Genomic DNA, 574,979 nt, shown 5'->3' with positions numbered 1-574,979 from the left:
CCTACCTGTTAAGATTTGTGCTGGCAGGAGCTCTGGGATCCCAGGGAGAATAGGCTCGTGTTCATCTTGCACCTGCCTTTGTTTTAGCACTGATCTAACTCTCACATTTTTTACCCACCCGTCTCCCTAGTAGCCTGAAAGTCATTCACAGCCAGGGGTTGTGATGGTTCCCTCTGTGTCCACTGTCCCCAGCACAGGGTCCAGCACACCACAGTGGGTAGCAAATGCTATTTAAATCAGATGGGATGAAATTCCCTTCCTTCACTTTCTTCACTTCAAGGTAAGGACCATGTTCCTGTTTCCGTCATTCCCTGTCCTTCTCCTGTCTGTGGTGACAGCTTCCTGCTCCGAAACAAAAGCCTGTGAGGATGCCCAGAAGACCTGCTCTGTGATTACCTGTGGCATCCCCGTCACCAATGGCACCCCAGGCAGAGATGGGCGAGATGGACCCAAGGGGGAAAAGGGAGAGCCAGGTCTGGGACAGGTTTCTGTGGCTTCCTAAATCTCCACCTCCAGCAGGTGTTCAAGCAAATCTGTGCTTGAGCCTGCCACACAAGGGTTAAAGCACAGACTTGGGGAGGCTCCCCTTTTATTTTTTTGAGATGGAGTCTCGCTCTGTCACCCAGGCTGGAGTGCAGTGGCGCAATCTCCGCTCACTGCAACCTCCACCTCCCGGGTTCACGCCATTCTCCTGCCTCAGCCTCCCGAGTAGCTGGGACTACAGGCACCCGCCACCACGCTTGGCTAATTTTTTTTATATGTTTAGTAGAGACGGTGTTTCACCGTGTTAACCAGGATGATCTTGATCTCCTGACCTCGTGATCCACCCACCTCGGCCTCCCAAAGTGCTGGGATTACAGGCGTGAGCCACCGCACCCGGCTTAAGGTTCCCCTTTCATCAGGACCCAAGCTACACTCAGAACAATCCCTGTAAAATACCATTGTCTCCAAAACAAAGCTGCTCGCTGACTCTCCAGGATCCCATATTTCCACACAGGAACTGGGGGTGTGTGGTTGTCCCTACAGAGGGGTGTCCCACCTGCTTAGGGAGCTGGCCTTGGTGCAGGCCTTCTACTGGGATGCAGGAGGGTCTTCCTTTTTTGGGTTACATCACTAGCTCACTGGCTGTTCCGGGGGTAAACATGAATGGAGTATTGAGCTTTTTGGAAAAAAAAAAAAAAAAGAATGACAGTCACTGGGTCATCTTCCCTTTGTCTTGCAACAGGTCAAGGGCTCAGAGGTTTGCAGGGCCCTCCTGGGAAGTCGGGGCCCCCAGGAAACACAGGGGCTCCTGGAATTCCAGGACCAAGGGGACAAAAAGGAGATCATGGGGACAATTCAGGTAAGGGGCATACCTTAGCATGGTGGCCTGGGGGTCCCGGGCCTGAGGAGCTGGAGGGCCAGCTGGGAGGTCCCCTTCTCCTGCTGCCTCATGGGAAGATGCACAACTTTGCATCCTGGCCCAGCGCCCCCAGTCCTCTCAGCTTTACTTGGGGCCTGAGGGGACTCCCATAGGTGCCCAGATGCAGACGTTCAAGCCATGTAGGGCCATTCCCTCGTCAGGCCCCTTAGCAGATGGGCCCTGGCTTTTCTTCAGTGGAAACAGTCCAGTGTGCACCTCCAGGGTGCCAGGGAGGAAATAGGCCCTTTAGGGGATTGGGTTTATGTCCATTGTCACAAGAGTGGCATGAAAACGTTCTGCCTTTTTCGAACCCTGGGTGAAGGGGAACATCACAGCAACTTAGTTCAGAGAAAAATGGAGCAAATTCAGTAAGAACAAAAGAACAATGACAACCTACTTATTCATATTTGTCTACCAGTCTGTCAAAATAATAAAGGTATTAAAAAGTGTATCTGGAATGAGAAATGAAAATGAATGACAAAGAAAAGTTTTCAGAAAGAAGAGTAATGAGTTGAGTATTTGCTTATGAATTCTTACAATATGACAATATGCAAGCTGTATGTGGAGACAGGGGTCCAGGCCTGAAGTTCCGGGTTGTGAAGGGATGCAGACGTATAGCTGGGAAGCAGGAATGTAGTCATTTTCCCCCTTTTATTTCTTTTGCTTTCTTATTTTCCTCAAATAAGCGTTCTTCTTAGTAAGCCACTTTGTTTTTTTCAAAATGCTCCACTCTCCAACTTAAGGTCTTCTCCATAAATACCTTCTCCTTGTTGCTTTGCAGTTGCTGAGGCTAAGCTGGCCAACTTAGAGAGACAGCTACAGAGCCTGAGATCAGAACTGGACCACATGAAGAAGCGTGAGCTTTCTCTCCGCCCATAATGTGTTCTTGGCTCTCACTCTTTTCTTCAGTGCACTCTAGGTTTGGAGGAGGTGGGAGGGGAACTAATTCATGAACACTTGTTCTACACCAGGACTTGTGCTGGGTGGCATTTTCCCATAAGATGGTTCCATTCAATCCTCTCAGCAACCTCAGTTGTGGTTGTTGAACTTGCTTTATTGACAGGTGAGGAAACCGAGGTGCAGGAAGTGTTGGTGACTCATTTCAGGTCACACAGCTGGGAAGTGGCAGGGGAGGGTTTGAATGGAGGTCTGTCCTCTCCAAAGTCTGTGCTCCTTCCTTGTTATCTACTGTGCTCTGATGTCTGTCCCTGCCTCTTCCTTATCCTGGTGCCCAAGCCTGCAGTGGGGCCCAAGACTGTCTCCCTATGTGCACCTGTGCTGGGGCAGGTTTTAGCAGATGCTTTTTCAAGGTGGGATATCCCAGGGGAGTCTGGGCTGTCTGCAGGGGTCTGGACGCCCCTTCCCAGGCTCTGCAGCTGAGGTCTGCTTCCTGACCAGGCTCTGGACTGAGCTGCTGGGCACAGGGCAATTTTTCAGAGATCTGACTTCCCAGGGAACTCAGACTACTTGCCTACTGTCCTGGGCTGGGCTCCAAACCCAGTCAGCCTCACTCACCGTTTGTGGTTTCAGTGCAAGCCTTCTCCTTGGGGAAAATGTCTGGGAAGAAGCTCTTCGTGACCAACGGTGAGCGGATGCCTTTCTCCGAAGTGAAGGCTCTGTGTGCTGGGCTCCAGGCCACGGTGGCTGCCCCCAAGAATGCCGAGGAGAATAAGGCCATCCAGGATGTGGCCAAAGACACTGCCTTCCTGGGCATCACAGATGAGGCAACCGAAGGCCAGTTCATGTACGTGACGGGCGGGAGGCTGACCTACAGCAACTGGAAGAAGGATGAGCCAAATGACCACGGTTCAGGGGAGGACTGTGTGATTCTCCTGAGCAATGGGCTCTGGAATGACATCTCCTGCACGGCCTCCTACATCGCCGTCTGTGAGTTTCCTGCCTGAAGAGGCACGTTCCTCAACCCCCTTCTTGGCTCCCTATTGCTCTCTCTGCTGCTTTGGAAGAGAATTCAATACTGGTTTTCTTCTGCCCTGTGTTGAGTCCTTCCTTCATGTAGATGGGAGGAAAATGAAGGGGATATATTTGATTGTGGGGTGAGAACAGAAGAAGAGGCTGGCTGTGGGGCACAAGGGTTCTGGTTCAGCACATGGCAAAGGACACCCCCATCCCACTAGGAGCACAGCGCTGGGTCGAGTCCACCCTGGAAAGGGCCACATCTGACCCTCTCATTTCATGGTGAAGACACTGAAGTCCGCTAGAAAGACCCAGTGGGGCCACACCTGGGTCAGAGCAGGCTGTAGATTCCAGCCACTGCGAGATCTTATTCCTTTTCCCCAAGAGTCACCACTACTGGATGCCTAAACTCCTTCCATGGCAAGCCCAGACCTCTCTAGGACACAGGTATTGTTTCTAGTTGTTCATGAGCTGCGCCAGACTACCTCTCACTGCCTGACTGTAACACCTGGCAATCTCCTGTGTGGGCAACAGTTGTTAGTCCTAGGAATCCTCTCATCATGCCCACGTAGCCGTGGCCACCCTTTAGTCACTAGGGTGACCTTAAAGCCAAAGAACAGCTTTTCCTCCTGCATCAATTTAGGAGACTGACTCGACGTTGAGGTGTGTCAGCTGCATGTGAGGAGGCAAATTGTCACGCAGGGTGTGCCCTTCTCCGCAAACCTCCTGAGTCTCATGAGTCTTAGCCCCAACTCCTACTCCAGTCCCCCACCTGCCCAGCAGTCCCTCCTTTCCCTGTAACATCCTCTTCCCATTATAGGTCAATGGGCCCATTATCACACAATGAGATGGGAAAATATTTCATAAATAAGCTAAGGGCCACTTTAACTCTGTGAACAGTTTTAGTTAATCTTAGTTTTCTATTTTACTTCTCTTTGTATCTGAACTACCAGGAAAATCACCTCATGGTTGGTAAGTGCTTGATGAATATTTGTCAAATGGGTGCATCAAAAAATTACACAGGGACGCATGGGTAGGAACCCAGGGACTGAATGTCAAGCACACTTTCTCCTTCTGCGGGACTATCAGGGCAGGGCTGGTATGTGCCAAGGGCATTGGGATCATCAGGGTGAGGGTGGCAGGACCTGTGTCCTTGGCCTCTGGCCTACATAGACAGCCATATCACTGAATTTTCAATTCCAAAAAAATCCTTCTATAGGAGCCAAAATTGGGGTCAATGAGAGGAGTATTTTTGTGATGTCGAGCAAAATAATTACTTGCTTCCAGTGCAATCCAGACTGCTTACCGAGGGAACAGGAAATTGGTTAAGCTTTAGAAGCACATATGAAGCCACAGTTTATGGCAAATAGAGAAAGGAAGGACCAGAAACTTTTTAGAGGGAGAAAAGACACACATATACAGTGACCCAGAACAAAAGAATGACCAGAACCAAGCATGAATGTTACACCTGAATGTTCTCACAGCCAAGATGAAAATGAGAAAACTGGCCGGTGATGGTTATATCGTTCTTCCTATGTTATGCTAAGGAGGGTTGTCATGGTCAGTGCTGAGATGAATGCCTCCTTTTCCACACTGGGCATAAAGGACAATATCTTCAGCCATGAAACTGTAAAACATGCAGTTATGTACTCCACAGGGGTGGTTTTCCAGCATGCAATGATTGCCCCTCAGTCAGGGAAATGCAAAAAATCTTGCAGGGCAAGCTCCAATTCTTCCATCTTCCTTTCAGACTGCTTTTCTTAGTTCCTTCTACGGGGCTCTTTTCCTCCTCTCTCTCTTTCAATCACTATGGCCTTACGTTCCTGCTCTAAGAGCTTTTTATGCCACCAATGCCCTGTCCTCCTCCCCAGCTCATAAGCCTCCTCTCCTGCCCCCTGGCACTTTGAGGTTCCTTGCTGATTCTCTCTTCTCTCGGCTTACCTGGCAGGGCATGAAGGCTCCTATTTCTATTTGATAGTAAGGAAGATTGCCATGGTCAGTGCTTCCGGATGGGTCAGGCTTTGTTTTCTCCCTGATCCAGCACCTGACCATCTCTTTCAAGCTCCTTTCTCTAAATGTATCTGCAGCCACGTTATTCTTCCTTCAGTCTGGAATTGAGACAGACTGCCTGTCTGTATTCATTTCTCAGTTTTTATCTGCAAGCAATGGAAGCCTGATGTGTGTTAGCTGGGGAGAAGGCGGAGTTAATCTGAAGATACAGGTTTCTTTTTCTGTAAGAAAGATGCCAAGAAAAACAATTTTTAAAAAAGATACAGGATTCTCATGAAAGTCCAAAGATAGAAACTTCAGTTCATCCAGGCCTTCCAGGACCTGGGACAAGAGGAACATTTTGGATTTAAGATGACCCTCCAAACAGTCTCCCTCCCTCCTACCCATCCTTCCTTCCCCCTTCCCTTTCTTCCTTCCTCCCTCCCTCCTTCTCTTCCTTCCTTTCTTCCTATCTCTCTCCCTCCTTCCCGTCCTTCCTTTCTTCCTCCCTTCCTCTTTTCCCTATTTCTCTCCTTCCCTTCTCTCTCCCTCTTTCTCTGTCTGAAGGACTGAGGACAGGCAGCTTCCTTTACTAAGAAATAGACAATGGTTGGCATCTCTTGCACAGGGAACCCAATAAAGCCACGCACTCCACGGACAGGCCTGAGGGGCCCCAGGCAGCTCATTCCCCTGAGATTGCAGGAGTGGGGATGGCTGTGAGCAACCTCTTGAGCCCTGCCGTTTGTTCTAATGGAGTAGATGTCTCTGCCATTCATTTCTCACGTTGGTTTTTGGACCACAGAGCTGAAAGACATCTCCTAGCTGCAGTCTTCCTTTGCTGCCTCTTGCGTGGAGTAAAAACCTGAAGGCCATGCTCAGAGCACTCCTGGAAGGGAAGCTGGTGTTCAGAACTCTGTGCAGCCTGGGCTCGGGCTCTGGGCCATGCCCAGGGGAGAATAAGGCCCGGGTCTCTGTGCACTATGTTAGGACTGAAGGACAGACGGCTTGGTGGGTGGGAAGTTCAGATTTTGGGAGCAGGAGACAAGGGTTTCAGGTTAGCTCTGTGACTAATGTACTGAGCAGCATGTCAGTTTCCTCAGCCTCAATTTTCCTGTCTATAAATAGGTACTAAAGACTTCTTTCTTCTAAAACTTAATGAATCAATTGTCACACACAAACCCAGACTGTAGGAGCCAATTCAGGAGCAAAGCAGCAGGATCTGAGAACTATTTTCAGTTGTATTTTGTGTGTGTGTGTGTGTGTGTGTGTGTGTGTGTGTTGTTTTTTGTTTTGTTTTGTTTCGAGACAGGATCTTACTCCGGCACCCAGGTTGAAGTGCTGTCGCATGATCACGGCTCACCGCAACCTTGACTTCCTGGGCTCAAACGATCCTCCCACCTCAGCCTCCTGAGGAGCTGGGATTACAGGCATGCACCATCATGCCCAGTTAGTTTTTAGTATTTTGTAGAAATGAGGTTTCACCATGTTGTCCAGGCTGGTATCGAACTCCTGAGCCCAGGAGATCCCCCCACCTTGGCCTCCCAAAGTGTTGGGGTTACAGGTATGAGCCACTGTGCCCGGCCCTGTTTTCAGTTTTTGTTGCCTGGCAATTCTGTCCAAAGTATTGTGGGCTAAATATTTATCAGCTATTTCTGAATTCTACAGAAGACAGTCTGGGTAAATTAGAATGACAAATATACCTTGGCCTCAAGATGGGAACTTCGGATTTAAATTATGTCTACAGAAGTAGATGCACAGCAAGTATAATCACAATCTCCCTCCTGTGTTTGAATGAAGGAGACTACCAAAGCCTGTGACACTCGAGGCCCAGGCTCCTGCCTGGGTCTGAATCCTGGAATTGTAGGGCCTTGTGCCTGCAGGACACTGTTTCCTCAGAGTCCTACAGCTCTGCTGCTTCACTTTAGCCATGTCCAAGCTAGAAGATAGGGGCTTGGGGTACCAGCTGAGGGCCCAGTGTTCACATCTGTCAAATCTTCTTCCTGCTGGTGCCAGCCAGCCTCCCTTCTCTGTGGCTGTCAGAGGGGGACCAGTGCCAGGGGTCACAGTCAGTCCCTGGACTTGCCCTCTGTGTCACAGCAGAGCCTCTGACCTAGAAGGCTGTTTGCTTGTCATTATGTAACTGATCTGTGCTTTTGAGCCTGCCAAAGCTCAGGGTTTTTCCATTAACTGAAAAGGGATTGGATGTTATCAGAGGGCCTGGGCTGGAGGTGCCAGGAAGTGGATTTTGTAAAGCGATGTTGTCCTGGTAACCATGAGTGGCTGATGTGCTGCTGGGAAGAGGGGAGGAGATCAGGGCAGTGGGCCATCTGGGAAAGGGTGCTCACAACCCTGGTGGCCACTGTGTGGGGAGTAGACAGTGTCCCCAACTATGAACCTGTGGTTTGTCCAGGAAACACAAGTGCATGTTTCAAAGAAGTGGGGTGCAAGCAGCCATTCATTAACCAAGCAAATGCCTTGGGCAAGGCTAGCCATTGCCAACCCACAGCCCAGCCTGCCCTACCCTGACTTGTGCTTGTGCCACCTTGCACATCTCTTCTAAGTAGTAGTGACCAGCAGAATTGACTGGCATGCTTGACAAAATCATAGGCTCTTGGCATCATTCTGGACCTTGTGAGTGAAAAACCTTAGAAATCTGTCATCTTCATGGGTTTCTCAGGTGTTCCGGATGTCTGGCCAGTTTTGAAACCACTGCCCCAAGAAATACAGATATCACAGTGGCTTTCTGCCTGCCTCTCACCATACAGGGTGACCCTGGAGCCTGGAAGCCAGCATTTTCCCATTTCCCATTCCTTATAGCACCCCCTATAAGGGGGTGCTGTTTAACTCTATAGTGTCAGACTCCAAACGATCTCCCTCAACGGACCAACGCCCCAGTAGTGAAAACCAACTGCAGACCCAAACCTTCCTATTTCCAGGGTCTCACTGCTTCCTGTGACTTTAGGGAGGGGGTCTGGGGTTTGGACAGCTCTGAGGAGCTTCAGAGCACATGAGGCACTGGATGCGTGAGACCTTGAGGGGGGAATTGTGTACACATGGGCTTGGGGCTGTTTGTGGGTATTGTTGTGCATGTGTGAGTGTGTGTTGAGTGCCTGTATGGAAACCAGCAGGCCCAGTGCTTGAGGTTCTCAGCATTCTGCCACTGGGGGGCTCAGCCCCTACCTCCCCGAGCCTGTCTCCAGGTCCATATCTGCATACTCCCCACTGAAGAACATTGGCTCGGGCTGACTCCAGAGACTCTGGGTGAGTTGGGGTGCTTGATCATAGACAAAAGGTCCTCCGTAAGAGGTCATAAGCTGTGTTCTAGCACACCGGGGGGGTCCACAGAGATTGAGCACTAATATGATCCTCTTCCCCTGCCAGGTCTTAGATTGTATGTCACCATTCCCCCCGCCACCCAAGTCCCTGCCTGACCACTGAAGCTAAGGTTGCTCCAACCCCAGTCACCATTACAGCACTCCTTTTTATTTTCTTCTAAGAATTATGGTTATCTGACATCATCTTGGCCATCTGCTCAAGTTATGTCAGTGTTGCAAAGTCGTTAAGAATAAGGAATCTAGCCAGGGTCAGTGGCTCACGCCTGTAACCCCAGCACTTTGGGAGGCCGAGGTGGGCAGATCATCTGAGCTCAGGATTTCGAGACCAGCCTGGGCAACATGGCCAAACCCCACCTCTACTAAAAATACAAAAAATTAGGCGGGCATGGTGGCACATGCCTGTAACCCCACCTACTCAGGAGGCTGAAGCAAGAGGATTACTTGAGCCCAGGAAGCACAGGTTTCAGTGAGCAGAGATCGTGCCACTGTGCCCCAGTCGGGGCAATGGAGTGAGACTCTGTCTCAAAAAAAAAAAAAAAAAAAAAAAAAGAGTGAGGATTCTGAGGTCAGACTGCCTGGATTCAAATCCTGGTTCTACCAGTTTGCACCTGTGTGACCGTGGGCAAGTCACATAATACACTCTCTGTGTGTTAGTTCCCTTCTTGGTAAAATTGGGATCATGACAGTGTCCACCTCAGAGGGTTGTTGAAGGAATTGATGAACTGATATAAGCAAGGCGATTAGGACAGCACTGGCCTGCAATAAAGGCCATGCCAACATTAGTCCCTGCTGTTGTGATTAGTACAAGACCGTATCACTCACCTCTGCAGTCCCAGTGCCTTGAAAAGGGCTGGGAACCACATACACACTCAATCAATAACTGTTGAGTGAATAAGTGAATGAATAATAAATGAATGAATCTGAGTCCTCCACCAAGATGTGTGACCCAATTCCCTTCTCTGGAGCTTAACTCAGCTCTAAGCTGGATCCAAGAGAGAAACAGCAAAACTCATTTTGGAATATGGTTACGGGCACAGCCTCCTTTCTCTGATAATTGAGTATCCCTGGCCCCAGCAGCAGTGGCCATGCGCAGCCCGTGCTGTGGCCTCGTGCTGTCCCCTGCTGGTTGCCTCCAAGACAAGGCCAGCAAATCCAGAGAGACTCAAGCCCAGCCAGGTGAGTGGTGGGATCACATAAGCACCTTGTCTGCAACTTCGGATGCTCCTGCTTTCCTCCTCTCCACGATTGTCCTGGTTGCTTTGCTCACTTGGGCTGTGTTCCCACCCTGCAGGGTCGGGCCAGACGCACGCTCCTACTGCGTGACCGCAGGTCTTCAGCATGCTGGATCCCGACAGCCCTCAGTGCACAGCAAGCCCCGGAGACTGGCGGGATGCTCTGCTCCTTGTCTATGCATCTGTCTCCTTTCCAAGCCTAGAATGTGATCTCTTTAGGGCAGGACCCACAGGCCACCCCCACACTCTCCTTGCCTGCCCCTCCACAGGTCTGTGTCCAAAGCAATTTCAGAATCCCCTCAAGACAGGACTTTGCTGCTGCTCTTGCCCAAGCCCTGTCAGGGCTGGATTTGTGGGTTCCTCTCTGGGTTCCCTTTGTGGACTTTTTGGGTATCTCTCTCAAATGCAGTCACTTTTTTTCGTCAGCATCAGCAGGGAAAGAATCTGGACTTTTCTCTGAATCAGGTTCTTTTGGAGAACACTACTAAGTATTTGCTTGTGATTTTCCTGTGATGACCCCACATCATTTCAAAAGGACAAAGGGGTTCAGGCTGGGAACCTGTAACTCAGGACACTTTAGGGACTCTGCCTGGGACCCATTAGGCCACCAGCAGAGGGTCCAGTGCACAGAGGGATGGTGGGGATCTCCTAGGGGGTCTCAAATGGAAATGACATTGTTGTTCCACCAGCTTCAACACTGTCCTTGTTTCTTGTTCTTGGGCTTCCTGGGAAGCCAACTGGTGGAAGCACAGTATTCTTGCAGAAGTCCCAGAAGGTGCCTTCACTGGGCGTATGATGAAGCTCAGGGCAACCCCCTTGTTGGGTTCCCTCTGGACCTGCAGGGCAGTGCCCTCTTAAGCCAAGGATGACAAACATTAGCACACATACTGACCCTCTCCTCCCCCTTATCTGTGCCAGACAGCTAATCGACTATCTCCTACACAGCCTGGAAAAGACCCTGAAAGCCATTTAACCCTACAGTCATTACCAAGGGATGTCAGATAGTGTGGGGAAAAGGACTCATTGTCCAGCCCTCCAGCCCTGCCCAGAGCTCCTGATGTGTCCAGCTTCCTATCCCTATGAGAGTTTATGGCCGTGACAATCACAGAAGTACTACCAGAAGCCATATGCCGAGTTGCATGTGAGGCCCTTTTCCCCAGTGAGAGCATCCTCTGGAGATCTCACCTTGCCCAGCAGTGCTGACCTTTTCCTGTGCTGTCTGCAAGCAGTTCTTGGGTGGTCATCTCTCCTACACTGATGGAGTCTGGTTCCCAAGCACCCCAAGGGCAGGAATCAGAAAAGGTCATGAACATTTTGGATTCCCTATGTGAAAAGGATCTGGGGAGTCCAGAGGTAGAAGCTCCCAACCATGCCTGAGAAGGAGGGGAAGGTGATGAGAGATGGTTTAACATCACACTCACTGTTATATGGTCATGCTTGCCTAATGCACCAAGGTTGTGAGCTAAATTCCATGTCAGATAAAAAGCAGTGTCACTTTCCTCCTCCTTAGCCAGGAGCTATAAACCACCTGGAGCTTCAGGGCAAGGAGTGTAGAATCTGACCCCAGGCCACAGAGCAAAAGCAAGGGAAGGATGGGGAGGGATGCCAAATTCCATGAGTTCTTGCTGCTTTCAATTCTGATCAATGCCTAAAAGGAAGTGAATACGTTATCTCAAAATTCTTTTTATCTTTTTCATATCTCTACTCCTTTCTTATCGCTACTACTCTATATGTTGGCTTTTTTCTTCTTATACAGATTTATCAACATGTATTTGTCTAATTCAACTCTTAAAAAGTCTAGTTGCTGAGATAATTTGTCATATCTATTATTGTTTTGTTGTTGTTGTTGTTTTGACACAGGGTCTTGCTCTGTCTTCCAGGCTGAAGTGCAGTGGCGCAATCATGGCTCACTGCAGCCTCGATTTCCTGGGCTCAAGTGATCCTCCTGCCTCAGCCTCACAAGTATCTGGGACTATAGGTGCACACCACCACACCGGGCTAATTTTTAATTTTTTTTTTTTTTTTTTTTTTTTTGGTAGAAACGGGATCTCCCTGTGTTGCCCAGGCTGGTCTTGAACTCCTGACCTCAAGTGATCCTCCCCCGTCAGCCTCCCAAAGTGCTGGGATTACAGGTCTGAGCCACCATGCCCAACTTATTTCTATTATTGTTGTTTGTTTTATATTTCATTAATTCCACTTTTATATTTATTTGTTTTGTCCTTCCTTTTTTTTGTTGTTGTTTTAAAATTTTGTTTTAAAAAATGAACACTTAGTTCAACTATTTTCAGTCCGTTTTCTTTATTTTTTAATTTTTAATAATGAAAGCAAAGCTACTTATTTCCTCTGAGTATAGCTATAACTCTATCTCATAGATTTTGGGATACATATTACTGTTTCATTAAGGTTTAAAAATTACTACTAAGATTATGCATTTCTCACATATCAGTACTATTGGCCATTAGTATTTCTTCCTTAGGTTTCCTTTTCTCATTCTTATGCCATTTTCCTCTTTGGATATTCATAATTTTCTTATTGATGTATCTGTTATGTACATTGCAAATACATAACCATTTTTCTTTTATGTTGTGTTTTACTTTTCAGTAGAAAAGTTTTATGTATTTCTCATGTAGTCAGATATATCAATATTATCACTTTGGGTTCCCCTGTCCGATAGCATTCTTAGACAGTTCTTTTTCCTTCCAAGACTACATAAATCGTTACTTATATTTTCTTCTAATTTTAATTTGTATATGTAATAAAATAATCTGATTTTACACTTTCTCTAAATGTTTAACTATTTAACATGGAATGATTCATTGGTAAGTCATTGTATTTCTATAATTTTGGCATTCTCTCTTTATCATGCATATAGGATACATACGTGTATATATACATACTTGGACCCATTTTTAGCCTTTCTGTTCTTTTTCATTATTCTGTCTATTTCTGTGTCATTAATATACAACTTAAATTATGCTAGTTTTATAAAACCCTCTAACATAGATGGGTCAAGTCCATTCTAATTATCCTATTTTAAGCAATTTTCCTAACCCTTGAGAGTCATTCTTTCATGAGAGCTTTAGAATCACTTCATGAAGTCCTCACACCTTCCTCCACTCCCTCTTTTCTTTCCTGTGAACATTTATAGGGATGCACTAAGTGTCTAGGTTCTCTGCAGGATCCCCATCCCTCTCATCCTCTCTCTGTTCTCTCGGGCTGTCTCTCTAGCTGGGGGCCAAGCATCCCCTTCCTGTCCTGATCCTTCCCTCTGGTCACAGAAGTTGTCATCTGACCTTTCGGCCCTGGCCTGGCCCCAGGCACTTACCCCTCAAATGAAGTATTAAGGGAATTTTAAAATAAATATGTAGAAGGGCTGGCAATGAGGCCACTCTGCAATTTCCTCAGATCAAAGGGCCTAGAGACATCTTAAAACACTTTATTCAGCCCTACAAACAGGACTTACGTAAGGACCATTCTGCTCAGGCAGGGTGCTCGTAAGTCCCTCTCTGTGGCTCGAAGGTGTCTCAGCCAAGTAGTCTGAGATTGCCTACAGACTTTTAAGTAAATAGAGGGCAAACGTGTTAATATTCAAATGTATCCAGGAAGGATGGGCACTGCAGTAACAACCCCCAAATATCACTCAGAGTACAAGTCCATTGCCTAGATCCAGGCAACCCCCAAGGGCAGTTGCTTTCCATGCATTCGCTCAGGTTCCAGAATGTTTGATTGTACAATTTTATTATTATTATTATTATTATTGAGACAGGGTCTCACTCTGTCGCCCAGGCTGGAGTGCAGTGGTGCAATCTCTGCCCACTGCAATCTCCACCTCCCAGGTTCAAGTGATTCTCCTGTCTCAGTTTCCCAAGTAGCTGGGATTACAGGCACATGCCAGCACTCCCAACTAATTTTTGTATTTTCAGTAGAGACAGGGTTTTGCCCATGTTAGTCAGGCTGGTCTTGAACTCCTGACCTCAAAGTGATTCACCTACCTCGGCCTCCCAAAGTGCTGGGATTATAGATGTGAGCCACCACGCCTGGCCTTGTATAAGAACTTTATACTACCAATCTGTCTGTAATCACAGAAGACATGGCAGCAGATGAGAGGGCATTTCAGAAGCGTATACCCACTCTTTTCTGCTTCTCCCCAGGAGTGACCCACATCACAGGTTCATGCCTGCCTTCAAAAGTCTTCTCAGTGAAAGATTGGCGAGAAGCGGTAAAACCTACCATAAGATGCCAGGCCTGCTGTTAGCCATAGAGAGGCCTAATAGTCACAGAGTGGACAGTAATGAAGACTGCCTTGGTCTCTGAGTGGCTTGGTAATTGCACAAAGAGAGGTATCTTCTCTATTCTCACTGTTAAAACTATTATCATCCATCCATTCATTCTAAATCCACTTGTCGAGCGCCGCTGTTGTCCATTGCCAGAACAATCCCGCAGCTTACTCATCTTGTTATGTTAGGGAAGTGCAGGATCATGAGGGCATGACTAACCATGTCTATCTTCGTATCCAATGCCTGGATAAATATTTGACATACAAATTAAGACCGTATTTCTCTAATAGATAACTAGTTTCTTTGCTCTAGGTAGGTAACTTGAAAAGGTCAAGCACATCATTAAACTTGAATGTTAAGGTGAATATCTGGAAAGAAAGAGTGGTTGAGAATGCCCAGAACTTACGCAACTCAAGTTTCAGTGATGTGTATCAAGGGCATTCAGAACATTGACAGGATCCTAGAAAAGCCAACATCAAAGCGCTCCACATCAGCTGCTCATTATCGAATGTGGGCTGGGTTGGTGACAGAAGGTTGAAAACCAGGATGAGACTTGAGAATATACTTTTCAACTGAACAGGGGTTTCTCTATGAAACTGCTGTGAAAGTCCCCGCTTCAGACATGGATGGGTCCCAGCCTGCTCTCAGGGTGTCCATGATGAGAGTCACAACATCACCTGAGAGCGTAAATCACTTGACACACAGGCTACTAAACAAGGGACCCTGACTTCTACAGTTGAGGCAGGGCAGACACTGAGGTCTGTGTTGACCTTGGCCCATGTGTGTTAGTGCAGGGGAGACCCCTGTGCTCAGGAATGGGTTAGGACCTGAATTTCTGAAATAACTGCTTCAGTCCTCTACTCTCATCAGCCTGTGCCTACAGATCTCAAGCGGCCCTCCCTGCTTGTTCTCTGTGCTGGAGAGCAAACCAGACCCCTGTGGCCCATGGCACTGAAGGAGCTGAAGATTCTTCTTGGGGTTTGAAGTATCCACATTTCAGGCCTTCAATATCATAGGAGAATTTTTTCTCTCCACACACTTCAACTACGCTGACTTTTCCCTTAGCAAGAAGTAGGTTTGGCTTAAGCATTGGGGTGGGTATTGGTAACTTTCAGGGGGTCTTCCCAGACCATCATGATCTTGCATCTATCCCAGTGGCCATATCATACCATGTGGTCCCACTCCCCAAGTTTAGTTGATTGGACTAGAGGTGGGCATCTGAGACAAAGACTCATTTCCACAGGAGTTTCCGATTGATCCCATTGGAGAGTTTCTGATTTCTGTGCAGCAGTCTTTAGGACACATGATTCTTAATGCTTGGGTAGTCAAGAGACCAGTAAGCAGAGGAAGCTGGTGTACAAAAGAGGGAAAGATGCAAAGATGCACAGACAGAAGCAAAAGCCAGGGAGACAACATGCCGTTACCTGAGTCCCCCTAGTCCTTTTTGAGATCATATGGTTCAAAAAAAACACTTCTCTTGGCTTATGCTAGATCCAAGTGTTTTCTCTTACTTGTAATGAAAAAGCCATTCTGAGCTCCCTCGATGAATGTGTTTAGGTGTTGTCTCTGAGCAGTTTGGTCATTATTGTGTAATTGACCTATATTTCAGAAGCTGCCAGAAATTTGGGGATTTTTTTTTTCAGTAACTGGAGAAAGATCTTAGCAGAGAACCTGGGCTGCATGCTGTCTTGAAGTGTGGCTTTTGTTTTATAGACATGCTGTCCTATATATGAGATGTACTTGTAGGAGTGCTGGGAAGAGGGATGGGACTAGCGGGGGTCCCATCCAGAAAGAGAAGTCCCCCTGGTTTGTGTGAACTAAGGAGAGAGTGGCTGGTTTTCTATCGGGAGAGAGGTTATTTGTTTGCCCCTTTTATGGGGCCATGGTTCATCCAGGTGTCATTGCCATCTTTTGAACACAGGTGTCATTTAAATCATTAGGTGCGACAATATGTCAAATCAACTAAATATGCATGATCTTTGGCCTATATATTTATGGCCTAAATGTATAGGCTTTAGGGTCAAAATGACCTTGCTAATGAACCAGCTGTAACACTGTAACACTGACACCCCCTTTTGTCCCTGCAGTTTCATCCCTCTCTGTGCCTTGGTTTTCATATTTGGAAAATGAGGAGGAGGATTTAACTAGATTATCTCTAAGGTTGAGTGGGAAAAGAACATTCCTGGAATCACCAGGCAAGAAGAGGATTGGAGGTAAAACCGAGCTTGGCCAGAGACCCTTTGTTCCAAAGTTCCCTAAGATTTCAGACAGCTTTAGGATTATGCAGCTGGTACTCCTCCCATTAGTCAAGAGGCAGTCATGTTGGCAGGGATGGAGAGAGATCCTGGGCAGTGCAGGGGTGAGGAAGGGCCTACTGAGTGCAGGGCCATGTGGCCTTGCTGGGGAGGCAGACATTCTCTGCCAGGTCACCCTGCTATGCTGTGCATCTTCCTGAGCTCAGACCTTGAAATAAGAGGCAGCCATGGAGGCTGGGAGCCTTCTTTTATCCCTGGGTTCCAGCCTGAGCTGGCTAGAGGAATCTGGGATTCAGGAAGAGGTGCTGAATAGGGATATACCTGGGGGAGCCACCAGCCTGTAGAAGGAATTTGAAGCAGGGGACAGGATGATCTCATCTCTGGAGTGAGTGTAAGAAGAGAAGACAGCTGAGAGCTGAGACTTCGGCAGTACACCATTAAGTGGTCAAGGAGAGAAAGAAGGACAAGCTAAAAAGACTAATAAGGGACCAGGGGCGGTGGCCTATGCCTGTGGTCCCAGCACTTTGGGAGCCTAAGGCAGGCAGATTACTTGAGCCTAGGAGTTCAAGACCAGCCTGAGCAACGTGGCGAAACATCATCTCTACCAAAAATACAAAAACTTAGCTGGACTTGGTGGCTCATGCCTGTGATCTCAACTACTTGGGAGGCAGAGCTTGCAGTGAGCCCAGATCACACCACTGCACTCCAATCTTGGCGACAGAGTAAGACCCAGTCTCAAAAAAAAAAAAAAAAAAAAAAAAAGTCAGAGCAGGCAAGAGGGGTATCCATGAAGCTGGGAGGAGGAAGTGCTTGAAAGAGGAGGGAGTGCTTGAAAGAGGAGGGAGAGATCCGCAGGGTCAAATGCAGCTGATGGTTTGAGAAAAGGGGCTGAAAGGGAGTCATCGGGTTTGGGGACAGGAAGGTCATTGGAGACCCACTTTTATCACTTATAGGGAAAGCAGGCTGGCCCCTTCTTCCCCTGAATGGAGTTTTAGTGTGAAGGCAGCCTCGCATTTCACTCTGCGGTGTCCTGCAGCAGCCCTGCCTTTTGGCCATGTTCTGTAGAGAAGTCCTTCCCGGCACAGATGGTCAGCTTTTTATTAGGATATTGGCAGCATGAGGGTCTAAGCTTTGACTTCCTGGCCAAACTCCTGGGCCAAGCACTGCCCTACCCACCCCAGTTGACTCAGAACTCGCAGACCACGAGACGCTTTTCTCCGCAAGCCCTGTCATTCCACTTGCCATTGGTGAAGATCTCCACACAGTCCTCTGACCCGCCGTCATCGTTGGGCTCCCCTGGGGCCCAGTTGGAATAGACCAGGGACTCTCCTGTGGGGTAGGTGAACTTGCCTTCCATCTTGGAGTCAGTCATGCTCAGGAAAGCAGCCTCGTTCTGAGCTATGACCAGCTGTTGCAAGGCGGCATTCTCAGCGGCAGAGCGTGGAGAGGCCAACTGCCCACCAGCCTGTGTGCACACCAGCTGTGCCTCCGTAAACGGTTTGACAAACCCTGCTGTCTTGAAAATCTTCTCCCCGACACTTTGGCCATTTGGGAAGAGCTCAACTAGGAGAAGAAGAGAGTCAGGTTGGGGTTGTGATATCACCTGGCCAAAGTTCAAGGGCTCTGAGACCTCTGTGCTCCAACCTGAGCCTCTCAGACCTCCCAAACAGGCACCACATCAGGATGCCAGAGAGAATGCAAGAGAGACGTTCCAGAACAGCCCCCGCCCCATGACCTACCCTGTGAGGTGACACCATGCTTCGCCACTTACAGATGAGAGCACTGGAGTTGAGAGAAGCTAAGAGGCCCAAAGTCACACAAGCAGCAAACGTGCAGTTAGGGATTCAACCTCACTCAGTCTGACACCAAAGCTCAGACATGCTCTTTCTATTTCGGCACATGCTATATACCAGAATCAATTTCTCAATTACTGTGTAGAATTGAACAGCTTTTCCCAAGTTGATCACGGTGTAGACCAGGCCAGTTTCTGAGAGTACAGAAAACACCTGCGACAAGCCCACTGTCACCCTGTACAACAGTAGGGGATGTGGGGTTGTCGGAGAGAGTCTCTGCTGTGTGACGGGGTGAGGAAAGGGGAGAGACAGGAAGAGGGGAGGACACCTGAAAGCTGCCAGATGCTAATCTCTGCTCTGGGTCTGGCCTCATGTCGGCCTATTAGTATGCACGTGGGTGATGCCCCAGCCAGTCAGCCTGCTGGGAGGTGCTGAGGGAGTGGAGGAGGGCATCTGAAGGGCATGTGTGAGTGAGGCACAGGGGAATGGAGTTAGTGCTGGAGTCAGCCCTGGGTGGTAACTGGAAGACCAGGCATTCAGATCCACCCTGGCAACGGCTGTTGTGTGGGCAAGAGAAAGTCACTTTCCTTTTCAGGGTTTCCATTTCCTCGTCTCTAAAATGAGGGCTCACTTCACAAAAGCATTGCCTGCGTGACATGTCAAGTATCTCTTTTTGGTCTGTCCTTGTGGCTCCTGGGCCCATGCATGGAAATATTCTGCAAAGGACTGGAAGCTCCAGGGAAGGCTATGCCCCTGGCTTTGTTGGGCTGCTCAGAATGCAGGCTGCACCCTGACTCATTGTCCTTAAGATTCTCCATGGGCTCAGGGTGGCACCCAGAGCAGCCCTGAACAAAGTCAGCCTAAGAGTTCATGTACCATTACTAGGTTTATGTGCCATGCACATATGTGGGCATGCCTTTGAATACATGTGCATATATCCAAAGGTACATGGGAGTATGTAAGGTTCATCTGGATGTGTGTGCATATTTGTATGTGCTTTATAGACAACATATGAGCTCACGTATGTAGATGAAGGTGGAGTGAGTGATGGTGTTTAAGTGCACACACATGCAGTGGATACATATGGACGTGTTCCTCTGTGTGTTTCTGTCACTGTGCCTCTGAGTGAATTAAAGCATATGTAGAAAGAGAGATATACCAAATGCTTGAAACTCTCATCTCAGAGCTTGGGTACTTCGAAGCCAAACCTATGTTGCACCCAGTCAGCCCTTTATGCTCTACTACTTCAGAAAACTATTATCTTTTATTTTTTGGCTCAATGAGATCCGCCTGAATTCAAAGCTGATGTCAGGAAGGGCAGAGGAGAGGAGGGACTGTTGGGCACTGATGTGGAGATTCAAAAAGGCACCAGGCCCTCAGGTGTGTGCCCCTGGAGGCCTCTGAATCTTCAGGATTCCAGGGTCAGGGCACACACTCTGCTATAAAACACCTCCAGAGCTGCAGGCAGAGCCCAGCAGTGGCTGGAGCCCAGAAGCAGCCTACCCCCTGTTTGAACCAGGAGCATGTCTAAGGTGAGATACCTGATGGCCACATACCAAGGTCAGGTCCTCACCTGCCTTGTACCCCCAGAAAAGAACCCCAGTCCTAGCTCCCAGAACAGTATCTGGTTTCTGTGCTGCCTTGGGATGTGCAGCAGCATCACTGGGCACTCCCATACCTGGCCCCTCTGAGGTAAGAAATGCAGCCCGTGTTGGGTAGCCCCTTGTCTATCAGAGGGACCAGCACAGGATAGGCAGGAGAGAGGCTCTAGTGAATTGCACTGGACTCAGGACAACAGTTTGTCTCAGGGCACAGGTGGCATTGAGGTTGGTGGGTGGTTCAGGAGCCTGATGGCCTTGACTATGCTACTGCCGGCCTGGTGAGCTGGTGATAGGGGCCACACCCTCCTCCTTTGCCCCCTTGGGTCTACTTCCAGCTCCAGGAGCAGGTGGCTGCCTTGTTCTAGCCCCATCCCAGCCTGAGCCCTACTCCCTGCCACTGTCCCAGGTCCAGCCCTACACAGGTCCCAGCTCATTCCCATCCTAGACCCAGGGCAGGCACTGCCTCAGGCCCAGCTAAAGGTCTAGCCCCAGCCCAAGGCCAAACCAAGGTCGAGATCTAATGTGGGTCCCAATGCCAGTGCTGGGCTCAAGTTCAGATCCAGGAACTCACCTTTCTTATACTGAGAGAAAGCAGCCTGGAGGTGCTGTACTTGTTTCTGTAAGGCCTCAACCTGCTGCCTCAGGGAAGCAACATCTGGAGGGGAGAAAATGGCCAAGTAGACTTGTCCAGAGAGCGAAGGAAGAGCTCAGAGTCTGGGCTCCAAGGGAAGGGTGTCTAGTTGTGGGCACATATTGTGGGACTGACCCACAGCAAGCCCACATCTGCTGACACAGCTGGCCCCTGCTGTGCAAGGATGTCTTATGGTTCGGCTATGGACAAATTTCTCCCTGTACTTCACTAACACTGAACCAGATGGCACTGTGACTTTAAAGTCTTGGAATATAATGGCATCTCCATTGGGTGGGGCCGGGGGTGGGTGCTGGGCAGGAATACACACTCATGTGTTTCCTATTCACCGGATTTTTAATGCCCAAATCTGTCCTATGAATTGGGAAGGCAGTTGTAGTTTTCCCGATAGTCGGATGGAGAAGCTGTCCAGGTTGCTTTCCCATGAGTACTAAGCGGCTAAGACCAGAGCCCAGTGCTCCTGCCTTCCAGCCTGTCCACCTTTCCTGAGTTCCACCCACCAGCTGCCATTGATGGGGCACACCTCCCAGAACCCCTCCTCTGGGATGGGGAGGGCTTCCTCTCTGCACACCCATGCCCCGCGGGGCTTCCCTGAGCCAGGAGCTGCTACCTTACCTGGAAGCCCACTTTCTCCCTTTGCTCCTTTGTCTCCAGGAACGCCTTTGTCCCCTTTCAATCCTGGGGGTCCCCTGGCACCTGGACTTCCCTGAGGACCCATGACTCCAGCAGACCCTGGGGTGAAAGAAGAACTGGGTGAGCTATGTACCCATTTTTTTTTTTTTTTTTTAGCATTTTTACCTTCCCACACATGGATTAACTATCTTTATTGCCCAGAAATAGATAGGCGGTCCCCAATACCCAGCCATGCAGCTCTCTGTACACTGACTGTCCCTGTCACGCAGCAATCAACCCCTCTGTGTAAAACTGCCCCGCCACCCAACAACTAACCTTCCCTGAACACACTTCTCCGTTGCTGAGGACTCCAATCTCCCTAGATAGGAACCGTCCCCAGAGCCCCCTCATGCACCCTTCTTGGATACAGATTCTCCCCGTAGTCCAGCAATGCCACCTTTGCCTTTACGGGTGGTTGGGGGGTGGGGGGTAGGCATTGACAGCTCCAAGCAGGCACAGGAGAACTGGACCCAGCTCAGCCCAGCTCTTTCCACTGCTCACCTGCTGCCCCTGCATTTCCAGGGGCTCCACGCTCACCAGGGACGCCACGATCTCCCTTAGGGCCTGCGGGGCCTCTTGCCCCTGCCGAGCCCTGCATGCCAGGGGCACCGACTTCTCCTGAGGAAGGAACACACAGGAACAAACACAGCTAAGAGTACGTTCAGCAGGTGTGGTTTTCTTAGCAATGGAGCTTTTTGCCCACAACTTTAGGGTCAGACAGAGAAGTGGGGAGACTCTCCTTGCTTTCTGGGGCTATTCTGTGGAGGGTGAGAAGAAAATATTGCAATTGTGGGGATTGGGAGGGTACATGGCAAGGCCTTTGCAGCATCGAGGTCTGGGCTCTCCCTGGCACTCTGAGCACACCTCGGGTCACATCATGGACCCTTGTCCTTCCTCCTTTCCCGTCTTAGGTCGGCCACAGACCAGCCACCTACCTTTGGGCCCAGCTTCTCCTTTTGGGCCTGGCTTGCCCTGAGGTCCTATGTTCCCCTGCTTCCCCAGGGGACCTTCTCTTCCAGCTGGACCAGGCACACCAGGAGGTCCTGGAGGTCCTGAGGAAAAGCACCAGCCTGGTCAGTAATAATGAAGCCTCTTGGCAGGAGGAGTGTAGTAAGGTGAGGGTAATAACAGAGGTGAGGGAGGCAGCATTGTTGTCCTCCCAACAGCAGGTCCTATCTGTCCTGAAATGACCCAGTGCCTTCTTCCTGGGATGGGCTCTGTGTGTGCCCACTGGCATATCCTCGCAGCTGCACCACCACCGGGAAACACCAGAAGTCGACACCCAGTTGCTCACCACTTGGCCCGGTGTCTCCCTTTGGTCCAGGTTCTCCAATGGAGCCATTGTCCCCTTTGGGCCCAACTGGGCCAGCTTCTCCAGGCATCCCTGCTTTCCCTGCAGCTCCTGGCAAACCTGTAGCAGCAGAAGAAATGGACAAAGACCTGGCCCTAGACCCAGAAAGGGCCAGCTGCCTGCGGGATCAGCCCCCAGCATTCCTTCAGGATTCTGCAGAGCATGAGACTTCCACTGTCACACACCCGGGTCCAGTGGTGACCCAGGAAATGGGTATCAACATCCCCATTTTATAGATGAGGAAGAAGCCTTCCAGAGTTGGAGGTGGATTAAAGCCAAGACCTGTCTGACCTTCTATGCTGTGCTCCTTCCCCTGCCCCAAGGCCATTGCATTGATGGCAGGCAATCTGTCAGCTCTTACCTGTGATCATGGACTTCTGCATTCCCCTTATATATATATATATACACCAGGGAAACCTATCAAAAATGGCACCAGACAGGTGGTGCTAACTTGTTCATTCAGTTATTGGTCCATTTGCTCATTTATTTGTACACTAAGAGCCATCTATGCAGCACCTACTTTATACCTAGCACTAAGTCAGATGTAAATCTGAGCTTAGCCTCAGGTCCTACTCAGCAGGGGGTTCATAATACACTGTGAGACAAGGGAGAGGAAAGACAATGCATGAAGTGTCCCTTATCTCATCCAAGCATCCCCACCCCAGCACTCACACACTCAGAGCTGTCTTCCTCAAAGAGAAAGTGGGATTTTAAGGGCAAGGAGAATTGAGGGAGATTTGCAGAGAGGAAGTGACATTTCAGAGTTGGAAGCCATGCTCCCATGGCAGAGGAGGCCGGGGCTCCATGGCAAGCAAGCATATGTTTGTGGGTGAATTTGCTGGATGGGTGGAAGAGTATGTGCTGGCGTATCCCAGCAGCATCACCACCTGGAAACATCTGAATTCCACGCCCAGTGGAATTTCATGCCCTGGGTCCGTCCGTTGGTTACAATCCTTATTAGGGATGAAATGGAAGCACAGAGGGTTATAGGATGGGCCCCAACCCCGACACCCAACAGCACATTGTGCTCAAGGCAGGATGTCCTGACCCCAGGTGGAGCCTCACTTGGGCCTCATCCTGGCCAAGCTGGCAGCAGGAAGATGGACCAAGAGAAAAACACCACTCTCCAGAAGGGAGCGTTACAGCCCACTTGTTCTTGGTACACAAACTATGGAGGCCATGAGAGCACTGGGATGGAGGAGGGGCACCTCCCCAAATGCTTTCCCGTGCCTTTCAAAACACTCATTGTGTATCTTAGTGTCCCCAGAGACCTAGCCCTGCACCCGAGTGCCACCTGAAGTGGAGCTTTATGGCCCAGCCTTTTGGCTGTTTTGACTCCTAAAATTCCTCCTCCCCTTCCATCTTCCATTCACTCATTCCACAAATATCTCTGGAGCCTCTAATACATGCCAGGCACTGTCCTAAATACTGGGGATAAACAGCCCTTATCTGGAGAGCTTCAACTCTATCTCAAAGAAACAGATAATAAAACATTCAAAATGTACAACATATGGTATGTTAGATATAATGCCACAGGGAAAAGTAAAGCATAGGGTGTGTTGGGGGTAGGGTCTGTTTTTGGTAGGGTGGTCGGGGAGCACCTCACTGCGAGGGTGATCGGGGAGTAAAGCCCTGAAGGAGGTGAAGTGTGAGCTGCAGGGACAGCTATAAGAAGAGCAAATGGCAAGCCCCCAAGGAGGGAGGAGGCTGAGCATGGCCGAGGGCCAGAAAGGAGCTAAGTAGTTGGAGCTGAGTAAGGGTGGGGGCACCAAAGTCAGAGGAGCAGCAGGGGTACAGGGTGGTCCTGCCGGGACTCATGGGCTGCTGTAAGGTGTGTGATTTGTCCAGGGGAGATAAGCATCCCTGGAGGGACTCCCCCATGGAATATTGCTGAGCAGGAATGCTGGAGGTGCTGAGGAATAAGGATTGCTCCCCCCAAAGGCAGGATCTGGGTCATATTTACCCTCCATGATATGTCGGGGGTGTTACCAGAGTGACTCAAGCTCCACCCTCCACCCCTGCTCAAAGATCTCTTCTTTCAAGGCCCAATTTTCCTCGTAGTAGGTTCTGGGGACCACATGCTTCCAACTCTGCAGGGGTGTTGGTCACGAGCACAGACTTTGGCCCCACACAGACTTATTCTGGGTGGATTCTGGGAATCCTGAGGGTTCGGAGGGAACCCAGCCCTCAGACCTATAACAGCGGGGTGACTGGAGAGACCGCAATTGAGGAACCAGAGTGGAGCCTCATCCTGCAGCCCCACTGTGCACTGTCCTCTGTCCAAGTACTGACCCAAAGCCAGGCCCTGGAATGTGCATGGGTTGAGGCACATGTGTGGGGAAGGGAGACCATGACCATGCTTCAGGCGGCAAGCTCCCAGAGCCATTGTGGGAAAGATCCCTGAGATTCAAATCCGGGGTCCGACTGGAAGCCACACTGAATTGGGAGTCTCTGAGAAAGAGCTGCCAAGGCAAAACCCACCCCCATTCTGAGATTCCTCCCTGGGCAGCCCTCCCCAAGCCCCATCCCATTCACATTGGAAGCCACTTTCTGTCTGTAAGGGACAGGCAGATGCTCACTTGTCCCTTACCCCACAAAGCCTGGGGATGTTGCTTCGTCTTTCCGGAAAGTTAAAGACTGTATGTGATCCCTTTGAAGCCCTGCCCAGTGTCACAGAGGTCCCTTGCTTCATGCTGCCGGCTCATGGAATTCTCCTTTCTTGCCAGTAAGACCCAGATCCTTCCCTACAAGCGGGGAGCAGTATTTCCAGGGACAATTCCCTTACTTATCAGTACCTCTGCTAAGCTCAAGATAATTCACCTATTTGATACAGCAGGAAATGCAACTTTATCCCAAAGACTCAATAAAAAATAAAGCCTTTGGCTCAATTATTCATCACTGGGTGCTAGATATCATTCTCATTACCAGATAAAAAAACAGACTCAGTGACACTGAGGGGCTCGCCCAGGTGTAGAGATGGAGCCAGCAGTAAAGCCCAGGCCAGCCTGATGCAGAGCCTTCGTCCTTTCCACCTCCAGAATGGTTGTTACTTAGCCTCTCTGCATCATCATTTTCTTACCTGTCAAAGGAGATTAATATGTCCCCTGTAAGACTCTTGGGAGGATTAAATGAACTACTCAAGTGAATGCCCAGGCACGGGGGTGGACAAAGAAATGTGAGTTCCTTTTCTCTCCCTGTAATGTATTAGAGCAAATCCTCTTGATTAGGCTTGAGAATGGAGCCATGGAGCCCCATTTTTTCCCACCCTTCATGCAGTGGTGTCTAACTAAATATTTAAAATATTTAATGTCCTGCACAGGCATCATTTAATTGGAATGAACAACTGCTAACTGCTGGTACAGGGCTCTAGAAGGCCCCAAATATCAGTAATTTACCACTGTTTGTTTGCTCTTGGGATGGGAAGGATCCGGGGATCCTAGAGGAGGAGCTAGGGCAGTTGGGTACTGGAAGAGGCACATGGGGGCTCAGCACAGCCACTTGTTTGCCAGCTGGTGGAGCAGTGTGGAACTCGCCTTCTTGGGAGGAAGAAACACATCTCCAAACTTGCATAAGAAAGTACCCAGAGTTGCTGGGCTGGTTACAATTCCAATGACCATTCCTCCCCAGCAGGATAAGCCCAGGGCCCCACACTACCTGGGTCCCCCTTCTCGCCCCGAGGGCCCTCTCTCCCATCCCGTCCATCACGACCAGGCAGGCCACTCTCCACTGAGCTACACATGACCAGGGTGCAAGCACTGGGCGCTGTTCTTTGGGAGTAGGTCTTCATGTCTGCTTCCAGGTAGCCCAGGGACTGTGTGAGCAGGACCAGTGCAGAGAGGAGGAAGAGCAGCATGGCCTGGAGAGGTGAACAGAAAGAGAACAAAGGAACAAAGCCAGAGGGACTAGTGCAAAGAAAGGGGTCACCAGGCCAACTGGGGTGGTAGCAAGTGGGGGGCTTCCTGCCCAGAGGAGTGCTTTCTTCTCCGACTGCTGGTGATTCTGGGTTGTGGATGACCCCTATTTCTCACTAGCCTCTTTCAATTTTGAATTCACCTCTTCCTCAGGTATCCTGGTCGTCTCTAGAAACACCTGGGTGAGTTCACTGCCAGCAGCAGCTACCTGGCTGCACCTGTTCTGGCAGAGGCTCAATCATGAGCACCAAGGGCCAGACCCAGGCCAGGGCAAGGGCAGTGTTCTGTGCCCTGCAGCTGCCTCAACCCTGGGGCCTTATGTCTGATTCTGGGGAAGAATGAAAAGCAATAGGCATTCTGTCTACAGGCTCAAGATAGCACAGAAGGCACCAGCAGCCACTGTGGCTTGAAGAACCCTTAGAGAGGGCAGACCCGGGTTTTCAGACCCAAGATTCAGATGAGGCATCTCAGATGAGGCATCTTAGCTGGGGCAGCAGAAGGAGTAGGCAGAGTCGTAGTCCCCCTCAACCCCTGCAGTGCCCAGTTTATCCTAAGCTTTTGGAGCACTATTTCATTGAAAAGGGTGTCTCCTCTGAACATGGATTGGAAAATCAGAGACCTACTCCAGTAAGTATATTTTTTAAAGTAAAGACCCGAAGCTATGAGAAAAACACGTTTGCCCTGCTTTTCCACAGGCAGTTGGCACCAAGATGGGTTTAGAACCCAGGCCTGTAGGCCCCTGGGTTTGTCTCTCTTCCACTGTCCTTTCTGAAGAAATCAGGACAGAAAAGAGCCTAGAGAGAAATTAGAATTGCATATTTCCACCCGAAGCTTCCGCACTGTGGCATCCCAGGTCTATATGGTATCATACCCACTCTTCCACCCTGTGCACCCCCAGCTCAGAAAGCAAATCCTCCCCTGGGCTGAGGCCACTGAATAAGGGACAGAAGAGCACCGTAAGACCTCCTGTGCTCCCCACCTCCCACATCCATGCATCCTAGACCAAAACAGCTACACAGACCCTCCACACCAATAGGTCGAACTGCCCAGATTGGCAGGGGGATATTTGCAGGATGTGGAGAAAATAAAAAGAAGGCAAGAACAGAGACACTTACAGGTTTCTTCTTCTTAGGCCCCAGGAGCTCCAAACAAACTAGACTTTGCTTGGCAGGCACTCACTATTTATGCCTGCCCTGTACCCTGAGCTGCCCAGCCCCAAAAACTCCCTTCAAGAAGTGGGGCAATTTTCTTCTTTTATTGACTCACTCACTCTTATCCCCACCTGCGTTCTGGAAACCTGCCACTGATATTCACAACACTATGCACATCCATCACTATAGTTTGCAGAGCACTATCAGGCCTTGATCTCATCTGCACCCTTCTTACTGCAGCTCTGTGAGTTAAGTGGCATCATTAGTGTCTGTATTTTATAGATGTCTAGAAATCAGGAGTCCGGAAACCAGCAAGTTGCACAATGACCTACAGTGATTGCAAAAGGAACTCACAACTGCAGATCTTAAGAGTCAAGACCCACTGTGTCTACCTCTCCTCTTCCTTTATCTCAACAGCACTGCCCAGATATTGGGAAAGAGCTGAGAGCTGCTTGAAATACCTGGGCAGGGGTGGGGCAGGTAGAGTGGCTGCAGAGGCAGCAGCATGTAGTGGCAGCAGTTAGGGAGCTGCCACCTGGAAAGACTTGCTCTTTTGCATGCTGCTTTAGGCCTCAGAGAGTCCCTGCCTCACTTGTCTTTTATGGGATGGATTTCCCTTAGCAGACCTCTGCCTTGCCTTGTTCAGGCTTGTTCTCCCTGTTCTCTTAGCTACTGTTTGTCTTGTGCACTGCTCTCATGACTAGTTAGGACCCCTGAGCTGATGCTACTCTTATCCAATCTTCTAGTCTATATCTATCTACTTTTTTTTTTTGAGATAGTCTCACTCTGTTACCCAGACTACAGTGCCATAATGCATTTATAGCTCACTGCAGCCTCAAACTCCTGGGCTCAAGTAATTGTCCTGCCTCAGCCTCCTAAGTAGCTAGGACTACAGGTGAGCATGATCACACTTGGCTAATTTTTCTTTTTAATTTTTTACAGAGATGGGGTCTCGCTATGTTGCCCACGCTGGTCTCAAACTCCTGGTCTCAAGCAATTCTCCTGCCTCAGCCTACTGAAGTTCTGAGATTACAAGTGTAAGCCATCACACCCATCTCCAATCTGTGTCTTTTAAGTGGAACATTTACTCCATTTATGATCAAGGTTAATATTGATATGTGATGTTTTGTTCCTGTCATGATAATTGTTACCCAGTTGCTTTTTAGTCTCAATTGTGTAATTGCTTTATATAATCTGTGAGTTTTTCACTTTAATGTGCTTTTTTGATGGGGAGTACTATCCATTCATTTCCATGTTTAGAACTTTAAGCATTTCTTGTAGTGCTGGTCTAGTGGTGACAAATTCCCTTTGCATTTGTTTGTATGGGAAAAACTTTATTTCTCCTTCATTTATGCAGCTTAGTTTAGCAGGATACAAAATTCTTGACTGGAAGGATTTTTGTTTAAGAAGATTAAACATAAGACCTCAATCTCTTCTGGCTTGCAAGGTTTCTGCTAAGAAGTCCATTGTTAGTCTGTTGGGTTTTCCTTTATAGATTAGACATTTCTCTGGTGCTGCTTTTAGGATGTTTTCCTTCGCATTGACTTTAGAAAGTCTGATGACAATATGCCTTTATCAGGTTTCTCTTGTAGAGCATCTTCCAGATGTTCTCTGAGTATCTTCTATCTGGATGTCTAATTCTCTAGCAAGACCAGGGAAGTTTTCCTGAATTATTTCCTTAAATAGATTTGCTAAGCTTTTAATTTTTTTCTTCTCCCTCAAGAATGTCTATATATTGTATGTTCGGTAACTTTACATAATTCTGTATTTTTCAAAGTCTTTGTTCGTTTTAAAAAATTTATTTTTTCTTTATTTCTGTCTGACTAGGTTAATTCAAATGACTGTCCTTCAGCTTCTGAAATTATTTCTTCTGCTTGGTCTAGTCTTTTGTTAAAGGTTTCAACTATATTTTATAGTTCCTTCAATAAATTTTTATTTCTAGAAATTCTATTTTGTTTTTGTTTTTTAATATCTGTCTCTTTAGTAAATTTTTCATTCATATCCTGAATTATTTTTCTGATTTCCTTATGTTAGTTTTCAACTTTCTCTTGTATCTCCTTGAGCTTCCTTACAATTCACATTTTAATTTTTTTATTTGTTATTTCTAAATTTTTATGCTGGTTAGAATCCATTGCTAGGGAGCTGGTGTGATCCTTTAGGAATGTCAAAATACAGGTTTTTCATACTTCCAGAGTGCTTATGCTGATTTCTTCTCATCTAGAGAAGTTGTTACTTCTTACTTTTGAACTTACTCTCATTTGAATGGGATTTTCCCCTCTTTGAAGGTGTGACTGTATGTTGTGTATGATCATTTGGCTTCAATTTTGGGTGCCTTCTGTGGGTCACAGCTCTGTATGAGTTCCTTGGATATAGATAGCTTTTGTGTGGCGGCTTTATTATGCTGATTGTAGTAGCAATGTATTGGGCATATGAGCAGGAATACTACCTTCTGAGGGTCTGGGAATATGGAAGTCTCTGGAAGTTTATCTCATTCCCTAGCACTATGCCCTCTGTCAGCCTGTTTTTTATTTGGTTGTGCAATTTAATCTGCATCCCAGTAAAAGTTGGCTGTCGCAGAAGCTGAGGGGTACTTGGTCTTTGTTTTCTGGGAGGGGATCTCCCAGAAATCCCTGTTGTCACAGGCAGTTGGCTGGACTGTGGAAGGCCTGATTCCCTGAAGGGAACACAAAGCTTTGGAGGGGGACACAAAACTGAGTGGAACTAAACGACCAAGCTCCCCCTGGGAAACCCCAATTATGAGCAGAAACACCTGCCCTGATGGGGGTGGAAAGGGGAGCTCATGGTGAAATGCACTGATGTCTCCACCAGAGTGGTAAGGAGTGTACCAGCTCCACACCCTGGGCAGGCAGGAAGGCAATCCACTTTCTTATCACACCCTTGTCCCAGAGCTTGTGACCTTCAGTTCAGATAGACATTGTCCTTCATCTCCAGTCTGCAATGCAATGGAGGTCTGCAGAAAACACCCATCCTGGGGCTACCATCAAAATGGCCTTGGGATAGAACCTCCTCCCTCAGCAGCTCTGATACTCATCTGCATTCTGCTATGGGAATGCTACTGCTCCATATGGGGAGGAGGATAAACTCTACCCGTTGTGCAAGACTTAGCCAGCAGGCACCCCATCAATGGGAGTGCAGCTGTCCCCAGTAGCCCTGAAAAGCCATCCCCAGGTGCACTTGTGCCAACTCCCAGTAGGGACAGCCAAGGGTCTATCTGGAGCAGTGAGTGAGGGGGTAGGAGAAGACTCCCTTTCCATGTTTATTCCCAGGCACCAGTGTCACCTGCCTACTGGTGAAGAACCACACTCCTCCCTTTCCGACCCCAGCACCATGCCTGTGTCTCTGCTGGGAAGGGCACGGCCAGCCTCTTATCACAAGTGGGGAGCTCTCAGACAGAGGAGAGAAAATTAACTGAGTTCTTTTATCTGAAGGGGTACATTGACACACACATTCTCCCTTCTCCTGAGGGCTAGACTTCTAGCAATCCCATAGCTCCCCCAGGGTCCTACCTATCCCCTGTGGTTGCTGCAGTCTAAGTGCATTCTGGGGAATGTTTTGGAGGATCTAGTGATGCAGAAACACAAGGGCTGAGATTCCCTGGGAAGAATAGAGACCCATAACGGGTGCATAACCAGTATGGCACCTGCCACTTCAACTCAGGTTTTGTGGGAGAGCGAGTGAGCCTGCATGAGCTGGCCACCCAATGCTCTGCCCTCAAGAAGTTCCCAAATTACCACTGACAGCAATGCCTCGGCTCACAGGTGGAGAGACATTCTCCAACAAGTTCAGCCGTCCATAGTCTGCCACAGGAGTGAGGGGGGCAACTCCCCCACCTACCCTCTCCATGGGACTCTATGTTGCTTGGCAGTCAATCTCTGCAAAACTCTTGCTGTCTTCTTTTTCTACACCACAGCTTTTTCCTGTGGGTTCTCCAGTAGGTCAAGTCACTCCTTCCTCAGTATTCTACTCAGACCATGATTATTCAACTGCAATTTTGGTTCTTTGTTCTGAGGGGAACTGGTGTCCAATGTCTCTAGACAGCCATCTTGGGGAAAGGAAAACTGTACTTGTCTTTATAATTACTTTTACCAGTGAAACTTATACTTTTGTATACATTTGTGTTTCTGTTTAACCTCTTTTTATTTCAACTTCAAGAATTTCCCTTAGCATTTCTTGCAAGGTGGACCTAGTGGTGACAAACTCCCTAGTATGTGTTTGTCTGGGGTAGTTTTTATCTCTCCTTCACTAATAAAAGACACTTTGCTAGGTATAGAATTATTGATTGACAGGTGGGGTTTTATTTTCTTTCAGTACTTTGAATATATCATTTCATTCTCTCCTGGTCTATAAAATCTTGAGCTTGATAGTCTAAACCTGTAATCCTCCACCCTCTCTCTCCACCACAACCTCACAGAAAAGGTAGGATTGCTTACACTCAGGTGCTAGCCTATTGATGCAATCTAATCTGTTCACTAGATTCTGCAACAATTGTCAATGGGCTGAATCCAACTCACATGCATATGCATGTTCTATGAATGCTTAACCTAATAAAAATGACAAAATGAGAGTGCTTGAAACTACCTTTTTGGATAAGAATTCTAGACACCTTACCCTTTGTTTCTTTAATTATTAACACATTCAATAAAGGAAAAACACTTCACTGTGTAGCTCTATCATGCACTAGAAAAAGGAGTGGTTAAAGGGAAATATCTCTGCTGCATCCTGACTGGTATTACTTCTGCTTCCTGCATCATTTGAAACTACTGAAAAAGAGTGTGTCTTAATCCTACTATTGATAACCGAGTCAAAGACAAAGAGGCAGAAAAAGAAATATGAGGCAAATGTTGGCGGGAAGTAAAGAGACACAACCATATTCATTTCAGAAAAAATCAGAATTTTCATCTAAAAGCATGACTTAAAAATGTTATAGAAGCTATCTGATTTTATATGAAAATGATTTATATATTTATTGTGAAAATTTAACATTGTGAGAAAAAAGTTTAAAATCACCAAAACTCCACCTTCCTTAGACAACCAATTTTAACATTTTGGTGATCATGTCTGTATTATTTTCTCTATGTATATGTGAATCTGTGCTCTGTGTATGTAAATACACACATGAATATTTTTATATATACTTACATCCAAAAATATACATTATATGATGAAAATCATGTAATGCATGCTATTTTTTACCTTATTAATAGCTTTATAATTTTCTAAAGTTATTTTTTAGTTCTCCTGTCTTCCTCTCCTCCATTCACCTGTCTTATGTTTTTTTGTTTTGTTTTGTTTTTGTTTGTTTGTTTATTTGTTTTGAGACAGAGTCTCACTCTGTTGCCCAGGCTGGAGTGCAGTGGCATGATCTTGGCTCACTGCAAGCTCTACCTGCTGGGTTCAAGCCATTCTCCTGCCTCAGCCTCCCGAGTAGCTGGGACTACAGGCGCCCGCCACCACGCCTGGCTAATTTTTTTTTGCATTTTTAGTAGAGACGGGGTTTCACCGTGTTAGCCAGGATGGTCTCGATCTCCTGACCTTGTGATCCACCCGTCTCGGCCTCCCAAAGTGCTGGGATTACAGGCGTGGGCCACCGCGCCTGGCCTGTCTTATGAGTTTTAACTCCACTGTCCCCCACGACCAAGTAAGTAACATTTTCCATGTGGACCTTTTCACATTCACTTGTCTATGCTTCTAAGGTCATTTATCAGCATATATGCATATATTTATGCTTGTAAGTGTGTTGGGAGAGTTTCCATTTTTTAAGGATCATATTAAACTTGGTTCTATTTGTTAAATTTTTCTTTTTAACAATACATTGTTAAAATTTATTCAACTCCATTCATATAAATTTAACCCACTCTTTTTTAGGGCAGGATAATTTTGTATGGTGTAAATTTATCAAAACTTTGAAAATGATATTTCTATTAAAGTTAACTTTTTCAGATTTTATAACCATGAAAATTATTACAGTAAACTTCTTTGTCTCTATTCTATCTGTGTATGTATCTATCTATCATTTATCAATCAATCTGCCATCTATCTACCTACCTTTCCTTATTACTGGTGTCTTTGTTTCTATTAAAAAGATTTCCAGTTGGGCACAGTGGTTCACATCTATAATCCTAGCATTTTGGGAGGCTGAAGTGAGAGGATCATTTGAGGCCGGGAGTTTGACATAAGCCTTGGCAACACAGAGAGACCTTGTCTCTGCAAAAAATTAAAAAATTTACTGAACATGGTGGTACATTTCTGCAGTCCTAGCTACTTGGGAGGCTGAACCTGGGAGGCTGGAGGATCAGTTGAACCCAGGAGTTCAAGGCTGCAATGAGCTATGACCATCACTGCACTCTAGCCTGAGTGACAGAGTGAGACCGTGTCTCCTTAAAAAAAAAAAAAATCGGCCGGGCGCGGTGGCTCAAGCCTGTAATCCCAGCACTTTGGGAGGCCGAGACGGGCGGATCACAAGGTCAGGAGATCGAGACCATCCTGGCTAACATGGTGAAACCTCGTCTCTACTAAAAATACAAAAAACTAGCTGGGCGAGGTGGCGGGCGCCTGTAGTCCCAGCTACTCCGGAGGCTGAGGCAGGAGAATGGTGTGAACCCGGGAGGCGGAGCTTGCAGTGAGCTGAGATCCGGCCACTGCACTCCAGCCTGGGCGACAGAGCGAGACTCCGTCTCAAAAAAAAAAAAAAAAAAAAAAATCTAGGAGTGAAACTGCTGGATTGGAAGGTATATGCAGTTTCATTTTAATAAATATTACCAGAAGCTTTCAAAAACCTAGTATGGTATCTATTTCAACCAAGAACGTCAGAGTACTTATCCCTAGCATCAGTGCTAATTCTAAAGTATTATTGCTTTCTCATTTTTGTGAATATGATGAATGACGATTGAAATCTTACTGCTATTTTAGTTTGCATTTCTATGATTATTAGTGAGATTGAATATTCTGTCATGTATTTATGACCATTTGGATTTTCACTTCTCTAAAACAACATTTACATAGTCTCCTTTGTCCCTGTTTTTATTTGATTATTTGCACATTTTAGGAGCTTGTTATATAGAGTGAGCTTGTGTTTAACTCCCACTTATAAATGAGAACATGTGGCGTCTGTTTTTCTATTCTCATGTTAGTTCACTCTAGGATAATGGCCTCCAGTCGCACCCATGTTGCTACAAAGGACATTTCATTCTTTTTTGTTGCTGTGTAGTATTCCATAGTGCATATGTATCCCGTTTTCTTTTTTATGTTTTATTTCTTTAAAATGTTATTGATACATAATAGTTGTACATATTTATGGAGTATATGTGCTGTCTTGACTCATGCATACAATGTATAATGGTCAAGTCAGGATAATTGGGATATCCATAACCTCAAATAGTAATGATTTCTTTTTGTTGGGAATTTTTTAAAATAATTTCAACTTTTATTTTAGATTTAGGGGGTACCTGTGCAGGTTTGTTACATGGGTATATGTATGAGGCTGAGGTTTATGGTACTATTGAGCCCACTACCCAAGTAGTTGGCATGGTACCCAATAGTTTTTCAGCACTTTCCCCATCCCCAGTGTCTATTGCTGCCATCTTTATGTTCATGAGGATCCAATGTTTAGCTCCTATTTACCAGTGAGAACATGGTATTTGGTTTTCTATTGCTACATTAATTATCTTAGGATAATGGCCTCCAGTTCTATTCATGCTGCTGCAAAGGACATTTTATTTTTTTTTATAGCTGTGTGGTATTCCATGATGTATATACCACATTTTTTTTCTATCCAATCCACTATTGATGGGCACCTAGGCTGATTTCATGTCTTTGCTATTGTGAATAGTGTTACGATGAATATAAGAGTGCGTGTGTCTTTTCAGTGGAATTATTTATTTTCTTTTCGATATATACCCAGTAACGAAATTACTGGGTCAAAAGGTAGTTCTGTTTTAAGTTCTTTGAAAAACATCCAGACTGCTTTTCACAGTGGCTGAACTAATTTACATTCCCACCAACAGTGTGTAGGCATTCCCTTTTCTCTGCAGCCTTGCCAACATAGGTTTTTTGTTTGTTTGTTTTTTGTTTTTTTTTTTTTACTTTTTCATGATAGTCATTCTGCCTGGTGTAAGATGGTATCTCATGGTTCTTATTTGCATTTCTCTGATGATTAGTGATATTGAGCATTTTTTCATGTGTTTTTTGGCCACACTTATTTTGAAAAGTGTTTGCTCATGTCCTTTGCCCACTTTTTAATGGGATTGTTTTTTGCCTGTTAATTTAATTTCCTTATAACTTCTGGATATTAGGCCGGCCGCGGTGGCTCATGCCTGTAATTCCAGCACTTTAGGAGGCAGGGGTGGGCAGATCACCTGAAGTCAGGAGTTCGAGACCAGCGTGGCCAACATAGTGAAATGCCATCTCTAATAAAAAATAAAAAATAAAGGCCAGGTACGGTGGCTCAAGCCTGTAATCCCAGCACTTTGGGAGGCCAAGGCAGGTGGATCACGAGGTCAGGAGTTAGAGACCAGCCTGACCAACATGGTGAAACGCCGTCTCTACTAAAAATACAAAAATTAGCGGGGCATGGTGGTGGGTGCCTATAATCCCAGCTATCTGAGAGGCTGAGGCAGGGGAATCACTTGAAACTAGAAGTGGGAGGTTGCAGTGAGCTGAGATCGCGCCACTGCACTCCAGTCAGGTGAAAGAGCGAAACTTCGTCTTAAAAAAAAAAAAAAAAAAAAAAAAAATCTGGCTATTAGACCTTTGTCAGATGCATAGTTTGTGATTATTTTCATTTTCTCCACATCCTCAACAACATGTATTATCTTTGTCTTTTTTTATAATTGCCATTTTAAAAGGAGTGAGGTTATATCTCATAGCAGTTTTAATTTGCATTTCCTCAATGATTACTGATATTGAGTATTTTTTCATATACCTCTTGGCCTCTGTATGTCTTCTTTTGAGAAATGTCTGCTCAGATCACTCGCACATTTTAAGTCAGGCTATTTGTTTTCTGGTTATGGAGTGTTTGAGTTCCTTATATAGTAACCCTTTATCAGATGTAGAGCTTGCAAATATTTTCTCCCATTCTGTAGGTTCTTTTAACTCTGATGTTTGTTTTTCTTTGCTATACAGAAGGCTTTTAATTTGAGGTAATCATATTTGTCTATTTTTGCTTTGATTGCCCTTGCTTTTGGGGTCACATCCAAAAAATAATTGCCCAGACCAATGTCATGGAGTGTCCCCCATGTTTTCTTCTAGTAGTTTTTTCAGGTCTTACATTTACTTTTTTTTTTTTTTTGAGACGGAGTCTCGCTCTGTCACCCAGGCTGGAGTGCAGTGGCCGGATCTCAGCTCACTGCAAGCTCCGCCTCCCGGGTTCACGCCATTCTCCTGCCTCAGCCTCCCGAGTAGCTGGGACTACAGGCGCCTGCCACCTCGCCCGGCTAAGTTTTTGTATTTTTAGTAGAGACGGGGTTTCACTGTGTTAGCCAGGATGGTCTCGATCTCCTGACCTCGTGATCCGCCCGTCTCGGCCTCCCAAAGTGCTGGGATTACAGGCTTGAGCCACCGCGCCCGGCCTTACATTTACTTTTTAACTCATTTTCAATTGATTTTAGTATATGGTATGAAATAAGTGTCTAATTTCAATCTTCTGCATGTGGACATCCAGTTTTCTCAACATCATTTATTGAAGAGACTGTTGTTTCCCCATTGAGTGTTCTTGGCATCTTTGTCAAAAATCAGTTGGCTGAGAATGCATGAATTTATTTTTGGGTTCTCTATTCTGTCCTGTTTATGTGTCTGGTTTTATGCCAGTACAATGCTCTTTTGGTTACTACAGCTTTGTAGTATGTTTTGAAATCAGGTAGTACGATGCTTCCAGCTGCATTCTTTTAGCTCCAGATATCATGGTTTATTTGAGGTCTCCTGTGGTTCCATATGAATTTTAGGATTTTTTTTCTACTTCTGTGAAGAATAGCTCATATTTTTGTAGGAACTATATTGAATCCATAGATCATTTTTGGTACTATAGTCATTTTAACAATTATTAATTTTTTCAAACTGTGAACATGGGCTATCTTTCCATTTTTGTGATCTCTTCAATTTCTTTCCTTAGTGTTTTACAGTTTGCCTTATAGAGATCTGTTATCTCCTTGTTTAAATTTATTACTATGTATTTTATTTATTTTGTAGCTATTGTAAACAGGATTGCTTTTTTATTTCTTTTTCAAGTAGTTCATTGTTGGCATATGGAAATGCTGCTGATTTTTGTTTGCTAATTTTGCATCCTACAACTTTACTGAATTTATCGGTTCTAAGAGTTTTTTGGAAATTCTTTAGGTTTTTCTATTTATAAGATCATGTCATCTGCAAACACATAAAATTTGACTTCCTCCTTTCCAATTTGGATGTCCTTTAATTATTTCTCTTACCTAATTGCTCTGGCTAGAACATCATCAATACTGGGTTGAATTAAAGTGGTGAGAGTGGGCATCCTTGTCTTGTTCCAGTTTCTAGAGGAAAATACTTCAGCTTTTCCCTGTTCAGCATAATGCTACCTGTGGGTTTGTTATATGTGGTCTTTATTGCGTTCATGTATGCTTCTTTCATATCTAGTTTGTTGAAGATTTTTATCATAAAAGGGTATTAAATTTTATCAAATGCTCTTTCTGTGTCTATTGAGACTGTCATTTTGTTTATGTCCATCATTTTGTAAATGTTATGTATCATGTTGATTGGTTTGCATATGTCGAGCCATCCCTGTGATAAATCCCAATTGATTATGGTGAATGATATTTTTAATGTATTGTTGAATTCTAGTATTTATTTTGAGGAATTTTGCATCTCTGCTCATCAGAAATATTAGCCTATGGTTTTCTTTTTTTGTTGTGCCCTTTTCATGTTTTGGTATCAAGGTAATGGTGTCATCATAGAATGAGTATAAAAGAATTTCCTCCACTTCAATTTTCTGGAAAATTTTGAGAAGAACTGGTATTAGTTCTTTCTTAAATATCTGGCATAATTCAACAATAAAGCCATCAGGTCCTTGGCTTTTCTTTGATGGGATACTTTTTATTACTGATTCAATCTTGTAGCTTGTAATTAGTCTGTTCAGATTTTCTATTACTTCTTGGTTCAATCTTGGTGGTTGTATGTGTCCAGGAATTTTTCCGTTTCCATTAGGCTTTCCAATTTATTGGCATATAGTTGCTCATAATAGTCTTTAATGATCTCTCCTATTTCTATGGTATCAATTATAATGTCCCTGTTCATTTGCGAGAATGCTCTTATAAGTGACTTAATGCTTTTCTCTTGCTGTTTTTAGATTCCCTCCTTGTCTTTGACTTTTGATAGTTTGAATATAAGGTGCCTTGGAATTGATCATTTTAGGTTGAATCTATTTGGAAATCTTTGACCTTCATGTACCTGGATGTCTATATCTCTTGCAAGACTTAAGAAGTTTTTAGCTATTATTTGGTTAAATAGGTTTTCTATGCCTTTGTTCATATTTTTTTCCTTCTGGAATCCATAGGAAGATGATTCTCCACTACCCAAACCCCCTTCTCAATGAGGAATAATTTTAGACTCTGCTTGACATGCTGCAAAGCTCACCAGGGCATCATCTTTAGGAGAAAGGTATCAGTCTTATTACATCAATTCAGGCCTCCTCTCCTTGGATTCAAATTTAGTATAATGCAAAGGATGGGGGAACAAGAAACACAATAAATTGAGGAGCAAAACTAAGGCAAGAAGCCTCAGCTACTTTAAAACACAAAGGGAGCTGGGCACTGTGGTTGACGCCTGTAACCCCAGCCCTTTGGGAGGCCAAGGTGGGCGGATCAAAGGTCAGGAGTTCAAGACCAGCCTGACCAACATAGTGAAACCCCATCTCTACTAAAAATACAAAAAATTAGCCAGGCATGGTGGCGGGCACCTGTAATCCCAGCTACTCAGGAGGCTGAAGCAGGAGAATCGCTTGAACCCAGGAGGCGGAGGTTGCAGTGAGTGGAGATCGCACCACTGTACTCCAGCCTGGGCGACAGTGCAAGACTATGTCCCAAACACACACACACACACACACACACACACACAAAGGGAGCATTTTGACTCAGTCCTATGGATAGCACCTAACTTCCATCCTCACTTCATGACCTAGATAATTGTTTCCAAGCTCCATATTGCCCCTAGAGAAAGCATGGGAACCAGGCTGTGAATGACTTCCCTGAATCCTGAATAACCAAAGCATTTTCATGGCAAATATGATCTCCTCTCCATGACCATCACTTCCTGGGAAGTCTGTACCATGTACAAACTGAAACCAAACCAAGGTGATAAGAATAGGTGAAAAGGGAACTTGTCCAGACTTTTCTCCCTTTTGGCAAGTTCAAAAGTCAAACCTGAAGGCAGATAAATGGGTAGAACATGGAAGGATGCTAGATTTTCTCATCCTGTGAGTTCATGACAAGGAGTTTTTATCCTAGTTCTGAGAGTTCCAAATGGGAACTGGAAGTTACTTCACTCTCCATCTCTCAAGGATTGATTCAATGAGCTTATATCCATCCATAATACTGAGCTGTTTTCATGTGTGATTTTCCCTTTGAACATTGAAACACAAAGAAAATGACAGGAAAAGTTACAATAACCCCTCTATGAAATCATTAAACAAAGTCTAAGAACATTAATCTTCCCAACTTGTTAGCATTTTTGTAAGTATTAACATGCGTATCATGAAGCTTCCCTTCTTATTATAAATAAATTGTACATCAAGTTCAAGCCTCTTGGTTGTCTTCCTTAATTTGTGTCTTCTCTTTTCTGTTTTTGTACCTTCCAAGGATACATCATGGATCTTCAAGCTGTAGGGGAGTTTCCACTGGTACATTAAAAATATCTTTAAAGGTAGGCGCAATGGCTCACACCTGTAATCTCAGCACTTTGGGAGGCCGAGGCAGGTGAATCACAAGGTCAGGAGTTCAAGACCAGCCTGGCCAAGATGGTGAAACCTCATTTCTACTGAAAATACAAAAATTAGCCAGGCGTGGTGATGGGTGCCTATAATCCCAGCTACTCAGGAGGCTTAGGCAGGAGAATTGCTTGAACCCGGGAGGGAGAAGTTGCAGTGAGCCGGGATACCGCCACTGCACTCCAGCCTGGGTGACAGAGCAAGACTCTGTCTCAAAAAAAAAAAAAGTCTTTGAAAACGAAATGTTAATTTCCTTGTATTATTTTATCAATATACCTTCTGTCCCACCTTGTTTACAATTCCATTAGTCCTTTGCATTGTCTCTTTCATATACACACGTGACAGCAAGGACAGGGTGCCCAGCTCTAGTTCATAGCTTGCATCTACAAAGGTGCTGGTCTGGAATAACACCACAGTGTCATGCAGTGAACATCTTGGGATGACTCTGGATGCATTATGCCAAATGGTTTCTTTGGTTTGTGTATGCGGAACACAAGTGCTAGAAAATCCCAAACTCATTCTTTACTGGTGGATTACTCCAAATAGAGGATATTTTCCTCATAATGCTGATTATGTTAACTGTGAAATTAGGATCTCTGTTTGTTTCACAGACAGACAGACACACACACACACAAATAGTAGCATCACAGATTCCCCTTAAATAAACGGAAAAATTTATTTGACAGCATTAAGACTATGCCATTAGTTGTTTTATTCTCAATTGTGCCCCCAGATATTTCTTATATGCCATCAGAGATTAGACAGTCTAGTATTTCTAGTCATGCCTATATTTTCAAGAGTGATGTGATCATAGTTCTCTGGTTCATTAAAAAATCTGATATTGGCCAATTGTAAGATATATATAAAATATATCTATATGTATTATACCTCTCCATCTACCTCTAAATGTATATAAAATGTATCTCTCTGTGTCTATATCTACTTCAAAAATCCCTTCACCTCTCTCCTCATCTCACCCTTCTATTCTTATTTGTATATATACAGATGTGCCTACAGCTAATGTTGAGAGAGGAGAAGAGTCTTTTCTTTGGCAGAAGTGGTGGGCTATACCTTGTGAAACAAGAGTTCTAGGAAGTGGCCTTAAGAAAAATAAGAGTTTCTCTTTTGGCAAAAGAATCAAAGTGATGGCCATTGGTTCTGAAAGGAAAGAGTGACTCCAGTAACATGGGGACTTTAAGATTTGGGGGAACTTGAATTGCCAAAGGCAATAAATGGTGCTGAAAGCTGGAGTTCAGCTGGTTTTGTGGTCCTGGTCAGCCAGCTCAAAGAAGCCTGAGATCCAGGCTTGCACAGTGGATCTTATCCCATCACCTGACAGCCTGTGCAAAAACACATCTGTATGTGTTTTTGCCACATACAGCCAGAAGGCCCGGCTACTGAGTCAGTCATATCTACTGCTCTGGGAAACCACAGAGTTTGGGAGGGTAAGTGATAAAATGGCTGCTGAAGGAAGTCTGGTGCCAGAAGAGCGATGGCACCACCACTGCCACTGCTGCCAGAGTCCAAGTCCAGGCTGCAAAAGAAGGGCTTTTCTCAGTAAAGCCATCTGCACCTAAAGGGAAAAACCCTGAGGATTCAACAAGAGCATAATGAAGCTTTCCCACCTCCCCCTTCTGAGAACTGGGGACAAGAAGTCTTCAAGACCAAGTTATGGTACTAGCAGGTCACTTCTAGTTCAAGTGGCATGGGTCATTGGGTGCTGCCTGGCAACCACCCTCTCAGAGTGGGTGGTATGGTTTGGCTGTGTCCCCCCCCGCCAAATCTCAAATCGAATTGTATCTCCCAGAATTCCCACATGTTGTGGGAGGGACCCATGGGGAGGTAACTGAATCATGAGGGCTGGTCTTTCCCATGATATTCTCATGATAGTGTATAAGTCTCATGAGATCTGGTGGGTTTATCAGGGGGTTCTGCTTTTGCTTCTTCCTCATTTTCTCTTGATAGCAGCCATGTAAGAAGTGCCTTTCTCCTCCCATCATGATTCTGAGGCCTCCCCAGCCATGTGGAACTGTAAGTCCAACTAAACCTCTTTTTCTTCCCAGTCTTGCATATGTCTTTATCAGCAGCATGAAAGCAGCCTGTACAGTGGGGAAGAAACTATAGGAGTGAGACGTGGCCATTTCACTTCTGGAGTCAAACTCAGCATAGTTCCTGGCTGGGTGCCAGGGATTTATTATTTAGCAAAAGTCTCTGCAATTAGTGACCCTCAGTCAAGATGTTTCTACCTTGTGGAATCCCTCCCAACCACAAGACTCACTGTATTGGTGCTCTGCTCACAAACAAGTCCCAGCTGAAACTTGAGGTCAGAGAGCAACCTACTAGCTGTGAAGAATCCTAGAGTTCCACAGGACATTACTTTTATTAATACTCATAGTGTTTCATTTAGTTCAAGCAAGCAGCTTTTCTGGTACTCAATCATAAACAATAACACACACACACATACACACACACAGTGCTCACACATGCACAAAGCGACATTGTAATCTATTTAATGTATCTAGTTTCACAGGTAATCAGTCTCATTTACAAATCAATCTGGCTAGTTTTTCTTGTCCTCATGGTAATATAGGGAACTTGAGTTTTTCAGGTATCTGTGGTGAAAGTATACATCCCATTATTTTTAATTATCTAGAGCCCTCTTGCCAGTTGGAATTATTTAAATGTAGCTGTTTGCATCCAGTCATTGCTTTAAAACACAGATGTGATATCCACAGCCCACTAAGGAGTTGTTATAGGTTTTTTTCTATTTATACTTGAAGTAGGTCTTCAGATTTACTTCTTTTTTTCTTCTTTCTTTTCCACCTTTCTTTCCTCCTCCCTTTCATTATCTTCAATTTTGAGGAAAGTTTTATTTTTCACTAAAGAGATCTTGCATGATACTTCAAATCTTTCATTTAACCTGTTCTCCAGCACCACCCTTCTGCCAGCTTGTTCAGCAGTGCAATCCTTTTCTGAGCTCAAGAATTTCTTGACTTACCCTGACAGTAGCACTCAAGAACAGGTGAACCTAACCACTTGCAGTCTGTTTACCTTTCCTTTAAAGTGAAAAGGAGGATGTCCCATTTTTTGCCTTTTGGTTTTTATCGGATGATATCGCTTCGCCATAATTTGTAGTTACAGTAGATTAGTTACCATCTGTCCAAGATGCAATGCTGTTTGGTATAATCTATGGGACCTATCATAGGGGTGCAAGGATGGTTCAACATATGCAAATCAATAAATGTAATACATCATAACAACAGAGTGAAGGAAAAATCCATATGATCATCTCGATAGATGCAGAAAAAGTATTTGATACAATTAAACATTCTTTCATCATAAGAGATGAATTTGTTATTTTCATCATAACAAATTAGGTATATGCTGGGTGTAGTGGCTCATGCCTGTAATCCTAGCACTTTGGGAGGCCAAGGCGGGTGGATCACGAGGTCAGGAGATTGAGATTATCCTGGCTAACACAGTGAAACCTCGTCTCTACTAAAAATACAAAAAATTAGCCGGGTGTGGTGGCGGGCGCTTGTAGTCCCAACTACTCGGGAGGCTGAGGTAGGAGAATGGCGTGAACCCAGGAGGCGGAGCTTGCAGTGGGCCAAGATCGCGCCACTGCACTCCTGGGTGACAGAGTAAGACTCCATCTCAAAAAAAAAAAAAAAAAAGTTATAGAATGAATGTACCTCAATAAAATAAAGGCCTTATATGACAAATCCACAGGTATCTACAGGTAACATCATTCTCAATGCTGAAATTCTAAAGTGTTTTCCTTGAAGATTAGAAACAAGACAAGGATGTACACGCTTGTTACTTCTATTTATGAAAATACTGGAAATCCTAGCCAGCTCAATTAGGCAATAAAAACAAATAAAAGGTACCCAAATCAGAAAGAAAGGAAGAAAGAACTAAAATTATCTGTCTGCAGATTACGTTATCTTATATTTAGAAAACCCTGAAGACTCCACCAAAAAACTGTTAGAATAAATAAATTCAGTAAAGTTGCAGGATACAAAACCAACATGCAAAAATAGGTTGCATTTTAAATACTATCAACAAACTCTCAGAAACAAAAATTAAGAAAACAATCTTATTTAAATAACATCAAATTATTAAAATATCTAAAAACATCATGAGAAAACATAAACCAGAAAATAAAAAATATATAAATAAAATAGGAATAAACTTAACCAAGTAGGTGAATGATCTGTACACTGAAAAACAATAAAACATTGATAAAAAATTGAATCAGGAAGCAGAGCAAGATGACCAAACAGAGCCCTCGAGTGATCATTCCCCATGCCCTGCTGGAACACCAAACTGGACAACTATCCACACAAAAAAACTCCTTCGTAAGAACCAAAAATCGGGTGAGCAATCACAGTACATGGTTTTAGCATTACATTAAGGACAGAGGCAGTGAAGAGGGTAGGAAAGACAGTCTTGAATTGCCTACACTATCCCCATTCACTGGCAGCATCAACTGATATGGGGAGAGAGAACCTGTGTACTTGGGAGAGAGAGAGCAAAGTGATTATGCAACTTTACACTGGAATGCCATCACAGCAGAAAGCAACACAGGACAGAGTTCGGCCAGCACTCACAGAGGGAGCATTTAGACCAGCCCTAGCCAAAGGGGAATTGTCCATTCCAGGGGTCAGAACCTGGATAGACTCACCACCATGGGATAAAGTACTCTGGGGTCCTAAATAAACTTGAACGGCAGTCTAGACCACAAGGACTGAAATTCCTGGGCAAGTCCCTATGCTATGCTGGGCTCAGAGCCAGTAGACTTGCTTGAGGTGTATGTGACCCAGTGAGATATCAGCTGGAGTGGCCAAGAAAGTACTTGCATCACTCCTCCCCCAACTCCAGGCAGTGCAGCTCACAGCTCTGGGAGAAAAAAGAGTAAAGAGGACTTTGTCTTGCAACTTGCATACCAGCTCAGCCACAGTAAAATAAAGCACCAAGCAGAGTCCTGAAGCCCTAATTCTAAGCCACAGCTTCCAGATGACATTTTTAGACTCATCCTGGGCCAGAAGGAAACCCACTGCCCTCAAGGAAAGAACCCAGTCCTTGCAGAATTCACCCCCTGCTAACTAAAGAGCCCTTGGGCCCTAATAAACATCAGTGGTAACCAGGCAGTAAGTACCATGGGTTTTGGATGAGACCCAGGACATTTGTGGCTTCATGTGCCACCCAGCACATTCCCAGCTGTGGTGGCCACAGGGAGGCACTCCTTCTGCTTGAGGAAAGAAAAGGGAAAAGTAAAAAGGACTTTGGCTTGTAACTTGGGTACCAACTCAGCAAAATAAAGCACCAAGCAGATTCCTAAAATCCCCAATCCCAGGCCCTAGCTCTGAGATGGCATTTGTAGACTCACCTTGAGGCAGAAGGGGAACTGCTGCACTGAAGAGAAAAATTCAGTCCTGGCCAGGATTCATCACCTGCTGACTACAAAGCCCTTGAACATTGAATAAACATCAGTGGTAGCCAGGAAATTGTCACCAGAGGCCTTAGGTGGGACCCAGTACTGGCTTCAGGTGTGACCCAGCAGAATCCCAGCAGTGATGGCCATGGGAGTGCTTGTGTCACCTCTTCCTCAACTCCAGGCACCTCAGCATGGAGAGAGAGACTTTGTCTGTTTGGGAGAAAGTATGGGAAGAGAACAAGAGACTCTGTCTGGTAATCCAGGGAATTATCTCAGATTTAACCCAAGACCACTAAGGTGATACGTTTATGGGTCTGCAAGAGTCACAGCACTACTGAACTTGGGGTTCCCCCTATTGTGTATTTGGCTGCAGTGACCAAATGATTTGATTACAACATTCAATTCCCTTTGAATACTTGAAAAGCCTTCTCAACAAAGACAGGTACAAACCAGCCCAGACTGAAAAGATTAGAATACATATCTAACTCTGTAATGCCCAGACACTGGCAAATATCCATAAGCATCAAGACCACCAAGGAGAACATGACCGCACCAAACAAACTAAATAAGGCATCAGTGACCAACTCCAGAGTTACAGAGATATGTGACCTGTTATACAGAGAATTCAAAATAGCTGTTTTAAGAAATCTCAATGAAATCCAAGATAATACAGAGAAGGAATTCAGAATCCTGTTAGATATATTAAACAAAAAGATTGAAGTAATTTAAAAGAATCGAGCAGAGATTCTGCAACTGAAAAATTCAATTGACACACTGAAGAATGCATTAGAGTCTCTCAACAGCAGAATTAATCAAGCAGAAGAAAGAATTAGTCAGCTTGAAGACAGGCTGTTTGAAAATACACAGTCAGGGAAGTCAAAGAAAAAAGAATAAAAATAATGAAATTTACGAAATAGCTTCAAAAAGGCAAATCTAAGTTATTGGTCTTAAAGTGGAAGTAGAGAGGGAGATCAGAGTAGAAAGTTTATTCAAGGAGATAATAACAGATAACTTCCCAAACCTAGAGAAAGATATCAATATTCAAGTATAAGAAACTTATAGAATACCAAGCAGATTTACCCAAATAAGACTACCTCAAGATATTTAATAATCAGATTTCCAAATGTCAAAGATGAAGAAAGGATCCTAAAAGCAGCAAGATATAAGAAAAAGATAACATATAAAGGCGCTCCAACACATCTCGCATTAGATTTCTCAGTCGAAACCTTACAGGCCAAGAGAGAGTGGCATTATATATGTAAAGTGCTGAAGGAAAAACTTTTATTCTAGAATATTAAATCCAGTGAAAATATCCTTCAAACATGAAGGAGAAATGAAGACTTTCCCAGACAAACAAAATCTTAGGGATTTTATCAACACCAGACTTGTCCTACAGGAAATGTTAAAGGGAGTTCTTTGATCTGAAAAAAGAAAGGATGTTAACAAGCAACAAGAAATCTGGCTGGGCATGGTGGCTTATGCCTGTAATCCCAGCCCTCTGGGTGGCCGAGGCAGGTGGATCACAAGGTCAGGAGTTCAAGAGCAACCTGGCCAAGATGGTGAAACCCTGTTTCTACTAAAACTACAAAAATTAGCCGGGTGTGGTGGCGGGTACCTGTAATCCCAGCTACTCATGAGGTTGAGTCAAGAGAATCACTTGAATCCGTGAGGCAGAGGTAGCAGTGAGCTGAGATGGCGCCACTGCACTCCAGCCTGGGTGACAGAGCAAGACTCCATCTCAAAAAAAGAAAAAAGAAAAGAAAAAAAGAAATCATCTGAAGATACAAAACTCACTGGTAACAATAAGTATATAGATAAATATAGAATATTATAACACTGTAATTGTGTGTAAAATACTAATGTCTTGAGTAGGAACACTAAAAAATGAACCTATCAAAAATAATAAGTATAACAACTTATAATAAGTATAACCTGCCATCAGGGTGTCTCCTAGGGCAACGAGAGGCTGCGACTACTGGCTGAGTTCAAGCAGAAGCAGGACTGCTGAAGCTGGCACCAAACCTTGTCTGGCAAGGCAGGGTGTCATCTTACTGCTCCCAGTCACCACATCTGCAGCCTCTATTGGGGCTGCGACACTGGTACAGGTTTGTTCTGGGGTCCAAAGTTTATAGAGGTTCCCATGAACTTGAGAGTTGCCTTTACAAAAACTCTAGGTGGCTAGCTCTCTGCCACAGTTTAGAATCAAGGTTGGGCAGCATATGGAAGGGGGAGGTACCAGAGGGATTCTCCCATTCCCAGGCTTGCACGGGGCCCCCTGGAAGGTGTGAATTCCCTGGGGCGCTCTCACTCACTGTTTCCAGGGTTGGGGAGCTTCTCCTGGTTCTACATTGATCCCAGATGGTAGCTGCGTAGCTTCAGTCCTCTCTGCCCTCTTCGTCCCCTTGCTCCCCCAATGTGGTCTGTTCAATGATCAGCTTGTAGGGTCAGTATTCACTAGCACTTTTGTTTCCTCTGCATGGGAGAGGCACATATGAGCTGCTTCTAGTCTGCCATCTTGACCCCTCCTTTCCTTCTAGTTTTTGAGAAATCATCGATCATTTGGATTTTCCCAGAAATAGTTTTATTCATTTTATAACTTAGTAACAGAGTTACTTATATTTGTCTACATATTTTCCCTCCCAAACTTGATCTTAAATCCCCTTTCTAGACTACATTAATGATTAAATTCTTCCAGTTTTCAACCAACCAACAACTACAATGCTCTTTGAGGAATTACAGAGCAGAAAGAGCAGGGGAAATATTTGCAATACTGTTTATAAATAGCATAAATCTAACACAATGAGTTTTCGGTTTTTGTTTTTGTTTTTGTTTTTTGAGACTCGCTCTGTCGCCCAGGCTGGAGTGCAGTGGCTGGATCTCAGCTCACTGCAAGCTCCACCTCCCGGGTTCATGCCATTCTCCTGCCTCAGTATCTCGAGTAGCTGGGACTACAGGCGCCTGCCACCTCGCCCGGCTAGTTTTTTGTATTTTTTAGTAGAGACGGGGTTTCACCATGTTAGCCAGGATGATCTCAATCTCCTGACCTCGTGATCCGCCCGTCTCGGCCTCCCAAAGTGCTGGGATTACAGGCTTGAGCCACCGCGCCCGGCCGAGTTTTTGTTTCTTAACTGATTCTGTGGTATCAGAAAAAGTTCCCAAAATGTTGGTTTGTGCAGCAAATAGAAAGGAACTACCATGCCACCAGGGACTGTGCCAGGTAATGGGGACACCACCAATGAACTGATAACTATCACATTTGGACCTGTCACTCCTTACCCTTGATTTTCAAACTTGCATACTCAAATATCCGCTTAATATCTCCACATGAATTTTACCCGGCAAATAAAACTCTGTGTGCTACAGTGCGACTTCAATCCCTCTGACACAAACCTACTCCTCTCCTAGATTTCTCCTCTAGTAAAAGGCAATTCCCGTTTTCCATTTACTCAAAACTTTGAAGCTTTGGGTCCCCTCTGGAGTCATCTTTGACTCTTACCTTTTCTTTCACTGCATAACCAATATAGCAATAAACACCGTCCACTCTGTCTCCAAAATGTACTCAGAGTCTTACTAGTTCTCTCCATCTGCACAGCCAGAACCCTATCTATCCCAAGATACCATCACCCTACAAATCAGCCTCACTGTACTTATGTTTTCCCAACACACATTGGTATCACATATAGATAAACATGAAATGTGGCAAAATATCAATGCCATTTTACCATGTGATTTATGCTATTACACTGCTTCATAATTCTTTTCATTTTCTATATCATCTGTAAAAATGCAGATATTATGATACTTTTATTATGTGAGAAAACTCATATTTTTTATTTTGGTTGACTACCACATTTTCTCTTTGATATTATTCAATTATTTGCCTCTCTATTAAAAAAGAAAAAAAAACTAGTACCTGAATACTGGTAGTATTCAGAGAGAAAATGATTAAACACAGCAATGCTGGTACAACTGACTACCCATTTATAGTGTAAAATTAGGGCTTCACAGCCATTCACAATAACAATGTTACAAATGGAAGCAGGGGTTGGCAAACTATTACGAATGGGCCCTATCCAGCCAGTTTCCGTTTTTTTTTTTTTTTTTTTTTTTTTTTTTGAGACGGAGTCTCCTTCTGCCGCCCAGGCTGGAGTGCAGTGGCCGGATCTCAGCTCACTGCAAGCTCCGCCTCCCGGGTTCACGCCATTCTCCTGCCTCAGCCTCCCGAGTAGCTGGGACTACAGGCGCCCGCCACCTCGCCCGGCTAGTTTTTTGTATTTTTTAGTAGAGACGAGGTTTCACTGTGTTAGCCAGGATGGTCTCGATCTCCTGACCTCGTGATCCGCCCGTCTCGGCCTCCCAAAGTGCTGGGATTACAGGCTTGAGCCACCGCGCCCGGCCCAGTTTCAGTTTTTATAAATAGTTTTCTTGGGACACTAGCCACACCCATTTATTTATCTATTGTCTATGGCTGCTTTTAAGGCAAAATGGCAGAGTTGAGTACTTGAGACTCCACTTTGCCCAATGCCCAAAATGTTTACTTTTTGTTGTTTGTAGAGAAAGTTTGCCAAGCCCTGGAATACAGAATTTATCTTTAAAATTAGGAGTAAGTAAATGAGAATACTGTATAATTCCATTAATATTTTATATAAAACAGACAAAACTAATCTTTGCTGTGGCTACTTTATTTTATTTTATTTTGAGATGGAGGCTCACTCTGTCATCCAGGTTGGAGTGCAATGGCACAATCTCGGCTCACTGCAACCTCTGCCTCCTGGGTTTAAGCAATTCTCCAGCCTCAGCTTCCCCAGTAGCTGGGATTACAGGCATGTGCTGCCACGCCCAGCTAGTTTTTTTGTTTTTTTTGTTTTTGTTTTTGTTTTTTGTATTTCTAGTAGAGATGGGGTTTCACCATGTTGGCCAGGCTGGTGTCAAACTTCTGACCTCAAGTGATCCACCCTCCTCGGCCTCCCAAAATGCTGGGATTACAGGCGTGAGCCACTGCACCTGGCTATGCTGTGGTAAGGATATGAGCTACTGAGGGAAGGGTATCAGTGCCTTAAAGGGAACTAAAAGTAGGCTCCTGAAGTCTGGTAATATTCTCTTTCTTTATCTGAATGCTTGTTCCATGAGTTTTGGTTGTTTTGTGAAAATTTATTAAACTGACCATGTATGATACATGGTCTTTTCGGTATGTGCACTATATTTCAATAAAGTTTATTTTTAATAGCCTGCATGTCTTATCTCACCTGTACCCATCCTGCCTTTCCTCTCTGACATCATTTTCTACTGTCCACCCCTAGGCCTTACATAGGCACCATTCAGTGAAATGAAAGGAATCTAAAAACTATTATGGCAGGTAAATGAGGTTGTAGAATGCAAGATCAAAAATTTTAAAAATCAGGCCAGGCATGGCAGCTCGCACCTGTAATCCCAGCATTTTGGGAGGCCCAGGTGGGCAGATTGCTTGAGTCCAGGAGGTCGAGATCAGCCTTGGCAACATGGTGAAACCCTGTCTCTATTTTAAAAAAAGAAATAAACAATCAATTGTATTTCTGCATACTGGCAATGAACAATTCAAAAATGGAAAATAAGAAAGTAAACCTATACACAATATCATCAAGAAGAATAAAATACTTAGAAATATATTTAACAAAAAGATTCAAGATGTGCACACTGAAAACTTCAAAATATCATTAAAAGAAAATATAAAAGATCTAAATAAATGGAGAAATAGCCCATGTTTATGCATTGGAAGATTTAATATTGTTAAGAGGGCAATACTCCCAAAAGGATCAACAGATTCAATTCGCTTGCTATCAAAATTCCAACAGCCTTTTTGCAGAAATTTACAAGCTGACCCTAAGGTTCATTTAGAAATGCAATGGACCCAGAATAGCCAAATTAATCTTGAAAAAGAAGTACAATATTGGAGGACTTACACTTCCCAAATTCAAAACTTACTACAAAGATATAATAATCAAGAAAGTGTGGGCCAGGCACGGTGGCTCACGCTTGTAATCCCAGCACTTTGGGAGGCTGAGGCAGGTGGATCACAAGGTCAGGACATCGAGACCATCCTGGCTAACATAGTGAAACCCCATCTCTGCTAAAAAAAAAAAAAAAAATACAAAAAATTAGCCAGGCGTGGTGGCAGGCACCTGTAGTCCCAGCTACGCGGGAGGCTGAGGCAGGAGAATGGTGTGAACCCAGGAGGTGGAGGTTGCAGTGAGCCAAGATCGCACCATTACACTCCAGCCTGGGTGACACAGTGAGACTCCATCTCAAAAAAAAAAAAAGAAATTGTGGTACTGACGTAAAACAAAACTTATAAATCAGCTGAATAGAGTTTAGAGTCCAGAAATAAACCCATACATCTATGATCCATTGAGTTCAACTTGAATGCCAAGACAAATATGGGAAAGGTATAGTCTTTACAACAAAAGGTATTAGAACAACTGGCTATCCACAAGGAAAAGAATGCAGTTGGATATCTATCTCAAGTTACATATAAAAATTAATTCAAAAGGGAAGAAAGGCCTAAGCATGCAAGTCAAAACTATGAAACTACCAGAAGTAAGCTTACCTGACCTTAGATTAGGCAACAGTTTCTTAGATATGATACCTAAAGCACAAGTAACCAAACAAAGACTAGATAAATTGGCTTCACCAGAATTAAAAACTATTGTGCATCAAAGAACACTATCAAGAAAGTTAAATGTCATCACACGGTATGGGAGAAAATATTGACAAATCATTTATCTGTTATGGATTTAATATGCAGAATATACAAAGAATGGTTAAAACTCAACAATGAAAACACAAACAGCCCAATTTAAAAATGGGCAAAATGACAGGCCAGACACAGTGGCTCATGCCTGTAATTCCAGCACTTTGGGAGGCTACGGTGGGTGGATCACTTGAGGTCAGGAGTTTGAGATCAGCCTGGCCAACATGGTGAAACCCTCTCTCTACTAAAAAAATACAAAATTAGCTGGGCATGGTGGCACATGCCTGTAATCCCAGCTATTTGGGAGGCCCAGGCATGAGAATCATTTGAACCAGGAGATGGAGGTTGCAATGAGCCGAGTTTGTGCCACTGCACTCCAGCCTGAGCAATAGAGCAAGACTCTGTCTCTAAATTAATTAATTAATTAATTTAATTAAAATGGTCAAAATGACTATTTTTCTGGAAATAAGAAACACAAAGGCCAATAAGCACATTAAAAGACAGTCAACATCATTAAACACTAAGAAAATGCACATCAAAACCACAAAATGAGGCTTGGCACAGTGGCTCACACTTGTATTCCTAGCGCTTTAGGAGGCCGAGGCAGGAGGATTGCTTGAGGTCAGCTGTTCAAGGCTAACCTGGCTAACATAGCAAGACCCCATCTCAAAAAAAAAAACACCCCACAAATGATACCATGGCACCTCTCACTAGAATGACTATAAGTTTTTTTAAAAACAACATGTTGGCAAGGATGTAAAGAAACTGAAACGCTTATACGTCTCTGGTGAGAATGTAGAATGGTGAAGCTGAAGGTGAAAAACAATTTGGCAGTTCCTCAAAAGGGTTAAGTATAAAGTTACCATATAACCCAGAACTTCCTCTACCTAAGAAAACAAAACAAGCTGGGTGTGGTGGCTCACGTCTGTAATCCCAGCACTTTGGGAGGCTGAGGCGGGCATATCACCTGAGGTCAGGAGTTCGAGACCAGCCTGGCCACCATGGTGAAATCCCGTCTCTACTAAAAATACAAAATTAGCCAAGTGTTGTGCCGGGCACCTGTAATCCCAGTTACTCAGGAGGCTGAGGCAGAGAATCGCTTGAACCCCGGAGGCAGAGGCTGCAATGAGCCGAGATCACACCACTGTACTCCAGACTGGACGAGATAGAGTGAGACTCCGTCTCAAAAAAAAAAAAAAAAAAAAAAAAGAAAACTGCAAACCTGTGTTGACACAAAAGCTCGTACACTAGTCTTCATAGTAACATTTCATAAAAGCCAAAAGGTGAAAATAACCCAAATATTCATCAACTGATGAACAGATGAACAAAAAGAACATTAAAAGGAATAAGGTACATTGCATGTGGGGGACACGGAAAGGGATAGCATTAGGAGAAATACCTAATGTAGATGATGGGTTGATGGGTGCAGCAAACCACCATGGCACATGTATGCCTATGTAACAAACCTGTACGCTCTGCACATGTTTCCCAGAACTTAAAGTGTAATTTAAAAATTTTAAAAAGGAATAAGTAAAATACAATATGGATGACCTTTGAAAATATCAAGCTAAGTGAATGAAGCCAGAAACAAAAGGCCACATACTGTGTTATTCCATTTATATGAAATGTCCAAGGCCGGGTACAGTAGCCCATGCCTGTAATCCCAACACTTTGGGAGGTCAAGGCAGAGGGATATCTTGATTCCAGGAGTTCGAGACCAGTCTGGGCAACATAGCGAGACCTCGTCTCTACAGAACATTAAAGAAAGCCAGGGAGGATGGCTTGAGTGCTGTTGCCAGGGAAGGAGAGGAGTGTGGATGTGGAGTGGCTGCTAATAGGTACAGGATTTATTTTTGGAGTAAAGAATATGTGCTGAGTTTAGAGAGTGGTAATGATTGTACAATCTTTAGAATATACTTAAAGATGCTGAATTGTATAGTAGTTTAAATATATAGCATTTAAAATGGCAAATTTTATAGTATACGAATTATATCTCAATTTTTAAACAATTGACTGTGCCACTACTTACTGAATCCACAATTTCCCCTCCAGAGGCTAAACAGTGATTTCAGCTCCAGAGGCAAAGTCCCCGCATGGTCACCATGTGCTTCTTCAAAACTGACAAAAACTGGACCAGGAGTGGTCTGCAAGAAGGGCAAACTTCTCCTTGACTCTTCCTTTCATGTTTCTCAGGCCCAAGTTCAGAGAAAGATGGGGAAGGCTTGATGGGACCTGGGGGTCTTCCGAGAGGGTACAGAGGTCTTTCTGGAAGGGATGCAGAACACTGGAGATCCCAAGCCTCAGAAAGAACATTGACCTCCACCATGTGCTCACTGTGGGATACCCTTCTGCTCCTGCTCCAAACCACTCAGTGCAGGATGAATCCTGGAGCAGCGGAATGGCTTACTGATTTGCCAGGGCCTCCCAGGACAGTACAAATGCCTTGAACCTCCAGGTCTGGGTACAGAGCCTCTTTAAGTATCTTTGGCCTTAAACAAAAATCCAACAGGGCCCAGGACTTCACCCACCTTCTCACTCACATTCTACCATCCACGTAAGATTTAAAGGTGCTCAATGCTGGCCGGGCACCGTGGCTCATGCCTATAATCCCAGCACTTTGAGAGGCAGAGGTAGGCAGATCACCTGAGACTGGGAGTTTGTGACCAGCCTGGCCAACGTGAGGAAACCCCGTCTCTATTAAAATACAAAAATTAGCCAGGCATGGTGGCGCACACCTGTAATCCCAGCAACTTGGGAGGCTGAGGCAGGAGAATCGCTTGAACCTGGGAGGCAGAGGTTGCAGTGAGCCGAGATAGCACCACTACACTCCAGCCTGAGCAACCCGAGCAAAACTCCGTCTCAAAAAAAATAAATAAATAAAGGCCGGGTGCAGTGGCTCACGCCTGTAATCCCAACACTTTGGGAGGCCGAGGCGGGTGGATCATGAGATCAGGAGATCAAGACCATCTGGTTAACATGGTGAAACCCCGTCGCTACTAAAAATACAGAAAATTAGCCGGGCGTAGTGGCACGCACCTGTAGTTTCCGCTACTCAGAAAACTGAGGCGGGAGAACTGCTTGAACCAGCCAGGTGCGGTGGCTCATGCCTGTAATCCCAGCACTTTGGGAGGCTGAGGCGGGCGGATCACAAGGTCAGGAGATCAAGACCATCCTGGCTAACACGGTGAAACCCCGTCTCCACTAAAAATACAAAACATTAGCTGGGCGTGGTGGCAGGCGCCTGTAGTCCCAGTTACTTGGGAGGCTGAGGCAGAAGAATGGCATGAACCCGGGAGGGGGAGCTTTCAGTGAGCCGAGATTGCGCCACTGCACTCCAGCCTGAGCGACAGAACGAGACTCCGTGTCTAAAAAAAAAAAAAAAAAAAAAAAAAAAATTGCTTGAACCCAGGAGGCAGAGTTTGCAGTGAGCTGAGATTGCACCAGTGCACTCCAGGCTGGGAGGCAGAGTAAGACTCTGTCATAGATAAATAAATAAATAAAAAATAAATAAATAAATAAATAAATAAACTCAAGCTGTACATGCAACGATTTCCTAAAACTACCTGAAGAACAGGATATCTGGTTGACTCAATGTGTAAAAGGGACATCTAATTTACATGAGATGCCAGATACATCTGGATTATTCTCTCCCCTGGCTGGACACTAATCGTCACCTGTAATCGCCAGTAACTTAGTCCCTACCTCTTGTTTCAAAAGCTGACATTCACCTTTTTTGTCCAGAAAATGCAAACCTGGATAACTCCTTTCAGAGGATATAAGTAGATTTGTAGAGAAGGTTAGGAATAGAGAGGAGGTAGGCAGGGGAGATGTAGATACAACATAGATATAGATACAGGTGTAATTTACATAGAACTATACATAAAAAGAATATATATTTATACAGAGAGAGGTACATATAGATACAGGTTGAACATCCCAAATCTGAAATGCTCCAAAATTTCAAACTTTTTGGACACTGACATAATGCTCAAAGAAAATGCTCATTGGAGCATTTCAGATTTTGGATTTTCAGATTTGGGGTGCTCAACCAATACAATGCAAATACTCTAAAATCTGAAAAAAAAAAAATCAAAATCTGAAACACTTTTGGCCCCAACCATTTTACATAAGTGATTCTCAACCTGTACAAATATAAATGAATATATGTCAACAGACAAACATTGGATTTGTTTTCATAACTTGGAGAACTCTTTCCACATTTGTGTTGCAAGTATTGGAATGTGACTAGTGATACTTGGAGTTCTCATCTCTGGATAAACTTGAGAACCACTTGCAGGAACAGAATGATCTCAGAAAACAACTTAAAACTAAAAAATCATTACATCAGACTCTCTTCAGATAGTTCTGTGCCATAAATATCTGTGTGGGCATGTGTGCACACACACATGTATATTAATCCCCTAGGTGGTTAATGAATGTACAGTTCATGTTAGGAGTAATAGCTTCTGATGAGTGTACTTTGGTAATGAAGAGAGTTTAGAATATGCTGGCACTTGTGCTTCTGTGTGTAAACTCTTACACACATGTACCCAGATACAACATTAAAAATGTCTACTACATGGCCGGGTGCGGTGGCTCACACCTGCAATCCCAGCACTTTGGGAGGCCAAGGTGGGTGGATCACCTGAGATCAGGAGTTTAAGACCAGCCTGGATAACGTGGTAAAACCCTATCTCTACTAAAAATACAAAAATTAGCCAGTCGTGGTGGCAGGCACCTGTAATCCCAGCTACTCGGGAGGCTGAGGCATTAGAAGGCTGAGACATGAGAATCACTTGAACCCAGGAGGTGGAGGTTGCAATGAGCCAAGATGGCACCACTGAACTCCAGACTGAGCGACAAGAGTGAAACTCCATCTCCAAAAAAAAAAAAAAAAAAAAAAAGTCCACTACATACTTGTAAGAAGTACAAAACTGGTATGTTTGTAGACATAAGCTATGAACTGGATCTATGTTGTGCACTTACCTCATTCCAACACTTCAAGTGCCAATGAAGAAGAAGGAAAATTACTAAAAACTTGTATAATGGGGACATAATGCAATTTGATAAAGTAACACAGGAAAGGGATAATAATTTTTTCAAAGATATTTTTATTGTATAAAACTAAAGCCACATATGCTTTGTTACACTATGATGTATTTTCACATGTTATTACATCAAAAGAAGGTAGAAGCCGGGCACGGTGGCTCAAGCCTGTAATCCCAGCACTTTGGGAGGCCGAGACGGGCGGATCACGAGGTCAGGAGATCGAGACCATCCTGGCTAACACGGTGAAACCCCGTCTCTACTAAAAATACAAAAAACTAGCCGGGCGAGGTGGCGGGTGCCTGTAGTCCCAGCTACTCGGGAGGCTGAGGCAGGAGAATGGCGTAAACCCGGGAGGCGGAGCTTGCAGTGAGCTGAGATCCGGCCACTGCACTCCAGCCCGGGCCACAGAGCAAGACTCCGTCTCAAAAAAAAAAAAAAAGAAGGTAGAAGACTAAAAAGAGGGATGATTATTGAAGAGATTTTAAGGTTATATATAATTTATTTGTAATAAAATAGGCTGTTTTATGGCTAAGTATGGAAATAACTATCTCAGCATAAGATTGTATACGAAAAATCCACAGCTAGGCCGGGAGCGGTGGCTCACACCTCTAATCCCAAAACTTTGGGAGACTGAGGCAGGTGGATCACAAGGTCAGGAGTTCGAGAACAGCCTGGACAACATAGTGAAACCCTGTCTCTACTAAAAATGCAAAAAAAAATTAGCCGGGCATGGTGGCGTGTGCCTGTAGTCCCCGTTACTCAGGAGGCTGAGGCAGGAGAATCACTTGAACATGGGAGGCGGAGGTTGTGGTGAGCTGAGATTGCACCACTGCAACTCCATCCTGGGCAACAGAGCAAGACTCTGTCTCAAAAAAAAAAAAAAAAAAATCCACATCATACTCAACAGTGAAAAACTAAAAGCTTTTCCTCTCAGGTAAGGAAAAGGTGAGGATGTCCACTCTTGCCGCTTCTATTCAAGATAGACTGGAAGCCCTAGCCAGAGCAATTAGACAAGAAAAAGAAAAAAGGCATCCAAATTGGAAAGGAAGAAGTAAAATTATCTGTTTATGAATGATGTGGTCTCATAAATAGGAAAACCTAAACAAAGCTATTAGAAATAATGAACAAATTCATCAAAGTTACAGGATTTTTAAAAAATCAGCATACAAAAATCAAATGTCTTTCTATACATTAACAAATAACAATCTGAGTAGCCAGGCACGGTGACTCATGCCTGTAATTCCAGCACTTTGGGAGGCCAAGGCAACAGATCACGAGGTCAGGAGTTTGAGACCGGCCTGACCAACATGGTGAAACCCCGTCTCTACTAAAATTACAAAAATTAGCCAAGCATGGTGGCACATGCCTGTAATCCCAGCTATTCAAGAGGCTAAGGCAGGAGAATTGTTTGAACCTGGGAGGCGGAGGTTGTGGTGAGCCAAGATGGTGCCGTTGCACTTCAGCCTGGGTGACAGAGTGAGACTCTGTCTCAAAAATAAAAAATAAAAAAATCTGAAGAAGAAAATGATCCCATTATGAAAGCATCAAAAAGATCACACAGCTGGGCTTACCTATATATTTTTTTAAAAAGCATTAGAAGAAATAAAATATTTAAGAATAAATTTAACCAAGGAGGCAAAAGGCTTGTATACTCAAAATTTCAAAACATTGAGCAGAATTTAACAAAACACAAATAAATGAAAACAATCTTGTATTCATGAATTTCAAGATTTAATACTGCCAAGATTCTCATACTATTTAAAACCTACAGATGGCCGGGCGCGGTGGCTCAAGCCTGTAATCCCAGCACTTTGGGAGGCCGAGGCGGGCGGATCACAAGGTCAGGAGATCGAGACCACAGTGAAACCCCGTCTCTACTAAAAATACAAAAAATTAGCCGGGCGCGGTGGCGGGCGCCTGTAGTCCCAGCTACTCAGGAGGCTGAGGCAGGAGAATGGCGGGAACCCGGGAGGCGGAGCTCGCAGTGAGCCGAGATCGCGCCACTGCACTCCAGCCTGGGCAACAGCGTGAGACTCCGTCTCAAAAAAAAAAAAAAAAAAAACCTGCAGATTAAATGCAATCCCCATCAAAATTTCAATAGCATTTTTTATAGAAATAGGAAAAACTATCTTAAAATTCCTATGGAATTGGGGCCCGGTGCAGTGGCTCACACCTGTAATCCCAGCACTTTGGGAGGCCGAGGCGAGTGGATCACTTGAGGTCAGGAATTCGAAACCAGCCTGGCCAATGTGGTGAAACCCCACCTCTGCTAAAAATGTAAAAATTAGCTGGGTATGGTAGTGCATGCCTGTAATCCCAGCTACTTGGGAGGCTGAGGCAGGGGAATCACTTGAACCTGGGAGGCAGAGGTTGCAGTGAATCAAGAAGGCGCCAGTGCACTCCAGCCTGGGCAACTGTGAGTTGAGTGAGACTGTCTCAAAAAAACAAAAACAAAATTTCTGTGGAATCTCAGAGAAAAGCGAAATAGCCAAAACAATCTTGAAAAAGAAGGACAAAGTTGGACATCTCACAATTTCTGATTTCAAAACTAATCATAAATCGATAGTAACCAACACAGTATGGTACTGGCCTAAAGACAAACATATAAACCAATAAAACAGAATACAGAGATCAGAAATAAACTCAGGAGTATGTGGTCGAATGGTCTTCAACAAGGGGACCAAGATCAGACAATGCAGAAAGGACAGTGTCTTCAAGATATAGAGTTGGGAAAATTGAATACCTACATGCAAAATAATGAAGTTGGATCCTTACCTTACATCATGTATGAAAATTTACATTTAAATATTCCATTTATTTTGAGCTAATTTTCATATTACAAGTTTCATATTACACTTTTTTTTTTTTTTTTTTTGACGGAGTGTTCCTCTTGTTGCCCAGGCTGGAGTGCAATGGCGCAGTCTCGTCTCACCGCAACCTCCACCTCCCAGGTTCAAGTGATTCTCCTGCCTCAGCCGCCCAAGTAGCTGGGATTAAAGGCATGTGACACCACACCCAGCTAATTTTGGTCTCAAACTGGCTAGTCTCAAACTCCCCACCTCAGGTGATCCTCTGGCTTCAGCCTCCCAAAGTGCTGGGATTACAGGCGTGAGCCACCATGCCCGGCCTCATGTTACATTTTGAAGTCTTACATTTAAATCTTCCATTCATTTTGAGTTAGACCTAAAAGTATAAAACTCCTATAAGAAATCATAAGGGAGGGTAGCTTATCCTCACTTGTAAAGGGGAAAAAAGAAATCATAAGGGAGGCCAGGCATGGTGGCTCACACCAATAATCTCAACATTTTGGGAGGCCGAGGCTGGAGGATCGCTCAAGCCCAGGAATTCAAGACCAGCCTGAGCAACACAGGGAGACCTCACCTTTATAAATAAAAATAAATAAATAAATAAATAAAAAGAAATCATAAGGGAAAAGCTTCATAAGGTTAAACCGTCCATGATTTCTTGGATTGACACTAAAAGCTCAGGCAACAAAAGCAAAAATAGAGAAATAGGACTATATCCAATGTTAAAACCTATGTGGATCAAAGAACACAAAGTGAAAGGCAAGCTATGGGATGGGAGAAAGTGTTTGCCAATTCTATCTGATAAGGGGTTAATATCAAGAATATATAAAGAATTCCAGCTGGGCACTGTGGCTCACACCTGTAGTCCCAGCACTTTGAGAGGCCGAAGTGGGGAGATCACTTGAGCCCAGGAGTTCTAGATCAGCCTGGCCAACATGACAAAACCCTGTCTCTGTGAAAAATACAAAAATTAGCCTGGCATGGTGACACACACCTGTAGTCCCAGCTACTTGGGAGGCTGAGGTGGGAGGGTCACCTGAGCTCAAAGAGGTTGAGGCTGCAGTGAGCCGAGATCGCACTATATCACTACAGCCTGGGCACAGAGTGAGACCCTGTCTCAAAAAATAATATAAGTAACAAAATATATAAGAATTCCTATAACTCAACAACAAAAAACTTGATTAAACAATGAACAAAGAACTTAAATAGACATTTATCCAAAAAAGGCATACACATGAAATGATGCTCAACATCACTAATCATTAGAGAATTGCAAATCAAAAGCACAGTGAGATATCACCTGACACCCATGAGGACAGCCACTATGAAAGCCACTATGAAAGCAACAAAAAATGACACGTGTTGATGAGGATGTAGATAAATGAGAATTCTTGTACACTGTTTGTAGGAATGTAAAAATAGTACAGCTGCTATGAAAAACGGTAAGAAGCTTCCTTAAACAATGAAAAATAGAAATACCAGGTCCAGCAATCCCACTTCTGGGTATATGCCAATAGAATTAAAAGTAGGATCTCAAAGACGTATTTTTACATCCATGTTCATTGCAGCATTATTCATGATAGCCAAGAGATGCAACCCAAATGTCCATTGATACATGAATGGATAAACAAAATGTGGCATATACATTAAATGGAATATTATTCAGCCTTCAACAAAGGAAATCCCACCACAGGCCACAACGTAGAACCTTGAGGATATTATACTAAGTGAAATAAGCCAGTTACATAAAGTAAATGCTGTATGATTCCACTTATGTGAGGTATGTAAAGCAATCAAACTCATTGAAACAGAAAGTAGAATGGTGGTTGGCAGGGGATAGGAAAAGGGGAAATCAGGAGTTATAAATAAGAGCGTTACAGACCAAATTGTGTCCCTCCCAAATTCACGTGTTGAAGTCACAACCTCAACAGGATTGTATTTGCAGATAAGACCTTTAAAGAAGTAACTATGATTAAATGAGGCTAAAACTGGCCGGGCGCAGTGGCTCACACCTGTAATCCCAGCACTTTGGGAGGCGGAGATGGACAGATCACCTGAGGTCAGGAGTTCGAGACCAGCCTGGCTGACATGGCAAAACCCTGTCTCTACTAAAAATACAAAAAATTAGCCAGGCGTGGTGGTGCATGCCTGTTGTCCCAGCTACTTGGGAGGAGGCAGGAGAATCGCTTGAACCCGGGAGGCAGAGATTGCAGCTAGCCGAGATCGTACCACTGCACTCCAGCCTGGGTGACAGAGCGAGACTCTGTCTAAAAAAAAGAAAAGAAAAGAAAACACTTACAGCTATCTATTGCACAACAATGTGAATATAATTAACATTACCGAACTGTACACTTAGTAATTGTCAAGATCGTAAATTTAATATTTTATTTTTACAATTAAAAATAAAAAAGTAAACACTCCCCTTTGGGCTTCCAAATGGCAGGCGCTTCTTTCACTAATACCACAATGTGCTTGCTATTCATTTTCCTTTCTATGACACTAATTTTGCATCCAAGGAAAGGAGGCCTGGATCGAGGTCATAAAAAAAAACAATAATCCTCCTCCTAAATCTGAAGCCTTGGTGAGCTTCCCAGCATGTGGAGCAGAATCTGAAAATCTTCACTAAGAGGTTATTCAGGTCATGGACTGTCATCTGCTTAGACAAATGATATCTTTTCCTGAGAATCTGTGGCAGACAGGAGTTAATCTAAAAAGCTTCAAGTTTATCCATAGTGCTGGCATGGTCAGTCAAGTAGTGTGATGGCTTTTCAAGGGGTAGGGCCTGCGCTACCATCGGTGTCTCAGTTTGTCCAGGATATGCAGGTCCTTTTACAAGGTTCCCATCAACAATAAGAGACTGGAGACACTCATTCCAGCATTGCATAGAGAGAGCTGTGTCTTGCTGACCCAGACCCTGCCATTGCTATTTAGGGTCACCAGGCTGAGGCTGAGCTGGATTCTTAAAGGGCAGCACTACCAGGCCAGTGTGCTTATTCCCCTTGTCACCTTGGCATCTTCCTTGGTATGGGGGTCAGAAAGGAGTCTGCCTATGTGACAGCCGCACTCATAGAACTGGTACTACTGACACAGGACTTCTAAGTGTCAAAGGAGAGTGAGAGCTCTCTCCCTGCACAGCCTGGGTAGGCTGAAGCATCATAACCCCTGGTTCCTGGCTCATGCAGCCCCCAGAGGGATCCCAAGGAATCAAGGACATGTAGAATGGGAGAAAAGCCAGTACAAAGGACTGTTTGCTGCTGAAAAACTTGGAAGGAGGAACGGGAGCAGAGCTGCGTGGGGCAGCACACAGGAGGCTTTGCTCCAGCTTCACAGTCATGTGAGGTCTCCGGCTTGGGCCTGCTGCCAGGGAATTCACGGGTCCACCTCTGCTCCAGTCAGGGTGCCGAGCTCTTCGGTTCTGAAACCATATCTAAGACAGAAAAATGGAACAGAACAGAGCCCTCAGAAATAATACCACACATCTACAGCCATCTGATCTTTGACAAACCTGACAAAAACAAGAAATGGGGAAAGGATTCACTATTTAATAAATGGTACTGGGAAAATTGGCTAGCCATAAGTAGAAAGCTGAAACTGGATCCTTTCCTTACTCCTTATACGAAAATTAATTCAAGATGGATTAGAGACTTAAATGTTAGACCTAAAGCCATAAAAACCCTAGAAGAAAACCTAGGGAATACCATTCAGGACATAGGCATGGGCAAGGACTTCATGTCTAAAACACCAAAAGCAACAGCAACAAAAGCCAAAATCGACAAATGGGATCTAATTAAACTAAAGAGCTTCTGCACAGCAAAAGAAACTACCATCAGAGTGAACAGGCAACCTACAGAATGGGAGAAAAGTTTTGCAATCTACTCATCTGACAAAGGGCTAATATCTAGAACTTATAAAGAACTCAATCAAATTTACAAGAAAAAAAACAAGCAACCCCATCAAAAAGTGGGCAAAGGATATGAACAGACAATTCTCAAAAGAAGACATTCATATAGCCAACAGACACATGAAAAAATGCTCATCATCACTCGCCATCAGAGAAATGCAAATCAAAACCACAATGAGATACCATCTCACACCAGTTAAAATGGCAATCATTAATAAATCAGGAAACAACCAGTGCTGGAGAGGATGTAGAGAAATAGGAACACTTCTACACTGTTGGTGGGACTGTAAACTAGTTCAACCATTGTGGAAAACAGTGTGGCGATTCCTCAAGGATCTAGAACTAGAAATACCATTTGACCCAGCCATCCCATTACTGGGTATATACCCAAAGGATTATAAGTCATGCTGCTATAAAGACACATGCACACGTATGTTTATTGTGGCACTATTCACAATAGCAAAGACTTGGAATCAACCCAAATGTCCGTGGCACATATACACCAGGGAATACTATGCAGCCATAAAAAAGGATGAGTTTGTGTCCTTTAAAGGGACATGGATGCAGCTGGAAACCATTATTCTCAGCAAACTATCGCAAGAACAGAAAACCAAATACCGCATGTTCTCACTCATAGGTGGGAACTGAACAATGAGATCACTTGGACACAGGAAGGGAAGCATCACACACCGGGTCCTATTGTGGGGAGGGATAGCATTAGGAGATATACCTAATGTAAATGATGAGTTAATGGGTGCAGCACACCAACATGGCACATGTACACATATGTAACAAACCTGCACGTTGTGCACAGGTACCCTAGAACTTAAAGTATAATTAAAAAAGAAAGAAAGAAAGAAAAAGGGATACCTAGACATCAGCAGATGTAAGATTCCAGCTGCTTCTCAAAATCTGTTAAGCAAGGAGACTATCAACATAAGGCCTAATCTCAGGATTATCTGAGATATGTAAATTGTTCTTTAAAATATGCCCCAATTAAGGGCCACTGTTTACTTCTTTTTTTTTCTTTTTTTCTTTTTTTTTTTTTTTGAGACTGACTCTTGCTCTGTCACTCAGGCTGGAGTGCAGTGGCGTGATCTCAACTCACTGCAACCCGAAGCCTCCCGGGTTCAAGATATTCTCCTGCCTTAGCCACCCAAGTAACTGGGATTACAGGTGCCTACCACCACGCCCAGCAAATATTTGTATTTTTAATAGAGACAGGGGTTCACCATGATGACCAGGCTGGTCTCGAATTCCTGACCTCAGGTGATCCACTGGTCTTGGCCTCCCAAAGTGCTGGGATTACAGGCATGAGGCACTCCACCCAGCCAGTTTACTTCTGCTTTGGGATGTATTCTACACTGATTTTCTGAAATCCCAAAATTGTGAAACTTTATCCATGAATTCTTTTCCCTTTATATTACTAGAATGATGTAATTTTATATTGCCCTCATTTTGTGTTGTGGAATGGGGGTTCCCAACTCCCAGGCCGTGAGCGCGTACCGGTCCATGGCTGCAGAGTAGGAAGTGAGCAGTAGGCGAGCAAGTATTACCACCTGAACTCTGCCTCCTGTCAGATCAGCAGCAGCATTAGATTCTCAAAGGAGTGTGAACCCTACTGTGAACTGTGCATCTGAAGGATCTAGGTTGTATGCCCCTTATGATAATCTAACTAATGCCTGATGATCTGAGGTGGAACAGTTTCATCCTGAAACTATTTCCCCCCAACCCCATCCATTGAAAAATTGTCTTCCATGCTGGGCATGGTGGCTCACGCCTGTAATCCTAGCACTTTGGGAGGCTAAGGCAGGCAAATCACCTCAGGTCAGGAGTTCAAGACCAGCCTGGACAACATGGTGAAACCCCATCTCTACTAAAAATACAAAAATTAGGTGGGCATGGTGGTGCACACCTGTAGTCCCAGCTACTCGAGAGGCTGAGGCACAAGAATCACTTGAATCCAGGAGGCAGAGGTTGCAGCGAGCCGACATGGTGCCACTGCACTGCACTCCAGTCTGGGCAACAGAGCGAAACTCCATCTCAAAAAAAAAAAGAAAAGAAAAAGAAAAAGTTGTCTTCTGCAAAATGGTCCCTGACCACTCTTGTAGAACATATACTTGTAAATTCTTCACCCTGACCACAGAAATCTGCATGAATTTACACAAACATTCATTTCTCAAAATTTTTTCCCTCTTGATAATTCCTGTAATCTGCTGGGCACGGTGACTCACACCTGTAATCCCAGCACTTTGGGAGGCCGAGGCGGGTAGATCACGAGGTCAGGAGATCAAGACCATCCTAGCTAACACAGTGAAACCCCGTCTCTACTAAAAAAAAAAAAAAAGCAAATCATTAGCCAGGCGTGGTGGTGGGTGCCTATAGTCCCAGCTACTCTGGAGGCTAAGGCAGAGAATCACTTGAACCCGGGAGGCGGAGGTTGCAGTGAGCCGATATCCCACCACTGCACTCCAGCCTGGGCAACAGAGCGAGACTCTGTCTCAACAAACAAACAAAACAGATAATTCCTGTAATCCAAATCCATCTCTTCTAGTCGAGATGTTCCTTACTGATTTTTTAACTTATTTACTTATTTATTTATTTTTGAGACAGAGTTTTGCTCTTGTCGCCCAGGTTGGAGTGCAATGGGGCAATCTCTCGGCTCACTGGAACCTCCATCTCTCGGGTTCAAGTGATTCTCCTGCCTCAGCCTCCTGAGTAGCTGGGATTACAGGCATGTGTCACCACAGCTAATTTTGTATTTTTAGTCGAGACGTGGTTTCACCATGTTGGCCAGACTGGTCTCGAACTCCTGACTTCAGGTGATCCACTCGCCTCGGCCTCCCAAAGTGCTGGGATTACAGGTGTGGGCCACCATGTCTGGCCCCTTTCTAAGTTTAAAGTCAAAATAATAAATCTGGGCCGTATGTGCAGTTGATACATACACCAACACTTCGATCAAGGATGGAAGTCATGACACATGCAGCCATGAGTTGTAGATGAAGTAATACTCTGGCTGAAAAGGCATAAGATCTCTCTTCTCCACCAGTGAGCACATAAGAACACATCTGAACAGGTATAAGTAGGATCATAGATATTCAAAAATACAGGCCAGGCGTGGTGGCTCACGCCTGTAATCCTAACACTTTGGGAGACCAAGGCGGGCCGATCACCTGAGGTCAGGAGTTCGAGACCAGCTTGGCCAACATGGTGAAACCCCATCTCTACTAAAAATACAAAAATTAGCCAGGCATTGTCTTGCAAGCCTGTAGTCCCAGCTACTTGGGAGGCTGAGGCATGAGAATCGCTTGAACCTGGGAGGCAGAGGTTGCAGTGAGCTGAGATCACGCCATTGTACTCCAGCCTGGGCAACAGAGCAAGACTCTGTCTCAAAAAACAAAAAAAAATACATATGAAGCTTTTGAAAGTTTCTGTCTAGATTACCCTATAAATGTGCTTCAGAAATTATGAACATTTAATGTACACTTCACCACCACCCCATAATTTGCAAACCACAGGGATTCTTAACTGGGGCAATATTATGCTTACCCTGATGGCAGGTCATTGGAAATATTCCTAGACTTTTTAGGTTATTACAATAGGGGGTGGGGTGAGGTCAAAGTCTCTACTGGCATTCTGTAGACCCTGGATGCTGATGAATATCCCACCACACACAGGACAAAGCCCTAATAACTCAGGCTGAATCAACATTACCAAGGTTAGCAACCCTGACATAGACTGTTCTCAAACTATGTCAACTTTCACATTTTCCCACTTCTGTCCTGCTATTGTTTCTCGATGTATGCAATGTGATTAGAAAATACATCCCTTCACCAGACTTTAACTTGCAATCCCACATGTTTACTATCCCATGCCTTTGCCCTAGATAACCCCAAATAGCTCAAATATATCCAGTAACATCTCAGGAAGCAATACCAATTCTAGACGGGTCAAATTTGGTGCCAAAAACATAAAACTTACCTGAATTCTGGATTCTGGAAGGCCAGTTTGTTTAGCCAGTTCTTCCCTGGTAGCAATTCCAGGGAACTGATTCTTCTCAAAGGCTTGAACTAGGATACTAACTTGAGATCTTGTGATAGATGTTCGAATTCGTCCAGCTTCTTTCGCTAAATAGAACATGGGCACAAAATAGGATTTTTAGGCCAGTTTTCATATTCAAACCTGAAAATCAAATTTTTGAATACCATTCTGACAACCTTTACTTTCTCTGTACACTCGCTGTGGAACTCAGCAGCCAGTCCTGTCCCTGGGATAGAACCCCAGAGGTGACAGGAGAGCAGGACACGGCATTGCTTAGCAGCAGCAGAAATGGGAGGTTCAAACCCTTCTCTCTTTTTTTTGTTTTGTTTGTTTGTTTGTTTGTTTTGAAATGGAGTTTTGCTCAGGCTGGAGTGCAATGGTGCAGATCTTGGCTCACTGCAATCCGCCTCCCGGGTTCAAGCAACTCTCCTGCCTCAGCCTCCCAAGTAGCTGGGATTACAGGCGTGCGCCACCACACCCAACTAATTTTTGTATTTTTAGTAGAGTCAGGGTTTTCAGCATATTGGCCAGGCTGGTCTCGAACTCCTGACCTCAGGTGATCTGCCCGCCTCGGCCTCCCAGAGTGCTGGATTACAGGCGTGAGCCACAGCACCTGGCCCAAAACCCTTCTCGGTAAGAAACTATCTTTCCCCTGAGACAAGAATAATACAGGGTGGTCACAGGAGAATAAAAAATTCCAGGCAGCAGTTACACATGAGTAGAGGCTATAGGCTGATAAGACCCTGAAAAAGTGGGTATTGGCCAGGCACGGTGGCTCACACCTATAATCCCAACATTTTGGGAGACCGAGGCAGGAGGATAAATATTTTTCCTTTTTTTTTTTTTCTTTGAGACAGAGTTTCGCTCTTATTGCCCAGGCTGGAGTGCGATGGCGCCATCGCAGCTCACCACAACCTCCACCTCCCAGATTCAAGCGATTCTCCTGCCTCAGCCTCCCGAGTAGCTGGGATTACAGGCATGTGCCACCATGCCTGGCTAATTGTATTTTTAGTAGAGGTTGGGTTTCTCCATGTGGGTCAGGCTGGTCTCAAACTCCCAACCTCAGGTGATCCGCCCGCCTTGGCCTCCCAAAGTGCTGGGATTATAGGCATAGCCACAACACTCGGCCGAGGATCCGTTTTTTTTTTTTTTTTTTTTTTTTTTGAGTGGAGACAGTTGTGTTTATTCAACCATGTAAAATGCGTATATAGGGAACCTCTGTTTAGGAGCTGGTGGCCTGCACTCAGCATTGCACAGATAAAAATATACGACTTTCAACATAGATCCAAATACCTTCACATTTTAAAAACTAAAAATTCCCTACACAAGTTTAAGCTGACAGGATTCAAGTTCTGAGTTTTTATATATAGCTTTAACCTATATTAAACACATGTTTATTTACAACGCGGAGGGAGAATAAGGGGCAAATAAGGCCATTTTCTCTCATGAAACACTGCAAAATATGCACATAAGTTCGAGATCAGCCGGAGCAACATGACAAAACCTCGTCTCTACAAAAAAAAATTAACCAGATGTGGTGGCATGTGCCTGTAGTCCCAGCTACTTGGGGGAAGGCTGAGGTGGGAGAATTGCTTGAACCCAAGAGTTCAAGAAGGCAGTGAGCCATAATCACGCCAGTACACTCCAGCCTGAATGACAAAGTGTGACCCTAGCTCAAAAAATAAAAATAAAATAAAACCCAGGGGCCGGGCGCGATGGCTCACACCTGTAATCCCAACACTCTGGGAGGCCAAGGCGGGTGGATTATGAGGTCAGGCGTTCAAGACCTGCCTGACCAATATGGTGAAACCCCATCTCTACTAAAAATACAAAAATTAGCTGGGTGTGGTGGCACGCGGCTGTAATCCCAGCTACTCAGGAGGCTGAGGCAGAATTGCTTGAACCCAGGAGGCAGAGGTTACAGTGAGCCAAGATGGTGCCACTGCACTCCAGCCTGGGAGACAGAACGAGACTCCGTCTCAGAAAAATAGATAAATAAATAAATAAGCCAGATCTGTGGCCGGGCACAGTGGCTCATGCCTGTAATCCCAGCACTTTGGGAGCCCAAGGTGGGTGGATCATGTAAGCACAGGAGTTCAAGATCAGCCTGGACAACATGGGGAAACACCATCTCTACAAAAAAATACAAAAAATATAAAAAAAATAAATTAAAAAAAAAAAACAGACATGGACAAAACTGTCTGAGACTGACTGGACCCAACATGGTGCTGGATTTGAGCTGGGTTTCTCCTAGGACCTCCTTATATGCTCATTAATATACTAAATTACACACCCACCAGCATCATGATAGTTCTGGAAAGACCCATATTTAGTGTAAAAAGGGGTGACACCATAGTTCTAAGAAATCTCTACCTTTTTCCAGGAATCTTCATGAATATTCCACCCCTTGGTTAAAGAAACCCATAAAGGTAGCAGCCTAAACCCCTTGCACACAACTCTTGAGTACACCCACACTCCCCTTTCTTGAGTGTATACTGAAACTGAGGCAAGAGAATAGGGTCTGGAGACAGGAAACCAAAGACCAGTTTGTGTCAACTGCCCGGAACTAGATTGGAGGGGAAACCCCACCTCCATGCCCAAGTAACAGGGCACCAGAAGCCACTTCCCCGACATACCCCACCTCTCCACTCCACTACCTCACAAACAGAAATGCCTCTGATTAGCTGTGGGTCACTCTTATTTGCATAAGGCGCCAATTCACTCAATCCTCTGACTGGTCAAGGGCTGCTCCTTAGTTTGCATAGTGTGCCAACTCTGACAGTCTCTGGTCAATTCACTTCTGCCTCTAATTGGCCACAGGCCAAATCCTTCATTCACATAGTGGATAACCAATACGAAACTTCTGGCCGGGCGCGGTGGCTCAAGCCTGTAATCCCAGCACTTTGGGAGGCCGAGACGGGCGGATCACGAGGTCAGGAGATCGAGACCATCCTGGCTAACACAGTGAAACCCCGTCTCTACTAAAAAAATACAAAAAAAAAAACTAGCCGGGCGAGGTGGCAGGCGCCTGTAGTCCCAGCTACTTGGGAGGCTGAGGCAGGAGAATGGTGTAAACCCGGGAGGCGGAGCTTGCAGTGAGCTGAAATCCGGCCACTGCAACTCCAGCCTGGGCGACAGAGCGAGACTCCGTCTCAACAAAAAAAAAAAAGAAACTTCTAAAGGGTACTTAAACCCCAGAAAACTTCACAACTGCGGCTCTTACAACCAGTGGGGCCCACTCCCACCCTGTAGAGTGTACTCTGGTTACAATAAATCTCTGCTTTTGCTGTTTTATTCTCTGGTTGCTTTGTTCGTGCGTTTTGTTTAATCTAACACTCAAGACCTTCCTTCCAGTCACAAAACTGCCATTGGAGAATTATAACTGACAAAGTGAAAGAGACCTGCCCTAACCAACTCTATCTTGCTTCTAACATCCAAGCTGCCCTTGTTCATTCCTGGGTGTAGGCCAAACTAACTTTGGGAGGAGCTTAGTTTATAGTTTAAAACAAAGATGATAAGAGCGCTTTCCCAAAACAAACCTTCTTGCCAAATTAGCCACAAGATTAGAAATTATGATTTAGGAGGTAAGCAGCTAGAAGCTACAAGGCTCTGACCCTCCCCAAATTCCTCCTGGGAATAGCATCACTATTGTGAAACCTAAGATCAGTGTTTGAGATACTTTGCTGACCCTGCACTTGATGAATCAGTAGGCACCACCCAGATCAATAAACTGACTTATCTGATCTTGTGGCCCCCACCCAGGAACTGACTCAGCAGAAAAGGACACCTTCAATTCCCTGATTTCATCACTGACCTGACTAATCAGCATTCCCGATTCAGTCCCCCAACCCACCAAATTATTCTTAAAAACTCTGATCCCTGAAGACTGAGGCAGACTGATTTGAATAATAATAAAACTCTGGTCTCCCACACAGCTGGCTCTGTGAGAATAACTCTTTCTCTATTGCAATTCCCCTGTCTGGATAAATTGGCTGTCTAGCCAGTGGGCAAGGTGAATCCACTGGGCAGTTACAATACCTTTCACTTTGCAGTGAATCTCCCTACATTTACTATTTTCTGACTCATCCTTGAATTCCTTCATGCAATGGTGTCAAGAGCCTGGACACCAACTGGGGTCAAGGTCCCACCTGCATTTGAGGACCTCTCCCAGGCAACCAGTAATACCCCCACTCCAAATAGTGAGATGATGTCTATATCTCTGACACTAGGATGCCCAGGACTATTATTTGGTCCCTAGTCTAAGCATTCTTTGCAGAAAATGTGGGCACAACATGCATAGTTGTTTATACACTCAAGGAGATCCCCTGAGGAATTTTATTTGGACTGGTGGGTTCTTACCTTGAGTCCCAAACTGAGGATTGGTCTGTCCCTGGGTTTGATATTCCTCAAAGCAGCATTTTAACCCCAGTCGTCTCTGTCTCGATCTGTGGTTCTGAAACCAAACCTAAGTGGCCCAAGAAGATGTGGGGAGAGAAGACGTAACTCAGATCACTCCAAACAACAATCCAGTCAAACAAAACTGATTTGGCATCTGCCCTTGGGGTAATATTCATGAGCAAAAAGCAATGTATTATTCTAACAATGATGCTATTGCCTTAAATTATTAGCATGAAATTCAGGACAGCATCAGTTTGAGCTCAAATTAGCAGGTCCTCTAATGGTCTCTCCAGTGAAGTAAATTTTCTTGATTTAAGACGCTGTTTTCAGCCGGGCACGGTGGCTCACACCTGTAATCTCAGCACTTTGGGAGACCAAGACAGGTGGATGACCTGAGGTCAGGAGTTGGAGACCAGCCTGGCCAACACGGTGAAAATCCTGTCTCTACTAAAAATATAAAAATTAGCCAGGTGTGGTGGTGGGCACCTGTAATCCCAGCTACTAGGGAGGCTAAGGCACAAGAATCATTTGAACCCTATAGGCAGATCCTGTCTCAAAAAAAGAAAAAAAAGACACTGTTTTCTCTCCTTTGTCAAATAGGTATTCAATGTCTTTTGTTGGCCCCGTCATCTCTTCATAAGAAATAATATTTCATAATATATGTATATATACGTATATTTCAAAGATTAATTCCATATGGATATTTCCACATATATATCCACATATATATCTGGCCCTGGAATGAAATAAGATATAAGTATGAAGGTATGTTAGTCCAACTGTTTTCTGTGGCCATTTTACCCCAAAATATATTTATTTGACATATTTTTAAATGGCTGCCATTTGGCCAGCAGGCAGAAGAGGTCTTGAAAAGCTGTGGTGAAAATTTTCATCTGTAAAGAGTGTCCATTAATGCAATTATTCCCCCTTCCCTTTCTATGCCTTTCCCAGATCTAGGAGAATGAGTCTGACACCTTTATTTTTTATTTTATTTTATTTTATTTTTTTGAGACAGAGTTTCACTCTTGTTGCCCAGGCTGGAGTGCAATGGCTTGATCTCAGCTCACTGCAACCTCCGCCTCCCGGGTTCAAGTGATTCTCCTGCCTCAGCCTCCCGAGTAGCTGGGATTACAGGCATGGGCCACCATGCCCGGCTAATTTTGTATTTTTAGTAGAGACGGGGTTTCTCCATGTTGGTCAGGCTGGTCTCGAACACCTGACCTCAGGTAATCCGGCTGCCTCTGCCTCCCAAAGTGCTACAGGCGTGGGCCACTGTGCCCAACCGGGTCTGACACCTTTAAAAGTCTGAAAAGAGGCCGGGCGCGGTGGCTCAAGCCTGTAATCCCAGCACTTTGGGAGGCTGGCTAACACGGTGAAACCCCATCTCTACTAAAAAAAAAATACAAAAAAGTAGCCGGGTGAGGTGGCGGGCGCCTGTAGTCCCAGCTACTCGGGAGGCTGAGGCAGGAGAATGGCGTAAACCTGGGAGGCGGAGCTTGCAGTGAGCTGAGATCCGGCCACTGCACCCCAGCCTGGGCGGCAGAGCAAGACTCTGTCTCAAAAAAAAAAAAAAAAAAAAAAAAAAAAAGTCTGAAAAGAAACATTTATCGCTGGGTGCGGTGGCTCATGCCTATAATGCTAGCACTTTGGGAGGCCAAGGCAGGCTGATCACTTGAGCTCAGGAGTTTGAGGCCAGTCTGGGTAATATGGCAAAACGTCATCTCTACAAATTAAAAAAAAAATAGAAAAGTTGGCCAGGTGTGGTGGCATGCGTCTGTAGTCCCAGCTACTCAGGAGGCTGAGGTGGGCACATTGATTGAATCTGGGAGGTCAAGGCTGCAGTAAGCAAGGATCACATCACTGCACTCCAGCCTGGGCGACAGATGGTGGTCTTGTCTCAAAACAAAACAAAAAAACAACCGTTTACCGTTTATTCTCTTTGAGGGAGGCATCATCCATATAACAAGGCCAACTTTGCTAGCCCAGCTTCTTCCTTTCTCTCTTTTTTTTTTTTTTTTTGAGATGGAGTCTTGCTCTGTGCCCCAGGCTGGAGTGTAGTGGCGCGATCTCGGCTCACTGCAAGCTCCGCCCCCCGGGTTCACACCATTCTCCTGCCTCAGCCTGCTAAGTAGCTGGAACTACAGGCGCCCGCCACCACACCCGGCTAATTTTCTTGTATTTTTAGTAGAGACGGGGTTTCACCGTGTTAGCCAGGATGGTCTCGATCTCCTGACCTCGTGATCCGCCCACCTTGGCCTCCCAAAGTGCTGGGATTACAGGCTTGAGCCACTGCGCCCGGCCTCCTTTCTCTCTCTTAACCTGTCTTGCCACCAAACCTGATTTACTTGTTTCGGGCCATGCTCCAAGTCTATATTCTTTAGTGTCCTCAGGATGGTATATAAGTTTCTGTAACTCTTTGGGAAGTTGGGTCTTCATTCTGAAGGGTCCTGTTCACACGTTAAATCAATCTGTATATCGTTTCTCCTGTTGTCTGAGGTGTTTGAACCAGTGTGACTCCATCTGGAATAGGGGCTGGTTAAAATGAGGCTGAGACCTACGGGGCTGCATTCCCAGGTAGTCAGGCATTCTTAGTCACAGGATGAGAGATGGAATTCTGCACAAGATGCGGGTCACAAATACCTTGCTGATAGAACAGCTTGCAGTAAAGAAGCCAACCAAAACCAAGATGGTCACTAAAGTGATCTCTGGTCATCCTCACTGCTCATTACATGCTAATTAAAATGTATTATTTTATTTTTTATCTTTATTTTATTTTATTATTATTATCGGGTTTTTTTAGACGAAGTCCCACTCTCTCACCTAGGCTGGAGTGCAATGGTGCCCTCTAGGTTCACTGCAACCTCCGCCTCCTGGGTTCAAGCAATTCTCATGCCTCAGCCTCCCGAGTAGCTGGGATTACAGGTGGGCACCACAACACTCGGCTAATTTTTTTGTATTTTTAGTAGAAACGGGGCTTCGTCATGTTGCCCAGGCTGGTCTCCAACTCCCGAGCTCAAGCAATCTGCCTGCCTCAGCCTCCCAAAGTGCTGAGATTACAGGCCTGAGCCACTGCCCCAGGTCTAATTAAAATACATTAGCATCCCAAAAGACACTCCCACCAGCACCATGACAGTTTACAAATCCCATGGCAATGTCAGGAAGTTACCCTATATGTCAAAAAAGGGGAGAGATCCTCGGTTCTGGAAAATCTCCACCCCTTTCCCAGAAAACTCATGAATAATGCACCCCTAGTTTAGCATATAATGAAGAAATAACTATAATTAGTCGAGCAGCCCATTTTGCTGCTCTGCCTATGGAGTAGCCATTCTTTATTCCTTTACTTTCTTAATAAACTTGCTTTCACTTTATGAATTCGCCTCCAATTCTGTCTTTTGGAGATCTAAGAAGCCTCTCTTGGGGTCTGGATGGGGACCTCTTTCTGGTAACACTGTAAGTCAATCGGCCTAATGTCATTCCATTATAAGATCTGTAACTTAATGATGACCAGTATCTATTGTAAACCAGATACAAAGTCCTAAGGCCCCCCAAGCCCCTTCTCTGTCAGGGCACTCTTAAAGTTTAACCCGAGAGACTGGTTCAGGCCAAGATAGCAAGCCAGGTCCAATGGGCCTCATTATACCTCCCCTGCATTAACATCAACACAGACCTTAAGTCAATAAAAAGCATTTACAATCTATCCTCTCTGAAGCCTGCTACCCCGAGGCTTCATCTGCATAACAAAACAATCATCTCCACAACGACATCTTATTGCCGCCCACACTTTTCCTTTCTTTCTTTCTTTTTTTTTGAAATGGAGTTTCACTCTGGTCCCCCAGGCTAGAGTGCTATGGCACCATCTCAGCTCACTGTAACCTCCACCTCCTGGATTTAAGCAATTCTCCCGCCTCAGCCTCCCGAGTAGCTGGGATTACAGGCGCCTGCCACCAGGCCTGGCTAATTTTTGTAGTTTTAGTAGAGACAGGGTTTCACCATGTTGGCCAGGCTGGTCTTGAACTCTTGACCTCAGGTAATCCAGCTGCCTTGATCCTCCTGAAATGCTGGGATTACAGGCGTGAGCCACCGCGCCTGGTCCAGAACATTTCCTTTCTATTGATCTCAGGTATTTAGATAAACTCAACCAACCGTCAACCATAAAATTTTTAAACCTACCTGTGAACTGGAAGCAGCCCACCCTCTTCGAGTTGTCCGGCCTTTCCAGACAGATCAATGTTGTGGGTTTTTGTGGGTTTTTTTTTTTTTTGAGACAAGATCTTGCTCTATTGTCCAGGTTGGAGTGCAATGGCATGATCTCGGCTTACTGCAACCTCTGCCTCCCAGGCTCAAGCAGTTCTCCTACCTCAGCCTCCTTAGTAGCTGGGACTACAGGAGCATGACACTGCACATGGGGTTCCACCATGTTGCCCAGGCCAGTCTGAACTCCTGAACTCAGGTGATCCACCCATCTTGGACTCCTAAAGGCCTGAGGTTACAGGTGTGACTCAGTGTGACCAGCCTATATTTCTTTTCCTTTTTTTTTGAGACGAAGTCTCACTCTGTCGAGGCTGGTCTCGAACTCCTGAGCTCAGGCAATCTGCCCGCCTCGGCCTCCCAAAGTGCTAGGATTACAGGTGTGAGCCACCGCACCCGGCCCGGCCTGTATTTCTTAAAAGTGTATAATTGAAGTCTCATGTCTCCCTAGAATGTATAAAACCAAGCTGCATCCCAACTACCTGGGGCACATGTTCTTAGGACCTCCTGAGGGCTGCATCATGGGCCAGGATCACTCATATCTGGCTCAGTGCATTTCTTTAAATATCTTACAGATGTTATGCAGAAGTTAAAAAAACTAAAAGTTAAAAAAGGCCGGGTGCAGTCGCTCACGCATGTAATCCTAGCACTTTGGGAGGACCAAGGCGGCTGGATTACCTGAGGTCAAGAATTCGAGACCAGCCTGGCCAACATGGTGAAACCCCGTCTGCACTAAAAATACAAAACTTAGCCGGACCTGGTGGCGGGCACCTATAATTCCAGCTACTCGGGAGGCTGAGGCAGGAGAATTACTTGAATCCAGGAGGCAGAGGTTGCAGTGAGCCAAGATCGCACCACTGCACTCCAGCCTGAGCAACAGAGCAAAAACTCCTTCTCAAAAAAAAGAAAAAACAAAAAGAAAAGAGAAAGAGAAAAAGAAAAAAGAACAAAAAAACCCAAAAAGTTAAAAAAACAAAAAAACACAAAATTTTTATAGTTTGACTATTTTCGTAGGCACTATTGATCTGCTCTTAATTCCCAAGCATTGTGCTCAAAGCCTATATCTGTTCTCTAAATTAATTAATCAAAATATTTTTAGATAAAAAGTCTTACACACAGCTGGAATCTAAACTAATGAATACCTTTGTAAATACCGTATGAGAGCTAACAGCACCTTACGTTGTTTCCTGGCCTTTCCTTCTCACCATAGGTTCCAAGGAGCTCAATGCCTCTCAGGCAGCCAATCACCAGTTGTTCTCACATGCAGCAATTTTATTACCGGAATTTGAGTAAGCCCTATCTCCCATACCCAGAATAGATCATCTAAACATGAAACTGCCTTTGCAAAAATTGTAACAGTGAGAAAATTATGACCTAACCAGAAAGAAATCTGACCTAACCAGCACCCACCTTGCTTTTATTAATTAATTTGTCTACTTTTGAGACAGGATCTTGCTTTTTGGCCCAGTGTAGAGTGCAATGGTGCAATATTGGTTCACTGCAATCTCCACCTCCCGGGCTCAGGCTATTCTCCTGCCTCAACCTCCCAAGTATCTGAGACTACAGATGCATGCCACCACACCCAGCCCAGTTTGCCTTTAGCCTCCAAACCATCCCTAGGCATTCCTGGGCTTGGGCGAAGCTAACTTTGGGAGACATTTAGTTTATAGTTTAAATGATAATAGCCCTTCCCCAAAACCGCCTTTGTAAAGCTAATGAAAGACCACTAGGATAGGAGGATAAGAGGAGCCTGAATTCTACTGACTTGTAGACCTAAAGGATTACCAGCCATTATTCCACAGGTCACAACTTCCCCAATTACTCCTCCAGATAACATCACTATTGTAGAAAAGATTGGCCTTTTGAGATGTCTTTACAGGTTTTTGACCTTCTGACAACTGATAGCTCCACCAAGGCCGCCGACCACCCTGTGGGCCCACCCAGATGCAGACTCCGCACAGGAGGACCATATTCCACACCCCTATGATTACATTCCCAACTAATCAGGTACATCCATTCCCTTACCTGCCAAACTATCCTTGAAAAATCCTAGCCTCTGAATTTTCAGGGAGGTTGATTTAAGTAATAACTACATCTGCACGTGGTGTGGCCAACCTCATGTCAATTAACTTATTTATTGCAATGCCCTGGTCTCAGTGACTTGGTTTCATCTGCACAGCAGGCAGGAAGAACCCATCAGGCAATTAAAAACATAAGAAAATTTTATTCTCTTGAGCATTTTCAAAAATTGAGGTCATTATAACCAATTAATCAGAGATTATATATTAGATGCTAAAACCCGAACTCAATTTTTACCCCTAAAAAGACATATTCACTTGTCTTCATTGGTTTAAATACCATCTCACTTGGGACAATTATATACTTTATCTCTTTAATAAGTTGAAAAATTATCTTAGTTTAATTATTGCATCAATAATTTTATTTAAAATAATTCAATATAGAATTTCTTGTGTATGAATCAAATTAGGGACATTAGCTTAAAAAAAATTAGGGCCAGTTGTGGTGGCTCACACCTATAATCTCAGCACTTTGGGAAACAGGTGGGAAGATTGCTTGAGCCCAGGAGTTTCAGACCAGCCTGGGCAAGATGGCAAGACCATATCTATACAAAAACTTTTTAAAATTAGCTGGGATGGGGTGCAGTGGCTCATGCCTGTAATCCCAACACTTTGGGAGGCTGAGGCAGGCAGATTACCTGAGGTCAGGAGTTCCAGAACAGCCTGGCCAACATGGCGAAGCCCTGTCTCTACTAAAAATACTAAAATTAGCCAGGTGTGGTGGCACACGCCTGTAGTCCCAACTACTCGGGAGGCTGAGGCAGCAGAATCGTTTGAACCCAGGAGGTGGAGGCTGCAGTGAGCCGAGATTGTGGCATTGCATTCCAGCCTGGACAACAGAGTGAGACTCAGTCTCAAAAAAAAAAAAAGAAAAAAAAGAAAAAATTAGCCAGTCATGGTGGCATGTGCCTGTAGTCCCAGCTACTTGGAAGGGTGAGATGGAAGGATTGATTGAGCCCAGGAAGTTGAGGCTGCAGTGAGCTGTGACTGAGTCATTACACTCCAGTCTGAGTGACAGAGTGACATCCTGTCACAAAAAAAAAAAAAAAAAAAAGATACACAGAGTTATTGCTTTTGTTTTATTTTTTTCATTACATAACAGGAGTAAACTTCTTGGCAAAATACGAGAACTAAGAGAATTGCTTGAAAGTGCTTAGCCTAGCTTTTCTCTTTACCTAAATTTGAAAGAAAATAAATAGAAACCAAATGCCTACCTGAATTCTAGGCTCTGGAATGCCAATTTCTTTGGCCAGTTGATCCCTGGCAGCTATACCAGGATAGGGATTCTTTTCAAACCACGCCTGGAGGGTATCTTTTTGATGCTGGTTCAAAACAATCCTCTTTCGCCGGGCCTCTCTTTCTAGTGAGCCTAGCAAAGACGAAAAGGAATACAAGAATATGAAGAATGTGCTTATAGATTAAAATTACTGGCATGAGCACATTATGTTTATTTCAGATGGAAAACCAATATATCCAATGATGACTATGTTTTTACTTTAGCAACATATCTTAAGTCATGCTAGTAAGGATACATATAGGTGTAAATTCGTATTTTAGGAAATATGATAGGCAATGATCTAAGTATACAGAGCAAAAGCTTACAGAAATTCCACAACAGTACATGCAAGAAAATAGGAAGCAACAGAATTAGAAAAATACATAAAATTAATAAAACAAGCAAATATCATGTAAAAAACTAAAAGGCATATCCTTCTAATCATGGTTTTGATTTCAACTTTTTTTTTTTGAGACAGAGTCTCGCTCTATCACCAGGCTGGAGTGCAATGGCGCCATCTCGACTCACTGCAACCTCCACCTCCTGGGTTCAAGCAACTCTCCTGCCTCAACCTACCAAGTAACTGGGATTACAGGTGCCTGTCATCACGCCCAGCTAATTTTTGTATTTTTAGTGGAGACGAGGTTTCACCATGTTGGCCAAGCTGGTCTCGAACTCCTGACCTCAGGTGATCCTCCCACCTCGGCCTCCCAAAGTGATGGGATTACAGGCGTGAGCCACTGTGCTGAGCCATGATTTAAACTTTCATAAACTCTGGAAAACAAACAAGGCCTTTGGAATCAACACAGAGAACAGTGAGCAGGCTGATAGGAACTTACCATTTGAACTTTTGGCCAAATCCATACTGGGAAGGGTGGCCTGGATTCCAGAGTCTAGTGGCTTCACTGAAAAACTGCCAGGGACACAAGATACAACAAAACTCAGGATGGCCCACCCATCTCTCCAACTCCTGACCTCAGGTGATCCGCCTACCTGGCCACCCAAAGTGCTGGGATTACAGGCATGAGCCTCTGAACCTGGGCACACCCATTTGTTAAATACCTTTCTACTTAATCCCGTCATTGAATATTTAACACCATTATAAAAGGATTTTGAAGTAATTAGATTAAGGGTAAGTTGAATTTTAAGTAGAAGTACAGATTCTACTAGGTAATTTTGCGTCTATCATGATACTTTTCCAAATATGACTTTGGTTCTGTACTCTCTAGTTTATACATATTTAAGCATTTTCTTCTCTGTGTTCAGGTTCTTTTATCTCTTAATTATTTTGGCTTGGCCATGTTATTTAACAAAAGGAAGTCGGGCACGGTGGCTCACGCCTGTAATCCCAGCACTTTGGGAGGCCAAAGCGGGTGGATCATCCTGGCTAACACAGTGAAACCCCGTCTCTACTAAAAATACAAAAATTAGCCGGGCGTGGCGGCGTGTGCCTGTAATCCCAGCTGCTGGGGAGGCTGAGGCAGGATAATGGCGTGAACCCGGGAGGTGGAGCTTGCAGTGAGCTGAGATCCCGCCACTGCACTCCAGCCCGGGCGGCAGAGCAAGCGAGACACTTTCTCAAAAAAAAAAAAAAAAAAAAAAAAAAAAAAAGGAGAGTCTTGCCTTCCTTTGTACTTTTCACGTTTTCCTCAGCTTTTCCTGAAATATATTTTATTCCATCATCAATGTGGTGGTCTGGCCATGTGTGAAGTTAGCTAGTCTAAGCTCTGCTGTTTACCAATCAAACATGAATGCAGGTGTTGCTATAAATGCATTTTGCACGTGTGATTAATATATAAAATCAATTGGCTTTACCTAAAACAGATTATTCAATATAATGTGGATGGGACTGGAGAACAACTTTAGCTCCTGCCTGAGAGTGTCAGCTCACCTTTCCCTACAAATTTCCTTCCTGCCTAGTCAGTCCCCACAATTGTGTAAGTCAATTTCCTTGAAAACTGATTCTGTTTCTCTGGTCGAATTTTGACTGACAGATATTGGTACTGTTAGTGGCTGTATAACAAAGAATATTATAGATGAGTTTTCTGAATTGATTCTGGGTTTCTAATAAACTTTATTGAAATAATCAGTTGGAAAAAAAGGCCTTCAAAGCAGAACTGAGTCTTCCATAAAAAAAATTCTGCCTGTGAACAACAGCATCAGCTCTCGCCCAACCTTTCCTATGGACTTTGGACTTTCTCAAGTGATCGTCCACAATCACATAAGCCAGTTCCTTGCAACACATCTCTAAATATATACTAGTTCTTTTTCTTGGTTGATACGCTGATGGATACTGTCAGGCCTCTGAGCCCAAGCTAAGCCATTGAATCCCCTGTGACTTGCACGGATATGCTCAGATGGCCTGAAGTAACTGAAGAATCACAAAAGAAGTGAAAATGCCCTGCTCCGCCTTAACTGATGACACTCCACCACAGAAGAAGTGAAAATGGCCGGTCCTTGCCTTAAGTGATGACATTACCTTGTGAAAGTCCTTTTCCTGGCTCATCCTGGCTCAAAAAGCTCCCCCACCGAGCACCTTGTGACTCCCACTCCTGCCCACCAGAGAACAACCCCCCTTTCACTATAATTTTCCTTTACCTACCCAAATCCTATAAAACGGCCCCACCCTTATCTCCCTTCGCTGACTCTCTTTTCGGACTCAGCCTGCCTGCACCCAGGTGATTAAAAAGCTTTATTGCTCACACAAAGCCTGTTTGGTGGTCTCTTCACACGGACTCGCATGACAGATATAATCATCCCATTGCTTATTTTGGTAAAATGACATAATACGAAACCTTATATGGGTAGATTTGTCCCTGGAGATAGGCCATGGGTGATACATGGCCTGTCTCCTAGAATCCTAGAAAGATGGCAGACGGGCTGGGCACAGTGGCTCATGCCTGTAATTCCAACAGTTTGGGAGGCCGAGGTGGGTGAATCACTTGAGATCAGGAGTTTGAGACCAGCCTAGCCAACATGACAAAACCCATCTCTACTAAAAATACAAAAATTAGCCTGGTGTGGTGGCACATGCCTGTAGTTCCGACTACTCAGGAGGCTGAGGCAGAGAATCACTTGAACCTGGGAGGTGGAGGTCGCAGTGAGCCAAGGTAGAACCACTGCACTCCAGGCTGGACAACAGAGACTCCGTCTCAACCAAAAAAATAAAAGAAAATAAAAAAGAAAGATGGCAGACAATCTTTTTTTTTTTTTTTTTTTTTTTTTTTTTTGAGGCGGAGTCTCGCTCTGTCGCCCAGGCTGGAGTGCAGTGGCACGATCTCGGCTCACTGCAAGGGCCATCTCCCGGGTTCCCGCCATTCTCCTGCCTCAGCCTCCCCGAGTAGCTGGGACTACATGTGCCGCCACCATGCCCGGCTAATTTTTTTTGTATTTTTAGTAGAGACGGGGTTTCATTGTGTTAGCCAGGATGGTCTCGATCTCCTGACCTCGTGATCCACCCGTCTCGGCCTCCCAAAGTGCTGGGATTACAGGCTTGAGCCACCGCGCCCGGCCGGCAGACAATCTTATACCACTGTAAATTTTTGGTAAATCTATGTCAGTTGTGAATACCTGGAAGGCAGAAGTGAGGAAAATAATGAAAGCAGAATATCACTATCATGACTCACCTGCTCTTAGCTGGTACTGTACATAGGGTACATATTATACATAGGGTATATGAAGAAAGAAATGAGTTCAGAAAGAAATACTTTGCTTAAGAGGGCGAAGGAAATGGAAAAGAAAGGTAAGGTAAACCTACAGATATTTTTTTCTCATTTTAAATAAGGAAATTAAAAAAAAATTAGAGGCCCACATCCTAACAACAACCATATATATATATATATATATACTCAAACCCGGGTTATGGCCATCACACCATTGGTTTAAAGCAAAAAGAGGCAACACGGACAACTACAAGCCACTGGAGGGTGCTTCTTCCGCGAAGAGGAACCAAAGTATTGAGGAAGCCTTCACATTTCAAACATCTCTTGAGAAAACACCAAGGGTCAATGGAGAGGCCACGCAAACACCATGGTTTTAGAGGAAGGAAGCTCACAGCCTACTCGGAGTTGCTGGGTGCCAGGAACAGTTCCTGGACCTGGACCAGATCTAAGGAGCTGGTGATGAAAGAACTTCAGGCATCATGTTCCCTGCATGGACCCCTGTGATCCTAGCTACAGGAGCTCCCATGATCCCCATAAACACTTGGACTTCCAGGGAGAGCCGCCTGGAGAACAAGCAGAGGCACAGCTTGAATCTGGGCAAAGCCCAGGCTTCGCTGTGCTGTGCCATGGTAGCAAAACACAACCATAAACGCTGATTTCCGAAGACGCTTTGTCTTGCACTGAGCATGGGACCGAGGTGCATCTGAACCACACTCCCCCTACCACCTCACTCCCACTGCCTCCCAGCACCTCCCAAGACTGCCCACCTGGCCAGCCTCACAGAAGGATGCCCACAGCACACCTCCACTGCACTGCACAGAGAAGAGTGTTGTGCAGGTCCATGTGCCAGCATGGGAGCTGAGTGCCCCCCCCCCTTGCAAGACTGGACCGGGAAGGGCAGGGCCTGATAGCCAAGGCTTCTCCCCCATGGGGTCTCATGGCTGAGAATACCTGGAATGGCTCAGCAACCTGGATGCAGACAGCTTAGAGCAAGCCTAGCCAGTTGGGCCTGCTGCCAGTGTGGATGCCAGAAGAGACGCACCAGGTCAGGAGAGCATGAGCTGGGCAGGCCTCATGGCCACCTGCAGGACCGAAAACCCCAGGCCACAGGTACCATAACAGTTGTACACCACTGGTGCCACTGCATTGCCTAACTGCCCGAAGACATACCACTTGACTGGAGTCAAGCACAGGGGACCAGAGAGAGGTCACTGGGGAGTTGCAGATCCCTTGGTGTCATATACCCTCAGTGCAGTCCACTCAAGGTTGGGGGAGTGCAGCCCACCAAAGCCCCCTTTGGAAGAAAAGAAACATGGCCGCAGCACTACTCACTGAAGGAGTCACAATAAGAGCCTGGGAATGGACGTGGAGAGGGTGTCATCTCTTGCCTCTCCCATCCCCTCCCCACTGCACTGTTGCAGATGAGGCAGGAGCACTTCCACCTGGGACCCAGTAAGCCTGTGATGAAAGAGGCTGCTCCAGCCAGGTGTGGGGGCTCATCCCTGCAATCCCAGCACTTTGGGAGGCTGAGGTGGGCGGATCACCTGAGGTCAGGAGTTCGACACCAGCCTGACCAACATGGAGAAACCCCATCTCTACTAAAAATACAAAATTTGCTGGGCGTGGTGGTGCACGCCTGTAATCCCAGCTACTCAGGAGGCTGAAGCAGGAGAATTGCTTGAACCCAAGAGGCGGAGGTTGCAGTCAGCCGAGATGGCGCCATTGCACTCCAGCCTGGGCAACAAGAGCGAAACTCGGTCTCAAACAAACGAGAAAACTAAAAATAGAATTACCATTTAACCCAGCAATCCCACTACTAGATATATGTACAAAGGAAAATAAATCATTCTACCAAAAAGACACCTGCATTTGAATGCTTATCACAGCACTATTCACAATAGTAAAGACATGAAACCAACCTAGGTACCCATCAGTGGTGTACTGGACAAAGAAAATGTGGTATATATACACCATGGAATACTACACAGCCATAAAAGGAATGAAATCATAGACTTTGCAGCAACATGGATGCAGCTAGAAACCATTATTCTAAGCAAATTAATGCAAAAAAAGAAAACCAAGTATTGCACGTTTTCACTTATAACTCAGAGTTAAACAATGGGTACACACAGACATAAAGATGAGAACAAAAGACACTGGGGACTCCAAAAGAGGAGGAAGAAGGGAGCGGGGAAGGGTTGAAAAACTATAGGATACTAGGTTCACTTTTGAGTGACAGGATCAATAAAAGCCCAAACCTCAGGACCACACAATATATCCATATAACTAACCTGCTCATGAAACTCTGTATCTAAAATAAAAAAACAAAATAAAATAAAGCAATGACTGGATTAAAACTTCTACCAAGAGATCATTTATGTTGTCTACACTACTACAGAGGAAAAATAGTGTGTGCTTTTGCTACAACTGATAAGCTCAAAATAATTAAGAGAAAGAAGAAATAGACAATGAATTGGGGAATAACTGTATCTGGAGCTACGTGCAATCAACTACATTAATTGGCCTTTATTGAGTATTTTATATGTGTCTGTGGATGGTATAAGTGTGTTATTTCATTTAAAATAGTACAAATATTTACAAAGAACATTTCACTTAAATTTCACAGTTGCTTAGAAAATGGTACTTGCAAGACTGACCTATATAAAGAAATAAGAGTCTCATCAAAAGACATGGTAAATTTTAAATATAAAATATATCACAATGTTAAAACATATTAATTCATAATAATTACATATTAATTCAATAAGGACTACATTTAAACCTTGCACTACCACAGAATTATTTTGTGGGGAAAAAAAGATGTACTTTTTGAATATGTGTACATAAAAAACAAAAAGTTAACTTTTACTTTTTCCTTTATTGGCAACTTTTGATGCATTTTTAGGTTTTGGTTCCCAGAGGGCATTTTTTACAAATCTTGAAGCTGCACCTCTGTCCAGCTTGCCTGCCTTTTTCTTGTCTGTCATTTCCTTGACTCTGTTCATATATACTCTGATTCTTTCCAATTCCTGCTTTACTGGATGTTCCTTAGGATTCACTCCTTGAGTTGCCAGATAAACCCAAAACATTGAATTTAATGTGTATGCAGAAATCAAATCCACTTTTGCTTGTTCAAGTGGGTCCAACTTCTGCAACAACTCATTTCTAGAAACAGACATCATGTTCTTCAGCATCTCATCCACAGCATCAATGGAATTCCCAAACGCTGACAAATATTCGTGAATTTCTACTGGATAGTCCTCATTAATTTCCTCAGCTGCCATTATGGCTGACTCACGGCCTTCGACTCCAGTCTCCTAGAAAGCGGTCCGGCAACAATGACGTCAACGATGCGCCGGATCTGGAACTGAGGCTTTTAAAGTATTTCTCTACATTCCCAGAAATACATTTATTATAATTGCATCTTATGGCCCTTTTTTCAACAGAAGTAAAATTCCTGGAACATTAGAAGAGCACAAAATTTATTTTTTAAATGAAATATTCTAAGACGCTTGTCATTCTCTCAGGCTCAAAGCCTAAAGAGGTACACCAGTAAGACACGATTCATTATAACATCCAAGATCATGGGGAGATGTTTGCTCAGGTGCTCACATGATGTGCAGAAACAGAGGGAGACACAATTGAACTAAATAAATAAAGACACAGGCTGGGCGCAGTAGCTCATGGCTGTGATCCCAAGACTTTAGCAGGCCAAGGCAGCAGATTGGTTGAACCTAGGAGTTCTACATATACTATATAATATATATGTTATATATATACTATATATATGTATATATTATATATTATGGTGTGTGTGTGTGTGTGTGTGTATAGATATATATATAATGTAATCCCAGCTACTCGGGAGGCTGAGGCAGGAGAATTGCTGGAACCCAGGAGGTGGAAGTTGCAGTGAGCCAAAATCGTACCACTGCAGTCTAACCTGGGAGACAGAGCAAGACTCCATCTCAGAAAAATATATACACATTTTTATATAAATATATATAAATGTAGTATAGAAGTATATATATTTTAAATATAAACATAAATATAATAAATGTATATTCATATATATAAATAATATGTACATATAAGTATATAAATATTTATATATATTTATATATAAAAAATTATAAATATATATATGATCCGGATTAAATAAAGATGTTTCCCAATTGGTTCAGAGGTCCTTTTAGAATCAAGGGAATGGCCGGGCGCAGCAGCTCATGCCTGTAATCCCAGCACTTTGGGAGGCCGAGGCAGGTGGATCACAAGGTCAGGAGATCCAGACCATCTTGGCTAACACAGTGAAATCCCATCTCTACTAAAAATACAAAAAAAATAGCCCGGCATGGTGGCGGGTGCCTGTAGTCCCAGCTACTCGGGAGGCTGAGGCAGGAGAATGGCGTGAATCCAGAAGGCAGAGCTTGCAATGAGCAGAGATTGTGCCACTGCACTCCAGCCTGGGCAACAGAGCAAGACTCCATCTCAAAAAAAAAAAAAAGAATCAAGGGGAATGTCCCTATTATATGCCAAATCACTACTTAAAGTTTATCTGTTGGGGCATAGTGTCTCATACCTATAATCCCAGCACTTTGGGAAGTTGAGGAGGGAGGATCCCTTGAGCCCAGGAGTTTGAGACCAGCCCTGGCAACACAGCAAGACCCCATCTCTACAAAAAATAGAACAACTAGCTGGTGTGGTGGTGGGCACCTGTAGTCCCAGCTACTCAGGAGGCTGAAGTGAGAAGACCATGTGAGGCTGAGAGTCAGGGCTGCAGTAATTGTAGGCATGAGCCACTGCAACCGACCTTTTTTTTTTTTTCATCATGTAATACATCCATGTAATGAAATTTATTTCTTACAGTGCTGGAGGCTGGGAAGTCCACAGTCCACGGGCTGCAGCTGGTTGGCTTCTGGTAAGGGCCTCATCCTGCATCGTAACATGGTGGACAGCATCACAAGGAGAGAGGAGAGGTTTGCAGGAGAGAGAGCCAACCAGGCTTTTATAACAGTACCAGTCTCGTGATAATTCACTCCCTATTATTCCTACTCAGCCGTTAACTCACTCATTTAGGAATGGATTAATACAATCATGAAGGCAGAGACTTCATGATCCAATTATCTCTTAAAGGACCCACCTCTTAATACTGTTACTTTGCAGATTAAGTTTCAGCATGGATTTCAGAGAGGACAAACAAATCACAGCACCATTTTTGTCAATTACACCTCGGTAAGAATTTCACAATTGTACTTAATCTTTTCAGAGTAAAGTGTTTGATTTTGCAATTAGATTTTGACTATGGGATATAATGCACAAAGAAATAAACTTTTGTAGAAACCATAATTGTTTCTTTTTCTTCCCCCTATGAGTCTAGGTATTTATAAAACTCAACTCGACTTTTTTTTTTTTTTTTTTTTTTTTTTTTTTTTGAGACGGAGTCTCGCTGTGTCGCCCAGGCTGGAGTGCAGTGGCCGGATCTCAGCTCACTGCAAGCTCTGCCTCCCGGGTTTTTACGCCATTCTCCTGCCTCAGCCTCCCGAGTAGCCGGGACTACAGGCGCCAGCCACCTCGCCCGGCTAGTTTTTTGTATTTTTTAGTAGAGACGGGGTTTCACCGTGTTAGCCAGGATGGTCTCGAACTCCTGACCTCGTGATCCGCCCGTCTCGGCCTCCCAAAGTGCTGGGATTACAGGCTTGAGCCACCGCGCCCGGCTCAACTCGACTTTTTAAAAAATTATAGAATGGACATGCAAATAGGCAGATATGCCTCCATGAGACTCAGCCTCTCCTATTTTTTTTTTGAGACTGAGTCTTGCTCTGTTGCCCAGGCTGGAGTGCAGTGGCATGACCTCGGCTCACTGCAACCTACACTTCCCAGGTTCAAGCAATCCTCCTGCTTCAGCCTACCAAGTAGCTGGGATTACAGGCACAGGCCACCACGTCCAGCTAATTTTTTGGGTATTTTTAGTAGAGACGGGGTTTCACCATGTTGGTCAGGCTGGTCTCAAACTCCTGACCTCAAATGATTCGCCCACTCGGCCTCCCAAAGTGGCTTCTCCTGTTCTTGAGGACATCAACACATCTACAGCTGACATTTCAACTATTGTGATGGGTTACCAAGAGCATGAAGTGACAGAAGAGCTAAGATCCAGATGGAACACTGTAAGTTGATAGAAACACCAGTGAAATTTCCTATAGGAATTTCTTTTGGCCACATCATATCTGAGCTAAGAACTATAACCCACTTTTCAAGAAAGTGAATATTTTATTCACCTGAAAGCTCTGCATACCTGGACTCCACGTGGACAGGGGAGGCTGCAGAGGGGCAGGCTAGTTCCTTTAAGGAGACACCATGAGATGACCAGGGACTATCCAAACTATCTAAATCCCCACAGCAGGCTCCCCACTGCGCCTGGACTGCCACCTGCCACCCTCCTATTTCTCTCCAACCTTGGTTTGCAGCCGGAGCTGGTTGGAGAGTGGAGGGACTACACTGTGAGCCCTCAATACTCTGTGTGGGGTACAAAGGCCTTTGTTTGAGACCAAACACAAATTATCCACTCCTCTTAGCAAGAGACCATGAGGTCTGTGAAAGAAAAAGAAAAAGGCTTTTTTTTTTTTTTCCTTTTTTTGAGACCAGGTCTCACACTGTCACCTAGGCTGGAGTGCAGCAGCACGTTCTTGGTTCACTGCAACCTCTGCTCCTGAGCTCAAGCAATTCTCCAGCCTCAGCCTCCTGAGCAGCTGAGATTATAGGCATGGACCACCGAACCAGGCTAATTTTTATATTTTTTGTAGAAATGGGGTTTTGCCATGTTGTCCAGACTGGTCTCGAATTATCTAGCTCAAGTGATCTGCCTGCCTTAGCCTTCCAAAGTGCTGGGATTACAGGCATGACCCACTGTGCCCGGCCTAAAGGCCTTATTTTCTATAAAAATAAACAAATAAAAAATCTATGGATCGGGGAGACACAGGCTCCAGTGTAAGACAAAAATTGAGCTCCAAATGACAAAAAGAGGTCCTGGCTTCATTAGGGAAAGGTCCTGCCCTAGACCTCAACATGGTCTGTACATGCAAATGAAAGATTGAAACTGGTTCAGACCCGACTGGTTGAAAATAACTGCATCTCAGTTGGGTAGTTTCTAAGCCCAAAGCCAGTGGTCTCTGTAGGGTGCCCCTTTCAGGCAGCTGGCAGGAGATTTCCAGCCATGTGTCTCGGCTCTGGTTTCAGGAGCCATCTTAGCTCAGAGGTGCAAACGTTGTGTTTGTCTGGAGCTGCCCTCTCCTGGAAAGAGGAATGCATGACTGCTCTTCCCTCACCCCACCACGGCCACTTGGCTCCCATCATCTTAATCTGTGTGTCTCTTTCAGCCACAAGAGGTGCATCTCCTCTGGAGAGCTTGGGGTCGTCTTTAGAGCTTCATTTCACACTCCCAACTTGCACAAAGTCCCAATTGCCCCTGCCAGGGAATGAAGCCCAACATTCCCACCAGAACCAGGCTCAGACCTTTCTCTCCAGAGCTAAAATATAATCTCAAGTAATGACAAGCCAATCCCAATTCTGCCTCTAGGCACTACCTCCCCATTATTGGCTCCAAAGACAGTGCCACCTTCTGAAACCACCTTTGCAAAATTATAACAGTAATTTTAGTCCGACATAATTGACTCCATCTTGTTTTTAACCTCCAAGCTATCCCCGGTCGTTACTGGACATAGACCAAGCTGCTGACTTTGGGAGAAATGTAGTTTATGGGTTTTTTGATTTGATTATTTTATTATTATTGTTATTTTGAGATGGAGTTTCGCTCTGTCGCCCAGACCAGAGTGAAGTGCACTCAGCTCACTGCAACCTCCACCTCCCAGGTTCAAGCAATTCTCCTTCCTCAGCCTCCCGAGTAGCTGGGACTATAGGCACGTGCCACCACGTCTGGCTAATTTTTGTATTTTTAGTAGAGACAGGGATTCACCATATTGGCCAGGCTGGTCTCGAACTCCTGACTTCGTGATCCACCCACCTCGGCCTTCGAAAGTGCTGGGATTACAGGCTTGAGCCACTGTGCCCGGCCTTATAGTTGTTTTTTAAAATTGGCCTTTTTAAAACAGGCTGAGTGTTTGTCCAGGCACAGTGGCTCACACCTGTAATCCCAGCACTTTGGGAGGCCGAGGCAGGCAGATCACCTGAGGTCAGGAGTTCCAGACCAGCCTGAGCAACATGGAGAAACCCCATCTCTTCTAAAAGTACAAAATCAGCCGGGCATGGTGGTACATGCCTGTAACCCCAGCTACTCGGGAGGCTGAGGCAGGAGAATTGCTTGAACCCGGGAGATGGAGGTTGCAGTGAGCCAAGACTGTGCCACTGTAATCCAGCCTGGGCAACAAGAGTGAAACTCCATCTTAAAAAAAAAAAAAAAATTGGCTTTTTGAGATGTTTTTTCAGGCTTTTGCATTTCTAACAATTGAATGGGCCTACCTGGACCCGTAACACATCCAGTCCTGTGGCCCCTACCCAGAAGCAGACTCAGCCCAGGAGGACCATTTTCCCACACTCCTATGATTCCATCCCTAATCAGCAGCACCCATACCCCTAGCCCCCTGCCCACCAAACTATCTTTGAAAAACCCCTAACCTCTGACCCTTTGGAGAGATTGATTTGAGTAATAGTCTTATCTCCTGTGCGGTGTGGCTAGGTTCACAAAATTCAACTCTTTACCGCAATGCTGTGATCTCAGTGAATTGATTTTGTCTGAGCCATGGGCAGGAAGACCCCATGGGGTAATTACACTTCTTTCTCCTAAGGCTTCCTCCATGTGCCTGATAACTATAGGGTCCAGTTCTATGTCTGGACGTGACGTAGAACTGTGATCCAGTCCTGGACACTTCTGGTCCCCAGTTCTCAGGTCCGTGGGATCCTTCCCCTTGGGCATAGATGTCATTGCAGAGAGTCTCCAAAACCCCTAGACTCCATCCCCTCAATCACACTCTGGCTGCCAAACCGCCTCCAGTTTTGCTTGGATGCTTCTTGTTGCAGGTTGAGGCAGAGAGAGGAGAGGAGTGAGTTGCACAGCATCCAGGGCTTCCCGGGAGTATGCAGATATCACTTGACAGAGCCCTACCAGGATGGGGCAAGATCTATTGCTCAAGACTGAGCCACAAGCCTCCTCTGGGTGCCCCTACCTGGGACCCCACCCCAGCAGAAGCCCTGCTGTCAGCACCATTGTTTGGCTTGCAGAGTGACTGCCCATGAAGAAATTTTATGACCTCCATACTACCTGAGCATCAATTTCAAACACTGATTCTCTGAAAAGAGAAACCTCTAGCAATCTAACAAAGAATAAAGCAAAAGGTGCAAATAAAAACATTAAAATAGTACACTACTACATGTACTCTAGGAATGAGTATTATGAGGATATTTCAAACGGCTTTATGGCAGTAAATTTGAAAATCTTCATGAAATAGGCATATTCTTGTTAAAATTTAACTTCCCAAAACGACTCGTGCAAAAATAAACTATTGTGATTTATAATCATTTAAACTATGGAATCAGTACTCAAAAATCTTCCCATCAAGAAAATGTCAGACCAGCCTGGAAAATTCAACCAAATATTTAATAAAGGAATAAATGTCATTTTCCACAAGATTTTAAAAATTAGTATTCTCTAAAGTATAGTGTATAGACAGGGTAAATAAAGAGAGGGTACCATAACTGATTCATACTAAAGCTAACATGGGCCCGGGCATGCTGGTTCATGCCTCTAATCCCAACAGTTTGGGAGGCCAAGGCAGGTGGATCACCTGAGGCCAGGAGTTCAAGATCAGCCTGGCCAACATGGCGAAACCCCATCTCTGCTAAAAATACAAAAGTTAGCCAGGCCTGGTGGCGGGAGCCTGTAATCCCAGCTACTCGGGAGGCTGAGGCATGAGAATCGCTTGAATACAGGAGCTGGAGGTTGCCGTGAGCCGAGATTGCACCACTGCACTCCAGCCTGGGCAACAGAGCAAGACTCTGTCTCAAAATAAATAAATAAATAAGTAAAATAAAGCTAACATGGCCCAAACCCCTAAAGACAGTATGTGCAAAATCTCATTCAGAAACACAGATATAAAAATTTTAATCAAAATATGAGCAACCCTAACCCAGCAATACATTAGAAGGATATATCATGTTACAGTGGGTTTTTCCAAGAATTTTTTCAGGTCATGTGAGTTCAGTGGATTTTTCTTATATTCTTTTATTGAGATGGAGTCTTATGTTCTTAGGTTCACGCCATTCTCCTGCCTCAACCGCCCGAGAAGCTGGGACTACAGGTGCCCACCACCATGCCCAGCTAATTTTTGTATTATTTTTAGTAGAGATGAGCTTTCACCATGTTGGCCAGGCTGGTCTCAAACTCCTGACCTCAAGTGATTCACCCCCCTTGACCTCTCAAAATGCTGGGAATACAGGAGTGAGCCACCAGGCCTGGCCTTATATTCTTTAATAGAAAAAAATCCACTGAAATCACATGACAGGAAAAAAGTCATGATTCTAGCAATCACTGAAAAAAGCACTTAACTCAAAACCTATACAAAGGGGAGATACAAAGCTGCACTAGGAACCAAAGGGGCTCTTCTGGCAGAAATTTATTAATATAAGCTAAAGATCACGTCGAATTTAGGAAATTCAGACAATGACGCCATCTCTCATTGTTCTGATTCCATATAGAGTGTTACTGGCAGTTTTCAGCTAATGCAGTAAAGTAAAAAAGATGAAGGAATAGGATTGTATAGAAATACTGCCATCTTTGATAGCTGAGGTAATTAGGTATATATGAAACCTGACAAATCAAAGTTCTAGAATTTTTATTCACATTTACAAGGTATGTTTCATAACATTAAAGAAAAAAATTTTTCTTCATTATCCAAAAGTAACTCTTAGTAATTTAGTGAATGTAAACCCTGTTCATGTTTTTGTATTTTTTCCATATGTGACTGGATATATATATGGAAGAATAATCATTACTTGCTGCTTTATCCTTTATTTTCATGATTATCATATTATCAAACTATTCAATAACTTGATTTTTTTTTTTTTTTGAGACGGAGTCTCGCTGTGTCTCCCAGGCTGGAGTGCAGTGGCGTGATCTCGGCTCACTGCAAGCTCCGCCTCCCGGGTTCATGCCATTCTCCCGCCTCAGCCTCCCGAGTAGCTGAGACTACAGGCGCCCGCCACCACGCCAGGCTAGTTTTTTGTATTTTTAGTAGAGACGGGGTTTCACCGTGTTAGCCAGGATAGTCTCGATCTCCTGACCTCATGATCCACCCGCCTCGGCCTCCCAAAGTGCTGGGATTACAGGCTTGAGCCACCGCGCCCGGCCAATAACTTGATTTTTTATAAACAGTATGTCCCAGAACACTCACACAATTACACAGATCAAGCCTTTTCTTTCTTTTTAAGCTGCCTGTATCCCTGCATATACCACGAACACAGTGCAAAGGGGAGGGCCTTGCATGCTGGCTTTTCCCCATCTCAGGCTTGTCCATTTCAGAATACTGAGGAGGAGATGCAGAAGGATGAGGAAATAATGCCGATCTACATTGAGAAGGGCCATTATCTGTGTCACCTGGATACTCTAAATCACAGCTTAGTTTCCTTTTAATTCATAAGGCTACAGAGTTATTTGCGCCATCATGTTAATTGGGAATCCCCTGTGTCTCCACGGAAGAGTGGCCAGTTCCACCAGTAGAACTTCCTGGGCACAAGTTCTGCTCAGGGTCATCATTGGGAGATTCCACCTGGTTTCCCTGGATTCTTGTAAATGGGTGGCCTTTGGCAAAGGAATCATGCAGTTTCCCGGCAGCAAACATTGTATGTCTCTCTCTAGGTGGTAGTCTGGCTCTTTTATTTTGAAACCAGTTCTGAAGAGAAAGAATAGTTTGTTAATTCAATCTGTTTGTTAAGTTATATCGTACAATGCATTTCCACAATGTAGGAGAATTTTACAGTTAAGCTTAGTCTCAGGATGATCACTGGCTTGTTTCCTGACTTGAATAAGACACAAATAATGAAAGCAATCCTTTGTGGGGCCGCACATTATGGGGGTTATAAATTGTGCACAATTCCAAAATCTCAACTGCCTCATAGTTGCAGTGGCCCTTTTGTACATGCAAACCCGGACCTTTCAAAATCTCCCAGCAACCTGTTTGCAATCCTCCGCATTTGGAAAGAACAGACTTCCAGCCTTTCCCTAACTTACTTATTTTACTCAAGCTGACCTACCAGGATAAACTTACGATTCAATATCCTCTAATTTATACCCTTAAATTCACTGTATTCAAATGCTATACATAGAACAAGCAAGAGTTGGCCAGGCACAGTGGCTCACGCCTGTAATCCCAGCTCTTTGGGAGGCGGAGGTGGGTGGATCACAAGATCAGGAGTTCAAGACCAGCCTGGCCAACATGGTGAGACCCCGTCTCCACTTAAAAAAATATAAAAATTAGCTGGGCATAGTGGCGTGTGCCTGTAATCCCAGCTACTCAGGAGGCTGAGGCAGGAGACTTGCTTGAACCCAGGAAGCAGAGGTTGCAGTGAGCCGAGATTGTGCCACTGCACTCTGGCATGGGTGGCAGAGCAAGACTCTGTCTCAAAAAAACAAAACAAAAAAAAGAACAAGCAAGAGTTTGTAATAACTTGGACAAGGCATTTTATATGTGACTCTAAGCATTCCATTTGACACCTCTAGTCTTCATTCTTTTCCCTTCCCCATAAAGAGAGGATAATTACACATGCCAACCCTAATCCCTAGGGGTTTGGGGAAGGGAGAAATGATCAGCATTGTTTTAGACTCTCCATCCTAATAAGCTCTGGTTGTGGTAGGGCGCCTAGAGCCCTACCATACAGGTAAGGATGCATGGGGGTCTTTTAATATTTGATCCCTCCTGGAACCCCTCTGTCTGCAAGTTCAGAATTGCTTTAGGTTAATAGCACTTAAAGTTAGAAAGATCTCTGATCCAAACCTATAATGACTGCTTAAAACAAAGTTGTGTGCCAGGCGTGGTGGCTCATGCCTGTAATCCCAGCACTTTGGGAGGCTGAGGCGGGCAGATCACCTGAGGTCAGGAGTTTGAGACCAGCCTGGCCAACATGGGGAAACCCCATCTCTACTAAAAATACAAAAATTAGCTGGGCATCATGGCACACACCTGTAATCTCAGCTACTCAGGAGGTGGGGGAGGAGAATCCCTTGAACCTGGGAGGCAGAAGCTGCAGTGAGCTGAGATTGTGCCGCTGCACTCCAGCCTGGGCAACAGAGTGAGACTCCATCTCAAAATAAATAAATAATAAATAAATAAAATGCGACCATGCACAATAAACCTGGCACCTCCAGACATACTCATTTTCTTCTCACAACACCATCACAACATAATTATACATATTTTACGGAAAGATAAGGTACAAGTCAACTTGTGCCTCTAGAAGTCAGACGTTATACAGCCATTAGGAGGTAGATCTCATGAGGACCCAACCAAAAGACAAGAGCTCACTGTCTCATGACAGAGCCTCCTGTGGCCCTCCCCTCAACCAGGCTTGCTTCCTGATTACGTCATAGGCACTTTCCTTAAGCACATGCAGGTCAGTTCAATTCAGTGTAATTTGACCAGCCATTATCTATGAACTTCCTTTTAGGAATCTATCCGTTTGACAAGTAGGAAGGATAAAAAATAATTAAAAAGCAGTTTTGACCATGAGCAACCCAATTGTCACGAAGTTAGAAATGTAAATAAATGAACAGTATAAGAACGTTTACTTAAATGTTTGACGAAGCCCAGGAGAAATGGCTTATGCTGTAATCCCAGCACTTTGGGAGGCTGAGGCGGGAGGATTCCTTGAAACCAGGAGTTTGAACCCAGGCTAGGCCATATGGCAAAACCCCATTTCTACATTTAAAAAAAAAAAATAGCCAGGCATCATGGCCTGTGGTCCCAACCACTCAGGAGGCTGAGGTGGCATCACTTAAGCCCAGGGAGTCGATGCTGCAATGAGCCATGATTGCACCACTGCACTCCAGCCTGGGCAAGAGTGAGACCCTGTCTCTTAAAAAAAAAAAAAAAAAAAAAATCAACCAGTCCTTCCATTTCTATCCTGGTTATTTATTTGGATTTTCTACTTATTTGCAGGAAAGCATTGGTTTGTATTTCCCTTGAAATGTTTTCAGTTCACGAAACAGAGTGAGATGGAGTCTCACTCTGTCACCCAGGCTGAAGTGCAGTGGCACCATCTCAGCTCACTGCAACCTCTGCCTCCCAGGTTCAAGCGATTCTCCTGCCTCAGCTTCCTGAATAACTGGAATTACAGGTGTCTGCCACCACTTCTAGCTAATTTTTGTATTTTTGTAGAGATGGGGTTTCACCATGTTGGCCAGGCTGGTCTCGAACTCCTAACCTCAGGTGATCCGCCCACCTTGGCCTCCCAAAGTGCTGGGATTACAGGCGTGAGCCACCATGCCTGGCCTACTTCACAAAATTTTTATAAAAATTTCATTATGCAATATTTGCCTACACTTTTATTTTATTCTCCAAAGCTGCTTATATTCTTTGTTTTCACTAACACAATTTTGTCCATCTGTCAAGCAACTAATATATTCAATAGTCAATGGATAATCACAGAAGAGAAATATGAAAGTCTCCTTAAATGTGTATATATAATCTATCAGGGGATTAGAGAAAAGATTGTGTGTGTAAATAATATAAATTCAAATACAATAAGATGTTGTGCTTTAACAATTTACAACAATCATACCAGAAAATCCCCAAACAAAATACTGGTTCATGCAATAAATGTGTATGAAGCAACTGCTGATGCTGTGGGGTTCTATGCCAAGTCCCGCGACACTATCAAGCCAATTTATTCCTCCTGCACTTCAGACTTGCATGCCGAACTTTTTACTTACTCTTTGAAGTAAGTAAACCTCTTGGAGGTTTAATTGGCACACCAAACTTAACATGTCCAAAGTAAAACTCCAAATGTCTGACACAAAACTGCTTTTCTCCCAAGCTCCCCTGTTAGTTAAAGGCATCTCCAATCTTCCATTTCCTCAAACTAAAACTTTGGAGCTATCCTTACCTCTGGCCTGCTCACTGCATCCCCAATAGCTCGGCAAACTATAAGCAGCTCCACCTTTAAAAATTAAAGGTCTTCCCAGTTCTCTAATTCCACAGCCAGCACCCTTGTCAAAACCATCACTGTCTCTATCCTGGAGAATTACAATAATAGCTTTTTCTTTTTTTTGAAACAGAGTATCGCTCTGTTGTCCAGGCTGGAGTGCAGTGGCCTGATGTTGACTCATTGCAACCTCCACCTCCTCTACCTCGGCCTCCCAAGTAGCTGGGATTACAGGCACGTGCCATCACACCTGGCTAATTTTTATATTTTTGGTAGAGACAGGGTTTCACCATGTTGGCCAGGCTGGTCTGGAACTCCTGACCTCAGGTGATCCACTCACTGTGGCCTCCCAAGGTGCTGGGATTATAGGTGTGAGCCACCACAGCCAGCCTACAATAGCTTAACTGGACACTCGTCCCAAATTTGCCTCACAATAGTCTATTTTTCCATAAAATGCATACATAATATATTCACACCCACACTGAGATGAAAAACAACAACAACAAAAAAAAAGCTTTTTTTTTTTTTTTTTTTTTTTGAGAATCTCACTCTGTGGCCCAGGCTGGAGTACAGTGGTGCGATGGCCCACTGCAACCTCTGCCTCCGAGGTTCAAGGGATTCTCCTGCCTCTGCCTCCCAAGTAGCTGGGATTACCGGCACATGCCAACATGCCTGGCTAATTTTTGTATTTTTGGTAGAGACGGGGTTTTGCCATGTTGGCCAGGCTGGTCTTGAACTCCTGGCCTCAAGTGATCTGCCTGCCTCAGCCTCCCAACATGCTGGGATTACAGGCGTGAGCCACTGCACTCTGCCTAAAAAAATCACTTTGTGCTACATGATAAAATGCTATTAAACTTTTTCATGCTTCTTTACATTTTCCATATTAACTATAAAAAGATATACTCATGCAAAGCTTTTAATATTTTACTTACATCAATTACAAACACGGGACAAGAGATTGTCCAGCCAGTTTTTCCCTGGTTGTAAAATTAGGATAAGGATTCTGTGCAAATGACTGCTGAAGCACACTCAGCTTATCCTTGGTAAATTTATGCCATGGTTTTACACTTCCTCTTCCCCGTCTTCTTGTTCTTCCTTCATTATGACTGTCAATGGGAGATCCTAAAAAATGTACAAACAGAAAGAGAAACGCATGGAGAATACTAGTAGTGTCCAGAGTGTGGGAAAAAAAAAGGTCAGTCATTGGCTATTTCATAAAACTTTTTTAAAGTGGAGCCCAATCTCATACCCGTACATAACAATAAAATTACTAATGAGATTAGCCAAGTGTAGTGGCTCAAGCCTGTAATCTCCTTGACTCAGGAGGCTGAGATGGGAGGATTGTTTGAGGCCAGGAGTTCAAGATCAGCTTAGGCAAGATAGCAAGACCCTATCTCTAAAAAATAAAAACTTAGCCAGGCACAGTGGTGCATGCCTGCAATCCCAGCTACTTGGTAGGCTAAGAGGCGAAAGGATTGTTTGAGCCCAGAAGTTCAAGACTGCAGTGAGTCATGATTGTGCCACTGTACTCCAGCCTGGGCATCAGAGCAAGGCCCTGTCAAAAAACAAAAATAGTTAAAATAAAAAATTTTAAAAGTTAGCTGGGCATGGTGGCACATACCTGTTAACCTAGCTGCTTGGGAGGCTGAGGTGGGAGGATCATTTGAGCAAGCCCAGGAGGTCAAGGCTGCAGTGAGCCATGATCACACCACTGCACTCCATCCAGCCTGGGTGACAGAGTGAGACCCTGTCTCAAAAAAAAAAAATTTTTTTTAATTAAGATACAAAGTTATCCTGTGTTCCTAGATTAGAAGAACTAATATTGTTAAGATGTCTATACTACCCAAAGTGATCTACAGCTTTAATGCAATTCCTATTTTTAAAATCCCAAAGACGTGTTTTGCAGAATAGAAAATTTAATCCCAAAAGGTATATGGAATCTCAAGGTATCCTAAATAGACAAAACAATCTTTAAAAAGGAGAACACAGTTGAAGGTCTCACACCTCCTGATTCCAAAGCTTACTACAAAGCTACAGTGAAACAATGTGGTACTAGTGGAAGTACAAGTGTATATATATTCTGTAGATATTTTCTTGAGGTTACCATTGCAATTACTGTTTGGTACTAGCACAAAGGCAGGCATGTAGAACAGTGGGATAGACTAGACAGCTCAGAAATAAATCCTCACAAACATGGTCAAATGATTCACAAGGGTGTCAAGACCATTCACTGGGGAAAGGACATTCTTTTCAACAACCAGTGCTGGGGAAACTGGGTATCTACATGCAATATAATCAGGTTGTACCCTAACCTTACACCATACACAAAAGTTAACAAGATAATGGCTCAAAGACCTAAACGCAAGAGCTAAAAGTATAAAATTCTAAAAGAAAGCAGAAGGGAAAAGCAACCTGACTTTGGATTTGGCATGAGTTCTTGGATATGACACCAAAAACGCAGATAACAAGAGAATAGGACTGCACCAACACTGAAAACTTCTGTGCAAAGGATGCAATGAACAGAGTGAAAAGGCAGTCTGTGGAATGGAAGTAAATATTTGCAAATCATGTCTCACAAGGGGTTAATATAAAGACATATCAAGAAACTACAACCCAACAACAAACAAAAAAAACCTGATTTTAAAATGGGCAAAGGACTCGAACAGATATTCCTCCAAAGAAGGTATATGAATGGCCATTAAGCACATAAAAAATGTTCGTCATCACTAATCATTAGGGAAATGAAAAAAAAAAAAGTCAAATCCACAGTGATACATCATCTCACCCCATTAGCATAGGATGGCTCATGTCAAAAAAAAAAAAAAAAGAAAACACACACACACACAAAACCAGTAAGTGTTCTCAAGGATGTAAAGAAATTGGAGTCCCTGAACCCTGGAAATGTAAAATGGTGTGGCCATATAAGGCACAGTGGCTCATGCTTGTATTGTAATCCCAGCACTTTGGGAGGCCGAGGTGGGCAAAACACCTGAGGTCAGGAGTTCAGGACCAGCCTGGCCAACATGGCGAAACCCCGTCTCTACTAAAAATACAAAAGTGGCCAGGCATGGTGGTGTACACCAGTAATCCCAGCTACTCGGGAGGCTGAGGCAGGAGAATCATTTGAATCTGGGAGGCAGAGGTTGCAGTGAGCCGAGATCACGCCACTGCATTCCAACCTGGGTGACAGAGTGAGACTCTGTCTAAAAAAAAAAAAAAGAAAAGAAAAACAGTCTGGTGGTTTCTCAAACAATTAAATGTTATTATATGATTGAGCAATTCCACTTTTGGGTAAATACCCACAATAATTGAAAGCATGGATTTGAACAGCGATTTATACACCTGTGTTCATAGCAGCATATTGTTTCCAATAGCCATGACTCAATATAAAATGTTCCCAACATTTCTCAAAAGCAAATGTGCACATCTAACACTCATAGCCTCTGGAGCCTGCCTACCTGTATTGTTGGGTTTTTTGGTTTTGTTTTGTTTTTTGAGATGATGTCTCCCTCTGTCGTCCAGGCTGGAGTGCAGTGGCAGGATCTTGGCTCACTGCAAGCTCTGCCTCCCCGGGTTCACTTCATTCTCCTGCCTCAGCCTCCCGAGTAGCTGGGACTACAGGCGCCCGCCACCATGCCCAGCTAACTTTTTTCTTTGTATTTTTTAGTAGAGACAAGCTTTCACCGTGTTAGCCAGGATGGTCTTGATCTCCTGACCTCGTGATCCACCCGCCTCGGCCTCCCAAAGTGCTGGGATTACAGGCGTGACCCACCGTGCCCGGCCCTCTACCTGTGTTTAAATCCTGGCTCTGAGGCTGACAGGCCAGTGTAGCACTGACTGTCACTGGCTGGCCCTCCTGGGCCACTCTCCTTGTCTCTGGCTGCTCTCCAGGCCCTGGGATGGAGGCCATTCCTATGGCATCTTCTTGGAGGACTTCATGTTCTAAAGGCATCACAGCTGAACCATGATTGCTTCCAGGGCTCTTTAATGCAGATTCTCACCTCTGTAACATAGTGATGGGCCCAGTGGACTTTGGGGCCCACTGTATATAGTTGGGGCAGCTTTGACTTTGGTTATTACTCATAAAACACAACGTATTAAGGTACAAGGCACCACTAGAACTAACCGGAGCCTTCTCTCAACTAGGGTTCATCTAGAAAAATAAAGCCAGAATCCCCATACTTTGCAAGCGCACCTTCCCAGAAAACAGGAGTGTCACTTTTCCATATTCCAGGTTTGAAAAGCTCCAAATTATTTCTGAATTTCATGGAATATCAAATCTGTAAACTAAAGGGAAAAAAATGCCCAGGGCCATTTCTACAATTCTTCCAGTATAGCTCTTTTGCTTTGAGGACGTTTTTGTCTTCAGTATTTATACTGTTAACGTTTAACCGTACAGGAAAGTAGAGGGAAGCGTATAATTAGCCTGATGATCTTATCACTGAAATGTAATATATAGCAATACATGGCCAATTTTATCCCCTTTGACACCTCACCCTCAATATTTTGAAGTGAATCTCAGATATGTCATTCACCCAAAAATACACGTCCATATGTATCTCTAAAATATAAAGTCTCTTTTAATGCCATCATGGGTTAAGATTTAAATACCTGAGCCTCTAGTAAAGTCCTATCCCCAATTCTACCGTACAGCAACCACACACAATTACTTTGATGACATGAGCTGTTCCCAGTCTATAAGCTAGCACTTTTAAAAGATGAAAGGCCAAGCACGGTGGCTCATGCTTGTAATCCCAGCACTTTGCAAGGCCGAGGTGAGCAGATTGCTTTGTTCAGGAGTTTGAGACCAGCCTGGGCAACATAGCAAAACCCTGTCTCTACAAAAAATACAAAAATTAGCCAGGTGTGATGGCGCACGCCTGTGGTCCCAGCTACTTGGGAGGTTGAGGCTGGAGAATATAGCTTTGAGTCCAGGAGACAGAGGTTGCAGTGAGCCAAGATTCCCCAACCCCAGCCTGGGTGACAGAGTAAAACGCTGTCTCAAAAAAAAAAAAAAAAAGTCCAAACATCTATTAATACAAAACACTAATGCATCAGCTAAGGAGCCTCTTGCAAAAGAAACACGCGTTGGTCTCCACCAAAGAAACTCACCATTGGAAGTTAAGATGAATCTCTAGTCCAGGTTCTGAAAGATAGAGTGATTAACTCTGCAGCAGCAATCATCAAACATAACCCTGAGACGCCCTCCCTATACGCTAGACACAGCCCTGCCCCAGACACAGCCCCCCCTAGGCACAGCCCTGCTCCAGGCACACCTCCTGATGGCTTTACCTAACTTTTCAAATCCCATTCACTCAATGAGCGCCCAGTGAAAACAATTTGCTTATTTAATCCCTACAACACCCTTATAAAGTGCATACTGTCAGATCTCTGAGCCCAAGCCAAGCCATGGCATCCCCTGTGACTTGCACGTTTATGCCCAGATGGCCTGAAGTAACTGAAGAATCACAAAAGAAGTGAAAATGCGCCGCTCCGCCTTAACTGATGACATTTCACCACAAAAGAAGTGAAAATGGCCAGTCCTTGCCTTAAGTAATGACATTACCTAGTGAAAGTCCTTTTCTGGGTTCATTCTGGCTCAAAAAGTTCCCCCACTGAGCACCTTGTGACTCCCACTCCTTCCCACCAGAGAACAACCCCCCTTTGACTGTAATTTTCCTTTACCTACCCAAATCCTATAAAACGGCTCCACCCTTATCTCCCTTGGCTGACTCTCTTTTCGGACTCAGCCTGCCTGCACCCAGGTGATTAAAAAGCTTTATTGCTCACACAAAGCCTGTTTGGTGGTCTCTTCACATGGACACGCATGACACATACTATTTTAATCCTACTTAGACTTGACAACAGCAGGGGCAGAGAGGTTTAGACCATAGAGTGAGCCTCTGACCCAGGCAGTCTGACCTTGAATCTCGTGCCTGTGGCCATCACTTTCATGTTTATAGACTGCACGTTCTGTGAGGATGGAAGTCTGGTCAGGCTCACAGAAGGTCCAAATCACCTGATATATCATTGCTTACAGAATACTGAGATTGGAGGCAGGAGTGACCATAGATTAACACTGAATAAGGACATTAAAAGATATAAAATGAATGTTTTATGAACATTAGACCATTTGCTAATTCATCCTATTCTAAAAACCACCCGATGAAATAGCCAAAACCTCCATATTACAGACAAGGAAACTGTGGGCTTTTCCGTTTTTTTCACAACTCTAGGACATTGTACGTTCCCAAATGTGTGGGGTAAGGTAATAACACTTGAAGGGTTTTTTGTCCTCTAGGTTTGGAAAATGCAGCTCATGCTCGACAACTGTTTTATATTAATCCCTCTTAATTCAGAGTGATACATATATTCTTCGTTCTACTTAAACGAATTGCTACAATTTATGAGGACTCATTACATGGCCGGCCCAAAGAACAGATTTTTCAGACATTCTCTTACCTAAATCTTACAGTGCCTTACGGGGATATATATTATTAGAAAGATGACTACTGAAGCACAAAGAGATTAGCTAATTTACCTGAGGTCAAACTAAGAAGAGGAAAATAACTAGCAGGAATCAAAGCAGATGAAAATAAAGTTTTAATTGGGCAAGGTAATGGCAGACTTGCAGGAAGGAAAGAGTCCCAAATGATTTCAGTTTCTCAGTTCATTCCAGGGTGGATCGTGCCTCTGCAATGAAAAATGAGAAAAAGCAAGAGGAACAACTCATGGTTTTCTTCATTTCCGTGGTTAACATAATCTCCTTTCATCCTGGGACTTCAGCAGGTCCTTTGGAGCAATGCCAGATGCTTTGGGGTAGTTGAAGGAATATTTCGGTAGCTGGAAGTCTTGGAGAATATCAACGACTGAGAGAGCAGAGCAAACCAAAATTGGATTGGGCCTATGCTGATTTCTTTGGCTTTTTTGTCTTCCTAGTAATTCGTGCCCGCTTTGTGGTTGTTGATTTGTTGTTGTTTATTTTTTGAGGCCGAGTCTCGTTCTGTCGCCCAGGCTGGAGTGCAGTGGAGAGATCTCAGCAAACTGCTACCTCCGCCTCCCAGGCTCAAGCGATTCTCCTGCTTCAGCCTCCTGAGTCGCTGGGATTACAAGCACGCGCTACCTCACCCGGCTAATTTTTGTATTTTTTTTTAAAAGACCGGGTTTCGCCACTTTGCGGAGGCTGGTCTCAAACTCCTGAGCTCAGGTGATTCGCCCGCCTTGGCTTCCCCAGCGCTGGGATTACAGGCCTGAGCCACCAAGCCCGGCCCACGCTTTATTTTACTCTCAGTACCTTGAACTCACACTAGGTGGCGACCTTCCCCCTCCCCGTCACTCATCAAGCTGCTTCCGAAAAACATTTTTACAAGGGACCTTCACTTTCTTGCTTTTCATTATTTTCTCAACTCCAATCTCTCTGTTCTCACTGCATTGTTTAGACATCACTGGTAAAAATTAACAAGCCAACTCCTAAATTGCCCGATCTTACGGTTAATCTTCCTCCCTACCTCATTGAACACTGTTGGCCAATCTTTGTTTTCCTTGAAAACTCCCCTACTTCAGATTTTGTTTTTTCTTTTGAGATGGAGTCTTGCTCTGTTGTCCAGGCTGGAGTGCAATGGCGTCATCTCGGCTCACTGCAACCTCCTCCTTCCGGGTTCAAGGGATTCTCCTACCTCAGCCTCACGAGTAGCTGGGATTACAGGCATCTGCCACCACACCCAACTAATTTTTGCCTTTTTAGTAGAGACAGGGCTTCACCATGTTGGCCAGGCTGGTCTCAAACTCCTGACCTCAGGTGATGCGCCCGCCTCAGCCTCCCAAAGTGCTGGGATTACAGGCGTGAGCCACAGTGCCCTGCCCAGATTCTTTTTTTTTTTTTTTTTTTTTTTTTTGAGACGGAGTCTCGCTCTGCCGCCCAGGCTGGAGTGCAGTGGCCGGATCTCAGCTCACTGCAAGCTCCGCCTCCCGGGTTCACGCCATTCTCCTGCCCCAGCCTCCGAAGTAGCTGGGACTACAGGCGTCCGCCACCTCGCCCGGCTAGTTTTTTGTATTTTTTCAGTAGAGACGGGGTTTCACCGTGTTAGCCAGGATGGTCTCGATCTCCTGACCTCGTGATCCGCCCGTCTCGGCCTCCCAAAGTGCTGGGATTACAGGCTTGAGCCACCGCGCCCGGCCCCAGATTCTTTATTAAGTTCGGTTTCAGTGGATGCCCACTGAGTCCTTCATCCTTTTTCAAAATACCTCGTAACAGTAAGGGCCCAGTTTGTACTGAGTGCTGTGTATTGAGACCTGCAATGCAGCTGTGAATAGCACAAATGGAGTCTCCGAAAATCAACATTCTGGTGAACTTTTAAAAATACGTAACTCCCAGACCAGGCACGGTGGCTTATGCCTGTAATCCCAGCATTTTGGGAGGCCGAAGCGGGCGGATCACGAGGTCAGGAGTTCGAGACCATCCTGGCCAACACGGTGAAACCCCTTCTCTACTAAAAATGCAAAAATTAGCCAGGGGTGGTGGTGGGTGCCTGTAATCCCAGCTACTTGGGAGGCTGAGGCAGGAGAATCGCTTGAATCTGGGAGGGGGCCGTTGCAGTAAGCCAAGATCACGCCATTGCACTCCAGCTGGGGCCACAAGAGCAAGACTCTGTCTAAAACAACAACAACAACAACAACAACAACAACAACAAAACAAAAAACACATAACTCCCAATTATCACTTGCAAAGAAAAGTCAGAACTTATTAGAATGACTGGCAGGGAGTTTCGTGACCATTCAGGCCGGGAGTGGTGGCTCACACATGTAATCCCAGAACTTTGGGAGGCCAAGACAGGTGGATCACTTCAGGTCAAGAGTTCGAGACCAACCTGGTCAACATGGTGAAACCCTGTCTCTACTAAAAATACAAAAATTAGCCAGGCATGGTGGCGCGTGCCTGTAATCCCAGCTACTCAGGAGGCTGAGGCATGATAATCACTTGAACCTGGGAAGTGGAGGTTGCAGGGAGCTGAGATAGTGCCACTGCACTCCAGCCTGGGTGACAGAGCAAGACTCTGTTCCCCCCAAAAAATATTTTTAAAAAAAATTTTTTAAAAATTATACTACCATTCAGCTTCGCCTTTGAGACTCTCACCACCTGCGAAATCTTTGTTCTAAATGTTCTAACCAGCCTTGTCCATCTCCAGGTTCTGAGATACTCTCAGCCCTCCTGGCTTCATCTATCTACTTCAGGTGCCGCAGAAGAGTTCCAAATGACTCTGGAAGAAAAACACTTTGACCAAAAGAAAATTATCAACATGGCAATTTGATTTAAATGGTTATCTGGTTAAAATGAAAAAGACATCATTAACAGGTGAGTTTAAGATTCAGTGTTCTATAAAATGATTTTGTTTTCCTTAAGTGTTTTTTTTGTTTGTTTGTTTGTTTTCAGGGTTGGGGGCAGGAAATTCCCAGATTTGGGGGACATTTTCTCCATTTTTGGATATAATGAATTTATTATTTATTTCCCCTATTGCTTTTGGAATGTTAAAAGTTCATTTAACTTAAATGTCCAAAAGCATGTTTAGTCCTTGGTTTCCTTATTTCAAAAATGCAGCATTTGCCTTCTTCATGACCAAAAGTGAACATGTTTGATAAAGCTCTTTAACATTACTATTAAGGCATGACACAACCAGCGAATTTAGCAAACCAGTGATTCAGCAAATTGGCTTTCAACACGCTGTTTTGTTGATGATTTTATGTCAATTGCCTATTCAGTGAACTTATATTTTCTCAAACTAAATTTCAGCTACTCGTCTGCCTCTTTCATATCACAAAACTTATTTCACTAAATTCTTACGAAAGTAAGAATAACTAACATTTATTACATTTTTACTTTGCACCATTTTTAAACTAACCACTAGCCAGGCCCGGTGGCTCACCTGTAATCTCAGCACTTTGGGAGGCTGAGGCAGGCAGATCACTTGAGACCAGGAGTTTGAGATCAGCCTGGCCAACATGGCAAAACCCCATATCTACCCAAAATACAAAAATTAGCCCGGCGTAGTGGCACATGCCAGTAATTCCAGCTATTCGGGAGATTGAGGCACAGGAATCACTTGAGCCTGGGAGACAGAAGTTGCAGTGAGCTGAGATCATGCCACTCCCACGCCAGCCTGGGCAACAGAGTGGGACTCTGTCTTAAAAACAGTAAATAAGCTAACCGCTTTCCAAACATATAAATATATTTTTAAAAAGTGTCATATAGGTCAGATTTCTGCACAAAACCTAATTATCATCACTATCATTATTTGAAGATTTTTAGGAAGGCCAAACACACCCTGGACTCCTCCCTTCTACCACAACACCCTGGTGGACTATCCCTGCCCCCTCATTCATTAATGCAATGCCCTGAGAACATTTCTGTTTGCAATCTTTGAATACAGAATCTCGTAAGTGCAAAATAGAAACCTGTATTAAAATATTATTATGCTGCCTCTAGTAAATCGTTATTGATTATTCCGTTTTCTGTCATATGAACTACAGTATGCTCAACCTGAATTTGTCTTGTTCACAGTTGTGTTGACGAAAAGAGTCAAACTCTGTAAAATATTTGAAGAGATTTATTCTGAGCCACATATGAGTGACCATGGCCTGTGACACAGCCCTGAGGAGGTCCTGAGAACTTATGCCCAAGGTGGTCGGGGTGCAGCTTAGTTTTATACATTTTAGGGAGACATGATACTTCAATCAAGTATATTTAATAAATATGGCCAGGCGCTGTGCCTTATGTCTGTAATCTTGGCACTTTGGGGAGGCCGAGGTTTGCTTAAGACCAAGAGTTCGGCCGGGCGCGGTGGCTCAAGCCTGTAATCCCAGCACTTTGGGAGGCCGAGACGGGCGAATCACGAGTTCAGGAGATCGAGACCATCCTGGCTAACACGGTGAAACCCCGTCTCTACTAAAAATACAAAAAAAAAATTAGCCGGGCGAGGTGGCGGGCGCCTGTACTCCCAGCTACTCGGGAGGCTGAGGCAGGAGAATGGCGTGAACCCGGGAGGCGGGGCTTGCAGTGAGCTGAGATCCGGCCACTGCACTCCAGCCTGGGCAACAGAGCCAGACTCCGTCTCAAAAAAAAAAAAAAAAAAAAGACCAAGAGTTCAAGACCAGCCTGGCCAACATGGCGAAACCCTGTCTCTCCTAAAAATACAAAAATTAGCTGGGCATGGTGGCATGCATCTGTGATCCCAGCTACTCAGGAGGCTGAGGCACGAGAATTGATTGAACCCAGGAGGCGGAGGTTGCAATGAGCCAAGATTGCGCCACTGCACTCCAACCTGGGCGACAGAGCAAGATTCTGGTCAAAAAAAGAAAGAAAGAAAGAAAGAAAGAAAGAAAGAAAGAAAGAAAGAAAGAAAGAAAGAAAGAAAGAAAGAAAGAAAAGAAAAAAGACAAAGAAGAAAATACATTGGTTTGGTCCAGAAAGGTGAGACAATTTGAAGCTGCAGGTGGCTGGGGGGGAGGGGGGAGGGGGGCGCTTCCAGCTTATAGATAGATTTAAAATTTTCCTGGTTAACAATTGGTTGAGTTTATCTAAAAACCTGGGATCAACAGAAAGGAATGCCTAGGTTAAGACAAAGGATTGTGGAGACCCACATTCTTATTTACAGAGGAAGCCTTAGGTAGTAGGTTTCAGAGAGAATAGCTTGTAAAATGTTTTTTATCAGACTTAAAGTCTGTGTTGATGTTAATGGCAGAGATGTACAGTGAGGCATGTCTCACTGCCACTTCCCATCATGGTCTGAAACAGTCTCTCAGGTTAAATTTCAAAAGAGCCATGGCTGAGGAGGAAGTACATTCAGATGGTTGGAGGGCCTTAGAATTTTATTTTTTTTTTTTTTTTTTTTTTTTTTTTTTTTTTTTTGAGACGGAGTCTCGCTCTGTCGCCCAGGCTGGAGTGCAGTGGTGCGATCTCGGCTCACTGCAAGCTCCGCCTCCCGGGTTCACGCCATTCTCCTGCCTCAGCCTCCCGAGTAGCTGGGACTACAGGCGCCCACAACCGCGCCCGGCTAATTTTTTGTATTTTTAGTAGAGACGGGGTTTCACTGTGGTCTCGATCTCCTGACCTTGTGATCCGCCCGCCTCGGCCTCCCAAAGTGCTGGGATTACAGGCGTGAGCCACCGCGCCCGGCCCAGAATTTTATTTTTGGTTTACAGTCTCCCCCTTCTGGCCAATATTTACCAGGGGAAACATCAAAGGCCATCAAATCTTTTTTTTTTTTTTTTTTTTTTTTTTTTTTTTTTTGAGACGGAGTTTCGCTCTTGTTGCCCAGGCTGGAGTGCAGTGGCACGATCTCTGGCTCACCGCAACTTCCACCTGCTGAGTTCCAGCAATTCTCCTGCCTCAGCCTCCCGAGCAGCTGGGATTACAGGCATGTGCCACCACACCTGGCTAATTTTGTATTTTAGTAGAGACGGGGTTTCTCCATGTTGGTCAGGCTGATCTTGCACTCCCAAACTCAGGTGATCTGCTCGCCTCGGCCTCCCAAGGTGCTGGGATTACAGGCGTGAGCCACTGCGCCGGCTGCCATCAAATCTTTGTTTTGTCTCATAGCACTGCCAGGGTGGCATGGCTGCCTGCCCCCCATCCATCCTGTCCCTTGGTGGGACTTCCTATGGCTGAGGGCCTTAAGAGTCAAAAGACTGCACAAGCGCGGTGGCTCACACCTGTAATCCCAGCACTTTGGAAGGATGAGGTGGGCAGATCACCTGAGGTCAGGAATTCAACACCAGCCTGACCAACATGGAGAAACCCCGTCTCTACTTGAAATACAAAATAAGCTGGGTGTGGTGGTGCATCCCTGTAATCCCAACTACTTGGGAAGCTGAGGCAGGAGAATCGCTTGAACTCAGGAGGCAGAGGTTGCGGTGGGCAGAGATTGTGCCATTGCATTCCAGCCTGGGCAACAAGAGTGAAACTCTGTCTCAAAAAAAAAAAAGGTCAAAAGACTTATAGCCAATGAATTGTTCTAGGCCAGATAGGAAGGATGTGGACAGGCATTCATTACCTCTTAAATTATTATTTTAAGTAAAACGCCAACAAACAAAAAACCAAAAGGCAGGCCGGGCGCGGTGGCTCAAGCCTGTAATCCCAGCACTTTGGGAGGCCGAGATGGGCGGATCACGAGGTCAGGAGATCGAGACCATCCTGGCTAACACGGTGAAACCCCGTCTCTACTAAGAAATACAAAAAAAAAATAGCCGGGCGAGGTGGCAGCGCCTGTAGTCCCAGCTACTCGGGAGGCTGAGGCCGGAGAATGGCGTGAACCCGGGAGGCGGAGCTTGCAGTGAGCTGAGATCCGGCCACTGCACTCCAGCCTGGGCTACAGAGCGAGACTCCGTCTCAAAAAAAAAAAAAAAAAAAAAAAAAAACCAAAAGGCAAAGTTACAACACTGACTTATTTCAACTTCTATATGTTGAGCTACTGTAAGCTTGGTTTTATATACTTATAGCAATTAGCCATATATAACATTGGCATTGTTCTGAAAGAAATATTTTAAATATGTGTGTGTGTGTGTGTGTGTGTATGTATATATGAGAGACAGAGAGATTTATGTTCTCAACTCATAAGTGGGATAATTATACCCAGGAGGCTTTGTTATAAGGTATCTTTATCCTGTTAGTAAATATTTTCCTTTAATTTTACAGGAAGCAAAAAATTATTGGCCAGGTGCAGTGGCTCATGCCTGTAATCCCAAAACTTTGGGAGGCCAAGGTGGGTGGATCATCTGAGGTCAGGAGTTTCAGACCAGCCTGACCAACATGGTGAAACCCCATCTCTACTAAAAATACAAAATTAGCCGGGTGAGGTGGTGCATGCCTGTAATCCCAGCTACTTAGGAGGCTAAGCCAAGATCACGATGCCATTGCACTCCAGCCCAGGTGACAGTGCAAGACTCTGTCTCAAAACAAACAAACAAACAAAAATTATTTGTGGTTGGGGTGGATGCAACAGTGACACATAATAGTTTAGAAGGCAAAGTTCCTTGTTTTACCAGCTGTTTAGGCATCTTTGTACCCCTCCTTGATTTGGAGGGTTTGACCTTGACCTAATTTTAGCCCTCAAAACCGGCTCTTACAGTCTCATGTGCCCAATTCTTCCACAACCCTGGGTCTAGAGGGAGGGTGCTTGTACAGTTTTAGCAGCAGGGCATTTGCAGTGAAAAACACACTGGGGTCCAGTGAGATGCCAAATGAGGGAGATTCACACCTCTGGTTTTCAGAATACCATGATTTTGGTTTCCTTGGAAATAAAACAAGGAGAAATAAATAACGCTCATAGTTTCTGTCAGGCCTCTGAGCCCAAGCTAAGCCATCATATCCCCTGTGACCTGTACAGATACATTCAGATGGCCTGAAGCAATTGAAGATCCACAAAAGAAGTGAAAATAGCCTTAACTGATGACATTCCACCATTGTGATTTGTTTCTGCCCCACCCTAACTGATCAATGTACTTTGTAATCTCCCCCACTCTTAAGAAGGTTCTTTGGGCCGGCGCGGTGGCTCAAGCCTGTAATCCCAGCACTTTGGGAGGCCGAGACGGGTGGATCACGAGGTCAGGAGATCGAGACCATCCTGGCTAACACGGTGAAACCCTGTCTCTACTACAAAATACAAAAAAAAACTAGCTGGGCGAGGTGGCAGGCGCCTGTAGTCCCAGCTACTCCGGAGCCTGAGGCAGGAGAATGGCATAAACCCGGGAGGCGGAGCTTGCAGTGAGCTGAGATCCGGCCACTGCACTCCAGCCTGGGCGACAGAGCGAGACTCCAACTCAAAAAAAAAAAAAAAAAAAAGGTTCTTTGTAATTAATTCTCCCCACCCTTGAGAATGTACTTTGTGAGATCCACCCCCTGCCTGCAAAACACTGCTCCTAACTCCACCGCCTATCCCGAAACCTATAAGAACTAACGATAACCCCACCATCTTTTGCTGACTCTCTTTTCAGACTCGGCCCGCCTGCACCCAGGTGAAATAAACAGCCATATTACTCACACAGAGCCTATTTGGTGGTCTCTTCACATGGATGCGTGAGACAGTTTCACAATCAAAAGAGTATTTGTGTGTCAGAACAGAAAAAGAAACTTACTCTATTAGGACACCAGCTAAAAATATGAAGAAAAATTATCATCTGGTATGCTCTAGAGGATTATTGTAGCCAATAAATAATAATTCAGTCTGAACTCAAAAAGGCAAGGCATTAGGCCTGAAATCTAGTATTAACTGTTACACCTTTCCTTTGAAACAATTTATCCAGCCTCTTTTTTCTATTAAGAATTTATAGTACAACCAAATTTGTGTGCAAAGTAAGTTTTAGGCTTCCTATACTAGCCTGATTATTTGCATAAAATGCAGCAACAATTGATTGGCCATATAGGCTCCTTTTAAGTTTGCTTTGATGGAAATTTATTTAAAAATATGCTACTTTGGGCACACTGTTTCACACCTGTAATCCCAGCACTTTGGGAGGCCAAGGTGGGTGGATCGCGAAGTCAGGAGTTCGAGACCAGCCTGGCCAATATGGTAAAACCCCGTCTCTGCTAAAAATACAAAAATTATTCAGGCATGGTGGCGCACACCTGTAAGCTCAGCTACTCAGGAGGCTGAGGCAGGAGAATCACTCGAATCCGGGAGGCAGAGGTTGTGGTTGCTGAGCTGAGATTGCACCACTGCACTCCAGCCCAGGTGACAGAGCAAGACTCTGTCTCAAAAAAAAAAAAAGCTACTTTAGTTAAAGTCTTGGTAAGAAAATGAGTGTCTTCAATTGTTCTGTTTCAAAAGACTTACTGAACTTATCCAAATAACTATACTGTAATAAAATTATAATCCAAATTTTGAAGAACCTAGATAGAAAGGTAAATTTGCTTACAAAAACATACTTCTCCCGGCCAGGGGCAGTGGCTCACGCCTGTAATCCCAGCAGTTTGGGAGACTGAGGCAGGAGGATTGCTTGAGTACAGCCTGAGCAACATGGCAAAACCCCATCTCTACAGAAAATATAAAAATTATGCTGGGTGTGCTAATTTTTGTATTTTTGGTAAAGACAGGGTTTCACAATTTTGGCCAGGATGGTCTCGATCTCTTGACTTCATGATTCGCCCGCCTCAGCCTCCCAAAGTCCTGGGGTTACAGGAGTGAGCCACTGCACCCGGCCGGTCTTCAGAAATATTTCTTGACTATTTGAGTGAATGATTCCTTGGTTTCCCTACCTAAAAAATGTAGCATTTTCCTTCTCCATTCTCATTATACTGTTTCAATGATGTTTCCTCTTCTCCTTCCTTGCTTCCAATTTTACCTCCATTCAATGTACACAGATATTTTCACTCCACTGATTAAAATAAACAGACCAGGCGTGGTGGCTCATGCCTGTAATCCCAGCATTTTGGGAGGCCAAGGTGGGAAGATAGCTTGAGCCCAGGAGTTCAAAACCAGCATGGGCTACATAGTGAGATTCCATCTCTATTAATAATAATAATAATAGTTAGCTCAGCACGGTGGCCCAAGCCTGACCTGTAGTCCCAGTAGTTTGTGAGGCTGAGGCAGGAGGATCACTTGAGTCCAGGAGTTCAAGACCAGCTGGGCAACATAGAGAGACCCCATGTCTACAAATAATACATTAATTAAATAAACAATTTCGCTGACTCACCTTGGCTAAGGGATCAAATCAAAACCCCTCAGTTTGATAACAAATGCCATTCATGATCAGGACTCCGTCTTTGCAGCCTCAACTTCCTTCACTCAATTTCTTCACGTTGTTTTTTTCTAGCAACAAAAATCTTCTCCTAATTCCCTGGACACACAATATTCTATTCATATTTCTGTAAATTTGTTTAGGTCGCCCTTCCCCCATCCTATAATCCTGGGAAGGTGTGGGAGTTTTTGCTGTATCTCAGCACATGTCCATCCTATAGCCATCTCATCATAACTCCCCAAGGAGGACTACTTATTAATACCTCTGCATCTCTCAATACTGCATTACTTGTGTATGTGTGTTTGGGAGTGGGGAATATTATTTTAAATATTTTTTCTGGAATAGATAACTAATTGCCACAAAGTAATTTGCTGAATAATCCATTATTCCTTCCTTAATATGAAATGCTACCTTTATTATAAAATAAACGCTTGGATATGTATATACGAGATCCATGTCTGGAGTCTGCATTATTCTTTCATTGATCCATTTGTTGATTTCTGCATGTCAAATGCCAAATTTTTGAAATTATTACAGCTCTTTACAATGTGTCTGGATATCTAATAGGTCAAGCTTATGGGGAAAAACAATGTTATTTTTGCTTTATTTTATGTATCCCATAGGGCCATTAAAATTGAACCATCCTTTCATTTTTCTTGGCCTCAAGTTTTCTCTTCTGAGGATGCCTAATTCATATCCTTTAATCATTTGTCGATTACATATATTGGAGAATTCCTTCTTCCAGGTCTTTCAACTTTATTTATGGTGTCATTCATATGAATGAAGCTTTTCGTTTAGATGCAGCTAAATTTTCAATCTTTCTTTCTATGGCTTTTAATTTTAATAACATGCTAAAAGGTTACTTTCCCCTCTCTCAAAAGCTGTAAAACTATTCTCCCAGACTTTCTTCATTGTTTTTCATATGTAGGTCATTAATCCATCTAGAGAGGGGAAAAAATGTCCAGGGATATTTCTCTGCTGATTCAGATGGGATGGCAGTGGAGGGTGCCTGGACATTAGAGAATTCAGTCACCCCTGCCATGTGTGAAGGGTGACTTTAATGAAGAAAGGAATCCCTTCTGAACATCCAGTGGACTGTAGGTTCTTCATGAATTGACATAAACTACTCACATTTGATTAAAGATCTTCTGGCACTGTCTTCTGGATTCCTTATCTGTGCGTGAGGCGCTAACAGTAAGATGTTTAGTGCTGTTGGTGGCCAGGTACGGCCTCTAACTATAATCCCAGCACTTTGGGAGGCTGAGGTGGAAGGATTACTTAAGCCTGGGAGTTTGAGATCTGCATGGGCAACATAGTGAAACCCCATCTCTATTAAAAAAAAAAAAGTGTGGAGTTGGAAGACACAGGACACTAAGTAACAAGCTGGGCTTCAAGCAGGGTTGTAGAAGACATGAAACTAAAACCTGGCTCCATGTAGTCTGTTGACCCAAGCCATTTTGCCTCTCCAACATTTATTGTAGCATGAATTATTTCTCCAATATCTCCCTCATTGCAGATTTAATACCTAAATAGAAATAATGAAAAACAGTAGCCTAAAATTAAGGAAGTTTTTGAAAAGTTTTGGTAGGGTAGGCTGGGCATGGTGGCTCACACCTGTAATCCCAGCACTTGGGGAAGCCAAGGCGGGCGGATAACCTGAGGTCAGGAGTTTGAGACCAGCCTGGTCAACACAGTGAAACCCCATCTCTATTAAAAATACAAAAAATTAGACAGGCGTGGTGGTGCTCGACTGTAGTCCCAGCTACTAGAGAGGGTATGGCAGGAGAATCACTTAAACCCAGAAGGCCAAGGTTGCAGTGAGTTGAGACTGCACCACTGCACTACAATCTGAGCAATAGAGTGAGACTCCGTCTCAAAAAAAAAAAAAAAAATTTGGTATGGTAAAGGCTTGATCAGAACTGTACTTGAAAAAGATCCTGTCATTTGTCAGACAGATTCAATAAAGGGACTGCATGTGGGCTGAAGTGGCAGGCAATAGGAAGGAGTGACTGACTCATTGAGACAGTGGGGATTAAACCATGATTTAATCCAGAAGGATTAGATATTGTATTACCCAATCAGTAGAACTCTTGACAGCTGATTAGTCTGCAATCTTTGTATGATATGGGGGAAGTCAAAGCAAGGAATGGGTACAAGGTAGAAGGAAAGTGCTGTGAACATAGACAGGGTAGGCCAAGAGAGTTGGCTCATGCCTGTAATCCCAGCACTTTGGGAGGCCAAGGTGGGCAGATCACCTCAGGTCAGGAGTTCAAGACCAGCCTGGCCAACATGGTGAAACCCGTCTCTACAATTAGCCAGGCAAGGTGGCACACGCCTGTAATCCAAGCTACTCAGGAGGCTGAGGCAGGCGAATCACTTGAACCCGGGAGACGGAGGTTGCAGTGAGCCAAGATCACAACACTGCACTCCAGCCTGGGCAACAAGACCAAAACTCCGTCTCAAAAAAAAAAAACAAAAAACATAGGGTAGCCTTGGTGAGGATGGACTCTGTGGATAATGATAATGGACTTCTTGTCTTTGAGGTGTAATCCTTGGTAAAGGTGCCCAACTGGGAAGAGGTAAGGGCTGAAGAGATTGTTTTAGTCATCTGAAGGTGAAAATTGAATCTGAAAGGTACTGAAAACACAAAGAAGATAATAAACAAAACTTATTCTAGGAAAGAAGAAATAAAGGAAAGCTGAGAAAACGAGTTATTCAGAGGGAGGAGAAGAATAAAGAGGGTAGTGTGATCAAGGACGATAAGGACTAAGAAAACAGCAATTGTTACTGTTAATCTTTATATTCAAGGGCACTGTGGTCTACCTGGGAAACGGATTTCCTCACATATTCTGAAATTCATTCTTTAAGACTTTATATCCCAAGATACTTAGGTAAAAAATGAGGAAAGAGAACCTTGGCTGGTTTCAGAGTGCCCTCTCTGGAACTGGAACGCTCAGCTGCCACTTGGTTTCCAGTATTCCTCACCTACTTGGGCATGACGGGACCCTGTGCTGTTTCTTCTTCTTTGAAATAAGGACAATAGTTTACTGCCTAGGATTGTTTTAAGAACTAAATGAATTAATTCTTGTATAGTACTTAGAACAATGCCTTGAACATAGTAGGTGTTCAATAAATACCAGCTATAGTATAGTAACTTTTTTTTTTTTTTTTTTAAGAGAGTCTCACTCTATAGCCCAAGCCGAAGTGCAGTGACGGATCTTGGCTCACTGCAACCTCTGCCTCCAGGGCTCAAGCAATTCTCGTGCCTCAGCCTCCCAAGTAGTTGGGACTACAGGCACGCGCCACCACCCCCGGCTAATTTTTTGTATTTTAGTAGAGATGGGGTTTCACTATATTCCCCAGGGTGGTCTCAAACTTCTGAGCGATCCACCCATCTTTGGCCTCCAAAAGTGCCAGGATTATAGGCGTGAGCCACCGCGCTCGGCCAGTAACCCTTTTTTTTTTTTTTTTTTTTTTTTTTTTTTTTTTGAGACGGAGTCTTGCTTTGTCACCCAGGCTAGAGTGCAGTGGCCGGATCTCAGCTCACTGCAAGCTCCGCCTCCCAGGTTCACGCCATTCTCCTGCCTCAGCCTCCCACGTAGCTGGGACTACAGGCGCCCGCCACCTCGCCCGGCTAGTTTTTTGTATGTTTTTAGTAGAGACGGTGTTTCACCCTGTTAGCCAGGATGGTCTCGATCTCCTGACCTTGTGATCCGCCCGTCTCGGCCTCCCAAAGTGCTGGGATTACAGGCTTGAGCCACCGCGCCCGGCCCAGTAACCCATTTTTAAGGCCCAGGTGAAATAGTCTTTCTCTCACGTTTCATCAGACACTTCAGCTCCATATGCCTCCCACAGTTCATTGATGATACAACAGTTCGCACAGGGCCTGGCACACATCCTAAAGGCTCAGCAGTATTGATATTGACCCACACTTACAAAGCACTGTGGGCCAGACACTGCTGTGCTTTCTTTACAGATACTCATTTCACCCACCCTAAAAACCTCGAGGTTCCAGAAACTGGCATATCCTCATTTTACAGATACAGAAACTAAGACACAGCCGGGCTAATTAAACTAAGCTTACACAAAAAGCCAAGACAGAGCCAGGACTTAAATCTAGGCAGCCTGTTTCACAGTCCCTGCTCATAACCATGGTGCCGTATAGTTCCAAACATCTTAACTAATGAGGACAGCATTATTTCTCAACATGCACAGCACAGAAAACCTCAAAACTTAGACTCTCAGTAAAACACCATCTATTCTTTTTTTTTTTCTTTTCTTTTTTTTGGAGACAGGGTCTTGCTTGTTGCCCAGGCTGGAGTGCAGTGACGTGATCTCGGCCCACTGCAACCTTCACCTCCCAGGTTCAAGAGGAGGTGCAGCCTCTGGAGTGGCTGGGACTATAGGTGCACGGCACCGCTACCACCTAATTTTTTGTGTTTTTAGTAGAGACGGGATTTCACCATGTTGGCCACGCCGGTCTCAAACTCCTGACCTAAAGTGATCCACCAGTGTCGGCCTCCCAAAGTGCTGGAATTTATTCCAACATATCATTCATTCATTCATTGCTGGAATTTATTTCAACACCTCATTCATTCATTCATTCGAGACAGAATCTCGCTGTGGTGCCCAGGCTGGTCTCAAACTCCGGGGCTCAAGCGATCCTTCCGCCTCAGCCTCCCAACGTGCTGAGATTACACGGACACATCACCGCGCCGGCCCCAACATCTTTATCTCAAACCCAGAAAAGTGACAGACGAGAGTCTCCCCTACAAGATGATGACCAGCCCTCCAGACCTGAGCCCAGGTGGGATTCCAAGGCCCCTGTACTGGGGCCAGACAGGGAGACTCGCTCTCAAGAGAGTTCCGAAACCGCACCACCTTCTCCCTGCGGGGATGGCGGGAGGAGCGCGGGCCCGCCCCGGCCCTGCCTCCTCTCTCGCGCTGGACGGAGTTCAGACGCGCGCTCCCGGGGAGGTGTTGAAACCATGGCGCCGGCAGCAGGCGCGGCGGCCTACTTTCAGCGAGGAAGTCTGTTCTGGTTCACAGTCATCACCCTCAGCTTTGGCTACTACACAGTAAGGGCAGCCGCTGGAGGGCTACGGTCTGGCGAGGGAGCAAGCGCTCGGTTCACCCCAGGACCTAGGCCCACAGGCGAGGAGCCGGGGGAAGTCGTGCAAGCACAATCCCTACTCCCGCGCGCTCGGAATGCCAGACTCCGGAATGAGACGCAGGCATATCGGTCCGCCAGGGTCTTGGGCCGGCGCCCAGCGCCGTGAGAAACCGGCTAGTCAGGCTTTTCTTATATGGGGGCGGGGACGGCTGGAGAGTTCCCGGTTAACTCTGTGTCTGGGTTTTTCAAGAAGATGGCGAAGTCGGAGGCTAGCAATGCCGCTACCGCCTATTTCCGTCCAGCCAGACCCTTGCCCTCTCTGGTCACAGTCCTGGGGCTGGGGTACTTCGCGGTGAGGCGAAGGGCGGGGCGGGCGTCTGTTTTGGCCCACCGGGCCCTCGTAGGGCGAGGGGCGCTGTGGGAACGAGGCCTGTGCGCACGCGCCTCTGACGGTTGTCTAGGTTACTCATGTAAGCGGAAGTTTGGTGGGCTGTTAGGATGGTTTCTGCTTTGCAGTGTTCCTGTCTTTGGGTCCTCACCTCTGCACGGTTACTAAAGGATTTTCCGAGCTTAAGCCTCTCACGAAGCGGGAAGTAAGTTGACCGACTGCCATAGGCCTGCCAAGTCAGAATAGGGCTTCCGAAGCAGAATGTTTGAGCCAATAGGAATTGTTTGGAAAACGAGGATAAACCTAACGGATGGGTAGGATTTAAGTGTTAAGGGGGGATAAAGAGGATATCACTGTTGTGACATAGGTGTGGAAGCAAGAAGAAAGCTGTACCTAGAAAAAGAGCGACGTTTGTTTGGCTGAGAAATAATCTGTTTAAAGGATAACGAGAAAGATGCGTGGAAAAGTAGGTTGGGGGCTAAGGTGGTAATTTTGTTTTTTTGTTTGAGACGGAGGCTGGCTCTGTCACCCAGGCTGGAGTGCAGTGGCGCGATCTCGGCTCGCTGCAACCTCTGCCTCCCAGGTTTAAGTGATTCTCATGCCTCAACCTGTAGCTGGGATTACACCACGCCCGGCTAATTTTTTGTATTTTTAGTGGAGACGGGGTTTCACCACGTTGGTCAGGCTAGTCTCGAACTTCTAACCTCAAGTGATAAGGTGGTAAAATTTTGAAGGAAGGCGAAGCTATTTGGATATACCAGTAGATCCTGGAGATTGGGAATGGGAGATTATGTCCACGGTGTTGCTTGTTGTTGTCAAATCTGACCGACTCTGTCCTGATTTCATCATGTGTACAATGGAGGCGTTGAATTGAAAGTTTTCAAAGGTGCATTTCTATTCTACGATTTTGTGTCTGTGACTAGTTAGAATATAGTTGGAGGAAAGCTTTGGGGACTTCAAATTGGGATCTTGTGGAGCTGGCAGATGCTCCCCTTCCCCTTGGTTTGGGAGGATGCAGTGATATTTGTGCATTATTTAAATTTCAGATGTGAAACAACATCGTGAAAGAGGTAGTACTGCTCTTTACAAAGATTTGAATGGGACAATACATTTTGAAACTGTTGGCAGTCATTCTCAGAAAAGTCTAAGCTGGCAGAAGTTACAATACAGAGGCTGAGAAAAAGTTAAGATTACGAAAAATTTATGTAATTAAGCAGTTGCTATTAATATGTCACAAACCTTATCTCACTTATTTTCCATCTCAATGCAGTGGATCATTCTCAGTTTTAGAGGTACAAAAAGGGAAAGCCAAGAAAGGAATTCTAAATTAAACAGAGGTTTGGCTGGAGCCAGTTTCTGCAGTAAAGACACTAGCCAAAGCACATAAACTCAAACTTTGCTAATATCTTTTATAAAATAATGGTTTTGGTGGAATGTATTAATAGGAGTCAGCCAGGCATGGTGGTTCTGTAATCCCAGCACTTCGGGAGGCCAAGGTGGGCAGATTGCATGAGCCCAGGAGTCCAGGAGTTCGAGACTAACCTGGGCAACATGGCAAAACCTCATCTCTACAAAAAAAAAAAAAAAAAAATTAGCCGTGGGCGGTGGTTCACGCCTGTAATCCCAGCACTTTGGGAAGCTGAGGAGGGCAGATCACCTGACGTCGGGAGTTGGAGACCAGCCTGGCCAACATGGTGAAACTCCGTCTGTACTAAAAATACAAAAATTAGCCAGGCGTGGTGGCATGCACCTGTAGTCCCAGCTACTCTGGAGGCTGAAGCAGGAGAATCACGTGAACCCGGGAGGCAGAGGTTGCAGAGAGCCAAGATCGTGCCACTGCACTCCAGCCTGAGCAACAGAGTGAAACTCCGTCTAAAAAATAAATAAATAAATAAAAATTAGTCAGTCGTGGTAGCCCATGCCTGTATTCCCAGCTACTTGGGGGAGCTGAGTTGGGAGGATCACTTGAGCCCGGTAAGTTGAGGCTGCAGTGAGCCGTGATCGTGCCACTACACTCCAGCCTGGGTGGCAAAGCGAGATCCCTTCTCTACAAAGAAAACAAAAGAAGAAAAGGAAGAATAAAAGACTAGGAGTCATCCACCATGAGCACTGAGTCTGATAACCACATACTTGCCTCAGCATAAATCTCCCAGTAGAGTTGCTTTTAGAAAATAGAAGTCATCCTGGCACAGTGGGTCATGCCTGTAATCCCAGCACTTTGGGAGGCCAAGGTGGGAGAATTGCTTGAGCCCTGGAGTTGGAGACCATCCTGAGCAACACAGTGAGACCCCATCTCTATATACAATTTTTAAAAGTAGCTAGGTATGGTGGCACCCATGTGTAGTCCCAACTACTTGGGAGGCTGAGGTGGGAGGATGGATTGAGCCCAGATGGTGGAGGCTGCAGTGAGTCATGATCATGCCACTGCACTCCAGCCCCAGCAGCGGCATGAGACCCTGTCAAAAAGAAAAGAAAAGAGAAGAAAAAGAAAGAAAATAGAAGTCAAGAATGGAGGCCCAAATGACTGTTGAGAGTTTCTTTGGTCTGTAGTTACTTTTGTATCGTTTCACAGCCTTTCTCAAAAAAACAAACAGGTTTTAAGTGGCCTAATAGGTATTCTGTGTCTCTGGTTCTCTTTCAGTGGGTTGTCTTCTGGCCTCAGAGTATCCCTTATCAGAGCCTTGGGCCCCTGGGCCCCTTCACTCAGTACTTGGTGGACCACCATCACACCCTCCTGCACAATGGGTAAGGAGAGCTGCACAAATGGATTGTGGACACGAGCTCTGGTCTCACGGGAGACCTGGTAGGCCTGCAGCTGCCTTTTGGTATCTAAGAGTAGTGTTAGTTCACATTAAGGCACTTTTCTTTTTGAGATTGCTGTGTTAGATTTCATCAGCAGGTAACTATCACCTTAAAAAATATTCACTTTTTTTTTGGTTTCAGTTATTGGCTTGCCTGGCTGATTCATGTGGGAGAGTCCTTGTATGCCTTAGTATTGTGCAAGTAAGTCTTTGAAGTATCTGCTTCTTGCCTTTCTCTTAGTAGCTAATATAAATTAAGAGTAGCCACATTTAAATAATTCACACACTTGTAGGCTGAGAACATTCTCAGGGTGGAGCAGAATCCCCATGCCTGATACTGAGCCTGGTGCAGAGGGAGTACCCAGTAAATGTTTGATGAATGCATTCATTTTATGTTGGTTAACCAATTACTTAGTTATCTAATTCAGATGACTTTTGTTATTTTATTTTATTTTATTTTTTTGATACAGAGTCTCGCTGTGTCTCCCAGACTGGAGTGCAGTGGCGGGATCTCGGCTCACTGCAAGCTCCGCCTCCCAGGTTCACGCCATTCTCCTGCCTCAGCCTCTCGAGTAGCCAGGACTACAAGCACCTGCCACCTCGCCCGGCTAATTTTTTGTATTTTTAGTAGAGACAGGGTTTCACCGTGTTAGCCAGGATGGTCTCGATCTCCTGACCTCAAGATCCACCTGCCTCAGCCTCCCAAAGTGCTGGGATTACAGGCGTGAGCCACCACGCCCGGCCGACTTTTGTTATTTTTTAACAAATTTTCTGGGTAGCCCCAACTAGACCAAAAGACTAGGAGCCTGGCTTCCAGTTTATAGAAGAGCTAAGTGACTGACCTAGGCCGATGACTCACAGTCCTCGTTTTACAATTGAGCCACCTGAGGAGCTTTTTCAAAATACACACATCTGGTTTCCAGACCCAGAGATTCTGATTGGGTAAGTCTTGCCTCAGAGATAGGAATGTGTTCTTTTTAAAAGCTCCACAGATAATTCTAGGATGCAGTGCTAGTTAAAAGCCCCCAAACCAGACCCCACTCGGCAGATGCTAGTGTAGCTTAATACTGTATGAGAATACTAGAAAAAATTATCTTTATATTTGTACTAAAGTATATACAGAAAGTATGGTACAATGAAAAAACACGATTATAGAAATGCCAAATTGCTTTCCAATTAATTTCTGGTCAAGATATTAATTGAATTAATTTCTGGTCAAGATATACTGTCTCCTCTATTATTTTTCTATTCTAAAAGTGGAAAATAAGATACTCTATTACTATTACTATGTTTCAATCATAAAAATAATCAATATTGATTGGGCACTACTATGTCAGAGACTGCTAAGTATGTTAAATAGAATTATCTTACTCTGTTTTCTTGTTTATTAAACAAAGAGGCTAGACCTTTTTTTTTTTTTTTTTTTTTTTTTTTTTGAGACAGAATCTTGCTTTGTCACCCAGGCTGGAGTGCAGGGGCACAATCTTGGCTCACTGCAATCTCTGCGTCCTGGGTTCAAGCGATTCTCCTGCCTCGGCTTCCCCAGTAGCTAGGATTACAGAAGCCCACCACCATGCCCGGCTAATTTTTGTATTTTTAGTAGAGACAGCGTTTCACCATGTTGGCCATGCTAGTCCCAAACTCTGACCTCTCAGGTGATCCACGTGCCTCAGCCTCCCAAAGTGCTGGGATTATAGGCATGAGCCATTGTGCCCGGCCACAAGCTAGACTTTCTATGAAGAGGGGCAGATAGTAACTTTATTATTTCTTTCTCACCCCTCTCCAAGTAAATTTGTTTTGTAGATTGTTCCCCACCTTCCAACTGTATCTCTGGATGGAATTTCAAGCAGATCATAGGCTTTCCAGTCACCATCTGATATTATCCATTCTAGCTCAGTCTATTTGTTAAAACTATAAACTTTCTTCTAATTCAAAATGTCTGTTCTCATCCAGCTGGGGCTCAGGAGCCTGCAATGGGGAGAAGGGTACAGTTGATGTCTTCTCTTGCACTTCACCTTCTCCTGTATTCACTAATAATCGCTGCTTGCAGTCCCTTGGGATAGTGGGAATAGTTAGGGAGAAGGAGGCTCAGCCTTAAATAGCTGCTGCTGGCTGGGCGCAGTGGCTCACACCTATAATCCCAGCACTTTAGGAGGCCGAGGTGGGCGGATCATTTGAGGCCAGGAGTTTGAAACCATCCTGGCCAATATGACAAAACCCCATCTCTACTAAAAATAAAAAAAATATTTTAAAAGCCAGGCATGGTGGTGTGTGCCTGCAGTCCCAGCTGCTCAAGAGGCTGAGGCACAAGAATCACTTGAAGCCAGGAGGCAGAGGCTGCAGTGAGCCGAGATCGTGCCACTGCACTCCAGCCTGGGTGTCAGAGCAAGACCCTGTCTCAAAAAAAATAAAAATTAAAAAAATAACAGCTGCCGCCTTGTGATCAGGCAGCTGGGTGCTGTGTGTATTGCATATCCAGTATTGGCTCTTTCTCTCTAGAGGGGATGTGGTAGATTTTTGAGACACTGTTCCTCACCTGGATCTCCCTTCTGCAGTTTCCTTGATGATTCGTTTAGATACCTCCTCCAGAGTGCCACTTGCAGTTTCACCCTCAGAGTCTGTTTGCTGTGGAGAATTACCCTTTTATTGAGATCACTTCCATCTTTCAGGTGGGCCTGTGGTACAGGGTCCCTTTTAAAACTACTCGTGTCCAGTGCCTTCTTTAGGATCTGTATGGCTCACAGTAAACAACTGCCATATCCCTCCAGTGGGATAATCTGCAAGTGCATGCAGTTCTTAGTGTGGCAGTGCTTCCTTCTCTCCCAGCAAGCAGGCCAAACAGTGTTTACTCTTTGGAATCAGAGATTAAACCCTTCCCCAAATTCCAGAGGACTCATGTCAAGCTCTACAAATGATTCTGTTGAAGCCGTTCTCTGGGCTTGACTTGTGGGAAATGCCACAGTCCACTAGGACCTCTTTCCAATGGCCTCTGCAGCGTCCCAGTGGAATCTCAGATTGGAAGTGTGCGGTCCAGCCCCTCAACTTGGAATGTAGGAGTGCCTGACACCTATTTTGTTGTTAGCATTTGGAGTATCTGATGAAAACCAAAATACTCAAATTTTTATTTTTATTTGTTTATTTATTTTTTTCTTTTTTGAGACAGAGTCTCACTCTGTTGCCAGGCCGGAGTGCAGTAGCGCGATCTCGACTCACTGCAACCTCCACCTCTCAGGTTCAAGCGATTCTCCTGTCTCAGCCTCCCGACTAGCTGAGATTACAGGTGCCTGCCACCAAGTCTAACTAATTTTTGTACTTTTAGTAGAGACGGGGTTTCACCATGTTGGCCAGGATGGTCTTGATCTCTTGACCTTGTGATCTGCCCACCTCCGCCTCCCAAAGTGCTAGGATTACAGATGTGAGCCACCGTGCCCGGCCTTCAAATTTAATATAGAATTTTTTTGAAGGGCAGAGGGAGAACAGGCATAGAGGTTAGGTCACTATTATTATGTTCTTGAAATCATTTCTTTATAGTCTAACATGTTAGAATGTATCATTAGTCACTAGAAATCAGAATAAATACTCCTTTTGAACTATGAGATGATGACTGGGCATGGTGGCTCCCACCTGTAATCTCAGCACTCTGGGAGGCTGAGGCGGGTGGATCATCTGAGGTCAGGAGTTTGAGACCAGCCTGGCCAACATGATTGAAACCCCGTCTCTACTAAAAATACAAAAAAAAAAAAAAAAGATTAGCTGGACATGGTGGCACATGGCTGTTATCCCAGCTACTCAGGAGGCTGAGGCAGGAAAATCGCTTGAACCTGGGAGGCGGAGGTTGCAGTGAGCTGAGATCACACCACTGCACTTTAGTCTGGGCGACAAAGTGAGACTGTCTCAAAACAAAAAAAGAAAAAGAAAGTACCATTTTTGGTGGGGGGGGGGTGTGGGAGGCAAAAACCCTTTGCTATTTTGGTAGATTAAAAGGGTATCTAGCCATTTTAACTTGTATTTATTTGATTACAAAGTGAGGTTCAACTCTTCTTTGAAAGGTGCTGGTAGTTCTTGTTACATAATAATATTTTAACAAGAAAAATAGAACCGTTTTTCCTTAGGGATAAATAAATTAGAATCTCTTTGAGGCCAACATTCATGTTCATTGTTACCATTTTACAGTCTGGGGTTTTCCATTCAGAATATATAACTTATTCTCTTAGTTCAGAAATTAGATTCTTGCTGCTTGCATACCTCGGTTGGCTCTGCAGCCCTTAGAAAGGTTTTTCAGGTTTTGCAAAAATTTATATGTACAGTAGATTTTATTACAATGGAGAAACAGAAGTTCTTGACAAGTGGAAGTACTCTGTGACAGGGCAGCCTCGAGTGACCAAAACAGATAAATTGTGAAATTTTTCAAGTATCAGAGGTAACATTTTTTCCTAAGGCAGGAAAAATGTACTCACAAAGATATTTTTACATGTGCCTGGTTCTTCCTGGAATCGTTAAGGGACATGTGAATTAAATTAAGAAAACTCTTTTTTTTTTTTTTTTTTGAGACGGAGTCTCGCTCTGTCACCCAGGCTGGAGTGCAGTGGCGCGATCTCGGCTCACTGCAAGCTCCGCCTCCTGGGTTTACGCCATTCTCCTGCCTCAGCCTCCTGAGTAGCTGGGACTACAGGCGCCCGCCACCGCGCCCGGCTAGTTTTTTGTATTTTTAGTAGAGACGGGGTTTCACCGTGGTCTCGATCTCCTGACCTTGTGATCCGCCCGCCTCGGCCTCCCAAAGTGCTGGGATTACAGGCGTGAGCCACCGCGCCCGGCAAGAAAACTCTTAAAAGGGTTTTGTCTTTTAAATAGGCAAAATGAGCTAAGAATACAGATAAAGGTGTGTGAATGAGAACAAGTTACGAAGACCCCGGGAAAACCCTTCTCCGGGTTACCTAGCCACCAACTGTGACCCCTCTGAAGGAGGAGGAAACAAGCACTGCTGTTCAGTGAGCCTGCTCTTCCAAGATGGCAACTCTTCTTTATTTTTCTTTCCTAAGTATCTTACACATTACAGGATCATATAAATTTACTTTCCACAACAAAATATTTTTGTTGTTTTGCCTATTTCAAAACAAACATGTTTGTTTTTAAAAGTTAATAATGTTCGGCCGGGCGCGGTGGCTCAAGCCTGTAATCCCAGCACTTTGGGAGGCCGAGACGGGTGGATCACGAGGTCAGGAGATCGAGACCATCCTGGCTAACACGGTGAAACCCCGTCTCTACTAAAAAAAAAAATACAAAAAACTAGCTGGGCGAGGTGGCGGGCGCCTGTAGTCCCAGCTACTCGGGAGGCTGAGGCAGGAGAATGGCGTAAACCCGGGAGGCGGAGCTTGCAGTGAGCTGAGATCCGGCCACTAGGCTCCAGCCTGGGCGACAGAGCGAGACTCCGTCTCAAAAAAAAAAAAAAAAGTTAATAATGTTGTGCTAAAAACTCAGCTAATAAAATTGAAAGTTGGCCAGGTGCGGTGGCTCACGCCTGTAATCCCAGCGCTTTGGGAGGCCGAGGCAGGTGGATCACGAGGTAAGGAGTTTGAGACCAGCCTGGCCAATGTGGTGAAACCCTGTCTCTACTAAAATACAAAAATTAGCCAGGCGTGGTGGTGGGAGCCTGTAGTCTCAGCTACTCAGGAGGCTGAGGCAGGAGAATCACTTGAACCTGGGAGGCGGAGGTTGCAGTGAGCCGAGATTGTGCCACTGCACTCCAGCCTGGTCGACAGAGTGAGACTCCATCTCAAAAAAAAAAAAAACAAAAGAATTGATAGTTGCTGGGCGTGGTAGCTGACGCCTATAATCCAATTTTATATATACATATAGTTATCATCTCTTTTATAATTGGTTTCCATGGTCATCTGTGCCTATTTTAAATTTTATTTTATTTTTTTAGAGATGGGTCTTACTGTGTTGCCCAGGCTGACCTTGAGCACCTGTGCTCAAGTGATCCTCCTGCCTCAGCCTCCCAAGTAGCTGGGACTGTAGGTGTGCCACTGCACTGGGCTAACATATCCCTATTTGTCTATGTCTATACATATAAACCTACCCATCCATTAATAATAGTGCATAGCATTCTATTATACAGATGTGCCTTAACGTATTTTTAAAATCCCCCTTCTGATGGGCTTTTAAGTCTCTACTTTTTTACTATTATAAGCAATACAGCAATGAACATGAATTGCATGCATTTGTCCCACTTTGGTATTTGTTCTCTTAGAAAAAATTCCAAGATCTGGAATTTGAAGATTAAAGAATGAATACTTTTGGCTGGGCGTGGTGACTCACGCCTGTAATTCCAGCACTTTGGGAGGCTGAGGCTGGTGAATCACCTGAGATTAGGAGTGTGAGACCAGCCTGGCCAACATGGTGAAACCCTGTCTCCACTAAAAATGCAAAAAAAAAAAAAAAAAATTAGCAGGCCATGGTAGCAGGTGTAATCCCAGCTATTCAGGAGGCTAAGGCAAGAGAATCACTTGAATCTGGGAGGCAGAGGTTGCAGTGAGCCGAGAACACATGACTGCACTCTGGCCTGGGCGACAGAGCAAGACTCTGCCTAAGAATAAAACAAATGAATGAATACTTTAAATTATGATATGTATTGCCATATTGCCTTCAAAACTATGGGACTAATTTATGCTTCTAACATAAGTAAATGATAGTGCCCATTTCCCCACAATCTCACCAATACTCTTCAAATGGGCTGGCTTTTCTTACCTGTTTATAGGCACTCCTTGTTTTTTCTGATCTTGAGTACTTTGTCCTTTAGGTATCTTGCAAATATCCTTTCTCACGGTCTTTTTGTTCTGTTAGGTCTTTTGATAAACAGAAGTTTATCAGTGTAGTGAATTTTATTATTTATATTAAAGTTATATTCATTTACAGCATCTTCTAACAGTTTTAGAATTTTTTTCTTTCACATTAAAATTTTCAGTCTACCTAGAGCTTATTTTTTGTAAGAGAGAAGTTTCCAACTTTACCTTTTCCATCTGGATGCTCAGTTATCCCAGAGCTATTTATTGAGACATTCAGTCTTCACTGATGTGCCCTACTTATATCATACATACTTATATGTATAGATCTGTTCGTGAACACTATTCTGTTCCATTGGCCTGTTTATCCTTGGGCTAACACAAGACTGTCTTAATAGCAGCAGTTTTATAATCATTGTTATCTGACAAAGCATGTCCTCTCATCTTGTTCAATAGGATTGCCTTTTCCTACACCTTTCCATATTCTATGCATTGTCTTGTGCTACAAAAACAAAAAGTAAAGATGTTGAGATTTTCATTGGATTGACCATGTGAACGAATTTGGAGAACATTGGCATATTTCCGTTTTTTTTTTCTTTTTTTTTCTTTAAGGTCAGGAAAGCATCAAATATTTCTATTATTGAGTCTTCTAAATGATGAAATGGTCTGTTTCCATTTATTTAGATCTCCTTTAATATATATATAATTTTAAGAGGTTTTGTTACATTAATTTCCAGCTACTTCTACTTTGAGATGTTATTATAAGTGCCTTTTAAAAAAAAAAAAAAAAAAGATGGGGTCTCCCAGAGGCTGAGGCAGGAGAATGGCGTGAACCCGGGAGGCCCCAGAGCTTGCAGGGAGCCAAGATCGTGCCACTGCACTCCAGCCTAGGCGACAGAGCGAGACTCTGTCTCAAAACAAAACAAAACAAAAGATGGGGTCTCACTATGTTGCCTAGGCTGATGTCAAACTCCTGGGCTCAAGCAATCCGCCTGTGCCAGTCTCCCAAAGTGCTGGAATTATAGGCCCGAGCCACCACACCTGGTCAACTTTTGTTGTTGTTGTTTTTGTTTTTTGAGATGGAGTCTAGCTCTGTTGCCCAGGCTGGAGTTCAGTGGCATGATCTTGGCTCACTTTTTTTCATTTTCTAACTGTTTGGTGGTAGTTTGTATGAATATAGTCAATTTTTTATATTGACCTTATACCCAGCACCTTGCTAAATACATTTATTAATTGTAAGTTTATAGATTATTTTCAATTTTTCAGGTATAAAACTGTCCAGAAATACAGTTTTATTTCTTTCTTTCAATTCTGTCTACCTTTTATTTATGTTTCTTCCCTTATTCTACTGGCCAGAACTTCCAGCAGTGCTGACTAGAAGTGTGCCTTCTTCTTGACCTCAAAGGAGAACTTTCAACATTTTGCATCATGTTTGTTATAGAGTTTTGTAGATCTCTTCTATCAAAATTAGGAAGTACCATTGTATTTCTAACTTTGCTGAGAACTTTTATTAAAAATGTTGGGTGTGGACGTAGGTGGCTCACACCTGTAATCCCAGCACTTTGGGAGGCTGAGGCGGGAGAATTGGTTGAAGCCAGGAGTTCAAGACCAGCCTGGGCAACAAAGCAAGACACTGTGCCTACAAAAAGCAAATAAACAAACAAAAAACCTAGCCAGGCATGGTGGTGCATGCCTGTGATGATCCCAGCTACTTGGGAGGCTAAGGTAGGGGGATAGCTTTAGCCCAGGAGTTTGAAGCTGCGGTGAGCTATAATTGTACAGTACACTCCACTATAGGGGACAGAGTGAGACCCCATCTCTGTGGGGGGGGGGCGGTGGAAAAGGAACGGATGTTGAAATTTGTCGAATGCCACTTCTGTATTTATTAAGATATTCGTATGATCTTTCCCTTTTAATCTGTCACTATAGAAAATTATATCATTTTTACATATATGGTTTTTAAAGTTTATTTTAAATAAAAGTCATCCAAGTGAGACTTATTTATATACAGATGAGACTGTAGCAAGACATTCACTTCCATTGGGTCATCTTTTTTTTACACTTCGTTTTAGGCAGTTGAATTTGAATGACGATATAAGCAGGTGTTTATCATGACTGTGTGCCAGGCTCCTTCCTGAGCATGTTGTGTGTATTATCCCATAAATCATCTCAACACACAGTGAGATAGCTACTGCTATTCCTGTTTTTCAGATGAGAAAACTGATTTTGAGAGATACTGAGTGATTTGCCCAGGTCATAGCCGGTAGGTAGCCACGCTAGGATTTATATCTGGTCTATTTTCAAAACATTTGCTCTGAAGCCATACCAGTGCTTTTTACTCCATCCACTCATCAGAATCACATGAGAAACAGTCTTATAATACTGTGCCCTAGACAGTAGCCTGACTAGTTCTCAGGGAATAGTGTACCATCCAAAATACATTTATTAGAAAACAAGAAAGATGAAAAATAAACGAATCATCCAAGATAAGAAGCCAGAGAAAAGCAGCAAAATAAATCCAAAGAAAGTAGTGGAAGGTATAATTTAAAAAAAAAAAAAACTATATAGAAAAGGCTGGGCACGGTGGCTCAAGCCTGTAATTCCAGCACTTTGGGAGGCCGAGACGGGCAGATCACGAGGTCAGGAGATCGAGACCAGCCTGGCTAACATGGTGAAACCCCATCTCTACTAAAAAAATACAAAAAACTAGCTGGGCAAGGTGGCGGGCGCCTGTAGTCCCAGCTACTCGGGAGGCTGAGGCAGGAGAATGGCGTAGACCCGGGAAGCAGAGTTTGCAGTGAGTTGAGATCTGGCCACTGCACTCCTGGGTGACAGAACGAGACTCTGCCTCAAAAAAAACAAAAACAAAAACAAAAAAAAACTATATAGAAGACAATAACTCCCATGAAACTGTAAGATTAACATCTGGTGTTTAAATTTTGTTTTTTCTTTTTTAGGCATAAAGGCATCACAAGTGGTCAGGCTCAGCTACTCTGGTTCCTACAGACTTTCTTCTTTGGGATAGCATCTCTCACCATCTTGATTGCTTACAAACAGAAGCACCAAAAGTAAACTTGAAGATGTCTGAAAGTTTGTTCTACACTTTTACTTTCATTCTCACCTTTTTTTTTTTTTTTTTTTTTTTTTTTTGTGGGCTAGAGAAGGTGCAGTAGTTACTCAGTGATCTTTCTACTTTCTAGAAACTGTCTGTCCTTCGGAGCTATTTAAGACCCCCTCATTAGTCATTTTTTTCTCCTATATGCTCTTGTTGAGCTTGAATAGACCAGTTGTTACTTAAGAAACAGAGAAAGATTTTAGCTTTTCAGTCCTATTTGGCAGAGGACTTCAGCTACCTTCCTAAGGTCTTTAGCTGTGTTGGCGCCCTTGTGTGCTCTGAGCTAAGTCACATACTAAATTGACTTTTTGATTTGTATACCCTTGTTCCCGCCTTCTGAGGAAAACACCTTACCCTCACAACCACCATCTTTCCTCTCCTTTCCCAAAGCTCTTTCCGCCTTGCTGCACTAAGATAAAGTGACACTTCCACTATATGTCAATTCCACACACATTTATTAGACACCTGTGAGGTAGGATCCTATCCTCTCAAACTTCCATTTCTCACGCTACAGAGAAAGATAAGGAAGATGAGCAAGTGCCTGGAATGGGGCAGGCTGAGCGGTCACACAGGCATAGAGGCACGCTGAGAACCTGGAGGCGAGACTGCAGAGTGCCTTCCCGGATGCTGCAGCCAGAAGTGATCCTTCCCTCCACCTGGCCCCTGGGACACTGTGCTTCGTAGTGTGCAGGGTCTGATGGCACTGCTAGATTGCTCCTTCAGCTCAGGGCCACGGCTTAAACAGCTTCACCTTTCCCCTCAGCACCTGTCCCACTACCTTGCACACAGGTGCTCTAACCATGTTTATTGAACAAAGGAGGGAAACTGATTTCACTTTCACCTGTTCAATTATCATTCCAATTTTTATGTGAAAATGGCACAACCCATTTGGGGTACCCTCATCCCAAAAGAAAAGTCCAAGTCTACCTTTGACTCATACCACCTTTTTTGTGGGTTCCTTGGTGAGAAACCTGTATCTTTTTCATACCTTTCTATTATCAATCACTTCTCCAAAAGTGTCTCTTTCCAGCTCTGATTTATTCAAAAACACACAAGCATTCCTGTTTAGAGATTCTAGCCTATGGGTTATCTGGCTAGTTACTACTGCTCCTGTTCACTTAGTTATACTTTATTATTGCTCACAGGTTGGGGAGGCAGAATGACTCTGTCACCACTAGGAGCCGTTAGGGCTTCTTCCCTGGAGGACTGCCTGCGTGCTCTCTGGGGACTAGCCCTCATTTCCCTTCTGTGGTACAGTGGGGCAAGTTATTTGTATTAAACAAACATTTATGAGAAACAACCTCCTCCCCAAAATGGAACCCCCAAGTAAAGCACAAGCCTGAAAGATTATGAACTATGAATTGTCTCTAATGGAGATAAATTTTTGCAAATATATCTCAGTCTTTCCTTGTGTTTTTCTGGTGATTAAGAAGTTGCTTTTTGGTAAGGAAAAGGATTTTTGACCATAGAGTTAGGCATCATGGAAATTCAAACCAGATTTCTTAATACCTGATCTTCCTCAAAGAGAAATAATAACAGTAATAGTGGTGCTGGGAACAATACGGCAGATTATTGAATGAAATGGATTAACTTGAATAAAATGCTGTGAATTATCTCCAGCTGAATGCTTTTCTTGTATTTGTCAGTTTTGACATATTTGATTCTTCTTCTCAAATAAACTGTACTAGGGAACTGTTTATACACTTCAGATATGTTTGTTTTTCACTGATAAAGAAATGCAAAACACAGTGGTTGTTGGGTATATACGTATTATATTTTAGAACTGTCCATGCCCCACTTACCTCCTCCACATACAAGGAATCACTAGGGTAGACATGAGTGTCTCCTTTTCATTGTAGGATTGTCTCCTTTTTGTTTCTGTTTTTATTCAACATTTGATTAAGTCTATGCACTAAGTAAGGAGTGTTCTGGCATTTTTTTAAATGCACGAAGTCCAGTATGCATCATTTAACAATGGGGATGCATTCTGAGAAATGCACTATTAGGTGAGTGCATCGTTGTGCAGATGTCATAGGGTGTACTCACAAACCAAATGGTAGAGCCGAGTACACACCTAGGCTATATGTTACAGTCTGTTGCCCCTAGCTACAAACCTGCATGGCATGTAGAGTACTACTGAATACTGAAGGTAATGGTAACACAGTGGTAAGCATTTGTGTACCTAGCTTTTCTTTAGGATGGGATTAAATATATCCCCGTCTCTACTAAAAATACAAAAATTAGCCAGGCGTAGTGGCGGGTGCCTGTAATCCCAGCTACTCGGGAGGCTGAGGCAGGAGAATTGCTTGAACCCGGGAGGCGGAGGTTGTAGTGAGCCGAGATTGCAGCATTTCACTCCAGCCTGGGCAATAGAGTGAGACTCCATCTCAAAAAGCAAAACGAAAAACAATAGCTAAACATAGAAAAGATACTATAAAAATGTTTGTTCTAATCCTGTGGGACCAGCATCATGTGTGCTGTCTGTCATTGATCAAAACATCAGTATGCAGGCACGCCTGTATAAAATCCTATCATCTTATTTGGGGTATTATCATGGCTTAGACGCAAAGCGGGATCTAGTGAGCAAATGGTGCAGATCATTCCTTTCATAGACCCATAAACATCTCAGCGAGGTGAAGTAACTTGCTCAATATCACACAGAGAGGTATGATTCTGGGCCTTGTGTTGCCCACCTTCCCCATCACCTCTGAGTAAAAGTAAGTCTGTGAAGCAAAAAAAAAATTAAAAATGGAGACAGCCGGGCGCGGTGGCTCACGCCTGTAATCCCAGCACTTTGGGAGGCCGAGGCGGGCGGATCACAAGGTCAGGAGATCGAGACCACGGTGAAACCCCGTCTCTACTAAAAATACAAAAAATTAGCCGGGCGCAGTTGTGGGCGCCTGTAGTCCCAGCTACTCGGGAGGCTGAGGCAGGAGAATGGCGTGAACCCGGGAGGCGGAGCTTGCAGCGAGCCGAGATCGCGCCACTGCACTCCAGCCTGGGCGACAGAGCGAGACTCCGTCTCAAAAAAAAAAAAAAAAAAAAAAAAAATGGAGACATACTGGCTTTGTGTGGTAGTCATGGTGGTGATATGGGAGAAACAGCTTTATGTTGAGTTTGGATGCGAAAAGACCAGAGAGGCATCTCGGTGGAAGCAACCATGGAAAAAAAAAAAGACTAAACTTTTCTTACCCACCCCTTAGATTTCCAAAGCACATATAGTTTGGAAAAATAAGAAAGGACAAAAAAAAAAAAAAAAAAAACCCTCAAATTAATGACCTCAGAAATTAATAGCAGGCCCAATTTATAAACTAACGGTGTTTCCTACATTCAACATGTTTATGATTCCACGCAATCTAAGCATAGTTTATGAGCCACGTTGTTAACATAAACCTGGGTTAGGTTTAAGAGGTTACATTCCAGATATGTGTAAAGAGGCTTCTTAGAAAAACAACTTGCTATCTCAGAGAGTCCTTATATCTTTACACTGAAGGTCTAAGAACACAAAAGAGAAGTCAGATAACCTGCACTTGAGGTCAGAGAACACAGTGCAATCACATTTTTATCTTGCTAGGTCCCTTTCTGGTGTCTCATTAATTAAAGCTCTTAGTTTAGCAACTTGGTTGTGAATATTTTTCCTTTCCTTTCTTGTCAGCACGGTGAAAAAAATGCTGGTGGGGTAGCTGGGTAATACACTTGTAAGACCATGGAAACATTCTCTCTGCAAGGCTCCTTGTCTGCAACAAATTGTGAATTATGTTTCTATTTTCATCCACACTGGATGATAAGAGTCTTTAATGTTCATATTTCTCTTCTTGAAAAGGAGATTTGTGCTCTGAATCCACAGTAAACATTTGAAAAATCTACTCAAAATACTGTATTTGCAATTTCTGTGAAACATTTTAAGATGACTTCTAAGCTTTTATAAAGGATTAAGTACACCAATTGCCTCATTTCTATTTGTAGTAAGTCATAATGTTGGATTAAGGGAAATATTTTTGGTATACAACAAATACTGTTCAGTTACATTGGTGTTGTGGGAAATGGAAAAGTAATTTTCAAAAGTAAAAAAGAAATGCTGTTGAGGGAAGTATTCATGAAAGAACTTTTACTTACTTTTTCCTTATATTAATACATTGCACAGGATGAATTGCTACTAAAATTGATGAAATCTTAACATTGTTGTAAATGAGAGAAATGGCATCTATAATATAAGGTAGGGAAGAGTTCCCTAACTCTCAAGCACATAGAGGCCACCTCCACAACTTTAATCATGTCTACACTCCATCTAAATGTATTATTTAAAGCAATTCACTTTTTTTTTTTCTTTAGACTGAGTCTCGCTCTATTGTCCAGGCTGGAGTTGAGTGGCGTGATCTCGGCTCACTGCAATCTCTGCCTCCCAGGTTCAAGTGATTCTCCTGCCTCAGCCTCCCAAGTAACTGGGATTACAGGTGCCCGTCACCACACCCGGCTAATTTTTGTATTTTTAGTAGTGATGGGGTTTCACCATGTTGGCCAGGCTGGTCTCAAACTCCTGACCTCAAATGATCTGCTGGCCTTGGCCTCCCAAAGTGCTGGGGTTACAGGCGTGAGCCACTGCACCTGGCCAGAAATTCACTTAAAAAAAAAATTTCCTACACAAGATTAACTATGAAGTCCCAGGCTTGGTTTCTTCATTATATTTTTTCTAATGCATATGAGAAGAAAGGATAATTATTACCTAAAATACCGTGTGTACTAGTGATGTGTTTGACACACTTAAAAATCAGAAAGTGTTGCCCTACTAGTTGAGACTGAAGCATGGGGTTTAACCTGGCTCTAGCCACAGGATTTTAGACAAGTTTGTCACCTTTCTGGACCTCAGTTTCATCATTAAAAGAATTGATGTTTTAGACATGAAGCCTTTGCCCATGCCTATGTCCTGAATGGTATTGCCCAGGTTTTCTTCTAGGATTTTAATAGTCCTAGGTCTTACGTTTACGTCTTTGATCCATCTTGAGTTGATTTTTGTATAAGGTGTAAGGTAGGGGTCCAGTTTCAGTTTTTTGCATATGGCTAGCCAGTTTTCCCAACATTTATTAAATAGGGAATCTTTTCCCCATTGCTTGTTTGTGTCAGGTTTGTCAACAATCAGATGTGTGGTGTTGTAGATGTGTGGTGTTATTTCTGAGGCCTCTGTTCTCTTCCATTGGTCTATATATCTGTTTTGGTACCAATACCATGCTGTTTTGGTTACTGTAGCCTCGTAGTATAGTTTGAAGTCAGGTAGCACGATGCCTCCAGCTTTGTTATTCTTGCCCAGGATTTTCTTGGCTGTGCGGGTCTTTTATGGTTCCATATGAAGTTTAAAGTAGTTTTTCCCAATGCTGTAAAGGAAGTCAGTGGTAGCTTGATGGGGATAGCATTGAATCTATAAATTACTTTGGGCAGTATGGCCATTTTCATGATATTGATTCTTCCTATCCATGAACATGGAATGTTTTTCCATTTGTTTGTGTCCTCTCTTATTTCCTTGAGCAGTGGTTTGTAGTTCTCCTTGCAGAGGTCCTTCACATCCCTTGTAAGGTGTATTCCTAGGTATTTTATTTTCTTCGTAGCAATTGTGAATGGGAGTTCAGTCATTATTTGGCTCTCTGTTTATCTGTTATTAGTGTATAGGAATGCTTGTGATTTTTGCACATTGATTTTGTATCCCAAGACTTTGTTGAAGTTGTTTATCAGCTTAAGAAGATTTTGGGCTGAGACAATGGGGTTTTCTAAATTATACAGTCATGTCATCTGCAAACAGACAATCTGACTTCCTCTTTTCCTGTTTAAATACCTTTATTTCTTTCTCTTGCCTGATTGCCCTGGCCAGAACTTCCAATATTGTGTTGAATACAGTGGTGAGAGAGGGCATCCTTATCTTGCGCCGGTTTTCAAAGGGAATGCTTCCAGTTTTTTCCCATTCAGTATATTGACTGTGGGTTTGTCATAAATAGCTCTTATTATTTTGAGATATGTTCCATCGACACCTAGTTTATTGAGAGTTTTTAGCATGAAGGCTATTGAATTTTGTCGAAGGCCTTTTCTGCATCTATTGAGATAATCACATGGTTTTTGTCATTCGTTCTGTTTATGTGATGGATTACGTTTATTGATTTGCGTATGTTGAACTAGCCTTGCATCCCAGGTATAAAGCCGACTTGATCATGGTGGATACGTTTTTGATGTGCTGCTGGATTCAGTTTGCCAGTATTTTATTGAGGATTTTCACACTGATGTTCATCAGGGATATTGGCCTGAAATTTTCTTTTTTTATTGTGTCTCTGCCAGGTTTTGGTATCAGGATGATGCTGTCCTCATAAAATAAGTTAGGGAGGATTCGCTCTTTTTCTATTGTTTGGAATCGTTTCAGAAGGAATGGTACCAGCTCCTCTTTGTACCTCTGGTAGAATTCAGGTGTAAATCCGTCTGGTCCTGGACTTTTTTTGCTTGGTAGGCTATTAATTACTGCCTCAATTTCAGAACTTGCTATTGGTTTATTCAGGCATTTGACTTCCTGGTTTAAACTTGGGAGGGTGTATGTGTCCAGGAATTTATCCATTTCTTCTAGATTTTCTAGTTTATTCATGTAGAAGTGTTTATAGTATTCTCTGATGGTAGTTTTTATTCCTGTGGGATCAGTGGTGATATTCCCTATATCATTTTTTATAGCATCTATTTGATTTTTCTCTGTTTTCTTCTTTATTAGTCTGGCTAGCAGTCTATCAACAAAAGCCAACATTGACAAATGGGATCTAATTAAACTAAAGAGCTTCTGCACAGCAAAAGAAACTATCATCAGAGTGAACAGAAAACCTATAGAATGGGAGAAAAATTTTGCAATCTATCCATCAGACAAAGGGCTAATATTCAGAATCTACAAAGAAATTAAACAAATTTGCAAGAAAAAAACAACTCCATCAAAAAGTAGGCAAAGGATATGAACAAACACTTCTCAAAAGAAGACATTTATGCAGCCAACAGACATATGAATAAATGCTCATCATCATTGGTCATTAGAGAAATGCAAATCAAAACCGCAATGAGATACCATCTCACACCAGTTAGAATGGCGATCATTATAAAGTCAGGAAGCAACAGATGCTGGAGAGAATGTGGACAAATAGGAATGCTTTTACACTGTTAGTGGGAGAGTAAATTAGTTCAACAATTGTGGAAAACAGTGTGGCAATTCCTGAAGGATCTAGAACTAGAAGTAGCATTTGACCCAGCAATCCCATTACTTGGCATATACCCAAAGGATTATAAGTCATTCTACTATAAAGACACACACACACGTATGTTTACTGCGGCACTATTCACAATAGCAAAGACTTGGAACCAAACCAAATGTCCATCAATAATAGACTGGATAAAGAAAATATGGCACATATATACCATGGAATACTATGCAGCCATAAAAAGGATGAGTTCATATCCTTTGCAGGGACATGAATGAAGCTGGAAACCATCATTCTCAACAAACTATCACAAGAACAGAAAACCAAATACCGCATGTTCTCACTCATAAGTGGGAGCTGAACAATGAGAACACATGGACATAGGGAGGGGAACATCACACACTGGGGCCTGTCGGAGGGTGGGGGGCTAGGGGAGGGATAACATTAGGAGAAATACCTAATGTAGGTGACGGGTTGATGGGTGCAGCAAATCACCACGGCACATGTATACCTATGTAACAAAACTGCACGTTCTGCACATGTACCCCAGAACTTAAAGTATAATAATAATAATAATAAAAGAATTGAAATGCCACCCAATACCTGTTAGAACTTATAGACAAATTCAATAAAGTTGCAAGATACAAAGTCAAAATACAAAAATCAGTAGCATTTTCATACACTAACAACAAGCTATCCACAAAAAGAAAGAAAGAAAGCAATCCCATTTACAGTAGTTAAAAAGAAGTTAAATACCCAGGAATACATTTAACCAAGGAAGTGAAAGGTTTCTACATTGAAAACTACAAAACATTGACAAAAGGAAGTGAAAACACAAATAAATGGAAAGACATGCCATGTTCATGTATTGAAACATTTAATATTGTTTAAATATCCATACCACTCAAAGCAATCTACAGATTCAGTGCCATCCCCATCATAATTCCAACAATATTTTTTCTCAGAAATTAAAAAAAAAATCCTAATATTTATATGGCACTTTGGGAGGCCCAGGCAGGTGGATCACTTGAGGTCAGGAGTTCGAGACCAACCTGGCCAATATGGTGAAACCCCATCTCTACTAAAAATACAAAAATTAGCCAGGCATGGTAGCACCCACCTGTAATCCCAGCTACTCGGGAGGCTGAGACAGGAGAATCGCTTGAACCCAAGAGGTGGAGAGAGAGAAAGAAAGAAAAAGAAAGAGAGAAGAAAGGAAAGATAGAAGAAAGAAAAAGAGAAAGAGAAAGAAAAAAAAAGAAGGAAAGAGAAAGAGCAAAAGGAGGGAGGGAGGGAAGGAAGGAAGGAAGGAAGGAAGGAAGGAAGGAAGGAAGGAAGGAAGGAAGGAAGGAAGGAAGGAAGGAAGGAAGGAAAGGGAAGGAAGGAGAAAGAAGGAAGGAAGGAGGGAGGGAGGGAGGAAGGAAGGGGAAAGAAAGGGAAAGAAGGAGGGAGGGAGGGAAGGAGGAAGGAAGGAAAGAAAGAAGGAAGGAAAGGGAGGGAGGGAGGGAGGGAAACTTCGTAAACTGTAATGTGTAAAGCAGGAGTAGTTTTCCTGGAAAGTTTGGGATTGCCCACTATGCAGCCTGTGCTCCTCAAACTTGACCACACGGATGGATCACAAGGGATCTTGTGAAAAGGGGAGTTCTGATAAAACACGGAGCCAGTAGGAGATTCTGCATGCCAGTGTGTCAGGAATTGGTTCCTTCCTGTGGGTTCTTGGTCTCGCTGACTTCAAGAATTAAGCCGCAGACCCTTCCGGTAAGTGTTACAGTTCTTAAAGATGGTGTGTCTGGGGAGGCCGAGACGGGCGGATCACGAGGTCAGGAGATCCAGACCATCCTGGCTAACACGGTGAAACCCTGTCTCTACTAAAAAATACAAAAAGCTAGCCGGGCGAGGTGGCCGGCGCCTGCAGTCCCAGCTACTCGGGAGGCTGAGGCAGGAGAATGGTGTAAACCCAGGAGGCGGAGCTTGCAGTGAGCTGACATCTGGCCACTGCACTCCAGCCTGGGCGACAGAGAGAGACTCCGTCTCAAAAAAAAAAAAAAAAAAAAAAAAAAAAAAAAAAAAAAAAAAGATGATGTGTCTGGAGTTTGTTCCTTCAGATGTTCAGTTGTGTCCGGAGTTTCTTCCTTCTGATGGGCAAGTGGTCTCGCTGACTTCAGGAGTGAAGCTGCAGACCTTCGCAGTGAGTGTTATAGGTCATAAAGATAGTAGAGACCCAAAGAGTGAGAAGCAGCAAGATTTATTACCAAGAGCGAAAGAACAAGACTTGCACAGAGAGCAAGGCAACCCGAGCAGGTTGCCATTGCTGGCTCAGGTGGCCTGCATTTATTCCCTTATTTGGCCCCACCCATATCCTGCTGATTGGTCCGTTTTACATAGTGCTGATTGGTCCATTTGTATTACAGCATGCTGAGTGGTCCGTTTTGACAGAGTGCTGACTGGTGCGTTTGCAAACCTTTAGCTAGACCAGAGCACTGATTAGTGCATTTACAATCCTTTAGCTAGACAGAAAAGTTCTCCCAGTCCCCACCTGACCCAGAAGCTCAGCCAGCTTCACCTCTCACTAGCAGGCTCCCTGGTGATGTTAATGCTGCTGACCTGTGGAGCACTTTGAGTAGCAAAATAGAGAAAATTTAAAACTAGAAATCACATGGTTTGGCCTTGATTTCTGAGTCTTAGGGTTAATTTCTGTATGTACCAACACTGTCAATAAGAAAAACTGCTAGGCACTGTTCCTGGGAGCTTAGTAGTTAATGCAAATAGTATTTGGAGTCATAACACAATCTGGCAAAGAGCGTTGTTCCAGGGCTGAAAATGCTGATGGAATTAGCCAACTGACCTATCTGCATACTCCTCCCTCCTGGAGAAGAAAAATTAGGGATTGGGTCTTTTGAAAGTAAAAATAACTCAATACGTTTCAAATATTTATTTTGTTCTAGACACTGATATTAAATATCCAAAATGCACAACTGCTCTTTGAGGTAACCATTATCCCCACTTCATAGTTGAAGATACTACAAAATACTATAGATGAAGATACTGGCAGGGAGCCGTGACTCACACCTGGAATCCCAGCACTTCAGGAAGGTGAGGCAGGAGGATCGCTTGAGCCCAGGAGTTCAAGAAAAGCCTGAGGCAACATGGCCAGACCCAGTCTCCGTAAAAAAATTAGCCAGGCGTGGCAGCGCATGCCTGTGGTGCCCGCTACTGGGGTGGCTGAAGTGCGGGGATCATCTGAGCCCAGGGAGGTCGAGGCTGCACCGAGCCGTGATCACGCCACTGCTCTCCAGCCTGGGCCACAGAGTGAGATCCTGTCTCAAAAAAAGAGGGGGGAGAAAAAGACAATAACACCCCACCTCATTTATTCGTTCTAAATAAATACATATAAATAAGATACTATATGGCGGCCTGATGCGGTGGCTCAGGCCTGTAATCCCAGCACTTTGGGAGGCCGAGGCGGGCGGATCACAAGGTCAAGAGATGGAGACCATCCTGGCTAACACGGTGAAACCCCATCTCTACTAAAAATACAAAAAATTAGCCGGGCTTGGTGGCAGGCGCCTGAAGTCCCAGCTACTCAGGAGGCTGAGGCAGGAGAATGGCATGAACCCCGGGGGGACGGAGCTTGCAGTGAGCCGAGATCACACCACTGCACTCCAGCCTGGGCGACACAGGGAGACTCCATCTCAAAACAAAAATAATAATAAGATACTATATGGCAAAGAATCCCTGCCAAGATCCTCAAAATCAATCCTAAACAAATAGTGGAAGGACAAGAGAGAGACACATGAATTCCTAACACTAGGCGGAGGAAATTAGGGAATACCTCACTCCTGGCCTCTGAGACTGAAGACTACTGAAATTGGTGTGGGGGTGGGGAGGGCTAATGGCTGTAGCCTGGGCATCATGAAGAACTGGTTGGGCAGCCTTTACATTGTGCTTTTGTTCCCTCAAGTTGCCTTGAGAGAGACAGTCATCAGCCTGACTCCTTTAGCATGACAGTTAATAGTGGCCGGAGCAGTGTTCTCCCATATCAGCAACACAAACTCTGCGGGGGTATGGGAGAGAGTTCACAAAAACAGAGGCTGACAGCCCTCAGGTGGTTTCCCCGCACTGTGCTTCCAACCAAATCGCCAGGACTGTGGATTATCTTACTTTCTCCTAAGGGTTTAAAAGTGAAAACTCCAGTCAAAGGAGTCACTGGTGGATTGGTGGTCCCTGGATCCTTACATTGCAGGGACCAACACAGATGAGGCTGGCCTTGGCCCCTCCCAGTACGTTTTCCCAAGGGAAAACAAGCCCACAGCCAAATAACCAGACAGCTGGGGAGGACAAGTCTACACAAGCAACATGTGTCATCTGATCACACATGTTGAAGCAGAAGGACCCAAAATCTAAAAATGCTCCTTAAATAGGAGGTAAGAGAAAATGTCAGTAACATGTCTTACCAAGAGCAAGACATCCTAAAAAAAAAACAAAAAAAAAAAAACTGAGTGAAAATGTTAGGTAGGAAAAATAAAATAGTTAAAACAAAGAATTTGATAAATGGAAATAACACAAATGAAATAGAATGGATATAGTTGAAGAAATAATATGTGAACACACGATTGTGGCAGTCTCACAATAAGACTAAAACATATGAAATAGAAAAGAAAAGCTTGGAAATGTAGATGATTAACATAAAAGTGCAAACACCTGAGCAATTGTTCCAGCTGGAGTAAGAAATATAAATAAAGTGGAGGAAATACTTGAACAAATAATGGAGCTACATTTCCAAAAAATGACCTTATTTGAAAGGACTTATGAAAAGCCAACAAAAGATAAGGAAAAATCAATTCCTAGGTGCAACTATAAAATTTAAAAATAATAAGTAAAATAATAATAATAATAAAGAGACTGGGCACAGTGGCTTATGCCTCTAATACCAACACTTTGGGAGGCCAAGGCAGGAGGATCACTTGAGGCCAGGAGTTCAAGACAAGCCTGAATAACATTTTGAGACCTTATCTATCTCTACAAAAAAAAATGAGGCCAGGAGTGGTGACTCACACCTGTAACCCAGCACTTTGGGAGGCCGAGGCAGGCGGATCACAAAGTCAGGAGATTGAGACCATCCTGGCCAACACGGTGAAACTTCGTCTCTACTAAAAACACAAAAAATTAGCCGGGCATGGTGGCACACGCCTGTGGTCTCAGCTACTCAGGAAGCTGAGGCAGGAGAATCGCTTGAACCCGGGAGGGGGAGGTTGCAGTGAGCCAAGATCACACCACTGCATTCCAGCCTGGGAGACAGAGCGAGACTCTGTCTCAAAAAAAAAAAAAAAAAAAAAATTAGCTAGTTATGGTGGCACTTGCCTGTAGTCCTAGCTACTCCAGAGGCTGAGGCAGGAGGATCACTTTAGCCCAAGAGGTCAAGGCTGCAGTGAGCTATGATCACGCACCACTGCACTCCAGCCTGGGCCACAGAGTGAAACCCTCTCTCAAATATAATAGTAATAAAAACAAGGAGAAAGTTCTAAAAGCTTCCAGAGAGAGAGAGCAGATCACCTCCAAAGGCATGACAATGAGATAGACATCAAATAACTACATGAGATGCTGGGAGACAGTGTAGTATAATGGTTAACTGTAACTACGTAGTAGTTATTAAAGTATTAGGAGACAGTAATTTTGAGGGTAGAATTTTATTTTTACTTTTTATTTTTTTGAGACAGAGTTCCCCTCTGTCGCCCAGGCTGGAGTGCAGTAGTGAAATCCCAGCTCACTGAAACCTCTGCCTCTCGGGTTCAAGTGATTCTCCTTCCTCAGCCTCCTGAATAGCTGGGATTACAGGCGCCTGCCACCATTCCCAGCTAATTTTTGTATTTTTAGTAGAGACGGGGTTTCACCATATTGGCCAGGCTGGTCTCGAACCCCCAACCTCAGATGACCAACCGCCTTGGCCTCCCAAAGTGCTAGGATTACAGGCATGAGCCACCACACCCAGTTTTGAAGGTAGAATTTTATATTCAGCCAAATTATCATACAAATGGGAGAGAGTGATGGGAAGAATCACCTGCATTCAAGGGCTCAGAGCACTTGCAACACCCAGACCCACATTAAAAACACTTTCAGAAGAAGATCTCAAAAAATAAAAGGAAAAAAACTCAGGTAATTCTGCAGGAGGCATAGGGGAAGAAGAGAGGAGAGAGTCATCAAATAAAAATAAAAAGTTAATAATGTTTTCAAAACAACCCTGGTTTAAAACTGTATTTGTTCTATATAACTTCTATGGTGGCACATGGTGTGTGTATGTGTGTGTGTGTTGGGGTGGTGGGGGATAAATTAACTGGGCAGGAAAGTAACGCTGAACTAGCTGCATTTATTTATTTATTTATTTATTTATTATTTGAGACAGAGTCTCACTCTATCTCCCAGGCTGGAGTGCAGTGGCACAATCTCAGCTCACCGCAGCCTCCGCCTCCCGGGTTCCAGCAATTCTCCTGCCTCAGCTTCCCAGGTAGCTGAGATTACAGGCACATATTACCACTCCTGGCTAATTTTTATATTTTTAGAGATGGGGTTTCACCACGTTGGCCAGGCTTGTCCCGAACTCCTGACTTCAAGCGATCCGCCCGCCTCAGCCTCTCAAAGTGCTGGAATTATAGGTGTGAGCGGCCATGCCTGGCCTGTACTGGCTGCATTATTAAGGGCAATATAGATGCTAATAAATGTAAGAAAGCAACTGAAATAAATAAACATGAAATGAAGAATTCAATGCAACTACCATAAGAATAAAAATAGAATTATGTATAATTGTTTTTATTTGGAAAAAAATATTTTTCCTTTACTTCTTGACAATTTTCCAACAAGAGCTAAGTTGTCTACATTCCACGCTGCTCTCTTGGAGGGGAGAAATCTGTCTTCAAGAGAGCGTGAGAGCCAACTGGATCTGCATGGTGTGTGAACAAGACGGGTAACAATAGAAAAAGAAAGTCCAGGCTGGCCACTTAGCGTAGCTCATCTTCGATGCCTCCAAAAATCTCTTAATGTTGCTCAACTTAGCTGGAATTGCATTAAACAACACAGGATAAGAGATGAAATCATGTTTGAGCTCCACTTGTAATCAGAATGCTGGAAGGGATGGTAGAAATATCCTCCCCCAACTCCCGCCACGGAGGAAACTAGGACATGTGAAGGAAGACAACCACGAACGCCACCCAGCTAGCTAATTTGGTGGCAGACCTGGGTCCCTGACACCTCGATATTTCACCAAGCTGCCTGTCAGCGGTGTTGGATGAAACATCCAAAGTAATGTTCTCAACAGCATGCCTTACCTCCCAAATAAATTACAAATATTATCCAAGAATGATGTATTAAGAATGAGAGTAGTTTCTATGATTGTTAACTGCCTTAAACCCCCACATCCTGTTCATGTTACTGGCATCTGCCTTTGATACTGTATCCATAGCAATGTGCAAATATTGTAAACACTCTGCTGACCCAAGGGTTTTCTTGCCATTGGCTAAAGGTGCAGCACTAATATGTTGCACATGTACACAGAATGGCAGTATTTACAGCATTTCTGAAGCTTTAACATCTGCACAGCCAGAGAGCTTGCTGGCTTATGTTCTGCATATCAGAGTATTTCCTAGGAAACTGAAAATAAATACATTATGAAATTTCAATTTTCAATGTGTCACTGGTGTTGTTCTGGCGTCCTGTCATGTCTGCTGCAAAACACACTTTGACCAGGAAGGGATGCCTTATGAAATCTCATTATATCCTTTCAATCTGCAGGAGTCCACAGAATTCCTTCTGTGTCAATAACAGGAAGATCAAACATGAATTAAAAACTCACTATGAGCCAGGTGTTATGCTAAGAGCCTTGCTTGCATTCTTTCATTTAATTATCACTTTAAACCCTAGGAAGTAAGTGCTGCTAACCCGTTTTTCCCAGTTAGAAAACGGGGGCCAGCCCGGTGTGGTGGCTCACACCTGTAATCTCAACTCTTAGGGAGGCCGAGGCAGGCGGATCACCTGAGGTCAGGAGTTCAAGACTGTCTCTACTAAAAATACAAAAATTAGCTGGGCATCGTGGTGCATGCCTGCAGCCCCAACTACTTGAGAGACTGAGGCAGGAAAATCGCTTGAATCTGGGAGGTGGAGGTTGTAGTGAGCCAAGATCGCTCCACTGCACTCCAGCCTAGGGGACAGAGTAAGATTCTGTCTCAAAAAAAAAAAAAGAAAAGAAAAGAAAACTGGGGCCAAATGAATTGAGTACCTTGTTTATAGTCATAACTAGTGAGTGTAAAAACAAAAACAAAAAGAAAATCTAGTGAGTGGTAGGAACCAGGAATCAAACCTAGATTTGAAGGCCTGCATTTATATCATGTGTTCACAGCCTAACTATTGTACATGGCAGAGGTGACTGTAGCATAAAATCGCTTCCCAGTATTAATATATTCACAGTGAAATAGGTTTTCCTGTTGCTATGGTCTGAATGTGTTCCCGAAAAGTTCATGTGTTGGGAACTTTGTTCCCAATGCATCAGTGTTGAGAAGTGGGCCATTGGGAGGTGATAGGGTCCTTCATGAATGGATTCATTCATTCATAGATTAATGGACTAATGGACTAATAAGGGAATATGTTAGTTACCACAAAAGTGAGTCTGTTATAAAAGCCAATTTGTTTGCCCCCATTAAAGTACAGAAAGAAAAAAAAAGAGAGAAAGAGAAAAGAAAAGCCTGTTTGGCCATCTCTCCTGAGCCTCCTTGCCATGTGATGCCCTGTATTGCCTTGGGACTCCGCAGAGGCCCCACCGGCAAGAAGGCCCTCACTAGATGTGACCCTTCAACCTCGGACTTCCCAGACTCAAGAACTGTAAAAAATAAATTTTTTTTTTTTATTTATTTATAAAGTACCCAGTCTCAGGTATTCAGTCATAGCAACAGAAAACAGACACCTGTAAAAGACATATTTAAAATGGACTCTACCATTTCATTCCTTATGTGGAAATTATTACATTTCTACCTCATGATTCTCCTCCTTTCTCATCATAAGGAGTTAATTTAAGAGGAGGAGGAGGCTGGGTGTGGTGGCTCACGCCTGTAATCTCAGTACTTTGGAAGCCCAAAATGAGTGGATTACCTGAGGTCAGGAGTTCGAGACCAGCCTGGCCAACATGGTGAAAGCCTGTCTCTACTAAAAATAAAAAAATTAGCTGGGCATGGTGGCAGGTGCCTGTAATCCTAGCTACTCAGGAGGCTGAGGCAAGAGAATCACTTGAACCCGGGAGGTGGAGTTTGCAGTGAGCCAAGATTGCACCACTACACTCCAGCCTGGATGACAGAGCAAGACTATGTCTCAAAAATAAAATAAAGTAAAATAAAATAAAATAAAAAGAGGAGGAGGGGGCAGCTCAAGGGTATAGGGCTGGGTAGGGAGGGTTGACATGGCCACCAGGTGTCAATCCAAGTTCATGTCAGTGGCCCTGAGGGCTTCTGGGAGAGGTGTGGCCAGGCCCCTCCCCTGAGCAGGTACACATGCCATTCTCCCATGGTCACTATGGGGGAAATGGCCCCAAAAAGATCAGCTATAACTGCCCACAGGGTACCACTTCTAGTATCAAGTTACATACAGACTAAGTGGAGCAGATCAGTAAATGGATACTGGCCTTCTGGGGCTGTGAACCAGAGACCAGGCATCTTCAAGCAGGTGGGATTAGAGAGGGCTGGGTAATCCAAGAAGTATGCCCAGGTGCAGGGCAGAGCTGAATCACCCCTATGATATTGCAGGGGTAGGGGCAGGATTGTATTGCAGAATGTAGCAGGGTGAACTTGGCCTTCATCATTTAGAAGTTCTGAACAAAGGGTCTTTTCCTGGGGTCCACAGGTGAGTCAGTAAACTTTTTTTTTTTTTTTTATTTGAGATGGAGTCTTGCTCTGTCACCCAGGCTGGAGTGCAGAGGCACGATCTCGGCTCACTGCAACCTCTGCCTCCTGGGTTTAAGCTATTTTCCTGCCTCAGCCTCCCAAGTAGCTGGGATTGCAGGCACCCACCTGTTGGGAGAAAAGCTGAGTGTTGGGAGAGAAGCTGAGGCAGGGCTTGGAACATGTCCAGGGTCCAGGGTAAAACCCCTCATGGCCTTTGGAATGTGTCCAGACTTGCTGGCTCCTTGCTTCTAGCATTCCCATTATCTCAAGTAGCCATATGTTTCAAAGAAAATGCTAAACCATCACAGCTGTATCTCACTGGCTTGACACACTGCTTCCTTTCAACACCCATATCCTCACCACCTGTTTCTTTGTTTGATCACCAATAAATAGTGTGGGCTCCCAGAGCTCAGGGTCTTCACAGCCTCCATACTAGCATTGGCCCCCTGGTCCCACTTTCTCTCTCAACTTGTCTTTTCTCATTCCTTTGACTCTGCTGGACTTTGTAGCCCCCACAGCCTGGTGTTGGGTCCAATCACCCCAACACCCACCACCATGCCTGGCTAATTTTTGTATTTTTAGTGCAGATGGGAGGGATTTCACTATGCTGGCCAGGCTGGTCTCGAACTCCTGACCTCAGGTGATCCACATGCCTCAACCTCCCAAAGTGCTGGGATTACATGCGTGAGCCACGATGCCCAACCATCAGTAAACCTTTAATATTGTCTGGGATCCAAACAGGCCCAGCAAACAAACAGCCTTGCCAGGAATTGTTCTTCATGGGCGGGGATTTGTGGATGCAGTGCCAAGGCTCTCAAATGGAAAAAAGTAAGGACTTAGAGAGCAAGATTAGAAGGCAGAAGATGTGGCACTTCACTAGCTACTCAACCTTGAACAAATTATTTCACCTCTTTTTCATTTTGAGACAAAGTCTCTATCACCCAGGCTGGAGAGCAGTGGCACTATCTCAGCTCACTGCAACCTCTGCCTCCCAAGTCCAAGTGATTCTCATGCCTCAGCCTCCGAGTAGCTGGGATTACAGGCATGCACCACCATGCCCGGCTAACTTTTGTATTTTTAGGAGACATGGGGTTTCACCATGTTGTCCAGGCTGCTCTCAAACTCCTGACTTCAGGTGATCACCCGCTTCGGCCTCCCAACGTGCTGGTATTATAGGCATGAGCCACCATGCCTGGCCTCATTTCACCTCTTGAACTTGGGTTTTCTTGTGAGGCAGTTACACTTGATTTATAAGATTCCTCTCAGTTTTAAAATTCCATAAAACTCCAGAAGCACTATCTGGGAGAAGTAGTGAGTCCCCTGTCTCTGGAAGCATTCAAGCAGAGTGAGAATAGTCAGTTATCTGATACACTGTAGACAGAATTCCTACATTAGGTAGGAGGCTAATCTTTGATTTGAGTAATTAAGTCAATAATAAAAAATAGCATTGAGTATGTAATATGTGCACAGCACTGTTCTAAGCATTTACACACGTCTCATTTATTTGATCCTTTCAGTAATTACAAGAGGGGGTGGATACTATCCCCATTGTATAGAGGATAGTCTGATCAGAGGCAGCACTAACCAGAGATCTCACAGCTAGAGAGAGATGGAAATTGGAAATCAGGTTGCTGTGGCCCCCACCAAGTCCTAATCACCACCCAATTCTGTCAGCAGCCTTGGGGCTCTGGGGTGGGCATGTCTTCCCACTGGCCTGGGATCTGGGTGCAAGGTGACCTGCCTGCCTCCTACCCGTCTCCCTCTGAGTCAGGGAATTGAGCCTGGAATGCAGACAGCAGGCTTGCCAACAAAGCTGCTTTCCCATGGCCTGCAGCAGAAAGCTGCCTACTGCTGCTTGGACCCGCAAATGCTGTGAGCCCTTCACCAGCAGCCTTATTTTACAGAAGGCGAAACTAACACCCAGAAACGCCAAGCTACCTACCCAAGGTCACAGAACAAACAAGTGGCACAGTTGGGAAACATCTGCCTGGAGTCCTCACTTCCAGGACAGTGCTTGATGTCCTGTTTTGTTTTTATCTAAATCACATTACTGCAATCGCTTGCATGTGACAGTCCCTCGGTTTTCTGTTCTGAATATACATATTTTCTTTTTTTGTTTTTGTTTTTGTTTTTTTCTTTTGAGACAGAGTTTTGCTCTTGTTGCCCAGGCTGGAGTGCAATGGCGTGATCTCAGCTCACTGCAACCTCCACCTCCCCGTTTCAAGCGATTTTCCTGCCTCAGCCTCCCAAGCAGCTGGGATTACGGGCATGTGTCACCACACCTGGCTAATTTTGTAGTTTTAGTAGAGACAGGGTTTCTCCATGTTGGTCAGGCTGGTCTCGAACTTCCGACCTCAGGTGATCTGCCCGCCTCAGCCTCCCAAAGTGCTGGGACTTTGTGCGTGAGCTACCGCTCCTAACATGAATATACATATTTTCTAATCAAGGCCAATGCACCAACTACAGCAAATTGGAGATTCATAACAGCAGCAATTATTCAAAATGAAACTCTCTGCCTGTTATATTCTAAAAATTCTAATCTAACCTCACCCCTGTACAATAAGATATTTATCTCTTGTTGGTCCTGAATCCACACTTGTGCTCCTTTGAGGCAAGTTTCCTCACTAACATTGACCCCCGCAATTGCATATTAACCTTTGCCCCAGCTGTCACCCAGCCAAGAATTCCCTCCGCAGTCCTCTCTGCTTATCTGGCCTGCTGGGAACTCTCAGGATCAAACAGCACTGATAATTCAACAATTATTTCTTTCTTCTTCTTTTTTTTTTCTCAAGATCTGCTTTTAGGAGAAGCAATCATTTCAACACTGCATTGCAAATGAATTTATACCTCAGTCAGAAACAAGAAACCCCACACCCGACTCCCACATAAGCTTTTTTTCTTTTTTCTTTTTTCTTTTTTTGGAGACGGAGTCTCATGCTGTTGCCAAAGCTGGAGTGCAGTGGTGCCATCTTGACTCACTGCAACCTCCGTCTCCCAGGTTCAAGCAATTCTCCCGCCTCAGCTTCCAGAGTAGCTGGGACTACAGGTGCATGCCACCATGCTAGGCTAATTATTGTATTTTTAGTAGAGACAGAGTTTCACCATGTTGGCCAGGCTGGTCTCAAACTCCTGACCTCAAGTGACCCACCCACCTCGGCCTCTCAAAGTGTCAGGATTACATGTGTGAGCCACTGCACCCGGCCTCTTTTTTTTTTTTTTTTTTTTTTTGAGACGGAGTCTCGCTCTGTTGCCCAGGCTGGAGTGCAGTGGCCGGATCTCAGTTCACTGCAAGCTCCGCTTCCCGGGTCTACGCCATTCTCCTGCCTCAGCCTCCCGAGTAGCTGGGACTACAGGCGCCTGCCACCTCGCCCGGCTAAGTTTTTGTATTTTTAGTAGAGACGGGGTTTCACCGTGTTAGCCAGGATGGTCTCGATTCCCTGACCTCGTGATCCGCCCGTCTGGGCCTCCCAAAGTGCTGGGATTACAGGCTTGAGCCACCGCGCCCAGCCTCTTTTTTGTTTTTAATGGGCAATATGTACTTTCAGATCACACATTGGTTTGGGGATCAACCTCAGTGTAAGATGCACTTTCACGTTCTGGAGGATGACAGTTAGGAACAGGCTTTAGAATCCAGTGTGACCTTGGGCAGATCTTTCATCTGTTCTCAATCACATTTGTAAAACATAGGCAAAGACTGTGGCAACCTCACAAACAATGTTTGCTGAAAGGAGAAATGAGTGGTTTTCTGGGCCACTCCGTTCTCATCCCGTCACTCTTATGTCTCCCTTCATCCGCAAGTGTAGTTGGAGATTGTCATCAACTTCATCCCTCCCTCCTTGGCATCAAGGTCACCTCCAGTGGGTCCTCCACACTAAGGAACTGTGTCCTCTGCCACTCAGCTGGGGCCCAAAGCTCTGTTCTCCACAAAAGTCATAAAGGGATACTAATGGAAATACTGGCAAATCTTACTATATAGAAATATGAAAAGCTCTGTGTTAAAACTATTGTAAGCAAACTGAGAAAATAATCCTGAAACTGGGAGAAATATGTGCAACTCATAGCACAGGCAGAGGTGAACTTGCCTAATATGTAAAGAACTTCAACTATTCAATAGGATAGAGCCTACCAACACAAAAAGAAGTAAAGGATATAAACATCTAGATCACAGAAAAGGAAATACAAACAGTTCTGGACATTTTATTTTTATATTATTTTATTTTATTTCCTTTTTTTTTTTTTTTTTTTTTTTTTGACATGGAGTTTCACTCTTGTTGCCCAGGCTGGAGTGCAGTGGTGTGATCTCAGCTCACCACAACGTTCACCTCGCAGGTTCAAGCGATTCTCCTGCCTCAGCCTCCCAAGTAGCTGGGATTACAGGCATGTTCCACCAAACCGGGCTAATTTTGTATTTTCAGTAGAAACGAGATTTCTCCATGTTGGTCAGGCTGGTCTCGAACTCCTGACCTCAGGTGATCCACCCACCTCGGCCTCCCAAATTGCTGGGATTACAGGCATGAGCCACTGTGCCTGGCCAGCCACTATGCCTGGCCAGACCCCAAGCCTGGCCTTATTTTTTTTAATTAAAAAAAAAAATTGCCAGGCACGATGGCTCACACCTGTAATCACAGCACTTTGGGAGGCCGAGGCAGGCAGATCACGAGGTCAAGAGATCAAGACCATCCTGGCCAACATGGTGAAACCCCGACTCTACTAACAATACAAAAATTAGCTGGGCGTGGTGGCGTGCACCTCTAGTCCCAGCTACTTGGGAGGCTGAGGCAGGAGAATCGCTTGAACCTGGGAAGTGGAGGTTGCAGTGAGCTGAGATCATGGCCACTGCACTCCAGCTTGGTAGACAGTGAGACTCCGTCTCAAGACAACAACAACAAAAACCTAACAAACAAACAAAAAGCAAAAACGACTGAACTAAAAGAACTATTTTCCATCATCTTGAGGAATGTATTTAAGAGTTTTATGGCCGGGTGCGGTGGCTCACGCCTGTAATCCCAGCACTTTGGGAGACTGAGGCGGGCAGATCACCTGTGGTCGGGAGTTCGAGACCATCCTGACTAACATGAGACACCCCGACTCTACTAGAATACAAAATTGGCCAGGTGGGGTGGCGCATGCCTGTTACCTCAGCTACTTGTAAGGCTAAAACAGAAGAATCACTTGAATCCAGGAGGCGGAGGTTGCAGTGAGCTGAGATTGCACCATTGCACTCCAGCTTGGGCAATGAAACTCTGTCTCAAAAAAAAAAAAAAAGAGTTTTATGTGCTGGTCGTGGTGGGTCACTCCTGTAATCCCATCACTTTGGGAGGCTGAGGCGGGTGGATTGCCTGAAGTCAGAAGTTCAAGGCCAGCCTGGCCAACATGGTGAAACCTCATCTCTACTAAAAATACAAAAATTAGCTGGGCATGGTGGCGGGCCCCTGTAATCCCAGCTACTCAGGTGGCTGAGGCAGAAGAATCACTTGAACCTGGGAGGCGAAGGTTGCAGTGAGCCGAGATCTCACCATTGCACTCCAGCCTGGGTGACAAGAGTGAAACTCTGTCTCAAAAAAAAAAAAAAAAAAAGTTTTATGATATGCTTGTTGGAACTGTGTGAGGAAAAAGGCATTTATATACACAGAGGATGACAGCGTATATTAAAGCCACTTCTGTAAGGCAATTTGGCATTATCAATCAAAATCACAAATGCACAAACCCTTTGACTCAGGAATACAGATATATTCTGATTCATGCAAAAAATGTATGGACAAGCTTTTTCTTTTTTTTTTTTTTGAGACAGCTTCTCGCTCTCTCTCCCAGTCTGGAGTGCAGTGGCGCGATCTCGGCTCACTGTAAGCTCCACTCCTCTGGGTTCACGTCATTCTCCTGCCTCAACCTCCCGAGTAGCTGGGACTACAGGCACCCGCCACCACGCCCAGCTATTTTTTTGTATTTTTAGTAGAGAGAGATTTCACCGTGTTAGCCAGGATGGTCTTGATCTCCTGACCTCGTGATCCGCCCGCCTCAGCCTCCCAAAGTACTGGGATTACAGGCGTGAGCCACCATGCCCGCCCTGTACAAGATTTTTCATTGCAAAATTGTCATGTTATATAATAGGATTTTCTGCACCTGTAAAAAAAGAATGAGAAAGTTCTTTCATATACTGATAGGAAAGACCTCTAAGATGTAAGCGGAGACAAATGTGTATAAGTATGCTAACATACACACATGTATCTTCTTATACAGTGTATGAATAAAAGAACTCTGGAAATGTACAGGAAATGTACACCCATATTATTGTATAATGCAAGCATACATTTGTATTTGGCTTGTATATGTTTTTCCCTAAACTTATACATATTTACTGACAAAATAAGCTAGCATTGCTTTTACATAATGTTTAAATATGTAAATTTCAATCTGTGTTTAACAAAATTGAATTATTGCACTAATGAATTTTATTTCAAAAGTTATATTTTGGCTGGGTGAGGTGACTCACACCTCACACCTGTAATCCCAGCACTGTGGGAGGCCGAGGTGGGCAGATCACCTGAGGTCAGGAGTTTGAGACTAGCATGACCAATATAGTGAGACCCTGTCTTTACTAAAAATAAAAAAATTAGCTGGGTGTGGTGATGTGTGCCTGTAGTCCCAGCTACTCGGGAGGCTGAGGCGGGAGAATTGCTTGAACCCGGGAGGCGGAGGTTGCAGTGAGCCAAGATTACACCACTACCCTCCAGCCTGGGCGACAGAGCAAAACTCCATCTCCAAAAAAAAAAAAAAAAGTTTCTTTCATGGTATGTCTGCTTTAGAATAATTTCAAAGATCTTTAGGTAACTCAAAACCTTGTACTCATTTAATTGATGGATATTTGCTGGGTACATAAATAATTTCTAGGAAAAATGAAAGACTAAAACATGCATTATGAAGCATAATTTAAGTGTATATACTTTTGCTTCATTTTTATTTACTTATTATTTTTATTTATGTATTTATTTTACACTTGTGGTTGTTTTTTCTTTTCTTTTCTTTTTTTTTTGTCTTTTTTTTTTTCTTTTTGTGGATATCGGGGTTTCACTATATTGCCCAGCCAGGTCTTGAACTCCTGGGCTCAAGCTATCCTCCTGCCTCTGCCTCCGTGAGAATTGGGATTACAGGCATGAGCCACCACACCCGGCCTTATTTATTTATATATATTTTTTGAGACAAAGTTTCACTCTTGGTTGCCCAGGCTGGAGTGCAATGGCATGATCTTGGCTCACTGCAACCTCCACCTCCCAGGATCAAGCAATCCTCCTGCCCCAGCCTCCCAAGTAGCTGGGATTACAAGTGCCCGCCACCACGCCTGGCTAATTTTTGTATTTTTAGTAGAGATGGGGTTTTGCCATGTTGACCAGGCTGGTCTTGAACTCCTGACCTCAGGTGATCCGCTGGCCTCAGCCTCCCAAAGTGCTGGGATCACAGGCGTGAGCCACCGCACCTGGCTTCTGTTTTTTAAGGAAAATAAAGAACTGTAGTTTTGTCTTAAAGCAGCAGTTTTGTCTTAAAGTACCACATTTGGTTTGGGGAGGGGGTTTGGGAGTTTATTTGTGGTTGGTTTGTTTGGTGAAACCTCTTTACACACTTCCAACATATTGAGGACACCAAAGAGCTTTTTTTGCGGATTATAGCTATTAGTATTTACTGTTAAACATTTAAACATAACTTTCTAAAAAATATTTTTTCATTCCCCTCAGCACAGACCTATAAAACATAATTTTTTTTTTTTGAGATGGAATCTCGCTCTGTCGCCCAGACTGCAATGCAGTGGCATGATCTTGGCTCACTGAACCCGAGATCTCCCAGGTTCAAGTGATTCTCGTGTCTCAGCCTCCTGAATAGCTGGAACTACAGGTACCTGCTGCCACACCCGCCTGATTTTTGTATTTTTAGTAGAGACGGGGTTTCACCATGTTGGCCAGACTGATCTTGAACTCCTGACCTCAGGTAATCCATTCACTTCAGCCTCCCAAAGTGCTGGGATTACAGGCGTGAGCCACCATGCCCTGCTGCTATAAAACATAACTTTTAGGAAAGCTTATTTAATGATTAATTTAAAAATAGCAACAATGAATGAAACAATAAATACACCTCAGCAGTATTATGAAATTTGTTCTGACCTCATGGGCCCCTTGAGGTCGGTCCTAGAGTAAAGGGTGAGTTTACTGTAGAATGCAAAAGAGCATGCTGACATGATTTTTTTTTTTTTTTTTTTTTTGAGATGGTGTCTAGCTCTCTTGCCCCGGCTGGAGTACAGTGGCACGATCTCAGCTCACTGCAACCTCTGCCTCCCGTGTTCAAACAGTTCTCCTTCCTCCAGCCCCCTGAGTAGCTGGGAATACAGGCATGCACCACCATGCCTACCTAATTTTTGTATTTTTAGTAGAGACAGGGGTTTCGTCATGTTGGCCAGGCTGGTCTTGAACTTCTGATCTCACATGATCCACCCGCCTTGGCCTCCCAGTCTTGGAAGGAAAATATCAATCCTAGTCTAGAAGGGAAGAGAAGCAGAGCAGGTTTAAAACTTTTTATTGATGGATTACGTATATACATTTTAAGAATTAAACACACCCATGAAACCAGCACTCAGACCAAATGACAGAACATTACCAGCAGCTCAGAAGCCCCCTTGTTTCTCTCGCAGGAAATTGATACTGAGTTCATGGATTAATTTTGCCTCGTTTGTGCTTTATATAAATTGTATTATACAGCATTTGGAGAAAATTTCTTTCATCAATTGTATTTTCATCCATAACGTTGCATGTAGTGGTAGGTCATTCATTCTTTAGTCTGATGTCAATGGGAATTTGAGCAGTTTCCAGCTTAGGACTTTCATAATAGTGCAGCTATGATCGTTCTTGGTTTTTTTTTGTTTTTTTTTTTTTTCTTCCCTCCTTCCTTCCTTCCTTCCTTCCTTTCTCTCTCTCTCTTTCTCTCTTTCTACTTTCTTAATAGGGTCTCACTCTGTTCCCCAGGCTGGAGTGCAGTGACACAATCTCAACTCACTGCAGTCTCTGACTCTCAGGCTCAAGCCATCCTCCTACCTCAGCCTCCTGAGTAGCTGGGACTACAGGCACGCACCAACACACCCAGCTAATTTTTGTATTTTTAGTGGAGATGGGGTTTCGCCATGTTGCCCAGGCTGGTCTCGAATTCCTGGACTCAAGCAGTCTGCCTGCCTCAGCCTCCCAAAGTGTTGGGATTACAGGCATGAGCCACCACAACCAGCTTGATCATTTTTGTCCATATTTTTTATGACCATTCATTTCTGCTAGGTATATGCCTAGGAATGGAATTACCAGGTCATATTTATTTCCACATCTGTCAATCTGTATATATATTAAATACCAGGAGCTCATGCCAAGGTCTCTGATTCAAATCTAACACAACAGGGTTCACTTTGCCCTTCCCTTTTTATTTGTAGTTCTTTCTTTGACAGTAAGAAGCCTACCTCCCACTAAATACAATATATTTACTTAATTGCTCAATCCCAGAATACTCATAAAATAGCTTCAGAGTTGGTAACCTATATTCCCTAGCTCTGTCTGCTGCGAGAGCCTAGACGCAGTGACACCCCAGTAACAAAGAGGACATCCAGCACTCAGATCTTAGTTTCTAAATACCATTCCCTCAAAAAAGGAAGCAGAGTTTTTTTGAGAAATGATTAAGTACAGGGCAGGGTCAGTTAAATTATAAAATAAAATTATAAAATAATCCTGGAACATCTTATGTCAGAAAGAAAGTGCTCAAAATACAATAGGGCATTTCAAACAAACACAGGGGGTGACTTGAAGACTCTCACAGTGGCTGTGCCTGGGACAACTGGAGCAATGAAACAAAGGATGTTGGTCATGGATTATCACTGGTAAAATAAATTAAATATCCACGAGTCTATACTGAAATAATTGCATAAGTAATCGGGAGACAAGGGACAGCTCTTCCTTACCACTGAATTACAATTAATAAATGGAGAAGGAATTATGAAAGTAGAAAAATCACCTGTTGGAAAACACAGTGGTAACGAATATTGCAGACAAGAATCACCAATGAATGCCAAAATTGGTGGGTGAAAGTATGATAGTAAACAAGATATTTGCATAGTCTCCAAGATACCTCCTCATAAGATACTCATTAAGTTCAAAAGGAAAAATAGGGCCGGACGCGGTGGCTCATGCCTGTAATCCCAGCACTTTGGGAGGCTGAGGCGCGTGGATCATGAGGTCAGGAGATCAAGACCATCCTGGCTAACACAGTGAAACCCCGTCTCTACTAAAAGTACAAAAAATTAGCCAGGCGTGGTGGCGGGTGCCTGTAGTACCAGCTACTCGGGAGGCTGAGGCAGGAGAATGGCGTGAACCCAGGAGGCGGAGCTTGCAGTGAGCCGAGATTTCGCCACTGCACTAGGTGACAGAGCGAGACTCCATCTCAAAAAAAAAGGAAAAATAGGATTTTGCAATGGAGAAATCTTTGCCACATCATCTCTCAAAGTTAACATTTCCAGTAACGGGATGCCACAATATTACATGTGCCTCCTGATATAATGCATGGGGAAGGGTATAACCTCACTTCTGTAGTGTTCTCACCAAAAACATATAACCTCATTCTCATTTTGAGAAAGCATTAGACAAACTCAAGTTGGAGGACATTCTACAAAATAATTGGCCAGTACTCTTCAAGAGTGTCAAGGTTACGAAAGACAAAATAGCCTAGACGCTTCAAAACTGTCAAAATTATGAGAGAAGGAGAAAGACTGAGGAGTTGTTCTGGATGGAAGGATCCTACTGAGACACGGCAGCGGAATGCCACGTGCAGTCCTGGATTGCATTCTGGACCAGAAGAACGACGTCAGTGGGGCCACTGGCAACACTGAATAATGCTTGTAGATTCACAGACAGTATTGCATTAATGTTCATTTCCTGACTTTGATAATTCTGTAGCTATGTAAGATGTTAATATTTGGGGAGGCTGGTGAAGGTTGTACAAGAATTTGCTGTACTCTTTTTGTAAGCTCAAAATTATTTCCAAGGAAAAAGACTTAAAAAGAAAAAGAAAGAGGGAATTGGAAGGGATTGTGTCATTCTTCAGCCAAAAACCCTGCTGGCACCTCTGGCTACAGCATGAAGGGTTACTCTTCTGAGATGGCATTTGAGGCTCTCCATAATCTGACCAAAACTTCCCCCAGATTTACTGCCCACTCTCCTGTCACCCACCCACCTTTGTTAATCTCCATGGCAGGCAGGATGCACTGCTTAGAAAACTCCTACTCATGTTCAAAGACCCCTTTGTGAGGCCTTTACTTTACACCTCTTTCAGAAAGCACAGTTAGCTGCCAGCTCCTCCTTGGTCACCAATCATCTCTCCTGGAAACCTTGATCCTCCTCCAGGGCCACTGCAGGCCTAGCTGGCATTACTCACAACCCCTTCTGCCCTCAGGAGACTTATAACCTACAAGTACATACAGCAAAGAAAGCATAGGGACAGGCCCAGGAAAGCAGGTTAGAGGCAGGTGAGCAAGAGAATTTACATTCTGCTGTGACAATAGATGTTATTATTACTCCCTCTTTGTTGGTGAGGCTCAGAGCGAGGAGGTGAACTGCCTGAAGCTACACTACCAATAAGGACAAAGTCAGGATTTGAACTCAGTTCCTCTGCCTCCCTTACTAAGAGATACTAATTCAGAAATGCTCTGAACAGTCAGCCAAGCAATGTCTTCAGACGGTTTATATTTTACTTCAACTCTCACCTCAAGGAGCCAAAATAAGATCATCTCCCTAGAGAGCATTGCAGAGAAAATTCTCAAAGAGCTTGAGGGAAATGCCAAACCACTCCTACCCACCAAGCCCGCAGGGAATTCAGGAATCATAGGATTCTCAGGAAATAGTCATGGATTTCACAATGAGCTGAATTGACACTTAGCAATGTGAATCCACTGCAAAAACATCTCAAAACCAAGTAAGTGGATACCAGGCACTATGGGTGGCTGAGTTCTTTTGCTGGACCCTCGATTTAGGCCACTTTTCTTCTCTTCTAAATGTGGATTTATCACTTCAAAAGACCCTGGTTGGAAAACTATTATTGCTAAGGGATAATCACAGAACTCATCACATAGGGTAGCAGCCAAGATTAACTGAAAAATAGACTATGTAGCCATGGAATACTACTCAGCCATAAAAATGAATAAAATAATGGCATTTGCAGCAGCCTGGATGGAGGTAGAGACCATTATTCTAAGTGAAGTAACCCAGGAATGAAAAACCAAAGAGCATATGTTCTCACTTGTAAGTGGGAGCTAAGCTATGAAGACGCAATGCATAAGAATGATACAATAGACTTGGGGACTGGGGGAAGAGAGTGTAGGAGGGTGTGAGGGATGGAAGACTACACGCTGAATACAGTGTATACTGCTCAGGTGATGGGTGCACCAAAATCTCAGAAATTGCCACTAAATAACTTATCTATGTTGGCCAGGCGCAGTGGCTCACGCCTGTAATCCCAGCACTTTGGGAGGCCAAGGTGGGTGGATCATTTGAGGTCAGGAGTTCAAGACCAGCCTGGCCAACATGGTGAAACTCTGTCTCTACTAAAAATACAAAAATTAGCTGGGTGGTAGTAGTGTGTGCCTGTAATCCCACCTACTCTGAAGGCTGAGGCAGAAGAATCACTTGAGCCTGGGAGGCAGAGGTTGTGGTGAGCCGAGATGGTGCCACTGCACTCCAGTCTGGGTGACAGAGTGAGAACTTGTGTCAAAAAAAAAAAAAAAATTTATCAATGTAACCAAAAACCACCTGTTCCAAAAACCGTTGAATATATATATAGTTAAAATGAATAAGATCTACTATTTGATGGCAAAACAGGGTGATTATAGTCAACAATAATTTATTGTACATTTTTGTGTTTTTCCTTTTTATTTTTACTGTACCTTTCCTCTGTACATTTAAAAGTAACTAAAAGAGTACAATTAGAAATGTTTGCAACACAAAGAAATAATAAATGTTGAGGTGATAGATACCCCATTTACCCTGAGGTAATTATTACACATTGTATGCCTGCATCAGAACATCTCATGTGCTCCATAAATATATATCTACTATGTACTCATAAAAATTAAAAATATTTCAATCAGAAGAAAATAAATCTATAACAAAATTTTTACAAATTAAAAAAACCAGACCATGTAGTACTTCACACCAGGTTGGACATGAAGTCAAAATCATGAATGTTGGCTATCAGGATTATAACTATTGATATTATAACTGTTAATATTCTTCTTATTATTTTTGAGATAGAGTCTGGCTCTGCACCCAGACTGGAGTGCAGTGGCATGATCTCGGCTCACTGCAACCTCTGCTCCCATGTTCAAGCGATTCTCCTGCCTCAGTCTTCCTGTAGCTGGGATTACAGGTGCACACCACCACATCCAGCTAATTTTTTTAGAGTATTTTTGATAGAGACGGGGTTTCACCATGTTGACCAGGCTGGTCTTGAACTCCTGACCTGGAGTGATCCCCCTTCCTTGGCCTCCTAAAGTGCGGGGATTACAAGATGAACCACCGTGCCCAGCCAATATTTTTTTTTTTTATTTTTTTATTTTTTTGAGACAGTCTTGCTCTGTCACGCAGGCTGGAGTGCCGTGGTGCAATCTCAGCTCACTGCAACCTCCGCTTCCCGGGTTTAAGCAATTCTCATGCCTCAGCCTCCCGAGTAGCTGGGATTACAGGCATGTGCCACCACACCTGGCTAACTTTTGTATTTTTTTTTCTTTCTTTCTCTTTTTTTTTTAGTACAGACAGGGTTTCGCCATGTTGGCCAGGCTGGTTTCAAACTCCTGATTTCAGGTGATCCGACCACCTTGGCCTCCGGAAGTGCTGGGATTATAGGCATGAGCCACCACGCCCAGCCATAACTGTTAATATTAAACCTCCACCCTCACTCTATACTTGGCTTCTCCCTGTACCAAGCAGATCTTCCCATCTTCCCACATCTCCTACCTGGGAGGATTCAGGGCCACATGTAAGAAAAGGGGCAGATTAAAGGGGGTAGGCTTACTGCAGCACAATTCATAATTCCCAAGGTACAGAACCACCTTAAGTGCCCACTGACCAATGAGTGGCTAAAGAAAATGTGGTATATACACACCATGGACTACTACTCAGCCATAAAAAGGAACGAAATAATGTCTTTTGAAGCAACTTGGATGGAGTTGGAGACCATTATTTTAAGTGAAGTAACTCAGGAATGGAAAACCAAACACCACATGTTCTCACTTATAAGTGAGAGTTAAGCTGTGAGGACACAGAGACATACAGAGGGATATAATGGACTCTGGAAACTCAGAAGGGAGAGGATGGGTGGGGAGTGTTGGATGAAATACTACATATTGGGTATGATGAACACTACTTGGGTGGTGCATGCACTAAAATCTCAGAATTCACCATTATACAATTCATTCATGTAACCAAATATAACTTGTACCCCCAAAGCTACTGAAATTTTATAAAATTAATAACAATTTAAAAAGAAACAGGTCTCTTTCTGCCTCCACTGCTGCCATGGCACCTGTGAAAAAGCTTGTGGTAAAGGGGGGCAAAAAAAAAGAAGCAGGTTCTGAAGTTCATTCTTGATTGCACCCACCCCGTAGAAGATGGAATCATGGACGCTGCCAATTTGGAGCAGTTTCTGCAAGAGAGGATCAAAGTGAACTGAAAAGCTGGGAAACTTGGCAGAGGGGTGGTGACCTTCAAAAGGAGCAAGAGAAAGATCACCGTGACATCTGAGGTGCCTTTTTCCAAAGGTATTTGAAATATCACACCAAAAAATATTTGAAGAAGAATAATCTACGTGATTGGTTTGCATAAAAATATTTGAAGAAGAATAATCTACATGATTGGTTTGCATAGCTGCTAACAGCAAAGAGAGTTATGAATCACGTTACTTCCAAATTAACCAGGACGAGAAAGGAGGAAGACAAGGATTAAATTTCATTTATCTGGAATATTTTGTATGAATTCTTGAATAAAACTTGGGAACCAAAAAAAAAAAGAAAGAAAAAGAAACAAAAATCTTCTTATTTTTTTCTTTTTTTTGAGATGGATCTCACTCTGCCGCCCAGGCTGACATGCAGTAGTGTAATCATAGTTTACTACAGCCTCGACTTCCCAAGCTCCTGCCATCCTTCCGTATCAGCCTCCAGAATAGCTGGGACTACAGGTGTGTGCCACCACACCCGGCTAATTTTTAAATTTTTTTGTAGAGACAGAGTATGGTTGTGTTGTCCAGGCTGGTCTTGAACTCCTGAACTCAAGTCATCTTCCCGCCTCAGCCTCCTAAAGTGCTAGGATTACAGGAGTGAGCCACTGTATCCAACCCCCAAAAAACTTAAATCTCAACCCGTCGAGTCGCCCCCTCCTTTTCCTTCCCCCAAGAGAGACATCCACACTTCACTGGCTCACTTTCTCTGGCTATAACTTCTGTGCCTTGGTATAGTAGCCCCTCTCCATCTGTGCAGAGAGTGGGCTAGCCTTGCCCTGCGCCCACTGAGAGCTCTCCTGGCATGGGTCTTCCTGGTACCTCTGGAAATCCTCTCTTGTGCCCAAGGGAGAAGACAAGGAGGCTTTGTACAGCTCAGGCCCTCCCAGCCACTGAGGCTCTTTTAATTGGGCTGTGCTCTCACCCCATCTTTCTCCCCAGAGAGATGACCAGCCCCTATTTCCTGTTTCCTTTGGCCCATTCCCTTTGGGTATGGGTTGGGAGAGAAAGCCCCTGCCAGATTTCCCACCACTTGTGCCCCGGCCCAGTCAGGCTGGGAGGACCTGAGCACATCCTTTAGCATTGCCTGTGGAGGCAGCACAGGTGCCTGGGAGGCAAATCCCCAAATCCCTAACTAGTCTCTGTGTGCCCTGGGCCACCTCCTAACTTCTCCAAGCCTCACATTCTGTATGCTCCCATGGCCCTGGCAGGTACCGTCACAATCTGCGTGGTTTGTGAGGCTACCTGCCAGGGTCATGGAAGAATTAAGTGAAAAAGAAACGTCTGCACATTAGGGCACTTTATTCATGCAGGTGGTTATGAGCGTTCTCCCCTAACTGCACGGGGCTTGCCACTCTACACCCCCCGTATCCCATTTGTCCCTCTCTTACCTCCACTCTTCTTCAGATTCTCTATTTAGTGCCTTTCCTGGGACTTGAGAGTCAAGAGGCCTGATCATGCTGAGGACCATAAATTTTGGAATCAGATCTACCTAGCTTCCAAACTGGGATCAGCCACCCTCTACCCTTGAATCAGATATATTTAATAGATCTTATTCTTTTTAATGGGGATAAGGATATCTACTTGATAGGTTTACTGATGCAAGGATTAAATAGGATAATGCATATACAGCCTTAGCACAATACCAGATTCAGAGAAGTTTAGCAAATAATAGAATAATAATAAATAATAAGAGGTATGATTAGATCCAGCTGGCTACCCACCTTGCTTTGAGGCCTGGCATATCGTTGGCATATTTCTCTAGTTCCTGTCACTGATGCCAGTCTCCCCTATCTTTAATTTCACTGGTCACTTTCAAGAATATTAGAAGGGGGAGGTTTGTTAACTGGGTCCACTGGCTCCATAGTATCATTTTGCCCAGGAGTTTTCTTTTACATGTTTGGGCTGGTTTCTGTTGGTATACGGAAATAAATTGATTTCCAAACACTTATCTTAAATTTTTTTTTTTTTTTTTTTTGAGACAAAGTCTCACTCTGTCTCCCAGGCTGGAGTGCAATGGCACGATCTCAGCTCACTGAAACCTCTGCCTCCTGGGTTCAAGCAATTCTGCCTGAGCCTCCCTAGTAGCTGGGATTATAGGCATGTGCTACCACGCCGGGCTAATTTTTGTATTTTTAGTGGAGACAGGGTTCCATGTTGACCAGGCTGGTCTTGAACTCCTGACCTCAAGTGATCCACCTGCCTCTGTCTCCCAAAGTGCTGGGATTACAGGCGTGAGCCACCATGCCCAGCCAAACACTTGTTGATAATGGCATCTTTTTTTATTTTTTTAATTTTTAAATTTAATTTTAAATTTTTAAATTATTATTTTTTAGAACAGTGTCTCACTCTGTCACCCAGGCTGGGGTGCAGTGGTGTGATCATAGCTCACTGCAGCCTTAAACTACTAGGCTTAAGCGATCTTCCTGCTTCAGCCTCCCCAGTAATAGGTACGTGCCACAACGCCCAGCTAATGTGTGGTTTTTTTTTTAATTTTTAGTAGAGGTAGCCGGGCGTGGTGGCTCACGCCTGTAATCCCAGCACTTTGGGAGGCTGAGGCGGGCGGATCACAAGGTCAGGAGATGGAGACCTTCCTGGCTAACACGGTGAAACCTCGTCTCTACTAAAAATACAAAAAATTAGCCGGGTGTGGTGGCGGGCACCTGTGGTCCCAGCTACTCGGGAGGCTGAGGCAGGAGAATGGCGTGGGCCCGGGAGGCAGAGCTTGCAGTGAGCCAAGATCACGCCACTGCACTCCAGCCTGGGCAACAGAGCGAGACTCCGTCTCAAAAAAAAAAAAAAAAAAAAAAAATTTTAGTAGAGGTGGAGTCATGCTGTGTTGCCAAGGCTGGTTTCGAACTCCTGGGCTCAAGTGATCCTCCAACCTTGGCCTCCCAAAGTGCTGGGATTATAGGCATGAGCCACCATGGCTGGCCAATAATGGCATCTTTACCTCATTCCTGATTTAATAAAGAATACATTTCTCCTTTCTCTGGTATGTACATATGAACTATTTAAGATAAAAGTCGTTGGCCGGGCATGGTGGCTCATTCTTGTAATCCCAGCACTTTGGGAAGCTGAGGCGAGGATCACTTGAGCCCAGGTGTTTGAGACCAGCCTGGGCAACACAGCAAGACCCCTCATCTCTATTTTTATTTTTTTTAATTTGAAAAGCTATAAATATAAAAATTAAAAAGAGTTATCTTGTTAAGGAAATGTCCCATTATTTCCTTTATTTTTATCCTAAGTTTGTTGTTATTACTGTTTTTAAGTTAGGGAGGCCTGTTTAATTTAATCAAATATGGTTTCAGGATTTATTGAAATTATGTCTATTTTGCATTTTTGTTTCCTTGACCTTGTGACAGACATGATGCAGAGAGATTTTCCCAGAACTCCCCTTGGAAGTGAGTAGCTAGCAAACTACTTTATGTTCAAAGTAGTGGTAAAAGGATGGACTAGGCGATAAAGAGCATTAGGACATTTGGATACTCATTTAGGGAGAAATTTAAGTTTGATTCCTTCCTTGCAACCACATAAAAATTCTAGATGGATTAGACATTAGACCTTGAGAAAACCTTAAAACGATTTGAAGGAAACATAGAGAAATATCTTCACAGCCTTGATTCGAGGAATCATAAGTAAGTTGTAAACTCTATAAGCCATAAAAGAAAACATTGAGAGATTTGGCTATCTAATATTCAAAACTTCTGAATGCTGAAAGACACCACCAAGACACTTAAAGATAATGGAAGGCTGGAAGAAGACATTGCCAACATATGTAACAGGCACTGCATTAATAATCTGAGCATATCAAGGAAAGGGAGGAAAATAGAAAAAAGTGATCAAAGAGGCAAATAAAGCTTAACCTCACTCATAATAAATAGCATGTAAATAAAAATAATAACAAGGTAACATTTTCCGTCATCAAGCTGTCAAAATTTTAAATAATAAATATCCAGTGTTGGAGAATGTAGGTGATCGCTAGGTTTACACTTCAGGTATCGCCAGTATTTTATGTAAATGGCGCCCCCTGCAGCCCAATTCCTACCTAGACTAACATATGCTCAGGTGCACCTTGGAACAGCGCTGGAAGACCCCTGTCCCTCCTGTGGGCTTTGTGACAATTTGGGGAACAGTTTTTGGCCTACCTGGCAAAATGTAAAAAGTCCTTTGATGCAATGATTTCTCTTCCAGCCTTTCAGAAATACATGAATATGTACTTTGTACATAAAGATATATGCAAAAGTATGTTTATTAAATCTTATTTTATATTGGAGAGAAAAAGGAAGCAATCTACATGTCCGTCAATAGGGGACTGTTTGGATAAATAATGCTGCTTGTATCCATTCATGGGATATTTTGTAACTCTTAAAAGGAATGAAGTGGATTTATCTGTACTCATATAGATTGATCTCCAATATTATTATTATTATTATTATTATTTTAAGACGGAGTCTTGCTCTGTTACCCAGGCTGGAATGCACTGGTGCAATCTTGGCTCACTGCCACTTCCACCTTCTGGATTCTGATTCTCCTGCCTCAGCCTCCTGAGTAGCTGGGACTACAGGCCCCCAACCATGCCCTGCTAATTTTTTTGTATTTTTAGCAGAGACGGAGTTTCACCATGTTGGCCAGGCTCATCTCAAATTCCTGACCTCAGGTGGTCCGCCCACCTCGGTCTACCAAAGTGCTGGGATTACAGGCGTGAGCCACTGCCCCCAGCCAAGATTTAATGTTATGACTGAGATAAACATGAATGAAAGCAAATCTTCAAAATATCTATGACTTGATCTCATGTATATACGTTTGTGACTGATTATACATTAGATAGATGGGGAATGCATAGACTGGGAACAGGCAGAGCCTACCAAGTCAAAGGAACTGGACCTGAATGGTTGGACAGAGGGAATTCTTAAAAGAAAAGACTTTCGGCCAGCGCAGTGGCTCAAGCCTGTAATCCCAGCACTTTGGGAGGCCGAGACGGACGGATGACAAGGTCAGGAGATCGAGACCATCCTGGCTAACACAGTGAAACCCCGTCTCTACTAAAAAATACAAAAAACTAGCCAGGCGAGTTGGCGGGCGCCTGTAGTCCCTGCTACTCGGGAGGCTGAAGCAGGAGAATGGCGTAAACCCGGGAGGCGGAGCTTGCAGTGAGCTGAGATCCGGCCACTGCACTCCAGCCTGGGCGACACAGCGAGACTCCGTCTCAAAAAAAAAAAAAAAAAAAAGAAAATGTTTGAGTGAAGGAGAAAGGACAAGATGGAGGAAGGTGAACAAGAAGGCATAATCCATGTTGCTTCCGGGTTCTTCCTCACCAAGTTTCCCTCCCGCGGGAAAATGCAGCCCACCCTGGGAAGATGCAGATCAACCGAGCATGTGCCAGGTGATGTCAATCTGAAGAGATGGAAACTTACCCGGCCACGCCTACAGAGACGCCCCTATCACACCCTTATCCCCGCCCACTGCCCTCCCCCTTCCAGTACCAATGCATAAAAGTCTGCCACCGGCAGGAGCCAGGGTGACTTCTTCGCCCCGGCATTTGTGGACCAGAGAACATCACCCCAGAGCCTCTGGTGCGACTTCCCTGGCCCCCCACACCTGAGGACCAGAGAACCTCGCCCCAGAGTGTGTGCATATTTGCAATAAAAGACTGCCACTTTCTTACATACTTTGGCCTCATGTTTAATTATTTAGCTCTCCTAAATTAAGTTACATTAAATTAAATCAAAACAGAAAAGACTTTCATGTTTTACTCTGTATACTCAGTTACTTTATGCTCTACTACAACAATAATGTATATGTTTTGTGTGTGTGTGTGTGTGTATGTGTTTTCTTAATCTTACATTCAAAATATAAGGTAGTCCACTGGCTCTGAGCTACAAGAATCCTTATGGGTTTGGCAGTTCTTTGACAACTTCCCACCTGGCTAAACTATCAAGGAATGTCCTACCACCAAGCGTGAGAAATTCTTGGCATTCCTGAAATAAATTCTTCTTCTGAGCCAGCTCATGTGGGCATCATAATCTCCTCGAAGGCTTTTAAAAGATTTAGATCTGAGTCTGTCTCACATTCTCGGGTTCAGAACCAAAATTTCTCTGTCTGAGGCTATTATCTTGCTCTGGAGGAGGGAGTGAGAACTGGATCACTGGTTAGCGTGGTGACTGTTTTGGACAATTGCGTAGCCACAGCCACGAACACAGAAGGCAGAGAGGCAGCCTTGATCTGCAAGGGCTCCAGGCTACCTCAATGGGGACCCTGGATGGACAAAGGCATTCTCCCAGGCTTGGTGATGAAAGCGTTCCACTGACAGCCAGGCAAGGCGCTCAGGACTCTGCAGCAGAGAAGTTAGAGCTGCAGCTTTTTTGCTTTTGTGCTTTCACTAAAACTCAATTTGTTGTTGCACTTGTTGGATGGTCATGTCCCACAGGGGAAGTTTCCAGTACTGGGTTCTAAACTTTGGACTGCTTGTACCATCTTACTTGTCCCCTCATTAATAATGAATTAAATAAAATCTTTAGTATATGCTAATTTCATGTCTTTACAAGAGTCACGATTTTTTTTTTTTTTTTTTTTTTTTTTGAAAAGTACCTTTTCACATTGCTATCACTCCCTTACCAGAGCAGTGAGTTTCTGGGTCTCCTTCTTAGGGGCAGACACTGTCCCATGTAATTAGAATTAATTTGTTGCTCGTAGGTGGACAGAGAAAAGCTTCCACACTCCCGGGAGACAGGGGTTCAGATCCTGTGCCGTGGCTGAGAGTGATGCCGAGGAAGACACTTCTCTCCGAGTCTTAGTCTGCCCGCCTGTGAAACGGGCTCACAACAAACCCCTGACCCCAGGCTCGGTCGCCTTGAGTCCAAGACCTCACCCAATCCCCCTCACCCCCCGGGCCCTCAGGAGGCGCGGGGACTCGGGGAGGGGGCGGCCCCTTCCTCGGGAGGCGCCCAGGTGGCACGTCGGTGCCTCAGCTTCTGGGGTCTCTGGGCTCCGCGCTGCCCGTGGGATGCAGAGGGGCCTCTGGAGGGGGCGGGTTCTCTCGAGCCAGAAAGCCCGGAGCCGCCCAGGAATTTTGGCTCGAACTGAGAGCACTTCCTCCCGGGCCGGCCGGGCGCGATCCGGGAAGGGCGGCTGCGGGCAGACGCGGCGCTGCGCTCTGCCGGGCCGGCACCATGCGGCCCCTGCTCTGCGCGCTGGCCGGGCTGGCCCTGCTCCGCGCCGCGGGCTCTTTGGCCGGTGAGTGGGGCACGGGGCGCGACAGGGGACCTGGAGCCGGGGAGACCCGCAGATGGCGAGGAAGGAATGAGCAAGAGAGCGACACAGAGAGAGAGCTGGACACAGCAGCGAGATGGAGAGAGAAGCAGATGCAGGGAGGGAGGGATGGAGAGAAAGATTGAGAGGAAACAGACTCAGAAAAAGGCAGAGAAGTAGAGCAACGGAGGGATAAAGGAGAGAGGAAAGAATAAACAGTGAAAAGGAAAAGGAGAGGCCGAGACAGAAAGAGGCTTTCCCTGAACAAATATGAACTAGGATAGAAAGAAAAAGGAGTTTGAGAGACAGAAGAAGAAGGAAAGAGAAAGAGTGATTGAAATGGCAAGGGGTGGAGGGAGAGAGGATATTGAAGAAAAGAGAAAGATTTGAGAGAGACCAAAAAGGAGAGAGAGAGAAGCTTGATGCCCGGAGTAGAGCTGGCAAGAGAGAAGGAGCCAGGATCTGGAGTGGGAGGTCACAGCTGCTGGGTGGGGCAGCCCAGGAGGCCAGCTCCGTCTCAGAGGGCCAGTGGAGGCTCAGGCCTGGCTTTACAGGACATTGCATAACAAGCCAGACTCCATAGGGTGACTAACCCAGGCTAGCCCAGCACAGCCTTAAAGAATCAGGCGGGGGGCCCAGGAGAAAGGCCACCTATTCACCTGCCAGGTGGCCTCAGGTGGTTCTGCGGTCGATGAAGAAGTCACCTCCCAGTTTCCAGGGAGCTTCTCTGGGGAACTGAGCTGTTCTGGGTGGAGATCGGGGACCGGGTGGAGGTAGAGAGCTGTGCCGAAGGGAGAGGCTGTCTGGGTACTTCATTAGCTGGGTTCCTTGCCTTTCACTGTTCACTTTCTTCCCCCCACCTCCCTCTCAGGCGGGGGGATCACGAGGTCAGGAGATCAAGACCAGCCTGGCTAACACGGTGAAACCCTATCTCTGCTAAAAATACAATAATTAGCCGGGCGTGGTGACACATACCTGTAGTCCCAACTACTCAGGAGGCTGAGGCAGGAGAATCACTTGAACCTGGGAGGTGGAGGTTGCAGTGAGCCGAGATGAAGCCACGGCAATCCAGCTTGGGTGACAGACCAAGATTCTGTCTCAAAAAAAAAAAAAAAAAGAAGAAGAAGAAGAAGAAAAGAAAGAAAGTATTCATGTATTAGTGTAATTTCACACTGATTTCATACATTTTTGTGCATAATCTTTCAGATTTTAGATGACATATCTTAACTTTTGATTATGAAAACTTTTGGATACAAAACACAAAATAATAGTATATGAAAGAATCATATAAGGTACTTATCACCCCTACTTCAACAAGTATCAGTTCATGGGCAGTTTTATCTCATCTATAGTTTCCACCCTCTCTCCCCTCCCTGGATTATTTTAAAGGAAATCCAGGCATTGTGTATTTTCTTTTCTTTTCTTCCTTCTTTTTTTTTTTTTTTTTTGACAGTGTCTCATTCTGTCACCCATGCTAGAATGCAGTGGTGCAATCTCAGCTCACTGCAACCTCCGCCTCCTGGGTTCAACTGATTATCCTGCCTCAGCCTCCCAAGTAGCTGGGACTACAGGCAAGCACCATCATACCTGACTACTTTTGGTATTTTTAGTACACACAGGATTTCACCATGTTGGCCAGACTGGTCTCGAACTCCCAAACTCAGATGATCCCCCCGCCTCGGCCTCCCAAAGTGTTGGGATTACAGATGTGAGCCACAGCGCCTGGCCTGGCATCATGTATTTTCATCTATAAACACTCTTTTAATAAACACAACTGCAATGCCATGATCACACTCCAAAAGCCGTGACTGAATATCATTAAATATTCAATCACTGTTCAAATGTCCTTGATTGATTGTGTCATATCTTTTTGCAATTCATTTGTTTAATCCAAATAAGGTTACATACACTGCATTTGGTCAATATGTCTATTAGATCTCTTTAAATATGTAAGTTTTCTCTCCCCCTTTTTTTACTTAAATTTTTGTTGTTGTTGAAGAAACTAAGTTTGTCCTGTAAAGTTTTCCGCTTTTAGATTTTGCTAATTGCATCCCTTTGATGTCATTTAAATACCTCCACCCCTTATATTTTCTATAAATGGAGAGCTATCTCTAGCATGTCCGACTTCCAACCTTGGTTTCTTTCTTTCTTTTCTTTTCTTTTCTTTCTTTCTTTTCTTTTCTTTTCTTTCTTTCTTTTCTTTCTTTTTTTTTTTTTTTTTTTTTTTTGAGACAGAGTCTTGTTTTGTCATCCCGGGTGGAGTGCACTGGTGTGATCTTGGCTCATCACAACCTCTGCCTCCCAGGTTCAAGCAATTCCCGTGCCTCAGCCTCCTGAGTAGCTGGGATTACAGATGTGCACCACCACGCCAGGCTAATTTTTGCATTTTTTAGTAGAGACGGGGACGGCGGGGGTGGGTTTCACCATGTTGGCCAGGCTGGTCTCGAACTCCTGACATCAAGTGATCAGCCTTCCTCAGCCTCCCAAAGTGCTGGGATTACAGGCATGAGCCACCGCGCTGGGTCGCAGTCTTGGTTTCTTTTAACAGCACTCAGAGAAACCTTTATCCCTGATAGCTTTTTAGACCATGAGCCACCACGCCCGGCCTGTATTTTGGAGTTTTTTATAGAATCACTTGAAGAATAGTGTTCTGCAGCTTTCAAAAATAATCAAAACCCATGGATGATTTCGAATGAATCATACATTTTAATACAAATATTGGATGTGGTAAATTTATTATTCTATTATATTGAATGTGGTCAAATATAATTAACCACCAAGTGGCCAGGGTTGCTTTTCAAAGCAGAGTGTGACTTTGACAATTCAGAAGATACAGCAGCACCTTTCAGAGATGCCACTGAGAAAACATTTCTCATCACCCAACATGCAGAAATCATCTGCGCTGTGGCACTTTCTTACTGTTTGGGTCCAGATAAAAAAGGTCTCCCTGTAAGGCCTGTAAGTAGAAGGAGCGGTACTTCCGCCTCAGACGATGGGACCCAGCGGCCACGTCTCTTTAACTGGGGCAGCCAGCCCAGCCCAGCCCTCCCCTGGGGCCTCCAGGCCCCACAGCAGCCTGTTCTCACCAGCACAGGATGCCCCGCCCGTGGCCACCATCCAGGGTGCACATCAGGCCCCAAGCAGGAGCCGGGCCAGAGAAAACAACGCAGCATCCAAGGAGGTCCATTTCCCAACTGGCAGGGCCTGGGAGAGCAGGAGGAAAGGAAGGAAGGGAGCCCTGCGGAGCCACAGCCTTGGCTGCTCAGGGTTAATCATCATAATCCTTCAGCCTTTTCCACTCCCCTTGTCTGAGCCACTGACAGCCCTGTGGGTGCATATGCATGTCTACTATTTTATTTTTATTTTTATTTTTTTTTACAAGACAGGGTCTTTCACTGTCACCCAGGCTGCAGTGCAGTGGTGCAATCGTAGCTGACTGTAGTCTCAAACTCCTGGGCTCAAACAGTTCTCCCACCTCAGTTTTCCAAATAACTGAGACTACAAGTATATGCCACCAATCTAGGCTAATTTTTTTATTTTTATTTTTATTTATTTATTTATTTATTTATTTATTTATTTATTTTGTAGAAACAGAATCTCACTGTGTTGCCCAGGGTGGCCTCAAACTTCTGGCTTCAAGCGATCCTCCTGCCTCAGCCTCCTAAAGCTCTGGGATTACAGGTGTGAACCACTGAGCCCAGCTCTTGTAGGCCTCTTGAGGCCTCTCTGCAGCCTCCAAAAGACAGAGAAGAATTAAGGATGCACTACACAGGGGAGTGAGGGCCTCGGGCCTACCCTACCCCATTTTATGGAGGAGGCAGCAGAGGCTCAGGGAGGAGAAGAAACTTTCTCACAATCCCACAATCATTAGTGGCTGAACCAGGCTGAGAACAGGGGTCTCCAGCATGTTTTCTACCACGATGCGTTCAAGTCAGCGCTATGGTGAGGACACTGGTGCGGAGGGAGCAGGCAGTACAATGTCAGGCCCTGCTCCAATCTTGCTCTCTCAGATGCACTCCGTGGAGGCCCCGATGAGCTCATGGACAGTTGCTCCGGGGTGCACAGAGCACAGTTTTGTCCAGATGTGAAGGATTAGTGCTGAGCCATGTTGGGAGTGACCTCAGCCCAGCCTTTTCCCTGGAGGGGTTTTGGAGCCAAGTTAGACCTCATTACAGACACGTAGAGAACAGGGTGTTTTAGGCCAGTGGAGAGAAGCAGGCTCTGGTTGTTCCTGACTTCTAAAGCCGCCAGACTCCCACTTGGCTGGCAGGGTCACACCGCATTCCTCTGGCCTAAGCCTGGAGGAAGTGTGTGAGGGGAGAGTGGCTAGGGTCTGGGAGAGGGCAGGTGAGCCTCAGGGGAAAGCCTTGGCCAAAGGCCTCTGGACAGAGCCAGCAGGAGGTATGGGTATCCACAGACTTATGACGACAGGCCTTCCCCCAGGACAGCCACTCTGTCTGTGGGGAACAGCTCTTCCGGCCCCCTCAGAGCTTTTCCTCTCCAAGCTGAGCAGCCCAGTTTTAGCTGAGACAATTGAGTTAAAATTTGGAGTCCCAGACTGGGTGCGGTGGTTCACACCTATAATCCCAGCACTTTGGGAGGCCGAGGCAGGCGGATCACTTAAGCCCAGGGGTTTGAGCTTAGCCTGGGCAACACAGTGAAACCCCATCCCTACAAAAATTACAAAACGTAGCCAGGCATGGTAGTGTGTGCCTGTAGTCCCAGCCACTCTGGAGGCTGAGGTGGGAGAATTGCTTGAACCCGGGAAGAAGAGGTTGTAGTGAGCCATGACCATGCCACTGCATTTCAGCCTGGGTGACAGAGTGAGATTCTGTCTGGAAAAAAAAAAAAAAAAAAAAGGAGTCCCTTCCCATAACCTCCTCTAGACTTGCTCCTGCCTCTCAAGGGCCTTCTCAGGATGTGGGGCCAGGATAGAGCATAGCCTCCAGGGGCCTCTCTGTCTCTGAATATTTTACATGGATGCCTGCAGCCCACGATGGCTGCTGCTTTCTGCTGACAACCCCATCAGACTTGTGTTATGGAACATTTCAAACCGTGCACACAACAGTAGACAGAATCGCTGAATGCGACCCCATGTGCTCATCACCAGCTTCAACAATTAGCAACTCTCAGCCCATCCTGTTGGCTCTAAACATCCACGCATGCCTCTCCCCCATCCCCACCAAGGCCTGAATTATTTACTTTGGAAGTAAATCCAAGACAGCACAGCCTTTCATCTGTAAATATTTCAGTATACGTCTTTAAAGGACTCTCCTTAAAAAAATAACCAAAGCACCATTATGATGTCCTCCTCCCTCCCCAGATTCAACAATAACACCATTATCTTTTGAAAAGTCTTTTCTAAGTTCAGTGGAGGGAAATAATGGAAAGGATAATTTGAAAAACAGATTGTTCTCCACAAAAGATGCTCAGAGTGGAAGGACGTTTTGTCCCTGGTCTTGTTCTTATCCCTGAGTGGAAGAGCTGAGAGCTAGATAGAGTTGGAATCAGAAACTCACAGGGTAGGGGCTCCACCTTGCTGAGATGAGGCCGGGAGGTCAGGGTGCCTGAGGTCCAGGCATTTGCAGATGGTGAGATCTTGGGCAAATCACTCGGCCTCTCAGAGTTACACATCCATCACCAGCTCTGTCTTACCTCAAGACCTGCCCCACTTCTAGACAACTGCAGGTGGCCCCTTGGCCAACCCTTCCAACACCAAGGCCTTACAGCTACAAGCCTTGCACGTAGAGAGATCAAGTTCCATAACTGTCTCCCCCCATTGAGCTTTGGATGCTCACATCCATGGCCACAGCCTTAATATTGTCACTATCTGAAGCTGCTCTACCTCTAAAAGCTAAAATTGCAATATTCTTTACCTCTTGTTCCTCGTGTGATTCCTAAGACCTCCGTCTCTTCAGCCCCCGTTTCTCCCAATTTATTGGCCCCCTTCTTGGCCTCATTTCCTTCCTTATTCCAGCTGGATTCCAGGGCTCCTGTCCTAAACCCCTGACTGGCCAAATCTCAGTTCCTTGGCCCCTTGCCTCCACCACATCCATCCTGCAGACTCCTAGGTTTCAGCTCCATCCAGCCATCTGTCTTTGCTGCTCTACGCCCAGACTATGGAGCGTTGCTGGGGGAGGACTCGTGCTTCCAGGATTCCTTGTTGATGCCAACTCATTCTGCATGGTCCTCCCACACTGCATCCCTCATTCTGCACATCCTCTTTCGAAGCCCTCTCTTTATTCAAGTCCCTTACCTAGTGGTGCACTGATAGACTGGCTCTTAAAAAAAAAAGGGGTGTGGGTCATTGATTTCAGTGGTGTAAATGTTCCCATCATGGCCACCATTTTTTTTTTAACTTAAAAAATTTTTTCTTTTTAGAGCTGGGGTCTCACTATGTTGACCAGGCTGGTCTCGAACTCCTGGACTCAAGCGATCCTCCCACTCGGCCTCCCAAAGTGCTAGGATTACAGGCACGAGCTGCCATTTCCAGACACCATGGTCACTATTTTAATGTCTGTGTTTAGCAACCTACTCAAAGAATTCTTGTCATTGTAACATCTAGCTCTCTTCCCTACGTGATCTCCATCTTATTGCACAGAGTAAACAGAGGCCATCAGGTGGGAGCTCACTCCACTTTTTGGCCCCTAGTTAGATGGTTTGCCTTTGCCTGTTTTTGCTGCGTTTCCTCTGTCTTCCTTCCAGATGTGGTCCCCCCTGCTCTGGATCCAGGGCCTCCCATCAGTTCAGGAAGTGCATTCCTTGGGTTCTCCTGTCTTCCTCCTGTCCCTCAGGCTGTAAGCATGGTGTGTTTTCCAATACTTTAAAAAAAAAAAAAAAAAAAAAAAAAAACAACCATAAATACTTCTCTAGACCTTGCGATCCAATCTCCCTTCCTTCACAGCCAAGCTTCATGGAATTTTCCAGATTCCAAGTTTCTACTCCCAACCTCACCTTCCCTTCTCATCTCCCAGTAATCCAAACTCTGCTTTTCCACCACTCCTAAAAGTGCTGGGGTAAAATTTAGCAGGGCCTTTCTGTGCTCTCTTTCCAGTCCTTAACTTGCTACACCTCCCCGCTGCTTTTGGTCATGCTGACCCTTTTCATCCTCTGTAGAATCTATAAAGCTCCTGGCTTCTCTTGACTTCTGGGGCAGCACCCTCCTTCCTGAGTGGCAGCGTTCTCCAAGGTTCCAGCCACCCTGATGCCCCACAGGCATCTCAGGGTTACCAACTCTGAAACCCGAACTTGGAATCAGGGCTCTCAGACTTCTGCTATGAGGGTTGATGGTGCCTGGAAGAGCTAACTCAAGAAGAACAACGGTGAATCAGGAGTTGAGTGGGTTGAATGGCAGATCCTCTGCTTATGAGTAGTGACTTTGGACACATCCTTTCACCCTTCTGTGCATCAGTTTTCCTATGTGTAGATTGGGCATAACAACAGGTAGTTGGAGAGGTTAAGTTAGCACCCTACATGGTGCATGGTAAGCGCTCATCACATGCCAACTGTTACTAATGGGTTTCCAGCCTCAATGCTGCTACTAAAATATCTCCTCTCATTTCCTTCCTCACTATTCCTACAGCTCCTGCTTCTGCTTATCACTTCTCCCTCACCCCTCTTATCCTGATTGCTGCAGTAACCTCCTGCCTTCAAAGGCATCTCCCTCCAATCTATTCCCTCTATTTTAAAAATTCATGTTTGACCCTGTGACTTTTCTGTTAAAATAAATCCCCTTGGCCTGGCATGGTGGCTCACACCTGTAATCCCAGCACTTTGGAAGGCCGAGGCGGGCGGATCACCTGAGGTCAGGAGTTTGAGATCAGCCTGACCTACATGGTGAAACCCTGTCTCTACTAAAAATACAAAAATTAACAGGGCGTGGTGGCAGGACTTGTAATCCCAGCTACTCGGGAGGCTGAGGCAGGAGAATCACTTGAACCCAGGAGGCGGAGGTTGGAGTGAGCCGAGATCGAACCATTGCACTTCAGCCTGGGCGACAGAGCGAGACTCTGTCTCAGAACAAACAAACAAGCAAACAAACAAAACAAGCATCAGAACTGGTTTATTAAAGTCCCTGGGTTAAAACTCTACCCCCTTGGCTTCATTTCCAGGACTTCCCTCTCCAGTCTATCTCCCGCCCACCCTGTATCTCCAGCCACTGCAGGCTGCCTGCAGGGTTTACACAGTGAGCCATGCTCTTTCAGACCCCTCCATCATTGCAGCTCCCTGGCTGAAGCCCGTACTCCCTTCCTCCCTGGGCTTTACCTCCTTGAGGAAGTTCATCTGGGTCTGTAGGTGGCTGTGACTGTAGAGACTGGTGGGATTGAGATGGCTGACACTTGTACACTGACCCCCACCTGGGCCTTCCTTTGCTTGCTCTTGCGTTTGCCTTGAGGACTGACCCCACTTGAGCCCAGTGTTTACAGGAGTCTCTGGCATTATGGAACACTAAGGGTCCCACAGTGAAAAGACTCGTTTTTCCACAGCTGCAGAACCCTTCAGCCCTCCACGAGGAGATTCAGCTCAGAGCACAGTGTGTGACAGACATATGGCTGTGCAACGCCGTCTAGATGTCATGGAGGAGGTAAAAGGGTGATTTGGAAGGGCATGCGGGTTCAGGACCACCTTCTAGAATGGTGTTTTTATGGGCAGATGCAGGCTTGCTTTGGAATGTGAGGACATCCAGGCCAATCCTGCCCTGTGACCACCTTGTCCAACATCATCCTCGCATCTGGGTTGCCAGGCTGCCCAGCCCCCAATGGACTCTGCCTCTCCTAAGGCCTTGCTTATCCGCCCCGCCCCCCGCCGGATATTTCAACATCGTTACTGGATGGGAAGGTGGAAATTCAGTCACTGTTTTGTTATATAGCCACGATTCCTAACTTGTGTGGGGAAACGTTTACATCTTTATTGTCACAAGACTTTAACTGAAATTGAGTGTCCCATTCATCATAAATACAGACAGCAAGCTGTGGTATTAACAGTACTATAACTTTGTCATCAATAGAAATCCAGATAATTTCATCTGCCTCTAGTTGTGAATATCTCAACATATAATTTTTACCCTTGTGTCAAAATTTCAGTTGTGGTCAGGCCTGATGTTAAATCATGTGATTTAGTGAGTTAATAAATACATTTTTCTTTTTTTTTGAGGCAGGGTCTCTCTCTGTCTAGCAGGCTGGAGTGCCGTAGTGCAGTCTCGGTTCTCTGCAACTTCCATTTCCCAGGCTCAAGCGATCCTCCCACCTCAGTCTTCCAAGTAGCTGGGACTACAGGCACATGTGCCACCATGCCTGACTAATTTTTGTACTTTTTTGTAGAGGGCAAGGTTTTGCTATGCTGCCCAGGCTGGTCTTGAACTCCTGAGCTCAAGCCATTCACCCACCTCGGCCTCCCAAGGTGCTGGGATTACAGGCATGAGTCACTTTGCCCAGCCAATACATATATTACTCAAAAAATTAATTTTTTTTTTTTGACAGAGTCTCTGTCACCCAGCCTGGAGCGCATGGTACAGTCTTGGCTCACTGCATCCTCTGCCTCCCAGGTTCCAGTGATTCTTGTGCCTCAACCTCCCGAGTAGCTGGGACTACAGGCATGCACCACCATGCCCAGCTAATTTTTTGTACTTACCATGCCCAGCTAATTTTTTGTACTTTTGGTAGAGATGGGGTTTCACCATGTTGGCCAGGCTGGTCTCAAACTCCTGACCTCAAGAGATCTCACCTCAGCCTCCCAAAGTGCTGGGATTACAGGCGTGAGCCACCATGCTGGGCCAAAAAGTTTAATTTTAAATACCTGAATTTTTTTTTCTTTTTTCTTTTTTTTTTTTTTTTTTTTGTGGTAGAGTCTCACTCTGTCACTCAGGCTGGAGTGCAATGGTGTGGTCTCAGCTCACTGTAACCTCCACCTCCCAGTTCAAGTGATTCTCTTGCCTCAGCCTCCCGAGTAGCTGGGACTACAGACGGGCACTACCACACCTGGCTTCTTTTTGTATTTTTAGTAGAGGCAGGGTTTCACCATGTTGACTAGGCTAATCTCGAACTCCTGACCTCCAGTGATCTGCCTGCCTCGGCCTCCGAAAGTGCTGGGATTACAGGCATGAGCCACCACGCCCGGCCTAATACTTGAATATTTTAATGCAATTGGTGCCCTTGGTAATTCTATATGTTTTATTTTTCGCATTTAAGGCATTATTCTGAGAAGAGGTCTGTAGGCTTCACCACACTGCCAGTGGTATCCATGGCACACACAGGGAAAAATCATTAAGAACCCTGAGTAAATTTCAGAATCCTAAACGTGTCATTTGGCAGAGACACCACCAGGGGGCAGAACAACAAAAGGAATGTGAGCTCCAGCCTGCAAAGGCCAAAAGGGAGAGTATTCCACAGGCGCTTCATCCAAACCTGTGACTGAGTGCCAAAAAGGAAGGAACCTTAGAGAGCGAGACCCCTAGGATATTGTCATCTGGGGAAACTGAGGCAGGTAGGGGTGGAGCCTGAGTGAAGGAAACCCAGGTCCCGCAGCGCCTAGTCCTTTCTCACTGCACCGCACTGGATCGCCAGCTGCTCTTAGGACCTGGCTGATAAAGCAGAACGTGGAACCACTCCTGTCCTCGACTTTACCCCCTTTCCCACTCTAGATGGTAGAGAAGACCGTGGATCACCTGGGGACAGAGGTAAAAGGCCTGCTGGGCCTGCTGGAGGAGCTGGCCTGGAACCTGCCCCCGGGACCCTTCAGCCCCGCTCCCGACCTCCTCGGAGAAGGTGAGCAGTGCAGGTGGCAGAGGACCGCCTCTGGGCTGCTGTCATCTGGGGCTGGGCAGGCGAGACAGGAACGGCTACTCCACCGCACAGGTGTAGCCTGGCAGGCAGGGAGGGCCCCAGCGCTCCCTGGGGTTGGAAGAGGGACGGCATCATCCCTGCTCCCCGCCCCCGGCCCCCGCCACCCGGTCGCTGCCGCCCAGTGTCAAATGAGGTTCTGGAAGAGCCAGCCCTAGATGCCATCTCAGCACAACCCCGGCGCCGAGAAACTGCCTCCTTCATTGGCCTTCTCACGACTGGAGCTCCTTAGCTCCTTTCATTTCCCCCTGAGGAACCACTCCTGTTCCACCCCAAAACCCTCTCCGAAGACGGGTAACCCCTACTGATCAGGCAGGGATGGGGTTGCACTCTGCTGTCTCCTTGATCCCTGTGTCCCGCGCACAGGAGTTCCCGGGGACTAGGGAGGGAAGGGAAAGAACTGCTGGACACCCCGGAGGCGGGTACCCTGCAGCGCCCCAGCTTGCTCACTGGAGGCCTCTGCTTTCTTTCAGATGGCTTCTGAGCCCCGGAGCTGGAGCCCAGCAGCTGGAGGTGGTGCACCTGCCAGGCAGCACCCACAGAGCCAGCCCTGTCCTCTCGCCGTCCTTCCTCAGCTTCATGTGAAATAAAAACTATTCTTTTGGTCTCCTCTGTGTCTGCTGACAGAGTAATCCGTTTAACTATAGCCCCCTCTCCCTCCACTTCCATGCCTGGAGGAGGCCTGCAACCCCCTTCAGTCTCAGACCTGGGGACACGCCCACACCCGCCATCTGTACTTTAGCCCTCCTTATTTACAGAGGCAGATGGAGCAGGGGTTGACTCACACAGGTGGGGGCCCTTTGAGTGGCCTTGCTTCTCAAAATGTGGCCGTAGGTGAGAAGCAAGGGGATCAGGGTCTCAGGACCCACCCAGACTCCCAAATCTGCATTACAATGAGACCCCCAGGGAATTTATGTGTCCCTTAAAGTGGTTTGTTATTGTTTTTAAAAAATTTTCCTATGAAGTGAAATTCAATGTAAAATTCATCATTTTAACTATTTTAAATTGTACAAGGCTGGAGGTGGTGGCTTACGCCTATAATCCTAGCACTTTAGGAGGCCAAGGTAGGAGGATCACTTGAGCCCAGAAGTTTGAGACCAGCCTGGGCAACACGGTGAAACCCCATCTCTACAAAAATTACAAAAATTAGCCGGGCATGGTGGCGCGTGCCTGTAGTCCTAGCTACTTAGGAGGCTGAGGTGGGAGGATCACCTGAGCCCTGTAGGTCAAGGTTGCAGTGAGCCATGATCATGCCACTGCACTCCAGCCTGGGTGACAGAGACCTTGTCTCAAAAAAAAAAAAAACTAAAAATAAATAAATTGTACAAATGCAGTGGCTTCCAGTACATTCAGAAGTTGTGCAGTCATCACCACCAGTTCCAGAACGTTGTTCTCCCTCTAGAAAGAAACTCTGTATCTCTTAAGCAGTCACATCCCATTCCTGCTCTCCCAACTACCCTGGAAACCACTGGTCTCTGTCTTCATGAACTTGCCTATTCTGGACATTTTAAATACAGTAGTCCTGCTTTATCTGTGGTTTCACCTTCCGTGGTTTCAGTTACCTGCAGTCAACCATGGTCCTAAAATATTAAACTCCAGAAATAAGCAATATATGAGTTTTCAATTGCACATCATTCTAAGTGGACTGATGAAATCTCTCGCCATCCCACTTCATCCCGCTCTGGACGTGAATGCTCCCTTTGTCCAGCATGGTCCACGCTGTCTACACTTCCTGCCTGTTAGTCACTTAGCAGCCTTCTCAGTTATCAGATCAATGGCCACAGTATCACAGTGCTTGTGTTCCAGCAACACCTTTCTCTTAATCAAGACCCAAAGTGGAAGAGCAGAGCTGCTGGCATATGGTGGTTGTTTTTCACACAACTCTCCCTTCACAGAAGCTGGCATAGTGTACTAATTGTTCCATTTTATTCTTAGCTATTGTTGCTAATCTCTTATGGTGCCTCATTTATAAATTAAACTTCATAGGTATGCATGCATAGGAAAAAACATAGTATAATAGGATTAGAGACTATTGTGGTTTCAGGCATCCACTAGGGGTATTGAATTCATCCCCTGAAGGTAAGGGGGTACTACTGTAAACAGAATCATACAATATGTAGCCTAGCTGTATCTGGCTTCTTTCTCTGAGCATAATGTTTTCAAGGGCTATCTGTATTGTAGCATGTATCTGTACTTCATTCCTTATGGATGAATAATGTTTTATTATATGAATATACCACATTTTATTTTATTTTATTTTTTTTTAGACAGAGTCTCACTCTGTCACCCATGCTGTAGTGCAGTGGCATGATCTCAGCTCACTGCAACCTGTGCCTCCCAGGTCCAGGCGATTTCCTGCCTCAGCCTCCCGAGTAGCTGGAATTATAGGTGCACACCACCACGGCTGGCTAATTCTTGTATTTTTAGTAGAGACGGGGTTTCACCATGTTGGTCAGGCTGGTCTCAAACTCCTGACCTCAGGTGATCCGCCTGCCTCGGCCTCCCAAAGTGCTGGGATTACAGGCATGAGCCACTGCACCCGGCCCACATTTTATTCATTTATTCATCAATTGATGGACATTTGGGTTGTTTGCATTTTTTGGCTATTATGAATAATGTTGCTATGAACATCCATATATGAGTTTTTGTGTGAGTATTTGTTTTTCAATTTGTTTTGGGTCTATATGTAGGCATGAAATGGCTGAGTCACATGGTAACTGTTATGTTTAACTTTTTGAAGAACCACCAAACTCTTTTGTATTGCAACTGTACTATTTTACATTCCCACCTGCAATATCAGCTGTGGCTTATTCATAGATGCCTTCTGGCAGGTTGAGACATTTTCCTTCTAGTCTTATTTCGTTGAGTGTTTTTTCAATCACGAAAGGATGTTGGGTTTTTTCAAATGCTTTTTCTGCATCAGTTGAGATGATCATGTGTGATTTTCCCCTTTCATTTTATTAATTACATGCATTACATCTTTTTTGTTTGTGTGTTTTTCTGAGATGGAGTCTTGCTCTGTTGTTCAGGCTGGAGTGCAGTGGCACGATGTCAGCTCACTGCAACCTCTGCCTTCCAGGTGCCAGCAATTCTCCTGCCTCAGCCTCCCGAGTAGCTGGGATTACAGGCACCCGCCACCATGCCCGGCTAAGTTTTGTATTTTTAGTAGAGACAGGGTTTCGCCATGTTGGCCAGGCTGGTCTTGAACTTCTGACCTCAGGTGATCTGCCCACCTCGGCCTCCCAAAGTGCTGGAATTACAGGCGTGAGTGAGCCACTGCACTCAGCCTGATTTTCATATATTAAATGACCCTTGCATTCCTGGGATAAATTTCACTTGGTCATGATGTATAATGCTTTTAATATGCTGCTGGATTTAGTCTGCTAGCATGTTGTTCAGGATTTTTGTTCCTGGACAACATTTCTAGACACACCCTGGGCTGGAAGGGAACCCACTGCCTCGAAGGAAAGGACCCAGTCTTGGCTGCATTTATTGCCTGTTAACTGAGGAGCCCTTGGTCCCTGAATAACCAGCAGAGATACCCGGGTACTATGTTGAGGGCCTTGGGTGAGACTCTGAGTCTTGCTGGTTTCAGGTTCAGATTCAGCCAGCACATTCCCAGCTGTGGTGGTTAAAAGGCGAGATTCCTGCTAGAGAAAAGTGAAAGGAAAAGTAAAGTGGGCTTTGTCTTACACCTTAGGTACTAGCTCAGGCACAGGAGAGTAAAGCACCACATGGTTCTTGGGACTGCCAATTCCAGGACTTGGATGGCATTTATGGACCTACCCTGGGCCAGAAGGGAGCCCACTGCCCTGGAGGGTGAGTCCCATGCCTGGCAGCATTCACCACAAGCTGGTTGAAGAATCCCTGGGCCTTAAGGGAACATCAGCAGCAGTCTGACAACACTCCCTGTGGCCTGTGGTGGCGGGTGGCCGTGGAGTGAGGCACCTCTGTCTTGGGAAAGGGGAAGGAAGAGAGGGAAGGACTGCATCTTGTGGATTCTGTGCCAGCTCATCTGCAGTATAATAGAACACCAGGTAGACTTCTAAGATTTTTTACTCTAGTTGCTGGCTTCCAGATGGCACCTCTGGGCCCACCTGGGGCCTGGAGGAACTTGCTGTTCTGAAGGGAAGGACACAAGCCTGGCTGGCTCTGCCACCAGCCGATTGTAGAGCCCCAGGGCCTTGAGCAGACATAAGCAGTAGCCAGGGAGTGGTAATAGAAGGCCTTGGGTGAGATCCAGTGCTGCGCTGGCTTTCAGGTCTGACCCAGTGCAGTCCTAGTGGTGGTGGCCACAGGGGTGCTTATGCCCTTTCACCCCCAGCTTCAGGTGGCTTAGAACAGAGAGAGGGACTCCTTTTGTTTGGAAGACAGTAAGGGAATAGAACAAGAGTCTCTGTATGGTAATCCAGAGAATTCTGAATCTTGTTCAAGACCATCAAGGCAGTACCTCTATGAGGCTAAAAAAAACCAAAGTGTTATTGGGCTTGCGGTGAATCCTTAAGCAGATACAGCTTAGATCACAACACCCAAGCCATTCAAATATCTGGAAAGCCTTCCCAAGAAGGACAGGTACAAACAAGCACAGACTGGAAGACTATGATAAATACCTAACTCTTCAATGCTCAGACACAGATGAATAGCTACAAGTATCAAGCCCACCCAAGATTTTCCTTTCAGCACACTGAATATGTCACCTCATTACCTTCTCACTTCCATAATGTTGGATGAGAAATTGGCTATTAATCTTACTGAAGATTTCTTGTACGTGTCAAGTGGCTCTTTCTGCTTTCAGGATTTGCTTTGTCTTTGGACAGTATGATTATAACGTGTCTCAATGTCACACTGAGTGTTTCTTTGAGTTGACCCTATTGTAATTCATTGAGCTCTTTGTATGCGTAGATTAATGTCTTTCAGTATGTTTTCAGCCATTGTTTCTTTAAAAATTTCTTCTACATTCACTCTTCTGTGATTCTTATTAGGTGTATGTTGGTACACTTGATGGTATCCTGCAGGTGTCTTAGGCTCAGTTAACTTTGTTGTTGTTGTTGTTGTTTTCTTTCTGCACCTCAGAATAGGTAATCTCAATTGACCTATCTTGAAGTTTGCTGATTTTTTTCTTCTGCCTTTTTAAGTCTGCTTTGGAACCCTTCCAGTGAATTTTTCATTTGTGTACTTCTCAATTCCAGAACTTCTATTTGGTTCCTTTTTATAATTCCAGTCTCTTTATCAATATTGGTGAGATATCATTCTCCTGGTTTCCTCTAGCCCTTTGACCTTTTTGAAAATAATTAAAGTCTTGCCTGTTAAGTCCAATGTCTGAGCTTTCCTCAGTTTCTATTAGCAGATTTTTTTTCTATGTATGAGCCATACTTTCTTTGCATACCTCGTAATTTTTGTTGAAAACTGGACATTTTGAATATTATTTATAATGTAGCAAGTTTGGAAATAAAATTATTCCTCCACTGTGTCACCTAGGCTGGAGTGCAATGGCAGGATTATGGCTCACTACAGCCTGGACCTCCCAGGTTCAGGTGATCCTCCCACCTCAGCCTCCTGGGCAGCTGGGACTATAGGTGTGTGCCACCAGGCCCTGCTAATTTTTAGTATTTTTTGTAGAGATGGGGTTTTGCCATGTTGCCCAGGCTGGTCTCGAAGTCCTGGGTTCAAGTGATCCACCTGCCTCAGTCTCCCAAAGTGCTGGGATTACCGATGTGAGCCACTGTGCCCAACCTATTATTTTCTTGAACTATGTTTTTAGTTTTTTCGTTTGTATTCTTTGTCAGGTGTGACCACTAAGTCTCTGGTTAGCTTAGTGGTCAGCTAGTGATTCAAAAGATTTCTTTTGAACAACAAAAAGCCTCCTAGTATTTGCAGATGTGTTCTGTGTCGGGACACACGTTTCAACTTTCACCCATGCAGTTTATAACTATGCCTTAGCCTTCACTTCCTGCGTGCACAGAGCCTGAAGGTCAGGCAGAGGTGAGAGCATAGGGCCCTCTCAAGTCTTTTCAAGCACATGCCCAGCCTTAGGCATGTGTATGGCCTTCTAGATTCCCAGGAATATGTGGAAGCTCTTTAAAGTCCTTATTCTCCCTCAAACAATCTTATTTCCTAGACTTTCCTCCTGAAACTTTTCAATTTGTCTCCTGTTTGCTCCAAATGTTATTCCTTCCCCTGGGCATGAGCCACTAATACATTGACCTTGAAATGTCTTTCTAGGCTGCCATCTTCACTTTGGGAGAGTTCCAAATTAGGCAAAATAAAAGCAAGGCATCTGAACCAGTCCTTCAGGGAGCAACCTCACAAATCAAAATAAACATACTTCTTGAGAATAAGGTCTAATCTGCTACCTCCAGTGACAGGAACCTATACAGGGAATGAGGGATATTGTTTTTGATGCTGCCGCCATGCTGGGGAGTGGGGGTTGGGGCCAGTGTAAGCTAAAACACAACAAAGCTCTCTTACTAAATCCAGCTTTTATTCTTAGGTATTCACCTGATTGCTGTAAACTTTCAATTAGTTTCCAGAGTTCCCATACATTTGTTTGAGTTTTTGCCACTTTATTTGCTACTTTTGTGGAAGGACAGACTTGTGGAATTTTCTATTCCATTTCATTGACCACATTAAAGTTGTAGAAGCTCTCCTCTAGTCTACCCTGCATTTTATAGGGTCAGGAAGACAGGAAGTGACTTCTCCAGGGTCACAGCAAATCAGTAGCTGAGCTGAGATCAGAATAAGGATGCCTGACTCTCACGTCAGAGCTCTTTCTGCTTCAGGACTTCATCAGCTCTTAGTGTTGAGAAGGAGTCAGGCTCAGGCTAAACACCAATATTAGGCAGCTTTCCAAGGAGTAGGGGCTGAAGGTAAGAGTCCTTGGTATACCTGGTGGGCTTAACTGACTCCTTTACTGACAGGGGACCCTATATGAGGCCAGGTTGGGGACTGAGTAATGATGTCCCTGTCCCTTAGAAAAACACAGGCAGAGGCCGGGCGCGGTGGCTCAAGCCTGTAATCCCAGCACTTTGGGAGGCCGAGACGGGTGGATCACGAGGTCAGGAGATCGAGACCATCCTGGCGAACACGGTGAAACCCCGTCTCTACTAAAAAATACAAAAAACTAGCCGGGCGAGATGGCGGGCGCCTGTAGTCCCAGCTACTCGGGAGGCTGAGGCAGGAGAATGGCGGGAACCCCGGAGGCGGAGCTTGCAGTGAGCTGAGATCCGGCCACTGCACTCCAGCCCGGGCGACAGAGCGAGACTCCGTCTCAAAAAAAAAAAAAAAAAAAAAAAAAAAAAAGAAAAACACAGGCAGAGAGCTTTCCGATTTGATGGGGGTGAAAATGTAAACCTTTATCTGTCTGAGGACATGTATTTAGCTTGATCTGTTTCTAGGTCTCATTCCACTCCATCTCAGCCAGGGCAGGAAAGAGCCTACAGCAGAAATAAGGGGCCAAGTCCTAAGCTAGGACTGTAATTCCCTGCCAAGGCCAACAGAAGATGGGCATGGCATGGCATTAAACCACCACTTTGACTGTGGGCACCTGCAAAGGTTCATCTTTCAGCTCCCTCTTCCCAAAGCTAGGAGTGCCTCATCTCATCTCTCATCACCTGACTGAATTCCAGAGTCTGCCATCTGCTCATCTGCCCTCTGGAGGAACACCTCGACTTTTGGGGAGTTCTCTGTGTGAGCACAGTAGGATTTAGATAAACATTAGATTACAGAGGGTTACAGACGCAGTTTCCCAGCCCCCACACCTGCTCAAAATGTGTGAGGGTCTGACCCCAGGAACTGCTCTTTTTTAGCAAGCTCCTCTGATGATCGCGATACACACTCAGGCTTGAAAACCACCACTTCAGGATCATCTACCCAGCCACAGGGTGAGCACTCCAAAGTTTCTTTCTTAAATTTTGCATGAGACAAATGCCATCAGGACTAGGGGAGGCGAGCGAGGCCATTTGTCTCAGGTGCAAAACTAGTTAACAGTGTTTCTTCCAGTGCCCCCACAGCTGCTGAAAGTTCTCTCAGGGCTGAATTCATCCGGTGCTTCACCCTCCACTTGCTATTTTAGAAGTCAGATTAGATGTGTAGCATGGACTGGCCTTGACTAACATATTCAGGAGGCAGGAAAAGACCCACTGTGTTCTATCCCAGAAAGATGACCTGTAAGGCTGCATGTCTTTCTCCCTATCTTTTTTGTCGTAAGCATAATAAACAGTGTCGATCCCAGCCTCCCACTGACCTTGGAAGGCAGGACCTTTGCCTCTGGGAAGATCAGGAGGCATTCATGAAGTCCTCTAGCCCATACTCAACACGGGTTGGACCCCTTGGGAATGACCATGAGGGCGGGGAGAGGAACAGGAAGGCAGGGAGAACCAGGACTGGGACAGACAGAGGTGTCAGTATGCCAAATGTCACACCCAGGGTCAGGTTCCAGCCCATGCTGAGGTTCGAGGGGAGTGGGTGGATAGGCGATAGCTGAAAGAAAACTTGGCGGGCCGTACGCAGGTAAAATGTTAGTTTTATTCAGCAGCTATCTCACCAGCAGCTCTCACACTGTCCACCTTTACCTTGGCTGTCTTCTCCAGCTCTGCGGCTCCTCTCAGCAGCCAGCTCTGCGGCTCCTGCAGCCGCCATGCTTGCAGGTGCACTCCCTGGCCTGCAAGGCCAGCTACAGGGTCAGCGGCTTAAGTCCCCATCTGGGCACAAGCCAAGCCGTGTCCTGGCTCCCCTCTGTCTATCTGCCAGATGGTCGCTCTCCCTTACAGTGGTCAGTAGCTTCACTCTCTGGGCGCCAGTGCATGCCATGTGCAGCCATGCCCATCCAAGCCCAAGAACGTCTGTACAGCGTCAGCAGGGCAGTTATACCTTTTCCAAACAATAGTGGCTTTGAACCAAGTATGAACTTACACAAACAGGTTACATAACAAGTGGAGTACACGCCTGTGACCAAAACTCGTTGAGTCACTCTGGCCTGGATGTCCACCTTGGTCTTATTTCTTGACCAAAGCACATCCACGTACCTTACAACAGGTGGTCCCCAAGTGTGTAGACCAGGGTCTCAAACCCAAAGGCCTGCAGGAGCCAAATGGGTAACATGGGCTCAGTGTAACACAGGAGGGAGCCTATGGTAAATAAGGGGTACAGGCCTAAAGCGGCAGCTGCAACTCAGCTCTAGCCATGTAGGAATGCAAGCCCCGTGGTGCCAGAATTTCTGAGTTTTCAAGAGAAGCCAGAATTCCAGATTTTTAAAAATATGAAATCTCTCAATGTTTAAATATTGGCAACAAATTCAAATGTCTAAAAACACTTTGGAAGCCAAAGTAAATGTGTCTGTAAGTGCAAAATTGCCTGCTGGGCACCAGGCTGGGAACTTTGGAGTAAACAGGGCAAGGCAACATCACAGAATATGGTCACATCAGAGCACATTGGTTCTAGGCCCCATCACAACTCAGAAGGCCACCTGGGTCACCTTGAGTTCATGGCAAGTTGTATATGGCAAGCACCCCATCCCATCAGGCAGGTCCCACCTGGCACCCAAGGGCAAGGGGCCTGCCCTAGCAGAGGAGTTCTTGGGAGAGCAGCAGGGATGGGGCTTCAGCTCAGGCTTCAGGCATGGACTGTGATGCAGATCTGACGTGTTGACCAGGACCTGCCATCAATCCCAGGTAGACCAGGCTAGTTCTCAGCTCATGGCTGCTCCACACCCTTTGGATGTCATTCTTCCTCTATGTTTAAGGGGCAGTACTAAAGCAAAGGTCTGCAGATGAGCTACTCCCTGGGGCTCCTGCCAGGACCCAGCAGGCTTGATCTAGCCTAGTCTCTCTGGATTCTGTCATTTCTTTTTGTTTTTTTCTCATTTGAGACAGGGTCTCACTCTGTTATCCAGGCTGGAGTGCAGTGGTGTAATCACAGCTCACTACAGCCTCCATTTCTTGGGCTCTAGGGATCTTCCTGCCTCAGCCTCCAGAGTAGCTGACTACAGGGAATGCACTACAATGACAGGTACTTTTTTTTTTTTTTTTTTTTTTTTTTTTTTTTTTTGAGATGGAGTCTCACTCTGTCCACCCAGGCTAAAGTGCAGTGGTGTGATCTCAGCTCACTACCACCTCTGCCGCCTGGGTTCAAGTGATTCTCCTGCCTCAGCCTCCTGAATAGCTGGGATTACAGCCACCATGTGCTACCATGCCTGGCTAATTTTTGTATTTTTAATAGAGACGGGGTTTCACCATGTTGGCCAGGCTGGGTCTCAAACTCCTGACCTCAGGTGATCTGCCCACCTCAGCCTCCCAAAGTGCTGGGATTACAGGCGTGAGCCACCATGCCTGGCCAAATTTTTTACTAGAGACAGGGGTCTCGCTATGTTGGCCAGGCGAGTCTTGAACTCCTGAGCTCAAGTGATTCTCTCACCTCAGCTTCCCAAAGTCCTTGTATTACAGGCATGAGCCACAGTGCCTAGTCGATTCTCTCTTTTCTAAACCTCAACACAGGAGGTTGGAAAAGCAGTGAGTAGAGACCCCTGATGCAAGGCAAGCTCTAGCTTCTGGACATGACACTGTAATTCTCAGAAACTCTCTTATGGATTCTCTCCCCCACACCACCAACCAAGGGGCACAGGGTCCCCAGAGACCAGAGCCAGGACCCCGTTTCAGCCTGGAGGCACCCTGAGGGGAGGCGCTGGTCTTGTGACTCTCTGGGTTGTCTCCATCCTTCTCTCTGGCCCCTGTCGAGGGGCACCAGGAATTAGCAGACACCCTTCTTCCCGCCTGGGACCTGGGTTAAGGACTACATTTTTCCTACCACACCTTCAGTGGACTTCACTGCACCTGCAACCAACCAAGATCCCTTTGCCTTTCAGGTGTCTGGGTGCCCTGCCTGGATTTCGGGAACCTCCCTTCCCATGTCCTTACAATGAGTCCCCGCAAACTATTGTATGCTCAGGGTTTCCTGCACACAAATCTCTATCTAAGGTTACATGAATTTTCACTGGCTGATAAGGCAAGAACTCTGAGCCACAGGGCATAATCAAGCAGAAGAAAACAAGTTGGTACCAGGAAGACACTTCCAGAACATTCCAGAGCTGGCTGGCTTTTAATGTGGAAACAAGTTTTGGTTACAGACATTCAGGTTTAAGGCACATTCCACAAATTACAAGAAGCCCCGTCACTGACAGGGAACTGGCTTTGTTCTCGTGGTTTCTGCAAGGAAGATGGAACGAATGACTTTTTTTTTTTTTTCTAAAAGGGAGTGAGTTTGGCAGTAACAAAGCTTGTGACACACTCACCAGATGCACAGGCTACCCTCCCAGGCATGCTTCCCTTTCTCGCCTCAGCGGGGACACGGCACTTCACCCAACCAGTCGCCCTCAACAGAAATGTGTACGCAGCAAACAGACTTGTATGCATCTGTCTGGCAATGATCGTAAGAAAAGAAAATATGCCTCCAAATAAAAATATACAATTAAATGACGAAATGAAGCTAAGTCTTAGCCACAGACAAAGGGGAATGATTGCATGAGTCAGAAAAATGAAACATCTACTTCAGCAGCAAGAGGCTGTGAGGGCTGGGGTAGAAAAGGCATCCTGAGAGAGTTCTAGACTGACCCAGGTCCTGTGGCACAATACATAGGTCAGAAGGGGTGGAGGACAGGCCTAGGCTCTAGGACGGTGCATCTCGGGGCTATTTGTGGATTTGTTAGAAACAGACATTCTTTTGGCCTTTTCCTGGCACCACTGTTGCCCGCAGGTGGGCAGAAGTGAGCCACCAGTCACTGTTCAGTCATTGCCACCACAGATCTTCAGCAGAATCTTCCGGTAATCCCCTGAAGTATCTCCCTGGCCACAGAAACAAGGAAGACATCCGTTAAGGGAGGTACGGTCACTTTCAGCCTTCTGGCTCCTGATTTTCAGCCCTGAGCACCCTTATAGGGAGGAAGCCCCATCCTGGGGAATTTTCCCCTGCTGCACGTCCTGCAGCAGGGGGCACAGACCTTAAAAAAATGGAATGTAGCCTCCCCCAGGACCCCATTAGAAGACGGAAAGCAGCACTCACCACAACTATCCAAGTCAAATGAATATCCACAAAAAAAAAATATAATCACCCTAAAAACCACTTCCCAGGGCTAACCAATACTGCTCTTTTCCCAGTGCATTTATGCTGCCTTAAATTGGGGTTACCAATGTAACGCAACACAGTGTCCTGCTTAGGAAACGCAATCTCCTCACACATGACTGTCCAGTGGAAGGCTCGGACCTCCCAGGGATCTCCTCTGTCTGAGGCCACTACGCTCACTCCAAGAGTGCAGGCTCGGCTTGGCTCATTTCTAATCATTTCCTTCCACCCTAAGCAACTTGAGGGCAAGGCATGTGGCTTCTTCCAGATGTCCACAGCCTGCTGGCATGCAGGAGATACTCTGTAAAGAATTATTAACCTTTTTTTTTTTTTTTTTTTGAGATGAAGTCTCACTCTGTCGCCAAGGCTGGAGTGGAATGGCCTGATCCCGGCTCACTGCAACCTCTGCCTCCTGGGTTCAAACAACTCTCCTGCCACAGCCTCCCGAGTAGCTGGGATTACAGGCACACGTCACCACACCCAACTAATTTTGTATTTTTAGTAGAGACAGGGTTTTACCATGTTGGCCAGGCTGGTCTCGAACTCCTGACCTCAAGTGATCCACCCGCCTCAGCCTCCCAAAGTGCTGGGATTACAGGCGTGAGCCACTGTGCCCAGCCTAGAATTACTAATTCTCTAGCAACGGCTTCATTCATACAGCCAAGGAAACAAAGTAAGCTTCCTGTGATGACATGCCCACCATCATTAAATGCTACTGAGTCTAAGGTGGGAGGATGTGGTCCCCATAGTGCAATTTCAAGGCTCACGTGAGTTCAGAATTTGAGTGTTAGACCATGTAGCTGAGAATGTATTTTGTCAGACTGGCTCTGCCGCACAGCGATACAACAGTGGCTAGTGTTTAATAGACACTTGACCTGTACCACCTCACTCAATACTCACAACATTCCCGGGAAGGAACAATTATTTTCTCATCTTAAAGACAATGGAGCTGGGGTTCAGGGAGGTTTAAGGAAGCTGTTCAAGGTCACACAGTTAGCAAGTAGAAAAGCTGGACTCCAAGTGGCGTGACCCCCACGGCCTTCGCTCTGAACAGCCTGTGTGGCCTATGCCATAAAGCTGAGTGCAACAAGTGCTTTGTCAGTGAGTGAGAGCAGAGCTCCACAGAGCCTTTGGGACATGAGTTCTCACTGACAGCTCAAGGAATCACAGGGTGGTTGGGACGCTGAAGGTCGTGGTCAAGGTTGAGGAGGTCCCGAGTGTTCTCTGATGCTGCTGGGGGATGCAAGGTGGGGACGACAGCAAGGTCATGACCCACCTGCCCTCAGAAGTTTAGGGGCAACGGGATGAGCAAGTCTGAGGTCCATAAACAAGATGCCCACACACAGCACAGAGGCCAAGCATACGGCCACTCTAAGGAGGGAGGTTCCACAGGTGACTGGGATGCCAAAAGGGAGCCCAGTCTGCCTGCAGCAGGGCCATACCGAGATGTCGTGGTACAGCGACTTGCCGTACATCCGCTTATACTCCGATCTGATGTCCAGGAGGTCGGTCTCACTGCGAGACACCATGATGCGAATCAGGGTCCGGTCCTTTGTTCCTGCCCCCTAAAGAGAGTCCCCCCAAGAGCATGAGCATCAGGCCTCCTCACCTGCCCACCCGCCCTGGGCCTTCCAGTCCCCTCCCTACCCAAGTCCTCAGAACTCTCGGCTGAGATTTGGCTCTCCCCAGGCTTTCTACCCTCAGCCCTTGGACCTAGGCACAGGCGGGGCTAAGGTATTGCAACCTGCACATGGAAGTTACATACCCTCATGGCTTTGTTGAGCCTCTCCGCAAAGAAGGCTGGGGTGTTCTTGAGACATTTCACTAGAAGAGAGAAACTCAGCATAACCAGATCTGCAGAAAATTCTCAGCCCAAGCAGGGCATGGAGTCTACAAGTGTCCTCTTAGAGGCCCAGATGTCAAATCCATCACTGCATCCATCTTTTCTCCTCTTCCTTCTGTTCCAGGCTCAACTATCCCATGATCTTGGCTCCAGCTCTTTGGAACAGAAACACGCAGAGTCTGGACACCAACCCACCCTCTTTCCTGGCAACCACCGTGATGAAAGGACCAAGAGTCAGAGGGGCGGGGGTCTTAGTGGGGCGAGGAGCTGCAGATGGTGACGAGGAACTGTGCTGCTGCTCAGGCAGGAGGGGCAGACTGGAGAGGCCATGACCCTCATGGAGAAACTGTGGCCGAGTGGAATGCGCATCTCCCTAGGCTTCCCAGGTCACGAGACCTACTGTGGGGGGCAGGCAGGGAAATGAGGATTTTCCATCTCTCCCATCCAGAAAACTCTAAAAAAAAGCATAATGAAAAAAGGGGCAGACTGATTTTCCCAGGTGAGTAGAAAGAGGGGTTGTGAGGGCCTCAGGGCGGGGACCCAACTCTGCACAGTGGGAGGGACCTGGAGCCCACCGGGCCCTGCTAGAGGACATGGGCAATGTAAGAGGCACACTACCATCCCGGAGCCAAGCCAGCTTTCCTCAGCATGGGCCTGTTTCGCTGTTGCAAGTAAAAATCTTTCCACGTGTTTCCATCACAAACATCTGACAACTGCCTGCAGGGATGTATTTTTAGAGGAAACTTGGCAGGATATGAGTCATACTTCTCCGGGAGAGCAGCTGGATGCCCTCCCACTAATACCCACACTGCAGTTCCCTTCTCCAGAGCTGCACCACAAACACACACAAGACACACACACACACAAGACACCTCCAGGACAGCTAGGGGTTCAACTGCACAGGGACCCGGGAAGCGGCATGACTTCCCAGCATCTGGACACTCTGGGTTGAGTGATCTTGGATCCTGTGGTCCTTTCACGATGTCACCCATCAGCTGGAGGACAGGCGAACAGCCTGAACACTTACGACACGTTAGCCCCTGGACGGTGGGCAGGCAAACCTGAGACACTTACCCACAGCCAGCATGCCCTGCTCCAGATCCCCGGACATCTCGCGGCAGATGCTCTTCTCAATGTCCCGGCCTGTCATTCTCTGGTACTCATTGAAAACTAGGGGGATGACAGAGGCTTATTTTATGAACTGAAATGTGTCTCCTCAAAGTTCATATGTGGAAGTCCCAACTCCCAGGACTTCAGAATACAACCGTAGTTGGAGATAAGATTTTTAAAGAGGTAATTAAGTTAAAACATGCTGCTAGGGTGTACCCTAATCCAATCCGCCTGGTCTCCTTAGAAGAAGAGATTAGGACACACAGAGACCTCAGGGATGTGCACATGCAGAGGGAAGACCCTGTGAGCACACTGATTGCCACGAAGAGGCCACGGAGAAACCGGCACCCCACTCTAGGACATCCGGCCTTCAGAACTGCAACAAAATGAACGTCTGTTGCTTAAGCCACCCAGTTTGTGGTATTTTGTCATGGCAGCATGAGCAGACTAACAGAGGACTCACGTGAGGTGGCCTCTGCCCCCAAATCCCCCGCCTCCCACTCTGCTCCCACACCCTGCACGTCCCCAGGCCTGCCTAGCGCTCAAGGAAGCCAGAGATTTCGTCACAAGTCACACACACCACCTGATGTCCCTCTCTGTGTGGTCCTTTTCTCAGGACTGCCAATCTACTTAAGCAAATCGCACCTTAATACCCCTCCAGGGCCCACTCCCACACACCCCAACACAGTGTCCCCTCTTCTCAAATCCCCCACACCTGCAGTCTCTGCCATTCCTTGGCTTTATTCATGCATCCATCTGTCTTCCTCAGCCTGCCTGGGAGCTGAGGCCCAGCCTGCCCCAGCCAATCTGGCTTTTTCTGCCCACCCCTGCCAGCCCAGCTCGATCTGGGACACGCAAAGCATCCATGGGAGTGGACGGCTGGCTCCTAGAGAGGCAGGCAGCATGATGGAAACCTGGGTCCTGACTCCAGCTCTGACCCAGGACATAAAACTCTCCTTCCCCAGCCTGAGTCTCAGCTTCCATTTGCATATTAAAGTCGTGATTTCTGCTCTATCTGTATCTATCTCAATATCTTCTTCATATCAGCTCCTCTTTTCTCCTAAGTAATGTTTGTGAAGCCATGGGCTTGATGCACTACTTACATGTTCTGTACTCATTAAAAGAAATAATGATTTAAGATGAAAATGCATTCACTCAGGCTCCATTACAGGATAGTGCAGAGGTTAAAAAGTGTGCTCTGGGGTCGGGTGGCCTGGGTTCAAATCCCAGCTCAGCTGTTACTAGCTGTGCACCCCCACTTCCCTACCACCTTGTGCCTGCTTCCACAGCTGCAAATGGGGAGAGCCACAGTGCCTGTTGTGTGCAGCACAGAGCGGTTGCTGCGTTTTCATCCTCACTGCCCATTGGAGCAGCCCTGGCCACAGCCCACCAGTTGCTCAGTGTGGTCACCATCCTCTGTCCTTGCCTGCCACCTCACACTGGCCTCTAGGACCCCCTTCCTCTGGGTCCTCCTACCTCCCTAGTGGCTCCTTCTTAGTCTCCTCACACAGGTGGGCTCCCCAGTCTCCCTCCCGAGGGGACCTCCTGCAGTCCCAGAGCCTCGGATACCTTCGATTACTCACAGTTCCCTTACCTTTCACGTCCAGGCCAGACCTCTTCTGACCGCCACACTCAGCAACCCAGCAGCCTCCCTGCAGCTCCACCCTGCAGGCACCTAAAGCCAGCTCCACCTACAGTTGCCCCTGTCTCAGTTGAGGGCCATTCTCCCACTGCTTGCCCTAAAGAAACCCTGTGTAATCCTCAACCCCTCTCTCCCCTACACGCCACGTGTCCAATTCATCAGCTAACATGGCCAGAACCTGACACCTCCTCACCACAAGCCCCTACCACCACCGTTCCTTCCCTGGGTCCCTGCAGCAGCCTCCCAACAGGCTTCGCTGCTTGGCCTTGCACCCTTCACTCCATTCTCCGCACCACAGCCAGGGAGTCTGCATAGCCTCCTCTGCTCAGAGCCCTCCATTGGCTTCCTATTTTGCTCAGGATAAGTACCCAACTCCGGGAAGTCATCAGCAGGGCCCTCTCCCCTCTCTGCCCTCACCTTCCACTCCTCTTGCTCACTCCACTGCTCCACATGGTCCCCCTTCACTGTTCTCAGTCGTACTGGGAGCCCCAGGCAGGCCTCTGGCCCTGCATCTCCTTTAGGTTTTTAAATCAAATGTCCTGACCTCAGTGGGGATTGGCCCAAGCACCTCCCGGTGGACCCTACCATCACTCCCTACCCGTTTCCAGCTGTTTTCCTCTACAGGATTTACCATGTGATACAGATTTTATTTCATTGTTGTTTACTGTCTGTCTCTCCAAATGAGAAGGTGCAGCCCATGGGACACAGACTCTGCAGTGCCCTGCCCCCCGACCATGGCCCCAAACTTGCTCCACCACCTGACGGACTGACCCATAGGGAAGTGAGATTTACATCTGTTGAATGAATGAGTAAATGAATGGCACCCAGTATTGTTGCTATCACTGCTTGTTATGCCAGGCTTTGGAAAACACTGGACTGGGTGCTCCCAAAGGACTCTCCCAACTCTTGACATTCCACATTCCCACGTACAAAGATACCAAGTTTCTACACCAGAGGAACCTCCAGAACTGGATGTTTGCAGAACTCAGGAAACCCTCTGACAGTGTCTTTTAAATCCCCACCAGGGGGCTTTTTTGAGGAGGCGAAAGCCCCATGCAGGAAGGAACTGCCAAGTGTTCCCATAGCTTTGTTTCCCCACAATCCCGACTGCCCTCAACTAACTGGCCTCAGGGGGACCCTGGCCTGACTTACCTGCCACCAGGTGGGCCCGGCTCCGGGAGCACAGAACCGCATTGAACTTGGACTCGTCTGTTCCCAGGCGGTTCTCCCCGGCCGCATACAGTTCCTGGAGAGAGAGGAAGATGTACATGCGGCACAGGCCACACCCAGACCCCAGGCCCAGGTCACCCAGGAGAGCCTGGTAAACTTCTGAAGGTTTGAGCCTAAAGTATTTGCCAATTTGCAACCTCTGAACTAGATGGCCTCTAACGTGCCTGCTAGGCCTCAGGTAGCAGCCCTGAAAAAGAGCAGAAAGCAGCAATCAGGGGCTGAGATCCCACAGGTCAAGATGACGCCAAAGCAGGTCTGAACTGAGAAGGCAGAGCATGAGACAATTTCTGCCCCGCTAAAACTGGCACGCAAAACTCTCGCTGGAGCAAAAGCCAGAGCCCTGAGCCCCAGGGGTGTCCAGCTCTGACTCCCAGAATGGGAATGGATGTCACCAGCCAGAGAGACACTGAATAAGGCAGACCCCTGCAGGAGCAGCAGGGCAGAGACCAGGGCAGAGGCAGGTGCTAACTGGGCACAGAGGACCGAGCCGGGGGTATAGGCCCTTGTCCGGGCTCTGCCTCTAGCTTTCAGTTAGGAACAGTGCTCAACTTTTTTGAGCCTCAGTTTCCTCATCTGGAAAGCAAAAGGACCAGTCCAGAGGAGTAGCTCTCCTCCAGTCCTAACAAGGGGGCACTCCTTGGGGTCTCATTCGAAACCTGCAGATGGTAGAGATAATTAGACCACTGGCAGCTCCTGGTGAATGCCCTGCCATGGATGACAAGGGCAGTGAAGGGGGACAGAGAGGTATGGCTAACTACCCCACCAGGAAGTCATGGCTCTGCCCTGCCATAACACTACGGTTGAAATTCATTAGCGGGAAACCCAAACTTTTCTAGAGAGTAGCTCAGATGCCTGGACTGCTTGGACGTTTCCCCTTTTGTCTGCAACTCACAAGGTGGACAAGGACAGAATTCTAAGGCTGCTCAACTAATGTGGCAGCTGGTTTCTAGGCTCAAACCCTCAAAAAACTAATAGGCAAGTGCAAATTCTGCCCCTTTGCAAACAATGGTATGTGCAACTAAACATGGGGAAAGCACGCAGTCGCACGAAATCCCACATCCAAAACCGTGATCTATCAACTGCTGAAATACTAATTATCTCACATGTTCCTTCCCGTAGGTGGGGAAGGTGAAGCCCAGGAGGTCAGACGACCTGCTCTAGGTCATACAGTTGAGCAGTTGAGCACGTCTGAAACTCGTGGCATCTGCAACCCACTGCTTATCTATTGTTCTTTCCACCCTAGGGCACCTCTCTCAGGAAGCAAGAAAGCGAGGTACACCCTGCTTTAGGAAGTCCAGGGGCTTGGCCATCACACTCACCTGGGCATCTCTCTGGGCGAGGGACATGTCCACATTTGTGCTTTCATCACGGTTTCCCTGAAAGGAAGCAGGTGTATGGTCAAGCCCACTCCTTCCCCATTTCTTTTCCCTTTCCTCATTGCTGGGATCCCATCTCTTTGACTTCCATGGCTTGGGGGCCCCGAGCCCTGTCATGGGAAAAGTACCTGAGAGAGAGAGATGAGGAGCCGCTGGAAGTGCCCTGATGTGTCGCTTCGAATGGCCTCTTCCAGGGTCTTTTTGAATTCTGAAAGGGAGAAGCAAAGAAGGTCCACCCTGTAGCTCTGTTTATGGAGCTGCCCATTGCAAAACACTGTAGTGGGGAGAATAAGGCTAGAGGTCTCGGCTCGGGCTCAAGAGAGCAAACAGCCCACATGGCCCTCCAGGGATATACAAGCCTGCGACCTCCAGGCTGACCTGGGCTCTAGTCAGCCTTGGCCCAAACCACATCCAGGTTTCCCCTGGCGCTCCCTTACTTTAGTCATTTGCACCATGTATACACAGAAGGAACGGTTGGGTGTTGGGTCAAAGCCCAGTGTGCTGGGGGTGGCAGAAGATAGGTTGATAAGAAGGCCAGGAAGGAGTAAGAGGCCCTAGGAGAGAGTGAGGCCATAGCCCCGAGAGCACAGGGATCTGCAGAGGGCAGAGGGAGTGGTGTCACCTGCTTTGTAGGCTCTGTTTAATTCTCGGATGTGCTCATTGCTGCGGGAAGCGAGGATCTCAATCAGGCAGGCTTCATCAGTGCCAACCCCCTGCAGGGGCAGAGAATACAACCAACCATGCGCTTGTTCCAGCAGCCTTACCAGCACCCGGGAAGGAGAGTGGGGCCATGCTGCTGCCTGGACCCCAGGGCCAAACCCCAGCAACAGAGGCCCCTGACACAGAGACACACCCTCCAGCTACTCCCAGGCTTAAGGAAGTCAGCTCCTCTCCACAGCCCGGGCAAGCACACCGACAGTGGCAGCGGTGATGAGTAGGGTTCACACAAAGGGGCACTCCCATGGATCAGAAAACTGAGCATCAGAGAGGGGTACTGGCTGGTCCAAGGCCACACAGTAAATGGTTGGGTTACACACAGGCCTGCGGGACTGCGCTGCCTGCCCTAGCCGGCAGAGTGCACACAGGACTTCGCAACTGCGCTGCCTGCCCTCGCCCGCGGGGTGCACACAGAGCTTCGGGACTGCGCTGCCTGCCCTCGCCCGCGGGGTGCACACAGAGCTTCGGGACTGCGCTGCCTGCCCTCGCCCCCGGGGTGCACACAGAGCTTCGGGACTGCGCTGCCTGCCCTCGCCCGCGGGGTGCACACAGAGCTTCGGGACTGTGCTGCCTGCCCTCGCCCGCGGGGTGCACACAGAGATTCGGGACTGCGCTGCCTGCCCTTGCCCGTGGGGTGCACACAGAGCTGTGGGACTGCACAGAATGGACAGGATCCGCCCCTCAGTCAAAACCCACAGGACTGGAGGAAACAGTGAGCCCAAGTTGGGCCCGTCAGAACCTGCCCCTGTTTGGAGATCCTGCTGGATTCTTCTGGAGCTGGGTCTCATAGGTAGGCGGAGAGTGGTCAACAGGCACCCCTCCCCAACCCCGCATGAAGCAGCCATGGCAGGAGAAGCACAGAAACGGACAGAAGAGCAGGCGCTCAGGAGAGGCAGAGACTAGAGAGACGTCTGGCCTGGCCCTCTCCATGCCAGGCAGCTTGGCTTTACCCACATAACTGATTCTCCACCTTTGTTCTTAAACCGAAGTGTGTTTCTGTCATTTGCTAGTAACAGAGTCCTAAAGAATGGGAACGATACCAACCATGGCCTCCTACCCCTCTGCTTACCACAGACTTGCCACCTTCAAACCCTAGCTCCACCATTTATTTAAGATGGAGAGAGACCAGATAGAGAGAGACTTAAGGCTCCCTGATGATGACGGGTGCATCCCTCGCCTCTTGGGGAAATCACAGGGAATTCCCTTTTCTACAGCATGTGGACTCTAACCCAGGAAGGCCTGGGAGCCATACTGATAACAGCAGCTAATGAGTGGGCTAGAACACAGCACACTGTCCAGGCCTCCTTCTGGGCTGTGTGTCCACATGCATGAATGCATGAAAACACACACACACACACACACACACACCTTGATGGCTTCCTTTATCTCATATACGTCAAAGAGGACTGGGGTCTTCATCAGAGCCAAGATTGTCTTCTCAAAGTTTCCTGACAGTTCAGATTTCAGATCTTTGATCAAATCCTGATTGGATATTCAAACAAACAAACAAACAAACAAAGTCTACTTTAAAAATCCACAGGAGGTGACTACTAAGAGCCATATCCCAGATTCGAGGAGCAGCGGCACGGACATCCCCCAGGGGCCCGAGAGAAAAGCCTGCTCTCAGGCCTGCCCCAAACCTCCCGAATCAGAGACCACATTTTACCAAGATGCCCAGAGGATCGGTGACACATTGAAGTGTGAGAAGCACTGGGCTAGAACATGAATCTAATCAATATTTACCCAATTTTTACCTTTCTAAGATTCAAAACCCCAGAAGTTCAAAATGCGCTCATACATGCCCCTCGTACTTGGGCAGTGCTCACAGCCTTTCCCTGCAAAGTTCTTACATCAGCTAAACCCCCCAGGGTGGTCATGAAGAGGGCAGGGGAAGGAAAATGATGTGCCACAACCTTAGTGAGATGTGGCAGAGCAAGGGCTAGAACCCAGGGCTAGATGTCTGGAGCCTCTCAGCAAACCTTGGCACCCTGTGGCATCCTTCATCTCCCAACGATGTCACCTGCTGGGTGGGCAGAAGGAAATGCCCTCCTGCTCCTTACTGTCCATCCGGGAGACCCGGACCCACCCAAGAAAAAGCAGGGGTGAGCAGGGCTGTGCTGAGCTCAGGACACGCCTCACTGTCCCGCGCCCCCACCCCGCAGCTTGCCTTGCCGTAAGCTGTCTTGAAGGAAAGGAGGATCTGCTGCCGCTGCTTGTTGGAGCGACTCCCCAGGCAGTCAATGATAGCCTGCTCATCCGTCCCTGGAGGAAGAGGCAGCAGGAGTGGGTCGGGCAGGGGTTATGAGATGCTCTGCAGCTGAGACTTCCCTGGCCTGGGTGCCTCAACTGTTCTGGGCATGCCAGGCGCAATCCCACATCCATCTTCTCTTTTATTACCACTGGGGCCAGGTCTGCGTCCCCCAGCTACCCTAGCCCACAGAGCCACTGTGAAACTGCCTGGGGAATAGGGGGCAGGGGGTAGGATTTGAGCCACCCAGGGTCTCTTACCAATGCCTTTCATGGCCTTCCGCAGGACCTCGGCATCTCGCAGGGGGTCAAAGCCCGGAGCATCAGCGATGGTGCCTCGGCTTCCAAACTACTCGGACAAACAGTCACAGGTAAGATGATACGTATGCCACCTTCCCCAGATTCAAGACTGCTCCACCCCTAGACTCTGGGAACAGCCCTTTCTCTAAGAGTTGGAGTATCTAAAGGAACCCACAGTCAACAATGCAGAGGACTCTACGCCAAGTCTGCCTAACTTGACTGTTATCTGGCCTTGTGTTCTAGTACGGAAGCTTTTTCCTGGCTCCAGTGGCTGGGAGCCCACCTATAGCTGAAACCTGACGCTGTAAATCTGCCCAGTGCCCAGGTCCTCCAGGGCTGGGGCTCAGGCTCCCGATGAAGGGCAAGCCTCAGGAGCAGGGGCTGTGGCCTCTCTCATAGATGACTGGTCTCCACAGCACGTGAGCACACGTGGGTACTCCTAACTGGGCTGGCTAGCCCATGTGGACCCTCCAGCAGATGCAGGTATTCAGACTCCACAACTGTGCATGGCAGCCTGACGACCTCTTGATCTAGCACTGGTTCCCTGGCACTGTTCTCTAGACTAAAACCTGCCGGACTTCCTCCAGACCCTGACAGCTGCACAACCCAGCAAATTTGAACTTTCCAGGTTATACTGTCTCCCAGTGGATTGTCTTCCTAGGAGCTGGTACAAACTGGTTATAACACAATTATGGGGGCAGCTCAGGGAAAAGATAAGGGAGAGAGGCTGGAGGATGGCACAGGGGTGGGGGAACATGTGGGTATGGAAGGGAAGGAGGAAAGGAGACCCTCTGTCCAAAAATAGTCATCAAGCACATACCATATCCCTGTGCTGGCTGGTTGGGCCATATAACCATGACAACGAATTCTAGGCTCTGCAAACATGAACTGTTCTCCAAAATGAGCCAAGATCAACCCTGGAGGAACTGCCAACATTTTCCCTACCCAAAGGGAATTTTAAGAATCCTCCAAAACCCGTCTGTGGGGGGCGCATATCAAGGACTGGAGATGCTGTTGGGCACAAAGGCTTAAGACAGGTGGCCTGGGCAGTTCTTACAAAACACACAGCCCAGGCAGTGAATGACACAGAGGAATAAGGAGTACTCGCCAGGAGCGTTCTGACCCAACTCGCATGTGGAGTGTCTCATCACACTGGGAGAAACAGGGCAGCTACCCTTGGGCCTTAAGCAACACAACCCAGAGGTGGGAAGTCTGCAAGAAGGTGCCGCTCTTTGTTTTTCTGTTTCTCGTTGTTGTTGTTGTTGTTTGTTTGTTTGTTTTAAAGACAGGGTCTTACTCTGTTGCCTAGGCTGGAGTGCAGTGGCATGATCCCGGCTCACTGCAACCTCTGTCTCCTGGGCTCAGATGATCCTCCCACCTCAGCCTCCTGAGTAGCTGGGCCTACAGGCGCACACCACCATGCCTAGCTATTTTTTTTCTATTTTTAGTAGAGACAGGGTTTCACCATTTTGCCCAGATTGGTCTTGAACTCCTGGGCTCAAGCGATCTGCCCACCTCAGCTTCCCAAAGTGCTGGGATTACAGGCACGAGCCACTGTACCTGGCCGACACTCTTTGTTAAAACAAGAAGTTGCAGCTGGAGGCCTGCGCCTTTCCCTGTCTCCCCATCTACTGGACCATGTGTCTCCAGTCTTTGGGGCCCAGGCCTGGGCCGAGGGAGGCAGTGGGCTGACACTCACCTGGGTTGGAGGCACAGCGGGGGTGACGGTCCCAGACCCTGGGTATCCTGGGTAGCTCGGCACTGGCTGCTGCTGCTGCCCAGGGAGTGGCACTGGAGGCTGACCGGGGTAGGTCACTGGTGGCTGCCCAGGGTAGGCCCCTGGGGGCTGTTGTCCGGGGGGTGGCATGGGCTGGCCCGGCACAGGGGCCCCTGGGTATGGCGGATATGAGGGCATCCCGGAGGATGGGTTTCCTCCTGGGGGTGGATACATCCCATAGGGAGGAACAGGCTGCTGGGCAGAGGGGGGCTGCCCGAACCCCCCAGGGGGCACTGGTGGGTAGCCAGCCCCAGGGGCCCCAGGGTACAGGTTGGGCACGTTGGCTCCTCCAAACGTCCCAGACATGTTGGCCGCCTGCAAGGACACAAAGCAGAGCATGAGGCCAACGGGCCCCATTGCACTCTGTCCCTCCACGCTTTTTCATATCTAAGCCAAGTCAGTCCTCACAGTGTCTCCACTTGTGGAACATGAAGTACCGTTATACCTATTTCACAGACCACAGAATGAGTTTACTTGCTCAAAGCTACACAGCCAGTAAACAGTGCGGCTGGATGCAAACCAGAGATCCTCACCCTCTTCTGCAGGGGAGATGCCTTCCCTCTCCACATGGCTGCTCCTCCCATCCCAGACCACCTGGGTGAAGGTTAACAGCTCACTGCCCAAGAAGCCATGTGGGTCCCATACTCAGGGTTGGGGGCACCGCCATCACATCAGCCTGCTACCCACAGACACCTCTGGCAGGCATGTTCAGGTGAATCTGCACTCACCAAGAATAAAAGCCTAAATCCTTAGGATGAATAGCCTCCTACACCCTGCAAGAGCTGGACCCCCAGACTTCATTTCTCATCTCATCCCCTCGCCTTTCCACTTTAGCCACACTGGCCTCTCCTCCCTGTCCCCAAGCACCTCAGGCCCCCTGGCACCTCAGGGCACTGGCATTCCCTAGACATCCATACAGCACTTCCTTCCCCTGCTGCAGGTCTTTGCTCACACATCCTCTTTTCAGCCAGACCCACCTTACTGCCAACTTAAAATCATTATCCCTCCATCACCCCACCCCCACTCCTGACCCCTTTACCCTGCTCATCTTGTTCCCATGGCACCTACACTTTCAATAACAACACATCGTTGACTTAAGTTACTGCTTGTCAACGATGATAAATGCAGCACGGCCGAGATTTTTGTTTGTTTTATTCACATATCCCCAGTGCCTAGAACTGGGCCTGGCACAAATTAGGGTGTGTACTGGTTGCATACTTTCCTCTAAGCATACGTTTGTTTTCAAGTCATAAAATGTATTATTTTAAAAGCAAAACAACAAATTTAAAAAGTAGCATGTCTGCCCAAGACACCTGCCACACACCCACCCAGGCCTAACCACAAGAGCCCTCCATATGTACACACACGCACACGCAGGTACATGAATGTGGATACTCATATATAGCACGTGCATGCACACTCATGCACACACCCTCACCACCCTCCCGACCCTAACCCCGCAGGGCTAAAACGGACCTGTGAGATCATCTTGTTCCCCTCCCCTCCCCCATTTTACAGATGGGAAAAGTGAGACCCAGACAGGGGCAGAGAGCGGGTGGCAGAAGCCTGATGAAAACCCTGTTCTGAGGTACAGCTCAACACACCACACACCACAGCAACACACACACAGACAATTCTGGAGCCCCAGAGGCCAGCAGCTTTGATTCCTCTGGCCACGCAGGCGTGGCCCCAGGGCTGCCTCAGCAGGAAGGCTGGACTCACCATTCCCGAGAGGTAGTCCTGGTTGAACTGTCCCGCATAGCTGGCCACGTTATCCAGCCCAATGGGAGGCATGCTGGGCGGAGGAGGGTAGGCAGCACCTCCCCAGGGACCACCACCTGAAAGCAACATCAAGCCATTTAGCCCCTACTAGTCCCCCAACCACACGGGGAAAGGCAGAGATGCGAGCTCCCAGGTGGTCAGGAAGGGAGGCCCAGTAGAGCCTCGAGCCTCGGGTCCCCACAGACCACATGAAAACACCAGGGGGAAAGTCTCCCCCTAGCCCACTGGCAGAGGAAGGGACACCTTCCCCTCTTCTCAGGGAGGAAGGTGGAGTTCCCCAATCACTCCCAAGACCCTCTGTGGGGTATTAAGGAGGTTGGGAAAGCCCGGGCAGGCTCTGCCCTCCCGAGTTCACCATCATGGAGCGGGAGGACAGACAAAGACAGACTGTTGTGGGACACCACACTGAGCCCATGTCAGAGGTGACCATAGGGAGCTCTGAGATTTCAGTAATGCGAAGGCATTGGCGGGAGGGGCTTTGGCTGTTGGCTATTACAAGTCTGTAAAAGGCAGGGAGAAGCAGGATAAGAGGCTGGAGGGAGACGGGGCTGGGTCATGGTAAACACAGATACCAGTCCACAAGAGGACAGGAAGAAACAGAGGTGAAAAGCCCACTCTGAAACCAGCAGGACCGGTATGTGCCCTGGGGCAAGGCTTTCACCCTCCTTAGGCTTGTTTACTCAGCTGACAAATGGGCTCATAGTGAGTGTATGCCTAGACTGCTGTGACGAAGACTGAGTTAATGCCTGCAGGGCTCAGCTGGGTGCCCGATGGGCATTCGACATCTCTGGCCTGTTAGATGCTTTCCTGTCCATGGCAGCTTCGGATCGGCTCTTCATCTCCAGGGCTCCAGACCCTCTAGGAAGAACCCTCCCTAAATCTCCTGCCTCCTTCTCTGTTGCTACTCAGAGGCTGTTCAGCTGTGCTAGCAAAGGTGGCAGTGGCAGGATTTCTACTATGGAGAAGGAACCGAGGCCAGTGCCAGCCAACCTGGGGTGGGCTTGTTCAGAGGGCAGTGGCCCAGTTCAGCCCCTAACGTGCTCTGGGACAGCAGCTGAGCCACCTCTCGGTCTGAGTTTGTTCTTCACCTGCTGAATGGGAGGGAAGGTAAATGGCCTGCAGGTCAGTGGTGCTCAAACCACAGGATCTCAGCTCCAGAGAAATGAATGATGCCTGGGGGTCCCCTGGGGCGAGGGGCAGCGGCTCAGGCACCCTCAAGATGACCTCCCCTTGGTCCCATGAGCCCTCGTATTTCCTTTCCCATAGTGGGGACCAAATCTCATTTGAGGACCAAAAGGGGCCAGGGCCAGAGAAGATGACTTCTCCATGTGACTACCCACAGCTCCTGCAGAAAACAGGGAATGAGTGACCTTCGACCCTTAGCATCTGCCTCCACTTCCTCTCTTGGCAAGGGGGATCTTGTTGCTGCAAACCCATACACCTTGAACAGAGGGTAGGAGAGGTGGCAAGGGACAACCATCACCTAGCAATGCTTTGGAGGGCACCATGTCAGAGGCTCTGCCTGCCTATCTCATCAGTATCCAGGACCACCTAATGAGGGAGAAATCCCTAAAGCAATTTTGCAGAGAAGAAAACTGAGTCTCAAAGTGACAGCATTTGCCTACTGTTACTAGAGAGTAAGGCAAGACACCCAGCCCTGGGCCTGGGCCAGGGCTTTCTGGAGCCAGTTTCAAACCCAGGCCTCCCACGGCCTCAGCCTCAATGCTCTTCTCCAGCCCCTGCCCCCACTGGCTGTCCCTCTGCTCCTGTTGTCCTCTCCTCCCCTGCTGGGCTGTGCCGGGAGGGGAGGAGGGAAGGGAGGAAACTACTGTTCTCCCCTCTCCACTCCCAGCCACTGTACAGAGGCAGCATTCACTCTCCTCCCCACCCCAGACCCTCTTACCTGGTGCAGCTGGTGGGTAGCCGCCTGGGGGCGGGGGATAGCCAGGGTAGCTCATGGTTAGATCTGGAAGAGAAGAGGAAAGCACATTCAGGCTCGTTCTGGGAGCCCCTGCTGGCCTGTGGGAGCCCGCTTCTCAAGAGGGCAGCCACCCCCACAACTGGGACCCTGCAGGAAAAGCTGCTGTATCTGCCCTGCTTGTCGCAGCCCAGTTCACTGCCCCCTGCTGGCGCCTCCAGCTAGAAACAGTACCCACCAGCATGCTGCCTGACTTCTGGGCCAGGGCCACACCCCCGGCCCCACCCACAGTGACAGGATTCACTGCCCACCAGGATGTTCCCTTGAAAGTCCCTCTCACTGAAGCTTTGCTCCTGCCTCTGCTGGCAAGGGTGCAGTGTGCCTCTGGGTCTGTTCTCCCACCTCAGAGCTAGAGACGCACTGCCTCATTCTCAGGGCTCCAAGTCTATTTGTCTTCCTGTGTCCTTATTGCCATCCCTCCAGCAACAGGGGAAGTCAGAGGCCCCTGTCTCTCTTCATTCTCCAACCTCTGGTTTATCAGGCAAGGGGACCTGGTAAGGTATGGAATCATCATTCCTAGAAGCAAAAAGGGCCCTCAGGAGGTTCATCTGATGCAGGGTGAAGAACCAGGGCAAATGAGGCAGCACCACCCTGTTTCTGCAGCAGAGGCTGCTAAGAGAAATAAGTGATTTGGAGATCTGTCAGTAAGGGAAGAAGAGAGGCCTGGACAGGTGCAAGGTGAGACACCTGCTCTCATGAAGTCCCTCTGAACATGGATCCCTTGGCAATGTGCCATTCCAGTTAAATTGCAAGAAGGGACACCAGCCACATTGTGCAACCTGCCTGCTCTTGCTAATAGCAGCTGCTGCTGCAGTTTGCAGAGACACCCAATGGCAGGCAGGCATGTGAGGAAACCTGCAGCCTCCCTCAACAATCACACCTGCTCGTCTCGGGTACGTGGTTTCTTTTTACACACTGGGTCTCACGCTGCAATGCATATCAGAATCACCTGATGGGATTGTTAAAACACATTGCTGGGCTCCACCACCAAGAGTTTCTGAGACAGTAGAACCAGTTTTTGCATTTTGAACAAGTTCCCAAATGATGTTACTGGTCCAGGGAACCCACTTTGAAGACCACTGTTCTGGCCATGCCATCCAACTATAAGAGTCTAGTTGCCCTTCATATCTATCTTGAAGAACTGGGCATGTTGGGTTTTGTTTGTTTGAAACAGGGTCTTGCTCTGTCACCCAGGCTGGAGTGCACTGGCACAATCATGGCTCACTGCAGCCTTGACCTCCTGGGCTCAGGTAATCCTCCCGCCTCAGCCTCCTAAAGACATGTGCCACCATACCCAGCTAATCTTTTTTTTTTTTTTTTTTTTGAGAGTCTTACTATGTTGCCCAGGCTGGTATATGCTATTCTTTTTATTTTATTATTTTTTGAGTATTTTAATTTAATTTTTTTTTTTTTTTTTTGAGGCGGAGTCTTGCTCTGTCACCCAGGCTGGACTGCAGTGGCGCGATCTCGGCTCACTGCAAGCTCCGCCTCCTGGGTTCACACTATTCTCCGGCCTCAGCCTCCTGAGTAGCTGGGACTATAGGCGCCCACCACCATGCCTGGCTAATTTTTTGTATTTAGTAGAGATGGGGTTTCACTGTGTTAGCCAGGATGGTCTTGATCTCCTGACCTTGTGATCCGCCGGCCTCGGCCTCCCAAAGTGCTGGGATTACAGGTGTGAGCCACCGTGCCCAGCCTATGCTGTTCTTTTTAAGTTTTTATTATTTTTTTTTTTTTTGAGACAGGGTCTCACTCTGTAACCCAGGCTGAGTGCAATGGTGTGATCTCGGCTCACTGCAACCTCTGCCTCCTGTGTTCAAGTGATTCCCCTGCCTCAGCCTCCCAAGCAGCTGGGATTACAGGTGCCCGCCACCATGCCTGGATAATTTTTGTATTTTTAGTAGAGACGGGGTTTCACCATGTTGGCCAGGCTGGTCTCGAACTCCTGACCTCAGGTGATCTGCCCTCCTTGGCTTCCCAAAGTATTAAGACTACAGGCATGAGCCACCATGCCTGGCCTATTTTTATTTTTCAGACAGGGTCTCACTCTATCACCCAGGCTGGAGTGCAGTGGTGCGATCTCAGCTCACTGTAACCTCCGCCTCCTGGGATCAAGGGATTCTTGTGCCTCAGCCTCCAACAGGAGGGCGCAACTATCCCGGCTAATTTTTTATTTTTAGTAGAGATGGAATTTCGCCATGTTGGTCAGACTGGTCTGAACTCCTGGCCTCAAGTGATCTGCCTGCCTCGGCCTCCCAGAGTGCGGGGATTACAGGCATGAGCCACCGTGCCTGGCCTACATGCTGTTTTTAAGGAAGCCAAAGAACTTCCTTAAGGTACCACCGGTCCCCATAGGGTGGGTCTGGTTTTCAGCCCTATGGGTGTAGTCATTTGTTTGGGTCAGTGGGTCCAGGGGTGACTGTAGGCAAAGCCCTATGGCTTTGGAGAGAGCTGGAATTGGCTCCCTGTAGTGTGGACCAAGGACCTACTCCTTTGCACAGCTTTCGGTCTCTCTGAGCCCCTAAGCACGTGGTGGATGAGGTCCCCGGTGGCATCACCTTCAGAGAGGGTGTGACTCACGTCCCTGAGGCTGGGTGGGCTGTCAGTACAAAGCCCTCCCCGTCCCGGCCCCAACTTGATCCTTCTTGCCCAGACTCTGCCAAACCCTCCGACTTCACTGGTGAGGAGGTAACCTGGGGGATGTAAACAACCAGTGGGCCAGGAACCTTCTAATAGGAGGAACTGCCCCACAGGTGAGCAGGAAGAGCCGGGATGGTGTCTCTGTCACCTTCCTCTCTGGAGACATCACTAGGCAGGACCTTTGAGCACCAAAGGCACTCTCCACTCCTGGCCTCCTCTCAGAGAAATGAAGCCAAAAGCTCCATCCACAGCCAGGCCAGGGAAAAAACCCGAGAAACAAAAGTTGGATACCACCCTGTTCCTTACACCAAGTAAATTCCAGCCAGGCCAAAGAACGCAATGAAAGAAGTAGCCCCAAGAACCAAAGGCAGAAAATAAAATTTCAGCATAAGAGACAAACTAAAAAAAAAAAAAAAAAAAAAAAAAAAAAGATGAGAAAAAAACCTAGGAAAAAAGTTTTATTAATATAATAAGAAAAAGATCAACAACCACTAGAGAAACTGTCAAATGATGTGAACAGATCTGGCAGTTACAGAAAAGGAGCTGAAGATGTTTACCTTCAGCAATATGCTGAGGAAATCACCAATTAAAAATACACAGATGTCAGCCGGGCACAGCGGCTCACGCCTGTAATCCCAACACTTTGGGAGGCTGAGGTGGGCAGATCACCTGAGGTCTGGAGTTTGAGACCAGCCTGGCCATGGTGAAACCCTGTCTCTACTAAAAATATAAAAATTAGCTGGGCGTGGTGGCAGGTGCCTGTAATACCAGTTACTCGGGAGGCTGAGGCAGAGAATGGCTGGAACCTGGGAGGCGGAGGTTGCAGTGAGCCAAGATTGCGCCACTGCACTCCAGCCTGGGCGACAGAGCAAGAGACTCTGTCTCCAAAATAAATAAATAAATAAAATACAGAGATGTCAAAATTTTAAATTTAAAATGACACACCTTTGACTCAGCAACTCTACTTCTGTAAGTGTCTTTCCTAGACACACACCTGTGTGAAAAGTCATACAGACATGAACTTTACTACAGCCTATCTGCAACAACTCCTAAACCTCCACCAATGAGGCTGGTTAAATAAACCACAAGAGATCCAACAATGGATACTCTGTAGCTATTTCTGGAATTAGCCAGCTCTGTACATGGAAAGATGAAATGATCACCATTATTAATCAAGGTGCAGTACTGTAATGTACTAAGCTAATAAAAAACCCAGAAACATACAAACTAAATGGTTCCTGTGTGCATACGTGCACGGACCTCCTTGGAATGACACACAAGAAACGAGCTAACACTAGCTGCCTCTCGAGAGGAAAGTTGGGGCTAGAAAATGAGGCTTCCAGTTTAGATCTGTTTCCCGTGCCTTTCCGCCACACACATGTATTGCCCATTAAAAAACTTCTAAAAAGGCCCAATTCAGGTGCGGATTTCTGAGCTCACTTGAGGCTAGCCTTCTGGCCCCCAAAGTCCTGGCTGGTCTTCCTAGACTAAAAGAACACACACAGGGTCCATTCAGTTCCAGGCAGCCTTGGTAACCCTGGAGGGCCTACAGGCCAGCCTTGATGGTACTCGTGGAGTTCATTCCTGGGGTGGCTTTTAGGGGATTTCCCAGCAGGAGTCAAAATCTGCCTCCTGGCTAGGAGCTCTGCCCTGCACAGCCCCACAAGGCAGGTCGACCCCACTGTCAGCTGTGGTCCTGAAACCCTGGGTCTTCCCCTCTCCCCAAGATACACCTCTAGTCCTCCCTTCTTAGAAAGAATAGCCTCATTTTTCCCTCTACCATTCTCTGCCTGAAATAGTTTCAAGTCTGCTCCCCACTTTTTTTTTTTTGAGACAGAGTCTCACTGTGTCACCCAGGCTGCAGTGCAGCCGCACGATCTCAGCTCACTGCGACCTCCACCTCCCGGGTTCAAGCAATTCTCCTGCCGCAGCCTCCCAAGTAGCTGGGACTACAGGTACCTGCCACTATGCCAGGCCAGGCTGATTTTTGTATTTTTAGTAGAGACAGGGTTTCACCATGTTGGCCAGGCTGGTCTTGAACCCCTAACCTCAGATGATCCGCCCGCCTCGGCCTCCCAAAGTTCTGAGATTACAGGTGTGAGTCACCATGCCTGGCCTGACCCCACTCTTATCTTTCTCTTTTCAGAACCAAAGGCCCCAGGTATGGTCTGAAGAGTGCAGGGCAGGACCTTCCTCTCCCTCCAGTGGATGCTACTCCCTACCTCCCTGGACTGGTACATGTGGGTTTTCCAGGCCACAGAGACCTTCTGTGGGCTCCTGTGAAATTTCTCCCTTGGATTCTGCCCATTGCTCCAGTCTGCTGAGACCTGCTGGGATTCTGCTCAACATCAAACATCTTCCCCCTCTCTCTCAGCTTTGTTTTACATCCATGGACACAACAGACATGGCATTTGTGTTCTGCCAAGTAACCACGATGAAAGGACCAACGAGGGACACTACAGAACTGTCATACTCAGAACTCCCCAGTTCAACATCAAACACCAGGCACCATGTGGGTGCAGGCATTTAACCAGCTCTCCCCCAACTCACTGCCACCACCCAGTACACATTTCTCCACGTGCCCAAGTGAGGGTTCTAGCACATCTACTCTGAAGAGAGCCTGTTTATCTGCCTAATTACCCCCAGAAGAAAAGTAAACGCAGCCCAATAGCCAGGGGTGATCTTCAGGTGGACACAGGCTCCCAGTGCCCACCAATCTTCCCCCCAGCTATCCATGTTCCAGGAGGCTAGAGGCTGCAGGATCAGCACACTCTCTCTGACTCACAGAAGCAGCCTTCTCCTTTTCTTTGAAAATTAAGAAATCTGCTCATGGTCCGGTCTTCTGGTAACTTTGACCTCTGCATTTTTTCAAAAGAGGCCACCACAAGGGACTGTCCTTGGAGGAGTCATTCCTGGCACCCCAGGGCTGCCAAATCTGGGCTCGGCAGGACTTCTAAGGCCCTCATGTCCCCCTCCCTAGCCTGTTCAACCCCCACTCTCTAGGAGAGAGGCAACACAGTGAGCTATAATCCAGCAGATCTGCTCGCTCTCTCTCTGGCATCCATGAGAATCATACCTTCCACCCTGACCAATGCCTCTCTCCTCCTTCTTTCCTTGCATGGGGCAAGGGACATGCTTCACACTGCTGGTGCAATTCTGATGGCTGGGGCATGTCCCCTGCTCTATGCCTGCTTCTGATCACAGCCCTTTGACACGGGGACTCAATGGAGAGCGCCTCCTGCATACAGCAGGCAGCCGGCCTCCTTAGGGATTGGTCCAATTCTTAGAAACCTGTCTCTGGGGAACTTTTGGCCTCTGGTCCTGCCTCTCAGGGCAGGCTGCAGCACAAATACCGCCCTTCCTTCCTCACTGCGACCATCCACCTGCAGCTGTGCACCTGATTTCATCCAGCTGGGGCCCTCTCCAGTTAAATCGGTGCTTCTGAAAAACAATCGCCTATAGGGCTTGTTAAAACCCAGATTGCTGGGCCCCACCTCCAGAGTCTCTAAATCAGTGTCTCTGGGGCAGGGCCCAAGAAGTTGCATTTCCAATGGCTCCCAGGTGATGCTGATGCTGCCTGCCTGCAGGCCACACTGCTTCATCATGCATGACAATCACCTGGAGAGCTCGCTAAACACTCTACTGCCCTGGCCCATTCTGGGCCTTTTAACCTGGGATAGGCCCAGGAATCTGAAGTGTAAACAAGCACACATACCCCCTAGTCCCCAGTAATTCTGATGTAACCGGTTCTGCGGTCCACACTCTAGGAAACACCCTTTCCTTTAAGGTATTGGACACTCTCTAGCTTATCTGATCTCACTCATTGATATGGTTTGGATTTGTGTCCCTGCCCAAATTGTAATTTGTAATTACAATACAATCAAATTGTAATTCCCAGCATTGGAGGTGGGGCCAGGTGGGAGTTAACTGGATCATGGGGGCAGATTTCCCCCTTTGGTGCTGCTCTCAGGACAGAGTTCTGGTGAGATCTGGTTGTTTAAAGGTGTGTAGCGCCTCCTCCCCACACCTCTCTTCCTCCTGCTCCAGCCAGGTTAAGATCTGCCTGCCACATGATTGTAAGTTTCCTGAGGCCTCCCCAAGTAGATGCCAGCATCATGCTTTCCCTCACCTGGAGAGCTCGCTAAAAATGCTGGTCCCTTGGCTCCCATATTCTGGGCCCTTCAACCTGGGAAAGACCCAGCCTGCAGAACTATGAGCCAATTAAACCACTTTTCTTTACAAATTATCCAGTTTCAGATATTTCTTTATAGTTGTGTGAGAATGGACTAATACACTCTTCTTCACAATAGCAAGCCCTAGGGACAGGCACTAGACCTAGGCACCCCCACAGTTGTATGGCAGATACGCCTGACAGCAATCACTTAACTTAAGCATACCCAGAACGACCCTACAGTCTAAGAAGAACGTGTGTTCAGAGTTCTGAGCTAAGGAACTGTGGCCGACCTGGAGATCCATTCCTTATCTATAAGGAACATCAGAACCCGTAAGCCATTCCATGGGATGCAGGCCATACAGGAGATCAAGGCCCTTTGTTCTACTTTAAATGAAGGTTGCCAGGTGGTGGTAGTTAGGAAGGAGGATGCTAAATTAAAATGCTATGTCTCTACTAAAAATACAAAAAATTAGCCGGGCGTGGTGGCGGGCGCCTGTAGTCCCACCTACTCGGGAAGCTGAGGCACGAGAATGGCATGAACCTGGGAGGTGGAGGTTGCAATAAACCGAGACCGTGCCATTGCACTCCAGCCTGGGCAACAGAGCGAGACTTCATTAAAAAAAAAAAAAAATTGCCATACAAACTGCATGCTTTTTACAACCAGTAGTGGTCCTCCCATCCAGCCTACCACCACTGGACCGCCCCATATATAAGTCCCCTCAATAAGCCCTATGCCTTGTTCGCTGGCGCTGGGGTCTCTTCTTCGGCCTCTCAAACATAGTGCTACCCCTACTAAAGTCGACAGGAGTCTGGCATGACAGCACTGCATCAGAAGCCAGCCTCAAAGCGTTCGGTGAATGCCAAAAGCATAGAGCAGCTATCTGAGGGTGCTTCTCGGGGGTTGCAAAAGGGCCTGTTCCCTAAAGCCGTGTTTTGTGTACGTAAGTGTACCATTCAATTCCACAGGCTCTAAAAGGGTACTAGCCGGAGTCCCCTTACACAGGAATCTAGAAATGCTACACTGGGACAGGAAGCAACTGCCAGAGCAAGAAGAGCCTCACTGCCCCCACTCAGTCATCCCCCTACCAAAAGGGAAGCCTTGCTGTGTCTCTACCCAACAATGGGAGGTGGAGATATGGGCTCCAGCCACCAGCAAGGCTAGGCCATGCACATTTGCTGGTGTCCTGCCTGACTTCAGGGACACAGAAGGGAAAGGAGAGGTGGATGGTGTCAGTGCCATGCCTGGGACTCTGGACTGTCCTCCCCAGAGGGACAGCACCGGGCTCATTTGGGAACAGAGCCTACACCAGGTTAATGCTGAGAGGCAAGGGCCTAGAAACATCATCTCGGGCCAGAAGCCACACAGCAGTGACACCCCCTGCCCCTCAGGGCCTAGCAGCAAACCAAGCAGGCCTGGACTAAAATGGATGCTTTCGTGGAATGATTTTCCACTGACCTTCCCCAGCCTGGTGGCTGGAATATTCATTTGTGTATTAGTTTTTTTTTCCTTTTTTTTTTTTTCAAACATTAGATCCTTAACCTGTTTTCACACACACACACACAAATTTATTTTTTAAAGTACTTTCCCCATAAGGCTGCATACATAAAATGTAAATATATCATTGCTACTATTTAAATGTATCCCCCAGAGTTCATGTGCTGCGAACTCAATGGTCAGTACAACGGTTCTGAGAGGCAGGACCTTTAAGAGGCTCCACCCTCATGAATGGATTAAGGTGTCATGGAGGAAGTGGGCTCCTTACCACCAGTGTGTTTGTTACAAAAGTGTAACATGCTCTCTCTCTCTCACTCTTGCTCTCTCTCACCCACATGATATCTTCTGCTATGTTATGAAGCAGCAAGAAGGCCCTTGCCAGATGCAGCCTCACGATCTTCTCAGTCTCCAGAACTGTGAGCCAAACAAGCTACTGTTGCTTATAAATTACTCAGTCTGTGATATCTTGTTAGAGAAGCACAAAATGAACTAAGACACTAGTTTAAACCATGCAGGTCCAATAATCCCTGCTGATATATTCTTTAAAATGAAAAGAAGAAGCCAGGCACAGTGGCTCATGCCTATAATCCTAGCACTTTGGGAGGCTGACGCAGGCAGATCATTTGAGCTCAGGAGTTTGAGACCAGCCTGGAAACATAATGAGACGCTGTCTTTACAAAAGACATACAGATGCTCCTTGACTTATGATGGGGTTACGTCTCAATAAACGCATCATTAGTTGAAAATGCATTTAACGCTGGCAACACAGCAGTCCCCAACTTATGATGGTTCGACTTACGATTTTTCAACTTTATGATGGTGCAAGAGTGACATGCACTCAATCAAAATCGTAGCCTCATTGTAATCCCATCATAAGTGGAGGAGCTTGTTACATCCCGATAAGCTCTTCTTAAAGTGATGTAACCCCATCATAAAGTTGAAAAACTGTAAGTTTAACCATCTTGAATCAGGGACCGTGTGTGTGTGTGTGTGTGTGTGTGTGTGTGTGTGTGTGTGAGACAGACAGAGTTTATATAACTAATACAGCTGGGACTCTAAGTTAAGATCAGGCTTCTACACCAGCAAAGGACTCAGGTGCTGATTCACCTTAGGAAGAGTACGAGCTTGGAATGCTTGAGGGAGCACCTGTCAATACAAGAGGGCCAGAAAACCAACCTCCCTAGGACTCTTCCAGGACCACTGAGCTCTACCGAGTGGTGATGCTGCCAACCATTTGCAAATGTTGTTTTCCAGAGTTGAAAATGTAGTCCCACAGCCTTGTTCCCCACTGTTACCCAAGAATCTGGCTGAATGTGCACCTCATCAATGCAGCTTGAGTGGAAGAATAGATGGAGTTCTGGGAACTGGCTTCTGCTTTGCCAGTTAGTCAATTTTCTCCTTTATAACCTCTTCCTTCATTGGCTCCTAAGATTATTTAAGTATCAAATAGGATGTATTTGGCCTGCAGGGCAAGGAAGAGCATAATAAACACTTATAAATCCAAGGCTCTCAGCAAGGACATCACACTCCCACAATATGCATTTTGGTCTTCTGTAGAGCAGGACCCACCTAGTGCGTGACAGTCAACTGATGACAGCTGAACAACTCCAAGTATCCAGAACATACACGCTCCAAACATTTCCTCCAGGCATCAGGTCTGTTCATTTTCACTATAAGTCTGTTTGCTTCTGGACACCTACCATCTACTGCCCCCAAAAGTCTTGCTCAGATCTAACTGGGATGCCCAGGCCCAGCTCAGCCTCACCTAGAAGCAAGCAGTGTGATGGGCAGCTCAGTGCTGCCCTGAATGTGTTCTCTGACGCCAGCTTCATATCTTGCAAGTTGTGAAGTTAGAAGGCACGCAGTTTAAGGAGCGAGACAGGCAGACAAGAGCAAGAGATTAGTTGCTCGAAAAGTTTAGAAAATGCTTACTACATATAGTTATGTACTATAACTACACATCCCCTTTCCAAGAAACCGCCAATTTGCAATAGCGTAATAAAAGCTCTGATAAATCCTGGAACAAAGGTGCCTGCTTAACTCTATCCTCAAATTTCCCAAACTAATTAGGCCATAGTAATAGTCATCATTTATTGAATGCTTATTATGTGCCAGGCACTGTGTTAAGTGCTTCACGTGGAACCGAACTTTACAACAACCCTGTGAGACAAATACTAAAATTATCCTTCTCATATCAGAAATGAAGACTGAGGGACAGAGGGGCTGTGTAACTTGCTCAAGGTTATAGCTATTGAACGGCTGAGCCAGGCAGTCGGCTTCCAAAGCCCAGGACTTTACCACTATGTTATACTTCCTCACAGTGCCCACCGGCCCCAGGAACTAGCATTTTAAGAATAGAGCTTTAGAAATACTGGTATGATGAAATAGCATGGAATTCAGAATCAGGATACCTGGCTTCTAAGTCTGGTTCCATTGTATGACCCCAGGTACTTCACTGAAGGCAGTGGAGGATGGTGAGAAGAACATGGACTCTGAAGCCAGACTACCCAGGTTCACATCCCAGTCCTGCTCCCCACCAGCTATGCGATCTTAACGGTTTACATGACCATTCTGCACCTCAGTTTTCCCCATCTGTAAAATGGGGATAGTAACAGTTTAATACCAAGTTTGTTCCCATTATATCATGTAACATATCATGATATCCTGTTTCTCCAAAACAAAATAAGAAAGAGAGGACCCCAGGCCATTTGATAATGCCCAGGATGAGAACTGTAGGGACTGAAGGGGGAAGGGAGAGGGTGGGAGAGAAACACGGAATTGGGAAGGGTCAGGGCAGTGTGACAGGTGGAGGATGGGAGTGGGGAGCACACTGGCATGGCTGTGTTAGATTTTCCAGCCTCCCAATAGAGAAAGCACCAACAGGAAATTGGCACTGTTTTCTTTCCATCCCCTCCACGTGCCTGGGTGTCTGGGGGCCTGCTCCACTCCAGCAGTAGAGAGGGCAATGGAGGCAAGACTGATGGTGGAGGGAGGCCACAGAGCAGGGAGATCTGAAAGACCCTTGGAGAGGAAACCTGCCTGGGAGAGGGATCCGCAGAGGCAGGGCCTTGGCCTGCAAGAAGCTCCAACCCTGTGGGCACTAGAGCCTGTCCTCAGAACCTTCACTGAGGCGTGGCACGGACGGGGCCATCTTCTCTCCTACTGCCTGCCTTTTCAGACCACGTGCTGAGAAGGGGGGTGGGGGCAAGTGAGGAGGAACTCACTTTCCATATGAGGCAGGCCGAGAGCACACAGCATCACACGCAGTTCTCTCTGTCACGCTCCTCCAGAGCAGGCTTCCCTGCAAGCTGGGCCACTCCTCTTTGTGGGCAGAGTCATCTCTGACTCACACCAAATGGGCTCACACAAGAGCCAATGCTCGGTCAAATGCTGAGTTCAATTCAGAATTTCTGAGGAGTGGAAAGTAGGCAGCAGAGGAAGAAGGTGACAGAGACACAGTGTTAGTATCTGGCTGCCACGCAGGCCAGCATGTGATGGGCACTCAGGTCCCGGAGGACGCTGAGGTTCCTGTAACAGACAGTGGCAGTGACAGAAAAAGCCCCCCACCCAAGCCCTGACTCCAAAGTGTGGCCAGGACCTGCTATAGTTTGAATGCTTCTGTCTCCCCAAAATTCATTTATTGAAATCCCAACTCCCAATGTGATGACATCTGGAGGTGGGGCCTCTGGAAGGTTATGAGGTTGGAGCCATCATGAATGGGATTCACGCCCTTATAAAAGACAGCCCAGAGGGCCCAACCCTTTCCACCATGTGGGGACACAGGGAGAAGGTACTATCCTATTTGTGAACCAAAAAGTGGGCCCTCACCAGACACTGAGTCAGCTGGCACCTTCACCTTCAACTTCCAGCCTCCACAACTGTGAGCAATGTACTTCTGTTGTTTATGAACCACCCGGTTTATGATATTTTATTACAGCAGCCTGAACGGATTTAGACGGAACCTATGGATGCGCGCGCACACACACACACACATTCTCACACACACACTCACACACTCACTCCCAAAAAGGGAAACAGTGGGTTGTGTTTGTAAGTGCAGGTGGCAGGGGCGGGGAGGGGACGCAGGTCTCTGTCTTTGTTTGCCCACTTCCGCATGGGGAAGCCACTGCCAGTTACACCACCTGAGCAGAGGGAGCTTCTCCCAGGGCCCACCTAGGAGGGACGAACAAAACAATGGTAGTGGGCTGATGTCAATCAGGCACAAGTCCCAGGGTGGCTGAGGCTTCCCTGTCGATCCCACCCCTCTTAGCTGTCAGGTCACTCCAATCACTGCAAAGTCCAACCCAGCTCCTCCCAGAGCTCCTGGGCCCACAGGGACGTGCCACACTCCAAGCCCTGCAGCAGTTACTGTCTACAAGACAACCTTCCAGCAACTCTGCCGGAAGGAAGCAAAAACGTCTCTAAACCCCTCCCTCATCTTGCGGTGCGAGGTAAAGGGAAGCTCAGCAGGTTACCCAAGACACAGGGCCTGAGTCTCACTGACACTGGCTTCACAATGTCTACCCCTAGATTCTCGGTAGGCCCTTCTACCACCCCAATTACTCCCTCTCACACACTCTAAACCAGCTCCCCCATCTTTTCACAGCCCACACTCCCCCGTCAAGAGCCTCAAACATCACAGGACAGTCACACTAGACTTCTCAATTCTGCTGCATGAGTTTTACCACAGCCCACACAGCTCTGATATCATCTTCTAACACTGCTGTTGGGCCACCGGGATGGCACACAGGGTTGAGTCCAATGACAATGATTCCATTCTAGCTCTACCTCTTGTTAGCTGTGTGACCCTGGATATAAAGATTGACCTCTCTGAGCCTTCCTCCTCACCTGTAAAAAGAGGAAAAATGCATCCATCTCATTACACAGCTATGAGAATACAGTATTCATATATATATAGCTCTACAACAGGTATTAGCATACAGCAGGTGCTCAGTTAATTTTAACTCAGTCCCTAGGAGGCATTAGCCTGGAGCCAAGGTCTGGTTCCTAAAGCAACTGCTTGCTGTGTGACCCTCCCTGGGCAACTTAACCTCTCTGAACCTCCATTCTGTCTGCAAAGATCTGATGTACCCCACCTACCTTGGATTACTATGAGGACTAAAAGTAAAAAGAACAGGAACACGCTTTGTAAAGCAGGACACAGTTATCTTCACTCTGTGACTAACACACCTAGTGTTGATCTCTCCCAAGTGGCCAAAGAGGCCAGGCTTTGACATTTGGAGAGGGAGAAAAGGGTCACAGATCCTGGGCACACACTAACCTCATCTGGTGTCAGGCTCCCGCCAGGGGACCAGCCCAGCCCACACAGTAAGGGTAGTGTCCAGCCAACCCTTAGGGTCCCAGGGTCACAGGAAAATGCTGGTAAGGGAAGGGGTAGAGGGAGGGCTTTTCAGAGCCTGAAACTCAGCTACCATCAGCTTCCCTGATTAGGTCCCTCAAAGACATCCCCGGTACCTGTGAATGCGTTACTTTACATGGTAAAACGGACTGTCCTGACATGATTAAGGTTACCTGCCATGAAATGGGGAGGCTAGCCTAGATTATCCAGGTGGGCCCAATCCAATGAAAAGGGTTCTTCAAAGCAGAGAGCCTTTGTTGCTGGGTTAAGGATGAAAAGGAAGAATAAGCAGGAGAGAGTCCAGGCATGAGAGGGATTCCACCCATGGAGGAAAGGGACCAAGTGCCACAGAACTCAGATGGCCTCTAAAGCTGGAAAGGACAAGGAAGCATTCACCTCCAGGGCCACCAGACAAAGACACAACCCTGCCAACACCTTGATTTTAGCACCATGAGATCCAAGAGACCATTAGATAAAACTGTTAAGATAAAAAAGCCATGTGGTAAAATAGTGTAGCCACTATGGAAAACAGTATGGAGATTCCTCAAAAAATTAAACATAGAACTACCATACGTATGATCCAGCAATCTCACTCCTGAGCATACAGGCCGTGTACCTCTCACTCAAAATGTGTGGGACCAGCAATGTTTCAGACATGCTGGTCTTCAGACCAGATGACTTAAGATTTTGGAATACTGGCATCACACTTACCATTGTGCATCCAAAATGCAAAAATCCAACATCCAAAATGCTTCAATGAGTACTTCCTTTGAGCATCATGTTAGAGCTCAAAAAGTTTCAGACTTTGGAATAGTTCAGATTTGGGATACTCAACCTATATACCCAAAGGAAATGAAAGCAGGGACTCCCACAGACATTTGTACACCCATGTTCACAGCAGCCTAATTCACAGTAGTCAAAAGCTGGAAACAACCCAAGTGCCATCGATGGATAAATGGATAAACAAAACGAGATCTCCACATAAAAAGAGAATATCATTCAGCCTCAGTACGGAAGAAAGCTAACATATGCTACAACGTGGATAAAACTTCAACACATTATGCTAAATGAAACAAACCAGACACAAAAGAACAAATACAAGCCGGGCGCGGTGGCTCACGCCTGTAATCCCAGCACTTTGGGAGGCCGAGACGGGTGGATCACGAGGTCAGGAGATCGAGACCATCCTGGCTAACACGGTGAAACCCCGTCTCTACTAAAAAGTACAAAAAACTAGCCGGGCGAGGTGGCGAACGCCTGTAGTCCCAGCTACTTGGGAGGCTGAGGCGGGAGAATGGCATAAACCCGGGAGGCGGAGTTTGCAGTGAGCCGAGATCCGGCCACTGCACTCCAGCCTGGGCAACAGAGCGAGACTCCGTCTCAAAAAAAAAAAAAAAAGAACAAATACTTCTGATTCCACCTATATGAGGTCTCCAAAGTAGTCAAATTCATAAGGACAGAAAGTAGACTGCTGTTGGCCAGGGCTTGGGTAAGAGGGAATGGGGAGTTTACATTTCATGAGTACAGAGTCAGTTTGCGAAATGAGAACCTTCTGGAGATGCACGGTAATGACTGTTGCACAACAAAGTGAATGTATTTAACACCATTGAGCTGCACACCTAACAGTGGGTAAAATGGTAAGTTTTATGTTGTGTATATTTTTACCACAAAAAGAGTTGCATGGTTTTAAGCCACACATTTGTAGTAATTTGTTACAGCAGTAATGGAAAACTAATTGTTGAAAACTATTTGAGGTGATGGATATATTAACTAGTTTGCTTTAATTATTTCATATTGTATTCATAGATTATAACATCACTTTGTACACCATAAATTGACATATTATAAATGTTAATTTATAATAAAAAAATTTTTTTTAAAGAAAACTATTGGCCAGGCACGGTGGCTCACGCGTGCCCCAGCACTTTGGGAGGCTGAGGTGGGTGGATTGCAAGAGGCCAGGAGTTTGAGACCAGCCTGGGCAACATAGTGAGACCATGTCTCTACTAAAAATACAAAAATTGGCCAGGCACAGTGATTCATGCCTGTAATCCCAGCACTTTGGGAGGCCGAGGCAGGTGGATCACCTGAGGTCAGGAGCTCAAGACCAGCCTGGCCAACATGGTGAAACCCCATCTCTACTAAAAATACAAAATTAGCTGGGCATGGTGGTATGCACCTGTAATCCCAGCTACTCGGGAGGCTGAGGCAGGAGAATTACTTGAACCTGAGAGGCGGAGGTTGCAGTGAGCCGAGATCATGCCATTGCATTCCAGCCTGGGCAAAAAGAGCAAACCTCCGTCTCAAAATAAAATAAAATAAAAATAAAAATACAAAAATTAGCCAGGCGTGGTGGCACATGCCTGTAGTCCCAGCTACTCAGGAATTGCTTAAACCCAGGAGGCACAGGTTGCAGTGAGCCAAGATTGTGCCACTGCACTCCAGCCTGGGTGACAGAGCGAGACTCTGTCTCAAAAAACAAAAACAAACAAACAACAACAACAAAAACTTTAAAGAATACTAATATATACAGTGACCATTCCTTCTCTCTTCCCTTCCAGATCCTTCTATGGCATTCTCTTTCCAAGGGCCTCTCTTCTCTTTACATGAAAGCTCTGTGAACACGTCTACCTAACTCAGCCAGCTTTCTTCAACAAGGGAAGTATTAACCACCAACACTACAAAAAAACCCTTTCCAACAATGAAGCAGGAACCAGGTGCTTGCCTCTCCCACGTGTCGGGAACAGGCTCGTTACAGGTGTGTTAACTTGAATTACCAGTCAACATGAGTCACCAGGGGACTTGGGCCCTCAGTGGCTTCCGTGTGGCCAGTCTACGCAGGCCCAGTCAGCATTTGCCCAGTCGGATTTGCACAGGCAGGGCCATCACACCCCATCGGCCAAGACCTCACAACCGGGATGCCAGAGGCCAGTTCAGCACCTCAGAGACGACTCAGTTCATTCCCACCAACCCCACCTCACCCCATTTCACAAACGGGAAAACTGACAACCAGAGAGAGGGATGTGGCATGCGAAGGTGATACAGCAGGAGCCTAAGAGGGCTGATGCCCAATCCCCACTCCCAGGCTAGAGCTCGTCGTTCCCAGGGCAGGGTGGGTGGGTGGAGAGGCTTCCTGTCCTCAGAGCCACTGGCAGACTCAGGCCCAGTTCTTTAGGATGATTCTTTTTGTTCCATCAGGCGGGCAGCCCGTGGGAGTTCAAGCCTGGGTTGCTGCTTCCTGCCCGAGGCAACAGCAGGTACAGTGGGAAGACCAGGGCTGAGGAGAGATTAATTTTGCAATATTGGGGAATGACTGCCTTCCAGGAAACACACTGAAGGAGGAAGAGATGTGATAAAATCCTGCCCCTCCTGTACATTTCACCTATGTACTTTAATCAGATTTTTATGGTCTCCCTCTTCATACAGACAGCAAAGGGTCACAGGACATCTGAGAAAGTCTATACCAAGAAAGGGAGAGACCAAAACAGAAGAAAAGGAATCAAAGAAACAGACAATGATGAGAAGCAGAGGACAAAAATATAATCAATAGTATCCTCAGAGACGGAAGAGAACCAAAGAAACAGACAATGGTGAGAAACAGAGGACAAAAATATAATCAATAATATCCTCAGAGACGGAAGAGAACCAAAGAAACAGACAATGGTGAGAAACAGAGGACAAAAATATAATCAATAATATCCTCAGAGACGGAAGAGAACCAAAGAAACAGACAATGGTGAGAAACAGAGGACAAAAATATAATCAATAATATCCTCAGAGACGGAAGAGAAAATATTATATCCACAAAGCAAAAAGGTCAGCAAAGCAATCATTGTGAAATTTGAGAACACAAGAGGCAAAAGAAAGATACTAAAACTTTAGAAAAGAAAGAACAAGGGTCCTTTTTAGGGGAACTGGAAGGACACTGGACTTCAACAGCCACACTGGAAACTAGAAGATAACAGAATAATGTGTTCAGTGTTTGGGAAGGAAATTATTTTCAGTTTATAATTGTATAGCCAGCTAAATTAACCACTACTGTATAGAGATATTTGGAATGGATATTTCTATCCATTAGGGAGGAACAGAGATATTTGCAGGCACACAAGCTTCAAAAACAAAAACAAAACAAAACAAAACAAAACAAAATCTACCTTCCATGCACTTTTCTTAGGAACTTCTGGATGATTTCAGCAAAATGAGAACATACATAAGGAAAATAAAGAAAATAAAATATATAGGATCTAGGAACAGGAAAATCTAACACTGAAGACTGTAAAAAGATGTCCCTGGACAACAGCTGAGCAGCAGGCCTGGGGAGCAACTAGGCCAGTTTGGAACAATAGATACACAGAAAATCTGGCCCCCAAGCAGGGACAGCATCCACTTGAGGAATAATGGGACAGGAAGGATTGTACTCCTGATGTGTGACCATAGCACAATACTGGCACAGCATCGAACAATACAATTTATGGTCACAATAATGCAGACATTAAATATTGATGTATATATTGGTTCCTAATCTATCAAGCAGGAAGTCAACATATTTCAAAACTGATAAATTAAGAAACAGTCATATAAGCCTATTCATTAAAAATAAAGAGTTAAAAATGGTTAACTCTGGAGAAAGAGGGAAAGAGGAAGGATGTGTCGGGACTGCTGGCTTCATTATAAGCCTTTTGGATCAACATATTTGGCTTTCTTCATTTTTTATTATAAAATATGTTTATAATATAGCAATAAATACAACATATAGATGAATTATAAAGCATAATAAAATAAGCATCCTTTATTATCTAACTTTAGAAAGAGAACATTACTTCTGCCAGGCGCAGTGGCTCACACCTGTAATCCCAGCACTTTGGGAGGCCAAGGTGGGCAGATCACTTGAGGTCAGGAGTTCGAGATCAGCCTGGCCAACATGGCAAAACCCCGTCTCTACTAAAAATACAGAAATTAGTCTGGTGCGGAGACGCATGCCTATACTCCCAGCTACTCGGGAGGCCGGGGCTGCAGTGAGCCAAGACACTGCACTCCAGCTTGGGCAACAGAGGGAAACTCTGTCTCAAAAAAAAAAAAGAGAGAATATTACTACATTCTTCTTCTTTTTTTATTTTTTTGAAGCAGTCTCTTGCTCTGTCACCGAGGCTGGAGTGCAGTGGCACAATCTCAGCTCACTGCAGCCTAAGCCTCCCAAGTAGCTGGGATTATAGGCATGCGCCACCACTCCCAGCTAATTTCTGTAATTTTAGTAGAGATGGGGTTTCGCCATGTTGACCAGCCTGGTGAACTACATTCTACAACTGCTTTCTGAAAAAACAGGCACATATTTTTTAGGGGAAAGTTAAAATAAAACACTAGCAGCCAGTCTGTGAGACTGGTACCAGCATCTGCAGTAGGTCCAGGTTTTGTGGGGCCTGAAGCTTACACAATGTTAGCAGCCCTCTTCAGGACAAAGAATACAAAATATCTTAGTTTTCTGCGAATGTTACAAATCATAGGACTCTGTGAACTCACTGCTAGTGCCCCTCCCACGGCCCCTCACTAGGGTGCTGCAAGTCCAGGGGCCTGAAGCTTCCCTTTCATTAGCTTCACAGCAATCCCACCTGGGTTTATGGAGGCACCAGGGGCTGGGCTAGACTCCCCTGGATAGGGAAGAAAAAAATAAAGTCCTGGCCTGCATCATGCTTTCCAACTACATGGGGAGATAAACACAATAGCGCACTTCCAGGAAACACACACTACAATATTTAAGAGCCACTCCCAGGAAGAGTGCGGGGGAAGACAAAGAATTCAGAAAATGTGTTCCCTGGGAGTGGAGCATAGGGGCTTCTGAGAAACTGGCCTCTCTCTGAGGGGCCTTGGCAAACCTAAGCCCTCCCGGCCTCGTCTACCTCACCTATTTTCAGTGAGTGCGCCTGCAGGGCTTCAGGGGTCTGCATGCTGCCTCCCAGAACCTGGGGCTCCTGAAGGTTTTGGAGCTCAATAGCATTATTTCATTGGAGGGAGGAAAGGGCTGCAAAAGGGAGACTCTGGCTTAAATCTTTCAAAAATATTAAAACGGGAACTCTGGCAACAAGGGTTCCACATTTCTGCATGGTGACACTCGGCTAGGGCTGGCAACAACTGCGCACCTCCCTCCCTCTCTCCTTCAGCTGCGGGGGCTGTCCTTGCAGGAATCTGCATTTGTGATCACAGGAGTAGAGGTTTACCAGGGCCCTTCCAGTTGTGATGAGCCATCTCATCTCCTTATGAATGGCCAGCACAGGCCCTTCTCTCACCACAGGCTGAGGAAGAGAAGTGAAGAAGACTGAAGAGCGTGATGGCAGCAGGGTATCCCCTGGCCTCTCCTGGAGAGGCCCTGATGCCCATCAGCCAGTCCTCGGGGCCTGTTACAAACCACTCTGGAAGCTCAGTCCCTTCAAGCCTGGGAGACTTAACAGAGTGTATATTCCAGCTCCAAATGGCTGAGCACCCCTGCTCTGCCTAGAAGCCTCAGGAAACCTTTCCAAATATCCCTTATCAAGGGCTGCTCTTCAGATGGTGACAAGCTCCCCAGTCAGCCACATGCAGCAGGAAGTTGAAGGACATGCAGCTCACTCTGGAGGAGAGAACACCTTCACTTGGGAATGGGCTGACCCTTCTGCAGCTGGCATCCTAAGCTGTGTCAAGCAGTCTGGAGCCAAGAGTCACTCACACTGGGCCACTGAGGAACAGCAAGAAAACAGAAGGTACCTCAGGGACATGCATGATGGAGAGAAGCAAAGAAAATGCATGTCCTTAGCCCAGTCCAGCTCAGCATTTTCCCTTTTCAGGACACCTCTGCTTAGGTGGTCCCTCTAGCTGGTCTGACCTCCTGTCTCCTGGCCTTCCCTGAGTCCACATGAAGTTCCACCTTGTATTAGTTCATTTTCACACTGCTGATAAGATATAACCGAGACTGGGCAATTTACAAAAGAAAGAGGTTTAATGGACTCAGTTCCACGTGACTGGGGAGGCCTCACAATCATGGTGGAAGGTGAAAGGCACATCTCATATGGCAGCAGACAAGAAGAGAGCTTGTGCAGGGAAAGTCCCCTTTATAAAAGCATCAGATCTTGTGAGACTTATTCAGTATCATGAGAACAGCATGGGAAAGACCTGCCCCCGTGGTTCAGTTACCTCCCACCAAGTCCCTTCCACAACACGTGGGAATTCGAGATTTGGGTGGGGACACAGCCAAACCATATCATATCTCTCTCAGGAAGCCCACCCTGATCTCCCAGCCACAATGCTCACTCTTCCTGGAACTCTCCCAGCACTTGTCCTAAAATGTTTTCCATCTTCTCTAGTGTTCTAATAAGCTCCCTTTTTCTAACTTCTAGGATAGATACACATATTACCTCCCTATATATTAGCTCATTAACTGCCACAATGCCCCTATTGGATAGGTATTATCATCCTCATTTTATAAGCAAGGGAACCAAGGCTGAGCTGACTCTTGACATGCAAAGGTCACACACCCAAGTGCCAGAGCCAGACACTCTTTTCCCAGGCCTCCCCATGAGAGCATCCGTGCTACAGGCTATAGGACAGGCCTCTCTTCCTGTCCCCCACCACCACCTGCTACAGGGCTTGCACTGTGAGGCCCCTGACACATACTGAATACTGGCAGGAACCCCGGTGGACCCTGACTCATTTCTTCCACTCTCTGGGTGGCACCTATTTGGTGTCTCTATTACATAGGCCCCAGGAATTCTGGGGGCAGGGAGGACACATCTAGGACATTCCCCTCTCTCCCCCACCCCAAGGCAGGACCTTAAATGATGTAAGTGGGTGTATGAACATCCCCAGCTCTACTGAGAAGGGGGTGGGGGCCCTGGGCGGGCATTCCAGAGCCCCAGTGTCCTGCCCTTGCTGGTCACAGGTGCCATTAAGTCACCGAAGCCAGCCAGCTAGCCTCAGGGCAGCACTCCACCAATCCTGACCGTATTTTCCCAGGCATGAAACAAAAAATCTACACAGGTGCTGTTAAGCATTCAACTCCCCACCCACATACCAGGAACTAAAATAGCTGCAGCCTATGTTAATCATTAGCCAGGCTGCGCCTCAGACCTCCCCTCTGAGGGCTCGCACCTGGGGCAGCTCAGCCTGGAGAAACTCCAGGCAAGACAGGCTGGGAGAGTGGCAACGGCAGCGTCTGGAGCCTCACCAAGGGGCTGAACTTAAGCAAGTAGGTTCTGAAAGACACTTCTTCAAGATAAAGTCAATCCCCAGTGCACTAGCATTTGGATTACATAAGAATCCTAAAATATTGGAGCTGGAAGGGGCCTTCATGAATCACTTCATTCAACCAGTTTATTTTATTTGAGGTGGGAGCTGAGGCCCAGAGAGCAGAAGGACTCTGCCTGAGGTCTCAGAGCTGGCTGGGGGCAGGACAATGACTAGAACCACATCTCTGGATTTCCAGGCCAGTGCATTACGAACCAGGCAGGTCCCCCACCACTCAACGTATTTCTGAGCTCCATCCCACCTTCTCAGGCTGGAGAATGGACTTGAGAATTACAAAAGTTAAACCGCGGAAAGAGAGAAGAAAGTAACTGCTGCCTCCCAAATAATGTCCCATATAATCAAGCCACACAGAAAAGAATCAGCCGCTCCACAGGAGCCTTATGACCCTGTTTCTCTCCAGAACACCTCCCTATGACAACAGAGAATGGGGGTTGGCAACCACTGCTCTGATCTCTCAAGGATATTACCAGCCATGGAGACCGAACATCAGCCCCACCTCAGTTGAGGGTTCAAAGGGCCTCTGCCCTCAAACTCTCCTAGAAACAGTCACATAGGTGTCATATTTGGGGTTGAAGAAGGCAAGTTGGGAGGAGGTAGCACAAAAAAATAACCCCTATCCCACTGGGTCTTGGAGGGGGCCCCTGGATCCCATGGGGTCTGGAAGATCTGGTAGTGGCTGCAGCAATGGAGCATGTGGATGCCAGACCTGATGGTTGGGAGCAGCAGATGACTCTCGGGGCATCGGCAAAGCCACAGCAGCTTGCCAGTCTGTGCACCAGCCCACAGGAACAGAGGCTGCCTTGCTTGCACTGCCTGCGGGCTTGCCACTGTCATGAGAAACCATTCCCACTTCCTAACCTGAGGAACACACGCTTAGCCAATAGCAAGACTGATAAGCACAGTAGTAGTTTCAAATTCAGGAGAGCAGTGGGTGGTGTTCCAGAAACTTCTGGTTGTCCTCCTCAACCATCTGTTCTCTATTGCTTTAGTAACAGAACACTCACCATAGCCTGGCACACAGCAGCCCCAACTAAGGACTGTTTCCCAGACCCCTAGCAGCTAGGAGGGCCTGCCATGAGGATGTGAAAGTGAGCTGTCTTGGGCCATGCAGGTAAGGGAAGCACCTAATGGTGCTACCCAACATGTGGCCCGGAGACTGGCGGCATTACACAATCTGAGAGCCTGTAAGCAATTAAAATGCTCAGGTCACATCACAGACCTCCCAAATCAGAATGATTCAGGGTGCAGTCCAAGAATCTATGCTTTAACAAGCCTTCCAGATTGTTCTTATACATGCTCAAGTTTGAAAACCACAGCCCTCAAGAATGCTAGGGACAACAGTCCGTAAGGAGCCTGGTGCCTAGACAACCTCATGGAACACTCACTTAACTTCGACTCTGATTTTTCAAGAAAGAGTGAGAGAGTGAGAGAGAGAGAGAGAGAGAGAGAGAGAGAGAGAGGATCCTCTCTTCATTCACAGCCAAATCTGAAACGTAATACAGGGGGCGTGGGGAAGATGATGATGAGAAACTTAACCCAAACAGCAAAAATCAGGAAAGGAATAACATGCAAGTATAATAAATAATAAGCAAGATGTAAGGAATAAAATCAAGTATATCTGGCATGTGAACAGTCAGAATTCCTCTACCAAAGACAGAAACCACGCAATTAGGTTTGTTGTTGTTATCACTGCCTTCTGTCAACCTCCATCCACCCTCAACCATGTGCTGATTATAAGAGAAACAAATTTTATTTATGAAGATTCCATTTTCAAGATAAACTTCTTTCTTTTTTTTTTTTTTGAGACCGAGTCTCGCTCTGTCGTCCAGGCTGGAGTGCAGTGGTGCAATCTCGGCTCACTGCAAGCTCCACCTCCCGGGTTCATGCCATTCTCCTGCCTCAGCCTCCCAAGTAGCTGCGACTACGGGCACCCGCCAGCACGCCCAGCTAATTTTTTTATATTTTTAGTAGAGATGAGGTTTCACCGCGTTAGCCAGGATGGTCTTGATCTCCTGATCTCGTATTCTGCCCACCTTGGCCTCCCAAAGTGCTGGGATTACAGGCGTGAGCCACAGCGCCCAGCCTAGATAAACTTTTTTAAGTGAGAAAGAGATATTTAAAACTAACGGTTGGGCAAAGACATACCAAATAAATGCAAAGAAAAACCAGAGGTGGAAATATTAATATTAAAAATAGGCTGGGCACAGTGGTTGGCCAGGTGCAGTGGCTCATGTCTGTAATCCCAGCACTTTGGGAAGCTGAGGTGGGCAGATTACTTGAGCCCAGGAGTTTGAGACCAGCCTGGGCAAAACCCCATCTCTACCAAAAATACAAAACTTAGTCTGGTCTCAAAATAAATAAAAATGAAAAAATATGTAAAATTCAAAAGTACATACGTGGAAGACTTTTCAATAATCCTGCCTTAGCAGGCCAAGGGGTTTTCCAGCCATTTCTCTCTGGCATTTGCCTCTATCTGTAAACACAGGACTTGGAGAACTACTCACTAGGATCTCAGGGTACAACAAGGCGTAGGCTAGTCCAGCCCGCTGAGAAAGTTTATGTGGCTTAAAACACAAGCACAGAGACGAGCTTACAACTTGGGGCCCACGTCTTTCTGACCTCTGGCCCTGGGAAGTGTTTGTACTGGCTACTCTGTCAAAAGCTCATTTTGCTGCCTCGAATGAGGAAGGAAATGCATAAATGAGAGGCACAGCAGTCCGCTCCTTGGACCTACAGGAAGCGGGCAAGAATTGCAAAGTAAGAGAAGAGGCTCCCAGGCAACGTCCCAGGAGTTTGCAAGCAAATCTCACTTTATCCACCCCTCCTAAAAATCTGGCTATCATGGGGACCATCAGGACAGCCAAGGACAGGGAGCTCATGATCATCAGTGAGACCTGATTACTAACTGCTCCGTGTGAGGCTGAACAGAAACTAAAGGGGCATGGCTTGAATGTCCTCTGATGCCTGCGTTAAAATTTCTGAGCCTTTCACTTATTATCTTATAAAATGCACTTATTTATTAATTTTAAGACTATAAAGAAAAGAGATTCTTCCAGATCCTTGGCCACGTATTCTCCTAAAACACAGACAATATGGAATTTAAGGCCAAAGACCAAAGGCATTAAATAACCAGCAAATGACACAAGGTAGGAAGATCAGCTTGATAAGCCTGTATACACGAAATATGAAAGCCAAATTCAAAGGCTAGAACTCCCACAAATATAAATAGAGCTGGACTTTAAAAAACTACAGTGAGAGTTTTTGTTATACCTCTCAGAATCTGACAGCCAGGCAAGCAGGGATATAAGGGCAACTGAAGTTAAGAGATCTATCTAAAGTCAGTGTCCCGCAGAGTACCTATTTTCTCTTTTCACGCCCATGAAACATGTTAATATTTATCATGCAGTTGGCCACAAAGAAAATTTAATACCAGCCAGGTGCAGTGGCTCCTGTAATCCCAGCACTTTGGGAGGCTGAGGCGGGGTGGGGGGACTGACTGCTTGAGGCCAGGGCTTTGAGACCCGCCTGGGCAACATGCTTCATTCACTCATTCACTCATTCATGAAAATGAATCCATTTTGTGAAAGGAGCAAACCCTTGCAGGCACCTAGGTCTGCCTGAGCACGGAGCGCCATGGGGAGGGATGTCGGTGGCAGGCCATCCACATGTTCCCTTCTGGGATTGGAAAGGGAGCAGGAGGGTAAATCGAGGCAACAGGGTCAAACACGTCCTCCTCGCCTTCAAAGCCACCATTTCAGAGCCTGTCTAAACTTACTATCATCAGATCCTCATGTCCTGCTACTCCTCACCCATTCATTCCAACCTCGCTTCTGCTCCCATCATCCCACCAAAGCAGTGAAGGCAGCTGCATCTTCTCCATGTCACTCACCACAGCCGCGATGCCAAGCTGACTACTCCATCCCACGAAGCAGACTCACCCTGGCTCCTGGGATACAACTCTGTGCTGGCTTTCTGGGCCCCTCTCAGGCAGCTCTTTTTCTGGGTCCTTTATAGGCTCATCTTCCTTTACTCAGCTGTTCAAGGTGAGTTCTTCCATCTCGCTGTGCCCATGACTTCAAACACAAACACAACCTAGACAAATGTCTGTCTAGCCAAGACTCCTCCTGAGCCCCAGACCCACCAGCTTATTTGGTATCTCAAAGATACCTCAAACATAGTATGTCCAAAACCAAATACATGATCTTCTTCATCCTCCAAACCTGGTCCTCATCCAGTGTCCCATGTCTCAGGGACACCAGGGGGATGACTCTAGGGTGAGTGGGGGCGGTCTCTCCTTTTAAGCACAGCACGCAGGGTGAGGCCAACAGTGGGTTCTCAGTAATGAGCAGTTCTACCGGAACATGCCTTGTCACCTACTTCCTAAAAATAGCCGTGACCTTTTTAGTGGACACAGCAAGCTCACATCTGCTATCACCACTCCTTCCCCACTGACACATGCACCCTTTCCCCCAGCGGTGCCACTCCCCAGGCTGGATGTGCCATATGCTCTCCAGCCTCCCCGTGGGTAGCCTCCACATTTCTCCTCTCTGCCCTCACTCAGATTTCCCCCCATCTCAAGTCCTCCAAGTCAGCCACCCCCAGGTGTGAGGGGCAGGGGACATCTGACTTCCCTCTCAATTTCCTTTCCTTCTTTTCTGCTAAGGCGGAGCCTAAGCCCCTAGAAAACTAGAGATCTCAGAACCAAGCTTTGACCACCGCATGCTCCACCCCCTGCTTCACAGCTCCTGGCAGTCACACACCCACTATATCAACATTGTCATTACCACCCCCTAACTGATCTCAAACCCCTTTGCAAACATCTTCTCATCTGATTCTCCATTCCAGGCAGGAATTTTATCATCCAGAACTGTTCTGTGTGTGGGGGGCTCAGTGTGGCTGGGTGGTTTGTCCCAGGATACCCAGCACAGAGAACTCTGTCCCCCAATTTCTTGGTTGCCCCCACCCATTCCTTCCTCACCAGCATGGGCAAGGCCAGCTGTGGTCTGGGTCACTGTTCAGGCTGTACTTTTAGGATCCTCCCAAATAACAAACAACTATGTGGGTCTTTATTTCATGGGTTATAGGAGATAGGATCAGTAAGCCTAATGTGTAACAGTTTCAGCAGTTACCAGAGAGTTCCACTGAATTGCAACAATTCCCTTTAAAAGCACAAACTCCCACCAAGAAAACCTCAGTTTCTTCATGAATCCTAAGAGCTTTCCTATCTAGGTATCACTCAGAATTCCCACTATTCTGGGGGTCATGGGATCAGAGAGTGCTGCAGAGAAAAATCCACAGAAAGTGAAAAGTCTGTTTCCTTGGCAGTGCTGGTGAAGCACACCCTTGCACACACGCTTCCCCATGGGACCCAGTGCCAGGAACTGCTTCAGGCTTATGGGGGAAGACGGTGGCAAAGAAGAGAGAGGAGGCCGGGCACGGTGACTCACTCCTGTAATCCCAGCACTTTGGAAGGCTAAGGCAGGCAGATCATCTGAGGTCAGGAGTTCAAGACCAGCCTGGCCAACATGGTGAAGCCCCGTCTCTACTAAAAATACAAAAATTAGCCGGGCATGGTGGCGCATGCCTGTAATCCCAGCTACTCAGGAGGCCAAGGGAGGAGAATCATTTAAACCCCAGGAGCAGAGGTTGCAGTGAGCCAAGACTGCACCACTGCACTCCAGCCTGGGCGACAGAATGAGATCTGTCTCACACAACAACAAAAAAGACAGAGGAAGAAGAGGGGTGAATCCAGGAGGAAGGAGGGGGTGCACCAGAAAGGTCCTGAAACCTCTGATGTTCCAGCATTCAGCATGCATTTTGGTTCCACATTCACCTCCTGCCCACACCAGTTTCTTTTCTCTATTCTACAGTTCCCAAGAAGAACCCACACTAACCTATTCTGTCTCAACTCCCACACCTGTCATCCCAAGTCACACATCACCTCCCCAATCACGTGAATTAGGCATCACTAATCGATCCTGGCCTTCTAGACACGTCCACCCAGGGTGGGCCCTTTCTATAATATCATGCATAAAGGCGTCAGATGGGGCTTCCACTCCCACCTCTTAGTCCCAATTCATCTCCATCTCACCCTCCCCACATTTCTCTGCCTATCCAAATCCAGCCTTCAAGGTCCTATACTTTAACCACAGGGAAACTACTTCCCTGTGCTGCCTCTGTTGTTCAACTAACGACAACTAATTTTTTGAGCACCTACATTAGGCAAGGCCCATCCTGAGTGCTACCACCAAGAGGTAAGTCAGAAACAGCCTCCATCCTCCAGAGTCAGAAGACAGGGCAGAGATAAGCCACATGGCCACACAACCACTAGGCACAAGGTGAGAGATGAGAACTGAGTCAGTGCTGGAGGGGCTGAGTGAGCTCAGAGCATATCCCATCCCTCCTGCTGGGCAGCAGGCACCGGGATGGCTCCCAGGAGGGTGGAGAATCCTGGGCCAGACTGGGAGGGAGGGCATTCCAGGAAGACAGACAGCATGAGCTTAGCATGAGCTAAGCCAGAAAGATGGTTCAGGAGAAGCGCATTTCAACTTTAGCTGAACCTTCCACTGCTACTATTTACTGACCCTTACACCTGATTATTTATGACCCAGGCCTGCCTCACACACTTTATGGCTAATCTGGGTGACACCCATCTGGGACACACAAGTGTGGTGCAGCAGTCACCACCTGTTCTGACTGGTCCGTACCTGAGCGCTGTATGGTTATTAAATGAGTGAATGCACTGAATCTCACAACAAACCTGTGAGGCAGGGATTAGTATTACCCCCATTTTACAGATGAGGAAACCAAAGCACAGACAATAGTCAGAGACAAGATAGCAAGGTATGCAGGAGCCTGAAGTAGTGGGCACCCAATGCCAGGGCAACAAACTGCCCTGGCACCTCATCTGGCCTCCCTTGTCAGGGAACACCTTGCAGCACAAAGAATGCGTTTAGGAAAGGGGGCCTGTTAATCCTCCTGGAATCCCCAACAGTTGACTGCCGCATAAAAGGAATGAGGAAAGCAATGAGAGAGCCAGTGAAGGGTGAGCATGCCCTGCAAACCTTTAGTCCCTGTTGCGTGGGCAGGGCAGGGGCTCGGCCTCACAGCTCCACTCCATGCCTAAGGCAGAGAACAGATGGGAGAACCACCACAAACGCCCAATCTCTACAGAGAGGTCACTGATTGGAGGGCAGAGACAGAAATGCCCCGGGCCGACTGTTTCCAGCTTGGGCTAGCACTGGCTGGCTTAACTTTTCCCCTCCAAAGTCTCTAGGTGACAAATTTCGCGTGTCTCCTTTAAACCAACAGACCGTTTTACCTTTCTAAGTCTTAAGGGCCTGGCCTGCACCCATGGGGAGATACAAGTCCAGGAATCCCTTCCTGAAACTGGGGATCAAAGTTGGGGAAGGGGCGAAGGGAGGCACAACATCGGGGATGGCTCCCGCATTCTCTCAAACATTGGGGAGAGTTCCTTACAAATAAACTGCAATGGTAGCAGCTCCCATGAATGTGCGTGCTCCCAGTTACGGAGGAAAGTTCCTGAAGATAGCCTTGTCTGCTTGCTCTCCCCCAGCCTTGCCTGAAAGAGCGCGCGCACCCCGGAGGGCCCCGCGGGGCTGCGGGGCTCGGCCTCCGGCATCCCTCCAGCCACCCGTTGCCTCCTCCGCCCAGGGTCACGGCCCCCGGCCTTACCCAAGCCCAGACTGAGACGCTGACCCCTGAGCCCGGGGGGGCCGGCGAGTGCACCCCGACCGCACAGGAGGGGCCAGCCCCCGACGCCGAAGCTTATTGAGGGGGCTGCCAAGCCGACACGGCCAGCCCGGGACCCGCCGACGCCTCCTCTGTCCCCCACCCCCACGCCTGTAATGCAACCAGGAAGCAGCAGGGCCGCGCTGGGCTGGGCGCGGGGCAGCCCCGGGCCTCACCTGAGGTGCCGCGGTGCACTGCCGCCGCCTGGTCCCAGGCCCCCGGCCGGCCCGGGACCCTCACTCACCTGGCCACGGGGACTCGGGACGCGAGGGGCGAAATGAGACTTGGGCGGGAGTGGCTCTCTCCGCGGGCGTCCCGGACGCGGTGCCTGGGTTCTGCCTGGCGCTGTGTCCCACTCCCGCTCGCGGGGCACTCGGGGCACTGGTGAGTCGCGGGCGCCGCAGCCTTCAGGGCGGGGCGGGAGGAGGAGCCTGCCGGGCGGAAAACTCCGCGGGCGCGGTTGCCCCAGGCGCCGGGGGAAGGGCAGGGAAGGGGCGAGGCCTGAGCGCGGCCCCGCCCCGAGATGAGGCTTGGGCAGGGCGGGCCCGCGAGCAGCAGCGCGCTTCCGGCTGCGCAGCTGCTCCAGGACGTCTCCGGCTCTGGAGGTCCCTCTGTCGCCCCTAACCCCCTGCAGCGCCCGGTGCAGCGCAGAGCCGCATTCGCCCTCCTGCAGGGGTGGGCATTTCCTAAATCCTCTCCAGCCCCGTGTGCGTCGTTAGTGACTCTCTTTAAGGTAAAGAAAACTTTTTACACTGAAAAGGTCAAACACATTTCTTTCATATCAACACTCAGTGGTGGTGGAGGGGGGAAGGTCACGCACAGTATGTGAGGAAGGGAGCGGTCAGTAACTATCATGGAGAAACCTGACCAACCACCCAGCCGTCAAGGTGACCTCGACAGCGGTAAATCATACTGATTGCATGCACCGCTTGTGGTCTTCCTCCCAAGAACACCTAATCCCACTGTAATCATGAGAAAAACATCACAAATCAATTGAGGCCCTTGCCATATACATGACCAGTACTCCTGAAAACTAGCAAGGTCATCAAAAACAAGGAAAGTGTAAGACACTGTCACAGCCAAGAGGAACCCACGGAGATATAAAAATGACATGTAAAGTGGTATCCTGAACGGGATCCTGGACAGATAGTAGGTAGAAACTAAGGACAACTGAATAAAATATGGACTTCAGTGCGTCAGTTTTGGTTTATTCATTGTGGCAAAAGCGCCACACCAATATAAGATGTTAGTAATAGGAAAAACTCGGGTTTTTGAGAACTCCCTGTATTCACACTTTTTCTGTAAATCTAAAGACGTTCTAAAAAAAAAAAGCTTATTTTTAAAAGGTCACACAGGTAATATATGCATATATGGTAGGTATGCATTTTTTTTTTTTTTTTTTAATGTGTGGTGGCTGACACCTGTAATCTCACAGCACTTTGGAGGGCCAAGACAGGAGGATGGCTTGAAGACAGGGCTTCCAGACTAGCCTGGGCAACATAGTGAGACCCGGTCTCTAAAAAACTGAAAATAAAAAATTCAAAAAATGAATAAAAATTGAGATTCACTCTTCTCTCCACTCCCCCAGCCCACTCTTAGGCGTGTCCTTCCAAAATATCTCTCTTCAATACTGTGTGTGTGTGTGTGTGTGTGTGTTTACATAAACGTATTGTTTACAAAACAATATTGCAGTACTTTTCTGCAACATGTTTTTTTACTCACTATATCTTGGAGGGTCTTTCCATAGAAGCGCTCCCGAACAGACCTAGTTCTTCCCATCCGCTGCACACTGCGCGCCATCGTGCACTTCACCATTCTTCACTACCTAGCTCCTTACTGAAGGACATTTAGGTTGTTGCCTATGTTTGACTGTTACAAACAAGCTGCTGGTGCGATTTTCCTTTTTTTTTTTTTTTTGAGATGGAGTCTCCCTCTGTCGCCCAGGTTGGAGTGCAGTGGTACGATCTCGGCTCACTGCAACTTCCGCCTCCCGGATTCAAGCAATTCTCCTTCCTCGGCCTCCCGAGTTGCTGGGTCTACAGATGCTCACCACCACGCCCGGCTAATTTTCATATTTTTAGTAGAGACGGGGTTTCACTATGTTGGCCACACGGATCTCGAACTCCTGGGCTCAAATGATCCGCCCAGGAGTCATTTGAGTCGGCCTCCCAAAGTGCTGGGATTACAGGCGTGAGCCACTGCGTCCGGCCCGATTTGCGTTTTAAAGTCGCTCCGAACAATAAAAGCGGGAAGGGCTGGAGGGGAGGCTCTGACCTTCTCTCCGTCTGGGCAGGTGTGCTGGTGCCGGGCAGGAACAGCGCCTTGCCTTGGGGCATCCTGGCCCCGGCCTCACAACCGGCCCTGAGCGCTCAGTCATATTCCGTGGCCGCTCCAACACCCCCGACCCCCACCAACAGGCGCGGCTCTCTTTCTGGGCTGGACCACATTTTTTGGACATGAGTCCGCGAGTGAGGGTGAAATTCAGGCCAAAGTCTCCAGAGCGGCTCGGAGAAAACGTCGCCTGGAACTGAAGAGCAGAGGGTCAGAGGCACCACCAGAAAGACTCTCAGAGTGGGTTACTACCCCGGTGGCGGCGCCCGCTGCGGCGTAGGAGATGGCAGGACTGAGGGCGCGGGTGTGAAGCCTCCAAGAAACTGGGTGAAGTTCCTGGAGTGGTAATGTCTCCAGGCGCTCTCTCTGGGCCGGGGGATTGGTCCGGGAAGGACTCCTGGCGCCGACCCAGCCCCCCTGCATGGACGCCTGCGCCAGCTCTGCAGTCCCATAGCGGCCGCGAAGGCCAGCGTCTTTGAATGGCCCATTTTTCTCCGTGGCTGAGCGAATACCTAGAATACCAAGTTGATAATAAATCACGTAGGGTGGAATTCCTGCTGGATGTATACACCTTTCTGCGTCAGAGCTCTTCGAACCTAGAATGGTGAATTAGCTACCCCTGGGCTTACCCTTTTATAATTTTCAACAAACCTGCGTTTAGCCCCAGCTAGGTGCCAGCAAGCTACTAGGGACTGAGGATCCTCTGCAGAGGACCCGAGCTGAGGTCCTAATCCTCAAGGCCAATGGCAGGGGTCACTGCCCAGGCACCCCCAGAGAACGCGGTGTGAAGGAAAAGACACCAAACTCGGTGTTCAAATGTGTGGGATCTATTCTAGTTCTGATTCTGACACTTGCAAGTCGTGCATCCTCCGAGCCTCGGCTTTCTCACCTATAAAATCTTCAACGTGACCTATAAAAATCCATAAAATCACCGCTGCTTCATTGTTTCCCAGGGCTCATAGAAACATCACACGAGGTAAGGGAAGGTGAGTGCCTGGTAAAAAATGGTGACTTGCTATATAGCTCTGAGTAGTATGGTGTATAAAGCTTCGTTTTTAAAAAACTTTTTATTTTATGTGAGTCACCGCGCCCGGCCTCTTTTGTTGTTTTCTAATGAGTATATATGACTATCATTTCCCTAAAAAGTCTGCTTTAGCTGAATATCACAAGTTTTAATATGCTATGCTTTTGTTATCTCTTAGTTATAAATATTTGGATTTTGTTGTTGTTGTTGAGACAGAGTCTCACGCTGTCGTCCAGGCTGGACTGCAGTGACACGATCTCGGCTCACTGCAACCTCCACCTCCGGGGTTCAAGAGATTTTCCTGCCTCAGCCTGCTGAGTAGCTGTGGTTACAGGTGCGCACCACCACACCCAGCTAATTTTTATATTTTTAGTAGAGATGGGGTTTTACCATTTTGGCCAGCCTGGTCTCCAACTCCTGACCTCAGGTGATCCACCCGCCTCAGCCTTCCAAAGTGTTGGGATTACAGGTGTCAGCCACTGTGCCTGGCCAATATTTTGTTTTTTATGTTAGTATTGTACGCTTAATTCATGGACTATTTAGAAGTATATTTTCCATTCTTTTTTTGTTTTCAAACTTCAGTTTTTTAAAAAATAATAATAATCATTTGGGGAGGGGCCCAGTGGCTCAGGCATGTAATCCCAGCACTTTGGGAGGCCAAGGTGGGAAGATCACTTGAGACCAGGAGTTTAAGACCAGCCTGGGCAACACAGTGAGAGACGTCTCTACAAAAAATAAATAAATAAATAAAATTTAAATAAAAGTAAACCAATCATTTCATTGTTGATCTCTAACTTTACTGCTTGGACATGAGGAAATGTGTTCTTTTAGAATTTGTTAATGCTTTATTTGTGGCCTCATATACAGGTTTTTTTGGCTGTCCCAATTTTTGTGAATGTGTCTTCACTTTTTAATGTGCTTTTTTTTCTCTCTCTCTCTCTATAGCTCTCCGTCTAGCTTGCTAATCAGGTTATTTAGATCTTTTATCTCCTGGGGTTTTTTTGTGTGTTTTTTTTCTCTCCTGTTCAATCCATTGATTTCTGAAAGAGTGGATTTAACATTTCCCACTTTTATTGTAGTTTGTCAATTTCTCCCTCTAATTTAGTCTGATTTTGCTTTATACTTTTTTTGTGTGTGGTTTTTTGATTTTTGTTTAAGAGGCAGTGTCTCACCATGTTTCTCAGGCTGGAGTGCAGTGGCTATTCACAGGTGTGATTATAACTGCAGCCTCAAACTCCTGACCTCAAGCCATCCTCCTGCCTCAGCCTCCTAGATGACTGGGATTACAGGCATGTACCACCTCACCCGGCCAGCCATACAATTTTGAGAGCAAATTATTAGGCTCATGCAAATTAACATTATTTTATCCTTTTATGACTTATTCAGTTTTATTACTTTTTGTATTAATATTGTTATCCTGAGATTGCATTTTTCTAGTATATATTTTATTTCTCCTTTTTTACTCTTTCTGTATTGTTACTTAGGTTTATCTCTTGGAAATGACATTTTTTTTAACAAGATTTAAAAAGTTCATCTGAGTTTCTGTTTCTAATTTGTGAGTTTAACCAGTTCACATTGATAAGAATAGCAGAAATATTTGGGCTTATTTCTGCCATCGTTTGTGTTATACATATGCCCTTGAAATGGATATTCATCTAGAACACGTCAGTAAAATGCTATAAATTATTACAAACTGGAATTCTTCCATGCTGCTTGGTAAATAGCTGCTCACCCGAGACCCCACAGTGCCCCTACCCCTGACTTTCTTCTGATCTGGCAAAAAAGGGTCAATGCTTGTCACAGGGAGACCCTCTAGGACCTTTTCTGAGATTAAATTTTATAACTTGGTATGAAATACTAACATCTAAAAGACAACATAAAACTCAATCCACTATTACAACAAGACTGTCCATGATAAACTGGATAATGCTTCTATCAATTTGAGAAGTATTAAGATTAGACACTGCACAGAAAACTCAAAATGCCCGGTAATCTTATAGCTCATATATGAAACCTGATAGAAGTATTTTCAACTTTAACTATAGTCATAAAAATGTACATGCTAGTACCAATGGGATTCACTATCTGCAGTTATAATAACTGACTTCTGCAAATTTTTTTTTTTCTTTTTCTTTTTTGAGACGGAGTCTTGCCCTGTTGCCCAGGCTGGAATGCAGTGGTGCAATCTCGGCTCACTGCAACCTCCGCCTCCCGGGTTCAAGCAATTCTCCTGCCCCAGCCTCCCAGGTGGCTGGGATTACAGGCACGTGCCACTACGCCCAGCTAATATTTGTATTTTTAGTAGAGATGGGGTTTCACTGTGTTGGTCAGGCTGGTCTCGAACTCTTGACCTTGTGATCCACCCGCCTCGGCCTCCCAAACTACTGGGATTACAGGCATAAGCCACCAAGCCCAGCCACTTCTGCAAATTTTTAAAAAGCATATGGCCGACTTAAGCAGAAAATGCAATTAAAAAGAAAAGAAAAAAAGCCTATGGTCACAGTGTAAGAAGGTTGAAGTGTCTTTCTATGATATCTAAAGAAAACAGTATTAGAAAATCCTCGTTATCTATAGATTTTGCTTCCTGAATATTTGTTGAATCTGACTCCTTGTCTCCATCCCTTACATACTTTACATACTGCTGTGGTAATTTTCAGGCCCTTGTAGTTTCTAGTCTGGAATTCTGCAGGAGTTTTGTTTTGTTTTGTTTTGTTTTTTAGACAGTCTCACTCTGTGCCCAGGTTGGAATTCAGTGTCATGATCTCGGCTCACTGCAAGCTCCGCCTCCTGGGTTCACGCCATTCTCCTGCCTCAGCCTCCCGAGTAGCTGGGACTACAGGCGCCCGCCACTATGCCTGGCTAATTTTTTGTATTTTTTTTTAGTAGAGATGGGGTTTCACTGTGTTAGCCAAGATGGTCTCGATCTCCTGACCTCCTGATCCGCCCGCCTCAGCCTCCCAAAGTGCTGGGATTATAGGTGTGAGGCACTGTGCCTGGCCTGCAGGAGCTTTCTAACTGGTCTTCTTGGCTTTAGTCTCACGCCCCTCAAATCTAACTTCCACAGTGGACAAGATGCATATCTGACACTTTGTCACCTTCTTTCTTTCCTTTTTTTTTTTTTTAAGAGATGGAGTCTCAGTATTTTGCCCAGGCTGATCTTGAACTCCTGGGCTCAAGTGATTCTCCCACCTCAGCCTCCCAAAGTGCTGAGATTATAGGCATGAGCCGCTGCACCCAGCCTATGTCACTTTCTTAAACCATCAGAGGCTCTCCAGAATAAAGTTAAGCCCTGATACATGAGACTATCATGCCCTGCTTCTCCCTTACAAGTCTTGCCTCTCTTGAAACATCGCATTGCTTGTGTCCCCTCGCCCTACCCTGTGGTCTCCTGTCTACATACCTTCGCTCAGGCCATCTCCCCAGCCTACAATGGCATTTTCTCCTCTTTTCACTTTGGCTGCTCCTACTCATTCTCCAAGATTCTGCTTAATATCTTTTCTATGCGTTCTCTGACTTCCCTTTTCATGATAGTGGAATGAGCACATGCTGCCGTCTCTCCACCCAGGCCCATCCTCCAGAAATGACAGGGAAGGAAAAAAATTAGTATTCTCAAAAAGATAACAGAAAATGTTCAGAGAATCAGAAGCACTGACACATTTCTGAGAAGCCAGATGCAGACAGGATCTGATTTGATACTGCAACCCAGCTCATGAGCAGCGGCCAAGGACATACTGTAGGTATCCTTGCATGTATATACTACAGTGTATACTACAATAATGGGAGCAACAACAAGGCATTCCACACCCAGAGGTGGTGAATGCTTGCAACAAGACAGGAACAAGAGGGTTAGACAAGTACGCCCATGGAAGGAGCTAGATGAATTGACCCTGAATATCTCCCTCAACCCCACCCCAGCGGACAAGATGACCACGACAGCAGTGACTGTCTCCTGGTATGAGCTGTGTAAGGGAATGAAAGACAGGTCAGGGCCCCATAGGCTGGCAAAGCTAAGGAAGAGTTAAGTAGCAGCCACACCCCAAAGACCAGCTGTGAGAGCACGGCTCATCCACCTGATGGTGCCTCTGCCTGTTCTGCACTCTCCTTGAAAGCAACATGGAGCACAAGCTCATCCAGTGATTTCCAGCCCTCCCTCACAGCAAGCTAGGCCAGCAGATTTCTTGCAGAAAATCTCATGTGTAAAGATGAGTTCACTGTCAAAAAATATCATTTGAGAAGCACCACCATGAAGAAACATAATAACTGTAGCTAATATTTGCTGAGCATTTGTGTGTCAGGCACTATGGCAAACATAAAGTGGGACAATTTTATGTGACACTAAAGTGTCAAGTGAAAGTGATTAAGTAACTTCGTCCAAAGTCACATAGCTTAACATGAGAAGCCACAGATTAACCTCAGCTGTCTGGCTCCAGATCTGAAGATTAAACCGAACAAATAGACAACCAGTAATGTGCTTTGAAGTAAGTATAATGAATATTCTTAAGTAAGAAAGGATGGAAAAGAATCAATTAGGGATGTTAGAGATGAACAATGTGTTCATTTTATATTACTGATCATGGGAATAAAAAACAAAAAATATATTCATAGTTTAAACAAATAAAACCACCTGAGTGGATGAGCTATGTAGTGCAATGTATGCAGCTGAAGAGCTAATCAGTGAATTGAAAGATTTGAATCCTCCCTGAAAACAGCAGACTGGGATAAATAAATGGAAAGTAGAAAAGAAAAGATAATATACAGGGAAGATAGTTCCAGAAGTGCCAACATCCACCCAGTGGGTGTTACCAAAAGAGAGACTGCTAGAGAAATGGATGTCCAGTGAAACATGGTTGGTTTGCAACACAAGTTTATTTCCTCTCCTTCCCCAAATCCTAATAAAATGACAGTAGAGGAAGAGCACAGGTAAAATCCTTCAAGAACAATAGGGATAAGAGAGGAGAAAACAGCAACCAAGAATTTCAACACGTATGTTGGAGATAGTATACAAAGGAGTGGTAATTTGGCAGAATGGTGCATGTTCTAATTTGGATGCCCCAGAGGGAGAAAATAAGAAGAAGCCAACGGATTCTCCCTAATTCACCCCCAGAGTCCCAGAAAGGATCCACACTTAAGAGGTGAGGTACAGTGTGAGTCTGTAAACAGGAAAACAGGGGCATAAGTGGAAACCCTAGGCCACTTTCTCTACCCTCTTTGGCCAGGGGTCCCCTCCACCCAGGGGAGAAAGGAGAGTTATTTGTCATATAAATTGAACTGAAGAAACTGTAGAATGGGAGGTCTGAGCCACACAGATTTGGGAGAAGGAGGTAAGGTCAAGTTTAAACACAAGGATTAAGCCACCATCTACATATTGAATGATAGGACCCCAGTCCCCAGAGAGTGAGCAACCTAACTTACAATCTACAGGCCAGGGTCCGGAGGATTCATTTGTGGAGAAAAGGAGCATCCCAGACAAAGGGCCTCCAGTGGCTGATGTGTGCTGGTTTCCTCAATGAGGAGCTGACCGGATGCTCAGACACTCTGTGGTGAGCTCCATCAGTCAACAAGCCCCGCTCCCCTGCAGAGATTGCAGTCAGTGTTTTGTGCCTCATCCCCAAATGTGAATACACAGGTAGGGGTCACCACCTGGGAGGAAGGCCTCCAGCAAGGGTGATCAACCTTCCTGACTTGCCAGGGACCAAGGCGTTTCACAGGACATGGGACAGTCAGTACTACTATGGTTTGAGTTTGTCCCCACCAAAACTCCTGTTGAACTTTGATCCCCAATGTAGCAGTGTCGGGAGGTGTGCCTGGTGGGAGGTGTTTGGGTCATGGGGGCAGATCCCTCATGAATGACTTGTTGAACTCCAGCTCTCTCATGAGACTGGATTTAGTTCTCATGGCAATGTTCCTGAAGGAATGGGTTGTTGTAAAGCCAGGATGCCCCTCGGGTTTTGTCTCTTCCCACATCACACTCATGATTGAACTTCTCCACCATGTTATGACATAGCACAAAAAGCCCCCATCAGAATCTGAGCAGATGCTGACACCATACTTTTTGAACTTCCCAGCCTGCAGAACTGTGAGCCAAATAAACCTCTTTTCTTTATAAATTCCCCAGCCTCAGGTATTCTTCTATAGCAACACTTAATGGATTAAGACAAGTACTAAAATAAGAAAAATCTCTGCCAAACCAGAACTAGTTAGTCCTATTCTAGCATGTGCAGGCAATATCCATTTGCATGGCTTTGCTTAATAATTTGCAAACCTGACCTATATTCATAGCTCACAGGCTGGGAACACAGTCATCTGCTATAATTTATATGATCTTGTGACACCACCTGCCAAAAATCATATTAAATGGTTTGTGACTTTTGTTGATCCTCTTCTAGCCTTTGACACAATATGTAAGCAAAAATATGAACTCTCCTGCTTGTAATTTCCAGTTGGGTAAAACAAAGATGTGTCCTGTATTCTTTTATTTTTAACTTGAAACCACACTGAGATAGCCCATTAGTTTGCTTTCCTACTGACCCACACAACTGTTAGGCACAGTGCAGGCCACTGACCAGCATCAGCTCCAAAGGGTCAGTGTCTGCGCCGTGCAGGTTGTTGCATATGGTAGAGCCCTGCCACCCTGCTCTGCACTGGAGCACAGAAGGCCAAGCATTCTCTTGAATGCAAATAACCTGATGTGGGTATCATGGACTAGGAGTAGTTTTAGTAGACAATGAATACCGCTATCTAATGACCTCCAGAAACAAGGGCTACCACATCTGGATCTGAAATAATCATTTTAATGGAAATCCTCCAACTTTAGGGAGATTTATAGGAAATAATAATAAACAATAAATCATCTTATTTAGTTACTTTGGGTGTACATTTCACAACCAGTTTTTTTTGTTTTTTTTTTTTGTTTTTTTTTTTTTTTTTGAGGCGGAGTCTTGCTCTGTCGCCCAGGCTGGAGTGCAGTGGCGGGATCTCAGCTCACTGCAAGCTCCACCTCCCGGGTTCACGCCATTCTCCCGCCTCAGCCTCCCAAGTAGCTGGGACTACAGGCGCCCGCTACCACGCCCGGCTAGTTTTTTGTATTTTTAGTAGAGACGGGGTTTCACCATGTTAGCCAGGATAGTCTCGATCTCCTGACCTCGTGATCCACCCGCCTCGGCCTCCCAAAGTGCTGGGATTACAGGCTTGAGCCACCGCGCCCGGCCTCACAACCAGTTTTAACAGGGTTTATTGCTCAAAATTAGATGTGCCGCAGGTGTGTGTGTGTGTGTGCACACGCATATGTGGATGTGTAGCCAAACAGGATATATGGTTACATGCCTGCTTTACATTTTTTCTGGGCTAATTTGTATTGCCATTGCATTTTATGATGTGGAATTGTGGGGAATCAGTTACCCATTCATTGCCTTGTTAGGGAACTCTCAGCTTTCCTCCTGAAGAGAATCTTGACTCTGCCTGCAGGGACTCCCTTGACGCACTTTGGAGGGTATATGGGTTGGCCTCTTCAGAAACATTTTCCCTACCTACCTACCTTCCTTCCTTCCTTCCTTCCTTCCTTCCTTCTTTCCTTCCTTCCTTCCTTCTTTCCTTCCTTCCTTCTTTCCTTCCTTCCTTCCTTCCTTCCTTCCTTCCTTCCTTTTTTCTTTTCTTTCCATGTGTGAGGCAAAGATTTATTTCTTCATTTCTTGCATTTGAAGTACTCTTCGATGACATCCTTGGCCTGAGACTCCTTCCATAGTCCTTAACTAGTACACAACTGCAACCAACCACTTTACAGGATTTCCTCTCTGTCAGTTGTACAGGGGCCTTCCCATTCCCCTAGTTTCTTGTTGTCGTCACCCTCGATTAGGTTGATTTGGTGTTCAGCACAAAGGGCCTCCACTGACTTGACATACATAGGCTTATCACAGTTGGATGCAAGCACACAAAGGTGGGCTTGGCACTTGTCTAAGGCTTTGGAAGCTTCGTGAATTCCACATGCTAGGCCATCGTGGCTGAGGGTGGTCTGCAGCACTTCTTGTAAAGCAGTATTAACGTCCGTGACACCTCCAGCAGCAATCCTCGGCCATTTTCTTTTGGCATTTTTCTCTCTCCAAAGTCTAGCTGATTATCAGCTTAGACACACAGTAGGCTATGTGCTATGAACAACAGGCATCCTGGATTATTTTACAAACTCATGGATAGTTATTTTGAAACCACCTTCACCTTTGCAAAATTAGGACTGAGACCGTGAAAGAAAGCTAACTTAACCGACTCCCTCTTGCTTCTAACCTCCAAGCTGTCTTTGTTCATTCCTGGGCATAGGCTGAACTAACTTTGGGAGAAACTTAGTTTGTAGTTATAGTTTAAATAAAGATGGTAACAGCCCTTTCCCAAAGCAGACCTGCTTCTTGTCTGGGGACTAGACTAACATTAGGCACAGGATTAGAAATTATGGTTTAGGAGTCACGCAGCTGGAGGCTGCAAGATTCTGACCCTCCCTAAACTGCTCCTGAGATCAGTGTTTGAGACATTTTGCAGACCCTGCACTTGATGGATCAGCTGGTACCACCCAGATAGAGAAACTGGCTCGTCTGATCTTGCGGCCCCTACCCAGGAGCTGACTCAGTGCAAGAAGACAACTTCGACTCCCTATGATTTCATCCCTGACTAATCAACACCCCTGGCTCACTGGCTTCCCCCCACCAAGTTATGCTTAAAAATTCGGCTTCCCGAATTCTCAAGGAGACTGATTTGAGTGATAATAAGACTCCAGTCTCCCGCACAGCCGGCTCTGCGTGAATTAGTCTTTTTCTACTGCAATTCCCTGTCTTGATCAATCGGCTCTGTCGAGGCAGCGGGCAAGGTAAACCCCTTGGGCGGTTACAGTCTTCCTCCTTCAGCGAAACTCCAAGTTCCTTGTTGATAGTGGCAAACACCAGTTGCCATATTTTCTATTGTTCCTGGCACAGAAAGTCCCTGTTCATGGTCCTGCTGGACGTAAGGGCCCAGGTGCTGAAAAGTTACCTCCCACCTCACCCCAACCTCATCAGTGGGGCTGGATACTGGCAGTGGGCAGAGGAATGAAATTTATTTATTTATTTATTTATTAAATTTATTTTTGAGATGGAGTTTCACTCTTGTCGCCCAGGCTGAAGTACAATGGCACCATCTCAGCTCACTGCAACCTCCGCCTCCTGGATTCAAGCAATTCTCTTGCCTCAGCCTCCTGAGTAGCTGGGATTACAGGTGTCTGCCACCACACCCAGCTAATTTTTGTATTTTTAGTAGAGATGAGGTTTCACCATGTAGTTCAGGCTAGTCTCGAACTCCTGACCTCAGGTGATCCACCCGGCTCGGCCTTCCAAAGTGCTAGGATTACAGGCATGAGCCACCATGCCCAGTCTTTTTATTTTATTTTATTTTATTTTATTTTAGGACCGAGTCTCACTCTGTTGCCCAGGCTGGAGTGAAGTGGAGTGATCTCGGCTTACTGAAACCTCCACCTCCCAGAGTCAAGCAATACTCCTGCCTCAGGCTCCCGAGTAACTAGGACTACAGGCTCATGCCACCACACACAGCTAATTTTTGTATTTTTAGTAGAGATGGGGTTTCACCATGTTGGCCAGGTTGGCCTCAAACTCCTGACCTCAGGTGACCCACCTGCCTCAGCCTCCCAAAGTGCTGAGATTATAGGCTTGAGTCACTGCACCTGGGGAAATTTATTTCATTAGATGCTCAAAAAAAGCATGACGCATGAGTGGGACTTTCTGCCTCCATCCCACATCTGCCAGAGCAAAGAGAGAGCCCAGGAGCTGGGGGTATTCTGGGTAAGACTCCCTCTCCCTCGGCCACATTGTCATTGTCACAGTGAAGAAGACCCCTGGAACTCCAACTGTTCCTGGCAATCCCTCCTCCCTCCCCCACCACAGACTCCCCCCACCATCATTATTTTCCCTGAGAGCATCAGGACCCATCTCCTTAGGGCCTTTATCTCCATATACATCAGTCACTCCAAGAAGCTCAGGCCCCTGAGTCATCCCTTCCCTTATCTCCTAGGCCTGAGTCCACATATAGCTCTATGTGACTCTCTCCACCACTCCCCAGCCTGCATTTTTCCCCTTAGCACATACATCACCTGACATATCACACATTTGACTGGCTTGTTAGTCTCCCCCGATTGAGGGTGCGGTGTTCTGTCTCTCTTGTTTGACCACTATCCCCCCAGGATCTACAAGGTGTCTGGCATGTAGCAGGGACTTAATAAACCTGTGTTGAGGAATGAATGAACAAACAAAAGCATCTTTAGTGTCCTCCGTTCTCTGGACCTCAGGCTCCACTGCGGTCTAGTTAGTCTTGATCTTCAGGCCTAAACAAGGCCCAAACCACAGGTCTTCGTCCATACTGGCTTATCCCACCTATCTAGCAGTTTCCCAGGCTGGGCTTTGGAGACAGGTGGGCTTGGATTTGAATCCTGGCACTGCCATTATGAAGCTTTTAACACCTCTGTGCCCCATTTTCCTTATGTGTAAAACCAGAAGGATGCCTAACTCCTGAGAATGTGGTAAGTGAATTAAATGGAAAGTATGTGTAAAGAGCTCAGCACAACTCCTGGCACACAGTAAGTGCACAATAAATTGTGGCCACCAGGGAGGCAATAGGGCAGAGTGAGGAGGAGCAACAGGCTTCCTCTGGTGCCATCTCCTACGAGTTGGTAGGAGCACTGTGCACAGTGGATTCTGTGCCCTGAGCTCAAGGGAAAAGAATCCCATGATTGATTACTGATGTCTGTCATGGGCATGGGGGCCGGGCAACAGGGGAAGGTGAAAGAGAGTAGCAGCCCCAAGCCATACATTTGCCATCCTGATCTAGAATTTCCACCATTGCTCCTTTTCTTGTGCATATCTTGACTGTTTTTAAGGGTGAGAGCTCCCCTGTCTTCAACAGTTCCTTTCTGACTCCGTAATTTCTCACACACCCCAGCCCTGAAAATTGTGCAGTCTGCTCCTCTGAGCCCCAACACTCTTTTCTCTGCTTTTCCTTTATTATTTATGATGAAGCATTTGGTTTTTAAAACACTTTCTGGCCTCCTTTCTGCGCATATTATAGGTGGAACATGCCTTCAGGGTAGATTTCACCTTCGAAAACTAACACAGGAAAGTGCACAGGGTTGCCAGTCAGAAAATCTGAACTTGCTGTGAATTGGAGCTCATCACCTTGCCTTTTGGAGTCTGTTTCCCCAGCTGAAAAGCAGAGCCCTAAGATGCCTTTGCAGCCCATGGTATCCCAGGGCTGTAGTGGGAATCAGCATTTCACTGGACTCTATGGAGAGGAAAAGCTTTCATGCCGGGCACGGTCGCTCACGCCTGTAATCCCAGCACTTTGGGAGGCCAAGGTAGGCGGTTCACCTGAGGGTCAGGAGTTCAAGACCAGTCTGACCAACATGGTGAAACCTCATCTCTACTAAAAATACAAAAAATTAGCCAGGCATGGTGTCGGGCGCCTGTAATCTCAGCTACGCAGGAGGCTGAGGCAGAAGAATCGCTTGAACTCACAAGGCATAGGTTGCAGTGAGCGGAGATTGCGCCACTCTACTGCAGTCTGGGTGACAGAGTGAGACTCCATCTCAAAAAAAAAAAAAAAAAAAAAAAACCGCGTTCACGTTCTCATTGCATGTCCATGTATCCCCTCCTGTCACCAGGTCTCAAACCGGACCTTCTGCAGATGCTCAAGATGCTTTTTCAGCAAGTGGGTAGTAGGATGAAGCTTCCAATGGGAGCAGTGGGCGTTTGGCATGTACTTACAACAAGCAGAGTCTGGAGAACGGAAAAGAAAAACCAACTTTTCTCGCCTTAAACTGACAATTGCAAAGTTGAGAGCTGGGAAAGCTAAATGCTGCCATCTGCCGGTCATTTTCTATGTTAGCAGCATCAAAGTAGCCATAGTTTTATAAAGCTCTTGTTTAAACTCAGTAAAGACCCGGAGGGAGGAGGTGGCATTTACTGAGCACCTCCTGTTTATAAGTAACTGTCTTCAAGTGTGCTATGGCTACAGACATAAATTAGCTCTGGATGTTGCTGATAAAGAGAGCACAGATTCCAGAGAGCCAAGGCTGCCTCTCAGTGACTGCATGCCTTAAGCTCATCCTTCAACCTCTCTGAACTTCTGGTTTCTCAAAAGGTAAATTGACCAGGGTGATCTCTAAGGATTCAGAGGAAGGTTAGAAGTTTAGAAGATGAAGAGGATGTTGACAGATGGATACTGAGAAGGAAAAGAGGAGGGCATCCTATGCAGACAAAGAGGAGGGTGTCAAGGGAAGCCCTGACATGTGTCTCCTTACCTCATCCCCTTGTTTGTGAAGCTGAGGGTTGAGTTCCTGATCTTTAAGCGCTTGTCCACCTCTGACTTCTGGTCAAGGGAAGGGACAGAGGAGGTGGAAAGACTTCTTGAAGGAAGAGTGAAACAAACACCTGTGTTGTGGGATCCACCAACTTTAGGAAATAGAACCATGTGATTACCTTTATTCTATAATTTATTTACACATTATTACATAATTTATTTACAACATTCTACTGTTGATGGACATTTAAATTATTTCCCATTGTCTCCAGGTTTGTTTTTCTGGCTTGGACATCCATGTGCATGCATTTCTTCTTATTCTTCTTCTTTTTTTTTTTTTTTTTTTTTTTTTTGAGACAGGGTCTTACTCTGTCACCCAGGCAAGGGTGCAGTGGCATGATCACAGCTCCTTGCAACCTTGACCTTCTGGGTTCAATTGCTCCTCCCCACTCAGCCTCTTGAGCAGCTGAGACTACAGGAACGCACCACCATGCCTGACTAATTTTTGTATTTTTTTGTAGAGGGGAGATTTTGCCATGTTGCCCAGGCTGGTTTCAAATTCCTGGGATCAAGCAATCCTCCCGCCTCAGCCTCCTAAAGTTCTGAGATTACAGGCATGAACCACTGTAACCAGCCATGCATGCATTTCTGTCAATTACATACCCAGGGATGAAACTCTTGGATTGTAGAGGGTGTACATTTCTAACTTTATAGATCATCACAATTTGTTATCCAAAGAGGTTGCACTAATTTAAATTTGTGTCACAAGTACGTGAGTTCCTATTGTTACAGGTAACTAGTCAGGCATGAGCAGGGGCAGGAGAGGGCTCGACCCCCACCTCCCCCCCACCAGTAATGTCACCAACTATCAGGCAATTGTTAAACTGTCTCTAATAATGGGTCACAGTCTGCACCAGGGAAAGGCAGTCTCCTAATAGAAAAAACTTGAAACTGGTGATCAGCAGCTTCCCAGTAAGATCTCAGGTGTTGGGAGAGTGGGCTCAAGCATACACACTAAGAGGCAAAACGGTGGAGTTTAACTTCTGGGGACATTCACCTGGTAGGGGAAGAATGCCTCAAGTGAGCATGCGCACGCACAACTCCAGTAAACACGCTGCATGCCCACCGCCCAACTGCTAGCAGACCACTGCACATATGGACAGCCCACCCCCAGGGAAGAATCAGGGGAGAAGGGATGTAAAACCCTGGAACTGTGTCAACAGATATAGATAAACAGATAAAACCCCAAGTCAAAGGTCAAACAGTGCACCTGATCTCTCAAGTCGCCCCCGGCCCTCTTCCAAGTGTACTTTACTTCCTTTTGGTCCCGATCCAAAGTTTGTTATTGTTGTTGTTGTTGTTGTTGTCATTGTTTTGATAGGGAGTCTTGCTCTGTCGCCCAGGCTGGAGTGCAGCCCTGCGATCTCAGCTCACTGCAACCTCCGCCTCCTGTGTTGAAGTGATTCTCCTGCCTCAGCCTCATGAGTAGCTGGGATTACCAACACCCGCCGCCACACCCAGCTAATTTTTGTTGTTGTTGTATTTTTAGTTTGACGGGGTTTCACCATTTTGGCCAGATTGGTCTCAAACTCCTGACCTCAAGTGATCCGCCCACCTCGGCCTCCCAAAGTGCTAGGATTATAGGCATGTGCCACTGAGCCCGGACTCGTTTTTTAATAAACTTTCACTCCTGCTGTAAAACTGGCCTCGGGCTCTCACTCTGCCTTATTATGCCGTTGGTCAAATTCTTTCTGCTGAGGAGGCAAGAATTGAGGTTGCTGGCCGGGCTCGGTGGCTCACGCCTGTAATCCCAGCACTTTGGGAGGCCGAGGCAGGCAGATCACCTGAGTTCAGGAGTTTGAGACCAGCCTTAACATGGAGAAACCCCGTCTCTACTAAAAAAAATGCAAAATTAGCCGGGCGTGGTGGTGCATGTCTGTAATCCCAGCCATGTGGGAGGCTGAGGCAGGAGAATCGCTTGAACCCAGGAGGCGGAGGTTGCAGTGAGCCAAGATCCCTCCATTGCACTCCAGCCTGGGCAAAAAGAGCGAAACTCCATCTGAAAAAAAAAAAAAAAAAAAGAATTGAGGTTACTGCAGCCCCCTATGGATTCACCACCAGTAACACTATGATTCACTGGAAAGGCTTGAAATTGTCAGATTTTTAAAGGTTTGCTAATACAGTGGGGTAAAATGGTGTCTTACTGAGTTTTTGCTTATTTATTTATTTATTTATTTCGAGACAGAGTCTCGCTCTGTCGCCCAGGCTGGAGTGCAGTGGCGCGATCTCGGCTCACTGCAAGCTCCCAGGCTCACGCCATTCTCCTGCCTCAGCCTCCCGAGCAGCTGGGACTACAGGCGCCCACCACCACGCCCGGCTAATTTTTTTGTATTTTTAGTAGAGACAGGGTTTCACCATGTTCGCGAGGATGGTCTCGATCTCCTGACCTCGTGCTCCGCCCGCCTCAGCCTCCCAAAGTGCTGGGATTACAGGCGTGAGCCAGTTTTCACTTATTTTTAATAGAAGAAAAGGCATACAGATGTATTAATGTCTGGGGCAGGGGAGAGTCAGTGATTTCCCAGCCTCCCAATGGGCTACAGAAGCTGACATACCCTTTTTCACAGGGTAAGGAGGAGATAGGGAATGTAGACAATTCCTTTGAGGGGCAGCAAGTGATGGTTAGGAACAATGATCAACCCGGGAGACAGAAATTAACTTGTAAATGATTCTCTTTGGAATTGAAGCCTGAGAGGCAGGCACTGTGTTATGGAAAAGACCATCCATCCATGTGTGGTTGCATTCTTCACTCTTCTTTTGATTTCCCAGCTTCTAGGATGTCCCAGTGTCTTCCCTGTGGATCCCCCAGTACCTGCAGGTCACAGAGTAACACAGGCTGTGGCAGAGTCACCTGGGCCTCCCAGAGCAGGGAAGACCAAGCACTGGACACCCAATTTTTCCACAATTAAAAATACACATGGCCGGGTGTGGTGGCTCATGCCTGTAATCCCAACACTTTGGGAGGCCAAGATGGGCGGATCACCTGAGGTCAGGAGTTTGAGACCAGCCTTCCAATATAGTGAAACCCTGCTCTACTAAAAATACAAAAATTAGCTGGGTGTGGTAGCGCACGCCTGTAATCTCAGCTACTTGGGAGGCTGAGGCAAGAGAGTTGCTTGAACCCAGGAAGCAGAGGTTGCAGAGAGTTGAGATCATGCCACTGCACTCTCCAGCCTGGGCCACAGAGCAAGACTCCACCTCAATAAAATAAATAAATAAAATAAAGAAAAAATACACATGTCTTCATACATTTATTGATATTTTGAGTTTTTTTCTGTGAAAATATGTTTATTTCATTTGTCTCTTTTTCTATTGTTGTCTTTTTTCTTATTAATATGTAAAGTTTAAAATATATATTCTTTGCCAGATGCAGTAGCTTATACCTGTAATCCCAGCACTTTGCGAGGCTGAGGCAAGAGGATTATTTGAACCCAAGAGTCCGAGACTAGCCTGGGCAACATAGTGGGACCCACGTCTCTACAAAAAATATAAAAATTAGCTGAGCATGGTGTCATGAGCCTGTAGTCCCAGCTACTTTGAGAGGCTGAGGTTGGAGGATCACTTGAGCCTAGGAGGTGAAAATCGCAGTGAGCTATGATTGCACTACTGCAGTCCAGCATGAGTGACAGAGACAGACATCCTCTCTAAATAAGTAAATTAAATGTGTATTGTAGAAACAACTCCCTTATCAGTTATGTGTTTTGTAAATCTTACATCCCATTCTGTAGCTTGCCCTTTTAGTTCCTTATTGTGTCATTTGAAGAATAGAAGTTTTTAATTATAATGTAACTGTGGTAGGCAGAATTCTCACTACCCCTCGCCCTTTTATGATGCCCCCCTGAAGAGTGGACAAAACCTGTGAATATAGCAGGATGTCACTTCCGTAATCATGCTGCATATATGGCAAAAGAAATTTTGCAGGTGTAACTAGGATTACTAATTGGTTGCATATGAGTTAATCAAGAGGGAGATTATCTAGGTGGGCCCAAACTCATCACATGATCCCTTCAATCTGGTGTCTAGGGACCAGAGACAGAAAACTTCAGAGAGTTTCAAATTGTAGGAAAACTTGGCAAGCAAATCTGGCTGGGTGTGTGTGTGTGTGTGTGTGTGTGTGTGTGTGTGTGTGTGTGTGTGTGTGTGTGTGTTTGTTTTGTTTTGTTTTGTTTTTTTGAGACAGGGTCTAACTCTGTGGCCCAGGTTGGAGTGCACTGGTGCAATCTCCACTGTCTGCAACCTCTGCCTCCCAGGTTCAAGTGATTCTCATGCCTCAGCCTCCTGAGTAGCTGGGACTACAGGCGCATACCACCAAGCCCAGCTAATTTTTGTTGTTTTTTTTTTTTTTTTGTAGAGACAAGATTTCGCCATGTTGGCTAGGCTGGTCTCGAACTCCTGACCTCAAGTGATCCGCATGCCTTGGCCTCCCAAAGTGCTGAGATTACAGGCTGTGAGTGAGTCACTGTGCCTGGCCAAGGCTGACTTTGAAGATGGAGGAGGTTACGTGCAGATGCCCTCCAGGAACTAAGAGCAGGTCCTGCCTGATAGCTGACAAGGACCCAGACAAGGACCCCATCCCACAACTTCAGGGAGATGAACCTGCCACGAGCATGTGAGCATGAAAGAGGACTCAGGGCTTCAGGTGAGAACACAGCCCTGCCGGCACCTTGATTGAAGCTGGCAAGACCCCAAGTGGAAAGCCCAACCACACCACGCCTGGGCCTCTGGCCTACAGATCCACAAGCTAACAGATAACTTTAAGCTGCTAAATTAGGATTGGTTATGCAGCACTAGCAAACAAATGCAGTAGTTATATTCATCAGCATTTTTCTGTATTTATTTCACCTTCTGAGCTTAAAAAATCATTCTTGGAAGGCCAGGCATGGTGGCTCATGCCTGTAATCCCACCACTTTGGGAGGCTGATGGGTGGATCACTTGAGGTCAGGAATTCAAGACCAGCATGGCCAACATGGTGAAACCCCATCTCCACTAAAAATACAAAAATTGGCCAGGTGTGGTGGTGTGTGCCTGTAATCCCAGTTACTTGGGCGGCCTAGGCAGGAAAATCACTTAAACCCAGGAGGCAGAGGTTGCAGTGAGCCGAGATCACACCACTGCACCCCAGCTTGGGTGACAGAGGGAGACTCCGTCTCAAAAAAAAAAAATCATTCTCGTGATTGATATTTTCTTCTAAAAATTTTTACAGTTTTATTTTTTCACATTTAAGTATTCAAAATCAAATTTTTTCTATGGTATGAGTAGAGCTCTGACTTCCTTTTTCCCCCATAAGGATAACAATTTTTCCTGTACTACTTATTGAAGAGCCCATCATTTCTTCACAGATCTGCAGTTACAATTCAGTCATGAATCCAATTTCCATGTAAAGGAGAGTTGGTTTCTGGCCTCTTTATTTTGTGTCATTATTTAATTTGTCTATCACGGTGTAATTGTGTAAACCAGTCTGTCTTAATTACTATAGCTTTCTAGTTATCTGCTAGATGTCTGCTAAAGTAACTTACCCATCTTGTTCTTCAAGAGTATCTTGGCTTTTGGCTCTTTCAAATAAGATTTAAAATAGATTATCAAATTTCATTACAGGCTTACTCCTGTAATCCCAGCACTTTGGGAGGCCGAGGCGGGTGGATCACCTGAGGTCAGGAGTTTGAGAGCAGCCTGGCCAACGGGGGAAACCCTGTCTCTACTAAAAATACAAAAATTGGCCAGGCATGGTGGCATGAGCCTGTAATCCCAGCTACTAGGGAGACTGAGGTAAGAGGAGAATCACTTGAACCTGGAAGGCGGAGGTTGCAGTGAGCTGAGATTGCGCCTTTGCACTACAGCCTGGGCGACAGAGCCAGATTCCATCTCAAAAAACAAAACAAAACAAAAACAAAAACAAAAAACAAACCGTTAGTATTTGTTTGAATTATAGTACACATTATAGCTATAAATCAGTTGGGAGACTGACATCTTCAATGGACTGAATATCCCAATCTATGAATATGGCCCTATCCTTTTCAAACTAATGCAGGAACAGAAAACCAAATACTGCATGTTCTCATGTAGAAGTGGGAGATAAATAATGAGCACACATGGATGCATAGAGGGGAACAACAGACACTGGGGCCTATGGGAAGATGGAGGGTGGGAGGAGGGAGAGGAGCAGAAAAAATAACCAGTGGGTACTGGGATTAATACCTGGGTGATGAAATAATCTGTACAACAAACTCCCATGACACAAGTTTTCCTATATAGTAAGCCTGCACATGTACTCCTGAACTTCAAATAAAAGCTAGAATATGGCCTGTGTCTCTTTTGCCTAAGACTTCTTTAATGTTTTTCTCTTTTTCTTGTCGTTTTGGTTTTTGTTTTGTTTTTGAGACAGAGTCTCATTCTGTCGCCTAGGCTAAAGTGCAATGGCACGACCTTGGCTCACTGCAACCTCCGCCTCCCAGGTTCTAAGAGATTCTCCTGCTTCAGCCTCTCCAGTAGCTGAGATTACAGGCACATGCCACCATGCCCAGCTAATTTTGTATTTTTAGTGGATACAGGGTTTCCCCAAGTTGGCCACGCTGGACTCGAATTCCTGACTTCAGGTGATCCACCTGCCTCGGCCTCCCAAAGTGCTGGGATTATAGGTGTGAGTCACCATGCCTGGCCTCTTTAATAACTTTCATAAAGATATATAATTTTTTCCACTTACACATCTTTTGTTAAATTTGTTTTTAGGCATTTTGTATCCTTTATTGCAACCATAAATGGTATCTTTTCAAAATTTGTCTTTTCGGTTTGTGGCTGCTAGAAATGAGAATGATTTTTATATTTTGTATCCCACATTCTTGCTGAATATTCTTATCCATTCTTTTTTTAAAAAAAAAATTTTGAGATGGGCTTTCACCATGTTGCCCAGGCTGGTCTCAAACTCCTAAGTTCAAGCGATTGTCCCACCTTGGAATACCAAAGTGCTGGGATTACAGGCATGAGCCACTGCACAAGGCCTAAATCTTCTTATCCATTCTAATAACTTAGCCGTAGATTCTCTTTGCCTTAATTTCTTTAACAGATATAGGATAATTTGGATTTTTGTAATTTGTGTCTTTTGAGGATATTTGTCAGTTTTATCTAGCTGTTAACTTTATTGACATAAAGTTGTTTATAATATTATTTTATTTTTAATATCTGTAGGATTTAATTGATATCTTCTTTTTGTTCTCAAAATTGGACGTTATGTCTTTTTTCCTGAGAGTCTTGCTGGAAGTCCTGTTTTGTCTCTGCTAGGATTTTATCATGTAGTTGTGTTATTGCCCATGAGTTTTTGGTTTTGTTACCTGCTTGCTCCGTTGGTATGTGATGATGCGGGAAGATTTAAAAGTGATGTCATCGCCATTGCTGCCATTTTCTAGAACCCTAAACTTTTATTTTTGAAGTATATTTCAGTAGGTAGAATTCGATGTTGGCAGATTTTTTTCATTTCAACATGAAAAATGTCATTCCATGGGGTTCTGTCTTCTGTAGTTTCTGATGAAAAGTCCTTCTCCCACTTATTGTTGTTTCTTTGAAAGTAATATGTCTTTTTTTCTCCTCTGGCTGCTTTTGAATGTTTCCTTTTATCTTTTTAATCATGTTTTTTTTCTATTTGCCTGCTTAGGATTTGTAGAGATTCCTCTCTGTAAATTAATGTCTTTTATTTGCTTTGAGATTTGTGGGGGACCATTTTCTCTTTTTTAAAATTTACTTATTTATTTTATTTTATTTTATTTATTTATTTATTTTTTAATTTTTTTATTTTTATTTTATTTTATTTTTTTTTTGAGACGGAGTCTCGCTCTGTCGCCCAGGCTGGAGTGCAGTGGCGCCATCTCGGCTCACTGCAAGCTCCGCCTCCCGGGTTCACGCCATTCTCCTGCCTCAGCCTCCCAAGGAGCTGGGACTATAGGTGCCCGCCACCACGCCCAGCTATTTTTTTGTATTTTTAGTAGAGACGGGGTTTCACTATGTTGGCTAGGATGGTCTCTATCTCTTGACCTCGTGATCCGCCTGCCTGGGCCTCCCAAAGTGCTGGGATTACAGGCGTGAGCCACCGCGTCTGGCCTATTTTATTTTTTTTGAGAGGGAGTCTCACTCTGTCCCCCAGGCTGGAGTGCGGTGGTGTGATCTCGGCTCACTGCAAGCTCTGCCTTCCGGATTCACGCCATTCTCCTGCCTCAGCCTCCCAAGTAGCTGGGACTAGAGGCGTCCGCCACCACACTCGGCAAATTTTTTGCATTTTTAGTGGAGACCAGGTTTCACCGTGTTAGCCAGGATGGTCTGGATCTCCTGACCTTGTGATCCACCTGCCGGCCTCCCAAAGTGCTGGGATTACAGGTGTGAGCCACCGCACCGTGTGTTTATTTATTTTTCAAAGACGGAGTCTTGCTCTGTCACCCAGGTTGGAGTGCAGTGGCCTGATATCGGCTCACTGCAAGCTCTGCCTTCCGGGTTCACCCTGTTCTCCTGCTTCAGCCTCCCTAGTAGTTGGGACTACAGGTGCCCACAACCATGCCCAGCTAATTTTTTGTATTTTTAGTAGAGACGGGGTTTCACCATGTTAGCCAGGATGGTCTTGATCTCCTGACCTCGTGATCCACCCACCTTGGCCTCCCAAAGTGCTGGGATTACAGGCCTGAGCCACAGTGCCCGGACTATTCATTTATGTTTTTTGAGACAGTCTCACTCTGTGGTCCAGGCTGGAGTGCAGTGGTGCGATCTTGGCTCCCTGCAACCGTCCCCTCCCAGGTTCAAGCAATTCTCCTGCCTCAGCCTCCAGAGTAGCTGGGACTACAGGTGCCCACCACCATGCCCGGATAATTTTTGTATTTTTAGTAGAAGCGCTCTCTACCTCTTGTTATGGAGAAGATAAGAGACTGGTCTCAGTCTGGTCCAGTCTGGTCTCAAACTCCTGACCTCAAGTGATCTGCCCGCCTTGGCCTCCCAAAGTGCTGGGATTACAGGGGTGAGCCACTGCACCCAACACCATTTTCTCTTTAAATAGAGGTACTGTTCCACTTCCTTTCCTGGTTCTGGCACTCTAATTCCTCACAAGTTAGACCTGTCTGATATGTTCCATGTCTCTTGTTAACTTTCCTGTGTTTCCCATCTTTTTCTCTCTCTCTAACCTTCAATTTCAGTGTTTTCTACTAACCTAACTTCCACTTCTCTAATCCTCTCTTCTGTTTTGTCTAATTTGCTGTTGTATCCACCTACTGGATTTTTAATTTCTGTTATTTTTCTCAATTCTATACATCTTTTTAATCCTTAAAAAATAAATTCCAGGTATTTGGTGAAATTCTCTATATTTTCTTGTTATTTTATTTTATTTTTTTGAGACAGAGTTTCACTCTTGTAGCCCAGGATGGAGTACAATGGTACAATCTCAGCTCATGCAACCTCTGCCTCCTGGGCTCAAGCAATTCTCCCACCTTAGCCTCCCAAGTAACTGGGACTACAGGTGTGCACCACCACACCCAGTCAATTTTTGTAGTTTGGATAGAGATGGGGTTTTATCATATTAGCCAAGCTGGTCTCGAACTCCTGACTTCCAGTGATCTGCCTGCCTCAGCCTCCCAAAGTGCTGGGATTACAGGTGTGAGCCACTGCACCCGACCAATATTGACTTTTTAAGCTATGTAATAGGTTGATGCTCACTGTAAGCCTTTGCCCTCGTTCTGCAGGTGGTAAAGGTGTTTATTGTCCTGACACCACAGTTTCTGTCCCGTGATAAGGACCAGCTGACCAAGGAGTTGCAGCAACATGTAAAGTCAGTGACAGTCTCATGCAAGTCCCCAAGGAAGGTGAGTGAGGGCAGATGGAAGGGGTCTGGTGCCCCTGAACAGCTCCCAGTGCTCCTGCCCCATGTCTCATAGGGTGGCCGTGCAGGGGGAAGCTTAGGCAGTCACAGTACTGGGTTTTTCTTCTGTAGAAGACGACGTTTGGCTTAGGGATGGGATGGCATAGTTGATTTATTTGGATGGAAACTGCTATCTTGTGTCAGAAACCCAAAAGGAATCATTGCTGGCATATTAACCTAAAGGCAAAAATCAGTCAAGTGCCCAAGGATATTTTTTAAAAGGTTATTTACAATCCTGTAAAAATTAAAAAAGAAATCCAAATCAGCAGCTTCCAAACTTTTTCTAACACGATTCATGGGAAGAAATATGTTCTGTTTTGCAACTGAAAATATATATACATACATATAACAAACAAAAATTAATAGAATGATATTTATCTTTATAAATGCAATTCATTCTGATATGTTTATTTTAATTCAATGCCTTGTGCAACCTACAAAAAGTCAAACAATAGAGAAATAAAGTTTTCATAAAATTGAATATAATCCTGCAATTTAAAATAATGATTCAGATTTTTTTATATTTAACATACATCTCAACACATATTAAGAGAAAAAAATTATACTTTGAAAAAGTATACGTGGCATTATCTGTTTGACAATAAAGTGCAAAGAGATACATATGCCAAAAAGTGAACACTTACTTCTTTGTAATACTTTACTACATTGTCTGAGTACTGACAGTGAATACACATTGTGAAACTACATGGCTAACACTGATTGAGTACTCACTGTGTGTGCCAGGCCCTGGGCTCAATGCTTTACATGCATTTTTATTTCATTAAATCTTCTCCTCAACCTGAGATAGCATAGCAAACCATTTTACAAAAACAAAACTGAGGCTCAGAGACTCAAAGTCAAATGTCCAAGGTTGCAGTCAATAAGAGGAAGAGCTGAAACTGAAACCTACCTGTGTCTGACAACCAGTCATGTTTGGAGGATAGGCTAGTCTGCTTCACAGACCATGAAATAGATGGTGCATGCCTGCTACAATGGGCTAGATATCACTGTAAGTAACAAACAGCCCCAGACGATGGAAATTTACAACACTGAAGGTTCTTATCCTGCTCATGCTGCACGTCCACCATGGCTCTGCTGGGCCTTGTGCTTCACATCCCCTCATCCACCAACAGGATAAAGGAGCAGCCTCCATGCGGAACCTGTCAACTGCTCTAAGAGATGGAGGAGAGGGTGGCCAGTCTCAATGGTTCCCAACTCTTCTGTCTTGAGGTGACACGCTTCACTTCCACTCACAGCTCCTGAGTCACAGCACATGGCTACATCCACCTTCAGAGGGCCAAGGGGAGAACCTGACACACTCGGTGGCTTCCATTAAGGCCACCATATGGTGTCAGCCTGTGTGGGAGACTGTAGAGAGGCAGAGGAGGAGGGTGGGGAATTGGCAGGAAATGACAACAGGACTAAGTCACTGTAGATTTCCCTTATACTTAACCAGGTGGAGTTTGTCCCGGAGCTGCTGAAAACCGTCACTGGAAAGATTAAACAAAGTGAACTTCGGAAAGGGAGCTTGGTCAGATGTAATCAGCAGTGAACTTGGAACCCACTGTGCACCTTGGGCAAATCCCTGGCCACTTCAGTCTCCCCACTAGGGCGGGGTGATGATGGGACATAGAGAGGGTTGATTTGGAAAAGTATCAGGAGTGCCACATTTCCAATGTTTTTCTTTTACTTTTTCTTTTTCTTTTCTTTTCTTTTTTTTTTTTTTTGAGATAGAGTTTCATTCTTGTTACCCAGCCTAGAGTGCAGTGGCACAATCTTGGCTCACTGCAACCTCCGCCTCCCGGGTTCAAGCCCTTCTCCCATCTCAGCCTCCTGAGTAGCTGGGACTACAGGTGTCCATCACCAAGCCCAGCTAATTGTTGTATTTTTAGTAGAAATAGAGTTTCACCATGTTGGCCCGACTGGTCTTGAACTCCTGGCCTCAGGTGATCCACCCGCCTCAGCCTTCCAAAATGCTGGGATTTCAGGAGTGAGCCACCGCATCCGGCCTGTTTTTGTTCTTTTAAATTACATTCAGTTACTCTGCTTCCTTCAAGTCCTCTCTGTGTCTTTAGAATTTCCCAGGTGAGTACTCAGATTGGAGTTGCAGGTAATAAAATACTAATTTCGACAATACCCTGTGTGGAGCATTTATTCTGGGAATGAACCTGTGTTAAATGCCCTCCCCCTGTAATTCTCCCTAATCCACAACCTGAAATATCTTGGGACCAGATTCTCCCTCCTGGCACCAGCTTCTCAGGGTAGCCCTAAGCACCCTTCAATGGCCGGGACACAGGGGTCCAGGAGGTGCACCCCACGTGGCTCCAGGCACCTGCCTGTGCGCAGGAGCGATGCCCCCGCAAGGCCAGGGCAGCCAGATGTCCAGGGTGGTCAGCCTTGGCCTGGGGACTATACTTGCCTGCCAGACCACCTCTGCCTCCCCCACCCAATGGTCCTTTGTGTCCCCCAATAATGCCCATGTGCACATGTGCCCCAGCCTAAACCTGGCATGTGTGAGTGAGGGCCTCAGCCTCTGGGCACCCAGCACTCCTCTAGCCCTTCCTGGGGCCTAGGAGCCCTGCCCCTAGCTATCCCCTGTAGGCACCTACACATCAGAACTTCCCAGTGACCCAGGAGCTCTGTCCCTGAGCCCTTCCTAGAGGACCCCACTCATTCACCCTCCCAGGGCCCAGGCTCCCTCCAACCCAGAATCCCCCCACCACAGACAATCTTCCTTCTTTCAACATAACCCTCTCTGGGGACCCAGAGTCCTCCTCACACCCCTGGTCACAGTCCTGTGACCTGACTCTTTCATGCCATCCCTCCTTGGGACCTAAGGGGGACCACCAGGGGGCCACCAGAGGCTCAGAAAAGCAGGAGGCAGAGAAGGCCCAGCCTGGGGATGAGAGAAGCACATACTGTCCACTTCCCATCCACCTCTGGTGGTCAGCATTGCAGAGGCCTCTCTGTGACTGCCAACTTCCAAGGTGCACAACCAGGAATTCACAGGGAAATAAACAGATACCACAAGCACAGAGGTACAGAACCGCCCCAGCTTTACCTGGGCACTCAGGTGTATGGCCCACGGACAGGCACACACACACACCAGGAGGACACAGATACACAGAACCATGAGACACAGCCCCACAGGGCTGACTCTACACACAATGGACACCCACATGCGCACGTGCACACACACACGCACACACAGACTGGCACAGACCTACAGGCAGAGAATCAGACTTAGAACACAGACACTATGAGAAAAATAAACACACAAATACAGACACAATCAAGGGCACCCAAAGGAGAAGCAAATTCACATGCACACACCTCAACACATAAAGACACAGAAGCCAGACATACACCGACACTCCCACAGGGGGCACACACGCCAGAGACACACACATTACACAATCAGAAACACAAACACAGATTTGCACAACCAACACATACTCAAGAAAAAAGGACACCCAAATGCATACAAAGATAGAAAAAAACACAGAGCCATCCAGAGACAGCTACACAGAGACATAATCACAGACACAAGCACTCAGATGCACAGACGCTTACATGCAGATTTACACACCCAAACATGCACACACTCCCAGACCCCAGACCACAGTATAATCAGAAGTGGCACTCCGGAGAGCACTCCTGGGGCCAGTGGAGAGAACAGACCCAGGCATGACCTGGCCCTTCTGAGCTCTCTTGGAAGAAAGTATTTTCCAGGTTTCAAACTCAGGCTGGGGATGTGCCCCCTCCAGGGCCTACAGAAGTGCTGTGCCTGGGTCCTAAGATGCCAGAGAGAGGCCAGGGTTGGGTGACTCTGGGAACAGGGGCACAAGGTTGGGCCGGGGACCCTGTCTGGGTATGCTTAGAGTGGGGGTGTTGCATGGTGCTTAGTAGATCTAGAGGTCAAGAGAGAAAGACAGATGCGCCCCCAGGACCATGCCCTGTACCTGAGTGGGCTGGTGCTCTCTGCCTCACAGTAATGCTATGAGGAACATTCTATATCGCCATCATCACCGCAATGACTGACGCTCACTCACAGGTGGAGACACTGGGCTGGGCCTCATCTGAGCAGGGCTGACCAGGGCAACGCTGGGTCCTGGGCAAAGCATCTCTGTGGCCCCATCTTCCTGGGGAGTCTCCAGCCCCAGCTTCCCCTTCTCTTAATGTCCCCTCCGAGAATCAAGTTCCCCCAGATCTCTTTCTCTGCCTGGATACACCCCCTCCCCCAACCACTCTGAACCTAGATCCCCATCTGTGCAAGGGGACAGTGATGGTACTTCAGGATCTCAGGAGATGACACCTGCGAAGTGCTGTGCTTAGCACAGTGGTGACAAGAGGGGCTGTAGTTATCATCATCACTGCCTTTAGTGGCCAAGGACCTGCCAGGGTGCCAGTTCTGGGAAGAAAGATGCCCCTGGGAGGTTACAATGCTCAGGTACACAGCTGCTCAACCACTTCCTGCTGTCTTCTGACAGTCTTTGCACACAGCCATTAGCTCTCCAGTTGTACAGAAGGAATCCAGCCCAAGGTTGCACAGCTGGTCACCAGCAAAGCTGGTCTCACAACCAAGGTGCCTCGTCCTGCCAAGGGCTCCTGGTCAAGCCTCCAAGGGACCAAGAAGGGCCCACCTGCAAGGGAGGTTGACTTTGGCTTTGAGGAGGTGTTTCCTGAGCTACATGAATGGCTTCTCCTTGTCTGAAGGTCCAAACCGTTCACTTCTCCTTCCCTTCCCTCTCTCTGCTTGGGCTATAATCAAGGTGACCCCGCAACACTTCATGGACATCACGGGTCTCCCCTTCACTTTTGGGATAATCTGACTTCAACTCCCCTTACTTGGTCTTTCCTTTTACAACTGAGACAACTCAAATCCGGGGCTCTTTATGCAGGTGACAGCACACAAATAGAATTTAATTCCATTGTTTTGTTGTCCCTGTTTTTGTTTTGTTTTGCTTGTTTCTTAGTGTTTGTTTATTTATGGTAAAGGCACTGGCTTTCCATTTACAATGGTGATATAATATTTCCTGTTTACAATAACTTCGTGTCATCATAAATGGTGAAGGGATTTAGAGCAGTGGTTTTAGGCTGCCAGAGGCCTGAGTGAGTTTGGTCATACTCTGTGTGATTAGGCAGAAGAAGGCCTTTAGGAAGTTTAGCTGAGGACAAGGCCAGGAAAGCTGATGGCCAGTCGGGGTGTCTCTCCTGGTCACCAGGCCCCTGGGTCCTGCCCACCTGCTTGACACTCCCCACCCATCACTCCTGGTGCTGCCAAGCCCTCTGGGTGTTATGGCCAAATCCCCCAGGAGAGGAAGCTGATGAACTTTGTCTCTTGAAATACACAGATTCCTTGGACATCCCCGGGAGGTCAATCATGAGAGTCATCTTGTTTTCTTCCCCACATTAGGGTTTAAAAATTAAAGTCCACGCTCACAGACAGTAAGATGACATAGATAAGTGACATCATTACCCCGTTTCAGATGTTAAAATGCCTAGGTAGATTAGGGATGATTTAAGACCACACAACCTTGTGCCACAAAGTAGAACTGGGAATTTCGGATGGCGTGTCCGGAGTTTGTTCCTTCAGATGCTCAGATGTGTCTGGAGTTTCTTCCTTCCGGTGGGTTCGTGGTCTTGCTGACTTCAGGAGTGAAGCCGCACACTTTCACAGCGAGTGTTACAGCTCTTAACGGTGGTGCGTCCGGAGTTGCTTGTTCCACCCAGTGGGTTCCTGGTCTCACTGACTTCAGGAATGAAGCTGCAGACCTTCGTGGTGAGAGTTACAGCTCATAAAGGTGGTGTGGACCCAAAGAGTGAGCAGCAGCAAGATTTATTGTGAAAAGCAAAAGAACAAGGCTTCCATACAGTGGAAGGGTATTGCAGCTGCTGGCTGGGGGGCTAGCCAGCTTTTATTCCCTTATTTGTCCCCACCCACTTCCTGCTGATTGGTCCATTTTGCAAAGCTCTGATTGGTCCATTTTATAGAGTGCTGATTGGTCCATTTTACAGAGTGTTGATTGGTGCATTTACAATCCTCTGGCCAGACACAGAGCACTGATTGGTGCATTTTTACAGAGTACTGATTGGTGCATTTATAATCCTTTAGCTAGACACACAGCACTGACTGGTGCATTTTTACAGAGTACTGATTGGTGCATTTACAATCCTCTAGCTGGGCACAGAAGCTCTCCAAGTCCCCACTCACCCAGGAAGTCCAGCTGGCTTCACCTTTTACTTTTAAGGACACTTTGAATTTCCAAGGCATGTGAGAATTTGTGGTTAGCTTTTTATCATTCACTTCCAGCACAATTATATGATCAGAAACATGCTATGTGATTTGATTTCTCTGAAATAGATTGAGATTTGCTTGATGAACAAAGTAAGTAGGGTTAATTTTTGTAAATGTACCATGTATGTAAATGAATGTATCTCCAACATTCATTCCCAATATACAGGGATGGATGGCTACATGGATGTGATGGAAATGGTTTACTATTCGGACCTTCTACATCCTACTGGTGTTTTGTTGCTTGGTACATGCATTGCTGAGAGGGGGCTGTGGAGCCTCCCACGCTGCTTGTCTATGAGGTTCTTCCTGCCTTCCTGCCATCATTCGTTTTTGATGTTTTGCAGCCAGGATTGACCACGAGGAACCCTGAGAGCTCAGGAAGGAAAGAGCTGCCTAGAAGCAGGGACAGGAAGCTGGGTTGGGGAAGACCAGAAATCAGAAGGTCTGCAAAGATTCCAGAGAGGACCTGTCCTTGGGATGCCGGTTGTGGGGCTCAGGTGGGGAAGGGGGCGTTGGAAGAACACGCCGACACCTGAAATGTCCACTGTGAGGCACCACGTACCAAGGCAGGGGATTGGTGGAGAGGGAATATAAAGCCCCAGGATTGCTTAGGCAGCGCCCAGACAGGAGAAGGGATGGTGGAAGCCAGAGCCCTGGTCTCCCTCCAGCTGCTCCTGAGCCTCCTGCTCTTCTGCCCCGCGCCTCCTGCTGCTCCGCTGATCGACTTTCCCCCTGACCTGTAGCTGAGCCTCCCACCAACGCTTGAGGATTTAGTTTGAACCGGATCCTTTCCCAGACACCTTTCTCCTCCTCCTTCAGGTGCCAAACAGCCCTTCTTCCCTTCCCTCCCCTCCTCTCCCCTCCCCTCCCCATCCTTCCCTCCCACTCCCCAGCTTTGATCCCACCCCATCCCCTTCCCCTTCCCTCCCCCAACCCTAAGCCGCCCCACCTCTGTCCTGGCCGCCTCAGGACGCCCTGAGAGGACGCCTTGCGAGTGAGGTGACTGCTCTTAACGCTTCTCCTGCTGGGGTTTCCCAACCACCAATCCAGCCTTGTGAGTAGACGCTGGACCCGCGAGGTTTCTTCCTTTCCCTTGGGCTGTGTCACGCGGCGTGAAATTACACAGCTCACCCATGTAATCCCAGAATTTTGGGGGGACCTAGAGGGGCAGATTGCTTGAGTCTGGGAGTTTGAGACCAGCCTGGGCATCATAGAGAAACCCCGTCTCTACCAGAAATTAAAAAAAAAAAAATTCGGCGGACCTGGTGGCGCTGCCTGTAGTCCCAGCTAGTGGAGAGGCTGAGATGGGAGGATCGCTTGGGCCCAGGAGGTGGAGATTGCAGTGGGCCAAGATCGCCCTACTGCACTCCAGCCTGGGTGACAGTGAGACCTTTGTCTCAAACAAAACAAAACAAAAGTGAAATGTAATCTGAGTTTTATGTCATCTGGTTTGGTGACTTTTTAGGAACTTCTGAGTCATCCGTATCTTCTGCTCTTGGGAGCAGCCTCCAGGGAGTCTGCGTCCAATCAGAGTATGGGAGCCCAAGAAGCCCCCGGGATGAAAGAATAAAGGGCTGCACCCTGCTGGGATGTTTGCAATGCAGGAGTCACTAGGAGTGACAAGACCAAGATGTGAATGAGGACTGTATTGTCCTTTGTTTTGTAAAATGTGTCTTGTGCAGACCTTTGATTTACCCAAACCAGAAAGGGTCTTAAAGTGCTTATGATTGTCCAAATATAAAGAAATGACAGGTTTCTACTTTGAAAGTTTTCACCCTGGCATTATAAAACCTCTCCACTACACTCAGGAGAGGGCGCTTTACGGAGACGAGAATACTTGTTCTGACTGGCATGCACCAGATTCTTAGCGAGGGATTTGGAAGTCTAGTGATGGGTAGCAACCACCGCATCAGGCAGAATCACCCCACATGAATGCCTCCAATGAAAGAATCTATTGTTTCTTTTGAGGCTATGAAAGAGGAAATGTGTTGAGAATCTTTGTTGGAATTTTTTCCCATTTACCTGGCTGCATTCTCTTAGATCAGTTAAACACTCTTTCCCTACTTCACCTTTGAAGACCTGGATACATTTTCCTCATTGCATTTTCTACTTTCACCCTTGCTCATGGCCGTGGACTGTCAGAACCTAAGCTCTTACTGGCCCCAATGGACCTAATCTAGGTAGGAGCCCACTACTGATAACCTGCAACCAGATAGTTGTCAGGTGTGACAAGAGTGCCCAAGAGGGGATGAATTCCTGGTCAATGACAAGATGGCCTTTATCCTTCTTGTGCATTTGATCCACATCTTTAACCACTGTGCGCAGAGCTCCTACTCCAATTCGGACGGGGGCTCCTCAGGGACAGTGCATCCCTCCCAGGAGCCCAGGCTGTACTCACCTCCACTGTGAGGCTGAAGACAAAAGTGCTACAGAGGTCAAAGGCTGCTTTCCAGAGAGGTTTTATTTGCACAAAACTGAGTCTTGGTGTGTGGATTAGTTACATTTTGAATTTACTTTCTCCCCCAATACTTGTAAATCTAGTACTTGTAAAATAGTATGTGTGCCTTTTGTGGTGATGGCCATACATTCCAGAACATTTATATTGTTTTCCAGGTAGATTTCCAAGGTTGCTACTGATTGCTTTAGGTGCAATGCTCTAAAATATGAAGGTGAACTCTTGTTATTGGTTACTTCGTGTTTTTTGTTTTGTTTTGTTTGTTTTGTTTTGTTTTGTTTGAGACAGTCTTGCTCTGTCACCAGGCTGGAGTGCAGTGGTGCGATCTCAGCTCATTGCAACTTCCACCTCCCGGGTTCGGGTGATTCTCCTGCCTCAGCCTCCCTAGTAGCTGGGGCTACAGGTGCACACCATCATGCCCAGCTAATTTTTGTATTTTTAGTAGAGACGGGGTTTCACCATGTTGGCCAGGATAGTCTCGATCACTTGACCTCGTGATCCGCCCGCCTCGGCCTCCAAAATGCTGGGATTACAGGCGTGAGCCACCACGCCCGGCCTGTGTTGTATTTTTAATTAAATTCAATTCTCACATTTTTAATAATGATTCCTAAAAGACTTTGTTATGCAAATTCTTTTTGGCTTTGAAAATCTGACGTGACGTGCACTGTGTCAGCAGCAAAGTGAACACTGACTTTCAAAAGTTAATGTTTTTAGAAACTTGGGCTAAACAACAATCTGTGATTATTTTTGTTGGAATATAACCCAGGTATTATTATAGCAGCAGTCCACTCTCAGTTTTGTGTAGATGTAAGCATATCTTTATGTCATATTTTCTTTTCTTTTCTTTCTTTTTTTTTTTTTGCAGTTGCAAGATTAATAGAGTGAAATAGAGTGAAAACAGAGCTCCCATACAAAGGGAGGGGACCCAAAGGGGGTTGCCGTTGCCGGCTTGAATGCCTAGATTTATATCCCGATCCTTGTCCCTCCCACTGTGCTCTTAGGCAATAGATGATTGTCTATTTCTTTACCACCTGTTTTTGCCTAATTAGCAGTTTAGTGAGCGCTCTGATCGGTCAGGTGTGAGCTAAGTTGCAAGCCCCATGTTTAAAGGTGGATGCGGTCACCTTCTCAGCTAGGCTTAGGGATTCTTAGTCAGCCTAGGAAATCCAGCTAGTCCTGTCTCTCAGTCCCCCCTCTCAACAGGGAAACCCAAGTGCTGTTGGAGAGGTTGGCCAACAACCGCTCAAACTGCTTCCTGCTGCATTAGGGTGTAGTAGGAGCTCTGCAATTGAGATTTCCTTGGGAGGGGTGCCTTCGATGTCATTAACATCGGAGCAAGGGCTAGCAGGCCGGTCCAGGGGTCTGCGGTAGATCTTAGTCATGGACTGCATCTGGGCTTCATTTGAAGAACAATTTGTAGTATTACAGCTTTGATTCTGGAAGAGACAAACTTAACAAGGGGGTTAAAGATACAGGGATTGAAATGTATGGCCTGCAGTGCAGGGGATTATTTCTTTGGCACACTATAGGCCCTGACTATCTGCTTGATAGTTTTGAAAAGGCCTGGTCCCGTAAATAATAATTTGGCCATCTGATGGGTGCTTGCAGTGCCTAAGTGAAAGGTTTGGTGAAGGATTTTAAGTAATTTCCATTGGTTAGCTGCAGGCAAAAGTATTTTTCCTTCTTTGGTGGCTAGCCATCCTGAGGGGAGAAACTATGTCCTCGTGAGGTTCCCCATTCTATTTATTCTTCTGAGTACTGGGGCTGTTATGCCCAGACCATTTATTCCCCGAAGAAGACCACCAGAGTCCAGAGTCAAAGCTAAGCAGCAAGGATCTTTATTACAGGTTCGAACCTGGAACTCTCACTTGCTCACGAAACGAGACGGGCAGGAGAGCTCCCCCACTGAGCTCCGAGCAGTGTTATATAGTCTAAGAAAAGTGGGCATAGAGTTATTATACAAATCAGATATATGATTGGCTAGTGTTTGAACAAGGCGATTTGGCTAACTATGATTGGTTCCCGCCATTTCTGATATTTCAGTTCAACCTTTGAGGCGGGAGAGCAGGTTTATGGCAGCAAGAGTTTATCTTACTTAAACACGTCTTGTGACCTTGCCTCAGAACTTACAAAATCTCTGGTACGTGCAGAAAAACAGATACTCACAGAACTTACGAAATCTCTGGTATGTGCAAAACAAAATCTCTGGTACGTGCAGAAAAACAGGTACTCACAGAACTTATGAAATCTCTGGTATGTGCAAAGATTAGAGAGCAGAACAAAGGGTGTAGCAGGGGGGGCGGGTACACATCTATCTTTGTGTCCTTTCATTTCCCCCTCCCATAAGTAACTGGATGTCCAATGTTGGATTTCCAGAGTCTTATAATGTAGCCTCACTTTCTGGGTGCAGGAGAGGCTGGTGATGGCTACGGAGGACCATTAGTTGGATGGTATCAAACCTTTCTCTGACAAATTGTAAAATTTTATTTACCACACAGGGGCCTATAGTGAATAGAAGTAGTAAAGACATTAGGGGGCCTAAAAGGGGTGCCAGAAGGGAAAACATTGAAGAGCTCCACCAATTGTTAGCGGCTGTAGTGAATTGTTGCTTTTTCATTTCTAAGCTTAGTTTGTGTAGGCGTTGGACTCTTTCCTCAACTAACCCTGACTCATTTATATAGAAACAGCATTCTTCTTTGAGGAACATACAGGTACCTCCTTTCTAAGCCGTGAGTAAGTCTAAGGCTCTGTGGTTTTGAAGGGTGACCTGAGCTAGGGAGGTGAGCTGCCGCTGAAGGGAGGCTAGGGAATAGGCGGAGTCTTCCATAGCAACAGAGAATTGTTGTAACAGCTTGTCGTTTTCTATCATGGAGTGTTGTAGGGCCCCTCCTGCTAACCCCGCTGTGACGACAGAGGTGGTTAAGGATATTCTGGCAATTAGTGGTAGAAAAACTGCTCGTCTATGTCGCGCAGTTTCAGTTGGGGTGGTCCCTGCCCAGCCTATGAACTCTGCCGGGGTTAGCAGTGTCAGTCGGGGAACTAGGGTAACAGGGATACACAACTGTCCGTCAGAGATGCTTTTGGACAGAGTCTTTAACAGAGTCATATTACACCAGAAGAACACACCAGGGGGAGCATATATGGGACTATTAGGGTATGTAGCCGATTGGTTACAGAGGCTGTTGCTAAATGCCGAATAACAATAGGGGTATTTCTCTTGGTATGGGTCACGGTACAGGGCCACGTCGGGTATCGTGACTATTGACGAGTTAAAACCTGTATAGTTTGTGGGAGGGGAGGATAGAGGAACAGCCGTTAATGGTGGTCTTCCTAGGGTTGCACACATAAAGCAAGAGGACAGGTCGCCTAAACCGGTGAGGTTGGCGAATGCTAGCCCTTCCTGTAGTAGGGTTAGCCAGGAGAAGGGCTGCAAGTCTTGTGATAGCTTGGTTTCTTGCCTGTGGATTTGTGTATGGATTAAGGGTTGAATCTGGACTAGACTTCTCCACAGATATAAATGGCTACTGGGCCAGGTACTAGTTGATGAGTAATATACTCCCCCATGTTGTGGGGTTGTCCACCGAGAGTCCCATGGGTCTCTAATTATCCAAGTGTAAGTGACGGGAGACTCAGTTTGGTAAAAATACCACCCTTGTTGTTCTCTCCAGTATCGGACAGAGTGCGTCTTACAGTAGCTATATGGGCAACCTGCACTCTGGTGCCACCAATAATTTTTACAATTATATTCAGTTTGATCATATTCAAAACAGATCATGGGTATTGCTGGTTGGGCAATCTGGAACCTAGTGAAATTGAGGTAAACTATAGTATTACACCCTGAGGGGGGGCAGTCTGCACTAGCCAGCAGTTTACCCGCCTGGGGTGTTTCCCCAGGATGAGTTTTGTTTTCATAGAGCCAGAACCTCCAGACATAGGGATTAGACGGCGCAGCAGTGAGGAGAGTCAGATGCATAAGGCATAAAAGCATAGGTGAGCTAAACATGGTTATGGCCATGGGGATGACGGTGCAGGGTTAGCTTTAAGGGATTGTTCTTAGCTTTGTCCACAGTCCATGTAACCGGTGCTCCAGATGGCTCGAGAAGGTCGGATGATGGGTCCACCGGTTTGACGTGTGTGTAGTGGATCCACGAAGCGATGCCTTCTACTTTGAGAGCGGTGGGAGTAGTCAGGAGTACTCGCAGTGGTCTTTTCCACCTGGGTTGGAGAGTTTCTTGCCGGTGGCACTTGACCAGGACCCAGTCTCCCGGCTGGAACAGATGAGGCGTCGGCGGAGGTCCTGCCTCGTACAGTTCTCGTAGTCTGGGCCAAATTTCCTGGTGAATTTTGTGTAAGGCTTGTAAGGACAACAAGAGCTCAGAGACATTTTCAGTTTCAGGTTTGAGTAAGTCATCTTTTAGACTGGGGACCAGGGGTGGGGGTCTGCCATACATGATTTCATATGGTGTGAGGCCCAGTCTGTAAGGGGTATTTCGGGCCCGGAACAGAGTGTAGGGGAGAAGTACTACCCAATTAGCGCCAGTCTCCATGGTCAATTTAGTTAAGGTCTCCTTTAGAGTCCGATTCATCCTTTCTACCTGTCCTGAGCTTTGGGGCCTATAAGCACAATGTAATTTCCAATTTGCCCTAAGAATGGAAGCCAAATCCTGACTTACCTTAGCAACGAAGGCTGGTCCATTGTCTGACCCTATCTGGATGGGAAAGCCATACCTGGGGAGGATTTCTTCCAAAATTTTCTTTGCTACAACCTGAGCAGTTTCTCTCTTAGTTGGGAACGCTTCTGTCCATCCTGAAAAAGTATCTACAAAGACAAGTAAGTACTGATACCCATATTTTCCAGGCTTTATCTCAGTAAAGTCTATTTCCCAATAGATACCAGGCCTAGTTCCTCTACACCTAATTCCTGCGGCGGTCTGGGTTTGGGGGCAAGCGTTGTTCAGTTGGCAGGCTTTGCAATTTGTTGTGACATCGCTGGCCAGTTCAGCTATGCGCCTGATTCTGAACTTGGCGTGCCTGATTAAGTCCATCATTCGCCGGGCACCCAGGTGAGTTGTCCGGTGGATGTGTTCCAACACCTGCCGTCCTAATTTCTCTGGCAGGATGGTTTGGTCATTTATATCAGTCCACCACCCATTTTTAACCTGTTTTAGGGGAAGCGTGTCCATCCATTCGCGATCCTGTTCGGTATAGTCGGGAAAACATGGCAATTTTCGCGGGCCAGGATCGGGGAGCTGGAGCGTGAGGAGCTGACTGGGAGCTTTTGCTATGCTCCTTGCGGTTTGGTCGGCTAAGAAGTTGCCTCGAGCAATTGGCGTAGTTGGTTTCTGATGCCCAGGGCAATGTACGATAGCCAATTTCTTTGGTTTCCACAAAGCAGTTAATAGAGCTAGGATCTCTTGCTTGTTTTTTATTTCTTTGCCTTCGGCTGTTAATAGTCCCCTCTCTCTGTAGATGGCCCCATGTATGTGCGCAGTAGCGAAAGCATAGCGGCTATCCGTGTATATTGTTAGTTTTTTCTCTGCCCCTAGGGTGAGGGCCTGTGTGAGTGCTATCAGTTCGGCTCTTTGGGCCGATGTCCCTGGAGGCAAGGGTTCCGCCCAGATTACCTCAGTCTCTGACGTTACAGCTGCTCCTGCATACCACTGGCCTTGGTGGACGTAGCTGCTGCCATCAGTGAACCAGATGAGTTCTGTGTCGGGGAGCGGACGATCTTGCAGGTCCTCCCGCACCCCATGCACCTGAGCCAGTATCTCAGTGCACTCATGGAACGGAGTGTCCAAGTCTGGATTTGGCAGCAGTGAAGCAGGGTTTAAAGAGGTTGGGGGCAGAAAAGTTATTCTGAGGGGGTTTAACAGCAGTCCTTGATAGTGGGTGAGCCGGGCGTTACTCATCCATCAGTCCGGCGGCTGCCGGAGGACGCCTTCAATGGCATGCGGGGTTATAATGCGCAACTCTTGCCCCATGATAAGTTTATCAGCGTCTCGGACCATTAGGGCAGTCGCCGCGATTATCCGCAGGCAGGGTGGCCAGCCAGCAGCCACTGAATCTAATTTTTTTGACAAATAGGCAACTGGCCTCTGCCAGGGGCCTAGGTACTGTGTTAACACGGCTTTTGCAACACCCTTACTTTCATCCACGTATAAGTGGAAGGGCTTGGAGACATCAGGGAGCCCCAGCACGGGGGCTGATAACAAGGCAGTTTTGATTTGTTGGAAGGCCAGCTCAGCCTCTTCCATCCAATTGAAGGGCTGCCGTTCCTTTGTTGCCTGGTATAGGGGCTTGGCTAACTCAGCAAATCCGGGTATCCATAACCTACAGAACCCTGCCGACCCCAGGAATTCTCTCACTTGCCGTGTCGACTGGGGTCTAGGGATGCGTAGGACTGTTTCCTTTCGTGCTTTGGTTAGCCAGCGTTGCCCCCCTTTTAATAGGTACCCCAGATAAGTTACCTCCGACTTGCAGATCTGAGCCTTTGTTGCTGAGGCTCGGTAGCCTAGCTCCCCCAGAGTCTTCAAGAGGTCCTCAGTCCCTTGAACACAAGTTTCCGGGGATCTGGCTGCTATTAAGAGATCATCAACATATTGCAAAAGAGTTATTTCAGGGTGTTGCTGCCGGTACTCACCCAGATCTTCATGAAGGGCTTCATTGAACAGGGTTGGCGAGTTCTTGAACCCTTGTGGCAGCCTGGTCCATGTTAGCTGACCGTTGATGCCCTTCTCAGGATCTGTCCATTGAAATGCAAAGAGTTCTTGACTTTTGGGAGCCAGAGGAAGGCTGAAGAAAGCATCTTTTAGGTCAAGAACGGTATACCACTGTTTTTCGGGATGTAAGGCACTCAGAAGGGTGTATGGATTGGGCACAGTGGGATGTATGTCCATGACCCTTTTATTAACTTCTCTTAAATCCTGTATTGGCCTGTAGTCCGTACTGTTGGGTTTACGAACAGGTAACAGTGGAGTATTCCAGGATGAGTGGCAAGCCCGTAGGACTCCTTGGTCTAGGAGTCGGCGGATATGGGGCGTGATTCCTTCTCTTGCCTCCAGGGGCATAGGATATTGCCGAACCCGAACCAGGTCCGTCCCTGGCTTAACTTCCACAAATATGGCAGGTCGATGTTTAGCTAGCCCTAAGCCCCCAGTTTCTGCCCACGCTTCAGGGAAATGCTGGAGCCAAGAGTCAATTTCCTGATCGGGGGGCTTTTGCTCTTGATGGAGTCTGTACTCATCTTCTAAGGTGACAGTCAGGATAGATATTGGTCTGTTTTGGGAATCAGTTATCTTGGGCCCTTCTGGCTCAAAGTGGATTTGGGCCCCCATTTTTGTCAGCAAGTCCCTCCCTAGTAGAGGGCAGGGGCTCTCTGGGATGACTAGGAAGGAATGGGAGACTTTTCCCGTTCCTAAGTCTACAGTCCTCTGGGTTGTCCAGGGGTATTTTTTGATGCCTGTGGCCCCGTGCACCCAGGATGTTTTCTTAGACATTTTTCCAATTGGCTTGGTTAGGACTGAGCGTTCCGCCCCGGTATCGACCAAGAAGCGAACTGGGGACCCCTCCACTTGCAAAGTTACCCTGGGTTCGGGGAGGGGGTCCGAACCCCGTCCTCCCTAGTCAGAGTCCTGGGTGACGAGTACAGAGGTAGGGTTAGCTGGTCTCCGTTTCTTTGGGCAGTCTTTAATCCAGTGGCCACGTTCCTTGCAATAAGCACACTGATCTTTTTCTAATCCTTGCCTAGGGCCTTGCTTTTTCTGCTTTCTGTTTTGGCCATTTCCTGCCTGGGGGAAAGCTGCTACTAAGACTTTGGTCATTTCTTTGGTTGCCTTGAACTGTTTTTCTTCTGGAGTATCTCTATTATTATAAACTCGCTGTGCCATCTGAAGGAGGTCCTGTATCTGCTTTCCTTCTAAACCCTCTAATTTCTGGAGTTTTCTCTTTATATCTGGTGCTGCCTGGTTTATAAAGGACATTACTACCGCTGCCTGATTTTCCGGTGCTTCCGGGTCCATAGGGGTAAACTGTCTGAAGGCTTCCATTAATCTCTCTAAATATATAGCGGGGCTTTCTGTCTTACCTTGTAACACAGAATATACTTTAGCCAAATTGGTGGGCTTGCGAGCTGCAGCCCGGAGACCCGCCATTAGAGTCTGGCGATAAATGAGCAGTCGTCCCCTACCTTCTGCCGTGTTGTAGTCCCATCTGGGCCGGGTCAAAGGGAAAGCCGCATTAATGAGGTCAGGATTTGCAGTTGGCTGGCCGTCATCTCCTGGAACCAGTTTTCTGGCCTCAACTTGGATTCTTTCCCGCTCCTCCGTTGTGAACAGGATTCGGAGGAGCTGTTGACAGTCATCCCAGGTCGGCTGGTGAGTAAACATGACACTGTCTAACAACGAGGTTAGATCTTTGGGATTATCTGAGAACCGAGCATTTTGGGATTTCCAATTGTATAAATCACTAGTGGAAAAAGGCCAATACATGAGACGGGAGAGCCCGGTATCATCGAATGATCCTATTTCTCTGAGAGGCAGGGCTACAGTGGAGTCAGGGAGTCGGGAAGCTTGGTCCCGCTGTACTCGGCCTCGTGTTCGGCCGGCCAGCCCCCCCAGGTTGCTTTCGCTCTCGGCTGCTTCCGCTTCTCGGTTCCCTTCTACGGAAGCACCACCCTGGGGGACTGGGTCCTGCGGATATGGTGGGGGAAGAGTGGGTTCTAACGTTAGGGGGTCCTGGCTGTCGAGGGAGCAGAGGGAGTCCTTTGTCTTGTAGGTCGCATTACTAGGACTTTGCAGGGCTCAGGGATGAATGGAGTTATCCAGGGTGGTGGGTTTTCCACAAGATCCTGCCACACTAGAATATAAGGAATTTGATCAGGATGTCCTGACTGCCCTGGCAGGAAAATCTTAGTTTTTACCTTAGTAATAATAGAGAGACAGAAAGTTCCTTCGGAGGGCCACCCTACGCCGAAAGAGGGCCACTCCGAATGGCAGAAAGTAACTAGCTTTCCCTTTTTTAGTTCTACGCTTAAGTTACGCCCCCGAGCCTTCACATCCTTAAAATTGGTAACAAGGAGTGAGAGCGGCGTGCTCTGGTTGTTGCCCATCTTTGGACTGCTCCTACAAAGAGAAGGAGGGACAAAAATGAGTGTGAAGCAGAGGGGAGTATCCAACAGGTCCGGTCCTGGAAGGGGAAGAAAAGGTTTTATGTTTCGTTTTGGACTTACACTTATAACACTTAACAATAACGGACAGACAGTGAGAAACGATGAGCCTTCGCGAGCGCGCGTGTCGGACTTCTGACCTGAGTCAGACGGGGCAACCAAGGATGGAGGCCCCCAGATGGGCACTGGGGGACGTCTCCCACCAGTCCCAAGTGGCTGTCTTTTAGCGCGTCCGCCAAGACCGTGCCACTTACAAAACAGACCAATACAGATTACAGATTACGGATTTCGTGAAATTTCAGGGAGACAGACAGAGACAAAGACAGAGACAGTGACAAAGCCAGCTTACCTACAGATTAAGATCCATTGACTTGGAGGTCTGGTGGGCTTGGGGGAAATCCCGGACGAGCCCCCATTTGTTATGCCCAGACCGTTTATTCCCCGAAGAAGACCACCAGAGTCCAGAGTCAAAGCTAAGCAGCAAGGATCTTTATTACAGGTTCGAACCTGGAACTCTCACTCGCTCGCGAAACGAGACGGGCAGGAGAGCTCCCCCACTGAGCTCCGAGCAGTGTTATATAGTCTAAGAAAAGTGGGCATAGAGTTATTATACAAATCAGATATATGATTGGCTAGTGTTTGAACAAGGCGATTTGGCTAACTATGATTGGTTCCCGCCATTTCTGATATTTCAGTTCAACCTTTGAGGCGGGAGAGCAGGTTTATGGCAGCAAGAGTTTATCTTACTTAAACACGTCTTGTGACCTTGCCTCAGAACTTACAAAATCTCTGGTACGTGCAGAAAAACAGATACTCACAGAACTTACGAAATCTCTGGTATGTGCAAAACAAAATCTCTGGTACGTGCAGAAAAACAGGTACTCACAGAACTTATGAAATCTCTGGTATGTGCAAAGATTAGAGAGCAGAACAAAGGGTGTAGCGGGGGGGCGGGTACACATCTATCTTTGTGTCCTTTCAGGGCTTGGTTTCCTGTAGAGGATTACCCCATACTAGGGGTCCTTCTATAAGCATTTCTAATGGAGGGTCCTGCCTTGCAGCTCTTTCGACTTCAATATCTGCTTGGCGGTTCCCTTATATTTTTCTTGCGGTTCGTTTCTGATGACCCCAGCAGTGTAAGACTGCCACCTATAACTTTAAGACTTTTTTTCTTATATTTTTCTCATTCTTCCACCATACAATGTGGACATATTTTTTGATATATTACAAATAATGTAACACAAATTTCAAATTTCTTTTTTCTTTTTCTTTTTTTTTTTTTTGAGACAGAGTCTCACTCTATTGCCCAGGCTGGAGTGCAGTGGCGAGATCTCAGCTCACTGCAAGCTCTGCCTCTCGAGTTCATGCCATTGTCCTGCCTCAGCCTCCCGAGTAGCTGGGACTACAGGCGCCTGCCACCATGCCCAGCTAATTTTTTTTTTTTTTTTTTTTTTTTTTGAGATGAAGTCTTGCTCATTGCCCAGGTTGGAGTGCAGTGGCGAGATCTTGGCTCACTGCAAGCTCCACCTCCCAGGTTCATGCCATTCTCCTATCTCAGCCTCCCGAGTAGCTGGGACTACAGGCGCCGGCCACCACACCTGGCTAATTTTTTGTATTTTTAGCAGAAACGGGGTTTCACCATGTTAGCCAGGATGGTCTCGATCTCCTGACCTCATGATCCGCCCGTCTCGGCCTCCCAAAGTGCTGGGATTACAGGCATGAGCCACCATGCTCCGCCAATGTAACACAAATTTCTAAATATTTATTTATTTATTTATTGTTTTGAGATGGAGTTTCCTTTTGTTGCCCAGGCTGAAGTGCACTGGTGTCATCTCGGCTCACCACAACCTGTGCCTCCTGGGTTCAGGCGATTCTTCTGCCTCAGCCTCCCAATTAGCTGGGATTACAGGCACCTGCCACCATGCCCAGAGAATTTTTGTATGTTTTAGTAGAGATGGGATTTCTCCATGTTGGCCAGGCTGGTCACAAACTCTTGACCTCAGGTGATCCACCCACCTCGGCCTCCCCAAGTGTTGAGATTACAGGCATGAGCCACCGCACCCACCCTCCACCTTGGTTATTTTTAAGCACTAAAATTTGATACTTATTTCTGAATGAAGTCATCTCTTAATTGTATTTTTGTTTTTACTTATGTTCTTTAAATTGCAAAGATTCTTGTCATTCAAGAGAGAAGTGGGATCCAGAGAGATTCTGGATTCAATATTCAATATTGAATATTATATGTCATTCAATATTATATGTCATTTAATATTATATGTCAATTAAAAAAAATAAGTAAATGACTTTGAAGAAAATATAATTACTTTATACCTAGCTTGTCCAACCCATGGGTGACAGAGTGCATTCAACCCAGGACAGCTTTGAATGCAGCCCAACAAAAATTAGTAAGCTTTCTTAAAACATTCTGAGATTTTTTTTGTGATTTTTTTTTTTGTTGTTAGCTCATCAGCTATTGTTAGTGTATTTTATGTGTGGCACAAAACAATTCTCATTCTTTTAATATAGCCTAGAGAAGCCAAAAGATTGGACATCCCTGCTTCAGACCAAGAAAACAGACACCACACATTTGCATGCCTAAAAACACAACCAGCCATGCAAGGAACGTGAGACTGGAAACTTCCAATCTTTCCTGAAGCAGTGGAATTGCCTGGGGATATCTGAGGGGTGTGGTTAACTCTTGGAGGAGGTTGAGGGTTTCTAAGGATGGTTCCTTGCAATTGAAATATTGTAAATGTCATTGAGCCTCATCATTATGTCAACTAGTATTATTCCATGCCATCAATTTTCTGCCTGGGCATTTTCTTCCTGGGCCTGACTTTTTTGGAATTCCTTGGATGCTTATTATTATTGTTGTGTCCCTGGGAATTTCTACACTTGCCATTTTCTTCAGGAGAACTAGCCTTGGTGTAAGTACACTAACTTCCCCTAGCGGTGGGCTTATAATCATAAATAAGAAATTATTTTAAACAATTTGTGGTTCCGGACTTCATTATGAATATTGGGCTTTATTTTAAAAATCAGGAAAATGATTTATTAGCATAAGAATTATGAAAAATCTGCTATTTAAATTATGGCAGATGTTTTAAAAAATTTTTTTAAAGTTTCAGCACTTAAATAGGAAATTCTTTCTAAATTTTCTGCTTTATAGTTCTATTGTGCGGGTGGAAGGAAAGCTTCCACTCTCCTCTCTAACGGTTCACTGCAGCAGTGTACTAACAACAGACAGCTTAACAGGAGAAGGAAAACACGGAACCTTATTAACAGGCATAAACATGGGAGCCAGTCAAAAAATGAGACGGCAAGAAGGGCCAGATGATTGATGCTTAAAGAGCACCCTCTTCTCAGAGAAAAGGGAGATGGAGATGTAGGCAGGGCTGCAAATGATTTTCAGGGGAAATGAAAGAGCCCAAGGAACAAACAGTTGGCCTGAGACAAAGTTCCTCTGAGATCGTGAGGAAGAGGCGACAAACTGCAGGAAGGTGAAGGGCAGAACTGCACTGCCTCTCATGATGCAGAGAAAGCCCCAGAGAATCTCTTGGAACTGCCCTCTGAAGAATCAGTGAAAAGTGTGTCTGGGCAGGGTAATGAGTGGTCATTTCGAATGGCATCATTCAAAGTCCATGTTCCCGGTCACCACTGCAGAGGGATCAGTATGTCAAAAGTCTGTACTGGGTAAGAATGTGGCTGCTAAATTGTGCCATAATTTGGCTTTTGAGCATTTTTGTCCATTGAGTAAATTGAGCTCTACGTTTTCTCTTGCTGTTCATGACAGTAAAAGTGTGGGTGTCTAGGGGCTTAAACATCTTCTGAACAATGATCCAAGAAAAAAGTGCTAATACCACAATGCTTTTTTATCCTCAAGGCAAGAGGAAGTATGTTTTATTTTTACAACCTAGATAATTACACATCGTTTGGCACTGCCCTTCAAGATACGCAGAAAACAGAAAATATATGAGTTATGAAGATATCTAGGCACATTGAACAGTCTCTACCCAACTTAGTCCTGAAGAGAGAATTTTTTGATGTGAATTGGGGAAGTTTTTTAATGTACCACTTTTTAAATATTCCATTAAGGAAAGTTCAGTTGAGCTGTTTGACTTGAACCACTTTGCACCTTCTCATCTTTCTCCTGGTTATCTACTCCTCTGTCTCATTATCTCACAAGCAGGGACATCGTGGGTGCCATGAAACGTTCATGCCTCACGGTGTTTCTTTGCTTCTCATTTCTTCATGTGTTTGACATTTGTCCTAGCTCCAAACTGGGCCAGCTGCTTTCCCCATAAAATCCAGCGGTAGCTGTGGGGCGCACGCGGTCACTGCTCTTTCATCTTTGTAGATCACTCTTTGCTTCTATCGAACTCCTAGTACATGTTCTTTTTTTTCTATCCTATATGAAGAAATCAGAAAAAACATTCTATAAAGAACTTTAAAGATGTTATTTCATTGAATACATCAGGAATTTCAGAGGTATATGACGCACATCTGCAACAGGATTTGCATTGCATATTAGCCAAGAAGAGAAAAAATATTTCATGTCTTAGAAGATTCAACTCATACGCTGTCTATATGGAATTATTTGTGGGAATTGAGGCATTACTGAGAATGTTTTGCGTTAGGTTCCAACCAGCCTCAGTGAAGCTGGTGTCAGGGACGGGAAAGTGGACTCTGAGCAGAGCAGGGACTCTGAGTAGATGCTCTGCAGAAGATCAGGAAGGAGCAGGGAGTGAAATGTTAGGAATTCTAGAACTCAGAGAACTGAAGGGAAGGTAGTTGCTTTCTTTTCAAATTGTGAAACATTTTAACTTGTGGTAAAATATGTATAACATGATAATTACCATCTTAACCTTGTTGAAATGTACAGTTCAGTTGTGTGAAGTATATTCACATCCTTGTTCCATTATTGTTTCCTAGATGTGTGAAGTATATTCACATCCTTGTTCCATTATTGTTTCCTAGATGTCTTTTCTCAAGTCTGTCTTAAAGTCACGAAATGTCAATGACAGATCCACGGATTGACAGGGGAAAGCCTGGAGGCCCAACAGCCGTAGCCAGGAAGGCATGCTATCTGTGGGAGTCCCCATAGTGTGGACATAAATTTGCCCTGTTAAGGGAAAGAACAGCTTCTGGCCCTCAGGTTTCTCCCCTTCTCCTCTCTACACACTAACCAAGGGCTCAGGTCCACTTGTATGCCTTGTATGCACACAAATAAAAGGATTTTTATCATTTCCAGGAATTAAAATGGACCTAAAATACTTTTCCATGTCATGGAGATCTATGGAAGCTAAAGCGCAAGCTGAAGTCCAAGAGGTGACGATGAAGGTCAACAGTCATTGCGAAATCTTTGGGCTAAGAAAGACTGTCGAGGAAGAGTAAGATGTTCACTGACACAAATACTGTTGTATGAACCATGTGCCAACCAAAGTAGACAACTACAATGGCCTTGAGAATATTTTCCACAATATTTGTGGCAAATTCAGTGGGTGCAAAATTGAGCTTGTCCTTCCTGCTTGATTAATCTTCATGTTTCCTTTCCTTTCCTACATACTTGATTATAATGTTTTAGGGGGAGGAGGAGGTCCAGGTACTGGCATTGTTAAATTCAATGCTTGCGTCACCTCTGGATTCATTTTCACAGCCTTTTGGCTTTTGGTCATATGACATTGCATTTTTCCTGCCACATGACTAGTCTTTTTTGCTGAATGTCAGTCACTGGTTAAAAAATATTTAGCAATGAATTGAGGCCTACTAGCATGTTATCTTGCTGCAGAAAAGATGGCCGTCTATTTCTGGGGGTGGCCAGGGGTCCTAGCACACCGACACAGCCTCTATACCGGCAGCAATTGAGGTTATCAGTGCAGGTTCAGTCCCTGCAAAGGTCAGGGTATTTCCTGTCCACCTCTATTCCTGGTTTGAGACTCTTCCGGGTCCCATCCAGAACCAGTGGACTTCAGTAGGGATCCCCTTCACTGACAGAGCCTCAGTCTGCTTTTTTTCAATCCTCCACATGGTGCAAAAGCTGCTCTGCTTCTTTGCATCTCAGTTAGTCCCTTCTGGAATTCAGTGATGAAACTCAGAGAAATGAGCCCCAAATGTGAGGTTGACCTTCGTCCTGGGTTTCCTTCTTCTCCATCTTGGCCTCATGTCTCTTTACTGCCATGTTAGCAACTTGATGCTTTCAGTCATGGGTTTTAGATTCTGCTCCACGTCCCCGTTGTTCTCATGGGAGATCAGAAGCTTCACATGCACTCATGTCTACTCCGGAATAGAATGCTTCCTTAGCTTCCCTCCAGACTCAGGTATTGTGTTTCCAGTTCCCAAGTGCACAGCAGGAGTAGTGATGTCCTCACTGGCTTCTCATTTGCATTAAACAGTGAGCCCCTTTAGGGTGGGGACGGGACCCTGCTCCCATTGCATCCTCTGCACCTCACAACACATCCTTGCTTCAGGCCACTCCAGACAGCATGTGCTGAAGGGTGCCCTGGGCGCTCAGAAACAGGTGCATGAACTTTCTCTTTGATGTGTTTTTGTCCCCGTTTCCTAGAGTTCTTGGCATTTTACACTCCTTCATATGAAATCAAGTATCAAGTGAGATTTTTAGAATCAGAACCATGAATCAAGTAGTGTGAGGGCAACACAGCAAACCTACCTTTTCAGCCATTTCCTTTTTCTGCTCTCCCTCTCTGTGAACCAAACCTTGTTAAAGTCACTCGACACCAGAGGATGGTTTGCAGTTTGTCATCTATTTTCAGGACACCCTGACTAAAGAGTCATTCGATCATTTCCAATTCAGTAGATGCACCCAGCACTCAGATTGGCCTTTTCTCTCAACCAGGATCTTTAAAGTCCATGAGAGGAGTTCCAGTCCTGAATCATGGACATGTGCAGCAGTGAACCGCAGGGCTAAGGACAGCATGTCCTGGACGGATCTCTCTGAGGCTGATTGTCTGGGTTCTGGCATCAGCTTCTGATGGAGAATCAGGTCTCCCTATGGGAAGAGTCAGACAAGGAGCGATCCCCTGCTCCGTCCACTTGTGATGAGTTGGTTAGGTCTGGTTTTCCACACTGAACTAAAATGAGCTTTCGCTATGTCAGGCACAAGACTGACCCTAGAAGCACACATAGCACATCTCATAGAAGCTTTTAATAGTTCATATTTACTAAAGAGTAGGAATACAGAGCGATGAAGATGAGCTGGAAACGACAGGTGACTTGCCAGCAGGCCAGAGTGTGCTTTTTCTTTGTCCCTCCGTGGAAGATGTTAATTCTCCCTCCAGTTGTGAGGATCACTTGGTTCATTTATGGGAAGGTTGTCAGGGGACCTTTGAATCACGGCCTTCAGATGCCGGAAGGGAAGAAGGAATCCCACACAGGCCAGCGGATCATGTGCGTGCATCTCTCTCCCTTCTCAACTGAGGAAACTGAGAATGAAAGAACGTGAGTGAGCAGAAAGGGAGAGGCGGCTGTCAGAGGTGGAAGAAACCAGGAAATTAGCTCTAGAAAAAATACCCACCTGCGAGTGAGTTCAGAAACCCACACCAGCCTCTTGGGAAAGCCCCGCTGGGGTGTTTTGTTTTAAATCTTTGTACAACGTTTAGACCCAGTCAACACAGAAATGGAAACAAATGGTCAGAAGAGATACCTAGAGAGAGAATTCACACAAGAGAACACAAAGTACCTTAAGATTTACCAGTGATCAAAACATGTGAAGTAGCTAACTATCTCCTGACTGCAATGCCGGCCAGACTGTGTGGAAGCTCGGTTCATACCAGCCGTTCTAGGGGTGGTGTGAGTTGTCATCATCCTTAGGAAAGCGTGCTGTTGTAGGATCAACCCGTCCTTCAAAAGGACTGTGCCTGTTCATCAGCTCAGCTGTGTCTGCCCTGTGAAATATGGCAAGGATGTTAATTCCAGGAGAATGGAGCTTCATGATAAAAGATGCCCAATGAAGGACGAATTAGGGACATACTGAAAATGGGTAAGGAAATTGTCAACTCACAACCCAGCAGGCATTAAGTAAAAGAGGAGGAAGCATTACAGCAACAGTTTTGATCATACTGTACTTTTAAAACCATGTGAAATACATTTCCTATGTACAGATAGATTGTGGAAGGGGTCAGTTGTGAGGACATCAGGAACATGGCAGATTATTTAAAATCATACTGAAGATGATGCTTTGTCTGATGAAAGTGATTCTAAACCATAGGAAAACGATTCAAGACAGACAAGAGCTGCGGCGGTGGGTAGAGGACTCCTACAGATGCGAGGTAAGGAGCCTTCCTCCCCGCAGTTGCAGGATCCTTAAGCGTTCATGAAGATGATGCCACAGCCCCTAGACTCTTTCAACACACACTTTCTCAGGTGTTGGCTTTTTCAGATCGCCCCTTCTGCTGCAAGAAAGGCCCTCAACGACTGGGTAAGTTTTTGGGTTTTCTTTCCCCCTCCTTGCTTTTGGGCATAGTCTGCCAAGTCAGGACATGGATGTATTTTTCTCCCCACAGCTCTGTGCCCAAGCCTTGCAGAGGGAGACGGCAGAGAGGAAGGCTGCCTGCAAGCAGCACAGATAGGTAACTGTGATGGACAAATTTTAAGGATGTTTTTGTTTTAAGATGAACTTTTGAGTGTCTAGTAAAAAACATGGTGTTTTAATTCTTCAGGTCAATTCTTTTTCTCTATCTTCAAGATGGGAAATGATGGAAAAGCAGGGAGTTCCAGAGAGACACATGAGTCAGGAAGCCATAAAGGCTTAAGGGCCGAGGGCTGCAGGGCTGTCACTGTTCTGTTTCCAGAAATAACGAGAGGATGCTGTTGAGCTCCACTGCAGTCGGTCTTACGGCCCAGTAGACTCTGACGATCCCTTTTACTCACGATGGTGTGGAGTCCCCTTCCCAAAATATGTGGGGTTTCTTTTTGTTGCTGGAATTTTCTTTTCTGCAATAAGGTAGGTAATTAACCTTCAGAATATCCGCCGTAATCCCAGAAGTGAAAACTCATCGATCCAGCATTAATATGTGCTTTGTGCAATTTTGAATGTTTTTTGGCAAAGTCAATTCCATAGTTCATCACAGTCCCGTCTGTTCTTAACTGTGTTGAGCAAAAACGGCCCCACCCTCACCCAGTGTTGCCCTTGATCTAATATTCTAAGTGTCAGAGGTTCCATATTTTAATAGAAAATGTGCCCCGGCTGTGAGGTGGTGGAGAGTGAACGTCACTCATTGCCTACAGGCACAATTGCCAATGAAGACCTTAACTGATGCTCAGCCGAGCTGGTTGTCGTGTGGCTTCTGTGTCTCCGACAGCTGCTGAATCCTCTGATCACACATCATGGGACTTACATGCTTGAAATCAAACACATTTTTAAACTGCTTCTGTTGTTGAGAATTCCCACCTCATTTTTCCATGGACAAAATTATCCTTTATGTCATAGTGCACTTAAAATTTGGTATTACCTAGAAGTTAAAGAAATATGATAGCCGTGCCAAACTGGCATCTGTATGTAGGGTTATTCTATCAGAAAACCCTCTCCCAGCTCCCCTGCAGCTCTTCAGGAATCCCCATCTCCCCAGAGCTCTTTGTGCCCATGGATGGCACCTCCAAAGTGCGGAAGACCCTTTGTCAAGAAGGGAAGCAGAAGGGGGATGAGAGGGTCTTGCAGGCAGAGCTGGAATGGACTTCCACTCTGCTTCTTGCCAGCTGTGTGATGCTGGGTGAAATTTCTCCTTCCTCTGGGAGCCTCTGTTTTCTTAGATTTGCAGCAGGGTGGTCACACTGACCTTGCAGATTTCTGAGAATCAGAGACAGCACATGAAAAGCCTGGAGGCCATTCTCTTAAGAGTAGCCGCGACTCACGTGTGGACAATGGGCTTTTCATGCTTCCCTTTCTGTCTGTTTATCTGATGCAAGGAACATGCTCTGGTGATGGTGGTGAGGGAGGAATGAGGATAGACATAGACACCCCTGTGTCAGAAACATGCTTCTTTGTTACTGGGTTATGACTTTGTCTTCCCAGGGACAGGCCCCCAGCCTGCCTACATTTGCAGACAGAGTGGTGGTGTGTGGGGATAACAGTTTGTCCCCATGACTTTTCTTCACTCCCCTGCCATCGGCAGAACTCAGTTGAAGGGAGTTTTTTTTTGGGGGGGGGCATTGATGCTGCCATTTTGAAACCTGGAGGAGGGAAAGGTACAAGGTTACTATCACCTGTGGCATAAGGTGCAGCTTGTGTTGGTTTTGGTGTTTTTGTCCATCATATTCATATATTTCAAAACATTTTCTCCTCCTGACTTGCAGGTCAATTCTCCTCATCCTTTCTCAGAATGGCCCTAGTTGCCCGATCTCATGGCTGGCCCTTCAGGATCACTGATGGGCTGCCAGCCGCCTCCTCCACCTGGGTGTCATCTGGGAACTCAACCACTCCCTCCATCTGGAGGTTTTCTGGGACCTCAACAAACTCCTCCACTGGAGTGTCCTCTGGGAACTCAACCACCTCCACTCGACTGTCCTCTGGGAACTCAACCATGTCCTGCACTAGAGAGTCCCCTGAAAACTCAACCACCTCCTCCACTCGAGTGTTCTCAAGGCCCTCATTCAGCTCCTGCAGCTGTCAGTCCTCCAGGACCTCATCCACCTGCTGCAGTTGCCTGTCTTTCCGGATCTCATCCACCACCTGCGGCTGTCAATCCTCCGGGACCTCAATCACCTGCTGCACCTGTTGGTCCTCTGGGACCTCATTGACCCGTGGCATGCGTCTGTCCTTCGGGACTTAATCCACCGCCTGCAGCTGTCAGTCCTCCGGAACCTCATCCACCTCCTGCAGCTGTTGGTCCTCTGGGACCTCACCCACCTCCTGCAGCTGGTGGTCATCTCGGACCTCACCCACCTCCTGCAGCTGTAGGTCTTCTGGGATCTTATCCACCTCCTGCAGCTGTTGGTCCTCCAGGACCTCATGTACCTCCTGGACTTGTAAGTCTTCTGGGACCTCATCAACATGCTACATGTGTCTGTATTCCGGGAACTCATCCACCTCCTGCAGCTCTTGGTCCTCCCAGACCTCATCCACGTCCAGCATGTGTCCTCCCTCCAGGACCTCATCCATCTTTTGTAGCTGCCTTCCTCTGGGACATCATTCACCTTTTTGTTCTGTGAGGCCTCTGGGACCTCCGACTACATCTCCACTTAGTAACCTCTGGATCCTCAGCCACCCCTTCTGGGTGGCGTCTGGCCCCTCAATAACCACCTTCACATGAATCTCCTCAGCTGCTTCAATAATCTCCACTCGTGGGCCCTGGGACTTCAGCCACCTCCTCCACCAGGGTCTCCTGTAGTACATCTGCCACCTTCTCCACTTGGCTGGCCTCTGCTATCTGAACCGACTCCTTCAGGACCTCAACCAGCTTCCCTACCCATTGTAGCCTCGACCACCACCTCCACATGTACTACTTGGTATGTTTATCTGAACAGTATGAACTGAGTTGCAAAATGGATTCATCTTTCCTTTCTTGAATGAATAGAAATGTCACAGATTGTACTGCAGGGCTTTACAATACGAGGGTAGCACTGGCTGAGGATGTGGTCACTTTGCTCAAGTTTCTGAGACTACAAGTCAGTTGCATTATTTTCTCATTATGACCTTGGCAGCAGGTATCTTCTGTGGATGAGGAAAGAGTTGTTTGTTTGTTTTTTATTTCTGGGGGGGACGGAGTCTCACTCTGTCACCCAGGCTGGAGTGCAGGGGTGCACTCCTGGCTCACTGCAACCTCCACCTCCAGGGCTCAGGTGATCCTTCCACCTCAGCCTCCAGAGTGGCTGGGACTACCTGTGTGCAACACCATGCTTGGCTAATGTTTTTTTGTTCTACCTTTTGTAGAGACCATGTTTCACCATATTGCTCAGGCTGGTCTCAAGCTCCTGGAGCCATGCCATCTGCCCACTTTGGCCTCCCAAAGTGCCGAGGTTACAAGTGTGAGCCACTGCGCGCAGCCAGAGATTGTTTATAGAAGCTAGAAATACCAGTTTTACAGGCGTGTATGGAACCTGGGCCATATGGCCAGCTCTGTGAGGGATGAGACCCGTCCCTGACTGGCAGGGCATCCTGTGTCCTGCAACAGAGAGACCCACACTGAAGGGCACAGAGCTTCTGACCACCCAGTGGAAGCACAGGTGAAGGGACGCAGGGTGCAGAAGGAGGAGAAGAATCTCCTGGGAGTAAACAGGGGGCTGTGGAAGAGAAAGATGAAGCAGGGAGGTGTCACACGGGGGTCTGTTGAACTCAGATGGAGCTGGAAGGCTGCTCCTAGCCAGGCAAGCAGTGTGAGCAGGAGCGTGGAGGCTGCGTGAGGGCCACACAGAGCCACCGTGGGAGCTCAGATAGCACAGTGTGTACAGGGAATTACCCCCACAGCACTTCCTTGTTGCCCTACAGCCTTTAGTCCATTATCGGCGGAAAGCTGATTCTTTCCCTGGGTGTGTGAAGGCTCTGGATCAGGGTGAATGAATGCCTAGAGGTCTGAAAAATTTAGCTTGGTTCTGTCAGGGGAACCTGTGTCCCTGAGTTTTTATGGCCCAAGGAGACTAGCAATGAGGATGGGTCTGGTTCAGTGCAGCTGCGGCCTTGGCCTTCAGAATGAGGCCGACTCTGGCCAGAAACTCAAGGCCAATCCTGAGCTGCTCTGGCCTCCTCTGATCTCCAGCACCCTCTCCTTCCCACCCACGACTCTCAGCTTTGCATCTCCCAACCTTGGCCTGCAAAGTGTTTCCCCTTCCCTGTGTCTTTGCTGCCTAAGCCCAGACACCAACTCTCAGTAGAGCTCAGAGCCCCAGCTTTCTCAGAAATGAGCTGGGAATGATGTGATTGTGAGGTCATGGTGAGGGCAGGGAGACCAAGCTCATAAGGAAATCTTGCAAAACAGCTGGTAGGTGGTAGAGCCTCACCCCTCCCACTGGTTAAATGAAAATATTCCCAGTCAGAAGATGTTCATTGTAGTTCATTTAATAAACCTTAGGGTGGAACAGCTCAGGTTCTGGGATTTCCAGTTTCTCTTTCAAAAGATAAGGGAAAGCCCCGGTCTCCAAGATTAGAATTCAGATCCTTATGAGATGAAGACATTCTAAAAATGCATACACAGTTAAACTCTGAGATTTACATCTGCGATCTGTGGATAATTATTCTCCATGACATACAGACACAGATGCGGCCACACACAGACGTATTCAGCAGGCGCACAGATATTTCAGAGAAGACAAAATGTACATTGGGCAAAAGAAGGTCACCTGGAAATAAACCAAAATCTTTTTACCTTACAGGACAATTTTGAAATTTGAAGAGTCTCCTGGGCCATGATATCTTGGAAAAGTCTCCACCATATTTGATGCCCCATGCCCCGTGCTCCCTCCTCTCTCTCTCATTTCCATAGTGTTTCCCTTAATAAACATTTGCAGTCCTATCTTTCTGGGTGTCCGCTTCCTGGAGGACCCGTTCACACCCCAAGGTATACCAGGTGTGACTCCTTATACACTGTTCAAACTCAGGCAGATACTGCCTTGCTGGCCACAGAAGCAGGGTTACCCTTTGGGTTAGTGTTGACTGGGAAGGGCCCGAGGGGGCCTTCTGGGATGGGGGAATATCCTGTATCCAGCCATGGGTGGAGGTTGTGCTCATTCATTCTAGAAATAGTCACTGTGTTCCTAGTGACTGCCCGTGGTGCCTTGTGAGCAGATGGACAGGAATCCATCCCCATGAGGTGGCCAACTTCTCCTGACAGGGAATAGAAGGGGGCCCAGCGGCAGCTGTGGAGCCCGTGAGGAGCCTCGCCGAGACTCAGGGTTTGTCAGAGCCCATTCCCCACTGAGCCAGCTGCCCCCGGGGGGCACCAACTCCAGGCGGCTCTAAGGGAAGTTAAGTTGGGTGTAGACATTTCTCCATAAGTCCTGTGCCCCCCACCATCTTCCTGTAATTTTTAAATTGTGTGATAGGCAGAGGTTGGTGGTGAGAGGCTCACTGAGCAGGACTGGAGAGGAGTAGAGAATGCAGGGGTGAGGTCAGTCAGAGGCGGGACAGGCAGAGAGAAGACGAGAGAAGGGATGAGAGAGGGAGGGGAAGAGCAGAGAGAAGGAGAAAGACAAGGAGGATAGAAAGAGGGGTTGAAACTGAGAGAGAGAGAAGGGAGAGAGAAGGTGGGGGGTGAGGGGAGAGAGAGAGGGATGGAGATGGGAGGATGGAGTCATGGAGAGAAGTTGATTTGGGCCCAGGGGGAGAAGAGGAATGGAAGAGACAAAGACAGAAGGACCCACAGTGAGAACCAAGGGAGCTGGAGGGAGGGAGATGTCCAGAGAGCTGGCCAGTCATCCACACACCGAGGGAAAGGCAGAGAAAAAAAGAGAAGAGAGGAATGGAGACAGGAAGCAAGAGAGATGGAGAGGACGGAGACAGGGAGAGGGGGCTGGAGAGAATCACAGAGAAACAGCACAATAGAGGAAGGGAAAGAGTTGTTGAGGACAGGGTCACAGAAAGAGAAAGGAAGGACAAAGAGGCAGGCAGAGAGAAGCAGAGAAAGAGAAAGCAGGGAACAAAGGGGTGAGCCTGCAGGAGGTGGAGGGGGACAGATGGCCCAGGTGAGGGGACAGAAGAGGCAGGTAGTCCTGGGACTCAGGAGCCGGGAGGAATTCTTGCACTCCAAGGCCGTGACCTCCTTGGGGCCCAGTGCAATGAAAGCCCATCACATGGGGACACGCAGGCCTCCCTTGTGGCTGGGTTGCTCTGTGGAGCCTCTGCGTCTGTCCCTGAAGCAGGGACTTCCAGGGTAAAGGGCTGCCCTGTCTCAGGTTTGCCTCCTATGTGGGGTGGGGAACCCGGAGCAGCCTCCCTCGCTGCCCTGGTCCCTGCTGCATTTCCCATCCTGGCCAGCTAGGTGGCCGTCAAGTCCCATACCTGGGAACCAGGCTGAGAGCCCTTGTCCAGCCTCATGTGGTCTCACTTGGCTCCAGATTCCAGCCACAGGTCTGGCAAACAGTCCACGCATGCTGGCTGTCACCAGATCCATGCATCCCTGGTGGATTCCTGCCTGTTCCCACAGGACAGCCCTCAACCAATGGAGACAGGAATAGGAGTTAAATGCTTCCCCCTTTTTCACTGAGAGAGAGGCATGCACAATCTGATGCACTTTCCTTCCTTCTTTCTTTTTCTTTCTTTCTTTTTTTTTTTTTTCTGAAGACAGTGTCTCGCCCTGTCACCCAGGCTGGAGTGCAGTGGCGCGATCTCGGCTCAGTGCCACGTCTGTCTCCCGGGTTCAAGCAATTATCTCACCTCAGCTTCCCGACTAGCTGGGATTACAGGCACCCGCTACCACGCCGGGCTGATTTTTGTATTTTTAGTAGAGACAAGGTTTCACCATATTGGTCAGGCTGGTCTCAGACTCCTGACCTTGGGTGATCTGCCTGCCTCAGCCTCCCAAGGTCCTGGAATTATAGGCGTGAGCCACCGCACCTGCCGTGATGCACTTTCTAGATGCTATCCTAGAGATCACACTGGATTAAGCCTCAGTTGCCTTCAATGTAGTAATCTCTACAGTATACCCTTAGCTTTTGTCTCCTCCTTTACTTTCTCAGACCCTCACTCTGCTCCCTGGATTCACTTTTCTAAATAATCCTCCTGCTGCAAAGTCCTGGGCACAGGTCCTACTTTCAGCATTGGAAGGGCGGCCTGGGCTAAGACCATGAGGCCCCACGTTGGTTGCCTACAGCCCCATTCCTCCCTCTATTCATTCCCACCACCGTCACATCCTCCTGTCCCTCGGTGCTTCCTCGCCTTTCCCTGAAGCCCACCGTGAGATCCCAGGGGACGGAGCAGCCCCTTCTCTGCCCCAATGCAGGGCTTGGCCTGAGCACATGGTCGGTCCATGCTGGGGTGAAGTGGTGAATGAGTGAGTGGTTGAGTGATAATGCATCATCAGATCTGTCTTCTCCACATGTCTCTATCTCCACCCAGAACAAGTTAACAAATTTTCTCATTCACAAATGGGCACATGAGGCTGGGTGCTCCTAAACCCTGCAAAATTCAGAACTGGCACAGTTGGGGCTGACCTTCCTTGACCCCACCTCACTTTCTATATCTATAAAATGGGGTACCTTTCTCTAAGAGTAAAGAGGAGGCCTGGCACAGGGAAACAAACTCAGCTCGAGCACCCAGAACATCCATCTTGTTCTCAAATAACTAATACAGGGGACATGTCTTCTGCTGCAATTGGTATTGGAGCTGGTACCATTTATTAAAGGCAATTCAGTTATGAAGCTTCATTTATTAAAACAGTGTAGTAAATGTGTATGTATGGACAGACAGATAAATGTAATAGAAGAGCAAGTCCAGATATAGACAGAAATCCATACAGAAACAGAGAATGGGACAAAGGAAGCATCTCAATGCAGGATGTTCAGACACCTGGCCAATCATCTGAAAACTGAAAGAATAAAATTTGCCGGGCATGGTGACTCACGCCTGTAATCCCAGAACTTTGAGAAGCCAAGACAGGTGGATCACCTGACGTCAGGAGTTTGAGACCAGCCTGGCCAACATGGTGAAACCCCGTTTCTGCTTCTAATTTGTGAGTTTAACCAGTTCACATTGATAAGGATAACAGAAATATTTGGGCTTATTACTGCCATCTTTTGTGTTATACATATACCCTTGGGATGGATATTCCCAAGGGTCATGGACTGGGCTGTGACTACTCCAGGCCATGAGATAGGAGCCACGCCTGGAGGGACCTTCACAAAGGACCTTTGGGCCTGCTGGAGTGCAACTATGGCAAGTGACCATGGCAGAGACACTGGCCACTAGCCATCTCTGCTCCCACCACAAAGCCTCATCCAGATAACCCAGCATCACTCTTCCTGGGGCTGTGCCCACTGCCCTGGCTCTGTCTGCTCATGGCCCTGCAGACATCCACAGGACAAACAAGGAATCTGTATGAATTCCATATTGGCATCCATCCTGGTCCTAGGAACAGCAGGAGCACAGAAGGAGAAGGACTAAGGACTCCAGCTTATATGACCTGTGGAAGATAGGACAGGGCCAGTTGGTCCTTCCCTATAGGGCCTGGTAGCACACAGCTACTCAACAACACATGTTAGGGATAAATATGAACCTGGGGGCCAGGCACGGTGGCTCACACCTATAATCCTAGCATTCTAGGAGACTGAGGCAGGCAGATCACCTGAGGTCGGGATTCGAGACCAGCCTGGCCAACATGGCAAAATCCTGTCTCTACTAAAAATACAAAAATTAGCCGGGCATGGCAGCGTGTGCCTGTAATCTCAGCTACTCAGGAGGCTGAGGCAGGAGAATCGCTTGAATCCAGGAGGCGGAGGTTGCAGTGAGCCAAGATTGCGTCACTGCATTCCAGCCTGGGTGACAGAGAAAGACCCCATCTCAAAAAAAAAAAAAAAAAAAAAAAAAAAAAAAAGAACCAGAGAAGGGAGCAGTGCACTAACCCAGAAACCAGCTGGAGGGAAGCAAGAGGCCAGCAGAGAGCTGATCTACACTTTGATGTGGCATTGCTGCACCTGTCATGAGGCCTGCACCCACCTACAGATCCACTGTAGTCAAGGTAGACAGGTCAGTCCTAAACAGAGCATTATAGCACCCTGGGAGGTGGGAGTCTCTGCCACAGGGGGGGACGTGGGCTAGTGTCCTCAAGCAGAAAGGCTCTTCAAGGTCCCATGCAAAGGTTGGCATCCAATCCCACAACCCTCTCCCAAAAAGAGGAGCATTTTGGCCCCCCTCAAAAATTGTTTCTGGGTCAATGGAGCCTGATGCCAGCCATCCCTTTCTCTACCACAGGAGGAGGAGCCAGCCACCCTTTTTCTTCCTTCATCAAGGTAACCAGCCATTAGCATCCAAGCCAAAGGGCAGGGGAAATACAAAGAATGTATATTCACATCAAATTTCACTCCATGCTTAATGAGGCTCTGCTCCTTATTGATAACGGTGACCCTGCAATGGGCCTCAGTTCTTACATCTGTAAAACAGGCATAAACAGCTAGTTGCCAGCTGACAGACACCGGTTGCAGGAACGGCATGGGATAAGCACTCATGTGCATTATCCTTTCCTCCTAAGAAAACTACTCCCCAAACGGCCGGGCGCAGTGGCTCATGCCTGTAATCCCAGCACTTTGGGAGGCCGAGGTGGGCGGATCACCCGAGGTCAGGAGTTCGAAATCAGCCTGGACAATATGGCGAAACTCAATCTCTACTAACAATACAAAAATTAGCCAGGTGAGGTGGCAGGGCATGCCTGTAATCCCAGCTACTGAGACAGGAGACTTGCTTGAACCCGGGAGGCAGAGGTTGCAGTGAACCGAGATTGTGTCACTCAACTCCAGCCTTAGCGACAGAGCAAGACTCCGTTTCAAAAAAAAAAAAAAAAAAAAAAAGGTTACCCCGCCCTGAACAAAGGAGAAAGGCAGAACAGTCCCTGGGACAAAATGGGGCGCAGGCACAGCAAGGCCCTCGGAAACCTGGTCAGACTGATAGAGGAGTGTCTGTCTCAACTGGCCTGCCCTGTTCAGAGAGATGGAAAGCTGGGGAGAGTCTTGATCTCTCAGGGGTTCTGAAAGGCCTCCTGGTGAGGGATGGTGAGGGATGGGGTTCCCTGAACCCTGAGGCTTATTATCCCCCCATGGGAACACACAGAACTCCCTGGAAACCCCCAATCAATCCACAGAGAATGCGTGAGCCACTTCTGCCCTCTACTGGCTGAATTTAAAACTGCAGCCAATTGAAGGATGTGCAAATAAATGTCACACATCACTCTCCCTGTTCATTCATTCCTCATCCACGGAGAGCTGCTTTGTATCAGGTGCCAAGATAGGACGGGAGGCATAATTTTAATTCTCGGTGTCTCCAAGGCTGTATCTGCATGAATTCTCCCGTACTTCCCCTGCTTCCCAATGGCCTAGTCTGATAGGAACAGAGTCTTCATCTTTTTTCATGGCTTTTCTGGCTGTCTCATCCTTATTTGTCCACAGAGGCCAGCTCGGTTCTGTGTCCCTGGAGAAGGATGATGTGAAGCACTATCCATTGCTGAGCATTTGCTAGGTCCTAGGCACTAGCTAGACCCTTTCTGTCTACCATATCCCTCCCAAGCTCACTGCAAGGCAGGGCCCATCTTCATTCCCTTGTAACAGCTAGGGAAACTGGGGCTCAGTGAGGTTCCACAGATTTTCAGAGGTTGCATGGCCTGAAGATTCTAGAGCCTGCTTCAAACCTTGTTCCCCCTGACCCCAGAGCCTCCGTTCAGGTTTCCCTGAAGATGCCAGAGCATGCTCTGTCCACAGTGACCATAGCTATGCATCAGGCCCTGCCTGGTGAGGTTCACTTGGCCTTTCACACTGCAAGGTGGACCTGGTCTGAACCTGAGGTCCTGGGATTGCTCACTGTATCACCTGAGGCTCCAGCCTTGTTCTTTACCTATAAGGTGTGTATATCTATCCCTGGGCATGCTTGATCCTGGCTCAGCACGGCATCCCAACCCCTAGTCCTCAAGTTGCAGACACCGCAGCGCTTCGCCCAGGCTGCCCTGAGGCCTTTAGCACATGCATTGTACAGATGGTGATGACACTGGGGCAGGCTTTTTACCCCAGATGAAGAGTCTGAGGGCCCAGCAAGCCAGATGCCCTGCTGAGGAGGACTCCCAACCTGTACCAATCTCTCACCGCCTTGAACAGTTAAGCTCAGTCCAGCTCTGACCAGGACCTCGACAGCCAGGGGGCAGCAGCCCTGCTGGGCCCAGACCAGGAGCCACCTACCCTTCAGAATGTCAGCACAGCCAAGCCATTCTTTTACATTTATGGAGACTGACAACTAGCCTCCACTGTTCTCTTATCACTGAGCAACACAGGAGCATTGGCAGAGAGGAAGTGTTCTCATATTTCAAATGTTTCTGGTGGTTGAAATACTCCCAGATAATAGCATAGTTTTGGAAATAATGGACTACATCATAAAATTAAAATTAACTTCTTCTGTTTTCTAGAACTTTTAATGAGAATAATTTAAATAACCATTATTTACCAAATTTTATTCATCTATGCATAATACTATTGATCTATCATTTGAGGAAAAGTAAAACACATACAAAAGAGGTTTTTAAATTAAAAACAAATACAAGGGGACTTTTAAAAGTTTGTGGGAAAATGAAATTAAAAGACAAGAATAAAAAATATAAACTTTATTTCTCTCAAGTTCTATCAAGGTCAAGACACTTTTGTTTAAGTGATGATATCATCCATTTTGTCCATCTCCAAAGAAATGAGGATCCTGGGAATTGATGTCAAGGCAGTCTTTCTTACATTATTAAATGGAGAAACACTGGTCCCCTTTAAATAATATCTTAAGATTAGGAAACAAAAAGAAGTCATAAGGAGCCAAATCAGGACTGTAAGGTAGATACCTAGTGATTTCCCATTGAAACTCGCAAAATTGACCTTGTTTGATGAGAGGAATGAGCAGGAACATTGTCATGATAGAGAACTCTCTGGTGAAGCTTTCTTGGGCATTTTTCTCCTAAAGCTGTGGCTCTCTTGAGACACTCATAATAAGCATATGTCACTGTTCTTTGGCCTTCCAGAAAGTCAACAAGCAAAATGCCTTGAGCATCACTGAAAACTGTTGCCCTGACCTTTGCTCTTCACCTGTCTGCTTTTGCTGTGACTAGGCCACCTCTGCTTCTTGGTAGCCATTGCTCTGATTGTGCTTTGTCTTCAGCATTGTACTGGGAAAGCCAAGTTCCATCTCCTGTTACAATTCTTTGAAGAAATGCTTCAGGATCTTAATCCCACTTGTTTAAAATTTTCATCTAAATCTCCCCTCCTGTCTGCAGCTGATCTGTCCATGGTGTTGGGTCTTTTTCTGCTGCTCATCATTGGTCCTCTTCAATTAGGGCATGAACAAGATGAATATTTTCTCTCACAAATTGATACGGATATTCTGCCGCTGTGGGCTTCATCTTCCACATCATCTTGGTTTTTTTTGGTTTTTTTTGTTTTTTTAAGATGGAGTCTCATTCTGTCTCCCAGACTGGAGTACACTGGCATGATCTCAGCTCACTACAACCTCTGCCTCCTGGGTTCAAGTGATTCTCCTACCTCAGCCTCCCAAGTAGCTGGGATTACAGGTGCATGCCACCACACCCAGCTAATTTTTGTATTTTTAAAAGAGATGGGGTTTCACTATGTTGGCCAGGCTGGTCTTGAATCTCTTCCTTTCTTAAAATGTGTTATCCACTTATGAACTGCTGATTTTTTTTGCGGGGGGGCGGGGATGTTGTCCCCATAAACTTTTGGCAAAGCATCCATGACTTCACCATTCTTCCACCCAAGCTTCACCATGAATTTAATGTTTGTTTTTACTTCAATTTTCACAGAATTCATGTTGCTCTGATAGGCGCTCTTGTCAAGCCAATGTCTGATCCTTCTCAGTGCCTCAAATTAGACCCTATTCAGAAATATTATAACAAGTTGGTGTGAGTTTATTTTGGTACAAAAAAATGTGAAGTCCATGCACAGTTTTTTCATAATATACATTTTCCATGAATTTTGAAGCCCCCTCATAAATAATTCAAACACACATTTGGGAAAACATGAGAAATCATGTAAGGCCTGGTGGTAATGGGGCATTTGGACTAGCAGGGTCATATGGTGGCTCAATGAGAAGCCAGAAAGCAACTCCTTTCCACTTTCTGGGTGGGGGCTCCGGCCCCTGAGTAGGGATAAGGAGGACAGCAGCCCCTCATGGAAGCTGGCTCAGGAGTTCACCCAGGATTCCTGGAGAAGGGGACAGAAGAGGACGTCTCCTTCCCACAAACTCCACATTTGAGTTCACTGGAAACACAGGCTCTGGGAATAGAGGAGAAGAGGGCAGGGGAAAGGCTGGTAGCTGAGGTGGGGTATGAAGGGAGGGGAGTGACAGAGGAGGCTGTGTCCATGCCTGGAGGTCAGAGGGCAAATGCCCCCAATCACGCTCCATCTGGGTTATCAGCTGCTTGAGGATCCACGTCCAGAAACTCGGGGAATCACTGTGTCCGTTTTCCTTGCCTCAGGACTGTGCCTCTTGTCTGGAGATGATGAGGTTTCTTTCAGCCTCCCATGCTCTCCACCAATGATCATGAGTTTCCATTCAAGGCACAGAATGTGGCTTTGAGAAGAAGCAGCAGTTCCCTCCAGCTTTTCTTCAAGAGCCTCAAGTCACCTTCTGTAGCTCCAGATCACAAGCTGGACCCATCCAGGGCAGCAGGCACTCCTGGGCTTTGACCTCCTCTGTCCCAAGGTGAAGCTGGGTGAGGGTTTTACATTCCACTGAACCAGTGCTGGACTGCAGTGACACGTCCCTGATCTCTGCACAGAATGTCTTTCATCTCCTGGTTAAACAAGTCTGTCAAAAACAAGAGAACTGTCACCACACAATTACCATGACACCCTCACCACCTCCAAGGGTGATCCAGGCTGAGTGAAACTTGTGCTCACCTGCTTCTGCCACAAGCTCCATGGAGTCCGCCCGGTTCACCAATAAAGCAACTCATGCGAGGCTGAAGCTCCTCCCCCGTTTCCCAGGCTGCTGCAGAGCCTCTTGCAGCCACCATGGCCAGCTGGGCCAAAACACTGAGACCACTGACCAGGGTGCGCCCAGAACCACATCTGTGCCTGGCAACAGGGCAGACTATCACTGGAGAGGCGTGGGGGCACAGCGACAATAGAGTCACACCCTCCACCCTGCCCTCTGCTGAACCCACTCCTGTGGGCCCAGAGCACCCTCCCCATCCTGAGAGCACCCTGGTCTCTCTGCCCGGAAGGTTTCCTCTGGCTGCTGGCGTGGAGCACATTTATATCCACACAAAATAACTGCGCTCCTTACCAGGCCCCAGGGGCCCGGGGTGGGACTTGGCGCTCGGTGGAAGGAAGGAAGGAAGGCCGCGGAAGGAAGGAATTGCTGAGTGAGTGAGTGAGTGATGAGGCCCAAAACCATCCCTTGTCCTTCCTCAGAATTCACACTTCTTGTTCTCTATTGTCAGTTGCTTCCCTAAGGAAAGTTAAAAATCCCTGTTCACAAAATACCTGAAATATATAATTTAAAATATACATGTATATATTATATAATTTTAAATATTTAACAAATTGAAATAAATGCAAATCTGATAACATCAGGTGATCATATAACACTAAAATTCACCATTTTGGACTACAATGAAAATCTCAAAAATGTTTTTGAAAAGTACAAATAATAGAGATTATTTTCTATTAATAAGCTGTCAATGAAACTAGAAATGAGTGAAAAATTGAGGAAAAGCAACCACATAGGCATTTTATGACTCCCCCATAAGCCATTTTGGATCCAAAAGCCACCAAAACCAACATGCAGCTCAGAAAGTTAAAAATGGAAAAGAAACACAAGGAAAGCAGAGAAATAGAAATGAGATCAAAACGAATTAAAATATCTCAAACTGCGAAGGCTTTGATGCAAAAATCCAAACACAATTTAAAAAATGGCTTCTTTCCTTTCTTTTAAAAGAGGAGCAGAAATATACAATTAAAGATGAAAACAAACAGAAAACCAAAGACATAGAAGAGAACTAAGTTCAGAGCTGCTTTGTAGAGCTCAGTGCTGGAGGTGGAGAGAGCTGGAGGTGCCTGCTGGGAGGGGCCAGGCAAGCCCAGGAAGTGGGAGTGGGGTTGGCCTGGTGGGGGTTGGGAGGTGGGTCCCTGAAGCTGCTGCTGGGTTACTTTTAGCCCAAGGGTGAAGATGGAACAGCCCTGGGTCATCTATACAGGTCGATCCCTCCACCCCACCCCACCCCACCTACTCTCCCTAGGAGGGCATGGGTACCATGCCAGGGGGCCTGGAGAGGGTTGCAGAGCCCTGGAGGAGGCCAGAGCCAGGGACTGCCATGGGAAGTGGAAAGGCAGTGGCCCCCACTCTTCCCAGAGAGGCTTCTGGGAAGCCTGGGCAGAGCCCGGGAGTCCAGGGCTGCCCCTCCTGCTGGAGAATACATGCAGTTCAGAACTAAAGGAATCGCATCGCAGAACTTCACAGCCCAGGATCCCAGGACTTCACAGCTCAGGAACAGTCCCTCCAGAGCAGTGGGAACCAGGCAGTGTCCTGGGCAGATCTCGAGGAAGTGGAGGGAGATCCAGCTGGCTCCCACTCTTAGCTCCCATCCTGCCCACAGACACAATCTGCTCTCTGAGTGGGTGGTCCTCCGAAGTGTTTTCCCCTGCCAGAGCCTCAGTTTCCTCCTGGTCACTTGGGATTCTGACAGACTCCGAGGAAGGGAATTCCTGTCCTCTCAGGCTGCTGTGATTGGCTCCGCAGTTGCAGCCTTGGCCTGTGAAGGAGGGGGCTCCTCCCAGCCAGACCCTGTGTCCCAGGGCCTTTCTGTGGGCACTCCTGAAAACACCCTAGAGGCAGCCACCTCAACCCTGGGGCAGGAGAGAAGCCCTGCTTTGGTGGCCCAGAATGGATGCTTTCCTAAGATCCACCCACCCCATCCCCCAGTCCATTCAGCACACACTGACCTTGCCCTCCTGGGGTCCTATCCCCTAGGCCTGGGAGCAAAGTGTTTGTCTCTGTCTTGATGCCACCTCTGACCCCAAGGTCAAACTAGGCAAACACGACATTTACACTTCAAGAAGAACCACATTTTCACCCAGAAAGTTTGTACCAAGTTATACCCGTCAACTGCGTTTGGGGATGTCTATTTCCTTATATCTTTGCCAGTCCTGGATTTAAAAAACCTTTTTCTTTATTTCTTTTCTTTCCTTTCTCTCTTGCCATCTGTTTGCCAAAATACAATGTTGCATTTTTTAAAGTGTTTATTTTTTGAAACATGTACAATTGAGCAACCTTTCTCCTGACTTTCTCCATTTCTTTGATTATATTTACTTATTCCTATCCATCTAGTTTTTTCCATTTCCTACTGGGGCTCGTATTGCTTTCTTATTGAGCTGCGGTTCATTCCATTCAGATTGCAAATATTTTCTACTCTGTCACTTATCTTTTACCCTTACTTGTGGCTTTTTCCTAATGCACAAGAATTTCATTTTTAAGAAATCAGATTCGGCAAGTGTTATGGAGTCAGTGTTTGTGTCCCCCCCAAATTCAGATGTTGAAATCCTAACCTCCAATGTGATATTAGGAGGTGGGGCCTTTCAGAGGCAGGGCCCTCATAAATGGGATTGGTGCCCTTATCACATGCACCCCAACTCTCTCACCCTCTTTCTGCCGTGTGAGGATGCAGTGAGAAGTTGGCCATTTGTACCCAGGAAGTGGGACCTCTCCAGAACCAACCACACTGGCACCCAGCTCTCAAACTTCCAGTTACAGAACTGTGAGAAACAAATTTCTCTAATTTGTAGGCCACCCCGTTTATGTTATTTTGTTATAGCAGCCTGAAAAGACTAAGACAGCAAATTATTTGGCTTCTGCTTTTCATCCCGTCCCATGAGAGTCACATGATAAGGGTCTGACAAACCTCCCATATCATAGGGACTCCGCTGTTGAGGTTGTAAACTCTCCTGTTCCCTTGGGTTGATTTCTTCTTCCCATTGAATTATCAATTTACCCACACTGTTCCGCATCTGAGCCGAAATGAACCAAACTCAGAACACAGTCCTTGTTCCTTCTTTCTCCAAATGTTCCTCATGGAGGCATTATGGTAGGAAGGAGGAAGACCTCACAGGCCAGGGACCAGGTGTCTGTCACATTGCCTCTTACGCTGTGCCTGAGTCATACTTACTCTAGGGAATTTGCCACAGGCATGAAGTTATTCACAGGCCTGCCTTTCATCCCAACCAAACCCCTGCTGAGCTAATTCTTTTCCCTGACTCTCCTCTCATCCCCCATTCCTCCATCCACTTCCAACTCCAAAGCACCTCCTATACTTTTCAGACCAAGTTCCCACCTCCTGAGCCCCTTCATCCCTCCTGTGTGTCTGCCCCTCATTGGATGTTGCCTTTCTCTGGGACCTCTGACACGAGGTGTCTCCCTCATTGGCATGCCATGGTTACTTCTAGGGCTGAAGCAACTAAAATGGAGAGTGATCAATTGTACGGAGGCAGACATTTAAAAATAATAATAAGTACTGCATTCATTCACTCCAAGAAAAGTAAAAGCCAAGGCCCAGAGTGTGGCAAGGCAAGGGTTAAAAAGAAAAGACAAACAAGTTTTCCTCTGCCTAGCAAGCTCACTTCAAGGACAGTTATAAGATAACGCTGTTCGAGAAGTTGAAACCAATGGAATAGGCTCCAGACACCCCACCTCAGGAGCAAAGATGAAGGAAAAGGAAAAAAAAAAAAAGGACAAATATTTAGCCAGTTCTTGTTTTTTCTTTCAATGCAGCTAGAAGGCCACCAGCTATGCAAGGCCACAAGTTATGCCAAGTCATCAGTTATGCTATAGATTACATGACCTGTCAGTATATGATTAACTGCCTTTGTTTTGCTTCTGTAAGTTTGCTTATAAAAACCCTGCTCAGTCTTTGTTCAAGGCTCAGCTTTTTGGATGTGAATCCACTGAGCTGGTGTACACCTTAAAATAAATACCCTCCTGTATTCACCCATACTGGTCTCTCTAGTCCTCTGTGACCTGCAACAGTATAAATCCTTATAGTCACAGTGCTATGCTCTTAACAGGTGCTTTAAAAAAAAAAAACAGCTCTGTGGAATGATTGACATTTACATCTCTGAGCAGCTGAGCCTGGCAAGACCTACCAAAGCACAAGCAGGATCCTTGTGTCTTGCAGAATTATCTTTGCTAAGAGGAGCTCAGGAGGTAGAACAGATGGACATACCTTAAGTTCATTCTCTGATATGACCCATGCTACACCAAGCACCTACTCTGTGCCAAGCCCTGCATTGAAGGCAGGTATGAGACAGCAGACAAGGCCAGATGACCTTGGAAGCCCCAAGTCCTATGGGGGCAAGAGATATAAAAAAACAAGCACCGACATCGATAAAGAATTTCAACCTTTCAGGGTAACTGTGTGTGATGATGGATGTGTTTATAATTTTGATTGTGGAAATTATTACACAGTATATACATATAGCAAATCACATTGTATACCTTGAATACATACAATTTTTATTTGTCAATTATACCTTAATGAAGCTGGGGAAAGAAGTTTTCTTACTTGGGTTGATACATCATCTTCAGAGTGTGAGCAATAGAATTATTGCCATAACATCATTATTAATAATTAATGAAAATATGTAGTCATTTAAAGAACTACAACCTTTGATAGCCCGGTACCAGATGGAGACGGCGTTGGGTGTGATTTATGGATGGTGCTTGGGAGCATCTTCCTGGGAGACTGGGAGCATCGTGGAGGGTGGCTTGTCAGCGGAGACTGCAGGGATTCAGAGGACCCCCATGTGGAGAAGCAAGGGAGAGTGAATGGGTGTGGGAGAGTGAATGGGTGTGGAAGGGAGAGTGAATGGGTGTGGAAGGGAGAGTGAATGGGTGTGGAAGGGAGAGTGAATGGGTGTGGGAGGGAGAGTGAATGGGTGTGGAAGGGAGAGTGAATGGGTGTGGAAGGATTCAAGTGAAAGGCTCCAAGGAACATCATGTTAAACACTGAACAAGAAACTAAAAATGGAATGGAGTAGAAAGAGAGGCTATCAAGGAAGGGGCTTTTTGGAAACACAGAAATTTCATCTAAAGCCTGCAGCACACCCCAAACCCATGGCAGAACGACACCCATGACAGAACGACACCCACACCCATGACGAATGACAGGTGCAAAGACCCTGAGCAGGAACGAGCTTGGCCTGTCAGGAGAAGCTAAAGAGCCAGGGAGTCCGGAATGTGTGTGGCGGGGGAGCAGAGTCCAGGATGAGGGCAGGGGCGGGCACTGCGTAGACATGTAGGTCAGTGCGGCCCAGCACGCACTCTGAATGTCACAAGATGGCCCGGGGAGGATGATTGGGGTGAGAGACGGAGTCATATTTACATATTTCCCACATCATCAACCTCCATGAGGCTGAATTCACTGGACAGTCCTGGGTCTCCCATCATGCAACCCATCAAAACCATTTTGCATAGTTGGTGGCTCCCCTGCTTTAGAAACAGTCTTCACCTGACTTCCAGGGACCTTGCCCTCCTGAGTTTCCTCAAACTCCACTGGCCGCTCCCTGCCAACCTCCTTTGCTCCTTCCACATTTCCCTAACACTGTGACACTTGGCTTTGTGGCTCAAAAGTTGGTTCTTTCTTGCTTTCACTAATTATTTTGCATGTTATACCTAGAGTCCTCCCCCTACCCCAGGCAAGTATTCCAGTGTGTTTCGTAAGTGTGTCTGTTTGTATGCACTTGAGAAACATGCTTTTCTCTGTAATGTGTCATGTTTCATTGTATTGCCCACCTAGTGTCTTCTCCGGGTATAGGTTCTGTCTCAAACAGGACTATGAGGCCCTTTGGCCTCATCTTCCTCTCCCCTCCCTGCCATGTTCTGGGTCTTCCTGGCACCCCAGATCAGCCTTGTCCGCACGTGAGACAGGGGAGCCACACAGGCTTTGCCTCAGGCTGCACCAGGACATTCCTCAGAGCTGAGTCCTGTCCACACAGCCTGCTTGCCGGAAACCATGCAGGACCCATCTTCCTCCTGCTCTGATCAAACCCCAAGAACCATATCACCAGGGGCCATGGCAGGGATGATCTTCTAATGAAAAAGAACCATTTGCTTGTTCTCTTCACAACTGAACATGAGTGAAGGGAGATGTGCACCCACTTAAAAGTTTGGCTCTTCTCTCTGCAGAAGCCCCTCCACTCCCTCACTTTGTTCAAGTTCAGTCACTTATCCACACTCCAGACATGGCCTGAGCATGCCTTCAAGCCAGCCTCACAGAGACACCATGCAGGAAGGGCACAGGATAAGGCATAGGCAGCCTAAGGGCAGCAATGCGTAAGGAGAGCACACAGAATTCAGGGGGAGCCAGAGGTGGCCACTGCCCTTGGTCTTAACCCTTTTTGGGCCTCAGGGCCCTGCATGTAAAAATGGGCTTCCTAAGAATATCAACCCTGGTGAGATGTGGTGAGGAATGAACACAGCAGTGGTGTGGCTTAACACAGCTGCTAGTAACAAGAAAAACCTAGTCCATGAGACATCTGCTCCATGTGGACAGGATGGGGTGACCCCGAGGGGAGGATACTAACTCCCTCTGTTGGTGGGGATGGGCAACCAGGGAATGCTACACAGAGCAGGTGTCATGTCTCTGGGGTTTTGCAGAGAAAAACTAAACATAGGGTAGTTGCTCCTTGAGTTTTTATTCACTGTTTTAGCAGGAACTATTAACAAATAAAGGCTTTAGTTTCAAACAAACAAATTGACAAAAAATATCTTATTTCTCTAGAGGGCAGGGAAAGTATAAAATTCTGAATTTTCATGTCGAGTATGATCCAAGTTAGAGGAACTCGGTCACCTGCAAACCTCTCCCTCCCTCAACGGGAAGGAATTTGAGGCTTCCTAGGTGACCAGGAGCCGGGCTTCTTTTGTTGCCTTAATTTCCGTTCATCTGAGAGAAAATGAAAGCCAGGGTCTTTGTGCTCCAAGCCAAGGCCCAGATGCAGGCTGCCTGCTCCCCAGATGAGACTTCCTGGGCTGCCTCTCCCAGCCTGAACCAGCACCACGCACCCTAGAGAGAGGCTGAGTCCCCACTGTTCCCCTGGGGCCCATGGAAGCCCCTGCCTGAGCCTGTGGTCCTGGGAGCTGGGGAGAAGGTAGAGATGCTGCTATCAGAGGTCCCGGCTAAGGACAAGTGGGGCAGGTGGGGCAGGTACTGCTGGCCATGGATGGAAAGGCAGGTGAGTTCCAAGACCCTAGCGGGCCAAGGACTGCTCAGGCCCCTTGGGAGCAGACCTGCTCCCCAGAGAGTCACCTGGCAAAGGCAGAATCTCCTCGTGACATCTCAGAAGCTTGTCCAACACCAGAAGGCAAGCCCCGCCTATTTAACGTGAGGCCTTAGGACCAGCCTCCCTGGATGGGGCATCCGAAGGGCCCCTCCCTCCCTCCAAATGCACTCAGCCTGCAGAGGATACAAGGGACCAGGGAAAAAGAAAGACCTGAGGGCCTCTGTATAAAGGGCTGGCCATCTGTGCTAGGACAAGTTGCTGCTTCTGCTATAGGAAGCCCAGATAGGACTGGACTGGACTCAGACCACTTACCCCAGAAGTCCAAAAACCCAATCTCTGCATGTCTCTGAGAGGTCAGGGGGCTGGGATTCTAGAGCTGCTGGTTAATCCCAAACTCCAGCCCATGCTGATGGTCCAGGTATCCAGCTTACCCTCAGCCATCTTCTGGGACACATGAAGCAAACAAAATAGCCCTATGGTTCCATCTTCATTTTTCAGACAATTGCCCAGGGCTGAACAAGAGCTGGTGGGTTAATCCCCTCATTTCCAGTAACCTTGGGCCTTCAGGACAGAGTCCATGGCCTCATTTCTGAATCTGCTTTGTCATTGTTCAAGCCTGTTACTGGCATGTGACAACAATGGGGGAGGGGGTGTGTTACAGGCTCCTGAGTCAAAGCTCCTAGTTACACATCTAGGCCTAAACACGTGGCTATGGGACCCTGTGGAAGTTATCCATCCTCTCTGTGTTTTGCTTTCCCCCATCTATAAATGGGATAATAAAAGGTACTACCTCATCATGTTGCAGTGAAGAAAAAATGACCCAGTCATTAGCTGGGTCCCTTGCACACTACAGGTGCTTAGGAGACATTAGTCCTGCTCTAACCCCTGCCACATGCCTGGCCTGGAAGGGGCTTTCTGGAGACCCTGGCTCAGGGCGCTGGCTGCCTGTGAAAGGGAGGCCCAGGAGCCCAGGTCCACAAGGAGCCCTGAGGTCTGTGAGATGTGCTGACCTCACCTGGCACAGACAAGGGGAGAGAGGGGGAGCTGGTCAGGGTCCAGCTGTTGGGGGAGGCGAGTGAGGGAATTCACTCTTGACGGGGTGCCTTTTCCACTAAATTAACATTGCCCCAGTCTGACAGAGCGGCAGAACACCATGCCCATCCTCACATCAAGAGCCAGCCTCCAGCACCAGGAAACCCCTGCCTCCAGCTGGCCATGATGATGACAGAACAGGCTAAATGAGAGGAACCTGGCTTTGCCCCGAGGGTTGGTGGGTGGGGAAGGCGATCAGCAGCCAGGGCTCTGGGGAAGAGGAGCATGGCCACCAGGCACCTCCAGGGTGAGACCAGGCCCAGCTCCCCTGGCTCTAAAACACAAGCTTCTTGGGAACCTCCCATGGGAACTCGCTTCTTCCGAAATGGCCGTAGCATGCTGTCTTCTGGTAGATGGGCTTCTTCAAGTCCAAATCCCTGCATGTCCAGCAGAAGGGAAGGGCATTGGAAGATGGAACAGGAGCAGGGTTTCTTTCTCCATTTCAAGGACAGGAGGGAGCAATGAACTGTAGCACAGCCCTCCTCACATGGCACTACACCTCCCCCCAGCGGTTGCACACACACATCCTATCTGTGCCATACCACGGTCTCGTTTTATAGCCCCACGGATGCTCAGAGGTTCACAGACCAGGACCTAACTCCAGCCTTCGGATGCCTTTCTCCTCCCACTCCACTTACCTGGCCCAGGCCAGTGTTGACACCACCAAGCTCTGGAAACAGGGAATAGACTTGCTGACTCGATTCCCAGCCATTTGAGCCATTTGGCTTTATATTAATAATTATTTTCCTAAGATCCCCGCCTGCCTCCCAGCTGCTCAGAGATGGCCCCACCGGAGTTGGTGTTGACTGGGTCAGCAGGAACCTGGGGCGGCCTCCTTCAACCTGACAGCCAGGCTTTCTGCCCTGAGGATGCAGTGTGCTGTACCAGGAGCTCACAGACCCTCCCACTTCTGAGAGGCAGAAACATCCTCCTTTCTGCCTCCCTTTCAGGTGAGGTGAGCAACTGGGCAAGGAGGGAGCAAGGTCCTGTGTAATAGCGGAGCATGGCACTTTACCTGACAATGACACCCGGCCGGAGGTCGAAGTTCTTACGCACCACATCCAGCAGCTCTTGCTCTGTCTTCTGAGAGGTTCCGTAGGTGAAGATGGAAATGGACAGCGGCTCGGCCACACCAATGGCATAGGAAACCTTCCAGCAAGGCGCAGCGTCAGGGACTGAAGCCTCTGTGTGGGCCCTGCCCCTCTCAGCAGCTTTGCCCTTCTTCTGAAGGGACCAGAGGGGACCACACGTCTCTTGCCCAGCATGCTCCCCTGCAATTTGCCTGCTACCTTCACCGAGGACAGTTATTCTACGTGCCCCTCTCCCTGAAGATTTTAGTTTTCCCTCCCCCAGGTTTTCAGAGCCCTGGCCACAGTGCCCAACACAATCACACAATCACAACCTTGGGCAAAGCGTGCGGCTTTCCCACCGGGCCAACATCCCCTTACTTAGGGCAGAGCTGGGCAGGGGTCTTCCGCTGCAACAGGACGGTGGTGGGTGGAGGGGCTTACCTGGACGAGCACTCTCCGGCAGAGCCCTGCCTTCACCAGAGACTTGGCCACCCAGCGGGCAGCGTATGCAGCTGAGCGGTCCACCTTGGTGTAGTCCTTCCCAGAGAATGCCCCACCACCATGAGCCCCCCAGCCACCATAGGTGTCCACAATAATCTTACGGCCAGTGACACCCGCATCCCCCTGCGGAGGGAGAGAAATCAAGATAAGAAGCAGAGCCAGCCCCTAGATGTTAGAGGGGGCTAAAGAACTCTGATGGCAGCTGAACTGCAACTCAGGAACGATGTCCTGGGGCTGCCCACAGACATTTTCGTAAGACTCCTTTGCCCAAAACTCTGGACCCCACTCCCAGCTCAGTCACTGCCCACATACTGAAATCAGGTAACCTGCCAAAGCTTCATTAGAAAGGGCAGAAGGTGGGCCAGGGGTTCTCTGGGGTCACAGCCACTCCCTAATGCCTTTGTTACTGAGTCCATCACAATGCAGAGATCCAACTGCAGGCAGGAATTGCACTGTCAAAAATACAACCCTGGCTGGTGCCACCTAGCAAATGCCATGTTGTCCACTTCCCAAGTGTGCTCTGGGCAACATCAGTCAATAGTCATGCCTTTAAAAGGGTGGGAGTTCTATGTTATATGATTTGGGGAAGTCTGCCTACTCTACCCCCGCTTTTAGAGATCCACAGTTCACACTAGTATGTCTAGGCTTTGAGAAGTCCTGCAAGAAAAAACAATTAAGTGTTACCTCCTTCTACCCTGTATTTCTACATTCCACTTGCTCCTGGAACCCAGGATGGGGCTCAGCTCTGTGGCAAAGCACGCAAGCTGAGGGCCCAGGCAGTGGGCAGCAGCCTGGCAGCGGTGCTCTGCAACCTCCACTCCTCACACTTGCAGTACAGGAGAGGGGCCAGTGGCGCCCTGTCTAAAACACCCTGCCACACCCAGGCGCCCACAACAGCCAGAGGCAGCCTGTGGTGAAGATCTGGAAACAGCCACCTGGGAACAGCTGGCCATGTGCAAATGCTGCAGCGGGGAATGTGCACCAGAGCAGGGCAAGGTGCAGCGGCCATGGGTAAGGTCGTGGTCACTTGAGATGGCGGGAGTGGGAGGGCCCGGCAGTGCTAAGTGGAGGAATCCTAGGGATATGCCCCCAATTTCCCACACACTGTCAGACACATAGCAGACCTCCCCAGAGACCGCACTAAATGTACAGAGCCTAAAATTCACCAACTTTACATTTAGTCCATGGTCAGAGCCAGCTGACCCACTCCAAGCTAACTTGCGGTTTTCCTGCTCTGAGACATAAGCAACCCCAGTAACAAAGACAAACCAGGGCGTCGTTCAGAGACAAGGATGCACCTGGGGACCTCCAATGACAAACCGCCCACTGGGCTGCAGGTGGTAGATGGTGTCTTTGTCCAGGTACTTGGCCGGCACGACGGCCCTGATGACCTGCTCCTTCAGGGCCCTGCGCATCTCCTCCAGCGTGATGTCTTCGTTATGCTGCACGGAGATGACGATGGTGTGGATGCGCACGGGGATGACTGCGCCATTGTCCTGCATGTACTGAACTGTCACCTGTCCATCAGAAGGGTGGGGGAGACACTGTGAGGCTGAGACTGAGCGAATGGCACATGGTGGCCAGGCACAGACACCCAGGAGGAGGTGGGCAGGGCTCCCAGAAGCCAAGTGGGGCCTCCTGTCTTCAAAGGGTGTTGGGGGAGTTAATCTGACACATTCTTACATTCAAAAAATTGCCTGGTGCTGTGGGGGGACTGGGTGTAAGGCCCAGTTATTCTCACATGGGACCACAATTAGCACTGCCTGGAGACTTGAGTTTCCTCTCAACTTATGACCCCTCTTCTGTCTCAGACGTATCCAGGTGCCAGCAAATGTCCCCATGGCCAAAGCCCTTTCTTGACCCTCTATAGCCCAGGAGGTATCTCTCCTCCTGCCAATGATGCAGATAAGAAAGCCAAGGATCCAAAATGTAAATGTCTTGGTCAAGATCACACAGCTGGAAGAGTTGGGACCTGACCTGGAGCTGCACAGGCTGGTAGACAGGGCTCTTCCAAGAAGAAGGTTGGTTGCTGCTGAAGACCCTGTGCTGGCCACAAGCCCAATACTGCTGAAAGCAGCATGGACCCACAAGAGCAGGGCTCAGAGGATCTTAGGAACATGTGGTGTCTGCAGGGGTGCAGCTCTGCCAGAGGACCCTGGGAGGAACACTGGCCAGTGGGCATGGGACTGCTCCCATCCCAGGGCCTGGACAGAACCATGGGGCAGCAAACAGTGGCTCCCTGGGACTGTGCCTGCAGCAAGCTCTCTACCTCCCCAAGGCTACTCAGGTATCCATCAAACCCTGGATCTGTAACAAACTCCTACTCTCTGCTCTGCCTGGTCTAAGGAGCAACAGGGAAGGTCCAGAAGAAGCAGAAGAAAGAGCCCTGGCCACGTGAGATCTGCATGAGATGGCCCGACGCACACAGATCTCGTGAGCTGAGAGCAGCCCTCAAATGCCAGGCTGTGCACACATAGGGTCCTGGGAGAGGGGCTGGAATCTGGGGTAGGACACTCCCGGGAAGACAGGCACTGTCTGTGACAGACTCTAGGACTGGGTCTGCTGCGTGGAGCCTCAGGAAAAGGCGCACAGCCGGGGAGGGTGCTCAGGCCGTCTCCACTGTTCCCCTGGGTGACTCCACCCCCACCCGGTAGACTCCACGCAGTGGCCTTGCAGAACTGCAGAACAGGGTGGCAGAGCAAAGGGCCCTGAGCACAGCGCTTATCTCATCACGTCAGCAAGATGTGGGGAAAAACACACCATGGAAAACACAGCTCTGATCAGGTACAAAAATAGCCATCTGCACTGCCACCCAGGCCTCACTATCAGCAGCAGGGATTTGTTCAGGTGGAAGGACCCATCCTGCTCACAGCCAGCACTCCGGCTGGATAAAGACACTGCTTCACAAACAGGGTGCGGAGCAGGGGACCTAGACAAGCCGTGCCTGGCCCAGGGCCTCTCTCATGGAGGGAGTGAGTCGAGCAAGCCAGGCTGTTTGGAGGCCAGCAGGCGAGGGGCCTCCTGGAGCCCCACAGCAAGCCTGCACCCCCTGCAACTGGAGCTGGTCTGTGGTCCTGCCTGTGGCAGGGGAGTGAGGCTGACTCTGGTATCCGTATTGGCATTTTCAAGACAATTCTTCAAAGGAAGGGAAGCCCTAAAAGAGCCCATCCTACCCTCCCTTCCTTGCTGACCCGTAAACCTAGAAACCCTCTATTTCATATCTAAGCACAATGAACCTGCTTCAGCAGGTCCAGTAGGTGGTCCCTCTGTTCCTCTCTCTTGCACAACGAAGAGAAAAACAGTCAGCGCCATTGGCTGCCTCCCCTCCCTGTTCTAAGATTTCCCCTTCTGTGAATCTTCACCCTGCTTCTATGTTGCAGCACCATTCTAGTCCAGGACAGGACAGGCAGGCCGACATCATGGGCCCCTTTCTTTAGGTGCCATCACAATCTACACGCTTTAGCTCTCCTAACCCACGACCTCCAAGAACACCCAATGAATGCTGATGGTTCCCATCCCCCCTTGGGGGGGTCACGTGGATAACACAGGAAGTCCCAAGGAAAGGTTTCCTTTGGGCATAAGCACGCTTCCCTGCCCGAGTACAGCCAGTATGCAACCTCTACCCTGTGCATGGCCTGACACTTGCGCAAGAAGGAACTCCATCTCTGTACAGCTGGAGTTGTACATGGAGCCACACACAGCACGCTGAGCTACAGCACCATGGCTGCCAGATTCCAAGTGCAGGACAAGAGAAGGCGCTGTCTGCTAGTGGCCAGAGATGGCATCCCAGAGGAGGTAGAACTTTGCTGGCCACTCAAGGACAGGTGAGGACCAGAGAGAGAGCTCAGGTAAAGCAAAGCCCTAAGAAACAAGGGGACCATGAGCGAAATGATGTCAATGAAGCAAAGATGGGGTGGGGCAGGCAGAGGCAGGTAAAGTTGGAAGACCATAAAAGGTTCTGAATGCCAGAATAACAAGTGGATTTCCCCTGTCCCCTTGTAGGAAGCCAAAAGTTGTAGAAAACACTGAACAGATGTTAGGAAGTTAAAAATGAAGCCTAAAGGGAATTAACTGGAATTTCTAAGCAGGGAGAACCTTTGGGAGGGTAGGGCACTGATCCTGGCCTGGCTGGGATGATAGAAGCCCTGGGGAAGGCTGGACTGGAGTGAGAGGAGTGCTTGATGGGGCAAACTGGGGCAAACTGGGGACATGGGTAGGTGGAGAGAGATGGCACTGAACAGGATTGGGGAAGGGCAGGCAGGAGGTGGCAGGGTGCTGCACACAGCAGGCTCTCAGGGCCCATCTGCTTGGAGGGTGACCAGAGAAACCCACAGGCGGGAGATGTGGGAGCTGAGTATGTGAGAATGGTGTCCATGAGCATGGACACAGGGAGAGAGGTTGTGCAGGACGAAGTGCTGGGAACTTGGGAATCACAAGAGGGGTCATTGGGGTTAAGCAGGGAGGGGATACAGGAGTGAGGTGCTAGGAGGCCTGTGTCTCTGCTAACACTTGCATCACCCCAGCCTTCAAATATAGGCCTCCGGTTGATTTCAACACTGCAGAGAGACGAGAGGTCAGGGCCCACGGGGTTGGAGATGGAAACAACAGAGGTAAAGCCTTTTCATGAGAAACAAAGATTAAAAAAAGGGCTATGATGAGACAGACGGCACAGACACAGCACAGACACACCACAGACAGCCTGTTCAGGACAAAGAGGCCTGGAAATATGGAAGCCAGTTAAGAAGTATGTTTGTGGCAGGATTTGGGGACTCGTTAGTCAATGTTTGCTAATGAGCAAACAAACAAACAAAAAAACCCAGAACTATCCTTTCCATTTTTCTGTATTTTTGAAACTTTTTATAATAGAATGTGAGAAGCATCTCTAGCTGAAGATTTTTCACATAAATAGTTCTTTTCAAAACTGACCATTCTTTGATGCCTAGACTGAATATTTTGATCTTAAAAATGACAGAATCAAGAGGATTTGGGGGTGTTAAAGCTTCTGTCTACGGCTCTCCCGGGGTCATTCAGCTGCTCACCTGAGTCTTAGAGTCAGGCCGCAGCCAGGGGAGGAGGCCGGAGCGCCTGAGGTCCGCCATCCGGGCGTTGAGCTTGTGGGCAAGGATGATGGTGAGGGGCATGCACTCCTCTGTCTCGTCAGTGGCGTAGCCGAACATCAAACCCTGTGGTGAGAGAGCAGGCTGAGCGGCGCCCACCCTAGACCAAGAGGACAGCGGCTCTCTCCAAGCCCGAAATCTGCCTGGTGTGTCCACGTTGATTGGGTGCCTCCTCCATGGAGCTTTCCACTGGCACGTGCAGGGGAAGGATGTCATCCCTGACCCCCAACACTCTAGGAGGGGGAGACAAGCCCAAACCCAGTGTTAGCAACCACAGCCATCCACAGCATGGCCGTGAAGCTGAGGTACCCAACTCATTCCTGGCTCTTGTGCTAGGATGAGAGTGATTCCTGTGTTACCCACCCCTCAGTATGGTTAACTCACTGCTCATGAACTTTCCCAGCCAGCTCAACACACAGCTCCCACATGCAGTGCCGAGCTACCTGATCTCCTGCCCCGACATCCTCCTCGTTTCTGTCCAGATGGACGCACTGGGCAATATCCGGGGATTGCTGCTCCAAAGCCACCAGCACGTTGCAAGTCTTGAAGTCAAAGCCTAGGTGGAAGCAAAGTGAGCCCAAGTGGGGCACAGGTCAGATGGAGGGGGCCATGAGCTTCCCGATGGATGGCTCCGTTCCCGACATGCCATTTGATGTCAGGGTGGGGTGTCCCTAACTAACCAGGGTCTGTCTAGGCCCACAGCTGAGGCCCAGGATGGGAGAGGCCCTGCACCTTCATGTAGAACTCTTTGGCCAATGAAAATTCTCTGTGGTGTATTTTATTGTGCTCAATTAGAACTTGGTTAACACACACACACACACACACACACCCTACAGAGACCTGCAGATTAAAACAAGGTGATGCCAAGGCTCCTCTGGCTGAGGATGGTGGCTGACTCATACCCTGCCCCTTAGGCTCTACCCCAGGTGCCTCTCAGAACCCAGTTTGCTATCACTGCACTAGGAGAAAATCAAGAGCCCTTTTGACACTGTCACTCAGAAGCCCAGCTGTGTGCCTGACACAACTATTAAACATGCTGAACAAATACAGGGTACATGAACTATACAGACTCCCCGAGCCAGGGTCCTCTGACCCTGAGAGGTACACAGAGTCTGGGGCAAATGGAAAAGCCACCTGCCCTTTCCCGTCTGCAAAGCTGAGGCACGGGGTATAGGCCTGCTACCCCTGGCACGCTGGGCACTGATTTGGGAAAGTCTGGACTAGCAGTAGCTCAGCCCTGGGAGCCCCATGAGGAAACTGCTATGCACCGAGACTGTGCACACCTCCTCACAGTTGTGCTGGGCTCAGCCACAGGGACTGTGAGAATAAGGGGCTGAATACATGGATGCCCCCACCACGTCAAGCATAGTGACACACTCACTTTCCAAACTCTCACAGCCATGTTCTTTCCCATCTATCCTCCTACCCACACAGCCTGAAAGGACTTACAGAGAAAACACACAGATCCAAGCTGTTGTTTCTGTACAAGCTTCAGGTGGGGATCTACTGCCAAGGAATAAAACTGAAGCTTTTCAGTCTGACACAGCCCTTGCTCCCAGGACTCCTTGAGCCAACATGAACTCAGGTTTAGCCGTCAGCATGATATACTTTTCCATCTCCACTAGGTCCCTGCCTAGAACGTTCTTCCTCCAGCTCCCACCCCACATGCCCAAACCCTATGTCCACCCTCAGTGCATGTCCCCGGACCTGCCTGCAGTTCATCACACATGATGCCAGGAACTTACCCCTGGGCACCTCATGTTGCATCATATACCCTAGGAGTATCAGGTCACCTTTGCCCTTTACACCTTCCTGTTTCCTAATGAATGTTTTTGAATGCACAAATCAATGAACAGTCTTTAAAGAACTGCCAAAGGCTGTCCTGTTCTGCACCGAACATTTCACAGTTTACCTAATCACTGTCTGTCTAAATAACGAATCTCCCCAGGGCTCAAAAATCAAGCAAGGGCTCCAAGGAATTTGGAAAAACAGAACTTAGGGGACCAAGAGGAGAGGTACAGGGCTTGGAAAGGACAATGAGGCCAGCAACACCACAGCCAGGAGCAATGAGGAGCCATTGGCCTGAGACCCTGCTAAAGCTGTTACTGCACATGACCTAAGGCTGTTCCTGTCCATCGAGCACAGGTAAATGGACAAACTTGGGCACAGGGAACCTCAGCCCGCTGAGCCCAACTCAGCCATGGCTGGGCTCTCGCTCATTTCTCCTTCCTAGGGAACATTGCCTCCTGGAAAATTTCCCTCCTACCTAATGCAGAATAAGTTTTGCACTTGAATAAGGTCTAAATGTACATAAACAAACTGGCTTTTCTTGGTAGAACAGGCTCCGTGTGGTAACGCCTCAGGAAGCTGCAGCTCTGGGACAATGTGTTTCCTCGGTGAATACCCTCATGTCCCGACCAGGAGAACTAACCGGCTCTTACTGCTTCTCTTCCCACTGAGTCTCAAAATCACTGTCATCTATTCAACCAACAGTAATTGCTCATGAGCGCTTTGGGCTGCGCCAGGCCGTGGCTGGACTGAACCTCTGTGAGTCTGCACCATCATACCATGAGTGGGCTCTCTCACTTACAAAGGGGGGGTGTCTGGCATCTCTACATACCCTGACCCACAGGATGCCACACATCACCCTAAGCAACCATTATGTGTCACAGGCAGAAATGAACACATTTAAAGTCATGCTTCTCTCTGTGCCTCTTGATTACAGGTGTTTATCTAGGCAGGTTGACCTGCAAGTGGGTCTTTTCACCATGGTGTGAGGTCACCACATCTCTCACAGTGATTTCAGAGAATTAGGGAGAGAGCCAACAGAGAGCCAAAATGGATTTTTCTTTAAAAATTGGAATTGCCTGAACATCTAATGCCAGAGACCAATGTGGAGACTCTAACAATGGGGACCAGAGCCCTGCCCAGGAAGCCAGTGTGGACAAAGGGTCCCTGAAACTCCTGCAGAATGTGATCGCACACAGGCCCTCCGCACCTGGTGCTTGCTCTCTGGGTCCTCTGCTGCCCCCCAGGCTGTACCGCTGCCTGGCCTGCCCAGCCTCAGATGTTGGAATCTGCTTCAAGGCTCTGCTAGGGCCTGTGCCCCTTCCCTGGGTGGTGGCCCTACACTATGTGGCACAGGTGCTAACCTGGACCAGCCTCGTCTGCTGTCAGCACCAGTTCTGGACTGAGTCATCTTGCTCCATGTCTATGATTAGAAGTATGTTTAGTGGAAGACAGGAGTCCCGAGCCTAGTGGCTGCTTACCCTGTGATCTCACACAGACTGTTTACTCCTCTAGCCCTCCATTTCCTCGTCTGCATAAGTACATAAATGATTAGGAAAACACAAGAGACTATCACCAGTACCTGGCAGGGAGCATATCTCCAAAGAAGGGCAGCCCCCTTTATTCAGTGCGTCTTTCTCTCCAAAGCCTTTGCCAGTGCCAAGAAGGCAGGACCAAAACAAGCCCAGTCAACAACAGAAGGCAGGACCAAAACAAGCCCAGTCAACAACAGATGGGCATGTGCTGGGCCTGCTGGGCATAGTCACCTGTTGGCCATCCTTATGCCAGAGCCTTTGACCTCTGAAACCTGACAGACGAGTGTAAGAGTGTTTTCCTCCTGGTAGTGTTGATACTCCCATCAGGCTGAAAGGCGCGGGTTTGACTCAGCATCGGGGTCTCTATTAGCAGAGAGTAACAGGGATTTCAGACCCGGAGGCCTGCCCTCACCCTTGGCCGAGTCATCATAGCCGATGTGCTTGATGGTGTCCCTCACCACTCGCTGGTAATCCACCATGGCCATTGAAGTGATCTCACCACACAGCAGCACCATGCCGGTCTTGCACACCGTCTCTGAAAGGGAGTGGGGAGAGTTAGCAGCCAAGTGCCAGCAAAGGGAAGCTCATATTCCCAGACCTCTCACAGCGTGGACAAAGAAGACACACAAGGGGCCTTATGAGGAATGGATTCCAGAAGGAAAATAGAAATGTCAATAAAAAGAAAAAATCCTAGCACCAAGCACTGAGCATCTTTCAATGCTGTCTTGGAAAGAGTCAGTTGTAAGTGGTGATCCTGGACAACTTATTTAACCCCTCTAAGTCTCTGTTCCCTCATCTACTTAATAAAGCTATTTATAAGATTGCTGTGTGGATTAAAGGGAGATGATGGTTGTATGTAGCTGTCATAAAGAACGTAGTCCACACATGTGACCCCCCATTCCCGACATTGCTAAACCTCCACTGCAGGCTTTAGGGAGTGGGATCCAGACCAAAAAAATCAAAGCAGGCCAACCTTCTCTCCAGATATTTACAAAAATATAAGGGTAGAATCTACCCTCAGAGGGGGATGAATCCCTGTAGTATTCAATACAGGGGTGAGGATGCAACCAGAGAGAGAAGGATGGGTCCGTGCAGTGGACAGGACATGACAATGACAGTAAGGAGAGCAGGACTCTGGTCTTCACACTGCGGAACTCTACCCCATGGCCTTGGGGCGCCGTGCTCCTGTCTCTAAAATGAATAGCCTGGACCTGATCACCCTGGGGGCCCTCCAGGCTTCAGAGTCCCTGACTCTGCCACTGTGCCATGGGCTTCAAGCCAGGCAAGTTTTCTCACCAAACAACTTATCCCACAAATAAAGATGAAGATCTTCAGCCTACATGAGTCTTCAGACACAATAAATTATGCAGATGGGAGCCAGGGCTTCAGTACTTTAGTTTAACATTAATGTCTCTTAGAAAAGCCATTGATTTATTGAAAAACAATTGATGAAGATGCTGCCTTCCAGTTGCTATTAAATGGGGGACACTAATTATTTTAAAACCTAAATCATACCACAAACTAGGAAAGAAAACAAGAGAAGCCAGGTATCTGTGCAGCCAACAGAGGCTCCTAGAATGAGGGCGCAGCTTACAACCATCTAGGCAGCTACCTGTGTTTCCAGCTGTTTCATCGCGTCTGGAAGATTCACCTAAGAACTTTGAAAGACCTCCTTGTTCCCAATGAGATCAAGCATCAGAAAGGCCATGTGCTGGTCCAACCCTCTGCTATTTATGGTTGCTATGACATCTAACATCAGATTCTTGCTAAAAATAATTATCTATTTGTTTCATGGTTAGAAATGTTTTTCCTCCCTGTTATTACACAGGCGAGGTCTCATAATTGAGAAATCTACTGCAGAGCAGAGGACATGGGTTTTGGAACTGAGGAGTATGGCTCGTTTGTCTTATGCCCATGATTAACTTCTCAGTCTAGCCACTTAGCTCTCCAGCAGGAAGGGATCGGGTGTTTCTTACCACAGGCCACCTTGGCATTGGGGTCTTGCTTGAGGTGGGCATCCAGCACTGCGTCACTGATCTGGTCACAGATCTTATCTGGGCAAGAGCAAATATGGGTCAGAATCACAAAAATATTAGGGATAACAAATTGAAATGTTAAAATAATTAGATATCTTTTCAGTTTACATATCAACTTATCTACCAGAGGGAAAACACTTTTTTAAAGTATAAGAAATTAGAAACACTTTAAAATTTTTATTTCTTTCCATTCCTGCCTAATTTTGGATGACATGTATTATATAAAGTCACAGAATGCCCTAAAAAAGAAACAACATTTGTTTTTTTTTGAAATGGAGTCTCGGTCTATCACCCAGGCTGGAGTGCAGTGGTGCGATCTCGGTTCACTGCACTCTCCACCTCCCGGGTTCCAAGCAATCCTCCCACCTCAGCCTCCCAAGTAGCTAGGATTACAGGCATGCACTACCATGCCCGGCTAATTTGTTTTGCATTTTCAGTAGAGATGGCATTTCACCACGTTGGCCAGGCTGGTCTTGAACTCCTGGCCTCAAGTGATCCCCCTGCCTCAGCCTCTGAAAGTGCTGGGATTACAGGTGTTAGCCACTGCACCCAGTCAAAATCAGCTCTTCTAGGAGTCTCAAGCAACTCACACATATACAAACACAAACACGTTCTTCTAAATAAAAAGTCTCTCATTCCTCATCATGTTCCCTTTACTTCTAACATCTAGAAAAGTCCTGGAAATGAACTCAAAAATAGTTAAGAAGTCAATTTTACCTCTTTGCCAAGAGGTAAAGTCAGACGGCTCAAACAGTTGCATTGCATGGCAGGTTCCACAAGATGCAATGCACCGTATATAAAACACCACACCCAAGTACATGACTCCACCCATAAGAATTCTACAAGATATCCCCTATACATCATTGCTGTTTGCAGAATACTTCCATAAGCAGCTCTCAGATCCTCCCACATGGTCACTCAGCCTCCTGAAAGCCAGGTGTCCTTAGAGCTGAGTTTGACCTCTTCAATTAAGGTGGGACTGACAAGGGTTCAATATGAGCTGGAATTTGATTTTATTCCTCCACTATTTGCCTTAAAGACTCTGCAGGGTCTAGAATGTAAAGCACTAAATGGTGCTTGTAGGAAAATCCACTCTTACTTTGGGGTTATGCAAACTGTCAATATCTACAAATTAAGAAATAAAAGTGATATCTACTTACATATATTCTAGCTCATTCAGTGTTAAAAATACCCACAGTCTCCTCTTAATAGAGTAATATGTTTTTGTTAAGAATGCAGATCCAGAATCAAGCAATTTGGCTCTCAAAAGCAGATGTTACATTCTGTAATTAAAGATATTCACTAACTCCCTAATCTTTCCTTTAGAAACTACTGCTAAACATACGTTTGAGGTTGTGTTTTTTTTCTTTTCTTTCCTTCCTTCCTTCCTTCCTTCCTTCCTTCCTTCCTTCCTTCCTTCCTTCCTTCCTTCCTTCCTTCCTTCCTTCCTTCCTCTCTCTCTCTCTCTCTCTCTCTCTTTCTTTCTTTCTTTCTTTCTTTCTTTCTGCAGACCCTGGTAGCACCTTTAGGTTTGTCTGAGCACATCGCCTCTGCATACCTCTATCACTGAAGGCCTCCCGCTGATAAAATATCCTAAAACAAATACATGCTAGCCACCTTACGCCTACCCATCAGGGTTCCTAGAAGCTTGTTGACTGATCATTGATTGTGGATGTCTCTGCCTGTGCAAAGACACAGCTCACAGGCTCCCACTCTGCCTAGGGAAATCCAACATGAAGAGGAACAAAGCTGGAGTCCAGCAGGGACTTCCAGATAGCACCACACACCAAGACAACAGCCAAGGAGGTTGCTTCTGAATTGTTGTTTTTGGTTTTGCCTTTCAAAATTTTTATCAATATCACTTAGTAGACTTAAGATAGCCAATAGCTGGGTTTTTTTTTTTGTTTGTTTTTTTGTTTGTTTTTTTTGGAAAACCGGAAAAGAAAAACTTTATCTTTCTAGCAGAGAGGAATTCAGCAATGGAATAACAAGCACAAAGTCACCTAGCCTTTATGGAAACTGATTTACCTGGACAATTATAATGGCAAGTACAAGGGACAATCAGACAAACTGATTGGCTGTCATTAAGTATACAAAACAATCAACTGATTGGCTGGCATGTTCATTCTCAGTCCTCTGAGCACACGGCTGCTGCACACAATGGGCCATCCTTGGGACCACTGGCCACTGCATGCCAAAAAACCCACTTCCTCCGCATGGAGTGAATCTTTCTCCTAAGCTATACATGAGGTTCACAGCCATGGAGCTGATCAGAATGTATCTGAGATTGAAAATACAGTACACCTAGATACTTTATACAGTTATGCACAATGAAAGAGGCTATTTACATTGAACTGAGCTAAGTCACATAAAAAACTCAATTCAATTCAAGGTTTTTCAACAGCTGCACTATTAACATTTTGGGCCAGATAATTCTTTGTTGAGAGGCTGTCCTGTGCACTGCAGGATGCTTAGCAGTGTGCCCGACCTCTACTCAACAGATGCAAATAGCACCTTACCCCACCTCCTATAGTTGTGACAACCACAAATGTCTCCAGACAGTACAAAATGCTCTTGGGGGGTGTGGGGCAAAACTACCACCCGTCAAAAACTACTGGCTAAAGTATATGGAAGGAGTAGTGCACTGAGGTGTCCAAAGCCAAGTTACAAGGTAGGAAAGATAAATATCTTTGAGGAAGAACAAGAGCAAGGAAGATAGAAAAGGGCAGACTTCGTAATAAGTTAGCAAACACTCAAATGAATTTTGAAGAGGTACTTAAATACAGAAGTCTGCACATCTATCCCCCAGGGGTCTCCAAGAGCAGTGGTTCTCAGTGTGGTTCACACCCCAGAGCATCAGCATCTCCTGGGAACTTGTCAAAAATGCAAATTCTGGAGCCTCTCCCAAGACCTACTGAATCGGAAACTCTGGAGGGTGGGGCGCAGCCCTCTGTGTCTTAACAAGCCCTCTGGGGGATTCTGAAGCACCCTGAAGTTTGAGAGCCACTGTCCTACACTTGAGGCTCTGAATGTTCTGGTCCTAGTTCTCACCGTCATCAAGGAAGCTTCTCTCACTTCCCCACATCACAGTCCACCTACTTTTCAGGCACCAAAATGAATGCCTAAATTTTCTTCCTGTTTAGAAGGTCTTCTATCCTGCTCTTACAGAATGTCACTGAGTCGCCAGCACCTAGAGGTCTACCCCTGCAGCGACCAGGGTGCAGGCTTTCATGCCTAAGTTGCACATGTTTTACATGCAAAACTTAGTCACCCATGGTCTTGTTTCAGGAACATTCTCTGTTGACTTAAATTGGCCATTGATAACAGATTAAAGCTTTGCTCAAAAAAAAAAAATACATATAAAAAGTTAAGACCTGATCATACATTTTGCATGTGCCATACTCTTAGCCAGCCAGCTGCTACTCCCTGTCTTGGCCCCACCGTGCTGGCATGCTGGTGGTGGGCCACAGCACGGCTTCATCAGGAGGGACCGTTTTATGAAACTACTCCATGCTGTTTCTCTAGCGATCCCTTCTGGTAACTCACACACATTGCTCTGAAGAGTTCTAGGAAAAGTGACTCCTACAGGTACGAAGTTACAGTCAGATAGGAGGAATGAGCTCTGACATTCCATTGTGCAGTAGGGTGACTGAAGGGCTAGAAGAGGGAATTTTGAATGTTTTCACCACAAAGAAGTAGTCAATGTCTGTGGCAATGGGCATGCCCATTACCCTAATTTCATCATTACATGTTATACTCATGGATCAAAACAACACACCGTACCCCATAAATATGCACAATTATTATGTGTCAATTACAACCATTTGTAAGCGACTCCCTCAGTATAGGCTTGGAATGATAGTTTTCCAGTCATTCCAGGACAGCCTACTTACCTGGGTGTCCCTCTCCCACAGACTCCGATGTGAACATGAAGGCTCCTTCTTCACTTAGAGAGTGGTCACACAAGCCATCTACTGGTCCATTCATCTTCTCACACTTCTCCACTCACGCTTCTTCCAGGGAACAATTTTAAGGCTGTGACTTTGCCTGAGTTTTTTTCTTCTTCTTCCTCTTCTTCTTCTTCTTCTTCTTCTTTCAACTCAACAGGCTTGTCTTTGGCAGAGCCACGGGGATCACTTCTGCCTAACTGCCTGTGAGCACGTGAGAACAGGCGAGGACTGCTGAGAAGGGAGGGAGCGGATGGAACTCAGGATGTGTCCCACCCTCCAGCTTGCCACAGCTTGCTCCTGAGCGACTCCTATATATGGAAAAGCGAAAGTGCCTGAATAATCATGTGAGAAAATTGGAGGAGTCCATTTCCTAAGAGGGGGGTCTTCTTACCTGGAGGAATTTCAGTTCTTACCCCTGACTTTCCAAACTCTAAGCACCTGGTCAAGGTAAGGTAAAGAAGGCTGTATAGTTCTGCAGAATTGAAGCTCCTTTGGGACTCTCCTTCAGCTCTCAGCCAATCTCAGTAGTGCTCCAGAGTTCACAACTCACCTTGGAGAGCAGGGGGTCTGTGGTCACCCAGAGATACAAGCAGGCAATAAGAAACTCTGTCTCAGAGATATGGTTTAGGCTAAGATTGCAACAGTGCCTTTGCTGTTGGGTGTCCCCTCCTCCCCTGCATCTCATCTGGATTGGTCTCTTCCCCTTCTACCTTCTCAGGGAGAGCAGGAGCACGCACCTGTATTCTGAGCCAGCTGTGGTGTTACACAACAGATTCATTTTAGAGGAAAAGCTTTGAGTCCACGTGTTTCTGCTAACAGAAACCACCTAAACTGTCAACTTCTCTAAAAGGCTGGCAGGCATTTTAACAAGCAAGATCTTTAAAAAGTATCTATCTGGGGAGGTTACAGAGAACAATGTGTGTGTGTGTGTGTGTTTTAGAAAAAAATGCTTTTGAGAAATGGATTCATTACATGGAAATTATCAAAGTCCAGTTTCCCAAAGCTTCCAGATGATAAACATCTACATATTCAGTTCTATACATGTAATAAACATCGTGTTCACATAACTCTTGCATTATTTTTGCTTTGACCAAAAAAAGTAGTAAACAGGATTATATCTTTAGTTCATGTACTAAATGACAGTGTCTCACACTCTCAGATCCAGCTGCATCCTCAGACCCAAGGAACAATGGGGAATTGAGACCACAGAGAATGAGGATGGGTGGAGAAACCAGTTCCCACTAGAATGCAATAAAAAGTAATCAACCATAACCTTGTGCATCAAAGCTTGGACTGTGGGAAGCAAAAGTTAGGAGGCAATAGCCCCACCTAACAATTCTGGTGACCAAACCCCTCTCTGAGTTCATTATACAAGCATTTCAAAAAAATTTTTCTGGCACACATTCTGGTGCTCCAAAGCTTGAGTTCTGCTAACTGATGACCAGTCAAACATCATCCCTTCAGAGAATTAAAACAGTACTGAAGTGACCTCTTCTGGAATGAAGCAAGGGATGTTACATACGCATAGCCAATCAACGGCATTTAACAAGGAGTGAACTGAAGTGCTTAGGCACAAGACTTGAAAGTTCAGAGAGGAAAAGTCCACTGGGAAGGGATGGACAAATGAGGAATCAAACAGGGACTTTAGACAACATCGCCTTGTCATTGCCACCACACAGGACCCCTCTGTTTGCACTTAAGCTATTTCAACATTGCTGGCCCTTAGTAAATTTCTTCTGGGTACATTAGTTTTAAACCTAGAGGCAATATGAGCTAATGTTTAATTTGAACTGTAGAACTAGGTGACCCTAGCAGTTAAAATTGTATGATAACAATTATGTTCCACGTTTGATTTAAGAACAAGATGATGTGTAAGTAGCAGGTAGGTACTCTTCAAGGTTCCTAGAGCTATCGGGAAGACAGAAAACAAAGCAGTAGCTGCCTTCTGAATTCCATAAGTAACAGCACCATGGGGTGGAAGGCGTCAGGGAGGGGAGATGACCTGTACACAGATATGCGCGCAGGGGGCTTTGGCAGCCTGGATGCCAATTCAGGGTGTGAGGGAGGGATCTGAGAGGCACCTCGTTAAAAACCCATCTCAAGTATGAGTTTCATTTAAGACCCCAACTAAATACTAGGATGCCTTATATTCTAGCAAGTAAATGTTAATAAGCAGTGCACAGAGCATGGTGGATGGAAGTGCAGGCTTCTGGACTAGAGTCCAACTTTTGCCTGTAACCTCCCATGCAGCCTGGAGAAGGCCTCCTGACCTCTCCAATCTGTTTCTTCTGCTGTAAAGCAGGTTAAGTAATTACCTACCTCGTAGTGTTATTTTGAGAACTAAATGAGGTCATTTAGGTATGATAAGTATTGGACATAGTGTTAGCACACAATACAAATTTAATAAATATTAGCTAATATTATTAAGCAGTCCATTTATACATATATGATTTTCTTCTGAACAAAAATAGATTATGGTATGTATACATATATATATATAGGTGTATACATATACATATATAATTTTGCATCTTGCTCCTTTCCCCCCACAATATATCATGGCCCTCTGTTCACATCTCTAAATACAGATAGATTTTTTTTTTTTTTTTTTTTTTTTTGAGATGAAGTCTCACTCCGTCACCCAGGCTGGAGTGCAATGGCGTGATCTCAGCTCACTGCAACCTCTGCCTCCTGGGTTCAAGTGATTCTCCTGCCTCAGCCTCCTAAGTAGCTGGGATTACAAGTGTGCACCACCACACCCAGCTAATTTTTGTGTTTTTAGTAGAGACAGGGTTTCACCATGTTGGTCAGGCTGGTCTTGAACTCTTGACCTTGTGATCTGCCCACCTCAGTCTTCCAAAGTGCTGGGATTACAGGTGTGAGCCACTATGCCAGGCAGGCCTTATTTTCTTAATACTTGAATAGTATCTCATAATAAGGATGTACCATAAATTATTAAACCATTCATTCCCCAGTGGTTAAATATTTTCAACTTCTCCAGTTATTTCACATCACTATTATGCTGCAGTGAAGGTCCTTATTCATCAGCATGTTTCTGAAAAAGATAATAATGGAAGGCTCTGGCAGTGCAGAACTAGCCAAAAGACTTCACTTTTGCAATGCATTTTACCTGATAAAAGAAGTAGCAATTCAATCAAGAGTTAAAATTGTAGTTTCAATCTACCCCCTTCAGAAAGAATTGGCAGATCTTAGCAAAGATGTAATTACTTTGAGAGTTGAACCCATAAGGACTTCCTGGCCCTAATTTACCATCATAAACACAAATTGAGTCCCCCTTACGCACAGCCTGTTCCTATCTCTCTTATGCTTGAATTGTCCCAATGCCCACTCCCAGCCCCAAACTCCACAGTGGACTGATTACTTAAGTCCAGTGTGTCAAAAGGCACACAGTTGATCTCACTGACATGCAGCAGCCTTGAACTCTGAAGCTTCACTGACAAGCCTCTGGAGAAACTTGGCTTTCAAAATAAATATCTCTTTCAGTCAGATTTACCCCTGATGAATCTCTGAATATAAAACATCCAGTGGAAGACTGTTTCCAATAAGCAGTGCCTATAAGTCCCACTGAGCAGTTTAGTGATGGAGCTTTGAGGGCACCTGACCCTAGGCAGCACCACAGGGCTGCAGGGCTGGTGGAGAGGCCCTGCCAGATGGTACCCTTTGCTAGCTCTGCACTGCCGTGCCTGATGGGGAGGCCACAGGGAGGACCCTAGGTGCAGAGGTGGGGGGTCCAGGTGTTGTCTAAGTGCAAAGACTTCTAAACTTTGGCTAGAAGCTCCTCTGACTTAAATGGCTAAATAATGAAATATTTTCAAGTGGATATACTTCTTTTGCCTCATAAATTTAAGCACAAACTTTTCCTATAGATGCCACTCTGGAGCACGAATAAGTTACAAAGGAAAGATGAAATTGATTCAGATTGTACATTTTTGAAATTCTGGTAATTTCAACAATATATGACCTTCGATGGCTAAAATTCCACAAAAGCACTTGTTGGAGCTCAGAAAACAACATCGCAAAGTCTGTCACCTTGGCATGCCGAGGACTTTGAACTGAAGGAGACTAAAGGGGCTTCAGAAGCAAGGTTGCTCTGACCTTCTCTCCCTCCTCCTGTCTCCCACCCCTCTTTCTTCCCTGAAGCAAGTCATAGAAACCAGAATTCCTCTCCCCAAGGTAGGTCGCAGAAACTAAAACTTCTCTCCCCAAGAGCAAGCCATAAGATGTAGAAAGACCACTCTTCCCTTCTTCCTTGAAGACCCTCAGTCCAGAGGGTCCTGCTTCATACCTGGCAAGAAGGAATGCTGCACAGAGAGGCCAAGAAGAATCTGAACAGGCAGGCCTTGCTGGGTCCTAATCCCTCACCTAGGTCTATTACCATTAGGTCAAACCCATTGTCCAATCACATGCCTACAAGGACTATCCATTCTTCAAACCTAAGCATAAAAGTAGACAGTTTTCCCTAGGTCTCTGGATCTTCATTTCTGAAGGCTCCTGTGTCACATGAAACTTTGATTGAACCTGGTTGATTCACACCCCATACCTCAACATCACTGCAATATATCTTAGTAATACATCTCCACATGTACCCACTGAATCTAAAAGTTGAAAGAAAAAAAAAACAAAAACAAAAAGGAAAGCAAAAACAGGTTACAAAACAAATTTTACAGAAATATCTTAATTTTGTTTATGTGCAAAATATATCTGCATAGACAAGTGAAGCAAATACATGAAAGCATTTAGAGTAGATACTAAAATAACAAAAAGAACTTTGATAAAATAAATTTGTTATGCTTTTCCCTTGTTAATCCATCTTTTGTTATAAGAGCATCAGCTGTGAACCTTATGATGGGTAAGGAAAGGTATAACATCTTTCCACCCCTACACACCCATATACAACTCCTATTCTGAAAAGGAAGATTGAAATGTTGAAAGACTTGATGGAAAAAGCAGGACCCAAGCTAGGGCCCAAAGGAATTACAGGACTTAGAAAGGAAACAGGGAGACAGACAGCTATGGCTGGTGAAGTTAGTGCAGAAGAACACTGCCCCTACTCTACCTGGGGAGGGTGGGAGCAGATAACTGGGCAGGGAGGTAATGGCTGGGAAGCCAGGTACTCCAAGCAGTAAGTAGTCCTGCAGAAAAGCAGTGAAATGGGTTTCATTCTGACAGTGTAGAATGCAAGCTAGATTTGAGGAGGAAGACTCCAAAATCAGAGAGAAGAGTTAAGACTCTTGCCTTGATTGAGGAATAACCTAATGAAGAACAGACCCTGAGATGTTCATGTAATATAATGCAAATCCAGCTGTGCATTGTCATTTTTCAAAACTATTGTTTTTCTTAGTAGAATCACTTCTTCCCCCTACTTTTGAGGCTTGAAATCCTGGGAGGTGGTTTCAATTCCTGATTGTCTATCATCATATCCAAGTTTCCATAGTCTGTTAATTCTCTTTCAAAAGTGCGTTGGAATTCTCCCCTCCATTTCTGTGTTGACAGATAGTTACCTCTGCAGCCATCCTTATCATCTCACATTTGAGACAGGCATCAGCTGGGGCCAACTTCCCACACCAACATATCCTTTGGGGGTTGGCACCATGTTGCACATACCAGGTGTTTTAAAACTACCTGCTGATTCATACCTAGAAAGATGAGCATCCCAGCTGGGCACAGTGGCTCACACCTGTAATCCCAACATTTTGGGAGGCCGAAGCAGGTGGATCACCTGAGGTCAGGAGTTCGAGACCAGCCTGGCCAACATGGTAAAACCTCGTCTCCACTAAAAATACAAAAATTAGCCAGGCATGGTGGCGGGCACCTGTAATCCCCACTACTCGGGAGGCTGAGGCAGGAGAACCACTTGAACCAAGGAGGCGGAGGTTGCGGTAAGCCGAGATCGCACCACTGCACTCCAGCCTGGGCAACAGAGTGAGACTCCATCTCAAAAAAAAAAAGAAAGAAAGAAAGAAAAAAAGAAGAGCATCCCTTAGGCTAACTCACCCTGAATTAAAGCATGCAAACAATATTTACATAGTGAAGGCCAATTCAATCTCCCCAAAATACTTCCATTCCAGAATATCCTTCATCAGGCAAAACATGAAGCACAGTATCACATACAAAGACAGGGACGACCTGTAGCTACATAATATTCAGCTTTTAAACAAGACAAATAATAATATGCAATGTAATAACCTACTGATAAAGATAAAAACAATTTTTAAAACTTTAGGAATATATAAAGATGCAATGAAGGATACAAAAAGGTAAAGAAAGAAGTGATGTCACTGAAAATGGTGGAGAATTCCAGGACTCCATTTCTCCACAAAATCCATGAATAAAGCAAAATTATCTAAATCAACTTTTGTAGAACTCTGGAATCCAGTCAAGAACTTACTTACAAAAAGCTCAATAAAGAAATAAGCTGCTAAATTGCCTTAAGAGAGTGCTATGGCATTTAAATTGCCTGCCTACCACATCCCACTCTCCAGATCAACATGACTGTGAAGATGGCAACCCATACCCTGAGTTCAGATTGCTAATGCCACAAGGAGAAACATGAACCTTACTCTCAAAGAACTGTGGTTGTAGGTTTCAAGCGGCCTGTCTGGTAGCTCCCTGAAGGACTGGTGCAAGGGCTTGCCTTTGTTTTGCCCAACTCAGAGCATTCCTGGGACTGGAGCAACTTCCCAAGTAGTGGCCTGCTGAAAGCATTTGAAGGCAAAAGTGTTGGCTGCAGCAGACTAGGGCAATGAATGACACTCAGGACAAGCAATAAACAGACAAAACCTAGGGAAGAAGGGCTTGGGAAAGGAGATGCCTGGGGGAATAAGGGATTTTAAAAGCTACCACCTATACTGGGGGATCAAGGAGAAGAGGCACACGCCCAGGGTTGGACACATGCTCTGAAAAGGCCTGAGAAGACCTTAAGCTCTCACCTCTGGTGAGTTTTCAGGTTTTATGCAAATAGGAAGTGAAGGCTGTGAACCCTGAAAATCTGAGACAGGTCTCAGTTAATTTAGAAAGTTAATTTCCCAAGGCTGAGGACATGTGCCCATGATACAGCCTCAAGAGGTCTTGATGACATGTGTCCAAGATGGTAGGGGCACAGCTTGGTTTTCTACATTTTAGCGAGACATGAGACATCAATCCATATGTGTAGGATGTACATTGGTTCAGTCAGGAAAGGTGGGACAACTCAAAGCGGTGAGGGGGCTTCCAGGGCATAGGTAGATAAGGGACAAATTGTTGCATTCTTTTGAGTTTCTGATTAGCTACTCCAAATGAGGCAATCAGATATGCATTTATTTTGGTGAGCAGAGGGGTGACTTTGAACACAATGGGAGGCAGATTTGCCCTAAGCAGTTCCCAGCTTGACTTTCCCATTTAGCTTAGTGATTTGGGGGCCCCAAGATTTATTTTCCTTTCACAAGGCTAAGGCAGAATTGTAAATGGCCCAGTCAAGCATCAAAGAGTAACCTAACCCAGAGGCAACCTGCAAAGACTAGGAGGATATGGTGGTCCTATCTTTTTCTTGTTTTTTCTTTTATTGGCCTAAGTCATTTAATGAAACTCCAACACTAGCTGACCACTAAGCTAATGGAACATAGATTTCATTGACCACATATAACATATGGACTTTATAAAAATAGTTCAGAAAACTAATAATAAAACAAATAATAACAATAACCCACAATAAGCAACAGCAATACTGGGGCGGGAGGAATCTGATTTCCAGTGTCACTACATTATAATGTTCAAAATGTCCAGTTAACAACAAAAAGTTATGAGACATGCAAAAACAAAAAAAAAGAAGAAGAAAGTTTGGCCATTCACAGGGAAAAAATAAACTAGTAGAAGCCTCCCTGAGAAAGCCTAGGCATTGGACATATCAGAAAAAGACCTAATTAGCCAGGCATGGTGGCTCACGCTTGTAGTCCCAGCTACTTAGGAGGCTGAGGCAGGAGCATCACTTCAGCCCAGGAGGCAGAGTTGTGATAAGTCGAGATGGCACCACTGCATTCCAGCCTGGGTGACTGAAGGAGGGCCTGTCTCACAAAAAAAAAAAAAAAAGAAAGAAAGAAAGAAAAAGAAAAATACTTTAAATGAACTATCTTAAATATGCTATAAGGCTAAAAGAACTCGTAGAAAAAGAACTCATGGAAATCAGGAGAACAATGTCTCATCAAACAGCAAATATCAATAAAGTGATTAAAAATTATTTTTTAAAAAGAACCAAATAGAAATTTTGGAGATAAAAAGTATAACAGAAAGGCAATTTCACTAGAGGTGTTCACCAACAGATTTGGTCAGACAGAAGAAAGTATCAGTATTATCTGAAGATTGGCAAATTAAGATTATTTCATCTGAGGAGTAAAAACAAAAAAAGTGAAAAAGATATGCAGAGCCAGTAGGACAATACCAACTATACCAACATATGCATAATGAGATTCCAAGAGGGATAGGAGAGGGAGAAAAGGACAGAAAGAATTTTTGAAGAAAGAATAGCCAAAAGCTTCCCAAATTTGATGAAAGACAAAAATCTCTACATACAAGAATATCAACAAACTCTAAGAAGGATGAATTTTAAGACACATCAAGACACACTATAATAAAATTGCTGAAAGCCAAAGAAAAGAGAAAAATCTCGAAAGCAGAAAAAAAGAAGCATCTGATCACATATAACAGTAGTAACAGTCAAAGAACAGGACAATTACAGTCAAAAGTATTAACAGCCAATTTTTCTTCAGAAATCATGCAGGCTAGAAGGCAGTAAGATAAAATATTTAAAGTCCAGTGGGGGAAAAACAGTCAAGTATGAATTCTGTATCTGGCAAAACTATTGCCCCAAAATTAAGAAAAAATTAAGATATTCCCAGATAAATAAAAACTGAGAAAGTCTTTCACTAGTAGACATGTACTACAGGGAATGTTAATAGAGAGGCCATCAGGATGAAAGGACACTATACCGTAACTTAAGCCATATTTTTAAAAAGATCACACCTCTTGCTCCAGCCAGAGCTCGGGGTTAGGTCCTCACTGCCATGTATCCTCTGTTCTGGGAGGCCTAGGTGATTCTGCCACAGCCTCCATTGTTCTGTGACCTGCTGGGATCGGAAGATATATAGCTAAGACTCCAGGACATCCCTGACTCTGAGACATGGGACTCAATATTCAGAGATGTGACTGTAGAATTCTCTCCAGAGAGTGCAAATGCCTGGCCCCTGCCCAGGGAATTTGTATACGGATATGATGTTAGAGAACAACAGAAACCTGGCCTTCCTGGCTGTGTACTTTTTTTTTTTTTTTTTTTTTTTTTTGAGACTGAGTTTCACTCTTGTTGCCCAGGCTAGGGTGCAATGGCAGGATCTCAGCTCACTGCAACCTTTGCCTCCCAGGTACAAGCAATTCTCCTGTCTCAGCCTCCCAAGTAGCTTGGATTACAGGCATGTGCCACCACACCCGGCAAATTTGTTTGTATTTAGTAGAGATAGGGTTTCATCATGTTAGTCAGGTTGGTCACAAACTCCTGACCTCAGGTGATCCACCCGCCTCGGCCTCCCAAAGTGCTGGGATTACAGGTGTGCACCACTGCACGTGGCCGGCTATGTATTCTTACTACAACCAAGGACTTTCACCTGAGCAAGGCATAGAAGATTCATTCTAAAAAAGCAACACTGGAAGATACGGGTGCTGTGGCCTTAAAAATTAACACTTATGTAAAAACTGTGAAAGTGTGGGTGAAGGTGGAGGGCAAAAAGAACGTCATAATGTACACAGCCAATATTAGACAACTACTCATAACAAAATTTTAACTGTGAAAGGAGATGAAAAACAGAATATTACAGAAGAAGGCTCAGTTTATGTTGGCTACTTCTAAAGAAGCATATGTTTCTGTAAGTAAATTATCAACATCAGTTTTTGAAGTCCATCTTTTGTAATGAAAATCAGAAAAACTTTAACCATGACTCAAAAATTAGTAAGCAACAGAGTACTTATTTTCTAGAAAATGATTATAAATGTAATGAATGTCAGAAAGTATTTTATTGATCCTCAAAATTTATTTTTTATCAGAGTATCCATATTCCAGAAAAGCCTGACAACTGTAATGAATATGGTAATAAAACTTCTAGCCAGTTCTTAAAACTTTCTTCACATCAAATAATTAACATTGGAGAGAACTCACAAAGATGTAGTAAATGTATAATAATCTTTAGGCAATCATCACATCTAAATAGACATAAGCTAATTGACACTGGAAAGAAATCATTGAAATATAAAGAATGTGGCAAAACTTTTACCTGGGACTCACATCTTAGACAACATCAGAAAATCCATACTGGAGAGAAACCCTTCAAATGTAAAAAACGCACAAAGCCTTTAACCAATACGCACACTTTACACAACATCAGAGAATTCATACTGGAGAGAGACTTTTTAAATGTAGAGAATGTGGCAAAGCTGGGGCTCATAATTAAACTGGGGCTCATAACTTACTCAACATTAGAGACTCCATACTGGAGTGAAACCTTTCAAATGCAAAGAATGTGTCAAGGCCTTTAACAGGTGCTCAAACCTTACTTAGTATCAGATAATTCACCCCAGATAAAAACCCCACAAGTATAAAGAATGTGCCAATGCCCAAAACTGGTGCTCACACCCTACTCAACGTTAGAAAATCAATACTGGATAGAAATCTAATACATGTAATGATTTTGAAAAAAAATTTGCTCAAGATATATACCTTAGAAAACACCACATTATTTATGTTAAAAAACATTTTTACAAATATACAGTAGTTATCAAAGCCTTTAGCTGTTGCACAAATCTTACTTGACAGAGAGTTCCCATAGCAGAGAACCCATATAAATGTAATAAATGTGAAAAAGACCTTTATCCAAAATATATACCCTAGAAAACATCAGAGTTTATGCTAGGAAGAAACTACAGGCTCAATAAATGTAGGAACATATTTAATAAAAAATTAAAGTCTAAATTAAAATCAGAAGAATCACCCTAGAAAGAACTAAAGTAATAACACTTTGAGACATTACTCTAAATCAGAGTGGTTATTACAGAGAATAATCTAAACTCAAAATAATTAGGTAATTACATGTTTGAAAGAAGTAAAGACATTGAATATGATTATACCTCTCCATAATGTACACTTTTTTATAATGACAGTATTTGAGATTACATGAAAAAATATTAATGTAATTAAATTCAAATTACTCTTATTTCTTTATTCCAACTGTTTTTGTAAAAGCATGTGGTCAATTGTTGCTACCTCCAACCTATGAAAGGCCCTTCTATATTAGGTAGGCATTATACACATCAACTCTCTCCCATGAAAGATGAAGAGCATTGACATGTATGACATATGATAAAGTACATGTATGTTTAATCTAAATCTAAAATCTAAATCTTAAAACTAAATAAAGGTGATCTTTTTGTTTGACTCACAGCAGTGTTATAAGTCATGTATGAGTTCGGTGTTCAGAATATCATTGTTCCACATTAAAGTATGAGACAGAAACACAGTATGAGATAGTCTTAGAAATATTGCTATTAAAGCAATAAAGAAATCTTCACAAATATCACAGAACAGTGCAAATAACTTCCCTCTGATAAGACATAGACTAATTGTGAATTCAACTCTCTAAATGCTTAGCCTCAGTTTAAAAAATGAATGTAGCACATTTTTTTCACATAGATCATGGTATCAGAATAACAAGAATGTTTGAATGTGTGCAGTCTGCATTTCATCCATCAAGAAAACAATAGATTTTGAAATGCTCTATTCAGCTATGTGTAAACTTAATTTGTTTTTTAAAAAAATAAAATCCAAATGGTTTTTAATTTTAAAAAAAGAGGCCAGGCCTGATGGCTCACGTCTGTAATCCCAGCACTTTGAGAGGCCGAGGCAGGCGGATCACGAGGTCAGGAGATCAAGACCATCCTGGCTAACACGGTGAAACCCTGTCTCTAGTAAAAATCCAAAAAAATTAGCTGGGCATGGTGGCAGGTGCCTGTAGTCCCAGCTACTCGGGAGGCTAAGGCAGGAGAATGGCATGAACCTGGGAGGTGGAGCTTGCAGTGAGCCAAGACTGCACCACTGCATTCTAGCCTGGGGAAGAGAGCGAGACTCTGTCTCAAAAAAAAAAAAAAAAGATCACAGTACATATATAAATACATAAGTAAATTTAAACATAGTATCATTGCATTTTTCATTTGTAATCCCTCTTTCTCATTTTATTTAAAAGACAAATGCATAAAACAATAATCCATGTTAATGACTATATAATGTACAAAGATGTAATTTGGAACAATAACAAAGTAAAGAGGGAGATGAAGCTCTAAAGAAGTATCATCTTTAGCCAGACAGTGCCTCATGCCTATAATTGCACCACTTTGGGAGGCTGAGGCAGGAGGATCACTTGAGGCCAGGAGTTTGAGACCAGCAAGGGCAAAAGAGCAAGGCCTCATATCTACTAAAAATTAAAAAGAAAAAATTTAGCCAGGTGTGGTGCTCTGTGACTGTAGTACCAGCTACTCAGAAGGCTGAGGTGGGAGGATTGCTTGAGCCCGAGTTTAAGGTTACAGTGAGCTATGATTACATCACTGCACCACAGCCTGAGTTACGGAGTAAGACCCCATCTTAAAATAAAATAAAATAAAATAAAAATAAAGGAGTATCATTCTTTGTACACTATTGAAACTATATTAGTATTAATTCAAACTTGATTTTATGAATTTAGATGTTAATTATAATCTGAAGTATAACCACTAAGAGAAAAACTTTAAAATACACAGAAAAAGAAATAAGAAGGGAAGCAAAATGGTACAGTAGGACAACTCAATTACAGAAAGGCAGTAATGGAGAAACAGAGAAATAAAAACATACAACATACAGAAAGCAAACAGTGAAATGGCAGAAGTAGGTTCTTCCTCATTGGTTACTACTTTAAATTTAGATAGGTTAAACTTTCTAATTAAAAGGCAGAATGGGTTGAAAAAATCTAGTTATATACTGTCTACAAGAGACATTAGATTCAAAGACACAAATAGGTTGAAAGTGAAATGACAGGAAAAGGTATCTCATACAAATAGTAACTAATGACAGTTGGGGTGGTAAAACTAATATCAGACAATAGAATTTATGTCACTTTTTTTTTTACAAGAGACAAAGAAGGACATTACATATTGGTAAAAGGATAAATCCATCACAAAGCTATAACAATTATAAACATACATGCACTCAATGACAGAGCACAAAACTATATGAGGCAAACACTGACAAGATTAAAGGGAGAAATATAGAGTTCTACAATTGTAGTTGGAATTTTCAATAGCCCATTTTCAATAATGGATAGAACAATTACACAAAATAATATTAAGGAAATAGAAGTCTTAGATGACATAAATTAAACCTAACCAACACATAGAAAACTCTACCTACCAACAGCAGAATACACAAGTACACACGGAACATTCTCCAGGACACACCATACAATAGGCTACAAAACAAGCCTCGGTAAATTGTAAAGGACTGAAATCATACAAAGTATCTTCTCTTACCACAATGGGATAAGGCTAGAAATCACTAACAGGAGGAACACTGTTGCAAAATATGTGAAATAAACAAACACATGGAAATTAAGCTACACACTCATAAACAACAAATGGGTCAAGAAGAAATTACAAGTAAAATTTTAAAATACTTAAGAGATGAATAAAAAGGAAAACAGAAATAGCAAAACTTATGGGATGCAGAGAAAGCAGCACTCAAATGGATAGGTATAGCTATAAATGCTTCTATTAAATAAAGAAAAGAGATCCAAATCAATAACTTAACTTTACACCTTAGGAAGCTAGCAAAAGATCAAGCTAAAAAATATTTTAAAAAATAGCCAGGCATGGTGGCACATACATGTGGTCCCAGCTACTTGAGGGGCTGATACAAGAGGATCGCTTATGCCCAGGATATTCAGGCTCACTGAGACATGACTGCACTACTGCACTCCAGCCTGGGTGACAAGGTGAGATCCTGTCTCAAAAAAAAAAAAAAAGTAGGAGGTCCATTCCAACATGGCCGAATAGGAACAGCTCTGGTCCACAGCTCCCAGTATGATCGAGACAGAAGACGGGTGATTTCTGCATTTCCAACTGAGGTACCTGGTTCATCTCATTGGGACTGGTTGGAAAGTGGGTGCAGCCCATCCAGGGTGAGCCAAAGGAGGACAGGGCAATGCCTCACTCGGGGAAGCGCAAGGGGTCAGGAGATTTCCCTTTCCTAGCCAAGGGAAGCTGTGACAGACTGTACCAGGAAAATCAGGAGACTACAACCTAAACACTGCACTTTTCCAACAGCCTTAGCAAAGGGCACATCAGATTATATCCCGCACCTGGCTCAGCCGGTCCCACGCCCACGGAGCCTTGCTCACTGCTAGTCCGAGATTGAACTGCAAGGTGGCAAGCCTGCCTTGGGGAGGGGCGTCCGCCATTGCTGAGGCTTGAGTAGGTGAACAAAGCAGCCAGGAAGCTCGAACTGGGTGGATCCCACCGCAACTCAACCAGCCCGCCTGCCTCTGTAGACTCCACCTCTGGGGGCAGGGCATAGTTGAACAAAAGGCAGCAGAAACTTCTGCAGACTTAAACGTCCCTGTTTGACAGCTCTGAAGAGAGCAGTAGTTCTCCCAGCACGGTGTTTGAGCTCTGAGAATGGACAGACTGCTTCCTCAAGTGGGTCCCTGACCCCCGTGTAGCCTAACTTGGAGACATCTCCCAGTAGGGGCCGACTGACACCTCATACAGCCAGATGCCCCTCTGAGATGAAGCTTCCAGAGGAAGGATCAGGCAGAAATATTTGCTATTCTGCAATATTTGCTGTTCTGAGGCCTCCACTGGTGATGCCCAGGCAAACAGGGTTTGGAGTGGACCTCCAGCAAACTCCAACAGACCTGCAGCTGAGGGACCTACTGTTAGAAGGAAAACTAACAAACAGAAAGGAATAGCATCAACATCAACAAAAAGGATATCCACACCAAAACCCCATCTGTACATCACCATCATCAAAGACCAAAGGTAGACAAAACCACAAAGATGGGGAGAAACCAGAGCAGAAGAGCTGAAAATTCTAAAAACAAGAGCACCCCTTCTCCTCCAAAGGATCACAGCTCCTCGCCAGCAATGGAACAAAGCAGGATGGAGAATGACTTTGACAAGTTGACAGAATTAGGCTTCAGAAAGTCGGTAATAAAAAACTTCTTCGAGCTAAAGGAGGATGTTCGAACCCATCGCAAGGAAGCTAAAAACCTTGAAAAAAGATTAGATGAATGGCTAATCAGAATAAACAGTGTAGAGAAGACCTTAAGTGACCTGATGGAGCTGAAAACCATGGCACGAGAACTACGTGATGTATGCACAAGCTTCAGTAGCCGATTTGATCAAGTGGAAGAAGGAGTATCACTGATTAAAGATCAAATTAATGAAATGAAGCAAGAAGAGAATTTTAGAGAAAAAGGAGTAAAAAGAAATGAACAAAGCCTCCAAGAAATATGGGACTATGTGAAAAGTCCAAATCTATGTTTGATTGATGTACCTGAAAGTGATGGGGAGAATGGAACCTAGCTGGAAAACATTCTTCAGGATATTATCCAGGAGAACTCCCCCAACCTAGCAAGGCAGGCCAACATTCAAATTCAGGAAATACAGAGAACACCACAAAGATACTCCTTGAGATAAGCAACCCCAAGACACATAATTGTCAGATTCACCAAGGTTAAATTAAGGGAAAAATGCTAAGGGCAGTCAGAGAGGAAGGTCGGGTTACCCACAAAGGGAAGCCCACCAACTAACAGCGGATCTCTCGGCAGAAACTCTACAAGTCAGAAGAGAGTGGGGGCCAGTATTCAACATTCTTAAAGAAAAGAATTTTCAACCCAGAATTGCATATCCAGCCAAACTAAGCTTCATAAGTGAAGGAGAAATAAAATCCTTTACAGACAAGCAAATGCTGAGAGATTTTATCACCACCAGGCCTGACTTATAAGAGCTCCTGAAGGAAGCACTAAAAATGGAAAGGAACAACCAGTACCAGCCACTGCAAAAACATGCCAAATTGTAAAGACCATCGATGCTAGGAAGAAACTGCATCAAACAATGGTCAAAATAACCAGCTAACATCATAATGACAGGATCAAATTCACACATAACAATATTAACCTTAAATGTAAATGGGCTAAATGCCCCAATTAAAAGACACAGACAGGCAAATTAGATAAAGAGTCAAGACCCATCAGTGTGCTGTATTCAGAAGAACCATCTCACATGCAGAGACACACATAGGCTCAAAAATAAAGGGATGGAGGAAGATCTACTAAGCAAATGGGAAGCAAAACAAAAAAAAAGCAGGGGTTGCAATTCCAGTCTCTGATAAAACAGACTTTAAACCAACAAAGATCAAAAGAGACAAAGAAGGCCATTACATAATGATAAAGGGATCAATTCAACAAGAAGAGCTAACTATCCTAAATATATATGCACCCAATACAGGAGCACCCAGATTCATAAAGCAAGTCCTTAGAGACCTACAAAGAGACTTAGACTCCCACACAATAATGATGGGAGACTTTAACACCCCACTGTCAACATTAGACAGATCAACGAGACAGAAGATTAACAAAGATATCCAGGACTTGAACTCAGCTCTGCACCAAGCAGACCTAATAGACATCTACAGAACTCTCCACCCCAAATCAACAGAATATACATTCTTCTCAGCACCACATCTCACTTATTCCAAAATTGACCACATAGTTGGAAGTAAAGCACTCCCCAGCAAATGTAAAAGAACAGAAATCACAACAAACTATCTCTCAGACCACAGTGCAATCAAATTAGAACTCAGGATTAAGAAACTCACTCAAAATCGCACATCTACATGGAAACTGAACAACCTGCTCCTGAATGACTACTGGGTAAATAATGAAATGAAGGCAGAAATAAAGATATTCTTTGAAACCAATGAGAACAAAGATACAACATACCAGAATCTCTGGGAAACATTTAAAGCAGTGTGTAGAGGGAAATTTATAGCACTAAATGCCCACAAGAGAAAGCAGGAAAGATCTAAAATCAATACCCTAACATCACAATTAAAAGAACTACAGAACAAGAGCAATCAAATTCAAAAGCTAGCAGAAGGCAAGAAATAACTAAGATCAGAGAAGAACTAAAGGAGATAGAGACACAAAAAAACCTTCAAAAAATCAATGAATCCAGGAGTTGGTTTTTTGAAAAGATCAACAAAATTGACAGACTGCCAGCAAGACTAATAAAGAAGAAAAGAGACAAGAATCAAATAGACTCAATAAAAAATGATAAGGGGATATCACCACCGATCCCACAGAAATTCAAACTACCATCAGAGAATACTATAAACATCTTTATGCAAATAAACTAGAAAATCTAGAAGAAATGGATAAATTCCTGGACACATACACCCTCCCAAGACTAAACCAGAAAGAAGTTGAATGTCTGAACAGACCAAAAACAGGCTCTGAAATTGAGGCAATAATTAATAGCCTACCAACCAAAAAAAGTCCAGAACCAGACAGATTCACAGCTGAATTCTACCAGAGGTACAAAGAAGAGCTGGTACCATTCCTTCTGAAAGTATTCCAATCAATAGAAAAAGAAGGAATCCTCCCTAACTCATTTTGTGAGGCCAGCATCATTCTGAGACCAAAGCCTGGCAGAGACACAAACAAAACAAGAGAATTTTAGACTAATATCCCTAATGAACATTGATGTGAAAATCCTCAATAAAATACTGGCAAAACGAATCCAGCAGCACATCAAAAAGCTTATCCACCAAGATCAAGTTGGCTTCATCCCTGGGATGCAAGGCTGGTTCAACATATGCCTATCAGTAAATGTAATCCATCACATAAACAGAACCAAAGACAAAAACCACATGATTATCTCAATAGATGCAGAAAAGGCCTTTAACAAAATTCAACACCCCTTCATGCTAAAAACTCTCAATAAACTAGGTATTGATGGAATGTATCTCAAAATAATAAGAGCTATTTATGACAAACCCACAGCCAGTATCATACTGAATGGGCAAAAAACTGGAAGCATTCCCTTTGAAAACTGGCACAAGCCAGGGATGCCCTCTCTCACCACTCCTATTCAACATAGTGTTGGAAGTTCTGGCCAGGGCAATCAGGCAGGAGAAAGAAATAAAGGGTATTCAATTAGGAAAAGAAGAAGTCAAATTGTCCCTGTTTGCAGATGACATGATTGTATATGTAGAAAACCCCATCATCTCAGCCCAAAATCTCCTTAAGCTGATAAGCAACTTCAGCAAAGTCTCAGGATACAAAATTAATGTGCAAAAATCACAAGTATTCTTATACACCAATAACAGACAGAGAGCCAAATCATGAGTGAATTCCCATTCACAATTACTACAAAGAGAATAAAATACCTAGGAATCCAACTTACAAGGGATGTAAAGGACCTCTTCAAGGAGAACTACAAACCACTGCTCAATGAAATAAAAGAGGACACAAACAAATGGTAGAACATTCCATGCTCATGGATAGGAAGAATCAATATTGTGAAAATGGCCATACTGCCCAAGATAATTTATAGATTCAGTGCCATCCCCATCAAGCTGCCAATGACTTTCTTCACAGAATTGGAAAAAACTACTTTAAAGTTCATATGGAACCAAAAAAGAGCCTGCATTGCCAAGACAATCCTAAGCTAAAAGAACAAAGCTGGAGGCATCATACTACCTGACTTCAAACTATACTACAAGCCTACAGTAACCAAAATAGCATGGTACTGGTACCAAAACAGAGATACAGACTAATGGAACAGAACAGAGGCCTCAGAAATAACACCACACATCTACAACCATCTGATCTTTGACAAATCTGACAAAAACAAGAAACGGGGAAAGGATTCCCTATTTAATAAATGGTGCTGGGAAAACTGGCTAGCCATAAGTAGAAAGCTGAAACTGGATCCCTTCCTTACGCCTTATACAAACATTAATTCAAGATAGATTAAAGACTTAAATGTTAGACCTAAAACCATAAAAGCCCTAGAAGAAAACCTAGGCAACACCATTCAGGACATAGGCATGGGCAAGGACTTTACGACTAAAACACCAAAAGCAATGGCAACAAAAGCCAAAATAGACAAATGGGATCTAATTAAACTAAAGAGCTTCTGCACAGCCAAAGAAACTACCATCAGAGTGAACAGGCATCCTACAGAACGGGAAAAAAGTTTCACAATCTACTCATCTGACAAAGGGCTAATATCCAGAATCTACAAAGAACTTAAACAAATTTACAAGAAGAAATCAAACAACCCCATCAAAAAGTGGGCAAAGGATATGAACAGACACTTTTCAAAAGAAGACATTTATGCAACCTACAGACACATGAAAAAATGCTCATCATCACTGGTCATCAGAGAAATGCAAATCAAAACCACAATGAGATACCATCTCACACCAGTTAGAATGGCAATCATTAAAAAGTCAGGAAACAACAGGTGCTGGAGAGGATGTGGAGAAATAGGAATGCTTTTACACTGTTGGTGGGAGTGTAAACTAGTTCAACCATTGTGGAAGACATTGTGGTGATTCCTCAAGGATCTAGAACTAGAAATACCATTTGATCCAGCCATCCCATTACTGGGTATATACCCAAAGGATTATAAATCATGCTACTATAAAGAGACATGCACACGTATGTTTATTGCAGCACTATTCACAATAGCAAAGACTTGGAACCAACCCAAATGTCCATCAGTGATAGACTGGATTAAGAAAATGTGGCACATATACACCATGGAATACTATGCAGGTATAAAAAAGGATGAGTTCATGTCCTTTGAGGCAACATGGATGAAGCTGGAAACCATCATTCTGAGCAAACTACTGCAAGGACAGAAAAGCAAACACCGCATGTTCTCATTCATAGGTGGGAAATGAACAATGAAAACACTTGGACACACAGTGGAGAGCATCACACACCAGGGCCTGTTGTGAGAGGGGGGATGGGGGAGGGATAGCATTAGGAGAAATACCTAATGTAAATGACAAGTTAATGGGTGCAGCAAACCAACATGGCACATGTATACATATGTAACAAACCCACACATTGTGCACATGCACCCTATAACTTAAAGTATAATAATAAAAAAAGTAAATTATATATTATAACCAAGTGGGACTTATCCTTGCAGTAATGCAAGGATGGCTAAACATACAAAAAAAAAATCAATGCAATATGTCACGCATTAATAGAATGAAAGAAAAAAACACATGATCATCTCATTTTGACACAGAAAAAGTATTTGCTAATATTCAGCATTCATCATAAAAATATGCAACAAACTAAGCACAGAAGTGAAATCCCTCAACATGATGAAAGGCTTTTGTGAAAAACCTACCACTTACATTATATTCAATGGTGAAAGACCAAAAGCTTTCCCCCTAGGATAAAGATGTCTACCTTCATACTCCATTTAATATTTTAATAGAAGTTCTAGCCAGAGCAATTAAAGAAAAGGAAGTAAAAGACACCTAGAAATAAAAGAAAATGCAGAATAAAAGAAATGAAAGGGAGAAGTTAATCTATCTTCATTTGCAGATAACATGATCTTGTATATATAAAATTACAAGGAATATACATACACACATACACACTTAGTAGAGCTAATAAACTAATTCAGCCAAATTGCAGTACACAAGATCAACACTCAAAAATAAGTTGTGTTTCTGAGAAGAAAATTCTAAGAAGTGATTTATAATAGCATCAAAAAGGATAAAATATTTAGGAATACATTTAACCAAAGAGTTCAAGACATAACACACTGAAAACTACAAAAATATTGCTAAATGAAATTAAAGAAAAGCTAAGTAAATGGAAGAACGTCAGTGCTTATGGATTGGAAGACTTAATACTGTTAACATGTCAATACTCTAAAAATAATCTAGAGTCAATGCAATCTCTAGCAAAATCTCAGAGGCCTCTTTTGCAGAAATGAAAAAGCTGATCCCTAAAAGTCACATGAAATTGAAGGGACCCCAAATCACCAAAGAAAATCTTGAAGAAGAAAAAGCTGCAGAACTCACACCTTCCAATTTAAAAACTTAACTACAAAGCTATGGTAATCAAAATAGCATGGCATTGCCATAAGGATACACACACATATACACACACAATGGGATAGTATTAAGACTCCAGAAATAAACTCATACATATGTGATTTTTTTGACAAGGGTTCCAAGAACATTCAATAGGGAAAGCACAGTCTCTTCCACAAACAATGCTGAGACAACTGGATATCCAAATGAAATTGGAACCCTACCTCACAGCATATACAAAAATTAAATCAAAGATCTCCATATAAGAGCTAAAACTATTAAAACTCTTAGAAGAAAACATAGGGGTAAATCTTTATGACCTTGCATTTGTCAATGAATTCTTAGATATAATACCAAAATCATAAGAAATCAAAGAAAAAAACTGGATAAATTAGACTTCATCAAAATGTAAAACATCTGAGAATCACAGGACATGATCAAGAAAGTGAAAAGACAACCTACAGAATGGGAGAAAAATATTCTCAAATCATTTATCTGATAAGGATGTAGTACCCAGATAATATTTTTAAAAACTCTCTTATACTTCAACAACAAACAAGCACACAGACACAGGGCCCCCCTGCCCCCAACACACATACACACAAAAGAATGGGCAGAGGGCTTGACTAGGACTTTCTCCAAGGAAGATACAAGCACATGAAAAGATGCTCAACATCATTAGTCATTAGGGAAATGCAAATCAAAACCACAAGGAGAATCACTTCCCACTCACAAGGATGGCTATAAAAAAAATTTTTTTTTTTAATTAAAAGATTGGCAAGGATGTGGAGAAATTGGAACCTTCATGCATTGCTAGAAATATAAAATGGTGGCCGGGCGCGGTGGCTCAAGCCTGTAATCCCAGCACTTTGGGAGGCCCAGACAGGCAGATCACGAGGTCAGGAGATGGAGACCATCCTGGCTAACATGGTGAAACCCCGTCTCTACTAAAAAAAATACAAAAAAACTAACCGGGCGAGGTGGCGGGCGCCTCTAGTCCCAGCTACTTGGGAGGCTGAGGCAGGAGAATGGCCTGAACCCGGGAGGCGGAGCTTGCAGTGAGTTGAGATCCGGCCACTGCACTCCAGCCTGGGCGACAGAGCGAGACTCCATCTCAAAAAAAAAAAAAAAAGAAATATAAAATGGTGCAAGCACTGTGGAAAATAATTTAGTAGTCCCTCAATAAGATAAACATAGAATTACCATATGACCCAGCAATTTTACTCCTATGCATACGCCTAAGACAAATGAAAACATGTATTCAAACAAAATTTTGCACATGAATGTTCATAGCAGCACTATTCTCAAGGACCAAAAGGTAGAAACAACGCATATATCCATGAATTAATGAATGAATTTTAAAATGTGGTATATCCATACAATGGAATATTACTCAATCACAAAAAGAAGTAAGTATTGATAAATGCTACAGCATGCTTGAACCACGAAAACATGCACAGTAAAAGTAACCAGGCACAAAAGATCATACATTATATGATTCCATTTATTTGAAATATTTAGAATAGGAAAATCCATAGAGATAAAAATCAGATTAATGGTTGCCAGGTGTTGGAGGACGGAGACATGGGAGTGACTGCTTAATGTATAAGGGGTTCTTTGCGGGGAAGGGTGATGAAAATATCATGGAATTATATAGAGGTAATGGGCCCAGTGCCATGGCTCTCACGTCTGTAATTCCAGTACTTTGGAAGGCTGAGGTGGGCTGATCACTTGAAGCCAGGAGTTTGAGACCAGCCTGGCCAACATGGGAAAACCCCATCTCTACTAAAAATACAAAAATTGCCCAGGCACCGTGGTGCGCACCTGCGATCCCAGCTACTTGGGAGGCTGAGGCATAAGAATCGCTTAAACTGGGGAGGCAGACGTTGCAGTGAGCCGAAATTGCGCCATTGCACTGCAGCCTGGGCGACAGAGGGAGACTCTGTCTCAATAATAGTAATAATAAATAAATAAATAAGTAGAGATAATAAATGGTTGCACAACATGATGAATGTGCCAAATGACTCTGAAACATACACTTTAAAATGGTTATTTTTGTGTGTAATTTTTACCTCAATTTAAAAAAGGAAAGGAAAAGACTGATGAACACAGGACCGAGGATGATGATGGCATGGGTGGAAGCACATTGGTGGGTGGGTTAGGAAGGAGGCTATGTTTATATACAGGTTATTGTCGAAAATCAATTTATGTTGGTGGTGATGGACATGAGATTCTATCACCATTATTCCATAGTTAGCGCTTATTACATTACTATTATAGATTTTTCCAGATGGAAAAATAAACAAAGAGAGTCACGAAAGGACTAAGGAACAGCACATATCATGAGACAAGAATTACAGTTGTGTTAGGCCGTCCTTGCATTGCTATAAAAAATACCCGAGCCTGGGTAATTTATAAAGAAAAGAGGTTTGATTGGCTCACAGTTCTGCAGGCTGCACAGGAAGTTTAGTACTGGCACCTACTCGGCTTCTGGGGAGGCCTCAGGGGGCACTTATTTACTTATGGCAGAGGCACAGCCGGGCAAGCACAGCACGTGAGAGCTGCTGCAAGAGGTGGGGGAGGTGGCACACGCTTTTAAACCACCAGATCTCGCGAGACTTCACTCACCATGGTGATAATAGCACCAAGTCACAAGGGTTCTGCCCCCATGACCAAAACACTTCCCACCGGTCCCCACCTCCAACACTAGGTATTGCGTCTCAACATGAGATTTTTGATCCAAATTATATCAATGATTAATCAACTTTAATGTAGTTAAGGTCCAAATCAAAACTATTTAAAATCACCTGGGGGTGGGAAAGGTGGCTCACGCCTGTAATCCCAGCACTTTGGGAGGCTAAGGAGGGCGGATCATGAGGTCAGGAGATTGAGAGCATCCTGGCTAACTCAGTGAAAACTCGTCGCTACTAAAAATACAAAAAATTAGCCGGCTGTGGTGGCAGCGCCTGTAGTCCCAGATGCTCAGGAGGCTGAGGCTGGAGAATCGCTTGAACCTGGGAGGCGGAGGTTGCAGTGAGTCGAGTTTGGGCCACTGCACTCCAGCCTGGGTGACAGAGCGAGACTCCGTCAAAAAAAAAAAAAAAAAAAAAAAAAAATCACTTGGCTCTGTAACCGTCAAAGAAGCCAAGGAGGCTGGGAACCAAATGAAAAATGACACTGTGCTGCATTTGACTGTTTTTTGAGATGGAGTCTCGCTGTGTCGTCCAGGCTGGAGTGCAGTGGTACGATCTCGGCTCACTGCAAGCTCCGCCTCCCGGGTTCACGCCATTCTCCTGCCTCAGCCTCCCGGGTAGCTGGGACTTTAGGCGCCCGCCACCACACCCAGCTAATTTTTTTTGTTTTAGTAAAGACGGGGTTTCACTGTGCTAGCAAGGATGTTCTGGATCTCCTGACCTCGTGATCCGCCCACATCGGCCTCTCAAAGTGCTGGGATTACAGGCGTGAGCCAGGGCGCCCCGCCTGCGTTTGACTTTGTAACCACAGTGCTGCCTAGACGCCTCATCCACTGGAAGAGAAGCAGAAAAAAGAAAGGGAGAGAGGGTACAAGAAAGGGTTCATGCTTCAGGATTGTTATCCAGTAGAGGTGAATCGGTTTGCGGAGTCAAAAGTAATCTTCCAAAACTAGAAAGCAACACAACATCTCAAGCACCTCTGGGCTTTTTAAGTCTGGTTTCTCAGATGGAAATAGAAACCAAATGTTTCATACTTTTTGTACCAAATGGTGCTGTGGACTTCCAATTACTGAAACTGTTTCATTGTATTAGAGTTCTTTTTTAAAAAAATAACATGTATTCGGTTTTATTTCAGTATAATGTATGGTAACTGTGAGACAATTTAGAAAATACAAAAAAGAAAAATACTGTGATCTTTCCACTCATAAATAAGTATAATTAATAATTAGTGTATTTCCTCTTGAAGGAAACATATCCGCATATCTATACAGGTATAGATATGTATGTACTACTTAGATTTAAAACTTAAACAGCCAGGCACAGTGGCTCGCGCCTGTAGTCTGAGCACTTTGGGAGGCTGAGGCGGGCAGATTACCTGAGGTTGGGAGTTTGAGAGCAGCCTGGCCAACGTGGTGAAATCCTGTCTCTACTAAAAATACAAAAAAATAGCTGGGTGTGGTTGCAGGCACCTGTAATCCCAGCTACTTAGGAGGCTGAGGCAGGAGAATCATTCCAGCCTGGGAGGCAGAGGTTGCAGTGAGCCAAGATCGCACCACTACACTCCAGCCTGGGCAACAGAGACTCCATCTCAATCAATCAATCAATCAATAACAAACATATAGAGTTACAGTTCCAGATAAGATGGCGTAGGCAGACTCCACCCTGTCTCTCCTACTGAATGCAACTGTAAAACCTGGACAGACTGCATGGAGCAGCTACTTGAGTACTCTGGTAAGTAAATAGTACTAGGCAGATAGGGAAAGAAAACTAGAATTCAAAGTACCTCTGAAACGGTAGTAAGGTTCCCATTTTTTCCCCCTTTTGTATCTCCAATTTGTACCCAGGGAAGCACAAAACCCAGGAGCGGCCACAAGGGCCCACATATAGAAAACCCCAGAAGAAGTCCTCTAATTCTAACTCAGAAGCAGGAAAGGGAATTCCTCTCTTTGAGACAGTAAGGGGAAACTGCCTGTATTTGCTTTTCTTTGTTCTATTTTCCCAAGCTCCAGCCCCAGGATAACTCCACAAAAACAAAATGATTAGTGGAGGCCTGCAGGAACCTGAAACTCTGAGGAGAAACTTTATGACTGGAGCAGCTGTGGCCCCAAGTAAGTAGAGCAAACCCCTGTTGATTTTTCGTCCTTGTGTTCACCATCATTTGGCTTCAGACGCAGGCAGAGTCATGGAAGGTGCACAGTAGAGTGGGGGAACTAAAACCCACCAAGAAAGGGGAGACCCAAAGGGTGGGGGGAAATCTGAGAAATGAGAGAAGAAATTGCTCAGGAATGCACCACCATCAAGTTGTACATGCATAGAACTAATCCTAAAGAGTATGCCAAAGCCCTTGATAAAGTGAACCAAAGGAAAGGTCACTGCTCAGGTCCCACATTTATTTCTGTGTTAATTAATTCAACTGTAGTTGGAGAACATATTTTGTTTGATTTCAATTTTTTTAAATTTATTAAGACTTGTTTTATGTCCTAGCATAAATGGTCTTTCCTGAAAATATTTGATACATACTACTATTGTTGGGTGGAGTAGTCTATAAATGTCAGATCAAGTGAGTTGACAGAGCTGTTCAAGTTCTATATCCTTGCTGAGTTTATGTCTAGTTGCTCTGTAAATTACTAAGAGTCAGATATTAGAGTCTCTCAACTATTAATGTTGAATTGCATATTCCTCCTTTCTTTTTTTTTTTTTTTTTTTTGAGACGGAGTCTCGCTCTGTCGCCCAGGTTGGAGTGCAGTGGCCTGATCTCAGCTCACTGCAAGCTCCGCCTCCCGGGTTCACGCCATTCTCCTGCCTCAGCCTCCCGAGTAGCTGGGACTACAGGCGCCCGCCACCTCGCCCGGCTAGTTTTTTGTAGTTTTAGTAGAGACGGGGTTTCACTGTGTTCACCAGGATGGTCTCGATATCCTGACCTCGTGATCCACCCGTCTCGGCCTCCCAAAGTGCTGGGATTACAGGCTTGAGCCACCGCGCCCGGCCTCCTCCTTTCAATTCGATCATTTTTTGCTTTATGCATTTTGGGACTCTGTTAAGCACATATAGACAATTATTATATATCTTCCTGATGACTTTTATTATGTTACTCTTTGATTTTAATATTTTTGTCTTTATTTACATGGTATCACTTTTCCATCTCTTGTAGACAATGAATAGTTACATTTCCGTTTCTTATCCAGTCTGATGAACTCTGCTGAAGTGTTTTATCCCATTCATATTTAATGCAATTATTGATATGGCTGGATTTATGTCTGTTGTTTTCAGTATAACTTTTAAAATTAAATGTTCAGAGAGACATCAGTACGAATTCATGCTTAGCTTAAATAGACACAGATTCATAGAGAAATATTTATAGATGTATATACACATGGGTTAGTATAGACACATATCAGCTGAGAAGGCCTAAATAAAGCAGCAGACCTCAGTAGCAACTAGCAACCAAATCTTGGCTTCTACAATCATTCTCCAATTAAAGAAAGAAGAAATTATTGGGAAAAATAGATGATCCTAGCACTGGGGTAGAAAATATACAAGATGAATCTGTAGAATCTTCATAGTGTAAGAAAGCAAAGAAAAACTAAAAAAAAAAAAAAAAAGATGTAGGTATATCAAAGGGATATAGGAACCAGCTGAAAGAGCTCTCAGGGACCAAAGCTGAAATAATTTGGGTAATAAAGTAGAATTTATGACCTAAAATATAAAATAAAAATTCATACATCCATCCTGATATAAAGAAGTTATTTAATACATAAATAAATCTGGATGAATAGACCAATCTCCCATGCAGAAAAATTTCAGGTATTGTGATATTTCACCCTTAATAAAGTAGAGTATAGGTGGGTGTGGTGGCTCACGCCTGTAATCCCAGCACTTTGGGAAGCCGAGGTGGGTGGATCACCTGAGGTCAGGAGTTCAAGACCAGCCTGGCCAATATGGTGAAACCCTGTCTTTACCAAAAATACAAAAATTAGCCGGGCTTTGTGGTGGGTACCTATAATTCCAACTGCTTGAGAGGCTGAGGCAGGAGAATCACTTGAACCCGGGAGGCGGAGGTTGCAGTAAGCCCAGACTGCACCATTGCACTCCAACCTGGGTGACAAAAGCAAAACTCAGTCAAAAAAAAAAAAAAAAAAAAAAAATGTAGAGTATAACTCACTCCTTAAGTCTATGCTGCACATAGTAACTTTCTTCCAAAAAGCACAGCATGGGAAAGGAGGAAAAAAAAGTAACTTAACAGGGCAGAAAACTGACAAACACTACCTCTGCCAAGTGACCAAGGTGACCAACATCAACAGTGATAAGTCATCCTGATGATAGTTTGTACTGTTGATATGATGTGATGAAAACAGCAGTTTACTTTTGTGTCCTTCCTCCCAAAACACATCACCTCACTTTAATCATGATGAAATAATCAGGCAAATCCCAACTGAAAAACATTCTTTAAAATATCTGACTAATACTCCCCAAAACTATCAAACTCATCAAAACAAGAAAAATCTGAAACATTGTCACAACCAAGAGGAGCCTGAAGGGGCATAACTTCTCAGTGCAGGATCCTGGAACAGAAAAAAAGACATTAGGGGAAAACTGAAGAAATCTGAATAAAGTATTAACCATAGACAATAATAATATATGAATATTGTGCTTCATTAATTTTGACAAATGTATCATACTAATATAAAATGTTAATCTGATAAATTAGGTTTAGGTTATACAGAAACTATACTATCCTTGCAATAATTCTGTAAATCTAAAATTGTCCTGAATTTTTAAAAATCAAATATTTATCTTGGCTCATTCACCCTTGCATTCATTTACTCATTGATTTTAATTATTTACTAAACAGCTGCTATGTCCCAGATACTGCTGTAGTCTCTAGAGATACAAACAGCAAACAAAACCCAACATGGTTCTTGCTACCAAGGCGCTTAAGTCCCGTGGAAAAGAAGCAAAGAACACTAAGTGATTGTTAAGTCATAGAAGGAATAAGTCACTATTTTCAAAATTAAAAATTATTTTCTTGGATCTTCATTATAAAAGACTCAAGACATTAAAGGTCTGGGTTGAATATCACACAATCTGACAATTGAAAATCAAGGAGCAGGTTTTCAAAGAGGAGCAAAAGGCAGCTCTTGAACCAAATAATGAAATTTCTAGAAGCCTGCCCAGCCTCCCAACCCTAACAGGGACAATTACTGAGTCTAGAGTTAGTATCAGAGGGCCAGACTGGCTGTTGACTCTCTGCATTCCAGGTCTGTGCTGGGGGACAAAATGTGGCGAGGAAGCATCATGCCCTACTGGAGTGCTGCATGAATAGTGGTTATGCAGGCAGGACAGGTAGAAGGGCAGCAGTACCAGGACAGGCTCCACTCCAGCTGCACAGGGGTCCAGGCACCTACCCATCCTCCCTTTCCTATATTCCACTCATTCATTCTCGGAATACAAATTAAACACATACTATATGCCACACTAGGGTAGGCCAACCACAAGAAAACTACCTGATGGTGGATACATGTGTGCCAGGTGGCATTGGGAAACGATATTGCAGGCAACAGGAACGACATGGACTAAGATTCAGGAGGTAGAGAATGCATAAAACCTTCATGACATTTCAAGTGGTTCAGTGAGGCTGGGGCACAGAGTATGGGCTGACAAACAGAAGGGGAGGTTACTGAGATGGTGGCAGAGGGCAGATCATGAACAGTTCTGTGGGTCCTCCAAGTTTACCCTTTATCCTGAGGACAAAGAAAAGCCAATAAAGAGTTTCAAGCAAAAGATGTGCACAGATGGGGCATATAGTCAGATATGGATTTGTACAGAAACCACTCTGCTAGCTATTATTGTGTGGAGACTGGACTAGACAGGGCTGTCCCAGAGGCAGGGAGATTGATATAGGCAGAGTCAGAAAGTAGGAGGAGCGGAATTGGATACATCGCTGGATGTAGGAAGCAAAGGAGTGGGAGGATTCAGGAATGACTTCTGACCTGGGTAAATATGCAGGATGAGTAGTAGAGTAACAAAGACAATAAACACAAACACTGTGTGTTCCCAGCATGCATCAGGCATTGCCAGAGGAGAATACTGGTGCCCCAGAGGGACTTGGGTGCTTCAGTGACCTAGTCTAGGTCCCTAACATGTAAATACTGGTATTCCCTTCTATGTGCATTTCCCCAGCCTTCTTCCAAGTCAACAACTTGCTCAACAGGTAATAATCTACAAAAAATTTCAAGCAAACATAATTTTATAGATATAAAATATAAAAATAATCCCAAATTCTGATAAATAGAGCAATTTCTACAAGGAATTTTAAGAACATATGATTCTATATTAAAAAGCAATATTCCGAAGGTTGTTGATATCATTAAGTAAACAGTCCTCATTTTACATAAGCAAACACATTCACCAAGATAAACATCCAGCTGAAGAAAAAATGGAACCAGCATGGGTGTGTTTAGAATTAGTCAGTAATTTCAGAGGAAAAAGCAGGAATGGGTGGCATAGAAGAGCAGAGTGTGATTGGCCAGTTCATCTCCCAATCAAGGGTAACCTTGGGGAGGGGAGGAAAGAGGATTATACAAGCACAGTTGTTGATAGGTAGAGTCTATGAATTATGCGTGCCTCTCCGGAATTCTCTGCCCAGCTAATCATAGCTCTGCTGGAGAATGACTTTTAATATTTTTAAAGTAGAAAACAGGCTGGGCGCCGTGGCTCACGCCTGTAATCCCAACACTTTGGGAGGCCAAGGTGGGTGGATCACCTGAGGTCAGGAGTTTGAGACCAGCCTGACCAATATGGTGAAACCCCATCTCTACTAAAAATACAAAACTTAGCTGGGCATGGTGGCGTGCGCCTGTAGTCCCAGCTACTCCGGGCTGCTTGAACTCGGGAGGCGGAGGTTGTAGTGAGCCGAGATCATGCCACTGCACTCCAGCATGGGCGACAGAGTAAGACTCCATCTCAAAAAAAAAAAGGAAAAGGAAAAGAAAGAGAAAATATATTGAGCCAAATCCATGAGTCAATTCATAACAATCAACGTATTAATGTATTAAATGTGATATATAGTTTCTACATTATTTCAGAGAATTAGCTATCACCTTGTCTCAACACTAAAAGCTCTTTACATAGAACACAGCTATAATGTACTTAAATTTCTATTCGGTATCTGTCAGCATCTGGAAACACCTACGTGTACACATAAAGCTTCCATTTGAAATAAAAACAAAATGGCCATAAAGTCAGTGTAAATCTTTTATTTTTAAAAACTGGAGATTGTGTCATCTGAAATTTTTAAATGTGTAGAAATTTAAAATATCACCTCCTTCCCGCTAAGTCAACTCACCCTAAACTCAACACCATGGGTGGTAAATCTGGGATATTTACAGGCTCTCAGTCCACACTTTCCTCCATGGGGTTAAATCATTGACTGAAGGTTGCACAATATAGCCAAAGGCCATGGGAGAGACAGAAGCAAGTCACCTTTTTCCGGGAATACAATGTCTTCTCTAAACAAATCCCTATCCCAAACAATGAAAGAGGGAGTTAGAGCATTTAAGGGGAAAATTGTAGGGAAAGAAAATTCAGCCATGAAGTACTCTGGCTTTAGTTTTCTCTTGATATTTTGTCTTTCCCTTATTTGCTCTAAAAAAATATTTTGATATAAATGATTAGTACAGTTTGAGTCTGAGTATTTTAAGTGAAAGGAGAAACTAAAGTAATTACTTAGATAACAGGCCAAACTGATCCTCTCACACAAGCTTTCATTCTGAAAATATACACAATTTGACCACAAGTGTTTCACGTTCGCAAATGTCTGTCTAATTATTTCATCTGGGGATTTGAGAGCAGATTTTAAAAACCTTTATGTGGAAGGCAGCCTCTCCACCCCTACTCTTTCCCTGAGACCAGTTTTCTATGTTAATAAATAGGGAGAGTCTTGCAGTTTACAAAGCATTCTTACAGGTGTCAGCTCATTCAACTGTCACAATGACTCTGATGTGGGGAGTGGTGACCCCATTTAACAGAGGAGGAAGCTGAGGCCCAAAGACATTAGGTGATTTATTTTGGCTTGTACAACTGGTAAGTGGCACAACACCTAAACTCAGCCCTTCTGACTCCAGGTAGTCCCCTTTTCCTATGCTGAACTGCCTACTAAAGCCATTTTAATTTTTACCAATTCAAGATAAATACCTACAAATTGTGGCTGCTTATTTATCTGCTGCCAGCTACTCTAATGCCTTCTGCTGCCATAGCTTAGAAAAAACCCTTTCACACCCTCATTTGCAAAAAGCTTAACATTGACTGTTCCAAAGCTATACCCAAAGAATCCTTGGACAATGAAGCAAACACACATCTCTAATTCCACTACTCAGTATTATCTGCTCTCACAAGAATCACTTGTAGTGAAGTACTGAGTCCAATGAATCATCAGACATCATAAAGCCTCAGAACCTGCAGCATGGGCCAGAGGCATTGTGCCACCACCCACCTCCCCACCCAAAGCAGTCCTCTACTACCTTCCTTAGAACTGCTGCTCTGCCCTAACCTCCTCCAGCAACCCCAGGGCCAATCAAACATGTTTCCTCTCCTCTCCTCTCCTGAGTATACCCCAGGCCCTTGTTATTCAGTGTGGTTCCTTAACTAGCAGCCTCAGCATCACCTGGGAGCTTGTTAGGAATGCAGGCTCTGGGGCCCCACCTTAGGCTCGGAAATTAGAATCTACATTTTAAGAAAATGCCCCAGGAATTTATAAGAAATTACAATATGAGAAGCAATACCCTATAAAAAAGGACAGAGCAACTGAAATCCCTCCTCTCTGATTGTCACACCATCCATCCTTGGCTACTGGTTCTTCAGGCTCTCAGAAGGTATTATGGCCACATTCAAACCCTTCGGCACCAGCCCACCTGCTCATCCATTCCCCTAGTATATCCAAATTCAGCTTGGTTTTATAGTTTAGTAAAATAGCTTGGCTACTTTACACTAAAGTATGAATAGCTAAGTGCCTACGAACACAGTGGGTTCTGTTGGAATGTTACTGAGAAATGACAAGAAAGTTTTAAAGTCAGAAAAATTTGGGTTTGTATCTCCATTCGCTCAACGATCAGCTGTGAGAATCTCAGAAGCTTAAATAACTCTCTGAACTTCCACTTTTGCCTCCCAAAATTTAAGCTATTATTTATCCTACATAAGAAGGTGAAATAAAGTATCTTGTGTACCAGGACTGGCACATAGTAGGTGTTCTCTTTCTTTTAATGAATGAACCATAACATCAGAGGTAACTGAATTTCAAAATAGTACTGTCACAAATAAATATCTAGTTGGTGTCCCTCTAGCCAGTGTGGCCACATGGGAGAGACTCTGGGGCATGTAAGCATTTCTTGTGAGTCATAAAATCACATCTGCCAACCACCATCAGCCTTAGCTACACTAGAAGTCACTCACTGCTCACCCCCCACCTGGTACATTCTCCTCTACTAACTTACAGAGTCCTCTGATTCAAAAGCTGCTTCCCTTTCTCCTTGAAGAGTTTAATCAGCAAATTGAAGAAACAAAAATAACGGCAAGGGTGTAGGTAAGTTGAGATGTTTAAACTGTGACAGGCTCGTTTTTAGCTCTTAAAATTTCATTTCAGCAATAACACCAGTGTACATGCAATGAGCTAGAATGCTTATTATTCAATAAAACTGGTATGAGAGTGCTTGACTCTCTGCTTGAGAGTGGTATGAGATTACTGACTCTACTTGAAAACAATTGAATTGAAAAATCTAAACTAAAATACATGAAATAATTTTTAAAGATAATCTTTAAACTACATAAGTTTTTCAAAACGAATAATAGTTCATTAATTTATTAAACAAAAGACCAAAAAGCACAAAGCATTAAAAAAGACATTTAAATAAAACTTACTTTTGCCAAACAATAAAGACCATAAACCAAGTTAAAAGACAACCAACCACCTGAGAGATTTCCCAACACATATAACCAGCAAAGAAATTCAGTAAGATAAACAAATCAATAGCAAATATTAGCAAATAATATGAACATGCAGTTCCCAGAAGAGCAAATCCATTGTCCAATAAACATAAAAAGATATTTAACCTCATGAATAATCAGAGAAAATGCTAATTAAACAACAAAAAAAGCTACCACATTGCACTCCTGCCATGGGTAAAAAATGTTGACGTGTAAGATTACCAAGTATCTGAAAGGATTCGACATAACAGGAACTCTATTCTGCAGGTAGGAGTGTAAACTAACATGACCACTTTGGAACACAATCTAGCAATATCTAGTAGCTTGAGAATGGCCACAACCTGTGCCCCGGGAATCGCCCAAGTGTGCCTTGTATACCCACCCGAGAGTAGCATTTTCTAAAGTAAGATTGCTGACCAGCAGTAGCAGCAGCATCTGGGTGCTTGTTAGAAATGCAAATTCTCCAGCCTATCCCAGATTTAAAGACTTACCTAGGAGTGCCTTTTAAGAAGCTCTCCAGCAGATTTAGATACACGCTAAAGTTTCAGAACCAAGAGAGAAACACACATTAGTTCTCCTGTCTTCCAACAGGAGATTGTGTCAGAAGGGTACTAGGAATCTGGTCCTTGACACATTTTTTAAGGAGAGTCTGACAGACCTTCTTTACTAGTACAGTGTCACTTGTGAGTCAAGAGAAAATGTGCAAACAATGGGATTCCCTCAAATACACAGAGATACATACATAGGTATATGTATAAAAGTAAAGCATTTAAAACACTCCAAACACCCACCAATAGAAGAACTGGTACAATGGTATGTTACACAGTATTAAACAAAGTAGATATACATGCATCAGCAGGAATAAATCTTGAAAATATGCTGAATGAAAAAAGCATTAAGTTAAAATCACACTTGAAAAACTGTCTTATTTATGGATAAATATATATTTGTATTAAGACGTCAAATATGTATAACTGGGAATTACAGCCACTTATTTTAAGATAATGGTTATATGTGGGCCAGAAATAAGAGGAATGGCATGAAGGAGGGATACAAAAACATCAACAGTAAGATTTTGTTTTTTAAAAAAGCTGCCAATATATGGTAAAATGGTAATATTTGTTAAAGACATTGCTTATATTGTTCTGTGTACTCTTCTACATATTTGGACTATTTTACATTTTAAAATTTAAAAGTTGTTCCTTATACTTGCAAATACTAGAAAACCCTATTTCTGTTTAAGAAAAATATATTTCAAAATGACTACCTCAAAAGGCTTTTAAAATTGAATCTTTGTGACATCTAGTGGTAACATAAATAGTTACAATTTAATATACAATTATAAATAAGCTTGATTCAATGCAGTATTGATCTCAGAACAGTTGGTTTAATTTGACTTTCACAAAAATTTAATTCAATTTTCAAAAGCTTATGCATTTATTTGCTGTTTTCAGTGTTCTATTCCTGAATATATATATATATATGGTTTTTTTTGTTTTGTTTTGTTTTGTTTTGTTTTTTGAGACGGAGTCTTGCTCTGTCACTCAGGCTGGAGTGCAGTGGCGTGGTCTCAGCTCACTGCAAGCTCCGCCTCCCGGGTTCACACCATTCTCCTGCCTCAGCGCCCCGAGTAGCTGGGACTACAGGCACCAGCCACCACGCCTGTCTAATTTTTTGTATTTTCACTAGAGACAGGGTTTCACCATGTTAGCCAGGATAGTCTCAATCTCCTGACCTCGTGATCTGCCTGCCTCGGCCTCCCAAAGTGCTGGGATTACAGGCATGAGCCACCGTGCCTGGCCCTATTCCTGAATATTTTTAATGGGGATGAAACTTTGGAGTAAGGTTGTTATTATCTCGTATACATTAATTCTGTGGCTCAGCTGATGGCCTCCTGAAATATGTATCAATTATGTTAATTCTAGTGTCCCCAAAACAGGTGGCACCCCTGCCATTTCCCTCCCTGGCTCAGTGAGAGCCATGGAAGAAGCTCTCAGTGTCTCTTTTATACCATGTTAGACACCAGCCAGCCAAGTGTCCCTCACAGCCAGATCAGCACCTCTGCCTGACCTGAGCACTCAAGGATCCACCATTGTTCAAGATTCAGGTTCTTCCTTGTCCTCCACCCTGATTCAATCAACTCCCAAGCCCACCTATGAAAAGTGTCAAACCCATCACTTGTTTCCTATACAGTTCCTACAAATTGTGCATGATGTGCGAGCAGAGACCATGTTTTGTGCATATGCTCCCCATGAGAACCCAGTACAATGCTTGATACATAGTAGGCACACAATAAGTGTTCACTAAGTTAATTTCCACTGCTACAACCTAGGTACGACCTTCATTACCTTAAGCCTAGACTATCTTAACAGCATCCTGATCCTAAAAAATCCTAAGTACCACCAATGAAGCATCTTAAAACATCTCTGCAACATAACACCACTTTCTCATCCACCACTCCCCACAGGGGTTTTCACTGTATAATTTCCATCTCTATTCCCATTGTCAGCAGATGGCATCTAAATATCTTAGCTTGGAATTTAATAGGCTTCAAAACTAGTCCAGATCAACTTTATGAACTTCTCCCTTGCTACATCCCTGTACAAATCAGCTAACTTTCAAGCATCCTACAGGCATTCCCAGCATTATTTATTTCTCTGCTCACATTTTTCTTCCTGCCCACCCACAATCGATTATGTGCCTTTGTGTTTTGTTGGGTTTTGTTGGGTTTAGCCTCTTACTTCCATGAAGCTCAATATGACTTCTCTCTATGTAGAGTTAATCACAGTAGCTACCAAAGGGGTCCACTGACCCCTTGATTCACTTGCATCATTATTCATTTTCTTTCCTATGCCCTTGCTCACCATCGGGATGCATGCGTCTCAGTGGTAGGGAACCACCTCTCACACCAGTTTGTGCACTTAGAATCTAGCTAAGTCCTTAGAAGGGAGACAACTAAAAGAGATGTGTCAAAATGAGAAAAACTAGATAAAGAGTGGATGACCATTGATTGCAATTGGTATAACCCCTTTTAAAGCCTTTCATGTGGAAGGTAGCTGTGAAGGCCCCACATGATTCTAAATAATGTATTAACCTGATCTATTTTGACAAGGAACTGAAGACAGTGACAGCAGAAAAATGACTAGTTAAGAAACCGATCACTTGCAGCTTCAGAACATGAGAGAAAGAGGAGTGAGTATTAGGCTCATTATATTGGTCTAGAAGCATGGCAACCACAGAAGAGTTAAGGATGACTCCCACACTATAAATTGGAGCATTTGGACAACAATGAAGCCACCTATTATACTAAAGAAGTGAAGAGGAGGCCAGGCACTGTGGATCACATTTGTAATCCCAGCACTTCAGAAGGATGGCTTGAGCCCAGGAGTTCAAGACCAGCCTGGGCAACATGGGAAGACCCCATCTCTTAAAAAAAAAAAAAAAAAAAAAGTGAAGAGGATTAAAAAAACTTCTAGGAAAAGCGAAATAAACTCTGTTTTAGAGATAGGCACTTTTTAATGCTATTGGAATGTGCAAATGTATTCAGTAGTTATATGTCAATCATAACTGGGTGACAGGACCAGTTTCAACACTTAGTGGTACAATGCTGAAAGCTACTCTTTGAGACTTCATTTCCCTATACTTTCAAACACAACTCTATAAACTCCCAGGGGAGCTGTCGGCATTAGTAAGTGCTCCATGCTAGTCCCTATTCTCTCTTCTTCACCAACCTCATGCCTGACCCCTTCCCACCGAGGCACAGACCCCACCTGTCTTGCCTCACAGTATGTGTCTAAGCTAGACAATGAGCATCAACCCTGGTTCTAATTTATACACAAGCTTCGTGGTAGGGCCACAGTCCTTCCTCAACACTGACCACTTGGCTGGGCCAAATCCTTGCAAAATCCTTTCCCATGAGCTGTGCCCCTCACTGTCTCCTCTGCTACCTTGACCTCTCCCTTCTCCCACCATTGCTCAGTTCCTGGCCAGGAACCTGCTTTAAGCAAGGTCACCACCTCCTTCCCTTCAGCCACAGTACTGACACCTACCTGAGAGTAAGCATGGGAGCCACGCACTCCAGGGCTGCTCCCACCTGACTGTAAACCCCTGTGGTCCTGTGACAGTCTCCCAATCCTCAGTTCCAGGGCACCTCCATTACCCACTGACTCTGTTCTACCTCTGTGTTTGTTATGAGCTACTGGAGAATATAATAACTCTAATGAGATCTCTATTTACCTCGCACAGCACCTAGCAGTAGTAACTACTTGTTGAGTGCTTACTAAGTGCTAGGCACTGTTGTAAAAGCTTTCCATGAATTAACTCACTTAATCCTTCTCACAGTCCTAAAGAGGTCAGCACTATTACTTTACTTAGTATATAAATGAGGAAGTTGAGGCAGAGCAGGCATTCATATTTTTTTTTTAATGGATAAATTTTAAGTGGTCCACAGAGTCATCCATCAATCACTTTATTCGTCCATTGCCCCAGAAGACATTGTAAAATTCATCCTCACTCAAGTACCTGACCAACCTCTGCTTTTCTTTCCTTCCTTACCAAGTGGCTCAGAGGTATATAATGCAAATTCTGCAGTGTACCCCTAACTCCTTCCAAGTATTCATCCCCTGTACCTCAAAATGTCTGCCTCTATATTTGCCCCTCCTGGAGTGGAGGAAAAGGTGATTTCCGAAGTACTTTTCTTCCTCTGATTTGTCCCACCCCCATTTCTTCTGGAACCCTGCTCTAATGCTTTGAGCTACACCTTCAGTCAACTTGCCACTTTCCTGTTACCAAAACACAAGTGAAACTTCATTTCTCCCCACAAGGAGAATCCTTCCCCAGCCCTGCTACATCTTCAAGTCACTCTCTCTTCATCACTAAACTTCTCCAAAAAGTGGCTTCACCAGCCCCTTTCCTGTCTACCAAAATTCACACCCTTAACCACAGGAGCTGAATTTCACCCCCATATCCTTAATAAAAATGGAAAAATCCTCAAAGGCCATTACAGGTCCTTCCACACATCACTCCCATCTCCTTCCCTCCACAACATTTGCCATTCTCCTGGAAACTCACCCTGGATGGTGAGGATGAGCTTCTGCTTCTGTTCATCCACTTGAGCCTTCTCTGGTCCCACTAACTACTCTTTATCCGGTTGCTGCCTTACCCCGCCCACAATTCAAATAGACATAACCTCCCTCAGAGATCCCTGCCAATAACTCCCAAACCTTTGCATCCATTCTCAACTTTTCTCCTGGGTTTCATTCTCCCTTTCCAACAGTCTATGAAATAATTTTACACATATATCAGCCTGCTTTATCAAATAGTAAGTCTACAACTGAAGCTTTAGTCCCAAACATGACCTCACTTCCCATTTTTTTACTGACATCCTCAATCTAAAATGAGTCCTTCTGACTGCTCTCTGTCTCAGCACACTGCTTAATTTCCCTTACTGCCCCATTGTAATTTACTTTGTTCACTTGCCTCCTTTGGACTATATGTAGCATATGTTTAGGAACTATGTCTGTCTTGTTCACCATGACAAGCACACTGTCTGGTATGGAGCAACCACTCCATACATTTTTTGTTTACTCAATATGTCTTTGTTCTTCTAGCTCTTTTCAAATTGCTCTTCTTGAAGTCACCATGTTTCCAAGCCTAAACATCAGCAATGATTGCTTTCCTTGGCCTCCTCATTGAATCACCAAATCCTGACTATCCATCCTTCCATCCTTTATAAGACCATGGCATCAGACCATTCCTTTCCATTTGCTCTGCCACTTCAAAAGTCCTTTTTCAGGCAAAAAAAAAAAAAAGACTTTTTAGCCTATTTCTAAGTCTCTGACCCATCTATTCACTTCCTGAGATTGGGTCTTCCTACAAAATCAATTTGATCCCATGGTCAAAAGCCTTCAATGCCACCCAACATGCCTTAACTCAAGTCCAGACTTTTGAAGCTGGTGTCCAGATCTTTCATGATCTGGCTCCTAACAGCCTCTCTACTCCTCTGTTTTGCCAGAATCCTTTACATCTCCATAGATCTCACACGCAAAGAATGTGAAACCATGTCTAAAGAAGTAAAGTATATGAATGATGTTTTCCTTTAAAAAAGTTAATAGATATAAATCATAAAAAGGAAACAAGTAGACAATCTAGAACTGAAAAGTACAACAACTGGAATGAAAATTTTACAAGAGAGACTCAACAGCAGTTCTGAGCTGGCAGAAGAATGTATCAGAGACCAGTGGGACACCAAGTGTACCAACATATGCATAACAAAGTTGTAGGAGAAAGAAAGGAGCAAAAAGAATATTGAGAAAATAAAATATCCTAAATTTGATGAAAAATATTAACCTACACGTCTAAGAAATTTAATTAACTCCAAGCAGGATAAACCCAAAGAGATGTACAATGAGACAAATCATAATCAGTCTGTCAAAAGATAAGAACAAAAAGAGTGAATTTTCAGAGCAGCAGGAGAAAAGTAGCTCATCACATACAAGGGATCTTCAATAAAATTAATAGCAATTTCTTATCAAAAACCTTGGAGGACAGAAGGCAGTGGGAGGACATATTCAAGGTGGTAAAAAAAGTGACAATCAATAATGCTATACCTAGTAAAAATATTCTTCAAAAATGAATGGGAAAATATAATCTTATATTTGAAAAAACTTAAAGACGACACAAAAAACTATTAGAACTCATAAATTCAGTAAACTTGCAGAATACAAAATCAGCATACAAAAATCAGTAGCATCTCTATATGCCAACAGTGGACAAACTGAAAAAGTAATCAAGAAAGTAATGCCATTTACAATAGCTACAAATAAAATAAAATATCTAGGAATTAACCAAAGAAGTAGAAGATCTTTACAATGAAAACTATAAAACACTGATGCAAGAAATTGAAGAGGACATCAAAAAATGGAAAACTATTCCAATTTCATGGATTGAAAAAATCAACATGTTAAAATCTCCATACTACCCAAAGCAATCTACAGAGCCAATGCAATCCCTATCAAAATACCAAGGACATTCTTCACAGAAATAGAAAAACAATCTTAAAATTCATATGGAATCACAAAAGACCCAGCAAAAAAAATGTGGAGGAATTACATTGCCTGGTTTCAAATTATACTACAGAGCTATAGTAACCAAAATGGCATGGTACTGGAATGAAAGCAGACACGTAGACCAGTGAAACAAAATAGAGAAGCCATAAATAAATCCATATATCTACAGTGAATTCACTTTTGACAAAGGTGCCAAGATCATACATACATTCTCTTCAATAAATGGTGCTGGAGAAACTGGATATCCATATGCAGAAGAATGAAACTGGACCCCTATTTCTTGCCATATACAAAAACCAAATCAAAATGGATTAAAGGCTTAAATCTAAAACCTCAAACTACAAAACAACTAAAAGAAAACATTGGGGACACTCTCTAGGACATTGGAGTGGGCAAGATTTCTTGAGTAATACCCCACAAGCACAGGCACCAAAGCAAAAATGGACAAATGGGATCGAATCAAGTTAAAAAGCTTCTGCATAGCAAAGGAAACAATTAACAAAGTGAAGAGACAACACACAGAATGGGAGAAAATATTTTCAAACTGCTCATCTGACAAAGGATTAATAAGCACAATACATAAAGAGCCCAAACAACTCTACAGGAGAACTAATTATTCAATTAAAAAATGGACAAAGATCTGAATAGTCATTTCTCAAGAGAAGATATACAAATGGCAAACAGGTATATAAAAAAGTGTTCAACATTGTTGATCATCAGAGAAATGCAAATCAAAACTGTAATGAGATATCTCACCCGAGTTCAAATGGCTTTTATCCAAAGACAGGCAATAACAAATGCTATAGAGGATGCAGAGAAAAGGGAACTCCCATATTACATTCCCATTGGTGGGATCTCATGTAACCCACAAATCATGTAACCCATCTCATGTAAAACATCTCATGTAACCCACAAATACATACACCTACTTTGTACCCACAAAAATTAAAAATTCATTTTAAAAAAGATTCAAGGAAAATGTGTGTTTGATGCATATGTATTTTAATGGTCTCATTTTTCACGGGGAGAAAACTTAATTACCTATATTGACAAGCTTCATATCTCCCATGCTTTTATCCATTCCCTCTTCTGGAATATTTGTCTTCCTCAAGACCAGTTCATCAGTAAAATCTAGAATATGTCAATTGAGCCTAGGAGGTCATCCAGCAACAGAAAGCTTGTCAAAATAGGAACCATTTCCATCCCTACCACTGAGTGGGTCTAAAATGAGTACTGCTGCCATCAGCAAGACCCTCTAAGACTCTGAGATATAGCTCAGGGTAGCAGCTTTATTTGAGTCATCTCCCTGCAAGGACAGGAGCCTCTCTTACTTCCTCCTCCCTCTTGTGCCTAGCTCTGGCTAAGGGTACTTAATAAGACTATACCCTTCCCAGAACCACAGTGTTTCATGCTGTGACTAGCCGACACACAGAGACTTTTGCTGCCAAATCTGCCTCCAAGCCACACCCTCTGGAAACTGTCACAGCCTGTGCTGAGCCCAAAACTCTTTGAGCCTGTCTTTTACCCACAGGCCTCCATGATGGTGCCCTTTGGGCTGAGCCAGGGTCTGGAAGGACACTCTGCTCCTTGTCTCCCTTGGACACTCTTGCTTGGGTAGATGTGAATGCAGGTCATCCATGCTGGGGGCACAGTGCCTGGCAACTGAATTCACACAGAAATCATCTGTCTCTCCAGTTTTTCCTCAAAATTGTACAGAACTGGTATGACAGGATAACATTTTTAATGAAACATTTTTAATGAAACTATAATTTATCTTTTTATCTCTTCCTATTTGTCTTAATCCATTTTGTATTTCTACAACAGAATATTACAGAATGGTAATCAAGAAAATACATTTATTTCTTACAGTTTTGGAGGTTGGGAAGTCCAGGTCAAAGGGGCCTGCAGCTGGTGAGGGCCTTCTTGCTGTGTCATCCCATGGCTGAGGGTGGAAGGACAAGAGAGTGCAAGAGAGCAAGAGGGGGCTGAACTCACTTTTATAACAAGCCCACTCTCACCATAACTAACCCACTTCTGTGACAATGGCATTCATCCATGTAGAAGGGCAGAGCCCTCACGACCTCTTCACCTCTTAAAGGTCTCACCTCTCAACACGGTTGTATTTGGGAAGAGAGGGGGACACATTCAAACCATAGCACCATTTAAGCAAATGGACCATTCTGTACTCATTGCCTCAAGAAAAGTACTTTATAAGCCAAAATAGAATTTTTTTAAAGGAGTTTTTCTTGGCATTTGTGTTTTCACACCTATGTCCTTAAGAATAGAATAGAAATAGAAAGGACTCACATCATAGATTTTGAAGAATTTTGTAAAGGAAGTAAGTATCCTTAGACGCCACAGAGTCTAAGGATAGACTGGAAACTTCAAAGGGGCCAGGAGTGTGTGGCCTGTATCCAGTAAGATCTTCTCACCAACAGTTGCCCCAATATTTGAGCCCACTGATAGAGCCAGAAGACATGAATACTCCTTTGCACCCCAGAACTTTGTTTCATCCCATTCAATTCACTCTATGTGAACACATCCTGCAATATCCCTAGACTTTCTAAACCCCAAAGAGGAACACAGGAATCTAGACACCCAGCTGGGCAGAGAGGTGAGGAAGGGAAAGTCCTCATATCTGTTCTTGGCTGTGGAGGAACAAGCTAAGCTGGAGGAAACTCCCCCACCAGGACAGTGATGAAACACTCCTCCCCCAATCCCAACACCATCATATAAGTGTGGCTTAAGTGGTTCTATGAAGCATCAGCTCCCAGCAAACTGGGGAGAGTTCTGCAGTTCACACCCAGGAGGAGATACCACATCTAGAGTATGTTGCACACCCTCCTGAGCCCTGCACAATGGCAGCCTCACTCACTTCTCACAGACCAGCAACTTTCTTTTCTTTTTTTTTTTGAGACAGAGTCTCACTCTATTGCCCAGGCTGCAGTGCAGTTGTACGATCTCAGCTCATGCAACCTTCTCCTGCCTCAGCCTCCTAAGTAGCTGGGATTACAGATGCCCACCACCACGCCCGGCTAATTTTCTTTCCTATTTTTAGTAGAGATGGGGTTTCAACATGTTGGCTAGGCTGGTCTCAAACTCCTGACCTCAAATGATCCACCTGCCTCGGCCTCCCAAAGTGCTGGGAGGGATTACAGGTGTGAGCCACCGCTCCTGGCCAGCAGCTTGCCTCTCAGGCAGTCTTGCTCTTGCATAGACACACATATTAGTTCAGCTCACCTCCCATTTGCCTCTTTTGGTTGCTTCAGCAAACTGTCCTATTTTCCCAATGGAAATGTATAAATAACCAGTTGAACTGAAGGATCCAAAATAATACTTTGAGGCTACTCTTGAAGCCCATTCATAAGCTGTCCTTAGAGGAAAAAAAAAAAGTAGAGTTCAAGTTTGAAGGCAAAAAAATACAAATTGGGAAACTCATGATTTGAAATTTGAAACAAACAAAAACATTTATTGCTCTTGGGTTGGTCCTACAAATCTTGATCAATGTTTAATGCAACCTAAAAGCAAAACAAAAAGTAAATATGCCTTAATACAATTAGAACTGTGAAAAGGCACAAGCCAAAGAAATAAAGCTTAGGTAACTTCTATGTGACTATGTGAATGAAATTTTTGGGAGTTTCAGATGATTTCAAATGATATGCAAATTGAATATAACCATAAATTATGTTCTCAAAGTAGTTATTGTTCCATCCTTTCTTCTACTTCTCTTACTATGTGTTCTCATCCTTCTCGTAGGCTCCTCTTCCTGTGGCCATCCCTTCAGTGTTGGAATTGCTAATGGTTACTCCCTGAGCCCCCAGGCCTTCACACACTGCACACTCTCCTAGGTACCTTACTCACTCCCCTTGCTTCATTCAGCACATATGCCCATGACTGCTGAATTTATATCTCTGGCCTGGGCCCCTTCCTAACGTCAGCTGTTCTTGGCTATTTTCACCTGCATATCTCAGAGCCACCTGAGAGTCAACATCTCTGCAACTGAAGCCATCAGTTTTTAAAAACCTGCTTCCTCTTCTTATGTTCATCAACTCATCAAATGGTAACACTCTTAACTCAGTAGCCCAAGGAAGACATTTAGGCTTCATCCTGACCCTGCCCCGCACTGATCCTGTGAGCCTGTCTTAAATCCACTCGGTTCCCTCCATCTCTGCTGTCTAACCCTAGTCATCTTACATCTGGATCAGTGCAATAACTTCCTAAGCGGTCTCCCTTTTTCCACTCCTGTTCCACACCAATCCTCTCTCCACCTTATAAAACACAGATTGAATCTTTAAGTCCTTTCAGTAACTCCTACCGCACCTAAGTCCAAAATCCCTAAGGCAACATACACGACCCAGTGTGCTCTGCCTTTATCCACCTCTCCAGCTTAAAATCATACCATTTTCCTAGCTCCATGTACCTTAGCCATTAATACTGGACAACTTCAGTCCCTTGAAAGCATCTTGCTGTCTCTATCCTCTGGGCTCATCTCAGACTAATTCCTTGAACTTCACCTCCTCAGGAAGACTTGTCCAGCCCCGGTCAAGTCTCTCCCTACTCTGTCCCTCAAAGAACCTTCCCCATTGACCCATGTCCCCCAAGGGCAGAAGCCCAATCCATTTTGTTCATTGGCATTTTCTAGCTCCTTGCATAGTGCCAAATCATAGCTGACATTTAATAAAACTTTAAACAATTAACACTGAGTCTGTGCAGCTCCACTTTCTGAACAGCTCTTGAAAATAACATTTACTTCAGGCCATCAACATCTTGTCCCCTAGATTACTACCTCCTAAGCCGTCTCCTGACACCTACTTCTCCATTTTCTTCCCCACACTGTTGCCAGATGGTCTTTGCAAAATGCAGTTCTCATCATATGAGCCTCCACTGCCTTTGGGATAAAATCTAAGCCTCTGAACAGAAATGACAAGTGCTTTCATGGTCTGGCTCCTACTTTCTCCTGGCCTCAGCTCTCACCCCTCCCTGCCTCACTCCCTCTACACTCTCTCCTATCTGGGTCTTCACACCTTCCGTGCTGTCTGCCTGGAGCACTACCCTCGGCCTCCCATGCCACCAGTGAGTAGCAAATCATTAGCTTCCTTCCCTGACTGAGGTTCCTCAACTGTGCTGGCTGTCCCTCCTTGTTAGTGTACATGAATTAAAGTGACCAAAATGTACCCTTCTTCCAGGACAGTCCTGGCTTACATCTGCTGAGCCGGCTCTCATTCTCAAAAGCATACTGGTTTGGACAATAAATTATGTGGTCCCGCTAACCATGACTATTAAATGCTCATCTAATTGTCTGTTTCTTCCCTGACAATAAACTCCACAAGATCAAAGCCATCTGCCTTATTCACCACACCATCAGGCATAGTGCCTGGCATATGGAAGATGTGGTATGTTTGTTAAATAAACAAATGTACTTACATACTGGAGAAGCATGCACTCTCATTAAGGCATTCATTTGGTTCCAGGGTTTGTTACTAAGGACCAAAATCGTGCCCCCTACACCAAATTTAAAGATCGTGTATTTCACAAAATGATTTTAAAACATATTTTGAAGAGGTTTTGAGGTCACAGATACAGAGATATAGATAAGCCAGTGACACACTTCACAAAAGGGCAGAATGCCAATTAGGAATATAATCGGCAACCAGGGAACTGATTATCTCTGAAGCAAAAGGCCCGTTTGCCAACCAATCCTGGCCTAGCCTCATTTTCCCTAGGCTTTACCTAAGTGAAAAAAATCAAAAACAAAAACAAAAAAGAGCTTTTTAAAAAACACGCTGATACTGACATCAGAAAACATTGGTTCATCAAGTTCTTCCACTCTGCTCAAGTTAGGTGCTCCATAACGATCGCTGATTTCAGCTAGTGTTTTGCCTGAGTCTAGTGTTGCTTCCTACAATCAAAAAATTGATGTTTACTTTTAAATTATTTCAAAATTAATACATTACTTTTCTTTCAATTTTGATTAAAAATTTTCTGATTTATAACATCAAAATTCAACATTATTAATTAGTGGAATTAACCAATTTCTGTTAATGACAAGAGAATTCTGGTAATGAATTGAGTATCCTAGAATATAAAGCTAGAATTCCGGCAATAAATGCTAAAACTTTTTTTTAAATACCTGCAGAAATTTAAAATAATTGTAAGTAATTATGTGGTAAATAGCTTCAATATCTCAAGAGAGCCTAGTTTTTTTAAATCCAAACACAAACTGAATGTCCAATTTTTACCTACTGTGAGATTTTTCTTCAAAGCACATTATTTGTGACTTGTTATTACCAGAAAATATATATGGACTATCAGTTTTGATAATATACTTGCTAAAAATTTAGCTACTTATGCATCAAAATTAAGCTTAAATTATAGGATACTCAATTCATTTCACATAACATAGAATGACTTTTTCTTCTCACCTCTGAATATAGAGTATCTTCACTCCTAACTAGATTTTCCATATTCATTCTCATCTCCTATAATATATAAAAATTAAGAAAATACTTTGAATATACTTCATTTTGATTTCATATTTCATTTTTGGCATTTTTATTTTTACACAATGCTATGATCAATTTAAAGCAAAAATGCTGTCACTCTGAAAGAGAATGATCTGATTACACATTACAAAACTGCAGATCACAGTCTTATTTAATACTCTATACTAATAGAAGGCAAGCATGTTTTATATATAATTAAATAAAACTTTTAAAAAAGTGAAATGGACTGAAACATTTAAACTGAAGCCAAATTATCTGCCAATATAAAAACTGACAAAATAAAAATTATAATAGAACCTTAGAACAAGAGATTTTAAAGAGAAACTACACTTAAGTAGAGTTTTGCACATCATGAGAAAGAAGTAAACACTTCTACAGGAACTAATCTGGCCCAATGCAGAGGGACCTGAGCGATGCCCTCTTTAATACTCTGAGCACTGCAGTAGGAATGTACTGCCAATATGGGAGACCTCTTTCTGAATGTGAAAATATTCTTCTAGCCAGCCAAACCTTGCTATGCCATCTACCTTTTCATTCTAAAGCAGCACGGTGGCCTAACTGACCCTGAGCTGATTGATTTTGGCTGCTAGAACACCAGTGATTTCTTGATCATACATATGGTTACCCTAATGATAGGAACATAAACAGCACTGTTTTCCCAAGACCACTCCATTTTCCTGGTAACTTCTTATCCAGCATCCACAAGGCTATATTGGGAACATTCATATTCTTATAGGACCATGTTCCCCCACCACAGAGATGGATATTTGACACAAACTAAGTCAGTCAGAATCCTTCTCTGAGATTCTTTTCTTAACTGAAACTAAAACAAGGCATCCATTCCTCTTGGATGGTAGAAGCCACAACATTCTAAGACTCAGAAGCCATTAAGGCTCATGTTCCCCACCCATGTGTAGCAAAGCAGCCCATAGTGAAAGAGTGAAACTAAAAACCAGGGGAACAGCAGAGGGGAGAGCCCTGGTAGCATCTGATTCTCTTGCTCCCAAAGTCTGAAAGGCCCAGTGATACCAAGTCCTTCACAGTTTATTAAACCCTTCCTTCAACCCAGAATCCTTCCAGCAAATTTTCCTTTGCACATGATAGTTTACACTGCGAGTCTGCAGCCATAAGAAAGCCAGGGGAAAGGACAGGAGTGGACTCATTTCTTAGCAATGTGCGAGGGAGTGGTACTTTGCCGGGGAGTACCTATGCTATGGTGAGGGATGATAAGCCTATAGAAATAGGAATTACTAAAGTTATTGTGGCTCTGATCACACAAGCTGCTGATGCCTAGAGATAGTAAAATAACATGAGTGTGGCTCTCTGGAGCCACAAAATAGAGACCAATCCTTCCTATAGACTTTTAAGCACTTTAATGTAGCTATCAGATCACTTTGATTTAAAAGTATTTTAAATTCCTTTATTTTGATCACTGCCTTCTTGATATGTTCCTGTATTTTCTCTTTCAGTTTAGATCCGTGAATCTCTTTCAAAAATTATTTAATTTTTAATTTTTACTGACATATAATAGCTGTACATATTTACAATGTACATGCAATATTTTGATACAAGCATACAATATGTAATGATCAAATCAGGATATTTGAGATATCCATCACCTTAAACATCATGTCTTTGTGAATCTGGTTTTTCTTTGAGACGGAGTCTCGCTCTGTTGCCCAGGCTGGAGTACAGCAGCGAGATCTCAGCTCACTGCAAGCTCCGCCTCCTGCCTTCTGGGTTCACGCCATTCTCCTGCCTCGGCCTCCCGAGTAGCTGGAACTACAAGTGGCCACCACCACGCCCGGCTAATTTTTTTGTATTTTTAGTAGAGATGGGGTTTCACCATGTTAGCCAGGATAGTCTTGATCTCCTGACCTCGTGATCTGCCCACCTTGGCCTCCCAAAGTGCTGGGATTACAGGCGTAAGCCACGGTGTCCGGCCCTTTTGTGAATCTTAAAGACAAAGGGGATGCTTGTGTATGTGTGCATACAGGCATATCCCTGTGCTCGCACTACGCTCAGACTAAGACATCAGCATCTGTATTTTTTAAACTATGTATAGGGCTTTTATCCTTTTAAAAAAATCTCACTTTTTGATTTAATTCACCATTCATACTTTTGAAATATTGCTTTAATAAATGATTCTCTCATCTAAGCATCAATAAACATAATGAACATTGTCTATAAAACCTGCTTCTTTTTTCAGTTTTAATTATGGAATAAAAAGGGGGAGCGACATTTGATTAAAAGATAGTAGCTATAAATTCAGTCATCTAGAATATTGGTCTATATGACTCATAGCTTTTGGATGCAGGAAATATGGGTCAAACTCGAGACCTGACATGATACAGACACAACCAATGAAGATGGGCTTTCTTGAAATAAGTTACTTTAGGCCGGGTGCGGTGGCCCACATCTGTAATCCTAGCAATTTGGGAGGACAAGGTGGGCAGATTGCCTGAGCTCAGGAGTTCGAGATCAGCTTGGACAATATGGTGAAACCCTGTCTCTACTAAAAATACAAAAAATTACCCAGCCATGGTTGTGTGTGCCTGTAATCCCAGCTACTCAGGAGGCTGAGGCACGAGAATTGCTTGAACCCAGGACATAGAGGTTGCAGTGAGCCGAGATCACGCCACTGCACTCCAGCCTGGGTGACAGAGTGAGACTCTGTCTCAAAAAAAAAAAAAAAAAAAAAAAAAAAAAAAAAAAAAAGTTACTGCATAGTTTATTTTAATGAAAGGCATGAAAGTCCATGTATGAACATATTTTAAAATGTAAATTCTTGCTGTTAATACACTAACATAAAGACATAGACTACTGCCTCTGAGATCGGAATACCCTCAATATTCAACATCAGCTAATATAACTAGGAACAGCTAGCTCTTGACTAAAATATTGAGGGTATCACTATTAGAGAACCCTACTACTCACAGAGAACTTTCACAAACACTTGTATAAGAATCCAGTGAGACATTGCTAATAGTATTATACTGCTAGCTCTAGTTTTGAAACAGGTAAACTGAGACTGAAAAAGGTCATGAGACTTGTTTAGCTTACACAGCTAATATGTGGCATGTCTTCAGACTACAAATCCCATGGTCCTTCTGCCAACAGCTGAAATAAACAGTTTGAAGATTCTAGAGAGTTTTAAATAAAACTGACATTTATAAAACTTCAAATTACCTTGTCTAATTGTTCTTGAGCTCTCTGTAGTTCTTGTATTCTCTGCCTCTCTTTTTCTTGCATTTCCAACTCCAGCTGCAATGCCAGCTGTTGCTGAATATTCAGAAATATGTCATATTACAGTTAGATTAATTGCAAGATAATTAAGTTTACACCCACCTTCCTTTCAGAAACTTACAATAAATGGTCACATCCAACTAATACTTTAGTTTCTACGAAAGTTTCCTGAAGCATAAAATTTTTAAAAAAGATTTTAATCTTCCTTAATTGCAAATTATAGAAAGCACAATTTGTACAAAATCATTTTCTCTTTTCTTCTTAAAGTAACAAATGAGATTGCAATAACTTTCCAGATAAATTTCTTTAAGCATAGATGGGTCTTCCAATAGCCACACATTGGTTGTAGAAGAGTGAGTGAGAAACTCTTCAGAATATCATCTGGGGCTCATGCCTATAATCCCAGCACTTTGGGAGGCCAAGGTGGGCAGATCATTTGAGGTCAGGAATTTGAGAAGAGCCTGGCCAACATGGTGAAACCCTGTCTCTACTAAAAACACAAAAATTAGCTGTAAAAAAGATTACAGGGTGGCACACGCCTGTAATCTCAGCTACTCGGGAGGCTGAGGCAGGAGAATCGCTTGAACCTGGGAGGTGGAGGTTGCAGTGAGCCAAGATTGTGCCATTGCATTCCAGCCTAGGCAACAGAGTAAGACTCCCTCAAAAAAGAAAGAAAAGAAAAGAAAAGAAAGAAGGAAGGAAGGAAGGAAGGAAGGAAGGAAGGAAGGAAGGAAGGAAGGAAGGAAGGAAGGAAACAAAAGAAGAAAAAAGAATATCATCTGAAATCATGACTAACCGACAATATATTTGCTCCCAACTCAGCATATCTGTCACACTAGGATAGGGTTCAGCAATAAAGCCTGTGGGCCAAAGCCAACCCAACTCCTATTTTTTACAGCTTACAAACATAGAATGGCTTTTACATTTTTAAATTGAAAAATTTAAAAGAAATAATATTTCATGACATAGGAAAACGGTATGAAATTTAAATTTCAGCATCCTTAACTAAAGCTTTATTGAAACACAGCCATGCCCATTTGTTTACGTATTGTCTATGAGCGCTTTTGTGCTGCCACAGCAGAGTGCAGTCGTTGTAACAGAGACCACATGTGGTACACTCACCACTGCCTGGCTGCCCAGCACCCTACAAACCACAGTAACATTATTGTAACAGCAGTGTTTGGAGTACCATGGTATCACTATACTGTGACATTTTAAAAAATTATATCCATTATGTCAAAACAAGAAAGCCAGGGATGGGTGGCTCATTCCTGTAATCCCAGCTACTCAGGAGTGAGGCAGGAGGATTACTTGAAGCCAGGAGTTCAAGACCAGCCTGGGCAGCATAGTGAGACCCCCATCTCTAAACAAAATTTTGAGATAAAAAAAGAAAACAAGTGAACTTTGAATGTCGCACTTTTAAGGCACACTGGAGTGTGTATTATTTTGTCATCAAATTAAATGGCAAAATATGTTTCCCGCTATATAGTGCCACTGTGCTAAAAGAATATAATAAATATCAACATTACCAGACTAAGCACTCATCACAATAGTCCCAGCTCACTGAGCACAAAGGTCAGAAAAACTAGAAAATTTAAAACAGAATTGGCTGGGCATGGTGGCTCACACCTGTAATCCCAGCACATAGGAGGCCTGAGGTCAGGAGTTCGAGATCAGCCTGGCCAACATGGTGAAACCCCGTCTCTACTAAAAATATAAAAAAAAAATTAGCCAGGCAGGTGCCTGTAGTCTCAGCCACTTGGGAGGCTGAAGCAAGAGAATCACTTGAACCTGGGAGGCAGAGGTTGCAGTGAGCTGAGATCGCGCCACTGCATTCCAGCTTGAGTGACAGAACGAGACTCTGTCTAAAAAAAAAACAAAAACAGAATTATCACAGCAGAATTTCTTTACAACACTTATAAATGAAAATAAGTCTGCAACAAAAGTAGGGTTCCAAGTAGCTCATTTGTTATGCAAGCAAGGAAACATATTTACCAATGGTGAGTGAATTAAACCATGTTTTATTTCAGTGGCCAGAAAAACGTGTCCAGGAAAAAACAAAACTTGTCTAAGATTTTAGCCTTTTGGTGAGAATAGCTGCTCAGAGTTGACACTAGGAGCAACATCAATAGTCAACTAAAAACAAGGCATATGATTCTGAGTGCCTTTCCTTGGCTCCTGATAAGTAGACAGATGTTCCTGACACTGCTCAGTTGTTCATGGAAAGGGTCAATACTGAGTTTGAAGTGCCTGAAAAACCAAACCTCTATGAATAGTCTTTGATATGGTTTGGCTGTGTCCCCATTCAAATCTCAACTTGAATTTTATCTCCCAGAATTCCCAAGTGTTGTGGGAGGGACCCAGAAGGAATCATGGGAGCTGGTCTTCCCTGTGCTATTCTTGTGATAGTGAATAAGTCTCATGAGATCTGATGGGTTTATCAGGGGTTTCCACTTTTGCTTCTTCCTCATTTTCTCTTGCTGCCACCATGTAAAAAGTGCCTTTCGCCTCCCACCATGATTCTGAGACCTCCCCAGCAATATAGAACTGTTAAGTCCAATTAAACCTCTTTTTCTTCCCAGTATTGGGTATGTCTTTATCAGCTGCTTGAAAACGGACTAATACAGTCTTCATGGAACAATTACAGGCAAGAGTATTTTCAAAGTCGTTCAGAAACACCAATTCAATACAACCTGCAGTGAAATCTGCTAAGATGTGTTACAGCTGGCAGTGATAAAAATATGTGTGGAATAGAAAAAGGCTGAGCTGAACAAATTTACAGAGCTCATGAGAAAATAGAGTGTTTAAAGATAGTAAGTGGTCAGCATATTACTCAACAGCAGCTACTCTGTGAAAGTATCTGAATCTATGATGTGTTATTGAGCCAGCGGTGTCAACTGTGACCTTCATTCACTCTTGTAAACTGGACCATCAGTTCCGTGAATTTTTGTCAGAAACAGAAGCTGGATATATCCTGATGTCCTACCACACAGCAATTCCATGGCTTAACAGTTATATTATGAATTTTTGAGCTCAGGGCCAAGATTTAACTTTTTATTGTGTAAATTGAAGGTGCATATAATGTTTTGATATAGATATACATAGTGAATACTTACCACAGGTAAGCAATTTCAATATCCATCATCTTAGACAGTTACTTTTGTATGGTAAGAGCACCTAAAATCTACTCTTAAAAAATTTCCAGGCCGGGCGCGGTGGCTCAAGCCTGTAATCTCAGCACTCTGGGAGGCCGAGACGGGCGGATCACGAGGTCAGGAGATCGAGACCATCCTGGCTAACACGGTGAAACCCCGTCTCTACTAAAAAGTACAAAAAATTAGCCGGGCGAGGTGGTGGGCGCCTGTAGTCCCAGCTACTCGGGAGACTGAGGCAGGAGAATGGCGTAAACCCGGGAGGCGGAGCTTGCAGTGAGCTGAGATCCGGCCACTGCACTCCAGCCTGGGTGACAGAGCGAGACTCCGTCTCAAAAAAAAAAAAAAAAAAAAAAAAAAAAAAAAAAATTCCAGTACACAATACAATCTTATTGGTTATCATCCTCATGATGTACTTTAGATCTCTACATTTATTCATACTGCATAATTGCAATTTTGTACCTTTTGACCTACATCTCCTCATTCTTCTTCCAGGCCTACCCCTACTCCACCTCTTGGTAACCACTGTTCTAGTCTCTGTTTTTATGTATTCAAATTTTTTTTTTTTTTTTAAGATTTCCACATAGAAGCATGTGGTATTTTTCTTTCGATGTCTGGTTTATTTCACTTAACATCACGTCCTTCAGTTTCATCCATGTCATCACAAATGGCAGGATCTACTTTTTTCTTAAAGCTGAATAATATTCCTTTATATATACATATATGTGATACACATATGTGAGATATATATACAAGATATACATGAGAAATACATCTTACGTTTTTTCGAGACAGGGTCTTGCTCTGTCACCCAGGTGGGAGTACAATGGCGCCGCCTCAACCTCTGGGGCTCAAGCAATCCTCCCACCTCAGCTTCCTGAGTAGCTGGGACCACAGGTGCATGCCATCATCATCATGCCTGGATAATTTTTACATTTTTTCTAGAGATGAGGTCTCCCTATGTTGTCCAGGCTGGTCTCGAACTCCTGACCTCAAGTGATCCTCAGGCCTCGGCCTCCTAAAGTACTGGGATTACAGGTGTGAGGCTTTGTGCCCAGCTCACAATTTCTTTATCCAGTTATGCACTGACAGACATTTAGGTTGTTTCCAAATCTTGGCTATTGTAAATAATGCTGTGATGGACATGGGAGTGCAGGTAATCTCTATGAGGTGCTGGTTTCGTTTCCTTTGAATATATACTGAGAAGAGGAATTACAGGGTCATATGGTAGCTTTTAGTTTTTTGAAATACACCCATACTATTTTGCATAATGGCTGCACCAATTTGTATTCCCATCAACAGTGTATAACAGTTCACTTTTCTCCACACCCTCACCAATATGTGTCTCTTCCCTTTTTTTTTTTTTTTTTTTTTTTTTTTTGCACTCACCCAGGCTGGAGTGCAGTGGCACAAATCTCGGCTCACTGCAAGCTCCACCTCCCGGGTTCACACCATTCTTCTGTCTCAGCCTCCTAAGTAGCTGGGACTACAGGCGCCTGCCACCACGCCTGGCTAATTTTTTGTATTTTTAGTAGAGATGGGGTTTCACCACGTTAGCAAGGATTGTCTCGATCTCCTGACCTTGTGATCCACCCGCCTCAACCTCCCAAAGTGCTGGGATTACAGGCGTAAGCCACTGTGCCCGGCCATGTCTCTTCCCTTTCTGATAACAGTCATCCTAGGCCGGGCACGGTGGCTCATGCCTGAAATCTGAACACTTTGGGAGGCCGAGGTGAGTGGATCACCTGCGGTCAGGAGTTCAAGACCATCCTGGCCAACATGGCGAAACCCCGTCTCTACTAAAAATACAAAAAAAAAATTAACCTGGTGTGGTGGCGGGTGCCTGTAATCCCAGCTACTCAGGAGGCTGAGGCAGGGGAATCGCTTGAACCCAGGGAGTAGAGTTTGGAGTGAGCTGAGATCATGCCACTTCACTCCAGCCTGGGTGAAAGAGCAAGACTTCGTCTCCAAAAAAAAAAAAAAGAAAGCAGCCATCCTAATAGGGTTGAGGTGGTATCTCATAGTGGTTTTGATTTGATTTGCACTTCCCTGATGACTAGTGGTGTTGAACATTACCTGTCACTTTTAATAATATATCTGTTGGCCATTTTTATATCTTCTTTGGAGAAATGTCTATTTAGGTCCTTTGCCTATTTTTTAATTGGGTTACTTTTTTTTTTTTTTTTTTTTTTTTTGCTATTGAATTTGCATTCCTTATATATTTTGGAGATTAACTCCTTATCAGATATATGGTTCACAAAATTTTCTCCCAATCCATAGACTGCCTTTTTGTTTTGCTGATTGTTTGCTGTGCAAGAGCATTTTAGTTCGACCTAGTCCCATTTGTTTAGGTTTGCTTTTATTGCCTGTGTTTTTGGTGTCATATCCAAAAAATCATTGCCAAGACCAATGTCAAGGAGCTTTTTCCACAGTATGTTTTCTTCTGGGAGTTTTACAGTTTCAGATCTTCCATTCAGGTCTTTAATCTATTTTGAACTGATTTTTGTGTATGGTAGAAGACAAGGATCCAGTTTCATTCTTTTGCATGTGGATATCCGGTTGTCCCAACACCATTTATTGAAGAGACTATCCTTTTCCCTTTGTGTTTTCTTGCAGGGCTTGTCAAAAATTAGTTGACTGTATATACTTCGACTTATTCCTGGGGTTCTCTATTCTGTTCCACTGGTCTGTGTGTCTGTTTTTATGCCAATACCATACTGTTGTAATTACTATGGCTTTATAATATTATTCTGGATCAAGTAATTTGATACTTCCAAGTTCGTTTTTCTTTCTCAGGATTGCTTTGGCTATTCAGGGTCTTTTGTACTTCCATACAAATTTTAGAATTGGGTTTTTCTATTTCTGTGAAGAATGCCATTGGAATTTTGATAGGGATTGAGATGAATCTGCAGATTATTTTAGGGAGTATAGACAGTTTAACAATACTAACTCTTCTGATATATGAACACAAGATATCTTTCCGTTTATTTGTGTCTTCCTCAATTTTTTGCATTAGTGTTTTACAGTTTTCAAGATATAGATGTTTCACCTCCTTGGTTAAATTTATTCCTAAATATATTATTCTTTTTGAAGCTATTATAAATAAGATTGTTTTCTTGGTTTCTTTTTCGAGTAAGTTATTGGTAAACAGGATTTAAATTTTTCTTAATGAGAAGAAATACTCTCAACCACTGTTATCAAACATTCAATAGATTTGGAAATTAGCTTTGGCTGCAGACTTGATAAAGTTTCTTAATTCATTCTAAAATTACATTGCAAAACATCACTCATATGTAAAACTTACACTGCAGTAAACTCACTTCAACAACAACTCATGTTGTTTGAATCACAAGTAATATAAAGCTGCTTTATATACTTCCAGTGCTGTTAAAACCAGAACAAGGTATTAGATCTTCGTTCCCAAACACATTGGCAGTGGATGTATTTTCCAACCTCGAACTACAATTCCAGAGTGTTTGTAAGGCCTCAATATAAGTGCAAAGGAAATTTCCATATTTCAAAATCCATTTATGCAATTAAGAAACTTCCATCAGCCTTCAGTTGGAAGTGGCTATTCTACAAAGTAATGCATGCTAAAAGGCAAACAGCAAGAGAAAAATATAATAGAATTCTAGAAATACCTTCTAAGGAATAAACATGCTCAATTTAAATTATACACACATAGACTGATAGCAATTGTTGACAGTAACTATGTATGTAAAAAGACATTTTCAAGGATGAAACACATAAAACCTCATTACAGGTCAGCATTAGCAGATAAACATTTTTAAATAGATTTTGATGATAGAGCACACTAACGCTGAACTTCAACCAAGTGAGATGTTATCTTTTAAAAATTTTTTTAAATTCTCAATAGTAAACCTGTCTAACAAAAAATTTATATTCAATGATTGTTTGAATTCATCAATAAAACATTTGCAAAAATTCATTTTCTCTCTTACTATTCCTACATAATATGCCGTAATGCCTTCATAATATCCTCAAATTTGCCTCTTGGCCTGCAAAGCATAAAATGTCTACTATCGGGCCGGGCGCGGTGGCTCAAGCCTGTAATCCCAGCACTTTGGGAGGCCGAGATGGGTGGATCACGAGGTCAGGAGATCGAGACCATCCTAGCTAATACGGTGAAACCCCGTCTCTACTAAAAAATACAAAAAACTAGCCAGGCGAGGTGGCGGGCGCCTGTAGTCCCAGCTGCTCGGGAGGCTGAGGCAGGAGAATGGCGTGAATCCGGGAGGCGGAGCTTGCAGTGAGCTGAGATCCGGCCACTGCACTCCAGCCTGGGCGACAGAGCGAGACTCCGTCTTAAAAAAAAAAAAAAAAAAGTCTACTATCTGACAATGTATTCTAAAATAATAATTTTTTGCAAGTAAAGACATAATAAAGTGATTAATATCTCATTTGCAAAAGGCTTTTAAAGGTAATTCTTGGTATTCCTATATTATCCCCACTAAGAAAAAAGTGATGGGGTAGGTAGCTGAAATGCAGAAACAGTTTCAATCAGCTTTCAGACACTGATAGAGGAAGTTAAATAACTCCAATCTCTCAGCAATAATGCAAAGTGCACTTGTTAAATAACAATCAGATTGATCAAAATAACCAGCTTCTTGACATTTTCAAGAAACTTCCAAAACCTAATCTTTCTTCACACATGAGCAAAACCACTCAAAGCCATTCAAAACAAATAAAAAACAAAAATGCTCTCACTTCAAAATTAAGTTCTTACATAGAAAATGGCAATAAAAATACTTCTCTGTTCACAAAAAACTAGGCTTGCTGGAGAGTGCCTAAAATGTCAAGGAATTTCAAGTCAGCAGTACTGACTATGAGGACAACTGCTTTTGCAACCAGCAAGGAAATAACCAGAGTTCCCACCCTCCAGCTCACATGACTCAGAAGGTATCCAGAGGCCTCTCTGTTTTTCTTCATCTCAACCACACGCTCTCTTAAGCCTTTCTCTGTTGATTGATCTCTCCTATCTATTTCTGCACACCAATCCACTCCATTAACTGGCCATAACATCTCCTGCATAATATTATTTTATCTTCCACCCTAATACAATACTTAGGATTCAATACACAGTGGATTAGTTCATACTGGTCAACATAATATGGCTAGAGAAACTTTTTATTGCTAGCATTGCCAAATTATACACAAGTAAGATAAAGTAGGTGAGCCAAAGAGAGTTAAGTATCTTCCACTTATGATGTAATTGCCTTGGGGAAGGAGAACCACTGGGAATTCTCTGATTTTTGATAGAAAGGGACAGATACCAGCTATAGAAGCTGTAAGAGGAAAGATGGCTCCTAATCCACAGTCGTGGCTGCTGCAGGAAGCACCTGGCCTGTTTGGATGACAGTTTGACACCCAATTCAACACTTTTTAACCTCCCCTCAAGAATAAGCCAATGACTGAAAATGAAGACTCAGAAGCAGTAGAGTTTTCAACAGCCCTATCCTTCTAAGGGGCCTGCAGTTTTCTACCTCAATATCAGGGATAGGAAGTCAGTCAGAGAAGCTATTTGCCAGGTCTATATTCTTCTTTTTATCTGCATACCCAAATAATAGACTTCTTTCCCCATTTTAAATATGTAAACTTGAGTCAAGACTCTGGAGTTAAGTATTATCTGGTAGAACTATAGAAGTGGCTTAAATTTAGCTTAGAAGCTCTCTATAAATTAAATCAGTCCAGAAGCCACTCTGGAACTTTCCTCTCTCCAGCTTGTACTCCATGACTCATCCCTTCAACAATTCCCTTACCAATATCTTCAGCTCCCTAATCATGCTACCCCAATCCTGCTTCAGTTAAAAGGTCCGCCTGCTCCACTTCTTCACTCAGACATCTGGGCCCAAGTGAAGAGAATCACATAATCACATAACCAAACCAAATGGCACAATTGATCTCCAACTGCTACCAAGTAATGCTAAATTATATCCCTCAACTCTTCTCTTCCATCCTCCAAAGCTGCCATTTCTAACCTTCACCACTCTGCCCATACCTCCTACCTTACACCCTTGTTCTTAGCAGATGATCATGGTGCCTACTTCATAAAGAAGACAGAAACTGTTGCACACAGAAGGTGCTTCCACCAACACCATTCTCTCCTCTTTCCGTCGATTATAATCAAAGAAGTGCCTTCTGCCTGCCTAACCTATGATCTGGGCCCATTTCCTCTCATCTCCATGGCAAGCTGACCCTACGAATCATCCACTTTATTTCCTGATGTCATCCACTCACTCCTCCACTACTGTGCTCTTAAACACAAAAGCATCTCTCCTTGCTCTCAAAATCTTGAAAGCACTGCCTACATTTTCCATCTCCCCTGCCTAACTCCACCCACCCCCACCACTCCATCCACACTATTCCCACCAAATTACGGTGGCCTCTGATGAACACTTTTCCATTCAGCAATAGATATGGTTGACCACTCAGATCTCACCAAAACACTCGTTCCCTCTGCCTTCTGTGACAGCACACTCTCTGCATTTTCCTCTTACCTGGAGGTATGGCATCTTTTGTATCAGCAACAGCAGTGTAGAAAGGAATGTGTATGTATGTATACAAGAATGCAGTCAGGAAAACTCATGGCTGCTGCTTCTCCAGCAAAGAAGACACACACATCCATAAAGATGAAGATATTAGGAAGCCATATCTAAGTAACTGGAGATGAGAAGTTTATCAACATTTGGGCTGTGCCACGCTGAGGTTGGCATCGTTAATTCCAGTCCCCTCTGAACTATCCTACTTGCCTCACCTGCTGAAGTAAGAGCTCCTCTGCTTTGAGTCTCTCCATCATTTCCTGCTCCATCAGAGCTAATTCTCTTTCATGCTCCAGCTCGGCCATTTCCTTTTGTCTCTAGTATTGTTTAAAAACAACAGCACATGACTTCTTAGAGAGAAAGCAATTTGTAAAAGCAATCTTGAAAGCATTTAATAGAGACAATTAGGGAAAGGGTTAAGCAAATTATAGCCCATCCCTTTAGAAACAATATAATAATTTGGGAAGATATTTTATCTGAATAATGAGCACAATATTAAAGTTATACATTGTGTATGATCACAAATGCATAAACAAATCTATAAATCTATAGAAAAAATACTTCCCATGAAAGGAATTACCTAAAAATCTAAATAGAAGTCTTCTTTGGGTACTGTTTTCTCCTTCCTACTTTCCATGTTGTTCAAGTTTTTGTATCATAAACATTATTTTTATAACAGAAAAATAATAATATTAAAGTTTTTAAAAAGCAGGCAAGTTCGACCAATTTTTTTTCTTCTAATTTTCTAGAAGGAGATTCCTACTTACCAGTTGTTCCATGGTCACATTTTCCTTAAACTTGTAAATCCACAATGCTAAATATTCTATTGGATCCACTGGGCGAACTCTTGCCACTTCTGCAAGACCTTGAGTTAAACATGCCCCAAGGTGCTTTTGAAGATATATTGACTCCGTTTCTAACTCCTAAATAAAAACTCCTAAAAAGTAAGTGTTTTTGCATTACTGCAGGATATCATCAATAAAGTCACTATAAGACTAAAGTGCAGTGGGTTGAACAAAGCCTTACATACACCCTGCCCTCAGCCATGTACACGTCCTGTTGGGGGTATCACAAGCAAGCTGGCCCCAGGAAACTTCTAATAGTTTCCAAAAGGACTCCACAGAAGTCACTACAACTAAAGTGGTTTCAAAAATCCTGAAGGACCTCAAGTCCAAGAGTCAGAAAAGAGATATTATCATTATTGATTTCAAGTTTACTTGATGCCAAGTAATGTGGGTCTCATTTAATTCTCACAACATACCTGAAAAATAGGTATCATGATCCCAATGGGAACATGAGCAAGCCCAGGCACAGAGAGCGTAAGTGCATAGTTCAGGATCACACAGCTGGCAGATGAAGGAGGCAGGGTTTGTACCCACCTCTTGATTCAGGATAACACAGCTGGCAGATGAAGGAGACAGAGTTTGTACCCACCTCCTGATTCCAAAACCCTAACCCTAAAGACTACACTAAAATGTCCCTCCTAAGCCATGAGAGCCATTTTTACAAAGCATCACAATAGTCCACCTTTTGAAAAAAAAAAATCCATAAATTTCCAAGGCCAAAGAATGAAAACTCAGCCTCCAAATAATAACATATGAAGCTCCTCACAATCTGGCCCCAATTTTCTTTTCAGGTTCACCTCCAGACATCTCTCTTGGCCCCAGCACACCCTGGGCTCTAACTCCATGGACATCCTGCCATTCCGATGACCACTCCTTGCACATTTCCATCTCCATGACTCTTGTACATGATGATCCCTCACTCTCCTCTCTCTCTCTCAAAAGATCTCCTCCCCTGCAAGGTAGAGAATCATTTCTTATTCCCTGAGCTTTCCCAGGCAACCCAAAGAAGTTCCTCTTGCTCCAAGCAGCTTACATAGCATTTACCACACTATCATAGAGAATTACACTATCTCTCTGTGTGTGTGTCTGTCTTCCCACTAGAAGACAAACTCCTCTAGCTGCTTGAAGAGTGTTTTAATCACAGGGCTGACACAGCTGTTTCTCCATGGTGGCAAGGGAATGAATTTCTCCACTCTCCCAGTTATGTCCTGCTCCTTCCAGTTATGAAGATAAACAGGAATAATCATAGACCAGATTGTTTTTAAAACAGAAAAGGAAAAACGCAGCAACCAATCTCTTTCAGGTGCTTTGGAAAAATTGATCACCCTCAGATTACCCTTAATATTTTAAGAAATCTAGACTCTCCTGATAGTCTGATGAAATGTAATCAATTGTTCAACAAATGTATAATGAATATTTGCTGGGTGCAATGGCTCACACCTGTAATCCTAGCACTTTGGGAGGCTGAGGTTGGAGGATCGCCTGAGGTCAGGAGTTCGAGACCAGCCTGGCCATAGTGGTGAATGCTGTCTCTACTAAAAATACAAAATTATCCAGGTATGGTGGCACATGCCTGTAATCCCAGCTACCAGGAAGGCTGAGGCAGGAGAATCACTTGAACCCGGGAGGCAGAGGTTGCAGTGAGCTGAGATTGTGCCATTGCACTCCAGCCTGGGCAACAAGAGTGAAACTTCATCTCAAACAAACAAACAAACAAAAATACCTGTTATAGGTCAGGCACCATGATAGGTACTGGGAATACAAAACTATTGTGGCTTGAATGTCTGTGTCCCCAAAAATCCGTATGTTGAAATCCTAACTCCCAATGTGATGGTATTAGGAGCCTTTGGGAAGTGATTAGATCATTAGTGTGGAGCCCTCATGCATGGGATTAATGCCCTTATAAAAAGAGACGGGAGAGCTTGCTCTCACTCTCTGCCATCTGAGAATAAAACTAGAAGACAGCCACCTGCACACCAGGCAGAGGGTCCTCACCAGACACCAGAAATGCCAATGCCTTGATTTTGGACTTTCCAGCCTCCAGAATGATGAGAAATAAATGTGTACTGTTTTTAAGCCACCCACTGTTGGTAATTTGCTATAGCAGCCCAAACTAAAACAAAAACAGTCTCTGCCTTCATGGAGCTTACAGATGAGAAGGGAAGATAAATATTTAAATCAATAAATATGAAATTGAAGTTAAAATAAGTACTATGAGACCAGAGGAGAGGAGGAGCTGATCAAGTCAGGAAAGTAAAAAAAAAAAAAAAAAGCTTCTCTGGGGGTGACATTTGAGCTAAGCTCACATTTACCCAAAAAAAAAAAAAAAAAAAAAAAACAGTAAAATTAACATGACAAAGAAGAGAAGGAAGAGTCTTCTAGGTATGAGGAAAGGCCCTGATATAAGAATGAGCATGGCAATTATAGGGGATAGAATGCCACTGTGTCTAAACCTGTCCCTGGACAAATGCACCTAGCATTTTGCATAAAAGTTCAGAGACACTGACATCTGGGGGTCCGTCCATAACCCCCAATTTTTATTCTATGGAAAAATTCAGTGTCTCTGAAATTTTATGCATAACCATGCGCATATGCCATATGACAGTGGTGGGAAGGCAAAATGGTGTAACTCCTATGGAGGAGAATTTGACAACATCTAGAAAATCACATATGCATTCACCCTTTGACTCATCAATCTTGCTTCTTGGATCCTATCTCAAAGATATAGTTGCAAAAATATGAAATGGCATATGCACACAGGTATTTGCAGCATTATTTACAATAGTCACACTGAAGCACCATCTAAATGTTCATCAAATTGGGGATTAATAAGAGCAACACAATGGATTATTATGCAGATGTACAAGAGAATGAAGAAACTAAAGAGTGATCTCTAAGACACAAAATAAAGAAAACAAGGTGCTGAAATTGTATATGGTCCGTCATCTTTTGCATTAGCAACAGCAGTGAGGAAAGGAATATGTGTATATATAAACATAGTCATAAAAACTCTAAAAACTGAAAACAAACTGGCACTAATGAACCTAATTCCAAATCAGGTTGATATTGGTGTCTTAACCACACAGAGAAAAGAATTATTACAAATGACTTTGGAACACAGTATCTTCACTGTATTTCTTCAGTAGGATGTATCTGAAAGACCAAAACGCTACAAAGACATGTCAAAGTCATTTGAAGTAAAAAAAAAAAAAAGGGAACAGACTCCTATTACTGCTCCAGAAAGATAAAATGTGGGAAGGTAGGAAGGGGGCCATTATCCCCAAAGAGAAAACTTCTGGCCTACCAGTGGGGCCAAGTCAGGGGAGGCTCTGTCTCGGATTTCTGGGCATATCAGTGGGACCCAGGCAAGGCCTGCCAACTCCCTTAGCATATTCCTGTCCGTGAAACGAGGATAATACCCATCTCTCCTGTGGTAACCAATGTTATTTTTCATATACACCAATAGGCATCTTGGCTCAACATAAGAAAGCCGTTTCCCACAGAAACAGCTGCCTACAGCCTGAAGAAGGTGCCACAGAGATGGAAGGAGGTTCCTTACCCACACCTGGGAGACAGCCAGCCGACTGGGCAGGGGCACCCGGGCAGGGGTGCCAGACTTCTCAACTAAAAACCCAGCTCGCCCAGGTGACTCTGAATTTCAGATAAACAACGAATAACTTTGCGTGATACTATATTTGTACTGAAAAGTAACTCGTTTATCTGAAATTCAGTTACCTGCGCATGCAGTACAGTATTGCATCTGGCAACCTCCCGGGGCGCTCGATGTGGTTTTCCCACCCGGGAGTCTGGAAGAGTCTCCCGCAGCCCGCAGTAGACAGAGACGCAGCGCTCCCCGCTCAGGACGAGCAGGAGAAGGAGAGCCGGCTGCTCTCGGGAGCCCCAGGCGCGAAGCGGCCTCCTTCCGCCTCAGGTGAGTCCTGCTCGACGCCCAAGGCCCAACGGTCAGAACCGCCTCTGCCCGCCGGACCCAGCGAAGCTAGAGGAACTAATCTCAAAAACAGTTCGGGCCCTCCCGGTGCGCACACCCGACACACGCGCCCGCTAGCCACCCGGGAGCCGCGTCCCGTTGCCAGGCAACGAGAGCGCGCGCCTCAGGAGCCCGTGTAGGTGAGCAGAGGGCGCGCAGTGGGCGGTGGAGGGGGAACGCGCAGCAGAAAGGGGGGGCCGTGGGGGGTCGCGCTGCAGGGAGGAGGGGGCGTGCAGGAGCAGTAGCGCACCGCTGAGTAGAGGGGCCGCGGCCGAATGGAGGGGGCGTGCAGGGGTAGGAGCGCGCGGCAGAGTAGAGGGGGCGCGGCAGAGTGGAGCGGACACGGTAGAGAGGAGGAGGCGTGCAGGAGCGGGGCGCGCGACATAGAGAAGGGGTCGTGCAGAAGGGGGCGCGCGCAAGGGGAGGGGGCCAGAGAGGAGCGGGCGTTCAGGGGGCGGGCGTGCGGCAGAGAGGAGGTGGTGTGCAGGAGGGAGAGCGCGCACGAGGTGGCGGAGAGGGAATGCGAGAAGGGAAGCGCGGCAGAGAGAAGCGGGCGCGCTCCAAGGGGCGGGGGCCGGGAAGGAGGGGGCGCGTAGGAGCGGGGCGCCAAGCAGAGAGGAGCGGGCACGCTGGAGCGGGGTGTGCGCACGAAGGGTCGAGGAAAGGCATATGTGGCGGCGCGCAGGTGGGTGAGCTGAGGAGACTTGCTGCACAGAAACCTGGAGGAGTGGGGGGACCGAAAAGAGCAAGGGACCCTGGCTGGCAGGCAGGCATGCTCTGGGAGAGATGAGGGGGTGGCGCGCTTTGAGGAGGAACCAGGAAGGGCAGCCAATCGGAGAAGGGCGGAAGACCTAGAGTCGTTGGAAGACCGTCACTGCAAGCTGCTAATAGCCTGGCAGTTTCACAACTCCGCACCTTTGCTCTTGCTGGTGACCTCTGCTTGGTTCCTTTCAGAACCAACTCGGGTGCCTTACCTCCAGGAAGCCGTCCGGTCTCCACCAGGCCCAAGCCCTTGCAGTCCTCCTCGGCCTAGTCGTCTGTGCATGTACTAGCCTTTCCCGTATTCTCTTTCAGCTTATGGGCGGGGCAGTGCCGGGCAAGAGAGGCCTTAGTAGATGTTAGTTGAGATAGCAAGTGCCAGAGTGGGCAAGGAAAAATCAAAGGGAAGCATGAGCACAGGCGTCAGAGCTCTCAATGAATAAATCAAGAAATATTTACTGAGCTCCTAGTGTGCCAAGCATGGGCGGTATACAGCAAACAAAGACAACCCCTATTCTTATTTTGCCTATTGAGTGCAGGCCAGGAACAATGTAAGCAGACCGTCAGGCGAGTTCTGGGAAACACCGAAAAATAGCCTCTCCCCCAATTGGTGAGTGTACCCTAAATTGGTCTGAGTGGGCCTTAAAAGGCATCTCCTTGGCCAGGCGCGGTGGCTCACGCCTGTAATCCTAGCACTTTGGGAGGCCGAGGTGGGTGGATCACCTGAGCTCAGGAATTGGAGAGCAGCCTGGCCAACATGGAGAAACCCCGTCTCTACTAAAAATACAAAAAGCCGGGCGTAATCCCAGCTCCTCGGGAGGCTGAGACAGCGGAATCGCTTGAACCAAGGAGGCAGAGATTGCAGAGAGTCGAGATTGCGCCACTGCACTCCAGCCTGGGTGACAGAGCGAGGCTCTGTCTCAAAAATAAAAAATAAAAGGCATCCCCTTGACTTCTTCCCCTCCAGGCCTCACGCTGTGACTCTATGCTGGCTCTACTGTCTTTGTACCACATCTCAGTGACTGTTGCGGAAACACATTTCATTCAGATCATTGTTGAAAATGGGCAATTTAGAGTAGGTGGAGGTATGCCAATATGGCTTGCCACATGTAAGGAGTGTGGCAGCCACCCAATGACCAGAGAATGCAGAATTGGTGATTCTGCCTTCTGGGAAGGACAGTTCTACAGTGATCCAGGCAAAGTAGATTGGTAACTACAAGTTGCTTGGCGATTTTATTAACATACAGGTTCTGAATCTGTGGGGTGGGGTAGGACCTGAGATTCTGCATCTCGACAAGTCCCCAGGTGATGAAATGCTGCTGGTCATCTGTCATCAAACCAGCTTTGAGTAAGAAGGGTGTAGAAGGTTGTTTATCCAAATGCATTGGTTCAAGTGGGCCACACAGATTGGCAGGAGACACCGATTGGCAGGAGACACCACCCACCTCTGTCCCCACCCTATCACTACCCCACTAAAATTTTTTTTTTTTAATTCCCTTGCAGGTCTTGGGGTCAGAAGTCCAAAATGAATTTAGTAGAGCTAAAAGCAAAGTGTCAGCAGCACAGGTTCCTCAGGAGGCTCTGGGGAGAATCCATTTTCTTGCCTTTTCCAGCTTCTAGAGGATACCCTTGGCTCAAGGACCTGGATCACATCGCTTTTTCTCCCTCGGCTCTGGCATCACCTTCCCTGTCTGACCGTACTGTGTCCCTCTTACAGTGACATCTGTGATTACATTGTTCCTACTCAGATAATCCAGGATCATCTCCCTATCTCAAGATCCTTAATTTAATCACAGTTACAAAGTCCCTTTTGCCATTTAAGGTGACATATTCATAGGTTCCAGGTATTCAGACATGGACACATTTGGGAGCCATTATTCAGCCCTAGAACAAGGACATTCTCTTACTCATACTTCCAGTATTCAAAATCAAGAAATTTAACTTGGATATATTATATCACATAATCTACATTTCACATTCAATTCATCCAATTTTCCCAACGATGTCCTTTATAGAATTCTTTTTTCTTCTCTCTTTTTGGTTTAGACGGGGTCTCACTCTGTCACCCAGGTTGGAGTGCAGTGGTGAGATCTCAACTCATTGCAGCCACAACCTCCTGGGCTCAAGTGATCCTCCCACCGTAAGACCCCGTGCACCTCCCCACCCCCTGCTGCCAAGTAGCTGGGACTACAGGTGTGTGCCATCCCACCTGGCTAATTTTTGTATTTTTTGTGGAATACAAAAGCATGGGCAACATGGTTTTGCCATGTTGCCCAGGCTGGTCTCAAACCCCTGAGCTCAAGTGATCCTCCTGCCTCAGCCTCCCAAAGTGCTGGGTTTACAGGCATGCACCACCATGCCCAGCTGAATTATTTTTTCCTGCCCAGGCCCAATCTAGGATCATGTGTTACATGTAGTTATTATAGCTGTTCAGTCTCCTTTGATCTATAACAATTACTCTTTTTTTTTTCATAACCTCAACATTTTTAAGAGTACAGGGTAGTTGCTTTGGATTTATTTGCTGTTTCTTCAATTACATTCAAATACTGCATTTTAGACAGGAATCCATGGAAATGTTTTATGTACCATAAGAAGTACATCCCATCAGGAGGCACTTGATGTCACTTTGTTCTTTTATTGGTGATATTTACTGTGATTACTTGGTTAAGGTTTTGTTGGCCAGGTTTTGCCACTGTAAAATTTCTGTATTTCCTTTGGAATTAATACTTAATTTGTGAGAAGAAACTTTGAGACTATGCATATATCTTATTCCTTGTCAAATGTTCACCCAGGTTTAGCACTCATTGACTCATTGATGATTCTGCTTTGATTCAGTTATACTATGGTGGTGAGGAAATGGCAGTTTTTTAAAACTCCATTATTTTCCCCACATTTATTAGTTGGCATTCTACTTTAACAAGAACTTTGCCTTCTCCCTTCTTAATCTACGTATATATTCTCATATGGACTCATGGAGTCTTATTTTATTCTGTAATTTATAATCCATTACAGTCACTATTTATTTTAATGGTTAAACTGCCCCAGATTTGACTAGTAGGAGCCCCTTCAAGCTGGCTTCTCTGTCCCCACCCATTGTATTTTTCAGAATTTTCTTACTTTCTGGCAAAACCAAATGTTCCAGGCCCATTAGACTTGTCCTGCCCCAGCCTTGGAATCAGCCATTTCTCCAAGGAGCCCTGATTCCTCTTTTTTTTTTTTTTTTTTTTTTTTTTTTTTTTTTTTTTTTTTTGAGACGGAGTCTCGCTGTGTCTCCCAGGCTGGAGTGCAGTGGCGTGATCTCGGCTCACTGCAAGCTCCGCCTCCCGGGTTCACGCCATCCTCCCGCCTCAGCCTCCCAAGTAGCTGAGACTACAGGCGCCCGCCACCACGCCCGGCTAGTTTTTTTTTTTTTTTGTATTTTTAGTAGAGACGGGGTTTCACCATGTTAGCCAGGATAGTCTCGATCTCCTGACCTCGTGATCCACCTGCCTCGGCCTCCCAAAGTGCTGGGATTACAGGCTTGAGCCACCGCGCCCGGCCACCCTGATTCCTCTTAAGTGACGAAGGCTATTTACAAGCAAGGTTTATATGCTCAGTGTGCTCATTGCTACTGAAGTGTTTTGGTTTCAAGGCCCTTGTAGTGGAGAGAGCTAGGAAATATTTTTTTCTCTATCCATAAGATAGATATGCGTAAGATAGATATGGATATCTATCTGTTTTTCCTTCCTTAAGCTAGAAAATGGGGAGTAGGGGGGAAAATTGAAAAATGCCTCCAGAAAATGTTAAGGCTAGATCTAAGCTTTTATTATTCACCGGACTCTTTTGGAATTCAAATGTGTCAACTTCAAGAATGTGGAATCCGTCAGGAGGAGGCCAGGTCCTAGGTCATTTCATGGCACAATCCTCCACTGAATAGTGTAATAAGCAGTTACTCTGTGCCTGGCTAAGTGCCTGGTGTGTGTTTATTATCACCTCTAATCTAATTATTGTGAGCTACATACTTTTGTTACTTTTATTTTACAGATGAGAAAACTGAGGCTGAGAGAGACTGAGTGACTTGCTAAAGATCACACAGCTAATAAGTGGCAGAATCAGGACTGGAACTTGGTCTGTCTTATTCCAGAATGTGCATTCCTACTGCCACAATTCCCTGCTGCTCCTAAGTTTGGGCTACATTGCCTCCAGCTCTTGAAATATGATGAATAGTAAATCCCTAAGTAATACAGAATGGAGCATTATATCAGGTGCTGGCAGAGCTCCTGACAAGCAGTAGCTGTAGCACCAACATTTTCCCTCTCTCTTCTCCCCAGTGCCTTTCCGTGGTCCCTTGTGAAATAAATGAGCCTATCTTATCTATGTCATAGATGACTGTAGCCTCCTACCTCACAATAGCACAGCCTGCTGGGTGCTCAGAGCCCCTCCCCAGGACCTCCTGCCTGCTCCTTTAAATTTTCTCTACTCAAGAGCAAAAATGTATGGGTAAGGGGAGGCCTTAGCCACCCTTACCACCAAAGTACCAACCTCCTCGCAAACCTGGTAAACCCTAGGACCCACACTGTCTGACCTAGTGCAGCTGGAGAACTTTAGAAAAAGTCCATTTGAATATAAGAGCAAGTAAGTGTTCATTGGTTCTTTTGGGAAGGGTGTGATCCAGAAACATCTCATATTTATCCTGAAATAAATCTGAATTGGTTAGAATGTGTCTATTTTTAATATCAGACTAAGTTAATAAAATAACGCGTCTTTGTTTTCCAGGCTGCCAGGATGGAAACTAACTACCTAAAGAGGTGCTTTGGAAATTGCCTGGCCCAGGCACTGACAGAGGTGGCGAAGGTTCGGCCCAGTGACCCAATAGAATACCTGGCTCACTGGCTTTATCATTATGAGAAAACAGCGAAAGCAAAAGAAAAGGTGTGTATGGGCACTGCGACTTAGGGAGGGCCCAGCTTTCCTAGAGTAATTTAAAAGCCAAGACACAAGGCAGGATTCTGGAGCTGGCCTGGGGAATTTCTTGGTTTATTTGACTTGCTCTTAGATCTAGATATCCCTGAAGCATGGGGATCCTGGGGGCTGAGAGGAGTGGGGCTTCAACTCAGAGGAGCTGTGGAGTTGAAGGGTTTGTAACTACTAGCAGGCTAAAGCTAGTTACAGGAGGAAACTCAACAGGCCCAAAAGGCCCACAGCCCAGATCAGTCTCCAGTGAGGGGGCCCCATTTATAAGGCTTCCCTGGGTGCTGACCTGATTCGACTCTGTCACCTCACCCCAGAATAGGGAAGAGAAGATCCAGCTGCAGGAGGAATATGACAGTAGCCTCAAGGAAATGGAAATGACAGAAATGCTGAAACAGGAAGAGTATCAGATTCAACAGAACTGTGAAAAGTGTCACAAGGTAGGGAGAAGGACTCAGCTTTGGGTGGCCGCACACATCCCAACATGGAATCCAGGAAAGCCACAAGTCAGCCCAGTCCCCACCCAAGGCACATTAAGGATCCCTTTAGCCTGATTTTCACTCTGTATTCACATATTTGCATATAAACCAATGTTATTGACAATCTTTGTTAATGAAAAAAGGAGATGTTAAAAGACAGATATGTCTTAGATTTCAGGAAATACTCTGGTGTTACTGGTTTTAAAAAAATCTGATTTTTTTTTTTTTTGAGATGGAGTCTCGCTTTGTTGCCCAGGCTGGAGCATGGTGGCGCGATCTCGGCTCGCTATAGCCTCTGCCTCCTGGGTTCAAGCAATTCTCCTGCCTTAGCCTCCCGATTATCTGGGACTACAGGCACATGCCACCACGCTCAGGTAATTTTTTTTTTTTTTTTTTTTTTTTTTTTTTAGTAGAGACAGGGTTTCACTGTGTTAACCAGGATGATCTCAATCTCCTGACCTCGTGATCCACCCACCTCAGCCTCCCAAAGTGCTGGGATTACAGGTGTGAGCCACTGCGCCTAGCCAAAAAATCTGATTTTTTTAAAAAACTGATTTTTTAAAAATCTATTCAGTTGGAACAAATATTTTTTCATATAAGATCCTTTGAGCCCTTTTCAAGTAGTAGTCAATATTTTTCAGAAACCAAATATGGTTGTTACCAGTGCATATCTCAGATATTTAACTTAGTATTTAGTATTTGGTTTATTATATTCTATTTGCTTTTATGTGAAACTTCAGATGCCTCCTCTATGATGCTATAATATTAGGTGTAAGTTATTAAGCTGGAATAGCTGAAGACAACTCTGCATTTGTCAGTCTAAAAGGATATCTTTTACCTCCCACAGTTTTTTTCACAATCTCCTGAAGAACACCTTATGCCATTCTATGCTTTCTATAAAGCAGTAGATACCTGGATAGAGAGTCATCTCAATTGCAATGTTGGGTTTGATATCTGACATCTTTTTAACTATCACTATACTCTGTGCATTAAAGTCTTTAATGCAGTCCATTACAATTCACTAGCATTTGCTAGCTTCCAAGCCAATTTGAAGACATGAAAATATTAAGCTTATTTACATTTATACTAATATACTCAACGTCCTCATAAAGAATATATTTGCTTCTTTAAGCCTAGATGTCTTGTAAATAAATTAAAAGATAATTTCATTCTATTGTTTGACAATAGTCTAAAGGAACTCTCCCTCAGGAAGGATTCCTTCTTTAAGCAATTGTTTGGAGATGGGAGAAATGAGGATCATTCAGCAGAATTTGTCATCACCTTGTTGCCCACCTCTAATCCATTTATCTAACACCGTGTTTTACTGTTAATAGAAATATAAATATATAAGGCAATAAGAAATATATAAAGAAGACTCCCAAAACTCCACCCTAGTTTTATGGTAGCTTTATTAAGGAAAATTTCTCAGCTCACATCAATATTTTGAATTGTCTTTTTGTGTTTCACTGAGGAGGTTTTGCATCCTGTAGCAATATTCCTTAACAAGATTTAGGTAAGTAAATGGTATGTCATTCTTTTGCCAAGTGTATGATGTAGACAGTTGTAAGGGAAGATGGGAAACGAAAACCAGCACAAAGTCTAGACTGTGTGCAAGTTCTCAGTTTTAGGAAAGAGTTCATGTGTAGGTTGTGATTATGGAAATCGATTCCCTATGTTAGAAGGAAATAAAGAGAACCCAAGAGTGATCTAAAATGAAGCCAAATTTATAGTTTACCTGGCAAGAGAGAGCCACAACATTAAGATGTGAGTTACTCTCCAAGCAAACTTTGACAAGGCTAAATAAAGGACAAAGAGGCAGAGGTGTGTCAAAAAGACAAGATTCCAAGTTCTGGTTTCTGATTGATTCAAGGTGGATTACAAACTCTTCCTTGCTATTGGTCACCTTCACATTTGGTGTGACTAGTGCTGGGAAAACCAATTTCAAACTGGCCCAGGATGGGTTGCATAAAATTTCAGCAGGGCTGCTAGTTTACCTGATGAACTGATATGCATATACTCAAAGCTTTGCAGTTTTTTCCTTAATCTCTTTAAAAACAAAACAAAACATCGTGACTTGGATACAGGTTAGCAAGTCTTTGAGTACCCCAGATTGAATACTGCTTATCTAGTGGATGTATCGAAAGACGAATAGAAACAGAATGCTCTGTATGGTAGGGTTCATATCCAATCATCCGAACCAAAAAGTATCCATAGAGGAGGTAGAATTTGAGTCAGGCAGAGGTTATCCTTGGTATTAATATCTCTTCATTAAGTAGATGCAGCTTTAAGTAAACGATAATTTTGTTTCTGAGTCAGAAGAAAACTATTGTTGATGAAGATCTAAAATATACAAATGTTTTAGAAATACATGTTGATAGAATCAATATATATTTGCTGCATAGACCCAATAGTTTGAAGTTTAGAAGGGTCTCAGAGACCATGTGGACAAGGATGAGCCCCATAGGGCTCATTGTAGAATGGACCTGTACGACTTCCAGGCAAAGACTGGAGTGGAGGGAGTCAGTAGAGCCTAAGCTCCGAGGATTCCTACCTCAGCCAGGGACATGGATGTTAGACTGCTCAATATTGTCTCATAGGTCACTGAAGCTCTGTTTGTTTTTTTCCTATGTGGTTCAGTTTGGATAATTTCTACTGATCTACCTTCATGTTTACTGACCATTTCTTCTGCAATGCCCTATATCCTATCTGGAGATTATGTGAATTTTTTCACTTCAGATATTGTACTTTTCAGTTCTAGAATTTCTATTTAGTTTTTTAAATATAATTTCCATTTTCTCTGCTGATACATCTTAACTTTCACATTATGTCCATTTTCCACCTTGGATTTTTAAAAATATTTGTAATAGCTGTTCTTGTCTCTTAATTCCATCATCTGTGTCATTTTGGGACCTTTTTCTTTCTTTCTTTTCTTTTTTTTTTTTTTTTTGAGATGGAGTCTTACTCTGTCACCCAGACTGCAGTGCAGTGGCGAGATCTCAGCTCACTGCAACCTCCACCTTCTGGGTTCAAGTGATTCTCCTGCCTCAGCCTCCTGAGTAGCTGGGATTACAGGCGCCCACCACTACACCCAGCTAATTTTTGTATTTTTAGTAGAGAAGGGTTTCACCATGTTGGCCAGGCTGGTCTTGAACTCCTGACCTCATGATCTGCCCACCTCGGCCTCCCAAAGTGCTGGGATTACAGGTGTGAGCCACCATGCCCAGCCCATTTTGGGGCCTTTTTCTATTTAATGCTTTTTCCTCTAGATTATGGTTCACATTTTCGTACTTTTTTACATGTCTAGTAATTATTACTTGTGTTCTGGACATTGTAGAGGACATTTTATAGGGAGTCTAGATTGTGTTGTTTTCCATTAAAAGATATTGGGTTTTGTTCTGGCAGGGAGTTAAATTATTGGTGAATCAACTTCATTCCTATAGATTTGGTTTTATGCTTTGTTAAAGCAAGGCTTTTTCAGTTTGTTTCTTAGTCTCAGGCATGAAAATAGCAATACCGTGTTTTTGCCATACATCTTGTGTGCTTTAGTCTCTAATAATAACTTTTCTGCTGTTTTGTTTTCTATTTAGGAACTGAATTCTGAAACTGTTTCCACGAAGAAGACCATATTCATGCAGGAGGACACAAACCCCCTTGAGAAGGAGGCCTTGAAGCAGGAATTCCTGCCAGGTACTTCCAGTATGATTCCAGGAATGCCTCAACAGGTTTCTCCTTCAGAGTCTGCTGGCTAGATTGACTGGAACTTCAAAATGCCAAAAGAAATAAATTACAAGGAGGCTTTTCAGCATGAAGTTGCTCATGAAATGCCTCCTGGCTCCAAATCTCCTTCTTAGGTTACCAGAAGGTAGATGCTTCTGATTTACTTCTCTCAAAGCTGGAAGCCAAGTAAATGCCAGCTAGAACCAAGATTTAAGGGGCTGTAAAAGGAGAGTTCAGGGACTCTCCAGCCTACTCCTGTTCTGAAAAACCTTTAATCATGTGAATATTTGAACTAGTTATAGGATAAAATAAACTCAGAATATGGATTTTAAATAAGTAAACAAATGGCTGTGACTTTTTCCTCTTGTTTTATCAATGTTTTGGAGACTACACAGTGAAAATACATCTGTTGGGGTGATCGGACCCAACACCAGGCCGCGGGGGCTACGAAGTCTGGCGGAGTCAAAGGAATGAGAAAAGACAAGTTAAGAGAGAAAGTGGGACCAGGGGGCCAACGCTAGTATGGAGGCTGCAAAGGCCCCAAGCTCTGGGAGCCCACGCTATTTATTGGTGATCAAACAAAGAAACAGGTGGTGAGGATGTGGGGGGTTGAAAGGAAGTGGTGTATCAAGTGAACAAGCTACAGCTGTGATGGTTTAGCATTTTCTTTGAAATATATGGCTACTTGAGATAATGAAAGTGCTAGAAGCAAGGAGCCAGCAAGTCTAGACACATTCCAAAGGCCCCAAGGAGTTTTACCCTGGACCCCGGACATGTTCCAAGCCCTGCCTCAGCTCCTCGCTCAACACTCAGCTTTCCTCCCAACATACATCCATCTTGTGTGTTCATGTCTTAACTTTTGCTTCACTTCACAGTCAGGCCTCTCAGAGTATTATTTACACATATCCTGTAGTCTGCCTTTGTCACTGATAGCAGATATTTTTCTTCAACATATATTACCAGTTTTTTAATACTTTTTTTCAATTTTTGTAATTGTGGTAAAATACATGTAAGACATACCATCTTAACCATTTTTAAGTGTGCAGATCAGTGGTGTTAAGTAGATTCATATTCTTGTGCAACCATCACCACCATCCAGCTCCAAAACTCATCTTGCAAAACTGAAACTCTACACCCATTAAATAATAACTGACCATTTCTCCCTCTCCGCAGCCCCTGGCAACCACCATTCTACTTTGCCTCTGTGATTTAGATTACTCTAAGTATGTTGTACAAATAGACTCATACAATATTTGTCTTTTTTGTGACTGGCTTATTTCATTTAGCATAATGTCCTCAAGGTTCATTCATATTGTAGCATGTGTCAGAATTTCCTTCCTTTTTAAGGTGGAATAATATTCTGTTGTATGTTTATACCACATTTTGCATATCCATTTATTTCATTGTCCATCAGTGGGCATTCATCCATCAATGGATACGTTCACATTTTAGCGATTGTGCATAATGCTGCTGTGAACATGACTCTACATATACCTCTTCAAGACCCTGCTTCAGGTCTTTTGAGTATATGCCCAGAAGTAGAATTGCTGGATCATATGATAATTCTGTTTTTAATTTTTTGGGAAGCCACCATTCCATTTTCCACAGCAGCTGTACCATTTTATATTCCCACCAACAGTGCACAGGGTCCCAATTTCTCCACATCCTTACCAACACTTGTTATTTTGTTATTGTTGTTCTTTTGATTGTAACCATCCTAATAGATGTGAGGTGGTATCTCATTGTAGTTTTCATTTGCATTTCCCTTATAATGAGTGATGTTGAGTCCGTACTTATTGGCCATTTGTATATCATTTTTGGAAAAATGTCTATTCAAGTCCTTTGCCCATTTTTTTATTTTTATTTATTTATTTATTTATTTGCTGTTGAGTTTTAGGAGTCTACATATATTCTAGATGTTAATCCCTTATCAAATATATGATTTGCCAATATTTTATCCCATGCTGTGAACAAATGAAATGTTGACTTTTCACTGTGTTGATAATAATGACAGGTATTTTGAACCAGCTTAAATGGCAGTAAACTTTAGAGGTTTGAAAAAAATGTTTTTAATTACTTTCTATCTACATTCATTCAAATATCATCTATATGCTAAGGACTTTAGATTTATATCCTTAATCAAAATTCCCTGAACTTGACTGCTTGAGGTCTCTACTTGGATGACCAATGGACACCTCGAACTTAACTCGTCTCAGTGGACTTTCCCTGATAGTTTCTCTGAAGCAGTTTCTCTCCATCCTTCCACTTGCTCAGGCCAAAACTCTTGGTGTCCCCTTTGACTCCACCTTTTTTGTCACCCTACATCTGGTTTGTTGGCTTTCCATTTAAATAACGTCAGAATTCTCAACAACTTGAATGCCCAAACCACACTCATCTTTCTCTAGGTGGTCACAGTAGCCTGTTAACTAGACCCATTCTTTTTTATTTTTTTTTTGAGACGTAGTCTCGCTCTGTCACCCAGGCTGGAGTGCAGTGGCACCTTGGCTCACTGCAAGCTCCGTCTCCTGGGTTCATGCTGTTCTGCCTCGGTGTCCTGAGTAGCTGGGACTACAGGTGGCCGCCACCACGCCTGGCTAATTTTTTGTATTTTTAGTAGAGATGGGTTTTTACCATGTTAGCCAGGATGGTCTTGATCTGACCTCGTGATCCGCCTGCCTCGGCCTCCCAAAGCGCTGGGATTACAGGCGTGAGCCACCGCGCCCAGCAACTAGACCCGTTCTTGATCTTCTCTAGTCTGTCCTCAATACTAGTTACAGAACACACATAGCAGTAGTCAATTTTCTAAAATAATAAAAATATTAATACTAAATACTATTTATAATGTATTAGTATAACCTATTAAAAGTACCTGGGGGAATAAACACCAGATTGTTAATAGTGTTGTTTCCAACACAAGTAACTATCAACAGAGTAAACAGACAACGTACAGAATGGGGAGAAAATTTTTGCAAACTATGCATCTGACAAAGGTCTAATCTCCAGTGTCTATAAGGAACTTAAACAAATTTACAAGAAAAAAACTCAAACAACCCCATTAAAAAGTGGACAAAGGATGTTAACAGACACTTCTCAAAAGAAGCTATACATGCGGCCAACAATCATGAAAAAAGCTTGTCACTGATCATTAGAGAAATGCAAATATAAACCACAGTGAGATACCATCTCACACTAGTCAAAATGGCTATAATTAAATAGTCAAAAAATAACATGCTGGTGAAACTATGGAGAAAAAGGAACACTTATACACTGTTGATGAGATTGTAAATTAGTTCAACCATTGTGGAAGACAATGTGGCAATTCCTCAAAGACCTAAAGACAGAAATTAAACTATTCTACCCAGCAATCCCATTGCTGGGTATATGTCAAAAGGAATATAAATTTTTCTACCATAAAGACACATGCATGCATATGTTCAATGCAGCACTATTACAATAGCAAGGTCATGAGATGAACCTAAATACCCATCAATGATAGACTGGATAAAGAAAATGTGGTACATATACACATGGAATACTATGCAGCCATAAAAAATAATGAGATCATGTCCTTTACAGGGACATGGATGGAGCTGGAGGCCATTACCCTTAGCAGACTGATGCAGGAACAGAAAACCAAATACCACACATTCTCATTTACATGTTTTCACTTATAAGTGAGAGCTAAATGATGAGAACACATGGACACATGGTGGGGAACAACACACACAGGGGCCTTTTGGAGAGTGGAGGGTGGGAGGGGGGAGAGGATCAGGAAAAATAATTAATTGATACTAGGCTTAATACATGGGTGATGAAATAATCCATATGGTAAATCCCATGACACATGTTTACCTATGTAACAAACCTGCACATCCTGCACATGTACTCCTGAGCTTAAAAGTTTAAAAAAAAAAAAAAAGTGATGTCTCAGTAGCAGGAATTATGGAAGACAATGACTTTCAGTTATATATTTTTCTGATAATTCAATCTTTCCAATGAGTATGAGTTACTTCTGTAAGAAAAACAGAACACATACCTTCAATAAAGACTGAATTTTAGAATGTTTCCACTTAGAGACATCAAAAGGTTGAGTCTTGTGGCTGCCTCAATGTCTTTCAACTAAAGGCCAGAAGCTGAGTATTTATGTTCCTTAGTTTCTTAGTCAGTACCTCCTTTGGTTCTCTTTTTTGAAATGGAGTCTCACTCTGTCACCCAGGCTGGAGTACTGTGGCACGATCTCAGCTCACTGCAACCTCCACCTCCCAGGTTCAAGTGATTCTCCTGTCTCAGCCTTCCGAGTAGCTGGGATTACAGGTGTGCACAACCACGCCCAGCTAATTTTTGTATTTTTAGTAGAGATGGCTTCACCATGTTGGCCAGGCTGGTCTTGAACTGCTGACCTCAGGTAATCCGCCTGCCTCAGCTTCCCAAAGTGCTGGGATTACAGGTGTGAGTCACTGCGCCCGGCCCTTCCTTCAGTTCTATTGGACATACTCTCTCATTTTTGTTAGCAACCATTTTTTAAGCATTTGTATGTCCTGAGAAGGATAGCTGCATAATTTGTAGGGCCCAATGCAGTATGGAAATACAGAACCTATAAAGAATTTCAAGATGGTAAAAACAGAGCTCTACTGAGGGATAGTGTTCCCAAGGGACTGAAAATTGCAAAGAAAAATGGCCCAGTTCCCCTATCCCCTCAGGGAAATGCGTAGAGGTCACTGGCAATGTTTGTGCTGCCCCTTTCTGAAGGACACATTCTTTCTAAAGGGAGATGAATGCCTTCATTCAGGATATAGCCTTTCTCCCCTCTCTTGGTAAGGTGCCATTATGAGTCTCAGCTCTGGCCAAGCTTACCCTGCTCTCCCAGGTAAACTGAAGGGACACTGTCTTATTTTCCTCACTTCCTAATTCCTGTGGTTGGCAAGTCTATTCACCAATCCTGTCTACCTTTCAGGGCAGCTATGATGGGCAGGAGAAGTAAGAGACCCAATGCTGAGCGTGTGGGAGACTCTCAGTGGCCACACACGAGCCCTGTGCAGGGAGAGATGATGACCTAAAAGAAGGCAGGTGACACACCACAGGGAACGTTTCAGAGGGGGAGGAGGGCATGTGCAGAGGCATAGAGGCAGGAGCAAGTCCCACTGCGGGGTAAGCAGGATGTGTGTGGAGAAACTGCCCTGGAGGCGCTGGGTGCAGGGGGAGAGCTGAATCTGAGAGGTGCTAGAGACACAGAATCCACAGTGAGGGGAGGGAGAAGTCTAGAATGGTTCCCAGCTTTCACTTGTTTAGGGGCAAATTGAAGAACCAAGTAAATTTAGCACCCAAATAACGGCTGCTTTTAAAGTGAGTTTAACATCAAGGCCATTCTCAAAGAGCTAGGGTCTTGGTTGGAATGCATCTTTCCCCAAAGGGCACAGGTTCATCAGACGTTTCACACTTTTCTAAAGGGATTATGAAAATTCTCCTTCTTACCACTCAAGTTGATTCCTCTGCATATGTTTTAGAAAAGAGACACACATTAGCCAGGCATGGTGGCTCATCCCTGTAATCCCAGCACTTTGGGAGGCCAAGCTGGACAGGTCACCCAAGGTCAAGAGTTCAAGACCAGCCTGGCCAACATGGTGAAACCCCGTCTCTGCCAAAAATACAAAAATTAGCCACGCGTGGTGGCAGACACCTGTAGTCCCAGCTACACGGGAGACTGAGACAGGAGAATCTCTTGAACCACGGAGGCGGAGGTTGCAGTGGGCTGAGATTACGCCACTGCACTCCAGACGGAGCAACAGAGTAAGACTCTGTCTCAAAAAAAAAAAAAAAAAGAAAGAAAGAAAAAAGAAAGAAACACATTATTAAAGAGTATTCTCTTAAGCCAGGAGGTGGCTCACACCTGTAATCCCAGCACTTTGAGAGGCCAAGGCGAGAGGATCACTTGAGGCCAGGAGTTCAAGACCAGCCTTGGCAACATAGTGAAACACTGTCTCTATTAAAAATTTAAAAATTAGCTGGACATGGTGACATGCACCTGTGGTCCCAGTTATAGGAGGCTGAAGTGGGAGGATGGCTTGAGCCCAGGAGGTAGAGGCTGCAGTGAGCCATGATTGCATCACTGCTCCACTCTGGGCAACAGAGGAAGACCCTGTCTCTCGAAAGAAAAAAAGAAAAAGTTTATGTTAGTTTTCAATAATGGTAGCTGACATATATGGCTGTTTAATGTGTACCAAGCACTGTGCTAAGTGCTTAATTGCATTATCTCATTTAATTCTCACAGCACCCCGTGAATTGGACACTTTTATAATCTCCATGTTATGGATGAGGAAACAGTTAAGGCTCAGAGAGATTAATGGCTGGGCCAAGGGCAGACACCAGGAGGTGGCACTGACATCTGCCTGTTAGGGGCCCACACACTTGGCTGCTGGGCTGTCCTGATTAATACAATCTAACAAAGAAAGTCTTTGTTGCCTGTTCAGGGACATTTTGCTGCAAGCTGATTACAGTCTTTTTCTTACCTCTTAGATGATATGAAATATTCACAGAGCTTTCAAATAACCATTGTTATCCAGAAGCATTTAAGCTTACTCATGCATATTTTATTTGCCTTGATTACCAGCCAGAATTAACAATTTTCTAAGTATTTATGGCCCCAAACAAGATATTTCAAAAATTCGTATTAGATACTTCAGACACATTGTTATAGCAATATAAGTGATAAAATGTATAAAGTTCTTTCCAGTGACAGAATACTATCTCCCAGCGAAAACATTCTTTTGACCAATTAGTACTGAGTGTTATCATTCTTATATTTTTGTGCAGATTACAAGTCTATTTTCAAATGATGGAATAATATCCTATGAGAAAAATAAATACCCCTTTCTACCTTTAGAAAAGGAATTAAAAAGAACAACTTTATGGGAACAAATATAAAAGCTATGGTATTACAAACATATTTTCAGAATGTAAGAGAGAATGAAATAGCTTAAATCAACTAAAAATGTGTCTATAAGAAGATGCTTGTCAGCAAAGAAAAACTGATGATGATTTTTTCCTGGAAGGATTAAAATTTGTGATTTGTATGAAGACAGCTGGATGCTCAGCTGACAGTTTTTCAAGGGTGGCTTACTGCTGAGGCATACTGCATGTCACATTGGCAAAGGTAAGGCTTTCTGGGTCTTTCTGCTTTTGTGTTTGAGTTCCTTTTGTCAAGAAGAAACTAACTCAATGTCTTTCAACAAAAGGCAAGTCCAAATGTCACAGAGGGAAGAGAGCTCCAGTAAGGTCCCCAGAAAGCAGAACTTTGGGAGCTGTGGTCAGAAGTCGGGCTGGCACTGCATAGATTTCTTGGGTCTGCTGTCCTCTAGACTCACGGTCAAAAGATACTGATTCCAAAGTATCATTAGAAAGGAAAACATTTCTCAGTTACCACTGTCAAAAAAGAATTTCCAGAAATGAAATGACAGGATGCAGAGGTAGCATTGTCTAAAAAAGGCTCACTTGTAGATAAGTTTATCTGAAGTGAAATGAAACAATCAAAAATACCAGCAGAAATATAGTTCACAGGCAAAGGTTGTTGAGTTAAAAAAAAAAAAAAATTGTTCCACAAGAGGCACCAGAAAAGAAAGAGTTCACCTATAATGCCAGGAAGGGATAAATTGATGAGGAATCATTGCCATCCATGATGCAACCCATGACTATTATCAGCCAGACTGCAATCAACAACAAGTCACCATTAGGGATATATTCCAAGGCCTCAATGGGCCAGGATGAAACACTTTCAGATCATATGTCTAAAGAAACTAACTACATGGATGCAACTAGCTGAAGAGAGACTTTGCAAAAGTTATCTCCAGGAGACATAAATTCCATAGGTGAGCCTGGCCAAGATAAAAATCTCATAATGATTGCTATCTTAGTCCAATCAGAGCACTATAACAGAATACCTTAGACTGGGTAATCTTTAAACAAATTTATTTCTCACAGTTCTGGAGACTGAGAGGCCTAAGATCAAGGTGCTAGCAGATTCAGTGTCTGATGAAGGCCTTCCTCACAGATGCCCTCACAGGTGCCTTCAGTGTGTTCTCACATGGTGAAAGGGGCAAACGGTCTCCCTCAAACCTCTTTAATAGGGACACTAATCCCATTCATGAGGGCAGAGGCCTCCTAATCCCCTTCCAAAGACCCCACCTCTTAATACTATTGCATTGGGGATTTAGTTTCAACATATGAATTTTTAGGGGACCATAGCAATGGCCAATAGAAATTAAGTTCTTTGGCCAGTCATGGTGGCTCACACCTGTAATCCAGCACTTTGGGAGGCTGAGGCAGGTGGATCACTTGAGGTCAAGAGACCAACCTGGCCAACACGGTGAAACCCTGTCTGTACAAAAAAATGCAAAAATTAGCTGGGCGTCATAGCATGCCCCTGCAGTTCCAGCTACTTGGGAGGCTGAGGCAGAGAATCGCTTGAACCCGTGAGGTGGAGGTTGCAGTGAACTGAGATTGCGCCACTGCACTCCAGCCTGGGCGACAGAGCAAGACCCTGTCTCAAAAAAAAAAAAAAGAAAAGAAATTAAGGGGTTTGTTTGTTTGTTTGTTTTTAATTTGCCAAGTTGCTTCTTACTAGAGAATATAAATCAATTTCATAAGAAATGTTAGCTAGGGAAAAATTCTTCTATGTTAATGAGTGTCACAATCAGTGCATAAAATCAGTGTTTATAAAATCCCTCAAAAATAAATTGTTGGCAGGGCATGGTGGCTCATGCCTGTAATCCTGGCACTTTGGGAAGCCAAGATGGGCAGATTGCCTGAGCTCAGGAGACCAGCCTGAGCAACATGGTGAAACTCCATCTCTACTAAAATACAAAAAATTAGCTGGGCATGGTAGCGCACACCTGTAATCCCAGCTACTCAGGAAGCTGTGGCACAAGAATCTCTTGAACCCAGGAGGCGGAGGTTGCCATGAGCCAAGATCACACCCAACAGAGCCAGACTCTGTCTCCAAATATAAATAAAGAAATTGCTGAAGAACGATTCCATGAATAAAATTGGCCACAAAATAATTAGCCCAGGAGGGTCTCTTGGAAGTCTGAGATCCTTGGATAAAGGTATTAAAGACAAGGCTCTTCAAAAAGAAATGCTTTTTAAAATATAGCTCATTTTTATTTAATTTAATTTATTTATTTATTTATTTTGAGATGGAGTCTCGCTCTGTTGCCCAGGCTGGAGTGCAGTGGCGTGATCTCAGCTCACTGCAACCTCCGCCTCCTGGGTTCAAGCGATTCTCCTGCCTCAGCCTCCTGAGTAGGTTGGACTACAGGCATCCGCCACCATGCCCAGCTAATTTTTTTTGTATTTTTAGTAGAGACAGGGTGTCACTATGTTAGTCAGTCTGGTCTCGAACTCCTGACCTCAAATGATCTGCCCACCTAGGCCTCTTAAAGTGCTGGGATTACAGGCGTGAGCCACCGCGCCAGGCCTTAAAGCTCATTTTTAAAAAGATGATTGGGTGGCTGGACTCAGTGGCTCACACCTGTAATCCCAGCACTTTGGGAGGCCGAGGTGGATGGATCACGTGGTCAAGAGATCGAGACTATCCTAACCAACATGGTGAAATCCTATCTTTACTAAAAATACAAAAATCAGCTGGGCGTGGTGGCGCGAACCTGTAGTCCCAGCTACTCGGGAGACTAGGGCAGGAGAATCACTGAACCCAGGAGGCGAAGGTTGAAGTGAGCCGAGATCGCGCCACTGCACTCCAGCCTGGCGACAGAGCGAGACTGTCTCAAAAAAATAAATAAAATGATTGGGGCACATTTCCCTAGGGTGACATCAGTGCATTTTCTATCAATAGGCAAATGTGACTAGGACCCAATTTCCCAAGCAGCCCTTTCAGGGCGTTACTGTGTAGAAAGGAGGGGTTGAACAGGACATGGTTCCCTACTAGTCTCTTCAGGAGCATTTGAGTCAAATTGACAGAGAAATCCAGAGAGAAAATTCGTAAAAACTCTGGTCTGGAAGAGATATGTCCAGTGCCACATTTAGAACGTAATTACTGAGAAAATGGCCTTAGAAAGAGAAACTTCCACCAATTGGATTGGCCAGAGCAGATGTTCATACAGAAAATAATACCCAAATATCAAGATGTTCAGAAAAAAAACCTCAAATGAAGCAAATTCTGAAGGATGTTGACTCAATGAGAACTGATAAAACTAAGCAAATCTTGAAATCAGGAGGAATTAAACCAATGTATAAGGGCAAGCCCTAGGACGTAATGTCTTAGGATTACTCTTCAGGAATAGCCAAGCCTACCAGAGTGATTCCATAGGATAATATCCCAAAGAACATGTCTTCAGTCATGTTGTATCCATTGCCAGATCCCTTCAAAATAAAATGTCAAAAGAATCCTCATTGCCATGAGTAAAGCTCCTAAATAAGGAACAAAATTCCCAGCATATGTCACCAAAAATAATAGTATGTATATCTAGTCAAATAATGCCATCTGGAGATTAAAAGTTTCAAGTATAAGATTCATCAGGAAAAAAATCTTCCAAGCAATTATTTAGGACAGGAATAAGTAATGAATACTTTGAGCCAGGGCAATTCTCCCCAGCAAATGCTGTCAGAAAATCTATGGAGAGGATGCAACTCTTTGAAGTTCCCTGGCAGACGCTATCCAAAGGAAGAAAATCTTTAGAGAAAGACAGCCAAGACAAAATGTCTTTGGAATCAGGAGCAGTTTGGAGCAAGCCTGAGTGGACACTGAGTTCATAATGCCATATGCCTGCAGCCCATCAGGAAGAAGTGTGCGTGTTTTCCTCAGGCAGAAGTGACCTCTCTGGAGTTGAAGCCAGTGAGTGAACAGGTATCACGGAGAAGGAATAAAATTATCTAGCCACACTTCACAAGTTTCATCACAAGAGACAAGTTCCCTAGAGGCTCTTAGTAAAAATTGAGTTGCTCTGCCTGGAATTTAAACCAAATTCCTTTCCGAAAGTGGTTATTCTATATTTAACTATAATTTTTCCACTATAGGGAAGTGATATTCTTAATTGATTTAATTTTTTTAGAGACAGGCTGGAGTGCAGTAGGTGATCGAGGCTTACTGCAGCCTCAGCCTCCTGGGCTTAAGTGATCTTCCCCCCTCAGACCCCCCAAGTAGCTGAGGACGGCAGGTGCACACCACCACACCCAACTAATAATATTCTTTAGACATGAAGAATGATGGCAAAACTATCTAAGGAGCTACTCTTCAACATATTGTCATTCAAAAATTTAACAATGACATGTTATGTTGACATATAACAAAATATCAGGTGTAAATATGCATCAAATACTTTAGAAACTCCAGACAAAAAAGTAGATGGCAACAAGGCTATCTAAAGGATAACTGAGAGGGTGTAGCCCCTTCACTCAATGAAGAATGGAGACAAAACAAGAATAAAAAACTGATGGGCCGGGTGCAGTGGCTCACGCCTGTAATCCCAGCACTTTGGGAGGCCAAGGCGGGAGTTTGAAAACAGACTGGCCAACATGGTGAAACCCCATCTCTACAAAAAATACAAAAATTAGCTGGGCATGGTGGCACACACCTGTAGTTCCAGCTACTTAGGAGGCCAAAGCAGGAGAATTGCTTGAATCCCAGAGGTGGAGGTTGCAGTGAGCCAAGATCATGCCACTGCACTGCAGCCTAGGCGACAGAACAAGACTCTGTCTCAAAAAATAAAAAAATTTTTAAAAAGTAAAAAATCAAAACTTTTATTAGACTCAGTATCTACATGACTAGAAAGCAAGCTTCTCTTTTTAAAGGTAGCCTTTTCTCCTGCCTAAATAGTGTCCTTTAAGTACCTAAGAGAGAAGAAAAACATTGACATACCAGAAGGTTGCTGGGACCAACCTCGACCATCCACACTCACCGCCAGGGAGCAGTATCAGAGAGCTGAAGAACAGATATGCGGGGGAGGAGCTCCAGGTTGGGTGAACTTTAGTAAGCCCTGCCTGCTGACATTGCCTCTAAGGGTTTCCTTTTATATTACTGGCAGAATGAGTTTCAGAATCTTGTGGTTTTCTACCCCAGGTTCCAATCTGCTTAGCATCTGACCTTTTCTTAAAACAAAGATCTGAACATTTCCTAAAACATCCGCCCAGAACAAAAGCAAAAACACACAAACATGGACTGACAATTTTGAGGGCTGATTACAAAAAGAGTACTTTGATTTGATATAGTCATACCTCGGAGATACTGCAAGTTCACTGCAATGAAGCTAATACGGCAATAAAGCCAGTCACACACAATTTTTGGTTTCCCAGTGCATGTAAAAAGTATGTTTATACTATATGATAGTCTATTAAGTGTGCAATAGCATTATGTCTTTAAAAAGTATGCATATGTAATTTTAAAATACTTTTTTGCTAAAAAATGCTGACGATATGTGAACTTTCTCTGAATTGTAAATCTTTTTGCTGGCGGTGGGTCTTGCCTTAATTACGCTGACGGTTGCTGACTGATCAGGGTGGTAGTTGCTGAAGGCTGGGGTGGCTGTGGCAATTTTTTAAAATAAGACAACAGTGAAGTTTGCCACATTTCACCCACAGTAGAACTTCTTTCAAAATTGGAGTCAATCCTTTCAAACACTACCACTGCTTTATCAACTAAGTTTGGGGAATAGCGTAAATCTTTGTTGTCATTTCTTTTTTTTTTTTTTTTTTTTTTTTTTTGAGACGGAGTCTCGCTCTGTCGCCCAGGCTGGAGTGCCGTGGCCGGATCTCAGCTCACTGCAAGCTCCGCCTCCCAGGTTCACGCCATTCTCCTGCCTCAGCCTCCCGAGTAGCTGGGACTACAGGCGCCCGCCACTTCGCCCGGCTAGTTTTTTGTATTTTTTAGTGGAGACGGGGTTTCACCGTGTTAGCCAGGATGGTCTCGATCTCCTGACCTCGTTATCCACCCATCTCGGCCTCCCAAAGTGCTGGGATTACAGGCTTGAGCCACCGCGCCCGGCCCTTTGTTGTCATTTCAACAAAGCTCACAATATTCATGAATCGTGAATGTTCTGGATGGCATGTAGAATGGTCAAAACTTTCCAGAGGTTTTTAATTTACTTTGCTTGGATCTATCAGAGGAATCACTATCCATGAAAGCTATAGCCTTACAAAATGTATTTCTTAAATAATAAGACTTGAAAGTCAAAATTACTCCTTGATCCATGGGCTACAGAATGGATGTTGTGTTAGCAGGCATAAAAACAACATTTACCTCCTTATACATTTTCACCAGAGCTCTCAGGTGACGAGAGGCATTGTCAATGAGCAGTAATATTTTGAAAGAAATCTTTTTGGCTGGCACAGTGGCTCATGCCTGTAATACCAGCACTTTGAGAGGCTGAAGTGGGTGGATCACTTGAGGTCAGGAGTTCGAGACCAGCCTGACCAGGAATTCGAGACCATGATGAAACCCTGTCTCTAGGAAAAATACAAAAATATTAGCTGTGCATGGTGGCACATGCCTATAATCCCAGCTACTCAGGAGACTGAGACAGGATAATTATTTGAACCTGGGAGGCAGAGGTTGCAGTGAGCCAAGATGGTGCCATTGCACCCCAGCCTGGGCAACAAGAGCGAAACTCGGTCTCAAAAAATAAGATAAGAATAAAAGAATAAAAAGAAAGAAATCTTTTCGTCTGAGCGGTATATCTCAAGAGTGGGCTTAAAATGTTCAGCAAACCATGGTATAAACAGATGTGCTATCATCCGGGCTTTGCTGTTCCATTGATAGCACATAGGCAGAGTAGATCTAGCATAATTCTTAAGGCCCCTAGGGTTTTCAGAAGGATAAATGAGTGTTGGCTTCAACTTAAAGTCATCAGATGCATTAGACCCTAACGAGAGAGTCAGCCTGTCCTTTGAAGCTTTGAAGCCAGGCATTGACTTCTCACTAGCTAGAAAGTCTTGGATGTGGTATCTTCTTCCTATAGAAGACTATTTCATCCACATTGAAAATATGTTGTTTAGTGTAGCCACCATCATCAATTATCCCAGGATAATTATTTTCAATTACTTTCTGGATAACTTGCTGCAGCTTCTACATCAGCACTTGCTGCTTCACCCTGCACTTTTATGTTATGGAGATGGCCTCTTTCCATAAATCAGCCTTTGCTAGCTTCAAACTTTTCTTCTGCAGCTTATTCATCTCTCTCAGCCTTTACAGAATTGAAGAGAGGTAGAGCCTTGCTCTGGATTAGGCTCTGGCTTAAGGGAATGTTGTGGTTAGTTTGATCTTCCATCCAGACCACTAAAGCTTTCTCCATATCAGCAATAAAGCTATTTCGCTTTCTTATCATTTGTGTGTTTATGGAGCAGCACCTTTACTTTCCTTCAAGAACCTTTCCTTTGCATTCACAACTTGGCTGTTTGACACAAGAGGCTTAGCTTTCAGCCTGTCTTGGCTTTCGACATGCCTTCCTCACTAAGCCTAACTCTTACTACTTTTCTCTTTTTTTTTTTTTTTTTTTTTGAGACAGGGTCTTGCTCTGTGGCCCAGACTAGAGTGCAGTGGGGGCAATCTCAGCTCACTGCAACCTCCACTTCCCAGGTTCAAGCAAGCAATTCCTGTGCCTCAGTCTCCTGGGTAGCTGGGACTACAGACACCACCACGTCCAGCTAATTTTTGTATGTTTAGTAGCGACAGGATTTCACCATGTTGGTCAGGCTAGTCTCAAACTCCTGGCCTCAAGTGATCTGCCTGCCTTGGCCTCCCAAAGTGCTGGGATTACAAGCGTGAGCCACCATGCCCAGCCCATAACTAGCTCCTGACTTAAAGTGAGAGACATGTGACTCTTCTTTTCACTTGAACATTTAGAGACCATTGTACGGTTATTAATTGGCCTAATTTCAATATTGTTGTGTCTTGGGAATAGGAAGGCATGAGGAGAGGGAAAGAGATGAAGGAATGGTGTGTTGGTGGAGCAGTCAGAACACACACAGTATTTGTTGATTGAGTTCACCATCACACACATAGTATTTATTGGTTGAGTTCACCATCTTATATGGGTGTAATTATAGATAATTACAAAGTAACATCACAGATCACTGATTGTAGATCCCTATAACAGATATAATAATAATGAACGAGTCTGAAATATTGTGGGAATTACCAAAATATCACACAGAGACACAAAGGGAGCACATGCTGTTGGAAAAAAAAATGGCACCGATAGACTTGCATAACATAGGGTTGCCACAAACCTTAATATTTATTTTTATTTTATTTTATTTTATTTTATTGAGGTGGAGTCTCACTCTGTCATCCAGGCTGGAATGCAGTGGTGGGATCTCAGCTCACTGCAAACTCTGCCTCCCATGTTCAAGCGATTCTGTTGCCTCAGCCTCCCTAGTAGCTGGGATTACAGGCATGCACTACCACACTCTGCTAATTTTTTTTTTTTTTTTTTGAAACAGAGTCTTGCTGTGTCGCCCAGGCTGGAGTACAGTGGCACGATCTCGGCTCACTGCAACCTCCACCTCCCGGTTCAAGTGATTCTCATGCCTCGGCCTCCCGAGTAGCTAGGTTTATAGGCGTGCACCACCACTCTTGGCTAATTTTTTGTATTTTTAGTAGAGACAGGGTTTCATCATGTTGGCCAGGCTGGTCTTGAACTCCTGAGCTCAGGCAATCCGCCCGCCTCAGTCTCCCAAATTGCTAGGATTACGGGCGTGAGCCACTGTGCCCAGCCAGACCTTTAATATTTAAACAAAATGCAATATCTGCAAAACAGAGCAAAGCAAAACACAATACAATGAAGTATGTCTGTGCTTAATTTCTTAGATAAATCAGATAGTTAGGTAGATAGAACAAAAGACATTACTGGGATTCATCATGGAAATGTTCTGCTATGGCCATTATGTATCCATTAAAAGTAATAATGTAGAAAGATACAAATTTATAATATCAGGGTAAGTATGTGTTTGTGTGTACTCTTGTGTCTATCCACAGAGAACTATCTGGAAAGATGGTCATTTGAGTGATAGGATTACTATTGAAATTGTATTTTGTCATGCTTCTCTGTATCATAGAGTTTTTTATAAAGATCATGAACCCCAAATAAAATAAAAAGAAATAAAAATATTTTCTCATTTGGGAAAAAATGTTTAAGCAAAACTTATCAATATGAATCTGGGCAGCTCAACTTCTTCATTTTCAAAAGTAGGAAACGTACATTTGTCACTCTGGCTTTCATCGTGACTGTTACGTGGCGTGCTAGATTCCCACCTGATAGTTTTTGTGTTTCAACAGGATTCTTCTTTGCCAGCCTCCAGGATGGAAGAGTAATGGAGGGAACTCTGGTTATTTTCTCTACCTGTCCTCCCTCTAGGAGGAAAATTGACCTCTCCGGTTGTTGAGATTGTTAGGTGACTGCTAGTCTTGCAGTTGCATTCATACGCTGGGGAGAGTAAATGTATTAAATGTAACAGGTTTGGGGGTTTTTTTGTTTTGTTTTGTCTTGTTTTTTTTCTCTCCTTGGTCTCTTAAACCTGCTGGTATTTGTGAGGCTTACATTTGCACCTTCTCTATCTACAATTTGGTGGGAAAGACAGTCTCCTGGAGGGAAATGAGAGACACTACCACATCCTTCAGTTTATCTGATTATCTATCTGAATATAATTCTAGATAAACTATTACTCTACTGAAACTGTTCTCTTGTCATAAAACTGCCCTCGGGATCATTATTGTAATTGCCATTACCATTGCTCATGGCTATATTATGATCACTAATATAACAGTCATTAGCTAACTGCTTCTGACTTTCCTTCCAGGCATAGACCTTCATGCATCTCAAACTCAAGAAGGCAGTCTCTGGTTATCCCACCCATGAACATCCACCCCCAACTTCCACTACTCCCTGTGACACTTAAATGAGATAATTCCCACTGAGCACGTAGAATTAGCGTGCCTGGAACACAGGGACCCCCGATGGCATCAGCGTCGGCTGCTGCTGCTGTCGTGATTGTTGTTGCTGTGCTAGAACTGTGTAATTTTAAAGTTGTAGTTGTCGCTGCTAAGGGACAATTTCCTGTCACCTCTACTGTTTTCTTCTCTGCATTAACAAAAGTCTCAGTTGGTTTTCCTCTCACAGCCATGTGGTGGCACCAGCACTTCACAAATTTTCATCTGAAATAGGCAGGTTTTTTGGTTTTTTTGGTTTTTGTTTGTTTGTTTGTTTGTTTGTTTTGAGGCAGATTCTCACTCTGTTGCCCAGGCTGGAGTGCAATGGCATGATCTTGGCTCACTGGAACCTCTGCCTCCTGGATTCAAGCGATTCTCTTGCCTCAGCCTCCTGAGTAGCTGAGATTACAGGCACCCGCCACCACGCCTGGCTAATTTTTGTATTTTCAGTAGAGAAGGGGTTTCACCATGTTAGTCAGGCTGGTGTTGAACTCCTGACCTCAGGTGATCCACCCACCTCGGCCTCCCAAAGTGCTGGGATTGCACGTGTGAGCCACCGCACCTGGCCTTTTGCCTGTTTTTTAAATTGACAAATAAAAACTATATATATATACACACACACACACACACACACACACATATATATAGTACATGTTTAACTTATGCATTACCTAACATACTTATCATTTTTTATGGCATGCACACTAAAAATGGTAACCATTTTCAAGTGTACAATACATTGTTTTTAACTATAGTCACCATTTTGTACAACAAATCTCTGAACTTGCTCCTCCAATCTAACTGAAATTTTATATCCATTGACCAACATCTTCCCAACCTCCACTCCCATCCCAGCCCCTGGTAACTACCATTTGAAATGGATGGTTATTAATTGCAGCAGAACTTTCAGCCGGGATCCTGAGGTCAGGTCCATGTTTCTGCTTATCCAAAGAGTCAGCCTAGACAATTGGATCTTCCATAACCTGCAGAAATGTTTCCTTTTTGTGTTTCTTTTTATAGGGGTTTACTTAGTACTTAATCTTGTGTAAATCACCTCTGCTTTGGCCTCCATATTTCTCAATAATTATGCTAAGAAAGTCTAAGTAAACCAAGAGGCAACTTGAAAATAATAATGGTTATTTATTGAGCACTTACCAGACACAGCCATCCCTCTGGAGCTTACAGAGTAGCTAGAAAGAGAGATAATAAGCAACAGAGCAAATAAATTTGAAGTACTATCTGAAAATAAGTCCGGAGTGTGATAAGTACTATGAAGAAAATCAAGGGCCACAGGGAGAAGTCACATTGTTTCACATTTAGGTCTATGATTCATTTTGAGTTAATTTTTGTGAAGGGTGCAAGGTGTGTATCTAGGTTCATTTTTTACATCTGTGCATCCAATTGTTTACCACTCTTTGTTGAAAAGATCATCCTTGCTCCAGTGAATGGCCTTTGTGCATTTGTCAAAGATCAGTTGACCATATTTTTGTGACCTATATATCTATTTAACCAATACCACACTGTCTTGATTACTATTATTTCATAGTAAGTCTTGAAATTGGTGGTATTATGGGAGGGTGAGGCAGGAGAATGGCATGAACCCAGGAGGCGGAGCTAGCAGTGAGCAGAGATTGTGCCACTGCACTCCAGCCTGGGTAACAGAGCAAGACTCTGTCTCAAAAAAAAAAAAAAGAAAAAAGAAAAAAGAAAGAAATTGGTGGTATTACTTCTTCATTTTTTTTCTTCTTCAGTGTTGTGTTGGTTATTCAAAGTCTTTTGCCTTTAGAATATATTTGTTGATATCTACAAAATAGCTTGCTGGGATTCCAATTGGGATTGCATTGAATCTATAGTTCAAGTTGGGAATAATTAATATTTTAATAATATTGAGTCATTCTTTGTTCCTTTTTTTTTTTTTTTTTTTTTTTTTTTTAGACACAAGGCCCAGGCTGGAGTGCAGTGGTATGATCGTAGTTCACTGAAGCCTCAAACTCTTGGCTTCAAGTGATCCTCCCACCTCAGCCTCCTGAGTAGTTGGAACTACAACTGGATAATTTTTGAATTTTTTAGAGATGGAGTCTCACATTGTTTCACAGCCTGTTCTCCAATTCCTGGCTTCAAGCGATCTTCCCACTTTGGCCTCCCAAAGTGTTGGGATTATAGACATGAGCCATTGCACCAGGCCTTCTTTCTTTTTTCAGAGACAGGGTCTTGTTCTATTGCCCTAGTTGGAGTGCAGCGGTATGATCATAGCTCACTGCAGCCTCAAACTCCTGGGCTCAATGGATTCTCCTGCCTCAGCCTCCTGAATAGTTGGGACTCCAGGCATGAGCCACCACACCCAGCTAATTTTTCAATTTCTTAGATATGGAGTCTCACTATGGTACCCAGGCTGGTCTCAAACTCCTGGCCTCAAGCAATCCTCCCACTTCAGACTCCTGAGTAGCTGGGATTACAGGCATAAGCCACAGTGCCTGGCTTGTTACTGTTTTAATCCATGAGACAGAAATAGGTCTCCATTTATTTAAACCATCTTTGACTCTGTTCATCAGTATTTTGTACTTTTCCACATGTAGATGCTATATATATTTTGTTAGATTTATACTTACATATTTTTGGTGCAATTATAAATGGAATTTTTTAATTTCAAATTCCATTTGTACATGGCCGGTATATATAAAAGCAATCTTTTGTATATTCACCTTGCTGTACTCACTAGTTCCAGGAGATTTTTTGTTTTTGTTCTTAGTAGATTCTTCGAGATTTTTTTCATAGATAATCATGTCATCTGCAAATAAAGACAGTTTTGGGCTGGGCGCGGTGGCTCAAGCCTGTAATCCCAGCACTTTGGGAGGCCGAGACGGGTGGATCACGAGGTCAGGAGATCGAGACCATCCTGGCGAACACGGTGAAACCCCGTCTCAACTGAAAAATACAAAAAAACTAGCCGGGCGAGGTGGTGGGCGCCTGTAGTCCCAGCTACTCGGGAGGCTGAGGCAGGAGAATGGCGTCAACCTGGGAGGCGGAGCTTGCAGTGAGCTGAGATCCGGCCACTGCACTCCAGCCTGGGTGACAGAGCGAGACTCCCTCTCAAAAAATAAAAATAAAAATAAAAATAAAGACAATTTTGTCTCTTCAATTTAAATATGTATTTATTTTATTTTCTTTTTCTTTCTTATTGCAGTAGCTAGGACTTTCAGTATAATGTCGAATAGGAGTGATGAGAAGGACATCCTTGCCTGGATCCAGATACTAGAGGGAAAGCATTTATTCTATTTGCTACTTTTTTGTTGAGGATGTTTGTGTCTATGTTCATAAAAGATATTGGGCTATTGTTGGCTATATTGGCTATAGTTTTCCTTTCTTGTAAAGTCTCTATTTAGTCTTTATTGAGTTTGGGTAGTAAGATAATTCTGGCATGACTTTCTCAAGTGTTTCTCCGTACTCCCTTCCCTGGCTGCAACACTTCTAGCTTATTTTCCTGAAGGCTTGATTCCTGTTGACTATGTTTTTCCCCCTTAAGTGAGACAGAAAGGTTAGAGGAAACTAGAATGGAATGAATGTTCTTTTCCCAACTGAGATCAGCCTCTGCCAGAGTCTTTTCCTCTGAAGATTAGATCTCTGTTATGTAAAATATTCTAGGCATATTTCACAGGGATTACTCTTCTTCTCCACTTCAAGAACCACTAAACCGTAAGGGAAACTTCCTCAAGTCTTCATCAGGGGTACCCTGTGTGTTTCTTGAAAATAAAGTCCATGGAAGTATGGGGGCCACCACTAAGACTGCAGCTGTAGACGTTTGTCCTTCTCACGCTAATCCACACACTACCTGCAGTAATTCATCAGAATTACTACAGATGCTCCTGGACTCACAATGCCATTATGTCCCAATAAACTCATCATCAGTTGAAAATATCATAAGTTGAAAACACCTAATCTATCAAACATCACAACTTAGCCTACACTACTTTAAGTATGTTCAGAACACTTACATTAGCCCAGCACTGCAAGAGCATTGTGCCACATATCACTAGCCCTGGAAAAGATTAAAATTCAAAGTATGGTTTCTACTGAATGTGTGTCATTTTCACACCATTATAAAATCAAAAAATTGTAAGTTGAGCCATTGTAAGTTGGGACCATCCGTTTTGAGGCGTCACTGATCTGGCTTCTGCTCCAGGTAAGGAGATTTCAGCTGGATTTCTTGGAAGAGCCTTTCTCTCCAGAACCCAGATAAAGATTTGCCCCCAAACTCAGTTTGCTGATAGATCCAGAAGAAGTCATTGATTTTCCAGTTTCCCCTGTTTTTCTTGTAAGGATGAGAGTGCTTCTAACCTCTTTACATGTCAGAATTGAAATCAGAAGTCCTCTAGAGAGACCACTTTAGATAGAAGGTCAGGGAACACTGAAAGTGACATTAGAATTGAGCTCCAAAAATAAGCAGGAATGCAACAGCCCTGCCCGGCAGGTAATGGTCCCATTTTACAGACCACAGTCCTGGGGCTAGAGAGATAAAGTGATTTTGCCAAGAGTCAAAGCCCAAGGCTTTGAAAGGGCCCAGCTGGCTTCAAAGTCAATCCTTTCTTCATTCCACCAAGCAGCCTCAAACTCGTGATGCAAAGGGAGAGGCTGGAGGAGCCATCTGTCTATGGAAATGCTCAAATATATTCAGAGACTTTGAAATTGTGCCTTCTGGCCAGGCGGGCACAGTGGCTCACACCTGTAATCCCAGCACTTTGGGAGGCCAAGGTGGGCGGATCACCTGAGATCAGGAGCTCAAGACCAGTCTGACTAACATGGCAAAACCTCATCTCTATTTAAAAAAATACAAATATTAGCTGGGTGTGGCGGCGCATGCCTGTAACTCCAGCTACTCGAGGGGATGAGACAGGAGAATTGCTTGAACCCAGGAGACAGAGACTGCAGTAAGCCAAGATCATGCCACTGCACTCCAGCCTGGGCAACAGAGCAAGACTGTGTCTCAAAAACAACAACAACAATAAAAAGAAATTGTGTCTTCTTTTAGCTTTGCCTCAAATAAGCAAATTGAGTTTAAAGCTAAGCAACTGTGTTACGGTGGCTAGAGCTCTGGGCAGGGAGCCAGGAGACCTCAGCAGTAGCCTGGCTCTAGCAGGAGATTGCTGGTGACTTTGGAAAAGTTGCTTACTCTCCCTGGGTCTTATTTTTTTCATCCTTAAAATGAGAAATCATAGACAAAAAACAGGATTTTTTTTTTTTTTTTTTTTGCATAGTTTTTTTCTTTTTTAACAGGAAGTTTTGAGTAGCCTGAAAACATTGAATTTTTCCATTGAATGTCATTCTCCTTAGCTGTCTGCAGGCTGAAGAGAGTTAACCCTGCCTCAAGGGAGAGATTATCCATGTGGACCTCAGCTCTGGTTCAGGTTCTGATGAAGGGTTTAGAGCAAGTCAGGATGAAATAGGGTGCAGACAAGGACAAGTTCTCCACCCTGCTGGCACCCTAAAGGTACCAATTTTCTGGACAAAGCCTGGCCTCTGGCCCCAGGCAAAGCCTCAGCATAGGTGATGCTGACTATTCTCATTTTGATGTGCTAATGGCCTTACTTAATTCTTCCTCACTGCTTATCTCTCTGAGGACAGCTATAAAGATAAAGCCAGGGAAAGAACAGAAGCCACTGTGCAGATCGTCTTGGATAGTCTAGGGGCTCATTAATTTGGCAGCCCCAGACTGTGTCTAACTGATGGCAGCCCACATTATGATGCTGGGCTAGGCTGTCTGGGGGAAGCCACCTGTCTTCAGGCTTGCATGACTGGGTTCAGATATAAGGTGGAAATTGTGCAAATGCAGTGATGCTCCATATGGGTTTCACACAGCCACCTGCATATCTCTCCATTCAGATGGAGACTGAATTACAACTCCAACTCTACCTTTTTCTTGCTCTACAACCTTGACCAAGTCACTTAATCTCTCTAAGCCTCCAGTCCTCCTCTTTAAGAGGATAGCAATGCTTTCCTCACAGAACTGATATAAGGATGGCGGATAATGTATGCAAAGCACTTAGAATGGTACGAGGCAGATCATGAGCATGTGGTCATTGGTAGTTACAGTCTTAACTATTACAACAATTAAGTTAATAGTTATAACCATTTAGTACCTAGCCACTGAGTACTAAGCATGATCTGGGTCTTATGCTTGGTTCCTCACAGGAAAGAGAAATTAGTCCAATATAATCCCTGCCCTAAAGGTGCCTCTAATCCAATAAAAGAGCACATCATATACTAAATAATTACACAAGGCTGATTGGCATCATGCTCCAGGAGAGGAACCACAGTCCTAAAATAATTCAAGGCAGGAGCATTTGCTGTGGATGTAGGAAAGGAGAATTAGGCTGGACTTTTGGGTCTTACACAGGCAGGAGATAGAGGGGCAGAGGTCAAGGCCCATGGACTCAGGATGGTGCAAAGGGAAGAGGACCCTACCACCCACAATTCCATTTACTAGTAAATTGAAGCACAGCCTACAGCCCAGTAGGAAGGTCCATGCAATATCCTTATGCCTTTTGTAAGGGTATGTCCATCTTCAAGACTTGCAGTGGCCAATAATGGGTCACGAAGGTACCTCCCTGAGGTCTCAGACTTCCTGTGAAGACAGAATCTGTGGAAACTTCTCAGAGAACTTTCCAGGATGCCCAGAGGAAGCCAAAGCAACTATGTCAGGTCCTGTGGCCTCCTGCCTTCCATGACCACCCACGAGGGCACATTCAACAAAACCCATCCTTAGCAGTTTCCTCACAATTACATTATTACCCAGACATGTACAAATCAATCTCCACCACAGATACTTTCTAGCAGAGGTCAGTGAAGCGTTTAGAAAGAGGTTGGCATTGAGCTGGGTCTCAGTAGGATTTGGGGAAGATTCTCCAGGAAAGGGGAAGAGCAAAGCAAGGCAGAGATGGAGGCTGGAACAACAGACCGCCTCTAGATCTGGTAAGTGAACCTATTCTGCTGGAGCAGAGGGCATCTCTGCCAATGACAATGGCTCAAGTTTCCAAGTGCTTTAAAAGACAGTGCATACAGTGTATCAGGTTCTAGACTAAGATCTGGAAGGTATTATCTCATCAAACCCTCACACACTAGATACTGTTATCTCCCCGTTTTTCTTAATAGAAAGCTGAGGCTCAGTGAGATCAATAATTACCTAAGGTTACAGAGATAAAGCCTAAAGCAGAATTCAACCCTGACCCGAGTCCAAGCTTTCACTACTAAGTAATGTCTGTTTCTAATGAAAAACGATAGGAAAAGGAGATTAGGGACAGGGCAGGGCACCTTGAATACCTAGCAAAGAGTTTTGCGTTCAGTGACACTAAAGCTCTGCATCAAGCGTGTTTTAGAGGCCTCCAAGCTTGTAGTAGAGTCTCCTTAAGCCTGAGCAGAAAGTTGCATGCAGACCCAGGCCAACGAACAACCCAACCTGGAGGCCAGAAAATCTCTAATCTGAGATAAGGTTGTGTCCACTGGGAATGTGACTGCAGACCCCAGGCTTAGAAAGGTCTCCCCAGGTGCTGGGTGTGCTCATTTTACCATTCTTTGCCAACACTTCGGGCTTCTGTCATCTTCAAGACCCAAGATGCCTGTCTCTGATCCAGGAGAAAAGTTCAAAAACAGACCCAAGGTGGCACTTGACTTGTTCTCATGGAGATATATATATGTGTGTGTGTCCAGGCTGAGCACGGTGGCTCACGCCTGTAATCCCAACACTTTGGGAGGCCGAGGCGGGTGGATCACCTGAGCCCAGGAGTTTGAGACCAGCCTGGCCAACAAGGTGAAACTTCATCTCTACCAAAAATACAAAAAAAAAAAAAAATTAGCTGGGTATGGTGGTGCACGTCTGTAGCCTCAGCTACTCCAGAGACTGAAGCAGGAGAATCACTTGAGCCTGGGAGGCGGAGGTTGCCATAATCCCAGATCACACCACTGCACTCTAGCCTGGGCAGCAAAGCGAGACTCTATCTCAAAATAAAATAAAATTTAAAAATCTGTGTCCAGTAAAAATCAGCAACCCAGCAGGCAGATGAGGGTATGGAAAAGAAGACAGAGAGAATGATGAGAATCTACAGCCTCGCAGAGCCTCTCCCCACTGACCTGGCTTTGTTTGACAGCACCATAGGGCCTTGGGCACCTCCTTTCCCCGGCAGAAGAGAAGAGGTAGTTCACCACAGCTGCTGGAGTACGATGAGCATCTGGCTGTAAACCAGGTCACCTTGAGGAAGTAAATGGTGACCTTGGACAAGTCTTTGTCCTGTCTATAAAAGGATGGACCAGGTGATCCTGAAGACCCATCAGTGTTTCGTTTGTTTGTTTAGATTTTTTTTGTGGTTTAAAAAAAACACATAATGGCTGGGCACAGTGGCTCATGTCTGTAATCCCCACATTTTGGGAGGCCAAGGCAGAAGGATTGCTTGAGCCCAGAAGTTTGAGACCAGCCCGAGAATCATAGTAAGACCCCGTCTCTGCAAAAAATTTAAAAAGTAGCCAGGCGTGGTGGCACATGCCTGAAGTCCCAGCTACTCAGAGAGGCAGAGGTGAGAGGATAGCTTGAGCCTGGGAGGTCGAGGTGGCAGTGAGCTATGATCATGTCACTGCCCTTCATTCAGCCTGGGCAACAGAGTGAGACCCTGTCTCAAACAAACAAACAAAAACACATAAAATTGTTCCTAATCATATTTAAATGGTTACAGTTCAGTAATATTAGGTATGTTCTCATTGTTGTGCAACAGATCTCCAAGTTTTTCATGTTGCAAAACCGAAACTCTGCACTCATTAAACAACAATTTCCCATTTCTCTCCTCCTCCCAGCCCTGGTAACTACCATCTATTTTCTGTCTCTATGATTTTCTCTTTTTTTGAGACAAGGTCTCGCTGTGTTGCTCAGGCTAGAGTGCAGTGGCGCGATCGTGGTTCGCTGCAGCCTCAAACTCCTGGGCTCAAGCCATCCTCCCACCTCAGCCTTCTGAGTAGTTAGGACTACATGCATGCACCACAACACCCAGCTAAATAAAAAAAAAATTTTTTTTTAGAGATGGGGTCTCACTATGTTGCCCAGGCTGGTCTCAACTTCCTGGCCTCTAGCAATTCTCCTGCCTTGGCCTCCCAAAGGACTGGGATTATAAGTGTGAGCCACCAATACCTGGCCTGATTTTGACTACTCTAGGTGCCTCATAAGATTCCACTCTAGGTGGAATCATATAGTATTTGTCTTTCTGTGATGGGCTTATTTCATTTAGCATAATGTTGTTATGATTCATCTATGTTGTAGTGTGTGTCAGAATTTCTTCCCTTTTTAAGGCTGAATAATGTTCCATTGTATGTGTCTGTGTATGTGTGTGCGTGTGTAACATTTTGTTTATCCATTCATCTGTTGATAGACACTTGAGTTGCTTCCACCTCTTGGCTACTATGAATAATGCTGCTATGAACATGGGTATGCAAATATCTCTTCAAGATCTGACTTGGCCCTTCAGGTTTAAAATGTAATGAATTTGGTTGCATATTTTATTATTACTTACATATATATATATTTGAGACAGAATCTCACTCTGTTGCCCAGGCTGGAGAGCAGTGGCACGATCTCGGCTCACTGCAAGCTGCACCTCCCGGGTTCACACCATTCTCCTGGCTTAGCCTCCTGAGTAGCTGGGACTACAGGCGCCCGCCACCACGAACAGCTAATTTTTTTTTTTCTGTATTTTCACTAGAGACGAAGTTTCACTGTGTTAGCCAGGATGGTCTCTATCTCCTGACCTCGTGATCCACCTGCCTCAGCCTCCCAAAGTGCTGAAATTACAGGCATGAGCCACCGTGCCTGGCCTTTTATTACTACTTATTAAAAACAACAGGACCGGCCGGGCGCGGTGGCTCAAGCCTGTAATCCCAGCACTTTGGGAGGCCGAGACGGGCGGATCACGAGGTCAGGAGATCGAGACCATCCTGGCAAACACGGTGAAACCCCGTCTCTACTAAAAAAATACAAAAAACTAGCCGGGCGAGGTGGCGGGCGCCTGTAGTCCCAGCTACACAGGAGGCTGAGGCAGGAGAATGGCGTAAACCCGGGAGGCGGAGCTTGCAGTGAGCTGAGATCCGGCCACTGCGCTCCAGCCCCGGAGACAGAGCGAGACTCCGTCTCAAAAAAAAAAAAAAAAAAAAAAAAAAAAAAAACAACAGGACCGGGTGCAGTGGCTCACTCCTGTAATCCCAGCACTTTCGGGGGCCAAGGCGGGTGGATCACCTGAGGTCAAGAATTTGAGACCAGCCTGGCCAACATGGTAAAACCCCATCTCTACTAAAAATAGAAAAACTAGCTGGGTGTGGTAGCAAGGGCCTGTAGTACCAGCTACTGGGGAGGCTGAACCAGGAGATTCACTTGAACCTGGGAGGTGGAGGTTGCAGCAAGCTGAGATGGTGCCACTGCACCCCAGCCTGGGTGACAGGGTAAGATTCTGTCTCAAAAATAAATAAATAAATAAATAAATAAATAAATAAACAAATAAATAATTTAAAAATTAAAATAAAACTAAAAACAGTGGCCGGGCGCAGTGGCTCACGCCTGTAATCCTAGCACTTTGGGAGGCCAAGGTGGGTGGATCACGAGGTCAGGAGTTCGAGACCAGCCTGGCAAACATGGTGAAAACTCATCTCTACTAAAAATACAAAAATTAGCCGGCATGGTGGTGGGTGCCTGAAATCCCAGCTACTCAGGAGGCTGAGGCAGGAGAATAGCTTGAACCCAGGAGGTGGAGGTTGCAGTGAGCCAAGATCATGCCATTGCACTCCAGCCTGGGACAGAACAAGACTCCATCTCAAAATAAATAAATAAATTAAATAAATAAATAAAATAAAAAATAAAAAAATAAAAACAACAACATCCCTCTTCTTGAAGAATGAACAAATTAAAATTAACACTTCAGATGCTGCAAGGAGACATTCATTTTAGGAAGTTTAGACACTCAAAGCTAAGATTTTTGGCACTCAATAAAGTCCTAAAGCTGTACCACCAGAAGGAGCTAGAACAGTGCTAAACTTGGGCCCTGCACAGAGAGGTCTGGCATTCTGCAGTATAATTATAAACTTCAGTCACAGCATTATCTAGGAAATCTTTTCAGTAGAGATAATGGGTGTCTATTAATGTAAGTAATTTGCTGGATAAGCCATGCATTGACTTGTTGGAAAATATCAGAGGTTACATGCCAGGTGTGCAGAAAACATCCTTCAAATTCAGTCCTGCATACTGTCCCCCTGGGGAAAATCCATAATTCTCCTTTGAAAGAAAAGTTTGGTTTTCTCTCCTGAGTAGCATTGTTGAAAGGTCTGGCTGAGGATCAGACTTGCAGACATGTTCGGAATCATTGCCACGTGCCCCTCCCAGCATAGTGACTCAGTGGGCCATGGGTGATAGTTAAATGATTAATATGTTAGGATAGGTGTGCCTGCTAATTGGGGTGCAGTTAATCACAGAATCCTTGTTAAAGAAAAATGTAGTGAAAACTTGGGCTGATTCATCAAAACTTTCCTCTCTGGGTTCATTTCCACAATCTGAATGTCCACCCCAGAGCAGTATGAGGACATCCAAGCCATTCTTCTCAATACCAATCACCAAACCTCTGCCTGAGAGTGTAGATATGAAGGGCACAGTCTCTACACTTGAGATCCTTGTGTAGGCAGGAGGCAGAGAGAGGTAGCAAATGTGCTAATAGACACAGGACCAAACTGTGGGAGCCCAGAAGTGAACTAACTCAGGCAGAAAGTGAAGAAAGGCTTTACAAAGATAATATTTGACATGGCACTGACGGATGAGGAGTTTTTTTGTTTTGTTTGTTTTGTTTTCTTTTTGAGATGAGTCTCGCTCTGTTCCCCAGGCTGGAGTGCAGTGGCGCCATCTTGGCTCACTGCAACCTCTGCCTCCAGGGTTCAACTAATTCTCCTGCCTCAGCCTCCAGAGTAGCTGGGACTACAGGCGCCTGCCACCACCCCCGGCTAATTTTTGTACTTTCAGTATAGACAGAGTTTCACCATGTTGGTCAGGCTGGTCTTGATCTCCTGACCTCAGGCGATCTGCCGGCCTAGGCCTCCCAAAGTGCAGGGATTACAGGAATGAGCCACCGTGCAAAAGCACAAGCAAGGGCAGTCTAGGCTGGAGGAACAGCATGTGTGCAAGGGCATCCAGGTGTTTGGAAACATGTAAGAAGGACAATGTGGCTGAATACCAGAGGGTATGTGAGATTGAGACTTGTGAAGGCCTCTTAATGAAATGTGAGTGCTCTAGAAAAGGGCCACAGTAGCCCCAATACCCCACAAGAATCCCCACTAGGAGCCCTGGGTGGATTCATCTCCATTCCCAGCCACCCTGAGTATGCACAGTGTCTGACCAGAGAGAAGCCACAGGTCCAAGGGTAGAGAATAGATGTTGCTTTGCAGGCTACACCAGGGTCACTTTCACGGCAACTATCAGGGGTACGGGGACTCTAAATCACAAAAGAGGAGACCCTGCCAGGCGAAAGCTTGGAGCTGATATCCCCTCTGCTGAGGCTGAGGTGAGTATGGAGAATGTCCACTTCTCAGCTCCTTCTTGCAGGAGTCCTGGCCACCCCAGCCACCTGAGGCTCACCAACATGCCTGGGATGCAGAAACAGTATCTTCTGGCTTCACACAGCTCTCTAGGTGTCCTGACAATGTGCCTATGAGGGGATGCTGTTGATCATTTATGACATCAGCAAGAGAACAGCAGGTAAGGTGCCTGGAGGCAGGTCAGAGCCTTTTGTCTTCTCTCAGAAGAACTGGCTGGTGGCAGCAGGGTGTTATCCAAAACAAGTTATTGATGGTTTGGGAAACAACGCTTTTTATTGTCCCCACCAACTCTTCCATCTGGGACACATGCTATCCTGAATGAGACACCAGGAAAAGAGACAAAAATTTGAACTGTGTTAGACAAACCTAGACTCTCTCTACAATGCCGTTTTCCTCTAAACACTTTTAGACTGAAACTGAGAGTCTCTTGGGAGACCCTCTAGTGAACGGAGCAGGCTGTCTCGCCAGACAGGCTTCTGTTTGGGAGCTCCGAGTGTCTTTCCAGCCTCATTGAAAGTGTAGATGGTTTTTAATAGTAATTAAAAATTAAATGAGAGATAGGCCCATCTAGGTAGGACTATACAGAGCAGGGGCACACAAGATGTGGGCTATGAGAACTTTTATTTATTAATATTGTAGCTATTTTTGGCCGGGTGTGGTGGCTCACACCTGTAATCCCAGCACTTTGGGAGGCCGAGGCCGGCCGATCACAAGGTCAGGAGATCGAGACCATCCTGGCTAACACGGTGAAACCCCATCTCTACTAAAAAATACAAAAAATTAGCCGGGCGTGGTGGTGGGCGCCTGTAGTCCCAGCTACACGGGAGGTTGAGATGGGAGAATGGCATGAACCCAGAAGGCGGAGCTTGCAGTAAGCTGAGATCGCACCACTGCACTCCAGCCTGGACGATAGAGACTCCGTCGCAAAAAATAAAATAAAATAAAATAAAACTGTAGCTATTTTAAATTTATTTTTCTTAAAAAATGCCAACACGCAAGTCTATAAACTGAAAAGCAAACCTTCCCCTCTCCAGAATGTACCCACTGTTACTGATTTGCAGTTTCCTTCTAGAGCTTGTTCTATGCACATACAATGTCGAGCACATGGTCAGACACAGAAACAGTCAGAAGAAAGACAGGCCAGAACTGGGATAGAGGCACATTTGATGTCAGCTGTTCCTTCCTATTCAGATTCCCTGAACAGGGAATCTGAGGAGCCGAGAGTGAAGCTCTTGGGAATAGGGAGTGAGGAGTAAAAGTTTCCTATTCCCGTATAACTATGGGGTGTCACAGTGGAGCATCCCCACGGGGAAGGAGAAACTATGCAATGCTTGGAAACCAGGAGAGGCTGGAGAAGCTGGGTTCACGGAGATGTTGAGATTTCTAAGACTAAGAGAAGAGATGGGATCAGAGGTACCCAACATGATGTAGAGTCTGAGCCCTAATTGTCCTTGGATCGCTGCAGCATTTTTACAGGAACTGGACAATATACACTAAAGCATTGAGAATGGCTTCAAGGGTCTAGTAGCTCGGATGCTGTCGGTGGAGGAAACACAGGGACAATTGACAACACTTAGTATCAGCAAGGATGTACTGGAACTCTTTTTTTTTCTGTTGTTTGTTTTTTGAGATGAAGTCTTGCTCTGTCACCCAAACTGGAGTGCAGTGGCACGATCTCGGTTCACTGCAACCTCCACCTCCTAGGTTCAAGCGATTCTCCTGCCTCAGACTCCCAAGTAGCTGGGATTACAGGTGCACACCACCACGCCCGGCTAGTAGAGACTGAGTTTCATCATGTTGGCCAGGCTGGTCTCAAACCCCTGACCTCAGGTGATCTACCTGCCTCGACCTCCCAAAGTGCTAGGATTACAGGTGTGAGCCACCATGCCTGGCCTGGAACTACTTTTTTCTGTTTTCTCCTCCCACCCCCAAAAACCATCTGCAAGTAGCAACTTGCATGTGTTGCTGGTCGGAATGAAAATAATACAGTCACTTCGGAAGAGTTCGACTATCTTTTACAAAGTTAAACATACACTTACCACATGACCACTCATAAATATTGATCCAAGGGAAATGACAATGTATGTCCAAACAAAGCTAATATTTAGATGTTCCCAGCTGCTTTATTCATAACTGCCAAAACCTGGAAACAACCTGATTGTATCAAATATATCCATTAACAGGTGAATGGATAAACAAATTTAAGCACATCTATACAATGGAATATCTATGAGCAATTAAAAAGGAATGGAGTTCTAATGCACATGATAACATGAAGGAATCTCAAAAGCATTATTCTAAGTAAGAAAAGCCAAATACACCAGGTGCGGTGGCTCATGCCTGTTATCCTAGCACTTTGAGAGGCTGAGATGGGCGGATCACTTGAAGTCAAGAGTTCAAGGCCAGCCTGGCCAACATGGCAAAACCCCATCTCTACTAAAAATACACACACACACACACACACAAAAATAGCTGGGCATGGTGGTGTGCACCTGTAATCCCAGGTACTCAGGAAACTGAGGCAGGAGAATCGCTTGAACCTGGGAGGCAGAGGTTGCAGTGAGCCGAGGTCACACCACTGCACTCCAGTCTGGGCAACAGAGTGGGACTCTGTCTCAAACAAAAAAAAACAAAAAAAAAAAAAAGAAAAAAGGCAAATACAAAAAACTACATACTGGGCCACGAACGGTGGCTCACGCCTGTAATCCCAGCACTTTGGGAGACCAAGGCGTGTGGATCACCTGAGGTCAGGAGTTCGAGACCAGCCTGGCCAACGTGGTGAAACCCCATCTCTACTAAAAATACAAAAATTAGCCAGGCATGGTGGCAGACACCTGTAATCCCAGCTACTCGAGAGGCTGAGGCAGGAGAATCGCTTGAACCCAGGAGGCGGAGGTTGCAGTGAGTCGAGATCGTTCCATTGCATGCCAGTCTGGGCAACAAGAGTGAAACTCCATCTCAAAAAAAACAAAACAAAAAACAAAAACAAAAAGAAAACTACATACTGCATGATGCGATTTGTATGAAATTCTACAAAAAGCAAGACTAGGAAACAGATAGGAAACAGATCAGCAGTTTCCTGGAGCCAGGAGCCTGAGGGAAGGGATTGACCACAAAGGGGTATGAGAGAGCTATTGAGCATAAAAGAAATGTTCTATGTGACGATGATGGTGGTGATGGTACATGACTGTGTACATCTGTCACCAGTCTTCAAATCATACACTTATTGGCAAATTTTACCTCAACTATACCGAAACTTAAAAATTATACTTTACTAAAGCTGACAAAAAGTTTTAAATTCAAGTCAAAAAAGTGAGAAGGAAGTTGATCTCAGGATAAGAAATGGGAGATAACCACAGGTAGATTTTTTTAATTTTTAAAATAAATTTTAGGGTGTATATTTAAGGTACACAACACAATGTTATGGGATACATATAGTGAAATGGTTACTACAGTCAAGCAAATTAACATATTCATCATCTCACTGGTACCTATTTTTATCTGTTTGCTTTTGAGGCAAGAATAGCTCAAATGAGGCCTGGTACAGTGGCTCACGCCTGTAATCCCAGCACTTATGGGAGGCCGAGGCAGGTGGATCACTTGAGGCCAGGAGTTCCAGACCAGCCTGGGCAACATGGAGAATCCTCATCTCTACTAAAAATACAAAAATTAGCCAGGCATAGTGGCATGCACCTGTAATCCCAGCTACTCAGGAAGCTGAGGCACGAGAATCGCTTGAACCTGGGAGGTGGAGGTTGCAGTGAGCTGAGGTCATGCCGCACTCCAGCCTGGGTGATAAAGTGAGACTCTGTCTCAAAAAAAAAAAAAAAAAAAAAATGAACTAAAATTCACTCATTTATCAGGAATCCTAAATACAGTACAATTTTATTTCCTATAATCCTCATGCTGTACATCAGACCTCGAGTCTTGCTTATCCCACATATCCACTACTTTGTATCCTATGACCTACATCTCCCCATTTCCTATCCTGGTTCCCCCCACCACCCCTGGTGATTACTGTTTTATTCTCTAACTCTGTATATTTGGCTCCTTTTTTCTTAGATTCCACATGAAAGGGAGTAATGCAATATTTTCCTGAGTCTGGTTTCCATCACTTAACATAATGTCCTCCAGGTCCACATGTGTTATGGCAAATGGCAGGGGAAGTAGCTTTTAGAAAATCATCAGGGAACAACTTTAAATAAATATATTTTAAACTTAATGGAAATGGACCATGTTTCAGAAAAATGCAATCTAATAAACTGAATCTATAGAAAAGTTCTTAACTAGTTTTACTATGCTAGCATAACCCAGATGCCCCCAAACTGATCAAAGACATCAATGAGTTAGAAGCAGCACAGTCCATGCTACCCTCACTTCCGACACCAAATGTGAGTTTGGGGGTCCTTAAGATCCGTGGGTTTGATAATGCACCAGAGCAACTCAGAACTCACTGACAGCTGTTATGTTCATGGTTATAGTTTATTACAGGAAAAGGATACAGACTGAAATCATCCGGAAGAAGCATACAGGGCAGATTCTAGCAAAGTTCCAAACATGAAACTTCCAGTGTTCTCTCTGGAGAGTCCTGGACAGTGTTGCTTTCCTGGCATCAGTGTGTGGCAATACACACAGCACTGGCACCCAGAGAAGCCCACTCCAGCCTTGGTGTCCAGAGTCTTTACTCTGGTGGTGGGAGGATTGCTTGAGCCCAGGAGTTCAAGGGGCTCAATCACGTAACCCTCGTTGGCTGCCATGTGGCCCACCTCAGTCTCTGGCCTCTCTAGGGGTCAAGTTAATACTGCTTGGTCTCCACCCACGGTTACTCCACTCACACGGTTACTATCTGACTGTACCAATACCATAGTGATTTGAATTGCAATGACTTTATGGTATTTTGAGATGTGATAAGGAAAACTGACTAACACTGATTTAAGCAACACAAACTTTTACTATTCACCTAACAAGATGCTTAGAGGGAGACTGGACGGCATCAGACCAATCCTGCAACAGTGTCAGCCATAAAACTCACTCTGCCTCCTTCTCCTTCACCATCCTCAGCTTGTTGATCGTATGTTCTGCTTTGTGCCTCATGGTCATGACACAACTGCACAGAACTGAGCACAGCAGCCACATCCAAAGGCAGGAAGCAGGAACTCTATGCTTATGAGACTGTTTTTTTCTGAGAATAAAAAATAATAAAAAAGCCTCAATAGACTACTTGTATCTCATTGGTCAGAACTGGGTCATACGCTCATCCTGGGACCAATCACTGGCAAAAGAGGATGGAAATTAATTACAGTTACTGGTTGAGACCAATTCATAAGTCTGAGGTAGGGACCAACTGAGGCCTATTCTCAGAGAAAGTTGGTCCCATACCTAAACCCAATGGCAGGTCTGTTTGAAAGAAGTAACTGGGGAATAACTGTTGGGCAGGCAACTGAGTCTGCCACACCTTAACATTAAAAATACTGCACCAGGGTTTTTTTTTCAAAATGAATACTTTGAGAGTTCTAGTTTGAATGTAATTAAATTTATATATTGCCTGTAATCCCACCTATTCAGGAAGCTGAGGCAGGAGAATCACTTGAACCCAGGAGGCAGAGGTTGCAATGAGCCGAGATTGCACCACTGCACGCCAGCCTGGGCGACACAATGAGATTCTGTCTCAAAAAAAAAAAATATATATATATATATATAATATATAATATATATTATACATATATTATATATAATACACATATACATATATTATATATAATATATATTATACATATATTATATATAATATATATTATACATATGTTATATATATTATACATATGTTATATATATTTAGATACCTGATATCTTTATGATAATCAAGGTTTTTTAATCAAGAACATGGTATTTTTTTCAATTTGTTTTCATCTTATTTTAAGAGAACTTTAATAACATTTTTAGTTTCCTTCACATAAGTCCTACAATTCTGGTCCACCAAAGGCCCAAATATTTTAGAGTATTTGTCACAATTGTGAATTGAACATTTTTCCACTGTACATTTATAGGTGCTTATTAGTATTTGCATGTATCCCTTGCATCCTGCCATCTTTCTAAATAATCTCACGAGAGACAATACAGCATGGTATTTGATGTTATAGAGCCAAACTGCAAGAGACTTAATCCCATCTCCACTATGTTCTAGCTGTATGACCTGTGCAAGTTATTCTCTGTGCTCAGTTTCCTCATCCATAAAATGGCTAATAATAACCCTTGTAAAGGTTGTTACAAGGATTAAATAAAGTAACATATATGAAGATTTAGAACAGTCCCTGGCATATAATACATTATATATTAGAATTTTCTATTATTAGAAAATAATATTGTATTAATTCCAGTCACTTTTAATAGAATGTCTGAGGTTAGTTAGCCAGAAGGTGGCTTATGCCTGTAATCCCCAAAACATTGGGAGGCTAAGGTGGGCGGATTGCTTGAGCCCAGGAGTTCAAGAATAGCCTGGTCAACATAGCAAGACCCCATCTCTGCCAAAAAAAATAAAGCCAGGTTAAGTGACTTATGCCTGTAATCTCAACACTTTGGCAGGCTGAGGCAGGAAGATGGTTTAAGCCTAGCAGTTTGAGACCAGACTGAGCAACAAAGTGAGACCCTGTCTCTATAAGATAATAAAATACAAATTAGCGGGGCACAGTCGCATATCCCTACAGTCCCAACTACTCAGGAGGATGAGGTGGGAGGATTGCTTGAGCCCAGGAGTTCAAGGCTGCAGTAACTATGAGCTATGATTGTGCCACTGCACTCCACCCTGGACGACAGAGTAAGACACTGTCTCAAAAAATAAAAATAAAGATAAATCATATGATTAGCAAAAAGTGATAGTCTTCTTTACCAATGTTTACATTATTTCATTTTTATTGCATTTTTAATACTCCAATACTATGGAGATAAAGGGCTAGTTCCTTATTTAATTGAAATCAACATTTTGCCATGTAAGAAATTTGCTTTCAGTGTTCAATAAAGAATTTTTATTACATTTAAGTGATTTGCTTTTATTCCTATTTTACTTAGGGCTATTATTAGGAAAGCCTACAGTTTTTACTGGATTTCTTTTCAGCATCTATTAATATGATAAGCAGTTTTGTTTCTGTTTTCTATTCATATGGACTAATAGATCTACTAATGTTGACACTCACTTACACTCCTGGACTAAACCCTACTTGATTATAGAATAGCAAAGCTTGTAATATCTAAGTTGCACATTTGTTCACATTTTAACATGTCTGAAATTAGGTCACGCATTACACTTAGTGGTGTCCTATGACTGCTATTGTAGTAACAGATGTGGCAGTTGTCATTGCCTGCACACATGTCAACGTAGTCATAGCTGCTTAGATTGTTGACCCTTCAGTTGAGTTATGGTCATTGCTTGTACTCCATGAGTTGACTTTAAATGACTTTAAATAAAATCTTCTAGGGCCAGGTGCAGTGGCTCACGCCTGTAATCCCAACACATTGGGAGGCTAAGAGTGGAGGGTCGCCTGAGTCCAGAAGTTTGAGACCAGTCTGGGCAACATCGTGAGACTCCATCTCTATTTTTTTAAAAAGTAAAATCTTCTAAAATGTTACTCCATGATTTGACACTGAAATGAAAAAGTTTTTGCAAATGCAAAAATTCATAAAATCAGAGCAGTGGATCATAAATTTAATACTAGTAAAACAACTTTTGTTATCAGAGGAATTACTTCATTTTCCTATGTTCTTGCAAAGCAACAATTGAGACATGGAACCTAAGAAAGTTATACGTACACATACAAATGTAGTCTATTATGTTTTGCTGTTGAGAAACACACAAAAGAATTGCAAGGCACTGGAAAAGTTGCCAAATCTCTTGAAATGGATAAAAGGAATGACAAAGCAATGAAAGGTTGGTGTCATCAATTCATTTGTTTTGAAGGACTATCATTAAGATGTCAAATTCTTTTTTGTCAAAAACTTCTGCTGATGTTGAACAGAAGACTGTATGGAGCACCCTTTAAGAAATGCTGTGTCACCAATGTTTCTGATGTCAAAGGAAAATATTGTGTGACAAATCCAGAAATCAGCAACTCTAAGTCTAAAAATAGTTAAAAAAAAAAACAAAAAACAAAAAACAAAAAACAGAGTTGGGCTTTGAATGTGAAGATATCTAAGGAATGCCTTATCCTGTTCATTTAACTTATATTTTTCTTATTAAGTGTGCACACAGTGATAGATGAGATGGGAATGAACCCAGACTTATACCAGGGTGCAGTAGTACCCTGGCCACAATGACTGACCAATCAGTATGAGGCTCTGGGTTTTGTTCACTCCTTAGTCTACCTGCCCCCTCCCCATGCTGGATCCTAGGAGTCATCCTATGACCATAGGGAGAACCATCTTGAAGCCAACACATGGATAATGGCAGAGAAGCAAGAGAAGAGAACCTCGACTGTTGATGACATCATGAAACCACAGGATCACCTCAAGGCAATTTGAATTGGGTTTTCTGTTAACTTGCAAATCAAAGCTTCATGACTGAATAAAGACTCAGTTAATGTTAGTTGGTAGTGCATACAATGATGGTTGAGGACACTTGAGACAATCCTGGTTTCTCAACCTGAGAATTCTCAACCTGGGGGCAGAATAATCCCACCATCTAGCCCTCAGCCAGCCATTGGTTCACCTGGTAAACCATTGGCCACATCTATGGAAGGTTTTAGAAAGAGGTCCCTATAGATTTTGCTTTGCTTTGAGACACACTGTGGGAGTATAGGATTTTTGTATGCTTAAAAAAATAAGAAAGAGCTGAATTCAGGGACATTGGCATGTAGAGAAAATATCTGAAGCTGATCTATACACATCTATTTTTGTGATTCACATACAAGTCTTGTTCTTGATTTCGCTTTTACACATCCACAGAATGGTAACCTGGGCTTGACAAATTGAAGTCAAGCACCAATTTTTGCTTTATTTTCATCTTGATGCTAGCTGCTTCCTGAACTGTTCCCAGCGAGCCCAGAAATCAGCTTAAAAAGATGATGTTATGCTGCTGACTCTTCAGTCACTGTTGAATAGCAGATGAAGCTCAAGCCAGCTGAATCTAGAAGTGCTATGATGAAAGAGTTAGAAGTCTTTACCCAGATCTGCCTCCTGCCAGCAGTGTTTTCTGCCTGCCCTATGGGACTTGTGAGGGACTGAAAAGTTTCCCAGCCCCTGTCAAGATGGTAATATTATCTAAAGTTCTCACAAAGCTTCTAGTCAACCTTAATTTCTACCACCTGAAATTCAAAATCTAAGGCTACTTTACAATCTTCACAAATTTAAATTATTTTGCTCTTACAAACTGGGCAGGTTGGTGGGTTTTTTTGGTTTATTCGTCAGGTTTTTTGTTTTGTTTTGGTTTTTAGTTTTAGTCCTTGAGCTTTGTAACTAAGTTTTCCTGTGTCTGCTTGCCCATAACTTATTTTTCTGGTCTAATGACTGTTTTTTAATGACTTCAGCCTGTGCTTTCTTGAACAAAAAGAAACATGGGAATGTGAGGAACATATTAATTAGCTATAAGATGTAGCCTGGTTTTTGAAGTCCAGAGCTTCAGAATGTTACGGAAGTGTAAATATAATCATGACTTTGCATGTGATTGGTAATTACATCACAGTTAAAGCCTCAGGCACTTTCCTCCTCAGAATTTTACTATCTATCCCCAACCCCTGAATGGCTCTGTCATTAATGGTCAGTCTCCGAGAACTCATTTCCCAAGGAGATGACTTCCTGTTTTGTTCTAAGTGGCCTTCCCTGCAAACCCTCCTCACCTTTGAACTTCCTGTTTCGGGATGGAAAGAGTGACCCTTCTCCCGCTCCTCTTCACAAGGTAAGGAGAAATAAGGGAGATGAAAGAAAGGTCCTCTGGAGGTATATATATAAAAAATATATATATAATATATATACATATTAAAATATGTATAAATTATATACATACATACAATATGTATATATACACACCAGGCTACATCTGATAGCTAATAAAATATGCGTATATATACACAAATGTGTGTGTGTGTGTGTATATATATATATATATACACATTTTTTTTTTTTCTAAACTACACCCACATTGCACCAAAGTATATGAAATGTTTTCTGGCCTTCAAATCATATGCCTAACTCCTGCAGGAAAACTGCATGGGCACTCAGGCTGATCTCCCTTACCCCACAACTTAGATCCACCTCTAACATGTTCTAAGTACATTTCCGCGCTGTCCCTGGGCCGGGCTGTGGGGTCCCAGAGGTGAAGTGGAGGAACTCACAGTCTGGTTGAAGAGAGACCCCCTTAAATAGATCAAGCTCCCCAAGTGTTGCTGTAAGTTTACATGGAACATGGAGTCTGAGTGGGAAGTCAGGGAGGTGAATCACGGAAGCCTTTGGACTTTGTACACCTGTGGGCACTTCCCAGATGAAGGGGGGAAGGTGTTGCAGGCAAATGGCCACCTTTAAAGGGTGGGCATTGGCCTGCTTTGTCACTTCACCCTATGCTGCCCTGTGACTGGTCTTTGCATTGTGTCACTGATATGTTGTTTTTTTTTTTTGAGACGGAATCTCACTCTCTCACCCAGGCTGGAGTGCAGTGGCACCGTCTCGGCTCACTGCAACCTCCACCTCCCGGGTTCAAGTGATTCTCCTGCCTCAGCCTCTTGAGTAGTTGAGACTACAGGTGCGTGCCACCACACCCGGCTAATTTTTGTATTTTTAGTAGAGACGAGGTTTCGCCATGTTGGTCAGGCTGGTCTCGAACTCCTGCCCTCAAGTGATCTGCCCGCCTTGGCTTCCCAAAGTGTTGGGATTACAGGCATGAGCCACCGAGCCCGGCCAACCACTGATATGTCTTGTGAATCAGCTCTACTGTCTCTGAAAGTATGTTCTCCCAAACTCCTACTTTTTGTTTTGTGTTTTTAAGACAGGGTCTCTTTTTTTTTTCTTTTTTTTTTTGAGACAGGCTGGAGTGCAGTGGCGCGATTTGGGCTCACTGCAACCTCTGCCTCCAGGGTTCAAGCAATCCTCCCACCTCAGCTCCGGAGTAGCTGGAAATACAGGCACGCGCCACTATACCTGGCTGGTTTTTGTTTTTTACGTAGAGATGGAGTCTTATTATGGTGCCCAGGCTGGTCTTGAACTCCTGGGCTCAAGCGATCCTCCTAAAGCCCTGAGATTACAGGCGTGAGCCAGCGCGCCCGACACAACCCCCTACTTTCATGAAAGTGTGGGCACTTCCAACACGAGGAGTAAGTGGATGGGCGGTGTGTGACCAACCCGTCTCAGCGTCCCCCGGAGTCCGCAGGCTGCGGCTCACCGTTCTCTGCCCCATAGTCAGCATTGCGGATGAAAGGGAACGTGGGTGGAGGATAGAGGTTGGCAATTCTGAATCTGTACATAGAACTAGAAGGGGCTCAACGCAATGTGTCGGTCCTTAAGAATCCCCCTCCCCATGGAGGTTAAAAACACAAGACGAAACAAAACTATCAAAAGAGCTATTCTAAACCAGGCTGAAGATTGGAAGGAAGGTGGCCGGCCTCGGCTGCAGGACAGGTGCTTCCAGACTCCATTAGGGGTGTCCAGCGCCTTCTTTTGCCCCAGGCAGCGCCCTGAAGAACGCATCGGGGCCTCGGTTCGCGGACATGAGGAGTGGACCGACCGAGCGCTGAGCGTAAAAGGACCGGTTAGGCACACGCCCGAGCGCCACTGGGGCTAGGAGACGCGGCCCGGAGGTCGGCGAGGCGGGGGCGGGCCCGGAGCTCCTCCCACGGGGGGCGGGGCGGGTCACATGGCGGTGGCGCGGTGGCGCGGTGGCGCGCGAGGGAGCGCAGGCTCGAAGCTGCGCAGGCGCAGGGCCCGCCCCTGGGACCCTCGGGGCCAGGCGGTTTGGCCCCTCAGCGCCCGGGCGTCGGGGCGGGAGAAGACCAGAAGAAGGGAGGCACTTGAGGTAGGTGCTGCGCGCGGGGCTCCGCGAGGCATGTGATGTCCGTAGGCGGGGCCTGCCGCGGAGTAAGCGGGGAAACTGAGGCAGGGCTGGCGGCGCGCGGTAGGGTGGGTGCTGGGCTGGTGAGGCGCGCCCCTCGGGCCCGCGCCAACTTCCCTAGGAACCACCGCAGCGCTGGCGTTTCCTCAGGGGACGACGTCCTCTCCGCCACCCTGCGCGGCGGCCGGTGGAAAAACCCTGCGCACGGGCGTCGGCTACCGGAGACGGGAACCCGGCGCTGCTGCGGCGGGCTAGGGGCCCCTCTGTCCCCGCCCCCGAGCCTTGAGTGACGCCGACCTTCGCGAATTGCTGGGACAAGGAACAGAGGAGAGGGCTCTTCCCTGGAGCGTGGGCCTGGGGGTGGCCCGGCTGGACCAGCCCTAGGTGTGGACCTGGCAGTCCTCGTCCTTGTCTCTGTGCCCACTTAGGGTCGTGTCTTTTAAGAGGGCACGGTTTCTAGTGTCGTTCAGCGTTTCAGAGGCACCTGTTCCCCCTCTTTCCCAAGAGTCACAAACATCTGACTTTAAATTGGGTAGAGCCCAGTTGTAAACTTAACAACACTGCTGAGGTCTAGGAATGAAAAGGTAGATATACAATCTGCCCCCAGGGTTGTTGCTGGGGCGGGAGGTGAAGGCGCAGGTGGAGATGGTTAGAGGCAAAGGACGGGAAATTAAGGCCCAGCCGGACAAGGGCTGTGGGAAGGAGGCGCACCCGGAGTCCACTGTCGGACCTGGGTTCACAGCTGCTCCTGCGCCTCTTTTTCTTGCCACATCATGCTGTCTCCACAGCCCAGCAACCCAGAACTCAGGTTTTTTGTTTGTTTTATTTTAATATATTTTCCTTTGAACCTGGCAGGTGGTTTTTTAAAAAGAAAATAATCAGGATTTGTTTTGAAAAGCATTGTGAAGGCGTCAGCTTGAATAGTCTTGAATGCTCTTGCTTGGGCCCAGCTTTAGAGAATGAGGGTTGGGATTTCGGCTGCAAACCCCAACTCCTTACCATACTCATTCATCAGAAAACTTCATTTTGGGTGCAAATAACGTTTTGAGGGTAATCATTGCTCTAGAAATAAAGAAGAATTATACATCGTATTTATTGCACTTTTTGTGAGGTACTTCACAAGGCACCTCCTATACATTTAATCCTTTGATTCTTGCAACTCTGTAGAAGGTAATTAAGGAAGCATTCCCATTTTACTGATGCAGAACAGTTCCTTGTCCAGGTTTATACAGCTTGCAAGAATTAAAGTTAGATATTAGTTGTTGTTGGTGTGGACCTTTCCTATATTCCCCTCTTTTATAAGAGCATGTCGTTTAGTTGAGACCTTCTGCATTACTCCTGAAGGGGTACAAAAGACATTTCTGATGATTGTCTAATCTCGTATCATTTAAATGGTGCTCAGAAAGTTTGGATAGGACTGGAACTCTAGGGCTCAAGCCCCAGGCTCTATCCCTATCTAAGAAATAAGGCTGCCGGGAGTGGTGGCTCATGCCTGTAATCCCAGAACTTTGGGAGGCTGAGGCAGGCAGATCACAAGGTCAGGAGATTGAGACCATCCTGGCTAACACAGAGAAACCCCGTCTCTACTAAAAAATACAAAAAATTAGCCAGGCATGGTGGCAGGCGCCTGTAGTCCCAGCTACTTGGGAGGCTGAGGCAGGAGATTGGCATGAACCCTGGAGGCGGAGCTTGCAGTGAGCCGAGATGGAGCCACTGCACTCCGGACTGGGAGAGCGAGATTCCGTCTCAAAAAAAAAGAAGGCAGCTGTTATGCCAGTTGGATTCTTGCCTTTTTGTGAAATGTTGAGGAGAAGCTCCAAGTTTTCCGCTGCAGCTTGTGTGGCAAGAACCATCCCGAGGTGCTGTGCAGGGAGCCAGCCTCACCTCTGAGCTCAGTGGCCTCTGGCACAGGGAAATTACAACTGAACAGTGCCCTTTGCCTTCTCTGGCGCTGCTAGTGCAGGAGGCAGTTTTGGCTACTACAGGAATAGCATGGAGCAGGCCTACAGGCCAGAGGGGCTGAGACAAGTCAGTGTTTCCATCAGACCAAGTTCAGTATTTTGTGTCTGTCCTGCTTCAGATATCCTGTCTTTATAGGGGCGTGAGTAAATCTGAGCCCTGCAAAGGAGAGAAAGATAATGCTGCTTTGCAGTACTCTAGTGCATTGCCGCATTGCAAATTGCCCTTCTTATATAATCTTTATGACAACTCTTTAAAGCGCCCTTGTTTTTAAGAAGACACTGAGGTTCAGAGGGATAAAATAACTCTCAAAGAGAGAAAACCCAGGATTTTTGGCTTTTAGCCCAGTGTCTTCTGTGGTATTGCCTTGCCTTCCTATCCACACCCATGTAACTTGATGGAGCCCAGACAGGAGGTTGTGCAAGTGAGATTAGAATGGCTTGCTCTTTGCGGGGCCGCTACAGCTTGAGGAAACAAGAGGACATAATCAGCTACTGGGAAACCCTGAGATACGCCCAAGAGTGAGGAATGTGAGGGCTGGTGCTGCTTTCAGCATCTATTCAGAGGTTTCTGAATCTGGCATTTGAGAGTAGGGCTGGGCCAAAACCAGGCAGATACACACCCCAAGGAGCAGGGCTGAGAGTTGGAGACTGAGGCAGGTAGGTGAGAGCTCATTGCAAGTGACTAGTTTTGTGGTGTTTGAAGACAAGGGTGGGTGGAAGGGCATCTGTTGCTCATAAGGCTCTGTGTGCCTGCATCATCAGTCTGCTAGACAAGGATGGACGGAGTCTTGTTACTCTGGGGAGGAGAGGTGCAGAATGACTTCTCAGCGGAGACTAGGCAACGAGACCCTTAAGAAGACATTTGGCTTCAGATTATAAGCTGCTTACCAAAGATTGGGCTAGGGAGAGGCTGATGTTCTCTCCAGGCAGCAGATTTCCCAGGCCCTGTTTAGGGGCAGTCTTGCTCTTAGCTTGCCTGAGGCCAGTGAACAGGTTTCAAGACCTGCAGGGCCCCACTTCCTGAGCCCGAACTCCCATGCTCTTCCAGCCTTAGAGGCCACTGGCCTGTGGTTGGCTGCCCAAGACTCATCGTGTCCGATGCAGGATAAACAGTTATGGACTGGAAGTTGGGAGACCCAGACCTGAGTCCCAGAGGCCACTGGCCCGTGGTTGGCTGCCCAGGACTCATCGCGTCCGATGCAGGGTAAACAGTTATGGACTGGAAGTTGGGAGACCCAGACCTGACTCCCAGCGCAGCCACTGACAACCTGTCCTTCCCATGTGACCTTGGACTAGCCAGCTCCTTCTCTGAGCTTTAGTTTCTTCATTTGCTCAGTAAAATGAAGCTGATTGAGAGCTTTGAGGGAAGAAGAGGGGAACAGAGGAGATCAGAGAAGGAAGATGAAGCATCCTTTCAAGCCTTGTTCACTGAGGGCGTGAGGCAAGGAGGCATGTGCACTCTCAGTTTTTTTGTCTCCCTCAGCACCCTTTCTTGCTTCTCCCTTGTCTCTGCCTCAGGCCCGCTCATTCTGAAGAGGGAAGATTCCCTGGGTGGGGCTGGGCTGGGCAGGTGTACCCTTGATGTTTAGAATATGATGCTGTCTCTACTTGTTTCAGACATGAATTAACTCACCCAGTGCTGATACTTTGTTTCATTAAGACTTTATCAGTTCCTGCCCAGAGGCAGCTCCTGGAACAGTCAGGAGTTAGGCCCCAGGAAGGAGGCAATGTGAATGTGCACACCCAGCAGGAGAACAGTGGTGGCAGGGCTTCCCATGGCTTTCTGGACATCAGATCCCTGTAGTTACAGTCCCATGGTACTTTAGAGTCTTTGGATGTCAGAGCTAAGACAGCTTCTTAGAATTTTGAGTTCCTTCCTCTGTCTATACAGATGATGAGATCCAGGCCCCGAGTTGTCTTCATAGCTTAAGTCAGATTGCCCTGCTAGTGAGCAGTAGAGCAAGGACCCGGCCTAAGGTTACCTAAGTCCCAAGCTAGAGTGTTTTCTTTAATGTCAAGCTAGCCCTGTCCAAAATTACCTTTCATACTGTGCTGAAATTGGAATTGAGTAGCTATAAGTTCCAAGTCTGCCACACTGTGGAATTCTAAGAGTAGAATTCAGATCATTTCATTAACATTTAATGCCTGGTAATTACCAGGATCTGTGTTGAGTGCCGGGGATGCAGAAATGAAGACGACAACACATTGTGCCACCATCTTGTGGAGACAGACATGTAAATAAATAAAATTTACAAAATCCATTTGTGCGTTGTGCAGGGTTATGGGTGTGTGTGCACACACATGCATGCTATAGAAGAGGTGAGTGAGCAGTCAGTTGTCGGGGCTTTCAGAAAAGGCTTTGGAGAGGAAGTGTTATGTGCGCTGGGCCTTATGAATAAGTAGGCATTTACGTGGTTGGCATGGGTGGGGGGGGCATCCTGGGCAAAGGAAACAACATGAGCAACACTTGCACAGGGAGTGGTCTGAAAAGGGTGCTGCAGGGGCAGGGGTGAGGCCCGAAGGGTGAGCTGAAGCCAAGCTGTGGAGGGCCCCATCAGCTGGCATACTGAGGAGTTAGTGAGAGCCTGAACGCAAGGCAAGGATGTAATCAGGTTGGGGTGTGCTGGGATCGCTGTGACTACGGCATGGAAAATAAACTATAGAGGACCAGACTAGAACCAGCCAGGTTCAGTTCTGTGGTTCTTGAAATAGGCTAGGGACAGAGTTATAGGGTCCTGGGTTTGGACAGCAGCAGTGAGGTCAAGAAGAGGATGAGTAGCAGATACATTTTACAAGATGGACAGAACTTCCTGAGTTGATGTGGGCAGTGAAGGCAAATGAACAGTAAAATGTGAATCCCCACCCCCCCACCCCGAATCTACTGAGCCATGGAACTCCAGCAGAGAAGTAGACTTTAGTTTTGGATGTGGTACAACAGAGATACCTACAAAATCCCCGAGTGGAAACTTTGGGTCAGAACAGCAATAGGAACTTGGAAGTCAATAACAAAGTGGTGGGTGAAGTGCTGGAAGGAGAAGTCACCCAGGAAGGGAGTGTGGGTTGAGGGAAGCCACCGATGTGGCAGAAAAGGAAGGGAAAGCAAAGGGAGGTAAAGAATAGACAGCAGGTGAGGGACCTCAGAGGTGCCAGCTGACTTTCCAGGCCTGGGGTGAGAAATGGGGCAAGGGAACAGGCTGCATAAGGAGCCACAGGGAAAGGGACATCTTTTATTTGCACTAGTGTGACATGTGGGCTGTGTGTGTGCGTTGCTTCTTTAGTCTGCACTGGATAGCAGAGAAGGAGTCTGGTGGCACTTGGGAAATGTTATAATCTGCGTGACTGCAAATGACTGAAAGCTTTGCTCAACTTTTTGAAGGTCTAGGGGGCCTTGGCAGCTTTCCACTTAGATGTTTTCTGGAGACTGGCTGTTGGCAGCTGAAGGAGCCCCAGGGTTTCTGGGTGGCCTGGTCCTGCCTGTGGAGTGACTGAGCCTAGGGACCTAGTCCCGCCTCCAGCCCTCCCCTTGCTGCCTGCCCAGGCCCGCCTGCTCACCCCTGGGTATGCTTCTTTGTCAGGAGAAGCAGAGGTGTGGATGCTGTGGATGGTGAGTACCTTGTTCCCAAGTTTGAAGTGTCCGAGGTTGGGGGTAGGAGACCATGTGAGGAGGGGAGTTGCCTTATATAGGGAAAAGACAGGGTCTCAAAGCTGGAAACTGAAATTGGGGGTGGGGGTGGTGGTGAGGAACCTAGAATGTTCTGACTCCAAAGTGACCTGTTTTTATTAGACTCATGGGATGTCACTGGGGATCATTAGGAACCTCCTCATGGACTTGAAAAAAAAAAATGGGACCTGGGGAGGAATTGACTCAGCTTAGCCTAGGGAGCCCCACTGGGTCTCCTCCTCTTGCCCCCATGTTCAGACCAGAGCTGCCACTCTGAGCTGCCACAGCTGTTGTTTGTTTGTGGCTTTATCCTGCTTCATCTTCTGTGGGAGAGGGTGGATGAGATAAGCCCAGCAGTGGGGAAATGAATGCTATAGCTGTGTCAGGTGGGGGCTGGCTCTTCTGTAAACAACCCTACTATTCTGTTCCAGAGAAACTGACCCTTTCCTTAATAGATGGGGGATAGAAAGGGGGAGGAAAGAGAAGGAACATCTGGTATATGGTAAATTTCCTTTAGAGTAAACAGGGTTTGACTGTACATGATGACTGAAAAAATAAGGTGATTAAAAAAAGTTCTCTTTAAGACAAAGGGAATCATACTCCTGGATCTCCAGGACCCACTTCTTTCTTTTTTTCTTTGTTAATCAACAATTATAGCAGATGTAAACCCACTTCTGAATGTGTGGGGAGGAAAGGTAGTCTTTCAAGCTTTGGAGTCCGATTCCTGTTGACTCGGGTCCAGGTTATAGTACCGCTGCCTGCTGGCTCTGTGACACAGGGGAAGTTACTGAACTCTGAACCTCAGCGTTAGCTGCTAAACAGGATACTCTTTCCATCACAAGACTGTTGAGTGAATGAAATTAGGCCATTACTGACTGGCTTCTAAGACCACTGACTGCAGAGGTACGAAGGATTGCTGGCCTGCCTATCTCTGCAATCTTAGAGGACCATGTGAAAATGCATCGTTTCTGTTTAGAAATTAAAGTTCCTTTGATTGTCCTTTTTTGTGCCTAGGAATAATTGTGATTTCAGAATTCGGGGTCTGCTCACTGTGCAGCAAGTCACAGTAGTACATGCTTCAAGACTTGCCAGGATGGGAGCTGCTTTGTAGCCCAGGGCCTTGGGTAAGAGGCTAGGCCTGTGTGCTCGCCAGGTATTCCTGAAAGTGAATTTTCTGTGCTGCTCTCTGGCACAAGACTGGGCTGCTAGAGGCCCGCTGGGTGCGTTCGGTCCATGGAGAGGCCTGACGCTCACCACTGGTCCTGATAACACTCTCAGCATGGTGCTGCAGTGCCTGAGGATGGGGTCCACCGCCCCAGAGGGCTGATTCTCTGCTCACACTTCCAGGATCACAGTGGGAGGTTGGAAGACAGCACTTCTGGGGGTTTTGCGGTCTGGATCTTGTACCCAGCCCTTGAACTTGAGGTATGGAGATGGGGGTCTTTGGAACATAGAAGTTTGAGTTCTCAGGGCTCCTTCAGCACTGACACCTGCCCCAGTCAGCCTGCTGTCTCCCAGCTTAGCTGGCCCCATCCCGACGTAGCCTGTCCATGCTGCCTCCTGTGTCCTATACCGGCTCCAAAGCCACTTCCTTCTGGGTGCTTCTGTGGCTACCCAGACTGGCTGTCATTCCTGCACCACCATAGCCTCATGCCCATACCTTGCCCAAGCTGCCTCACCTTCCCACTTGATTTTTTTGTTATTTGTGTGCCAGGTGTATATTTTCTTGCGGATTGTGTATCATTTTATGTCCTCCCAAATCATCATTTATTGAACAGGTCAGTGCTGAATAAATGTTTGGAAATAAATGTTGGGTCTAGTTGAGTTGAATTCCCTTGTGCCTAGGAGCAAACATGCCAAACGCCCATCACTGGGCAGTGGGAAGGTGGAGGCTGTTTGCCTCTGAGTGCAGGGGTGTGTTGGAAGAATGTGGAGCTGACTGTGAGGGGCCCTGGACTATCTGAATGCACTGATGTGTCCTAGGACTCAGAGAGAGTCCATTTGTGGGGTGGATGTAAGCTCGTCTTTGTATACTGACATAGAAATGCCCATCAAATCTGTGATCAGAGACCATTCCATGTGCTCCTGAGTCATACACACAAGTCAGAAATCCAGAAACATTTTGGAAATGCATAAAGGTACAGAAATTGTTCCAGGCTCTGGGAAATTTCTTATTTACAGCAAGAGATAAGAGCTGTGGTTTTCCCCCTAATTGTTCTGTGAACTATAATCCAGTAATGCGTAACTTGCCAAATTAAAGAATTGGAAACAGGCCTGTGTCAGGTTCTTTCCTGTTTGTCCCAAGAACTTTGGTTGTCCATAAGCCATTGTCTTTGTCATTCAATTCTGTTGAATACCTTTCAGCATGCACTTGTGGTGAGCCTGCTTTGTACCAGATGTGCGCTGTGCTAGGCATGAGAGATTCAGAGATAAACTGCAGAATGTCCTCAAAGGAGAGAAATCTGACAGGTCCAAACCGGTGTGTCAAGCACATCAGGAGAAATGTGGGTGATGTTTGGACACAGAACTGAGGAGGGGGTGAATCAACACCTCTTGGGGGTAGAAGTGGGAGGCTAAAAGTAGGGAGCTGGCAGAACATCAGGGAAGCCTTCTTAAAGAGGCCTTTGAGTCGTGAAGCACAGAATGAAATAGGATATTCCAGGCAGAGGGGTAGAGATGTGTGCATGTCTGTAATGTTCTGTTCTCAGGGTCTTGGCGGAGGGCCCAGCTCTCCAAGGCCAGACCGCCCTCGTGACTTGACTTTATTCTGGCGGCTGATGGCCAACCAAGCACGAAGTCCTGAATTCTTTGCTCTAACACAATGCTTCTCAAACTTTAATGTGCTTATGAATTAATTGTCTGCCAGTCCAACTAAAAGGCAGTGTAAGATTGCTTAGTTCGAAGGTGGGGGTTGAGATTCTGTGTTTGTAGATGGTGCCATTTATGGGTTACATTTTGAATAGTGGGTAGTAAGAAACTCTTCCTTCTCAGCATAGGTCCCTCATGTCAGACACACCATAACAGCACCCCCTTCCCCAACACACACACGCACTGATTTTCCCCTTCTTTTTCTTCTTCCCAAGTGTATAGATGCCAAATTCCTCTTTCTTAGATGTTGTTTTTGTTTGGTTACCCCGCTTACCTGGAACTTCTTTTCTTCTTTTTTTTTTTTTTCTTTTTTAAAGACAAGGTCTTGCTCTGTCACCTAGGCTGGAGTTCTGGGCTAAAGTGATCCTCCCACCTCAGCCTCCCAAGTAGCGGAGACCACAGGCATGTGCCACCACGCCCAGCTAATTTTGTATAGACAAGGTCCTCCCATGTTGTCCAAGCTTGTTTCAAACTCCTGGGCTCAAGCAACCCTCTTGCCTCAGCCTCCCAAAATGCTGAGATTACAGGCATGAGCCACTGTTCTCAACCAAGGTTCTCTCTCATTCCTTTAAAAAAAAAATTATTTTAGATTCATGGGGTATATATGCATATTTGTTACATGGGTATATTGTGTAGTGATGGAGACTGGGCTTCTAGTGTACCCGTTATCCAAATAGTGACCCTTATACCTGATAGGTAATTTTCACCCCACCTTGTCCCCCACCCTCCCCTCTTCAGCAGTCCCCAGTGTCTATTATTTCCATCTTTATGTCCATGTGTACTATTGATTAGCTCCCACTTGTAAATGAGAACATGTGGTATTTGATTTTCTGTTTCTGGGTTAGTTCACTTAGGCTGATGGTCTCCATCTCCACCCATGTTGTTGCAAAGGACATGATTTCATTCTTTTTTATGGCTGCCTCTTTTATTTCTTAAATCTGAATTTCCAGGTGGCTTCAGTGCTAGTCTGGCCTACCCTTTCCTTCCCAAAGTCACCACCAACTCACTCCCACCCCCACCTCATGCAGTGCACCTCTCACAGCCCCCACCCTTGGCACTGACATTCGGATTTCCAGGGCCTTTCCTGATCCTTTGGAGACATCCTCTCCTGGCCAAGTCCTGCAGGGAAGACTTGAGCTGGAGGTTCGATGGGCTGGGGTCAGGTGGGCCACACAATTACCCACTCCCAGGCCTATCCCCAGTGATCTAAGCACACAGAAGCAGGCTGGTACTTAGGAAGGCACCAGGGTATGCCAGAGCTTAGGATGGCGTGAGGACCAACTGGAAAGATAGACATTGTAAGTGGTTGTTGGGAGAAGGAAGGCTGGAGGTGGGGGTACCTTGTGGGTTCCTTCCAGGAGCTCCCACCCACAGGCACAAGTCTTCCTAGCTGGAGAGAGCCTCAGGCACCCAGGCAGAAGTCAGGAACAAGGCTGAATTCTGACAACCCGCCTGGAGCTCCATTTCAGTTGCAGAGACCCTTACCTTATGCAGCTGTCTTTTGCCCAGCCTCCTCTGCAGATGCCATAGGACCTCCTCTTTTCTTTTCTTTTTCTTTTTCTTTTTTTGAGGCTGAGTCTTGCTCTGTCACCAGACTGAAGTGCAGTGGCACGATCTCAGCTCACTGCAACCTCTGCCTCCCGGTTTCAGGCGATTCTCCTGCCTCAGCCTCCCGAATAGCGGGATTACAGGCGTGCGCCACCACGCCTGGCTAATTTTTGTATTTTTAGTAGAGACAGCGTTTTCACTATGTTGGCCAGGATGGTCTTGATCTCATGACCTCGTGATCCACCCACCTCGGCCTCCCAAAGTTCTGGGTTTACAGGCATGAGCCACTGTGCCCTGCCAGGACCTCCTCTTTCTGATATAACACCTGCATTTGTTTGGCAGACATCTGTGTAGTTCTGTTCACAGGAGAAAAAAGTCAGATTACTAAACACCAGTGTTTAACAGTGGCCATCAGTAGGTGGTAGCTTCAGAGAGTATTTGCTTTCTCATCAACTATGGTTTCATGTATTCTCTTCATTTTGTTTTTTTACTATAAGCCTATTTTGTTTATATAATGAGGCAGAAATAAAGCTTTTCTCAATTGGGAGAAATTACTACCTGCCTATAATGAATGAGGCCCTGCTGGGCACTGGCTGGGGGCTTAATGACTAGGGTATGGTCCTTGTTTCTGGAGGGTCCTCAAACTAAAGAGGAAAGAAGATAGGGGAACAAAACAGTGTGGTTGGTGTTCTAAGTATCCTCTGATCACAGAAGAGAAAGCTGCCCCTACCCAGGCACGTGATCCTGAGCCACCTGGATTGTGAGGGAGAATTAGGCATTGATGAGGAGGGGAATGAGGAAGTAGTCTGCCTACAGGGGACATAGTTCGGCACAGCTCCACAGGAGCTGGGGGCTGCAGCCTGGGGCATGAGAAGAGAGAGCAGCAAGAGAAGCAATTGAGACGGCTGTCCTTTCTCTGTCATCACTCCTGACGCCCTGGTGAGCTCCATGGTGCAGGAACCTCCATGTGTGTGCTGCATCCCCAAGTTCTGGTGGCAGTAGGTGCTTAGCAGCCCTTGTCCAGTCTCGCCTCTGACACTGCTGCTCCCCTCCTCTGTCCTGACCTCCTGGTTGGCTGTCCTGCCAGAGCCTTGCCTGGAAGATGAAATTCTAGCTACCCTGTGGGAGCAGTAACGCCTTCTTCCTTCTTCTCAATCTCCAGAAATGTCTTTCCTCCAGGACCCAAGTTTCTTCACCATGGGGATGTGGTCCATTGGTGCAGGAGCCCTGGGGGCTGCTGCCTTGGCATTGCTTCTTGCCAACACAGACGTGTTTCTGTCCAAGCCCCAGAAAGCAGCACTGGAGTACCTGGAGGATATAGACCTGAAAACACTGGAGAAGGGTAAGTGGTGACCCTTCAGGTCTCAGTACTTTTCCAAGGAGCTGAGATACAGGCTTACTTACTGTTTTCTTTCTAAACTCTCTCCTTTTTTTAATTGAAAAGATAATATAACAACATTAGGAAAAATTTAATAACAATTTTTAAACTAGCAATAATTCTATTACCCTAACACAGTTTTGGCATATTCCTTTCCATGTGTACATATTACATAGTTGTGCTTGGCTTGGGTGCTGTTTTATATTTTAGCTTTTCTTATCAAAAGCATTTTTCATTCTCTGTTGTTGTCTCTGTAACTATAATGATAAATTGCTCCATAATATTTAGTAATAATTACAATCTTTTACTAAACCAGTACTTCCAGAGTGTATTCTGAGGAATTCCAGGCTTGTGGGATCGTCAAACTGAAAGGAGTTCTGAGTGAACAAGTATGAGAGACACCTTTTATCCAATTCCATGCTCCTGATGCTCAGCACAGACATATGCTTTTTAGAACGAGGTGTCTGGATTGCTGCTGATTCAGGCATGGCCAGCCTCTCCCTGTGAAGAAGCTGCGGTGTCTGAGGAATCACTTCACGGTCGCCCGTTAGAGCAAACCTGCCTGTCTCCCTCTTCTGGGGGACCGCTAAGAGTCCATTGTGGACAGCTTAGAGCCACACACTCAAATGTGTTAGCTCTGCCTCCTTGCTGTGTGCTCTCAGTGTTAGAGCTGTAGCTTGGTGGGATTTGAGTCATGCCAGTGGTGTGGCAAGAGAGTTGGAGTGGTGAAGGTCTCATTGATGGCGTGGTCACCGTGTTAGCCCCCCAGGTGGAAGTCATCGTCATCTGTTTAGTAAGTAAGGAAGCTTGCCAAAGGAAGGCAGGAGGTTGTACAGGTTTAGAGTAGGTCACCTTAGTAAGGTACTAAGAGAGAGAGACCTGTTAAGCTTTGTTCAATCCAGGATTTCCCAATCTTACTTATTTGATTACAGACTCTTCTCCTCACCCTCTCACCCACCTGACCCCACTTTTTTTTTCCCACATAACATCCACGGGAATATGGGTCCCTCTGGGAAATACTAAAATAATAAGGGCTCATATTTGTTGAGCCCTCACCAACTCTATATTACCAGACATTGTGGTGAGCACTTTTATATTCATCTTTCAATATGCCCTGTAGCCCAAAGTGGAACTACTAGATATTTGCATTTTACAAATGAGGAAGCTGAGGTTCAAAGAGCAAAAATAACTTGCCTATGGTTACACGGCTAGATTCAGACTTAGTTGGACCTTAGAGCTGGGCTTGAACTACAGTACTCTACTACCCCAAAGCATTTTATTCCTAGGCATCTTCTATCCTCCTCTGTTAATAATATTGCAGTTACCATATTTAGGTTAAAAATTTGAGACTCAGTTTGGACCATGTTTCTGTTCTAAAGGATTATTATACAATATCTGATGACATCAGCAATAGACAAAATGGCCATTTTTCCAGAAACGTCCCACTTCTGAATGTTCAGGTTGGAAAAAAGATTTTCATGGTGGGAGGGACCTACTAGATATATAATAGGATTCTTAAGCTTGGTTAACTTTCCTCAGGAAGGTGAGTATTCCGTCTGTGTTTCCTGTGTGTTTTTCCCCACGTGTGAAATGCCTGTCCAGGTCCTCTGCTAGGCCCGGGTCTCTGACCTCAGCTGGACTTAGTGTGGTTCGTGAGCTGCTTAGTGATTGGGGCTGGGCCAGGAGGAGATACTGAATTTCCTTTTTTTTCTCCCTTAGAACCAAGGACTTTGAAAGCAAAGGAGCTATGGGAAAAAAATGGAGCTGTGATTATGGCCGTGCGGAGGCCAGGCTGTTTCCTCTGTCGAGAGGTGAGTGCAGATGAGATATATTCAGAGAACGATCCTGGCAAGTAGGGGCCATTGTTTTCTGGCCAGAACTGAGGGCCCGTAAGCCAGCTTTAGCCTTTTACCCACATGGTCTGTTCTGTTATTTGCTCTAGGTATTTCTTTTGATTTGTGCTCTATTTCTGTTTTTTGTTTGTTTGTTTGTTTTTTAACAACTTGCCCTCTCCTACTGGGGTTAGCAACACATCTGACTTTCCCTTAGTACTCCCAAGCCTTTCACCCTGTGCTATACCTTCTGAGTCCTGGACCATCTTCCAGTTTAATCAGGGGCAGCGACCAGGTCCAATTCCGTGCTTCTGATGCTCATCACAGACATACGAGGTGCCTCGATTCCTCCTGATTCGGGTGTGATCAGTCCCTCCCTGTGATGAAGCTGCAGTGTCAGAGGAAACACTTCAAGGTCACCTATTAGAGCAGATCTGCCTGTCTCTGTCTCCTTGGGGAGCTCCTAGAGTCCATCGTGGACAACTGAGAGCCACATACTCACATGTTAGCTCTGCCTCCTTGCTGTGTGCTCTTGGCATTGAATCTGTAGCTCAGTGGGATTTTATTCATGCCAGTAGTGCATTTGGCATGAGAGTTTGTTGAAAGTTGGAGCTCACTGACTGGGTGGTCTCCAGGTTGGCCCCTTGAGGGGAAGACATCATCCATTTATATGTAATGGAGCTTCTCAATGGAAGGAAGGAACTGTGATTGTTGAAACACAAAATGCTAGTGTCAGAAGGAACATTGCAAATACTTGGATCTAGCCTTGTCCCTTTGTAGGTGGGCAAACTGAGGACCAGAATGGTTAGTGGCCTGTTTGTGATCACACAGCCTGTCAGTGGCAGAAGACCCAGATTCTGAAATTACTGCCCTCCCTGGGAGAAAACTGGGAATGACAGTGTTCCTGCTCTTGATACAACTTTGCATCTCAAGCAGTGGCTGTGGCCCTGTCCAAATTGTCATCGTCATTCTTCTGGTTCCCTGAGGCACCACCTTTCAGCCTTGCCGATCTCTCCATGCTTGTGTGATTGGGCTGGTGAAGAATCCACTTGCGCTGCTGGATGCATGTGATGCCTGCAGTACCCTACCCCCAGGGCACTGTGTGCCTGCTATCTCAGTGGGTCCTCACCGTGGCCCTTGGAAATACAGCTTGTTGTTTTACTCTCATTTTTTTATTTTTGTTACAGAGGAGGAAACAGTTACAGAGGTTGTAACAAAGCCACCTTGATCAGGGAGATGTATTAATTTCCTATTGCTGTAACAAATTACCTCAAACTCAATGGCTTTAACCAGCACAGATTTATCTTGTAGCTCTAGAGGTCAGAATTTCAAAGCGGAAACTGGTTGCATTCTTTCTGAAGGCTATAGGGGAGAATCCATTTCTTTTGCCTTTTCCAGCTGCTAGAGGTCACCTATGTATATTGGCTTATGGCCCCTTCCGCTATTTTTAAGTCAGCAATGGCTGACAAGTCAGCTACAGCATGGAAGCCTGTTTTGACTTGATTTCTCGGGGCCATTAAAATCCAGAAGGTTCCAAGAGCAACAGCTCTCCCTAATTATAATCTGTTTCCCTCTGTATTGATCTGTGCCCACACAGAACATTTAATGGAAACTTACGTTTCCAAAAAGATGGGTGGATGGCAGTCTGAGTTATTTTGAGTGGCCCAAATAGCAGGTATGTGACTCAGTTTCCACGTCATGCCTTTGTATAGTGCCACACCAGGAGTAAAGAGCCAGGAAAAGTGAGTAAGACCTTTCATCTCAGCCAGGTGCAGTGGCTCACGCCTATAATCCCAGCACTTTGGAAGGCTGAGGTGGGAAGATCAACTTGAGCCCAGGAATTTGAGACCACCCTAGGCAACATAGCGAGACCCTGTTTCTCTTTAAAAAAAAAAAAAAAAAAAAAATTAGCCAAGCATGGTGGTGTGCACTTGTAGTCCCAGCTTCTCAGGAGGCCGAGGCAGGAGGATTGCTTGAGCCCAGGAGTTCAGGGCTGCAGTGAGCTATGATTGTGCCACTGTAGCTAGGCAACAGGGCAAGACTGGAAAAAAAAAAAAAAAAGGCCAGGTGCGGTGGCTCACACTTGTACTCCCAGCACTTTGGGAGACCAAGGCAGGTGGATCACTTGAGGTCAGGAGTTCAAGACCAGCCTAGCCAACATGACAAAACCCCATCTCTGCTAAAAATACAGAAAATCAGCCAGGTGTGGTGGTGCGCCCCTGTAATCCCAGTTACTTAGGAGGCTGAGGCGTGAGAATCACTTGAATCCAGGAGGTGGAGGTTGCATTGACCTGAGATTGTGCCACTGCACTCCAGCATGGGCGAATAGCATAGGCGACAGAGCAAGACTCCATCTCAAAAAAGATCTTTCATATCACAAAAAGGTGGTTTTTGATTATATCAAACATTGTAGTCCTCTGCTCTAGGGCAAAATTTGCCAGTCACTAAAACTCTTGATAAATGTAATCAGTTCTGCCTCATTAGTTGTCTTTTTTCTTACTCTAGAAAACAAATGAAAAATTAAATGTAGTTGCAACCATACAACAGCGTATTTGTATTGGAGATGAGTAGATTGCATTTAAAAGGATTTGCCGCTCATTCTTTTAATTCTGACACCAAATGTGAAAAAAAATTGAGTTCTTAATGTTGAAGCTTTACCATGACTCATGCAGTTTCCCTCATTCATCTAGCTCACAGTTCCTGAGAGTCGAGGGTGTCTGCATCTCAGCTCAGCTGCATTCTCCCCATTGTCCCCCTTCAAATCTTTCCACCTGGTATTTAGCACCTGTTTTACACCCAGCCATGTTCTAGGCACTGAGGGTTCCAAGAAATGGAAGACATAGTTTCTAACTATTAGAAACATTTGGGAATTTAAGAGACAACATTCAACTTAGTGGTAACATGCAGACTTAGTACAGAAAATGTCACCAAACAGGGAAGATAGGATATGCACAGAAAAGCAGAGCTTTACTTCAGGGTGGACTAGCCGGGAGATCTTTTTAGAACAGGGATACCTTTCCAGAGGGTAGGTTTGAGCTGAAGAGAGAAGGAAGGTTATGGCCAAAGGAGTGTGTGTCTGGCTGGGCCCTTGTGTTAGTTTGGTCTAATGCAGGGAAGGGGCTGGGAGATGAGGCAGGAGAGAAGCATTGTGGGCAGGAGGAGAGGTTGTGTTTGGGTATGGCTGCGCCCAGGCTATGGTTAGGACAGCCATAACAGGAGCCTTGCTTCTGCTTCCCACTGGAGAAGACAAGGAACCTGGGCTGCGGAGGAAATCTGACACCCTATGTGGAGGCCCACAGCCAGCTGGCACAGATGTCCCTGAACTGTTGTGTCTTCCACAGGAAGCTGCGGATCTGTCTTCCCTGAAAAGCATGTTGGACCAGCTGGGCGTCCCCCTCTATGCAGTGGTAAAGGAGCACATCAGGACCGAAGTGGAGGATTTCCAGCCTTATTTCAAAGGAGAAATCTTCCTGGATGAAAAGGTGTGTGTGCTGGCAGGCTTTTAGACACAGAATGCTAGGGATTGTGCTCAGCTGTGTGATAGTCGGGTGGCCCAGGTATGTCTGACCTGGAGCTGGAGGCTGGCCTTCCCTTCAGCTGTCCTGAACTTGCAAGGCCTTTTTTCAGCCCCCTGAGCAGAGCATGATCAGACATTTTAAAGGTGTCCTCTCAGTTACAGACAGTCCCTGACCATCTGATGGTTTGACTTACGATATTTCAGCTTTGTGATGGTGCAGAAGTGATAAGCTTTTAGTTTCTTCATTTCTTCAAGAACCCATAGAGCCATTCTGTTTTTCACATTCAATATTCAATAAACTACATAAGTTATTCAACACTTCATTATAAAATAGGCTTGTGTTACATGATTTTATTCAACTGTAGATTAATGAAAGTGTTCTGAGCATGTTTAAGGTAGTGTAGGCTAAGCTATGAGGTTAGGTGTATTAAATGCATTTCAATATAAGATATTTCAACTTATGTTGGGTTTACAGGGACATAATCCCATTGTAAGTTGAGGAGCATCTGTATTACTTAAGCCTTTCCTGCCGTGTGAACTGGGAGAGTAGGAAATAGCTGAAACTCCAACAGGTTCCTCCACTGTTGGGGGCCTAGTGCAAAGCCCCACACCCTGTCCCTTAATTCATTTCTTTCTTTCTCTTCTGCTCCCACCTCTGCAGAAGGTAGCACTGTTACCATCCTGTCAGGTGGAAGGCTAGTGAGAAGGTAGAGTCAGAATTGAAAGCTATGGGTGTCACCCTAGGTCGGGCCTACCTTGAGGTCAGAAACTGGACCCAGCAGAGTTCTGTTTCCTTGGCAGTTGAGAATGGACCTGTATTGGCTGGGCATTGTGGCTCATGCCTGTAATCTCAGCTCTTTGGGAGGCCGAGGTGGGCAGATCACTTGTGGTCAGGAGTTCAAGACCAGCCTGGCCAATGTGTGAAACCCTGTCTCTGCTAAAAATTCAAAAATTAGCTGGGTGTGGTGGCGGGCACTTGTAATCCTAGCTACTTGGGAGGCTGAGACAAGAGAATCGTTTGAACCTAGGAGGTGGAGATTGCAGTCAGCTGAGATTGCACCATTGTACTCTAGCCTGGGTGACAGAGCAAGACTCTATCTCAAAAAAAAAAAAAAAAAAGGAGTGGACCTGGATGTGGGCAGTGTGTGTGTGTTGGGTGGGAGAGAAGACTGGAACCAGCAGCCTTTTGAGTCTTTGCCTGAGTACCAGTGCTCCGTCGGTAGCCTTTCCTGCTTGAGGAAGGCAGGCACGTAGAGTACTCATATGGGATCTGTCTTTCTCACTCCACAGAAAAAGTTTTATGGTCCACAAAGGCGGAAGATGATGTTTATGGGATTTATCCGTCTGGGAGTGTGGTACAACTTCTTCCGAGCCTGGAATGGAGGCTTCTCTGGAAACCTGGAAGGAGAAGGCTTCATCCTTGGGGGAGTTTTCGTGGTGGGATCAGGAAAGCAGGTGAGTCCTTGGTGTTTACTTGTGGTCTGTAGGTGTCTGTGTCTGTGAGCGTGAGACCCCAACCAGAGGCTGGAGTGGGGTTTGACTTTCCCTGTTTTGGGTCTCCTAGCCTTCCTTCTAGCAAGCCAGGGAACGTGAAGAAGGGAAGGGAAGGCAGTTGTTGTTTATCACACATCTTTCTCTGCTAGTACCTCATACTTGAATCTACTCACTCATCACAGTGACACCATGAGACAGTTTGATCGTTTTTCAGATAAGGAACTTAGAACTGAGAAGGGATGAGCAGCTGCACAAGGAGCACAGCTCATCAGTGGCACTGCTGGGGCCTGAACCCAGGTTTTCTGACTTTAAGTTTTGTTTTCTGTGCTTGAACAAAAGCATAGTTTTATTGTTTCTGAATTTATTCCCTTGCAGTGTTCCAGGCCACCATGGATGGATGATAGAAAAGAAATAAGAGGAGAAAATAAGGAATAGAAGCAGGCCTAATTAGGGGAAGTGGCAGGGAGGTGGCGGGGAGATGATGCTTTTTCCTATGGGGATCTTGGTGTCAGGGCTGGCCTAGGAAAGGTATCTGACTCCTCTGCAAACAGGCTGTTATATCAGGTCCTGACTGTAAGGCTCCACAAGCAGCATGGAGCCCTAGGGAAAGGTGTGGAAAGGAGGAATGGGGTCTCTGTAGGCCCAAGAGCCAGGTTGGCAGTTGTGTCAGGGTCTAGGCAGCCCTGAGCCATGGTGGCTCCCCTGCCCTGGAGGGCAGTGTCAGCAGAGGCCAGGAGGATGTGTAGCAGGAATGGGGCAAAGTGGATGAGAGGGCTGGGCGTGGTGGCTCACACCTGTAACCCCAGCACTTTGGGAGGCCAAAGCGGGCGGATCACTTGAGGCCAGGAGTTCCAGACCAGACCAGATCGGCCAACATGGCAATATCCCATCTCTACTAAAGAAAAACTTAAAAAATTAGCCGGGTGTAGTGGTGCACACGTCCGTAGTCCCAGCTACTTGGGAGGCTGAGGCAGCAGAATCGCTTGAACCCAGAAGGTGGAGGCTACAGTAAGCTGAGATTGTACCACTGAACTCCAGCCTAGGCGACGGAGCAAGACTCCCTCTCAAAAAAGCAAGTGGATGAGCGAAGGGTATGGGAGAAGGACCTGGAAACTGGTGGCCTGACTTCTAGGCCTGTCTCTGTCAATTTTGGACATGACATTAATGTGTAGAAAGTGTTTTCTTTCTGTAGAAAGATGGGGTTTATCTGCATTGTTGGATCTCACCATTAATGTTGATAATTACATACTCTTCCCAATTTGGGAGGAATAAAAGGGAATAGAAATCCTTCAAGTTTAAGCTTTCTTTTTTTTTTTTTTTTTTTGCGACGGAATCTCACTGTGTCGCCCAGGCTGGAGTGCAGTGGTGCAATCTCGGCTCACTGCAAGCTCCACCTCCTGGTGGAAACTTAAGAACTCAAATCTGTCAAACTCCGGAGACCCTGCCCTGTCCTGCCTGGCCCCTAGCCTCTCCTTGGAGGTGTTTCCTAGTGACCACTTCCTGATATCCTTATGCTTGGGCAGGCCACTTCCCCAGTGGATTGCCCATCCTCTTCCCACTCGGACACTGTGGGGTTCCTTCCCCTACCCGCCTCTGCCTTCACATGGCCTCTAGGGCAGGGCTTGGCATGCCTGCCAGCCTTTTCTTGCCTGGTGATGACTCATCTGGTGCTCATGGGCACTACTGGCACGTTTCTGATGTTGCTAGGTGTGTTTGACTTTGTTGGTATTCCCTGGAGCCCCTGGCGTTCATTCTCCCAGGTGGAAGGTTAACTGGCTAGCTGAACTTCAGGACTTACCTCAGTTCTTGTTGGGTGCAGAGGTGTTGTAGTCTAAAATTGGGGTGGTGGGGATTTCCTTTTTTTTTTTTTTTTTTTGAGACAGAGTTTCACTCTTGTTGCCCAGGCTGGAGTGCAATGGCACGATCTCAGCTCACTGCAACCTCCACCCCCTGGATTCAAGCAATTCTCCTGCCTCAGCCTCATGAGTAGCTGGGATTACAGGCACCTGCCACCTTGCCCAGCTAATTTTTGTATTTTTAGTAGAGACAGGGTTTCACCATGTTGGCCAGACTGGTCTCAAGCTCCTGACCTCAAGTGATCTACCCGCCTCGGCCTCCCAAAGTGCTGGGATTATAGGCGTGAGCCGCCATACCTGACCTGAATTTTCTTTTTAATAACAATCTTGAAAGCATTCTTAAAGAAGAAGTAGCTGGGCAACATAGCAAAACCCCATCTCTATAAAGAATAAAAAAGTTTAGCCGGCGTGGTGGCATGCACCTGTAGTCCTGGCTATTTGGGAAGCTGAAGCAGGAGGATTTCTTGAGCACAGGAGTTCAAGGCTGCAGTAAGCTATGATCGCACCACTGAACTACAGCCTGGGAAACAGAGCAAGACCCTATCTCTAAATAAATAAAAAGTGTATTTGCACTACAGAAAATTTAAAAACAGCAGAATATTAGAAGGTGGGGAAAACCATCCTATGAGCTCAACCACCATGGACAATCCATTGGAACAAAGCTGAGTGAACTTTCCTTTTGTTTTGCTTTGCTTTAGAAAATTATACCTTACTAAACTAGATGTTCTTTTTTCATTTAACAGTATATTGTGAACATTTTCCTATGTCATTATTATATTCTTAGTTTTTTGTTGGTGTTTTGTTTTGTTTTGTTTTTTAGATGGAGTCTCGCTCTGTCACCCAGGCTGGAGTGCAGTGGCATGATCTTGGCTCACTGCACTCCAGCCTCCCAGGTTCAAGGGATTATCCTGCCTCAGCCTCCTGAATAGCTGGGACTAAAGGCTTGAGCCACCATACCCAGCTAATTTTTGTATTTTTAGTAGAGACTGAGTTTCACCATGTTGGCCAGGCTGGTCTCGAATTCCTGACCTCAAGTGATCCACCCACCTCAGCCTCCCAAAGTGCTGAGATTACAGGTGTGAGCCACTGCACCCAGCCTATTAGTGTTTTTAATGTCTGTATTATGGTTTATTGAGCAAGTAAATATAATTTTCTGATCTGCTTCCCCATAATCACCATAGTGTGGTGGGACTTTTTTTTTTTAAAGTCTCTGTAAATAATGACACAGTGTATTTACAGATTTTCTTTTTAAGATGAGCTTCCAGATGTAATGAATCAAAGAACTCGAACAAGGATTCCTTGATGCTGATCTCAAACATGTTATTTTGTCTTTTTTTTTTTTTTTTTTACCACTTCTGACTTTAGATAACTTTGGGGTATCCTGCGTCTTAGTGCATTTTTCTTCACTGTATGAGAAGAAAGTGGCTTCCAGTTTCTTAGGAGACTAAAGGAAAAAGAGTATCTCTCTTTTAGATGGTCGTTCAGTGCCTTCTGAAGTCTAACCTCTGAGCTCCACTTCCACACCTTTGGGCCTTTCTGTGTTAGCTTCATTTTTTTTTTCTCTTCACCTGGTATGTTCTTTTACCTGCTTCTCTACCTGTAAACATCCTGGTTACCCTCCATGCTTTATCATCTGTGAGGCCTTCCCTGCTTGTCCTTGTCGTGCTTTATCACTTCTGACTTCCTGCTTCTTGGGAGCTGCTGGTACAGGCCAGATAGATGTGGCCTTCCCCAGTCTATCTTCCCTCAAAGACTGAACTCCTTGAGGGCAGGAGCCAGGCCATATTTGGATCTGTGTCCTTTGCTGTTCAAGCAAAAGGCTTGACAGACAGCTGGTCCTTGATGCCTGTCTTATGAACGAACGATTTAGGATGAGGACTGACATTACCTCTTGTTTCCTTTTAGGGCATTCTTCTTGAGCACCGAGAGAAAGAGTTTGGAGACAAAGTAAACTTACTTTCTGTTCTGGAAGCTGCTAAGATGATCAAACCACAGACTTTGGCCTCAGAGAAAAAATGATTGTGTGAAACTGCCCAGCTCAGGGATAACCAGGGGCATTCATCTGTGTTCATGGGATGTATTGTTTCCACTTGTGTCCCTAAGGAGTGAGAAACCCATTTATACTCTACTCTCAGTATGGATTATTAATGTATTTTAATATTCTGTTTAGGCCCAGTAAGGCAAAATAGCCCCAAAACAAGACTGACAAAAATCTGAAAAACTAATGAGGATTATTAAGCTAAAACCTGGAAAATACAAGCCTTAAAATTGACTGCTGGCTGCCGGGCACGGTGGCTCAAGCCTGTAATCCCAGCACTTTGGGAGGCCGAGACGGGCGGATCACGAGGTCAGGAGATCGAGACCATCCTGGCTAACACAGTGAAACCCCGTCTCTACTAAAAATACAAAAACTTATCCGGGCGAGGTGGCAGGCGCCTGTAGTCCCAGCTACTCGGGAGGCTGAGGCAGGAGAATGGCGTGAACCCGGGAGGCGGAGCTTGCAGTGAGCTGAGATACGGCCACTGCACTCCAGCCTGGGTGACAGAGCGAGACTCCGTCTCAAAAAAAAAAAAAAAAAAAAAAAAAAAATTGACTGCTGGGCTGGGTGCAGTGGCTCACACCTGTAATCCCAGCACTTTGGGAGGCCGAGGTGAGCAGGTCACTTGAGGTCAGGAGTTTGAGACCAGCCTGGGCAACATGGCGAAACCCTGTCGCTACTAAAAATACAAAAATCAGCTGGGTGTGGTGGCAGGCACCTGAGGCAGGAGAATCACTTGAACCTGGGAGGTAGAGGTTGCAGTGAACCAAGGTCATGCCACTGCACTGCACCCTGGGTGACTGAGACTCCATCTCAAAAAAAAAAAAAAAATTGGTTGCTATGCCTCATTACAAATGCATATGGTGTTTGAGTGCTGCTGTTTGAAATTATTTTTCTTTTTGGGTCTTCAAAAATCCAAGAAAAGTTGATGATTGACTTGAAGATTACAGAATTTAAGGGTTTTTGGCATGTGTGTTTTCTATTGATAACTGGTTATACAATGTCGAAGTAATACTTTCATAATAGAATTGACATGCTCCAGGATAGTTTGACAAAGGTAAATTATAAAGTGAAATCTCTCGTTTCGTTATCTTCCATTCTAACCTCAGAGATCTGTTTCTCTAGAAGAAGTGACCATCTCTGACTTTAATAAAATTATGCACCAGAAATCACCTGTATGTACAAGATTTTCTGATAAAACTAAGAATTATATTTACCATATAATTGGCTGAAAGTAAAAAAAAGTCAGCATTCTCCATGGCTAAGGGGTAAAGTGCCTGGGGGGATTCCTCTGGTTCTAGCTATCTAAGTGGTTTGAAAATGACCAGGAAGAATTCATCCCGTCATTCATGTTAGTAATTTTGCTCTCTTTCCTAGAGGAATGACTTTGGAAGTGTTTAAAATTGGCAGCTGTTTTTCTGTTGGTCTTTTAGCCTAATTTGGCAAATCAGAAGAAAGGACATAGCGATAATGAAATATAACTTAATTTCTTAATCTTTTTTGTTTGAATTTTGTCATGTAAGTTTGAGTGACATCATCAAGAGCCACCAGGGAGCTTGGCCGCAGGGAGTCTATTCAAGACATGAAACTGGCCCAGGAGTAGAAAGGTGAGGGTGGAAATAGGAATTAGTGTTTACCCAGGGGAGTGGCCCAGCCAGGAGGAGAAGGCTGTCAGTGTTTACCCAGGAAAGCAAGAATGGATACTGACGTTGGACGTAAAGCTGGGAAAGCAGGAGAGCATCGGGATTGAGTATGCAGATTGAGTTAGGGGTGAGTGGTTCAGGACTAAGACCCACTAAGACCATGCCTGCATCTGATTTCATGTAGCAGTGGCTGCACGGAGTATGCACAGGCCCATAAAGGGCTGGGCTTTTGCAGCATTTGAGGCCACAGCCTTTGGTACTTGCACAGCGTTGGTACCTGTCATCCCTGGTACTCCAGCTACTGATAGGTAACTCAATACCTAAACTTACAACTTTAATACCTAAGACACTTGATGCTGAAACAGTTCTCTTGCAACTAAAGAAGAACCTGAGGTCAAGTGTGGTGACTCACGCCTGTAATCCTAACACTTTGGGAGGTCAAGGTAGGAGGATCACTTGAGGTCAGGAGTTCGAGACCAGCCTGGCCAACGTGGTGAAACCCCATCTCTACTAAAAATACAAAATATTAGACAGACGGGGTGGTACATGCCTGTAATCCCAGCTACTTGGGAGGCTGAGGCAGGAGAATCACTTGAACCCAGGAGGCAGAGGTTGCAGTGAGCCGAGATCGTGCCACTGCACTTCAGCTTGGGCAACAGGAGCGAAACTCGGTATCAAGGAAAAAAAAAAAAAAAGCCTGAGAGGACATTGCACCAATGGAGATGCAGCAAGAGAAACATTTTTGGGTTTTTGTGAGCTCTCACCAGCTTTTTTCCCCTGGGTCCTCACATGCAGTGTGGTCTTCTCTTTCTGGTTAGCACGTCATTTTGGAAAGAGCACTGGATTGAGTCATGAGGCATATTCAATTTCTAGTTTACCAGTGTGATACTAAGCAAAGATCTAACTCATTGGCAAAATGGGTGTAATTCCTTCCCGTTCAGGGCTGTTTATAAGTCACTGAGGGAATGGTAAGTATTATGATGCTGCTTCTCAGACTGTAATGTACATGCACATCATGTAAGGACCTTATTCAAATGGAGACTTGAAGAAAAAGCTGTATACTAGCTAAAGGCAATAATGACAGATTTTACTCAATAACTACTGCAGAAGGAGAGAGTCCTCAGTGTAGAACTGAGCTTAGCTCCAATCTGTGCAGAGGTGATGGAATTTTAAAGAGGGGAGGGAGGAGGTTCAAATAGAACTAGGAAAGTGGAAAATTACAAAAAGCTGTTAAGGAGATTGGTCAATGTGATTAGGCTATCTGTGTCTGCTAACTCTCAAGTTTATCTATCGAAGTTAGGATTCTAGTCTCCCACTGAGACCAGGAGTTGGCCTTATAATTCCTGATAATTATATGACAAAGGGATGGCTCCCAGAAAAAGTGAGAAACACATTCCTGTGCAGCAGAAGACACATACATCCCTCAAAGGGACAGAAAGGATTTACAATTGTAAATTTTATCAAGTAAGTCCTCTAAGAAGAGGGAGGGGCTGGGTGCCATGGCTCAGGCCTATAATCCCAACACTTTGGGTGGCCAAGGTGGGTGGATCGTCTGAGGTTAGGGATTCAGGAGCAGCCTGGCCAATGTGGTGAAACCCCGTCTCTGCTAAAAATACAAAAGTTAGCTGGGCGTGGTGGCACGCACCTGTAATCCCAGCTACTCAGGAGGCTGAGGCAGGACAATCGCTTGAACCTGGGAGGCGGAGGGTGCAATGAGCCGAGATCGCGCCACTGCACTTCAGCCTGGGTGACAGAGTGTGACTCCATCTCAAAAAAACAAGAGGGAGATTAGAAACCTATGATCAGGCATTGACTGAAACAAATGGTAAACTCTTTTGGCAGCCTTGAGCTTCCCCAGGCAGGGACCCAAAGGGGCCTGGGTTATCCCTGAGACACGGCCTTGAGCTGCTAGAAACTGCTAGTGTTTGTTCAAGTCTCTCAGTGGTCGGGGTGGGCAAAATGGTTTGTGCTGAAAATCAATGATTTGCAGCTCTCAAGATTCCAGTAGGCAGTCTGGGTGGGCCTGAGTTTCTGCTTTTTTTTTCCTTTAGGTACAGGATCTTGCTCTGTTACTCGGGCTGTAGTGTAGTTAGTGGCCCAATCATGGCTCACTGCAGCTGCAAACTCCTGGGTGTAAGCTGTTCTGGCTTAGCCTCTCAAGTTACTGGGCTTACAGGTGGACGCCACCACACCCAACAGATTTTATTTTTGTAGGGATGGGGGTCTCCATATGTTGCCCAGGCTGGTCTCCAACTCCTGGCCTCCCAAAGTGTTCAGATTACAGGTGTAAGCCACTGCATCTGGCCAGCCTCTGCATTTCTAACAGGTTCCAGGTGATCTTGATGTTCTCCTGGTCCATGGGTCACACTTTGAGAAGCATGATTCTAAAGGACCATACAATTTAAAGTCATTAATCTCTGTGGGCTTTGGACTTGAAGCTTCAGCAGCCTTTGACAAGCATTTACAGGTTTTCTTTTTATTTATTTGATTAACTGAGAATCCATATGCAAATAAATGCAAGAAAATTCAAAGATTGTAGGCAAATGTCCTTGCTGTAAAGCTGGTGGTTCTCAATCTTGGATACACAGTAGAAGCACCTGGCACAGTTGGGGGATGGGTGGGGGTGCAGTATAAAAATCATTAAATCAGAATCTCTGGGGTAGGCTCCAAGCACCTTTTTTTTTTTTTTTTTTAAAAGATAGAATCTTGCTTGTCACCTAGGCTGGAGTGCAGTCATGCAATCATGGCCCACTGCAGCCTTAACTTCTGGGCTCAAGTGATATCCTCCCACCTCAGCCTCCCTAGTAGCTGGGACTACAGGCGTGGACTACCACACCCAACTGATTTTTAATTTTTTGGTAGAGGCAGGCTCTTATACTATCTTTCACAGGCCGGTCTCGAAGTCCTGGGCTCAAGCAGTCATGCTGCCTCAGCCTTCCAAAGCTCAGGGATTACAGACATGAGCCATAGCGCCAGGCCAGCAATATTTTTTTTTTTTTTTTTTTTTTTTGAGACGGAGTCTCACTCTGTTGCCCAGGCTGGAGTGCAGTGGCCGGATCTCAGCTCACTGCAAGCTCTGCCTCCCGGGTTCACGCCATTCTCCGGCCTCAGCCTCCCGAGTAGCTGGGACTACAGGCGCCCGCCACCTCGCCTGTCTAGTTTTTTGTATTTTTTAGTAGAGACGGGTTTCACCGTGTTAGCCAGGATGGTCTCGATCTCCTGACTTTGTGATCCGCCCGTCTCGGCCTCCCAAAGTGCTGGGATTACAGGCTTGAGCCACCGCGCCCGGCCAAGGCCAGCAATATTTCTTAAGGCTCCTGGGGTCATTCCAGTATGCAGCCAAGGTTGAAAACCACCCTTTAAAAGAGCTCGGCAACCAGTGTGGAAGACCAGCACTCACACGTCTGTAGACCTTACCCAGAGCCAGGCTGCCCCTGATCATCTCTGATACTTTAAAACGAAGGGCTCAGAAGCAGCCCCCGAAGCAAAATTTTCTCTCTGACCTTCTCCTGCCCTCTTGTTTCTGGCCTCTCATTCTCCCCCAAGGCTACCCATAGAAACTAGAATCCCTCTTCCCCAAGGCAGGTCATCAGAAACCAGAACTGGTTTTACCCAAAGCCAGTCATAAAACCTAAAAACGGTCCTCTCACTCCCCACTCCCCTTTCTGTGTAAAAACTGGTCAGAAAGAAATGATCTGACCTACCTTGTTTGACTGTCATACCCATTCCAGAGAGGGTCCCATCCCACGTCCAGAAGGAAGGAATGCTGCGCAGAGAGGCCAAGAAGAATCTAGATAGGCCTTGCTGGGTTTCCCCTCTCAGTCTGTTACTATTAGATCCTACCCTTCTTGTCCAATCGTATTTCTACACAGTCCATAATCTCTTGAACCTAAACATAGAAATGAACAATTCCCCTGTATCTTGGGGTCTTCATTCTGAAGGCTCACATACAATTATGATCAAATAAATTTGTTTGCTTTTTCTTCTGTTAATTTGTCTCTTGTCAGTGATTTTTTCAGCAAGTCTTCAGCGGGTGAAGGGTGAGTTTTTCATTGGCCCTGGCAGTGGCAAGGGTCACAGATGGTGTGGACATGGGTGCATAGGGAATCCCCAGCTGGAGGAACTTTCAAGGCAGAGATTTGGATAGTGAAGCATGACTAGGGGAGAACAGGGAGGAGTCTAGTCTGTTTTTTTTACCTGGTTCTATGTCCTCTCCCCTAATATGCAGATTTCTCAAAAGCAATGCCTGTTCTCTCTTTCCCAGAGCAAGGCATACCATTGCAGTGTAGGGGAGTGGAGGGCAAGGAAGGTGAGCTATGGAGAAGAGGCTGTAGGGGTTGTGAGAATAGAGGGTGGATGCAGTCAGGGCAGACTGAAGTTTCTCCCCAGTGCTGGCTGCCCTCCCTCCATTCTGGGTTGCCAGTGCCCCATGGGGCAAGCAAGAAGGTGTGTATTTGTCAGTTTATGTTTGGGAGGGGAGGGGAAAGAAAGTTGACTTGTTCTCATTTAACCCTTCACATCCTTTCTACATTTAAAGGAGGACGTATTTGTCATTTTGTTTTGAAGACAGTTACAATTGAGGATGATAGTGGATTAGAACCCTGGGTTAGGGAGGTGTGGGGAGGTCCTTTCAAGGACATGCTTCTTCCAGCTGTACCTGGTCACCTTTCTGTATTATATAATGATGGTCAAGGTCAGCCCACACACTAGTTAGCAATAGGGGATAGGAGACAATTCTAAATTTTACTGGGAGTGATGGGAATTCGTTTAGAGGGTTTTTAGAAGAGTGACATGTTCTGATTTGTATTATTCTGGCTGCTTCGAGGTAATAGATTTTAGAGAATCAAAGGTGGCAACAGGGAGCCCATTTGGGAGGCTGTTGCAATGATCCAGGCAAGAGATAACGGTGGTGGCAACCAGGTGGGAGCACAGAAGATAGTGAGAAGTGTCATGATGGGTATATTTGAAGGCAGAGCTAAGAGGATTCTTGAACTATTGGATGTAGGATGTGACAGAAAGAGGAGCTAAGAGGATTCTTGAACTATTTGGATATAGGATGTAAGAAAAAGAGGAGTCAAGGTTACCGTCCCGATTTTTCTCCTGGACAACTAACTGCTCATGAATTTTTGATCATTTTACAGCAGAAAATGATGGGGTAGTGGAAGGTTTTACTATGCTATAATAGTTACAATGGACCGGGCGCGGTGGCTGACGCCTGTAATCCCAGCACTTTGGGAGGCCAAGACAGGCGGATCACGAGTTCAGGAGATCGAGACCATCCTGGCTAACACAGTGAAACTCCGTCTCTACTAAAAATACAAAAAATTAGCCAGGCATGGTGGTGGGCGCCTGTAGTCCCAACTACTCGGGAGGCTGAGGCAGGAAAGTGGCATGAACCCAGGAGGGGGAGCTTGCAGTGAGCCCAGATTGCGCCACTGCATTCTAGCCTGGGCGACAGAGCTAGACTCTGTCTCAAAAAAAAAAAAAAAAAAAAGTTACAATGAACAAACTAGAGGTATAAGTATCAACTTGGATGCACTGAAACAATGCTAAGGAAAGAAACAAGCTTCAGAATGTACATTCACTAGGATACAATTTACATAAATGTGTAAGGCTTGCAAAGAGTATTGTGTAAGCTCCATATATAGATGGTAAAAGTGTAAAGACAAATACAGAATAATTACAGTCAGGGTTGAGCCCCATCTGCGAGCTTCACACTAAAACAAAACAAAACACAAACAAACAAAAACACGCCATTGCTTAGTGCAGATCCTAGTCCAGTTAAACCAGAATCTCTGGGGATGGATCCAGGCATCAGTATTTTTTAGAGCTCCCTAGGGGATTCTAGTATGTAGGCAAGGTGGAAGACCACTGCCTTACATTGACAAACAATTGTGAAATCTTTAAGAAGCAGAGGAATTTTCCCCTTTCATGCCAAGTCTTGGTCTGTGTCTGTTCTGAAGTTAGTTAAGAGACACCCGTGCCCTAATTTCCATGATGTTCAGCCAGGAAACATGAACAAAGTCTCTCAAGAGGCAGCTGAGCCCAGAACATGGTCTTCCAATATCAGTTTCTGCTAAAGGGAACTCCTTGGGGAAATGGCTGATTGCAGGGTTGGGGCAGAAAATGTACAAGATGAGCCTGTAACATCTTGTTGTACCAGATACCAGGCAAGCTCTCAATCACTACTAAGGGCTTGTATAAAGGACAGACTCAGGAGACAACTCTCACTTGTCAAAGATGGGACTCTTTGAGCATCAGTAAGAATAATGGCAATGAATTAAAACACATCAGGTATTTAAATAAATGAGTTCATAATGATCCTTTAAAAAAAAGAAAATCTCTGGATGATGCTAAGAAAGCAACTCATTTTGAAACCTGGTAAAGACAAACATTTTTCCTGCCTTTGTTACTTGAAAGTAACCAAAGAGTTGATGATAGAAGTTTCTCATTGCAGAAGCACTCATTAAGGCCCAGGTCCAGCCATAATTAGAGTGAGAGTTGCTAAGGGGTGGCCAATGGGAGATACCTGAGTCCCCGAAAATGCCTCTCTGAGTCTGTCCACAGGGCAGCTCCTTGCAGAGCTTTGTTCCAGCAGAAGATGCCTCTAATTGCACTCTTCATATAACAGGATGTGCTGGTCCCACTTGCTACACTAAATGCTCTCCCAGCACAGTCTGAGTCAGTCAAAAATCTTGATCTTGGGGCTGGGCATGGTGGCTCATGCCTGTAATCCCATCACTCTGGGAGGCCGAGGCAGGCGGATCACTTGAGGCCAAGAGTCCGAGACCAGCCTGGCCAACATGAGGAAACCTTGTCTCTACTAAAAATACACAAATTAGCCGGGCGTGGTGGTGCGCACCTATAGTCCCAGCTACTCAGGAGGCTGAGGTAGGAGAATCGCTTGAATCCGGGAGGTGGAGGTTGCAATGAGCCGGGATCGTGCCACTACACTCCAGCCTGGCCAACAGAGCGAGACTCTATCTCAAGACAAAAACAAACACAAAAGAAACAAATATTGGAAAGGATGTGGAGAAAAGGGAACCCTTACGCACTGTTGGCAGGAATGTAAATTAGTATAGCCACTATGGAAAGTAGTATAGAGTTCTTTAATATAGAGTTCTTACATGATCCAGCAATCCCACTACTGGGTATTTATCCAAAGGAAATGAAACCAGCATGTTGAAGAGATACCTGCATGCTCACGTTCTTTGCAGCTCATTATTCACAATAGCCAAGATGTGGAATCAAGGTAAGTATACATCAGTGGATGAACGGATAAAGAAAATGTGGTATATGTACACAATGGAGTACTCAGCACATGTAGTTCCAACTACCCAGGAGGCTGAGATGGGAGGATTGCTGGAGCCCAAGAGTTTGAGACTAACTTGGGCAACATAGCCACACCCCATCTTTAAAAAATAATAAAATAAGGAAATTCTGTCATTTGTGACAACATGGATGAACCTGGAGGCCATATGTTGAGATCGTGCAGTATCTGTCTTTCTGTGCCTGGCTTACTTCACTTATTTGTGGAATGTTTCTTTTCTTTTCTTTTTTTTTTTTCAAAAATTGAACCTGTAGGCCAGGCGTGGTGGCCCACGCCTGTAATCCCAGCACTTTGGGAGGCTGAGGCGGGTGGATCACCTGAGGTCAGGAGTTTGAGACCAGCCTGGCCAACATGGTGAAACCCCATCTCTTTTGTATTTTTGTACGAAAAATGCAAAAATCAGCCAGGCTTGGTGGTGGGCGCCTATAATCCCAGCTACTTGGGAGGTTGAGGTGGGAGAATTGCTTGAACCTGGGAGGTGGAAGTTGCAGTGAGCCAAGACCGCACCATTGCACTCCAGCCTGGGCGACAGAGTGAGGCTCCATCTCAAACAAACAAACAAACAAACACCCATAAAAGCAGAGAGTAGAATGCTAATGGATGGTGAAATCCTGCACATTGGATGGGCTGGGGGTGCCACTGGATATCACCCCTGGGAATGAGATGCACCATTGGGCCAGCAGCCTAAAGCTGTACACCAGGCTGACTAGGGAGCCTGCCAGGAGGTGCAACTGACTCTGGGTTTATGTTCTTTATGAGCTCTTTGGTACCTACCAAGGAGTCAGTGCTCATAAAAGAATGATAAGAAATCTGTCCCTGGCCATGGCAGATACTGCCTCCTTCACTGCCACTGTCCTGGCAGCCCTGCAGACATCCCTCATTTCCCTTGGGAAGATTGTTTTACATACCAATATTGCTCTAGACTTTCTTTGGGAGGAGTGTGTGCAATTGTTAACACCTCCTGCCCTACCTGGATAAGCACATCAGGTTTCATAGAAACACAAGTAGGCCGGGTGCGGTGTGTGGGGAAAAGAAAGAGCATGCTGACGCTCTCCCCACCATTACCCTCTAGTCCTGCCACATCCCCCTCTCCAAGATGGTAGAGATAGTGATCAATAAATACTGAGGGAACTCAAAGACCAGTGCCGGTGCGGGTCCTCTGGATGCTCAGCGCCGGTCCCCTGGGCCCACTGTTCTTTCTCTATACTTTGTGTCTTATTTCTTTTCTCAGTCTCTCGTCCCACCTGACGAGAAACACTCGCAGGTGTGGAGGGGCTGGCCCCCTTCAGCATTGGCTCACACCTGTAATCCTAGCACTTTGGGAGGCCGAGGTGGGTGGATCACCCTTAGGTCAGGAGGTTGAGACCAACCTGGCCAACGTAGAGTGAAACCCCATCTCTACTAGAAATACAAAAATTAGCCAGGCATGGTGGCAGGCGCCTGTAGTCCCAGCTATTCAGGAGGTTGAGGCAGGAGAATTGCTTGAACCCCGGGAGGTGGAGGTTACAGTGAGCAGTGAGCCAAGATCGTGCTATTGCACTCCAGCCTGGGTGACAAGAGTGAAACTCCATCTCAAAAAAAAAAAGAAAAAAAAAAAAGAAAAGAAACACAAGTAGAAGAAATTTAGGAGCAGACCCACACAAGCAGAAGAAATTTAGGAGCAGGCCCACTGGCTGCAGACAGTGGGGCCACCTGAAGGATCCTTCTTTGACTTCCTTAGCAACTTCTTAACTGGATCGCTGGGTCTTAACTGGGTCCAAGGCTAGGTCATGCTATAGGCAGCCCTGGTTATTCTGCAGTGGTGGGGGTCCTCCTGGGCCTCATGAAATGGATTCTGGCTATGGCTCAATGATGTTGCACTGAGATTGTGTCAGTTAAGGTGTTGACATCGAACTAATGAGATAAACCTCAGACTCCAAATCCAGGGAGGTTGGTGGGATATGAAATTGACCAGCTTTGCTAAGAGGGATATCTGGGTTTTGGATGGACTACAGGGCAGTTCTCCAGGTGGCCTTGGACTGACCCAGTTCTCCCAGCTTTCTCACTGTAGTTCTCAAGAATAATTATAGAGGCCGGGCGCGGTGGCTCAAGCCTGTAGTCCCAGCACTTTGGGAGGCCGAGATGGGCGGATCACAAGGTCAGGAGATCGAGACCATCCTGGCTAACATGGTGAAACCCCGTCTCTACTAAAAAAAATACAAAAAACCAGCCGGGCAAGGTGGCGGGTGCCTGTAGTCCCAGTCGCTTGGGAGGCTGAGGCCGGAGAATGGCGTAAACCCGGGAGGCGGAGCTTGCAGTGAGCTGAGATTCGGCCACTGCACTCCAGCCTGGGCGACAGAGCGAGACTCCGTCTCAAAAAAAAAAAAAAGAATAATTATAGAATGTGCTGGGAATGCAATAGCCTGAGGTCAGGAGGAACACTGGCCAGAGCAGCCTGGGCTCATTCCTGTCCCTGTTCCTGTCCCCGCTATAAAAGAATACCCTTCAGGCTGGGCGAGGGGGCTCACACCTGTAATCCCAGCACTTTGGGAGGCCAAGGGGCAGATCACCTGAGGTCAAGAATTCAAGACTAGCTGGCCAACATGGCGAAACACTGTCTCTACTAAAAATACAAAAATTAGCCAAGTGTGGTGGCGCATACCTGTAATCCCAGCTACTTGGGAGGCTGAGGCAGGATAATCACTTTAACTCAGGTGGTGGAAGCTGCAGTCAACTAAGATTGTGCCACTGTGCTCCAGTCTGGGTGACAAAGCAAGAGTCCTCAAAAAACAAAACAAAACAAAAGATGATGACGAAAAAGAAAGAATGGATTTGGGGAAAAAAACACAAAAACCAGCAGTGTCTGCCATAATATATTTATGAGAAAATACATGAAAACTTGTAATAGTATTTGCTCTAGGAACAGGATACTGGTGATTGGGGACATAAAGGAGAATGTCCCTTTTAATACCCTTTTGAACTTTTATAATCTGTTCCATATGAATATATTAACTAATCACACACTTTTTTTTTTTTTTTGAGACGGAGTCTCGCTCTGTCATCCAGGCTGGAGTGTAGTGGCCGGATCTCAGCTCACTGCAAGCTCCGCCTCCCGGGTTTACGCCATTCTCCTGCCTCAGCCTCCTGAGTAGCTGGGACTACAGGCTCCTGCCACCTCGCCCGGCTAGTTTTTTGTATTTTTTAGTAGAGACGGGGTTTCACCGTGTTAGCCAGGATGGTCTCGATCTCCTGACCTTGTGATCCGCCCGTCTCGGCCTCCCAAAGTGCTGGGATTACAGGCTTGAGCCACCGTACCCGGCCAATCACACACTTTTAACAGAGTGATAAAAATGCACCGTACGGCGTGCTTGGTAAACCTCCCTAGCTAGTTCACTGACAAGAAGTTTTTGTGCCCTCACCCTTAGCCCCTCAGAGAGGGTTATTTGTGTTGTGAAACTCAGGCCATATAGAACTGTAAGAAATCCATTTAATTCAAGGAGCACAGGAAGTATCATGGACCTGCATGTGCAGGAGCCTGGAAAGGGACACAAATCCAGCTAAGAGTCCTGGGGGGTGCCAATCTTCCTGAGCCGGTGGACCCAGCTGGTACTGGCCCTCCCTTGTGCCCTTCATGACTGTGCTAGGCTTCCTCAGGGGGAGAGAAGGCCAGTTCTGCTGCTAGGCTATCACCCCAGAACTGCTTATACACAGAGGCAGGAGGAGGGCAGATGCCTCTGGCCAGGAGGGGCTGGGGTGTGGATCCTGGGGGCCAAAGCACAGCCAGCTCCTGGGAAAGCAGGTGCTGCTTGAAGCAGGAAGTCTAAAGTCTCTGCAATGCAGAGCTCTGGGCTTCCCTTATCAGACTCTCATCTTTCCCCAGCCTTCATGACTCAAGAGAGCCAAATTTATGAACCTCGTCATTCTTCCGTTGACGATAATTTTTAGAAAGTAGATTTTTCTTGAACATTTAAACATTAAATGTAATCAGTTACACTCTTCCCAACTGTAATGACTCAGTCCATAAATGTTTCAAACGCCTTTAAAAATTGACAAATAATAACATAATCGTTACAAAACTGGATCTGTATATGCATACTAAAACCAGTTACAAATGCTAATATGTGGCTCTAAATTTGCTTATTATTTGCAGTCAGTAGCCTTAGCAGCAGGTGGCAAGACATTATGTGCCCAGATGTTGCTGTGCCATCCTGGGGACCTCAGATTTGGCCATGCCACACCTTCCATTGGAGGCACCCAGACTCTCCATGGTCTGCACCACAAACCCTGATCCTGCGCACATCGACTGGACCAGGGGTGGACCCTGGATCCTAACTCAGGCCTCTGTGAACTAGCCAGGGACCTGTAAAACCTGTACAGAGTTTTTCCCCAGAAGGGGCGCAGATAGTGACAGCTGACCAGCAGAAGGCAGGGAGGAGCTGTGAGGGGAAGCTGGCCAGAAGTTGCTGGCACAATGGAGATAAATGAGATACCAATGTCTCAGTGAGAATGGAGAGTGGGTGACGTGGAGGCAGTACTAGATCCTGACCTCTGCTGGCCAGTTCTCCTAAGGGCCCAGCTGCGAGGTTGTGCTGGGTGGCTTCTACTTCCTGCGCTCAGACAGGCAAAGGAAAAGAAGAACTCAAAAGCTGTTCTGAGCCAAAGCGATGGCATATGCCAAGTGCACAGGAAATGGAAGCTGGTCCAGAAATGTGTATGCAAGAAGTGAGGGGAGCAGGACTGAGTGGAGGGCGACATTGAGCTGTGAGGTCTCAACTGATCCCACAGGAGCTCTGAGTTGGGATCACCCAGCAGTTGCCCCGAAATGAGACAAGGGGGCTTTGTAACTCCCACCCATCACTCATTTAGTGGACACAGGCTGCACGCTGCACCAGGGATGGGGGTGGGGCAGAGCCCTGGGCGGGGCAGCTTCCTTCTGCCAGGGGCAATTCCAAGTGAATGATCTAATCTAACACAGTGGGTCCTGAAGTGTGGTCTAGGTGGTCACAAACCAGAGGTGACAGGCTAGGTCACTGTGTGTGAGGCAGGCTTGTGGTCAGAATATGGTTGGAGCAGCCCACTCAGAGGCCAGACCTGGTTAATCCCTGTAGAACATGGGAAGGAGCTGGTGTTCATTAAATGAACCTCTAAGGTTTGCAGGAGGAGGACTGATGGGATCCGATTTTCTTTCTAGTGTGAGGGAGGGGGAACTGGAGCTCAGGAGAGGGATCTGGCCATAAAGATGGGTGGGGCCAGTGCACAGAGGATTCTAAAGACACCAGAGTGGCACCGAGGGCAGAGAGCCTGTGGAGATGAGAGGGGGAAGAAAGAGGTGTTAGATGTTCCCAGCATCTGGGAAAAGTAGCATTTGCTGGGAATGGGGAGCAGGATCTGCAGATACTGAGAAGGAGCTGGGGGCAGGACACGTGGTTGTGGAAGAGAGCCAAGGGCTCCAGGAAAGAGAGAATCAGCAGTGCCAGACAAGGACTGAAAAGCCCTCCCTTCCTCCCCGAACACACAGACACACACCCGCCTGCGCGCACACACACGTGGTTCAATAAACTTGGAGTTTCCTCAGACTGCCTCTAGGTGGCAGTGTGTGCACACAGCATCAGCTGCTGCGCAGCCCTCCTCAGGGACTACCAGATTCTCCCATGGAACCAACTAAAAGTCCCCAGAGCTGTGACAGGGACAGGGAAAGGTACCTGTGATGTCTGCAGCATCCATCTGTGCTCTACTCTGTGTCAGATGAGTCTAGGTATGCCTCTCTCCTCTACTTTATAGTGGTAGGGAGAACTTTCAGTGGCTCTCCTACCAGTGTCTGTGCCTAGAGGTCCCAGGACCTTAGCAGACCCTCAAATATCTGGGTGTGAGATTGAGACAGACTGGGGACTCAGGTGTGGTCATAAAGCTGACAGTCCTGCTTCTACCACTTATCAGCTAGGTAATTCCCTCTGAGCCCCCTTTCCACATTTATGTTACTAAGTCAGAGCTTTGTGAAGGTCAATTTGCATGAGATTATTCCAGAAGAACACTCTGTGCTGTCAAGTGGCTTTGACATCTGCATAGATCCCATAGTTTCCTGGGTAGACGTGAGCAGCTCTCCGCCCTGAGTGGACCCAGCTTTCAGGGGCAGAGTTGGGACTTAGCCCAGGCAGTCCGATTCCTGGTATTATACTTGCTCTTAACATCTAGGATCTGCTCCCTCCCTTGATGTCTTATTTGGTCACATCTGGGGTTTTCTTCTTTGGCAAAACTTTCTTCTCCCATGTGGAGTCATTACAGTGTGGTTGACACACAGGGTTGAAAGGCCCATGGGATATCACCTACTGAACCACCTTTCTTTCTCTGCCACCTTCAGTTTATGAAATGGGCAACTGAGGGCAGAGAGATGATGGGACTCCTTGTCATCACCATCTGCTTAGTCTTAGATGCCATCATTAAAGGGTGTTCCACTGTGTCTTGTCCTCACACATGGGCTCCTATCACAAATCTTAGTCCTGTTTGCAGGGGACACCACTGGCAGGCAGAGGTCCCATGGCTGAGGCTATAGATGCAAATAAGAGTAGGAGCCTCCTAGAAGTTTGCAGATTCCTTAAAATAGATTGTTCTGGAACAAACAGGCCAAGTATTGAATGACAGGCCAAGAAATAAATTTCCTTTCTGTTCTATTTTCCCCAAGGCTCCCTGACCTCTTCAAGAAAGGCAACACCAGTGCAAAACTGAGCTTGAAGTAAAAGTTCTACCAAAATGTTAGCACCTAGCTCACTGCCATTGCCTGCACTTCAAGTCCTGCCATATACTGATGGAGTGACTCATCTTCCCACTAGCCTCTTGGTCCTGACCTCCTCACCCTCAGGGCCATTGACTTCTCCATTTCTTCCATCTCCATCACCTGGTCCCATGAATACACACCTCTGTCTGACCACAGCCTTGTGCACCATATCTCCCTTCTTCACATGCTGAGGGCTCTCCAGCCCCAGCCTCATCTTCTTTCCCCCTATCTACTAGCCCCTCCAGCTGTCACTTCTCTCCCCTAGTAGCCAAGACTAAGGATACAACACCTCAACTGCTTTATCTCCAACCTTCTTGAATCCTTTGCACCATTGTTTTTCTATCATGCTCTCCTGGCAAACCTCAAATTTTGATCAATCCTGCTGTCTGTGCTCTCCGCACTTGCACTTACCCCTGCTGCTGAGTACTGATGAAAAAGGTCATGTAACCTGAGATGTGTGTCACTCTCACTCTGGGTCTCCATTTGCAGCTGGGCTTGCAACCCTTCCCTAAACATTCCTGCTTGCCCATGCTCAGAGGTGTTTCTCGTTCTCTCCTAGGTTTCTCTGAAATCCTTGGATTCCACCCAACACCCACTTACCTTCAGCAGGTGCCCATTCTGTCTACTTCCAGAGAAAGTGGACCTCTTCCCTCAGGAAGCCCCACCAAACCTACAAACATCTGAATCCTCACCCAGCTTGTCTTCCTGCCTCCTGTCTCTGTGAAGGTCCTGCTGTCCTCCAGTTTGGTTCTCTCCTCTTGGTCTGAACACCAATCCTTCCCACCTTCTCCAGCAAGCATTTTCTCTCTTCCTTCAGACTCTCCTATCTCCCCTCTTCTCTTGCCTTCTCCCTTCATCATTTAAACATATTTGAGTCTCTCCTTTTAATTGTTATTTTCTTTTCATAGAAACAGGGTTTCACTATGTTGCCCAGGCTCACCTGGAACTCCTGGGCTGAAGCGATTCTCCCACCTGGGCCTCCCAAAGTGCTGGTATTACAAGCATGAGCCATCTTGCCTGGCCCAAGTCTCTCCTTTCTTAAACAAACACCCTCCTCCAACTGCTTATCCTCATCATCTTCCAGCTAACAACCTCTCTCTAATTTTCCATTTGCTGTTCAGCCCACTATTAACTGTCTTTGACCCAATTCTTCACTGAAACAGTTCTCTGAAGCTATCAACCCCATGGTTGCTCTTCAGCCTTGTTTCACTGGCCCTCTGCAGCCCTGGAAACTGGGACCACTCCCCTCTTCTTGAAACACTTGTTGCCCCTGGACTTCCCTCCATTCCACCCTCTTGGTTTTCCTCCTACCTCACTGGACAGTCTCCCTCAATCTCTTTGGTCCCTCTGCTCTCTGATTTTCCAAAGATTCTGTCCTTGGTCCTTTTCTCTTCTCATCTCCCCATCCCAAAGTAATCTCCTCTACTGTGACAGTTTCCATTATCACATGCTGCTTCCTCAATATCAATTCTCCCTTCTCTCTTTAAAACAGGAGTTAATTTTTTAGACATTTCCCAACCTCCTTTGGAGTTAGGGTTTGTCATGTGACTGCACTCAGCGAGTGAGGCATAAGCAGTAGTCTGGAGATTTCTGGGTAACTTTTAGGTGTTACTCCTTCATTCTTTTTGCTCTTTCTTCTGTCTGGAATGTGGGTGGGAAGCTGGAGCTGGGGCAGCCATTGTATGACCACAAGCCAACTCTGCCTGTTTAAAGAGAGCCAGACAGACCAACAGAGAGGAGTTGGGACCTGATGACATTGTGGGGCTGCTGACCAGCCTTGCTCTGCTTACCTTTAGACTTCTTGTTGTGTCAGTTTTTTCCTACAACTACAGCAAGAAAGCTGAATGTAGTCAAGGCAATGTAGTTGTGTTGCTGTTTTCTTTCTCTCCCCTCCCTCCCTCCCTTTCTTCCTTCCTTCCTCCCTCCCTCACTCCCTCCCTCTTTTCCCTCCTTTCCCTTTTTCTCTTTTTCCCCTCTCTCTCTGTTTTCTTTCTTTCTTTTTTCCTAAAGAGATGGGGTCTTACTATGTTGCACAGATTGGTCTCAAACTCCTGGGCTCAGGTGATCCTCCTGCCTCAGCCTTTCAAAGTGTTGGGATAACAGATGTGAGCCACTGCACCTGGCCTTGGGTTATTGTTAGAAAAGCTAAACACAATTTCAAATGGATACAACTCCCAAATTGATAACTTCTGCTTAGCTGTCTCTCTTAACTCCATGAAGCAAATTGCACCTCTCCACTCTACCCGGGGAACACTTCAAATGGAAGAGGTCTAAGTCATCACCTCTCACCAAACATATTATACATCCACACAGGGTCTCTTGTGTTCCTTCTCAGTGAATAGCGCCACTGCCCATGCAGCCAGAATATGACGTCTCTTTATTCCTTATTCTCCCATGCAATTAGTCACTTCTCAGTTCTAGCTCCTAAATATATCTTGATTCTGTCCACCTCTTTCTATTTCCTCATCATTTCCTTCCTAACCATTTTTTATTCCAATCTTGCTCCCTCCCACCTTCCCTTCCCACTGCAGCCTTAGGGATCTTTCTAAAGCACAGATGTAACAATGTCACTATTCTGCCCAGGGCGTAAGGAATACTTGGTATACAAGACTGCTAAAAATGATGATGTTGGCCCTGTACACACCACTCCCCCTTCTTCTGCATAGGGCCTTGCCCTACTGATCACAAACATGGGCATATGACCTAGACCTAGTCCAATTATGGTCTCTCATCTCCCTCACCACACTGGTTGTGTAAGTTTGTTTGGCTCTCTCCAGCCACTCCATGTGCTGTAAGAATGGGTCCAGGAGTGAACATGTGACCAGAGCTGACCCAGTTAGGATCCTTTTCTTTTTTTTTTTTTTTGAGACGGAGTCTTCCTCTGTCGCCCAGGCTGGAGTGCAATGGCACAATCTCAGCTCATGGCAACCTCCATCTCCCTGTTCAAGCGCGATTCTCTCACCTCTGCCTCCTGAGTAGCTGGGACGACAGGCATGCACCACCACACCCAGCTAATTTTCCTACTTTTAGTAGAGATGGGGTTTCACCATCTTGGCCAGGCTGGTCTCAAACTCCTGACCTCAAGTAATCCACCCGTTTCGGCCTCCCAAAGTGCTGGGATTATAAGCATGAGCCACCATGCCCGGCTGATCCTTTCCTGAGATTTGTTCATACCGACTTAGAGTGTAGACTTACTCAGTCACATACCTGACATGGCAAACTCTGAGAACTATGAGAAGCAGAGGGTGGGGCCCCTGGTCTGGGATGCTGTCAGGATCAGCCCCCAGTTTTCAGTGTCACTCTGGTTTCAAGTTCTTCTTTCAATTCTACGAGCGATCTGAGGCTCCTTCCAGTATCTCCCCTTTGATGACCTAAGCTAGTCTGAGTGGGGTTCTCATTTCCAACCAAAATGTCCCGACTAATCCTTGGTAGTCTGGTCCTAATAAGACATCTTTCCCAGGTAACAGAGTTCTTTACAGCTTACCCGGTATTTTTCGAAGTTTTACAAACTTTATCTCTTTGGATTTTTATTACAAGCTTGTGAGGTGGGTTTTAGTATTACCTTGACTTTACAGATAAGAACAGCAGGGCTCAGGAATGTAGAGTGGTTTGCTCAAGATCAAGATGTTGAGAACTAGGAGAGCTTGGAAACCAACTCCCTCTTCTGTTCAATCTCACCCTGACCTGACCACTGACCTGTAAACACACACAGAAGCTGCAGAGTGCAGCACTGGGGACCGACACAAGAGGGCTATGGAAGAAGTCAGGGGAAGACAAAGGGCAAGCTCTTCCACTTAAAATTTTATCTGTGGCAGCGTCAGGTCCGGAAAAAAGAAGAAAAACTCTCAGCTTCTTTCTTTTCCTCCTTCCTGTACTGTTTTTTTTTTTTTTTTTTTTTTTTTTATTTTTTTTGAGACGGAGTCTTGCTCTGTCCCCCTGGCTGGAGTGCAGTGGCACTATCTCGGCTCACTGCAAGCTCCGCCTCCCGGGATCATGCCATTCTCCTGCCTCAGCCTCCTGAGTAGCTGGGACTACAGGCGCCCGCCACCGCGCCCGGCTAAGTTTTTTGTATTTTTAGTAGAGACGGGGTTTCACCATGTTAGCCAGGATGGTCTCAATCTCCTGACCTTGTGATCCGCCCGCCTCGGCCTCCCAAAGTGCTGGGATTACAAGCGTGAGCCACCGCGCCCGGCCTCCTGTACTGTTTTTTGTTCCCACAATCCGTACATTAGACTTGCAGTCTGCACTACCATTCAGTTATATGCTTGGCAATTATGGTTCTAGGTGCTAGCCAGGAAAGTAAACCACTGGTTACAATACAACCCTTTTATGAGTTGGGGCTGTCTATATTGAATTCTTTTTATTTTTTAATAAAGGAGAATACAATAGACCTGTTTTGCAGTTTGACTCTCTGAGGCTCTCTCAAGCCACTCCATGTTGCTGTAAGAATGGGTCAGATAGGCTGGGCGTAGTGGCTCACGCCTGTAATCCCAACACTTTGGGAGGCCAACGTGGGCAGATCACGAGGTCAGGAGTTCAAGACCAGCCTGGCCAACATAGTGAAACCCCATCTCTAGTAAAAATACAAAAATTAGCAGGATGTGGTGGCACGTGCCTGTAGTCCCATGAATCCAGGAGGCAGAGGTTGCAGTGAGCCCACGCCATTGCACTCCAGCCTGGGTGACAGAGTGAGACTCCATCTCAAAAGAAAAAAAAAAAAAAAGAATGGGTCAGATAAAGCTTTGTGGGTCTCTGCTGCAGCTGGGAATGGCAGGTGAGTGTCAGATGTGACTGTCTGGGGCATGGCAGGGATGGCCATGCTGGCTTTGTGGGTACTTCCACCACACTTTTCATAGCCTGCAGCAGTGTGGCCAACTGTTCCAGAAAGGACACGTCTCCCAGACGCTGCTCGGGCCAGCAAGATCTCCAAAACCACTCAGTCCATGGTTTGCAAAGCTGGCTTCCCCATCTCCTTCCTCCTTGTTCTAGCTCATGACCTCCTGCACATCCAGGATTAAGCAGAAATCACCAGGTGTGAGTAATCATCTTCCCAATCCCAGCCTTTACTAGAAACCTCCTCTCAGCCTCCACACTACTCTCCTTAACAACGGTGGAGGTGTCCCTCTGTAGGAGGTGACCCTCATTAGTGCCCATACCCTATCTCCTTTCATCTGCTCTTCCTATCATGGCCCCTGCCTTCTTCTTAGATCATTCCTATCACTGTGCAAGCCTGCTTCAGTGACTCCCATATATATATATATATATATTTTTTTTTGAGACGGAGTCTTGCTCTGTCGCCCAGGCTGGAGTGCAGTGGCCGGATCTCAGCTCACTGCAAGCTCTGCCTCCTGGGTTTATGCCATTCTCCTGCCTCAGCCTCCTGAGTAGCTGGGACTACAGGTGCCCACCACCTCGCCCGGCTAGTTTTTTATACTTTTTAGTAGAGACGGGGTTTCACCGGGTTAGCCAGGATGGTCTCGATCTCCTGACCTCGTGATCCGCCCGTCTCGGCCTCCCAAAGTGCTGGGATTACAGGCTTGAGCCACCGTGCCCGGCCGACTCCCATATTTTAACGAACCCCTCTTTATGCTAACAAATGTTAGAAACAGATGTGGCTACATGTGCCGTAAAATAGAGGATTAAACAAGACAGAAATGTCCTTCTCCCATAAAGAAAGTCAAGAGGTAGGCAGTCCAAATGTGTGCTGGCTCCCTACACATTAGGATCCACATTTATTCTCACTTCCACCAACATCCTCAACACTTTGGCTTCCACTTAAGATCCAATATGGATGCTTGAGCTTCAGCTATCAATATATCCTACCGGGCAGGAAAGAGTAAAGCACATGACTTCCCTTTAAAGCCAGTTTTGAATTTGCACATGGACTTCTACACTTACTTCCTATTAGGTGGAATGAAGTGTAGCTGCAAGGGAGGCTGAGAAACTTGCCTTTATTCTGGAAAGCCATGTGGCCAGACAGAATTGGAAATTCTATCATGAAGGGAAGAGAGAATTACTACTAGGGGCATCTAGCAATCTCTACCAAAGCATCCTAGGCTTCTATATCCTTTCTAGATCCCTCCCAGTTCTCCATTCCCTGTTAGACAAGTTGTGCAAACATGGTAGTTCTACCACAGCCTGGCTTCCACTACTCCAGGAACACCGCCCTTATCATGTTCATCAACTGCCTTCATGTTGCCAGAGCCAACAGGCCTCAGTCCTCATCTTATCTGATCTCTAAGCAGTATCTAAGACAGCTGACAATTGCTTTCTGGAAACATTTTCTCAGTCTCTAGGATACAGCGCTCTCCTGATTCTCCTTCTGCCCCCCTCCTCCAGCCTCTTTTTCAGTCTTCTTGCCTGCTTTGGTTCCCCTGGGTCCCTCCTGAACTCTCTCCTCTTCTGCATCTACCACCTCACCCTGTGTGTCCTTCTCAGATCCCATGACCTTGAGCATCTTTATGCTGATGTATCCCAAAGCCCCTTTCCAGCCCTGGCCTCTCTTCTGAGCTCCTAGTGATGAGATAACTCCACTGGATCTCTAACAGGCATCTTAAGCTCCATGTGGCTTGAACAGGATTCCTGATGTAACTCCGAGATGTGGTTGCTGCTTTTTGATCCAATAAATGAAGCACTGTCCACCCACTTACTCTAGCCAGAAACTTGAGTTATCTTTGGTTTCTCCATTTCCTGCCCCCATGTCCTTCCTATCAATGTGTCCTGTTAAGTCCAAAATAGCATCTCTCAACTACTCATCTTAGCATGACCACCACTTTGGTTCAAACCACCATCATCTTTGGCCTGGATTGTGGCAAGCCTAATTGGCTCCCTGCTTTTATTTTTGCCTGACACCCACACACAGCCTTAAATCAGAACATGTTAGTGTTCTGCATAAAACCCTTCCAAGGCTCAACAAAGTCTCCATTCTTTGACACAGCCCACAGGCCCTGCATGCTCTGGCCCCCGCCCACCTTCCCACTCCATCCTGGGCCTCTTCCCCTAGGCTTGAAACTTCAGCTACACTGATCTTCTTTCAGCTCCTTGACCCATGCAGAACTTACCCTGAAAAGGCACCTACTGCTCTCAGCGAGGAATGTCTCTGCCCAACTTTTCCCAAGGCTAACTCCTCACTCTTGACTTCAAGTTCAGCATCACCTCCTCACTTTCTCTGACTGCTTCATCTTAGGTAGCTTTTATTCTCTATTCTAGCCCCTTGTTTTTGTCCCAGCCTTTTACTTCAACTTGTAATTATGTATTTGTCTTCTCCATTAAAAATTAACTTTATCGGGCAAAAGGCCTCAGCTGTCTTGTTCACTGAAGTATCCCACCATGCACACAGGGCCTGGCATATATCAGGCACTCAATCAAGCACTCACTATCTGCTGAATGAACGGACAGGTTCCCAGGGAGGTTCCTGAGCTGCCTGGGGTGTCACAGACAGGTTGCATCCCCCTTAATTAAACAAACAAAATTAGCCAGGCACAGTGGCTCATGATTGTAATTCCAGCACTCTGGGAGGCAGAGGTGGAAGGATTGCTTGAGCCCAGGAATTTGAGACCATCACTGGCAACATAGCAAGATCTCATCTCTTTGATTTAGCTAAAATAAAAATATTAGCTAGACGTGGTGGCCTGCACCTGTGCTCCCAGCTACTTGGGAAGCTGAGGCGGGAGGTCGAGGCTGCAGTGAGCCACCGCCATGCCACTGCACTCCAACCTGGGTGATAAAACGATACCTTTGCTCAAAAAAAAAAAAAAAAAAAAAAACCAAACCCAAACAAACCTGGGAACAGACTGAATAGTCTCCATCTCAAGATTTCCTCCTTCTATTGGAATTAACCAGTTGGTTGCTTGTACTGGCATGGGGCAACCAGTCTTAGCCCAGTTTTAATAGATCCCTGTTTGGTGTTACCCAACAGAGCAGACCACTCGGCCCTCAGCCACAGAATAAGTTTAAGAAATAAAGTGTGGCATGCTTCATTCTACAGGTAGGGAGGCTGAGGCTGGGGAGCCGCCCCTGGCTGTCCCTGGAAATCCCTCTACCCTACAAGAATCGTCCCAGCCATCTCTTTAGCGTAAAGGTGAGGAACAAATCTCAGCCACGATCCAAAGAAAGCTTGGTATTTTTAGCACCAAGGCCAGAAGGAGAGTGTCCTTACTTCTCGGTTTACAAAGAAATAAAAACCATTTCCCCTTCCATCTTTTGAAGACTACCCCCGCCCCCAGGCTCCAAAGCCGGGCAGGAACGCCTCTTATCTCCACCACAGCCATTTTCCTAATCCTTCGCCCGCTCTCCACGGTCATTCCGTGTATCCCTCGAGACGCCGCCTCCCACAGCTCGTGCTTCTCCCAGGTTCGGCTCTGACAAGGCCAGAGCGGCGTCTGCGCAGCGCAACGGCTCAGAGAGCTCCCGGCGGCCACAAGTGCCCGGCCCCGGGCCAGGCCCGGCCTGCGCCGCACATCCACACGGAGGGCGCGGAACCTGGCCGCCTCGAGCCTCCGGCACCGCCCAGAGCGGGACAAAGGGGCGGGCCGGCGAACCGGCCTCGCGGTCCCCGGTGCCGCGCGGGCCTGGAGGCGGGGCGTGGTGGGGGAGGGGCGAGCCGGCGGGGGCGGGGCGGGGCAAAGGCGGGCCCAAGCGCGCGGGGCCGCACCGGGCGGCGCAGGGAAGCGGCGCCCCTTCCTCGGCAGCCGGCAGGCGCCTCGCCTCCGGCCCCGCCCCTCTGCGCCCCGCCCCCGCCGCTCGGACGGCCCGAGTCGCGCCCTCCCACCCCGCGCTGCCGAACTTGCTCTAACTTCCTCGGCCGAGCCGGGCCGCGCCGCCGCTGCCGCCGCCGCGCGCGGGTGAGTAGAGCGCGGAGACTCGGCTGGGGCGTCGGGGCCTGCCCCCTTCTTTGTCTGAGGCCGACTTCCCCGAGCGTCCTCCGGGGGCGAGGGCTGCTCCCCAGGTCCCTGCTTGGCCCCTCAGCCTCCTTCCCCGCCTGCCCGGGAGCGGCCCCACGGGCGGTGCTGGCTTTGTCTGCCAGGATCGCTTGCTAGAGGTTGGAGGCCTCGGCCGGGACCCGGCTGAGCCGAACTCCGGCGCCCGGCGGACGAGAGCCGCGGCGGTCCCGGGGCCGGCACTCCTGGTTCGGTAGCCGTCGCCCCATCCGCGCGCCCCGGCGAGTGCGCGCCCGGGCCGGGCGGGGTGAGGGCGACGGGAAGTCTGGACGGCCGCTGCTGCTCGGAGCTCTGCTTCTTGTCCCCAGCAGCGAGCTCTGGGATGGGTGCCCCTTTCGGCTCAGCCACCCACCTTCGGTCCCCCGGAGCTCGGGTCCGGGGTGGGGGTGGGCGTAGGCCGGGGCGGGCCACCCTTTCCCCCTGCCCCGCCGTGGTCGTGGATAGTCTGCCACGCCGCCGTGGGTCCCACTCTGCCCGGCTTGGGTTTGGGGCGGCCGGAGTTTGAGTAGGCGGTGACCCAGCTTCTCCCCGTTAGTCGTGTGGGATTGTGCTTGGGAGCAAAGCCTGACCCCTTGACCTAGCCGGAGTTCTGGTAGAGTGAGGTTTGTGGCTGCGGAGTGTGCTGGTCCCGGGCCGCTGCTGCTTCTCCTCCACCCCCAGGGGTGGGGTGCGGGTGGGTAGGAAGTGCCTGTGTGAGGGTGTGTGGAGAGACTTTGGCCCTCGGACCGCTGGAGCACTTGTGTTGGGGACTTAAAGTTGATCTCCGGCGAGAAGCGGTCTGTGCTAGGGGGAGTCGGGGGAAGTTGTGGGCCCGGGTACTGTCCTGGTGCTGGGCGCGGAGCGGTGGTGAGTGCGGCGGTGTCACACACACTCCTTGGGTGTCCTGGCGCGGCTATCCGCGAGGTCAGGCGGTCTTGAGCGGCAGTGCAGAGCATAGTATTGGAGCCTCTGCAGGTGTGCTCCTGGCAGTGGTCTGCTCTCCAGGGGATCCTCCTCCTTTAAGGGGTTGTTCTTGGGCTAGTGAGAGAGTGGCCTGCCAAATCCTCAAAAGTAGCCTTCCCCTCGCCCCTTGACCTTGAAGTCTGGAAGCAGTTAGTGCCTGCTGAGTGCTCCGGCTACCCTTCTCAATTTGTGAAGGGAAACCTGGGGACAGGCCATCGGAGCAGCCCTATGTCCTTGCCACATTTAAGCCAGCCAAGTGGTTGGTGGGGGCGGCCTTCCTTCCAGGGATCTTCCTGGGCCCTGGCACCCCCAGAATGAAGCCCAGACTCCACCATCATGGCCCTGTATGCCTTTCTATCCCCTTAGCTGCCGGTGTGATCGTAGCCTCAAATTGCTGGGCTCAAGAGAACCTCCCACCTCAGCCTCCCAAAGCACAGGGATTACAGGTGTGAGCCACCACATGTAGTCCGATCCCATCCCACCCCGATCCCTAACGTTAGTGACAGGCCCTGGAAACCCAGGGCCACCAGATGTATTTTCCCCTTGCTTCTCATTGTGTTGCACCCCAACTTCAGTTGGAGACTTTCTGGGTATGTCCATCCCCGCATCTCTGAACTCCACTGCTTGGACCACCTAATGTCATCCTCAGTTTACTTAACAAAGCATGGTTGAGATTTCTGTGGGGTGCGAGGCATTGTTGCAGGCACTATTCCAAGTCTGGAAAGTCCCTCACCAGCTGTAAACTTGGTGTGGTCTTAGAACCCAGGCTGGACGTGGCATCAGTGCTCAGTAGTGTTTATTGATCTGAGCTTGATCTCAGCACAGCAGAATCATTCAGGGAGACGGGGGTCTGAGTCCATGGGTGCTTCTGAAGGTTTGTGGCTGCCCCAGGAAGAAAGGGCATGGAGCTGCAGAATGGTTGGGTGCCCAGGGAAGTGTCCCCCTTCACCAGCTGGGCAGCTGTGCTAGTCTCTGAGGACTGGTGAGGGTCCTTCCCATGTGGAAAGTGGCAGGATGAAGTGGGAGAGGAGATGGCCCTGCCCTGAAGGTTGCAGTGGCAGTGAAGTGACCTTCCCTGGGTTCTGGAACTATTTCCTGAGGCCACACTCTAGGCCACCATGTGCTCAGGAATTTGACCCATTTAACTTCAACTGAGGTAGAATTCGTTTTGGCAGTGCCTGTAAAGTGGCATTGTACCAGGCCTGGGAAAACTTTGATGGTTTACAATCTAGTGAAGGACAAGATTATAGCAGTTATGTGGAAGGTTTCATAGTGATACTAATAGTGAGTTTATTGAGACTTACACCCTAGAAGCTTGACTTGTAATAACTCATTTAATCCTTGAAAACAACTGTGATGGCCGGGCGCAATGGCTCGTGCCTGTAATCCCAGCACTTTGGGAGGCCTTGGTGGGTGGATCACCTGAGGTCAGGAGTTCGAGACCAGCCTGACCAACATAGTGAAACCCTGTCTCTACGAAAAATACAAAATTAGCTGGGCGTGGTGGCACATGCCTGTAATCCCAGTTACTTGGGAGGCTGAGGCAGCAGAATTGCTTGAATCCGGGAGGTGGAGGTTGCAGTGAGCCAAGATCGCGACGTTGCACTCCAGTCTGGGCAATAAGAGCAAAACTCCCTCTCAAAAAAAAAAAAAAGAAAGAAAGAAAGAAAGAAAAAACAAAACAACCGTGATGTCAACAGCTCCATTTTACAGATGAGGAAACTGTGGTCCCGAGAGGTCACAGAGTAACTTGCTTGAGGTCTCAATATGAGCTGGCTTTTCTCATTTCTTTCTTTCTTTTTTTTTTTTTTTTTTTTTGATATGGAGTCTCACTCTATCGGCCAGGCTGGAGTGCAGTTGTGTGATCTCAGCTCACTGCAACCTCCACCTTCTGGGTTCAAGTGATTCTCCTGCCTCAGCCTCCCAAGTAGCTGGACTACAGGTGTGCGCCACCACACCCAGCTAATTTTTGTATTTTTAGTAGAGAGGGGGTTTCACCATGTTGGCCAGGCTGATCTCAAACTCCTGACCTCAAGTAATCTGCCTGCCTCGGCCTCCCAAAGTGCTGGGATTACAGGTGTGAGCCACCATGCCTGGCCAGGTTTTCTCATTTCTAATTTAGACAATATGTTCCTCTCAGAGGTGATTAAAATAGATTCATATACCGAACAATCCTGGCCCACAGTGGAACTAATGAGTGTTTTCAGTGAAGGTGCCCTTGTGTCCCTGCCTCTGAACACATCTCATCTGTCCAGCACAGCCTGGGCACATAGCAGGTACCCCAGAACCCCTGCTGGTTGGCGATGTAGCTTCTGTCTCCCTCAGGCCAGGGAATGGGAAGACCAACACTGCCACATGCAGAAGATTGGTGAGTCACTGCCTGTGTCTGTCTGGATAGATCACGGTTTGCTGTGGTAACAGCAATCCCCAAGTCTCAGAGGCTTAAAGCAACAGAGGTTTATTTCTTGTTCACACTGCATATTCATTTATCTTCTTTATGTTGTCCTCACTGGGGGGACCCATAGTGATTAGTGGGAACACTCCTGGTGGCTTGGACAGAGGGACAGAGAGCATGATGATCCCTGTTTCCTGCCATTGAGTCCTGGTGGCCTTTAAGATGCCTATGGGAAGGGGATTAGGCTCCTGCTGCCTGTCTCTGCCCTGCCTTGTCAGTCCTTGGACATTTTGCATGTTCCATCCCCTATCTGGATGTAGCCTGTAGGGGCAGCCACCTTTCCTAGAAGCAGGAGCAGGTAGCGCTACCCAGGCAGGCCTGGTCCTGATTCAGGGATTGAGCTTGCAGTCGTAGGGGTGTGGAAAGCAGTGGTGGTGAGGTGACTGAAGGTGGACTCCCACTGGGGATGGGATTGAGTGTGGGGCCAGATCCCTGGTCTGTAGAAGGGAGTAGGAACCCTCTGTTAGTTACGTTTTCCCCCTCAGGCCACCTTAGCAGGATTTTAAGGAGTCATTCACACTGTGGCCCTTGATTTTGTGCCTGGTCACCTGCTTGGTCTCTGGTGATTTCCCTCGGGGCTAGCAGACACTGTTGGAAGTGGTAAGGCCTCAGGTTCTTCCGCCTCATGATTAACTCACTCTCCTTAGGCATATTTCCACCTTTTCCAGGGCCTCCGTTTTTCTACTAGTGGAGTGAGAGGTGGTGGTGGTCTCCAGCAGTGGTCCCACTCTTGGCAGGCCATCAGAGTACCCAGGTTGCTGCGTAGAGTGAAGTTTTGATAGCCTTTGGTCTAGGTGAATGCCAGCGTTTCAGTTTGCTTATCTTCCATTATAGCAGTGTCCTCTCTAACTGTGAATCAGGGAGGTTATTCATAGCATCTCCACATCCATTTTCTCCCTTAACTGCGTATGCTTTTGGTTTAGACAGGGCAAGTGGCCATGTTGGTAGAGCGCAGGCCCTGGCAGGGAGGCAGTGTCCAGTGCCTCTGCCGATTAAACGTGGAGATGTGAAGATGAATGGATGATGGTGAGGCAAGCTTTCAAGTTGCATCTACTTTCTAGTTGAGTGACCTACACAAGTCTTTGATTTTTTTTTTTTTCTTCCTGGAAAAAAAAAGTTATCAAATTTTCTCATCTGTAAAGTGAGAAGAATCCAGGCTGCCTTTCCTATCACTGGGTTGCAGTGAAGCATGAGCACACTGAGAAACAAGATCCAAAGCCCCTGAGTTAGGCCTGACACTGGTGTGAGACAGCTGCCATCTCTGGTGGCACTCAGCAAGTGCTCACCAGCAGCTGATTCTGGAAACCCCACTTCCTCCACTCTTGGGCTTGGTGGGGTTGGGTAGGGTTGGGTGGGGCTGTGGTTTTCTTTTAGGAGGCAGCAGGCCAGGCCTGGAGACCAGAGCTTAAGTGGGCCTGGGCAGGCTGGGGTTGAAACTCTTCACCCCTTGCGGTCTGTTCTGCCTCCCAACTGAGCAGCCAGGGAGAAGGCCTGGAGCCTGTGCCTTTCAGCTAGATAGCTGGAGGAACTGACTCCTCCCTCCTTAGGCTGTGCTGGCCTGAGCTGGGAGCCTGAGAGCTGGGGCAGTTGTCTCTAAAGTGGCTTCTGGGATTCTGGTAAGAGGTGAGCTCCTGGTGCTGCCTCAGAGTCTTTGTGGTTTCCTGGCATTTGGGAGAGCTGGAGTTGGGCTGTCCTGCATGGATAAGGTTTGGGGAGGGACCGGAACAAGGGGCTAGTGAACCTTCTCTGGGTTTTTCCTGCCTGACTATGTGTCCCAGCTGTTGAGGCCTGTGCTCCTATACACTCCACGGCCTTGAGAGGAGTTCGTAGCCGTAACATCCAGGAGAGAGGCCCCAGAGCAGTGGAAGGAAATGTGTCTCTCCCGAATCACTTTTGTTTGTACCCCGAGGTCTGAGTGGTGATCCTGGGGATGCTGTGGGACTCTCAGCAGTAGGAGTGTGTCTGTCCCCAATCTGGGTGCCTGCCAGCTGTGCTCAGGGTCCTCTCCTGTGTCCCTGGGCCAGGCAGACAGGGTCTTTTTTGGGGCTTGGTAGGGGAGGTCAGCCACAACCCCAGACCAAGTAGTTTATACACTCTGAGTGAGGGGTGGGAGCAATGGGTCCGGGAAGACTTAGGGAGCTGGTTAAAGAAAAACTTACTCTGACGCTTGTTAAACTGGTAAGGTAGTCTGTATTTACGACTTGCAATAGGTGTAGGGATTATGGCAATGGGATTTTGCAGTAGGGGAGAGAGAGTGGGCCAACTTCAAATACAACAAAGAAAAGTGGGAACTTACAGCCAAGGAGCGGAGTGTGGGGCCTCCTGAACATTTTTAAGAGGGTAGGGAAATTTTTACTAAACTTAGCTAACTGAATTCTTGTTGCAAGCAGGCCAGGGTGATCAGGTTTTACCTGGGAGATAGCAGAGGATGAGAAATACGATCAGATATCCAGGGTGATTAGATATTGAGGGTGGGGGATTCTGGTTAACAGGATTTTTGCTAAAACTAGGCTCTGACAGAATGGAGCTAGGAGCCCTAGGTCAGGACCAGGTGAGCAGAGGGCTCAGAGAAATAAAGTTTGGTCAGGGACAGAATCTCTGTCAGTATCCTGTGGCTGGCAGTGTCCTGTCCATTCTTCTTGCACTGGCCTGTCCCTCAGGAGACAGGTGTGAGTGGTCCTGAACTTGGGCCAGTGCAAGAATAGGGCACAGGTTTCTCTCCTTGTAGGTGTTCCTTCTTGTGTCACTCTCTTTTTTTCCAGAAACCTTGGTCCTTTTCAGCATCTGCTAGCCCCTTGTCCCTTGGCTCCCTTGCTCTTGGCCTGCTGGATTTCCCCTCTGCACCCAGGAAATCGCATGGACCTGGGTCCTCATTTCCCTACAACCCACCAATTTTGCTGCTTATAACAGCTATCCCCCGCTAGCCTTCTATTACCAAATCTGTTGGCTGTCAGACCATAGCCATTTTATTCAGCCATTTTTTTTTTTTTTTTTTTTGCCCCCTGAAACTGAGCTCCTGCTGCAGTTTGTGTTTCCTGTTCTCCCTGTCCTGGACAAACCAGTCTGACAACTTTGTGGTTCTCTCTCCTGCCTCCATCAGCCTGGGAATTGACTGTCCCATTTGTCTGAGCTGGGCAGAGGGAGGTGCTGTGGGGGATCTCTTCCTCTTGCCTGGACTGCATACTCCTGGGGCCTTCTAGCCAGAGCTCCTGGGCATTTTGGCCATGGGAGCTTCACCAGCTTCCTTCTGTCTGAGGCCTTCAGGTCCCTGCATCCAGCCTACCTTGTTCCTCCTTCATGAGTGAGGCTCCTCCTTTTCTCTCTGGCCCTCCTCTCTGCTTGATCAGACTCTGCCTCTCTTGAGGGCCGGCTCCCTCCAGCCCCCCCTGCACAGGTGACCTTGTGTGGCCTGCCTCCTTTTCTTGAGGCTGATCTTGTCTCAACAGTCAGCTTTTCAGGAACCAGGCTCTTGCTGTAGTAAGGAAAACCAGTCAGCTGTGGATGGGGCCTTCCCTCCTTCCAAGAGGCTCTGTGGCCAGCTTCCACCCTTGCAGCAGAGCAGTGGTGGTGACTGAACCCTGCTCTCTGCAGCCATCCTGCCTGCCACAATCATTGTGTTTTGTTACTCTAGTAGCTTCCTGTAAAATACAAGTGATAAACGTGGATAGGTTTTTGAGGGGGGCATGCCAAAATCAAAGTTGGTGGTAGTGGTGGGGGATTCATTCCCAAGGGCTCTGGGGTGCTAAGTGTGTAAGCAAAGAGGAGCAAGTGGCATGTGCCCAGGATGGGGTGGGGTGGGCAGGTTTAGTTGAGGGCTCCTCTGGCATAGGGTAGCCCTGACACTCCCCTCTATGGCATGATCGATGAGGTGGCAAAGGCAGGTGCCAGGATTTGGTGTGTTGAGGATTAGTGCCTGGGGTGGGCTCTGCTCACTCCTGCAGAAAGACGGAGAGGGGCTGGTCTTGGTTTCACAGAGGATTGTGCGATTACAGGCAAGACCTGCTGAGGGCTTACATTGAGCCACAGACAGGAGCAGAATGAGATATGAGGGCTTCAAGTGCCAGTGTGATTCTCACTGTTGTGAGATCTCATTTGTGCCCTTTTTTTTTTTTTCTTGAGACAGGGTCTCACTCTGTTGCCCAGGCTGGAGTGCAGTGCCCTATCACAACTGCAGCTTCCACCTTCCTGGCTCAAGTGATCAAGTGATCCTCCCGCCTCAGCCTCCTGAGTAGCAGGGACCACAGGCATGCAGTACCACACCCAGTTAATTTTTTTTTTTTTTTTTTTTTTTTTGAGACGGAGTCTCGCTCTGTCACCGAGGCTGGAGTATAGTGGCCGGATCTCAGCTCACTGCAAGCTCCGCCTCCCGGGTTTATGCCATTCTCCTGCCTCAGCCTATACCCAGCTAATTTTAAAAAATTTTTTGTAGAGGTTGGATCTTGCTGTGTTGCCTAGGCTGGTGTCAAACTCCTGGGCACTTCACTTGTGCTTCTTAATTCAGGGGCTACTTGTTGAACATATGTAGCAGTCTTCAGAAAGCATCTTATTCTGTAAGGGGAACCAAATATACCCATTCCCCTTCTCTGGCCTTCTTTCCCTGTGGTCTGGACAGTCTTTGAGCTTGAGGTCATTAGGAGGTGTTTATTTCTGTCTGCTCTGGTGGCCTAGGGGGTGGCAGTGGGGTGGGATGGGATGTGATGGGATGTGATGTGATGGGGTGGGGTGAGGTGGGGGAGTTATTCTACACAGATGGAGTTCTGTTTGTGAACCACTCCCTGCCTTCCACATCTCTCACTCAAATGGTCTGGCCGGTCCAGGTTCTAATGGTCATTGTGTCATTCCCCTCAGCAGCAGGAAAAGCTGGAATGGTTTTTGTATTGTTCCTTAGGGGGAAGAATCACTTGGAGGAAGTATATCAGTGCTTCTGAGTGCAGAGTATTTATTGACACGTCAGTTAAAGGAAGCTTTTAAACAACATATATGTATCCCTTTAGTGAGGAATAAATCTACAAGTGCATCTCATAGCTCCATTTTGCAGCTTCCGTTTCCTGGAAGGTACATGGAGTTTAGTGCTTAGGGAATGGGATTTTGAGCTGGGATTTTGGAGAAACTGTTTTTAGCCTGTCCTTGGAATTGGGCCAGGCCTAGAAATCTGTTGAAATAGCTTTCTTTAGTTGCTGAAACTGGGATGTTGTTCATAGCACTAGGACCTCGAGCTCCACTGATGACTGAGTAGGGAGGGGCTCAGAGAAGGGTCCCTGTGGAGGCCTGGGATGCCTGGGTTTCAGCCCCCTCTCCTGCATTGCGTACATTGCCTGGACCTTAGGGTCTTACAGTTTTATCACAAAGTGGGTTTGGCAGCAGATGGTCCGGTTTCTTTTGTGGCTTTGTCAGAATCTGCTCTTGCTCTTCTTAGGAAAACTTTCTATTTCGGGACTTGGGGTGGAGTCTTAAGTGAGTTGGTGAGTCTTTATTCCTGAGGCTGCCACTGCCTGACCCCCTCCTTCCCCTTGATTCCTTCCCCCTCCCTGTTAACTCTGCCTTGTTCTAGGGAAACACCAGAAGCTGCCCTCAGACAGCTACAGGTAAAATTGTGTGTCCAGCCACAAACTTTAGGTGTTTTAAATATTTATTTAGGTTTAACATTTTTATTTACAAAAATGTATACATGATGAAAAACACATAACAAAGATACACAGTGAAAACTCCTATTTCTATCCCTGACCCCTTCAGTTCTACTCCTCTGAGGCCCCTGTCACCAGATGTTCAGTGCCTAGTCAAGCGTGTCCGTATTCCTCTCTTGTTTATTACCCCAGTGGTAAACTAATTACGCTGTTTTGCACTTCCTGATTTTTACTCTAAAAATTTATCCCAGGATTGTTCCATTTTAGCACATAGTTTAGTCCATTCTTTTTAACAGCAGTGCATGATTCTGCTGTACAGTGAATGATGACTCACTTTACCAGCCCCCTATTGATGGATTTTGAGGTTTCTTTCAGTATTTTGTTTCTATAGGCTAAGCTGCAGGAGTGTCTTATGCATGCTCTAGGTCTGTAGTGGAAATGACTAGATGTGGAGTTACTGCATTAGGTGTGTAAAAGGAAAAGAAACATGCAGCTTTGATTCCGAAAGGGGGAATGAAAGTTTACGAAGTTTTATTTTGGAGGGATCTTGGCCTTCTACAGAGACAAGAGCTGGAGAAACTACTGGGAAGGCATGAGGGGTGCCAGCGTGTTGGTTCCCACCCAGGTCCGTCTTTGGTTCAGTTTGGCCAGCCTGTCCCCATAAGCTCCATATTTACAGCCCTTGGCTGGCCCTGTGGGTCATGCTGCCTGTGCCCCCAAAAGTGTGAGGAGTCAGCCAGAGCAAGCTGGGGTGTAGGGTGGGGGAGCAGGCTTCTCATAGTGGGTTCCAGCGGCCTCAGGACTTTGCAGGACCTGTGTAGGGTGCGAAGGGGGAGCCTTGGTTGCAACAAGCTGGAGCTGGCGTCAGCTTTTAGAGGAGCAGATTTTCCCGCAGTGTCAGGGGTTGGTGTGAGGATCAGCCCCTTGCTCTGGTCTCCCTTGGCCTTTCGTTGCTCTGCAGACCTCTCTGTTCAGGCCACATTGGGCCTGATTGCCACCCTGTGATTTTAAAAGCCTGTGTAAAGGGCACCTGGTGAAAATAATAGATGGGTTTTATGTTTTGAGCAGGCGCTTCCTTTCAGAACAGAAACGGGGTATGGTTCTTCCTGGGATGAGCAGGGAAGGAGGAACAGTCGTGAGGGCATGTTGGAGGCGCCCACTCCGTGTTGGGAGCTCTCTGGTTGTTTCCCTGTGTGGCTCTCACTGCCCCATGCCAGGGCAGGGTGGGAAGCAGGGAGATTTTAGGGCTGGCTGGCAGATAGTCCTCCTAAATAGACCCTGACCTGGTGGGTTTGAGATCTGTGTCCCTGCCATGGCTCTCCCACCCTTCTAGTCAGAGAACTTCTCACCATTGCAGTTACATGCAGTCCCTGTGAGAAGGCCAGAGCTTCCCATGTGCAGCTCGTTGTCTGGGCCTGGGTCCTTGATAGCACAGAGGTTTCTATTGTGGCCTGGTGGCAGTGCGGGCTGACCTGTGGGGTTGAGGAGGCGGGACCTGGGGCCTCACAGTGGAGCTATTCAGGGGCTCTGCCCTGATTCCTGCTGTTTCCCATTGTAGGTTTTTTTTGGGGGGTGTGGTGGGAGGGGACTAGAAAAGGAGGCGAGGGGGAGAGGGAGTGGTCAGTGCAGCTATTGTTGCTGGTAGCAGGAGCCCATTATGCTTAATAGAGGTCCATTTGCAGAGAGCCTTGAGCCACTCCAAGGCCCATGATGTGTTCTCAGATTCTAGTTTCTGCCTCTGTCAAGATCCCCCTTCGCCCTTCTCAAGTCCCTGTGCTTGCCTGGAACACCTCTAGGTAAGAGTTCTGAGCAGCTGGGCAAGGAGCAGGAGTGGCCGGTGCCAGGCTTGTCGGCCACCTGCCCACTGCTTTGGGGAGTGAGTTCTGCCCAGTCTTCCTGGCCCAGCTGTGCCTTTGGGTGGGGGCCAGGCACGTGCCTGGGTTGCTGTTAGTCTCCCAGGCCCCCTACTTTCTTTGTGCCTCAGTGCTCAGCGCAGTGTCCCCTGTTCTCACGCGAGCACTCAGCTGCTGAAAAGCCTGTGTGCTGGCAGCTCAGCCTGCAGCCACCCCCGCTGCAGGAGCCACAGCCATTTTCCTTTGTTCTGCCATCTCCGGGCTCTTGAATCTCAGGCTGGCAGCGGGCAGCAGGCAGCCAGCACACAGTGCCGGCGGAGTGGAAACCCTTGTGACATGAATCTGCCCACTGAGCCAAAGGCATGGCAGCCCCGTGACTGCACCCCTAATTCCTCTGGCTGTACCCCTGTCTCCCAGCCATGCTGAGAGAAGCACAGTCTCCCCTCTTACTGGATCACAAAGATAGTGACACCTACAGTGGGAACAGAGAGAAGTCTCACCTGTTTTGGGCCACCGAGGGTGCACACTAAAGAGAGAGCGAGTTAGCCTCCAGGTCTTCGGCAGAAAAAGCCACTCCGAGGCACAAAGGATGCTCGTTCTTAATCTCCTGGTCCTTGTTGAAAACAGAGGCAGGATTGGTTGAGAATATTTTTTATTTTGGTCTCTGTGGTTGTGAGGACTTTTCTCTAACTGAGGGGAACTGTCCCCTGCTCCTTCATATCTGAATCTCTCCTTTCTCTCCCCAACCACTTTTTGGTGGGCAAAATGAGCATTCTCTCTGAGGGTGCAATTTTAGCTCTGTGTGGGGTTGCAGGCGGGGTGAAGGCCACTCTCACCCACTGTCTGACTTCTCTATCTGAGGTGTGCCCGCCCCAACCCATACTGTCTCCTTTCTAAACCACAGCCAGAATCTGTAAGGCACCTGCCTTTGAAATAGAGTTGTTTTGTATAGAACTCATAACTCCCACTAGTTTTCATGTGTTTAGCGTTTTATCTTACCCTTTCAAAACCCATCCTGGCTGTCTTATTTGATTCTCTTATCAGCCAAGTCTTACAAATCAGGAAGGAAGCCTCAGCCCCAGATAGGGTTGCACCTTGGAGTGTCCTCATTTTATTTTATTTTTTGACATGGAATCTTGCTCTGTTGCCCAGGCTGGAATGCAGTGGCATGAGTATGGTTTAGTGTAGCCCCGGCCTCCCAGGCCTAAGTGATCTTCCTGCCTCAGCTTTCCCAGTAGCTGAGACCACAGGCACGTACCACCATGCGCAACTAATTTTTTAAAAATTTTCATAGAGACAAGCTCTTGCTATGTTGCCTTGGCTGTTCTCGAACTCGTCATCTGGGTTCAAGCTGTCCACCTCAGACTCCCAAAGTGCTAGGATTATAGGTGTGAGTCACAGCACCCAGCCCTTATTTTAGCAAATGTTGTAGCACCTACAGGACTCAAAGCAAAAAGAGCTGGTGCTCACCTTGAAAGCCATTGAAACACAGATGCCACTTTGCCGGGGGAGGGGGGTGCGGGGGGGTGGGGTATGTTAACAGAAAAACCAAAGTCTCTAAAATATTTTAAAGAGGTTTATTCCAATCCAGTGAGTGTCTGTGGCCCGGGAAAAGCACTGTAGTCTCAAGAGGTCCAGGGAAAGGGTGCCTGAGGCTGTCGGATTACAGTTTTGTTTTACACATTTTAAGGAGGCAAAAGTTACAGGCAAAGGCATAAGTCAGTACATGGAAGATATGCATTGGTTAAGCCCAGAAAGGTGGGATATCGTGAAACGGGCTTACAGGTCATAGGTGCGTTCAGAGATTCTTTAGTTTGCAATTAGTTAAAGGAGTAAAGCTTTGTCCAAAAATTTAGAGTCAGCAGAAAGGACTGGTAAGATAAGGAAGTCCATTAACCAATACACTGGGTTACAGCAGTGGGGTGAGTGACTTAACCCTTGTCTGTCATGGCCTTCGATCCTCTTTATATTTCGATATCTTATTGTCACGAAGAGTCTTGTTTCTTAGTCTTAATGATCTCTGTTTTAATATTAATGATGGTCAGTTGTTGTGTCTAAATCCCGAAATGGAGGAGGTATGTAATGAGGCCTTTCCAGCCTCCCTTCTCGTCGTGGCCAAGAGCTGTTTTTCAGGTTTCTCTGGGGTCCTCGTGGCCAAGAGGGTTTGTTTAGTTGGTTATGGGGCTTAGAATTTTATTTTTAGTTTACAGGTTGTTGGACCCAAACAAGACTGGGAAAGTCACGATCAAGGCAGCTCAGTGTTCTTTCTGGGAAAAACACATGAATGTAGAAGCTGGGGTTTGAATTTTGGCTTCCTGGATGACCTCGGCGGGTCACTTCCTGGGGTGCAGATTCTGACTGGAAAATGGAAGTGTTGCTTAGAGGAACTTCGGGAAAATTTTAGCTGTAACCCTTGGAGTTCTGTGACTCTAACTCCAAAATGGTTGGTCACGACCTGGAATCTCTCTTGCCAACTCAGGATCCTTTGGAAGAAAATGTCATCAGATGGAATTAACAAAGGGCCCCTCTTTTCCTGGGCGTTTCGAGCGGTGGTGATGATCACCTCAAAAGATGCCCGTAGTTTTCAAGTGGAAACCGATCCACCCGGAGCCCAAACACACACTCCCAGTTCTCAGGTGCTGAGTGTGGCCCCTGGAGCTCACTGATAAGTAGTCTTACCTTGGACCTTGCCTTGGCTTTTCTTGGAAATGGCACATTACTTTTGTTTATTAGTGTAGCCCCTCTCTTGTGAAGTGGAATCCAGGGAGAGGGAAGTAAAGCTTTTAATTTTGCCTCTTGCCAAAGTGAGGCCAAGCTCTTAAATGTAAAAACAAACTTGTTAAAAGTAAAAACGAAAACAATATCCCCATGCCTCTTTGAGGGTGGAGACTCGGTTTAAATTTTGCCTCTATTTTGTTAATAGGTTCTAGGAGACAAAATGTTCTTTTCCTGGTAACCTTTCAGGCTGTGTTTCTGGCCCTTTATCTGCCTTTCCTGGCCCAGCCTCCATCTTCTGGGCCCGCCAGCCCTAACCAGCAGTGTGTGCCAGGCCCCCCTGTGCCTGCTGCCCGTCTGACTTCCTCCCATTGTCTTCAGGGTACAGCCTGTGTCACTACTGCTGTAGGCTGTGTGTCTGCTGGGCACGACACAGGAGGGCGGTAGTCTTGGAAGAGGCAGGTCTCTATCATTTGGTTAGAGTAGCTTTTACAGCTGAGAAATGGGAATAAAAATAATCTGTGAGAATCCAGTGGGATGCACCAAAATCCCGAACAAATCCCAAAATTAAAGCATTTCTCCAGGGAAGCTGATTGCATCCTCGCAAATCAAGCACAATAAAGATGGGTGGCTTTCTTCCCATGACGTGCTTGAATGGTTGTTTTCCTTCTGTGTGTCAGTGTTACATCCTTACTATTCAAAGTGCCATCTACAGACCTGCTGATAGGCAGGATGGGCATCACCTGGGAGCTTACTGCACTGTAGAACCTTGGGGGCCTCCACCCAGATCGGCTGAATCAGAATTTGCATTGTTAACAAAGTGACCCAAGTGATTCGAATGCTCTTTTAAAATTTTTATTTTTTATTTTTTGTGAGATAGGGTCTGACTCTGCACTCAGTGGTACAATTAAGGCTTGCTACAACCTTGACCTCCTGGATTCAAGCAATCCGCCAAAATGCTGGGATTGCAGGCCCAAGCCACCGTGCCTGGCCTGAATGCACTTTCATGTTTGAGAAGCATAGCCTCAGCCAGCCGCACTGTCATGCTTGCGCCTTTGCTTTGTTAGTCTGTTTCGTGGTTTTGCAGTCTTCACCCGCTTGCTTTCCTGAAAGTTGCCGACTTTAAACAGGTTCACCAGCCCCGGCTCTGCAGTCCTTCCCCTCTGGGTGTGCAGTGTACAGCAGTTATTCCTCGGTGCTGGCGATGTCTTGGGAATGGAGCTAGATCGAGAAAGCCCCCTTGGCCCACAGCCCTGCTGTCGAGGTTATCTTTGGGGCATGGGGGTGGGGGTGGGGGATAACTGGAGCCCTCCTGGGTGAAAGGGCAGCCCTAAGCCTCCCTGGCCATCTGGTGCCACTCGCCCCGCCCTGTTCCAGCTGGAGAACAGGATCAGAATCAGGTCGTAAATGTTGTTTGCTTTTGGAAGAAACACAAAGCATTTTCTTTAAAGATGTTTTGGTGTATGTTGAAGATAAATAAATAGTCCAGAAGAGGGACTGTAAATTTGTATTTTATAGTAGTTTTGCAGCAGAAAACAGTTTGAGGTGGCTGTCCTGATTTCACTGTACTGCCTGCACAACCCCTGCATTCTGGCGAAGGTTGGGGCTTTGTGGGGAAGAGCTTGCGTCCCTGGGAATGAGACCCTGACTCTCCTGCTCAGCTACCCAAGGGGCCCCCTGCCTTTCTAGCTCTGTTTTAGGGGATGATCTGCTTTCTCCTGACTCTTGATTTCCTCTCAGCCTTTTCCAGTAGTTTCTCACCATTGATTTGCAGTTTAAAAAATTCTGCCCCTGCTTCCTCCTCTCTTTTGACATTCGCAAGGCACACTTAGTTTTATTTTTCCCCACTGGGCTTCACTTTTCATGGCTTCTTTGGAAAGGATTTTTGTTTGTTTGTTTTGTTTTAGCTCTGTAAATCTTTTTCCCCCGGGCTGGGGGAGGCAGGCCTGGGGTGGGCTGGAAAGTGTCCCATCCTAGACTCAGAAGTTTTCCAGCTTGCCATCCTTTGAGGTGGGGTTTTTGTCTTAAAACACAGTATGGTTGTCCCTTGGTGTCCTGTCTCCAAGGGAGATTGGTTTTAGCCCCCGCACTTAGTAGTATTTGCATATAACCTATGTACTTCCTCCCATATACTTTAAATCATCTCTAGATTACTTATAATAACTCATACAATGTAAATGCAATATAAGTATTATATAATTTAAAGCATTTGTACTTTTTTTTTCTTTTCTTTTTGAGACAGAGTCTTGCTCTGTTGCCCAGGCTGGTGAGCAGTGGCGCATTCTCAGCTCACTGCAACCTCCACCTTCCAGATTCAAGCAATTCTCTTGTCTCAGCTTCCTGAGTAGCTGAGACTATAGGCGTGCGCCACCAGGCCCAGCTAATTTTTCTGTTTTAATTAGAGACGGGGTTTCACCATATTGGTCAGGTTGTGTTGAACTTCTGACCTCAGGTGATCCACTCCCCTCGGCCTCCCAAAGTGTTGGGATTACAGGTGTGAACCGCTGTGCCCAGCCTTTCCTGAATATTTTTGATCCTGGTTACTTGAATCTGTGGATATATGGAAGACCGACAGTATATTCTAGCTGACTGTGCAATTTTGTGTACAAAGATTTTTAAGCATCTTATAGCCATAATTTTTATGCCTTTCAGGCATGGAAACAGAGAATGAGGAGCAAATATAATTCTAAACTCTCTTATGTAGTGTCTTTGTGACCTGTGCAAAGAGAACACTTCAAATCTACATTAGGCATGTAGGTCAAATCCCTGCAGCCTACTGGAACAGCTCCTGTAACAGCCAGCCTTTAAAGACCCAGTTATTGGAGCAAAGTTTATTTCTTACCAGGAACAGGCCACTCATCACTTGGAAAATGTGGTGTTCAGGAGTGGCTCCCTCCCCGACGGTGTCAGCCCTGCAAGGATGACCATGCTGGTTTTGTCTTGGTATCATCATGCAGGTCCCAGCCTGGAGCTGGGGATACACTGAAGGCTCTGTTAATCATCTTCATTGGAGGGGCAGTCTTGGGGTGACAGAGTTGCCTGCTGCCAGGTTGGGTTGTAGTGTGTTCCTCCCTATCTTCAGGCACAGCTCTCGATCCCAAACTGGGGAGCTTCTGTATGTGCTGCCCTCATCTAGTACACATTTAAAACAGCTGCTCTAGGGAGCATTTCCTGACCAGCTTGCCACCACCACCACCACCACCACCTCCTCCTCTCTGCCCTCCAGCACCTATTTGACTACATTTAGTGAAGGGGGTCATGTTCTGAGTCCCCTGAGTCAGGCACAGGTCCCACTCTGAGTTGGAGTTGGTCTCCACGGCCTCATTCTGGGTGTCTTGCATGCAGCAGTGCCCTGAACATGTAGAAACAAGTCTTCAGGTGCTTGTCTCCCACAGCAAAAGCCTTTTTACCCCATGGGCTTGGCAAGCGAGCCTGTGCACTGATGGATTGCTGGGTGGGTTGCTTCAACCTTGCTGATCTCGGGAGGCCACAGGGCACAGCCCAGTCCTCCTGAAGTCTGGAGGCACAGCACCTTGGCGTGGGTTCTTGTTCATGTTGGGAATACTAGTGTAGATTGAGCCCAGACTCTCCACATTTGTTTGCAACTGGGTGAGGAAGAGGCTCTGATGTGCTCTTACCAGGGGCGTGTAAAAGGATGCTGTGTATAGACATTTCTTGTGGACTTAGATTTTCAGAAACAGGCCTGTCATGATGATCAGGGTATAGGGCGTGTGCACCAAGCCTGCCTTGGCCTAGCATCCTCCCGTGAGTGGGCAGCTTCACCTTCAATGGCAGAGGGAAGTAGGTTGGGACATCAACTTGGAAGCCAAGGTGCCAGGCCTCCTTTTGCCTAGCCATTTGAGAAGTGGGGGTGGGGTGGGTGGCAAGTGTGGGTGACCAGGCCCTGCCTCACATGGGTGGGCAGGTGTTGCCCTGAGGCTGCTGGTGCAGTTGAATGAGCTGCCTGATGAATCATTCTGAAAATCTCTAATGGGTGCTGGGCGTGGTTGCTCATGCCTGTGGTCCCAGCACTTTGAGAGCCTGAGGCAGTAGGATGGCTTAAGCAGGAGTTTGAGACCAGCCTGGGCAACATAGGGAGACCCCATCTCCCTATGTAGCTGGAACTGCAGGTGTGCACTAAAGCGGGAAGATCACTTGAACCCAGGAGGTCAAGGCTGCAGTGAGCCGTGACGGTGCCACTGCACTCCAGCCTGGGTCACAGAGTGAAACCCTGTCTCAAAAACGTAAAAGTGAAAATCTCCAATGGGGCCCAAGGCCTGAATGTTTTGTTTGCTTTTTTTTTTTAAAGAAGGACCACAAACTCTGTGTTTGAGTTACTTGATGCCAGTTATTTTGTAGAATCTCCCTTAATTTAAGTTTGTTTGTTGTTTCCTCATGGTTAGATGCAAGATTTGCAGTTTTGTCAGGAATACTGCAGAAATGGTGAGTCCTGGGTACATCCCCTTGGGAGGCACATGATGTGGGTCTGAGTCATTACCGGTGATACTAACAACGATCACTTGCTTATGGTGACGTCTGCTGGGTTTCTCTCCTCTAGCTTACTGTTTTGTTCTTTTGTGAGTGTCCTGTGGGGAGATACTTTGAGACTATGCAAATACAGTATGCTATTTCACATCAAACTCATCACTGGTTTTAGGACCCATTGCAGATTCTTGGCACAGTCGGTTGTTTCTGTCATGGGTGTCGAATGCGATGATTTAATTCCATGATTCCTCCTACATTTATCATTTAACTATACGGAACTGCTGTAGCTATGTATCATTGTGCTACACAGAACTTTTCCTTCTCTCCTGTTTGTTTATCTCTCTGTGTGTATTAGAATGGGCTCATGAATTCTTATTTTATTCAATGAGTTAAAATCCATTGTTATTATTGTTTATTTTGCCACTCAGATTGTTCCAGATTTGGCCAGTGGGGGCTTTTTCAAGCTGCTGTGAATGACAGCTCTTCAAAACATGCATTTCCAGGCCTATTACAGTTCTGTTGAACTAGTCGCCATAAGATTCTGGAGGCAGCTCCTTGAGCCTTTCTGCTGTCCTGTGGAGCGTGGCATCAGCCGCACTAGGCCCATGGTTTTTAGTGTGCACCTTGTGAAGTCTCCCTTTCCCCAGCCACCTGAAGATAAAAGTGTCCTGCTCTGCCTGCCTCTATGTTGGGTTTCTGGGTCAGAGTTTCTTTGAACAAAGCCTCCTGTAGCTTAAAAAATAATAAAAATAGTAAGCTTGGAAGTCACTGGACTAGGTGACCTCCATTCCAGGCCCAGTGCTTTTCCTGCTGAGGCCTCCCCTGACCCACATCCACCCACTCTGCTGCTTTCCTGATGACAGCACTGAGGTAGACAGAGGCCTCCTCTCACCAGGTTAATGAGGAGGCCCCTCGGTGTCCTGAAACTCAGCAGGTTTTGGGTTGTGGGTTTTTGGTGGTGGAAATTCATAGTGCTTCAGTCGCTAATATCAGGGTTTTTACAGGATGCCAGGCACTGAGACCCTCAGGCCCATTGGAGAGCCTAGTGGAGCTCAGGGCTGGGGCCCAGCCTCTCCTGTGCCTCCGCGTGGAGGCTGTCCAGAGCTGGCGGTCAAGGGCTTGATGACCTTGGAAGCCGGGGGCCCACCTTCCCCACACTGTGCCAGGGTAGTGTTTGTTACCCTGTGATAAAGTAGGGGATCCAGCCCCCTTGACATCGTGCAGCTGTGTAGTGACTTCCCACAGTAAAGAATCACACTTCTTCACCCCAGTGAGTGGTTGCTGCCACCATGGTGGTTTTTTTTTTTTAAATTACTTTTTTTTTCTCTTTTGATATAATCCATAGGTTCACATGCCACGGTGTCTAATTTTACAGTGTTTCTGGTGGCCCCTGGGTGTGGTGTTTGGGTTAATGAGGGAATGGATCAGGGATGTACATGGACAGTTCTGGCTCTAAGGGGTGAGTCAGAGGGAGCCGAGCCCCTCCTTCCACCCTCAGAGGGTGAGATTCTTGTGGGCAGCTGAGCAGCCTGCCCTGGCCTGCCTTAGTGATTCTCTCTCCTACTGGGGCACACTCCCTTTCATATTCGCCTGCCTCCTCCTAGGCTTCTCTCCCTGGGCCTGCCTGTTCCTTTGGCCTGTGAATGTTCCCCAGCACCTAGCGGGCTCTAGAGACCCCCTTCTTAGATGGTAGGAATGTCCAGGCCCCAGGTGCTACTGGAGGTGCAACAGGAACTCCACTTTCCTTGGGGGATGTGGCTGCCCTTCCCTGGGATGGGCCTGTGATCAGGTCAGAGGCCAGTTCTGGGAGCCTCAAAGGCCAGGTGGTGTTGAAGGATTGGCTTCAGAGAATGAGAGGGAAGGAGATAGCAAGGATAATTTGGCGGCATGGGGTGTAGCTGAGGATATGGGTGGCGGGTGTTGTCATTGTCAGTTGGGTCCTTAGGAAAAAGAGGGGCCAGAAGAGGGGTCGGGTTAGAAGTAGAGAGCTGGGTAAGAGACCTTCAGACCCTCCCTGTGAGGTCATGAGGAACTGACCTGTGCCCTCAGGAGGGGACGGGAGGGGAGAGGAGGGGAGGGGAGGGGAGGGGAGGTATTAGAGCGAGAGGGGTTTAGGAAAGCTCCTGAGTGTCTGGGTGGGTGAAGGCTTAGGGATTCCAGGTGGGGCCCCTTGGTCCATGCTCTGTCTGGTATTTGTGCCTCGTGCTTGTGTGGAAAGATGCAGATCTCTGGAACCGTCAGCAGAGTAGTGTTGGAGGGTTGTGAGGCATGTAATTATCCCATAGGAGGGGCAGACACTCCAGGGACGTCACTCTAGGGAAGCCTGGGGAGCTCGCAGTGCCTCTGTGCAGGGTCAGGCCACATGGTTTGGGCCTGGCCTTCCCAACACTCAGTTCACTTTTCTCCACTGTCGTGTCATCTGGCTTCCTTCCCTTGGGGCTTCTCTCCCCTCTTCCTCCCTCATGACCTTTTATTTATATATAAAAAATGAGCCTGTTGTCTCAGAGCTTCTCAAATTTTCATCTTATTCAGGATCTTAGTGAAATGCAGATTGAAGGGAATTGAGATTCCACATTTCCAGCAAGCTCCTGAAATGGGCATCATCCAAAGAGGGCAAGGTGGAATCAGGGGATGCCAAAGAACTGGAGGTAGAAGGAGACCCTGTTGGAGGGATGCAGGCAGCCATCCTCCCCCTCTGAAGGTCCCTGTGGGAGGAGCCAGGGGCCTGACTCCTTTGGGTGTGGGGCTGCCAAGCACTGGCCGGAGTTTAATCTGGATCCAAGATTAAACAGCTGGTTCTTGAGGGAGTTGTTGTGTTGCAGTGATGTTTGATAGAGCTAATCTGGCAATAGGAGAGATAATGAGCTTTTCTGTAAATCTAAAAGTTTTGGGCTGAGCGTGATGGCTCATGCTTATAATCCCAGCACTTTGGGGGAGACTGCAGAGGGAGGATCTCTTGAGCCAGGGGTTTGAGACTAGCCTGGGCAACATAGTGAAACACTATTTCTAAAAAAAAAAATTAAAAATTAACTTGGTATGGTGGTACACACCTGTGGTCCCAGCTACTTGGGAGGCTGAGGTAGGAGGACCATGTGAAGCTGGGAATTAAAGACCCTGTCTCTAAAAAGAGACAAAAAGTTTTAAGTTAAAGGTCCACTCTGTTCTGAGTTGATGTTCTTTTTCTGCCCCCTTTCCCCATCCTTTTTTTTTTTTTTTTTTTTTTTTGAGACAGAGTCTTGCTCTGTCCCCCAGGCTGGAGTTTAGTGGCGAGATCTTGGCTCACTGCAAACTCCGCCTCCCGGGTTCACGCCATTCTCCTGCCTCAGCCTCCCGAGTAGCTGGGACTACAGGCACCCGCCACCACGCCCGGCTAATTATGTTTTTGTGTTTTTAGTAGAGATGGGGTTTCATCATGTTAGCCAGGATGGTCTCGATCTCCTGACCTCGTGATCTGCCCGTCTCGGCCTCCCAAAGTGCTGGGATTACAGGTGTGAGCCACTGTGCCCGGCCTCCCCATCCTTTTTGTTGTTGTTGTTGAGACAGTGTCTCGCTCTGTCGCCCAGGCTGGAGTGCAGTGGCGCGATCTCAGCTCACTGCAACTTCTGCCTCCTAGGTTCAAGCAGTTCTCTGCCTTAGCCTCCCAAGTAGCTGAGATTACAGGCGCCTGCCACCACACCCGGCTAATTTTTGTATTTTCAGTAGAGACAGGGTTTCACCATCTTGGCCAGGCTGGTCTGGGACTCCTGACCTTGTGATTGACCTGCCTCGGCCTCCCAAAGTGCTGGGATTACAGGCGTGAGCCATGGTGCCCGACCTCCCCATTCGTTTTATACAGTCATCACTCCATTGTCCAAGGGTGTTTGATTCCAGGACACACCTCCTCCACGATGCCAAAATCCATAGATGCTCAAGTCCTTAATATGAAATGGTGTAGTATTTGCATATAACCTTCACATATTCTTTCCTAAACTTTAAACCATCTCCAGATTACTTAAAAATATCTAATACAGTGTGAAAGCTGGCTGGGTGCGGGGGCTCACGCTTATAATACAAGCATGTTGGGAGGCTGAGACAGGCGGATTGCTTGAGCCCAGGGGTTCGAGTCCAGCCTGGGCAATATAGTGAGACCCTGTCTCTTCAAAAAATTTAAAAATCAGCTGGGCATGGTAACACACTCCTATAGTCCTAGCTGCTTGAGGGGCTGAGGCAGGATTGCTTGAGCCTGGGAGGTCTAGGCTGCAGTGAGCCAAGTTTGCACCATTGCACTCGAGCCTAGGTGACAGAGCAAGACCCTGTCTCAAAAACAAAAGTAAATGCTATGGAAATAGTTGTTTACTGTATTTTTTTTTTTTTTTTTGAGACGGAGTCTCACTCTATCGCCCGGGCTATAGTGCAGTGGCGTGATACCGGCTCACTGCAAGCTCCGCCTCCCAGATTCACGCCATTCTCCTGCCTCAGCCTCCCGAGTAGCTGGGACTACAGGCCCCTGCCACCACACCTGGCTAATTTTTTGTGCTTTTAGTAGAGACGGGGTTTCACCATGTTAGCCAGGATAGTCTCGATCTCCTGACCCCGTGATCCACCTGCTTCGGCCTCCCAAAGTGCTGGGATTGCAGGCGGTTTTACTGTATTTTTTACTTGTATCTTTTTTTTTCCCCCCAAATATTTTTCATTCCCAGTTAGCTGAATCCATGGATACAGAACTGTGGTTGCAGAAGGCTGCCTGTATTAAATCTCACAATTTCTGTAGGTCAGAGGCCCAGGCCCAGCATAGCTCAACTTATTCCCTCCTTAGGGTCTCACAAAGCCCAAATCAAATTGTTGGCAGGGCTGTGCTCCTCTCTGGAGGCTCTAGGAAGGATTCACTTCCAGGCTCATTCAGGTTTTCAGCAGAGTGCAGTTTCTCGCTACAGTAGGACTGAGTCCTTGCTGACTATCAGCCAGGGCTACTCTTAGCCTTTAGAGCCCCTCACTGGTCCTTGCATGTGGCCCCTCTACTCAGATCCAGCAACAGTGCATCAAATCCTGCTGCTGCTTCTCTGCCTTCCTCTTCTGCCCTCAGCTGGGAGGAAGCTGTGCTTTTAAGGGCTCATGTAATTACATTGGATTGCTCAGATGATCCCCCTATGTTAAGATCAGTTGATTAGTAACCTTAATTACATGTGCCAAGTCTCTTTTGCCCTTTCTTTTGTGTAATAATAGACTTTACTTCCTGATTTTTTCACTTTGCTGAATAAAAAGGTGGCAATTAAAAATACTTTGAAATCTTCCTAGAGGTCTTCTGGGTAAAAAATAATGGTCTGAGTAGACACATCTGATTTTGCTTTCTCCTAAAACCCCACATAAGATAAAGGGAGTTGTAAAAAAGAAATCAATGCATGAGGACAGGGAGAATGAGAAATAAAACAACAGCAAGAAAAATTTTGCAAGCAAAGAGTACATGAATGATTCGGTTTATAATGTAGGAGTGGAAGGCATGAGACTTTTTGGTGGGGGGAGGGGAACGTGGGCATCAGAGGTTGCTGAGTACAAGAATAGTTTGAAAGCAGCTGATGCAGTTATATCCTTCGATCCCTTTCCTTCCACCATGATGCTGGGTGTTGGCCTCTCCGACTTTAGCTGCATGTTGCACATTTCTGCAGAAGGAAAAACCAAGGGCCTAGGAGCCTCCAGGTATTCTTGGGAGTTAATATAGAGACCACTTCCATTCTCTAGTCTTCTGACCCCTTTTAGCTTCTAGAACATTGACAGCCAGGCCCTTAGAGATGAAAAGGGTCCTCACTGTGGAATCTAACCAGCCTAAGATGGGAAAACAATACAAATGATGCTCACAGCAAGGATTTCCCAGCAAATGACCCAACCAGATCATCCTAGACAGAAACTTAGCTGCCCAGGGACTCAGAGCTTCTAGCTAGTTCCTGAGTCATTCACTCTTAATCATGAGGACTGCCAGGGATTACTAGATGGCTAAAGAAAGTGCCTAATGAAGGAAAGCAAAAGAAATGAAAAAAAGCAATTTGAAAGGAAGTCTGTTTGGAGAAAAGAACATTTTGAAAAAAATTATTATATCCATGAAATAAGAACAGGATACAATAAAAAGGAACAATTAGAAAACAAAGTTATCTGAAAATTAAAAAAAAATAAGGGCAGAGCAAAAATATCAGTAGTATTATTAGAAAATAAAGTTCAGGGAGTCTTTCAGAAAATAGAGCAAACAAATGAGGAGGTGAATAATAAATAACGCAGAAAAGGTAAGAAAATTAAAGCATCAGCCAGGCTTCCCACATCAATTGATGGGAGCTAACCGAAAGGGAAAACAGAAGAATGCAGGTGGCAAAATCATTGAGGAAAATATTGCCTGAAATAGGTTATTAGCTTCTCTATGGAGGGGCCTATGGAATGTTGAGCCAAGTAGAGGAAGGCAGACCAAACTAGTACCCTCAAACGTCAATATGCTCGGGAGAAAGGGGTGATACACAAGTTACACAGAGAAAGAAACAGGTCAAGTACAGAGATCAGAAATCTGAGTGGTTTTGGGCTTCTCGATACATCTGAATATAGGAGGTAGGGGAGTGATGCCTTCATCATGCTCAATGAAATTGATCCCCAGCCTAGAACTCTGCACACAGCCAAACTCATTCAAGAGTGAAGGGATCCTGTAATCCCAGCACTTTGGGAGGCCTAGGCAGGCGGATCACTTGAGATTAGGAGAGTTCGAGACCAGCCTGGCCACCGTGGCAAAACCCTGTCTCCATTAAGAATGTAAAAATTAACTGGGTGCATGCCTGTATCCCAGCTACTCCAGAGGCTGAGGCAGGAGAATCTCTGGAACCCAGAAGGCAGAGGTTGCAGTGAGCTGAGGTTGCGCCAGGGCACTCTAGCCAGGGTGAAGGAGTGAGACTCTGTCTCAAAAAAAAAAAAAGGAAGGTAGAATAAAAATGTTTCAGACATACTGGATGTGAAAAACTTGCCTTTCACATTGAAGGATTTCTCCATGAAGATGAACAAAGACCGGATCTTCTTTAGGGTGTATCCCAAAAGATGTAAAGGGAATTCTGTGCATTGGTCCAGATGGAAGGACCTCCGAAGGCCCCAGGAGGATTTCTTTTTGAAGAAGAAATACGAATAAAACATCAGATGTGAAAAAACTCACTAAGAGTAGATTTAGACAACTGATATCAAAATTTCAGTTAAAAATTGATAAATTCATAGAAAATTAAGCAAAACAAGAAGTTGTATGGGAGAAGAAATGAAATCATGTGTTATCTTGCTCACTCTGATAGCTCACATGGTCATAATAAGGTCAGCTATGAAAATTACTCCAGCCAGCACTGCAGTTTAATCAGTGGAGAGATTGGAAAGGACAAGCGTGAGGGGTAGCTTGCAGGGAGAGGGATTTGTGGGGAGTAAATGGTTAAGTCCTCCTCTTCCAAGGTAGAAAGTGGAGTGCTAAAACTGAAAAGTTGGGGAATAATACAAAATGGTGCGATCTCGGCTCACCGCAACCTCCGTCTCCCGGGTTCAAGCGATTCTCCTGCCTCAGCCTCCCAATTAGCTGGGATTACAGGCATGGGCCACCACGCCTGGCTTTTTTTTTTTGACACGGAGTCTCGCTCTGTCGCCCAAGCTGGAGTGCAGTGGCACGATATTGACTCACTGCAAACTCCGCCTCTTGGGTTCACGTCATTCTCCTGCCTCAGTCTCCCGAGTAACTGGGACTACAGGCACCCGCCACCATGCCCGGCTAATTTTTTGTATTTTTAGTAGAGATGGGGTTTCACCTGACCTCGTGATTTGCCTGCCTCGGCCTCCCAAAGTGCTGGGATTACAGGAATGAGCCACTGTGCCCAGCCGGCTAATTTTGTATTTTTAGTAGAGACGGGGTTTCTCCATGTTGGTCAGGATGATCTTGAACTCCCGACCTTAGGTGATCCGCCCGCCTCAGCCTCCCAAAGTGCTGGGATTACAGGCATGAGGCACCGCGCCCAGCCTATATGCAGACATTTCTAAGAGATATTTGGGTGTAAACATCAAGAGTCAGCTAGAAGTTGGAAGTGTCACCTAGAAAGGGAAAACCTGACCTCAGGGCTGGAATCTGCTGTTTTCTCAACACGGTTTTTACAGTAGTTGATTCTTAGATTATGTGCAGTTATGATTTTGAAAAATGAAAAGAAAAAAATCTGTAATGCACGGCATGTGATGGAGGACATATTTCACAAAACTCATTTTAATTTTTTTGAGATGGAGTCTTGCTCTGTGGCTCAGGCTAGAGTGCACTGGAGCAATCTTGGCTCACTGTAACCTCTGCTTCCCAAGTTCAAGCAATTCTCCTGCCTTAGCCTCCCGAGTAGCTGGAATTACAGTCGCCCGTCCCCACACCCGGCCAATTTTTTGTATTCTTAGTAGAAACAGGGTTTTGTCTTGTTGGCCAGGCTGGTCTCAAACTCCTGACCTCAAGTGATCCGCCTGCCTCAGCCTCCCAGAGTGCTGGGATTATAGGCGTGAGCCACTGCGCCCGGCCTCCACAGAACTCATTTTAGTTGTGCATGTGAGTGTGTGTGTGCACTGGATTGACTTTCGTTAAATGTATTTCTTTCTATGGGTCATGATAAGATTTGAAAACCCTTATTTAGTGGTTTCTCATTGTCAGTTCACTTTTCTTTTCCTTTTTTTTTTTGAGATGGAGTTTTCGCTCTTGTTGCCCAGGCTGGAGTGCAATGGCGCGATCTTGGCTCACTGCAATCCCCGCCTCTCTGGTTCAAGTGATTCTCCTGCTCAGCTTCCTGAGTAGCTGGTATTACAGGCGTGAGCCACCACGCCTGGCTAATTTTGTGTTTTTAGTAGAGATGGGGTTTCACCATGTTGGTCAGGCTGGTCTCGAACTCCTGACTTCAGGTGATCCATCTGCCTCAGCCTCCCAAAGTGCTGGGATTATAGGCGTGAGTCACTGCTCCCAGCCAGCCAGTTCACTTTTCATAATTCTGAATTGTTGAGATATTTTACAGTTGAGAATGTGCTACTTTTTTAATTTAAAGAAGGGCAGAAGGGAGGAATGTTACAGGTGAGTACAACACTGAAGCCGAGCCCTGTTTATAATGACTGCCAGCCTTATCATATTGTAGCCAGCATTCTCCTCCCCAGCAGGAGCACCCCCCAATCAGCAGTGACCCCATTTTCATTTATAATACAAGAGTGGTAATGGTGTGACGCTGGAAACCTTTTTGGAAAATCACTTGTAAGTCCACCACCACTCCATGCAGCCATTTTCATGCTCTTAACGTTCCACTTTGGCCTTTAAGCACATGCTTACAAATTGTCCCATAATTGCAAACCATCAGGTTCGTGTTTCACTTAATGCATATCCTTTTTCTGGAGGCAAATTCTTAGTCATTAGTTTACTGATTAAGGGTGTGACTTTTTTTTTTTTTTGGTGGTCAGTGTTACCATGTTGCTACCAAATGTTAGTAACACCATTTCTGCTGCTGCTAGCAAGGAATAAATGTTTTGCCACAATAGTAGTGGTAATTTTGTTAAATTAAAAAGTATAAAGTAGGCCGGGTGTGGTGGCTCACGCCTATAATCCCAGCACTTTGGGAGGCTGAGATGGGCGGATCACCCAAGGTCAGGAGTTCGAGATCAGCCTGGCCAACATGGTGAAACCCCCTGTCTCTACTAAAAATACAAAAGTTAGTTGGACACGGTGGCAGTCGCCTATAATCTCAGCTACTCAGTGGGCTGAGGCAGGAGAATCACTTGAACCCGGGAGGCGGAGGTTGCGGTGAGCCGAGATTGTGCCATTGCACTCCAGCCTGGGAAACAAGAGCGAAACTCCATCTCAAAAAAAAAAAAAAAAATGTATAAAATAGGCCAGGCATGGTGACTCACACCTGTAATCTCAGCACTTTGGAAGGCCGAGGTGGGTGGATCGCTTTGAGCTCAGGAGTTCAGGAACAGCCCAGGCAACATGACGAAACCCCTATGAAAAATAAAAAAATTAGCCGGGCCTGGTGGCATGCGCCTGTGATCCCAGCTACTCCAGAGGCTAAGGCTGGAGAACCACTTGAACCAGGGAGGCGGAGGTTGCAGTGAGCTGAGATTGCGCCATTGCGCTCCAGCTTGGCCAACAGAGCAGGACTCGTTTCAAAAAAAAAAAAAAAGTGTGAAATAGTATGTCTGGATTGTCTTTCAGTTTTATTTCTCGTGACATTGAATATTTTTCCTTTTTTTTTTTTTTTTTTTAAAAGACTGAGTCTTGCTCCGTCACCCAGACTGGAGTGCAGTGGTGTGATCACTGTTCATCACAGCCTTGACCTCCCGGGCTCAAGCGATCCTCCTACCTCAGCCTCCCAAGTAGCTGGGACTTCAGACACCACACCCAGCTAATTTTTGTACTTTTTGTAGAGATGGTGTTTGGCCATGTTGCACAGGCTTATTTTTCCATTTGTTATGTTATTCTTCCCTTTGTTATGTTATTCTTTCCTTCGTGTATGATGTTCATATCCTTTGTTCATTTGTATACAATGGGAGTCTTTTTGAAGTATGACTCTCTCTGTAGGTTGCAGATATTTACTCTGTCGTAATTTTTTCAGCTGCAGATACCATTTGTGTTTCCGTTTTTATTTTAATGTTACTTTTAATCATGGGGATTTTTTAGACTTGTTATCTGTTCAGGCTTGGTAGTGTTGTGCTTTTAATTGGTTTTTCCTGTTGCCTCAAAAGTTGAAGGAGGGTAAGATGGAATTGAAAACCCTGTTCTCTGGGTGTGGTGTTTGCGTGCATGTGCGTATGCCCTTTAAATCTGTAAATTGTTATTTGCTTATTATTTAACTCCCCTCAAGTTGCTAACCAGTTATCTCACCACTGTTAAACAATTCTCCCTCTGCCCCATTTTGAAAAGTTGGTATTTTGATAAACATGTGCCTCCTTCCTGCCACACTGATGCTTTATTTTCTATCATGTTCTTAGAGTTGAGACAGTTTGAGATCTTAATTTTTTTTTCTGTGCACACAAAATAGCTTTTGGAGATTCTTCCTCTGCTGGAATGGTACTTAACGTTTGTGAAAAGTTTACCCATCTCTACTTTCAGGAAGGTTCTTAGTCGTGCGCGTGTGTCTGTGTGTGTGTGTAAGATAAATGGTGTTGGTGTTCATTGTGGATGCGTCTGCTCATAGAGGGCTAATTTCTGCCTTCCTTCAGTATGATGTGGTTTAGCAAATGAGGTGAGATGCTAGGGACCATGGTCATTTCGGGAATCATTTCGGGTCAGATCTGGGTTCTAGTTTCAGCACTACTGCCTTATCAGCCTTCCTGCATTTTTGCGTAAATGCGCTAGTAGCTCCGTTGGTGGCTCACGAATGCTCAGTCCTTTTTTCCTCCCTTGGGATTCTGAAGCCTCCGAGCCACACCTGTTGTGCAGCTCCATCATTACCCCTCCACAGATAGAAGGCCACCATACACTGTGTAGGAGGATGTGGCTTAGGCTGGAGTCCAAATGAGTCTCCCATTTACCTCCCTCAGCTTAAACTGTGTGGAGACAGGATCTGCCAGCCCCATGGAGGGTCAGGACCTGCTTTTCGAAAAACCTGCTGACCAACAGAGCAGAGAGGGACAGAGTGAGAGGTGCCTTCCCTCCCTCTCCTGAGGTTAGGTGGGTGGCAGGGGTGGGGGAGGGGGTGAAGGAAAACTGAAATGTTTCCTTGCAACAGTTCTTGCAATAGTTTCCTCTTCTGTGGGCTGAGGATGGGGGAAAAAGTGTCACTGGGACAGCCCCACCTCTAGACCTCATGGGGTTATCCTGGGTTGTACAAAAATGGCCAAAAGTGGTATAATGCTGGTGGTGCATGTGCTCTGGGTTGTAAGTGGCACGTGTATCAGGATACGTTGTCTGAGTGTGGCATACCTCTTCTTGGATGAGAGGGGGTTTCTTCCTAGTTATTCCGCAGTGTGGCCCTGGCTAGTGTAGTTTCGAGTGTTGATGTTACCAGGGAGGGAGTGAGGGCTTGGAGTTTAGGGTGTGGCTATGAGAGTCTCTGATGGGTGTAAGTGTGGATCCCAGCATCTGAAAGCAGAATTGTTTCCTGATTGGTCATGAGTGTTGGGTGGAAGGTGAAACAGCAGATGGTCAGGGAAGCCAGGCGCCCCATGGAGAATCCTTGCTCCAGAGTGCTGGCCTCCCTGCGAGCTGCATCCCCCTGAAGTGTTCCCTGTAGCCTTTCCATGTTCTGTGCACTTAATGGTTGCAAGCTGCAGGAGACCAGGGACCATCAGGTTGAGATTCCCTGTGTTGCCACAGGACAGTCATTTTGCGAAGGCCCCGGGCAGGGGAGCAGAGGTGAGCCACCAACACTGCGGAAAGCACACAGACACGTTTGCTAATGAGCTGGTTTCTTTGTGGAGCTTTCATCAAGGAGGAAGGGGGAAGTTTGGCTTTTCTTACTGCTTCCGGAGAGTTCTTTACAGGGTTGGGTTAAATGAGGTCAAAGGAGCACTCCCTAGGATCCCAAGGCATTCGATTCCATGCCTGACCAGCCCTCCTCAGTTCCTGAGGCCCAGCTCCCTGGAGGGCACAGCCTTCTACTTTCCAGGCTCCTCTGGGAACCATGAGAAAGAGGGGGGGCAGGATTGTCTTGTCCATAAAAAGGAACAGAGTTTCTACTGCTTAGAACATTTTTCTGCCTCATAGGGCGTTTCCAGCTGAATTGACAGTTCTCTGTGATAAATGTACTTGAGTTTTAGGTTAAAAGTTTTTTTTCATTCTATATGCATTAATCCAGTCATGGATTTATAGTTGGGTAGCCCAACCCTCCCCTGAAGGGGAAAAACAGAACAATTAAAAAAGCCAAACCATTGACTGGGTGTGGTGGCTCATGTAGGTAATCTCAGCAATTTGGGAGGCCCTGGAGGGAGGATTGCTTGAGGCCAGGAGTTTGAGACTAGCCTGGGCAACATAGCATAGTGAGACTGCTATCTCTACCTACACAAAAAATTAGCAAACCAACCCAGTGCTGTGGGGCCCTGTAATCTGAAACAAGCTGGTGAATGTTAGCTATAGCTACCATTAAGTTAGTTGCCTACAAGGAGCCCCTCTCTGTGAATCCGTGTGCTGCATCATAGCTCACGGGCCCATCTACCTTTGTAAGATCCCCCAAGGGGACTGCTGCAGCCCTCGGTGCCTAAGCTGATACCTGATCTGCTGGGCATGGGTCTGCTGGCATATCAGTATCATGGTGGGGGCGGGGGTGGGGGACTTGTCAGAAATGCAGATTCAGGGCTCCAACGCAGACCTCCTTACCAGAACCTTGTGTTGGGGGCTGGGATCTGTATTTAGAACAAGTGATTCCAATGCTGCCAGCCAAGCCCCTCATGCCAGTGACATTAGGGGTAGGTCACTAAGAGCCCCACTTTAGTTGAGGATGCTGAGGTCCTGAGAGAGCAGGGACTTGGATGGGCTGAGGTCATGGTGCTGGAGGAAGGCGCCTGTGTCTCTACCTGAGAGCTCCTTTTCTCCCTGCAGCCACTCTGTGTGGCCCAGACAGTATTTAGGCCTCGTGTGTGGCCTTGTGTCCTGTAGAGTCCTTGGGCAGCAGGTGGTTGTGTTCACACACTCATTCTTGGAGGCAAGTTTTATGGACGTACTCTTCTGCTGGTGGGGTGGTGGTAGGGCAGGAGGTGGGGATGGGGCAGCTGGGTAGTGGTCTGCCTGTCGTTCTCCCCTGCCGGTTCCTGAGGTCAGACAGAAGGAGGGGCCAGTGGATGAATGGTGGTGTCTAGGCTGTGCCTGTCAATTCCACACCGTGGGAGAGGTGGAGCGGTCACAGGTTCCGTTTCCAGAGGAGTGTGGTTTCATGTCCCTTCTTGGCACTTCTTTCTGAGAACATTGCAGAGCAGCAGCCAGCCGGCCGTGGCAGCCTCACAGGAAGGGGTTTTGCAAGTAGCCACCACGTGGAAGCTGGTTTCTCACTGGCGGATGTGGGTTGGTCGCCTCCTCACCTCTAGGGTGGCCTTGTCTGCTTTCGCCTTGTGCTGTGTTACTCTCCTCACCTGGGAAGCTGGGGGTGAGCAGGGGGCTGGCATGGGACCACTGCCCTGCGGGCCTCTGATCCTGTTCCTACCTGTCCACTTGAGGCACTCTGTCCTTCCTTGCTGTTCAGCCATTGCACTGGGGGGCAGGAGACCGTGGAGGACTTAGGGGTCCACCTAGATTGCCACTGGGGTTCAAAAAGGAAAGCAGTAAAGGTAGCCCAGGCCCTCAGAAAAGTCCCTCAGAAATAACACCCTTCTGTGGTAGGATCTCTGAGGTTGCTTTGGGGGTTAGACACAGATAAAAATCAGTGGCCCCACCCTTCACTCTGTAGTTCACAGGGTCTTCCCACGTAGGCTGTGTAGTCCAAGTTTCATGACAGCCCTGAAGGACAAAGCTATGGCTATGGTCTGGGTTGAGGTGGGGGGGCGGGGTGCGGGTGACAGGGGAGGGAGGGAGCAGGGGGATGGCTGCTGGCTCCAGTGGCCTTCCTCACCTCTGAGGGCTGAGCTTCAGAGGTTCTCAGAAAATGCTGCATGAATGAATATGGAGCCCTCATCTTGGCTTTTCTCCACTGGGCACAGTTGGATCATGTCCAGACCTGCCTGCATGTTCATCTCCCAAACGTGGCTCTTTGTGGTCGAGCCCCTGTTTCTTCTGTTGGCTCTGGTGCGTGGAAAGAACGTGGACTGTGAAGTCCCCTGTCCTTGGTTCCAATCCTGGGCTATCACTGCTCTCTTGTCCTTGGGCAAGTCATGTGATCTTTCTGAATGGTTTCCTAAACCATGAAGTGAAAAAAAACCAATTCCCAGTCGAGAGGTGATGAGATCAATATTTGGGAAGGCTCCAAGCAGAATTCTTGGTACTTAAAAGACACTTAAAAAGCATCTTTCTTCCTTCTTTCAAAAATGTCTCTTATCCTTTCGTTTGTTTTTTGGAGAGCTGATTCAACCTGAGTTTTGCGTTACGTATACCTAGCCTTGGTAGTAGGCCTCTGCTTGGACCGGTAAAGGGTCATGAGGGAAATGATCGGGAGCTTTCTGGAATCTACCTATGAGCAGGTTTTGGGGAGAGGTTTTAATGCTGAGCCTGTCATCTCACTAGTCACACATCTCTCCGCAGATTCTGCTTCTCAGAAGATGCACTATTATAGATACTCTAACGCCAAGGTCAGCTGCTGGTACAAGTACCTCCTTTTCAGCTACAACATCGTCTTCTGGGTAAGTGGATGAGAGTGGCCACATTCCCTTGTTTAGTCCTTTATTCACTAAATTATGGTTTTCCACACACTCTTAATTTGCCAGACACTATGTAAAGCTCTGGGATAAGGTGGTGGGTAGGGAGGGTCAGTGACCCCTACCCTCACAGAACCAGTTGCAACTGTGGGGATGGGGGAAGGCCGAAGGCTGAGGTGATTGAAAGCCAGAGTAAGGCCAACCCAGCCTTGGGGGTTCAGGAAGTCTTGGGACTCTGACCCAGATTCCTGTCTGTCTCCCTCACCTGCCCCCTGTTCCGATCCTGGGAGTGTCCCAATGAGACATCAGCAGCAATGTACTTTGTGTGAATCTGACTATGGGCCAGACCCTGTTTTAGGTTCTGGGAGGTGATAGCAGACAAGGGCAATAAAGTGCTATTCTTATAGTGCTTATGTGTAACCAAGAGGCATGTTAGCCTCCTGAACAACAGGACAGTGAGGGAGATGCTCCTTAGCTAGGGTGGCCAGGGAAAGGCATTCTGTGGAGGTGACTTGTGGGCTGAAAACTGAGTACTAATGAAGAGGCGGCCAAGCAGGGATCTGGGGAAGAATGCTCCAGACAGACAGAATGGCAGCTGCAAAGGGCCTGAGGCAGGAATGAGCTGTGTGTGTGCAAAGGACAAACAGAAGGCCATGTGGCTGGAGCTGAGTAAGTGGGAGAAGGGACACAGATAGGGACAGAGGCATGCAGGAGCCGGGTCACAAAGGATCACACGGGTCTCAATAAATAGTTGGAATTATTTTTTACTGCTTTAAATAATTATTGGAAGGCTTGTAAGTTGGGTGGTGTGATCTGATTTTGGAGTGACTGGAGAGTCACTCTGCAGAGTGCCCAGGTTCTGAGATGGGATTTGGGATAGAAGGGGTACATTTAAATTATCTCATAGCCAGCCTCAGGGAGATACCATTTCCTTTGTTGTTGACTGTCCTGGAGATGGAAGTCTTGGCCAGCCACCATCAGAGGAAGGGCTGGACCAGATGAGAGTGTGGAAAATGGGTGTGTTGACTGAGAAGAGGAGAGGTCTGAATATTGAGCCCTAGGATGCTAGAGGTTGGGTCGAGGAAGAAAACCCACTCCCAAGTTGGCTGAGAGCGAGTGGTCCGAGGTAAAGGGAAGACCAGGAGATTGTGTGTTGTAGAAGCCTTTAAAGTAGAAAGGCACAGTCAACCATGGTGCAGGGAGGCGAAGAAGGATGAGGACAGGACATTGGTAATGGCTTAGACAAAGTGGAGGTTGTTGATGAACTTGAAGAGACCACTGTGTGCTCTGGGTAGCGGATCGGGGTGGGTGGATAGAAACCCAGCTGGAGTTGGCTGAGGAGCCAGTGGGAAGTAAAGAAGTGAAGGGGATGACTCTTGACAGTTCTTCCAAGGATGCTTGCCTTAAAGAGGAGAAGAAAAGTTGGACACTGGCTGGAGATGGTCAGGGGGTTAAGGGAGATATAGCATGTGTTTATTGCCAGTGAGATTGGTCCAGGGAGAGGCAGACATTGATTCTGTGCAGGAGGGCCTGGGGACATGATCATGCACAGAGGCTTTTAAAACCATTAAACATAGTTTATGAATATCTGTGTGGGTGTAGGTGGAGAAAGGAGGACAGAATGAGTGGCCATGATGTCATATTTTGCTTCTACTGCAGATTTGGCATCACCTATTGGGACTGGAACTCTTGAAAACAAGGCAGACTTACTAAGTCTTCTCAGCCTTGCAAGCTTGATTTTACAGCCTCATCTCCTGGTGATTTATCTTAGTGTGTTTGGGAATTTTCTGTCCTAGAGAAAAATAAGGTGGGATTCAATGGCTTGGTCTTTTAGCCCACATCTTTTCCTATGCTCCGATAACTTTGCACCAGCAACTGCATCATTGTTCCTGAAATAGGGCATTGCTGGATATTTGATGTGGTGCCTCTGGGTCCCTCTTAATGTGGGATTCCGTGCTCCATCCTCATGATGTTTGGCTTCTCAGAGCAGCATTGTTCCCTGTCTGGAGAGCCCCTTGGCCTTACCTGGTGTTCCCCCTCCACCATCCTGCACCCCCAGCCAAGTATATGGTGGAGGGTCACTGGGCTAGGCAGGCAGTCTGACACTTGGACACTTGGACACCCAGTTGCTCCCTTCTGTGGGTGTGCTGCTTGGCTTTGTGCCTCAACCTCCGACTCTCATCTTAATTTCTGCAGCTAGAGCAACACTCTTCCATTACCGCTGTGGCTGAGGGCCCTGGTATCTTCATTTCTTCAGAGGGTTTCAGGAGAGAGTTTTTGACACCAGGGAGCTCTACTAACTTGCTCGGTAACACATTTGCCGCACTATATTCCAGTAGTGGAGCGCATGAATCCAGCATGGTAGTAAGTCTGCTTGGTGGTTGAAGGGTGCTGCAGTGTTTTCCGCCTTTTGCAGATTTGGCAATGTGTGTGTTGAAAGTTAATCATTTTTCAGTTAGTGTGCGTTGGGGCAGAACAGGAAGGAACAAACAGGAACAGCCAGGAAGACCAAGCATGAGAGAGCTTGGTTGGGAAATAAGAGTGGGAGGCCAAGTGCCTTGCTTAGGGGGAAGCTGCTGGACCCTCCCACTGGGTTCCTGGTAGTGATGTGCAGTCTTCATTTGCACTGGAGCTGGCAGTGTGGGGTGAGGCCTGACACTGGGGCGTACAGCCCTCTGGGAAGCTCATGGTGTAGCAGGAGTGTGCCGGGCTGGCTCTGGGCACCCAGGGTCTCCCTGAGCTGAGTGACCTGGCTAAGCTTCAGTGTTTTCCTTGTGACGTAGCACTCTCAGCTGCCTAGTGTCTGCCTCAGGTTGCTGAAAATGTATAAAGTGGAATGCCCAAGCCCTTACCTCTTCAGATAAGTTTTCTTTTTTTAAAATGGAGAAAATATAAAAGTAGGATAATAAAATGAGCTCCATGTTCCCACCATCTAGCTTATTTGATTTGTATCTCCCCGCCCAACCCTTTGGATTATTTTGAAGCAAGGCCCAGGTAGATGATTTTGCACAGTGTTTTTATTTGTATTTTGTTTAATGAATTAACAGTGAGCAGTGGTGCAGAAGGATTGCACATGCTGATGGTGGACACTGGGCTCAGCAGACAAGTTTCAACGTGCAGAAGGCAGCTTGTTGCTTCTGTGACCAATTCTAGGTGTTGGAACAAATATGATGTTTTATTTAGTAGTTTGCCCTCACTTAGAATTATTTTCATAGGCTGGGCGTGATGGCTCACGCCTGTAATCCCAGCACTTTGGGAGGCTGAGGCGGGCAGACCATGAGGTCAGGAGATCGAGACCATCCTGGCTACGGTGAAGTCCTGTTTCTACTAAAAATACAAAAAATTAGCCGGGCGTGGTGGCGGGCACCTGTAGTCCCAGCTACTCAGGAGGCTGAGGCAGGAGAATCGCGTGAACCCGGGAGGCAGAGCTTACAATGAGCCAAGATTACGCCACTGTACTCCAGCCTGGGCGACAGAGTAAGACTCTGTCTCCAAAATATATATATATATATATATTTTTTTTTTCACAATAGCATTCTTTATAGATAAATACCCTTTGGTCGCTAATATATTTTTTTTTAAGCTCTCTGACTTCGGGGTCAAGGTTTCCCAGGGATTGTTAAAACCTGCTTGGGATAAGAAATGTGGATGCCACTGATGTTTGCGTGTCTGTTCTGAACCTCTTGGTTTACAGAATGAGAATGGAATGGGCTTCATGAGGTTCTTATCACAAGGATATTAGGGAAAATATGCTTCCATGCAACATAGCTTTTTGAGAGCGCTAGTGTTTTTTACTTGTTAAAAAAATCATTCTTTAGTTGTACTAGAACTGTTTTTAGTGCAAAATCTCACTTTGACTTAGGAAATGCAAATCAAAACCACAATGAGATACCACTTCACACCCATTGGGATGGCTATTATTTTAAAAAATGGAAAATGACAGATGTTGATGAGGATGTGGAGAAATTGAAACCTTTGTGCATTATTAGTGAAAATGTAAAATGGTGCAATTGCTATGGTAAACAGTATGGTAGTTCCACAAAAGTTAAAAATAGAGTTACCGTATGATCCAACAATTCCACTTCTGGGTATAACAAATAGAGCTGAAAGCAAGATCTCGAAGAGATATTTGTACACCCATGTGCACATTCATAGCAGCATTATTTACAGTTGCCAGAAGGTAGAAACAACCAAAGTGTCCATCGATGATTGAGTGAATAAACAAAATGTGATATTATACAGATGTGAAAGAGCTTAAAAAGGAAGGCCGTTCTGTCACATGCTACAGCATGGGTAAACCTTGAGGACATTGTGCTGAGTGAGATAAGCTAGACGCAAAAAGACAAATACTGTATGATTCCACTTATATGAGGTGCCCACAGTAGTCAGAATCATAGAGACAGGAAGTAGAATGTTGGTTGCTAGGAGCCTGGGAAGGGAAGATTGGGGAGTTGTTGGTTAATGGGTACAGAAGATCTCACTTTGACGTGCAGAGGAAGGGAAGCTGGGAGAGGCGTACACTGGAGGAGTGGCGTCTGGCCCTTTGTCTTTGCTCATTTATACCCCCCGCTGGTTCCACAAAGCGTTTGGGGTTGTCTAAGTTTGCCGAGCGAATCCTCTAGAGGGATGATTCAGATGATGTCTGCAACTCCAGGGCTGGTTTCCAGCACAAGCATTGGCTTTAATCTGCATGCTGAGGTTGGATGAAGTCCTTGCCTGGATCTGCTTCAGAGACGGATTAAAAGTGAAGAACTGAAACCCCTTCTAAGTAGACTGTAGGCCTTTGTTACACAGGAGAGTCCTTTGCTTGTCTGTAGTTTAAAAAAATTTTTTTAAATGACATTCTGCCATTGGTTTTCTCAGTGACTTGGGTCTATTTGAGCTTACCCTTGTAAAATGTGTGAATTCGCCTCTGTGCAGCCTGTTTCTGAGTGAGATGAGATCCATGGACATCTGTGCTCTGTGACCAGCATGGCTTGAGGCCTCTTCCTTCAGAGTCACAGATGTCTCCTGTGAGTAGGGTGAACATGTAATCTATGGCTCAACTTTTGAGAGTAAGAGAGAGTTTGTTGAGAATGTTCCTGGAACAACAGGTGTATGCCAGGCCTGTCCTGTGCAAATCTGGGCATGTGGCCACCCTGCACAAGAAAGAGAAGACAAGCCCAAGGAGGAAAGATCAGCTCTCTTTCCTTACCCTTGTCTAGGGCATCTTTGCAGGCAGGGTCTTATTCTCTTCATCAGACCTTTATTATGCTCCTCTTTATAGAGGACTTGCCACCTCACAGGATAGTCTGCTGTTCTGGGCTCTTCTGACTGATGGAGAATTGCCCTTATTTGAGCTGAACTCTGTGCCTTTGATATCAGACCCCAAGGCCTGATCCCTAGATCTTCAGGCAATGATTTCTTCATTTCCATCTCAGTGATGCAGTCAAAAGGGAAAAGTCTAGTGTTTTAATAATGTATATAGTGTATTTTTGTTTTCACTGCTGGGAAGATGTCCTTTTTTCTCTTCAAGTAGTATTTAATCAACTTTTGTAATTGCATGGGAATTCATAAAGGCTAAACAAGGCATCCCAGGTTTACTGCATTTCTTCTTCCATGCCCCAGTGTCCTGTCTGCAGGCACACAGTTTCATATCCTGTGAGTAGTATCCTTGCAATCTTGAGATATGCATTTTCACAGCAGCATCTACTAATATAGAACATTCCAGGTTGCAACATTATCTTTCCAACCGTATTTTTAGAAATTCCCATATTGGACATTTAGGTTGTTTCCAATTTTTTTACTATCCCAGATAAGGATGCAGTGATTAGTTTATGTAATACACATTCTTCCCTTTAGGGAAGGGAGGGAAATTATTCGCTGAGATAGATTCCCAGGAGTGAGATTAAATGGGTCACAAGGTGTGTACATTGTTTTAACCTGCCTGACATACAGTCAGAATCACATCCCCAGAACGACTGCCCCAATTCATAGGAAATTGACCGTCTTTTGGCACAGCGGGTGTGTGTGTGTGTGTTTGTTTCTGCATTTAGGCTTGCCAAGGCAGAGGACAGGGATTGCTTAATCAGAAACTCCACTAGAACTTAAGGAATGGCCAGTGGTGCTGATGCCTGCATGGCCTCAGCCCCCAATTTTCCCAACTTAGGCAAGTGTGAGGCTGGGACCACCAGTTGGGATTACTGAGGAAGGGATGTTCAAGGTGCTCTGAGATTATTGCCTGGCACACAGGACTGTTAAATGCTTACACGTACTTTCAAGTCTTAAGTACCTTGGTGTACTTGTATAACTCTGCCTCCTTGGCTGGTAAATAATCAGCATGGCATAGTCTACAGGAGTGATTTTTCTTGTTTGTACTTTTTTTCTTTAATGGAAATCCTTTTTATAATCACTTCTATTGATGTCTGATTTAGATAGAATAACATTTATTCATTTTAACTGTACAGTGCAATCTTAACTGTACATGTGACATAATCACCATCATCACAATGAAGATATAAAACATTCCCATCACCCCAGAAACTTCCCTTGTGCCCCTACAGTTATGCCCACCCCACCCCACCCCTTCCCTGGGTGATGGTTGTTCTGCCTCCTGTTGCTATAAATTAAACTCTTTGGTATCTGACTTTTTTTAGTTAGATGATAGTGTCTCTATTGTTTTTCTCTTTTTAATTACTTTTTAAAAATCTTTTGAAATTATTTTTTATTTTTTAATTGTACAACATACATAACAGAAAATTTGTCATTGAAACCATTTTAAGTGTATAGTTCATTAGCATTAAGTACATTCACATTCACCTTGATTGCTGTTCTTATTTTGATTATTTCTTCCTTTCTACTGTGGGATTATTTTGCTTTTCCTTAGCTACTTAAACTGGAAGAGTAGATCACTAATTTTTAGATCTTTTTTTCCTAATATAAATACTTGAAGCTGTACATTTTCTGCATCCCACACATTTTGATATGTTTTCACTTGATTTGGTAAAAATACTTTGTGTCTCCTCCCACCTCCAGGCTGACTTCAGAGTTTCTCCTTTTATTCCGGATTGTAGCAATTTTATACGTGCTGGTATAGTTGTCTTTGTGTTTATTCTGTTTGGGGTTCATTGGCCTTTGAGATTTGTTTATAGTTTTCATCAGATTTGGAATATTTTAGCCATTATGTTTTCAAATGTACACCCTTTTCCTCTCCTTCCCTGTCCCATTTCCCTAGGACATTGTTTATCTAGGTCACAGAGGCTCGGTTTAGTTTTTTAATTTTGTTGAGCATTTTACCCCTCTCCTTTAGTTTCCGTGGCTTTGTCTTCAGCTTTACTGATTTTTTCTTCCGTAGCATCTCACTGGCTGTTAAACCCATCTAGTGAAGTCTTCATTTCTAGTATTGTAGTTTCTATTTTTAGTAGTTACATTTAGGTCTTTTTTATGCCTCCAATTTCTTTCCTTATCATATTTATATTTTCCTTTAAATCCCTGAACATATTTGCAATACTTGTTTTGAAGTTGTTGCAATTTCATCTTCTCTGTTATACTTGTGTCTGTTTACTGAATTTTTTCTCTTGTAGCTCACGTGTTTCCTTTTCTTGCCTATCTAGTAACTTTTGATTGGATGTTAGTTATAGTTTTTCCACTAAGTATTCTTCCCTAACAGTATGAAGTTTTTTGTGTCTGACATCTTTCATTTAATATCATATGTGAGATTCATTCTTGTAGATCATTTATTCTCGTTGTGTAATATTCTATTGTGGGGATATATCGTTTGTGTTATTTACAGTTTTAGGCTATTAAGACCTGTTACAGTGGTATAAAAACATACCAGTGTTGGAGACCTGAGTATAGGGTATCCCAGGCTTTGTGTGGCTGAGCAGGAGGAAATCCCGTCTTTCCTCTCCAGGTCCAGATGGTTTTAGTGTGATAGTTTAGAGCTGAGCTTTGCAGACTATGGCTTGCAGGCCAAACCTGGCCTTCCGCCTGTTTTTACACATACAATTTTATTGGAACACAGCCACACCCATTCATTTACGTATTATCTATGGCTGCTTTCCCATTATAACAGCAGAGTTGAGTAATTGCTACGGGGATCATCCAGCACACAAAGCTGAAAATATTTACTATTTGGCCCTTTACAAAAATGCTGACCACTGCTTTAGTATCTTGGTTTTCTACCCACTGTTAATCACTGTAAACTGTGCCAAAGTTAGGGTGGGGGTTTCTTCTCTCCTGGGGGTACTGCCTGTCACCTCCCTTGAATGACTGTGTTCCCTCCGCCTTCCTTCCTTTCAAGGGCCTTGACACAGGTTCCTGGGCGGGGCTCAGTGGGGGTCAACTCCCCGTTATCTGGCAACACAGACAGCTGTGGAAGCTGCCCCTGGAGCCCTCTGCGCAGTCCTTCCCCACAATGGGGCCCTCGCATGGGTTCTCTGGCTCTGCTGGGAGGGCACATGTTGTTGCCTTTTCTCAGAACCACCCTTCTGGCAGGAGGAAAAGCTGGGGTGTGATAGCTGTGTGACCCCGTGCAAGGTACCTCCTGCTCTGGGCTCTGTTTCCCTGTGTCATAAGGAAGCCGAGTCCTAGCATTCCTTCTGGCTCCCAGACCTTCCGAACTCCCACTGACAAGTGGCTTGGTTCAGACTTTCAACACAGGATGGTTAACTGCAACTCCTCCCTTGGCCCACTGGGCTCTCAGGGCCAGGTTGGGTCTGGGATCTGCACCCTCCTGGTTGTTTTTTGCCTCAAGTTCTATTGAATCATCAGCATTTCAAGTGGCCACAAGTATCGCTGTTGTTTCCTGAATGCCTCAGGCCTGGATTCGGGATTTCCTATTCTGGAGAGTGCCAGGACCCTGGGGTTTCCATCTGGTGTAATTTGTAATGGCAAAGCTTAGCCAGTGGGAGGTGCATGTGCATGGGTCCTTGGAGGTCATCGGTCTCCTGCTGCTTATTTTGCTGATTGGCAGACTGAGACCCAGGAGAGGGATGGCTTCCTCGAGGCCCTGACTCTGTAAGTTAGGAACAAAGCTGAGACTCAGTCCTGGCTTCCTCCGCTCCCTGGCGTTTTCTTTCCATCATCCTTTCCTACCTCACTCGAAAAGCCTGCAGAAGGCCCTGTTTCCCTAAGCTCTGCTTCACTGTTGTCTCCAGAAGCCCAGTTAAACAGGTGCCTCTGGAAAGGAGGACTTTGTCTTAGGACGGAGGCTGGTGCTGGAAGTAATTGGGGGTGGGGTACAGAACACCAGCATCACGAGAAGGAGACGCAGTGTCTTCAGGACAGCAGATGCTTGTGGCATATCCTCGAACGTCCCCCACGTCTCTGCTCTGCCTGCCCTGCAGGAGGGCATGGCCACCTTGAGACTGGCTCTGTGCCTGGAGTAAGTATGTCACGTAGGATCTTCTTTTAATCTTTCCAACCTTCCTGTGACCTAGGAAAGATCATTCCTGTTTTGTAGAGAACATAGGCTCAGAAAAGGTATCGGACTCGCATGAGGCCCTGTCACTAGGCAGCTGCAAAGCAGAGACTGGACCCAGGGCCGGCTTTGTTCAGGGGAAGAGGCTCTGTGAATGTCAGCCTGAGTCAGCGCATGGATTGTGCAAGACCCAGAGGCCAGCAGGGCAGAGCCTGAGAGCATCGCCTGCTGCTGGTAGTTCGCCTTGATCTTGCTGAAGAAAGGCCTCTGGGGCCTGCAGGAGTTGCCAAGTACTTTTATACATGCTTAAATCTTGCAAGGAGCCAAGGCCATTAAATCATGGGTGAGAGGCTGCCTTTGACCTGCTTGGAGCTGCATCTTTCTCCTCCAGTTCAGCAGGGCCTGGCCGGGTGTCACTTCCTTTGTGACTTGATTGTGCTTGGGTGAAGTACCACGTGCTTGCTCATGTGGTAAGTGGATTTCTTGTGTCTGGACTCTGGCTGGACCAGCCCAGAGTGCCCCAAGAGGACCTCCTGCCTTTCGCAGGGGCATTTTCCTAAGGTGAAAGGTCAATATTTAATCTTTGCAGTGACCCACAAAGAGGCCCTGCTGCCTTATCCACCTGCCCTGGTTGGGACACAAGTGGTTTCACCACCTGACAGTGTGGATCATTTGGCTTTAGAGCTGCACAACCCCAAAGCCCCCCTGTGGAATTCCTGCATCCCCGGGCCCTTGTGTGAGTGCCCCTGCGTGGAAGGCAGCTGCTCTGTGGGTGGTAAGATAATGTGTTGCCAGGGTCAGAGGCATCTAGGTTTGGTTCTTAAGTCTGCCACCAGCTAGCCATGTGACCTTGGGCAAAGGACCAAATTGCTCTACATTTGAGCTTTCCCGTCTGAAAAATGCGGGTAATTGAGCCAGTGTTATGGGATGTGGAGGGATAGCCTTAGGTCCATTAAGTGTTTAATGCAGTGCACAGCTCCCAGGAAAGGGCAGCTGTTCGCAGTGACCATAGCAGTCTAGGAGCTCGCTGGTGCAGCAGACAGAAGGCTGGCCTCCCCTCAAGCTGGGCCAGAGCTGGGCCCCGTTCTTCAGTAGGTAATTCAATTAGGCCATAGGAGGGAGACAAAGAAGGTCACTTGAGGCTGGAGGGTACTCAGCTGAACCCTCACTCCCAGAAGATTGGCAGCCAGGGCTCACAGCAGTCAGGGCTCACCCAGCCTGGCCCCACAGACCATCTGCTGCAGAGTTCCAGGGAAGGGTACCGTGGGGTGAAGCGGGCCAGTAACCCGGTTCATTCATGGGACTGTTATGTGAGCTCTCAGGCAGGTCACTTCCCCTGTCTCGTCCTCCCTCAATCTCCTGGTCTCTGAAACCAGATTTGTTGGTACTCAGAGTTCCTGCCCTGGGTCACTGTTTGTTGAACCCATGATCTGACATGTGATCCCCAAGTTCCTGTCTTTCCGGTGTGAGTTAACTTTAGTTCTTCCTTTAAGACAGAATTGAAAACAACACGAGGCCTTATTCTTTTTTTTTTTTTTTTTTTTTTTTTTTTTTGAGACGGAGTTTTGCTCTTGTTGCCCAGGCTGGAGTGCAATGGCGCCATCTTGGCTCGCCGCAACCTCCACCTCCTGGGTTCAAGTGATTCTCTTGCCTCAGCCTCCTGAGTAGCTGGGATTACAGGTATGCATCACCATGCTCAACTAATTTTGTATTTTTAGTAGAGATAGGGTTTCTCCATGTTGGTGAGGCCGGTCACAAACTCCTGACCTCAGGTGATCCGCCCACCTCAGCCTCCCAAAGTGCTGGGATTACGGGTGTGAGCCACCACGCCTGGCCAAGCCCTTATTCTTAGAGCCGAGAGAAAGAGAACTGCACGCACTGGTAGGGAGCTGGCTTCCCCAGCAAACAGAGTCAACCAGGGCTTTCCCTGGGGGCCTTGAGAAGATCAGCAAGCGAAGGAGGGTATGGTCTGTGGGCCATATGCAGAGCGGTAAGTGGCCCTGCGTTTGGGGAAGGGGTGATTGGAACAGAGGTGAGCAGGAGTGGGCCTACCTTTGCATGGGCACTGTGGCCCTGAGGGTGGGGATATGAACAGCTCTTGAGGTCATGGGTCTTTTTTGAGAACTTGTACAGAACAAAATTCCTTTTGTGAAACCAGTCACCTTTTCCTATTGTATCTATTTAGTCACCTGGGAGAGCAATTAATACAGCACCTCAGCATGAATTCACAGAAACCTATTAATATAGATGGAACTGAGGCTTTTTTTTTTTTTTTGGGAGACCTGGTCTTACTCTGTCACCACCCAGGCTGGGGTGCAGTGGTGCAATCTCAGCTTACTGCAGCCTTGACCTCCCAAGTTCAAGCAGTCCTCCCACCTTGGTCTCCCTGGTAACTGGGAAAACAGGCATGTGACACCACACCCAACTAGTTTTTAAAAAACTTTTTGTTTGTACGCCTGTAATCCCAGCACTTTGGGAGGCCGAGGCGGGCGGATCACAAGGTCAGGAGATCAAGACCACGGTGAAACCCCATCTCTATTAAAAATATAAAAAATTAGCTGGGCGCGGTGGTGGACGCCTGTAGTCCCAGCTACTCAGGAGGCTGAGGCAGGAGAATGGCGTGAACCTGGGAGGCGAAGCTTGCAGTGAGCCAAGATTGTGCCACTGCACTCCAGCCTGGGGCACAGAGCGAGACTCTGTCTCAAAAAAAAAAAAAAAAAAAAAAAAAAAAAAAACCTTTTTGTTTGTTTGTTTTAAGAGATGGGGTCTTGCCATGTTGCCCAGGCTGGTCTTGAACTCCTGGGCTCAAGCAATCCTCCTGCCTCAGCCTCCCAAATTACTGTGAGCCACTGTTCTCAGCCTGAGGCTGGTATTAATGTGGGAAACGATACACTTAGAAGTCAGACTTAGTAGTCAAGGTGAGAGAAGGGGTGAGCTGTGAAGTGCAGTGGGGAGGAGAGAGGGCAGCTCCAGCAGTGGTTTTGTTGAGTGTCTTTAAGACAGACTTTTCTCACCTGTCCCATGTGGCACCATGGGATGAGTGGACTGTCTTGGAAAGTGGTTAGGCAGGGGCTGGAATGTCTGTTGGGAATGCTGGATGGGGCATCGGCCTCTGGGCTTGTTCTACTTTGACTGTAGGCGAATGCCCCTATATAGAGCTTGGCCCATGGAACTGGGCCAGGCTGAGTTTTTCTTGGCCCACATTTGCTGAAAATGCTTTTGGATTGAATCACACCCAGAAGCGCACCTGGGGGTAACTAGAAGGACCCAGGCAAGCACTGTCGTGGTCTTGGGTCCTGGGGAGTCACTCATGCCTGCTCTGTGCCTACTGTGGGCCAAGCCCTCCTCGTTGTTGGGCTGCAACTCTGAACAAAACAGATAACATCTCTGGCCTTAGAAGGGCTTAGCTGGGGAGACACAATAGAGAGACAGGCCCTGTGGTCTGGGATCAGTGCCACAAAGAAAATCAACAGAGGAGGTCACACGTGGGAGATGGGGAGCAGTTCCACGAAGGGTGGTAAAAGGAGGCCTTGAACGCAGTGAGGGAGGAGTCAGGAATGGATATGGAGGAAGAGCATTCCAGGCTGAGGGAAGAGTGTCCTGGCTCTGAGGCAGGGGTGATTTTGATGACTTCAAGAAACAGAAGGAGTGTCAGGGTGGCCCGGGGAGTGGGTTGCAGGTGGGAAGGAGATGCCTTGGGAGGTGTACGCAAAGCCTGCCTGCAGAGGCCCTTGGGGACCATGGGAGAGAGCGTGCATTTTCTTCTAGGTCTGCGTGGGAAGTCACTGCAGAGTTTCGAGGAGGGGAGTTCCCAGCTCTGTATTTTTGAAGGACCAGTCTCGTTGCTTGGACCAGTGAGGAGCCCCCTGTGGGATCCAGACCCGAATGGGTTGAGCCGGGGCAGGTGGGAGCAGAGACTGGAGAAAAGCTGGTTTAATGCACCGTGTATTTGGAGGCAGAACCAACAGAGGGTCCTCTGGGTTGAGTGTGGGGCAAAAGAGGAAGAAGGCACCAAGCCTAGGGTCTGGGTTTTCTCTCTACACTTGCTGGATGGACGGTGGTGCCACTGAGTGAGACGGAGAAGAGTTGCATGAGTTGGGTTGGGGTCGGGGGACCAAGGCTGCGTAGTGGGGCAGAATAAGAGTGAAATATCATTAGCTGTCTTAGGAGGACAAGTAAAGTAGACATTAGGGTATTTGACCGGAGGCATGGCCAGGACTGGACATCTGGGTATGTCAGTCAGCAGTGTTTAGATGGTATTTAAGCCTTGTGAATTATGAGATCATCGAGAGGGCTCAGGGCAGGGTGAAGGAGCTAGGACTGTGAGTGACGCCCACCAGTGTCTAGAGGGGTCTGAAGGAGGAGGAGGAGTAGCAGGGAGGAAGGCAGTTGGCATATGCTCGGGGTCCCTGAAGCAGAGTGTGTCAGTGGAGTGCTTGGAGGAGGAGAGAATGACCAGCTGTGACCACTGAGGTCAGATACCACAAGGAAAAGTCTTGGCCTCCAGCTTTGGCAAGAGGGAGGCAGGTCACTGGGGGCCTTGAATAAGATGGGTGGGGATGGAGCTTACAGGATTCGGCAGGTGGTGACCAGTGGCCTGCAGGCTCGCTCGGCATGCCAGTGTAAGACACCTGGGGAGGGAAACGAGGCGGTCATGCATTCCATCAGGAAAACCCTTCCCAGCTAGTCAGTTCAGGGGGAGGACTGAGAAGCAGGAAATGGGTGTGGTGTGGTAGAAAGGGCTAGAGATGAGCCCAGGGAGCTCTGCCCCCTTGGCTTGGTGCTGTATCTAGTACTTGAGATAGTATCTGGCACTCGGGATGTACTCCGTGAATATTTGTTGAATGAATGAGTGAGGAGTGAATGAATGAACTGAGACTTGTGATTCAGCCCTTCTCCCCACTGCCTGGCACTTTGGTTTTGGCCCTCCCTGGGCCTCAGTGCCTCTGCTTTTGTAAAATGGAGGCATTAGTTCTTGGTGGGGGTTCTTCGCTTAGTGTTCACAGACCATTGTGGGAGCCAGCAGTGGGAAGCTGTGAACTCTCTAAAATTTCATACAAAATACTGGGCATTTGTGCATTTTCTGAAAGTGATCTGTGATCCAGAAGAGGTTGGATCACAGATTACTTTCAGGGTTGGGTAAGACTTCCTGGGGTTTTCCTTGAGCCCTTTCTTTCCATTCTAGCCCCTGGGGCTAGTTACTGAGTAAAATAGGCAGAAGTGGCTCAAGGCTTGAGATCACTGGTAGTCATAGAGAAGCGTGGTCCTGTTATTTATCGTGAGATGGTGATAAATGGCAGTGAAATGCCAGTGTGGTGTAAAGTAGTCACAGAAAAATAGGAGGCAGCTTTATTAGCAGAGCCCACGTTGTGTTTTGTTCTATGTGGAAAAGCCCTCCCTGGTTCAGGAACCTGTGTCATGTATTTGGAAGGGCCCCTTTTTGTTGTGCACATGGGGTATAGGGTCCTGCAGGTGGGAAGTTGGGCTTGGGGGTGCTTCTCCTCTGGGGTGAGCTTACTGCTTAGAGCAGGCCTATTTTCTCTAGCTAAAAACCCAGCCTTTCCTGAGCACAGGTGCACCCCCTGCTCAGTGTAGATACAGTGGGGAGGAGGATCAGCCCTGGCCTGGGCCTCTGGATAGCTGCTTATCTGTGCCTGGAGTCTTATCTCCAGAGCTAGAGAGCTGGGGTGTGTGGCAGAGATCCTGGGCTCTGTTTCCCCGCATCCTTACTGTGTAGTGGTGCCCAGTCCTATGCAGCCTCATCGTGCGTTGGGAACCTCTGAAGGGACCTGGGCCAGCCCTCCCAAGGGGTGATGTCTTCGTATACACCAGATAGTGCACTGAAATGAGTTCGGGGTTGCAAAAAGGGGAAGAAACGGCACAGCCTGATATCTGTGACCCATAGTCTCTCCAGGGTGGAGCCTGCTGTGAGATCTTTTTCTCTTCCCTCCCTGGGGCATAGGGTCATCTGAGGTTGAAGGAGTTTGTCCAGACATTCAGGAAGGTAGGTTCAGGTTATCTGTCATCTGCAGGGCCTGAGGGGCTATGTGGGATGTGAGCTAGGTGCATGCCCTGCCTGGCAGTGTGGACTTTGCTCTATGAAGCATGTTCACAGTGTTGGTTTCCATCCTAACTTCCTTCTCTCTCTCTCTTTCCTCTGCCCCACTTAGTTGGCTGGAGTTGTCTTCCTTGGAGTCGGGCTGTGGGCATGGAGCGAAAAGGTAGGTGTAACTATCACAGGACACTGAGCTTCAGGCAGCCAAAACCAGATTCGTTGGACTTCATTTTCCCTCCTCCAATCTGTTCCCTGACAACAAACATTTCTTGTGTAGTGTCAAGGTGTGTAGTTGTTAATCTTTACAGACACAACTCTTGCCTACTCTGCCCACATGATAGTGTTGGCTGCTGGAGGCATGTGCTAGGCTGGGCTGGTTGGGTTTTGAGCCCTGTGGATGTGGAGAGCTCAGCTCTTGTCTGCAGAGCAGGCTTGGGGCAACCCAGCTTCCTGACCCTGTCTGTGCCTCTGGGAGCAAGCGAGCAGGTCCTTGAACACAGGCATGCTTATTGTTGAAGCCCTTATCCTCCAGGATGAGAAAGAGCAGGGAGCGGGGCTGGGTGACGTGCCCCCAGGGTGCCCTGTGGGGCAGAGGTAAGCACCTCTGGGCCTCCTTGCCCAGCCTCAGGAGGAGAGGGGAGGAGTGGAGACCTGGCTTCTACCGTCTGGAAGGACATGGGGCAGTTGCAGCTCCAGGAAGGGGATGAGACTGGATATGGGCAGGGTGGGGCTGTGCTGCTGCTTATTGCCCCGTGGCAGGGGTGCTGTGGAGGCGGTGAGGGCTGAAAAGGGCCAGGGAGGGAAGGGGGGAAGGGAGGGAAGCAGTAAGGTGGAGCAGGCCTGGCTGGAAAGAGCCAGGACTAAAGCTTCCTCTAGCATCTTGGGCCCAGGCCTTCTTCCTTCAGTGGAACGTCCCTTTGCTTCCAGCAGGAGGAGGCAGAAGAACCTAGGTCTGCAGGCTTTCCTGCCATGGTCTTACGAACAGGATAAGGCCCACCTTCCGGTTTGGGCACCTTCAAAGTGGCCTGTGAACCCCGAAAGGGCAAGAGCTGGGGTGCGATGTCCTTGTGCCCCTGTGACCCAGAAGCAGGTTCAATCTGTGCCTCACAGCACCACCGTGTGGCTGCCCCTGGGACTGCAGCCGCCTAACCGGGTGTGGCCCTGAGTGTGGAGCAAATCTGTCGATTTAAAATAATTAAAAAGGCCAGAACCTAGTTAGAGAGAGTTTATTCAAGCACACATGTTAAGGACAGGGCTGCCCAGGAAGCACAAATTCCAAAGAATGGAAGTCAGCCTTCCTGTTCGAAGTGTAGGAGCTCGGGCTCATTTATGTAGACAAAGCCAGACAGAGGCTCTGTTGCCCAGATGGGAGCACAGTGACTGAATCTTGGCTGACTGCAACCTCTGCCTCCCAGGTTCAAGAGATTCTTGTGCCTCACCCTCCTGAAGAGCTGAGGTTACAGGCATGTGCCACCATGCCTGGCTCATTTTTGTATCTTTTAGTAGAGATCGGGTTTTGCCATGTTGGCCAGGCAGGTGTTGAACTCCTGGCCTCAAGTGATCTGCCCTCGGCCTCCCGGAGTGCTGAGATTACAGACATGAGCCGCCATGCCCAGACACCTATGTATGTCTTGATGCTTAGTCACAATGTTCTGATTAGTTGAGGCGGTCTTTTTCTTTCAGGAAAGGTATGTTTAACATTCCACACTGAAGATGTAATTGTCCCTGGGTCTTAGGTGATATCTAATCTGAGTTTAGTAAAGAACAATGAAAGAGGCAGTTAAACTGTAACAGAGATCGGTGACTGGAAGGGGGGCTGTGGTCTCTCCAGTCCCTTAGTTCAACCATCATCTAAGAAACAGAATTGCAAACATGCTACATGACTCAATCTCCAGAGCTCAGCTTTCCCCTTGGCATTTTACAAACCCTACGGAACTGCTCTGCCCATTATGTGACTGTCTGTGTTTATATTTAAATTGAAATTGAATATAAATTAAAATTCAGTCCTTCTGTCTCATTAGCCACATTTCAAGTGCTCCACGACACCTGTGGCCAGAGAGTGGGGGTATAGTCTAAAACACCTCCATTGGCGTAGAAACTTCTATGGACAGCACTGCTTTGGCCTGCCCTTGGGCGTGTTTTCCACAAGAGTGTTCATATTGAGGCTGTTTTCATCTCAGAAGAGTAGTGTTCCTTATTAATTAGGTGCCAAATTGGGGGACTAACAAGGTTAGCCACCAGGGTGACCAGTTTGACCACAGGCCACAGAGCCCCGTTTCCCTCCAGGCCTGGAATAGGCACCCCACAGGCTGCAAAAGAAGCCTGGTGGCTGCCTAGGAGGAACTCACGGCGTAGGTGGAGGCCAGGAACACTTTCTGGGACCTGAGGTGGGCAAGGATCTGCTGGTCAGAGGGGCCCCTAAGGGCATGGATGGGGCCGGACTCTGGCCTGGCTGTTAACAAGAGGACTGAGCCTGGGGAGACAAGTCCCTGTTTTCAGTACCACCTGCACCCCCCAGGGTGGCATCCTTGACTCCCCTTCTGGGCCGATACTGCCCTGCTTTCTCTGTCTCTTTCAGGGTGTGCTGTCCGACCTCACCAAAGTGACCCGGATGCATGGAATCGACCCTGTGGTGCTGGTCCTGATGGTGGGCGTGGTGATGTTCACCCTGGGGTTCGCCGGCTGTGTGGGGGCTCTGCGGGAGAATATCTGCCTGCTCAACTTTGTGAGTGGTCACAGAGACAAGAGTGGGATAGGATGGAATGGGGTGCAGGCTCTGTTGGGCAGGATTATATGTTACCTGGTCAGAGCAGGTGGCAGCTCTTATGAGCCTCCCCCAGGCCCCTGCCTGGGGGCAGGAGGCAGCCCTTTGCACCCTACTGTCTAGAGAAGCTGGTTCCTCTCGACAGGAGAATTAGGTACCCTCTGGTTTTTAGCCCTTGGTGGGAGGAGCCAGCTGCCTGTAGGCCAGCTCTACTCCCTGCTCCTTTGCCTTTTATCTTCTTTCAGAAGTTCTAAAAGAATTGTTTGTCTGCTACTGTCCTTTGCCCTTCCTGGCTAAGATCAAAAGATGTTGCAAGTAACCTTAAATCATTTCCCTTCTCCAAGGATGTGTGAGTCTATTGGATGTACAAGGCAGAATCCCAAATTTCCTGGCAGAACTGCAGATTACTAAGAGTTTAGTTTTATATTTAGATGCAAATTCATTTTTAGATATATTCAGTTAAATAATACCTGGTGGGGAAAACACATTATCATATTTTGCACTGTATTGTTTGTTGACTTGATTAGATCAAGCTCTCTCTTTCCTGGACATAATTTTAAAAGCAAAGCTATGGGCTTTTTTTTTTTCCTAATTTTTTCTCTGGAAAAAAAAAAAAAACAACAGCTATGTTTAGCATCTTGCTTTTATGTGAACAGAGATTACGTTTTGGCAGGCCTCATGTGCGTGTGTGTTTCCTTTTTCTTACTTTGAAAGATTACTCCACATTTGCTGGTTGTGGCAAGCTGCTTAGTGTCTTGTATGGCCAGTGATAATGTCTGTGAGAGCACAGACTGTAAGCTGGGAGTCTGCCCTGATGGGATATGGACCTGTGGTTGCACTGGCCCCTTGCAGAATGCCACCACTCCTTGTGGCCCGGGGCAGCCGAGAGCTTCTGGAGGGGTCTTTATGCAGCTGACGGTCATATACTTTCATGCAGAGTTGGTACAGATAACATTGGCACTTCCAGAATTGTAAAGAGCCCTGCAGGGAACTCACATGTCCTGCATGAACTATGTGACCTCAGGCAAGCTATGTACCTAGTGACATAGCCATAGTTTTCTCATCCCTAAAGTGAGGTGACAGATATGTAGGCACTCAATGGGTTTGTGTGTGTAGGGGGAGTCGTCAGATAGTGTCTTGGGCACAGTGTCTGTCCTAAAGGAGCCGATACCCCAGGATGCTGCCCTGGAGGGTCCCAGTGGAACTGCTGGGGTAGGGCAGCCATTCGTTCATGTGATAGGATTTCCTCCTTGTCCAGGGAGGAGGGCTGCTTCATAGCAAATGACTGACACATTGGCTTGGAGTTTTCTCACACTTTTTCACTCATGTGACCATTATCAGCAATGCAGTGACATGGGTAGGGATAAATAACCTCTTTTTACAGATGAAGCGAAGTTGCCCAGAGTCACCCAGCTAACCAAGTGTGGGATTCTCGGGACCCCGGTGTGGGACTCTCAGGTGCAGAGCCCACGTTTTGCCGAGGATGGTGGTTCCGGGTCAGGTGGGGTTATGTGTGTGGGGGTGCAGGCTGGTGGGGTGGTCACTCCTGCTCTCGTCCCCTTCCCCTGCAGTTCTGTGGCACCATCGTGCTCATCTTCTTCCTGGAGCTGGCTGTGGCGGTGCTGGCCTTCCTGTTCCAGGACTGGGTGAGGGACCGATTCCGGGAGTTCTTCGAGAGCAACATCAAGTCCTACCGGGACGATATCGACCTGCAGAACCTCATCGACTCCCTTCAGAAAGCTGTAAGCACCTCCCCATTGGGCCCCTGATAGAGCATGCGCCCCCTTGTGGCCTGCTGTGCTGCCCAGAGCTGAGGCTAGCGGGGCACCAGGCCTTCTCTCCTCTGTGGGTTTTCTGCCTGCAGCTTGGCAGATGGCAGGGAGGCCGTGGAACAGGCCACCCCGCCTCTGGTCTATTCCACTTTGCCGACTTGTGGTTGCCCGGTGGGCCAGCCCTTTCCCGTTGGGATTGGACAGGCAAATCCAGCTGCACCTGAGAACACCCACCCCCATGTGCCTGGCCCTCCTCTTTCGGCCCCAGATCTTTCCAATCCTGCCCAATAGCCACACCAGCTGCAATCCTCCTTAGGCGCTGCATATCGTAAGGCATAGCTTCTTCCCCACAGCTCGTGACTCACCGTCTGAGGCTATTCCTATCCCCTTCCTCCCCGGGACCTTTTCCCCTTCCTTTTTAAGAAGCCAGGGCTGCCTGGAGGAAGCTTTGTCAGATCTAGCAGAATGTGACCTCCCTGGAATATGTGCCCAGGGGTTTGTCTAAGCAGTCCCAGGCTGTGGCCTTTACTCCATCTGGTCCCCATCCCTGTTATCCCTCTCATGCGTGACTGCACCTGGAGGCTTGGAACACAGCTGTCCCAGCCACCTGGAGAGGAACTCACTCCTTGGCCATGTCAGCCTGTGCAATGCAAGGCTCTTGTTTGATCTGTGTGCTGACGGAAAGCCCAGCTTCCTTAAGAACTTTTCATATGGAACACTTTGCTTTTAAGAAGAAAATAAATCAGAAACCATTAAAAATCTATGATTCACTCTCATTATTAACCAAAACTTGTTCACCTTTATTTCATGTATTATGGGATCCAGCAAAACTCATTTATGGTACCAAAGACCCTATCTGTATTGTTATTACTGATGTGTATTAGTCTGTGAAAGTCACCAAATCCCAGCCATGTTTTGATACCTCTCCTTTCTTTTCTGTTTAGTGCCACCATCCTTTTTACATTTTCACATACCCTTGGCTTGCTGGTGTCAGCATGCTAGGTTGTGGTTCATCCCTGCATTGCCTTAAAAACATAGTTTTCTCCATTGACTTCTTTTTCTTTTAAAAGTAAAACTTCTGGCCGGGGGTGGTGGCTCATGCCTGTAATCCCAGCACTTTGGGAGGCTGAGGCGGGTGGATCACGTGGTCAGGAGATCGAGACCATCCTGGTGAAACCCCGTCTCTACTAAAAATACAAAAAATTAGCTGGGCGTGGTGGTGGGCGCCTGTAGTCCCAGCTACTCGGGAGGCTGAGGCAGGAGAATGGCGTGAACCTGGGAGGCGGAGCTGGTAGTGAGCTGAGATCACGCCACTGCACTCTAGCCTGGGCGACAGCGAGACTCTGTCTCAAAAAAATAAATAATAATAATTTAAAAAAACTTCCCAGGAGAGGGATTCAGTAAATTACAGAGCTTCCTTGGGGTGAAATTTCGGGTAATCACTAAAGCAAGTGGAACAGTGGAGGTGTGGGGGAGACGATTTTACCTGAGAAGTAAGCAAAACAAAACAACCAGAAATCGCTGTTGTCATTTGTTGTGATTATTGCCATAACCACGTCAGCTGTAAGGGCAAATGCGAAAAAGTTTTTTAGGGGAAGAGACACTGTCAACTTCACAATGATGCTTTCAGTGTTTGGTTTTTACAAATTTTGTAGTCAAATAAGGATTTTCTTTGTAGCCACACCAGATGATAGGAAGGGGAGGGCAGAGGCCCCAGGTGTGGGGCGGAGCTTTGATTGTGTTACCTTTCACCCTCATTGGACCTCTTTTCTGAGGAGCAGACACTTAGCAGCTGTTTTTTGTAAAGGGGTGAAAAGGGGAATTCGCTTGCAAGTTTCTCAGGGAGGAGAACAAACACTGCACACTAGGAAGTGTTCTCTTGTGGCAAGTAAAGGACCACACCAAGGTGCCGACAGGGCCTCAAAGGAGAGAGGCCACTCTCCTATCCTCTGAGGAGACTGGAAGGAGGAGTCTCCTTTGAAGAGGCTGGGAAGAAGGGCAAGCTCCCTGCTAAGGAGGGCCTGGGCTGGGTATGCTGTGCCCGGCAGTGGGGCCAGAGGGCTCCACTGAGCCAGCTATGTGGGTTGGACAGAGGAGGCACCGTGGCTGGGAGATACCTTCACCGCCATTTCCTTTTTATTTGTTTTTATTATTTTCTTTAACACATCAAAAGAGCATGTTCTCTCTCTCTCTCTTTCCTTTTTTCTCCTCCCTCCCTCCCTCCTTTCTTTTTTCTTTTTCTCTTTTCTTTCTTTCATTTCTTTCTCTTTCTCTCCCCTTTTTTCTCTCTCTCATTTCCTCTCTTTCTCTCTCTCTTTCTTTCTTTCTCTTTTCTTTCTTTCTTTCTGATGGGCGGGGGGGCGGGGGTGCAGTCTTGCTGTGTTGCCCAGATTTATTTCCAGCTCCTGGGCTCAAACCATCCTCCCATCTCAACCTTCCAAGTCGCTGAAGTTACAGGCCTGGGCTACAGCCCAGCTGTTTTCTTCTTAAAGGGCTGCCTATGTTGCCAGCTTAGCATCTCTGCACATGGGGGGTAGCGGGGCGGGCCCTGGTTTCTCTGCATGGTAGATGCCGGCAGACTTAGCCTGGCATCACCACGAACGTTGCCCTGTGCTGGGCAGCCATGGCCCTGTCTTGGAGCCCCTAACAGTTCTGGCTTTTGTGGTTGCAGAACCAGTGCTGTGGCGCATATGGCCCTGAAGACTGGGATCTCAACGTCTACTTCAATTGCAGCGGTGCCAGCTACAGCCGAGAGAAGTGCGGGGTCCCCTTCTCCTGCTGCGTGCCAGATCCTGCGGTGAGTTGGCTTGTGCTGGGACGCAGGGAGCCCGCCCTTCCTGAAGCCCAGCAGCTTTCCTGACTCCTCCAGTGCTCTGGGGTACTTTTCTCTCATGGAGGTCTGAGGAGCGGGTGTGTTCTCTCCACGCCCTCCTCAAGGCTGCCCAGCTCTGAAATCCGATGTGTGTACATTCTAGGAACACTGCTTGCATGACCCACCCTGGCCTTGGTGTTCTGGGTGAGGCAGGAGAAAACAGTATTATTTCCCCGGGCTCAAGCAATTCTCTGGCCTCAACCTCCCAAGTAGATGGGACCACAGGCTTGAGCACCACTCCTGGCTAATTTTTGTATTTTTTGTAGAGATGGGGTTTCACCATGTTGCCCAGGCTGGTCTTGAACTCCTGGGCTCAAGGCGATCTGCCCATCTTAGCCTCCCAAAGTGCTGGGATTACAGGTGTGGGCCACTGCGCCTGTCCTGTCCTTTCTATACCTATTTGCATTCCCAATCCAAGGCCAACGTCCTTGGGTTCCAGAAGCTATGTTCTTGGGGTGACCCGTGAAGGAGCTGTGAATTTTGCCTGAGCTGAGCCTGAGTAGAACTGGGCATGTTGCCAGCTCTCAGTGCAGTTATGTAAAGCCTGGTCCTGGGTTATGGGCTTTGAGAAGGCAGAGCATCACCACTATTATATGGGCAAGTTCTGCAACCCAGGAGAGGCTCCGATTTGCTGAAACTGCACAGCTCTTCTGAGGTCTCCACTGCGACTGTGAAATGTACCAGTCTCGTAAGTGTTGCTTTTAGCACGTATAGTTCTTACCTCCAAGTATAGGTCTTACCTCCTAGCAAACTGTGGCCCCCAGGCCAAATCTGGCCTGTTATTTTTCCATGACCTGTGAGCTAAGAATGCTTTCAGATGTTTTTAAATGGTTGGAAATAAACCAAAAGAAGAATAATATTTTGGGGCACATGAAAATTATATGAAATTCAAATTTCAGTGTCCATGAAGTTTTCTTGAAATACAGCTATTCCTGTTTGTGTACAGATTGTCAGTGCCGGCTCTCATGCAACAAAAGCAGAATTGAGTATGTGTCTGAAATATTCACTGTCTAGCCCTTCAGAGAAAGTTTGCCACTCTGTCCTGGCCTGAAGGATTAGTTGGTGTCGTGATTGAAGGATATGAGCTGTAATGGGATTTGCACAAATGTTTGCTAGTGTTTGGTCATGTCTTTTCTAGAGTCTCTTACCATTAGGTTCTTGAGACACCAAAAGCAGCTAATTTTTCTACTTTTCTTGCAGCAAAAAGTTGTGAACACACAGTGTGGATATGATGTCAGGATTCAGGTGAGAGCTCCAGTGTATACAAATTGAAGAGTTCTTTAGGTTTCATTCCCTATGGTTCAACATCCTGATTTAGCACAAGTGCAAACTGAAGTGGGGAAACTCGGGGCAGTGAAGCTCCTGATGCCACCTAAGCTGAGCATGGGCACAGGGTCACACACACCGCTTCCTGAGCTGGCGGCAGGACCCCTGGGAGCAGTAATGGTGATTCCAAGCCTTGTGAGCTGCAGTCCCAACAACTAGGAGTTGCTGCATTTAAAGAGGTGGGATGGAAGTTTTGAGGGACAAAGACTGCATTTTTAGGAGGCTCCTTGGCATCCCAGAAGATGTCTCTCGTTAAGAGGACAGCTGCAGGAGTGTATGTGCCTTGGTCTGGCCTCTGTGTGGAGGCAGTGGTGACAAAGAGGGAGGCAGGCATGGGGCAGGGGTGAGGCTCTGTCCTCCAGGACTTCCTCTAGGCTGTAGGGAGTGTGCTCTTGGATGCAAAGAGAAGCAAGACCCTACCCCACTCCAGTCCTTGTTCTAGTGGTTTTTGGTGATATGAATGACTGCTGTTCTAAAAGGGAGGAGTCTCGAGGAATCTGCAGAGACCCCTCCTGTTAGTTGTGCATACGAGGGATGTGTCCCTACAGCTTGGGCAACTGTCTTTCTTTAGGGATCTGCATTTTACAGGGAGAAACTTCTGTAAACTGAATGTTTATGTTTCCCCAAAATTCACATGTTAGAACTTAAGCCCCAATGTGATGGTATTAAGAGGTGGGGTCTTAGGGAGGGGATTGGGTCATGAGGGCAGAGTCCTTATGAGTGGGATGAGTGCCCTTATGAAAGAGGCCCAGAGAGCTTATTTGTCACTCCACTGTGTGAAGACACAGTGAGAGGGTGCCATCCATGAACCAGAAAGTGGGCCCTCATCCAACACCAAATTTGCCAGTGCCCTGATCTTGAACTTTCCAGCCCCCAGGACTGTGAGAAATAAATTTATGTTGTTTATAAGCCACATAATCTATAGTATTTTATTATAGTTGCCTGAATGGACTAAGATAAGAACCTGTATCAACATCAGCTTCCCTAATTATGAGTTGTTTTGCCACTTACATTAATTTGCAAAGGCTGCTGTCACAACATAACACAAACAGAAATTTAAGCCACAGCAGACATTTATTTTCTCACAGTTTGGAGGCTAGACGTCCAAAATCAAGGTGCTGGCAAGGTGGGTGCCTTTAGAGAGCTGTGATGGAAGGGTCTGTTCCAGGGCTCTCTCTTGGCTGCAGGTGGCTGTCCTCTCCCTGTGTCCTCATGTGGGCTCCCCTCTTGCATGTCTGTGTCCTGATCTCTTCTTGGCATGATGCTCTTCATATTGGATTAGGGGGCACCCTGATGGCCTCATTGTAGCATAATTACCTCTGTAAAGAGCCCGTCTCCAAATACAATCACGTTCTGAGGTCCTGGGGGTTAGGACTTCAGTGTATGGATTTTGAGGACACAGTTTAGTCCCTAACACCTCTAAAGTTAGGGACTAATGCTCCATCATGTTGCCATGGAGGAGGCTGATAGGTGTGAGGGGGCTGGGGCCGATTGCCCCGGGTGGGGTGGGCAGCGCTGGGGCGTGTGCTGGGATGGTTACTGATACCCCACCGGGGTCAGCACTGGAGGGAGCCGGTTGGCTGGTGACTGTTGCCTGGCCGAACTTACCGGTGGGATGCCCGCTCTGAGAAGCACCCTTCTTCTCAGGAGACTCTGGATCCCCTTTTCCAGGTTTCTCTCCCTTTAAAGGCACATCCTCCTCCAAGCCTTCAAGTCCCTTCTCTTTCTCCAGATGTGGACACTGGGGAAGGGAATCTTGAGAAAGTTGGTCTTTAAATCTCTGGAGACCTGAAGGGGAACAGCCAGGGAGCCTTTGGTCAGACAGGTGGTGCGATGGCACAGTGCCCAGCGAGGGGCAGAGGCTGGGAGGAGCCGACGAGCATCTCCTGGAGAGTCCTTGCCTGCCTCCTGGATCCCTCGTTCCCACCCTGCTTTGCACTGCTCCTTGGTGGAGTTCGCTAGGGGATCAGGGTGGGGACATTGTGTGTGCCAAAGGCTCAGGCCCCTGTGGTGTTTTCCTGCAGCTGAAGAGCAAGTGGGACGAGTCCATCTTCACGAAAGGCTGCATCCAGGCGCTGGAAAGCTGGCTCCCGCGGAACATTTACATTGTGGCTGGTGTCTTCATCGCCATCTCGCTGCTGCAGGTGTGTCCCGGGAGCCTGTGGGATTGGCAGGTGGCCTTTTTTCATTTGAGGTTGGGCCCTTAACATAGAGTGCATGGGTCCAGCTTGGGTATGGTATTAAGGAATTTGCAGAATTAAAAAAGGGATTCAACTGGATGTCCAAGGCTAAGAGGGTGTATGTGTGTAAACGTGTTGGGGAGGAGAATGGTGGCTTCCATAAATGCTACCTATAGGGGCGCCCTCTGGGCGGGGGCAGGCTGGGAGGGGCTTGTGGCCCTGCACAGGTTCTATTGGCAGCCCTCTCCAGAGGGCCCGGTGGGCTGCAGAAGGGTCACTGCCTGTCTGGAGGTGGGTCAGGAGTGTGCTCGGGGTGGGCCATCAAGTGCTGCAGATAGGGAGGCTAAACTCTTGGTCACCTGGGGCCTGAGGGTGGCCTGAGGCTCAGGTGTGTGCACTCGCCCCGGGACCTCTCCTCCTGTCTCTGGTCCCTGGGCTGGGATTGTCAGGTATCTTCCCTGTCCATGAGACATCCTCTGAGGCCCGCTGCCATTTGTGGCATCCTTTCCCCTCCCAGGCTGTGCTTGTTCATTTGAACCAGGTTTCACATGTGGGAGGATGTTGGTGGCTCAGCGGGTAGTGAGGCTTGGAGTGACTGGGCTGGTTGGTGACTGCCAGGAGAAGAAGTGGCAGAGAAAGTCAAGAATTCAGTGATCAGAGAAACCAGGAGTCTTTCCAGTGCTGTTCAGGGCTTCCAGGAAGCTGCAGTTTCTGGGTCCACTGATGCAGTTCTTGTGTGGAAAATAACACCATTTATAAAGTGTTTGACTCTGTTCTTTCCTGGAAGAGGGTGACTGAGGTGGACCCAGGGCCACCAGCCACCCACACATGCCTTCCTCCTTCAAGGAAGACTAAGAAATAGGAGGAAGCAACTGGGAAATGAAAGAAAAAAGTTATTTGTAAAATGGGAAAGGGAAGAATCAGACTTCAGAAGGACTGACTAGTCAAATTAGAACCACACAAGAATTTAAAGGGAAAAAAAGCCATTTCCAGAGGTCACCAAGTTCATGCTCGTCTGTTCACGTTAGAAGAACATCAGTCTTCTCTCACGATTTCCCGCTCACCAAGGTTGGGATGAACCTTCAGACATTAGCACAGCCGAAATTGGGGGTGGCCTTGGTCTTTCTGTGGAATCAACGTTTACGGGAAACACTCAAGATTTATTATTTTGGGAATCAGAAACAGTCAGGGTGACCCTGTTATTTTTGGTTTAACCCAGGGACAGGCGTGTCCTGCCCCATGGCTTGTGATGCACTTAATCATGTTGGAGGCAGGGCAGAGTGTCTCTTTTGTTTGTGCTGCCTGTGGTTTGCCTCTTACTAGGCTCTGGGGATGTAACAGACTAGACCCCAGAACCCCTTTTTGCAGGAGGAGTAGCTGTGCTGTGCCACTGGCTCCACGGTGCTATCTCTGCATCCTCAGTTGCAGTGGGGGCGGTGAGGAGAGGCACGCAGTGGGAGCTCCCAACCTCACCTTCCGCTCCCTGCCGTCTGCCTTTGGGCCCCAGCAATGGTCACTGACTCTGCTGGTGTTGGTTTCAGATATTTGGCATTTTCCTGGCAAGGACCCTGATCTCGGACATCGAGGCAGTGAAGGCCGGCCATCACTTCTGAGGAGCAGAGTTGAGGGAGCCAAGCTGAGCCACGCCGGGAAACTAGAGCCTTTCTCTGCCGTCAGCCCTAAGTCCAGAGGGAGAGGAGCCGACACCCCCAGAGCCAGCGCCCCATCTTCAGCCTCAGCGTGACGTGACCTCTCTGTTTCTGCTTGCTGGTGCTGAAGACCAAGGGACCCCCTTGTTACCTGCCCAGACTTGTGACTGTATCCCTCTGGAGTCTATCCAGAGACAGAGAATGTGTCTTTATGTGGGAGTGGTGACTCTGAAAGACAGAGAGGGCTCCTGTGGCTGCCAGGAGGGATTGACTCAGTCCCCCTGCAGCTCAAGCACGTCTGCAGGACACCCTGGTCCCCTCTCCACTGGCATCCAGACATCTGCTTTGGGTCAGCCCCATCTGTGGGTGGGCCATGGGTAGATGGACCCACAGGCGTGGACAAGGCATCTCTCTCCATCAAGCCAAGCAGCACGGGGGCCTGCCTGTAACTGGGGAGGCGGATGTGGCCTTGCTGGGCCTCTGAGTGCCAGCGCAGTCTGCAGGGGCATGCACACGTCAGGGGTTGTTTGCAGGATCCTCAGCCATGTTCAAGTGAAGTAAGCCTGAGCCAGTGCGTGGACTGGTGCCACGGGAGTGCCTTGTCCACTGCCCCCCCTGTGTCCACCAGCTGTTCTCCCGGTGCCAGAACTGCCTCTGGTCTTGACAGCATTAAGCCCTGATGGCACTGGTGGGGTGGTGGGCATGGTTCTTCACTGAGAGCCGGCTCTCCTTTTCTTAAAGTGTGTAAATAGTTTATTTATAGGGGTAAGAATGTTCTCACACCATTTCACTTCCTCTTCCTCTCCTCCAGCATTCTCCTCTGAGCAGCCTTACATAGTGTCCACGGCTGGAGCCGACCCTTTTGAGTCCCCTCGAGTGTCTTAAGAACCAGCCCACAACAGCCTCTCCTTCCCCTCCACATACTGCAGCCTCCCTCCATGTATCCCACATACAAGCACTCCCCTACTCCCCAGCGTGGCCTCACTGTCTTCTGGTCTTGGTGCTACTGAAATTGTCACCCAGAACTTGAATCCTGACCCTCCCCACTGCAAGCCCAGGGAGCCCCAGCCCAAGATGGCTAGCATGAAACAGTTGGCCAGGGCTCCTCTTGAGGCCGCGTACCCAGGGCTGGCTGGCCTGCCATTTGCTTCTCTCTGAGACAGCCGTTCTTCTGCAACCACGCCCCATGCCGAGCCACAACCCCAGGCTGCAGCTGCTCAGAAGGTCCGGGCGTTTTGTTTCTGGTGACCGGATATCGGTGGTCACTGGTCCACCCTTCCTGTCAGGGCTTGTCTGGGGCCTGCTCTTGGAAATGAAGTCTTCTTAAGTACTGAATAATTCCCCTGGGGATAGCTGGGGCATTTGTCTAGCTGGGCTACTTTCTAACGCTTTGCCATAGCTCGGACCACTTCTCATCGTTCAGGGATCGAGTGCAACCTTCAGTAACTTGCCGGAGTGTACATTCTAGTGTGGTGTATACTGGTGGCTGTTTGTTGATGATGATACTATCTTTTTTTTTTCCTGGTTTTTTTGTTTGTTTGTTTTTTACAATTCTCTGTAGACTAGGAGAAGAAGAATGCTTGTGTTTTTTGGAAGTGTGATGCTTCTCTTTGACTGCCAAACTCTTTTATGGAATATATCTTTATATTAATGCTGTTGTTTTGGTCGTTTTTGTTTGGGGTCACTATCAAGATGTTGCTAAGCATCTCAGTGGTAAACGCAGCTGCCAGAGGAGCCAAGGGCTAGGGTATGTAGACCTTACAGAAGGGTGGATGGTAGAGGCAGCCCATCATCAGCACAATCTGACTTACATTTCATTGAGTGCATTTTTTTTTTTTTTTTTTTTTTTTAAGATTCTGTATGGCAGCACTTTCAGTCTAGAGGAAACATTGTTTTAGGTTATTTCTGTCCACCCCTGGGTGATAGTATTTATTGATCCAGGCAAAAGAGCTTGGGGCCACTGAGTCGAAGTGGGGACACAGGATTGAAGCCTGGGCACTGCCGCTGCACGAGCTGTGTGTCCTGGGTGTGCCAGCCTCTCTGAAGGGGGTTGGTGGTGGTGCCCGCCTCACTAGATGCCTCTGATCCAGCCTTCCCTGGGGGAGTGGGTGGCCGCAGACCCTCCCTGCCAGAGCTCCTGGAAGGCTCTTGTAGGCCTGACCCATCTATTCCTGTAGACCTAGTTCAGGATGAAGTCTCGGTGTGACTTGCAGAGTTGGGTTTGTCTTTCAACTATAGACCCTTCTGGCCATTCTCAGCCATATCATGTGACTCTGAATAGTTGGATGAGGAATGGAAAGAAAGCAAGGATGAGAGCCGGGCACTGGCAGTCTCCACCCAGCATCGGCTCTCTGCACAGAGGCACAGGGCAGGCCTCCTGTGCACTCCCCACTCAGCACTGGCCTGTCCTGAATCCCCGTCTTCCCTGGTTAGAGGCCAGCTGTGGCTGGCCTCTCCCCACCATGCACATGCTCACTTTAAAGCTTTGGGGTCCTTCCTGTACCCCCTTCCCAACCCTGGCCCACCCCCTCAGGATCTTGTCACGTTACTTTTCCTGTCCCTTCCTGTCGCTGGCCTTCCTTTCCTCATCCTAAAAACTTGCCTAGGCCCTATGGCTCCCTCCTTTCTTTCCCGGGCAGCTTCTTATCTGGGCTGTCTGTACCCCTTCCTTTCCACCACCCACCATGCCCCACGTAGCTGAAAGCTGCTTATCCCAGTGGTCAACCCTGGCCTTCGGCCTCTAGCACCAGACACTGCACCTCCTGAACGTCCTCTGCTTCTCTGTTTCAGAGGCCTGGGCTCGCCAGTTCTCTGGCCTCTCCCATCCGTCTGCTCAGGACTCTGCTGCAGCTGTCCTCACCGGCCTCCAGGGAATCCCACTTCCCTCAGGGCAGGGCTGTGGGCTGGGCTGAAAAACCATCTGCATGGTCCACAAGAAGCCTGGCACTGGGTTTCCTCATGAATAACAATGAAAATTAAAGGGTGCAGAACCTTCCTGGAACATGGAATTTCTCTGGGAGATTCCATGCAGAGGCCACTGGGGAGGTGGCGGGCACGCATGTGAGTGTAGGTGGCTGCAGTGTTGGAAGGCTCCCAGCAGAGCAGAGAGCATCTTAGTCTCATCAGGGAACCCACCTCATGGCTTCTCAGCCAGCAGTCTCAGGAACATAGACTGCAGAGAACGGAGGGAGGCAGCAGTGGCCCCGGCACCTGAGGCATCCTGCTGTCATGGGAAGGTCTCTGCCCAAATGTCAGATGCATCAGCCTGTCACCCACTGATCCAGAGCTTTCAGCTGTGCTGGTTGGGGGTGGGGGGTGGAGTGCTGAATGACCTTCATGGGTGGGCCTTTCCAGCTCTAGGGTCATACGGGTGTTTGTCCACAGAACCACAGTTTTTAGGTTGTGTGTCCGGGACTATGGGAACCTGTCCCCCATGATGGATCTTGGTAGAGACACTTCCCTGTGTCTGTCATCGTGTCCAGGAGAATGCTGCAGGTTACTACCTACAGCCCTGTTCTCATTCATCTGGATGCCCTCCAGAAATCTGGGGAACCATACACCTTTAGAGCCTTTTTAGCTCCTTATCAAGTTGGCAAGGCTTGGCCATTCCTGTTCAAGGCTGCATTAAAGGCACGTTCACCATCCTGGCTAACACGGTGAAACCCCGTTTCTACTAAAAAGACAAAAAATTAGCTGGGCGTAGTGGCGGGCACCTATAGTCCCAGCTACTTGGGAGACTGAGGCAGGAGAATGGTGATAACCTGGGAGGTGGAGCTTGCAGTGAGCCGAGATCGTGCCACTGCACTCCAGCCTGGGTGACACAGGGAGACAACGTCTTAAAAAAAAAAAAGGCACGTCCATTCTCAAATGCTTTTGACGTCTCCAGGGTACCTCAGGACAACATGAAGTGGGCATTGTAGAATTTGGGTCTACTGTGTTACTTTGGAAGAAAAAGTTAAGGGTACTTTTAAGTGGATACTGTTTTGATGAGACTGCCAACTTCAGGGAGCCCAGCTTTGGAGAAGGAGGACGTGAGTATTCCTTATAAGGGTCCAAAACAATTCTTTCTTCACTTGGCTTTCTTTCTGTGCTCTGCATCTTATATTCCAGCAGGGGCTTCCAATGCGTGGTTTAATAACTACCAGAAATGGCCGGGTGCAGTGGCTGATGCCTGTAATCCCAGCACTTTGGGAGGCTGAGGCAGGCAGATCACTTGAGGCCAGGAGTTCGAGACCAGCCTGGACAACATGGTGACATCCAGTTTCTGCTAAAAATACAAAAATTAGTCGGGTATGGTGGTGTGCAGCTGTAGTCCCAGCTGCTTGGGAGGCTGAGGCAGGAGAATCGCCTGAACCTGGGAGGCGGAGCTTGCAGTGAGCTGAGATCCGGCCACTGTACTCCAGCCCGGGCGACAGAGCGAGACTCCGTCTCAAAAAAAAAAAAAAAAAACCTACCAGAATAAATTATCACCTTGGACTGTAATTTTGACACCTCAAACAACTTTTAAACTAGTCTTTTTAAAAAGTACACTTAAAAAAAAATCTAAACATAGGAGAATGTAAGGTGAAAAGTGAAAGTATGTCTTCTGTTCCCCAGAGGTAACTAGTATTAGGAATCCTTCCTGAAAATATCCATGCATATACTCGGGTCATCACACCCATGGAATCATTTTACATAGTATTTTATAAATGTTACTTAATATACTGATCCACAGTGCGTTTTCACGGTCACGCCATCAGTTGTAGGAGTGTGCCAAGAGCAGATGGGCCTTGCCTTTGTACCAGAGGAGTCCATTTACAGTCGCAGGTAATAGAAAACCCAATTCAAACTGGCCTAAACAATGAGGGGAGGTTTTGGCTCCTGAAACTGGAAAGTCCAAAGGTGGGGTGAGTTTCAGGGTTGGGTTGATCCAAGTGGCTCAGTGACGTCAGCAGGATCTTGTTTCCTTTTCTGTCTGCTCTGCCTTCCACAGCGTCCCCTTCATCTATGGTGGAGGAAAGGAGTCTACCACAGAAAACCCTGAGCCTCCCCCTGATAGGGGCGGTGTGGTGGTGAAGCCAGCAAGGGAAGGGACCCCCGCTTCCTCATGCTTCATCATCCCACTGAAACCATGTGGCTGTGAAATGCAGCATCCTCCAGGAGGGGGAGGAAGGCTGGGGATGCTGCCAACTATTGGCATCACGCTTCTGTGGATGGGCATTATAGTTGTTTGCAGGGTTTTGCACTTACAAGGACTTAGAAAAAAAAAGTACAGTGTTTTGTTATTGGAATTACTTCTTATGGTGTATAAGAAAAAAAACATGTTTTTAGAGGCGTTCTCCTGGGAGGTGGGATCGCGTTTTAATGAGTAGGTGCTCAGGGCTGGGGTGTGCCTGTCGCTGCCTGACCATTGCTGGTGTGTGTGGGTGTAGGGTGGCAAAACCTCCTACCCTGTGAGGTTGTTTCAAGGATTAAATGAGTTGAGATGGGTAAAGCATCTAACAAAGATCCACATTATTTAGTATGCATCCCCTGAATTATTGCTAACATAATTTTAATGATTGGGGGATTTTATCTGTGGCTGCCAGTCCCTACGAAAAAGCTGCCTGGGTCGCATGTCAGACAGCTTAGACTGAACCATGCTGAAATGAAACGGTCCACTTCCCTGTCCCTTTAGGAACAAGGCTTCGAGGTCTGCGGCAAGCCTCAGGCATTTAGAGTTCAAGGTCTGTTCGCTTTCTGTGCCACAGAGGTGGGGAGGCAAGGGAGGGGGTTGCTTCTTGCCTGGAGCGCAGATCCTACCAGAAACCAACACAACCGAAGTTGCCCGGGAGCCCCCAGAAGCAGCAGAGTGGCCATCACCAGCCAAGGGGCAAGTAGGCCACAGAGGCCTGGGGCCCAGGAGGGATGGTCCATGGGGAGAAAAGGCATTATTGTGAACATCCACGCTGGGGATAATGCGCTCTGAAGACAGCAGGACATCATGTTTGGATGGTTGGTGGACCCTATCTGGTCCCACTCATAAAGAGAACAGAGGCCCTGGGATGTGCTGGGACTTACCTGAGGCCTCAGAGTGGGACTGGGTGCTCCTCCGCACCTCCTATGAGGGAGGATGTCTGTCTTTGTGAGGACAGCTTGGCAGGGCTGGGAACCTGCGGGCGGTGCTGGGGGACATGTGTGAGACTAGCATGTGTGGGCCTTGCTCGGCTTGCCCTGGTGCCCTGAGAAAAACCTGGTATTTGAAAATACACAGGGACTGCTGGAAGGTCAGGAAATCCAGGGTTTTGTTCTGAGGCAGTGGAAGTGTTACTGCGAGCCTGTGTTGTCCTCTCTTCTCGCTCCCCCTGCAGCCATTTCAGTCACACTGCCTTTGCACGGAACCCAGGGTTGCAGGCCGCGTGTATAGATGCTGATTTAGGCCCAAGTACTCAGCTGTCAGCAGGAAGGACCATAGTGTTTTCTTCTAGTTTTAGATTTGTACTTGTTCTGTCTTTTACAGTCAGAGCTGTGATCCAATATGGGAAGACGTGAGGTGGCCTCTAGGAGGGACTGAGCACCCTGTCCTTGGAGGTATGCAAGCCCAGGCTACACCCTTCCTGTCTGGGATGATATGGCTGGGGGTGGGCTTTGTGCTGCGTGGATCATGGCAAGCCTTTCCATCTCTGAGAGGTAGTGGTCCTTCCTGTGCCTTCTGTTAAAGATAATTTTTTTTAAAAAGGCATGACTCATAAATATTACATGTACATATGCCAAATCTTTTATTTAACTCAGTAATTGAGAGTGCTGCTAAGATTAACAGTCAGTTCAAAAGAGAAATCACAATGAACCATAAATCTATATGGAGTAAAGGAATGTTGAAACTGGCTGGGTTTTTTTTGTGGAGGAGAAAGGTCAATTGAACCTCATTCGTATATATTATATGCACATCCATAGACAAGAATTATTTTGCATTAACTCTACAACTTAGTTGTAAAAATAGCTCAAAGGCAATGAAAGTCTAGAATCAGATAACTGGAAGGATGCGCCCTAAGCAATGCATAGTTTTCTTTTTTCTTTTTTTTTTTGAGACAGAGTTTCCCTCTTGTCACCCAGGCTGGAGTGCAGTGGTGCAATCTTGGCTCACTACAACCTCTGCCTCCCGGGTTCAAGTGATTCTCCTGACTCAGCCTCCCAAGTAGCTGGGATTACAGGCACGTGCCACCACGCCTGGCTAATTTTTGTATTTTTAGTGATACAGGTTTTCACTGTGTTGGCTAGGTTTGTCTCGTACTCCTGACCTCGTGATCCACCTGCCTCGGCCTCCCAAAGTGTTGGGATTACAGACATCAGCCACCATGCCCAGCCCCAATGCATAGTTTTCCACTGAAGACAACCAGAATCTCTGTTTCTTTCTCCAAATTTCTTTCCAACACTTGTCCATCCAGCAGAGCCATTTTTAAAATAGGATGCAGGCAGAAATTTAATGGAGTCAATATCTCATGGTGAAAAGTTGAATCCTGAGGGGTTAGAGCATCCGCCAGGTGCCCTAGGTAAGGGCCAGCCACTCTGGGAGGCAGCCTAGGGCACTCGCTGTCCTTTCAGTAGTAAATGGATCACTCAGGCCATGTCTGCTACCCAGAGAGTCTGAGTGTCCTCAAATGCTTGTTAGCTCTGCCTCTCCATCCACTCCTGCAGACACCTCAGTGGCTGCATCCAAAACCGCTGAACTTTGCTTCTCTTTCTCCAACACCTAATTCCACGCACACCCAAAACTGCTCTGCCGCCTATTCCCATCTCAGCTGAGTACTGCCATCCACCCTGTGGCCAAATCGGAGAATGTATGTATCACCTGGGCTCTCAGGATGACATCAGCTCTTCTAAGTCAACAGAATGTCAGGTCTATTCTAAAAGTCTCATCTGACAAGGAGATCTTTAAGGCTTTACTCCCTGGGATAACCATCATGATGGATTTCAGTGTCATTCTGTCTTTTTCTTCAGAATGATTCCTGGGACTCGCCTTGTTTGCAACATGTGCATTCAAGTATCTTTTCAACATAAGTGTGTTCTTGTGTTTACTTCCCTTCTCTGTGAATCTCAGTGATTCCTGGAAGCTGTGGTTGGTGGGGGATGGGGTGGGAGGACTTTGGTAGTATGAAAAGAGAACCTGCAATGAATGTTCTAAGAAACTGGGGTGTTGGGGTCCTCCATCCCCTGGCTGGTAAAATCTCCACTCCTTCCTCTTTGCAACACAATTCTCTTAACTGGAAAAGGTGTGCATTTAAAATTTGGATTGTAGTCTGAGTTTTTTTTCCCCATACAATTCCCCGTTCCCCCCTGCAAGCCTGTACCTGGAGAGGTGTCAGCTGCCTTGGAGGCGGTGAGACATGTGGGTGTTCACTGTGGCCCTCAGGGGTGAGGCTGGCACTGGGGCATCTGGGGCCAGAAGTCCTCCTTTAGTCCCAAGTCTCTGCCACTGAAGTGCATCAGTGAGAGGTCCTCATAGAAAATCTACTGTGGGCACAAAGCTGCCAGGCTGATGGGGGTGGGGAGCAAACGAACACCCTTTTCCCCTTTTACATCAGAGGAAACAGACTCAGACTAAGGAACTTGCCTGCTGCCAGACAGCTGGGAGGTGGCAGAGCCAGGCTTACAGCCCAGGGTTTCCACTCTAGGAACTCTTCTCCCTCCCTCTGACGACACTAACTCGCAGGCCATGATCAGTGAGCAACAATGTGGGCAGGCACTGACGAGGCACAGCAGGAAGGCAGCACAGGGCCCATGACGGCCAGGAACTGGGTACCATTTCCTCAGCAAAATGGGACAGTAACTCCCACACTGCAGCTACGTGCTTGGGCAGTGGTTCACAAGGCCAGCAGCCACAGCATCACCCCAGACCAGCAGCAGCTGCAGCATTACCCCTAGCACTTGTTAAAAATGCAAATTCAGGCCAAGTGCGGTGGCTCGCGCCTGTAATCCCAGTAGTTTGGGCAGCCAAGACGGGTGGGTCACCTGAGGTCAGGAGTTTGAGACCAGCCTGGCCAACGTAGTGAAACCCTGTCTTTACTAAAAATACAAAAAATTACCCGGGCATGGTGGTGGGCGCCTGTAATCCCAGCTACTCGGGAGACTGAAGCAGGAGAATCACTTGAACCCGGGAGGCAGAGGTTGCAGTGAGCCGAGATTGCGCCTGGAGTGTAATACTCCAGCCTAGGCAACAAGAGTGAAACTCCATCTCAATAAATAAATAAATAAAAATGCAAATTGTATGCCCCTTCCTTCAGGCCTGTGGGACCAGAAACTGGGATGGGGCCCAACATACTGTTTTAACCAGCCCTTGGGTGGTTACAGAAGGATGGAGCCAGAATAGACTAACCACTAGAACAAACATCACATACACTTGGGAGGCTTTGAAAAATGTTTATTTAGCCGGGCGCGGTGGCTCACGCCTGTAATCCCAACACTTTGGGAGGCCAAGGTGGGCGGATTACGAGGTCAGGAGATCAAGACCAGCCTGGCTAACACAGTGAAACCCCGTCTCTACTAGAAATACAAAAAATTAGCCGGGGTTAGTGGCAGGAGCCTGTAGTCCCAGCTACTCTGGAGGTTGAGGCAGGAGAATTTCTTGAACCCAGGAGGTGGAGCTTGCAGTGAGCCGAGATCGCGCCACTGCACTCCAGCCTGGGTGACAGAGTGAGACTCCATCTCAAAAAAAAAAAAAAAAAAAGAAAAATGTTAATTTTTTTGCTCATGCCACAGTCTCCGGTAGTTGCTGGGAACTAGGGTGGGGAATTCTCTGCTCCACACAGTCTTTCATGAATCCAGGCTCCTTTCCTGTTGTGGGTTCAGCCTCCTGTAGCTGTTGGAGGCATCTCTAGTCAGCTGGTGGTTGGGGAAGAGGTGAGGATCAGGGAGGGAGGATGGGAGTACCCTGCTTGTGCTCACATTCTGCTGGCCAGAACTCACAAGCCACCTGAAATGACACAAAGGTCTAGCTGTGTGTGTAGGAGAAAGAAGAGAGTACAGATATTGGAAGACGGCAGTGGTCTGTGCCCCAGGTCCCATGGTTTAGGGAAGTGAACCTTGGCACTGGATTTCCTGGCTTTCTAAATCTCCCTTTATAGGGAACATAGCCCAGTCTGTGGTGGGTGGATTTGCCTGGTTCACAGCCTCTGCTCAGCCTTCTTTCTGCTCCACAGGACGGCCTGGAGATGGTGGGCTCCTTGTCACACTGGGTGGGGATGTAGGCTCCACGGGGCCAGAGATGGGTGTGTTCTATGTTCAGATTAAGGGACAGATGGCACATGAATCCCTTCAGTGCCCTCCACATTTGGTCACTAGGGAGGGGTAGGCTGAGCAGTAGCTCTTGGGTCTGTAGCAGTGTGACCCTAGAAGGACTGTCCAGCTGAAAACAAGAGCCTGGGGTGTGGGGAGGGGAGGAGAGATGGGGGTGGGAGGGCAGGGGCTACTCAGGATTCCATGAGACCTGGGTTTAAGTCCTGGATCCATCATTAGCAGCTATGTGAACTTGTGCCTCAACTTTCCTCAAATATGAACTTGAGATAATGAAATTACCTTCCTCACAATACTGTTCTAAGAACTGAATGAGGAAAGGTTTACAATTCGGTCCTGGTTGTTCCACTGGGGAGGGAACAGAGATTGGGGGCACAGGGCTCCCCTGGCCTGGGGGAGTCTGGCTCACTCAAGTTCTCAGCCACTTGCAGGGCAAGGACCCTGCTTCTCTTGCTCCGGGTCCGAGTGGTCTGAAGCCCAGTGGGCAGGGCCTGTGGTGTGAATGGACTCGTCTGCAGTGAGTGAGGCAACAGGCAGAGCTGGCAGACTGTGTGGTCTCTAGTGGGTACCAGGAGACCCCGGAGGGCCTTGTGGGAGGCTGTCCACAGCGTGAGCCAGTTCGCGATCTGGGGTCCTGGAGTTTCCTCCTGCCCTTTGAGTTAAAAAAGAGTCAGTCCTGGGCTGAGACTTAATTGTTCTAGTGCTGAGTGACCTTGTGTCAGGGGAAATTGGATGGGGCAAAATGTTTTCTAATTAGCAGGACTCACTGACCTTTCCCTCACTGTCAGCAGCTTCTCACAGGGAGGCGCGGAGCAAGGGGGCCTGGAGCCCCACATCTCTCTAATGGAGCCTATGTCCAACAAGGAGGTGGATGGCTGGATTCGGGGCCCTGGGAGGACTTCATGTGGGAAGCAGACCTCAGGAAGGGCCTTCAGTGATGGTGTGGCCCAGGATTCTCACCTCCTTAGTCTCCGGTCCTGTCCATCTCCGCAGCATCCTAGGCAAGAGAAGCGGAGAAACACTCAAGCCACTGGTGTGGTTAGGACACACTGGTGGCAATTGTTTAAAACCTTACCTAAAACAAGGTTAGGCAAAAGCAGTTTACAGGCTCTCATAGATGGGAAGGATGTGTGAGGGTCACATACTGAGAGGAACCAGGGCTGCGGCTGCTGGAAGGAGCCTCACCACTGCCAGTGTGCTTCCTCCCCATCGTCAGCATCTCTGCTTCTCTCTGCATGCCGGCAGCTCTCTCTTAGGGCACGCAGACCTCTCCCCTGCAGGGAAACATGACTGCCAGCAGCCCCGAGTTAGCGACTATCATAGAAACCCAGTGTATTTCTCTCTTGTTTATCGTTCTGATACCTGAGTCACAGGCCTGTCCAGCACTCAAGACTTTTTCTTTTCTCTATTTTTTGAGACAGATTACCACTCTGTCCCCCAGGCCGGAGTGCAGTGGCCCGATCTTGGGTGCAAGTGATTCTCCTGCCTCAGCCTCCCGAGTAGCTGGGACTACAGGTGCACACCACCACATCCAGCTAATTTTTTTTTTTTTTTTTTTTTTTTTTTTGAGACGGAGTCTCGCTCTGTCGCCCAGGCTGGAGTGCAGTGGCCGGATCTCAGCTCACTGCAAGCTCCGCCTCCCGGGTTTACGCCATTCTCCTGCCTCAGCCTCCTGAGTAGCTGGGACTACAGGCGCCCGCCACCTCGCCCGGCTAGTTTTTTTGTATTTTTAGTAGAGATGGGGTTTCACCATGTTAGCCAGGATGGTCTCGATCTCCTGACCTTGTGATCCGCCCGTCTCGGCCTCCCAAAGTGCTGGGATTACAGGCTTGAGCCACCGCGCCCGGCAATTTTTGTATTTTTAATAGAGATGGAGTTTCACTATGTTGGCCAGGCTGGTCACGAACTCCTGACCTCCCGCCCGCCTCGGCCTCCCAAAGTGCTGGGATTACAGGCGTGAGCCAGCACGCCTAGCCAAGAATTTTTCTTTTAAACCTGGAGTCTGGAGATGCTCACTAGTCAGACAGAATCAGCCACCACAGCCCACTCCCTCAGCCAGTATTACTTTGACGCACTAAGTTAGTGAGGAACCAGGCCCCAGATTAAGAAGCAGAACTCACACTGTCATCTGCTGTGCGCCTGGCTGGCTCATGCATACCCTGTCTGTCTAATGTGAACCAAAGCCCTGTGGCGCACCCTGTTGGTTACCCCCGGTGGTTACCCCCACACAGAGGAGGAAAGGGAGTCATGGGAGGGAGGACCTGGGAGGTCTCTGGGCTGGCAAGTTGGGTGACACAGGTCGGGTTGGCTGCAAGCCTGGGCTCTGCTGTTGTAATCATGAATATGTGTGTGTGTGTACAGTTGTTTACAATGTCAGTGTGGGTGTGCTTGTTTGTTAGAGACACATGCCACTGATCCCATGGTGAGGAAAATCCCAAGCCCTCCCCCTGATTTTTGCCAGTGTCTGGGGACTCCTGCTCCTGGCAGCCCATGTGTCCCCAACTCCTGTGTCCTTTAGGGACCTCTGTTGAGCCCTGCCTCTATTCTGGCAGAATTAGAGAAAATTCCTTAAAAAAAAATAAAGTTTAAATTCACTTTTTAAAGTAATAAAAAAACTCACAGCACGAGTTTTGATGAGATTTGGGGCAAGGTGGGCCACAAGCTTGGGTTGTATGGCCACCTCCCCCTCTTCTTCCCCTGTTGTCTCTGCAGCTCAGAAACCCCAATTTCCTGGCCTGTGTTATGTGGAGGAACTGAGCTCACCCCCCACAGCTTCATCTCCAAACCTAGCAAGGATCCTGCCCAGATCTGGAGCTCCACCTTTTAATAGAACTTATTTTCTCTCCTTAGAAAGCAGTGGGAGTGGAACGATTCTTTTTCCTGATGCAGATATGTAAAACTGGGACATTGCTACACATAATATTTTAAACCTGTCTTCCCTCTTACCAACGAACACGTCACTAGCACCATCTAGGCCAATACATTTCTCAACATCAATTTCAGTGGCTGTATTACATTTTATCCTACGGATGTGCTCTCGTTTATACTCTAAACCCCTTTTATTGAACACATCACTTACTCTGAAATTTTCAGTGTTATGATGGATGTTGCAGTAATTATTCTTATGTATGCACAGAACCCCCAGAGGACATGACTACTGAAGGGTGTGCTGGCAGGATCACGGGTGAGGATCTAGCAAATTGTCCCAGCTTCACTGGGACTGAGCTTTCACCCTCTTTGCACTACTTTGAACTGCCATTTGGATCATATAATAATGATTTAGTAGAGCTCTTTTTTGGTTCAACCTACCTGTTCTTGTATCAGAACTAAAATGTTTAATTTTATAAATTTGAATATTTGAATAGTGGCACAATATAGAGTTCACTATTCCTCAGTATTTTCAAGGCTGCTTCTTATCTGTTTATTCTTTTGGGAATCATTTTATCAAGTCTCTACTTCCCAATTTCCTTTCAGTTTTGGCTCGAAATGATATTCAATGTATACATTAAGTTGAGTTACATTTTGCTGCATAATACTGAGTTACATTTTGAGTATTATGTATTACTCATAATACATATTGAGTTACATTTTGCTGCATAATACATTTTCCCCAAGTTTAACACCTTAAAGCAGCACATACATATCTCATACCCTTCTGAGGGTCAAGAATCTAGGAGCAGCTTAGCTGGGTGACTGTGGCTCTGGGTCTCTCACGAGGCTGCAGTGAAAATGCGGGCCAGGGCTGGAGGATCCCTTCCAACCTCACTCCATGACTGTTGGTGGGAGGCTTCAGTTCTCCACCTGGCTCTCACAATATAATTTTCCCCAGAGTCAGTTATCAGACAGAGTGTGCAACCAATAATCTGTCTGTTAGAACATGTCACTTCTGGCATATTCGACTGGTCACTCAGCCCAACCCTAATACATGCGAGAGTGACTATGCAAGGGTATGAGTTCCAGGAGGAGAGCATCATTGGAACCATATTGGAGACTGGCTAATACACAGATTAATGGCACATCTGACAATACGGGGTCTTTCTGAGTGTCAGTGTGGTGTGTTCCTATATGAACTTAATTCTATTAAACTTAATTAAATTCTAGGTATGCTCTCAGCGAAGATTTTTACTTTTGTTCATTACAGGTCCCCACACTGTTAAATTCATTCCAAATTAAAGGATCTTTTCTTTTTTTCACATGGCATTTTCTAAGTAATTGTTGCACTCATATAGGAGATGCTGTTGATTTTGACACCCATAATTTTTCAGTGGAGACAAGGCAGACACTACTCCAGACTCTCACCTGCTATCACTGATCCTTACGTGTGGCTGTGCCAGGCTCAGCTGCGCTGAGATGATGGGGCTGTCTGGCCATCGTTGGTCATATGGACTTCAGATTTGAAAGGATTTTATGGAGAAGCAGAGTGCCTGATATGACTCTCTGGGACCCCCATTTCTGCCCTCCTTGGCTCCCACTGGCCAGGCTGACTCAGTTCCTATCACCTTCTCCTGGACTTTGGCCAGAGTCCACTGGCTGTTCCCCCTGCCTCCTGCCCTCTCCACACCAGTGCCCTCTCCACACCAGTGCCCTCTCCACACCAGTGCCAGAGCTGCTTCCAAGAGATGCCTCAAAGCCCGCTTCCAGCTCAGGAACCCCAGGGGACATGGATGGTTTCTCCATTGCCACTTCCTAGCCTTCCTGGCATAGGCAGGTCTGGTTTGCCTGCAGGTCCCTCTCTGGGGTGGGTCCCTGCTCCATAGATGCTGAGCCTCCAGAAGTCCATTCTTTTATATCACATTTGAAAACATTTGAAATGCATTATAGTTCAGTCATATGAATTATATAAGTATATCCTACTCATTGTATAAAACAAACAACACAGAATTGTCTAAAGTGTCATCTTTCTCCCCATTCCAAGAAGGAGCTAAGAAGCAATACTAAACAATTAGGAGAGTCATCTTCCGTATTCTTCCCTTTGTCTCCACAAAAGCAATCAGACATATAGAATTTTAAAAATTACCCTGTGCACAGTATTCTGCATGGCGTCTTTTCATTTTATCAACGGTGGTCACTTCCCTCGCCAGTTATAACAGACAGTCGACTTCATTGTGACAGGAGCAGAGCTCCATGCTGGGCAACCCACCCCCACAGAGGGACACTCAGGTGGTTTCCAGTCACTTGCACAACATAGTTGCGTGCGTGGGCCTCCAGGGCCCGGAAGAAACTGCGTTCGCGTGCAACATTAAACACGCCACATGGGCTGATGAAAAATGAAAGCAAAATAAGACCAGTTGAAAGTCGGCAGAAAACCTGTGTGACTACTCCGTGGCTCCCCTGCCTGGTTTCCAGCCGCGGACTCTTGCTCTTCAGCGCGACCCCTGCTCCTGGGGTCCTTCGGGGTCCTCCCGCACCCACGCCCCACACACTCGGGTTGCGAAGCCGAGTGCCTCCCCGTGCGGCCGCCAGGGGGCGCCCCAGGCCGGGCCGAGCGCCGCCCCCGCCCAGGAGAATTAACAGACGCGCGGGCACCGAAGCTGGTCTTTCCAGAAACCGCACCCCGCCCGCTCCCGGGCTGCCATCCGCGGCTGGGTCACGCTCACGTCTCCGCGATTCGGTGTCTCTTGGCCTCCTGCCCCACTGACCTGGGAGTGCCAGGAATCACCCCACCCCCAGCGAGGTCCCCTCTGTTGCACAAAATGGGCGCTAGCTGGGGTCATTCTAGTTTGGCCGCCTCACCCTCCTCCAGGGTGGCACCATCACCATTCTCGCCCGCCTCCAGCCGGCCCATTCCTGCTGCTCCCTACAGCGTTGTCCCTGCCCCGTGCCCGCTTGTGGTCGTAGGCATCTTGCAGCCCGGGAAAGACAGAAAGAAGCTGCCCGCAGGAGCCCAGACCCTGGGTGCCTTCCTCCCCTTGTCTCCTCTCTGGATTTGGGGGTCCCCCACCAGCCACGGCGAGAGCGAGAAAGATAACAGCTGGGCGGAGGCTGGGGAAGACCCTCGGTCTCAGAAACTGAAAGGAGCCAGGACTCCCGGTTGGGGGAGTCGGTGCAAGCCCTGAGGTGGGAGAGGAGGGCGGATGGGAGTCCAGGACCACAGCTCTGCAGGGGACAGGCAAGTCCTGTGGCGGCTCTAGGAAAGTCTGGGTCACACTGGGACCTGCCAGCTGGACCTGGGTGGGGAGGGGTGGGGCGCCTGACTCTACTCCTGTGACCAGGAGCTTTGACCCTGTGGGCTTACAGCTCATCTGAACCTGCTTAGTCCGTCTTCCTGTTGTGTTAACCTTGCAGAGGGGGAAGAGTGCCAACTCTCCACCCCCCTTCCATCACTCCTGGGTACCTGATCCACCTTCCACCCTCATGGGTAAGGAAGGGGACAGGAAGGTCACCAATCCAACCAAGCCACAGTGCCAAATCCTGTTGGTTCGTTTGTTTTCCCCTGGTTGGGTTATGTTTTCAAACCATCAACAGATTCATAGCTGCTGGTGGATGTCAAATTTCAAAATAGGGGAATCCCAATACGGTGACTTGTCCATTAGGAAGTCATAGGCAAGCCACTTACTTTCTCTGAGTTTCAATATCCTTGTCCCAATAAAAGGGCAACTGTGATTAGCTCTGAGCACATATTGCAGAAGTCAACATCCCGCCCTTCCAGTGTGCTTCTGATCAGGCCCAGAGGAGAGCCAGTTTCATCTTCTTTCTTTTTGGCCAACTCCAGACATCTGCAACAAACAAGAAGATGAACAACAACCATTAAAATTGGCCCCTGGACAGTTTATCTGTCAGCGCACGCATGGCTGCAGGATCTCATTATAGGCCAAAGGGAAAGGATGTCTGCTTCCTTTCTGTCCTGGAATTCCGTGATAAAATCCCCTCCAGTTGTCTCTACTGATTCCATTTTGTTTTCTTTCTTGGCTATAACACAGATAGGAGGAAAAATCTTTCCTCCCTCAAGGCAGAGTTTTAAACGCATCACCTCAGAATGCCAAATGTTCTGGAAAGGAAGAAAGTTGGTAGCGAGGGAACCTGCAGAGAGAGGGACTGAGAGGGCTGAAGGGCCCAGCAGCTCCTGGCAGGCTCCTTTGGTCTCTGTTTGAAATTGGCTGAAAAGACATGGAATTTAGTAGGCAAGTCTGCCTCCTTCTCCTCCTCTTATCTGCAGAGGAGAGATCGGTTCCCAGCTGGCCGGGGCAGTGTCATTGATACAGCTGGTGTCATTGTTACCTCCACTAACAGATCACTTGACACCTACCGGCTCAGGCAGGGCTGGGACTGGGCATTTCCTGGCTGAGCTGGAGGCTTCGGCCCGCCCCATTGTCCCAGAACCCCAGGTGAGGCCAAGACATGGGCTCTGCTGGGATGCCATGCTTGGT

The 574,979-nt window shown here is 45.9% G+C and overlaps 11 protein-coding genes, 2 long non-coding RNA genes and 3 pseudogenes across 40 annotated transcripts in view; 9 read left to right on the top strand and 7 right to left on the bottom strand.

Annotated features, from left to right (window-relative positions):
• Positions 1 to 3,390, top strand: part of LOC126962456 (mannose-binding protein A-like) — a 4,693-nt gene extending 1,303 nt beyond the window's left edge. Inside the window, exons 2-5 of the mRNA XM_050803540.1 lie at positions 281 to 473; positions 1,226 to 1,342; positions 2,184 to 2,258; positions 2,933 to 3,390. Of these exons, the coding sequence (XP_050659497.1) occupies positions 290 to 473; positions 1,226 to 1,342; positions 2,184 to 2,258; positions 2,933 to 3,306 (750 nt within the window). The 5' untranslated portion in view covers positions 281 to 289 and the 3' untranslated portion in view covers positions 3,307 to 3,390. The remainder of the gene's footprint in view (positions 1 to 280; positions 474 to 1,225; positions 1,343 to 2,183; positions 2,259 to 2,932) is intronic.
• Positions 3,391 to 17,477: 14,087 nt separating this feature from the next.
• On the bottom strand, positions 17,478 to 27,791 carry SFTPD (surfactant protein D). The gene is made up of 8 exons (XM_050803505.1): positions 27,497 to 27,791; positions 26,125 to 26,326; positions 22,414 to 22,530; positions 22,055 to 22,171; positions 21,621 to 21,737; positions 21,063 to 21,179; positions 20,370 to 20,453; positions 17,478 to 17,967 (listed from the first exon to the last, which is right to left on the bottom strand). The coding sequence occupies exons 2-8, from the start codon at positions 26,321 to 26,323 to the stop codon at positions 17,591 to 17,593; spliced, it is 1,128 nt and encodes a 375-aa protein (XP_050659462.1). The 5' UTR covers positions 26,324 to 26,326; positions 27,497 to 27,791; the 3' UTR covers positions 17,478 to 17,590.
• Positions 27,792 to 86,908: 59,117 nt separating this feature from the next.
• On the bottom strand, positions 86,909 to 87,460 carry LOC126962472 (nuclear nucleic acid-binding protein C1D-like). The gene has a single exon (XM_050803576.1). It carries the CDS (start codon positions 87,411 to 87,413, stop codon positions 86,988 to 86,990), a length of 426 nt encoding a protein of 141 aa, XP_050659533.1. The 5' UTR covers positions 87,414 to 87,460; the 3' UTR covers positions 86,909 to 86,987.
• Positions 87,461 to 95,614: 8,154 nt separating this feature from the next.
• On the bottom strand, positions 95,615 to 121,188 carry LOC126962494 (uncharacterized). 2 transcript variants are annotated; one of them, XR_007728705.1, is made up of 5 exons: positions 121,020 to 121,109; positions 108,379 to 108,530; positions 103,469 to 103,553; positions 100,206 to 100,395; positions 95,615 to 96,026 (listed from the first exon to the last, which is right to left on the bottom strand). It is a non-coding gene; the product is annotated as an uncharacterized LOC126962494 (long non-coding RNA). The 2 variants fall into 2 exon arrangements; XR_007728706.1 differs by having other exon boundaries at positions 95,729 to 96,026; positions 108,407 to 108,530; positions 121,020 to 121,188.
• Positions 120,946 to 135,817, top strand: TMEM254 (transmembrane protein 254). 4 transcript variants are annotated; one of them, XM_050803571.1, is made up of 5 exons: positions 121,305 to 121,466; positions 124,144 to 124,247; positions 124,446 to 124,505; positions 134,043 to 134,175; positions 134,715 to 135,817. In XM_050803571.1, the coding sequence occupies exons 1-4, from the start codon at positions 121,308 to 121,310 to the stop codon at positions 134,155 to 134,157; spliced, it is 438 nt and encodes a 145-aa protein (XP_050659528.1). In that variant the 5' UTR covers positions 121,305 to 121,307; the 3' UTR covers positions 134,158 to 134,175; positions 134,715 to 135,817. The 4 variants fall into 4 exon arrangements, with proteins under 4 accessions (XP_050659529.1, XP_050659527.1, XP_050659528.1 ...); XM_050803574.1 differs by lacking the exon at positions 134,715 to 135,817 and adding an exon at positions 133,297 to 133,348 and having other exon boundaries at positions 134,043 to 134,100; XM_050803572.1 differs by lacking the exon at positions 121,305 to 121,466 and adding an exon at positions 120,946 to 121,079 and having other exon boundaries at positions 134,043 to 135,817.
• Positions 135,818 to 165,904: 30,087 nt separating this feature from the next.
• On the top strand, positions 165,905 to 166,330 carry LOC126962477 (60S ribosomal protein L22-like; annotated as a pseudogene).
• A 6,828-nt stretch (positions 166,331 to 173,158) lies between these two features.
• On the top strand, positions 173,159 to 498,621 carry PLAC9 (placenta associated 9). 2 transcript variants are annotated; one of them, XM_050803568.1, is made up of 4 exons: positions 173,159 to 173,336; positions 181,838 to 181,935; positions 183,991 to 184,114; positions 184,663 to 184,796. In XM_050803568.1, exons 1-4 carry the CDS (start codon positions 173,273 to 173,275, stop codon positions 184,671 to 184,673), a joined length of 297 nt encoding a protein of 98 aa, XP_050659525.1. In that variant the 5' UTR covers positions 173,159 to 173,272; the 3' UTR covers positions 184,674 to 184,796. The 2 variants fall into 2 exon arrangements, with proteins under 2 accessions (XP_050659525.1, XP_050659526.1); XM_050803569.1 differs by lacking the exons at positions 183,991 to 184,114; positions 184,663 to 184,796 and adding an exon at positions 497,624 to 498,621.
• ANXA11 (annexin A11) lies at positions 195,708 to 242,433 on the bottom strand. Of its 5 annotated transcripts, XM_050803454.1 has the most exons (15): positions 242,238 to 242,431; positions 212,228 to 212,290; positions 210,265 to 210,380; positions 208,465 to 208,857; positions 206,727 to 206,814; positions 206,386 to 206,480; positions 205,587 to 205,700; positions 204,124 to 204,214; positions 203,630 to 203,709; positions 203,445 to 203,501; positions 202,048 to 202,141; positions 199,218 to 199,313; positions 198,066 to 198,124; positions 197,743 to 197,865; positions 195,708 to 196,023 (listed from the first exon to the last, which is right to left on the bottom strand). In XM_050803454.1, exons 2-15 carry the CDS (start codon positions 212,280 to 212,282, stop codon positions 195,964 to 195,966), a joined length of 1,521 nt encoding a protein of 506 aa, XP_050659411.1. In that variant the 5' UTR covers positions 212,283 to 212,290; positions 242,238 to 242,431; the 3' UTR covers positions 195,708 to 195,963. The 5 variants fall into 5 exon arrangements, with proteins under 5 accessions (XP_050659411.1, XP_050659407.1, XP_050659410.1 ...); XM_050803450.1 differs by lacking the exon at positions 195,708 to 196,023 and having other exon boundaries at positions 197,080 to 197,865; positions 242,238 to 242,433; XM_050803453.1 differs by lacking the exons at positions 195,708 to 196,023; positions 242,238 to 242,431 and adding an exon at positions 242,170 to 242,188 and having other exon boundaries at positions 197,080 to 197,865.
• Positions 253,030 to 296,063, bottom strand: LOC126962966 (40S ribosomal protein S12-like; annotated as a pseudogene).
• On the top strand, positions 280,208 to 407,987 carry DYDC2 (DPY30 domain containing 2). Of its 12 annotated transcripts, none has more exons than XM_050803560.1 (6): positions 397,859 to 397,881; positions 399,040 to 399,110; positions 402,524 to 402,607; positions 403,256 to 403,411; positions 403,768 to 403,890; positions 407,517 to 407,987. In XM_050803560.1, the coding sequence occupies exons 4-6, from the start codon at positions 403,265 to 403,267 to the stop codon at positions 407,676 to 407,678; spliced, it is 432 nt and encodes a 143-aa protein (XP_050659517.1). In that variant the 5' UTR covers positions 397,859 to 397,881; positions 399,040 to 399,110; positions 402,524 to 402,607; positions 403,256 to 403,264; the 3' UTR covers positions 407,679 to 407,987. The 12 variants fall into 12 exon arrangements, with proteins under 12 accessions (XP_050659508.1, XP_050659506.1, XP_050659509.1 ...); XM_050803557.1 differs by lacking the exon at positions 397,859 to 397,881 and adding an exon at positions 398,306 to 398,426; XM_050803551.1 differs by lacking the exons at positions 397,859 to 397,881; positions 399,040 to 399,110; positions 402,524 to 402,607 and adding exons at positions 280,208 to 280,211; positions 398,337 to 398,426.
• Positions 296,062 to 297,000, top strand: LOC126962965 (uncharacterized; annotated as a pseudogene).
• Positions 314,827 to 333,162, bottom strand: MAT1A (methionine adenosyltransferase 1A). Of its 3 annotated transcripts, none has more exons than XM_050803498.1 (10): positions 333,070 to 333,162; positions 332,463 to 332,827; positions 328,510 to 328,587; positions 326,946 to 327,068; positions 323,654 to 323,766; positions 323,133 to 323,276; positions 319,392 to 319,610; positions 318,034 to 318,216; positions 317,538 to 317,671; positions 314,827 to 316,899 (listed from the first exon to the last, which is right to left on the bottom strand). In XM_050803498.1, exons 2-10 carry the CDS (start codon positions 332,554 to 332,556, stop codon positions 316,797 to 316,799), a joined length of 1,191 nt encoding a protein of 396 aa, XP_050659455.1. In that variant the 5' UTR covers positions 332,557 to 332,827; positions 333,070 to 333,162; the 3' UTR covers positions 314,827 to 316,796. The 3 variants fall into 3 exon arrangements, with proteins under 3 accessions (XP_050659455.1, XP_050659453.1, XP_050659454.1); XM_050803496.1 differs by having other exon boundaries at positions 332,911 to 333,138; XM_050803497.1 differs by having other exon boundaries at positions 332,933 to 333,138.
• Positions 376,875 to 397,577, bottom strand: DYDC1 (DPY30 domain containing 1). The gene is made up of 7 exons (XM_050803580.1): positions 397,489 to 397,577; positions 393,676 to 393,845; positions 393,124 to 393,225; positions 383,140 to 383,232; positions 379,870 to 379,926; positions 379,242 to 379,346; positions 376,875 to 376,965 (listed from the first exon to the last, which is right to left on the bottom strand). The coding sequence occupies exons 2-7, from the start codon at positions 393,685 to 393,687 to the stop codon at positions 376,936 to 376,938; spliced, it is 399 nt and encodes a 132-aa protein (XP_050659537.1). The 5' UTR covers positions 393,688 to 393,845; positions 397,489 to 397,577; the 3' UTR covers positions 376,875 to 376,935.
• Positions 448,992 to 476,989, top strand: PRXL2A (peroxiredoxin like 2A). Of its 4 annotated transcripts, none has more exons than XM_050803523.1 (6): positions 448,992 to 449,165; positions 460,419 to 460,581; positions 462,337 to 462,428; positions 465,791 to 465,931; positions 467,257 to 467,421; positions 471,222 to 476,989. In XM_050803523.1, exons 1-6 carry the CDS (start codon positions 449,007 to 449,009, stop codon positions 471,333 to 471,335), a joined length of 834 nt encoding a protein of 277 aa, XP_050659480.1. In that variant the 5' UTR covers positions 448,992 to 449,006; the 3' UTR covers positions 471,336 to 476,989. The 4 variants fall into 4 exon arrangements, with proteins under 4 accessions (XP_050659480.1, XP_050659482.1, XP_050659483.1 ...); XM_050803525.1 differs by having other exon boundaries at positions 449,028 to 449,165; positions 460,402 to 460,581; XM_050803526.1 differs by lacking the exon at positions 448,992 to 449,165 and adding an exon at positions 454,660 to 454,766.
• On the top strand, positions 454,773 to 457,096 carry LOC126962489 (uncharacterized). The gene is made up of 2 exons (XR_007728700.1): positions 454,773 to 456,248; positions 456,538 to 457,096. It is a non-coding gene; the product is annotated as an uncharacterized LOC126962489 (long non-coding RNA).
• Positions 495,711 to 561,180, top strand: TSPAN14 (tetraspanin 14). Of its 3 annotated transcripts, none has more exons than XM_050803521.1 (9): positions 495,711 to 495,921; positions 529,234 to 529,331; positions 544,917 to 544,967; positions 547,380 to 547,526; positions 549,137 to 549,307; positions 552,009 to 552,134; positions 553,410 to 553,454; positions 555,560 to 555,679; positions 557,257 to 561,180. In XM_050803521.1, exons 2-9 carry the CDS (start codon positions 529,251 to 529,253, stop codon positions 557,326 to 557,328), a joined length of 813 nt encoding a protein of 270 aa, XP_050659478.1. In that variant the 5' UTR covers positions 495,711 to 495,921; positions 529,234 to 529,250; the 3' UTR covers positions 557,329 to 561,180. The 3 variants fall into 3 exon arrangements, with proteins under 3 accessions (XP_050659478.1, XP_050659479.1, XP_050659477.1); XM_050803522.1 differs by lacking the exon at positions 495,711 to 495,921 and adding an exon at positions 513,539 to 514,049 and having other exon boundaries at positions 547,380 to 547,448; XM_050803520.1 differs by lacking the exon at positions 495,711 to 495,921 and adding an exon at positions 513,544 to 514,049.
• The last annotated feature ends 13,799 nt before the right edge of the window (positions 561,181 to 574,979 follow it).

This window comes from Macaca thibetana, chromosome 9 (genome assembly GCF_024542745.1).
Source record: "Macaca thibetana thibetana isolate TM-01 chromosome 9, ASM2454274v1, whole genome shotgun sequence".
NCBI classification, from domain to species: domain Eukaryota; kingdom Metazoa; phylum Chordata; class Mammalia; order Primates; family Cercopithecidae; genus Macaca; species Macaca thibetana.
This window is presented reverse-complemented; position numbering and strand designations above follow the sequence as displayed.

Coding starts and splice junctions, on each gene's coding strand:
- PRXL2A (XM_050803523.1), top strand. CDS start 449,007: ATGGCGGTGGCGCGGTGGCGCGGTGGCGCGCGAGGGAGCGCAGGCTCG. Junction 460,582..462,336: donor CCTGAAAACACTGGAGAAGG/GTAAGTGGTGAC, acceptor TTTCTCCCTTAG/AACCAAGGACTTTGAAAGCA. Junction 462,429..465,790: donor GCTGTTTCCTCTGTCGAGAG/GTGAGTGCAGAT, acceptor TGTCTTCCACAG/GAAGCTGCGGATCTGTCTTC.
- ANXA11 (XM_050803450.1), bottom strand. CDS start 212,282: ATGAGCTACCCTGGCTATCCCCCGCCCCCAGGCGGCTACCCACCAGCT. Junction 206,815..208,464: donor CCGCTGTGCCTCCAACCCAG/GTGAGTGTCAGC, acceptor TTGTCCGAGTAG/TTTGGAAGCCGAGGCACCAT. Junction 204,215..205,586: donor AGATAAAGGAAGCCATCAAG/GTGTGTGTGTGT, acceptor CTGCCCCTGCAG/GGGGTTGGCACTGATGAAGC.
- TSPAN14 (XM_050803520.1), top strand. CDS start 514,010: ATGCAAGATTTGCAGTTTTGTCAGGAATACTGCAGAAATG. Junction 549,308..552,008: donor TCGACTCCCTTCAGAAAGCT/GTAAGCACCTCC, acceptor TTGTGGTTGCAG/AACCAGTGCTGTGGCGCATA. Junction 553,455..555,559: donor GATATGATGTCAGGATTCAG/GTGAGAGCTCCA, acceptor GTTTTCCTGCAG/CTGAAGAGCAAGTGGGACGA.
- LOC126962472 (XM_050803576.1), bottom strand. CDS start 87,413: ATGGCAGCTGAGGAAATTAATGAGGACTATCCAGTAGAAATTCACGAA.
- DYDC1 (XM_050803580.1), bottom strand. Junction 379,347..379,869: donor AAGATACTCTATATTCAGAG/GTGAGAAGAAAA, acceptor TTTTGATTGTAG/GAAGCAACACTAGACTCAGG. Junction 376,966..379,241: donor ATGAACCAATGTTTTCTGAT/GTCAGTATCAGC, acceptor TTTTGCTTTTAG/GTTGCATTAAACATTGATCA.
- TMEM254 (XM_050803570.1), top strand. CDS start 121,308: ATGGGGGCGGGGACGGCTGGAGAGTTCCCGGTTAACTCTGTGTCTGGG. Junction 121,467..124,143: donor TGGGGCTGGGGTACTTCGCG/GTGAGGCGAAGG, acceptor GTTCTCTTTCAG/TGGGTTGTCTTCTGGCCTCA. Junction 124,248..124,445: donor CACACCCTCCTGCACAATGG/GTAAGGAGAGCT, acceptor TTTTGGTTTCAG/TTATTGGCTTGCCTGGCTGA.
- MAT1A (XM_050803498.1), bottom strand. CDS start 332,556: ATGAATGGACCAGTAGATGGCTTGTGTGACCACTCTCTAAGTGAAGAA. Junction 323,277..323,653: donor ATGTCGGGGCAGGAGATCAG/GTAGCTCGGCAC, acceptor CTCTCACCACAG/GGTTTGATGTTCGGCTACGC. Junction 318,217..319,391: donor TTGTCATTGGAGGTCCCCAG/GTGCATCCTTGT, acceptor CTCCCTCCGCAG/GGGGATGCGGGTGTCACTGG.
- PLAC9 (XM_050803568.1), top strand. CDS start 173,273: ATGCGGCCCCTGCTCTGCGCGCTGGCCGGGCTGGCCCTGCTCCGCGCC. Junction 173,337..181,837: donor CGCCGCGGGCTCTTTGGCCG/GTGAGTGGGGCA, acceptor GTTTTTCCACAG/CTGCAGAACCCTTCAGCCCT. Junction 181,936..183,990: donor GTCTAGATGTCATGGAGGAG/GTAAAAGGGTGA, acceptor TTCCCACTCTAG/ATGGTAGAGAAGACCGTGGA.
- DYDC2 (XM_050803548.1), top strand. CDS start 398,262: ATGCGAGAAGGGAAGCGCGGCAGAGAGAAGCGGGCGCGCTCCAAGGGG. Junction 403,412..403,767: donor CAGCGAAAGCAAAAGAAAAG/GTGTGTATGGGC, acceptor ACCTCACCCCAG/AATAGGGAAGAGAAGATCCA. Junction 403,891..407,516: donor ACTGTGAAAAGTGTCACAAG/GTAGGGAGAAGG, acceptor TTTTCTATTTAG/GAACTGAATTCTGAAACTGT.
- SFTPD (XM_050803505.1), bottom strand. CDS start 26,323: ATGCTGCTCTTCCTCCTCTCTGCACTGGTCCTGCTCACACAGTCCCTG. Junction 21,738..22,054: donor AGGAGAAGCTGGGCCCAAAG/GTAGGTGGCTGG, acceptor TTCCTTCCTCAG/GAGAAGTCGGTGCCCCTGGC. Junction 17,968..20,369: donor TTTCTCTCAGTATAAGAAAG/GTGAGTTCCTGG, acceptor TTCTTCTCCTAG/TTGAGCTCTTCCCAAATGGC.